This window comes from Ambystoma mexicanum, chromosome 2q, assembly GCF_040938575.1.
Source record: "Ambystoma mexicanum isolate Mex_15411 chromosome 2q, UKY_AmexF1_1, whole genome shotgun sequence".
NCBI lineage: Eukaryota > Metazoa > Chordata > Amphibia > Caudata > Ambystomatidae > Ambystoma > Ambystoma mexicanum.
The window spans coordinates 1,324,541,798-1,325,049,710 of NC_090924.1; the positions used below are offsets into that span (position 1 = coordinate 1,324,541,798).

The 507,913-nt window shown below is 46.3% G+C and overlaps 1 protein-coding gene across 2 annotated transcripts; it reads left to right on the forward strand.

The window, feature by feature from the left end:
- The first annotated feature begins 11,544 nt into the window (after positions 1-11,544).
- On the forward strand, positions 11,545-486,964 carry CMC1 (C-X9-C motif containing 1). 2 transcript variants are annotated; one of them, XM_069648783.1, is made up of 5 exons: positions 11,545-11,641; positions 187,632-187,666; positions 208,678-208,782; positions 453,954-454,044; positions 486,595-486,964. In XM_069648783.1, exons 1-5 carry the CDS (start codon positions 11,574-11,576, stop codon positions 486,713-486,715), a joined length of 420 nt encoding a protein of 139 aa, XP_069504884.1. In that variant the 5' UTR covers positions 11,545-11,573; the 3' UTR covers positions 486,716-486,964. The 2 variants fall into 2 exon arrangements, with proteins under 2 accessions (XP_069504884.1, XP_069504883.1); XM_069648782.1 differs by lacking the exons at positions 11,545-11,641; positions 187,632-187,666; positions 208,678-208,782 and adding an exon at positions 272,738-274,434.
- Positions 486,965-507,913: the final 20,949 nt, after the last annotated feature.

Sequence of the window (507,913 nt, forward strand, 5' to 3'; positions counted from 1 at the left end):
TTCCAAGTCCATGAGGGCTGCCTTTTCCACCTGAAGCCTCCAGTCCAAATCAGCACTCTGACCAGGGACTTCTCCACCCAGCTGGAGGAGGCCGCTGAGATAGCCAAACCAGAAGTCTTTCCAGGCTTCAGGCAGATGGTGGAAGAGAGAGTCAACCTAGCTGATGCCTGTGTGACTCTGGAACAAAAGCAAAAGTTGAAACAAGTTTTCTTGGATTTCCAAGATCTCTTTGCGGTACTCATATGACTGTGGTCGCACCGACATCCACACCACAACAATCCCCACGGACCCTGGCATGACTCCAGTGTTTGTGAAGCAATATCGCTTGCCTCTCGCATCAATGGAGTCCCTTACGGAAATAATTAAGAACCTTGAGTCCCGGGGAATAATCCGTCCAGTCCACAGCACCTTCAATAATCCGGTGCTGGGAATATTGAAGCCAAACGGCCAGTGGAGACTCTGCGCCGACCTTAGGGAGCTCAACAAACGGGTCCATACTTCCCGATGGCCTCTGCCCTACATTGACCAAGGGCTAGCCCAGATCCAGGGGTCACAGGTATTCACTGCAATAGACCTGACCAATGGATACTGGACTGTGCCTGTCAGTAGGGAGGACCAATACAAACTGGCTTTTACCTTTGGGGGCCAGCAGTACACATGGACCCGGACTCCCTTCGGATACCTCAACTCCGGCAATGAATTCAATATTTTCCTACATAAGGCCATGCCCGACCTGGGTGCGAGGGGTAACCTGGCTTATGTAGATGATGTCCTCATCAAAAGCTCAACTGTTGAGGAACACATAGCGGAGATCCGTTATGTTCTGACACAGTTGAGGGCCGCCGGAGCAAAACTTTCCTTTCAGAAAGCACAGTGGTGTAGAACCCGTGTTAATTTCTTGGGGCATGAGATTACTCCTCAGGGCCTCTGTCCCCAGGAAAAGAAAGTGGAAGCACTTCAGAAACTGAAAGACCCCACAACTCTGCGGGAACTAAGGAGCCTCCTTGGACTGACTAATTACAGCAGAAAGTTCATTGAGGGCTACGCAGAGATCACCAGACCCCTGATTCATCTCCTGAAGGGGGGGGTCAAGTGGGAATGGGGTCCAGAACAAGCCGAGGCAGTAAAACAACTCAAAAGAAGCCTCTCACAAGCGCCTTGCCTAGCTTACCCGGTCAGAAACAAGGAGTTCTTCCTGGAGACAGGGTTCTCTAATACGTGCTTGACGGCAGTATTATATCAAAAGCATGACAAGGTCAATAAAGTAATCTCCTATGCGAGCAAAACTTTATCCTCTGTGGAGGAAAAATTCAACGATTGTGAGAAGGCACTCCTGGCAACGGTGTGGGCATTGAAGAATTACCGCCCGTTTATCCAGGGGGAACACATCATAGTGGAGACTCCACACCAGCCTCTGCAATATCTCCAAAGTGACAGAATCCGGGCTGGAAATGTGAGTAATTCCCGAATTACTTCCTGGATTCTGTCAATGCAAGGCTTTCCTGTGGAGGTCAGATATGGCCAAAACAAGAAGAGTCCCCTCGCGCAAGGTCTGGCTGACTTGCATGATTGTGCCAGAGAAAACTGTCTCGAGGACGAAAGTCTGAAAATCAAGGACAACATGGAGGCATACCTTAATTCCCCACACAAAGTCTTTGAAGAAGACAAGTGTGAGGGAATGCCCACTGTGTATGTGGATGGATGCTCTTACCATGTTGACAACAACGGGGAGAAAGAACTGGTGGCCGGCGTAGGGAATGCATGGGTGAATGAGTCCCCAGAACCCTCCGCTGGATACAAAATTGGTCCCCGAAGTAGTCAGGTGGCAGAATTGATGGCTGTGCATCAGGCCATCCTCACTGCTGTCCAGCATCAACTCCACGAACTGGTCATAATCACAGATTCGGATTATGTACGGAACGGGTTCGTGGAGCACCTGGTTAATTGGAAAACCAGAGGCATGTTATGTGCTAACAACAAACCCTTGAAACATGGGAAGTTGATCCAAAACATTGATGATCTGGTCACATCGAATGGGATGACCATCTACTGGAAAAAGATCAAGGGTCATTCCAAAGTAGAGGGACCAGACAAAACTGGAAATGACTTAGCTGATCAGCTGGCCAAAACCGGGGCCATCCAAGGGGATCTAATTGAGATTGAGTCCCTGTTGGGGGAAATCCAGGTCACTGCTATCACTAGGTCCCAGACAAATGCTCACAACGACCTTTCAATTGCACAATGGAGTAAGGAGACCCCTGATGCTGATTTGATTACCGCTCAGAAGGGGGATCCAATAATTGGTAAATTTTACCAGCACCTTGAGGACCCTGAGAACTTTCCCCTGACGGATACCGATTACACTGGGAAAGAGGACCTAAGAGTGTTGATGAAATGTCCAAAAATGTTCAGAATCCAAGACGGTTTGTTGGTAAGGAAATCCAAAGCTGGCCACGATCAGTGGGTGGTTCCTACCTCATTCCGAAGCCTGATGTTAAGTCACGCCCATGATGCGGCCACCGCCGGTCATAGGGGGTTTCACACAACATTGGAAATCTTAAGAGAGGTTGCATACTGGCCACACATGGGGCAGGACCTCGACCAATACTTGAAGGGGTGTCTTGTGTGTGCACAATTTCAGCCATCATCCCTCACGCACCGTGCGCCTCTCCAAAAGAGGGGGATGACACTGCCATGGTCAGATTTACAAATCGACTTTGTAGGCCCTGTGATTCGCTCGGCTAGGGGGAATAAGTACATGTTGACTGTGGCATGCTTGTTTACCAAGTGGGTGGAATGTCTCCCAGCCCCAAATTGCAAGGCAGAAACGGCAGCTGCCTTGATGATTAACCACATCTTTTCCCGTTTTGGTCTACCTCAAAGAATTGAGTCAGACAGAGGTAGCCACTTCACCAGTGAAGTAATGACAAAGATGTGGGAGATACTGGGGGTCAAAAGAAAGCTGCATATTGCTTATAGACCAGCTTCTTCTGGGGCAGTAGAGAGATATAACCGGACAATTGTGAGCATATTAAAGAAGTTTGTGGCAGATTCTGGGCCAAGTTGGGATATCCGATTACCTCTGGTCCTAATGGCTATCAGATCTACCCCTTCATCTGCAACCAAAATGTCACCATTTGAGTTGATGACTGGGCGCAAGATGGTGCTTCCTCAGCATTTGCTCTACAGGACCCAAGAGCAGACACTGATAAATGCCTCCACTACTCATGAGTATGTAGAGAATTTAAGGAAACACCTCCAACATGCTTTTGCTTATGCTCAGCGGAATCTAGAAAGATCAGCTGATAGCATGAAGACCCATTATGACCTGAAAACTTCCAGGAAGGAATATCAGGTGGGAGACCGGGTCTATCTATACAACTTCCAAAGGAACCAGGCCAAGCAGCGCAAATTTTTGCCTACATGGAAGGGACCCTTTGAGATCATCGACAAGATCTCCCCTGTGGCCTACAAAATCCACATCCCCAAAGGCGGTTCGGCAGAGGGGGAAGACAAGTGGGTCCACATAAACCAGTTGAAATGTTGCCATCCCAGGCACACTCTGCAACAACTGGAGGAATCCTCTGGAATCCTAGCGGGTACTGTATCAGACTTATTCAGTTCCAATCATAAAACGTACCACATCTAGTCTCTAACATACTGTGATTTGCATGAAACTGTCTCTTAGTTATACTGTTTTTTATCAAAATAAGAATGTAATGTTTCGTCATGATGAAATGCATATGCTGTCCCACCATCTCAACAGTGGTGGAAAAAGTCTATGAGTAGGTATTGCCGCTCTTCCTTTGTCGTCCTAGGAGAAAGAAAACCTGAAGACGGGCCAAGGAGGACGATCCGGAGACCGGAAACGTAGATCCAATGGGCCCGGGGTACCGCCCAATCTTCCCATCAGGACCGGCGAGGAGAACTGATCGATCTGACCGGATGGAGAGGAAGATGCTGAACTGTGCCATCTAGAGAAGAAGAAGAAGATAATGTGGACATACCAGCGCCAGGGTTCAAAACCTCCCTTGCAACCGACTCCCCCTCGACTCAAGTCAAAGCGCAGTCGGGCGGGGGGGTTTGTGGAGGGTTTTGACCCATGTGGAATCATTAGACGGGGTAAATATGGGGATTAAGCTGTCGCTGCCCATCATTTTACCCCAGAACAAAAATAAATCATTGGAGTGCGTAAAGATGGGGATGCGCTGTCGCCGCCCATCATTTCATCCCAGAATCCAGGAGAGCTGCGCAGTTGTGCGCACACCAAAATGGTTACCTAACTTGCCACCCACCAGTGTAAAGAAAGGTCTTTGTTAACAAAATCCACTGTTACTGATGTCAAAAAGTTGCTGAAATCGTGACTCATTGGACCACTTTAAAGATTCAACCCTTTTTGTGGGGTTCCACATAACCATCTTACTATAAGGAGCCCCATCAAAACAATGTTAAGCAAGGATTTACTACCATGTAAGAACCATTCCTGTTTAGAATGCATTAATCCAAGAAAATTCCAAAGTTGCATGCAGTGCCAACAAAATCCCGATGGTGGCGCTAGCGGTTTAAACTCTGACAGGAGAGCTGTTTTGCAAGATTGTCTAAATGCAAAGAAAAGGGGTCTTATTTCATCAAAGGTTCAAAGGGGTTGCCTGTCTGGGAACTATTGACACTTCAGAACTCCACACAAGAAGCCAGGAAATAACAGGGTTCTGTTAATTAAATGCAAAGTGGCCCCCTGGCCTCCTGAGGTGAGCTTGCCGGACACCACACAAAGGACCCTTTCCTCTGAAAGGAATATGTTAATTCTGAAATGTTTGCTGTCAACAAAGATCTGCCAGCCAGCAGAGATCTGTGACTGACCCACCCAAGTCTTGGAGGCGGACCTCAACACTCTGAGGACTGAATTGAAAGGAAAATATATATTTTACAAAAACACTGATAACTCTTTGTAATCAAATGACAGCAATGTATAACTTTGAGAGCTTTAATTTAAAAAATGTACCTTTAATTCAAGGCCAAACTCGAATTTGTGTGATGTTCTGGGGCAAAACCCCATTGTTTATTAATATTACAGACTCCCTGTTTCAGCTAGACAAACGAAAATGCATTGGTATGTGGGTAGATATGTGAGGAACAGTTGTATAAAATTTAATGAAGATCCAATGTTGTTCAGCACATGAAAAAGTGCTAGAAGTTGCCATTTTTGAATGCAAGCTCCTAGAAACAGCAGATTTGGACTGAGACATGGCTAAATTCAGCCACACCATGTATATGTAATTTCAAGCAACTGTGTAACTGTGAAATATGTCTTTTATTATCAAATATAGAATATGTGCAATCTGACAGAGGAGTGTCCTATCTGCAAGCCATAAAATGACATCCCTCTGACTCACAGTTCATTCCCCAATCAAATGATAAATGGAAGTTTGACCAATTAGAAGCTGAGAGAGAGGTAGGGTCAGTGATGCTAGAACACACCCACATTCTAAACACATAAAAGCAGACAGACAGGACAGATAGGGACCTTCAATTCCATTTGCTGCAACGCACTCTGCCGGACCATACAACATCCAGAGATCCAGACTTTACCTCCATCAAACCTCCAGAGAGCCAAACTAGAGACTTCAATCTATCCAGAACTAGAGACCAGACCAGAGGGAGAAAGCAGTGCTGTACCCAGAGAGAAAGCAGTGCTGTGCCCAGAGAGAGACCCGAGCCCAGTCCAAAACCCTGACCAGATCCATGGCGAGGCCCATTTCACTCAAGAATATAGTGTGAATACCTAGAAAACTGTGCAGAACCAATCTCTGAGTTAAAATCATATAATTCAATCTATTAATCTAAGTAGAACTGCCTCCTAACTGTCACCTGTCATTTGTAAAGCTGTCACTTGTCATTTTCTAGTCGCAAGCTGCACTTGTCTTTTTGAACTTTAAAATTTCAAATCTGAAAAACGACCTTCACAAAATCGCTCATATCTCCGCAACCGTTTGGGCTAGAGACTTGCAGTAACTTTCATTTTTAAGCTGAGATCCTAGGCTTTCCTATGACCCCAAAACGATAGAGATAGTCCTTGTGGTTCCTCTGTAATAGCGCTCGGCGCATCCGCGAATTTTACCGCGATTTGCAAATTTCTCCACATGTAAAATCAGCTGCTGCTTGCCTTCCATTTGCCAGAAATTCGTTTAACCTGCTAACTATCCCTGCATCATTGCTAGTGTGAGCCTGGACTAATATTAACTAGATACCACTCACCCTGAACCTCTGAAAGGGAATTAACAGCATTTCCAGCATATTTCTCATCCATTGCTAACACATATAAAAGCATTTGGGCCTGTGTTTTCAAAACTCCTATCTGTTTTCTGTGGTGTAAGCTTGCTGGGGTGAACTGATTACATTGATTGCATTTTTGAGAACTGCGTGCTTTCCTCCCATTCCCTTGCATTGCATAAAGAGGGGGGGAGTGGATTGCCAGAGAAAAGTGATTACATTGTTTGGTTGAAATCATATTGAGTATTTTCTGTACTGCATTCATTGAATATTGCATCCACCTGAGCTTACATAAAGCATCCTCTACCACATTATACTTTTGTTCCTATTTACCAGTGTGCTACCTTATCCATTTCATGTCAACTCATTGGTGATTATAAGAAGTGTGCTAGTGCCAGATTCTCCGTTGTTAATCTTTATCATATTAGATTAAGGGTGATATTCAATTATTAATTTATTATAAGTGTGATCTATATATCTATTGTTAAATTATCAAATAAACCTTTTAAACTTGCAAAACAGAACTACTTCTTGGCTCAGTGGGGTCAGGGGGATTCCAAGAGAGGGGTGTTATATAGGGGTAGTCATCCAGAACGCATGAACTGGACATAAAGTTATATCAATAAGGGTTTTCATTCAGTATTATAGACTAGGCGTTGACTTAGCTGTAGTGTTAAATTGAATCCTCTTACAGACTCTGATATCAAGGAAGACATATGAGGTTTGTTTACAGACAAGTGTGGGTGAACTGAAGGAACACAGCATAGAGCCATATGCCTATGGCAATGTCAAAATAGACGTTTTGGGCAAATTCCAAACTGTTATTAAGTATAAAGGTAGGAGTTGTGATTCAGAGGTATATGTCACACAGGAAGGCTCGTCTTTGTTAGGCTGGGAGGAACAGCGCAAACTTGGTATCAGAATACAAGCAAGTGCCGAAGATCCAGTTTCTGTAGCTGAGATTCGTGACAAGTGGGAAGAAGAGTTTCCAACAATTTTTAAGGGAGAATTGGGGATGGTTAGAGGTTTTGAACATGAGATTCACTTGAAGTCAGGAGCAGTCCCCAAAGTGCATAAAGTGAGGCCGATACCCCATGATCTGAGAGAGAGACTAAAGACTGAAATTGAGTCCTTATTGCAGAAAGGGATTATCGAAGAAAGTGAGAGTTCAGAATGGCTATCACCAGTCGTCATAGCAGCAAAGGCAAATGGTGATATAAGACTTTGTGTTGATATGAGAGACATCAACAGGAACATCCTTGTGGACAGGCACCCGTTGCCGATAATCAGTGACAAGTTATCGACTCTCGATAAGGCCAGAGTATTCTCCGTGATTGACCTTTCTCAGGCTCATCATCAAATTCCCTTGAAGGAGGAGTGCCAGCATTTGACAGCGTTCATTACGATTTTTGGAACTTTTAAGTATCGGAGGATGCCATTCGGCCTTGCCTCAGCAGCGGCCGTGTTTCAAAGGGTGATGGACAAGGTTGTGGAGGGTGTGAAGAACATTGTGGTGTTCCAGGATGATATGCTTGTGTTTGCGAGTTCAAAGTCTGAACATGATGAGGTTGTGAAACAGATTTTGGGTAGATTATCAAAGGTTGATATGACTGTGAGGAGGGACAAGTGTAAGATTGCGGTGGAGAAAGTGGAGTATCTGGGACATGAGATCGAAGAAGTGGGTGTGAGACCGAAAAAGTGTTTGGTGGAGGCCGTGAAAAAAGCTCCTGTGCCGAGTGACAAAGACCAAGTGAGGATTTTTTAGGCCTTGCAGAATATTACCACAGATTTGTCAAGGATTTTGCTGTGGTGTCGGCTCCCATAAGAATGATACTAAAAAAAGGGTCAAAGTTTGAGTGGTCTCCGGAGTGTGATACGGCTTTTGAAAGTATCAAGGAAGCAATCAGTAAAGCACCGTCTATTGGAAGGTTTAATCCCATGGACAAAACAGTTCTGGTTGTAGATGCTAGTCTGATGGGGTTGGGGGCCACGTTGGTACAATTGGATAAGGAGAGAGTTATTTCCTTTGCTTCAAGAGCATTGAGAGGGGCGGAGTCCAAATATTCAGTGATCAAGAGAGAGACACTAGCCATGTTCTGGGCCGTTGTGCACTTTAAAATTTGTAGTTCGCTCTGATCATAAGCCATTAGTGCAGTTGTTTGAGAGTGGGAGGTGGGCTCTGGGCTCGCCTAGGATAAGCAGGTGGGGATTAGGTCTTCAGGGGTATAATTTTGACCTGAGTTTTTTGCCTGGCAAGAAAAATGTTGTAGCAGACTGCTTTTCTAGATTGCCTTTAAGTAAAACTGAGATGGTGGAGGATGAGACAGTAGAAGAGTCGGTGGTAGCTGAAGTTAATGAGGCAGTTGCTCAAGAGAAGTGGTTGCAGGGGGAAGATTCTGATGAAGAGCTCAAGTTCATAAAATAATGGACCGTGAAGGGATGGCCCCATAAGAGTAGTTTGGATAGGAGATTTGACATATGGTGGGAAGTCAAGGAGGAGTTGAACATACATGAGGGCAAACCGAGGAGAGGACGATGTATCGTTCTTCCGGAGTCAATTAGGTAGACTCTTTTGGAGCTGGCTCATGAGGGTCACCCAGGGGAAGGAGCAATGAAGAGAAAATTAGGCCAAAATTTCTTGTGGCAGCGCATTGACAAGATGGTGGAAAGGTGGATGAAGAACTGCATGGTTTGTCAAATGAGTGACAAAACTAGAATGACAAGGGAAACTTCCTTTGGTTCCCAACCCAGTGCCAGAGCAACCATGGTCTAAAGTTGCTGTGGATATTATGGGACCCATTATGGGTTTTGGAGGTGGATTGAGGTTTTTGTTTGTGCTGGTGGATTTTCACACGAAATGGATTGAATGGGAAGCGGTAAGAGAGGTCACAGTTAAGCAACTTATTGCATTTTTAAAGAAAATGTTCTTTAGAGAAGGTGTGCCCACTGAACTTGTTTCGGATAACGGGGTTCAGTTTGTCTCATTGGCAATGAAAAAATTTCTCAGCAGCTTTGGAATTAGGCATGTCAAGACAGCACTGCACCACCCCAGGGCCAATGGCCTGGTGGAGAGAGTTAATCGTTTTTTGAAGGAAGGTTTGCAGTTTGGCTATGAGGGTGAAACAGCCATGGAGAGAGATGTTGAAATTCATGACGTGGAACTATGTGACCACGCCGCACTCAGTGACTAAGATTTCACCTTTTGCATCTCTCAAAGATAGGGAGCCAGGAACAAAGCTGTGTCTGGGATGGTTGGGAATGGCCAAGGTGGTTCAGGTGGACAGAGTGCAAATCATGAAATATGTCAAGGAGAGTCAGGACAAGAATAAGTCTAGTTTTGATTCCTGTGAGAAGGTAAAAGATTGCGACTGGAAAGTGGGATAGTTGGTGTATGTGAGGTAATCCTATATTGGTCAACAAATGTTTGGACAGCAAGTACATAGGCCCTCGCAGAATATCTGCTGTTAGGAAAGGGGTAGTCATCCTGGAGGGAGGAGAAGTATGGTTGAAAGGGAAGATTGCCAGAGCACATGGAGTGAGAAGTGGTATGGAAGCAGGAGGCCAGGACAGTGAAGGTGTGGTAAGGAGGGAGGAGGAGTGTGTTCAAAACAGTTTGGGTTGTTATCAGAGGTCCAGATCCAAGCCTGTCTGGATGAAAGACTATGTGTCTTAAATTTATTTGAAGTTATTTCTCTGTGAGTCACATCTTCAGGTGTTGATTGTAGGGTTATTGTGTTGTTTAATTTTAAACGTTATGTGGCTATTTTGTTTTAATCTTTATCTATGATTATATATTTGCTGTTTCCTTAAGGAGAGAGATAAGTAGTGATTATGTATTTCAGAACGCTGTGTCGCGTGAACCATGCTCTTTGTTTACCTTCATGAGAGCTTGGTTGGCGGTGTAGCTGTGGGAGGACTTGCCTGCGGACCCGCACCAATAAACTTCAAGTTTATCAGAAACTCACTGCGTCAGCACCTCTTTACACATACCTGCCTAACCTCTGGATTTTTCCCAGAGACTCAGGAATTTTAACCATTTCTCTGGGTCTCCGGGAAAGATCGTGGACTCTCAGGAATTTTGGTGGGGGACAGCTTTCACTGATTGCTTTTTTTTGTTTTTTGTTTTGTTATGCTTGCAGGACTGTGCCGTCTCGGACTCCCTGCCTGAGTGTGGCTTTGTCTCTGCAGCAATTACTCTACCGCTTCCAGCACATCGGCAAAAAGAATGCAGCTGAAGCAAAATAACGTGCGTTTTTTAATTTGCTTAAACTTTAATTCTTTTTTGCTGACTTTCAATGCGAACGCTTGTTTCTTTTGCTCAGGTTAGGGTGGACTCAGCCCCATTGAGCCGGTCAAGTGGCACAGCGAGTAGAGCGCTCGCTTTGAAACCCGTGCAGAGCCTGTTAACGCAGGATCGAATCCAGGCGGGGCCAAACTCATCCTTTCGAGGTCGATAAATGAGCACCACACACCGTGGGTAATAATAAGCAGCGTGTAGTACCTGAGGGTTTGTAGCGCTATATAAATGCCAAATTATTATTATTATTGAACCACAGCCATTAGGTTTGCAGGCTGGACAACTCACCACTGCACTACATGGCCTGATGAAAAACAACTAAGGTGACATGTCCAATTTCGGTACTGCAAAATTCAGGGAAAACCTTTGTATTGGTTGGTGCACATTTTAACGTGTTGATTTGAGGAAGGGGAATGCCTTTCGTCCTATGCAATTTGGGTGGTGGTGAAAAGGCAATTTAATGAAATATGCATACTTCAATTTGAACTGAACAATTTTGGCGTCACATCACGACAGTTTACCTTTTTGACCTGTGGGCGAAGCCATGTGAAAGTGGGCGGAGTTTTGTGTGACCGGGGGCGGGGCATAAATCTCAGGAATTTTGAAATTTCAAATATAGGCAGGTATGCACGTTCGGCCATGAATCACTTCTGTTGGGGTGGGGGACGAAATAATATTTACCAGCCAAGAAGAAGAAAGATCTGCGGTTGCTGCAATGAAAATCGGCAAAACAAACCCAGAGGCACCTAAATATACTTTGCGCTTCGAAATGTATAAACGCCTCTTAAATACACAATATAAAATAAATACCTGCCCGTTCCCGGCTTTGAGACCTCCTTCCTCCATAGTTCCCTTCCTGGGCACGTAGACCTCCTACGTGTAACGTCATTTCAGAAATACGTACAATACGAAGTTACACCTTTAAGGCGTTTCAGAAACTGTCGGCAAACTTTTAAACAAACACAATGCCATTGGGTCTCATATGGACTTTAAATAGGGGTTTCAAATGAAAGTGAAAGCAACACAAGGTCTTCCTTTACCAAAGGCACCTTTTCAGGCTTCAGGCAGCATTAGGTGAGTGCATGCGCTCCAGATCTTGTAGTGAGTTTTATAAGCCTTTTTTCTTTTTTTTTTTTAGCATCCTTTAACTTAGACCGTGGTCACCCCTTTGTTGTTATATTGGTAAGAGGAGCCAATTTGCAACCTCTGGAAATGCACTTTGAAGTACCTGAATTTCGTTGTATTGTACTTATTAAATGTTGCAATAAAAATTGTAAGTACGTGACTGGTTTTGAAGTTACACAGAGCAGTCTGTTGTTGATATGGTAGACACAGTAGCTGCTCCGAAGCTCATTTACAGTACAGGCTCTAGGATGCTCGCAGATGCAGTAAGTGCAGTTTAGCTACTACACAGGCCGTGGTCTGGTGTAAATGACTACAGTAGAACAATTCGCAGTTGTAGGAGTCACAGTTGCTCCTGAGTCAATGTTTTGTTTGTTTTTACAACCGAATAAACTTTGACTTCTTTGGTATGAGATCGTGTGCTGGGGATTCTTTATGCTTCTGCTAGCCACCACGCCATATACATTTTTGGTGGTGTGAGGCTACTGGGCCATTTAGTGTTTTTTAATACCTGCTCTGGCTAATGATTGCAGACGTGTACTGTCTTCAGTGTCAGTGCCTACTCTAAAAGTAATGGACCGCTCCTCTCGTTTCGTTATGTCCCCCTTCACCTCTTGCAATGATTGGGACAGTACTGCTCGCATCATGCTCTGCTGCTATTGAATGGTGTTCGCCATCTTGTCCCCTTTGGAGGGTTTAGTGGGGAAAACAGTGAGAGGAAAGGTTCAGAATGAGGAGGAACTGGCGTCTGTGAATGTTGTTTTGTGTGTGGTAATGTGTGAGTGGCCTCACGCATTGTAACCATATGGGTAAGATTCCATGCCTTGAGTGTGTGCTAGTGTTTTGTGTTGGTGTTGTGTGGTTACGATGGGTTGGTTGTATGCATTGGTTAGATAGTGTCCATAAGGGATTCCGAGTCACAGGTGGTCGTAGATGTAAGGTAGTCCGGCATCTTGGTGTGTTGTTACATTTTAGATGGTATTGGGCTATGTGGGTGGTTCACTCTGGATGTCAGTATAGTAATGGTTCTCGGTATCATTTGAGTGTGGTTAGTCCAAGATTTGTGTAGAGGTGTCAGTTATGTTGGAGATGCAGGAAGGGAAGAGGGTTAGTAAAGTTGGTCAGTTTGTTGTGGTTTCTCTCTGCAGCGGCCCTTTGGATGCCGCTTGACGGTATCTAGCCAGGTTCTTGTTTGCAGTTCTTTGGCTACTCTCGTCTCCTCTCTAGTTGTTAGTCTGTGTTGTTGTTGCTGGTGTCCCTTCTAGGTTGTCTACTGAATATCCAGGTTTTGAGCAGTTTCCTGAGGGCGGCGTGGTCTTTTGTGGTTCTAATTACTTTGGGCATGTTGTCCCAGGAGTTAGCAATTAGACGTGAGAACGGTGTATTTCCCTTTTTTGTATTGTTTTGCCTCTATTTGTAGGTCGTTGCTGGATCTTATCTTATGCTCTCAGATGGTTGGTGATGTTGTTACCAAGTGTTTGTGTACGGGTGATGAAATCTTTGCAGGAAGACAGGAAGAGTGTTTGTTTTTTTTTATCTCTCAGATGATTTTGAAGAGTTCTTTCTGTGGATTGTTTACCGATTCTATTCTTGTGGCGTAGAGTATTTTTGCTTTGAGGACTGTTGCTTTGTACAGTTTGAGTTGTCGTTGTTATTTTATTTTGTCCTGTCTGATGTATTGGCCTCTCCATTTTGTTTCCATTTGCAGTTGTTTTTTTCAGTTCTTCTGTGAACCATTTGTCTGCCAGTTTTATTTTTGATGTTGCCTTGAATGTTTTAGCTGGTGCTAATTGGTCAAGGGCCTTGGTGATCCTTGTATCAGCGGGATCTCTTTCGCTTGGGACGGTTGCGTCTAGAAGGTTTGTTGGGGCCTCTAGGTCCAAGTTGTTCCAGTTTCTTTTCTTGCAGGTTCAGAGGATTTCCTTCCCAGCCGGTAGGCGGGTTTGAGGTGTGATGTAGAATGGTATCAAGTAGTGGTGTCTCCACACCATTGGTGTAGGTGGGGCAGGTGCGCATATTCCTTCCCTGCAGAAAATTGCATCCAGGGCGTGTCCGGCATTGTGGGTGGATCCATTTACTATTTGCTTGAACTGCAAGGTTTCCAGGAGTGCGCAGCAAGGCATAAAATAATCAGTCTCGCATAGCAGTTTGTTATGCAATTTTGTAGGTTTGCTAATGAAATTGACACTTGTGTAGCAAAGTTAGCTATTTAAGTTAGTCTGTTCAATAAAAGCACTGCTCACCCTCAATTCCTCCCTGACTCTCGTCACCGTCTTTTCTGTTCACTGCAAGTTTAAAGGGGCTAATGGGGAGACAGTGCAATAATAATCTCCTTCGCTCTTAATGCCAAAGGCCAGCGTGGGAGTGCTAGGCAATAATTGAAAACCAGAAGTAATCTGTATGATACTTTTATTAAGCCGACTATACCCTCTATGGCATAGATATATTCTCTTTGGCCAAGACCAGTATGTGTAACTTTATTAAAAACAGTCATGCAATTCCATTCCTAACAATTTAAGTTGTTGCATAATGCAGAACTACATTATTGCTTCTGTAAAACACAGCATTGTCTCCATGCCTTGCACTAAAGTTTAGGGATTTTTTTGTTTGTTGGATAAGAAGATGCAGCACATTGATTAGTGAACACCTTTGAAAAAGGACATGTTCACACAGCCAACTGCTTTAAATGGCACATCTTGTTATGTGAATTGCTGGTTGCATTTATCTGTGCAACATGTGCTCAATGCATGAGCGGTTTTATACCAGTTACCCTCACAGTGAGGTGGCGGCAAACTACAGTATTCCACCTAGTTTGACCAGTTCTTTCTGCCACACCATCTTGCTCTGCTTGGTCTCTTACTTTCTTTCCTCTTACATAATGAATACACAAGGCTACTAGATGTTTATGCAAAAGAATGATCAATAGTTCTATCCAGACTGTACATCGACACATCTTCTGCAATACCACACACGGTAGTTAGCCTCCAGAGCACACTTTCCTCTGATTATGATTGCATTATATATAAGCACTTGTGGGAGAGAGCTGGCAGAGCCTTTTCATCATATCTATTTATTTATGTGTACATTCATGCAGCTAACCCTTTACAGACACTCGGCCTGAGCTTGCAGAGTCTACTCGTCCATTTGCATAGTCCAGTAGAGTTTATGAATGGCGAGTACCATTTGCAGGGGCTGTTCGAAAGTAACATTTACTTTAACGGTAAATGTCAAATAGGTTTCACTGTGCATAGCTGGCTTCTGGGTGACAGCAGTGTGCCAAACAGTGTGTCTGTGGTGGCATGCGCCATTTTGCAGAAAGCGCATTTACAGTTTTTATTTTTGTCACCCATTGCTATGGGTTGAGTGCATTTCTTTTAGGTCGAGTAGGTGAACTAAATTACTTAACCTGCAGGTCTAGTGGAATTTTAAAGAATTTGCAAGGCCTGTTTCGTCTCACTAATATCTTTCTTCAGAGGTACACAAAAATGTTGTATTGATGCTCATTTATCTTTGGATCCAAATAAAATCTGGTGACATAAAAATGAGTACAACATTGCTAATCAAATGAGTGTATTTGCTAATCAAGACAACTTTAATTAGCAAACTCTGCTTATCAATTTTTGAAAACTAATTCATGCCTTGCGCAGAATGAGTTTGCTGTATACTAGTTTTCTTTTTCGAACCATATGCTGAAATCCCCCAGAATTACTAGATTGTCGGTGGGTTGATAGCATGGCGGCCTCGTCCGCTAGATTTGTTGCATAGTTGGGGTTGCAAGAAGGTGGTCTGTAGGTCAGGTGGAATACTATCTTGGATTGGTCGTTGAGTTCTATCTTGATGAGGATGGATTCATAGTCTTCCATTTTGGTTGTGATGATTTGAGTTGCTCGGACGTGTTCTTTGTGTATAGTTGCGATTTCGCCTACTCTTCAGTTTTCTCTGTTAGCGTGTATTAATTTATAATTATCGAGTATTGCTTCGTTCGCGATGGCTTTATAGTTGTCTAATAGCCAGGTTTCTGTAAGGAAGAGCACATCTGCGCCTCCTTTGCTTATTTAGGAGGTCATGGATTTCTGTTGAGTGGTTTTGCCATGGATCTAACGTTGAGGAGGCTGCAGTGTAGTTTGATTGATTTCCCTTTCGGGTTGTTGTTAGTATTGTTTGTTCTGACCGGTGTGGTGTTGGTTGGTTTTCCGTTCCAGGTGGGGTTTCCCTGGTTGAGTCTTTTGGGTGGGGTGGTTATTTGTTGGTCAGTCTCTTTGTTGAGTAGACCGATAAGGTTTATGGCTGGGTTGGTTGGTTCCGGTTCATTCCGAGTGGTAAAGAGGGTAGCTACCTGTGATGCTGGAAATGCATTGGAGGGGCAGAGCCTCCATGTCCATGTCCATGTCCTTGTCCTGTACTCCCTTATGTGTGTTCTGTGTTGTTTTCTGCACAGCGTCCAGTTGGGCCTCCTGGCAGTGCACCTCTTCCTCTTTTTGGTTGTGGTGAACAGATACCCTTGGGATACCCTCATGGCATCCATGTATGGGGGTACAACCCTGGACACGTGTGTGTGTGGCCCACAGAGCAGGATATGGGCTGGTGGCAGCTCCATGCTAAATTTGACAGGTGCTCTGAGTATCCTCCATTTTGGGATTCCCAGGCCCTGCCATAGGAATCAGTGGATTCCTGATAGAAGGCAAGATGGCCCCTGTGGCCTCTTGGTTTCTTTCACCTGTTACCTTGTTTCCCCCAAGAACTGTGAAGCTCTGACTTGTCTCTTCCCCTGACTGGCTGTTGTGTGGAAGCACCATATATGGTATTGTGGGGCAGTCCAGACCAGACTGGCTGGAGCCTTCCCACTGACTGTATGTTGTGGGTGCACCATTGGGGTGGGACCTGTGTGAGTGGACTGTGACCGATATGCATTCCATGTTATAGGTGTCTGGTTTCTGTGTGGATGACACAATGAATGAGACCGCCCTGCCTGAAGCTGACATGACTGCAGTGTGGTGTGCTGAAAGGCTGGGTGCTTGGCCCAATCCACATTCCTTGTTATGGGTGTCTGGGTGGAAGTGGATGGCCTGAATGCACTGTGAGCCTGATTGGCTGCCTGCCTGCATGAATGCCCTTCTGTCTGACTGGCTGACCACTGGAAGCCCATTGAGTCGTGTTGCCCAGAAGCAGGGACAGCTTGACGCCGTGCTGCTCGATGATCGGCGCCACACCTCTCCACCTTGCCTAAGAACATTAAACAAAGGGCTCCCTTGCCATCACCATCGGCTCCTTTGTCCCGCCAGAGAAAGTAGAAGTCATGGACGATGGAGGAAGGTCCGCCGGTGGGTTTCCCACCACCCGAAGTCCACAAAGACGCTGACAAGTGAAGATCCGAAATCCAGCCGTGGTCGAGTCCCGACCATTGACGCCCGCTGCCGGGACTACGTTCATCACTGATTTTTTGCAGCACCAAACACTTTGCATCAAGGTGCACCACACGCCTCGTCTTCACAGGACCTCCACGACCAATCGTCGAAGAGCACCACGAAGGTCGAAGCTGAAGTCTCGACGCAAGTGCTCACATTTCTTCGCCCTGTGGCTCCAGCTTTGAAGGGAGTCCACTCTCAACGGATCCATCGAAGAAACTCTTCCAACTCTGGTTCATTGGGGTAGTTGAACATTTTGACTAGAAAACAAGACTATTTAAACATTAATGGACTGGGCTTGTTAATGCTCTTTATTACAGGTTGCCCAGGTTGGGGGATCCTCACCCAGAGCTGTGTCTTAGTAGCAAGAGAACCATTCTACCATTGTTGAAACTAACTTTCCTTCCTATGATCTATGCTGATACACATTGTAATATGATTTGTATGCCATTATAACTGTCAGCAGTAGATGCATTTTAAAGGAGTTAATAGTTAAGTGTGGCACCACATAGACATTGTATATATTTGCCATATTAGAATTGCTAGAGTACAAAGTGTGTTACTGAGATATGTAGATCTTGAACCTTATTTACATATAAAGAACTGTGTTGGCACATAACCTAGTGTATGGACATTCCTTTTTTGGGGGCTTGAGAACTACACTGCACTTCTAGCCCGCATCACCTCCTGAGAGCTTAAGCCTTGGTTGCTCGTACATTCCACCCTTTCCCCTCACTCTCTGGCCAGCCTCCCTTGGCCCTCCTCCTGCCCCTACCAGCGAAGCTAAGAACCTTGGGGTCATCTTTGACTCCACACTTTCCTTCTCCGCACACATCTCTGATGCCTCCAAAAAGTCTAACTTCTTACAGCACCTCCTTAAAGGTACTCTTCCTTTCCTCTCCTTCCCTCAGAAGCTCCTTGTCTCCCAAGCTCTGATTCTCTCTAGGTTGGACCACTGTAACGGCCTTTTTCTAAATCTAGCTGCCTCCACTCTCCGCCCTTTACAACTAATCCAGAACAGGACTGCAAGACTTGTCCTTGGCCTCAAGCCCTGGGATCGTATCTCTCCAGCTCTGAAATCCCTTCATTGGCTCCATGTGGCTGCTAGGATTAAATTTAAAACCCTCTGCATTGTCCACAAGGCTTTCTGGGGCCTGGGTCCAAATTACATACAACTATACCTCCGTAAATACCTCCCCTCTAGAGCCCTTCGCTCCTCTACCTCCAACTGTATCTGTACCCATACAGGCCCCCCCACTCTTCGACTGCACTGATCAGATACTCCCTATCTGACTAACCTTGCACTTGGCCCGCACAGGCTTGCACTACCACTGTTTCTCTTCACTGTATTTATTTATTTATTTATTCACTTATTATTTATCTTGTCCTCTCTTATGCTTCTGCACTTTCCATTTTCTCCCCCCTCCCATGCACTTTCCTCCTTTTTCCCTTCCCCATGCACTTGCACATTCTCAATGTCACTGGGCCTAGTAAGATTGTTTTGTTTGTTCTCCACTGTTCCACTCCCTTTGCCTGGTCGCACTCTGAAACACCTGTGTATGAGCGCGATATAAATAAAATATCATATCATATCATTCTACCATATAGAGATTCTTGGATGAGGTGCTCCTATGCTTATACTCTGCCATATAGAGGGCAGGAGTACAGATACCCTCCTCAGTCTTTACACTACAGCTCTGTTGTTCCAGTCTTGGTGTTGTAGGGTGTGTAGAGTGTGATTGATTCCAACTTGTCCCTTGATCTGGTTGAGGAATTGTCCATGGTGGAGACTGGGTTGTCGTGTTCATTTTGGTGTCCTGGTTGGGTCTGTATTTGTGACACTTGTTGGATGTCGGTTCATTGTTGCTGTGCCGTTTTTACCACGTTGTCGTATGTGGACAGGTAGCGAGCAATGTTATCTGTCTTTGCTCTGTTATTTGTATGTCTCCTTGGGCCATCTTGGATGTTGGGGTTGTGGGATCATGCTGGTCGGTGCCTTCCCAAGTGGCTTGGTTTCTTATTATTTCTGTTGTCTGTTCTGGCTTTCCGCTTTCTTGTGGCGAGACATGAGGTGTGAGTTGTGTTCCTTGAGTGGACATCCTCTTTCGATTTTTGTTTTTGAAGACTGCAAACCACCTGCCTGCCCCCACCTCTGACTTTGCCCTCAGCAACTTCCATCTTTCCATCACCATCACTCTTAACATTCTTGCCCCCGTCGTGAGGATCCATCTGAAACCTGCCTCAAAGCGTAACACTTGGTACGACACCGAACTTGCAGCCCTGAAACAAATGTGCAGGCCAGCAGAACGGAAGTGGCTAACCTCAGGCTCATCCTCTGACAAACTGGCCTGCTGCCTGCTCCAAAGGCAATACAGACTCCTCATCCATGCAACGAAAAAAGAGCCCACATTCAGGCACGGGTCTCTGACGCATCCAATAACTCGGCAGAACTTTTCAAAATCTGCAGGGAACTAGCCTACCCCTCTGCAGTCTCCTCCCCTTCTTCTTCCCAGGTCCTCTGCAAGGCACTGGCCTCACACTTTGCCACCAAAACTCAGGACATTTTGACCACCCTTTCAACACTCCCTCAAAGCCCATCCCCCTCACCCTCACAAACCCTCCTAAAGAAGTTACCGTAGTTGTCTGCTCCATGAAGGTGTCTTCTAAACAGGTCTCCCCTTGCTTATCCAGGACCATCAAGGATAATATTGGCTCTCTTGCCCCTGCCCTTGCTGATCTCTGCAATCACTCTTTTACACTGGATCGTCCCATCCCCCCCTTAAGCACTCCCTTGTGTGCTCACTCCTGAAAAAACCTTCCTCTGACCCTACCTGCCCTGCCAGCTATTGCCCTATCTCCATCACGGAAGCTACTTGAGAAGCTGGCCTTGCCTCAATTTAACTCTCACACTGAACTTGTTGGTGGCCTCCACGACCATCCGACCATCAATCTAGATTACGTGCATGCAGAGGCACAGAAACTGCTCTTCTGAACACCCGTGAAGAACTGCTCGCATCTCTGGACTCCAACTCCCCAGCTGTCCTTCTTGATTTCTCCTCTGCATTTGACACAGTTAACCATTCCATCCTCATTAAAAGGCTGCACGATAAACTTGGTATCTTGGATTGAGCACTGGATTGGCTGTCCTCTTTCCTCACTAACCACTCCTCCAAGTCATCCTTGGCCCCTTCTACTCTCTTACTTGCATCTCCACATGTGGTGTCCTCCAGGGCTCTATACTCTCAACCCTCGCTCTTTAAAATCTACTTTGCTCTCCTTGCACGCCTCATCTCCTCTTTCTCCTCCAACTTCCAGATGACACAGAGCTCTTCTTCAGACTCCCTGCTGATCCTCTTGCACCCTCCATCATCCCAGACTGCCTATCTGCCATCCGGTCCTGGTGTGTCTCCAATGATCTCTGCCTCAATGCCTGTAAAACTGAGATCCTTCTCATTGGGACCCCTGCTCCCTCCTTCTTCCCCTCACTCTGGCCTTCCTCCTGGGCCCTCCCCCTGCACCTTCAACTGAAGCCAGAAACCTTGGAGTCCTCTTCGACCCCTCTCCCTCACACTCAGGACATTGCCAAGAAGTCCCTTAAGCCCAGGGACCGCATCTCTCCTGCACTAAAAAACATACTCTGGCTCCCGGTTGTTGCACGGATTAAATTCAAATCCCTCTGCATCACCCACAAGGCTGTCTGGGCCCGGGGTTATCTTCAACTTTATCTCACTAAATATTCTCCCTCTAGACCACTTTGCTCCTCTAGCACTCTTTGTGTGTAACGTGTTTTGCTAAACAGAGGGCAGGGGGTCGCTCACTTTCCTCTGAAGGCTCCCTCCTTTAGAATAGCCTCCCCCTGCGCCTTGAGCAGGATCTTCTCAAATTATGGAAACTCAAGACTTTCCTCTATTCCTCCTCCTTCTCTCTTCTGCTAATACAACAGTTGCTGAATCAGTGTCCTTGGCCCTTGTGCATCTTCGGGGCTTTGACCTCCCACACCAATTCTTCCCAGCTTCTGTCTAGCCACAGCACTTTGCACCTCCCGAGACCCAGGCGGTGCAGCACTCAACATTCCTAGCACGTTGTCCATGACTCGCTCACAAGCTCGGACTCCCCAGCACTTACCCCCTCTTCCCTCTTCATTTCTGCACTTGCACGTTCTGAATACTTGCAAGGCATAGTAGGGTTGTACCTCTCATCCTGCTCTTAAATATTAGGTTGTAATTAATTTCCCACCCTCCCTCCTTTCCTGCCGCGTGGGCGCTTTAAAACTGTATTTTCTTATTGTATAAACACCTAGCAAACAATAAAATAAATAAATACATGCGAATACTGACATATATTGGTGCAGTCAGCATGGAAATGTATTGATTGTGAGTGTGCTGGGTTCCTTCTTTTGACTGGGATGGCAAAGTATTCTCACCTAGGGGGTGCATGCTATCTTTAGGCCTCTGGCTTTCATTTTGGCCCAACCTAGTCTCAGGCTTTACACTTGCCACATTGGGGTTCATGCAGCACAAGTGCAACTACGCAAAATCTGAATGACGATCTGTATTAGTCTGCATATCATCTTACAAACTCTGATGTTCTGAAAAAATCTGTAAATCATCCGCAAATCATCAAGAACATGTTTCATGGCAATGCTCTTGAAGTAATCAGCAGGTCATCCCAGAATAATCCCCAAATCATCAGGGACAAACGTGCAATCTCTTAAAGTGATCAGCAAGTCATCCTGAAAGCATCAGGAACAGCGTTTTCTAAAATATGTTAGCATATTTATTAAGTCATCTGAAGCTCACCACAAATCAACACCCACCATTCTGAGACATTTGCTAATGACTTTAACAGTGTGATGACGTCTGATGATGTGGGAATTGCTTCTAATGTAGTTTGATGATCAGCAGATGACCCCAGCATGGTCTCTAAAGTCATCTTTTTGGACCAGGGCAGAGTCCAAAGTACCACAATCCTGAAGGAGATTGAAAGAGACAATCCAATGGAAAGGTCATATCGTTTCACCAATCTGGGAAGAAATCAAAGCCTATAGGGTAATCCAAAACCGTGGATAGGGGGATTCATGAACACACACAGGGAACACATGGAAAGGAGAATAGAACAATAAGAAGCGCTTCTCTCTGCAAGCCGGGCTGATGGTTAAGAAGGGCTAGGTTGGCTGCAGAGGTATAACTTGCATCTGGGTTTGCGGTCGGTCGGTAGCCAGCTCTGCTTTGATTGGCTAACCCTGGGGTAATTATGCCATACTACTCCAGGAGTTGTAGTTTAGTGCCCCGAGTGCTGGTGTAAATCTAGGCTCCACAGAATTTGCCACTGCCATAATGTCTAGTCTGGGGAATGGTGACTGGAATGGCAATGTTTCCATGTTTCCAATCTACTGAGCTACGTTTGATAATAACCCTTGAGAAACCAATAGTGATGCTTTTTACAATGCAACTAGTGTGTGACAAGTGTGTATATATTTTCCTAAGTTTCAAATCGGAAAGAAAAAACTGCATGTCCCAGAATCCCAAGGAAAAAAACAATTCTTGTGCATGGCCAAGGGAAACTTGCGAACTCTGTAAGAGACCATTTCAAAAAGAAACGGGAAGAACCAGGTGTGGTCCGAGTTGTCATGCATGACAAAGGGCCACTTGGTAAATTCTAGAACTGACAGCTGAAGGAGATGGCTGCCTGGGAGCTCAGCGCCTGCCCTGAGATCCTGTTTTTTGTAATCATGCTGAAGATGACTCAATTGAAATGGTGGAACACCCCCCCCCCCCCCACCCCTTTCTTCTAGGAGATCCAGGCAACAGGGACAATCAACTGAACTTCATGAAAATGATACCCAACCCTCTAAAAGAGTCAAAGAAGATGGATTGATTGCCTGTCGAGGGTCAGTCTGCTGAAGACTATGTGACTCAGATTATGGACGGCGTGGTCCTGTCTATTGGGAAAATCAAACACACAGTTCTGGAAATTAAAAACGACTAGGCTTTGGTTATGAAGCGAACTGAGAACCTGGTGTCCAGAGAACCTGGTGTCCAGGGTATATGTTTCAGAAGCCAACCTGCAGGCTTTGGAAAATAAGATTTCTCATCTGCCTCTATGTTTAGAGGATGCACAGCAGAAGAACATTACTCATGACACTCTAAGATAAGAATAACTGGCTTTCTTGAAGGGATTGAGACTGGTCGCCCCATGGAATTCCTGCAAAAAGTGTTGCTACCGAAGCTCTCCCTTCAGATCTACTGGACATTGAGAGAGCTCACCGTTCCTTGGCCCCTAAACCAGCACTTGATCAGCCTCCTAGAGCATTTCTGAGTAAGCCACTCAGGTTTCTTGTGAAGGAGATGATCTTAAAAAGGACCAGAGGACTTGGCAACCTAAGATGGAATGAAAAGCACAGAATCCTGCTTTTTAATGATTATAGCACGGAAATGGTAGCTCAGAGAAAACATTTTATGGAGGCAAATAGTTTAGCACAGGAAAAACTATTTTCGTATTACATGGTTTATCCTGCCATTTTTAAAACTGTTGTGGAAGGTGTTATCCATACCTTTACGGATCACAGCAAAGCTATGGACTTTATACATGCTCATCAGCATGTGAGAGAAGAGAGAGACCCACAGAAAACCCAGACACTGACACTTTGATATCTTAAGTGTCCCGAATGGATCTAATTTCTTAATTGGTTGCTAATAGTTTCATTTTTTATTAATGTGTTTAAAAAAAAAAGAAAATATGTTTTTTGTTTAAGTTTGTTGAAAAAATTCAGTTATTTTTAAAAGACTCACAGCGTTAATTGAATCCCATCACGCAAACCTTTTTAGGTCCTTTTATCTAATATTACATTCTTGGTCGTAATACCCGGATGTAATTTTCACCAAAGTTGGAGTCCGTCATGGCCCCCTGGGAGGTTCGAATACATTTGAGCCCTCACCCTAGTATCAAGCCCGAGAGGTGGATTCTAAGCAGCAATGTTCAAACGCACCGACAACGCTGGCAGGGGAAAGGGTTAGAATCACGTGATCGCAATGCATATAATCACTACGGAAATATGACGGCCGTGCAATTATCTAAATGGATGTACTTGAAGTTTAATATTCTTGCTAACTGTAAAGGGTAACACACCCAACAATAAGATGAGAGCCGTTCAAATTCTTTCGTTAATGACATGTCTATGATGCTTCGGTTGCTTAGAAAGGGGCAGAGAACAAACGTACATTGCCCTGTCCATACTTCTGAAATACAGACATATCCCTGACTTCGTAAACAGTTTTGTTAACAGGCTGTCTAGATAGAACTGCAGTCCAAACGCGGGTGGTCGGATGTGGGGCAAACTGGTGCTCTTCATATAATTGACGCTCCAGAATTTAATGAACCTAAGGGGTTTGTGATTATCAGTTGAAGGTTGATTATTGAATTGTACTGACACTTGCCTGACAAGTAATTTTCTTCTTATTTACAGAAATGCAAGAGCGTGCATAAATAAATAAGAGGTTCTCCATGTTATGGGTTGAATGTTTAGGCTTACTTTTAGGTCGGGTATATATTAAGTTTGGCTTATTAGATGAGTTATATCCACTCCATTGTAGAGAGAATACGACAACACGAGGTCTGTACACTCTACTTTGATTTAATGAATTTGCTTCATTGGGATAATTAATGCATAATTTGTTGGAAAGCTGAAACCTTAGATACCTTTAAATATTGTTACTAGTGATAAATATGTGCACTCTTTTGTACACCTTGTGTATGTTGGTTGTATTCAATGTCAGATTTTCATGTTCTGGTCTCAGTTTGATTTTTTTGCTTAGACCTGTCCGTCTAAGCTCGCAATGTGTTAGTTTTCCCATATTGAAAGCTCACTCTCCTGTGTCATCACATCTTATGTGCAGATTATGATTCCAGAAAGGTGGCGGTTTCCATTAGGGGATACAAGACTGATTGAGGGTGTGCCAATGTATTTATTGAGTGGTACTTTTGTGAGGTGCAGGTTTTTCAATCCCTGATGTCTGACTCACTATATGTATTAAGCTGGAATTTGAAAGGGGTAAACAACCCAATTAAGTGGAAAAGGGTACTTGCTTTCCTAGGCAAAAAGAAATCCCACTGCAAGAAACTCATTTACAATGAGAAAAAGTAGATTACATCTTAAATAACTTGTATGTAAAAGAGTACTCCAGTTACTTTAATAGTAACTCTAGAAGAGTAGCTATACTATTTAAGAAAAACCTGTGACAGTCGTGGAAAAAGTGAACATTGATAGAAGGGAGGTTTGTAGCAATAAGGCTGCAGGTGGAAAACAGACATCTTATTATTTTTTTAATGTATATGCCCCCAATATAGCCCAATATGAATGTTTGGGAAAATTGGAGGATGTTCTAAAGGAAATGGGCAATGGATCAATATTATTAGATGGAGATTTTAACATTATCATAGATAAGCCGTTAGATAAGATCATAAATATCTTGTTCATATGCAGAAGGGGCTAAAAAGGGTCTCTTGAAATTAAGGCAGTCATGGGACTTGCATGATATTTAAACTCGTGGGGGAAAAAGCAATATAATGACTTACTTGTTGATTCCAGCAAACCCCCGCGTGGTTCTGTGCTTTGTCTTTTCAAAAGAGAAGACGATCGCGTGGTCATGTGATCTGTGTCTTTATACTACGCGTAAAAGACGGATGTGATGCAACATTGTTTGTTACATGAATGAGTGTACAAGAAAAGAAATCGTCCTGAAGACGGGCCTACTAAGCCGCGTGATTGAAATCTCTCTGAACACGCTGTGTCCTCAAGTGGACCTAGAAACACTAGTGTTGACAGATAAAAGGATTAAAGGCATGGTCTAGTAAAAATATTTATTGTCCCTACGGGTCGGCCATGTTTTTTTAAGCCTAAGTGCCTCGATTTTAGAAAACTTTCCTATGGACCTTACCCGAGTTTTCGTCCATTAAACGCACATGAAAACAAGCACCAGGGAGCTGCCATTTTCTGATAATCCCATCTTTTCCCTGATCGCCCTGGCTGACCTGCTTTTGCGGCACTAAATCAATTTCCCTGCCCCTGAGCCTGTCATCAGCAGACTCGTACCGCCCATTTCCCAACGCCAAAGCACGTCTCGTGTCAACATTCGTTGCGCTTCAGCTAATGACGTGTTGCCATGCAAATGGCAGGACGCCTCTCTCCTCAATAAGTATAAACAGACCGTTTCACAACACACAGCAGCCGATTTTCGATTCCATTCCTCTCTCTGTGTTACTTTGAGTATTCTGTGACTCGTTTCAGTGCTCTGGTCAGCTACCTTTGCCGCTTGTAGCCCGTGTGAACAGATACCAGTACCACCGCTATAAATTATTTTAGTTTGTTTAACACACAATGGCTACAATAATGCCCTACATGTACAAGCCCGAGTATACCGAGGAGGAACTACTGGAAAGGGAAGCACGCGAAAACGATGGGGATTCGGACGGCATTTGGCAGGATGTATCAACAGATGAAGAGCCTGGGCCTAGTCGAATGGACGGCGTCTCCACCTGGTGCACATGCAATCGGTACGAGCTAATGCCAACTGAGGACGAGAACTGCTGCTGCCGAGAAAACTCGGGATGCCTGGCCTACATTTCGGAAGGCGAGCCACAACCGCAATGCATCACCGAGCTGCCAGACTTCAGGGCAGCCTGCCCCACACGGGCCGTGTTGAGAATAATGATGGTGCTTATGCACGAACTTCGAGCAACTGTTCGTCCTCGTAATCCGAGTAACGAGTAAGTATACTCTGCTTGTCATGCCACTCCTATTTCATGGTCTTCTACTATATCCAAAATTACATCTACATATCATTGTAACGCATGTAAGACATTGAATAGTGTGCATTGTCTAGATAGCATTTGTCCGTGTAAAATGCCATTAGTTACAAGAATTGTCATTGACAACAAACGTTTATTAAACTTATCTTGGTAATTTAAAAACAGTTTGTTTCATTCCTTTTCACAGGTGGTACAAGCTGGTGGCCTATCGTTACTTTACATGGTGGCTTCACGGGAGGCTTGGACACCGCGTTCGAAGAGTGATACCCGCCTGTGCCGTTCGTGCCATTAGAGAAACGTTCCCGAGTGACAGCGGTCAGTACAGGGGATTTTCTCTCGCTGTGCTGCAACCTGACCTGTATAATCTTTAAAGTCTTGTATTTTTGTGTCATGAAAATAAGATACAAAATAAAACACCACATATATTTTAACAGTTGTCTCGATTTTTTAAATGAATCAAGTGTCTCTCCATTCAAGGATGGATGTCAGACATCTGTGCTCCAAATGGGTGAAGGTCTGGTTGCTGTGAAGCAGGGTGGTCACTATCTATCTAAGCTAACATAACATATTCTCGATAATGCATGCACTAAAACACACTTGTTCAAAGTCTTTCAGTAGGTTATGTCTCTATAAAAGTCACACATATATCTATACTAACATTTACCATTGGATTATACAGTCTTGACCACTATAATACACCGGTTGAAGTGTGGGTCTGTGCTCACAAGAATCTCCGGTATGTGGCATTTGTTATTGATAAGCAACGATATGCTATCATTGATATAAAGGCGATATCCTGTATATTGATATAAAGGCGGTTCGCGCCGGTGGATGCGCGCTGGCATGGGGGCTGTCAGGGGCGCGTAAGGCCAAGGTGCCAAAGTACATGTACACTTCAAAAGGTGTCCCACGCCAAGGGGCCATCGGTCACATGGCCTCCTCAGACCCTGTGTCTCCAGGCAGGCCTCCCCTTTAAGCAGGCCGCCCCCCTAATACCACGACATACACACGTCATTCATTCACAAACACCCCCCGGTTTCTAATACTTTAAAAAACACTCGATATGTCTCATGAGAACATCTTTGTGCTTTGCAAGTCAACTCCTGAACGTGCTACCTGGGAACCACTGAGATCTATGCTAATCTGTTCGTCGTCGTGCTATCCGTGATCTTCTGTGACCGCTTAGAGCATACCCATCAGTGCGCTACCTGTGGCCATCCACCTATTCTCCCGCAACATACTGCTCTGCTTGCTGAATCCAATTGTTTGTTGGTCAAGGTAAGGCCATGTATCCTGGTCATATTTCGCAGATTTTTAAATTTCTATCTATTTTCGAGTAGAGTACACAATAGTGCTATGTTCATTGGTCTCCTTGGTATTGACTTGAGTTTCCATTGCTATGCTATCAATAGATCTATTTATTTTCATCTGTGTCTATTGTCATTGAATTGCATCCTTCGGGGGTCCAGTCTATAATGTAAGCATGTTTCCTTCTCGTGCAAGACAGAACATCCAAGGGACGAGTCACATGTTCAGATTTCAGTCACATCAAGTATACATTTCTGCAACTTATGCAAATACTAAGCAGCACATAATGAACTGGTATAGTTCCTGCGACCAAAACAAACCTTGCATTGATCATTGTATGATTCATTTACTTTTGTATCAAATCTTTACTCTTGAAGATTGTATAATAATGTCGATATTTACTTTTCAGATTTATCAACAATGCCTGCCTGTTCGATTAGCGGTTGCCCTTCGAAGACCCATGCGAAATCTGAAGGAACTACAATGCATGTATTCCCGAAAACTGTTGATCGAATAAGAGAATGGGTCAGACATTGCGGATATCCACTGGATGAGCTGGAAAGTAGAGTTCAACAAGTCTTAGAGGACAAGAGGGGTGATAGATACCGCATCTGCAGCCGGCACTTTTCCTTGGACATGTACACAACTTCTTGGGTAACAAAGAAGAATAAACGGCGAACGACACGGAAATTGCGCGAAAACGCTATTCCCACTCTATTCGTCCACATTCCGCCAACGGTGAGTCAAGTGTCCGGATTTAGCTTTCGGCCTTGCGGTAGTGTGTAGCCGAATGGATTAATTGGTATTGTAGGTGTTCTATCCCTTGTAATAATTTCGATATTGATATGAGTGTATAGTTTTTTGAATAATGACATTTATCAATATATTCTTTTTCGATTTCATAACCCACAAACGCAATGTGTGTGTATATATATATATATATATATATATATATATATATATATATATATATATATAGGGACAGGGAACTGTGCTGTATTGAGCATTTTTCAAGTATTCTGTCGGCTTACATGGCTATTTTTAATATTGGCATTTCATTATCAATCATTAATTGACCTTTACAACTTCTTGACTATCCTTTGAATCTGAAGCAAGAACATTCTACATCCTTGACGTGGTCGCAGTTATCAACCACTTCTAGCGCGTATCAGGTAATCTTACTAGGCTAATCCGCTACAGACTTGTTTTATGCATCTCAAGTAATAGTTTTATTCTATCGTGTAATTATTTTACCAAATGTTTGGTTACTGCTTTCCAATTGATATACACCTTAGTTATCGTCCACTGGTGTTTGTTTTCAGTTATAATTAGTGTTATCTATACTAATGCAAGTATTGTCTTTCAGGGAGATGCTGAAGCGTCCGCCACATCTACAACATTTCTAGATATTTTTCAACATCAGGAGGTATGGATACTGACAGCTCCATCGAGCATCATCATCAGAGCTGGAATTCTTGTCGTTTGATTGTTCTACACAATGTTTCATTCGTGGTTAGCCGTTGATATGTACCTGTGCTGTCGACCCCAGGTGTGTGTTATGTTTTCACAATTGTAATCCTCACTAATGCAAGTACTATGTTTCAGGCAGTTGATGGAGCGTCAACCCCTGCACTTGATGCAGAGCCTGACATTCAAGTATACGAATCGGCGCAACAGCTTTCGGAAGTGCGCACTACATTTGCAACATCCATAGATATTCTTTAGCAGCACGCGGTATGGATAATGACAGCTCCATCATGCGTGATCATATAACGTGATTCCATTTGCTATACTTTCTTCCCTATTAACGCAAGTGCTGTGTTTCAGGGAGAAGACGAAGCTTCCACCACAATCACAACATCTCATTTAGATGATGCAGATGTAAAGGAATTGTTGAAATAAGTCGATGAAATGTGTTCATATTTGGATTTTCCTTGATTCTTTTGGACAATGCATCATTTGCAATTATCTCTTTATATGTACCTGTGCGTTTGACCCCAAGTGTGTGTTATGTTTCCAAAATTGAAAACCATACTAATCCAAGTACTGTGTTTCAGGGAGACAATGGAGCTTCCACCACAATCACAACATCTCATTTAGATGATGCAGATGTAAAGGAATCGTTGAAATAAGTCGATGAAATGTGTTCATATTTGGATTTTCCTTGATTCTTTTGGACAATGCATCATTTGCAATTATCTCTTTATATGTACCTGTGCCGTCGACCCCAAGTGTGTGTTGTGTTTCCAATATTGAAAAGCATACTAATGCAAGTACTGTGTTTCACGGAGATGCGGATGCCTCCTCTCCAATACAACCATTCATGGCAGTCCATGCAGAGCCAGAGGTATGGATACTGACAGTTCCATCGAAATAGATCATCACTGGTCGAATACTTGTCGTTTGATTGTTGCACACAATGTTTAAATCGTATTTGGCTATTGAGATGTACCTGTGTGTTCGTCCTCACGTGTTTTATGCTAACAATATTTTGATACATAGTAATGAAAGTACTATGTTTCAGGGAGACAATGGAGCCTCATTCCGTGCTGTCTATGCGGATACAGAAAATATAGTCGTTGCAGCGCAAGAGGAAGGGAGGACATGTGGAAACGAATCGGAGCTACAGCGTGCAGATGTTGAAGGTCGAGTCAAAAAAGTTGCAAAGAAAAAAAAAACAAAAAAGGTTAGTTACAAACAGTTCATAACTTTAAAAAAATGTTTGTGCTGGGGACTATTTTATGTTTTTTTTTTTCCAGTCAATTCTACTACACTCCATCTTGTGTTTAAACTGAACATCCCTTTTCCAATCTCTCCTCCAGTTACCCGTGGGTGTCAGAACTATACACACACAGACAGTGAAGCGAATGAGAGATGTGGCTTGCCAGACCGTGTACACTATGGAGGAACTATTGAGGCGAGGCGTGTTCAGGCTCGAGATGCTCATGTCCAATGGCCAGAACATGAATTAATTGTGTTTGGAGACTACAGCAAAGTTGCATTGGACCATAGCTACAGTGCGACCGCACCACCACAAGAAGATGTTATTGAATGTATTGAAGATAGCTCTGAAGTGGTTGCAGATCAATTTACACAATCTACACCCGCCAAAAATTTGCCACCAAAAAACCTGTCGACATTGTTGTGTTCTCCCATCAATGTTGAAGTAATAGATGTTGAAATGACAGAGAATGAACCAGCCGCAGCATCCATAGACGCATCAGAACTTGATATCAGCGATATTACTTTCCAATGTGTTGAAATCTCCACAACGTCAAAGGCCGAAACAACGTTGACGCAGGATGACAGTCTAATGAAAGAGAGCAAATACATTGTATTCGACAGTTGTTTGATGGAAATTATAAGTATGCTGAAATGTGTGCATTCCATTAGAGGGAAAGTATGTGGGAAGTCATTGATTAATGTGACTCGTCAAATAAAAGGCAGTAACGTCAAAATAAATGCCGCCTGTAGATTAAATCATAGGTTCTCATGGTCTGCACAACCGATGCTGGGGAAACTGCCAGCAGGCAATCTACTGTGTGCAGCTGCATCACTTTTTAGTGGCTCCAGTTTTAGAAAGTTAGAGGCTTTCTTTCAGTTTGTGGGACTCCATTTCATTTCTAAAGCGCTGTACTACACATACCAACGTGATTATCTGTTTCCGGCCATTAGTGATGCTTGGAAAATTGAACAATTGTCTCTAGCAAGTACATTCGAAGGCAAAGGTTTCAGGCTAGCCGGCGATGGACAGTGCGACAGCCCTGGATTTTCTGCCAAGTACTGCACCTACCACTTTCAGGACATGGATAGTCAGAAAATTGTGAGTTCGGTGGTCGTGCAGGTAACACAATGTACATCCTCTGTGGCCATGGAGAAACTAGGTTTTATAAAATCAGTGGAATATCTACAATCGAGGGGAATGCACATCGACCTCATAGCCACGGATAGACACGTTTCAATTGCCAAGACAATGAGAGAGCAGTTCCCACATATTAAACATCAATTTGACGTATGGCATCTTGCTAAATCAATCAATAAGAAAATCTCGGCTGCAGGGGAAAAAAAAAGGTTTTGAAAGTATTTTGCAGTGGTCACATTCTATCACCAACCATCTTTGGTGGAGCTCAAAAACTTGTGAGGGGTCAGTGGAAATACTACTTGAAAAATGGCGGTCACTGATGCACCGCTGTACCAACATTCACCGCTGGACAGCAAATGAACATTTCCACCAATGTGAACATGGCCCTTTGTCCCCAGAGGAGGCACGGAAGAAGAAGTGGTTGATTCCATCTTCACCGACACACAAAGCCATTGAGAAGATTGTTTTCGACAAAACTCTATCAAGAGATTTGAGAGGACTGACAGAATTCTGTCACACAGGAGATTTGGAGGTGTTCCACAATATGTGCCTAAAGTACAGGCCAAAGCGCTTGCATTTTAGCTTTCGGGGCATGAAACATCACACTCTACTAGCGGTCTTGGCCCATAACAGCAATGTCGGACGTGAACAATCTAGGACTAGGGGTAAAGTAAGGATGCCTCGCTACACTAAGGTGTTTTCAAAACTAAGTGAGCAATGGGTGATCAAACCAGTCTATGATGAAAAGCAGTTCGACTTTGTGAAAGTCCTTATTGTTGCTGTGTTAGGGAAGCACAGATATGGAATTTTAGACGTTTCTGTGCAGAGCAGTGATCCATTGCCACCGAACATTGCGACTGTGCAATGCCCACCCGAAGCACAGCTGATTGTGAAGTACAAATCCCGGTTTAAATAATTGCAATACGATTGTCTTTTTGTAAATAAATGTTATTGTACAGTGTACCTGTAAACCTAACCCCTACCTTCACCATCATGGGTGGCGAACAAGCTGGGTGTCGTCTTTGAATTCTCTCTATTCACCTCACATATGTGTATGTATATATTTTTCTCATGTCTCATTTCATGTAAATGTAAATGCTGCGCACTGTTAACGGAGGGGAGGCTTGCGTATTGCAAATAATAAAACAAACAAACAAACAAATCTCACTTTTAACTCAACTCCTGTGGTACTTTATACTTTCCCTGACCTTCTGCCAAAAATTAAATGTCTCAATTTGGGCTGCAAAGCTCGCAGACAACGGGGACAAAATTGGGGCACTTAGAACGCGCCAGCCAAGCGGGCCGTGGCATTTGGGAGAGAAGCGAGTTCGCATTTGCACATTGAGGCGCACTACATAGACGGATTCTAAACTTCAAGTTCTCACAGATGCCTATACTACGTGATGTTGCAAATAAAGAATGCGAAGGACAGCGCCCAGATGAGGCCCACAAGTCACACTGGAAGTATAAGGGTCTATTGTTTTTTGACTTTGAGACAGGGACCATGCCGAAAGAACTACATTTGAAGGGAGTGCGCAATAACGTAAGAGACGATAAGGCAGAAAATTCAGAAACTAGACCGAGTTTCATTTTAGGTCAGTATACGAAAAATCATTGTCAAGAGCACGGTCCGTTTTACAGACTGCATTACGAAGAGACACAATGGAAATTTCAAATATAATGTAAGTACATCTTTACATGCTTTTATACCGGAATGAAGATTTAATGAATGGATGCATGAATAAATGAAGACCTAGGAAAAGCAAGTAAAACTGTTCCTAGTGGGCACATGGGCATGCAGGTCCACTGGTCTCACCGATCTCGGTTCTTGGCCCAGCCACTTTTCCCTGCACTGCCTACCTGCACTACGGGACTGTCTCTGTATCCTTCAGCCCCTTCTCCCGGCATTTACCTTGCACTTGCCACCAGCTGGCCCTATTATTTAATTTGTATTCAACTAACCATGTACAGCCCTTCCCCATGCGCGATCAGATAGACACCTGGCCTAGTAGGATCGTTGTCTGTCTGCCCTTGTTCCCCACCTGCCTCGTCACCCCTAGAAACACTTAGGCGCGTTACACATGCCATATCATATATCATATCATTCCTCACGCATGTAGACTGTCGTTTATCATTGTGTGTTGGCCTCGATTTATCTCGTTACTTTTCGCATTGATTTTAGAGACAAACATACTCCATTGAACTATCCTTGCAAGCAAATAGTTTCTGATCGGCTGTAATAAATAAAATGAGTAATATTAATGAAGTTCGGCTAGCGAGACTAATTATCATTTTTTTGTTTTCATAACAGGTATTTGATCCCTTTCTGCCACTGCCATCTGTTTGAGACACCGGCGGATGGATTCTTCAGCAGACACCTGCAGCTTCGTGTCAACAACTGGAGCACGATCACCATATTATGGGACGATCGCCAAGGGCCCACATGCCCTTACGCTGTACTAGTGGCTAGAAGCAACATATCAACCTTTTGGCTGGACTAGTGCCTAGTTGATGGAACAGCCTTGTGGTTCACCGTGCTTCCAAAGTGATTCTTTTTACGAAAATGAACACCCTGTGTACCATAAAGGAACAGCGCGTGACTCAAGATGAAACGGAACAGTTATTGCGGATACAGATAAAAGAAAATAAATGGCTTCCGGAGTTCATATGTCAATTGCTGAATATTCTCTAAACATTTAATGTCAAATAAATGTACTTTACCAAATGTACCGTGTTGCTGTTTCATTTTAAAGTACATTTTCATATTCCGAATTGTGGCGCGCTGTGTTGTGAGTTGATATGTGTTGGTTTCCAGGTTCTGTTTGGAGTCGCGTAGAAGACGACTGGGCGCGTTTGCCTACGCAGCACAGTAACGTCACGGGGAGAGGCGGGGAATATGAATGTTTTGATAATGTCGGGCTCCGGGGCGGGGGAATTGATTTAGTGCCGCAAAAGCAGGTCAGCCAGGGCGATCGGGGAAAAGATAGGATTATCAGAAAATGGCGGATCCCTGGTGCTTGTTTTCGCGTGCGTTTAATGGACGAAAACTCGGGTAAGGTCCATAGGAAAGTTTTCTAAAATCGAGCCACTTAGGCTTAAAAACACATGGCCGACCCGTAGGGACAATAAAAATTTTTACTAGACCATGCCTTTAAATTTCACCCTCTTTTTGGAAGTAGCTGAAGGGCTGAAAATAACATACTCCCTGCACTACCCAATACTAACCTCACCACCACCCCTAAAAAGTCTAGATAGGGGTTGTTGATGAAATATGTGTTTTTTCAAATTTACTTTTCATTGACACACCTCACTGAATGTATTTTACTGTTTTTTATGAAAAATATGTTTATGTACAAAATAATAATTAAAATATGTACTTGACTTTGGCATAAGGTGTAGTTAAAACTCCTTTCCCTGTTTGATATATGGCATGAGAATGGTCACACCTTTTGGTTGTGAGGGAAGGAAGCTGGTGTGGAACCTTTTGGAGATACTATTGGCAAAATCTCAATACAGGAAATTGACTCTATGGAACGGTTGGACGGATGAATTCTCGATCGAATTCTATGCTGCATTTACTGCTTCCCTTGGGCTCTTTATGGTTGATCTTTTTGTCGAAATTTAACTCAGAATAGATGGCCGACTCATGAAAGCTGCAGTGATATCTGTGATCCCAAAGCCTGGGAAAGATCATTCAAACTGTGTAAATTATAGACCCATATCTCTGCTAAATGCTGATGTTAAATTTCTGACAATGATTTTTGCTGTAAGAATTAACCTTTTTATTGCGAAACTGATCCATCAAAACCAGACGGGGTTTGTTTATGGTAGGATTAGTTTTGATAATTTAAGAGAACTTTTAGATGTTGTACATTGAAAGGGTGATTAACCGGATCCTTACGCTGCATTTAGTGTTGATGCGGAAAAAGCCATTGATAGGGTAAGTTGGACATTTCTACGGCAAATGTTGTTAAACGTAATTTGTGGATCTCGCATATTAAAACTTTTTAATACATCATATAGAAATGCTGAGGCAAAGTTCTTGGTGAATGACTGTCTATCCGAGGGGTTTTCCCATTTTTATCGTGGTACCAGACAACAGTGTCCTCTGTCACCTCTTTTTTTTAAATCTCTTTATTGAACCCTTCGCTATCTCTGTTAGAGAAAATGTTGATATTAAAGGTGTTTCGTTGGGAGAATGTGCCTCCAAGTTGCTGTTGTACGCAGATCTTCTATTTTTACTCTGACCCTGAACCATCGTTTAAGGAATTGGTTTCAACTCGAAAGAAATTTGACAGTGTCCAATTACAAAATGAATGTGTCTAAGACACTGATTATTCCTATATCTCCTGCATGTCACAGAAATCCTTTGACTGTTGAACAGGAGGTATGGGCAGAAAATAGTTTTTTAATATTTACGTATACATATCTCTAGGCAAACCCTATTGGCCTATAATATACACACTAAATTAGCAGAAATAACCATATTGTGTTAGAAATGGAGTAGGCTGAATCTGACAATGTGAGACAAAATTAATGTTATTGAAATGACTCTGCTCCCAAAACTGCTTTATATTTTTAGCATGCTCCCACTTCCGTTAACAGGCAAATTAATTCACAACATTGATAAAGCTTTTCGAGATTTTCTATCGGGAGAGGGAGGCAGATCCAGGATCACTAGAGATGTGCACATGGGATGATCCCCCAATATTGCTTCTTACCAGAGAGCCTTTTCTCTATGCACATTACACTTCTGGCTGAGATGTTACTGTCCCATACCCAAATTGGGTTCACATAGAGAGAGCCTCTGTTCATCCAATTCTTCTGGATTGCCTCCTTGGCATGGACAATAAATTATCTCTCGATAAGACCCCTCCATTTGTTAGACATGTTCAGAAATACTGGAAGAAATGTTGTGAGCCATCGAGGGGGTAAAGTACTTTGTGAGATTTTTGAATAGTTATTTGCTTCATTGAAAGCTTCTGTTCATAGTGTTCTCCCTGTATTACATTTGCCTCCAGGTTGTATAAGCTATTTGCACCAAAAAATGTTAATCTGGCATCTTAATGTAGTATGGAGATATGGAGTTCTGAGCTAGGTTCTGATCTTTCAGAGGGTGAATGGAATCTTATTTGCACAAGCCCTTACAGATATAAAATAGATTTAGATCTGAGATTTACACAGCAATGGGTTATACATTGTATTTATTAGTCCCCTTCAAAGTTAAATGGTGCAAATTAGCGCAAGATGATACATTTGCATATGTTCTGGACATGCCCGAAAATTACTGGCTTTTGCGAGGCTGTCATTCAGCAGATATACCTCGTTCTGGATGTTTGGCTCCCACATACCCCGCCTATATGTGTACTGGGACTGTTCCCTGTAGATCTTCGAGTGTCTGCTGGTTCACTGATTTGGGCATATAGAGCGTTGATGATTGCAAAGAAACACTTATTAAAATGTTGGAAGAGTTATGCCAGACCTTCTATCGATTGTTTGCATGACCTTTCTATTCTTTCAAGTCAGGAAAAAATAACGTATCAGAAACTGAGAAAGATGGACAAATACATGTATTTATGGGATGTGTTTAAAAAAAATGTTTTAATAAACTTTATACATTTAACATTTCATATTTCACATTGACAACAAAATATAATACAATAACACAATGTTCAAGGAATGCTTGCTTTTTAGCTAGGAGAAGGGCTCTATATAACCAGAACATTTTGCTGTTAGACAGCCCAATACCCAATGGAATCAAACCTACCACAACAAGGATGATATGGGATGTTTCCAATGATCCAATGATTTATATTTGTGATGTGTGTTTTTTTATTATTATTTATTTTTTTTTTTTTTTTCCTCTCTTCCTCCCTCGCTCTTTGACCTTACTCTTGACCTTCACTATTCCTTTTACTTTGTGGTTTTGCTTCTTCTCTTGTGGTGCAGGCATCCTTGAAAGAAAAGGGGAACGGGAAAGAGGATGGATGGAGGAATGAGGGGGGAGGAGAGGGAGCGTGGGAGGGACGAAGAAAAGAAAAAAAAATATTCTCAAAAGAATGGAAAGGGGAGGGGGAATAACCAGTGGAGGAGGGAAGGAGGGGCGTGGGAGGGAAGAGTAAAGCAAATTAAGGATGTGTTTACTGACATTGTTATAATAATATTGTATTAATTCCTTTCTGGATTTTCTTTTTCTATTGTATTAACTTGTTTCTCCTTGGAAATGTGAATTAAACACCTGCCCACCAACCCCCCCAAAAAAAGAAATGCCCTAGCTCTTAGCTTTTTTTGACTTGAGGGCGGGTGAAAAGACCAGATTCTGGCAGGTGGAAGCCCATTGACTTAGATGGAAGCTAGGTGGATGATAGAGCTTCTTTCACAGGTGATGCCTGCCAAAAGTGTGTTAGTTTAGAGCAGGGGTCTCCAACCTTTACATTAGCTGGAGCTACTTTCAGTGGAGGACCTATAGTGGCGAGGTACTTGCGGGCGATATCGGGAGTGGGGATGTTCATAAACATCGTAACTTGTACTAATACTTTTTTTAGCTGTTTATTTTCCCTTTATAAATAGAAGGAATAACATATGCCTTCACGATTATGTTAATACGTTCAAAAACGTTTTTATTGCATTATTCTTTTATTAGTAGCTGCGTCATAGAAAGACTAACCCAATGTGGACACTCACTGTGAAGGCTGACACTGCATGCCATCCACCAGTGCTCTGTAGTCTGGTGTGTAGCCTGATAAAGCAACTGAGATGGAGTCACTCAGATGCTCATCTGTCAGGGAGGTTGAAGTTCATATGTGAAAAGGCATATTTACAGAGATAGGTGGAACCAAACGGAGAAGTCACTTTTAATGCTGCTGTGCAAAGGTTACTGTACTCCTTGTGAAGGCTCCAGAAATTGGTGTCCGATTGTCTGTCTGCTTTTCCACTGAATTCTCCCTTGGAGGCTGACAATCTCCATTTCCATAGCAATACTGTTCGTGTTAAACCGCTCACTCATTTGTTCTGTAAATTAACAAACATTAACTTCAATGAAGAGGTTTGCGAGGAACATCACATACGTTTCAATCCTTTAAAAATCCCTAAACTGGTCACTGAACTCTTCCTTAAGCCTGCTCAGGAGAGTGTTGTATTTTTCAATTTTCAGGAGTTCAGCACTAGCTGTATTATCTGTCAGCATTCGGATTACAGAAGGAAAATTATGCATCTTCCTTTTCACCACTTGTTCGCTGAAAAGGTTAAGTTTGGACTTTAATGTCTTTACTGCGCTTATGTCAGCAATTCAGTTCACAGTTCAGAGTATTTAATTTCTCGGTAACATCTGCCAAATCAAGAAGCTAAGAAATACTGCATAATTGGCCAATATCTTAATTTCCTGACCCCATGAAGTCTGTGTGTCGCAATAGATCACCATGTGCGGTAGAGAGTTCTTCCAGGAATATTTTGAACATTCTGTAATGTTTGGGTTTTGCAAAAATGGAATTAATAATTCTCACAATGGGGGCAATTACATGATCAAGCCCCATCACTTTGACACAAATTGTCTGCTGATGGATGATGCAGAGGCAGTGCAATAATGGAGGGAAATCAGGGTCTGCTTTACAACACGTAACAAAACCAGAATGACGCCCAGTCATTGCTGGTGCACCATTAGTTGTTAATGCCACCAACTTGTTCAGTGGAATTTTTGTTTTGTTAAAATCATTCTTGACCTTGTTGCAGATATCAACACCTCTGGTTGTGGATTTCAGAGGCAACAATGTAAAGAATTCTTTGTTGGTGAAATTTTCAAACACCGCCAGCTGAGCAGTATCACTTGTATTAACTGATCCATCACATTGAATCGAAAAGAAAATGCATATGCTCTGATCTTTTTCTAACTGCCCCATCACATTGGCTGATAGTGCAGATACCCACCTTGCCATTGTGTTTGCACCTAACTGCACATCTGAAATGGCAGACAAAACTTCAGGGAAGTTTTAAAAATCTTTTAAAGCTGACTCCGCCACAAGAGCTATTGCACCTTTTCATAACTGCACCATCTTTAAATTTGTGTTTTGCCAATTAATTAGCAACTTTGACGGATGCCTCTGTTGCAGCATTTGCTGTCTTTGCTGGTTGGGTAAAAAATGATTGTTGGATCTGCAGGTGCGCTTTTAGTTCAGCTATGTTTTGGGATCGCAGACTGCTTCCTTTAGGAAAATTAATTTCATAATTTGTATGCATTGTTACAAAAATGCCTTGATTACACTTTTTTTTCTCTCTCCCATTGCAACGTTGGCACCGCAGATTAAACACACACACTTTCCTTTTACACTTGAGAAGAAAGAAATCAGTCTCACACACTTGATGGAAGTGATACGTCTTTTGTTGGATGGTCCGTCTACCTTTGCATCCATGATTTCATCAAGTGTAGTTTGTCAGTTTCTTTTGGCACTGCACGTGCAATGTATTCTGATGAGGATTGTTATTATGGTTTTAATAATAAGTTCTGCTTAGCCAAAAAATAAAAACCGATGCCATTTTATCACATTCGCAATTCCTACAAATATTGTGGCATGCACCTTTGCCAAGTCACATAATTTAGCCAAGGATAAGGAAGGTCACAGCCTACTTTGTTGACTGCCCTTAAGTCCTAAAGTCAAGATAATTGATTGAAAAAATGATCAGAGCAGAAAAGTAATGTTGGCTCTGCTACAGTCAGCCCTCTGTACAAGAATTTCTGGTATGAATGGATGGTGAGACTATCTGCCTGTCAAATCAAGTGAAAAGGGACTACAAGAGTGCCAGTGCAGCAATAAAGCAATTGTAGGTGACAGCATGGGGCCATGAACGGGTGATGCTTCAATGTTGCAAGCAATTAACTCTCTCCTTCCCATCTGAAGCCACACTTAAGGACTGCTGTGAGAATGAGCCATCGTCTATCCCCCTACCCTGCCAATTACTCTTGGCATGGGCACCACATTTATTTCTTGGTTACAGTGGCAGACATTCCCACACTGACAGAAGTGAGGGGGCCATCCCCATCCCCGGGGCAAAATCAAACCATGTTGGAGCACAACGTGCAGCAATTATAGTGAAAATATTTACAGGCACGTCTAAACATGACAATTTAGTAAGTCGCATAACCTACTGAACTGTCTTTACTTATACTGCTTTTGGAACTCCGCCTTTCCCCTCACTACTTCTATGCCTCTACAGCTTTGGCCTGTCCATCTCTCTCCTTCGACCATGCAATTAAACTTCAGTTGCCGTATTGATGAAGCAGCCTTCCCACTGTTAATTGAGTAGCATTTGCTAATTTTGCAAGATGCATGCTAACACTTCACTAAATCTCAGTTCAGCAAGGAGGTCAGGGGGAGACCTAGATACAAAAAAGGTAGCAGGTGCCCCTCTCTCGAAAGAACACGGCATGATAACCTGTTCAGTGGTTATTAACCACTTTGAGAGTTCGCAGCCATCTGCTTTTCCCTCACTGTACTGTTCACAGATGGGAAATAGCCATTTGCATATCAGACTTTGTCTCGCCCACAAGGGCAGTCCAGCATCGAAAAGCTATGGCAATTCCTTTCTGAACAAGAGTACCAACAGCAACCCCATACACATGTTTCAGCCTTGTTGGTCCTCATGAGTGAGGTGAAGCTGTGCCTCTCTGAATACAGTGAGCAGGGAGTCCACGTCTGGTTGCCCACAGGTAATTTAGGGTGACCAACCCCAAGTTCCTTCCAATAATACAGAAATAGACCCTGTTACTCCAAGTGAATTAAAAGCCCAGCACCCACACCTTTTTTTGTTTTCGTTTTGGTGACAAAAGGGGCAAAATGACACTCCTGCCTAGGATCGGACAGGCCTATAGGGCAATGACCGAACCATAAACACAAAATGATAGTATGGGCCAGTTTGATATGTTACTTCACCATGCGACTAATAGTTTTGATCAGTGCTACTGGATAAATATTCGATAAAATGCATAATTTGTATCAGATTTTATCAAAAACCTCCCCCTTGGGTACTACTCAAACAGTCTGTCAAAAAAGGAATGAATTGTAACTGTGGACCACTTTTTCATTGGTGCCCAAAATTGCCAAAAATGTATGGCAAATGCTTTGTCCTTGGCTCATTTTCAATCATATAAGCTACTTTTAGAAACGGGATCCGACGAGCAAGTCTCGGATCTCTGCAATTTCTAAAAGTAGCTCATATGATTGAAAATGGGCCTAGGACGAAGCCGAGACATTAAGCATGATAGTTAAATGCCTCTGTTTCGGCCTGGGATCGTGCCTCAAGTGCGCAACATGGACACAGTTGCTGCCGAGCTGACCGCCCCTCCAGTGCAAACACCTGTGCGCATGTGAAAGGTGAAGGGCCAACAGTAGTACTGTAGCAGAAAAGTCACCATCCACCTCCCCCAACCTTACCTGAAGTATCTGCTTCACTCAAACCTCCTCTCTTCCTAGTCTTCCAAGCCCCAGCACAGCTCAAATCTGATCGAATATAAGATATTCTAGTAGTGCGTTTTATTCAATATGGTGGTTTTAAAGTAGAAAGCCTGGGCTACCCCGCAGCACAATGGGATCCACCACGGGCCAATGGGGGGGGGGGTGGGGTGGCTTTGAGCAAGGAACATGCTCTGGCCAATCACAGGACTCCTTCTATATGCTATAGAGATTTGCAGCCCTGTGATTGGTCAGAGCACTTCCTTGCATCAGCCAGTGTTTTTTGAATGTCGAGCGCAAGCGACTTCAAAGGCTCAGGCGAGCTACTGGTCACTCGCGAATGACCATTTGGTGACCTTTGGTTTAGAGGTATGGCTATGCATCAGGCATGACACTTAATACATAAGGACAGTGGGTCTACATTTCTATACAGTTTTTGTTATGTACCGTAGCACAGCAAATTGGTTACAATGGTGCCACTCTGCATACATGCCATCCCTCACGATTTAGGCGGGAAACGCCCACAATTAAAATTGTTGCTATTTACTTACTCCCTCCTAAACCCAATGCAATTCAATAGGAACATTTTAATCTCCCGCTTTCTGATACATAATCTCCCCCTAGGTGATCCAAAAGGTTTGCATTTATTCTCTGACTTCTACAGCCTGAGAAAATTGACAGCTGGTAGCCTGTTTGCATCCCCAATGTGACATGAATTGTCTGGTCTCTGGCACCAGCAGGTCGACCATGCTGTTCAAGGATACCCAGTCACTGATCTTTCCATAAGGCAGGCCCTTAGAAGAGGGGGAAGCACCAACCCAGGCACTGAAGTTGCACAGCCTCAGTGTGGTCTGGAGAGTGGTTGTAGCTTGGTTGCGGTGGGGCATGACGTATCCGTTTTCAGACTTCATGTAGAGTACTGTTAAACAGTGACTCAACAGAAACCCTCAGGAGGGCATCAAGACTTTCTACCAAATGCCATAATTACTCACTAGCCATGGAATACAGTTGAATGATAAGGTAAAAGGAATACCACAAGACTCTCCCTTTTGGCTGCAAGATAATGGGAGCAGGTTATAAAGAAGGGAAAAGATGAAGTCAGAATGAAGATGCGGAAACCCTAGTGGAGACATTTCACTGAGCCCGTGGACAGGGTACAGAAGATGCCTGGGGAAGGGATTGCATCTATGGGTAGCTTAAAGTTCAAGAAGCAAGACTGGTAAGCCCTAACGCAGGCAGCATTAGTATGTTGGCTTCCAGGGAATAATCTGCAGACTTCTCTAAATGCTAATCCCCATACAGATTCCAGGAATTTGTTCACACCAGTCAACAGAGCCCAAAGTACCACAATCCTGAAGGAGATTGAAAGAGACAATCCAATGGAAAGGTCATATCGTTTCACCAATCTGGGAAGAAATCAAATCCTATAGGGAAATCCAAAACCGTGAGGAGGGGGGGATTCATGAACACACACGACACGGGGAACAACACATGGAAAGGAGAATAGAACAATCCGAAGCGCTACTCATTGCAAGCCAGGCTAATGGTTAAGATGCGCTAGTGTGGCTGCCGAGGTATAACTTATTTCTGGGTTTGCGTTCAGTCCGTACTGAGCTCTGCTCCGATTTGCTGCCCCTGGTGTAATCGTACCATACCACACCAGGAGTTTTAGTTTAGCACCATGAGTGCTGGTGTAAATCTAGGCTCCACAGAATTTGATAGCCGATTTGCTGACAAGGACCCAACTGTGTCCACTACATGAGGCCAGGATAACCCAGGTCTTCCTCAGCCTGGCTTATTTTTTGAGGATCCAACTAAGTGTCAAGAAAACATTCACACGCCCAAATGAGTCCGTCCCAACAACACAACACTCCCTCCATGGTTACAAGATGGAAGTCCAGAAGCAGCTCAAACCCTGTTCCTTTTTATTTTGACACCTTCAAGCTGGTTTGACAAGGCCCGATGCATTTTGGACCGGCTGACCCTATCAGGGGATGGGAACCCTTTCAGCCTGTGGTAGGAGACTTACCAGGTGACTACCTAGAGCCAATCCTGCCCCAGAGGTGGGGTATGGGATTTGGGAGGGTCGCAGACTATGTCCTTTCTACCTATACCTGGAGGAATATTTTGAGTGCCACTGACTCTTTCTTTGTACCTGTTGTGCCCATTGCTTGGAGGTCTTCTTTCTTTAAACAGAACAATGTGTACCAACATGCCTAGTGGTGTAGACCCAAACTGGCTGCTCAACCAAGAGAGCTGAAGGTGACGGCAAGCGGAGGGGCTGCGGAATGCCACATGCAATGCAGACGTTGAAATTAAGCAGAATACAAACTCCAGAAATTACTTTGTTTTGAATGTATCACTATTCCCAAACGATGACCGACCTGCAGGTAAAAAGGTGACAGAACGTAAGGCCTGCTATATGTACATTTGTGATTATAATCCAGCCCTGGGGGGAAAGAAAGCCAGCGGTTGGCCCTGGTGACTAGTTAACGGGGGAAGCCAATGGCAAGGACAGGGAGCAGGTAATACAATGGGCAGTGGGACAAGGGTAGTGTCGGTTGTTTGTGTGAAGTCAAGGCAGGAGAAGGAGGACCAAGAGACAATGTGGAAGAAGGTTGATGCAGCAGAAGATGGAGGAGACTTGTCAGGAGTGTGTGCAAGGTGAGGTGCTGGTTGCAGAGAGAAAGTGGTACTTGCACATAAGATGAGTGAGCGGAGTGTGTAGGGATGATTGAGAGGGTTTGTGAATGGTGACTGAGCGAGTGAAAGGAAGGGGACTGGAGAAAGTGTGGGTGAGATGGAGTGTAGTGGAGTGAATAGTAAAGAGGAGAGTAGTAGAGAGTAAGACCTATGAGTTCAGGTAAGGCGTAGCGGCAGAAAGCAACATCGGAGGGACAGAAGAGGGAGATGAGAGGAGAGAGGCGGTGGGAGAACTAGTCAGGAGGCAAATAGTAAGGAGAGAAAGGAGGTTGAGAAGTACAACGTTGTGAAAGTAAAGAGTAAGTTGAGCCTGGTTATTTGGAAGGCAATTAACCCAGTTGAAAAGAACATTGTGATTTCTTTGGGTGGACCCTGGATAGGATCCACCTAGAAATTCTCAGAGCGAGTGAGAGATATATATATATATATATATATATATGCCATCACAACCAACCAGCCAGAGTTTTAGATAACAGAGATTTCTGATTTTTAGGGCACCTCTGCCAGAAACAGACAAAAATTACAAGTGACTCAAAACAATGCCCTCAGAGCTGCACTAAGTATCCCCAAAAGAGAACATATATCCCAAGCAAGGAGAGACGCACATTGGCTCCCAGTCAAAGAGCGCATTCTATTCAAAACACTAGTTATTACACACAATTGCCTCTCACTCAATGCCCCCCTTACTTATCCGAAAGGATCGCCCCATGCACATCGTCCAGACGCACCAGATCTCACCTCACCAACCAGATCCACGTCCCATCCTTCAGAAGACAAAGTGGGCGGCGCCAGTTTCCAATACGTAGCACCAAAAAACTGGAACGCCCACCCCACAGCTTTGAGAAATGTAAAATCTTACACTGTTTTCAGAAAAATGCTTAAAACTAAACTGTTCAATTAAGTACTTTGCATTACCACTTGTATTCCAACACACTGTGCCACTGTAACCTCTGTAAGTAACCTGTAATCTCCTAAGTCTGTAACATGTATGTATCTAAACTATGTAACCAACACACCTACTGTAACAAGCGCTAAGATGCCCTAGGGCCACCCGGCGCTATAAAAAACCAAATAAATAAAAATTCTTGGGTTTATGGATGCTAGGGCTAGGGAGGGAATGGTCCACAAGACTTAACGCCACAAGATCCCTTAGTGAGCCATCCTCCAGAGATCTCAATAAAATCTTTGAACCTTCTCTGCAAGTTGGTGTGTTCTTAATGCCATCTGTGACAAGGTAGTTCTGCTTTTGGCACTCTATGCACCTTCAAACCGCTTACCTGCCTTTTGAGCCATCCAGATGCCAGCTCAACCCATTGAAGCTGACTGCCTTGTCTCAACCTGATTGCCGGCAAGACTCCATTGAAGCAACTGATAGGAATTTGAAATTATCTGCTGGACGACGTAGACTCGACCAAACAGGAGTTTGCACATCTAACTGACTCAACGCTGACTCGCCAGTATGACTGCACAACTGTTAACTTCTCAACATCAGCTCCATCGCAGTAAAAGCACCTAGAAGCCTGACTTGACACTGTCGAGCACCCAAGACATGAAGAAGGGTAATTAGAAGAGGCACTGTCTCGCTGGGCCACTTTAAAGGACCTATGTAAGGTCACTACTGGGAAAGGAGTGATGACAAAATCGGATTCATCACAGTGTGTGACTTGTTTCTGACCTACCGATATTCCTTGAGCCCACCCTGTCAGATACCTAACAAAAGTGTGGTCACCACTGAGGCAGAGGGTTTGCATACACATGGGTGTGGGAAACTGGGGGAGGCATTACATTGTTATTGGGGCATTACCCCTTAAAATTGCAAATGCCTTCAAATCCATTTTGCAATGGACTGGCAATTGCCTCAACACCACCACCTTTTGCAGGACCTGCTTTGCCAATTCAGGCACATGCAGTGCAAGCAACAGCGGCAGGAGACAGAAGGTGATAGCAGATTAGATGCCATGCCAGAAATGCAGCTGGACAGGGCAGATATGCTTCTCTTTCTCCTCCTGCTTCTCTTTCTGCTCCTTCTCCTTCGCCTTCTGCTCTGTCTGCTCCTCCTTCTCTTCCTTCTCCTTCTCTCTCCTCATTCTCCCTCTTTTCCTTCTCCTGTTCCTTCTCCTCCGGCTGCTCGTTCTCCTCCTTCTCCATGAGCAGAGCCAGTTTAGAATTTAGAATGTGTGGCAGGCCACGGGAGGGTAACATTCTTTTATTTACAATAATCTTCATATTTATTTTATTGTATTTAATGGGCATATATAAGGTGCTTATACAACAAGACAGTGTTTCAAAGCGATAGGGAGCATGGGAACAAATAATCAATCAAAATGAAAAAAAAAAATACTAAAATAGCGGTCCTACTAGGCCATGTGAGATTCAAAGCGTGCAAGTGCAGAGAAGTGGGAAGGAGAGCGAGGGTTAAGTGCTGGATGGTCCCCAGGGGTGAAGTGCCATAGTGCCAGTTGCAGAGGCAACAGTTAAGTGCTAGGGCGAGATGTCCCAACTGAACGGGGAGGTCAACCACCCATAAGGTAAGTGCAGGCCTGAGACAACACCCAGGCTTGTGTAGGCCCATGGCCAGGGTAGGGGCTGGTGGATGGCCAGGACCCTATTGGATTCATGAGGGACCAGGCCGCCAATCTCAGTGACTGTGGGGATGGTTAGCAAGAGTGGGAGGGGGGGGTAAGGAGGAGTACAGAGAAGAGAAAATGGTTTGCAGAACCTGAGGAGATCCGATTCAAGACAGAGAGAGAGGGAGACATTTGCAGAGGAGGGAGCCAGCCGAGGAGGGAGATCTGCCCCCAGCTCGCTGCTTGGAGAAGCGTTGGACAAGCAGAGAGTTGGAGGAAGAGGATGGAAGGGATCTTGAACAAGAGTATTTCGTAAGAGAGAGCTGCAGATAGCACGGTCCCAGACCCAAGACAGCCTTATGGATGATGCAGAGGGTCTTGAATTTGATCCTTGCAGCAACTGTGAGCCAGTGGAGAGATATTAGGGCTGGAGAGATACGATCCCTGGGCTTGAGGCAAAGGATAAGTCTTGCATCCCTATTCTGGATTAGTTGAAGAGGTTGCAGGTTAAGGAAGAGGCTGTTGCAGTAGTTCAGCCAAGAGAGGACCAGAGCTCTAGAGACATTGAGCTTCTCGGGAAAGGTGGGGAAAGGGAGAATGCCTCTGAGGAGGTAAAGTTTAAAATGGAACTTCTTGCCAAGGTCCCAGATGTGAGGAGTGAATGTGAGAGAGGAGTCTAAGATGATCCCAAGATTTCTGGCTTCAGTGGAGGGAGTAGGAGGAGACCCCATAGAAGTTGGCCAGAGAGCATGGGGGAAGCGGGCAACAGGTGTTCTGATAGGAAGAATCTCAGTCTCACTGGCATTAAGACAGAGATCATTGGAAGTGAACCATTACTGGATAGCAGACAGGCAGTCTGGGATGATGGAGGAGGAGGAGGAAGAGGAAGAGGAAGAACGCGAACGCAAGAGTTGCGTGTCATCTGCCTAAAACTGGAAGTGAGGAGAGGAGGCAGAGATCAGGTGAGCAAGAGGAACAAGGTAGATGTTGAAGAGTCAACGCGAGAGGGTAGAGCCCTGGGGAACACCACAAGTTGAGAAAGACGTGGAGGAGGAGAAAGAGCCCAGGATCACCTGGGAGGGTTGGTCAGTGGGGAAGGAGGTCAACCAATCCAGTGCCGGTCTGAGATACCAAGAGTATGTATGTTGGAGACACTTTATGAGGATGGAATTGTTGACAGTGGGAAAGGTGGAAGAGCGATCCAGGAGAATGAGAACAGCGGCGGGAGAGTTAGTCAAGTTTTTCCGAGCAATTCTTCATGGGTGTTCAGGAGAGCAGTTTCCGTGCCTCTGGCTGATCGGAATGCAGATTGATGGTCATGTAAACAACCAGCGAGCTCAGTGTGTTGGGCCAGTTGGGGGAGTTTCCCAAGGAAGGGTGTAGTAGAGAGAGGGCACGAGAGGTCGGCAGAGTTTTTATTTTATTATTTACAGTGAGTGCTTGAGAGAGTAAAGGTAAGAGCTGGAGGCTAGAGAGTGGTTGCTGAAGTCAGCAAGAGCCGGCACGAGGGAGGAGATATTGTCCTTGATGGTTCTGGACGAACAAGGAGGTACCTGATTGGATGAGACCTTCATAGAGCGGACTACTCTAGTGACCTCATCCCGTTGTGAGGGGAGAGAAGGAGGAGAGGGTGGGAGGGCTTGGGGGAGAGGCCAAGGGAGGCAGGAGGTGGTGGGGGGCGGCAGTGGAGGAGAGGTGGCAGAGGAAGCAAGAGAGGTCAGAATGTGCGTAGTTTTAAAGGCAAAGTGGGTGGCCTGCGTAGTACAGGGGGCCTGAGAAGGAAGAGGCTTGGTAAAGACTGCAGATGGATTAGCTAGTTCCTTGCAGATTTTGAAGAGTGCAGCCGTGTAGTTAGTGGCTCCAGAGATGTTTGCCTGGATGTGGCCTTTTTGGAGCGGATGGAGAGAGGATATTTCCATTAGAGCAGGCAACAGGCCAGTTTATCAGAGGATGAGCCGAGGTCTGAGAACAGATGCAAGAGTAACAGTTAGAATAGATGGGAAGAGATGGAGAGTGCCATTGAGGAGGAGGAGAAGGAGAAGGAGGAGGAGAAGAGGGATGATCCATGTCACGCCCCTGCCGCACACAAGTGCGTGCAGGGGCTGACGGGCTCTACGGGACCCGGCAAGCCGAGGGTGAGGAGAACGGGTAAGTGTGTTGGTGTGTGTGTGTGTATGTATGTATGTATGTGTTTTGGTTTGGGTGGGGGAGGGGGCTGGGGCTCAAATCCTGCGGGCTAGGGTGGTGACAGGGTGAGAGGGGCAGGGAGGAAAAATTGAGCGATCGGGGAGGGGGGGTGAAACCCAACGAATATTTAAAAAGAAAACGTATTTTAAAGGTCTCAAGAAAAAAAGACCTTTGCAATGCTGTTTTTACGATCAAACGAAAATCGGGCATTGTAAATCAGTCTTTTTCTCTTGAGTCCCAGGGTTTTCCTAAGTCAATTCTCCAAAATGTTAAAAGGAAAAGAAAAGTCTTGAACAAGTTATGAGTTCCAAGTCAACACAAAAGTGAATTTAGCAAAAAGCAACTGGAAACCCTTTTCAGCTTCCAGTTTAAAAGATCCATTTCCAATTTCAGCTAAGAAAATAGCATCAATGGTAATCCTGGATGTCTTCCTTCCACGATTAATTGCCACAGTTTAAAGATTAGGTTAACAAATTCTTCTGTGAGGATCTGATTAAGACCTCTGTAGTACTTTTGGTATCATTGTCAGGATGCTTCTCTTTGGGTTGTTGCTTTCCACTTGACAACCACCCTTCTACTACTGTTACCGTGGGAACAGTCTCCTTTGTTCCACAGTATGCTACTACTTCAACTAACGTCAATGTGACATCCACTGACAGTTTATACACCACCACAGTTCAGGTACTTCGACTTCTTCTTCTACAACTTTATACTTCATGATTTTTAGGCATATAAAGACAAGACTATTCAACCTCTACAGGTAGGCAAGACACTCTTCTTTCCTATACCCCAAGAAAAGGGTAGACTCTTTGCATCTTCTGCCTGCCTTCACTGCCAAAAGTATAACATGCCTCTGCTGCAAGACTGACTTTCTCGCATCTTCAGCATTAGAGTTTATCTTCTTCTACATGACTCTTTTACACGCACCCAGCTCCCTTTCCCAGCTTTGTTCACACCTTGGTTCAAATAACGACCGTGAAGCTCTATTGCCACTCTTCCAGCTCAGGAAACAATGCCACACTTGTATCAGAGGACAACCTCGCAGAATGTGTGTTCTTCTAGTTGGTATAACTTCTGTACTTGAATAATAAATGTTCTGAATACTACAAGGTTCAGCCTTCAAGGGAAAAACAGATTTGAGCACACGTGACTACTCTTTAAAGTAGATCTTTACCCTTAAAGAGATATCAGTGATTGTATTTCTAGTCAATATGGCGGAACAGTTTGACTCCTTTATTGAAATACAATTGGCCACACGCAACCTTCATTTGATCCTTCATTCGCTTGTGATCAACATTAGTTTTTCGGAATGGTTTTTAACAGGCGTTGCCTCTTAATGAGAGACAAAAGACCACTCTGGAAGCAGCTGATTGTTCAACAATGGACAAATAATTGGCTTTTCTTCTTATATTGCGTGTGTTATAGTTCCATTATTTGAAAGGAATTTTCATGACAAACAGTTTATACTCTCTTTTGAACTAACACAAGTTGCTTGTGAGCTGGTAACGTTTACCGGCAAGGCTTGCTGAGTGAACCTGAACGCCGACATTCATTCACCGGCTCCAGTAACACGGCTGTTGCGGGCTGCTTCACTTTCCCGACTTAACTACTACTGCTACTTTGGGCCCTCTGGGGATCCACGCCCTTCTGCAGCATGGGTGTCTTTGGTCTGGCCACGCCAATTGGGAGTCTCCTTTACTCCTCAGACCCTCGGCTTGCCTTTTGCTATGGGCTTCAGCACAGTCACGGCTTTGCAATCACAGCCACACAGTGCACCTGGGGAAAGCTCCACTCTACGCACCTCTTCCTCAGTGCTGCCACAGCAATGCAGGGTTTGAGACCACAGGACCCTCTCTGAACTTGCAGGTGAAATCTGCTGTATCCACGCTTCAGTGTCCTTTCTGTTGTTGCACTTCCTCCTGAATTGCCAGCCTCATGCTCTTCTACTACTGCTACTAGCCTTCTGACTCCTGTTCTAGCTTCTACTTTCTCCCCACTCTTGCTGCAGCCTTTTATGCCTCCCAGGTTTGGCAACTGACTTCATGTTTTAACCATTGGTTCCAATTGCCTGACCCTTGCAAAGGCTGTTGGGCTTAGTTGCCTGACCACTACATCTACATGCTTCTTTATCCACCTTCTTCATCTCAGTCCCTATAGCATTCTGGGACATATAGTTTACTTCATCAAAGTCAAGTTTTTCTACTTATTGCATGGTTTTAAAGGTCGATTTAATTCCCTCAGTAATTATAACTGAGGGGCTGTAGGTCTTAAATTTGCCAGAGTAAATTTATTTAGATGAGACATAATTTCTGCCATTTCTTGTAGTGTACTGTTGGTATTGAGGAGGGCATTTGATTTTAGGAACCAGAAGAACTCTCTCTTTTCGTATAATCTGCTTTGTTTTACAACTTTGGGACTTACCACCTTAGGTTCCATAGGAGGATGAGAGACATTAAAATGACAGTACACCATAACTTCTTCAGGTACAGTGTTAAGAGTCTCCCTGTTAGAGGACAAATACAATGTCTAATCCCATGGATTCTCCCCACTATCCTGGGCCTTGATCCTCCCTCAGTACACAACCCCCAGGGTTGAGATCAGGAAGAGTCAGCCTTCACCTGGCCACCTGGGAGGAGACTTTAGGCAGGGTTTTAGTGAGGGAGCCGCAAGAGCTTTGACAGATGGCTGGTAGGTTTGGCTGAACACATGCACATTATTTGCTTTGGTACTTCTTGCACTGTTGCATTGTAAATTGTCCTGGTTGGAACACTCGCATTAAGAACATGTTATCCCAGGTTAATTTGGTCAGTCTGTAACCATTGCATTATCCTCCACCTTGCTTGCAGATGCTGTGCTCTGAACTTTCAAAGTCGTAGAATTTTAAAATTCCAATTTTGCATAGGAACCATGCCAAGTTTACCTCTAAAAAGCATTTGACCTCCTTGACTCCTCTGTTGCCATTAAATTGCTTACAGTACTTTGGAACATTCCAGAAGCTGAATTCTTGTCATTTAACAGGGTAGTTTCTCTAGTGAATGATTCAGTTTTATTGTATTGTATTGCAATAGAAAGGAATAAGGTGGGGACAATGAGGTCCTACTGATGAATGCTCAGTTTAACCACATGTGTAGGAAATGTGTACTATGTACTTTATCTAAGATGTACTCCGACACTTGATGGATGCATCGCACCCAAATGTCTCTTTATTTAGCATCAACTAGCCGAGAGGTGCCCTGCGCCCTGAATTGCATTTAGCCCATTTGTAATTGCATTGTCTAGCCTAGGGGTGCCCTGTGCCCTGAATTGCATTTAGCCCATTTGTAATTGTATTGACTAGTCTAGAGGTGCCCTGCGCCCTGAATTGCATTTAGCCCATTTGTAATTGTATTGACTAGTCTAGAGGTGCCCTGCGCCCTGAATTGCATTTAGCCCATTTGTAATTGCATTGACTAGCCTAGAGGTGCCCTGCGCCCTGAATTGCATTCCACACTGCCCTCTGCACACTGCCATTTGAGTTGACTGCAATTTTTGTTGATGCCCATGTTATTGCCATTGAAACGCCTAACTAGTGTCCACACACACACGTTAGCTGAACGTACAAACTATTCTTGCTAATAATTTATGAACCTCACTGCCTCTATCTCCAGAGCCAAGTTACCCATGATGGCCTCACTTAGAGTTGCCACTCTAACTATGGCTACTCTCCTCCCTCTGTTCCAGAATATCTCACTTCAGAACTGTGCCTACACAACCACACCACTTTACCCAGACTTACTATCTCCAGCGGACTGGATAAACCGATTTGCCAGCCCACCTACACCCTTAATACCCTGTCCCACACCTTAGAAATACAAGATAAGCTTCTCGCCTTGTTGTACCCTCTACCACCTTCTTGACCGCAGCCCGACCGACCATGATTAGAAACGCTAGACTCAGCCATCGCACTAATCCTGATGTAAAACTCACCAGAATGCTCACTAATCAGGCTAGGAATCTCACGCAGCCCACCTCACTTACTGACCCTCCACTGAGTCACAAGCCTGCAACACCTCACCCACCACCACTCACGAAAGTCAACCTTCCACTGACCTCCATCAAGGGAGCTCTCATCAACGCACGCTCATTGGTAGCCCATGCTACTGATGTCGCCGACATTATCTCCACCAACCACCTAGACTTTATCGCTATCACGGAGACATGGCTCCACCTAGCAGCCGGTCCCACAATAGCTCTAGCCACCGCGGGTAAATGCACCATCATCCGAGCTGACAGAAAAAATGGAATAGGAGGAGGAATAGCAATTATTGCGAAATCCACCCTAAACATCAGAGAAGTAACTAGCACAACCCTACCTTCAGCCAAACTCCTATCCGTCAAACTCCCATTATATGACACCCAAACTATCCTTCTCCACAGTATATACAGACCTCCAGGACCCCCTCCCCACCTTTGAAGAAGATATCTCTCTCTCTTACTCACTTCCAACCTGAAACCTAAATCTCAAATCATCATTATGGGCGACTTCAACTTGGGACTTCATGACCCCAATGACAATCAGGCCACCTCCATTAATGACACCATTACTCATCTATGCCTCACCCATCACATTAATAAACCTACACATACAAAAGGAAGATCCTTGGACTGGCTTGCAGACGCCAAGTGCAACCTCTCACTGACCGACATCACTCCTTGTGCTTGGACTGACCACCACCTTATTACCTTCCCTCTACCCAGATCCATACCATCTACCACACTACCCACTAGGTTACCTCAAATAATCTCCAGAAATAACCGCAACATCACTATAGAGAACCTTAGACCTCTTCTCGTGCCTATCAGTAAAACTAATCTACCTACGCAAAATGACAACCTATCAGCCATTGTAGACCTATATAACAATACCCTAGAACTAGCTCTCAACCAGATAGCTCCTCCTAAACAACGAAAAGCCAAACCCATTGCCCACTCCAACAAATGGTTCTCAGCAGAATTAAAGGCTCTCCGCAATATCAAAAGAACTGCAGAAACTAGCTCGAGAAAAGCCCCTTCTCTTTCCACTAAAGATAAGTTCGCCTCAGCAGCCTCCACCTACAAATCCGCCATCTTAAATGCTAAAAAAGAGATCTATAACATGAGAATACAAAACGCCAAATCTGGCACTAAAGAACTATTCTCTATACTAAGGGAACTGAAATCCCCACTGCCTCCTTCAGAGGACTGCATTAAAGACAAGGCCTGGTGCAATAATATCCAGCTGGCCCTAGCTAATAAAATTGCCCTCCTACAAACTAAGATAGAAGCAAAAAAAAGCCAACCTTGCCTCCAAACAGAATCCCATCAGCATAATAAACCACACCACCCCCCAATTGCCCTTCCTTCCACTTCTCACTAGTCACAGAAGAGGAAGTAATCAAGATAATCGCCTGTCTCAAAGCATCCAACTGCAAAGGTGACATTTGTCCCGCCTCCGTCATCAAAGACGGGGCTAGTAATTTAGCCCCTGTCATCACCTCCTTGATCAACGCTTCCTTCAAAAACTCAGTGGTCCCCAATAACCTTAAAGAAGCGTGTGTCCTACCCCTGCTCAAAAAACCCAACCTAGACCCCAACGTCCCCACAAATTACAGGCCCATCACCACAGTCCCATTTCTCCTCAAAATCTTAGACGGGGTAGCCTACCTCCAAATACAACAACATTTGGAAGACAACAACCTCCTAGGCCTGCGACAATCCGGCTTTAGACCAAGGCACAGGACTGAAACTGCCCTCTTGGATCTAAAAATCCAAATGGATGATGCCAAAGATAAGAGCAAACTGGCCATTTTGCTCTTGTTGGATCTATCTGCTGCCTTCGATCTGGTTGACCACCCCATCCTCACTCGACACCTCTTCTCGGCTGCTGCATTCTTTCAGAATGCCACTAAGTGGATCCAGTCATTTTTGTCTGACAGATGGGTCTTCGCCCCCACCGCGGCTGCGGACCCCTATCCCAATCACATGTGGAGTGCCCCAAGGCTCCTGCATTTCCCCCACACTTTACAATATCTTCACGAAGCTCCTCTTTGACCGTCTTGACGATCTGGGTGTCAGCTACACTAATTATGCAGATGACACCCAGGTCCTCATTACTCTCACTAGCAGCTATGAAGAGGATGCTGCAAAGCTTAATGAAATCTACTGGATGGCCACACACAGTCTTTGCCTCAACGACGATAAGACCGAACTGCTTATCGTAGGCTCCCAGGCTCGCCTCAACAAACTAGACCAAAGGTATCAATCCTTTACCATTGACGGCAACATCATAAAAGCCTCCAAAGAGGTCACAACACTAGGTGTGTACCTCGACTCCACCTTGTCACTAAAAAAGCAAATGAACTCCACCATCTCAGCCACCACCTACACCAATAAATTGATCAATGCCTGTAGGCCTTTTCTCTCCACCTCTAGTTGCCTCACCCTATCAAGAGCGTTGATATTGTCTAAATTAGACTATTGCAACACACTCTACCTAGGCACTAACACAAAAAACTTGCAACAGGCTCCAGATCCTGCAAAATAATGCACTAAGATGTGCCCTTAACTTCCCGCGCAAGGCTCACATATCCACGGCCAGCAAAGAAGTCCACTGGCTCCCGATCCGCGACAGAATCAAGCTAAGAACCCTGGTCATCACCCATAAGTGCCTGTCACGCACCGCCCCTCGCTACCTCTCAGACAAATTTGCTAGACATTGCTCCACTAGACCCACCAGAACCCCTTACCTGCACCAACTAAAGATCCCCAACTATAACCTAAAAACAGCAGGAGGTTCAAGCCCCAGTGCTCGCAGCACAATGCTGGAATACCCTCTCTCTTGCAATTAGATCGGAAGCCACATTCTGGCCATTCAGAGCCATGATGAAATCATGGTTACTAGCCTAAACATCCAATCTCTCAATGACACGTTCGGCCAGCCGCCGTTCGCCACCATGTAGTAATTTTCACCCTGGCTTTATCCGATTCAGGACCACCCTGTAACCCGGTCCTCACTCTGCACTGTAACTATCTTGTACACTGTTCTCTGTATACTTTATTCTTGTATGTAACTACTCAGAGCCTGGACTAATGTATGCTCTGACTGGTGTATTAAGGTGTTTGTGTAACGATATGTAACTCTGCTGTGCACATGATTATGCGCCCAGCTACCTGAGGGTTCGGACGCGCTTTATAAATAAACAAACTAAACTAATTGCGCCAGTACCATGATAAAATATCAAAGTACCATTTTGAGTGGTTATACGACACAGCAGGCAAGTGTTATAAAGAATGGCCCACAGAGGGAACGTTCGATAAAGACATTATAGAAAGTATGCACTCATACTTGGCAGCTACACAAAAAAGTGCAAAGCTTAGAAAGAGACAGGATATCCTAGTGCTTTGGAAAGTGTACAAAGAAAAGGAGAAAGAAATGGAGAAAGAGGAGCAGGTGCAGGAGCAAGGAAGCGCACCGCCCTCTCCCTACACGATATTGCCATTGTTAAAACCTGCTATGGGGTATATGAATCCTAAACGAGTATCTCAAGATAAGGAAGGGACACACAAAGAAAGAGGAGAGCGACACAAGCATTATTAACGAAGAAGAGAACGGGAGGAGGAAATGTATAAATGACATAAAGAGCGTGCAGCAACAACTTGACAGTGTGTTCAAGGAAGCAGAAAAAGCAATGGAAAGGGAAATAGAGGAAAAAGGAAAGGAACACGAGAAGGGAGCCAGTGAACAGGGGTGGACAGCGGGATGAATACAATTTAAAATGGACAAATGGGGACAAGGTGGAGACAATAGCAAAACTGATATGGCAGAAGAAGGGCACTCCATGTCAGACTGGGAAGACAGTGCTGACAGCGATCAGGGAGATGACCAAACAGATGCCCACCATTTGACACAGGAGACGGGAAAGGAGAAGAGATGAGAGAGAAGAGGAGGAAAGAGAAGAATCGCTGGGTGACTGGGGAAACAGGCTACGAAGCAGGAAAACCAGAATAGCTGTAGCGAAAAGACCACAGCCTGGCAATAAACACAGAGCGTGCACGCAAATGCCCCTTTTACAGAAAGCGAGGGGCGAGGTTCATTACATACCATGACAGACAATGGACAGGGACAATTTAGTTTACAGTTTACCTTCAATAATGGTGGGGGCGAGCAAGTGGATTTATGTTTTTGAGAGAGAGACAGCAGAATCATATTGGCCATAGGAGACATTAAAGGTTTATTTGCAGTATTGGTAGGGGAAATAAGTGACAAAATATGGCACCAGGCTGGATTTGCGGGGGTAAAGTTAAGCTCTAATATACACGATGGAGCACCCTTCAACAACTATCTAGCACTTGTTTGGAATACTCTGTATCCAAACACGTTGCACATGGATTCTATATTGGCTCACAATATTAAGCCTGATGAGGATCTCGCAGAATAAATACGATCCATACAAGTATGTGGACGCAGGAAAATAAACAGTCAGCAGACGAGAGAATACCTTTGTTCTACCACATTCTTGTGGATGTGCAGGTCTCTTTAGAAAAGATAGTGTGAATTGAGACAAAGGGGTGGCCTGAGATACAGGCGACAAAGCACTATTGCAAAAGAAAGTATGAGTAGGATAAGGAGACAGTCAATAATTCTACCAAGGCAGAAAACAAATTGGTTCTGAAAAAACTGGCAAAAATACATATGGAGGGAGCAGTATACACAGCCAGTTTTCGTTCCACAAGCTCAGCAAGAGGGCTTCCAGTGGCTGTGGTAATGCCGCCAGGAGGTTACACTCGGGTTGCACCCAACCAGCAGTGTGGAACGGTAATATGCAGCAGCAACCCGCATTCATAAATGTGCAGCAGCATCCAGGCGTTATGCAGGCTGGCGGAGGAAGTGCATACATGGGACAGTATCAGACTGCAAGAGGATACTTTGCACGTGGTAGGGTAACGGGATACAGAGGAATGCCTCCATGTTTCGGAGTACAGTGCTTAGCATGTGGGAATTTTGGACATTTAGCATGAACATGCCCGCTCATTGCACAGGCAGGGCAGCCACAGCAGACATGCATGCAGCAGACTCCTCAACAGGCGCAGGTCATGACCCAGCAACAGCAATTACAGATACAGCCCTCACAGACACAGGGTATTACTACCCAGGGACAAGTGCAGGTACACAATGGGAAAATGACAGGAACTCAAGGTACAGTGTGTAAGAGGATTCAATTCAACACTACAGCTAAGTCAATGCCTAGTCTGGGATACTGAATGGAAACCCTTATTGATATATCTTTATGTCCAGTTCATGCGTTCTGGATGACTACCCCTATATAACACCCCTCTCTTGGAATCCCACTGAGCCAAGAAGTAGTTCTGTTTTGCAAGTTAAAAGGTTTATTTGAGAATTTAAACAATATATATATATAACACTTTATAATAAATTAATAATTGAATATCACACTTAATCTGATATGATAAAGATTAACAACGGAGAATCTGGCACTAGCCCACTTTATAATCACTAAGGAGTTGACATGAAATGGATAAGGTAGCACACTGGTAAATAGGGACAGAAGAATAATGTGGTAGAGAATGCTTTATAGGGTTCAAGGAAATGCAAGGTTGAATGAATGAAATGCAGTATAGAAAATAAACTGATATGGTTTCACAAAAGACAAGGTAATCACTTTCCCTTTGTGGCAATTCACCCCCCTATACAATGTAAGGAGATGGAAGGAAAAGCACACAGTTCAGGTATACAATCACAATGTAATACAGAGTTCCCGTTTCCCAGCAAGCTTAGAGGAGAATAGATATGAGTTTTACACAGGCTCAAAATGCTTTAAAATGTGATAGCAATATATTGGAAAATGTGCTAAAATGATTTTAATTCCCTCTGGAGGTTCAGGTTGAGGATTAGTTGGTTTAAATAAGTTCAGGCTTACTTTAGCAATGTTCTAGGAATGATTGGCAGGTTAAACAAATTTTTGGCAAATGAAAGCAAGGAAGCTGCTGTTTTCACACGTGGAGAAATTTGCAAATGGCGGCAAATTTGCGAGTGCGTTTTTCGCGATTGCGGCAAAAGTATAGGGAGTAGGAATGCGGTTCTAGGTTCGTTGATAAGCCATGATTCCCAGCTTTCAGAGGAAAGTTACTGCAAGTCTCTAAGACACACGGTCACGGAGATATGAGCGATATGGTAAAGGTCGTTTTTCAGATTTGTAATTTTAAAAGTTCAAAGTGACAAGTTACAGCTAGCAACTAGAAATGACAGGTGACAGCTTTGCAAATGACAGGTGACAGGAGACAGTTCTGGTTAGATTAAAATAGATTGAATTATATTATTTTAACTAAGAGATTGGTTCTGCACAGTTCTGCTAGGTACTCACAATATGTTTAGAAATAGAATGGGCCTCGCCACGGATCTGGTCAACAGGTTTTCTTCACTCGCCACGGACGGTTTCTGTGCAAGGCGTCTGGGTCAGCTCTCTAGTTCTGCGAACAGCGGTCTGGGTCAGCTCTGCTCGGCCTCTGGTTCTGGATACTGCTCTGCTTTCTCTGGGTACAGCACTGCTTCTGGATCTTTCTGCACAGCTTTCTCTGGACCCAGCGCTGATCTGCACGGCTCCTGGATGCTGCTATCGCTGTTAGGTTTGCTGGATGCTGTGGCCCACTGAGAAGAGTTCTCAGTTTGTGGGTTTAGGCCCTTGCTTTGAGTTCTGAATCAAGTTCTTTGGAGTTTTAAAGTCTAAGTGTTGAATCTAGTATCTTCTGGATGTTGTGTGGTCCGGCAGAGCGTGTTGCAGCAAATGGAATTGAATGTGTCTATCTGTCCGGACTGTCTGCTTTTATGTGTTTTGAAAGTGGGTGGAGAGGCTAGCTTTCTAGGCCCTACCCCTCTCCACTTGTCATTGGCCACTTCCTCCTCTTCCCCTTGATTGGGGGAATGAAATGAAGTGTCATCATGATGAGGTCTGTTTATGATACAGAGAACCCACCCCTGTCAACTTTACCCACACTCTATATGATCCAAATGCATATTTGCACAGGTACACATTTGTTTAAAATTGCATGCACCCATCACATATCACATGAGGTATCCCCTGTTCAAACTCTGCTCTTCCTGGGGCTTGCATTCAAAAATGGCAACATATTTCACTTTTTGGTCAGGTTACCAATATTGGATTTGTCCCCGAATTTACACAAATGTTCGCAAAGCATGTGGGCATTAGGTGGTGGAGTGTCAGATTTTTAACATACATACATTTAGAGTAATATCCTCTTTTCCGCTAAAAACCCCCCTGAACATACCACCGGGTCCTAACACGTCTTCAAATGTGCACAAAAAAAATCACAAGAATAATGATATCACTTATAACATTTTCACAAGTCCGCTCTATGAATAATCCATATTTTTTAGATTTATGTTCTGGCCCCAAAGGGGTGTGGTTTCCCAAGTCACATGGTGTAGAAACCAGTTTGTCCAGTTTCTGGCAGGCTCAGAGGCCCTGCCCCTCCCAGCTTCTGCCAAGAGGAAGCTGTTTTATGGCCCCCCAATAAACCATCTGCCTGGGCCCTGGAAGGCCCATTGTTCAAGAGGAAGCCATTTATGGCCTCCCCCCAATAAACCCTCTGCCTGGGCCTAGGACAGGCCTTTCTTCAACTCCCTGTAGCTGCTCCACCCCTAATCTAATCAGAGAGGTGACAACTCCTTGTGGGCAAGGGGAAGAGTGGCTGAGCAGGTTTTAACTCATGTGGGGGTAGATGTCAGGCAGAATTCAGTTTCATTAAGCCAGGTTTCAGCTAATGTTACTTTTTGTTCCCCAGTTTAAGTCAAGACAATTTTTACATATGCAGCTAGAATGCTGATTCTAAGTTCAGAACTATGACATTTCAACAGTGACAAACTATGTGACACTCAAAAGTAGGTCACTCAGTTAATTTAAACATTTTCGATTTTTGGTAGTTTTAAATCCAGTTTCAGTAGGCTGCTGCAGACCTGCAGAGCTCAGCCAGTCTTGTTATGAACATTCAAGTCACTTCAGAATATAACTTTACATTGTATCCACCTCTCAGTAAGTCTTTCTTTGGCCTGCTTTGGGTTCATTTATTCAGTTTTACACAAAGTCTGGTGGTTTTAAAACGCCGGCTTTCTGATAGTGGTGAGTACTGGTAATGCAACCATTTTGGGGATTTAAGAAAATGAATTCCCCACAGTTCTAGGTTGCTTTTGGCAATCAGCATCGCCATTCCCAATGGTTTCAGGCTACTGTGTGGGTGGCAAGTGAGGTAACCATTTTGGTGTGCGCACAAACTGCGTGGTTCTCCTGGATTCTGGCGTACTTGTGGGCTTTTTGGCCGTCTTGGATTTTCTAAGCCCACAGCGCCAAATGTTGCAGCATGATAGCTCAAACGTGGGTCAGGACACCCAACAAGTGATCGTACTTCTGGCCCCAGCCCAGACACAGAGACCAGAAGGGTAACAATATTGGGACAGAATACCATACCCCAATACCCAGGAGTGACGATGGTGGGCAGTAACCCATTTACATCATCCGCCAACACTTTTTCCCAAAAGGGGATGCCCACGGTGAGTGCGAGTGTGTCCTGTTCTAGCAGTAACTGAAGACTCTGAGGAGGAACCGGGGATAGCAGTTTAGATACGAGTTTCCTTTGTTATAGATACTGGGGCGACCAGATCATGCATAAAGGAAGAAGGATTTCCAGTATCTAACAAGTGTTTGGACACGCAAGGCTTTTCAGGGACAATTTTGAATGTTCCTCTGACAAAAGATTTACCCTTGACAATAGGGAAGCAGCGTTTTGTAGCACCTTTGCTGTAGTCAAAAGACACTCCCTTCAATATTCTGGGGAGGGACCTACTCAGCAAATTGAAAGCCACAATGTCATTCTTGGAGAAAGGAATGGTGTGCACCACACCGGGAATATACCCAACCTGGGTGGCAGTACTGGTTCGGGCATAACATTCACACAGCACGATGAGAGTGATACCCACACACATATAGATGTTTGTGTACGGGGTACATGTGTTGTTGGGATGGTTGCCTGGGATTGAGGGGGGAAGGTATTTTGGCTGTCCAACAAATTCTTGTTTAGGCCTCAGTGTCCCTCTTCAGTTAGCTCAGGCACACACATTCTACTGTACTTGGAGGAAGTAGTAGTACGGAAAGACATGATTATACTGGCTGCAACTGATGAGAATAATATGGAATGGCGATCAATATTATGTATCGATCCCACACTGACATTGACAGGAGTAAGTGACCGTGTTTGTAACAAAAGACAACAAGGAAGGAGAGGTAGTGTTCGGGTTGAGCATACCTTATCCAGTACACATAAAGGTGCTCCAGATGACTCAAATAACAAAAACGAAAGCACAATATTTGCAGGACGATGTGAGTGGAAAAAGTGCCCGAGAGCTTGTGGACAACAGGACCCCATGATGTAGGGATGCTTAGAGGGGCTGGGGCAGTATACATCAAGTTGAAAGAAGGAGCACTATTGCCATGAGTAAAACAGTACCCACTTTCACGAAAAGCAGATGAGGGCATATCTGAGACACTGCATGCTCTATGGCAGCAAGGCATAATCCAGGTGAGCTCATCACCTTGCAGTACCGCTATCTATCCAATTAAGAAGGCCAAGGGAGGGGCGTGGCGATTTTTACAGGATTTATGCCCTCTGAATGACATGGAGTCAGAGTATCCGTTGGTGCCTAACCACGCGGCAATTTTTTGTAACATTCCTGCGGAGGCACACTATTTCACTTGCAGAATGCCCTTGTCTCCATTGCACTACACCTCGACTCCAGGTATCTCGCAGCTTTTATGTATCGCAGGACGCAGTTCAAACTTGGTGGAATGCCTCAGGGTGTACTGCAAAGGGCCTAGCATCTTCAACAGAGTAATACAAATGTACTTCAGCAATTTGCAGGTTCCTAGCACAGTTATGCAGTACGTTGATGACTTGTTAGTGTGCAGTACGACAGAAGAGTGTAGAAGGGACTCAGTGATGCTACTGACTTTGCTAACAGACAAAGGATAACAGGTGGACAGGGAAACTGGCAATACTGTCAAAAAGATTGGTGTACTTGGGTCAGATTGTGTCAGCAGATTGGAGAAAAATAACACCAGAAAGAGTAGAGGCCGTACACAAGACTTCATGACCAAAAACATTGAAAGAGATGCAGCAATTTTTTGGCTTGTGCAACTATTGCGGAGCATGGATTTTTTATTACTCCACATATACCAGGCCATTGTTGTAAGCACTAAAGGAATAAAAGAAAAATAAAACACACATAAAATGGCCAACTGAAATGGGTGAGAGTTTTAATGAGCTAAAACATGAGTTAACACATGCACCAGTGTTGGCAACTCCCAAATACAAAGACATATTTCACCTGTTCTCACATTCTATTGGAAAAGTAATGGCACCAGTACTGACACAGAAGAAGGGACAGGGACACAAACCACTTGCATACTATAGTGGGTCACATACAGGGACAGTTCCCCTGTGAGCATGTACTTGCAGCTGCATTTGCTATTGAGAAGGCTTCCACAATAACTATGGGGTGCCCAGTATTTCTGTACGTGGAAAATGCATTATTTGCCAAATTGGAGAAAACGAAATCAACACTGACAACACAGAGTTGTTCTTCAGGGTATGGGGTATTACTAACCAACCCTGCAGTAGAAGTGGTGAGGGGCAGAACAATGAACCAAGCAGAGTTAATTGCAGAGAAAGTAGAAGAAGGGGACTATATACATGACGTGTGTAGCGTGCATTGACAGAAACAAAGGTAACCCGCTAGTTAAGCAAGAAGTGATCGAAGGGGGGGGTGATTTTCATTGATGGAAGTTCAGCATTGACCAGACCATGGAACAAAGGCATTCAGGTTGTGCAATGGTGGGGCACAGATAAGGAGTACACAAAGGGCAGGAATTGATAGTGTTGTCACAGACACAACTGCCAAACCACTGCTATGCACAAGCAGCTGAATGAAAGGCCCTAAATGAAGCAATAAACATGTTTTAGGGCCAACAAGCAGTGAACATCTTCTCTGACTCTGCTTATGTCACCACTACAGCGCTCTCAAGATTGGCAAGATGGGGAAAGGAGAGGGTTTAAAAGAATTGATGGTACTCCCGTTCAACCTGCAGCATTATTGAGTGAACTATTGGGAATGTTATCGCTCCCAGTAGAGTTAGCATTAATAAAATGCAAAGCCCTTACAGCAGGGCAACATTTTATATCACTAGGAAACGAAAAAGATCAGACAGAGCAGCAAAAGAAGCAGCATATATGCCAGAGGGATCATATGTGCTGTTCCCTGGCAATGAAGAAAAGATACCTCCTAATAGCAGTGCTAAGAAAGACACTCTGCCAGGTAACTTTAATGCAACCAAAATATTGCAGATAATTGAATTGGAGGGAGAAGCAACAGATGCCGATAACGATCTGTGGGAAAGGAGGGGATGTTCGTTGTCCCCAACTGACATGGTCTGGCCACATGATAGCACAGGAAAGGTTGTCATGCCGAAGAAATTGTTACAATTGCCATTGGAACAGCTTCACTATTCATCCCGCATATCGAAAGACCATGTGGCTACAGGGATACGTGAGGACTGGTGTGTGCCAAATCTGTTTGGATATGTTACTGAGTATGTCAATAATTGTATGACGTGCCAGAAGTTTCTACCAGGTCACACATTGAGATTTGTACAGGGAACATTGCCACGTCCTGATGGCCCTTTCCGGCACTTGAATATCAATTATGTTGATAAGCAAGAAAGGTGTACCTGCTTGTAGTGGTGTGTCCATTCTCACGTTGGCTTAAAGCAGGCCCCTGTGGCAACAATGATGCCCGCTCTGCGGCCAAAGTTCTGGTGGGGGTGGTGTTCCCGAGATGGGGGATTCCATATGAAATTTGTTCTGATAATGGGCAGCACTTTGCCAATGATTTAATAAAAGAAATAACAACACTCCTGCAGATAAAGCATACACTGTGCCTGGTTTACCATCCCCAAACCAACGGTTTGGTAGAAAAGATGAATGGACTGCTTAAGATGCGATTGGCTAAACTTACGCAGGCGCTTGAAAAATCATGGGGCGCTGCTTGCCGATTCCTTTGTTTGCGCCAAGAAACACGCCTGGAGGAGATTACCATCCAATTCCTCATATGATTGTTGCAGGGTAGAGAATGCATTCGCCAATTCTGCTGTCGCGTACAATCTCTGATGCTCACTCTACCTCTACTGTTCTGGGGATATTTGATCTCTTCCACAATGAACTTACCAAGTCCCTTAAAATATATCTCCTTGCAGAGGAGGCCTATCTGGACAATCGGGTGATCCAAACGGACATTTCCCTCATACAGCACCTCTTTATCCGGTTGAACTTGTTCGTGTGCGCAACCACGTGAGAAAGTGGAAAGAGGAAGGTTTCAAAGGGCCTGCACACAAGTCATCTATTCAACACCAACGGCTGTCAAGATCGAAGGACAGCATGGATGGGTCCACATAACGGGTCTTCACAGAGACAAAATTACCGTCTCCCAAAGCACAACATAATGGGGAGTATAGCTGAGTTTTCTTTTCATTTCTTAACAGCCCTTAGAATTATGAAAAGCCTGCGAAAGAGGAAGCTGATGATGGGCATAATGCAAAATATGTGACAAAGAAAAATACATCTGCAGATTTGTGGAGCGTAATAATGTTAATATTTTTTAGTATAGATTTAATGCTTTTGTTTTATTTGTTTTTTAAAGTAAAAAGTAAAATAGAATTGAATGCAAAAAGAAAAATGGGGAAAAAGAAATGTGATGAATGGGGAGGGCTACCACCATGGCACTGAAGAATAGCACAGCTCATTGACAGGAAATATTTGGTATGATTAAATGATGCATGTGGGAAGAGAGAGTAAATGGCACATGCTATGTGTGCTCTCTGATTCCACAAATAGTTGGAGTATCCAAGCATTTCCTGCCCCAAGCTGCGTCCTATGAGGAGGTGGGATGCCTGAAGCATGTAGAACTCGAAGTTTATTCCAGGGGGAAAATAGTTGCTGGTCACTGGGTGGATGAGGGGGAAAATGTATACGAGGACAATAACACAAATGCTTCAAAATGAGGAAACGCACCAAAAGGTGGTGGGGTATATCACTGAAGGTCCGAAACGAGAGGAATTACAAATAAGAGACCATAAAAGATTGCAATGCAGAACTAAAGAAGTGCAAAGTGTCCCCTGGTGTCACACAAGGCCTGTGATGCAGATAGAAAGAGCAGTATGGCATGGGGACAAATATAAGGGGCCAATAATGCAGTGTCATGCTGAAGGACTAGTGGGCTTTGAGCGAAATGTGGCAGCCAAGGTTAATGACCGCTGCCGAGCAACCTGGCAACCAGTTGACCTAAGGAGCTTTACACGATTCCCTTTGTGTTTCAGGCCAAGTGGGTCAATTTCCCTGGGGACTAATTCGGGATGCGCCAAGGTGGGGGAGAATGCAGCGCTGACATGGGGAACAGCAGCGATTATGGCTTGGTGGGCCTGTGGATCCACAGCATATGCTCAGCTTTAGCCTGACTGGAGCAGAGTGTGCAATCCCATCACCTTGCACAGCCCTGCGCTAGTGGTGCCTCGAAATAGCACTGCCATGAAGATTGCACTGGAGGGAAAATTGGCGCAGCAAAATGAGCAAGAGAAAACTGCACAGAAGGAAATGTGAAAGCAATTATTTCTTGAAAAAGAGCACAGAGAACCTGCCTGCTTATGTGGATGAGTACCTGCTATGCTCCACGGCTGCCACCATTTTTACAACTTTATTTCTTCCAGAAGTACAGGCTGCAGCTAATTCTAAATGGCTGCAGCTAACCAGTCACAAGCTATTGCTACTGGTTAATTGAACAGCAAAATGGTTGAATGCAATGAAGGAAGAGATGAGGGCTTTGCACTTGCTGGTCCATCAAAATAGATTTATTTTAGACCTCCTGACTTCATGGAAGGAGATTTCTATGCCAAGCTGGGGGCAAGCTGCTGCACCGTGACACCTGATGGAACTTTAAGTGCATCTATACAAGAGATATGCGCACTCCAGGGAAAGATGACAAACGGTTAATGGAGTGCAAGCAACAGACTTGCTGGACAGTTTATTCACATGGGTACCGACCTGGCTTTCTGGATTGTTTCGAGTGACTGGCCCCGTGTTAGTACTTATTCTCATCACCTTCTGCATTATTAAGGACATTTTTTAATTATATGTTAACGAGCAAAACGGACATTTGATGTTATCTTTGAGTGTTGAGAAAAATAGTTTTAAAATGAAGAGCAGGAAGAAAATAATGGGGGAAAGTGAGGGGTAGGATCCTGATGGATGGGTTTTTACACAACCTGTTGATGTTACAAATTAAGAATTCTGGGCCCAATGTCTACAGGATGGGACAGGGTGTGTATAGGTTGGGGAAGATTTGAGTAGCTCGGAGGAGACTGTTGGAGGCTTGACACGGTTGGAGAAAATATGGATACATACAAATAAAGTTGCTAAAAAGGAACGAGAGGCCCAACAAGATTGTTATTAATTAAAGGGGGGGGAATAATGTTTAGAGCTGTATGGAGAAACACACTTAGCTGCGAGAGTAGCACTGTCAAAGGGAAAGAGGCTCTTTCTGATGTTATTGAAATTCAAGGCTTAATAAAACTAATCCATAAATGCTCGGGAACAGGTAAGTATAGTCTTGCATAGTGGTAGAATGAAATGCGGTAAATGGGCCCTAAAAACGTGCTTCTGCTTTAAACGTGTGCAAGCATTTTGCTTGTCGCAAAGGCTGTTGCAGCTGGTGAATTAGTGCACAGTCTGCGATCCCAGGCCCGCATTGGAGAAGTAAACGGAGGTTCTTATTTTTCAAGATCAACAGATTTGAGCTCACAGGTTCCGCCAGCAAATAATGAATACATGACCTTTTTATAATTCAATATCATTTAAGAAATGTGCTTATTTTTTGTAATGGAGCCGGCAAGAACCACTGCAGTTTCCAATCGCCCCATAGAGCATTTTCGCTGGGAAAAGGGTTGGAGTGTCCCCGATTTATGTCCGCGGTCCAAGGCTCTGGTGGTGGTATGGTGGACAGCCATTCTCATGAGAATCTGGATGAGGTGACCAGGGCAGATTTTTAATGTTCTGTCGGTTCTCTCAAATGTTTCAATTACTTAATTTTGTGCTGTGTGAATTGGGTGGGGTGGATTGTGACATCCCACACCACCCTCAATAATTCCTTGTGAAGTTTTGTGGACCCGATAGTTGATCGCAATGTATGTTTTTCTATTAGGATCCAAAGTGCCCAGGTCATCAATTCTGTTTGCAGAGATGTTTTTGTGTTTCACAATCGCAAATGCTAACATCATATCTAGCTTTCCACATATCGCTCAAAACCGAGCTCTTCAACTAGCTCACCTAGTTCTCTCTCCCTACTCGCCCTTCACCCTTGAGGAGGACCCTGCCGCCTCCATCACATTGTTTTATTCTTTCTGCCACCATTTTGTCTCTGAATTACGCACCTGTCTGCAAATGTTAAATGTAACCAAGAACCCCAAACAGGTGCCCCTGTCTTTTGCCTAAGTAAGCACTGCTGTACAAGCACCACGATACCCCAGGGCCGCCTGTGCACTTTATAAATTCAAATAAATAAAATAATTATTTTGCTTTGTATAAAAGTCTTTATTTTAGGGGTGTTTCTCTGACAGCACCTTTTCATGCAGTTCTGTTCCGCAATTTGTTTGAATTTGTTGTCCCAGCTGTGTCTGTGGCCCTGAATAAAACTTAATGCTCCTGCGTACACTCCTTTTTGACTACTTTTGTAATTTTTCTTTGAGTTTTACGAGGCGACCCCTGATACACTGGACTGGGACTCGAAGGGAGGAGGACGACCATGGGCCTCTCCAGTGGCGATGAGGCCTCACCTTACTGAGCTAGTGCCTGGAAGCAAAATGGCATTCGGGCTCCATGTATGGCCTTATTTTAGTGATTGAGGAAGTCTGGCGGTTACGTGTTCAGAGCAGCCACTGGGAAGGCTGCCTGAGCAAAATATGGAGTGACAAGTTCAAGGCGCAAGCCAACAACATTCATGTCAACCGCTTGTATGAGGATTCAATTTAACTCAGTTTATTTTGGAACTCATATGTTAAACATTTCTCAAAATAAAAATGCACAAATACAAATAGCAAGAAAATGCATATATATTAAGGAAAATAAAAAAGGCAAAATATAAATTACTAAAACGGTGCCTTTCCCTAAATAAATCGATTGATGGAGACCTGTTTCTTCAGTCAATAACAATTAAAAGCTAAATAACACTGAATATGCTATCATCGAAAACTGAAAAAGCTCCCCCCCCCCCCTCCCACTACAGCTAATAATGCCCATTTCCGGGCCATTTCGAATACATTTTCTTCATTTGCCAGCTACAGTAAGGTGCCTTGTGCAAAGCTATCCAAATTAATGGAAGTACCACAAATAGGCTATTTTGCATTCAAATTATTACCCTAAAATCAGCACCTCATCATTATTGCCATTCAGAGTTCAGTACGTGTATAGACCTCTGTACTTCCCTGTCCGCCAGACTGTGGATCTGGGTGCCATCAGCAATGTTAAAATAATTTTTTTTTTTAAGCGGATAATTTTCATGTAAATCAATAGGTGAGAATGTGTAATTATGAACTCCTTCCCCGGCTCGCATCAAGCAGCATAGCCTGACGCTTCACTCCCATTTATATTAAGTGGGCAATTGCCGAAAATATTCACTCATGGAGAACACACATGTAATGACTTCAAAATAAGCTAGTAGTTTTTGTTGCTACTTTTGGGTGACGTTGTATGATGCAATCAAATACATGCATCACATGCTGCCTCTTTAGTGTTCAGAGATCAGGAGGAGAGCATGATGATCATTGAGGGTCTCATTCAATACAGGATTTCCATATCGCTTGCAACTGAGCTCTGCCGGGCGATCACATCACTCCACTTAGTGAGACCCCCTTGGTAGAAATTTGAAAACCTCCTTTTTTTACCCTTGGCTTTCCAGTGTAATTCGGTTTAGCAATCCTAGGGTAACTGCAAGACGTGGCCCATATTTTGGTTAGTTTTCCCACCTTGTAGTATTTTAAGGCAGTTGTTGGCTGTTTTTCCCTAACCTGCTCCCCCATTACACTATTACTGGTATCACTTAATATGGAGGTTCACGGAAATGTCTAAGCAGCATTATGCAGTGTTAGGTGAGCTGCCTGTGGGCCTTGTGCCAAATGTACTCCGATCTAATGGGCACAGGGCACTAAGCACCCAAGACACTCCTTGTTGCAAAGCTGAGGGACTCGTCTTTTTCTTGGATCTGGATTCACTGAGTTATTAGAAATGATATTTATCCGTTTTATTAAGTAGAAACACGGCACACGTGCATCAGGCTGCATATACAATGTAAAAGTTAACATTTTAGCAATGTCAGAGTAGAGGAAAACCATAAAACAGTAGAAAATTAAATAACACAATAGATTCAACCATACTTTAAATCGGACCACCTGCAAAGAAAAAGATTTGAAAACCAAACATTTTGAGGGTAGGAGCAGCGTCAGATTAGCCAATGGCTGCAGCCCAAAACCAATATTCTAGAAAGTGCAGAAACAAAAGCATGCACTTCAAACTCTGAAGGATGCTCCACAAGGAAATTGGGAGGGAAAGTATTCCCTGTTCGGAGAAGGGATTTCTTTTTATATTTAGCCACATTTAAATCTAGTAGGTCCCTGCCCCTCGAAAAATGTAGCTTGTAGGCCAATGCAGGGGTGACTTAATGTGCGACCTCGTGCTTCTGACCTACTATTAGATGATGCCTGGGTCTGCCCGCTCCTAAAAAACCCTCTCTCGATCCTTCCTCCCCTAACAACTATCGCCCCATCACCACCGTCCCCTTTCTCCTTAAAATCCTAGACAAAGCCGCACACAATCAAATCCAACACTACCTGGAAACCAACACCATCCTAGGCAAAAGACAGTCAGGTTTCCGCAAAGGCCATGGGACTGAATCTGCTCTTCTAGATTTAAAAAATCAAATTACTAAAATAATGGACACAGGCAAACCTGCCCTCCTCCTCCTGCTCGACCTTTCTGCAGCATTCAATCTGGTCGACCACAGCATTCTCACATCGCACCTCTCCAATGCTGCACACTTCTCTCACAAGGCTACCACGTGGATCACATCCTTCCTTGAAGGCAGGGCCTTGAAAGTGTACTCTGACCAGGATAGCGCCCCCCCCACCACTATCAATTGTGGAGACCCACAAGGGTCCTGCACCGCACCGACCCTCTACAACCTATTCACCAAACCCCTCTTTGACTTACTGGACTCCCTCAACATAGCGTACACCAACTACGCTGATGACACGCAGGTCCTCCTCCCCCTCTCTGGAGACTACGACCTTGACTCAGAAGCCCTCCTCAAAATCTACTCGACTATCCAAACATGGATGGCTATCAATGGTCTCTGCCTAAACGGAGACAAAACCGAAATCATCATCCTAGCCCCTAACGAAACTCTAACCAAACTCAGCCCCGATTATTCGCACATGATCATCGACCGTATTAGCATACCTGTCTCCTCTGCCGTCAAGACCTTAGGAGTCTACATTGACGCGACACTCTCAATGACAAGACAAACCAGCGCCATTGCCTCAGCTTCTGCTCTGACTACCAAACTCATCTACGCCATAAAACCCTACCTCACCACGCCCAACTGCCTCTCCATAGCCAGAGCTACTATAGGAGCCAGATTGGACTACTGTAACGCCCTCCTGGCAGGCACCTCGTCAAAGAACCTAAACAGGCTCCAAATAGTGTAAAACAATGCCCTCCGTGCTGCACTACACATTCCCAAAACTGACCATATCTCACAGGCCAGAAGACGCGTCCACTGGCTCCCAGTCAAGGAAAGGATCAACTTTAAAATCCTCACCCTCACACACAAATGCATCAACCACACAGCACCCCCCTACCTATCTGAAACTATAACCAAGAACTCCTCCATCCGCCCCAGAAGAAGTCATCACGCCAACCAACTCCAAGTACCCACTGTAAAAAGAGCCAAAGCCGGCGGCATTGGCTTCCCTCACATAGCACCTAAGCTCTGGAATGCCCCCCCCCAACTCGCTCAGAGCAGAACCATCTCTGTATCTCTTTCGCAAATCCCTCAAAACCACGCTATTCAACTAACTCCACCTTCCCTTCACCCACTTCAGCTCGCACACATCTGATACGAAAAGTGTTCGACACGAAATGCTTCCTGTAATGAAAATTGCTTTGTAATCATCTTCCTTCCATTGTAACCAGACTATGTATGTATTCATGTAACAGCGCCACGATGCCCCCGGGCTGACGTGCGCTTTAAATAAATCCGAATAAATAAATAAATAAATAAATGATCCAGGGACAACAAATGGAGGTGTTTTAATGGGTGCAATGTTCTCAAACTTCCTAGCACTGACGATTCACCTGTCACTTCCCCCCCTTCCTAACCTCCCCATGTGGTTAGGAAGGTGAGGCTGCTACCCAATAGTCCCTCTAGGGGTTGTTTAAGTGGGAGACCCCCCCCCCTCTGGGGACAAGGACGATCACCCGGGGTACAGCCCATTGATTGTCATCAGTCCCAAACGTTCTCTTACCCTCCTCAATGTTCAGAACCATTACAGTGAAGGCAGACCTATGTATAATTGCAACCTAGAAAATAAAGCCCAAAGTACTGGGATGAGGAAACACACAGGAGACCTAAAGATCATTGGTTGTGTTAGTACTGATACAAGGTCGCCCCAGAGGCATGAGGATTCAATCACTAACAAAGTCAAAGGACTCTTGCAATCCACCTGGGGGGAGGGGACTGCATACAAAGTATAATGAGGGGGGTACTGGGTACAAAGTATAAAAAGCATCAAAGGACAATCGGATGTGGCACGCCGGCTGCACAGTCAAACATAGCTGCGAGAGGAAACGCTGAAGTTAATCTCTGATGTGGGAGATTCTAATCATGGGGAGAATGCTGCTGAGCATCTGTGTGAGTTCTCCGTTTGGTCTGTCGGTGCAGATCCGAGTCCGTGACCGGGAAAAGGAAGTAAGCTCAGCTGTTCAGGGAGATGCCATGCTGCAGACCCTAACCCGGAGAGGAGCCAGAAGGGCCAACAGAGCCGATTCTGCTCCCGGGAAGCCCGGGTGACTTATCTAAAGCCCTGAGAAGGTAAGGGGATGTATAGGAGACCCAGAGGCGAATCCGGAGTGGGTGGGAAAGACGCTCGAGCAGCTCTCCTTGGCCCAGTGAGACTGAATCAGTTATTGAGTCTAGCAAGTGTCAGTCACCCTCCAGCACCATCTTCCTCGTGTCGGTGGCTGCCAAAAACTCAATGGCCACCAGGAGAGGGTTGAGCACCCTAACACGAATATGTTCAGGGTCAGGCACCCTAATCAAGGCCCAAGAAGCAGCAATGGCAGAAATAAGACCTCTGATCATGAGGGAAGGGTCGGGACCCTACCACAAACACAAGAAGTGCTTCATTCTCCAGGTAACAAAGCTTTGATAAAGGACACCTGAGGAAGGCAGTCTGTTATGTCCAGTCCATGGGCCATATCAATTCCTGTATTATCTTAAATCAATTCCTGTGTTATCTTACCTTGTTTCCATGTTCCACATTCCACCCCTGTTCTGGTTCTGGAATTGTTATTGCTGAAGTGTCAGTTGGTGGTCGAGGCTGGATGGCAGGCACAACTGAAGCTGCGCTCTGTGGGTCTTGAATAAATTACTTGGAACCTCCACTTGGTCTCATCATTTGAAGAGTCATTCTCCCAGGCCTTGTGTTGAACTATGCCAAGCAACACCAGGAGAAGGGAGTCATTCTATTGGTACTGAACCAGGAGTTGTATAAAGACACCTGGGGAAGGGAGTCCTTCTTGCTGACCTTGTTGCGAACTGTGCCAAGCCATATCAAGAGAGGGGAGGAGTTATATTGTTTGTGAAGGAATTGTTGAGCTGGAAACACTGGGGAAAGGGAGGCATTCCCCCTCGATTTACTGGAAATTGTACAAATCCACACAAGGTAAAGGGAGCCATTCGCCTGGACATGCCACAAAGACTGGGGAAGGGAGTCATTCAGCCTACTATTGTTGTTGTGAGAACATTTTCTGGATATTATCCAAGAAGCAGGAGAAGGGAACCGTTCTCGTTGAAGGAGGAACTTTCGGGTAGTTTATCTTTTAGTTGTAGTGTGAGGGATAGAAGTATGTTGTGACACAGGACGATGGAGATTCATTTGACGGACATTCTGATGGACCCTTTAGTATTCCGTTTGAGGCAGGGAAACCCCTCTTAGAAGTTAGGGATGGTACTTGTTCTTATATAACAAGACATACATTTTTTTCCAAAAATGGATTAGCAGTTTGCTAATTAAAATATTTTTGATTAGCAAACAGACCCATTTGATTAGCAATTTTGTACTAATATTGTTAATGTCACCAGAAGTTATTTATACCCAAGACCTGAAATGAGCAACAATACAGCAGTTTTGCGTACCGCTGAAATAAATTTGTGAGAGGAGTCGAGCCCTGCAAATTCAAACTTCAGCTAGACCTGCAGGTCAGGTAACTCAGTTTACCTATTCAATCTAAGAGAAATACGTGTGAGCAATTGCAACAGAGGACAACACATTTAAAATGTGGTTTCTCTAAAATGGGTTTCTCTAAAATGGTGCATGTCACTACAAACACACTTTGTTTGGCACACTGCTGCCACCCAGAGGCCAGCCATGCACAGAAACCTTTATTTTATGTTTACTGCAAACAAAGTAGATGTTAAATAAAAGTTTCAAACCTCTTGTGAATGCTACTCTCCCTTCATAAAATCTACTCGACTGTTTGAATGGGCGAAACGACTTTGCGAGCCATAGCTGAGTGTCTGTAAAATGTAAAAGGTCAGCTACATGAATGTACACAAATAAATAGATATGATAAAAAAAGGCTCTGAAAACCGTTTGGCCAGATGTTTACTGCAGGTGGTAATATGTAATAGAGCAAAGTGAGCTCTAGAGGCTAACTACAGTGTTTGATATTGCAGTAGATCTTTAGATGTACAGATTGGTTGGAACTATTGATCACTACTTTGCGCGAGCATTTAGTTTGCTTTGTATATTTATTATGAAAGAGGAAAGAAACTAAGCAGTGTGGATTGCGTAGCAGGCAAGCCAAACTGTACTTTGGGGCCATTTCACTTTCAGGGTACCTGGTATAAAGCAACAGGGTAATAATATAGAATGTCAAGGAGCATGGGTTGAGCACCAGTTGCAAGGTGTATGCAACCTGCAGGTTACAGAACTAGGTTTGCCATCAAAGCATTTGATCATGTGATAATGTACATTTTAAAATGTTCACTAGTCAACATGATGCATCTTCCCCAATAAAATAAAAATGAAAGTTAATACTATGAAATTCAGATACACTAACCTAAGCTGTACTGTAAAGCATGGAGATGATGCAGGGGTTTACAGTTTCAATATTGTAATGATGTATTATTAAACAACTTACATTTTGGAATGGAATTGCTTGACTCTCTTTTTAAAAGATATAAAGTTTACACATACCTGTCGGTGCAAGACGAGATATAAAAAGCTTAATAAAAAGTATCATCCCGATTACTTCTGGTTTGCAATTATTTGAAAAAGAAATTCTTGCCTCGCACTCCTACACATGCTTTTGGCATTTGAGCAGAGGATAGGATTACTGCTGCACTTTTCCTCCATCAGCACTGAAGTGAACAGGGAAAGGAGGGTGAAGAGGGCACTGACTGCAAGAGAGGAATGCAGGGCGAGCTTTGTTTTCATTGAAGAGGGCAACTTAAATAGCTAACTTTGCTACACAAGTGTTCATTTGATTAGCAAACCTATAGAATTGCATAGCAAATTGCTATGCAATACTGCTTATTTTATGCCTTTATATAAATAAATCTATAACCAAAGCCATGCCACCTTTGTGTCAGCTTCCTTCTTCAACACCCATATCCAGCTTGGCTACCTAGGTAGGACCCCCTGAATTGGGGTGTGGGAGGGGAGAGGGTGCAGCCAGGCCAACCTAAGACAAGTTAACTGAATCACTGTGGTAAAGCACAAGCACCTGGATCAGAGAATGCGGGGGGAGGAATTCAATGCTTCATGACTGGAGAGAATGCAAGTTGAATGATTTAACAATCTGCTATATGTGCAGTCTCAGAGAAACTACAGTCGAACAGAAAGGCTAATGATTTGACAGAAAGACGAAAGATTGGAATATTAGCAACTGAGCAGCATTTAATTTCCAGTAAAATTCATCGAGCCTTCAATTCCTGCATCCACACTTTGATAGGCAAACCCCGCTTGATTCTGCAAAGAAATGTTACCTCTGTATTGTAGGCACTACATTTTAGGATATGACTAAACATCCACTCCATAGTGTCCCAGACATTCCTTAAGATGTCTTCCACATATGGCCATCAGAGGTACGGTTGCATGTTGGAAATGCCAGGATTGGTAAAGTGACCCTCGGGGGCTCAATAAGCATATTTAATTACATGTGACACCAGGGCCACCCTGAGGGCAATAGGGGCCAGAGATGAGTCGTTCATCCTGACTAGCTGGAAACAGCCAGGTAGGAAAGGGGCACGCCAGGGAGCACAGGAACCCCCCCCCCCACTCCTTCAAAACACATCTGACAGCAACTTTCTTTTTTCTACTTTATAGGAGGCCATTGTGATTCAGTGATTGCTGTAGTCTCACTTGAAATAAAGGGATACCATTGGTCAGGAGGTTGTGGTTCCACTCAACTTGCAGTTATAAACTGCCAGGAACACCTACTTTGGCCTTGGTGCTGGTCGTTTTGTGATGGTTATGGCCAGTGTGAACATATAGTACAATGTATTTTACATCTGTAGTACTTTTCTTTAGGTATTTGTTGTAGCAGAATCTTGGTAACAAGAAGCATTGAGGTGTTTTTCCTAGGATGCTTATTGTAGCAGTAATTCCCCGAACACGAGGTGTTGTATACATAATACAGAGGGGCATTTGGGGTCTATTTAAGGTCATTTTGGAGAAATTGTGATGGGAATGAGTGTTAACCGCAAGTTGTGATTGTGACTAAGGATTTCAAGTCTCTGGACATTTTGAAGCCATACAAAATAAATCTTGGGCACAGCTTATTTTTGTAAGCACTCTTTACAGATTTAAATATGCTTTAAGAGCATTGTATTATAGATATCTTGACTTGCTCCTAAAGTTATGTTTGTTACGTTTATAAACTTTGAAAATGATAGTTTTAAACCATGCTCACATAAGCACTAAATAAATGTACTTTGAAATGTTCATAATTTTTGTTATAAATGGAGTCACCAGCTTCTGATACTTAAGAAAACTATATTTTTTTGTTTTCGTTTTTTGCCAGTTTACGAGAAAAGCTGGCACATATTAGATTAAACCTGAACATAATAGTAATGTGCAAAGAAATATATTATATGTTCTGGATGTCTCCTGTGCAGATGTCAAGCAGATGGAGAACTCGCAGGTTGAGAAAAGGTGCACAGATAAAAATAAAAAATGCAATACTCAAATACAAAGTTGGCTACATGTGAACTCTGTCGAATCAGTCGCATTTGCTGAGCTATCGGCTATTTAAGTTTCTTCCCATTCATTTTAAGATTATTTTTTATACTCTCAATATGGTTCTTAAAACTGAAAGTTTGCTCGTAGTACACAAGCTTCTCTACTCTTTCACGTTATTTATCCTATGGGTACAGTGATTGTAATGATCCTATCCCCTAGTCTTTAAAGTGTTCGTACTATAGATATCGATGCAAATCAGAACATAAGGACTCAGTCTTTTCGAGACTGATCATAGCAAGATCTAATTTATTACAGGTTTGCATACCGCTTTAACGGACAGCACCCCATTAACTCGCCACTCGGACTAGCCCAACCCGCCTCCATTTCACCTTCCCATTATATCTCCCCATGGTCTAGCTTCTTACAATACATGCCACTTGTCTTTGACCTCTCCCACCCCCTTAGACAAAACAATTACCCTTTACAAGAAGGGTACCCTTTACAAGAAGGACCGCCATAGTCGGTCTTCAGTTTCCATCTCGTCATCACGTGAACCTGTTTTCGGGTTTTCGATCTAGTCTGACAATATCCGGTGTCCACCTTCTCTGGGAGTGCAGGGGCACCGCCCCCTGACACACGTCCGGCAGAGAATGAGGCTCCATTGTCCAAACCGGCCTGAGCTGGCAAAATCCAAGATGGAGGCACAGGTGGCCTTCACCCAGTGCCCTGCGAGCTTGTGAAAGTGCTTCCTCAGCAGTCCGACGGCACATGTCCGTTTAAGGGAGCTCTCGGGGCAATCATTGTGTAAAGCCAATAAAAGGTGGTTTCCCTATCCAATAGCCACTAGGATTTAAAAAATAATAATAAACACTTGGACATTATATTATGGACTAGTGACACTTACAGGTGTTCAAATAAACTCCCAGGCTCCTCCACTATCACCATCTTCCCTCATAAATCATCACTGCCATCTCCTGCCTTTATGGCGTCATTACAAAACCATCTCTCGCCTTTATGGCGTCATTACAACATACATAGTATTCCCCAACCCTGGGGGTCATCATCGTGCACATAGGTCCTAGAAAACGTTTTGGCTAGTGAAGAAGAATGAAGGGTGGCAGTATATGAATACTTTGTCTAAAGCATGTCCTTCATCTTTCTTAAAGAAACGAATAAGAGATTTCTATTTTTAAAATGTCACTGAAGTTTTTCTTTTCAATATTACCGCTTCATTTCTACCCCCCCACCCCCCACCAAACATTGACATCTAGTGCCAGTGCTAGACCACATGATTTCTTTTGATCGTGTGCCAAAGCTAGGATTAGAGCCCAGAGCTCCATATTCTAAAGTCCTAAAGTCCGCAACCAGGCGCACAGGCTCCCATTACATTGTGCTGCTTCGCAAAGGTTAGCTAATTCTAATATAAGGGCCCTCGTCGCAATGTTTTGCGGTATGTATACGTTTAATCTCGTTTTTGCTTCATACCGTTACTAAAACATATGGGAAAATGTGCAATAAACTGTAGTATTTCAAATGTTGCATGTTTTACTGCATGCTGTGAAACGCATATGCAGACTACCCAATTGGATACGAGCAGTTATTATGGTCCTAAATACATCAGGCTGTTCAACCCATTTTTCTTCCTCTCTTCCTCTTTCCCCATCTCCAAAATGTCTATTTTGCATGCATGTCTGAATATCAAAAAATGACACTTTGTACATATAGTAGCCCATTCGAACAGAGTATGACCAGGTGCTTGTTTCTTTTGGTTGTTTAGCAAATGAAAAGTTGCACCATGAAGTACTTGAAAAGCTTCCGCGCATCGCTTAATTGCTCGAACCTCTTTTCAGCCTACCAATAAAAAGGGTAATGGAAAGGTATGCGCTGTTTAGGGGCTGGCCTTTAGCTTGGTAGCTGTTTTGTGGAGCATTGCAAGTGATATCACACTGTTGAAGCTGGCTGTGGGGCTGGAAGAGCTGCTGTGCCGGATTCCTGGGGAGGTGCTTGTTGGCTTGTGATGTTCCTCGTTGGGGTAGCAGCAGCGCGAAGGTGTATGCGCTTGTGATAAAGAGTTGAGAACGAATGCTCGTTTTGTGTTGTGCACCTTCTATTGGTGAACTTGGAAACTGACTTGGGCGCCTCTGTAGCCGTCACCACACTTGGTCTTTATTTCACAGAACACCAGTTTAACATGCTCACACATAGGAAGCACAGTTCAGTGACCAATCTATACCCTGCCTGCCATGCCTCAGGCTTCTCACATGCATCGGACTGTCAGTACCTAGCGTGGGATTAGTAATGCCCTTTCAAAAGCAAATTAACCTGTTATTACCCACGTTTTTCTAGTACACTAATCAGATGTTTTTTAGCACGACAAAATGCAGCACAGATCGTTCTAATAATAAGTTGCTGATTTCTTATTTCAAGCAAGCCGAGTAGTACTCTCCATAACGGTTAACAAATCCATATACACGTTCCGTCGAAAAACCATTTCTTCCTTTATTGGTATAGTCCAGGGAAAAACACAGCAGACAAATAATACAAAACCATCAAATTATGGTACATAGTGCAGCGCAGCAAAATGTTTGCTGAGGCGTTTTACGCGTTTCGCGGGTCACTTGTCGCTTGTTCACACACATATATATATTACACGGGCCATGTAGTTATGGTTAAGTTGCTAAACCCATAGGAAGACCACTTTTTGGGCAGCTTATAATTTTGCTCCCCCTGGAGGAGTCGACTAAGTTTGGGGTGGGGGAGGGTGGGTGCAAAGTTATATGGGGGGGTCCCATTTTTTTTTTCTTCTCCATAGATTGAATGGGCAAAATCTTTGCGCACGGCTACAGCCCAAGCAGCTGGATGGATTTTAACCTAATTTGCGGCAGGAGCGGGGGCTTGGTTCCGAAAGCTTGCTTGGTGGAAATCCGACCAGTACTTTTGTTGCAAAGAACAAGTGTACGTCTCAAAAAATTGGTGATATCTGGCTCCGCTGACCCATTTCCCTGTTCGCTTTATGGACAAAAGTCCCATTGGCTTGCAGTACGCTGTGATGTCGGCGAACATTGTACGTGGCCAATGGTTGGCTGGAGGCAAGCGTGCTGTGTGCCAACATTTTTGGGAAATGCTGCCAGGGTGTATCGGGGGATAGTGCGGGACCGGAAGGGGTTGCAAAACCTGGTTTGCATGATCGGGTGGGTGAAAGAGGGTATGAAAAGTTTGGGGGAGTGAAAAGCGGAAGATATGATATATTGTTTACATCGAAGAAGACGGGGAGCGAGTGGTGTAAGCGAACATTGCAGCAATTTGTGGGTAGCTGCTCAGGCAACTACCTTCTGTGGTGACTGCATGGACGCTCCATTGAGAATGGGGACTGCATTGCATATGGTGCAAAGAAAATGACAATGTGTTATGCTGTTGGCTAGGGTTGCCTGTGGTTATGTTGACATTGTGGGTTCCCATTGTGTTGTGGCATTGGGTAGGGGTTACGGTGGCTGTGGTACATTTGTCAGGTATGGTGCGTGGCCACATGTTCCCATGCATGCCTCCATTGCCTTGTAGTGGTTGTGGGCAAGGCCTAGGCTGTTGGGTACATGGGCAGAGGCTCTAGGGCTCCGCATGTAACCAAGAGCCTAGGGCTTGGGCACAACCCCGGAAATGCAATGCAGGCATGCATGGGAGCACTGTGATACTGGTATGTGGATTGTATACATATGTATGCAGAGTGTATTAACTTCTGTCACTCATTTGGGTAAGTTATTATAACCATACGCTGCTCTATCCCACACACTTTTAAATATGTAACTCTCCTAAGGTACTAACCTTTGCACATTCATTGTGGAGGACATGTTAGACTTGTTACAGCAGCAGCGGTAAGAACTGCCACCGTTTGCGTTTGGAAAGGTGTGGCCGTGAACACAGTCTTGCTTCAGGGAGTGCAGTAAGCCATTGCGACATGAACAGATTTTTTTACAATCACACTTTTGGGGTATGGACCATTTACGCAGCTACTCGCATATACTTCATTGTCGGCTAGATGCACAGGTGACTACCTTCTGTGGTGAGTGCAGGCAGAGCCCATTGGGGATGGGGAGTGTATTGCAGATGATATCAGGATATTTCCATTTGGTGTACCATGTTGTGTTGCGAGTGGCAAGCCCCTACTGCCTTGTGTGCATGGCTAGGGCCCTTGGACCTAACAGTCAGGCCACTGGTTGGAAGTAGGTTTCAGAACGTTGCCTTCTTTGGGTCCGTTCCTATACTCATGCGTAACTCCAGCGTACACTCTTGGAAATATGCATCTCTCTTGTGGGTGGTCACCATTACAGAATGGTTGTGAAGGACATTTTACACTTGGTACATCACTAGAGGTGGCGTGAAGTGCCTGAACATGCATATGGTGTACGTCATTGGACTTGTTAACATTCATTGACTGACATGCAGCCATTTGTGTTTGGTATGGTTTGCCCCTGATCATACCCTGTGCTTTGAGAGTGAAGGAAGATATTGCGACATGAGACTAGTTGCTAAGCATCACACATTTAAAATATAGATAATGTACAGACCGACCCACATAAATTTGCACCGGACAAAACCATCTACGCGATTAAGTCCCGCCATATACAGGATGGCAGACCATCTCACTGTTAGCTTTCTTTTGCATACTTTTTGAGATGGCCAACGAACGCGGTTGGCGTTTCTATTGTGCGAAATTGTTGTGTGCATTGCTTGCATTACCTTTACGTGTGGGCGCGACACACCATCGCAACACTCACTTGCATAGCTGACTTTAGTTGTGGAGAGTCGTTGCTCACTGCGTGCACTCCAAGTACTTTCCTAACGTGCGTGCCCAGCGTAGCCCACTCTGTCATATGAGCACCCAGGTCCAGAAACCAAAAACATAAACAAAAGCAGACATGCGCACACAGAGCATACGGTTCCAGAACATTCCCATACTTTATGAACAACACTGTGAATTGTTGCAAGTGCTTTACTTTGCCACAGAATGTTCACAAGAACGTGTAAGGTGGCTGCAATCACTGCTCTTTTATTTTGCAAACAAATTCCAGTGTGCAGTGCCATCTGTGCACTTCTGTACATCTTTTGTCGTCTGGCAAAGTCAGAAAATTATTACTTTATGGTCCTTGGTGGGCCATGTGGAAGAACGCATTTTCTTTGCAAGGTAGACAAGGGAGCAGCTGTTGCCTCTGTGATGCCTTCCATCATAAAGGTTTGCAGGTTGGTTCTTATTGCTGGAACCGCAAATGGTCATACAGGCCCATATCGGTTGGCCCAGATAACGATGGAAAACGCATTGCTTATGGTAATCTTGCAATGATTGGTCCACCACCCGTCTGTTGGAAAGTGGAAGGGGCGACACGCGCAGTAAGGTGCAAGGTATCTGAGAAGAAACTGGAATAAGAATACATGTAAGTAGCTGTTATTAGTGGCAGCGTACAGGACAAGAGTTTGCGGGAAGGATGTCGTAAAGGGGCTGTAGGTGGCTGCCTCAGGGACCATGAACCGTGTGTTATTGAGTAGCGTCATATTTTCACCCACTGCCTTGCTCTTTGCTTTGTAGGTGATACTCTCCTTCTACGGATGCACACATGCAAAATGTCTTTCAAACGTTGCCACCAGACCCTCCTTTCATGTGTTTACTTTTTACAAAAAATGAGTGCTAGCGAGTGTCGTTAGACCCAAGGCACAATCTCTATCTGTGTGTCTAAATACAAGAAAAAAACTCATGGGGGTCCCCTCCGATTGCAGGAGAATGCAGGAGCTGTTTTGTTGAAAAAAATGCAACACTGCAATATCACCTGTCGATGTTTGTGTGCCGGTCCAGTGCTATGTGCACCTCTGACCGTTATTACTTTCAATACAATGAAGGTGTGTAGAACTGGTAACTGTTTGAAAGGGCATAGTAAGGACAAAACAGGCAATGTAGCACTACACGATTGAGCATAAGGAGTGCTGTTTCACTGCACGAATTGCATTCCCTTTCCGTCTTGACCTTTATGTCTGGATTTTCAGTGGCTGGGGAAGAATAGCAACAAAATGAACTACCATGGCGGCTGTAATTTACCGTGAATGGTGGAGACATGGCACTGTAACGGCGCGTGACTACTGCCGTTACAAACCTCCCTACAATGCACACATAGAAAGTGTGCAGTAAAGTAACTTCATAATTATGCATACAGAACTGCAGCCTAATACATTTTAATCCTAATACACATGTGATGTAAAGTTGTACTTGCATAAATTCGGCAAATTCCATGCTTGTATTGGACAAATTGCTGTGTACAACGTATTGAATCGTTGCAGACTACCTTTGGGGCACATGGGCAGAGCAACTGCACTGTAAATTATCTTTCCTTTTTTTCTACAATTCCATACAATGTCTGCTTCCCACTCAAGGCTGTTTTACAATGAGCATTTGTCCTGTTGAAGGAGAGGTATGCTAGATTTTACGATTTTTACCATGCATTTCTGAATGTTGGTAGTGTCATTACGGTGTAGTTAGTAAGACGTATAAGGAGAGATGATGGTGCTGTACACGTGCTGCACTGAATGCACAGATGGCAACATAGATAAAATGTGCATTTACAGCCCTTAAGGAACATTTATATGTGCAGTGTGTTACGAGGCAACGGTGGACGATGGCAGATTCTGTGTGCGATGCCTCAGTGTACGTGGGTGGCTGGGCCATTTTGCGCAGTTTGGTGTCTTGCAGCTGAACATGCTTGGGGCTCTCCTTGATCAAAGAAAAGGAATTACTTTGTACCTCCTTCAAACATTGTAAGGGTGGTATGGTGTTCAAATGGTGTTTCCATTACACATTAAGAAAGGGAATCAGAAGTTTAAAAGTTTAAGGAGTAACGCAGTGTTTCAAATATGGCTGCCAAGCTATGTACCATGTGCTCCAGTGGAATCTGTGTTGTATACCTTCTTTTGAAATTGAGTACATAACAATAAAAATGACCTAATGCCCTAAACCGTGCCGTGCATGCGAGGAGGCAAATGTTGCAGCACTTAGGACAGTTACGTAAGACACATGTTTGCATTGTTGTGATTGTGCAGATTATAGGGTAGGTTACTGTACTATAGTGTATTGAATGTGTCCAGTTATTATAGGCTTAGGTGAACTGTGTATGTAGGAAAGAGGTTATCCATTGTGTGGAAGAAATGCCAGGCAATGTGAACTGCACTGGCTAAGGGGTAGGTGGCTGTGTTATGAGTGGGGGTATGTGGTACGTGGATAGATGTTTTGTATGCATAGTTGTACAGAGCTGCGGTAGTTGTGGGCAGTGTCTACGATATTAAGTACATGGCAGCAGCCCCTACACTGTACGGGGTGTAGTGAAGCATGTAGGGCGTAGGCACAAGCTGCGTAGTGTAATGTAGGTGAACATTGTGACATTGCTATGTGGATTGCAGAAATATGCGCACACATTGCACTGTGGACATTGTAGGGAAGTATGATGCCAATAATTTCATACTTATTGTTTGGATTGGGGAGGGCCTGTGTATGGAATGTGAAATGTTGTAGTAATCGTTGCTGCATTATCTGTGGGAAAAGAGAACAGAACATGTTAGAGCAGGTATTTCATTACTTTGCAGTCCACTACATTGCATCTATTTCTTTACTTTGTGGACCCTCATAACTAGTACTTCATAAGTACTATGCTTTGAACAAGTGTACTGTGCAATGTGCACAGTTCCTGTGTTTCTTTGCATAATCATTTGGGTCGGTGGGGAAATAAAATCCATGCTGGATTAAAAAAAAAAAACTTCCAAATGTCTTTGCTGCTATGGTGCACAATAAATTACAGTAACGTTTACAGTGGTTATAGCAATCTTTAAGATGTGCTCTTGAAGTAGGCGGAAATGGAATGGTTTGCAATTTCTGGGCTATACATGTTGGTAGGATGGGTGATGTTGTATAGTAGTTGGTGTTTTGTAAATGTTTACCTGCTTCCTTTTTGTAGCACTGTTTCTTTATGCGTTGCTGCTGGTGTTTTGCAAGTATTGTGCCATTGTACTGTGCTACTGCAGAATTCTGACGGTAGTTACGTACCTGTTGTACTGTAACTGGTCATACTTTGGAAGTCTTTGAGGATATGTTTGTAGCACAGTAGTTGAAGGTTTAGTTGGGTTGTTTTAATGCTTCAAATAACATTGTAGTATTCTGGTTACAGTGTCACATTCCTGTAGGGTACGTTTTCAAGCTTGTGCATTCCTGTTGCTACGTTCACATCTGTGTATATTCTGAAGTGGTGGTGTACCATTATGGGTTTACGTAGTGATTGCATATATATTGCATTTCTATGAGTATTCATAGAGAGTTGGTGACTCATTTACATACCTGGTGGTTTCAGAGGTTACTGAGGATAGTTTTGAACCCTCATACTTAGTACTTTCCCTTTTACGTATCATGTGAAAAATACTGCTACTGTCATTTGTGTACACGTATTGTTTGTCTGAGTGTACTCATTGGGTTCATTGGGGATAAAATTGTCCAACACACACTTTAATTCATTTCTTTCTTCAATGCTTGCTGTATGCTAAGTTGCTTTAGGTCAACAATGTGGAAGGAAATTCTTTTTTTATGCAATTACGAAGGTACTGGTTGGTGCTGGGGAGTAAGGTATAGTAGGTTTGTACATCAATGACTAAATTGTGGCTTCGAGAATAGTAAGTAGGCATTTTCAAGATTTGCAGCTAATCTCTGCTTTGGAATGATGGAAGTATCATTGCATTCCCACCATGACCATTGCTTTCTAATATATGCGGTATAGTGGCCTCCACTGGGTGTGTCGCCTGTGTGGTAGATTATGGCTACTGTTGTGAAGGTTTTCTTGCCAAGTGATACCTGCCCATGTGTTAAGGCAGTAAGTTTGCAGTTGTTTTTGCTTCCATCGGCATTGCATCTTAAGAGCATTAATATTACATTTTGACTATGTGAGTGTATATGTAGCGTTGAATGATTATCAGAATTGCACGATGTACACAATATGCTATGGTTTGCATTTTGCACCAGTTTCTGAAATGGAATGGAGTCACAGTTGGGTATTGATACGTACACAAAGCATTCATTAGGGACTTGTTCCTGAATGACATGGTTGCAGAGACTGCATGTATGTTTCCACATGTAGGAAATGTGAAAGATTTCATTTATGAGTATGTTTTTCCTTTCCATTATTTGTATTAAGTTCATTCGAAATTCCTGTGGATCTTGTCGGTTTAACGTGAATTTCACCATTCCAGCAGAGTAGTACAATTCTTGCCTTACTCCTGAGACACTGTAAATGCGGTCAGGATTACTTACTGCATTTCTTTTAAGGACGAGCATTTGTAAACACAACTGGTCTGCGCCGTTTAAATAAATGTTTTCAACAACTGCTGGCATTTGGAATAGAACATTCATTGTTACATTTGCATAACAATTAACACCTGTTGTATTAGAAAATTTGAATGGACCAGGTACTTCTGTGTCTGAGTACTTTGATGGAAGGGCATGTGGTTTCTTTGAAGAGGCACTTTTTTGTGTGTGGTGTTGGGTATGTCTTGTCTTTTTTTTGTACTCCTTTTGTCTGCACTTTTGGTAGTTGATGTAGTATGAGCGGATTTCAAGTTCTTTGGTGGTACTGTTGCCAAATCATTTAGAACTTCTGATTGAATGAGCGTTCTTTTCAAACCTTTGTGTTTCTGAGGAACCGGGTACATTTTCAGATGGGGTGTGTAGGGTGCATGTAGTCTATTCTAATCTATGATGCAAGGAATGCCTGCGCTGACTGCAGTTGCATAAAAATTCACTAGATATAATCCTTCCAGTGTACGTAGCCGTGACAGTGCTACGTAACTCATGCCTTCTTTAAAGACTGTGCTGCCAATATCAATCGATGCTTGATCTAAGGTTAGACCTTGCGATTTATGACTAGTTTTTTTTTAACAATTTTGTTGATTTTATTAAAAAATAACAACTCTAACCAAACTTACAGTGGATGCATAATGTCAATCACAAATAAATAAATTGTTGTATTCAGGCCCACTGTATCTCCCCGTCCCTCCCTTCCTCCCTAGCCTACTCCCCCTCATTTCCAGTCTCTACCTCTTGCAGTGGGGATTCCTCTTCGACAGAACTCATTGGGTCTCCATCATTTGGTCTGTCATGTGAAGGCCCAAATAATTCAGCAATCAGTTGCCTCCAACCCAATAGAGTTCTGGCTTCTTCTTCTATCTCCCCTTTACACGATTCCTGCCATACCACTGTTTCCACCTCCGCCCACTTCTGCAAATCCTTCCACCACGTTTCCATTTTGGGTCTATGACATGCCTTCCAACCCATCGCAATCCTTCTCTTTGCTAGGGCATATGCTAGATCTTTCAGTTTGCTTACATGTTTAAGCTTGCGTGGTCTGGGGAACCCTCCTATCAAACAAGCCCACGCGGTATCCACCTTCATGTGGAACCAATTGTCTTCCATTTTCTGTGCTATTCTCCCCAGTATCTCTCTATCAATGGGCACGCCCAAAACATATGCACCATTCCCGCATTTTCTTCATTACATTTTGGGCACACTTGACGTCCGGCGTTTTTAAATTTAGCTATCTTTTGTGGCGTTAGGTATGGGTAGGTAGGTGGGTTATATACAGCTGTATCTGCTGTAACCTAGCGTTTCTCGATACTTTTTTATGATATCTTTTTGCTCTCTCCCACATCCCATCAGATCATCGGGGCCCCTACTTCTTCCCAGTCCAGCCTCAGTTGCACCACCTCCTTTCTCGCTTGGGACATTATCATCTCATATAATCTAGATGTTTCGTGTCCTCCTTCTGCTATGTCATATATCATATCTATAGTGGCGTGCGGTTCCTCCGCCAGTGCCACTTCAGACCAGGTATCTCTAATTCGTTGCACCACCACGTGGTACGTAATATATTGCCCCACACTCAACCCCATTAGTTCCACAAGCTCCCCAAATTCCAGTATCTTCACCTCCTGCCACACATCCCCCATCGTTGCTATTCCCACCGGTTCCCAGTGTTTCTTAATCATTAGCTTCAGTTAGTTTTTCTCTTCCCACCACTGTGACCAATGGGATCTGTGGGGAGCACGGGGATGGCTTGTCCATTAGTTGGCATGCTCTTTGCCACATCCCCCACCCAAGGCCCAACATCTCCGGGCGGCCTCCCAACTCCGATTTAGGCAACCATATCATCTCTTGTAGAAAGTATGGGGCGCAGTTCCTCTGAAACAGCCTTTGCAAGCTAAAGATAGGCTCGTCAGAGAGCCATTTGGCTACGTATTGTAGTTGGCTCGCTACATAATAGACTTCCCAGTTTGGTAATTTAATGCCTCCTTTCTCGTATGGATTTTGTAGTTTCCACAAGGCACCCTGTTCCTCATCCCGTGCCATAAGAATACCCTGCATATGCCGTCCAGCCTAGCAAAGAATTTCCTGGGTTTTGAGTATGGGATGTTCGCGAAGCAGTGCAACAATCTGGGCAGCGCCACCATCTTGAGCATTGCCCCTCGTCCCATCATTGCCAACGGGAGCTTCACCCAAAACTTCATGCTACGCTCCAGTTTCTTAACTGTGTTATGCCTATGTTCAGCTTCTACCGTATGATATATGTCTACTCCAAGATATCTGAATGTGGTAACCTCCCACGGTATCTGTAGGATCGGCAAATGCTCTAACGGGAGCCCTCTATATCTACCCAACAGGAACATACAGGACTTAATGGGGTTCACAGCTATACCTGATAGTTCTGCAAACCTCTTCATCACTTCCAATATATATTGGAGGTTCTCTTCCGAGTACCGCAAATACAGTAACATGTCATCTGCATACAATGAAATTAGATTTGGTGTCTCCCCGACGACAATACCTATTGCATCATATTGCTGTCTTAAATAAATCGCCTGGGGTTCTAAGGCTAAAATATACAGCATGGGGGACCATGGGCATCCCTGTCTGGTACCTCTGCTGAGTTGCCACCTTTCAGAAACTACAGCTCCTGTCTTCACTCTAGATAGTGGCGCACTGTATAACAGTTTGACCCATTTAAAATATCCTGGTCCCATACCATAATTGGCTAGGGCCGCCGTTAACCAGGGCCATTTGACAGTGTCAAATGCCTTAATCGCATCTAATGATACTATCGCCATCTCGCCTGCATCTCCATTAGTATGTTCAATGACTCGGTGGAGTCGCCTAAGATTATTTGAGATATTGCTATTCGGGACGTATCCTGTCTGATCGGGATGTATGAACTTATTGATGACCTTCTTCAGTCTATTTGCCAGGACCGCTGTTAGAATCTTGCTGTCTTGGTTTAACATCGACAGAGGCCTGTAAGAGCCACAGTCACTACCAGGCTTATTGGGTTTGGGAAGTGGTATAAAGACCACTTCACGTAAGGATTCCGGTAGTTTCCCAGCTTCATATGCTTCGTTAAGCATCTCCAGCAGCGGGTGGAGTACCTCTGTTTTATATGCCTTTTCAAATTTGCTTGGGAGTCCATCAGTTCCCGGGGTTTTGCACGTGGGCAGCCGCCTCACTACCTCTTCTAGTTCCTCTACGGTATTCTGGGCATCCAGCTCCTTCCTTTCCTCTGACCTGCGGTAGTCCAATGTCTTCCAATGTGTCCCCTATCTCCTCACTGTCGCTTCCTGTCCCATCCCCATACAGGCGTTTATAATACTCTGCAAATTCCTGATTAACCCCCTCTTGTGTGTCTGCTATGCTTCCATCTTTTTTCACTATCGTTCTAATTGGAGGCCTAGGGGTCTCATTTTTATAGAGCCATGCCAGGACTCTCCCTGGTTTGTCCCCTTCTGCATGTTGTCTTTCTATGTACTTTTTATAATTAAGGTTGCATAATCTTTCCCAGTATACTGCACATTTCTGTTGCAGGCAGAGTACCATTTCCGTGTCTTCCTTAGTATTACTACCCAGTTCTGACACCCTCTCTAGCTCCTTTTCAGCTTCCTGCAACTCGGTCAGGATCCCATTCTGCAGTCCCCTAGACTTGGCTATGGCAATCCCCCTCACCACCACCTTGAAGGCTTCCCAGAGTGTGCCCGCTGTCTTAACACTGCCAGTGTTTATTTCAAAATAACGTATTATTTCCTCCTACATATCCTCCCTGAATACGTTGTCTTTCAGCGCCTGTGGGGTCGGTACTGCCACACTAACATCAGTGGCGAGTGGTCTGAGAGGACTCTTGCTTTTTATTCCGCATGCGTTATTTCAGCCATTAGTTCATGCGTGACAAACACATAGTCTAGTCTAGTATATAGGCCCTGAGTGTCCGCATAGTGTGAATATTGTCTATCCTGCGGATGGCGTGACCTCCATGCATCTTCCAGTCCAAAACCTGCAAATAATGACTGCAGTGCCTTTGCAGCCGGAGTGGGTCTGTCTACCTTAGTGTCTGATCTATCTATGTTTGGGTTTAACACACAATTAAAATCACCCCACCCCCACACTACCACTGAGTTTACCATACAGGTTTTTAAAGTACGCAGCCGTGTCCTGATTCGGGGCATAATTATTTACATTAATATCTCTCTATTTTCCATCAGCCCTTTCATAACCATCATCCTACCGTCTGATTCCGCTGCAGAATGCAACAACTGGAACGGGACAAGTGGGACCACCCATGTAATTACCCCTCTTGCGTAGGCTGAGTATGCTGCCCCTACTACAGTCCCTTTCCACTTCTTCCGTATCACTTCCAGTTTTTCCTGCGTTAAATGAGTTTCTTGCAACAAGGCTATGTCCACTTTCTGTCTGCGCAGGTACATCATAACCCTGTTTCGTTTCAAGTAACTGTTGAGCCCCCTGACATTCCAAGTAACTATCTTAAGATCTCCCATGGTTCTTCTCGTTTTTCCCGGAGTGTAGGCTCACACCCCAACTATACACCCTCCTCAACTACAACAAACCACTGCACACAACCCCTTCCATCCCCCCACCCCACCCCAACCGCAACAGGTGTCCAGCTCCATCCCTAGATCTCAGGCTCCCCCACGTTTGGTCCTGCCTTGGAACACCCAGGCTTGGACTCCAGTGACCTAACTAAACTCTAGATGGGGGTATAAAACTAGCCCTGCTTGGCTCCCTAACCAAGCCATGGTCTCAGTGCTCACGGATCATGTACTTTTCCAACCTGTGCATACCCGCCCATAAGCTGCGTCAGTGACTATAATCAAGTCCCATAGTCTTAAGCCACAATACCTTCAGGTGCTCCCCCTGTGCATTACTGATCTCTTCCTTCTCCTTCTCCCGTCTGGATGCCTGACTCCTGGGGGCAGCTTTGCATGTCGAGCCACCCCATAGCGTCTTGCGGAGTTTCAAAAACAAGGTTCTGTTTTTATGGAAAACATTTAGCTTCGCCGGGTAGAGCAACATGTAGTTGTGGCCCGCTTCTCGCAGTCTTCTTTTGACAGTCCCAAAGTTCATACGGCTCCGTTGCACCATCAGGGTATAATCCGGGTAGGCAGTTATGTCCGCTGTCACTCTTTTTATTGTTCCGCCCTTACGGAAGTGTTCGAGGATTCTTTCTCGATCCCAATAGTTAAGGATCTTGGCGATCACCGGCCTAGGTGGGTTGCCCGGCGGCGGCTTCCTCGTTAGAGCCCTATGCGCCCTTTCCACCGCAAACCCCTGGGACAAGATTCCTCCCGTTATCGCCTGCAGCAGCATAGTCTCAATAAATTCTGTGGGGTTGAGACCCTCTGCTCCCTCCGGCAGACCAACGATGCGGATATCATTCCTCCGGGCACGTCATTCCGCCGCCTCTGCCCTGCTTTCAAGGTTGCCCATGCGCTGCACCAGGGCGTGAAGTTCCGATTTGTGTGAAGCACAGTCCGTTGTGTTCGGGCCCACCTCTTTCGCAAGGTTCTCAGTGCGCTCCGCCAGTGACCTGACATCTTGCCAGAGAAGGTTCACTTCCTCTTGCACCCCCCCAATTTTAAGCTCCAGCGCTGTTTTCAATTCAGTCACGGCCAGTTCAAGCTTGGTCTCCTAAGCCACCTTCAGCCACCTTCAGGTCGGCGAACGCCGCAAGGACCTCCTGGTTCGTGCCCATGGTGGCTGCGCTCCCAGTGGGGGCCTTGTCTTTGCTCCTGGCTCCTTCCGGGCTGGGTGTTGTCCTGGCATATTCGTCTAGCGTAGGCTGCTTGCCCTTCAGTCTTGGAGGTTTATTGGACATGACGCTGCGGCTAGAATTCGTAGGCGAGCCCCACCACTTGTGGTTTGCAGCCCCAGCGGGGGCAGACTTCTATTATCGCCTAGGCCCAGGGGGGCAACCCCAGGAGCATCCCGAAACCACCTCTTTGCTGCAGGAATGTACCTGCGCGGATCCTCTCTCCGACCCTGCCAGCGGCCTCAGGGCAGCAGGTGCGTTGGCTGCGTCTGTGTGTGATGTATGCCGCTCAGCACTCCAGGGCTTTATTGCTCTCTGTTCTCACATGGGCTGTGTGCTCTGCTTCTCCACTGTTCAGCTCTCACTTGCACTCCAGTTCCTCTCATTGTTTCCCCACAGGCCATGCAACTCTGTGTCTCTGTGTATCTTGTACAGCACAATGTGTCTCTGTCCGTTCCGTCAGGTTTGCTAATCCGAACTGCCACAATTCTTCGAGCACCAGTCCTAGTGCTTGAGCGTGTTTCGCCGTCCCTGTCTCTTTTTGCACCCCACGCTGCAATCTTCTTCATTGGAGCCCATCCACCTTCAGTGTTCTCAAACTGGGCACTGTCCTCTTTGCCTCGATCGCCTCGGGCCCTAGGGTTGCTCAAACATGTGTGATCTGCTGCACCACACTTGGCATTCTCCTCCTGTATGACATGCCCAAGGTAACTGTTCTCATGTTTGATATGGAACCCCACGCACCACAGCTCATTTCCAACTATTTCTCGTCGGGGGTTCTCGGCCCCTCTCCAGTCCTTCTTCCGGTCCTGTGTCCCTTTACTGGCCGGGCGCCATCTTAGTTTTGCCATGCATCCTACATAGGGCTTCAGTTTATGCGTGCGTTCGGTGCCACCATAAACTCATCCAGCTGCGGTGCCTCGTTTCAATCGTTATTCTGCTTCATGAGCAGTGGTTCCTCTCCTCAGCTCCAGCTTGCGCCCCCGCACACCTCCTCCTTCCTCCGCGGGCTGAGAAGTCCTCTGTGCCTTTGTGTGTCTCGTTCGACACAATGTATCCCCGTCCACTCTGTTCGGCCCGTACTCCTGAGCTGTCACAATGTATCCAGCTATAGTCCTGCGCCAGTGAATCTTCGCCGCATCTGACTCCAGTCCGTCTATCGCTGCCAGCTTCCTCGCAGAAGCCCAGCTGCAGCTCCGTGTTTCATTTCACTCGTGTGTCAGCGCCATCAGCGCCATCTTCGCTTTCTGGATGTGTCGGATGCTCGTCTTCATTCGTATAATGCTGCCTTTGGGAAGCATATTATTCCAGCGATCTCTGCACCGCACATGCACTGCATATTCATGCGTCCTTGGTTCCAAGGCAACTAGTCATTAGCTTATAATTCGGCCCATAATTGCAAGGATCAATGCCGGATCACGGGAGCACTCGTGATCTGCAACCTAGTCCATGGTCCTGTAGCCACGCCCCCCCCATGAATAGTTATTGCATAAGATAGCGACAGAGGAAACTGTTCTCTGCGTACATACTTGTCTTTGAAAAGAAGGAATTGAGCCGTTGTGCGTCCTATCTTTTAACTTCTGAAGGTTTGTCAAACTGGATGTTGACAAACTGAATGCTGTTGTCCTGTGGATATGTCTGGAAGCCAACAACTGTACCAAGTGCTCCATTAACTAAACCAATCTCTATGTCAAGGTTACGTTTTAGCATTACTCTACAGTTCAGACGTAATGTTACATTTTCTCCAAACCAGCTGTGTTGGAGTTTTATAAGGTATTTAGTCGTGCTATGGCTTGTTGACAAATACGTATTGTCATACCGTCTACGTCGAGTTTGTCTGTGGCATGAATTTCCACTAGTGGTTGTTTTTATTTTTTCAGCATTGTTGCATTGAATTGTGCACACTTTGATAGAGTTGGCATTAAGGCCATACAGGTGACATTTCTGTGAGCTAATTGTTCCATGAAATCAATAGCACATGTATTAGGCCCGTACAGCTCATGGATGAGTCTAGTATTGAGGGTAGACTGTGCCTCCTTTGATAGTACACCAATCCATATGTTTTTTTTTCAAAATGTTGGCGTAGGTGAGATCCGCAGACTCATTTGATTATACTGCAAGGTCCTATTACCAAGAAGGGGATGAAGTTGAGACACCGATATAGCATCTCAAACCATGTTCATTATGCACAAACAAGTGAAGAGGAGCAGGCACATGATAATCCAAGGATGGATACGTTTCGAGTTGAGGTGATGGGGCAAGAGAAACTGTTCACAAGTCTCTAGGATGGTATTTGAAAGGGTCCTGCTTCTTGGGTCGACTCTCCGCTCCGAGAGCTCCTCTCTGTGTAGGACATAGTAGATGAGTGTCGGAGGACTGTCAATTTCTTCCTCCTGGGTCCTGGGTAGATCTTCTGGATGTCATCCTAATAGCCCCCTGTCAAGGGCACTATCTCGATGAACTTCTTACAACCTCGGAGTGGGCACCTGGTCTCATTCTGTTTCTAGAATGCTGGGCATACTTGTTCAATTGACTTGGTGGACTCTTCACTCAACAAGCTCTGCCTGAATGCTACCGTCTAGCTTTGCTTTTAATCTGTTTTTCCTTCTGAAGAGGGTTTAGGGTGCATGAGCTTGGATTCTACCAGCACTCAGCCCCAGGTCAGCCTGCTCCTCAACGACTCCTCCCCAGTTAACCTCTCCTTTCTGTACAGCACCCTCATTTGGCCCTATCTGCCTTGTCCTGCTTCTTCCCTCCTGCTTCCCTTTAGCTGTGTCTTCCCTCCGCGACCCTCCTGTAACGGTTTATTGAGAGGTCCAACTAAACACATGGAGTTCCTTCCCTCCCCAATATAGGTGTCACACAATAAACGGTTTGTCAGTTCTTTATTCAGCCCTATTTCTGATGCATATCATACCCCTTGGATTCCTCCCCCTGAGCTACCAATGATCCAAGAACCAGGCTGGTGTGCAAGAAATATATTTGTATTTATTTGGATGCTAGGTAATAGAGAATTGCACTAAAATGTCACACGCCACTTTATCCTTGGCACAACACAATACACTTCTCTCTACATAAATAACTCCCACAATTTGGTTAGGAAAACTCAAATCACAATATTTTACTTTATACAAATTTCCAAATACATTCTCATCAACATTGGTCCCTGAATGACATCTCTTTACATTTGCAATGCTGTACAATTTTGGTTTTCCTGCGTGCTTCAAAGGCTAGCAGTAAATAAACACAGGGTGATTTAGCAGTGTGTTTTTCAGACTCCCCAAACCCCTACTTTGGTTATTGTTGAACAATCCAGACAGGAAAAATGGGATGACTTGAGAATTTGGGATTTCAGACCCTCCTCCTCTTTAAGGCCTGTGTTGGGGAAGCTGAACCCATAGGATTACCCTATTAAATAAGTCTTATAGTTTCAGCGCACACTGGGAATGAGATTTACAAAAATCACCCCGTGGTGTACCGCCAACGGGAATTAATTAAATTAATATTTTTAGTTAAGTATGCTATCTACACTGTTTTATCCCCCTTCTCCCCCAGTATAAAGGGAAAGGATTTAGGGCTAGCATATTCTCCCACCTTTGGGTTGCAAAGGGTCCAAATCTGCTTACATTAAAAACCTCTGTTTAAAGTTCAGAAAAGCCATCTGCATTTCAGGACCCTCTTGGAGGACAGTCGGGGGTCTCATCACTCTCAAGGATGGTCCCCAGCTCTTCACCATAGGACCCAGTCTGAGTTTTAGGCCTTCTCAGCAATGGACAGCTCCACCCAGATGTACACTCGGCAGAAACCTCCTTTTGGTGTTTCCTTGTGGCTATCAGATGGTAAATGTCGGCAGCCCTATCCCTTCCTCATCGTGCATCCACTTTATGTACTTGTGATGGCACCATCAAGTTTACAATCTCGGGCAGTACCCTGCAAGAGTTCTCGCTGGATTGGACAGTTAACCTTCTCTATCTCCTCCCGAATCCAGCCCCTAGTTAAGGATTGGTTTAGGAGTCTGAAGCAGGCATATGGCAATTCCCATTTGAAATCTCCTTTTGTTTTCTTGTCAATTTTTGGCAAAAGTTAGTTATGTAATAAAATGTTGTGCTTTATTAGCAACTGCCATAATGTATATATTTTCTGGGGGTTCTATGTGATCTTACTGACCACAATTACAGAGTGGTAAATGTCATCCCGGACAAAACACAGAAAGATGATTTGTTTTTTTGTTTGTTTAAATTTGGGGGGTCCCCTGCCCCAGGCCCCCCATTTTTTAAACATTTTAACGCCACCCCAACCCGACCCATTTGAATCCCTTACCCCACTACCATTTATTTAATTAATGTGTGCACTGTTTTCTGGTGTTATGGTCTGCTCTGAAATGTACTACTTCGTTTTGTTTGCATTAAAATGACTGCATACCTTTCTGATTCAGGTAATCGCTGGGAATTGAATAAAATGAATGGCAGGTCCGCACTATGTTGTACGGCCGTGTGGTAACTTTCTGCCGTTTTTAAGAAAAGCATAATCATCATGTATATGCAGTTTACCCTCCACCAATGTGTCGACTCTCAAATTTGGGACATGTTTAAAGCAGCCAGGAACACATTTTAGCTTGCCATTACAATTCCCTAAGTTGAAGTTGGATGAATTTTCATATCAACAATATTGCCTGGAAATTATCTATAAATTGAAACCTCTATGTACGCAGTGTGATTTGTACTTTCTGAGAAAAAACAACAATTGTGATTAAAAAATGTATTTAAACAAAGGGAATTTTCATATGCGCAAATATGAGCCTCCCTATCATTTGCCCCTTTTTATTTTGTTTTATCCTCTTTGTTGTTTGAAGTATAGGGTTACAGTCGTAAAAACATGGGATGCACTAGCCAACACAGAGCCCCCCCCCCACTGCAAGCATCTGGCATCCTGTCCTCTTATCTGAAGGGGACCAGTATTTCGATTTGGAAAGCTTCTATTTTCCTGAATTGTTTTACAGAGTTCAGCCTTGATTGCAGCACCTGTTTCTACACCCCCCTACTTTCCAGTCATGTACCAGCTACGTCATCTGTCCTGCGTAGAAATTAGCTTTCAGAGAAACCAAGTCTGAGGAAGGTTTGTTTTCACTACCCTAAGCGGCCACACTTCATGGCAGTTTTAAACCGTTGGGATGCAAGCCAGGCTTGAAGCAGGGACGCCCATTGTGAATTATGCCCACCAACAAGCCAAAAGTGTTTGCCTTGGGCCTACAGGAAATCCACATGTTGCTGGTATTTTGCATGTGAAGCATAATATATGTTACATCTTGTCAATGCACACCAAGTCTCCTCCCTGACATCTTTATGTTGGCAGTGGAACATTTTTCTCATATCTTGCTTTAAAGTGCAAGCACACATGCAAAACCGTTTTTTTGTTGTTAGTGTTTGAGACTCCTGTTTTTCATGTGAAAAGGACCTTTGAATGTCTTCTGCCACAGTGAATTAAAATGCTGCTTTCCCTTTTTTAATGTCAGATGGGACATTTTCACGTGGCCCTTCCTTGTGTTACTTACAGAACCACACAGTCTGTCATTTTTCCATTGGGCCCTTCAGTTCTGTTGGTTTGGGGCCTTTGATTGTTCAAATGCTAGCAGCTTGATGTTCCCAGACCCCAGCTTCAGAAGAGAAATTATTTCACTTAAGATCCAAACTCTGAACTAGGCCTCCAATAAAATTCACCATCTGCCAAGCCATAAAATGTTTTGTAAACCAAGGAGGCCTGTCAGCCAACCCTATTAGTCACTCACTGAGGATTTTACAAGGGGTCTGTGAGATCTGCTCACATGCAGAATTGTAATCGCTCATTTGAAGTAGATTTATTCATGTATTAAAAAATTATTTTGACTCGAACTCTGCAGCCGTAGGACATAGAATGAAAAGGAAAGGGGTTTTTGAAACTGTGAGTTTCTTCTATAAGAAATTAGTCTAAACATATTTGTAGGTTTATTAATAATTGATGGCATTATAAATATTAAGCACGAAGTAATAGTTCTTTGTTTTTACATTTATGCCTCATGTCTAAATTTATGAGTTTTGTGGGAATCCAGAAATATGTATTTCATTGATGTGTCATTGATACAAGGAGATATGGAACACATTATTTTTAGCTCAAAATTGTCCAAAGTGTACAGCTCGCACCCTGTAGCATGTTCAGAAATATGATCAACCAGTTCAAATTAATGGGTATATTCTCCGGAGTGTCTGCTGTTAAGCTAGCCAACGGATATACTTGACTAATCAAAAGGTGCATTCTGCATGACATGATGCAGAATATTATCCATTATATAAGTGGAAATACATAAGGGGAAAATAGCTCCAGGATTGTAAAGGCAGCATAAATAGAAATACCTGATCCAAGTGGGTGAGTGTTGTTCTATGGGTATTATCTAGAAGTGGTTGGGCCTTATCCATGAGGAAGCCTGAAGTAGATTTAAATGAGGTAATCTTGCTTTCCTAGAGGAGGGAGAAAGGGACCAGAAAAGGGTCCTATCTGATTGGGAATTGCCTGAAAACTCTGTGTTCATGCTGGCTCATACAGACTCTTTACCTTAAACAACTATTCAGAAGCGAGTATGACAATTCCCCAATTTTAATTCTTTCTGCCCTCGAGAACCTTTTGTCTGCTAAAGCACAGGAGTGGGTGGATGGAGAGTGAGTGCCACTGAAAAGGAGGGGGTGAGGGTGGGCAGGGGACCTGATTCCAAATAGGTTTTCACATTTTGGTGTGAGATGCCACATTGTTTTCTCACTATATTAAAGCCAAGTGAAATCTTATTTTTTTGTAGAACACCAAGCATTTTTCTGTGCCTAGCACGCAGTTATTGATAATTATTAACAGAATGGGAATAGGATATTGTACCTTATTGGTATGAATCATATACTGCTTTCAATGTATTCAACGTTGAGAAAGATTACATTTAAATTGGAACACATAGCATGTTTTGCCTTTCTCTGTGCTATGTGTGCAATGTAAAACAGAGTGCATTTCCCAGCATCGAGTGTAGCATTTTGTAAATCATAGCAAAATTCAGCAAAAGCCTGTGGTTGTCACGGGTGTAGTCAGAAACTGGGGATGTCCACTGGTGCTCAACGCTTAATAGCCAATCGTAGATTACTAATTAATGACCTGTGCAATTCTAGTAATTTAAAAACATATATGCAGAGATGAAAGAGAGCTTAGCTAAGGCATTTCCATTTCCATAGAAACAATGCAACTTTAAGTGGACCGTAAAATGTCACTCACCAATGACTTTGGGTAAAAGTGAGAGGACTCCAAATTGGATTCATCCGCATCATCCAAAAGAATGGGTGAAGGGAATACTTGGATTGTGTTTTTTAGAAATTAGACTTTGCTATCAGAGAAATATAGACCTAATAATCTTATTCATGGGATGACTGTATGTGTCATCCCTGCAAATCTCACTAAGGTATGTGTGCACTATACCTTAGTGAGATTTGCAGACTAGCCATCTGTAAACCAGCCATCAATGTACACATTTTACTGTGGTTACTTCTCAAGCATAAAGCTTTGGGGATCACCTTTTGATTTTCTTTTGTTTAACTAAATTTGAGTGTTGAGGGACCAGGGGTGTTAAATTAGGGGATGAACTTTAGTGGTATCTATTATTGAATCTTCAAAAGATCTAATGACTTCTGCGTGGGTCATGATTGGGGTCTTGAACAGGAAATTGGGAGGCAAGGCATTGGGTCATGTGATTGGTTAGGTCCCAATAGAACTTGAACCTTTTTACATGTTTATGTATGTAATCTGGGGCGGGCTGCGTCTTTTTAGGTCAAAGACACTGCAGTGAGCCACGGTCTTGGAGCAAAGCTATCCCATTCTAGTGGCAATCTGACTCCAACATGGAGCTACTGGTTTCAGACAATGTGGTTTTATCTCCTATTATTCCTTAGTTCTGCTGTCACAAGCTTCCTCTGCCAGCACAGGTATGTTTCATGGTTTGTTCTGCGAACCGCATTCATGCAGATACCAACGTCGGGGGCTATTTTCTCTTGTATAGTGAGCCACGGCTCGCAGTGTCTCATGAACAGAGGCTTGTAAACCGCTGAAGTCTTAGCTCAACTTTCATGCCCAACTGGAATGCCATGGAAAATGTGCACTTCACCAGCTGTTTTTAATCGCAGTGTGTTGCCCTTTGCTGCTCCGGAAGCACCCCATCGCCCTGGTTTTTGCAGTAGTAATGTCCTACCTATTGCTTGAGGCCATACCCTAGCCAGGAATGCTCCCTGCTGGTGTGCTAGCTAACACGTTATACTATGCTTAATGTACAAAGAGTTGCATGAGTCCACTCTTGGATGTCTCCCTAGGTTGTAACACCTCTTATCCGTTTTCCAGATGCCTCCAGTCCTCTACACAAAGTAAACCATCACTGCTCCCAGTAAAATCCCAACCCTTTGATGGGATTTTACTGGGAGCAGTGACTTGCAAGACTCAAAGTAATGGAACGCCCTTCCACAAATGGCAAATCAACACCTACAGAAATATATCAAAATGCTATTGGGTAGTGAAAGCGCGTTTTCCCTTCAGCTTTTGCATATTCATCATCTCGGAAGACGCAGCAGTAATTTGCATCCATTTTACTGGTTTTTGCACGTACAGTGCCCATGAACAGATTATTCCCCTGTTGCTTTCATCTGGGTCGTCAGGTTTCTCTATTGTAGACCTGTTTAAGGACAGATGCTCACACGCTGGGAGACATGAACACTGCGTATGCAATACAATGCATGCAAGTGTAGCAATGGAAGCTGGACGCTGCGTGGATGTAACTGCTTAATTTCAGGCCTCTTCAGCACTCCATGGCCGTAAAGTGCGGCAATACGTGTTTCATGGTGTGGGCTCTCTGTACAGCGCAGGGCCCCATCCGCAGCTTTTTCAGCCTAGACTGTCGCAAAATTCCAGGGACTCGTTGTATGCTGGAGAAGGATAAGCAAGCATTTTAAGAAATTGCTTACTTCATCGTATTGAATTCAAATTAAAATGCTCATATGACGCAAATATTGAGTTTTATGAAACCTGAGACAAGGAAGGGATGACGAGGGATCGTATCCACAGCCCAATTAACACTGCATTAAAAATAAAATCTGTTTTGTTCAAAGATTGGTGTATTAAAAAAAAAGGAAAATAGGGTATTTTTCCACTATACATAACGAGCTATGTAGTTACGTTTTTTCCTTTAAAAGTGGGTGATCAAAGGTCAATACTTTATTTTGTGAGGGATTTGAATAGTAGGTTGCTATTTCTTAGTTGTATGTATTGTAGTTAATTGGATGTTGATACTTGGGCGCTTTTGTAATATTTTAGTTTTTTGAGATATGTGGGTGTGGAATCCTATAGTTTTGCGGAACATAAGGTGCCCTCGCCAAGATATATTTTTTTTCTAGAACTGTGATGGATTATTTTAAAAGAACCTCGGGCTGGTGCTACAATAAGGACATTGTTGGCAGGTGCCTAGGAAGCCACCAGTTGAGGAGCAGTTGAGGGCATAATGTTTGCCCTAAAAAACATCAGATTGGTTGGAAATTACAATTTACGTAGGGCAAACATTTTGCGTTGTGATCTAGTAGCCAGGCATAGAGGCCCTCTCCCCAGTTCGCGACACCATTGCATACTTGGCAAGTGGCAATGATCACCCTCCAATCGCTAGTGCCGAGTGCACCTTTTAAGTCCTGCCCAGGGCACTGAAATCCTTGCACTGGCCAGGCAGCCATTCTCCCATATGCAGTGATTAAAACATGGACCAAGTTCTTATTCTTTGAAGTGTCAGCAAATCTTTCACTAGTAAAACTATAATATACAGAAACAAAATAAGTAAAAATAGAGCCCCAAATGCACACTCTAAAATTGCATTTGACGTGATTGGTTTGAACAGCGTAGGTATGTAACTGGGGGTGTGGTAGCTGCTGGTTTAGAATTGGAACATATCTAAAGTGTAGTATGTAGTATAATTCTAATATAACTAGGATCAGTGTTTTAATAACAATCACCAGGAGCCCAACATTCAAGTGTTTAGAATAGTGCTTCTCATACAAAGAGATGCTGGGGCTAGTTTGGAATAAATCACAAATCTATTTGCAGTCCCATAAGTCTCAAAAACAAGAGGTTCGTGTGTTTAGTTACATGTGATCTGAGTAAAAGTAAAAGTCAAGTAGATTGACATAAGGGCAACTAAGTTAACATATTTGAATATGCAAACGAAAAAGATTGAAAACAGTGTGCATATTCCACATTCAAACTAAACAGTACTCTTAGAGTCATGTGGTACATATTATATACATGGAAAAGGACATTACTGTTGCCTAGAGAAACAAAACTTTGATCCTTTTGAAAAACAAATCAATAAACAATTCATTGTCTTGTAATTCTTGTGGTCCAATGGTAGATTCCAATGAAAACAGTATTTACAAAAGCAGATTCAGTGGAATAAATCAGACACAGCAACAATATTCGAAGTTTATACGTTCTGGAGAGAAAGGTTGCTGTCTAGTAGTAGGTTAGACGTATGACAAAATACTGAATCTATGTGGTCTTTAAGATCCACTGTCCTGAACAAACATCACTTTGATTAATTGATGGGAGCGTTGGAAACCTTCTTATTCCAAAAGGTGAGGTAAGAAGGTTGAGGAACAAGTAAAATAGATGTTGCACATTAATTGGGTAATGGCCAATCCTTGTACAGCGTAGGTGTCATGGGCTGTTGGAAGATAGCTCCCGTTCTGAAAGCCACCATTTTTCCTTCCAGGGATATTCCTTAAAAAGCACAGGCTTTTCGGATTTAAGTATAAAGTCATGAATTTCTCTAGATGACTTGTTCCTTTGAACAGCTCTGCAGCATCATTATTTTGTGCCCCAGAAAATGGAGTTAAGGGCCAGACTTATAAATACAATTAGCCATTGGTTTTCAGTACGAAACCCATCACTGTATGGTGCCAGGATATACATTCTGCAAGGCGGGGACTGTCAGGTGAGGCATGTATCAAACAAGAGTGCAGATTGATGCCCCAAACCCCACCGATGAGCCACCAGCTTAGTGTCCTCATGGACCACTGATGGACCTTAGTAGGCATCCACGCAGAGTAGTAAGGGAGGTGTATAGGGAAGAGCCGTGTCTCGGAGCGGGACTTACCGTTTGCGGAAGGCAGACCGCCTGCAGGAATTCAGCGAGTGTGGTGGAAACTGAAATCGGTGCACTCATTTCAGCTTTTAGTACATGGCACACTCCACTGATACCTTTTTAGTTCTGCTGGAAGTAGGTTTTTATGAGGTTTTTAAACCAAAATGTTGTAAATCTAATGATAGCCCTATTTTGTTTGTTATCATATACTTGTTTTACAATTGAACATTTTGGTACCTATAAATAACTTGCACATATATATTAATTAACCGTTCAATAATTAAAAATTACAAGAAAACCTGGCATTCATTTATGAGACAATCTAACCTAATAAATGTGTTATTCTGTGGTCTTTTTTTTCACTTGCTGTGCTATGTATCCCCCCCACACCCCTGATCCAGTTTTGGCTCTTTGAGATTTACATTCCTTCAACTGCTTTGTAAATTAAAATGTGCCCGTTAAATATGCAATATTAATGGTAATTACATGCTCGGTTGCTTTTGATGAGAATGCCTCGCATGATCCGAGTTTCTAATCAATCTGCCTTCTCCCGCGTTGGCTGCTGTAGTTGGGGCAACTTGAGGCTTGTGTTAGGCAGACTGCCTGCTTCTGCTGCTTGGATGAAGGTTGTGTGGCAACATAGGACCACTAGTCAAATGCTTTCTTGGCTAAATACAATGTGGCTTTTTTATAGCCTTAATTATGGGCCACCTTTGGATGCCTGCTATTTTGAGTGCCTTGAAATGGACTTCTTATGCATTCTAAGAGGTGCGAGCATTAGAAATGAAGTTGCTTTGCCCTTCTTGTCCATTACACGTTTGCCACTTTAGAGAAGCAACTTTTCTGATACTCTCATGGTAGTTCTGAAAATGACAGTGGTTCGTCTTGACCAGGGCAAAAATATATCCACAGCAGTACACACTACTGCCCCGTCGATTACCCATTGAAACGCATAAGCTGCACCTTGATGTCAATAACACTGATACACTGGACACATGAGCAGAACAGTGGAACACACCCTCTTGGGCACCAATACGCTAAAGAATCCTTTGGGATTTCAGAAAACACTTAAAATACACACTGTTGACCTGTATCTCCCATGTATGTGCTTTATGTATCCTCATTTCTTCAAACACATCCACAGGGACTTTGAAGCACCTGCATGCTACGAGTGGTGGTACAGTAATATGGCCTAACGGTGAATTACTCACCTGCAACACAAACACCATGCGTGTCCCCAACTAGCAGGGTCTGCTCCACGGTGCTTGCGGACACAGAGCCTGGAAGGACACCTACCTGAATTAAGAGAGAACACGTTGTGATTCGCTGCCCTGCAAAAGTACTCTCCACAGGCAATGCTGCCAAGGGGGAGAGCGCTGCATTGTTGTTAGGGAGTTGCCTGCAGCCAGCGCTCTTCCACATAAAGGCAAGGTCGGTTTACCGCCAGTTAAAATTATTCTATGGCCCATACTGTTTGCAATACGCAATAGTGATATATATTTCTATTAGGAAAATGGCACTTGAAATTCTTCTTCGTGAACAAAGTGCGGATTTGAACCCAGGGACTTCACTGGAACGCAGAAAAATAGCAAAACCGTCACAGTGAATCAATTTTTACAAGACAAAGGCTAAAGGCAATCTTGGAATTAAATGGCGCTTTGTTCCAAAGAGCAAGTGAACGCATATGTGAATCCAGACCAACCTGGAGACAAGAGGCCCAGTTAGTGTAGTTGTTCAAGTATAGGCGAGAGCACCAGGAACATCGGGATACCGCGATGAACTGGTCCAAGTGGTAAGGGTACGTTAGGCTGCCAGTTGCAAGAATCCGATGGGCCAGTGCTCATATGCCCCAAGTGAGGGAGCAAAGAACTGTTGTTGGATTCCAGCGATATCAGCGCTGCGTACACAGTTCGTCACAATCTCTGTTTACGAACAATGCTTGGTTTCAGTATGTAAATAAAGAGCACTCATGCTCTTCACCATTCAGACCCTTTAGAAATACTAAAATTTGCCTTGAAAAAGACCCTTGTCTGGTTGAAACACATGTCAGCACCTCTAGTAACAATAAAAGACCCAATGGCAAAACCTTAGAGCAAGACTGCTCTTTATTTACATATTGGCACTTTACCAAACAGGTGATATTCCCTTAGTGCCAGGCAGGAGCAAAGGATGCCATTTTTGGTGCAAGAATGCTCATGTGCTGATACTTAGTGAAGATCAGTGACTGCACAAATAACAACACTGTATGTTCTTAATGTCCATCATGCTTGGATCTATGTGATCACTTCGACCGTCATAATTATGAAGGCCGAAGATGTTGACTTTTTTAGTTTCTTTTTTTTAAAACCCCTTTACACCACATATATATGCAGGGGGAGAACCCCCCCCATATTAATATTATATCATATACCCTCCACATTTATGTGGTGTAAGGGGGGGGTCTAAAAAACATCAGTATTTTGGGCCATCTTCATTGGGAGGGCGACATTTTGGGGCCTTAGCTTATGCTGTGGTAATGGGTATCGGTACGGTCTTTTTAGCGCTTTAATAATGTGGTCGTCTGCCTCACTGAAACAGACTATGGGATACAGCAGAAAGTCGTTGAACACTGTATAGTTCTCTTCTGTTTAAATTCCTTTTGTGAACTTGTATACTCTTTTCTTTTAAAATGAAGTGCTCCCAGTTGGACAACCATAACCTCTGATTTCTTTCAGTTGGTTTAGAAGGAAACATATTGTAGGATCCGTATATAGGAGCTTGCATAAGGGGATCTTGGGCGAGAGAGAAGATGCGTTGCAGTGGATATGTTGTGAATGTGGGATCAGCTGACTGGGGCCCTTTTGTGGGGGAAACGGTACTTAGAGTAATGTTTTTATTGCTGTCCGTGCGTTGGCATTGCCAGTAACATGAATTGCTCTAATGCCTTACCACCATTACTGTTTCAGAGCACGCCCGGTCTTGCACCATATCCAACAGCTTAACACAATACTGGCGTGGGTCAAAATGGACATAGTCTACCACTAATGATGTGACTTGCAGAGAACCTGTGGCCCAAGGCACACCTCTGTCATTACCTGGGTGTTTGGTGATAAGATCTCATCCGTATTGCCCTTTTTATAAAGGGGCCCCAAAATACTTAATCAAAGCTTCCCCACATCTACAAATGATGTCATCCTCAGCAAATCATTTCAACTCTGTGTTCCTTCCTCCAAAATCTGGAGGCAAACCCTAGTATAGAGCATTACACCAACATTTGACACGTACATCGGTTCACATCCTTTAATTGGTTACTATTTAAATGCAACGCTTGCCTTTTTCAAGCCATAGTTTGGATGCGGTCAAAATGACCGTATCCAAATGACGTACACCACCAAATTACCAAGAATAGATACTACTACATGTCCTACTGGCTAAATGTTCGTAGGACATTTTGTAGTATCTATTTGGTGGTGTAGGACATTTTTTTTTTTGTGGTCTGGACAGCTGCAGGTGTGTCCCCCGCAACATCCCGCTCACTATGCTATACAGTATAGTGAGCGGGAGTTGAGGGGGACACGCCTGCTGCTGATCCGAAAGGGGCGGGGGACCCTGTAGCGCCAGTTCTCAATCACGGAAGTGAAAGGGAACTGCCGTTGCAGGGACCAGCGAGATAGAAGGAAAGGTAAGTAGGGGTGGTGGTGGTTTTAAGGGTTTCTATGGATTTGGGATTGTTTTACCTTGTATCAACGAATGGGAAATTTATGAACAATTTTGCATTACGTACATTTCTCATTCGGTCATTTCCATCGCAAACTTTTAAGTCGCAGTAAAACGACACCACATCCATAGTTTGTCTATTGTACCCAAACCTTGCACTTGTCATACTTGTGAACTTTGTAAAGCGCTTTCTCGGTAGGATCTAAACACCTGTCGCCTCCTTTTCTTTTAGAATGATGTGAAGGACTTGATAACACTGAAATGGCCACTCTTGTGGAGGTGGCCTAGGACTCCAATTTACAGTGTATGGTGCTAGAATGCGTCTCTTCGCCCTCCTGCATCTGCCCAGAAATGGTAGAATTTGCTTCTTTATGTGGTGATTGAAGATTTTAAAATCCAACATTCTGAACGGTGTTTCTGGAACTGTCAAGCAGGCCTAAAAAATTGATACTCCCAGCAAGCCCCAAAATATGCACCTGCAGCTTTTGTTTGTGGCATTTTTCTGGGGCATGAGCTTGCTTCAGGCTGTCATTTTTCCATAGCACGATTGCTGCACGATTTTCTCAATCTCTTCCTTTGCCATTGTCGCCCCTTTCCCCCCTTGAACTTCCTTCCCGCCTCTTCCACTTTGATTTCTAGCCACCCCCCTTTTTGCTATGATGCTCTCATTTTGACTTTCACCCACTGCTCCTCTCCCCCGTCACCATGCTGTCATCAGGCCTTCAGACCATTATAAACGGGCATGCGGGCAGTTCACAATCCTTATTTCTACCCCTCCCAATTTGACTCTTTCTTGACATCCTTCTGACCTCTACTGATCCTACATTCAATTATTTCTCCTCTACTCTCCCCGTTCTGATGTCCCTTTCTATTCCCCCCACTTTCTCAATCCTAACTTACATTTCTCCCTCACCACTTTCCCCATTCTGACTCCTGTCCTCTTGCACATTTAAATCTAAGTTATCCGCTCTCTGAAACTGGACTTCCGTCAAGCCCTCTCTCAATGCAAACTTCTGTTCTTCCCAAAAGGCTATGAAGTGACTGAAAAGACATGTGTTAGCTCAATAAGAATCCAAGACTACCTTTTTAAAATTAAATAAAAAGGCAAGCCTCATTTTACCAATCTTTCCTTGAAGACGTGCTTGGTTAACTTGGTTATCACTCTTATAGTTCCTTAAGACCTTGTAAAAGATTACATTATTCATACTAGAATTTCAATTTACTGCAAAGAGGCATGTTTTAAAGTTTGGAACAATCGTTTATTTTTTTCAGAAGTATACAGCTGGTGTATATGTGTGTTGCTGTACAAGGGACACATGGACTTAATTTTAACTGAATAATCGGAGCTTTTACGCTAACTTCAGATGTGAAAATAATTACCTTATGGATTGGCTGGATTGTTTTTTTCTAATATCTCTACATTAGTGCCTTCATTCAATTTTGCTGGCTCTGAAGCAAAAAATCACCCACTGTGGGTTTTCGGCGCGCTGCATGCTGGCGTGCTCCTAATCCGTCGCTGCCACGTTTTAAGAACACATGAGCCCTAGAGCGAAATGGAAGATAACAAATTCAGCCAGAGAAAAAGGTGAAAATTGACTTGGAGGTGATGATCGAGTGGTGAGAAGTTCTGAGCGCTGGAAATTTTCCCCGGTGTTGTCATCCTTGAATTTCATCTTAATTTGAACGGATGTGAAGAGAGTAAATGGAGACCTCAAATTCTCATGGATTTCTTTTAATGCAAAGGTAGATGAGCGTTCTTTGCAGTTAATACATTGTATGCTGCCCATGCTGCAGAAGGTGACATATCAGCTGTAGCAGTGTTATGGCTATAGTCTCTGCACAAGAACGTTTTGCTGATTTCGCCGACTGCTATTATTAAATTATATGGGGTGCCTAACCACGTAACTTTAACAGCGGCTACATTCGCAGCTGACAAGAGCTTTTGCTATCCTAATATTTCACAGGTTTGGAAAGTTGAGGAGGAGGGAAATAGAGCAGGTTGGTCGCCTCCATCTTAAGTGTGCCGGGCTGCTTTGAATTTGGCGTATTAGTGAGTACTTGCCAGGACCGTTAAGTCTGCCCATTCCTTGCCGTTGGCTACCAACAAAAACTAAGTCCAGTCCCTTGCTTCTCCGCTAAGATGTTTCGGGTTTGCCTGTCCCATGGTTGTTGTGAATTTGTCTTTTTTTCATTGTGCTTGATTGGCCAAGGATGCAGTTGTTTTAATTTGCTTAAGATTGCACAGATATCCCTTGCATTACATATGGTTTTCTTTATTTCTTTTGGTGCTTGAAGTACTTAGTGCATGTCTTCAGAGCGATTGACGCCAAGCTGACATTGTAAAGATGGGGTGGTTCGCTTACTTTTGGTGATTGCGTAATCAGCTCATGACTATAACACGAATGGGGCAAGTGGGTGAGTGGCCTTAAGTTGAAGGTGCTTTGTTCCTTTAGAAAAGGGTGGTAGAGACATGGTCTGATCAGTATGCTCGAGTGAAAACGCTTGGCCGAACCCCGAATTACTAAATTTACCCAGGTTCAGGGACATACACGAAATTCTCAAAAATGTAAGTGTGGGCCCTCGATTTTTGCAAAGCTCTGCACGGTCATACAGGTCCATTAAGCAGTGAAGCGTTTTTTTGTTTTACCTTCAGGAAAGGTAAATCCGTGCAGTGCTTTTTCTTACCAAACCCCCGCCACCCCCACCCACAAGTTTTCTGTGTTGGCGGATTGTGGGTATGGGGGTAGGGTTAGGGACATTGCACGGAAGTGAATAACCTTTTTGTGCAGAATACTTGTGTTCCTTTTGTATGACCACTTCACCCCCCCCACCTCATATCCGACTTAACTGAAGCTCGCTACTCTTCCAACTTCCCAACCCAGTAAAGACACAGCAGAAGAATGGTACAGGATGGGCACGAGGGCTTTCCCAGTGTTTTTAAAGCAGGAAAGTCATTGCACAGCTCTACAGGGGCTATGCCCTCCCCAGCACAACTTAGAATTATTTTGCTCCGGCAATGCTACCAAATAATTCAAATGAGGACTTTAAGCCTGACAATCCAATCCTCTCCGTCCTCTGTGTTCCGCTCCATTTATTATACAGTGCTCTTTTGCTTTCTAGCTAGGTTCGTGTATTATAAACATCTTATACGTTTTAGCAACTTAATGGTATGTAAGCACCTAAAGGCAATCTGTGTTGTTTTGATAAGTAATATACAGGGTATACTACATTGCTTCCTAAGGTATACGTTTTTACCATGCACCCCTGGAGAATCCATGGTTACTCATCTGGCCCTCCAGATGTTTGGGACTTGAATTCACATGATGCCTGACCAGCAAAGTCAGTAGTGGCCGATCCTAGAAGTTTTAGTCCAAAACATCTAGCGGGCCACATAATGAGTAACCATTGACAGTCTGCAAAAAAAAAAAAACACATTTTCAAGTCGGAGCAGAAAAGCTAAGGCCACATCACATCCTTAATCTTGGAACAGATGACCAGTATAACCACCGTTTTGACATGAACATGGTGGTCTTCCTGAATTCTTTAATTTGACTAAGAGAAGGGTACGGTCATGGCAGTAAATAAGCCTTCCTCCCACTCTCATTTATCCCCATCGTCCCCATTTGAAGGCACTTTGGGCAGAGGAGGGATTTAAGATATACAAAGAAAGAACACATACATTCTGAATTCCAAAGTCCGCACAGTCTTTAATCATTGATTCAGAACCTTTCCTTTATTACTTTAAATCTTAAAATGCACTGATATTCTGGCGCAAATTCACAAATGCCTTGGGGCACACGATGCAATGCTCAAGGGGCACATAGCAACATGCAACAGCAATTTCCTCATCGCAAGTCCCTGATTCAATACAGGAACCTGCAAGGTGTAAGAAAATGGTTGCTGGCAAAAGGGGCCCACACGCGCCCCACCATGCACACCTAATTGTCGGGCGCATTCTTGACATCTTAGTCTGCATTGGTTGCTGATTGCACTGGGGGTTAGAAAGTGCCTTTGCAATGGCGTTCCTTAAAGAGCGGTTGTCACCTTATGTGTATTTGGAACACTTCCCTCAGGGTAATGGGCCCTGAGCCTCATTACACTACATTGTAATCAATAGGCGAAGCTGGGTTTATTTAACGGCAGCTTGTTTTCCATGATATTTCAGACTGATTTTAAATTTTAAGTGATATACTGGAATTGTGAAAGCTTACTAGCAATATCAAACTTACTAAGGATGTCAAATTGTGAGATCACTTGGAATGTCAAACTGGGAGCCTAGTGGGAATTTCAAACTGGGAGCTTCCCGAAAATCTCAAATTGAAGTACTGGAAATGTAAAACTGGGAATGTCAATTTTACTTGGAAGTGTAGTGTTCACACCTATGGTGGCCTCTAGGTGATATCACCAAAAGTGGGATAGTTGAATGAAGAGCCACGTTTTTAGGAGATTGCAAAATGCAAGTTGTTCAGGAATAGGGAAAATCCGAGGGAGTGAGGACAGAAAGCACACACTCCAGAGCGTGATCTGCAGAAGCGAGGCATAGAATGGTATCTGGCCAAAGAGCAGCACAGGTTTCTGCATGCATAATACTGCTGAAGTCTGGTGGTGATGATAGTTGGCCTACAGTGTTGAAAGCTCTATGTACCATGCAGGGTGTCATCAATTTGATGTGTTTGACTAAAAGCAGCTGCGGCGTGTGGAATTGGCTGGCATGATATGGTCACATTTTATGACGCTGCGTTAGAGACCAGCGGCATAATCTCGATTCATTCAAGAGGGCACTTCAGGAACTAAGGAAGACCAAGTTAGGCACTGTTGCCATAGTATTTGTATTTATTTTATTTATATAGCGCGCCAAACCCTTGGGTATCTGGGCACATTTCTTGGAGCTACATCAGTTACATATTTACATACAGATTTACATACAGATTTACATACAGATAAAATCGTAATTACATAAGGTTGATACAATATAGGAGATAAGAAAGAAGTGCATCACAAAAGGTACAGAACTGAGATTGTCGACAATGGAACAAATTATTGTGTTTCTTGTGAGATTAGCCAACTTTTAGTGTTTTTCCTGAAGTTGCTATAAGATAGGTCTGTTCTGATGGCTGCTGGTGGTGTGTGAAATGAAGCAGTTAGAGCTGCGGAGTCCTCTTTTTTAGGGGGCTGTGTGGCAAAGGACTACTATAAATCTATAAGACAAAGAAAATACCACAAAAACAGCTACCCGCCTACACACGTGCCAGGTGTGTGTAGTTGCACAACGTGCTACCTTTCATGTCGGTCAATTATTTGCGACAGAAAACATAGAGAAATACATATTTTAATTCATGGATACAAAACACTTAGAAAAATTTATATTAAAACAAGAGGGACAAAAATGCATTTTGTTTACACATAACATTCCTTAAAAGAACCTATACTGAAAATCAATTATCTTGGCCCGTTGGTTTGAACTGAACACATTCGTCAGATACTGGTGATGTAGTGAGGTTAGTAAACATATAAGGTGACATCCTATTATTAAATGAAACCTTGATACAATTCACTATCCTTGACTTTGTCAGTTTTTCTGTCCTTGACTTTGTCGACACCAAAGAGTGTGTTTCTGGGTCCTGGCAAAAGATGGTTAAACAGGCTCAGTAGCTAGTTATTTAATGCTATCAGGCATGCGTCGGACCCGTTTTCAGGACTTGATTTATATAGATCTCCCAAATTGGAATTTCAGAAATAGTTCATTGGTTAATTTCCTAAAAACCAAACGAAAAAAACGTGTTGGTAACAAGATAAAAACAAAGTGTAATGTCTCTATGTGTGTGCACATGCAACTAATTCAACTAACCTTTTCATAGTTTATTTGGCGTGTGTGGCCTTGATTTTAGAACAGATGCGGACAGGATTCACTGGTCCCAACTGTGATTTCTTCTCAAAGATTTGGAAACTGCAACAAACGAAGATGATTTTTATGAAAAGTTTTTTGCGCTACATTCATTAGAAGGCAAAAGTTCAAAAATGACTGGCAACAGAGCCACCTAAATGAGCCAAATCGAGTTTGTATCTAAAGCGGTACAGACTGCCTTTGAGTGTTTTACATTCGTTAGAAAGCGGGAGTTCAAAATGAAAATGAAAATGAAATAGCAGCGAAGCCAACTAAATGAGCCAAGTCAAGTTTGTATCTAAAGTGATACAAACTACCTTCAAATCAATTATGTTGCACTATTGTTTTGAGCATTTTTTAATAAAATACTACATGTTTTTTTGAAAAGGGAGGAACATACCTCTTGATCCAAGCGAAGATATACTACGATATAGCTTCATTGGCGGACACGCATCTTGTATGTGGTGTTTTTCGTATTGTAAATTGAAGTTTACCTAGTTTGTTAAAGGAAATACGGAGATGTAACGATCTGTATGTAGCTAACAGAATAGTGCTGTTTACATATCACAAAGGCGTGATATGAGTACTTACAATTGCTGCTTTTCAAGGAACTTGCTTGATCACAAGCGTTGCTTCCACTCGAAACAAACGTGGGTAGTTACTGCCGGGTTCGCTTTCACTCACGTTAGGAAAAGGCTAGACTCGCTGTATTTATAAATTCATCTAATCGCGACCGCCATCTTGGAAGGAAAAATGGCGGACGCGGCCAGATTACTAAAGGGAAACAGGCTGCAATGACTTAATGAACTGAGAAAAAGTATGCTGCGCAAGAATGAAGCATCCTAATTGCAAGCATTAAATAGAATTGCTTTATTATACTTTGGTAATACTCTATTTGTTATTTCAAAGAAACTTTGGAAAAATGGTCAATACATATTGTGACATTTCCACCCAATATTGTGCACTCTTCAAGGAGAGGGCATTAAAAAGCTGTGTTGTAAGCATGCATATTTGATGGCTCAGCATGCACTAATCAATGTTTTACGTGTGCTTCATGAATGTCACTTGCGCAAAAGAGTTACTTGTGTAAAAACAAACTCCATTCAATTCCGATGTTAAGGCCAGCCTGAACAGTGTTTAGATTGTAAATCCACTTCTGTTCAAGCTGCCTCAGCTTTCGGTCGCAGTCTCCTCCACGAGGGTGTGATGGAACTGTTTGAATAATATACCACTCAATATCCTCACAGGTGTGTTTTGCTTTTACAAAATGAGCAACTAAAGGTTTCTCCGGAACTGAATTTTTAACACATGACCTGTGCTCGCAGATTCTCTGCTTTACAGGTCTTTTTGTCTTCCCAATATAAATTAATTTGCATGGGCAGATGATAGCATAAATTGCCCATGCTGTATTGCAATTGGTGAAGGCTTTTAAGTGCCATGTTAGACCCTTTAAGTTGACAGTTTTCACGTTTTTTGTCAAACGACACACCGAACAGTTACCACATTTAAAGTGACCGCTCACTGGTGGCAGATGCCACAGTGTAGCTTGTTGTTGTACTGAGGTTGTTTTTGGCAATTGGTATGTATGTACCAATTTGTCTCGTAAATTGGGCATACGCTTGAACGGAAATCGGGGTTTGTTTATAGAAAAGTCTTCAGTTTGAATTAAAGACCAGTTTTTTAGGATGCAGCGACGGAGGTCGTTGCTAATTTGGGAAAACGTGGAGACACATGTTATTTTATCTTCTTGTACTCTATGGCGTTTCTCCAGACATTGGTCTCTGTTTGTGTTCCTTGCTCTTTTAAGTGATCGTCAGATCACATGAGATGGATATCCTCGTTCTTTTAGTTTAGTTTTTGCGACAGATGACTACTATGAAGGTCAAAGTCTTCCTTAGTGGAGCAATTACGCCTGATGCGTAAGAATTGACCAAAAGGGAAGATTTTCCCGCAGTGATTGCGGATGAAAACTTTTATATGACAACAATGTGTTTTTAACTGTTGGCTTTTTGTATAGAGTGGTTCTTAATAAGCCTTGAGATGTTTTATACATTTCTAAATCTAGAAAGGCTATTTTCTGATGATTGAAACTCATAGTGAAATTTATGCATGGGCTGTGTGCGTTTATCCACTCAAGAAATTCTGTCAGAGTTGTTTCACTTCCATGCCATAAAAGGAACACATCATCTATAGACCGATGCCAAGCTTTGATGTTTAACCTTTAGTTGCTCATTTTGTAAAAGCAAAACACACCTGTGAGGATATTGAGTGGTATATTATTCAAACAGTTCCATCACACCCTCGTGGAGGAGACCGCGACCGAAAGCTGAGGCAGCTTGAACAGAAGTGGATTTACAATCTAAACACTGTTAAGGCTGGCCTTAACATCGGAATTGAATTGAGTTTGTTTTTACACAAGTAACTCTTTTGCGCAAGTGACATTCATGAAGCACACGTAAAACATTCATTAGTGCATGCTGAGCCATCAAATATACATGCTTACAACACAGCTTTTTAATGCCCTCTCCTTGAAGAGTGCACAATATTGGGTGGAAATGTCACAATATGTATTGACCATTTTTCCACAGTTTCTTTGAAAAATAACAAATAGAGTATTACCAAAGTATAATAAAGAAATTCTATTTAATGCTTGCAATTAGGATGCTTCATTCTTGCGCAGCATACTTTTTCTCAGTTCATTAAGTCATTGCAGCCCGTTTCCCTTTAGTAATCTGGCCGCGTCCGCCATTTTTCCTTCCAAGATGGCGGTCGCAATTAGATAAATTTATAAATACAGAGAGTCTAGCCTTTTCCTAACGTGAGTGAAAGCGAACCCGGCAGTAACTACCCGCGTTCGTTTCGAGTGGAAGCAACAACGCTTGTGATCAAGCAAGTTCCTTGAAAAGCAGCAATTGTAAGTACTCATATCATGCCTTTGTGATATGTAAACAGCACTATTCTGTTAGCTACATACGGATCGTTACATCTCCGTATTTCCTTTAACAAACTAGGTAAACTTCAATTTACAATACGAAAAACACCACATACGTGATGTGTGTCCGCGAATGAAGCTATATCGTAGCATATCTTCGCTTGGATCAAGAGGTATGTTCCTCCCTTTTCAAAAAAACATGTAGTATTTTATTAAAAAATGCTCAAAACAATAGTGCAACATAATTGAGTTGAAGGTAGTTTGTATCACTTTAGATACAAACTTGACTTGGCTCATTTAGTTGGCTTCGCTGCTATTTCATTTTCATTTTCGTTTTGAACTCCCGCTTTCTAACGAATGTAATATAAAAGACAAACACTCAAAGGCAGTCTGTACCGCTTTAGATACGAACTCGATTTGGCTCATTTAGGTGGCTCTGTTGCCAGTCATTTTTGAACTTTAGCCTTCTAATGAATGTAGCGCAAAAGAGAAAACAAACTTTTCATAAAAATCATCTTCGTTTGTTGCTGTTTCCAAATCTTTGAGAAGAAATCACAGTTGGGACCAGTGAATCCTGTCCGCATCTGTTCTAAAATCAAGGCCACACACGCCAAATAAACTATGAAAAGGTTAGTTGAATTAGTTGCATGTGCACACACATAGAGACATTACACTTTGTTTTTATCTTGTTACCAACACGGTTTTTTCGTTTGGTTTTTAGGAAATTAACTAATGACCTATTTCTGAAATTCCAATTTGGGAGATCTATATAAATCAAGTCCTGAAGACGGGTCCGACGCATGCCTGATAGCATTAAATAACTAGCTACTGAGCCTGTTTAACCATCTTTTGCCAGGACCCAGAAACACACTCTTTGGTGTCGACAAAGTCAAGGACAGGAAAACTGACAAAGTCAAGGATAGTGAATTGTATCAAGGTTTCATTTAATAATAGGATGTCACCTTATATGTTTACTAACCTCACTACATCACCAGTATCTGACGAATGTGTTCAGTTCAAACCAACTGGTCAAGATAATTGATTTTCAGTATAGGTTCTTTTATGGAATGTTATGTGTAAACAAAATGCATTTTTGTCCCTCTTGTTTTAATATAAATTTTTCTAAGTGTTTTGTATCCATGAATTAAAATATGTATTTCTCTGTTTTCTGTCGCAAATAATTGACCGACATGAAAGGTAGCACGTTGTGCAACTAGACACACCTGGCACGTGTGTAGCCGGGTAGCTGTTTTTGTGGTATTTTCTTTGTCTGCTGGTGGTGTGTTCCAAGTTTTGGCTGCAAGAACAGGTAAGCTGCTAGCCCCTGCTCTCTGTAGCTTAAACCTAGGAATCTTGTGGCAGTGACGTTGAGTTGTTCTTGTTGTTCGGTCTGAGAGATGTATGGAGAATATGTCACTCAGGTGTTTGGGCGCTAGGTTAGCAAGACGTTTATGGGTAAGCGATAAGGATTTGAATATAATTCTCTGATTGACTGATAACCAGTGCACATTACGTCGCATCTCAGAAATATGGTGTGATCTAGGGATGTTGATTGTGGGTCTGAGCGTGTTATTTTGAAGACTTTTGAGCTTTTTTATATTGCTTTGTGAAGTTCCTAGATATAAGGCGTTACAATAGTCTAGCTTCGATATGATGAGAGCACTGGCTATCGTGATGCAGTTGGCTGTAGACAAAGGTCTGCAAGCAGTGATTAATTTGCAGGTGTATGCAGAGGCTGTTGCTTTGACTTGTCTAGTCAATGTTAGTGCAGATTCAAGTTATATGCCTAATGTTTTAAATTCCTTGGTTATATTAATCTTGTTGCCATCAGTATTAAACGAGTTGAATTGTTTATCTAATCTATTGAGTCTGGTTTGTGATCCTATGAGGAGTAACTCTGTCTTGTTAAGTGACTTCAATTCTGCACTCCAAATAAGTCAATGCCTAGTCTGGGATGCTCAAGGGAAGCCCGTATTTATATATTTTTATGACAAGTTCATAGATCTGGATGATAAACCCTTGTATAACGCCCCTCTCTTTGAATCCCCCTGACCTCACTGAGCCAAGAAGTAGGTTTGTTTTGCAAATTAAAAGATTTATTTTACAAATTAAACAATATATATCACACTTTTATAAATAAATTAATATTTGATAGCACACTTATGAATATGATGGTGATCAACAATGGATAATATTATACTAGCACACTTTTATTTAATCACTTGGGAGTTGGTATAGAAAGGATAAGGTAGCTGAGAATACTTTATGGTTTCAAGGAAATGCAATGATGGAAAAGAATGCAGCACAGGGATACACTGATAATGGTTTCAACAAGAGATAATCTAATCACTTTTCCCTTTGTGGTAATTCACTCCCCCTTATGCAATATAAAGAGATGGAAGGAGAGCACACAATTTTCAGGAATATATCAAATGCAATACAAATTCAGTTCCCCCCTAGCAAGCTTAGAGCAACAGGGATGATTTTAAAACACGGGCAAGAATACTTTTAAATGTGATTTGAAAAGAAGTGAAAATATGCTAAAAATGATTTTAATTCCCTATAGGAGATTCAGGGTAGGTGACAGCTACTTTGAATTAGTTCAGGTCAACACTAGCAAGGATACACGAGTGATTATCAGGTTGAAATTGAAATTCAGCAGTTGCAAGCAAAAGACAGCTATTTTTAACGTGTGAAGAAGTTTGAGTCAAATTGCAATTCGCAGCACTTTTTCCGAGTGCGTCGAGCGCGATTACTGAAAAACTATAAGGAGTAGAAAGTCTGTTTTGGTTTGGGTTTGTTGGAAAGCTGAGGATCTTACCTTTAAAATGAAAGTTAAATCTCGTTCTTAGCACGTGCGGTTCCAAAGATACGGACGATTTAGTGGAGGTAGATTTTCAGAAATAATAAAGCACTGCTCTCTGGGTCTGGTTCTGGATCTAGCCACAATAAAACAGCTCGCCCGGCTGTTGAATATCAGGTTGCAAAAGATTTTGAGGCCTGCTGAAAAGGATTCAGCTTGTGGATTGGCCCCTCTGCTTTAGGTTCTGGAGTCTGAATTCTAAGTTCTGGTCTCTGGATTTGTCTGGATTTGAAGTCTGGAGTCTCCCGTCAAAGTGCTTCGCAAGAAAGTGGAAAGTGAATGTCTACCTGGGTCTCAGTGGCTCTTTTTATGTCTTTTGAAAATGGGTGTGTGCGTGGGCATAACTAAGCCTGCCCCTCGCAACTTATCATTGGCCAAGTTCTCCTCTTTCCCTTGATTGGGGGAAGGAAATGGAGTGTCATTGTGATGAGGTATGTTTATGGGTCAGAGAATCCTCCCCTTGTCACTTTGCACACAAATCTATTTTTGATCCAAATGCATATTTATCTATGTACAATTTTTCTAATAGTATATGTCCAGTTAACATATTTTCTGTAGCACCAAACCATCCGATCCTTGTCTTTGTAAGATGTTGTGTTCACTTCTGACAGAATTCTGCCCTTTTCATCCAGAACACAACCTCTAAACCTATCCAGAATTTACACAAATGTGCGCAAGGAATATGGGCATCAGATGATGAAGTGTCAGATTTTTAACATGCTTACATTTGGAGTAATACCCAATTTTCTGCTACTACCCCCCAGAACATACCATAGAGTCCTAACACCTCTTAAAATGTGCACAGAAAAACACACAGGAATCATGATATTATTGATATAATTTTGACAATTATGTACTATGAATTATCCATCTTTCTAAAATTATGCTCTGGCCCATAGGGGTGTGGTTTCCCAAAGCACATGGAGAATTTCTAGTTTGTCCACTTCCTCCAAGCTCAGCTGGCTCACAGAGGCAGTGCCCCTCCCATTTCCTTCCAAGAGGAAGCCATTTACGACCCCCTGATTTAGAAATTGCTTGGAGCAAAGGGAAGTTCATTGTTCTGTTTCCCTGCTCCCAGGTACTCCTCCCCTGATTCAATCCGAGAGTTGTAATCTCCTTTTGGTGGTGCAGCAGAAGGCAGGCCAGGCCTGTGAATGCAGTTGCTCAGCAAGTTTCAACTCCTGTCGGGGGTAGTTGCCGGGCAGAATTCAGTCCCTTTAAGCCAGGCTTCAGCCAAAGGTCACTTTTGTTCCCATTTTTCTTCATTCAAATCAAACTTACAATTTTGACACATGCAGATAGAACGCTGATTCTAAGTTCAAAACCATGACATTTAAACAGTTGCAACCTATGTGACACTCAAAAGTAGGTCACTCATTTATTTTAAACATTTCGATTTTAGTGGCTTTAAATCCCATTTCACTTAAGCTGCTGACATCCATAGCTCAGCCATTTTTGTTATGAACATTATTTTAGGCTCTTCATCTTTCCAGATTTGGTATGCACACAAGACTTCATTCTACCAGACGTCTGCTGGTGTTCAGTAAAGTTTTTGAATATCTTGCAATGTTTGAAATAGGCATTTTGAGCTTGCATTCAGAGAAACAAAGGTGATTTTAAAGCGCTTTTTGAGCTAACAGGCACTGCTGTTTATCCTTTGGCACCACGTTTCACTCAAGGCGCTTCTGGCCCATCACACTCGCACTGGTGGGTGGCAGGTCAGGCGACCATTTTGGTGTGTGCAAAAACTGCGCGGTTTTCCTGGATTCTGGCGCAAATGTGGGCTTTTCGGCCATCTTGGATTTTCTAAGCCCACAGCGCCAAATGTTGCAGTATAATAACTTGAACGTGGGTCGATACACCTGACAGTCTTCTTGTCGTTAAGACAGAGTCCATGTTTAGCCATCCAGGCTTGTATCAGTGCGTATATATCGTTAAGGAGTTTTGAGTCAATGAGGTAGTCGCCCGTGATAGGTATACGTTTTTGAGTCTCATCCACATAGTTAGTGTAGGAGACACCCAAATAGTCTAGATCATCGAAAAGGAGCTTCGTGAAAATATTCTATAGCGTCGGGGAGACGCATGAACCCTGGGGGACTCCACATGTGACTGGATCACGATCAGCTGACGCTGTGGGTGCGAATACTCTTGTAGTTCTATCGTCCAGGAATTACCAGATTCAGGTGGTCGCTTTGTCAGAGAAGTGTGCTGCAGATAAGTGGTGGTTGCATAAGACTTTGTGATTTACTAAGTCAAATGCAGCCAATAGGTCGAATAGCAATAAGAGGGCTAAGTTGCCATTGTCTTTTGTTATCCATTTGTGTTTTTAAGTCTGTTAGGGCGGTTTCAGTACCGTGTCTAGGTTGAAGCCTGACTGACGAAGGCCCAGGAGATTATTATTTTCTAGGTGTTTCTGAATCTGAAGGTAGGCTTCCCTGTCAAGAATTTTCTGAAGGAACGTAACTGTAGTGATTGGTCTGAAATTGGTAGGGATGTTGGGGTCGAAGGTCCATTTTTTTTAATAAGGGAAGGACCCAGGCGTCTTTTAGACTGGTGGGGACTGTGCCTGGTTCGAATGAGGCATTTATAATTGCGGCGATAAAGGGTGCGAGCTCACTTGCTGCGTCTTTAGTGATATTTGCTGAGCAGATATCCCCCTGACATCTTGAAGGTTTTAGTTCAGGATTATGTTCTAAACATCCTTAGTAGAGAGAGGAGAGAATTTGAACAGATTAAGTGGGTCAGGTAAGGATGGTAGGGGCAGAGGTTCAACGAGGTCGGCAGTGAGGCTAGGTTTTGGCTTGCAGGAGTTCAATTTTGTCTGAGAGGGCTTTCTGAATCTTGGTGCACCAGGCTTAGTCGAGCCTTGAGATTAGAGCAGGTTCCTCCAGCGCTGTGCTTGCTTTAGGGTGCATGATGACGTGCTGACCTCTGAGTTTATCTAGGGAATGAATGAGGAGACAGTAACTTTGATGCTAAAGCTTTTGACGGGTCGGGAGTGCTGGCAGGTGAACTGCAAAGGGGCAGAGGTTCAACGAGGTCGGCAGTGAGGCTAGGTTTTGGCTTGCAGGAGTTCAATTTTGTCTGAGAAGGCTTTCTGAATCTTGGTGCACCAGGCTTAGTCGAGCCTTGAGATTAGAGCAGGTTCCTCCAGCACTGTGCTTGCTTTAGGGTGCATGATGACGTGCTGACTTTTGAGTTTATCTAGGGAATGAATGAGGAGACAGTAACTTTGATGCTAAAGCTTTTGACGGGTCGGGAGTGCTGGCAGGTGAACTGCAAAGGGGGAGAAGAAGGATTAGTGGTCTTGTGGACATGAAAGAGGAAATCCAGAATAGAGCACAGCAGAAAAAAGGCACGAGATGAGAATTATCATTATCAACTGTTTTAGTAACCGATGCATGCACTTGTCCACAGTGGAGGTGATCAAAGATTCTGTTCCATGTATGAGGCATAGTGGAGGGAGGGAGGGTGGGGACATGCTTTAAAGATAGGTTGTGGGAACCGGGTGGTACATCATGTGACAGCGGGCTTAGTGTGGATGATGATGTGGCATATGTTGGTAATTTTTGCCTTACTGGAAATGTCAAACTGGTGCTCAGTGGGAATACCAAGAATACTTGAGTTGTGAAATTGTGAGCTTACTGGAAATATCACACGACTAGTAATGTGAAACTGATGGCTTACACTTAATTTCAAGGTTACTGGAGATGTCAACGGGGAGCTTACTGTAAATGCAATATATCATGACATACTTTAACGTGATGTGTATCACTGTGTTTTGCCCAGGAGTTTAAAATGTCATGGCAACTTACTTTTGGAAGGCAAACTGATCAATTTGACCAACAATGGACCTGTTTGGGCAGGGCTTGCCTTTTAAAAGGGAGGGTCTTCACTCTGCATTGGAGTTCTAAGTACATTGCTGCGTTTTCGGACACATTCGACATAACCTATCATGCCATGACATCCTGCAATCTTCAGTTTTGCATTAGACACAGCCTGCTGTACCTTACAAGCCAAGCTACATCTCACTATTGATACCCAATAAGGCAAACCATTAATGGGGTTGCCTGTGGTCTCCATCTTAAGGGGTGGGACCCGGTAGTTATGGCTGAACTGCCCCTTTTGGTGTGGACCCAAGCCCGATTTCCCCTTCTATGATGGTATGGCAGGCTGAAAAACAACCCCTTGGAGAGTTGCCCAGAGCAAAGCCAGAAGTTGATTCATTCAAAACCTTCCATCCATCGATTTTAGAATTCACTTGATACACGACTTGTATCATGACTTGATGTATGCTTTGACATTTGTTGTTTTGATGTGTGCTTTGACATTTGTCGTGATATAAGAGGACTTACCACCTGCATTATAGTGTGCCCCTATATCAACAATATGTCATTATGTCATGGCACATTATGAAATCGTATGACAAATGTGTTAAGCTATATAGCATGTCAAGATGTTCTCTGCCACATGAAATTTGGACATTTAGTGGGATTTTCAGAAGTTTGTATCGAGGTAGCTGAGCGACCAGACTTTTTCTGGTTTTGGAGCCGGATCAATAAAAGTATTTGTATGAGTGTTTTCCTGCCACAGTGCCCACATACACACTGGAATTAATTCCAGTGCTGACGCTGGAGCAAATGTCATTGCACCATATCTATAATCTGCCATCTTTGATCTTGGCTACTATTCAAAATGCAATTGCAGTCACCCAATTTCTGATGTCTTAGAACTGCTGTGAAGTCATAAATTGTGCTGGCACTTCCGATGGTGCAAACTATGACATTGCACTCGTCATTTTACCTGCATTACAATAAATGCAAATCTGGTCAGTGCCTTGGTGTTGCGACTAATGTAAGTATGCCATAAAGAAGCTCCCAGGTGGAAGATGCTGTTGGAGGGCCCACCCAGGGCTGTCTGCTTGCAGGATGGATGCGGCAGGCTGGGCATGTCAGTTCAGGCCACCCCAGCCAGCCTTCACGGACACCCCTGACGACCCGCTCTGCATTCCTCCTTACTCGGCTCAGCTTTACTCAGGCAGCCAGTAGCATACACGGATCCCCTTTCTTTTGTTGGCCAGGGTGCGTAACTCTTTCTTCCCCTGTTCAGAATGTTTGTCATGGACAATAAATGTGTTTGAGAGCCAGACCTTTACTATAGACCTTTATTGTGCACATGAGTCTTTAAACTGTGTTCCCTTACCACTGAGAATTATAGGCCACTAGGGGTCTCCCCTGCCTGTGTCTTCCTAGGCCATTACTCCACCAAAATACTGTTCTTTTCAAAGGGGAGGGTCTTTTGGGGTATTTCTCTGCTTTCACCCTTTACCCTTTTTCCACATATTTGACCTCTGCTTGGTCTGTGCTTTACTCCTACGTCCTGTCCCCTTTCCTCCATACTTATGGCACATCGCTCCGTCCTGTGGGACGGGACCGGAGCACTTTGTAAAAAGCATCCACATTTTTCCAAAAATGTGTCCTTCCTCTCTTTCTTGCGCGGGGCCTGGCACGCAGCCGCAACCCCGCCCACCTTGACTCTGCATCGCTCATCAGTCCTTTTCTCCGCTCGTTCGGGACTGGACGCACTTGCATCCTCAGAAGATTTTCTTCCCTTTTTTCCTCTCTGGCTCTCGCTAAGGATCGTTTACTAGTCTGTCTATGTCGTTCAAACTAGACGTTTCGCGAGGGCGGGTCCCCATCCTCTTTGCTTAGAGTGTTTGGGTCCGGATCACCGTTGGGACTCCTGTTTTTACTGCGACTCCCTTTCGGTCCGGGCACTTCAACGTCGGTTGGAGCGGTGGGAGGAGGTGTTCCGACGAACTCCTCCATCACATTTTGGTAAGTTCTTTACTTTTCAGAGCACCCTGGCTGGGGCATACCTTTCCGGGTTCCTCTCGGGCCGGGAGGGGCGTTGATCGCTCTGTCACCGGGTTCGCCCTGAGGTGCCCGTTGGGCCTAATAATTCTACCAGAGTTTTCTCCCAGGGTCTTCGTAAGGGGCCTGTGGATACCAGAGTACGATCCGAGGCTCCTCCTGTGGGGGCTGTTTGTAGACCCAGTTCTACTGAGTCGTGGGGTATCAGAGCTCGCTCTGAGGCCTCTGTCTGCTTCCCACAAAAATAAGAACTGGGTGCGCCCCGAGGCCTTGGGTGGGCTTGTTGTTACCGAACGGATGTTCGAGGCCTGCGTAGATAAGGATGTTACCGGACCTGGGTCCGAGGTCCCTCGTTCAGAGGCTAAAGCTACCAACAGTTCTGTGATCTCTGACAAGGCCATGTCGGTGAAAGCTGTTTCTCACCGTTCCCGCTCCTGCGGTGATAACAGACCTGTTGAGGGGGCAAAGAAGCAAAGCTCTTCTTTTACCGGCAGCGCCGAGGTCCTTCCTTCGAAGGCTAATTTGGCGGTTGGTATGTCACAAAAACATTCCAGGCCTCACCGTACCGGCTCTGCCGAGGTCCCTTATGTTAAAGCTAAAGTTAAGACCCCTGATCCATTGACGGGGACCCCTGCCTCACTTCCCCTCACATGAGGATAAAATGGCGCCCGTTCCCGCCACAACCGCGGCAGCCATTTTGGGTGCTACCACTACGACACCATCGGCCTCAGCTGTAGGGCTTGGCCCCTTGGGTGAACATAGAGTCCCTTGTGCGCATCCTTATCAGCCAGTTTACGATTGGAACGCCCGGATGCCTCTTCCGCACAATGTTTCGTTGCCTGCGGGGTCGGCACCTTTGATTTATGTGGATACGTCGGTGGAGGGGCCTGTGTGGCACCCTTCCCCGTTACGTCCCTGGATTTGTCCACCTCATGAGAGGCCTCCTCAGGTTCCGAAACAGTCCCCAAAGGACGCCTTTCTCGGTAAATTTCAAACGCTTATGCGTACCGACCCCATGAGAGCCAGAGCTTTATTTCAAAGGGCTTTTCAGGAAGAAATGTCCACCTGCACCTCCGGCTCCACCCGTTCCTCCGGTGGTTCCGCCGGCGCCTCCCTTACCTACGGTGCCTTCCCCGACTCTTCCGCCTTTGCCTCCATTGTCCCCCGTGGACAAGGCAGTGCCTGACACGGCTCAGCAGGATTCTGACCTGTCAGATGACGCCCAAGGCGATCAGGACAATGAGGACCTCCCCCGCTCTATTAGAGCTTTTCATGACCGGGTACTGGACATGATGGGTTTCTTAGATGTCCCGGTGCACCGAGGCACACGCTCCACAGGAGGGCGTGCTTTCTGGGACGTTCACCCTGTCTTCCTTGGAGCGTACCGGCCTGTTCTTGCAGAAGGACGTTCTGGCCGAGGTGGAAAAGCCACACTCTGGACTTTTTGTCAATAAGAAAATTGACGCGAGATACAGGCTGCATTCTTCAGAAGAGGTGGCCTTGTCGTCTTGTCCGCTTCCCTCCTCCACAGTGGTGGCTGCGGCCACTTTGCAGTCCAGGCCTGCAGCATCCTCTTCCATGACGGCTACTCAGGTTCTGGGAAAGGAGGACAAGCTCCTAGACTCCCTCGGGAGGAAAATCTTCGCCAACTCGGCCTTGCAGCTCAGGCAGGCCAACGCTGAATTGATTTTGGCGGGAGCTAACATGCGGATGTGGAGAAGTCTGTTGGAGTTTGAGGAGTTTATCCCGGTCGGGAAGCTGGAAGACTTCAAGGGAGGCCTACCCGATGCCAGGGTCTTGGCGCAGGATCTCCTGGAGGCTGCCGCTCATCACGTAGACACCTCGGCTCGGGGCCTTATGCTGGGGGTTGATACCTCACGGCAGGCATGGCTGCATGCCACTAAATTTTCAAAAGAAGTGCAGGACAAGGTGTTGGAACTTCCGTTCGATGGTAAGGAGCTCTTTCATTCTACAACAGATGTAGAGCTTACCAAGACGAAGGATAGCACTCAGACGGCTAAGTCTTTGTCTGTCCTGGTTAAGGCTCCTTTCAAAACCCAGAGACCGTTGTCACAAAGTCGACCTTCCTCTGGCTTTAGGGGCTTCCTCGACCGCAAATCTCACAGAGTGGATACCCCTGCGGGGAATAACCGCCATAGGCAACAACGGACGTGGGTTTTCTCCCGCTCTTCAGCCTCCTTCTCAGGTTCAGGTGGCACTGCCACCGATAAACATACTAAATTAGGGTTTTCTGCACTTGCACGAGACCCCGGTGGGAGGACACATTGCGTCTCATTGGGAGGCGTGGCAGACCATCACAGAACACAGATGGGTCTTGTCAGTCGCTCGGGCGTGCTTCCGCTTACCTTTACCCCCACCCCATCCCACCCCTCAACCCTCCTTTTCAGCTGTCGGCCTTGCCCTCCCTCAAAGCCGAAGTTCAGAAACTTCTGGACTTCAGAGCTGTGGAACCCGTTCCCCTTGGGGAGCGAGGGGAGGGCTTCTACTCCCGGCTGTTAACGGTGCCCAAACCCAACCAGGCTGGCCTGCGCACCATCCTAGACCTTTCCCAGTTCAATCTTTTCCTACCCCAAGAGAAATTCAAGATGATCACGCCCAGCCAGATACACTCCTCCTTGCGGATGGGCGATTGTCTCAGCGTTGTGGAGCTTCAGGACGCGTACATGCATATCCTGATTTGGAACCCACACATGAGATATCTCTGCTTCTCTTTGGGAGGGGAGCACTTCCAGTTTCGAGTGCTTCCTTTTGGCCTCATCTTGGCACCGCGTGTCTTCACGAAGATGATAATGTCGGTGATTGCGGCCTATCTTCGTCTCCAGGGTATCCATGTGTATCCGTATTTGCATGACTGGCTCTTACGCAGCCCTTGTCCGCTGGCAGCAGCGGGCAATCTCCAGTCTCTCCTTCAGCTCCTGTTCCATCTTGGGCTGTTGGTGAACTGGCGGAAATCTTCCATTACGGTCTCGCAGGACCTGATTTTCCTGGGTTTTTGCTGGAACACGATTGACTGCAGAGTGTACCTGACCGGGGACAGAATGGCGGATCTGTTAGCCATGTGTCAGATGTTTGCGCAGTCGGAGAACATGTCGGCCTGGTGGTTCCAGAGGCTGCTGGGCCTCATGGCCTCATGTGTGCTGGCTCTTCCTCTTGCTCGTCTCAAGATGAGACGGACCCAGATGGCTCTTCGGAGTTCCTGGCGTCACGCTGTGGACCCAGATTTCAAGCGGATAATGATTCCGGATTCCATGAGAGTGCACCTGGATTGGTGGTCATCTCTCAGCAACCTGTCGGGGGGGCGCGGGGGTTTCAGGACCCAGCCCCCACGCTGACGATCACGACAGACTCCTCCCTTCTGGGGTGGGGGGCGACGTTAGATCTTCAGGTCTCGGACCTCTGGTCACCTCAGGACAAGCTCCTGCACATAAATCATTTGGAGCTTCTGGCGATCTTTCTGGCGCTCAAGGCGTTCAGACCGCTCATTGTCAACAAGGTAGTCCGCATACGCACGGACAATGTGGTGTCAATGTATTGACATCAACAAGTAAGGGGGAACAAAGTCTCTCCCCAAACCCCTCGTGGACCTGTCTATGCAGATATGGGAGTGGGCTGTGCTTCATGGTGTCTGGCTGCTTGCAGTACACATTACGGGCCAGCTGAATGTCGCAGCGGATGCCCTCAGCCGGCGGACAGTGGTCAGCTATGAGTGGGAGTTGAAGGCGGAGGTCCTCTCATGGATTTTCTCGTGTTGGGGGCACACCGGAGGTGGACCTCTTTGCTACGGCGGTAAACCAGAAGCTTCCTCAGTATGCCTCCAGAGGGGGGCTAGGAGATTCCATGGCACAACATGAGAGCTTACGCCTTCCCGCCTCTGCCTCTAGTCCATCGGGCAATTTGGAAGCTGAAGAACTCTGTGAACTGTTCGCTTCTACTCATAGCCCTGTGGTGTTCGGCCAGGTTTTGGTTCTCAGAACTTCAACACCTGTCGGTGTATCCGCCGATCAGGTTACCGGTAACTCCCGATCTTCTTCATCAAGGGGAACAGCACATGTGGCACCCCTCCCCACAATCGCTCAGCTTGGTGGCATGGTGCCTGAGTTCAAGTCTTCAGAGCATCTTAACTTGTCTACGGATGACATGCGTATTATCCAGGCAGCCAGGAAACCCTCAACCAGATTCCAATACAGGAGTAAATGGCTCAGGTTCTGTCATTGGTGTTTGGAGAAGCAATTGGATCCAAGGGTGGCCACTATTGACACGGTACTGTCCTTCGTGTCCTCCCTAGCAGAGTCGGGTGTTCACGTTCTGTCATGCAGAACCTACCTTTCAGCAGTTTCCGCTTATCTTTCTACAGACCAATGTTCTTATTCTCTGAGTAACCCAGTGGTTAAGAGGCATTTTGCAGGCTTCACACGCCTCTATCCTCTGGTTTGTAGTCTGCATCCGCCGTGGGACCTTAATGTAGTCCTGACGGTGCTGTGCCAGAAACCTTTTGAACCAATGGCCACGGTGGACCTCAAGTACTTGTCCTGGAAGGTGTCCTTTCTGGTCGCCGTTACATCAGCGAGGAGAGTGAGTGAGCTCCAGACCTTGTCAGTGGAGCATCCGTTCTTGGTCTTTCACAAGGACAAGGTAGTCCTGCGGACAAACCCGGCCTTTCTACCGAAGGTGGTAACTGAATTCCATCTGAATCAGTTGATCTCCCTACCGGTGTTTTTTCCGAACCCTGCATCAGAGGCTGAAGGGGTTCTGCACTGTCTTGATGTCAGAGGAGCTCTTAAGTTCTACCTGGACAGGACTTCCGATCTTAGGAGTTCTTCTCAACTTTTTGTGACCTTTGGTAACCCTCAGGGTAAGCAGGCGTCTAAGGCGACTATTTCTCGGTGGATTGCGCCTGCATCACAGAGTCTTTCACTGTCCACGGGCTGAAACCTCCTAAGGGTATTCATGCACACTTGGTGCGGGGCAAGGGGCAAGGCAGCCGCGGTTGCTTTTCAGAAATATGTCCCCTGGGAGTCCATCACTAGGGCAGCTAATTGGGCCTCCCCATCGGCTTTTTGTAAGCATTATTGTCTCAACATGAGCTCAAGAGCTGATGCTCAGTTTGGTCAGGCTGTGCTGAAGAACCTGTTTCAGTAAGGGGTATTTCCATCCAGCCATAGTTCCTATAAGGAGTGCTTGGGAATCTCCCATAAGTATGGAGGAAAGGGGACGGGGACGTAGGAGTATAACCAGGTTACTCGCCATAGTGACCACCTTACCCCTAGTCCATAGTCCCCTTTCCTCCATACGCCTGCCCGCCGTCCCCTCTAATAAGGCTCCTCTGTTATTGCTAATAGGTCTCTGACCTGACGATAGAAAAGGACTGATGGGCGATGCGCGGGGCGGAGCCTAGGTGGCCGGGGTTACGGCCGCTTGCTGGGCCCTGCGCAAGAAAGAGAGGAAGGACACATTTTTGGAAAAATGTTGATGCTTTTTACAAAGTGCTCCGGTACTGTCCCACAGTACGGAGAGATGTCCCAGAAGTATGGAGGAAAGGGGACTATGGACTAGGAGGAAGGTGGTCACTACGGTGAGTAACCTGGTTATTCTGAACCTCAAGCAAACTTGTCTCAAGTAGTGGTGTTACCAGCTGGAACCACCCATCCTGGTCTTTCCGCTCTCCATGGGATCCCTTCAGGGCATGGTGAGTGTAATGGGAACATATCCCTTAGACCAGACACCAAAAGGTCCCTTTTTGTTTGCACAGCACCACCACTCGAGAGCAGCCTTGCTTGCATCCTCGAACAATGCATCCATAGGAAGTGCATGAGGCCCAACCACAGAGTTGCTGTAGGCAGTCCCGGCCCGTGAAGAGACTACGCATCCATTTTGGTTAGGCATAGTGCTGCTCAAGGGCTTGAACCACACTATCATTGGTCCCTGTGTGACTTCCGGCGTAACATCCTTAATCTCTGCAAGCACTGAGCAGTAGGTGTCTCATCAAGCGAGCAGATGCTCATTGGCATGGACGCCTCCTCTATTTACTGGCCTCCCTGTATTGGTTCCCCCTCATTAGCTAATGCTATTCCTCCTAGGACCTCATGGACGCCCTGCAATGATCAGTCCCTCTCTTTCCCCTTTCTGCAGCTTCTCTCTTCAAGCCTCCTTCCTCCTCTCTATTATTTCTGCGCTTATGACTTTGTGGCAACTTCCGTCTCTTTATGCTTCCTTCTTCCTTTCTCCTTTATTTCCAAATTTTGCTTCACTCTTGTCCTCCTCCACTCCTCTCGCTTTCATCCCGTCTCACAACTTTGTTCCCAACCTCCTCCTGTTTACATGTTCCTCACTTCTTGTCCACCTCCACTCCTCCTCCTTCCACCTTAATACTGCTACCCAGATGACCAAAGTTGTCCTGTGTGTGGTGCCCTGAATGAAACCTTGAGCCACTTTATCCTGTTCTGTCCAGGCGATGGGAATATAAGAAAACGGACCCTTTTGCAAGTTTTAAAACGCACAGATTTGCGCCAACATAGGCCAGCCAGTCTTTTTTTATTAAGGGCGGAAACGAAACTGATGGCTTGGGCACTGTTGCTGTATTTGAAGGCTGCATTTTTCATGGAAGGGATGCTGTATTTTGAAATTATTTAAAATGTGTGTTTTATTGCAATTTATGTCATGTGCACCAATGGTTTGTTCTTTTTCTGATATGTTACGTGTATGTGCTTGATGAATATTTTTATTCGAATAAACATTTACAAACCATCATCAATACTGCTCTCTCAACCTCCATCAAACCCCTTTAGACATTACTTGACTCCTGGTCCTCCGTCCACCCTGACATTCCATTTACTGTATTTATCTTAAGTTGGGTGTTTATTGAGTGTGGACCTAACTTTGAGAAGTAGTGGTGTCCTATACATCAAAGAGTTAATATAATTACAAGTAAGGGGGCCCAACTCACAATATAGCCGTTAGATTACAGTTAAGAAACCGGAGCCGTAATTAGGGGTGTGGTGGGTTAGGCCGTTTGGGTGTGGGTGTTGTCTCTGGTTCCCTGAAGATGGCACTTTTGAAACAGTGGGACTTGAGTTCTGCTCTGAATTGGATGATGGAGGGTGCAAGTCGAATGTTGATAGGTATAAGGTTCTACTGCTTAAGGGTGAAGATCAAGAAGGCCCATATCCAGTTTTATTTTTTGGGTTTTAAAAAAAAAAGGTTGTAGCTCTAATTTTGCTTCTTGTAGAGTGTTGGCCACCAGAGATGGTACATTACTTTTTCTTTTATTGTATTATGGTTTTTTACAAAAATATCCATAAAACATACAGATCACATGCATGTAAAAGACATTCTTTTTATCAGACGCATATAACATTTTGACATGCCTAAAATACTAAAATGTGCTTATCTTGCACAAACAGTGATCAGAAAATCTGTGGGAGTAGGGGTAATAATGAACCCTGAAGCGTTTACTGTTCCCAATCTAATTTCACGCAGTCCAAAAGTCCCAAGATCCAAAACCTTACAAAGATAGCTTATTGTGGCTAGTGTTAAGGAGAGCTTTGATACAGAGCAGATACAAATCCTTAATTGATCCTTAATTGATCACCTGCTATTAGCCTCACCTGCCATTACATGTTTAAAAAAAAACATATCATATAGGTTGTAAATTGGGACATTGAGTAATCAAGTGTTGTAGAGTTTCAATTTCCCCAATATTGCCTCAGAAGCAATGAGGCTTTCTAAATGCATTTTGGATCTTAAACCTCGGACCTCCCTAGCAGGCAGTACGTTTAGACGAAAGCATAAGAATAGAGCTCTCCGTTTGTGACCTGGAAATTGGGATAAATATTTTTGTTTTTATAGGGTTTCGCCTCAGATGCTACAATATATGAAAAACGATGGGTAGAAATCTGGTCTCTAGTGGTACACCAATCTAAATTGTAGATGACATTTTTGACAGCCTGTCGTCTCCCCAGAAACACCCCATTTGTTCAGTTTAGCAGCCTCTCAGTTATTAGCCCATCTGTCCAAGGCTGCAGCTTTGTCGTCCGCTATCATTGCATTTAATTCTGAAAACGAACCACATTGAGGCAGGTCTAACACTTTTCTATACATTGCTAGCACTCTCCAGTTAATGTGCGTCCAAGCAGATTAGGCCCAATACATACCTTAGAGTTGCCATACTGAGGCATTTGGGGAGGGCTAATAGTGGTTTATTGCTATTAATCTTAATATCGTTAGCTGCTGTATAGTCCCGAAGGGCGTCCAGGCTACGTAGAAGTCCTATCAGCGGGGTCCTATACAAAAATGACAAGGTCGTCTGCATAAGACAGATAATGTATCTTCAGAGATCCTTGTACAGGTGGAAATACTTAAGCTAAATTTAGGCTGCTGCCTATGTCAGATATGTAAACATTAAAAGGTTCAGGGGCTCAGACGTACCCCTGTCGAATACCCAGATGAGTGCTGATGGGGGTCATACATTATCATGTCTTGCTGCATCTCTCTGCAACTAAGAAATCTGTCTGTAACAAGCGCCACAATGCCCACGGGCTGATGCACGCTCTACAAATTTGAATAAATAAATACATTGGGCCTGAATTATCCAATTGAATACTGATCTTAGTGTCTGGGTGGAGTTAAATAGTTAAGTCAAGTTATGTGTTGGAGAAACCTCACATCTTTGTCTTGTGCCATAAGGTGTTTCTATAGACCATTGTGAATGTACTCGAATGGTCAATGGAGGTCACATAAATTGGCCAGTTTTTAACATGAGATTGGTGTTGCAGAACAGAAATGTTGTTGAGTTTCCACCCGTTTCTGGAAGCCTGATTGAAACTTATCGAAGTGGTTTAGTCCAATTATTTAATTCTGTTAATGTGATGGATGAAAATACCTTGCTGACCACATAAAGAAGGGGAATTGGATGTTAGTTCGGCGCTGATTCACGATTGCCCTTCTTGAAAATTGGCACACATAAGAAACCTTCCAAGAGGTGGGGATAATCCCATTCTGCAGAATGTTCCGATAAAGTGTGATTAGAATGGAAGCCCACAATGTAAAGTTACCCTTTAATGTTACATTGAAATGGCAATCCAGACCAGCTGCTTTTGAAGGTTTCAGCTTTGTCACCTGCTTATAAATATGTTCCCATAGAAGATCCAAAGTATTGAGTTTACACTGCTTGGAAATGGCAGTCTTATTGTTCATTCCTGGATCTGAATACAACTCAGTATAGTGGTCCCTCCAGATGTTCTCGGGTTTTGGATTTGAGTGTTGGGTCATGATTTCCTTCGGCTGAGTTTATAAGTCTACAGAAGCAATGCCATTGCTTATTTAATAAAGTGTGCAGCATTAAAATTACTATAATTTGCCCCGATGGTCCATCTATAGTTGATCCAATTCTTGTGACGCTGTTTAAGTATTTTGATCAGTGCAAATACATTATGTAAAAAAACTTTTTTGATGTCTCAGCTCTTAGTTGCTTTGCTTCTTGTATATTTGAAGCAATGTATAACGATGGGATACAGGTTTTGGTATAGAAACTGAGTGAGTCCAAGTCACTTCCCTGAAGAATTTTAACTTATTTTGCCCCTCAGGTAAGCGATCAAGATATTGTTGTAGTTTTTGTATTAAATTTGATTGTGGCATGATGTCGCTAAATGATGCTCCTACCAGTTTAGTCAGTCACAAGGCCCTGTGCACAATGTTCTCTCTGCGAAGCATAGATTTTGGAATAGGTTATTGCCCTATGATCACTATACTTGATTGCAATAACCTGAAATCAATACAGTTATCACATATTCAACTTGCATTAGGAAGATATAATCTAGGGTTGACGATTGGGCACCCACCTCTCTGCCAAATTGTACTCTGCATTGGTTTAGACTGCATTTCGCTGTTAAGGCAGAGTTAGTTTCATTGGATAGCACCAATTATAATATAATCATTGTTTCCATTGCTTGACTAATCTGCAATTAAATTAGAAATTAAATCTATAAACCATGGTTCCTTTGTAGTATATTCATTCCAATAAATGTTTACTTTGTCAAACAGCAAGATACCCTTAGATATGTTGGCCAATTCGACTCCCAAAATGACAGGCTAACTGCCTTTCATAAGTTTACAATTTACCCTCCAATCACTGATGAATCCAATTGTGTCATCACTTCTTTCCCGGAAGTGACCTCTCCCCATGTGGCCAGAGGATGGCAGCCGCTACCTGATCCTAACCCTGGGGTCAGCTATATGAGGGAGGATCATATCGGGGGGGATGCAACCCTCGGGAGGGTGTCATGACATCAGACGAGACCTGGTAGCCCCCGTTTTATTCTTTTGAGAATACCCCCGCCATTCCCCATGCCTTATGTCATATTGTCGTACCTCTCCTCACCCACCTGGGAAAGGTACTGAAAACGCTTTAACAGGTTCTGTATGCAAGTCATCAAGAACTGCCTTGCCTTTTAAGATCACTGAAAACCGTTTTTCGGACTTTGCATACACGTTGGCAGAAACAGACTACCATTGCCCTAAATATGAAAATACTGTGACTAAGAAGATGAGCCAAGTAATGAAGATCACTGGAAGCCAGGAGAACACGCTGCGCTCTAGTTGTGGTAGGAACACGTCTGATGTTGGGAGATTTAAACCGGCAGACCAGCTGACAGGCAGGCACTGGCTGAAGAATGCTACTTCTCCCGGTGCTGACCGAGGGACCATGGGGCTGGTACAGTGTCCCTGGTGCCAACCGGCTCAACGACAAGGAAGAGGGGAGCGGACTGCAAGTGGGAGTATGCTGCGAGAACGCCAGAAGCAAACGAAAGCTTCTGGGCATTCGCAGGTACTGAAAAGTAGCTTCCACACCACTGAAGCCCAGAAAGACATGAAACAGATGAGCGGGGCCTGCAAGAGGCAGAAAAGCAGAGAGGCAGAGGCGGAAAGAGGGAGAAGAACGCTGAAAGACCACTGTAGGCTGCAGAGGGAGAACCAACATAGCCAGCAAGAGCCTGTGAGTACACCCAAGGGAAGAGAGGACACCAGGGCGTATTGGCAACCCTACCAAAACCGTATAACCATAAATGAATATATGAACGAGAACAAACAAGTGAACATTTCTTAAAGAGGCAGAACAAAATAAGTATAAGAGACTTTCAAGTTTGGGAGTGTATGCAGTATACCTATAAGAGAAGCCCTGTCAGGATAGTATACTTGGCGGATTCAAGATAAGCCAGAAAAAATATAAGGGACTCCAGTTTAAAATGTGCGCAGTGCACATATAAGGAAAGAACTGGTAGATAAGTATATCAGACAGACTTAAGTTACAAGAATATATCTATGAGAAAAGCTCTGACATTAGAATAAACCAAGCAGGCCAAAGATGAAAAAGTATATTTATATAAGGAAGCCTTTGGTAGGAGATTATACCAGGCAGACTCATTTCACAGGCAGATGCAAGTTGTAAGCGTGTACATGTGAGAAAGCCCTGACAGAAAAGCAAAGCATCATTTTCTGCTAACAGCATATTTTGTACAAGTTGTGCTGCCGTTTCTGTCTTGAGAACCAAGTACAAGTCCCTCATCATTTCTGCCAACACCCCTTTAGTCAGTACCTCGGTGTCCCCTTTGCCTTCCTGTGGAGCCTCTTCTTGTCTCCTCAACTTTCTCCAAAGGGGGATTAGTGTACAGGAAATTCTTCACCATGGATGCTTTCATGGGCTTGTTGGATGTAGCAATGGCCTATGAAGTGCCCACTGGGGCACCACTCCGTGCCCCCATTTTACAGGAAGTTTATCACAAGTTACCAGGGCTCCCCCAGTTCATTGCTTGTATTGCCGGGGATCTTCAATAATAAGTGCAGAAGGGCCCCCGTGGGTTTGCTTTCAACAATTCAGGCTGACTTCTGGGGGATGCCTCCTGGGGAGCTCCGACCATCCTTCAATCTCAATGTTTGGAGCGCCCACCCACATGCCCTCCGCTCAGGCCTATGGGTGACTTCATCCTGTATTGCCGCCTTGGGACCTAAGCCTTCTTCCTCAGGTTCTCAGTCCCATCTTACTCGTGCTCCCCCATCCCCGTGATGGGACTAAATGTATGCAGACTGTTTTGAAGTCTCTTAACCCTTACCCGCTCTGGTGCTCACTTATCTGCTTGTATCGACACTCCTCGTGCTCATGGGCGTTGTCACCCTCTCACCAGCCTCTTGCACTTGCCCAACGTTCCTGGTGAACCGAGTGCAGCCTCACGTCCCCCCTATGTCCTTTTCAGCTACTGGTTCATTGTGGACAAGGCACTTCTTTCTCTCCTGTTGGCTGCCACTCAGAAGGTTCCAAGATGGGCTCACATTCGCCCCTGTTCCATGCCTAGGTTCCTCCCCTGCTGATCGCTCGACTCAGCCGCTTGAGTGGAAGGACTCCCTCACCGCTGCTAGGCAGATCCTCGGTACCTGCGGGATTGGTGCGTTCTTCATCGCGGCCCACCCGACATCTTGGAGTCAGGCACTCTCCTCCACAAGCCCATTTCCCCTTCCACTAGTATGCCAGCCTTGCGAACATGGCAATTTGGCTGCGACCCTCCTCTGCTCCTCAGGCCTCCCACCACTGCTGGTGTGTGGAATCTCCTCTATATTCCTTTGCCAGGGAAGGGTCGTCGGAACTGTTGACTAAGCGACTTCTCCGTTGGCCACCTTCGCCACACCCCATCTTGTTCATTCTTTGCATGCAAATGCAAGATCACAATTTCAGTTTGGCGTGCATCATAGAACTCCATTTGTTCAAAGTCTTTTGATAGTAGAAGGCGTAGATTTGGTACGTTTGAAAGTAGATTTAGAACATTGGCTCAATTTAAGAATTACAGAAGGGGTTTTCCTTAAAATCTGTGAGTCCCAGTTTACATGAAGAGGAGTGGGAGTTCTTGGGGCATTTTAATTACTTTGATATTTTTATAGACTTTGGTAGGGTTTTGAAAGAGGTGCTTGAATAAAAGATTAGTCCTATTCGGGGCCCCAAGCAGAACCTTGCATCCACTGGATTGTGAGCACTTGGTCACTGGGGAGGTTGTTGGTACAAGTTGTTATCGAGGGGTTTAACCTGGTCCATTCGACTGTCACCTTCCACTTGTGGAAAGTAGTTATCGAATAGGGACTTCATCATTGACAACAGATTCTCTACTCTCTACTTTTCACTGGTTAAGGAATTATGGAACCATCCTTTTTTGTGCCCACCTCAAGAACTGGGTTGTTGCTAGGGCCCTTTTTTCAGATTTGTTTTTGCAAAGTCGCTGCTTGACCCATCTGAGCTGTATAAGGGGTGGGAGAACTAATTTCAGCACCTTCTTCCACTCCGGTTAAAACATTCAGATAGAACAGGTGGGCTCATTATCTAGACATAAAATTAATGTTACATGTCATTTCATGGTGGGACGTTTTTTCACAGGGTTTTTACTGCGATTAACGAAAAAAACATCGAATTTTTTAAAAATGAATTTTTGGGGGATTACCCCCCCCCCCCCCCAACTACCCCCCTTTTCTAAAAAATTTGACGGATTGTTTAAAAAAAAAATTAGCTGTAAAAACCCAGCGAAAAAACATCCTGCGATGAAAGGACGTCTTACCATAATTAATTGTGGGGGGGGAACCGTAGTCTTCCCACTTAAAATCCCTCCAATAGGGCCTTAAATGCTTGGAATTGTCAGTGGGCAAGTTCAAATGTGAAAGATTTGGAATTTATCTTTTGCGTGATACGAAGAAAATGGTGGATTTTAATATTGGTAAATTGATTGAGACACTACAAAGATATGTACGTAAATGGGATTGTATGATTTTGAATATCTGGGCTAAGGTAAATGCTATTAACATTATGCTTCTGCCCAAAGTACTGTATTACATACAATTGCTTCCTCTGAAATTTACTAAAAAAACGGTTTAAACGCATTGACCGAATATTTATGGATTTTTTATGGGGTGCAGGGAAGGGCCCTAAGATTCCTCGCTTCATTATGTTTTGCCAAGTTAGAGATGGGGGATTTGGGTATCCATTTTTAGAAAATTACCACAGAGGGTTTCTGCTTAAAGCTTCTTGTTATTTTATGGAGGGGAAGAGATCAGAACCGTTTTGGGTATCTGTAGAATGGGATAGACTAAAACCTTATTCTTTAAATAGTCTGTTTTCCTTTGGGAAATTGCCTGTTCTGGGTTAAAATTGGAATCTATAACCGTCACAAAAGCTGTTTTGACAGTGGTTTCTGGGGTGTGGACAAGATTTATTCATGTATGTAGAAGGGATCTGTGTGATATTTCCACGGCAGAAAAATCCACGACGGAAATGTTTGCATGGGAAATGTATGCACTACAAATGTTCGTACATTTCCCACGCAAACATCCAATACAAAAAATAAATAAATCACAGAAACAGAAACCATTGGGCCTCCTACAAACACTGGACATCCCTCACGCTCCATGGCACTCTTTCCCTCGACTTTATCACTGATCTGCCACCGAGTCAAGGCTTTAACACCATTCTTGTAATCGTGGATTTGTTCTTAAAGATGGCACATTTTATTCCTCTCAAGGGTCTCCCGGATGCATCCACCCTAGCAGAAGTATTTCTGGAAAACATTGTCAAGCTGCATGGCTTTCCATCAGTTCTGTTCTCTGATTGAGGCAGCCAATTTGTATCCAACCAGACCCTCGAGCAGTATTTACGGTGCATGCTGCACCATGAATTGAGAGATTGGAAGGACTTACTGTGGATAGCCGAGTACGCATATAACAACTCTGTACATTCTAGCACGGGCCAAACACCTTTTTACACCTTGTATGGCAGACATCCAGACATCCACGTACATCAGAACTTGACCTTCCTGCCAGCTTGGAAATGCCTGCAGTAAAGACTCTTCATACAACCATCACTCAGGCGTTCAGAAAGACGAAGGAACATCTTATTCATGCTAAAGAAAAACAAAAGCACTTCGCCGACCAGCATCGGAAAAAAGTCCCAGGTTTGGTTAGCCGCCAAATACGTACCCATCAAAGGGACCCGGACCTTCCATGCTCGATATTTGGGACCCTATACCATCAAGGCAATTATCAGCCCAGCAGCCGTCAAATTGGACTTACCACCTAATCTACAAATCCATCCGGTATTCCATGTGTCCCTCTTAAAACCAATGCAACCCGGTACACGAATCAAGACACCACCTCAACCTACACTAATAGATGGAGAACCAGAATTCTAAGTCAAGGGCATCCTGTGCTCAAGTTGTACTATCTCATCGACTGGAATGGGTTTGGGCCTCAAGATAGATCCTGGGAACCCAGTGAGAACATCCATGCACCACGTCTGATCAAGAAGTTTCATCAGAACTTCCCAACTAAACCTGGACCAGGCAGGAGACACACCTTGGGAGGGGCCTTGGGGGGTGGGGGGTGGAGGGAGGGGAGAGTGCTGTCACGACCCTCAGCCCTGATCCTCACTGGCAAGCCCATTGGCCAGGTGGAATCAGGGATCGGATCACTAATCAGGCCTGGCATCCACTTCTCAGGCCCTCTTAGGGCCAGTCCTGGCGCCTTTGGCGCCAAGCTCATCAGTAAGGAAAGACATCTGCTTGAGGAACTACTTTATTTAGGCTTTCAGCCAACATGGAGGCATCCACATAGCTTGATTCCTATAACCAAGCTATGCGGTGTAGTGTTTTGGGTGTGGTGGCCTAGGGACTACTTTACAGTGGCTATTTAAGCCACACCCGAACAAGACAATGCGCTTTGGGTTATTTGTTTCTAGCAACGTGACGCTCACCGTGTCCAGCTTTCTCACAAGCCTGGTGAATTCTGGACCTGCAGAAAAACCAAGAACATCGTTAGCAGCAGAATCTTACCTGCATGCATCATCCTTCACTGCTCGCAGCTCCTGAGCAGCTCTGTTGGTGGAGTTCACCGCCCGCATCGAAGGACCTGAGAAAAGAAGGAAGACATCATTAAAGGAGGTAGTGGAGACATTACAACCACAAAGCACTTAAAGACTTACCTGGTTGGTTGCTTTTCGGCCGGCATAGCTCCGGAACTCCATCTGCGCTGGGAACAGGTCCTCACTGAGCACAGGTCAGTGAGGACAAGACATTGCTGCGCTACGCAAAGCGCCTACTTACTGCATCATAGCGCTATAGTGCGCCATCATCTCCCACCTCTGCTGAGTGCACACAGGCCTGGCACATACCAGCTGACAATCAATGATGTTGACAAAAGGGACAGTCAACTGTCACAACCATACCAGCCTGAGATTGTTCACCTGGAAGTGTTACATTGTGTGCATCCCTACTTACTTAAAAACACCCAATGCTGTGACACAAAAAGATACACATTCATGCAGCAGGAATGACTACCCCCTTGCAAAATACCACATCAAAATAGTACCATGTCACCCAACCCCTCCCCATCTCAGCTACCCAACACACCATGGCATGCCATGCAAAGTGAAAGCAACCAAATGAATGCACAACACATGACACAAGTGTCACAAAGTGCACTGTCCCTAATGTAAACAGGCCACAGACAATATGCGGTCAGCAATCAATAAGAAACAGCACACATGAACAAATACTTACCAGCAACACAAAACATCAGTTCAGGATGAAACTGTGTCAATATGACAGTAAAAAATTGAAGTAGTGCGAGTCTCACAACCTGACTAAGGCAGCACATCGACCCCTTCCAACTGCAGAGTGTTGCTGTCAGGCAAATGTCTGTGTACTGCATACAACATGAACTGTATCTGCAAAGGAGACGGCCATGTGAAGACATGAAGAACCTACATGTATATTAGGAGAAAGACATGGATGCACAAGCACATATCAATACACCATGCAGTGTAGAATCCAACAACAATCCCCACTAGGGATGTACACTCAGTTTTGACTACAGACTGCCCACACAACTCATGGAGCCCAATGTCACTTTGTAAGTTACTGTCACTTGGTCACACCCTTTGCAAGCCCATTGAAGGGGGAAGCAGGAGGGGTGTGTGTGTGTCAGGAAACGAAGCATCTAACCCAAAGACAGGACAAGCCTGCATGTGCCCAGCTGGAATACACAGTGGATGCCCACGGGAGCCACACAAAGCAACACACTGTTAAAAAAAAAAAAAAAAAAAATTAAATGCCCATGTGTGGACCGGGGGGCAGAGGGGGCCAGGAGGTTCGAGGTACAGGGTGCACCCCAACACTCACATGCGTGGATGTTGAGAAAAAAAAAATATCTCCATGGGCTCATGGCCTGCACGGCTACGCTACAGTGGGAGAACTGCCGTCGCTCTCTTCACCCTCTTTTGCTACATTAGGAGGTGGCCGTGATATAGGAGGCAGCCTACGCAAAGCCCTGGTATGGTCCTCCATGGCAGCAAGCATGTGGGTCTGGAAGGTTTGGTTCTGCAGGATGATGGTATGGACATCCCCATGCAGCACCTCACGGGATGCCTGCATTTCTGCCTGCATGCCCTCGCGTGATGCCGGATCTCCGCACAGGTTGCCTAGAGCTCAGCTGAGAGTGAACGTGTGAGCTGCTCCAGCTGCTGTTCGGACATAAAATTCCTGGAAGCCTCAAGTTCACCCAGAGTATCTCTGAGGAACCCGTGTTCTAACCTCAGGGCTTCCCTGTGGGCCTGTGACTCTACAGATATGGCTTCGCGCAGAGCCTCCAGTCCAGCCCGTCGGTCCCTGTTGGACACCAACATGTCCTCCCTGTGTGAGTGGCAAATGGAGTCTGTTGCCTGCTGCTGGAGCTCCATCTGCCTTTCAGGGGGGAGAATGGAAGTGGCCACCCTATCCATTGCCTGAGCCATCATTTCACACAATGCTCCCTGTTGTGCTGCAATACTGTACATGGAGTTCTCCCACACTGTATTGCCTGGTGGCGCACGGCCACCGCGTTGACGGCCCCACACCTGTTTGGGGCAAGGCGATCTGTATCTTGCTGTGCTTGCACTGCCTGAGGCTGCAGGACTGCATTCCTCCTTTGATCTGCTGGCCCAGGAACAGGAGCAAATATTGTGGAGTGTGACCCTGCATCCTTAACCGCCAAAGGCGGACTTAACAAAACACTGAAATCCCCATAGAGGGGTCTACCCCTGGTGCAGGTGGGTTGGACAGAACAGCATCCCTGCCAGAAACACTCACCTGCGACGGCACATATGTCTCACTGTCCGATTCAGCACCTGATTCATAGAGGTCTGCAGAGGTGTACCCACAGACGCCCCTGGACAGCATGGTTTGTTGGACAAATGGGTTTTCACCCACCACCACCCCACATCCTCCAGTAGTACCCGGTTGTGGCTGTGATTTCTCCTGGATCTGCACCATCTCCTCCCCCTCAACGCCATCAAGTGCCTCATCACCTGCAAAAACATGAAAGATAACAAATGGAAACGGGCATGAGCACCATAGCGCACACACACAGGCCTGACGAGGCAGAGATCCAGTACATAAATTCCACATGTCCCACATGACTATAAACCTGGCATGCATGCACTGTCAATGAGTTGGAAGGGGAGGCAAGAAGCACACACTGAGGACTCCAAGATGGAAAAGCAACACATGTGCTGCATGCTGGATAGCACTGGCATCACACATTGCCTTTGAGTTGCATGTCCAATACAGATACATGACACATGCCAGCACACAGATGGCACGTAGCATAGCGATGGTACATTTGACAAGTACAGCCATATGGTAGGAAATAAGTACAGTCACCCATCCATGTGAGAGGGACATCATGAGATACAACATGCAAAATAGTGTGACAAAAAACGCATGTGCCACACGCTGCAACAGATCCAGTGTTCAATTATACAGTGGTGGCAGGCAGATGGATACATCAATGGTTGGTCACTTCAACATGACAGAAGACAAGTCATGTTCAACATTCAAACAGGGCCCAAAAATGATTGTGTGCAGGCCATTACTCAATCAGCGTGAATGGGTAAATCATTCCCATAACAAGGTAATAAATGTGGGCCATTGTGGGGTGTAATCTATGACAGGAGTATGTCACATTTGTGGCGGTAGGGCAGAAAAATGCGTCCTAAAAATGGCAAGGATTGAAACAATCAGGCTGAATGAACAGGAAAACATTTTGAACAATGTTGTTGCAAGATGACAGTTGAAGGGCAACTGCAGTAATCTGATGCAAAGTGGCTGCTGTGGTCAGAAGGGATACTGTCGTACCCAAACCCAAGGCCAGGGAATGGTTTGGAGGAACCACATGGGTGACCCATACCAGTCATGACTACACAGCCTCACCTGGCACTCAATCAGAACACATCACCCAAGCAACATACACATGGATTGTACACACATGCATGGGCACTCACCGGACAATGCTTCAAGATCTGGTAGGTCTCCCACGCCTCGGATCTGTTCCTCTGTGACGAAGGTTCCAGCGACAGACTCATGTTCAGTGAGTTGGTCGTCCTCTGGTGGAGACCCACCGCCAGTCACCAGAGTAGAGGCATGATTGGAAGCCAGCTTGTTCTTTGCTCAAGTTTCAGGTAATTCCACCGCTTATAGCAATCAGCTGTGCGCCTCACAAATCCAAGGGCACTAATGTGGTCCGCGATGGTCTGCCAGTGGGCCCTACGTTGAGCAGGCATAGTCTTGCACCCTGAAGTCACCACCATTTCGCAGCTATGTGCCAACACATAGGCCACAAGTGCATCTAGTTCGGCGTCATTGAAGCTAGGCTTCCTTGACGTGCCGGAGTGTGCAGCCGTGTCTGGGGTCCCAGCCTGTAGTGCAAGAGCACCCCTCTTCTTCTTGGAAGGTGGTGCGGATCTTGAGTGGCTTATGCCGCTCTGGTTGGTAGGGGCAGAAGCGCAGGTGGACTGGGTACTTCAATCTTCCAAAGGCACAATGACCAAAGGTCTCACTGCAGGCATTGGCTGCAGGGTGATGCTGGCAGGACCAACCTCGGGGTGATGTACTTGGACCGACACTGTCCCGGCTGGGAGACTCGGAGCTGGGGTGGATTGAGCTGCAGCTGCCCCTGCAGCCTCCTCACCCTGGCTACTTGGGGCAGCAGATGACATTGCTGCCCCAGATCCACGTGGCCTGGTGACAGCAACTTTCACCGCCACACGTGGCTTAGACTTGGTGACACAGAAGTCATTCTGGGAGTCATCCTGTGCCGGTTCAGTTGACAATATGTGCCGGTTTAACAAGGTCTGAGCTGGGATGGTGTCAGCTACATTTCCCACAACCATTTGGGGGGGGCATAGATGGCCCCGATTGGTCCTCCACACACTGGGCTCTAGGGGCACCCTGCACATCCTGGCAACATCCCCTACCGCGCCCACCTTTTGGAGGTCGGCCACCTTTGCCTCCCTTACTGCTTGGTCGCATCCCAACCATGGCACTGATGTTGTTGTGCGTATGGGATTTGCAGTAAACAATTGTCCTGGGCAATTGGGGTGAAAGGGGTAGGGTACTAGATGATATTCGTACCCTAGTACTCTAGCAAGGCTGTCTGTGACCCCTGGGGGAAGATGACGGGTCACGCAACGCACAGGCACCCCAAAAACAATATCAAACGTGCACGCAATCCCTGGTAGGCCCCGTGCGTGGACAAATGAACCCGCACTACGCTCTGGCACCCAGAAAAACAAAAATAAGCGTACGAGTGATACACGCAGACTACAATGACCTCTGAAGGGGTACGCGATACACGGGGGCAACCACAGTTGGAAAATACGTGTGCGACTCACCGTCTGCCTGGAAAAAGAACATGAAAAAGACGCGCATGTGCGCGTTGGCAACACCCCCACCAAAAGAAGAATTGAACGCTGTCTGAGGAAACGGGGAGTACGAACTGGAACCGTTGTGAAGTAATCGCTTGTGAACCAACAAGAAGTACAAGAATAACCTGCTTGCTCTCCACAAAAAGCACGTACAAGAAAATGGCGTCCTACGTGTACCTTTTTAAGCCAGCCCACACGTACGATGTCACTTAGGCGCCTACGTGCTAAGGGCCTTTCCTCCAATCACACGCAGTGACACTCGGACGTGCAGTTTTTTCACGTGTACAATAAACATGCACCCGTGTTGTGGGAAATGCCCACGCACGTAACGTCACAGACGTGCTTACGCGCGAAGGGCCTCCTTTCCTCGAATTTCACGCTAACGTGTACTTTTTTCACGTGCCAAATCACTCTGTATCAAGCTGGCCACACGACAACACACGGAAGACCACGCTCCTGCCCAGAAGGCAATTTAACTGCCCCCCCAGAGCCCCGAGCACGCTCCCACCTGCCATCTGCTGCTGCCTGCTGGCTACGTGCCCTGCTATTTGGTGCCTGCACGTCAGCCATCTGCAGGGGTGCAGTTGCTGTGACCACCCCTGCTGGAACTGAAGACTCCCGACTGGGATACCATCGCTCCACAGACCAGCCCCAGGACCCAATTGCCCACCCACACCTGCCTCTGGGGTTGCCATGTGGGTCACAACACCATCTGGCACCACTGGCAACCCCCAGCCAGAGGGCTACCAGCTTCAGTGCCAGTGTATGCCCTCTTTGGAAGTTTGCGCGCCGACAATGAAGGACGGAAGAGGATCTGGATGGACATCCTGACTGCCATCAACGAGGAGGGGGTGGCAGTCCGCGACATTCAACTCGTCCGGAAGCGCTGGGAGGACTTCAGGTCCAGGACCCTCAACAAGGCCCGTAGCCTCTTGAAGGCAGCGGATGCCAAGGAGTGCCGGGTCCGCCTAACCAACAACCAAATGAGGGTCGTGGAACGTATATACACAACGCTCCACGTCCAGGTCCTTGAGAGGCAGACCCGTCTGGAGTTGAGCAGTAAGTGTACATGCATACTGATTGGACGCTGTGTGTGTTGAGGTGTGCCAGGAGTGTGCAGGTTGCACATATGTCTTTGTAGGGCCATGTATGGATGCGTATGTACAGGGACGTGAACCTGCCACATGTGATTCCTTTCATGTGTGAGACACATCGATGGTGTATGTGTTGGTAAGCATGCTGGGCAAATGCATATGTGGGTGCACACATGTAAAAATGTATGTACTGTGGCATGGTTGTGGTGTCACACATGGATGCTGGTTCCTGCTGCATGTATCTGCACTATGGGGGGTTTGGTGGAGGAGGCGGCCCTGGAAGGGACACACACGGGGTCTTGGGGGGGGGGGGGGGGGGGAATTCCACTGATGCTAGTGGTGCAGTCCAGGGGCAGGGACAGGAGGCAGCACAGGCCACCGCGGAGGTGCCTGTGTGTAATCCTGTCCCCGATCCTGTGACTGCATCATCCCGCACCAGCAGGGATGCCTACGTCCAGACCCGTTTTCAGGGAGAGGATGAGCGCACAACAACTGACCTTCCTCTCCCTGCGGACGTGGCAATCTGGGACCGGGTTGAGCCAGTCCTGGCTGGGTTGGCGTTGCGTCAATGGGGCATGCGAGCTGACCTGCAGTGTTTTCGTGAAGACACTGCACGTCATCTCGAATGCCTCTTTGACCGCGTTGACCTACTAGGACGGGTCACCAGTGCTGGATTCCTCCGTGTGCTGGACCTTCTTCCGACCCCCCTCCTCACCTGAACCCCGCCCATGCGCCAGTCGTCCTCCATGCCATCTTCCCACCCATGTATCACCTAGGTACCCTGTGGAGCTGCCTGTGACCCAGCGGCCATGCTGGTGGAGGACACATCCCTGCCACAGTTGGGAGTCGGACGTCCAGCAGGGGTGGCCGCAACAACAACTGCACCCCCGCCAGAGGAGGACGTGCAGGCAGCAAGAGGCAGGGCACAGGAACGGCAGCAGCAGGCACAAGGTGGGAGCGATGATGGCTCGGGCCCATCAACATCAGAGGGGCAGGCATCGGCCAGAGGGCAGGAGGACCCTGGATTGGGAGTGTCTTCCATGTGGCAGCAGTTGGGCCAGGCCATAGATGCGGAGCGGGGGCGGGCGGAAGAGGAACGGCTCACAATGGTCAGGGTAGGAAACTCCATGAACATGGCATCGTCCCTGCGAAACGTCGGGGCCATGGAAGAGGCCCGCCTCCTGGACATAGAGCAGGAGTTCGATGATGCCCTGGCCCGGGAAATCAAAAAGTGAGCTGTCGGACTAGCCCGCCCCCATTGTATATAGTTTGTAGTGTTAGGTTTAATTTTCGTTTTGCTTTATTTTGGGGTGCTTGGACAATGCCCCACCCTTTTGTATATAGTTATTTCTTGGGTATATTTTTTCATAGGTTTCATTTAGTTTGTTGGGCTCATGGACCCTGGATTGAATAGATGTACATAGTTGAACGGTGGATTTCTGAAAACATTTTTTTAAATCGCCATGGATCAATGGATTTTGCAATGTACGTTTCATTTGGATTTGCTTTGGTGGACGGAGAGTTTGGACAAACTTTATTTTGGATTACTTTGGATTGAGACTTCATTTATTTTATTCATTTTTGGACATGCATATATTTTTTTGTTTAAAATATTTTTCATTTTTTCATTCATTACCTTAATTCTGTGGAAAATACATTTAGATTTATTACTTCCATGTGTGGTATTTGCTCATTGGTTTACTGCATGTCACAATGTGGGTTTACACAATCACTGGCACCCAGTGTATGTGTGTGAGGGACATGTGTTGATGTACATAGTTGACCTTTGGTTTGTGTCATGTACATAGTTGACTTTTGGTTTGTGTCATGTAATGGGCCTTTCAGTGTGTGGTGGATGGGAAACTTGATTGGGTCTCAAGACTGGGGTGGCGTGCAGTGGGATTTTGGTGGACATGAGGCCCATGAATGTGCATCTTTATGACATGTTGGGGGGGACATGAGTCGGGGCCTGCTGGCAGGTGCCTGTCACTGCTGGGGTGGGGGGGTGCAGGGGGACATGAGTTAGGGCCTGCTGGCAGGTGCCGTCACTGCTGGGTGGGGGGGGGGGTGCAGAGGGACATGTGTCGGTGCTCACTTGTGCATGGTGACATATGGGCTGGCTAGGGGGCATGGCCAGGGTGGATGGGCTGCCTGTGAGGCATGGCCAGGGGTGCAGGGTAGTCCCCTGTGGTGTGGGCTGCCTGCAGGCCCTAGGGAGGGTGGTGAGGGCTCACCTGGGAGGACACACACACTGACAATTCGCGTTGGGACACCCTCGGAATACACGTACCCCGCTCGCCCAAGGCCTATCGCGTGTGAAACATCCCGCGCACCCCCAAAATACACGTACCCCGCTCGCCCAAGGCCTATCGCGTGTGAAACTTCCCGCGCACCCCCAAAATACACGTACCCCGCTCGCCCAAGGCCTATCGCGTGTGAAACCTCCCGCGCACCGCATAAATACACGTACCCTGCTGCCCAAGGCCTATCAGCTGTGAAACTTCTCGCGCACCCCACATATACACGTACCCCGCTCGCCCAAGGCCTATTGCGTGTGAAAATTCCCGCGCACCCCCGAAATACACGTACCCCGCTCGCCCAAGGCCTATCGTGTGTGAAACTTCCCACGAACCCCCAAAATACACGTTCCCCGCTCGCGCGATTGCAGTGCAGTGGCCCTGTTAGCTGGTCCAGGGTTAGCGCGGCCCTTTGCGCTGCATAGGGGATTTCAATGGTTTTTCCTTGCGCAAGGGGCGTTCTTGGGGACGTAACTGGCGCTGCGGATGTTCTCTGCGCCAGCGCTCATAATGGCTTGGTAATTCCATGAATATGCGGTGTGCCAGAATGCTGTTTAGTGCACACGGCTGGCCACGCTGGCGCACGCTCCCTCTCTGCGCTGCTCGCATACGCTGCCTCTGCGCTGAAATCTATGAATTGCCCCATAAAATTAAAGCCATTCTCTTATTGCTCAATCTATTTCTATGACCATGTGTATAGTGTATAGTTAGTTTATTATGAAAGGCTAGTTTATTATGTAATGTGATTTTCTTCCAAGACATTGCTATAAATAAAGTATTATTTAAGCACATGGAATGCAAAGCAGAAATATATCTATATGAACTAAACCTGGGAAGATGTGCTCAGTTGATTAAATTGTCCACATCCTGGATTCACCATTTAATAGTGATCCTGGGCAAGTCATTTAATCGCACTGTGTCTTGTATGCAGCTCTGTAAGTGGTTCACTTCATAGTTTATGTTAATATATTATGTTGCTATTTAAAAAAAAAAAAAGCCTAATGATTGTAGAGTTTTCTCTATATATAATAATAGTGCAATTTAGGTATTTTGCACCACAAAGTTATTTGCCACTTGGCTTACTTATGGCAACTAATTCTAAAGTCACTTCCATGGTGCCTCCAAGTATCAAAGACTAATGATGCTCCTTACAATGTCCTTTTTGCATTAAGTTATTTCTGTTGGTGCAATCCATATGCAAATTAGGAGTTTTGCTTGTATTTTACCCCACATGGCCTGGACAGAGCTCTAGCAGATGCGTTTCTGCATCTGTAATGAATATGCAGTTTTTTTTGGTATGTGTTAAAATGTAATTCCCCACTAATGTTACCCTAAAAATAGATTGGGGCAGGGGTGGGTGGTTTATGTGCGCGAATGAGACCCTATGGAATTGCACACACTGCATTTGGGGGAAAAGTAGCAGTGCTTTTTGCGTGGCCGTCATTCACCCTACCCAACCCCCCCCCCCCACACCCCAAATCCCTGCAGTGCTGGATACTCCCTTGGCTGCAGGGCATTCAAGTAGAGAGAAGGTACCTGATGGCTGATGATGCAAGAGCATGGTTGTGGAAACCTGAGGGATGCGCTGGAATGGAATGGTGGTTGGCACCTTCCCGCTCTGAAGCATGATGTGATGTTGTGCTGACGCCTCGCCTGGTTCACGTCTACCTGTATCTCTGTAACTCTCGGAGAAGGATACGGAGCATTGCGCCTTCTTTCCGCTCATGTCAACACCACATTGGTGAAGCTGCAATGTGATGCTGACAGTCTTCGCTGGCTTTTACAGGCGATTATCACTTCACCCGCTGGCAGTCTTGAGATGTTTCAGTCATATACAGCGCTTAAGAAAGCACTGCAGAGAAGTATTCGATGCACGCAACAATGTCTGCTAAACAGTAACTTTTTAAAATTCTTTTGAATAATGGCGGTGAACCGCTCAGCAGGTTGAATCTAGTTTCACAGAACTGGGGCCAGATCAGAAAATACGTACCCACTGCATTTGGCGCTGATGGATTTTGGGGGTAACTAGACGCTGGTCTTGGCGGATAGAGGATTAGTAGGAACTTCTGTTGAATTACTTAATTGTTCGGAAAGCGAAGGCCTTTGAAATCCAGGGCCTTATGGGCCAAGTACAGTATCTTGAAGTCTATGCGCAGGAGCCATTGCAGTGGCGACAGTGCAGATAGCGTCACTTCAGTAAGGTTATATGTCCGCTGAAGATCTGGCTTCATTGCAGTTGTCAAAGTGAGCCAATTTAAAGGCATTTACTAGAGTAACCCGCTTACGAAAGGAGAAGAAAGTTAATATTCTTTTAAGAGCTTTTAGCTGTCTCATAGTTTCATGAATTGGGAGGTTAGGTTAAGGTAGTGATGAAGTAGCACATCGAAATTACGGATTTATGCAGCTGAAGCGAGACATGTTGCCGCAGAAGGATGCCACAAGTCTATATTTTGTGTTTGGCCAGTGGAGCTGTAAATCATGATCTGCTTTAGCTGCATTCACATTGAGCCTATTCTGTTTAATTCAGCTCTTTACCTCCAGCATATAAATCTCAAATGTATTCCTGGTGGTTCCCAGTTCTCCATCGAGAGCGCCTGGCGACCAATTCCGTTAATGACGGTGCACGGTAAAAATAGCTTTAACATTAACATTGAGATGCAAAAGAATGGGTGCGTCGACTGCATGTGGATAGAATTGCATGCCATGTTCATGTAGTAAGTTTGATAGTGGATTGTGTTAACATTTAAATGGAATTGGCGATGAGGCCGAGCCCTGTGGAGCCCCACAGTGGATGAAATAGGATTTAATGTTAAAGCCATTTGGGGACATCGATTGATTGCTGTTTAACAGTGATGATTGTATACAGTCTAGGACTCTGCCAGTCAAATCCATTGCCATGAGACGACCAGTAAGAATGCCATTATCAATCGTTTTGAGCGCTGCAGCTAGATCGAAAAGATTCATGACACCAACACTGTCTCTATCCACAAGCATGTGGATGGTGTCTGTACCGGAGACTATCTGTTACAATTCAACTCATTACTCTCTGGAGAATCCCCACATGCAAACTCGCCGGCAAGAACAACACAACAAGGCCTACCTTGTCTTTGTTCTGAAATGTAGAATAGATAGATCTACCTGGAACCCGCTTCCGACACCTTCCAACTCAGGTATCGAAAGGAGACTCCCGGGAAACCCTCGTGGGAAAGAAAACCCGATGGCCGATAGAGAGCGCTGGGGTAGAGCTGGTTTCAGACTCTCAAAGATCTTGTGGGATGATGTCTTCTAACGGTAGGTATGTGGTTCGTCTATGAAGTATCAGGCTCAGGAAAAACTGGGAATAAACATATAGAAGTTAGCGAAGGTGATGGTATCGGATTTCTTGCGAGTGTTGGATGAGTGTAGTAATACCTGGTTGAGAGCCACTGGGAGTGAGTGGTAGGAACTGGGTGTCGGCCGAGGATTTCCAATCGCTGTTTGTATGTGTGTGTGCCTTTAGAGATGGATTCCAAGCGGGGTTCCGAGAATGAGCGGGAAGACAAGCTGAAAAGCTGGGTTTGGGAGGAATAAGAAAAGAGAAATTTAGAGGGGGAGAGGCCTGATCTATAAGTCTGGTTACCGGGTACAAAACGGAAAGAAGCTTACAAGCGTGGAGGTTGAGACACACCGCTCTCGGTGGCCGAATGGAGTCGGTAACGCAAGCGTGGGTGATAGAGGAGGCGGGGCTTCCCTGCTCGAAAATGAAAGGAGAGAAATCAAGGGTTAGTAGACACAAAGGTTCTTAGGAAATAGTAACATAAGGTTTCTAACGGCAACTCACGGAGCGAAGCCGCTGATAGCAGTAGCAACGCGTTGTTGTCCAGGAGATGTGGATTCTTGTAGCGTTTCCGGGATGGGAGGCGGAGCTTCGCTTCCGTCTCCCGTCCTGACAACTAGACCATTGACTCCGAGTACAGGCGCCATGTTGGATGAACCAAGCCGCAACTTTGGTTGAAGCCCCCAGCGGTTCCATAACAAACCGCGTCGGAGACCCATCGTAACAGTATGCCCCCTTCCAAGGGAGGAAAACCCCGGCTTACCCGGGTGGAAGCGATAAAAAGCACGAACCAATCGCGGAGCATGAACCGCGGACGCACGTTCCCAGGAGCGGTCGGACAGGGAGTAACCCTTCCAGTCGACCAGGTATTGAAGAACCCCTCTATGGTAACGGGAGTCACAAATCCCCGAAATCTCATACTCCGGACCTGAGTCCATCATCACAGGAGGGGGAGAACCACATGTAGAGCGGTGGAATTGGTTACGAACATCTGGTTTTAGCTGTGAGACGTGAAAGGTGGGATGAATGCGACTCCAAGATCTAGGGAGCCTGAGTTTGTAGGCCACAGGTCCGAATCTGGCAATGATGGGAAAAGGACCGAAATATTTTGGTGACAGTTTAGAGGGAATGAGTCGCCTGGGGAGAAACTTGCTGGCCAGCCACACATGATCCCCGATGTCGAATTGTGGGGTTGGAGTCCGATGTCTGTCGGCTTGTTTCTTGCTCCTGGTCTGGGCTTCTTGTAGGGCCAGACCTGCTTTGATATGGCCTTGTTGAATGGTATCGATCAAAGCGTCTATATCCGGGAATTTCGTAAGGGCGGAGGTCACATGAGGAAAGACTGTAGGATGAAATCCATATGTGCAAAAGAAGGGACTGGTTTTGATGGAAGAATGCGCCGTATTGTTATAGGCGAATTCTGCTAAGGGTAACAGATCTTTCCAGTTGTCTTGGGCTGAAGAGACATAACAGCGAAGGTACCCTTCCAGGGTCTGATTCAGCCGCTCCGTCTGCCCGTTGGTTTGCGGGTGAAAGCCGGAGCTCAATGCTCTCGAAATTCCCAAAGTCTGACAGATTCGTTTCCAATACCTTGAAGTATATTGCGGTCCTCTATCCGAAATTATCGTTTCTGGGAGGCCGTGAAGAGAGAAGATGCGTTCCACAAAAACCCGTGCCATAATGGCTGCTGAGGGAATATTAGGCAAAGGGATAAAATGAGCCATTTTAGTTAAACTGTCCACGGTGACCATGATGGTGTTACACCCCTTAGAAAGGGGTAAGTCCACTATGAAATCAGTAGAGATTATCTGCCAGTGTTTGACCGGTAGTAGAGGGGTCACCAATTCCCCTAAAGGGGAACACCGAGGTGTCTTGGTCTGCAGACAGACAGTGCAGGAAGCAATCTAGTCTCGCACATCAGTGCACACCGAAGGCCACCAAAAATGTCTCTGAATGAGTTCCAGGGTATTAGTAAACCCTCGATGTCCTGCCACCTGAGAATCATGGTATAATCGTAACACTTCTTTTTGGAGTTCGGGATCAGGAACGTAGACTGTTTCCCCTTTAAACAGAAGACCTTGGCTTCTCGTTAATCCATGAGTCGATAGTAGTGTAGAGTCTAGGATCTCGAGGTCTTTGGACTTGTCTTCCAATTTTTGCAGAAAGAGATGAACTATAGATATGGACATTGTCCTTGGAAACATAGGTTTAGGTTTAAAAGGGACCTTTTCTTGAGGAGTCTTTCTGGATAAAGCATCTGCCTTCAAATTGGTGTTTCCTGGAACAAAAGTGAATTTGATTCGATACGGAGAAAAGAAATGGGCCCATCTGGCCTGCCGGCTATTGCAGGTTTGTGTGTACTGTAAAGTTTGGAGGTTCTGATGGTCAGTTCTGACCTCTATAGGGTGTTGGGCCCCTAGAAGAAGGTGACGCCATTCTTCAAAAGCCCGTTTGATGGCTAGGGGTTCTTTCTCCAACACTGTGTAGTGAAGTTCAGCCGGTGAGAGAGTCTTGGATAAATAAGCCACTGGTCTTTCTATGTTCTGCTCGTCTGGTTGAAGCAAGACAGCCCCTGAGGCATACTGGGATGCGTCGGACTCCACAATGAATCGTCGTCGTTGATCGGGTACCGTTAAAATAGGAGCCTGAGTAAAGAGAATCTTGAGTTGTTCAAATGATCTCTGTGTCTCAGCGGCCCAAACAAATGGGATGTCTTTTTTCAGCAGGTACGTTAAGGGTTTGGTCAGCACGGATAAATGTGGGATGAATCTTCTATAAAAGTTGGCAAAACCTAGGAATCGTTGAATGTCTTTAATAGATCGGGGAGAGGGCCATTCCGTGATTGCCGATATCTTACCAGGATCCATAGCAATACCTTGTTGGGAAAGAACGTAGCCTAAGTAGGAAATGGTGGTTTTGTGAAATTCACACTTTTCCAGTTTACAGAACAGATTATTCTGTTGTAGTCGCGTTAACACTTCCTTTACATGTAAAACATGTTCTTTCCAGGTAGAAGAAAAAATCAAGATGTCATCCAGATAAATAATAACATAATGTAAGCTGATGTCTGCAAAAATGTGATCCATAAATCTTTGAAATACTGCTGGGGCATTCATAAGTCCAAACGGCATGACTCGATACTGGTAATGACCAAACGGTGTGCGAAAAGCCGTCTTCCATTCGTCTCCAGCCTTTATTCGAATCAGGTGGTAGGCACCTCTTAGGTCAAGCTTGGTGTAGACTTTAGCTCCTTGCACTGCTTCTAATATATCGGGGATGAGAGGCATGGGATATTTGTCCGGGATGGTGGTTTTGTTTAAACCCCTAAAGTCGATGCAAGGACGGAGCTCGGTGGTGTCTTTTTTTGGTATAAAAAATAATGAAGCTGCTGCGGGGGAAGTGGACTCAGAAATCAGACCGTTCTTGATATGTGTGTGTAGATATTCTTTTAGAACTTCCTTTTCTTTGGCTGATAGGATGTACATTCTCCCGAAAGGAAGTGGACGATCTGGGACGAGGTCTATCGCACAATCGTCCCTCCGATGAGGGGGAAGTTCTGAAAACTCAGACTGAGAAAAGATAGAACGAAATGAGTGGTATTCTGCCGGTAGGGAAGAGACTTCGTTTACTATGGTGTTGGCAATCCCTGCTTCCTGCTCAGGATTTGGTGAAGGGGGTTTAGCTGAAAGATGACCGTGAACACACTGTTCGGAACCTAAGAAAAGAGTACCTGCCGTCCAGTTGATATAGGGGTTATGGACCCTTAACCACGGGATACCTAAAATTACCGGATAATGAGCGGTCTTAATGATGTCTAGCTCAATGTTCTCATGATGGGAGACCACTGTCATTTTTAAGGCTCTTGTGTGATCCTTAATGGGCCCAGATATAAGAGGGCTACCGTCCACGCTTTCCACAGGGATGGCCATGGTCTTGGTAGTACGTGGGATACCATGTTTTCTTGCCCAAACATCATCGATAAAGTTGCCCGCGGCTCCGCTGTCTATTAGGGCGGGAACGTTAACAAGACACATGTTATCCCAAGCCAATGAAACACTTAAAGTAATCATGGTGTTTCCATCTGCTAGGGTAGAAGGACTGATAGTGAAATTTGGAAGGGGACTAATAGTAGTGGAAGAACCCGAAGCCGTTGTCCCCTTTACGGTCGGGCATTGGCGTTTCCCGGTTTCCTCGGGGGTGCAACCGTACATTCTTTAACAGTATGGCTGCTTGATCCACAGTACATACACAATCCTTGTGTTTTTCTCCGTGCACGTTCTGCAGGGGAGAGAGGACCCCTTGCGTTACCTAATTGCATGGGCTCCTCACTAGTATTCGGTTTATGGGGAGAAAAAAGGGATTCCATATGGTATCTAGGGTTCTTTCCTTTTCGTTTCTCTCTGTTCCTTTCCTGGAGCCTATAATCTAACTGCATCACTAGGGCAATAAATTCAGTCAGATTGGAAGGTCTCGGGACTCGAGACACCTCGTCTTTTAGTTCTTCCGATAACCCTCTTCTAAAGAGGGTTATCAATGCATCGTCCACCCAAGAGGTGTCGGCGGCCATCCTTTTAAAGGTAGTTATATAGGCTAGGATATCCAGGTTCCCTTGTTTTAAATCAAGGAGCCTTTCCTGAGAGGCGACAACCACCTCTTGTCTGCTGAACATACTGCGGATACTGTTACAAAATGCCAGATAGGAGTCCAAAATGGGGTTGTTATTGGTGACTAAAGGAGTGGCCCATGCTAAGGCTGCTCCTGTCATTTGTGCAATCATATGGCCCACTTTGTCTCTGTCCGTGGGAAAAAAGGCTGCCTTAAAGGCAAACTGCACTGTGCAGGATTCAAGGAATTCCTTCACGGCCTGGGGATTGCCATCAAATCGACCGCCTGGTAAAGGCCCGGGAGGGACTTCTGAGCTCCGGGCTGCCTGTCCCCCTTGTCGTCGCAATGCAGTATTTTCTAATTTTAACTGTTGGACCTCTGCAGAAAGGGTCTGCATGGCGGCCATCATTTGTTGTAGTTGTTGTTCCATTGTTAATGCCCGTTGAGCTTCCCCTGTGAGTCCTCCAGAGCATGTATTTTTCCGGGCGTTGCTAACTGTTACAATTCAACTCATTACTCTCTGGAGAATCCCCACATGCGAACTCGCCGGCAAGAACAACACAACAAGGCCTACCTTGTCTTCGTTCCGAAATGTAGAATAGATAGATCTACCTGGAACCCGCTTCCGACACCTTCCAACTCAGGTATCGAAAGGAGACTCCCGGGAAACCCTCGTGGGAAAGAAAACCCGATGGCCGATAGAGAGCGCTGGTGTAGGGCTGGTTTCAGACTCTCAAAGATCTTGTGGGATGATGTCTTCTAACGGTAGGTATGTGGTTCGTCTATGAAGTATCAGGCTCAGGAAAAACTGGGAATAAACATATAGAAGTTAGCGAAGGTGATAGTATCGGATTTCTTGCGAGTGTTGGATGAGTGTAGTAATACCTGGTTGAGAGCCACTGGGAGTGAGTGGTAGGAACTGGGTGTCGGCAGAGGATTTCCAATCGCTGTTTGTATGTGTGTGTGTGTGCCTTTAGAGATGGATTCCAAGCGGGGTTCCGAGAATGAGCGGGAAGACAAGCTGAAAAGCTGGGTTTGGGAGGAATAAGAAAAGAGAAATTTAGAGGGGGAGAGGCCTGATCTATAAGTCTGGTTACCGGGTACAAAACGGAAAGAAGCTTACAAGCGTGGAGGTTGAGACACACCGCTCTCGGTGGTCGAATGGAGTCGGTAACGCAAGCGTGGGTGATAGAGGAGGCGGGGCTTCCCTGCTCGAAAATGAAAGGAGAGAAATCAAGGGTTAGTAGACACAAAGGTTCTTAGGAAATAGTAACGTAAGGTTTCTAACGGCAACTCACGGAGCGAAGCCTCTGATAGCAGTAGCAACGCGTTGTTGTCCAGGAGACGTGGATTCTTGTAGCGTTTCCGGGATGGGAGGCGGAGCTTCGCTTCCGTCTCCCGTCCTGACAACTAGACCATTGACTCCGAGTACAGGCGCCATGTTGGATGAACCAAGCCGCAACTTTGGTTGAAGCCGCCAGCGGTTCCATAACAAACCGCATCGGAGACCCATCGTAACACTATCGGGGTCTCTCTTCTCTTCTCATCTTGGGTGAAATCCAGATTGGCTGGGATTGAGGAGGCTGTGGCTCTCGCCATGATGTTAGATTTGTTTTCGATCAGTAACCTTTGCCTCAAGGACCTTGTCCAGAAATGAGTGATGGGGCACTCTCTTTGTAATGGTTTGGTTCACAGAACGCTGTAGCAAACAGCAGTGTGTGGCCCTACTCCCTGAAACACTTCCTATTTATAAAGTAAGGATCAACGGCTAGTTGCTCAAACATCCTTGCTTTGCAGATCGGATGCTCCTCTTGTTGCAGGCAGTGAACCTCCTTTGCTCTCGACTCAAATGCAGATGTACATTGACATTGCTCAATAATTCGCTTTCTCTATAAATCCATAATGTGCCTGATCATTTTAATCAGGCTCAACCATCAGATCTTCGTGCTATCGCCTGCCTTTACCTAATGCGGATCTATTGCATGTCCTCTTTAATCTGGAAAGAGCCCAGTACTTAATCTGCTCTGAAAATCCTTTAACTTCATCCATAGGCAATCTTCCTAGACAAATCTCACATTGTACCTTGGGTCCCTATTCATCCTTCCTGGAGTCTTCTTCCTCTTATCTTGTCCATGTTATTGCAGTCTACACTTAACCCGAACATTAGTATGGCAACTCTAAATTCTTCTGCTAGTCCCCAGATCTGGATCTTTTACCTTTTTGGTACACTTAAACTGGAAGCCCCGCCTGCTTTGTCTTAGAGCTTCCCTGAGCTACCTTGTTCTGCCAGCACCCTTTCCACCTTTGACATAGCCCTAGAAGTTCAGTCCTCTTATTTCTGCTTGCATGTGCACCCTCCCAGACCCCTACTCGATTCTTCTTGTGCAACAGTCATGCCATGAATCGTCCCTTCTAATCTTGCAAACACTCCTTGTTACCACCCACCGAGCAGTTTCTAGGCACCGTTTGATGTAACAGCAGAGAAGCATTTATTTTTGAGATGCTCAGGAAAACAAATACTGCATTCAATTGAATAATGTACTACCCGTAGGGCTTTCCAGCTTCAGTAATTCACCCAATTCCGGAGGACATCCATCTTCTGATAATTTGTATTATTCTGAGAGAAGATGTGAGCTAAAAGTCCACATTTTGTAGAAGTGCCCTTTCTGCATGAAATGGCTCAACGCGGTGGATAACGTTGCATATGAAGAGGCTGGTTTTTCCACAGGATAATAGGCATGGGGGAATGTATCATTTATTTTTAGAATATTTAATCATCCATATTAATTTATCTTGTCGTATCTTCCATAACATGCCAGACCTCTGCTAATAAGTGTCTTTCATTTCCTTAACAATTAGTGCCGAAATGTGAAAGACCCATCAGCTTGTCATCACTTTAAGAAGCAGTTGCTGGAATTAACTTCTGACGATAGCTTCACGTGATGGCGGCGGAAGTGTGGGCTTTCTCTCGGCGCAGAGCAGACCTCGCAAGCGGCTGAGCCAGCGGATCTCGCCATATGTCTTTTCACTCATTGTCCCAGTTTACATGGTATGGATCAAGATTGCTTTTCCCTGACTCCGGCTCCAAGTGTTCCTTTGAAATGTGAGGAACTGGGCGCACTGTCTTTGAGTAGTTTGAAACAATCACTGGAGCCCCTTCGCTAAATCACCAGCACCCCAAAAGATGCAAATCTCAATAGAAGGAGCCAAGTAGGCCAGAACAAGTTGTTTACCTTAATGTTTGGTGTAAAATTAAGAGCTAAATCTACCATTTTTCTGTGGATATTTGACTTTTGAGAGTTTCGATTGAAGTTTTAACATTTTGAAGCACTGTAACGTCGGAGGTTTCAAATACCTGCTGTTACTCTCAGGTTCCCCTTATATGGAGCAAGCAGCAAAAAAGGCGCTCACAAGCACTCTGTCGAATCAATCTTCACCTGCCACAATTTCTGAACGAGCAGAAGGCCCTTTCTAGCGAATCAAATGCACCAGTTGCGCCATGTCCATGTGGCAAAGCTCCCACCTGCATATATGGTGTTATTTAGAAGGCGTGCTAATGGCCGTCTTGCTGCTATAGGGAGACATTTTTCAGACTGCTAAAGTCGTCTAAAAATGATGACCTCTCTGTGTCGCCACCCACCAATTGTATGGACTGGTCTTTCAAAGCCACAGTACACAATCTGAAGAGCAATATTGTACTAAGCGCACATGAGGCATGTGCACTAGCATGGTTGCTCCAAAATAATTCTACACATAATGTGACCAGTAAAAGTGGTTTGCTTTTTGTGTGCAATGCACATTTTTGCTTGACATACTCCAATAGTAAGATCCTGTGCAAGTGAAATAGACAAGACTCTTACATGAATCGTAAACAAAGCATTTGTCATTAGATCACTGATGGTAAACAATGTGCTTTGTGCAGTAATGTAAAGTGGTCTTGTATGGGGCCCTTCTGCCATTAATGTTGGCCTTGCTACGCATGTCTCTGTAAGAAAGAAGTGTGTTGAAACAAAAGAAGGACTCGGACTACATTGGGTCATGGTAACAAAGTTTTATTTAAATAAAAAGGAAAATCACCTCACGTGCACTTTGGCTATGCGGTTGGTGTCCATACCTAGCAAAACAAAAACAAAGGGTGCTCGTCAAGCCCAAACTAAAAAGTCTCGAGTACCACGTGGTGGGATGATAATATTAACTGTTATTCAGCACTTTGATGCCTGCGGGCAAGTTAGCGCTATATAAAAAACTACATATAACTAACCTGGTCCTACCACTTTAGAAAACACTTAACTAAAAGGAAGAAGGTGAAGCTTGCACCCTACCCTCAGTGGGCTTCTGCCTGGCAAAAGCTCTGTTAAGACTCGTTTTCAGTCTTCAAAGTTACTTTTCCACTGCAGGATATTCTTCCAAGTCTTTTTTTATCAAGTTAGGACTTTCAGTTTCTCCTTTTAATAAAGAAAACTGTCTCTTCGTGCAAACCTTTCCATCCCTCCCGGATTGCTTGCAAATAAACATGTTCACCTTTGAGGCATTGGGACTCTCTCAAAGTCCTGAAGTCCTCCTATAACTTGGGTGACGGACAACAACCTATTTCACAAAAGGCAGCTGTCCCCCTTGACTTGTCAGACTTTTATTGCTTCCATGGCATTCTCAGCTCCAATTCAAAGTGTTCATGTCCCCTTTCTTTTCCCGTTTAAATAGGGTATTCGTGCCCACTGGATTCTCAGGCTCCTGTAACCTTGATAGCTTTGACAGATCTTATTCATAATGTCTGTATCCCTCCCAAACCCCCTTTCATAGGGTGTTTGTACATTTGGGTTTCTCAGACTCCCGTAACCACAATGTCTGTATCTCTCTGCATCCCCCTTGCATACAGTATTTGCATGTTCGGGTTTCTCGGACCCCCGTAACCTGGATAGCTTTCATAGCTTTCAATCACAATGTCTGTACCTCTCTCAATCCCCTTTACATAGGATACTTTTATATTCAGGTTTCCCAAGCTTCCGTAACCTGCTCAGCTTTCATAACAGTTGTAGAGGAGCAGCTACATTCCTTTGCAGGAAACCCTGCCGCCCTACCGCCTATATGTTAGAAGTCTGAGATTGTGCCGTGTTTGACACCAGCAGTTGTGCCAATACCACAACTTATGTTCGAAAGAAGATACCCATTGAGACAACCCTATCAAATGTATCCCAGAAGGCACGACAATTTGAGGGAGGAACTCCCTGAAGGAATATGACAAGGTGCAAAGAAAAGAAGCCTGTGATGTCAGAATATGAAAGCCGTCTCAGGATACTGGCTGAAGAGGATGTATAGTTCCTGAAGAGACTAATGACGAAGTAAAGAATCAAGTGAACCTTTAAATATGAAAAAAATTACACATGCACAAAGTGCTGCAGAGATGCCAACCGTTCGATAATTGTACAGACGCTGAAACGCAAGTAGACTAAGTCATCATAGAAGCTAGCTATATGTAGTCAATAGACATTGTATAGAAGCTGGACATCGATATCATGAATTTAATAAGCCAGGACCCAATGAAGAAGGAAGGGAAAACTGTTGCAGCAAGAATAAGCTGAATCGTGGAGCTGCATGGCAAGGTTGTCTGGCCTGGAGTCCAGACTGAAGCAGCCAAGGTCTTCTATCTATTCTGGAAAGGAGCAAACAGGCGAAGGATGAATCATCCCTTGTTAAGGTGCAAAGAGAGCACACCAAGAGTGCCAAGTTTTATTCATTTAAGACATTTAAAACCTGCAAAATGGGCCAAACCGTGGTCTCTTGTCAAGTGAGCCAAGGATGAAAATAGAGTTCGGACTGGAGTCCCAGAACACGATAGTGAGTGCCCGCACCCACATGTATTCTGAAGACCAGGATACTTTAGCAAGGCCAAGTTCAAAGACAATCTTCATGGCAGAAGGCTTGGGTGATGAGAGATGCTGGGCTAATTGGGTGGGGAGGTAGTGTTATTACCCATCACCTTGCCCTTGGGTCAGGGTTTACGTGCTGCTAAGTGAACCAAATGTTCCAGACATGGCACAAGCGTGCCAACCAATTGTAGTAGTCCATATAACGAAGTACATTAAAGTTTGAGAAACTGTATAAACAGTTTGAGAAACTGTATATCTAATGTTTCTGAAGTGATTTAGAGGTAGGCATATGTTGTCCACATGATAATGGGCGGCCAGTTACAATCCTAGTTCCTATAGATAATATACTTAGATGTTCCCCTTAAGCCAATCCCAATCCCTAGTACGTTTCTCATTATTTGCCACGTACTATGACGTTACCTCTGATGTATTTCTGATACATGATCTTTGTTTTGTGAAAAGATCGCTAAGAGAAATCGAGCGTATGTCCTTTGATGTTCGTTGTAGCTCCACATTTAGATAATTGATAATATAACAGTACTTTGCCATCTTCCTGAGTTGGTTCGGTTATTTGGACTCAGTTATTCTGTGTGATCCCATCCATTACATGCATGTTCATAAAGGGCCCTAAGATCACTTGGTAGCAATGCGAATGGTTCAGAAGATCCAAACCAGTTCAGCTCCAGATTTTCGGATGATCGGGCATCCTCTGCCATTAGCTGGAAGGTCGCAGTTTCCTGTGCAGGTCGGCTGAATAGAAATAAACTTGCAAGAAGAACCGAGACGGTGGGCAGGTCCCCCTTTGAAGAAATCCCTGCCCTGTTTCCACGGGCGCTCTGCGGACGGAAGGCGAAGTGGTTGGATTCCAGTCGATACCGAAGGCCTCGAGTCGATTAATGAATGGTGAGTAGACTAAGGGATAATTGTTTAAGAGCGGTATTGCAACACATGACCACATACTTGCACGCTGCTTACACAGGAAAGAAATTGGAGAAAGATTAACGATTTTAGAGCTATGGAAGATGTATAAAGAGGAAAGCGAAGAGCCGCCACCTAAGGAGTCGATTCTTAATCAGCATAAGGAGGAAGGCGCCAAGCCCTTGGCTCCCCTTACCTTGCTTGAAGCAAAGAGTGTTGCTACGGAAGAGATAGGAGTTTATCCTTTAAAGGAACTAAGAGCAGCGATGGGGTACAGTAATCGGATATATGAACCCCCCACTTACAGTAGCAACAATAGTCTGGATGAGATTAAAAGAAAGGAAGATATTTTTAAAGTCATGCAAGACATGGAAGCAAGAAGTGAGCAGTGAAATCTGTCGACCGAAATAAACCAGGAAATCAAGAGATGTAAAGGAGAAAAAGATGAGGCTGACGAGGTAGCACTCGTGCAAAACAAATGGGGGGACAGATATTACTCAAGATAGATGGGAAAGTATCGAGGACGTTGGGCAAAGAGAAGACAAGGATGAACAAGAAAGAAAAGATAAGGAACGAGAGAAGAAATTAAAAGACGATGAGCAGAAAAGGAAAAGTAGGGAGTGACGAGAGCAGAAATATCAGGAGGAACAAGAAAAAATCGAAGAACGGGCAGAACAGAAAAAGTATGACAATAGACAAACAGCGATAGAAGAAAGAGATAGAAAGGAAAGCGAGGAGGAAGAAGCACAAAGACTAAGGGACAAAAGATTACAGGGACAAAGAGAAGAAGAGGATGGGATTTGAATTTGGTTTTAAAGGAGGGAAGGAGTAAGGAGAGGAGAAAAACAAAGGCAAGAGGAAGAAAGAATTAGAAGGGACGCAAGAAAGTGAAGGGAAGTAGACGAAGGAATAGAACGAAAGAGGAGACAGTGAGGTTGTGATGCCAGTCTCATTCGTAAGGAACAAATGAGGCCGAGGCCAGAAATATAATGGGACAGAGTGGAAGAGCTTCTTCCAACAAAGGAAGTAACGCCAGCAGTATCTAGTTTTACATATCAGACTACGGCTGACATTGTTGTTGTTACATTACAAGTATCCTCTATTATGACTACATGATAGGCAGCAATGCTCCACCTTTTAAGCATTTCTTGTTTTTAACAGGTTTTGAAACTTTACATAGATCTCATCTACCTCTCCCCCCCCCCCTTCTTTTTCTTCTTTTCATTTATTTTTCAGAGATCTCCATACCGGAGGCCCAGACGAAGGCGTTCTAACAACCAACCGAAACACCCCAGGACTAAGCACTCAATGTGATTCTTTGCCCTGTCCAACTGTCCAACTAGATAGCCCCCCCCCCCGGCGTAGACCGATGGTTTATGGTCCTGTTTGTTGAATTAAATCTACACCATGGTTTGATCCTTCTGGCCCTCAAAGTATAGCTAGGCAGCTGGTGTACCTCCCTATACCTGAGGACCGACAAACTGGGGTTCCCTTGTATTTTTTCTTTGTGTTTATATTGATAATATTCATTTTTGGATTAACAAATTAGGTCCTGCCCTGACCGAACTCAATGTAGTTCGCTAAATTTAACTTTCAAGGCACTCAGAGTAAAGCTGGGTTAGCAACCAGCCTTTGCTAAAACTTGGGGACCAAACAATTGGCCACTATATTTTTCTACCTGTGCTGCACAAATGCTGAACAGTTTTTTGGTATAAATGTAAACATTCTCTATTGTCTTTCTTACATGTTGCACAATGTTTCTTGCATCACACAAATGATACTAACGCACTAATTATGTGATCATTGGACAACAAAAATATTCCTTGAGAAACAATTTTCTTTTCTACTATACTGCATTGATTTTCTTTCTTTCTTTCTTTTTAAACAAAGTCTGTTATTGTTTATGAATTTTGGTTAAAAAAGAATAACATGAACAATCAATAAATTGAACAAAATAATTACTATTACACGAATGAGGGATTTGTGCCTTATTTGTCACATTTTATGACCTGATTGCGTATTTATAAAGATACTTGGCTTACTATTTGAAGCACAATTTGGAAATAATTTGAACAAAATCGTTCAGACACCCCGACATAAGGGCAGTGTCAATAATTATATCTGTGGTTGGAGCCTCTTTGTTTCCTAGCAGTATCTAGAGTAGCGATAGAAGAAGAAAGATTTGATGCGGAAAGCATTGGAGAAAGGATCGATAAGGTCTATCAACAGTTAAGACGAGATAGCGAGTATGGAACCCGAAGGAATGAAGATCGTTCCTCCAGTATCTCAATCACGAAGTGAGGCGGGAAGCCTGTTCAATGCTGAACGACGGGTATTGTCGTTGAGCAGACTGAACTTCGACAAGGGTGAGGGGGATGATAGTCACATTAGTTGGGGCCTAGATATGTCCGACGAGGAAAGAGAGTCCAGTCTTGCGGCCGAAGGAGGGAGATTGTGTGCCATTGAAGGAAGTCTGCAAATAGATGAGGAAGTGAGATGGTCAGATCTGGAACAGCTTAAAGATGGAACGCCAGATCCCATAGCATATCCTGAGCATCCTTGAAGACGATCACATAGTGAGAAGGGAGAGTCTCTAAGTAGGTTGAGGTCATTATCGACAATGAGACAGACAAGGATGATTATTCCTGCCATGGATAGACTAATAGTGGGAGCCAATTATGGGATAGGGTTTACGCAGTTCCCTTTGTTAGAGAAGGGGGAGCAAGACCCCGAAACATTCAGTGGCCACAGTTGTTTAAAATGTAAGCTCCCTAGTTTGACTTCGGGAACTGGGAAATGGATATATGAATTATAAAAACTGACCGTAGGAAATCCGCTGGCCATAGGGGACATAAAAGGTCTCCTGGCAGCCATTCTTGGAGAGAGGGCTAATGACATATGGAGAAGAGCGGGATATTAATGTGTGACTGCCCAAAACACAGCGCATGATGGAGCACTGTTTAATAATTGTAGGGCAGACGTTTGAGGGCTTTCAGGCTACAGTATCCTGAAACATCAGATATGGGTGCAATTATGACACAAAAAAATGAAGGAACATGAAGACCCTATTGCTTACATTCAGGATATTCAGGAGAAATGGCAGCTTGAAACTCTCGAGCCGTGGGAAAAGACAGTGGTGTTATTTTATCATATTTTATGTCAAGGGTTGCTTGAGCCAGTACAGAGGCAGATGAAAAAACAAGTGGGGATGGATGCGAAGCCATGGGCTGAGATACAGTTGACAATAGTGCACCATTGTCGGTTTTTACAAGAGAAAAACAAGAAGAGAGGTGAGAATAGGAAGATTGAAGAAGCCAAGTTAGTCCAGAAAAAGTTGTCAAAATGTGCCATAGAAGGGGCCGTACTGACAAGCGGAGAAGGATTGGGAATACAGGAAGCAATAGGTATATCGTAGGTAAATAATTTGGGCCCGATGGTCCAAGGTGTATATGGGTTTATGCCACGAGGCAGAGGTATGGGTTAGAGGAAGAGGAGGTGGATTTCAGAATAACCATGGTGGGTTTTAAAATACACAGAATGAGAACCAGAGTACTCAGGGAGGATATAACCAAGGAGGGATTAATAGAAGAGTTCCTACAGTTTGTTGAAATTGTGGAATGACAGCGCATATTGCGTGCGTATGTGGGAGCCAAGGGACTGTACAAAATGGCCAGTTCTCCAGAGGGAGGACAGTTTATCCGCCACCATACAGCACACAGACCAGAGATGGTTTTTCTCAAGATCACACATTTTATCAGGCACCAGCACCACAAGTACAGCAGGTGCAACAGCAGGGACAAGTACAAATGAATCTGCCACGAGGGCAGTCTCAACAATCACCTATGCAGACACAACAGGATGCAAATACAGGACAAGCATTGACACCCAGAATAGTAGGTGTCACCGTGGTAGGAGGAAATTCTTTCTCAGAGACGGGTTTGTATCCACAATAGGAGAGCTCACAGGATTACTTGATGTGTTCAGTACTATTGGTGACACCAGACCCCCAAGAGGAACCGAGGGTCGATGTCACGATAGGAGGCAAATCCTTCTCTTTTCTTGTAGACACTGGAGCAACTCATTTGTGTATACGAGAGGGAAATGAATGCTCAAGGGTTCTCTGGAGCTACGAGTCGAGTTCCTGTTACTGATAAATTACCGGTCACCATAGGAAAATGTGACATGTCTGTTCCCCTGTTATACTCACGACAGACACCGGTTAATATTTTAGGAAGAGATTCAATGACAAAACTTAACATGACGATTTCATTTACTGATCGAGGAATAGTGTGCTCCACTCCAGGAATACACTATTTTAACGTGGGAGAGTTTACATTGGTGTTCACAGGGCAAGTGGCTCTGTGAGCCTTTCAAGTAGATCCAGAGATTTATTTCTATATGGGGTGAGCATTTTACTGATGTGGCTACCTGGCCTGGTAGGAAAGATTGTGAGGATACCTGATCAGTTTTTATTTAGACCACAAATAGCCATGGATGAGGAGGGTGGACAGACTATTCCTATAGAGCTGGAAGCACCTATAATACGTAAAGAAATGGCAATGCTTGAAGGAGTAGACGATGAGGGTAGACCATGGAGAACAGTGATAGCTCTTGAGGAGGGGTACAGATTGACTGACATAACTGATGATGATATGTTCAGGGAAGACTGAAGCGTTGACTAAGTGGTGTTATTCATGAGCATTACATACTGGATAAGGATAGGGAAAAGGGAAGTACCACAGTGAATGGTGATAATGCAGCAGCGACCAGCCTTCTTTCAGGAGGATCTTGAAAAAGATCTGAGTGCCCTATGGACCACAGTCCCTTATGAGGTAGGTTTATGGAAGGGGATAGGGGAGGTTAAAATAAAGCTTAAACCAAGAGCAATTCTACCCTGAGCAAAACAGTACCCCATGTCTCGAGAAGCTGATGAAGGTATATTTCAGACTATTTCAGCACTGATGAATCAGGGGATTCTGGTGCCATCAGCGTCATCGTGTAATACTGCGGTGTATCCGATTTAAAAAAATCTAAAGGAGGGTTGTGGCGATTTATCCAGGATTTGAGACCTCTTGGCCAGTTTGTAGATGCTGAGTTTCCTTTAGTTCCTAATCCGGCAACAGTTTTATGTAGTACCCCAGTAGAAGCTCGATACTTCACTTTAAACATCTTGAAAAATGCATTTCGAGGGGATTGTGCCCTCGACGTATTCCACATCTATGACAGGTAATGACCACAGCTGTGCTACTTCGAAACATTTTCGGCAGAGGGTGTCCTGCCTCAATGACGTTGATACGTTGTTCCTCGAGGGCCTCCATCGAGGGTCGACGTCACCAGATGTTATATATATGACGCACAGCACCCATAGCCTCTGTTCTGTTTTTTTCCGCAAATGTGTTTGCTTCGGAATCTCGGCACGCTCGATTCTTCTCTTCGATAGCGATGTCGTCTTCTTCTACTACCCCGAAGTCAGGCTTTAAAAAATGTCGGGACTGTGGTTCGAAAATGTCCATCACGGACCCGCACGACATCTGCCTCTGCTGCCTTGGCGAAAGCCACGCCACTGACGACTGCGATGATTGCCAGTCCCTGACGTCTAAGGCCTTGCGGGAACGTAAGCCACCAGTGTCAACCTGAAGTGCGAAAGATGCTGCTCGTGGGAATTTCCTCCAAGAGGAGCCTTGGGGGACGCGTTGGTAGTGGAGGGGTTCTTCCCACTGCTGTACGTGGTTCCTCAGTCCCTGTCATTCTGCAAGTGTTGCGGAGGTTACGGAGGTTCGATTCCCGGATGATCCTCATTGCTCCGGCATGGGCCAGGAGAGCGTGGTACCCAGACCTTCTAGACATGTCCATCTGCCCTTCACACCGTCTTCCCTACCGAGATGTTCTGCTCTCGCGGGGGCGGGGGGCGGGTTCTCCATCCAGAGGTCAAGTCTCTCAGCCTTCATGCTTGGTATCTGAAAGGTTGAGGTATAAGGATTGGGACCTCCCCGAAGACATGATGAAGGTATTGCTTTCGGCCAGAAGGCCCGCAATGAAATCCCTGTACCGTTGCCGTTGGAGAAAGTTCTGTGACTGGTGCAGGGTACAGAATGTGGCTCCTTTCCAATGGTCCATTCCGTTTTTGTCTTTTTTGCTTTCTTTAGCCCACAAGGGCCTGCAAGTGGGTACCATTAAGGGTTACCTGGCGGCGCTGTCCATATTAAAGCGCTCGCCTGAGGAATGTTCTTATTTTAAGATCCCTTTCATTTCTCAGTTTCTAAAGGGCTAACTAATGTGTTTCCACTGTCGCCTTTCCAGGTGCCGGGATGGGATTTGAATTTGGTTTTATAGTTCCTAATGGGAGCTCTGTTTGAGCCCTTACATTCTTGTCCGTTGTCCTTTAAAACTGTGTTTCGAGGGGATTGGGTCCTCCGACGTATTCCATATCTATGACATGTAATTATCACAACTGTGCTGCTTCGGAAAATCTTCGGCGTCTGCGTCCTGCGTCGATGACGTCGATACGCCGCCCTCGTGGACCTCCGCCAACGGCCGATGTCACTGGATGTTATAAGTAGGACGCACGACGCCCGTAGCCTCGGTTCGGTTTTTTCCGCGAACGAGTTCGCTTCGGAGATCTCGGCGAGCCTTGACTCTTTGGAGTTTCTGTTCTTTCTCAGTTCTTCAAACCTGTTCGTATTGTGAAAGTATATTCTTCGTGAAGATGTCTACCTCGTCTTCCACCCCGCATCCGGGATTTAAGAAGTGCGGGGACTGTGGGTCCAAGATGTCGGTGACGGACTCGCACAACGCCTGCCTCTGGTGCCTCGGAGAGGCCCATGACACGGATGACTGTCGACTGCCAGTCGCTCACGTCCAATGCCTTGCGGGAGCGCAAGGAGAAGTAGTCGGTAGGTAAGGTGTCCAAGCCACGGAAGTAGAGGTCTGCGGGGCTTTCGACGGACGATTCAAGGGGCGACTCTCCGCATCGTCATCGGAAGTCCAGTGGTCTCGGTCCCAGAGTTGGTCCCGCCACTCCTCTGCCTCTTCGAGGCACTCCCGGAACCGCTGTCATCGGTCGCCTTCCCCGTCCTCATCCGAGGACTCTGCCCGTCGGCGTGTCTTTTATCCCACCAAGCATGCAACACCTGAGGAATGGGCTTTCTTCGGGAAGAAAATGTTAGCGATTCTCGAATCGCAGGGCACTGGTGCGTCCGTGCCTCCGAGTGAGGTTGGTTGTGATCGGTCGAGAGACACTGCTCGCACGCCTTCGGGCTCGGGTGGTCAGCACGATTCGCGGGAGAGGTCCCGCTCGAGCAAGGGGAATCGTTCTCGTCATGCCCGGTCCAGGTCCCGGCCCTCGACGCGCTCGAGACCGTGTGCACCTGTGGTGTCTTCGAGGAAGACGTTGACGCCGGTGGCGCCGAGGTCATTCACGAACTCTTTCGAGGCCCCGCCTCAAAAGAAGTCATCGACGCCATCGGCGCCCAGGCTGTCGAGGAACACGCTCGGGGCTCCGGCCTTGAGGCCTGTGTTGACGCCATCGATGCTGTCGGCGGCGCGTTCAGCGTCGACACCGATTCACTCGACCGCCTTTCGAGGCTGTTTCGACGGGGGTACCCCGAGGCTTGGTGGAACCCCCTAGAAAGGCTCTGGCCAAGGTCAAGCATGACTTTGTTCCACATTCTGTGCCTTCATACCGCCATCTTGAGTTCATTTCAGAGGTGGAGGAGGGCTCTGATGATGGCATGGTTCCTGATACGGTGCCAGACGAGATTCTCTCGGGCCATAGCCAAATTGAGGACCTGTGGCACTCCCTGCATGACGCCAGTGGGCTGGACACCTCTCCGGAGGTATTGTTTTGTAGGCCTGAGCCTGGCACTCATGCCGACTCCTCGTACCGGCGCCTTATGTCTAGGGTCACCGAGTACTTGGGGTGGTCTGCTCCCCCAGGGGATTTTCTTCAGGATGACCTTACGGATATCCGTGACCAAGGTCCACTAACTGACCCGGTACTGCCATTCCATATGGCTCTACAGAGGAGGGTGGCGGTGGCGGCGGCGGCTTGGACTGCTCTGGAGAGTCTCCCGGCAGTGGGCAAGTCTTTGCTGCGAAAATACCGCCCAGCCAGTAGCGACCCCTGCTACTTGACCAAGCACCCCACTCCGGAGGGTTTGGTGGTCCAGGCGACTACGGCCCCGGCAAAGCAGGCATCGTATCCTACCATCCCTCCTGATAGGGACGACAAGCTTTTGACGGCTGGGCGAAGAAAGTATTTTCTTCAGGGGGTATGGCGCTTCAGACGGCCAACTCCGTATGTGCCTTGTCGCGTTTCACGCACACTCTGTGGAACTGTGTTTCCTTAGCGGCTGAAAATATTCCCGAAGGGGACGAACGGGATAGTTTCCTTGCCATGGTTCAGGATGGCAAGGATGCCATGTGTGAGGCCGTTCAGTCTGGTTTGGACATGGCAGATTGCGTCAGCCGGTCCATGGCGGCGAGCACCGTAATACGCAGGTTTGCGTGGTTGCGGAAGTCGGGGTTTGCTCCTGATGTGCAGGCCCGGCTCCTCAACATGCCCTTTGACGGGGAACATCTTTTTGGCAGCAAGGCTGACGTGAGCCTTGAGAGGTTGCAGACCTCCAAAGCTGCAGCGAAGTCGTTGGGCGCTGCCGTTCGCCAACCTCCGCCTTTTCGTCCAAGGGGACAGCAATGGAGGGGAGGTTCCTTTCATTATTACTCATCCTTGGGTAAAGCGAGAGGAGCTGCCAGTCAAAGGGGCCACCGTAGGAGTGCCAGAGGTGGAAAACAAGGTACTCGAGGTGCCAAGGCTGCTCGGGCTGTTGCCTCTTTGCCTTCCTGCAACTCCGCAGCCGCTTCAGCTCAGTCATGAGGCCATGTTCCATGGTTCGCCGGTTGGGGGAAGGCTGGCGCAGCATCTTGCAGAGTGGCGCGCCATTACTTCAGATGTGTGGGTTCTGGAGATCATAGCCCACGGCTACTGTCTTCCTTTCTGGCAGAGGCCTCAAGGCAATCCACCGGGGAATCTCTCTTTGAAGAGTCCGGATCCGCTCCTTGCGCAGGAAATTCAATCCCTGCTGGAGAAAGGTGCCATAGAACTGGTGCCTGTAGCGGAGAGGAACAAGGGATGGTATTCCCCTTATTTTTTGAGGATTGAGACCCATCATGGACTTGCGCGGTTTGAACAAACTCCTCAGGAAGGACAAGTTCAAGATGGTTACTCTTTCTCAAGTCCTCCAGGCCCTTCAACTTCAGGACTGGTTGGTGTCTCTCGACCTCAAGGACGCTTATTTTCATGTGCCGATACATCCAAAGCACAAGAAGTACCTGAGGTTTGCGACTGGCGACTCACACTTTCAGTTTCGGGTCCTGCCGTTCGGATTGACCTCCGCCCCGAGGGTCTTCACCAAGCTCATGGTAGTGGTGGCAGCGCACCTCAGGAAAGGGGGATTCACGTCTACCCCTACCTGGACGATTGGTTGATCAGGGCGCGCTCTCCCGACCAAGTCCTGGATCATCTGTCAGTCACCTGCCACTCCCTCCAAAAGCTGGGCTTCTCCCTCAACTTAAAGGAGTCCCATTTGACACCAACTCAAAGGCTCCAGTACATCGGAGCAGTGCTCGACACGTCCCTGGGGCAGTGTTTTCATCCCCAGGTGAGGGCTCATCACATTCAGCAGATGGTGCACAAGTTTCAGCTTGCCCAGAGTCTCCCAGCGTTGGAGTTCTTGAGATTGCTCGGCCTCGTGGCATCCTGCATTCTTCTGGTGCCAGAGTCCAGGTTGCGGATGAGATCTGTGCAATGGGCACTCAAGCTCCAGTGGTCCCAGTCCTCCGGCAGGATGTCGGACCCTGTTCAGGTGCCGTCCTCGGTCGCCCAGGACCTTCTGTGGTGGGCCGTCGAAGACAATCTGATGAAGGGGGCTCCATTTTGGCTACCCTGGCCAGAGGTGACGATCGTGACGGACGCATCCCTCACGGGAAGGAGAGCTCATGCCAACGAGTTGACAGTCAGCGGTCGTTGGTCTCCGTCAGAGTCCAGACTTAATATCAATCTGTTGGAGCTGAGAGCCGTCAGGATAGTCCTGAAGGCTTTTCTGCCAACTGTGCGAGGGAAGAATGTCCTGATCCTGACGGACAACACGGTGGCCATGCACTACCTCAACAAAAAGGGGGGGCAGGGTCGCTTCCTCTGTGCAGGGAGGCGATGCAGCTCTGGTTCTGGGCAATCCAGCAGGAAGTTTCGATCTCGGCAGTTCATCTGGCCGGAGACCAAAACGAGACGGTAGACGCTCTGAGCAGGCAGAGCGCGATCTCTCACGAGTGGGAGTTGGCTCGGGAGATTCTCCTGGAGATCTTTGCCCTTTGGGGGACCCCTCAAGTGGATCTCTTCGCCTCCAGTGTCAACAGGAAGTGCGAGAGGTTCTGCTCATGGGAATTTCCTCCAAAAGGAGCCTTAGGAGACGCGTTTGTGGTGGAGTGGTCATTCCCACTGCTGTACGCGTTTCCTCCAGTCCCCGTCATCCCGCAAGTACTGCAGACGTTACGGAGGTTCGGTTCCCGGATGATCCTCATTGATCCGGCGTGGGCCCGGAGGACGTGGTACCTGGACCTTCTCAACTTGTCCATCTGCCCTCCACGTCATCTTCCCTACCGAGACGATCTGCTCTCACGGGAGGGGGGTCAGGTTCTCCATCCAGAGGTCAGATCCCTCAACCTTCACGCTTGGTTTCTGAAAGGTTGAGGTATAAGGATTGGGACCTCCCTGAAAACGTGATGTAGGTGTTGCTCTCGGCTAGACAGCCCGCAACAAAGTCCCTGTACCATTGCCGTTGGCGTAAATTCTGCGACTAATGCAGGGTTAAGAATGTGGATCCTTTTGCATGTGACATTCCCATGGTTCTGTCTTTTTTGCTTTCTTTGGCCCACAGGGGCCTGCAAGTGGGTACCGTTAAAGGTTACCTGGCGGCGCTGTCCATATTTAAGCGCTCTTCTGAAGAGTGTTCCGATTTTAAAATTCCTTTAATTTCTCAGTTTCTGAAAGGGCTCACTAATGTGTTCCCTCCGTCATCTTTCCAGGTGCCCGGTTGGGATTTGAACCTTGTTCTCAAGTTTCTGATGGGTGCTCCGTTTGAGCATTTGCATTCATGCTCTTTGAGACTGTTAACTCTTAAAACTGTATTTTTTGGTTGCGGTCACTTCTGCTCGCAGAGTGAGTGAGTTAAGCCACCATTCACTGTGTTTCATAAGGACAGGGTTGTCCTTAGAGTTCGTCCTTCCTTTCTTCCGAAGATGGTGTCGGAATTTCATTTAGGCCAGAAGGTTTTTCTTCCAGCGTTTTATCCTCCTCCACATCCTGGTAAGGAAGAGGAGAGGCTCCATAGGCTTGATCCTAGGAGAGCGTTAAGCTTGTATATTTCACGCATGTCCCGGGTCAGAGTGGACGATCAACTCTTCATTGGTTACGCTGGAAAGCGTTTGGGCCAAGCTGTGACGAAGCAGACTTTGTCACGCTGGATTATTCTGGCTATCTCTGAGAGTTACCGCTTGGCGGGTAAGGACCCACCGGTCGTCTTGCGGGCCATTTCTACCAGGGGTCTGGCTGCCTCTACTGCACTACAGAGGGGTGTTCCTATTCGTAACATCTGTGATGCAGCCACCTGGGCTTCGGTACATACGTTTGTACGTCACTACTCCCTCGATTCCATCCATGGGCAGGATCTGGCCTTTGGCAAGGCGGTCCTTTACTCCGCAATTTGATTGGGCATTCTAAATTTCTGGTTTCTAAATTCTTTTCCCACCTCCTTGCATTGGTACTGCTTTGGGAGTCTGTCATAGATATGGAATACGTCGGAGGACCCAATCCCCTTGAAGAACGAGTTACTCTCTTACCTGGTAACGTTCTTTCGATGGGATGGTCAGACGACATATTCCATATCGCTCCCTCCCTGCCTTCCCCACTACAGAATTTCTTATGTGATTGCAGCTTACGTTTCCGCAAGGCTTTGTGTGTCAGACTGGCAGAAGACTGGTGCCACACGTTCTGGGAAAAAAACTACAACTGAGGCTACGGGCGTCGTGCGTCCTACTTATAACATCCAGTGACGTCGGCCGTCGGAGGAGGTCCTCGAGGGCGGCGTATCGACGTCATCGACGCAGGACGCAGAAGCCGAAGATTTTCCGAAGCAGCACAGCTCATGTCATAGATATGGAATACATCGTCGGACCATCCCATCAAAAGAACGTTACCAGGTAAGAGAGTAAATCGTTCTTTTAGTTGCGGTTACTTCCGCACGCAGAGTGAGTCAGTTGCAGGCACTTTCCGCCGAGCCACCCTTTACTGTGTTCCATAAGGACAGGGTTGTCCTGCGGGTGCGGCCTTCTTTTCTTCCGAAGGTTGTGTCAGAATTCCATTTGACCCAGAAGGTAACTCTTCTGGCGTTTTATCCTCCTCCACATCCTGGTAAGGAAGAGGAGAGGCTCCATAGGTTGGATCCTAGGAGAGCTTTGAATTTCTATCTCTCACGGATGTCCCGGGTCAGAGTGGATGATCAGCTCTTTGTTGGTTATGCTGGAAGGCGCTTGGGTCAGGCTTTTTCCAAACAGACCTTGTCTAGATGGATCATTTTGGTGATCTGAGTGTTACCATTTGGCAGAAAGGACCCTCCAGTGGACTTACGGGCTCACTCTACTAGGGGTGTGTTGCCTCCACTAATCTGCATAGTGGTGTTCCAATTCGCAACATTTGCGAAGCAGCGACATGCGCCTCTCTCCATACGTTTGTGAGACATTATTCCTTGGACTCTATCCATGGGCAGGATTTGGCCTTTGGTAAGGCAGTCCTCTATTCAGCCATTTGATTGGGCATTCTAAAATTATCAAATTGTAAATTCTTTTCCCACCTCCATAAGTTGGTACTGCTTTGGGAGTCTGTCATAGATGTGGAATACGTCGGAGGACACAATCCCTTCGAAGAACAAGTTACTTACCTTATCTGGTAACGTTCTTTCGATGGGATGTTCCTCCAACGTATTCCACATCGCACCCTCCCAGCCTGCCCCTCTACAGAATTTCTTATGCGATTGCAGCTTACGTTTCCACAAGGCTTTCTGCAGTCATACTGGCAGGAGAGTGGTGCCATACGTTCTGGGGAAAAAAACTACAACTGAGGTTAACAGAGTCCTACAGATGGATTTAGGCAATATCGATCTCGAAAGTGTGGTGATGCAATACACATTGATTTGTAGTAAAACGGAGGATGAGTGCAGACAGGACTCTATTACTATTTTAGCAGACAAGGTGGGCAAGGAGAGGTTACAGTACTGTCAAGAAGTGTTATACATAGGTCAGTTGTTTTTACATGAAGGAAAGAAAGTGACACCTAAGAGAGCTGAGGCAATCATGGAATCATGGAAACATCAAAACCAAACACTGTGAGACAAATGCAACAGTTTCTGGGTTTGTACAATTAAGTTAGAGCCTGGGTGTTTGATTATAGTGCATACACAAGACCACTTCTGCAAGCGTTCAAGAAAGCACACATTGGTAAAACAAAGCTAGAATGGACTGAAGAAGTGGAGCAAGGATTTGAAGTATTGAAAAAAGCAATCTGTACAGCCCCTGTTTTAGGAATTCCCAATTATGCTGAGGAATTGTATTTACTTTCACACACAAATGGGTCAGTATTGACAGCAGTGCTTACACAAAGAACCACATTAGGGTACACACCTTTAGCATATTACAATGGGATTTCACACCAAGTTATGAGATAACACTTCCCTTGCAAAAATACTTTGACAGCCACCGCGTTTGCAATTGAGAAATCCACAAATATTGTCATGGGCTGCTTTGATCCTCTTCGTGTAGCATGCTCTATTCGCCATTTTTGAGAAACCCAAGGGCACACTGACCTCTCAAAGATCTTCAGCTTATGAGATAATGTTTTCTAACCCAGCGATCAAAATTATAAGATGTAAAACAGTGAACCCAGCTACATTTATAGCTGAACCCATAGAAGAAGGTGATCATGGCATGATTGTGCCAATGATGTTGAATTTTATGATATACCCCGTGTGAAGGAGAATGATTTAGCGGGAGGGTAAATTCTTTTTCTTGATGGTTCTTTGAAAATTTGACTACTGGGGAAAGGCGTTCAGGCGCCGCAGTAGTGAGACACAGAGAAAATTGAGAATTTGAAGTAGTAGAAAGGGCAAGACTACCGTCTCACTTTTCAGCGCAATCAGCAGAATTAATAGCGCTCATTGTTGTGACACTGTACAGTGACTCCGCCTATGTGATGTCAACCGTACACGCAGGGTTTGGCGCGTTGGGAAAGGAAGGGATACCTCGACACAGACAGCACTCTGGTGCAACGTGGATCTTTTTTGGAGAGACTCATTAAGGCACTACAACTTCCAGTAGCCATAGCAGTCGTTATTCCACTGAGCATACTAAACTAACAGATTTTATTTCTTGCAGCAACAAAGCTGCAGATGCAGAAGCCATAAGGGTTGGATATTCTCCAGAAATTTCGAGTTTTGATACTGAAAGAAAATTCAGTTACAACCATAAAGGAGCGGTTTAACAAGTTGTCAATAACCCAGTTAATAGTGATTCAGGGAAGCACACCACAGGAAGAGCAAGAACTGTGAAAACGAAGGGGGTGTTCTTTATCCCCCACGGAAGCTTTATGGTGACAGGACAGCACTGGAAAGCCAGTGATGCCAATAACTTTATTAAAGATTGTGCTTGAACCGCTTCGTTACCCTGTGCATGTAACTAGAGAAAGTCTTGCTGCTAGTATTGCAGTAGACTGGTTTATTCCTAATGTATTGGAACACGTTACACTATTTATGGTAAATGGCATTGTTTGTGAAACGTTCACTGCTAGGCATACACTAAAAACGATTAGAGGAGTAATACCTTGATGGTATGGTCTGTTTCAGCATTTACAGATAGACTATGTCGATATGCTGCAGACGTGTAATGGATATAGGTATCTATTAGTGATGGTGTGTCCCTTTTCTAGGTGGATTGAGGCAGATCTGCGTACACACGCTGTTGCCATTTGCGCAGCAAAGCTTTTAGTGCGCAAAGTATTTCCGAAGTGGGGACTGTTGGGGTACTAAGATCCGATAATGGGCTCCATTTTGATAATGAGCTATTTGAACAGATAGGGCTTTTACTAAGTATAAAACAAGTTCTCTTCTGCCTATCACCCACAAGCGAATGGACAATGTGAGGGCCTCAAAGGCCTCCTCAAAGATAGGATCGCCAAGATTAAATTGACTTTGAAAAAGGGATGGATGCATTGCCTGCCCCATGCCTTATATGCCCTTCAGAATCAGCCAGGATTGGACCACCTCCTCACCCCGCATGAACTAGTGAAAGGGCTTCGAATGAGAATGCCCCTTACATCTCCGTCTAGGAGTAAGAGTTATGCCCAGAGCGTATCAAAAACTTTAGGTGATGAGATGTATGAATATTTGGCATGTATGTATATGATTTCTTTCATTTCAGATCAAGTCCAGCACTAGAGGGGTCCGTCTAAGAACACAGAAGAAGATAATTCGGCACCAATCCAAGTGAACTATTACCACCACCTCAGTTAGATGCTGGGGACCTAGTGTTAATTAACAGTTTTAACAGGAAGTGGCATGAGCCACGTTTTCGTGGCCCTTTCATTGTCAAACAAGTGTCTGCTTTTGCAGCTAAGGTACAAGGAAGAAGAGCTTAGTTGCACCTGAGTGACGTGAAGCTTTATAAAGGCAAGACCTTCCCTCCCACAGTTGCTGATCCAGAAGCAAGACCAGAAGAATTTCCGTGTGTGCAGGCTTGATCGATGACCATGAAGAAGGACGATAAAACGATTGATCAACGTGTACTTTATTAGGACTGGAATTCAATAGACACGCTTTTATTATATTTTTAGCAGGGAGTGCGAGGACTTGCAGAGAATTCCAAGAATTTTAAAATTAACTTTTACCCATTGAGACAACCCCATCGAGTGTATCCCCGAAGGGAGGATAATTTGAGGGAGGAACTCCCTGAAGGAATATGAGAAGGAGCAAAGAAAAGAAACCTGCAATGTCATAAGAGTATGAACGACGTCTCGGGGTACTGGCTGAAGAGGATGTATAGATCCTGAAGAGACTAATGACGAAGTAAAGAATAAAGTGAACCTTTAAATACGAAAAAGATTACATATGCACAAAGTGCTGCAGAGAATCAACCGTTCAATAATTGTACAGACGCTGAAACGCAAGTAGACTACGTCATCAGAGAAGCTGGCTTCATGTAGTGAATAGAATGCAGGCAAAACTGCCGTTGTATAGAAGCTGGACATCGATATCATGAATTTAGTAAGCCAGGAACCAATGAAGAAGGAAAGGAAAACTATGTCGCAGCAAGAATAAGCTGAATCATGGAGATGCATGGCGAGGTTGTCGGCCTGGAGTCCAGACTGAAGCAGCCAAGGTCAGCTATCTATTCTTGAAATGAGCGAACGTGCAAAGGATGAATCATCCCTTGTTCAGGTGCAAGGAGGGAACACCAAGAGTGCCAAGTCGTATTCATTTAAGACATTTAAAACCTGCAAAATGGACCAAATCGTGGTCTCCGGTCACGTGAGCCAAGGATGAAAATAGAGCTCGGACTGGAGTCCCAGAACACGACAGTGAGTGCCTGCACTCGCATGTATTCTGAAGACCAGGATACCTCTGCAAGGCCAAGTTCAAAGACAATTTTCATGGCAGAAGGCTTGGGTGATGAGAGATGCTGGGCTAATTGGGTGGGGAGGTGGTGTAATGCCCTATCTCTTTGCAACTGGGTCTGGGTTTACGTGCGGCTAAGTGAACAGAATGTTTCAGACATGGCACAAGCGTGCCAACCAATTGTAGTAGTCCATATAACGAAGGACCTTATAGTTTCAAAACCAATGCGAAACCGTGTATCTAATGTTTCTGAAAATGACCTGTCTTAGAGGTAGGCATATGTTATCCACCTGATAGTGGGCGGCCAATTACAATCCTAGTTCCTATAGATAACATACTTAGATATTCCCCTTAAGCCAATCCCGATCCCTAGTAGGTTTTTCATTATTTGCCATGTAGTATGACGTCTGATGCATTTTTGACATATATAATCTTTGTTTTGTGAAAAGACAGTTGAGGGGAATCGAGCATACGTCGGTTGTTGTTCGTTGCAACTGCCTGTTTTAGATAATTGCTAATAAAACATTACTTTGCCATCTTCCTAAATTGGTTTGGTTATTTGGACTCTAAGTCATTTTGTGTGATCCCATCCATTACATGCATGTTCCTAAAGGACCTTAAGCTCACTGTCGCTCAATTTTCATAGCTTGTAAACTCATCTGCTTTCCTCGCTACTACTTGTCTCTGTAGCTACAGTCCGCTGTATGTGGAGCTCTGGGACTCAGGCTCCCTCATGTTCTGGTCTCGGCATCCTGTCTCGGGCCCCCACCCGTCCCAGCACTGCTCACTACTGTTCGCACTATCAGGTGGTGGCGCTGGGATTCCCATCTCTGTCTCTGACCTCGTTTTGTTTGTCGGGGAGAACACCAACTTTTAGGTGTTTGCCTGCCCTCCTCAATGCCACCGGCTCTACAGCCCAGCGTGGCTTTGACCCCACCAGGATGTCAGTGATACAGAGGTTCACTGTGAGTAATGTTTTTTTTTTAATTCCCCGTAGGAATTTCCTCTTATGCACTTCACCTGAATAAAGAGAGCAGTGTCCTTCTTCGTTGATCATGGCATTCAGGCTGCGTTCAGCATTGACTGTAGCCAATACATGGAACGAAGGTTCTTTGTAAAATATAGTCGCTGCAGGTGATATTAAAGTGTTTTCCACATCCATATATGCAGGCAAAGTGGTTTCCACTGGGAGTTCTGCTTCAATGGAGTCCTTGCCCCCAAAAAGGGAGTCACTCCTACTAAGGTCCCACTTGCCCAGACCCCTAGGAAGGGTCTTGCTTAGGGGGCTCATCTCCCTAGCCTCACACAGGGTGTTTCCCCTCTGGGGAGAAGGGACGATTTGTCCAGATTCATCACAAAGGATAGGGTGTGTTTAGTCCTATAGCATGAAGGCAAATTGAGAAACCTTTGGTGTTGATGGATGCAGGTTGGAAGCACCAGTTACCTGTGGGTCAATATAAAAATCTGTTTGTGGTTGGTACCACCTAGGCAGGTCAGCCATATGAGCAGCCCCCAGATTGTGGAGTGCAAAAATGAATAGGGTGGTTCTTGAAAGATGGATAAGATATGAATTAGACCTAAGAGGTTGTCTGTAGGAGTGCGAGAGGTGTAAGGATGCAAGATTTTAGTAGTGAGGAGTTAGTTTAGAGTGGGGATGGGTGTGCTCTCACTTCCTGACTCTTTGTCATGACCGCAGCCTCCAAGGAGTCAGGTTTAGCCCAACTGCCTCGGAAGCTGGGTCACAACTTCATTTTCAGGCACCCATCGGCTCCCATAGGGGCCTTATGGACCTTGTCCTGGCGCCAGTGGCGCCAGGCTCATAAGGGGACCCAGTCCCGGCACAGGATGTGCCGGGCTCATGATGTAAGGAATCATCCTCAAACCGATGGGCAGACTGAGAGAACTAACCAAACTCTAGAACAATATCTGCGCTGCATGTTGCATCAATCCGAGGGTACTTGGAAGGATGTCCTTTGGATTGCTGAATACGCTTACAATAATTCAATCCATTCTGGGACAGGAAAAACCCCTTTTTTCCTGCTGTATGGAAGTCATCCTCGAACCTCAAATCTGGACCCACCTCAAGCTCTCGGAACACCTGCTGTTGATCATCTGCATTCGACGATAACTCAAGCATTTAAAGAAGCCACAGCTCATCTTCAACGAGCTAAAGAATCATACAAAAAAGGAGCGGACCAACATCGAAAAGAGGCTCCTCAATATCAAAAAGGAGATCAAGTCTGGCTGTCCACTAAACATTTATCTTTAAAAGGGCCACGCACCTTCAACCCAAGATATTTAGGACCCTACTCGATCACGGCCGTGATTAACCCAGTGGCTGTCAAACTAGAATTACCTACTCGAATGAAGATACATCCTGTCTTCCATGTTTCTCTCCTGAAACCTGTGCAACCCGGAACCCGTTTGACTAAACCTCCTGAGCCAATCCAAGTTGACGGAGAATCCGAATTTGAAATTCGAGACATCTTGGACTCCAAAATTTCCAAATCAAAACTATACTACCTGATTGATTGGAAGGGATATGGACCCCAGGAGAGATCTTGGGAACCCTCAGAATATGTACATGCACCTCGTTTAGTCCGAAAATTTCATCGGGCTTTTCCCAACAAGCCAAAACCTCCGGAAAAGACAAGCTTGGGAGGGGCCTTGAGGGGGGGTACTGTCATGACCGCAGCCTCCAAGGAGTCAGGTTTAGCCCAACTGCCTCGGAAGCTGGGTCACAACTTCATTTTCAGGCACCCATCGGCTCCCATAGGGGCCTTATGGACCTTGTCCTGGCGCCAGTGGCGCCAGGCTCATAAGGGGACCCAGTCCCGGCACAGGATGTGCCGGGCTCATGATGTAAGGAATGGTGCTTGGGTGGACTTACCGGCTGCAGACCATGCTGCTCACTTCCCTGCAGGATGAAATCCTCATCCATCCATGGCTGGAACTACTTTACCTTCTGGGTGTGGCCAGCACCACTCCCTGGGACTGGATACTGGAACTATTCTGGAAGCTGGGACTTCTTACCTGGGCGAGGCTGCTGTGGAAGGAGACACCTAAGCACTCCAGTAGGACTATTTAAACCACGCCCGATCAGAGAAACGTGCTTCGCGTTATTCTGCAATAGCAGCAAGACGCTCACCGTGTCAGCTCCAGAGAATCTTCATCTTCTGCATCTAGGGAAGAGAAATCCGTAATCTTACCTTCTGAAATACCATCTTCGTCTTCTGCAGCATCTGAGAAGGGAAAAGAACACCAGGTTTGCACGAGATAACAACCAGCGCAGCACTTACCCAATCCATCGGTGCATCTCAAGCCACGGGCTGCAGCTTTCCATTTTTCTGCACCCTGTGGAAGCAAGGACATTGGTTAGTAACCATCGTGAAACTTTCCCTACCTGCGCTGCATTCTTCTCGCCTCCGCCGACGCTGCTACTCGCATCTGCAAAACAAAAGGACATCATTAAGAAATACAAAACTCCATCCATACGCACGTGTTTTGGGTAGCTCTCATCTTTCTCACTCCTCGGCGCATTCCTCGACATCTATTTTTCTACCCAGCTGCTTCTGCAACCTGAAAAAGGAAAAGAGACATTAAGAAGTGCTTTAAACTTCGAATTGACATTTTCTACTTACTTGCCTGCAATACCTTCGCCTTTCCATCGCTCTCCATTCAAGCAACCGCCGTTCGTGCTGCTAACGACGGCCTAGCTCCAAATCTTCATCCTCTGCAACCAAGAGGCTGGACAATTAACCAGTGAAGTAACTGGCTTCGGCGCCCCTGCACAGACGCAGGATGGAGAGCTCCGCTTTCACCTATATAAGGTGAGCACATTTAGCCTACGAACTACGTGGGGAGTACCAGGAAGGGGAGTCAGCTTGCCCAGTCAGGCTTATATATCCTATTAACCCCTTGCTCTCCCAATTGCAGACACCTCACCCTTCAGATCAAGATCTCAGTGAGGAGAGGGCCTTTCCAGGGTGGCATTCGATGCCTGCGCATGACCCTAGAAGACTCCGAGAACCCCCAGCCCAGACCTGCGCCTCCGAGGGATTCAGGTGAGCGTTACACTCTTGGTGGTACGTTTCAAAGAGATGAAAGTTGAGGGCCCGTGCCACCCAGGAGAGGTTTCAAGAGTACACACAGACAGGTTGACTGGTTATGTATTGTGGTCGACGGTATCACTACGAAACATTGAGAATCAGAAAACAATTTTTTTAATTTTATTTCTGCACATTTATCACATAAATAGATGGGTGGTTGGGCTATTAAATAAGATGGGTGGAGGCCTGCGGGGGGGTCTTCCCACACATTTATTTTTGATGAAATTTGGAGAAGAAATCAGAATCTTTTTTTCTGATGTTTTCAGATTCGAAGTAAAAAATATATTGTATTCACATAGATCCTGGTAGACTAAGTGCCTGCTGACTCCACAGTGTTGTCTATTGGGACTAATTTGATTTCCATTGCAAACTTTATTTGCAAAGGTCCCTACAAAAACAATTGTAGGTGCCAGTAGGGTACCATTTTTGGGATTGTTTTTCAGGCTATTCCTCCGCTATCACATCCCCCAGGAGATCTGCATGGATGGGTCATGGTTATGCTATTTGATGGATGAATCAAATAAACGCGAACAAGTTGGAAGCATAGTTCAAAAACTATATTTACTTTGAAGGTATGCACATGAAAAGTGCTTATAGGCTCCAGGGGCACAGAGTTAGGAAAAGATAAGGATAACTATCAAACAAGCATCAGGACGAGTTAACCCAGTGTCTCAAGATCTTCACTTATGGGACTACTGGTATCCCCCGGGTTTCCTACACTACTACACTATCTCTGGAATATAGCACCCAACATGCTTCTTGGTTCGCACAGTCTGTGAGTTATAGCGCCATCTATGCTTCTTGGCAATCTCCTACCAGCAAGTATTTTCCCCCCAAATCCACTGCGTAGGTGGGCATGCTCTAGCAAGGGGTTGCCTTCCTAGGCTTAAAAACCAGTACCTTTAAAACCCTCCAACCAGCAAATACAATTTCCCCCTTGCTTTAATGTAATAGTGAGGCCTGGATATTGTCACCCTCAAAATTATAACAATCGGTTAATTGGTTATTTTAGTCTCTGATCAGGTGCCTCTAGTGGTAATGTTATCCTGTGTCTTCTTGTTTTCCCCTGCTGAAACCTCTGGTGAAAGTGGCACAAATACCTAGATTGTGCTTTAAAGTATGCGATCATGTCTTCATCTTGATTTTCTTGCTTCTGCTCTCCAGCTTGTTCTCCTCTCTGTAGCCTCTGGCCTCATTGTCCACGCCTCCTGCAGAGCCCTGGGCTCTTCTGTAGTACTCTTGATTTTGTTAGTACTCTTGATTTTATTGTTCCATAATGATTCTAATTTAGTATTCGTGCTTCCTTTTCCCCAAAAATGTGATGGGTTATTCCTGCTCCATTTGTTACCTTTTTTATTAGTTTATTTTCTAATTTTTTGTAACTCCTTTTTAGTGTGTGTATAGATGTATATGTTCAGCAGCACTACTACGAAATCAGTGCCCATGACATTTAGAGCGACAAAATGGTGTATTCTCAGCAAAAGAAGCTGTTTTAAAAAATAATTGTACTAACATTGTAACCTGCCTCTTTTTGAAACCTTAGCCAAGGTTTGTGTACAAAGGTCATTGTATATGTTGAAGTCGTAAAAAGAATGTTAAAAACCTCTTACTGAAAAAAGCACATTATCAAATTCTAGAATACCCGTATACATTTTTTCTGATGGGGTTTGATTCCAAGGTGAAAGTCTGATATATTCCTTTTTTTTCTTTTTTTTCATTAGCACAATGACAAAGGAGAAGGGGACAACTGGCACTGGTGAGTATCCTAGCTACTATGCAAACAAATCGGATCAACTAAGGAGGACCTAAAATGTTCATGTTTGACAAATGTCTTTCGATAAAAGGGTTGTATAATTTAAGAATGGGGGTCGGGGGGGGGGGTGTTGTCAGGTTAAGGTGCTGTGTACATGCTCAGTCCACCATTGTACGGCCACCCAATGTACAGACCTTCTTTGAAAATTATACATGTACGTAGGATTTATTTGCAGGCCACAAAAATTGCACTAACGATTGGCGAGTGATAATTCACACTACGCAAGGGTGTTCTGTATACATGTGGAGAACTGGCATTTATGCCACGGGGCAAGCAACATTTATATCAATGTTTGAAGCGTGTGGGAATAAAAATAGGTAAAGCACTGGGGTCATATATTATTTATAGATGGATGCTATAATAAAGATGACCGTGAAACTATCTGAAAGCCAGCATCACTAAGGGCAGGATATCATCCATGCCCTAAAAGAAAATAGTATAAAACCAGAAATGGCTTTCCTATATCCTGGTGGGCTTTGGTTAACTCGTACTCATTCAGAGAACTTAATTCTTGAAATAAGACCCACAATGGTATGTTATTTGATAACATATGCATAAAGTGTTATAATTGACAAGGCCTACACGTGTTTCGCTATAGGAGCTTCTTCAGGCCCTAATTCTGTAAATATAATTGTAACTTCAGATGCTATATAATTAACAAAGATAGGATCTCATGTATAAGAGGTATCATATGCACAAGACTTGAATTCAAAATCATGTATTTTACTTCAGTTCATAAGTTAATTGTGAATTGTATGTAAATTTACTATTGAATAATGAAGTAAAATGAGAGAAACACGAGAAAATAAAGAGAAAGAAGAGAGAAGGACATGTAAAGCATAGTTGGTGCTTTTGAGAAAGAAAATGCAGTTTGTCATTGCATTCAATCTGACAAACATTCACATTTCTCAGATCCAATGCATTTTCGGTAATAACATATAATTGCTGGGAATAGATAAACCAATAATATTCAATCTATGGCTTACTGGTTTTTGGTTAATAGTGTAATTAACTTGAAAAGGTTTTTCTATAACCAATGAGTCAACAACTCACCAATAGTGCTATCTGAGCATGGGTTCGCGTGAGTCTATCAATTCTTGAATTTTCTTAATGTATGTCGTTTTATGATTTGCGTTATTCAGAATTAGTAATGAAGTAGCTAATCTTTGAGTCATTCGGATGACTATGTTCTGTTTATGATACCTAATGAAAAGCCGCAACCGTTACTAATTGAATTATTAATTGGCTAGACAGAATGAGGTGGTCATGCTGCAATGTCATCTGTATGTCATCTGTAGTAATCTGAATTGCTGGATGACAATGTTGATCGGTGATGTAAGTTTCATATCTTCTGTTTGAAGCTTTACTTTTTTTATGCTCTTTTGTTAATAGGCAACTTGTATGCCTGCCTAGAAGCTTGCCACTTGAAGTATTTACCATAAAGAAAACAGTTAGCGTGTAGGCATTAATATTACTTCTTTCTGTTGCAGTAACCATGATGTTAAATGCACTTGTTTAAACTAACCGCAAGGAAATCCACACATTTTACAATGAGCATGTGAGCTCTGTGGTTAATATGATCAAATCTTCTGAGGGATGCCATCTTTAACTGCTGTTATCTGTTCTTCTATAGGCAGGAATATTTGTACAGTTTCGTGATCCTGCTGATAGTAAAGCCTTGCTGTGAACTGAAACCCATGTTGTGCAGGACAGCGTAATAGTCAAATTAATCAGTTGAATTTTTAACAGCTTAAGCAGATATTTTAACTGTTTTCATGATATGTCAAAAATATGCTGAAAAAAGAAATTGGAGATATGGTGTATTATGTTAAATTTCTTTAGATTATATTTCTTCTTTGATTTTAAAGATGGAAAAGTGGATTGGGATATTCCAAGGTTTTTCATCCTCCTTGAGTTCTTCAAAGGCCTTTTACGTACCAAGGCCACTTCCAGCCATGTTTTACTATGTGATGAGGCCTGCTTACAGGCCGTGGCAGGGCAGGGTGCTCGTGCAAGTGTAGGCAGACCCCCACCCTCTTCATCCCATCCCAACCTTACTGATGATGGTGAACACCGACAGGGGCAAACTGCTGCGGGGGGCAGCAAAGGAACGGCAACACGCAGCAGCAGTTTGCACTTCCTCGCTGCATGCAGCCTGCAGCCCAACAGTGGCCATGTGAGAAAGCGGTGTAACAAAGCTCCCAGAAATCTACACACCATTCAGGAAAACAGGCCTTATTAATGAGGCTCTCACCAGCTCAACAGAGATACTAAGACTGAAAAGGCCCATTAGAAGGCTTTATGGCACAGGGACTCCAGATCCTCAAGAACTCTTCCACTCTCCTTGCCAGAGATGCTTCCGGAAATGGGTGAAGCATCCCTAAGCACTCCCCCTGTAACTCCCCCTTGAGACAGGTAAGTGATTGGATAGGGTGAGTGACCAATCCTGGGAGAGTGGGAGAGGGTGGGGTATCTAAGGAGGTGTGTGTGAGTGTTCTAGTGTGGGTTAGTTGGGTGAGGACAGGAGATGGAGGAAGATGTCCGAGAGACCAGAGGAGCTGAGAGCAACTGGAGTGCAGAGGCGATGGTTGAGGAGGTCTGTAGAGTGTTTGTGTGTGAGAAAGAGAGGAGTGTGAGCTAGGTACAGTAGGAGTAGTGGAGTGGGGAAGTAGTATTAGCGGAGGTAGTAGTGGTTGGGAGCAGAGGTAGAGGGAGTAGCAAGCAAAAAGGACATTAGTGGTAGAGTGGGAGTTAGCAGTAGAAGGGTGAGCGCAGGGCACAATATCCCTGAGAGTCCTTGAGGGTCAAACAGGGGCTAATAGAGGGTGGGCAAGGCACCATATCCCTGTGTGTCTGTAATAGTGAGAGCGGTGTACAGGGCACCATATCCCTGTGTAACTGGGATGGGTAGTAGAGAGATGTAGGGATAGTAGCGGAGTGAGAACAGTAGTCGTGATAGTAGCTTTCAGGAAATGGCGGCTGCCAGGAGGGGCAGGAGCCCACTCCCCTGGCGACCTTCGCCTGCACTGAAGCGCAGCTACGATCGTGATTTGGAGGAACCTGAAACTGTGGGGTAAGCAGAGGCGCTGCTTCATCCATGCCCACAGTGCCTGAATTGATCGCCACCAGCAACTAAAACCTTTAATCTGTCCCCATTTGCTACGAATCATCTTCCCTGACACGAGAAATACACCAAAATGGCCGCTGCACTGCAGCTTCATGGTTTCTAGGCAACCAGGCCCGCCATTGTAACATTCTGATTGGCTGCCCCTGCCATATCCGGACCCTCAGGCCGCCGGAAGGCGACAGCCGGCACATCCCCCAAAGGACAAGGGACTACTTATAGGGCAAACCTTACCTGTGCATGTAGCTTTCAGGAAATCGCGGATGCCAGGAGGGGCAGGAGTCCACTCCCCTCGCATCCCTCGCCTGCACCAAAGCGCGGCTACGATTGTGATTTGGTGGAACCTGAAACTGTGGGGTAAGCAGAGGCGCCGCTTCATCCATGCCCACAGTGCCTGAATCGATCGCCACCAGCAGATAAAACCTTTAATCCTTTAATCCGGCCCTATTTGCTACGAATCATCTTCCCAGACACGAGAAATACACCAAAATGCCAACCGCACTTCCGCTTCATGGTTGCTAGGCAACCAGGCCCGCCATTGTAACATTCCGATCGGGCTGACCCTGCCATATCTGGACCCTCAGGCGGCAGGAAGGCGACAGCCGGCACATCCTCCTAAGGCACTCTTCACAAGGCACATTCCTGTCGGTGCCTGCAGTGCCAAGGGCCCAGCAACGCTGCCCATCTACAACACGCACCTAGAGGTAAGCGTCCTCCCCTTTTAGGACTCTCAACACCAACGCCCTCAAACCACAGCTCTCTCCCACCCTATCCCTCGTACTTGGGATCAGATCTTCCACCCGTACAAAAGAAACCACATTGCACAAGTACGCCACCCTCACGGATATCCCTCGTTAATGTTAAGACTCTCCGCTACTGGCACCACGGTCTGTTACTAACATTACTGGGACAACACACGGCCGTACTTATGCTTAATATGAATTAGCCTACCATAGTTAACTGCTATTAGCATACGGCCAATGCATATCAGTACGTCAAAACTATATCCTGACCTCATTCATTGCCTGTATCATCTTACCTAGCCTATTTTCCACTTTATGCTGCTAATTTCGAATTAGCCTATTTCCACGGTATGCTACTAATTTCGTACAAGCCTATTTCCACTGTATGCTGCTAATTTTCGAACTAGCATATTTCCACTGTATGCTGCTAATTTCGAATTAGCCTATTTCCACGGTATGCTACTAATTTCGTACAAGCCTATTTCCACTGTATGCTGCTAATTTCGAACTAGCCTATTTCCACTGTATGCTGCTAATTTCAAATTAGCCTATTTCCACTGTATGCTGCTAATCTTGAACGAGCCTACTACCACAGTCTGCTTATACAACTCCAAGTAGTCCGAAAACGTGCATATTGGCTACAGCCCACTGCTTTATATCATCCAGGTGATATACACTACCTAGCCCTAAACATGACCTTACTAAGGAAAGTGACACTCACTATGGCGACCATCCTCCCTCTATGCCAAAATAAGTCTCCTTCCAACCTCCCATCTAACACATGGGATAAAATATCAGCTACCATACCTACTAGAGCCATATGCACTTTTCATTCTCCTATGGCTCCTGCAGAATGGATCTGCAAATTTGCCACCCCGTCCACACCCCTTATTCCATGCCCCATTGACCTGTGAAACGCTAAACTCGGTTCCCGCTTAAACATGCTCGACATCACAAGCTTCGTCACTGCATGCCCTGTGTATTCTAGAAATGCTAGACTAAGATCTTGTACCTGCCTCAAGCATGTACCTCAAATCACCACCTACTCCACCTGCATTCGACACCGACAAACCCAACGACCTTAGCACCCCCACATTACACGATCACCCGTCCGATGACTCAGTGACGCATGCCACCTCTACTTTTAAAGGTGCACTCATCAATGCACGCTCTCTAGTAACCATTCTCTTGATATTGCAGATGCTATCACATCCAACAATCTAGACTTCTTGGCAGTCACAGAAACTTGGTTACATCCAGCTGCTGGCCCATCACTCTCAATTGCTATACCAGAGAACTACCCGATTATCAGAGCAGACAGATCATCCGGAATAGGGGGCGGAGTAGCCGTCATTGCAAAATCTAACCTGAATATCAGAGAAATTACAAACACAGACATATCCTCCGCTGAACTCCTATCCTTTAAACTCCCACTATCTAGCTCCAAAACTATACTCTTTCACCTTATATATAGACTTCCAGGCTCTATCTCATCCTTCGAGGAGGACATCTCCCACCTACTGACATCCAAACAAAACCAGACTCCCAAATAATTATATTGGGTGACTTCAACCTCGGCTTTCAAGACGCCAATGATGCAAATGCTTCCTTGATTTCTGACACCATCTCGCAACTTGGACTGACACAACACAGCAACAAACCTACTCATGCCAAAGGCAGAACTATAGACTGGTTTGCAGATATCAACTGCAACATCTCCCTAACTGACATCACACCTTGTGCCTGGTCAGACCACCATCTCATCACCTTCACCATACTTAAAGATACACAAAAAAACAAACCCCTTACAGTCACAGTAAAAACCTTAACTAGGAACAAACGTGATATCACCATGGAGAATCTCAGACCCTTACTACACCCTATCACCTCTGCTGTTCACACCATAACCAACTCCATTCCCACATAGTTAGTCGAACTCTACAATGAGACACTGGAACTAGCCCTGAACCAAATAGCTCCACTCAAATTAAAGAAAATCAAACCAACTGCGCATGTGAAAAAATGGTTCTCAGCTGAACTTAAAGATCTCCACAACCTTAAGAGAACAGCTGAATCTAGCTGGAGAAAAGCCCCCTTATGCGCCACTAAAGAAAAATTCTCTTTCAGCAGCCACATACAAAGCTGCCATTACAAACGCTAAAAAAGAGATTTTCAATACAAGAATCTACAATGCCAAATCCGGCACAAAAGAGTTACTCTCCATCCTATGAGAATTAGAATCACCTATACCCCTTACCGATGACTGCATCAAGGACAAAGCCTGGTGTAACAACATCCGACAAGCGCTCTACAATAAAATAGCTCTCCTGCAAGCGAAGATTGAATCTAAAAAAGCTAACCTCTGCCCTTAAAGCTCACGGTAGCCACACACTTGGCTCCACCCATCTCGACTGTCCCCTCTTCCACTTCTCACCAGTCTCGGAGGACGAAGTAATGAACATAATTGCCAGCCTCAAACCTTCTAACTGTTTAGGCGACCTATGTCCGGCTTCTGTCATCAAAGACGGCGCCAAAGACCTAGCCCCCTTTATCACTTCCCTGATCAACTCCTCGTTCAAAAACTCGGCAGTCCCTAACAACCTCAAAGAGGCATGGGTCCTACCCCTACTTAAAAAACCCAACCTCAACCCCAATACACCCACAAACTACAGGCCCATCACGACTGTCCCCTTTCTCCTAAAAATATTAGACAGAGTAGCATGCCTCCAAATACAACAACATTTGGAAGACAATAACCTCCTAGGCTTGCAACACTCTGGCTTTAGACTTGAGCACGGGACCGCAACTGCCCTCCTGTACCTAAAAATCCAAATGGATGAAGCCAAAGACAAGGGCAAACTGGCCATTTTGCTCTTGTTGGATCTGTCGACGCCTTTCAACCTAGTTGACCACCAAATACTTACCAAACACCTCTAATCGGCTGCTACATTCTCCCAGGATGCCACTAATTGGATTCAATCCTTCCTATCGGACAGAACAACCAGGGTGTTCGCCCCCGCGGGCGACGCTGCGGCGGACCTGGTCCCGATCCAATGTGGAGTCCCCCAAGGTTATTGTATCTCCCCCATGCTTTACAACATCTTCACCCAGCTCCTCTTCGACCGCCTTGATGACCTGGGTGTTAGATTCACAAACTACGTGGATGACACCCAGGTCCTCATCGTGCTCACGGGGAACTATGAGGAAGATGCTGCAAAACGAAACGAGATCTACCTTGAAATCCAAGCATGGATGGCCACCCATAGCCTCTGCTTAAACTATGACAAAACTGAACTGCTGATTGTCAGATCACAGGCCCGTCTTAACAAACTTGACCCCAGATACCAATCCTTTATCGTTGATAGCAACATTATAAAAGTTTCAAAAGAAGTTAAACACTGGGTGTATGCCTTGACTCAACTCTCTCCCTCAAAAAACAAATCAATGTCACCAGCTCTTCTACAGCATACACTAATAAACTTATTAATGCCTGCAAACCTTTCTTATCCACTAACAGCTGTCTCACACTCTTCCTCGGTTCCACTAACCACAACCTGAACAGATTACAGATACTCCAAAACCACACCCTTAGATTCGCCCTTAATCTCCCCCGCAAGGCCCACATCACCACTGCTAGAAAGGAATCTCATTGGCTCCCTATCTGTGAGAGAATCCAACTACGACCACTGGTCATCACACATAAATGCCTCTATTTGGCAGCCCCATTGACAGAATTTATCAGACAAATTCTCCAGACAGTTCTCTACCTACACCAACTCAACATCCCTAAGTTGAACCTGAAAACTTCTGGAGGAGCAAGTTTCCCTGTGCCTGCAGCTAAATGTTGGAATGCACTTCCAAAAACAATAAGGGCTGACACCTCGTTCTGGTCGTTCAGAGCTAAGGTAAAGGAACTACTTACAACGCAGCAATAGACCATTTACTGCTACCTAGCTATCCCTGCGCCCGTCCTCCCGGTAACTATCGTATCCGGTTTGCCACTAGGCATGCCACCGGACCACATGTATCACTGTATCTAATGTATGCCTAACTCTACAGACAGTGGTTGGCCACTTGTCCACATGTATCACTGTTTTTCCATTGTGTACCTACGATACGGACCACTCTGCAACCCGGTCCCGTACCTTACTGATTGTACCGCTTCATCACCTCTCTGCACTCTGTTTGTGCAACCTTCTGTAACCTTTGTTGTCTCTAAGAAAAGCGGACAGTTACCTAAGGGTTGGGCCGCGCTATACAAATAAACAAACTAAACTAACGGGAGGAACAACAGTGAGTAGTACATATTGGCACACAGTAAAATAGGAGTTAGTATTAGAGGAACCAATAGGAGGCGGAAAGTACAGTGATAGATAGGAGGGAAAAGGAACAGAGGTAGATGGATAGTTGGAAGTGCAAGTGGTAGTGAAGAATAGGACTGGGCAAGGAAGTAAGGTCAAAGGGTGGAGGTGGAAAGGCGGAGTGAGAGATTGGAGGGATAATTATGTGGTGGGAGAACAGTTAGAAGATTCAGTATGATCTGATATGGCATTTATAATGCGCCGAAACACAAGTGTTTCAAGGTGCAATGAGGCAAGGGAGGGGAACAGAGGGAGGACAGAGACAATGATCTTACTAGGCCAGGTGACATTGAGATCGCGCAAGTGCAGGGGACGGAAAAAAGTGAGGGGGAGGTGCGGTACATAGTATAAACAGTAATAAATAAAACAATAAATTAGAAGTGTGGCCAGCTGGTGGCAGGTGCAAGGGTAAGTGCAGATATCGGGTGTAAAGCGCTGGTAGGGGGCTGTAGGGATACAGAAACAGCCCCAAATGCAGAGGTTCCCAGGGGGGCAGTGCAGGTGTGCAACTGGCGGCGAGGGGACCTGGGCCCAAGAACAGCGGGTAGCCAGGTGACCAGTGCAGTTTCAGTTTCAGCCAGGGCTTCAGCAGCGGAGAGGAGGAGAAAAAGCTGAAGCTAAGAGGAAGGTGTTGAGGTGCTTCCGGAACCGTAGATGGTTCTCCTCAAGTTTCAGAGAAGCAGGACGGCTGTTCCAGAGAGTGATCGACCACCAACTCTTTGCTTTGAGAGCGACTGACCCTGAGAGAGTCGGAGGCGGATGAGCGAAGAGCTTGAGAAAGAAGATATTTAGGAAGAGAGAGTTGAAGGTATTGAGGCCCCAGACTCCAGAAGGCCTTATGGACAATGCAGAGGGTTTTGAACTTAATCCTCGCCGCCACAGGGAGCCAGTGCAGAGATTTCAGTCCTGGAGAGATACAATCCCTGGGCATGAAGCCAAGAACAAGTCTTGCAGTCCTGTTTTTGATGAGTTGCAGAGGGCGCAGAGTAGAGGCAGGCAGGTTTAGAAGGAGGCTGTTGCAGTAATCCACCCTAGAGAGAACCAGAGCTCTGGAGACGGTGAGCTTCTGGAGGAAGGAAAGGAAAGGAAGAATACCTCTGAGGTGCAGCTGGTAGTGTGACTTCTTGGAGACATCGGAGATGTGAGGAGAGAAGGAGAGTGTGGAGTCGAAGATGACCCCGGGGTTTTAAGCCTCACAGGTGGGAGCAGGAAGAGGGCCAAGAGAGGCGGGCCAGAGAGTGACCGGAAAGGAGGGAGCGGGTGTGCCGATGAGGAGAATCTCGGTCTTACTGGCATGAAGGCAGAGATCATGGATCTATGTGATCCGACCGCGGCTGATTTTGCCACGGCCGGAAAGTTTGCATGACACCTTTCTCATGCGAACACACGTACATACCCACACCCACAACACACCCATGACAGACCCCCCACCCACACCATCAACACATCCCCACCCACACCCCCAACATAAACACACCCACTTACCTTTTTCTTCACGCTGAGTCCCTGTGGCGCCAGTTCCCTTTCACTTCTGTGATTCTTTTACGTGGGCTGCAGGGTTTTCCCCTGCTCACTATACTCTAAAGTATAGGGAGCGGGGTGTTGCGGGGGACACCCCCGCAGCCCTGTTTTTTATTTTTGTTTTTGTTTACTTACCTGCCATGCTACTACCAAAGGATCGAACTTTTGGTGTTCAAACCTTTGGTGGTAGCATTTTTAGAACTTTTTGTTCATGCGACCGTTTAGATAGTCTTTTTGCACAATACCAAGATCATTGACGGCACACCACTCCTGGATAGCAGACAGAGATGAGAGAAGGAGGAGAGCTGGCTGAAGGGAGCCTGAAAATTAGCGGAGTGTCATCCGCATAGCACTAAAAGTTGGGGCAGAGAGCAGCAATGCGGTGGGCAAGAAGTGCCAGGTATTGGTTGAACAGCCAGTTAGAGAGGTTAGGCCCCTCGGGAACACCACAGGTAGGGATGGAGATGGAGATAGAGGAGAGGAACGACCCAAGTTGGACCTGGGAGGGTCGATCCGAGTGGAAAGAAGTCAGACAAGCCAGGGCCTGATTGGAGATACCCAAGCAAGTACCCTCAAGTCCTGCTTTGCCGCAAGACTCTGCTGCTGCTCCAGGGATGCTTTTCTTCGTTTACTTAGTGTGTTGGACTGTGCTTTGGACATTTGTTTAAAAACGAACTGCAACTCCCACAAGGTGAACTTACTGCAGTGACTTTAAGATAGTTTTACCATCATTTTCGCTTTACTAAATACTGTTTATTACTATTTATTTTTCATTGTTTAGGCTTGGCTACTATTTTGGAGGCGGATCCTATTTGACCTGGGGTGCGCGCGCACCCAAGCAAGTCCCCTCAAGTCCCGCTTTGCTGCTTAGCCGTGGAACTGCGGTGCTGAGGTGGGGAAACTCTGCCAAAAAAAGTATTTAGGGTGTTTTAAGGGGGTTTTAATCCTTTGTTTAGGCTTGATCTAACCTATCCAACTCAAATTTAGCTTCTAACATAGCACTCTACGATTGTTCCATTACTAACTAAAGTAAGTATTTACCAAGCTACTTGTAAAGATTCTACCCTTTCAATTCATGCAGCTTTACACTCTAAAACAAATATGCCTAATACAACTCCTCAACCAGGCACTCCGCTATGTTCTTCCGCGAGCAAAATAAAGGACAAATTACAAAGAGTGTCCTCTTGCACGACAATAACTCTTACGCCTTGTGCTAAAAATCGAGTGACAATTTCAAAAACTCCAACCTCGAGCAAGGACATCAGACAGTTTTGTCCTCCCTTGGAAATCTTGGCTCAGGATCTTACTTCACCTGTCTTACAGACTGATTCCCATCCTGTCGTAACAATGAACCAAGAGGATTTTCAAGACTCGCCGAACTACGCAACTCAAGCTATTACTCCTTCAGCCTTTCTGTTGGTTTCGCCCAAATCAGACTTAACAAATCAAGGTGATCCAGTAAAGCCAACAACTTCAACAACTCAAGGCTCTATGAACACTACTCCAATACAATCTAGCGCCTCTCAGAGTACAACTATAGAACACGAAGTGATACAAAACCATGAGGCCCTTCCAGTATCTGATGATACAATGTTACAAGCAGCTAAGATTGCCGAAAAAGTCAAACCACCTAGACCACAGTTAGACCAAATTGAGGAAATTTCTGACACCAAGGATAATCGAGAAGTGTTTCTGAAAACATATGTACATAAAGATAAATGAATCTCCCCATTCTACATCGCCGGACTACCGCCAACGATGTTCAATGGATTCAACAATTTCTCTAGCAGCTTCATATATTTTACCTACTCCTAGACATCAAACTTCTTCTAGAGAGAAAGTGACTTCTTCAAACTCGGGTCTAATTGAAATTACACTGGTGGCGGTAAATTCAACAATTCAAAGTATACTCAAACTCTTTGAGTCGCTCGAACTAAAAATTAACACCCAATCCGAAAAGATTGATCAGATTGTAACATGGATGAAATCACATCCTCATCAAAAATTGTTACCTTCAAATCAAACGTTGGCTGACAAAGAAATTACTAGGATGACTCCAACTGTTTCAATACCATCAGCCCTCTCATATAATACAGCACAAACTCTACCATTGTTTGAGCATATCATCCACCCAATTGAATCTGATACTCCAATAACAGCTGCCCACAAATCCTCGTGGATAAGTGTGGACAATAACCCGACAACTGAAAAGCGACAAGCAAATAAGGTAGCCCATGATGTTTCAAATAAGCGCCCTCGTGCTAAAGGCAAAGCAAGGCACCTCATGACCAAACCTTTTCATTTGAGCAACAGAACGGCAAAGGTTAACAATCTCACATCGTGTCCTACTTCAACTGATCTAACCAAAACCACAAAATCTTCTGGTGAACAAATCAAGGCGGTTGACGTATTGCTTGAAAAGCAACTTTCAATAACGCAAACAAAAAACCCAGACTGTCCACCTATGAATCACTCTCCATTGAACCAACTTGTCATTGCCTTGGATGATGATGCTCTTCATCCTCCCCATCAAATGACCTTACAAGGTCCCTGCTCGAAGTCTAAAATCGCAGTTGCTTGTATACCTCAACCTCAACTGGATGTTTTACCACGAGCACCAAATTCAAAATAATCCACTCAGAGTGATGCTATTAAAGCAGCTGTTGACGCATATCTCTTACAACGTGCCAGCAAAGCAAACGTGGTGGTTCCTATGAATCTGTCTGGCTTAAAAGCCCCAATTGAAATCATACAGCCTCCTAAAGCGAATGAAACCCAACCAAAGTTGAACCAACAGGTGAACTCAAACACCGAGACAAGTGACCTTTGTGAATTCTCTGCAAGCAATTGTTAAAGAAGGAAAGCAATCTCAGATGATGAATGAACACAATGATACTAGAAAAACAGCCATTGAAGCATACTTTAAGCAATTCAATCTAGTACCAAATTGCAGTACCAAGTCAAGAAATACAGAATTAAGTACTTCAGATCAACATAGCAATAATATGACCAAAGATTCCGCGTTATGGCACAGAATTCCCAGTTCTGTAAAAAACCCTCTACATCAAGAACAACAAATGACAGAAGGTTCTAAAACCAAACAGTAATCTGACACCAAAACAAAAAATTAACTTCATCAACTATCATACGCTCATATTGAAATGTCGAGCTGCCCCAAACCATCAATACGATCTTTCCAGAACAAGCGTTCTTAACATCTTTAATGACATTCCCGAACTAGAAGATCTGACACCGGCAGATAATCGACCAAGTAGAATTCATTTGCGATGTGAACTTATCCATAGTTCGTCTATGGATGAAATCTGGTCTGGTACTAAATACATTATGGCAAGCAAAGATGACTTTATTCAAAATGGGCTTTCTTCTAGCCCAAGATCCTGAAAGAAAGAACTATGAAACTCTGTGTGAGTCACAGAAGCCCAAAAACTCCTGTCAGATTGAATGCCAATGCTCCTTCTGTTCTCTATACCAAACAATAACCAATGAGCACTCAACTATTCTCCAAGCATAACCACCATTGCAGCAAGACTCTTCTGAAAGACAAGCAAGTTCTCTTACGCTCATAAGTTGCAATACGAGAGGTCATAACCACCTGCAGTGGGAACAAAACAGTAAGCTCTCGGAGGCTGATATAGTAATTTTACAAGAAATTTGGATGACCTCTCTTCCCTTATGGGACAACCACGACATAGCTTTCATTCCAGCAATGTCTGCACAAAAGGGTCGTCCTATTGCAGGCCTCTTAGTAGTAGTTAATTCCAGCTCTTCAATTGAATTACTCCAACGGGCCAGTCCAAATAGTTATATGCAACTTGTCAAAATAATATTTGATGTCAGGCCCTCGCTGTAATCAATTTATACAGAAATCCTGCAGCAATATCAGATGGCTTTTTCCATAGAGACTTGACAAAACTATTTGAATTGATTATGAAAACGAATAAAACCATGTCTATCATTCTTGCTGGAGATCTCAATCTGGACTGTACTAAAACATCTAAAGGGAAGAAAACTCCAGAAGTAAATACATGGAATAACTATATGAACAATCTCGGCATGCGATTGGCTAATGGCTCCCTGCCCAATGATATTCCATCTCACTCTACATGGCAGAGAGGTACTTCAACTAGTACAAAAGACTATATCTACTTATCAAATGCGCTTTTCATGCAATCGACAAGTCTTAAAATAATAATGCAATCTTCAAGCGATCATCATATGCTAATGCTTACTTGGCCTAGAATTGGCCATGAGAATCAACAAAAGTGCTCGTGGATGCCCCAGGATCTTAGTATAAACAATTTAAGACACGCTTCAAGTGGTCTCCAAAGTCTTTATTTGTATTCAATGCGACTTTGTGCGAGCAATTAACATCATGTCATCCTCAATCTTATGTAGACATCTTGGCAATGTTCAAAAATCTCAATATTCCCACTAGGAATAAACACAATCATGTATTTAACCATGGTATGCAACAAGCAAAAAATATATATTGCAAAGAATTGCGAGCCACCAATGGTTTACCTTTGTCCGAGAAGATCAAAGCTTGCAAGATCATCAAATCTCGCTTCAGAACTTGGGCCAGATCCTACAAAGGAAAACTGTTTCAACAGGATGGTGAAGCTTTCCTGGTGGCTACATCAAATAAACATTTGGCTCAAATCTGGCAATTACTGAATCTGAATACAAGTACTACCCAATTTGTCTCACAAGCAAAGAGAGTTTCTGAGATCCAGTGGATTGAACACTTTACAACCTTATATATGGATAAGTCCTTTGATGCATTCCACCATGAAATACAGTCTACATCATCATGGAATCTGGAATGCTCCGAGGACATTATTGAAGAACTTGTATCAAAATCTTCTTTGCGAGCTGCTGGACCGGATGGAATCACTAATCAAATGCTACAACAACATCCTAAACACTGGGCTGTCATTCTCAGTAATATTTTTCAACGCATTCTTCTTACAAAGAAGATTCCAGACTCATGGCGTACCTCACTCATTGTACCAATCTTCAAAAAGGGTGATCATGGAATTCCTTCTAACTATTGACTGATAGCTCTTTTAGATTCCCCGGGCAAAATCTTCAATCGTCTTGTACTAAGACTTTAACAACTGGTCACAAATATTTAATTTTCGTGATCGAAATCAAACAGGTTTTGTTCCAGGACTTGGGACCTCAGTCAATTTAATGATAAATAATGCTTTAAAGGAACAAGCTAAAAACACAAATACGTCATTGTTCTTCGCGTTTATAGATTTAAACGCTGCACATGACTCTGTCTCAAGAGTAAAGCTAATTGAGAAACTGGTTAAAGCTCAGTGCCCACAAGATCTGATTGACATCATCTATCTATTGCATTCCTCAACTTCTATTCAGGTTCGTCTGACCTTCATGGGATTGCTGTCTGCTGTAATAGGAACTGCAAGAGGACTGAAGCAGGGCTCCATTTTGGCCTCGGCCCTTTTCAACTTCTTTATTCATGATGCTAGAGACATCTTCAGTCATATTGCTTCAGATTCACCAAAGTTAAACACGATTCCAATACAGGCATTATGGTTTGCAGATGATCTCGTTCTCATTTCCAAGACCCCTGCAGGACTGCAAAAACTACTATCTGTTATCACTACTTACTTTGATGAAAACGAATTAACAATGAACGTGAAAAAGTCGCAAATTGTAAGGTATACCCCTAGACCTACACGCAGAAATCAATTTGTATGGAGTGTCAAAGACATCACCCTGGATATTGTGTCTCACTATAGATACCTGGGCCTACCTTTCGAAGGTAACAACTCTGATTCAGTGCATACAAATACGTTACAAGATAAGTTAACATCAGCTGTGTCTCAAACTAAAATAATGCTATATAAGTATGGCAAATTCACCATCAATCCGGCACTTTTATTCTGGCAACAAAAAGTTTCTCCAGTTCTGTTATATGGTTTAGAATCAAGAGCAATAACTTCCACCAATTCCTTGAATAAATTAGAGGCTAGGTTTTGGAGACAGATTCTCAAAGTACCACAATCTACTCCTGGGGCATGTTTGCGATATGAGCTAGGTCTGGTATCGTTAAGCGCGAAATACCATTGGCAACTAAGTGGCCTTTTGCACAAATGTCTTGTAAACACCAACGAGCTATCAATTCTTGCAGTTCTAGCTTCTTACCTATTTACGTCAAACCATGCTTTCATCCAGAAATGGACTAGATATGTTTACCAAGTCCTAGTAATGGCAGACGTGGATTTGGAAGCGCTTATAATGAACCCAGTAAGAGCTAAAAAGAAAATCTTCCTCCAAGACTGGATTCTAACACGTTCACTATGTTTACAGTATAAGCATTTTAAGAGCTATGCCGATAAGAGAATGGGAGTTGTAGAACCATATCTGATTAGATCCCCTTCTCCACAAATCCGCATGGCCATGGTAAAAATGCAATTTAATCTTTGGCTTACCCGAGATGTCCTGGCCCAACGAAAACAAATCCATGGGTCAGAGAACTTCTGTAGATTTTGCAATGATTCAGCACAAAAAGAAACCTTAGAGCATGTAATTGAGTGTACAGCGCTGATTTCCTTCAGAAACAAATTGTTTATGAAACACATGACCTCAGTTGCAAATGTGCAGCCTGAATTTAGAAGGGCTTTTCTTAATTCTGCCAATACAAGCTTAAATATAGCCTTGGCGAATTTTTTCACCACTTTGCTTCATAATAATGAAATTGGTTAAATGTGCAAACGACAAGTTCTTACTAGATTTCATGTCACTCATGCCTGTTTTTATATAAATAGCTATGCAAATAGTCAAGGCCATGTTGTAAAACATTTAGTTTGTTTTCCTTTCTGTAACCTAGTACAAATGTAAGTGACCAATGTCACAATTTGTATATAATTATATAAAAGGTTTTTCTTCTTTTGTTAATATTGCAATAACTTTGAATATATGAAAACTCTTTTTTACAAATTGAAAAAAGTAGATTAATTTCTGCTAAATTTCAATAAAGAAAAAGAAATATGTTGGAGATACCCAGGTTATCACAGAGACGGTTGAGCAGGATAGCATGGTTGACCGTGTCAAAGGCAGAAGAGAGATCGAGTGAGAGGAAGCCGGGGGGAGATTAGAATCGAGGTTAGAGAGCAGGTCTTCACGGATGTTCAGGAGAGCAGTTTCCATGCTTGTGGCTGCTCTGAAGCCAAACTGATGGTCATGGAGACGACCAACAGATTCAGTGCGAAGATTAAGCTGGGAGATGGCCCGCTTTTCCAGGAGTTTGGCCAGGAAAGGAGTGATGGATATTGAGCGATAGTTAGCTGGGCAGGACAGGTCGGCAGAGGGGTTTCTTAAGAAGAAGGTGTACAAGGAAGTGCTTCAGAGGGGAAGGGAAGACTCCAGTGGCGAAGGAGTGGTTTCAGAATTCACCAGGGTGTCAATGTGGTGGTCCTTGATGGTTTTGAAGGAACAGGGGTGAACCTGTTTTGACGTGATTTTTCATAGATCAGACTTATCTAGAAACCTTGTCTGGCGAGAACAGGGGAAAGGCAGAGAAGGAGGGAGGAGAGGTGGCCGAAGAAGGGGAAAGGCAGAGAAGGAGGGAAGAGAGGTGGCGAAAGAAGGGCCAGAGGGGGAGTAGAGGGAGGAGTGGGAGACGAAGAAAGAGAGGACAGGATGTTCTAAGTTTTAGAGATGAAATAAGAAGCCAGAGCCTTGCAGAGCACCTGGGAGGGGACAGGAGAGGTAGAGACTGACGCAGGATTGGCCAGTTCCTTGCAGATTTTAAAGAGTTCGACTGAGTTGTTAGATGCCGCAGAGATGCGGGCTTGGATGGGAGCTCTCTTCTTGGTGCGGACAGAGAGCGGTATTGTCTTTGGAGCAGGCAGCAGGCCAGTTTGTCAGAGGATGTACCGGAATCACGTAATTTCTTCTCAGCCACCCTGCACCTGCGTTTTAGAGGGTGACGAGGTCTGAGTCATACCAGGAGTCGCACTTGGCTTTGGGCTTCAAGTGGATTCTCATGACGGGGGCAAGAATATCAAGAGTATCAGATATAGCGGAGTGGAGCATGGAAAGGGCTGTATCAGGGTGAGAGTTAGCCAAAGGGGATGGGGATGAGAAAGTGATGGTGCAAGCCTCAGCTGACACATGCTTCGTGTCGGATAACCGAGAAGGTAGGTGGCAGTGCTGTAGGTGGTCTGAGGAGTAGTGAGGGTGAGCTGGGAGGACAGGAGAACGTGATCACTCCAGGAGAGAGGAGCGATGAGAGGGATAGAAAGGGGAAGGTCTGAAGAGATCAGAACATCCAGTGTGCCCTGCACTTAGTCGGGCCATAGGGGAGAATAAAGAGTATGAGAGAGTCGCAGAGGTCCCGAAAGAGTCCAGAGGAAGGACAGGAAGCATCCAGGAGGATGTTAAAGTCTCCAAGAAGGAGGAGTTGAGTGGTTGAGACCAGGAGGGAAGAGGAGAGGTTCGCCCACTTGGAGCCAGGTGGCCGATAGATGGTAGCCGCAGTAAGGGAATGGCCAGAAGAGAGAGAAAGAGAGTGAGAGTGAGAGAGAGAGAGTCTGCAGACGAGGCATTCAAAAGCATAGACCTGCGTAGGAATAACAGAGGCAGGGATCCACTCAGGGAAGATCAGGGCTACACCTCCTGCAGAACGGTTGGATCTGGGCACAGAGAGGATCTTGTAGCCATCAGGAAGGAGAGTGTCAAAGCTTGTGACAGAGCTGGCCGTGAACCATGTCTTGGTAAAACCGAGACCATCGAGGTCAAGTTCTTCCAGGAGGCGGCAGATGTCAGAGGAGTGTTGACAGCGAGCGAGAGTTGAGAGTGGCAATATAGAGAAGGTTGCCGTCCCTGACAGACTTCCGGAGAGGGGTATAAATGAGAGGTACGCCCTGCGGAGGTGTAGAAGGGGTATAGTGAGTGAAGGGGCAGAAGTGAGAGGCTGTGAAAGATGGAAGCATGACACTAGGTTAATGAAGGCACCATTCCCTATTCCGTGAGAGTCTAACCAATGATAGGAGTTCCCTAGGGAGACAGCTAGCCAGCATCTTAAGGAAAACACCTAGAATCATAGTTAGTAGAACAGACAGGCGTTCGCTATCTTTAGCGACTAACAGCCCGGTAGAAATGTCTGGGGATGGGAGGTACGTCCGAAGCCCCAGGGAAGTTGAGCGAGGAAAGGGACGGCCCTAGCGCCAATCATCTCCAGTCCCTTAGACCCCAAGTAATCCAGAACAAAAGCGCCAGTCCGACTGTTACGTTTTTAAATGAACACCCTTGGACTGCTCATAAGAGTCAGTGTGATTACTTGTGGCGGGTCGCGCTGTCACAACAGTAATAACCTTAAATAAATTATCTGTCAAGACTTCCATTTAGCAACTGTGTTCTTCTTGAATGTCAACAAAACGTGCTGGAAATGCAAGACCTATGTTCACCATCCATTCTAGGATGTCACACTCGCACAGCTATGCATCTCCAGGTTTTGCAGAAAGCTGAAAAGCATGACCATAAAAATAGAACAAGCCCCCCTTCTCCATTTGCCCAGAGAATCTATTCACAGGAACCTTTAAATCAAATTGGCAGAGAAGGTGACCAAAGTAAATCAGGAATTATTTTGAAAAGTCAATTGAACTTGTGTTGATGAGTGTTAATTGATTACCTTGGCTTAGGTCAGGAGTACAAATGTATAGTTGCAAGCTACTAATCCGGCACAACGTCCCTTATGCCCCGAGTTATCCACATTCACGCAGCACACAATTTCCTACTCCCCAAGAGTCAATTATTGCGATCTAATGGCTAGTAGTGAGTATATATTTGAGGCGTGATTTATTAGTTAAGTATTACACACATAATCCCCTTTGGTTTACTGAGGCAACTGCATGGACCGTTTCCATTTTGTAAACAATAGGCTAGATTGACTTTTTTAGTGTTTGTCTCAACATCAACTATTTATATTTCAGTTCTTTTTAAAATCAGAGAAGGCCTCATTCCTGACTTGACTGTATATCCTTTATGATCTCCTAAGCTTCCCGATTGGCGGATGCCATCAACCATTCCATGTAGATGCTACGGGAAGGGTCATGTCTCTTTTTGTTTATGGCTCACAGGTGGAGATTGTCACTACCTAGGGAGACACAAGTATTGGTATGGAATGTTTAGAGAAGAGGGTGGCATGGCAGGGACAGACCAATCTGCAGATGTCCTTGGGATACATTATGCTACGGCTACGAGTACGTCCCGGCAGAAACCGCAAAGCCAGAACTGATGGAGAAAGTATATCCTTTATGCAAAGGGGTGGGGGGGGGGTTCTATTAGGGAGATTGAAGGAGTTGGAAATGGTTCATTCTTGCCCCCATTGTTTTTTCTGAAGTCCAGAAATTCCTCCGTTTTCCAAAGAGAATCTCAATTCTATGTTTAGTTTGGTAAGCACCACCTATATGCCGAAACTGTTGCATTGGAGTACATGTAGGAGGGAGATGACATGTGCGGAGGAACACAAAGCTTCTGAGTGTTGTTTGGCCATTTACCCACTCATTGACTGCCTATGGCCACTCGCACCTTTGCCCCTCCCCGCCCAAAACGCATCCGCCTTGGATCTCTTTGAGATTACTCTATCAAGTAGTAAAATCCAGATTTAGCCTGCAAGTGTTTTTCTAATCAATCTGCTGAGAGTTAATGGCTTAATTGCAACAGTAAATGGCTACTGGCGTAATAAAAAGGCCTTAACCAAGTGTGCCATTTGCTGCTCGATGTACATCTGTCCCTTGCATTGAAGTCATGTTAAATAACAAATGCAACAGTTTTGGCTTGAGATATTAGGTAGGTATTTGCCATGTACTGAAATCATATGTCCAGGTTATCGCTAAATTTTTCAGATTTTGTGTACTTCTGGCCAGGAAGTACAAAATTTCTGATGTGGCGATCTTATGGCCAGTAAGTACCTTTTATATCTGAACCCATCAAATGCCTACCCTATAGCTACACAAAAACCCAAACTGTCTGCTTTGCCAATGCTTGTTTTTGTATGTGGTGGTAAACTCGCTGTCTTTGTTTTGACGTGTAACGATTATAAGGTCAATACATATGTGTATCGTTTCCACCAAGTGAAAATAAGTTGCTCAACAAACCCAAAGGAGTTTATCATTTTAGAGTTCTTAAATAAATGTTTTTCTTTTTTAGAGGAACTTAAACCAGAACCTAAACTGCGGCATGTAGAAACTGATGTTTTAATCCCTAAAATGATGAGGGAGAAGGCAAGGGAGCTGTGTGCGGAGCAAGTGCAAGGTAAAAAGAGCCAACAAAGCATCCTGCGTCTTCTTTTCATTGTCAGAAAATATGTCATTACATTATGAAATTGTTGCCCATGTGCTGCTTTCTGTGCTGTACACTAACCTGGACACATTGGCAAGAAATACAACTGGGCTCCTTTATTTGGTCTTAGTCGAACTCCATAAATCTCTGTAGACTTGCGTGTAAACTGCATTTACCATTTTATTGTGTTTTAAACTAATGTGGGTTCTTTTTCTACTTTTCCGTAAAGTAGACCAATGAAGATTACCCAGGTTTACAGCTCAGGGAGTCTTGATTCTATGAAGACACGGAGGCGAACATTATGCTAATCTTCATTTATTGATACTCTCTAAAAGCCCTTCAAAAGAATTTTTTTTTACGTTTAACTAAAAACTTCAATAAAAGACTATTTCCCAAAAGTCTCATTTTTAGGGTAGTTTTCCTGTTGGCAAGCTCGACCAATGAGAACCCTCTCCTTCACCACAAGTCACTTCTTTCCTGGGTCCCTTCCTCTTTATCTTTGGTGTCCTGAAACGGACACTTGCAACGGTTAATGCTTCAATATAAGAACTCTCTTAAACCACTGCAGCTTTTCACACCGACCAGCTTTTCACACCGACCAGGCACAAACTTCTTTGCAGATCCTTACTGCAGAACCCCATTTCATGCAGCAACTCGAACCTTCTCCTGAACAACCATTGATGCTCATCCATTCTTCTGTTCCTCACCTGTAGTAAGAGCAAAATGACAATTAGGGTAGGGAATAGGCTCCTTTCATCACAGTAGTACAATACAACCTTTATAAACAGTGAAGCATATTCTGACAGGGATAATGCTCGCCACCATGTCTTTAATAGAACCAAGACTCCCTGAGCTGTAAGCCTGGGTAATCTTCATTCTATGTCAAGACCAGAGGCAAACATTATGCTTGTTCAAAGCCCCACATAACGGTCTCTGCAATATTGAATATAGGTTTTAAAATCAAATGCTTTAAAAGAAGAATCCCTAGACCAATCTGCAGACTTAAGAATATCCTGCAAAGACGATCCTGCATTAAACGCCTTGGAAGCCATTGCACCCCTCACTGAAGGTGCTCCAAACATTGTGACATCAACACTTGCTAAAGACATTACTTCCCTTACTCGTCTAGCAATGGTGGCAGAATCAATCGCATGAAAGGTTCTTCTACGTGCAATAAACGGCACTGAAACGCCCTTCGTCCTTATTTCCGCTGCCCTGTCTTCATTATGCTGGATACATTGTTCAACGCATAGCTTCGAGTTCTCTGGGAAGTATGGATAAAATATGACTGAGGAGAGCTGCCTTTAGTTTGTTGCGTTATAGTAAATGCTACTCCTTCTGAGAAAACACTTTGTTTACTTCCAGAGCTATTGACACTCTCCTACAGGAAACTAGGCATAGTAACATGACAACCTTGTCCACCATGTCAGGTCCTGCTGAGATGGCCGACCTGCATTACCCTACTGTTTGAAACGCTTTGCCTTCCTCTGGCAGAGATGCCAGGAAATTCAGCACGTAAACTACAGGGGCAGGAACAGGATGACTACCCTTCTGTCCACATTGTGTTTTCCAAACCTGGCATGCAGAAGTATAGCTCCCGATTGTAGATGGGTATGATATGATAGTTTATTTATATAGCGCCTATACACAATGTGTTTCAAAGCGCTTCATGACAAGGGGGGGAACGAGGGAAAATGCAAATAAACATTCTTACAGGCCATGAACAACAAGAATGTGAAATTAACTAGCTTACTCGGCCTAGCGACATTTCAGATAGTGCAAGTGCTAAGACACAGATAGGAAGGAAATGGGAACAGACAGGCGACTACCGTACTAGTCCTGATGACATTTCTGATAGAGCCGGAGAATTACACAAGGTGAGGAAGAGGGGAGGAGAAAGTAGGGAGAGGAACAAAACAAGCGACTATCGTACTGGGCCTGACAAAAGATAGTGCTGGAGCGGGAGGTGGGGAATAATAAGTAAGGGGGGGTGACAAACATGTGTTACTATCATACTAGGTCCAGGGACAATTCTGATAGAGTAAGTGCATAGAAAAAGGTAAGGGAGGGGGAGGAGAGATAGAGAGAAGGGGGAGAGGAGAGGAGAACAGAGAATAAAAACAGTGAAAATAGCAGAGAAGCAGAGGGGAGAGCAAAAACAGTTGCAGAGGTCAGTAAAACATATAATGTTGCAATAGAACAGAAAATGTAGGCAAGGATTCACGGTGACGATAGGCACAGCAGAGTGCCCATTCAGGGCCAACAAGAGTGCGAGTTCCAGGGGAGGTCCAGCATGAGAGTTGAGGGGGTGAAGCACCAAGAGTCAATGTGTCCAAAGGTCAAATCCAACCGTTGGCAAAAGTCATTTATGTTGAACCCTACGTGAATCAAGACAACTCCTGCAATGAATGGGAGGGGGGGAATGAAAGAAAGGGATAAGGGGAGGGGGGAAGGAAAAGATCAGGTGAAGGGGGGGAATCAAGGGGGCCAGAAGGGGCCGTCACTTGGGAACAGGGGGTTGGGGGGGCACACAGCGACATCTCAGGGGACCAGAGGGGGGTGAGGGGTTGGGATGGAGGGTACAACAAGCCATCACGGGGGGAAAAGAGGAGGGTGGGGACATGCAGTGACATCACGGGTGACCAGAGGGGGGCGGGAGCACACAGCCATCACGGTGGACCGGGGGGTACACAGCGACATCACAGGGGACAGAGGGCGATTTGGGGGGGGCGCTCAGCCACATCACGAGGGACCAGAGGGTGGGGTGGGGCACACAGTGACATCAACGGCGGACCAGAAGGGACCACACAGTGACATCAACGGGGGACCAGAGGGTGCACAGCGACATCACGGGGGACAAGAGGGGGGGTTATACAGAGACATCACATGGACCAGAGGGGGTAGGGGGGCATACAAACAAGTCACGGGGGCCCTGAGGAGGGGAGGGGGAATACAGCAACATCACGGGGGAACCAGAGGGGGGGAGGGGGCAGCAGCGACATCAACGGGGACCAGAGGGGAGGAGGGGGCGCACAGCGAAATCACTGGAGACCACAGGGGGAGGAGGGTATACAGAAACATCACGTTGGACCAGATGGGGGAGAAGGATATACAGAGACATCACGGGGCACCAGAGGGGGGTATACAGCGACATCACGGGGGAACAGAGGGTGGTGTGGGACGCACAGCAACATCACAGGGGACCAAAGGGGCGTGGGGGGAACACAGCAAAATCACGGGGGACCACAGGGGGTGAGGAGTATACAGTAACATCACGGGGGGACCAGAGCGGGAGGGGAAGGTACACAACATCATCACTGGGGACCAGAGGGGCAGGGGGTACACTGTGACATCAACTGGGGACCAGATGGAGGAGGGGGTGCACAGCGACATCAACTGGGACATGAGGGGGAGGGGAAGGGGCGTATACAGCGCCATCACGGGGGACCAGAGGGGGTAGGAAGCATACCTAAAGCAGAAGGGGAGCAGACAGGGGCCTTGGTAGTGGGCCTTGGTAGACTGGGCCATCTACCACCTCCCGGTTGCTGTGTTTGGCCCATCTAGACCAGTGCCACCGATGGGAGGGGGGAGGCCGAGCCCAGCCCAAAGCAGCTACATCAAGGAAAGTGGTGCAGCCATCTTTAAGACCAAAAACACAGTTAGCCCCATTGCACATGAGTGAAGAGCACTGTAGGACTTGAGCATACTTTGAGCACTGTGGGACTTGAAGGTCTCAATGTTACAATTAGCGTTTTCTGTCTGCCCTTTATGTTTAAACAGATTTACTTGACTTCCATTATTAATCATGTTTTCAGGCGATTTTAAAAATGACTAAATGATTGTTTTGAAATCAAAGAAGTACTAGCTCTAAGAACTTAGGAGGTATTGTTCTGATCGCCACCTTTAACTTCCCCTTGTTGGCAACAAAAGTCATTATGGATGTGGGCAACTTCATGAGGGGGAACTCTATGTCTGATAAACTATCAGTTCACAAAACTCAGAATGAATTGCTTTAGACTAGAGGATCTCACTTTGACAACAAGCCATTATATATTCCGGCATCACTGACAAGTCTTCCTGCGATGAAAACAAATACTGCATCTCACTCAATGGAATCCTCTTGTTCTCCTGTGGCTCTTCTCCTGCCAGGAGATCCTCCCTGCCAATACCACCCCCAGGGTTAAGATCAGGTAGTGGCTGCCTTCCTCTGGCCATCGATCTCCTCGTCCCTCAGCAGGATGGATGCCCTCAATCCCATGCTGGCCGCAGCGGACTCTCCTTCGGGACCTTGGACAGGCTCGGAGACGGCTGGTGGTTCCAGCCGTGAACACCCATTGCCACAGACGACACTCCAACTAATCAACAGCCCAAGATACTCTGATGAACTCTGCAGCACCTTCCGATATTCTGTGCATGTTCCATCTATGCCGGAAACTCTGCACAGCAGTTGACTGAGGCTCCCTGCTCCACTAACGGATGTATTATTTCTCCCTCTGGGTCCGTCAGCATGTCTGTCTTGTCTGGAATGGAATGACCCTCGGAAGACCCCCAAAAGTTCCATCAGAACTGGAATCCATGTCCGCGATCTCCAGTCTGGCAAAACTATCACCATCTCTGCTTTCTCTCCACGACTCTTCATTCGTGTCCTTGCTATCGCTGCGAACGGGGAAATGCATGATGAAGTGCCCCCATCCACTGTTGTAGAAACACTTCCGTCCCCTTTGCCTCAGGGTCTAACCTCCAGCTGAAATATCCAAATCTGTATGTTTAGTCTGGACGCAAAAAGGTCCATACCTATCGGACTCCAAACCTGTAGTAATTACAGTAACACTGCTCTTTTCAATACCCAGGCGCTGGAATCCCGCAGCTTCAGGAAATTTCAATCCGCTACTTTATTCTGCTACCCAGGAAAGTACTCTGCTCTAATCGAGATCTTTCTCTCAAGGCAGTAGTGCCAGAAATCCTTTGCTAATTCTACAAGCATCCTTTGCCTTGTTCCTCCCAGTTTGTTTATATATCGCACTGCTGATATATTGTCCATCCTGAGTAATATACAACATTGAGCCTCGTCTCTTGCGAAAGCTCTTACCGCGAAGATCATGCTGTCAGTTGCAGGCAGTTGATGTGCAGATCTAACTCTGCTTCGGACCATTTACCTCCTGTTTGTAACTGTCCACATCTGGCCCCCATCCTTACCTTCCCGCATCCGACACTTGACTAGATCTGAAACGTCCCTGAATACTGCCCGGCCGTTCCAACCCTCCATGTTCGGCAACCACCCTCGAGTTCAGCCTTGCTTTCTTCATCTAATGATATCTACTGATGAAACCGAATTCCACCCTGCTCCCTGAAGGTACTTATTTTCAACCTATGTAGTGCTACCGACTACTCTGGCTAGACACTGAAGCAATATACCCTTCTTCTTGATCACTACCCTCAACTCCTTTTATTATCACCTTCATCATCTGAATCGGAAGTTCTAACATCTCCTTCCTGGTATCTATCATGAACCCCAGGAACTCTTCGCGCTTGCTCGGAGTAAGAACGGATTTCTCCTTGTTGACTAAAAACCTCTGAGGGAAGTGAGAAGCTTGCCCGTCCAATCTACTGTCAACTGAAACTCTTGTGTCATCAGTAGGATGTCGTCTAGGTATATTATAATTCATATTCCTCGGTCTCATCGCAGCCGCAACTGACCCCATGATTTTGGTGAATGCCTATGGCAATGACGATAGGCCGAAGGGAGACTCCTGCCAGGACTGCTCTCTCCAATTAAACCTCAAATAAGGATGTTGCTCCTTCACCACTGGCATGGTACAGTACGCATCTTTTAGATCTATTCTAACACAACCAATCGTTTTTCCTGAGGATATATTCCGTCCAGTGTGAAATGTCGGTAAACAAGTTAATCGTTCACGCGTTTTAGGTTGATGACTGGTCTTACTTTGTACTACAAACACATTTCTGTAGAACCCCTGATCCAACAGGTCTGCTCTCTCTATGGCATCTTTCCTCAACAATAACTCCAAGTCCGAGTCTAGGAGTCTCCTCTCTGCCTGTGAAATCAGAATCTATGAGGGTATCTGCTATTGTGTGAGCCTTGTTACAAATTCCAGCTGTAATCCCTCTACTGCCTGAATCACCCATGCATTGCTTGATAGCTTGTGCCAATTGACCATAAATTGCGCTGTCCTGCCCGCTACTGGGGGGTCTTGTAGAGTCCCTGCAAAAACTCTACCCATAAACATTTTCATAATTGAAGATTGGGCTTGTTCGAGCGCCGTAAAAGTTCCTACGTATTTGTTTATCTCCTTAGCGAAAGCCTCACCAAATAGTAATCCGTGCCCCGCTTCACCTGCTTCATAAAAGGCGAGGTCGCCCAGTTTGCTGTCTATCGTCTTATACTTCTTGATCTTTCTGCCGCGTTCGCTGATGTTGATCACACACTTTTGTTGTCCTTTCTTCTTTTGGTTTTTCTGGTTCTACTCTAGCCTGGTTTAAATCATATCTAACCCAGAGAACTTTCTCAGTCTCTTGGTCGGGGGTCTTCTCTGAAACATATTCACTCACTTGTGGTCTTCCTTGGCCCTTTCGTTTTCTCTCTCTACACTTCTTCGCTAGCTGGGGTTAATTCTTCTTTCAGGTTCTTGCATCACTTCTATGCTGATGAGACACAACTCTTTCTTTCATTTCCACATTTCACTGACGATGTTCCTCACAAACTTAGTGCTTGCTTACTGGCTGACATCATGGATGTCAGCCCCAAAGCTACTGGTGTCTGGTTTAATCTTTTCACAACTTTTTTTAATTGCTTTTCTGCACTCTTTGACTTCCTATTTCTCGTTTAACCATGCTGAAATCTGTATTTCATGCCTCTATTTGTGTCCTTTGTCAACTGGCTCCTTGTAATTCTATTTCCTCTTCTTTGACACAACTTGGATGGCTTTCATTTCATCACCATTTAAAATTTGATTGTCTATGTCTGGTTTTTAAAGCTCTTTATGGTCTTGCGCCTCTTTATTTTCACTTGTCTTTTAATCTTCCCTCTTCTTCTCTTCGTTCTGCTTCTCACTATCGTCTTGTAGTTTCTCTCTCTCTCTCTCTCTCTCTCGCTCTTTCTCTTCCCTCTCTTTTTCCCTCTTTCTCCTTTTCTCTTTGTCTCTCTCTCTTTCTCTCTCTCTCTTTCTCTCTCTCTCTTTCTTTGTCTCTCTCTCTCTTTCTCTTTTTGGGTCTCAACAATCCCATCTTCTTGTATCTGGTTAATGAGGACTTTTGGCAATTGCTGAAATTCTTTGTGTTTTGAATATTGACTTAATTGTTTGTACTGTTTTTGTTCTTATGTACAGCGCTTTGGCGTAAGGCACTATATAAAATACAAATCTTCAGGAGTAGACCTCTCCTTCTCCCTGATGATGATGCACAGTTGGCATTGCCAAACTTGCATACTGCTCATTGTGCCCAATTCGCTAATATTTGTCGGTCGACCAGTTCCCCGGTGTCTGTGGCCCTTTCTGCGAGGTCTATTATCTTAGCGATAGGCTCCACTAAATCGAGCACTTTATCCTGACATCCTTTCCATGACCTGTCAATGACTTTGCGAACATAGTTTGCTGCCTTTGTCATGAATGTCATCTTCTTCGGATACAACCCGGTGTCTCTGATACTTTTCCTGGCAGGTCAGCCTTAGGACATTCTGCTCTCACTCGAAATCTTGTCTTTCTCTAATGGCTTTTTCATCTTTTGAGCCATATATAGTGTTGCCCTTGGGGAAGGCTGCCAGTCTTTGGACCTTGGGTGCCTACTATCTGGATCACACATGTCTGACATGTCTCCTGTGATATCCGGTACTGTCCCCATTGTGCCACTAGTGGTATCACAACACTCTTCCCATCCGAGGTGTCGTCCTTCACATCATCCACATCGGCAGCATCGTCTTCAATGCATTTGTCGGTATGCCCTATGTTTTTCGTCCCTGGGGAAGGTGGTATGAGGCGGGCATTACTGGTCTGAGGAGAAAAGCGGTCTTCAGTTTGTTGAATGCGTCAGCTGCCTCTTGGGGTTTTTGCTGACCCCTTCATGAGTACCCGGGGGAGTAGAAGAGCGTCATCTCTTCCGGGTTTTGCTTCTCCACTGACTGTCAACCCCTGCCTTTGAGTGTCCGTAGGACGTACCTTCACCTGGACTGGCTGTCCATCTATCTCTACTTCTACCACACTCAACAGTGATGCTTTTTTGCCCATTAGTGTTTCCAGGATCTTCCACCTGTCCTGAAGGGGCTTAAACTGTTTCACTAGACACTCCCCTAGTACCTTCTTAAAACGTGGGGTGAGGTCTCTCTCTTAATCTGCAATCAGTTCCTCCTGATTCCCCTCACTCCACTCACTTTGACCATCTTAGCCCTCTCTGTGGGCCATGTGAGCATCTGAAGATGGGACTGCAAACCCGCTTTACTACGTGCAAGAACTGATTGAATCTAGACAATGCAGAGGGTCTTGAACTTAATCCTTGCAGCCACTGGGACCAAATGCAGAGATTTCAGTGCTGGAGAGATACGATCTCTGTGCTTAATGCCAAGGACAAATCTTGCAGTCCTGTTTTGGATCAGTTGCAGAGAGCGGAGAGTAGAAGCAGGCAGATTTAGAAAGTGATTGTTGCAGTAGTCCAGCCCAGAGAGAACCAGAGCTCTAGAGACCGAGAGCTTCTGTGAGAAGGAGAGGAAAGGAAGAATACCTCTGAGGAGGTGTAGTTGGTGGTTTGACTTCTTAGAAATGTCGGATGTGAGAGGAAAGGAAGAATACCTCCGAGGAGGTGTAGTTGGTGGTTTGACTTCTTAGAAATGTCAGATGTGAGGAGAAAAGGAGAGTGTGGAGTCGAAGATGACCCTGAGGTTCTTAGCCTCACAGGTGGGAGCAGGAAGAAGGCCAAGGGAGTCCGGCCAGATAGTGACAGGAAAGGAGGGTGCTGGTGTGCCGATGAGGAGAATCTCTGTTTTACTGGCATTAAGGCATAGATCATTGTAGACCCACCACTCCTGGATAGCAGACCGTCAGAGATGAGAGAAGAAGAGGTGGCAGAGGGAGCCTGAAAACGAACTGAGTGTCATCCGCATAGAACTGAAAGTTGGAGCGGAGAGGGGCAATGCGGTGGGCGAGAAGCGCCAGTTATTGGTTGAACAGCCGGGGAGAGAGGTTGAACCCCTGGGGGTAGAGAGTGAGATAGAGGAAAGGAATCACCCAAGTTGGACTTGGGAGTGTCAATGAGAGAGGAACAAAGTCAGCCAGGCCAGGGCTGATCGGTGATACCCAGGTTATCACGGAGGTGATTGAGCTGGATGGCATGGTTGACCGTGTCAAAGGCAGAAGAGAGATCGCATAAGATGAAGACAGAGGGGAGAATAGCATCAAGGTTAGAGAGCAGGTCTTCACGGATGTTCAGGAGAGCAGTTTCCGTGTTTCTGGCTGCTCTGAAGCCAAACTGATGGTCATGGAGACAACCAACAGATTCAGTGTGAAGATTTAAGCTGGGAGATGGCCAGCTTTTCCAGGAGTTTGCCCCGGAAAGGAGTAATGGAGATTGTGCGATAGTTAGCCATGCCGGAGGGGACGGCTGAGGATTTCTTGAGAAGAGGATGCACAAGAGAGTGCTTCATGGGGGAAGGGAAGGCTCCAGTGGCAAAGGAGTGGTTGTAGATGTCAGCCAGGGCAGGAGCAAGGGTGTCAATGTGGTCCTTGATGGTTTTGGAAGAACAGGGAAGAACGTGTTTTGACGAGAATTTGATAGATCAGACTTTTCTAGAATCCTTGTCAGGGAAGAACAAAGGAAAGGAAGAGAAAGAGGAGAGGAGAGGTGGCCAGAGGTAGGTACAGGAGAGAGTAGAGAGTAGAGGGAGGAGGTGGAGACGAGAGGGTGGACAGAATGTCCTCAGTTTTAGAGGGAAAATGAGAAGCCAGGGCCGTACAGAGGGCCTGGGAGGGGACAGGACGGTAGAGACTGCAGCAGGATTGGCCAGCTCTTTGCAGATTTAGTTCAGCTGAGGAGTTAGATGCTGCAGAGACGCAGGCTTGGATGTGGGGTCTCTTCTTGGTGCGGACAGAGAGCCGGTATTGCCTTTGGAGCAGGCGGCAGGCCAGTTTGTAAGAGGATGCACAAGAAGCTAGCGATTTCCTCTCATCCACCCTTCTCTTGCGTTTAAGAGTGATGAGGTCAAGTCATACCAGGAGTTGCACTTGGCTTTGGGCTTCAAGCGGATCCTCAGGACAGGGGCAAGAACATCAAGGTTATCAGAGATAGAGAGGAGCATGGAAAGGGCTGTGTCAGGATGTGAGTCAGCCAGAGGGGGAGGAAGGGGAGAGAAAGTGGCAGTGAAAGCCTCAACTGACACACGCTTCATGGGTCAGATGAACGAGAAGATAGGTGGAAGTGCTGGAGTTGCTTGAGGGTTAGGGAGGAAGAGATGGGAGGAAAGGAGATATTAGGATACATTGTATTCTAGGTATGTGCTTAAGGTTTGTAAATAACCAGAAATTGCATAATAAAGAAAAACAATTAAGGAAAAGTTGATGTAGAGTAGTTTTATGAATTTTATTAATTCAAAATAAATGTCTTCTACAACCACAAAGGAGGCTAGATTTGAACTCGGAGTCTGGGGCAACCTCCATAGGCATCCAGGGCATATTTCACATAGCGGATGGTGGACCCCCGGTACCCATGTCCCCAGGTCCCATTCTCGAACCAAAGATATGGGTCTTCATCTCAGGGGGTGTAGGGAAAAGGGCTGATGCATAGTTTTTCCCTCTTGCATTTCAATTTTGGCAACATATTGACGTTTTGGCCATCAAAGATAATGGGCCTCATTACAAGTTTGGCGGTAGTCTTACCGGTAGACTTGCACATTTTTCCAGCCCCTGGCAATGGGGAAATACAGGGCCATTACAACCCTGGCGGACCGTGTATTTCCCCGTTGCCAGGGACCGGAAATTCTATTCCCCAGTTCATAGGGCTCAATGGGAATGGGGAGGTTGGTAGCACCGGCACCATTCAGAATGGTGCTGGTGCTACCGGCAGTGTCTGCTCGTGGGTGCCGGTACGCCCCCCAGGTCGAACCTGGCAGGCAGGAAGGCACCCGCGAGCAGAACTCGTAGTTTGCCCGTCCGGTAACAACGGTACCGGCAAGCTTACCGGCAGAGGCGTTGCTAGGGGGGAGTTGAGGGGGCTGTAGCCCCTGGTATTTTGGTTGTAGTTTTGCATAAAACCTCAGGAACTACAACCAAAAGGGTAGCTAGCCCCAAGTCCCGACAGTCCCGACATTAGCTTAGCCCCGGATATTTTCCAGAACTAGCAACACCCCTGCTTACCGGTACCGTTGTTACCTGACCGGCAAACTTGTAATGAGGCCCAATGAGTTTCCCGGTGCCAGGTAGAATAGTATTTTAGTCACTGCTTTATAGGTGATGCAGGTTGTCTGGAACATGATGCATGCTTGAAGAGTTAGCAAGTGCAGCTCCTGGAAGTGGGGATTATTTTAAAGACCTTTATCACAGGAATATCTACAATAACATCTGTTTGTCTTTAAAAATAAATAGTATATCTCCCTTCCAAAGTTTAGGTCCTCAAAGCACACTAGTAACTTTCCCCCCACCTCTGTCAGTCCCTCTTGGCTGGAACAGCTCTTCCTGTTTTCTGAGCATACAAATAGTGTTCAGCATAGGGTGACCAGACTTCCCGGTTTTCCTGGGAAATCGCCCTCCGTCCTGGGGTCCTGGGACTTTTTTCATTTTAGAAACCCCGTCTGGTGTTTGCATTGATGGGTGGCTACAGTAATTAAAATTGTCATTTTTCACGAAACTTTCAGAATCTTGAAGTTAGAGGATTGGCTTGAACTCCCAACCTTTCAGGTACAAGTCCCAACACTTATTGACTGTGCCACAGAGACTGGCTTGAAAGTGATTGTACAGCAAGCCATGTAATATAAGTCAGAGCAAACGCTTGTTTTGAAGTAACATGCCAAGATTCACAGACAAAACTGCACAAATAAGATCATATACAGTTTATGGAAAGGAGAAGTGCTGGAAATATGATTGGGTGGTGGTTGTGGGGGCGTGTGTGGGGAGGGGCAGTAATTGGTGGGCTGCAATGGGGTAGTCCCTGTTTTTCCTTTTGGAAATCTGGTCACCCTAGTTCAGCATCATGAGTACCTCTAACACTCTCAATGTTAGCTTGTGTGGATCCTGGCCCGCTGTCTTGGAGAACCTGTAAATAAGCTGTCATGTTTAAAGCCACGGGACGCACCCTACACACCTTTTACCACCAGTTGCTTTTTTTCCTGCCCAAAAGTGGCGGAAATGGAAAAAATGTGGTGGGGGATCCGACAAGGGCCAGGTTGGGGGAGGAATTTGGGGGGGCGGTGCCAGAGGGGGCGTGGTCTAGAAGGGGCGGGGTTGGTAGTGGCCATCCGATCAAATGAATAATTAAAAAAAGAAAAAAGGCACCCGCGACGGCCGCCGGCTTTGGTGGGGTTAATTCACAATGCTCGCTACATGTACAACTGATTGCTTTCAGTTGTATATGTAGCGAGCATTGTGCTTTACACACCAATGTCAAAGCCGACGGTAAACGGCAATGCTGCCGTCGCGGGTTTTTTTTTTAAAGTAGCTACAGTTCGGTTCATGGTATTGCGCGGCTGACTCTGGCCGGATCCCGAGATCCGGCTACACATCTGGTACCGGATGTCGGATCCGCCGAGAGCTGGCCCAATGACCAGCACTGTTTGTACCTGTGTCATGGTCTTTGTGTCACCTGCAGCAGCATCAATTCATTAACTTTGCTCACCAGATCACGTTCATTAACTGCTCCCCACGGCTGACTCGTTGACACTTCTAAAATGAATCTGACACCAAATTAACATTGTTATGCAATTTTCGCTGCTCCCCATTTTCAGATGCCATATATATTAAGTCGAACCCCCAGCCCTTCGAGCCTCACCTGTCCTGTGTGTCTAACTCCCTCACCCCATATGATATTTCCCCTCCCACCCCCCCCTGTCAAAATGTCCATAATATACAAATTTGTTCACTCGGTTATTTCAATGTTACCGTTTCCTGCTCAGTTCTAATGGCTGGGTGATTTAGTCATCTCTTGCAGCAGTAAGGCGGTTCCATCTTGGATCCATTTCATCCCTCGTCAATGCAGGATATCTGGGCATGCTACTAAGGATTTTCAATTCGTTTCACAGTTTTTACAACGATTTCTTCTTTTACTTGGTTTTTCGTTCATGCACTTTACAATGGGTCCATTGCGAGGTTTGTTGTTACTTCAGGCATCTACTTGTGTTTTCCCTATTTATCTAAGCGTCTGGGTTTTTTGATGGAGGCATCTTTTTGCAGCTGTTTCTCTGATTAAGGAAGATGGCTGGCGCTGACGGGTATGAAGAGGGTATGCATTGCCTACCATCCGAGAACGCAACCAGTTTGAGATACACAGAAGCTAACAACTTAACACCTTAAACTGGTGCCATTCCGTGTCCCTGAGTAAGAGTAACATTAAGTAAAAGATGCTGCTGCAGTCTCGGGTAGAAGGCTTCAATGCCGGCGCCACTCTGACTATTCCTTTTTCACCTGCTGGTTTTAATCCTCACATGCGATTTAATGGAGACGCTGTTAGGGAGAATTCTCTCTTTAGGCTGAATTTCCTAACCTAGTGAGTCCCCCAGCAGCTTTGCGGGATTTTTGGAGTTAGTTTTTTTCTCCTGCCAAGAGTGAGACTCTTTTTCTGCCACTCTTGGACATGATTTATGGTGTTACTTTGACTGGTAATGTGTTTTATGAGCTATGGGGTCCTTTGCTCCATAGGGTCTCATGTGTGGCGCCGGCATTGAAGCCTTCTACCCGAGACTGCAGCAGCATCTTTTACTTAATGTGTGTTACACAGCACCCTCCGTGCAGTAACACCGGGGTGTCATAGTGACACCCCACCATAGACTCCATACCCTGGGACTGACTACTGTCTCCCAGGGCATGTAAAGTCACCATTGGCTTTTCTAGTCCCAAATTATTAACAGAAACCAGTACAAACCATTATATTGTGGACGTACTGGTCGGGGCAATTCGATTGCCCCGGGGTCTGTTAGTCGAGGGGGCACGTCTCCGTCCCCCCTGATCGAGTTTTGGCTGGTGGCAGTGGAAACTACTTTTTATATTCGACCGCGAATATTTTCCTATGGGATTTTCCCATTGTTCGAGGCTACCAACTTTAATTATTTAATTCTCATAGCCTCGAACATACCGCCGGTTTATTTAATTAATATTAATTCTCCGGTTGGTATTTTTTGCCAAGACTCGATTCTAAAATGGCGTTTGTGTTCTCTTCTGTGACTCCAACCCAAGTCGAGCCCTTTGTTCCACTTTTTTTGGCGGGCTTCTCCACAGAAGCCTCCAAAAGTGGTGCCACAGGGGGTGTGGGAGGGGGTTTAGGCACCCTGGACCGAGTTACCTTGGTAACTTAGGTCGCACTCTTGTGTGATTGGCCCAATGTTTGAGTGACAGCTAGGCTGAGTGAATGGGGGTTTTCTGCATAAAAGCAGGGCTTTGGGGACTGGAACTTCAGAAGTCGCCACAGGACCTGAGAATCCGACGAGGGAGAAGCTGAGCCGACCTACCACGACGACACCACTGGTGGAGCCCTGCAGAACCGACTCACCACTTCCCGACGACAGAGAAGATCTCCCGGCTGGAGAGGCGTCTTCCCCTGACTGGTGGGCACAACCAGTTTTCCTTTCTTTCTTCTCACCCCAGCCCGGTTTGTGGTCGAACTGCCAGATAGCCACTCACCGCTGAACCGCGAATCACCGGACCGCTCCTTGTACCTTGTAACTCCGCGGCTGGTTTCTTCTCTGGCAGTGCAACAGACTCCTGTCTTCCTCCACGACCAGATCCTCTCTTCCCCCGGACGAAGCACCTACTTGCACCCGCTGCCAGGAACAACTGCCCCCGCTGGAGAGTTCTCACCACTTTAAGGTACCGTGTCCGCCAGGCCTCCCTTTCTAAAGATTGCTACAAGGTAATAATAACCCCTTAACCTTCTGGACTGGGCTGGCCGCCTTGACCCTCTAAATGGTCCCTTTCTTTGGTCCAACTCCTTTTTGAACCTTTACAAGACTCTTGTGCACTGCAACCGTGTGACCTTGGACACATTTCGTTTGATCCTCTTAAAGCGGATCCGGCCTACTGACTCTGAATTCATGGTGTTACTTTGCCTTCCTCTCTTGTGTGTTTGTGAAAAAGTGTTGCGATCTGTTTCAGTTTATTCTCTGTTTTTCTCTCCCTTTTTTAAAATGAGTTATTAGAGTGCAATCTACGTTAAGCGCTCACCGCTGTCTGAAAATAAGTGGGGCTTTACTTAAGACTTGTCTAATATTCTTTTAAGGGAGTGTATATCTTTTAGTGACCGTGTTTTTGAATTGCTTGCTATTAGTGCCTGTGTGTTTTTCTAGATGTGGTTTTAAATAAATAATTATATCTCTTTTACACCAAGCCTTGGTCAGCGTTTACTTGTTCTACTGTGTTCTCTTGACCTATTGTGAATACTCTGTATACTGCCTAACTCTTCTTGAGGGAAGTCTGACTGCTCAGCCACAGCTACCAAGTGAATCTGTGTGGTACAGACTGCTACCAATTGGGTTTACTGCCAAACACCTGTAGTCCTAAATCTTTTGCAGTGGTCCCAGAGGGAACTGCACAGGTTTCTGCCTAACAGACGCAAGGCCTAGTTTTTATTTTTTTCATTCGCAGCCTCCCTTGATTCGGGGGGGGGGGGCGGCAGGTGGGGCGGTAAAGTTCGATTTTCTTTTGACTCCTATAGTTTTTTGTAATATGATAGAGGAATTGTCATCATTGGCACCTGTACCTCTACAATGTCGTGGTGTCACCTGTTTTGCAGGTTCTGCACTTACCTTAGCATATGTCTAGAGCAGGAACTAGGCCATTCGTATCGGAGCGCTGTTCAAAGTTGAACCCTTTGAGTGCCACCCTGCAAGGCCCTAGGCTGCCACGAATATGACTACTCCTAATGGTATATATGTCCATTAGGCCAAACGGGACCCTTTTCTTTCACGTGCATGTATACATCCCAAGGGCAGTAAAAAGCTTCCGAAAGGTGAGATTTCCACAATATGATTGAAGCCTCAATAAAATATTGCTTTAGTGTTTCACTTTTAATCGAACTTGGGCTTTCCAACTGAATGATCTTCCCATTCCTTATATCTTATTTGAGGAGCCTTTGGCCAGTAACGTTGTTAGTCACTTGGAAGAGTCGATTGGGGGCAGTGTACATAGTTTCTCAGAAGACTAGTACGTCATTCCCCTTGTCGAGTAACTTACCCTTTAAATTCATCTTCCTTTGTTTTTTTTTTCCCAATTTTTCAGGGCTTGGTCATTCCGAGACTCACTGTTCAGTGCATTATTCTCCAACAGTATACATAAAAGGCAAACCAAGTTTTGGTCGAGATTTGCAAGTACCTTGCCCTCTGCTATTTATTTATTTATTTATTTGTTTCTATAGTGCTGCAGTCCTCAGGCATCAGGGCGCATAACAACTAGACAAGGACAAAACAGAAAGAGAGAGGACATCATGGTATCGGTACAGTTATGGAAGGTTTATAGTTCGTCTTGGTATTTAAGCAATGACTATTTGAACAGCAAGGTGTTCAGTTTTTTCCTAAACTGTAGATAGTTGGATTCTAGTCCTAAGTGGCTTGGGAGCTCGTTCCTTTTGGTGGCTGCTTTGGAGGGGAAAGCCCTACCTAGTCCATTGGTCTTTTTTGAGTAGCTGACTTTCACTAGCCCTTGGGCCTTAGACCTTAAGGTGTGGCTTGGTTCGTATGGGGGGACTTGATTTTTTAGGGAGTCTGGGGCCGATCCGAATAGGCAGTGATGAACAATGGACATTGATTTAAAGATGATGCGATCTGCCGGGGCTAGCAATGGAGGGACTTTCTGTCCCCAGTAATGTGTTCCCTTCTTGATTTTCCTGTGACAGTTCTAACCACATTATTCTGGATGACTTGACATTCTGTAATACATTTGCTGCTGGCCCCCAGCATCAGCAAGTTCCCGTAATCCAGTCTTGATAGGATCGTGGCTCTGGCAATGATGGAGCTTTTTTGTTGATTTAGTAGGGTCTAATCCGTTTGAGTAGTTCTGGTGATATTGGCAGGTGCGTTTTAAGTATGCAACTTGAGCATCTGCTCCCAAGGATGATTGTAAGTAGACACCCAGTGTTTCAGTTCAGTTAATCTACTTGAGAGTCTTTGGAGCATCTGGACAAGTTATTTTCCCATTCAGGGTAGCCATCCAGCCTACTCTTCCTGTCCCACAGAAAAAGTGCAAAGCATTCTTCAGCAATCCTGCTTTTGTTCGGGGCTATCCCTGTCCAGATTTTGTAATGGTCATGACTGCTAAGCATCACTCTATCAATCCTGCCTCTTGCTTGCATTCTGTCAGAAAAGACAGCAAGCATTTTGACAATTTAGAGTTCTGAAGCCTACTCTCTGGCTTCTAATGGATGCTTTCCTCCCACAGGTAACTCATTTATGATGTCCCTATCCCAGCACAGCTGTTCCCCAGAATCTTTTCTGCTGCCAGGGGGTGAGTGCAGCCATGCGTTGACTCCGTCCGGTGCCTCTACATGCCCCACACCAAATATGCTATCAGGGCCAGTACATATAGCGGCGCCAAATCCCGTGACCTCCGTTCCTTTGTTCCATGCACTCTGTTTGCTGATCAGAACACACTCGTCGAGCTTAACCTACTTTTTCAAAATATGCCCTGCCTAATCCGTCCAAGGCCTCTGGCTTCAAGCCGTGTGCGGTCTACGGACGGCAATTGTTGGCCTCAGATCCACACCGGATTTGTTTATATTGCTTGGGTGAGGAGCCACGACACCCAGGATTTCAGGCCATTCCAGTCCATGCATCCGAACGCCCTCCCGGATAGGGCAGCAAAGATCTTCTCTTTTGTCCGCAAAGGTTAAAAGTGAGGCCCTGCAGTATTGGTCGAGGCTACACGGCACGGAATGATGCTCTGAGGAGCAAGTGGCTCCACTCAAGGAAAAGGACAAGAAGAGGAAGAAGCATCGGAAGAGGTCCTGCTCGAGTGAGTCCTGGAACTGACATTTGTCTAAGAACAAGAGCCACGGCTCCAGGGAGCCCCCTGAGCGTCCTGTGCAGGCACCTTTTCCTACCCAGTCCTTCATGCCTAAGCAATCGAAGAATGTTTGCCTGTAGACATTGGACCTCATTTGCCAAGATGCCAGTGGCTCCGGCCTCATAAACGCCGGCTCTGGCGACTCAGGGTTCTATTGCATCTGCTGCGACTGACAGGGTACCCTCTGAGGACCACTCCCAAATGCCGAAGGGCTCGGGCCTAGACCCAGACACAGGCCTCTCGGTGCCAACAGGCCCTCCTTCAGGAGTGGTGCTCTTCGCGCAGGCACCAGCCTCGTCTTTGTGTTGGCTCTGCTGGAATACGTTCCACTCCCTAGGGATGCATTTCATGTCAAAGTTGTATGACATCTATGATGGGTAGGATGACCAGGTCTCTTTTGGGCTTGAGAGGGATTTTCCAGGAGAAATATCTTGTCATGGTGAGGGTGTTCTGGACCTGGCAGAAGACCTACAGGGGGCCAGTGGCCTCAACACCTCCCAGGAGATGGAATTATTGCGAGCTCCAGCTCCCACTCCTGCAAAGCCCCACACGACCTTCCAGAACATGGTGGCTAAAGTGGCCAGTACTCTGGGGCAATCTGCTCTGTCCAGGTCCAAGGTTGACTACAAGCTTTGCAACATTCTTCATGATGCCCCCCAAAAGGAGATGCTCCTGCCCTTCAATGTGGCAGCAGAGGCCCCTGTATTGTAAATGTGAGAGAAACCTCTGTTCTGGCTGTGGACATGGATCTAGCGAGGAAACGCTGTCCTTCTCTATCGGATCAGGGCTTTCTTTCCTCCCATGATTTGCTGAGAGCTTGGTGATTTAGGCCGAAACGGCTAGCCTGAAGACTTCTACCTTTCCATTCCTTCCATTGGACAGGGAAAGAAAGAGGTTCAACGCATGGGGCAAGAAGGTGTTTGCGTCGAGCAGTCTTGCATTGCGGGATGTGAATGCCTCTTGCATCAGGACAACGTTCTCCTTCAGCCTTTCGATGGCAGTGGCCAATGCGGGTGAGTACATCTCATGGGGAGAGATGAGGGACGGCTTCCTGTCCTTGGTCTCTGACGGCAAGGAAGCAACAACACACATGCTGCAGGCGATACTGGACACAGTGGACTGTGTGGAAGGGCCATGGCCACTAGCACAGTGGTTGTCTGGGTTTGCAGCTGATGTCCTGGCCAGTCTGTTGGATATGCCACTCGACAGCCATAACCTTTTTGGAGCTAAAGTTGTCGATTCCCTCCAGAAGGATCAGTCTTCCGAGGCAAATGCTAAATCTTTGGAGCTAGCAGTACAGCCGTCTTTTGCACAGCCGTCGTCTCACGATAGGGTTTTTTGTCCCTTTTTTCTGCCTTTGCCCTCTCCACCATAGACTTACCTGATTAACAACCGGAGGCATTATTCTGTAACAAACCGCAACTTCTTACGCCGCACCTGTAAGGAGAGAGAAACCAGCAATTTAAACACACGCATCTTTTGCCGGACAGTGTTTGGTAATAAAGACTCTTACCTCAACACCATCAGCTGCCACAAGACAATCTTCCCTTGGACCCAGCTGCAACACAAGAAAGGAATGTACAAGAGTGAACATCGGACATATTGAACTCTTTGAACTTTATACTTACGGGTTCTCGCCTGGAACCTCGGAGTCAATATTCATCCGGAACTCTTCCAACGCCCTCAAACCAGTGAAGTAACTGGTATATACGCGCCCCTGCATTCCACGCAGGATGGAGAGCTCATCATTTACAAACATAAGGTGAGTTTACAGAAAGTGAATACCGGTGGTGATTAGTGGGGAGAACAGTGGGGTTCCATTACTAAAATCCACGGGTGGCTGAATCCCTTTCTCCACTTGCAGGAGAATATTTCTATGTTTCAAGCAGACATGATTAGGCGGTCCAGTCCAGTCTGTCATCTCTGCACTACACTTCACGTTGGAGGAGGTCGCAGCTGTCCGGGTCCGATCAACGCCCCTGTGGGAGCCAGGTGAGCGTAACACCACCAGGGAATCTCTCTTTGAAGTGTCCGGATCCGCTCCTTGTGCAGGAAATTCAGTCCCTGCTGGAGAAAGGCGCCATAGACCTGGTGCCTGTAGCGGAGAGGAACAAGGGATGGTATTCCCCTTATTTTTTTATGTCAAAGAAAGACGGGGGATTGAGACCCATCATGGACTTGCACGGTTTGATCAAGCTCCTCAGGAAGGACAAGTTCAAGATGGTTATTCTTTCTCAAGTCCTCCAGGTCCTTCAACTTCAGGACAGTTTGGTTTCTCCCGACCTCAAGGACGCTTACTTTCATGTGCCGATCCATCCCAAGCGCAAGAAGTACCTGAGGTTCGCGGTTGGAGGCTCGCACTTTCAGTTTCTGGTCCTGCCGTTCGGATTAACCTCCGCCCGAGGGTCTTCACCAAACTCATGGTGGTGGTGGCAGCGTATCTCGGGAAAGGGGGGGATTCACGACTACCCCTACCTGGACGATTGGTTGATCAGGGCGCGCTCTCCCGAGCAAGTCCTGGATCATCTGTCCGTCACCTGCCACTCCCTTCACAAGCTGGGCTTCTCCCTCAACTTAAAGAAGTCCCATTTGACGCCAACCCATCGGCTCCAGTACATCGGAGCAGTGCTTGACACGTCCCCGGGGCAGTGTTTTCCTCCCCAGGTGAGGGCTCATGACATTCAGCAGATGGTGCACAAGTTTCAACACGCCCAGAGTCTCCCGGCGTTCGAGTTCTTGAGGTTGCTTGGCCTCATGGCATCCTGTATTCTTCTGGTGCCAGAGGCCAGGTTGCGGATGAGATCTCTGCAATGGGCCCTCAAGATGCAGTGGTCACAGTCCTCCAGCAAGATGTCGGACCCCGTTCAGGTGCCGCCCTCGGTCGCCCAGGACCTTCTGTGGTGGGCCGTCGAAGGCAATCTGATGAAGGGGCTCCGTTTTGGCTACCCTGGCCGGAGGTGACATTCGTGACGGACGCGTCCCTCACAGGATGGGGAGATCATGGCAACGAGTTGACAGTCAGCGGTCGTTGGTCTCCGTTGGAGTCCAGACTCCATATCAGTCTGTTGGAGCTGCGGGCCGTTAGGCTTGTCCTGAAGGCTTTTCTGCCGACGGTGCGAGGAAGGAATGTCCTGATCATGACCGACAACACAGTGGCCATGCACTACCTCAACAAAAAGGGGGGGCAGGGTCACTTCCTCTGTGCAGGGAGGCGATGCAGCTCTGGTTCTTGGCCATCCAGCAGGAAGTTTCGATCTCGGCAGTTCATCTGGCCGGAGACGAAAACGAGACGGTGGACACTCTGAACAGGCAGAGTGCGATCTCTCATGAGTGAGAATTGGCTCAGGAGATTCTCCTGGAGACCTTCGCCCTTTGGGGGCCCCCTCAGGTGGATCTCTTCGCCTCCAGTGTCAACCGGAGGTGCGAGAGGTTCTGCTCGCGGGAATTTCCTCCAAAAGGAGCCTTAGCAGACGCGTTTGTGGTGGAGTGGTCCTTCCCACTGCTGTAAGCGTTTTCTCCAGTCCCTGTCATCCCGCAAGTGCTGCGGAGGTTCGGTTCCCAGATGATCCTCATTGCTCCGGCTTGGGCTCGGAGGACGTGGTACCCGGACCTTCTCGACTTGTCCATCTGCCCTCCACGTCGTCTTCCCTACCGAGACGACCTGCTCTCACGGGAGGGGGGGGTCAGGTTCTCCATCCAGAGGTCAGATCCCTCAACTTTCACGCTTGGCTTCTGAAAGGTTGAGGTATAAGGATTGGGACCTCCCTGAAGACGTGATGGAGGTGTTGCTTTCGGCCAGACAGCCGGCAACAAAGTCCCTGTACCGTTGCCGTTGGCGAATGTTCTGTGACTGGTGCAGGGTTAAGAATGTAGATCCTTTTTCATGTGATATTCCTGTAGTTCTGTCTTTTTTGCCTTCGTTGGCCCACAGGGGCCTGCAAGTGGGTACTGTTAAAGGTTACCTGGCGACGCTGTCTATATTTAAGCGCTCGTCTGAGGAGTGTTCTTATTTTAAAATTCCTTTAATTTCTCAGTTTCTCAAAGGACTCACTAATGTGTTTCCACCGGTACCTTTCCAGGTGCCTGGTTGGGATTTGAACCTTGTTCTGAAATTCCTTATGGGTGCTCCATTTGAGCCTTTACATTCCTGTCCTTTGAGGCTGTTGACCCTTAAAACTGTGTTTTTAGTTGCGGTCACTTCCGCTCGCATAGTGAGTGAGTTGCAGGCACTTTCAGTTAAGCCACCCTTCACTGTGTTTTATAAGGACAGGGTTGTCCTTACAGTTCGTCCTTCCTTTCTTCCGAAGGTGGTTTCGGAATTTCATTTGAGCCAGAAGGTTGTTCTTCTGGCATTTTTTCTCCTCCACCACATCCTGGTAAGGAAGAGGAGAGGCTCCATAGGTTGGATCCTAGGAGAGCTTTAAGTTTCTACATTTCTCGCATGTCCCGGGTCAGAGTGGACAATCGGCTCTTTATTGGTTATGCTGGAAGGTGTTTGGGACAAGCTGTGACTAAGCAGACTTTGTCTAGATAGATTATCTTGGCAATTTCTGAATGTTACCGCTTGGCAGGTAAGGACCGTCCGGTAGGCTTACGGGCCCATTCTACTAGGGGTATGGCTGCCTCTACTGCCCTGCAGAGGGGTGTTTCTATTCGTAACATCTGTGATGCAGCCACTTGGGCTTCGGTCCATACTTTTGTATGTCACTACTCCCTCGATTCTATCCATGGGCAGGATCTGGCCTTTGGCAAGGCGGTCCTTTACTCTGGAATTTGATTGGGCATTCTAAATTTCTATATACTAAATTATTTTCCCTCCTCCATACATTGGTACTGCTTTGGGAGTCTGTCATAGATATGGAATACGTCGGAGGACCCAATCCCCTCGAAGAACAAGTTACTCTCTTACCTGGTAACATTCTTTCGATGGGATGGTCCGATGATGTATTCCATATCGCTCCCTCCCTACCTGCCCCGCTACAGAATTTCTTATGCGATTGCAGCTTACGTTTCCGTAAGGCTTTCTGTGGTCATACTGGCAGTGGTTTGGTGCCACACGTTCTGGGGAAAAAACTACAACTGAGGCTACGGGCGTCGTGCGTCCTACTTATAACATCCGGTGACGAAGGCTTGACGGAGGCCCTCGAGGACAGTGTATCGACGTCATCGATGCAGGACGTAGACGGCGAAAGATTTTCCGAAGCAGCACAGCTGTGGTAATTACTGTCATAGATATGGAATACGTCGTCGGACCATCCCATCGAAAGAACGTTACCAGGTAAGAGAGTAACTTGTTCTTCACCATGTTGAAGCCAATAGACCTATCTAACAGGCTGTGAAAGGCTACCTTAATACGCCTTCACCACTTCGTCCAAGATGCCCAAGAGGGTCACCTGCATCCTATATCATTGCACAAACTCTGATTTAACGTCATCCAGAAATGAGTGGTTAAGGGTGTCTTGCTAAATTTGACTAACCTCTACAGCCCCAAGTAATAGTGCGGCCCAATGGTTGGTTGAAATAGGGATCTAGTTCTCAGGGGTAAAGGATCAAGACCTGGTTACTAAAGCAGGGATAAAGTTGCCTCGAGCTTGAAACATGAGGAAAATATTGCTCAGCAAAGCATTGATGAAGTTAAGGTAAGGGGCAAGGAGGTCAGGCAATGGTTGGGCAACCCGAAAGGTTATAGGGTTAGGCCTGGAGGAAGTAGGTTACTTAGGGCAGCATCCGCGCATCAGAATCTTTTGGAATGGGTGGAAAGTGGAAAGGATGGAAGTAGAAGCGAGACTACTTGTCGACAGATCAACTGTTAAATACAACCCCTTGTGTGTCATAAGAAATTGAGGCTTATATCAAGTTGGCAATCTTGAAGCACATTTCTTCCTACGGCACCTAGTTCTTGCACGACTCACTAAAGAAGGGTCCGTCATTACCTGAAACTTTTAGGGTTCTCTTGGAATATATATTTTTTTAAGAGGTCTGAGAACTACAGGGAATGTCTTGAGCTTGGCGGCAACAGTAAAGACAGAAACAAGTGATCACAGTTCAAGGGTGTTTATTGAACGTTCTAATGGGTGAGATAAACGCCTAATCTAAACCTAAATCTAAGATGAGAGCAAGCTACGACCATCAAATAATAATAAGGATGTCCTAGTGGCATCTTGTCAAATAAAAGGGCCTATACTAAAACTATTGCCAATCCTTACCACCAAGTTACAAACAGAGTGTGAGATAATGTTCACCAGAAAAGAAAGAGGTGTTCACAAAATGATAAGTTAGGATGGTTTGGCTGGGGTCTTCCTTCCCCAGGTGTTAAGCACGGACAATGCAGGACTCCTAAGCACAGCAGACTCCTGGGCCTCAACAGCACAAGGTTCACGTGTCCATTCAACGATACCAGGACCTTAAGGGGCCAAGTCTCTTCTACAAAGTCTCTTGCCTTGGAAGGCCTACTGGACCAAAACAACAAACAAACTAAAGTTCCTTTGGTGATGTTGCACCTTGGACGATTGTTCTTCGCCCCTTGGATCTCCCTCCGCCGGGCTTGGATCCTTCTTGCAACATGGGCCTCCCTCCGTCGAGTTCACTATCGCCTTTCACTCTTAATATCAATGCAGTGTCCTTGGGTGCATCATCCTTCACCCTGATTCACATGCATCCCTTAGCCGGGTTCACATTTGCAAATTTCATAGTTCACTTTGTTTTATCACAGAGCGGGATTTATTCTATTAGCTTTTCCTTTGGTATCCCTCTGTAGGGTTCACGCTTGCCTTAATTTATAATTTTCCCCGAAAGTGAGGGGTCCCCTTCCCCTAGCTTTCTTTCAGCTACGGGACAGAGACTTTCGACTGCAAAAGGGATTATACATGACCTTTGTAGGACCATTCCAGCACCTCATGCCGCCCTCTCCTAGGGCCTTCTGGTATCTGTTGTTTCAACACAAACAAAAGGGGCCAGTCCGAGTCCTTTGAATGAGCACTCCTGCGGTGCCTTAGTACTCTGCAGCTGGCCCTTCTCTGGGCTTTCCCAAAATTTCATACACACACAGGTTCTTTGTTTACAAGTTCCTTGCGTTCCTATAATGTTGCCAATTGCAACCTTAGGCTCAACACAGTTCGGTTTGCTGGTTTGCTATCAGCTTTTTCGGACTCACCGGCTGTGCTGAACACGTTTTCTTGTCTTGCCTCGCCCTTGAGGTCAAGGACGGTACCACGGTAGCTAGCGTACCTCCCCGCCTGTGTTATCAATGCGGAAGGTCCCCTTGTGTTGGGACATGTCAGGTAAACAGCTCTGGTGTTAGTCCGTTGTTTGTCACAGTGTAGGAAAGTGTGTGTGTTGAAAAGGGTGGGGGGTAGAGGTTTTGATGGGGTAAAGGTGTTATAGGGAAAGGGGTTCCGCGTCTCGCCTGTCCACTCCCAACGACCCCTCATCCAGGTGATCCTACCCCACTGACCATTGGATCCAATAGCGGTGGGCGTGTCCTGGCCACCTGTGAAAGTGACAGTGAGCTAAAGACTTGGTAGAGTCTCTCCCAGGGGTTATTCACTCAAGAACAGGCAATTAGGCTGTGTTCGTGCTGGTAGAGATTCCCAGACCCCCCCCCTTGTTTTGCATAAATTAACTTTGGGTCTCACCCTAAGTTATCAGGGCGATCCAGACATGGACCCCTTGCTCACTGTTCTTAGAGAGACACAGCTTCACCTCACTGATGATGCCCAACAAGACTGAAACACGTGTATGGGGTTGCTGTTGGTACTCTTGTTCAGAGGAGAATTGCTTAGTATTTCGGTGCTGGACTGCCCCTGGGCAGGACAAAGACTGATAAGCAGGGAAATGTCTTCTCTGTGAAAGGGACAGTGAGCTAAAGACTTGGTAGAATCTCTCCCAGGGGTTACTCGCCCAAGAACAGGTCATTGGGCTGTGTTCGTGCTGGTAGAGAGATTCCCAGACCCCCCCTTGTTCTTTATAAAAAAGTAACTCACTTCAGAGGACAGGTATGTTTTTCATTGGATTGAAAACACCAAATCAATTTCCATGTTCGTTGTTAACTAGTGCAATCTGGTCTAAATTGGGGTGGATTTCGAGGTGGAGCGGCCCATGGTCCTCCTCGATCGCACCAAGTGGAAAGGCGTGGCTAGATGAGAAAACGGGAGATCGGCCCTTTTTACCACCTGCCCGGGCTGAATGGGGTTACTTTGTAATGGCACTATGTGGTGGCTTTAATGCCTGGCATAGAGAATGATCATCTCCATCGGGCATGTGTAGTGCCCGGCTTGCCAATGAGCACTGAATATTATTCTGGATACAGGCAGATTCCTTACAGCTCTTGTTTGGTAGATCACATCTGAATGATTCCAAGTTTAAAGAGCCCTTTTATTTGCCTTGCAAGCGCCTCCCGTGCGATTCACTCTTCACCGTTGCTGTTCATTTCAGCACAAATAACTGCTGTTAGTTGGTTTATGTAAGCCATGGCGTGTACTTGCATGGTTTCTCGGAAATCAGTTATGAAGGTTTGTTTGGTGTGAGGAGCCCCTTCCTTGAGCAATTTGGCAGAGGGACAGAAAAGCAGATGGTGGCCTTTTGAATGCGAAGCTTGGTTGGTTAAACGCGACCGCCTATGGCTTCCATTACCAGTCTGGACGCTTGCCCTGGGGCGAAGGGTGTGCACTCCGCCGCATGTGTGCGTCATCTGATTCGTGAGAAATACTAAATCCGGTTTCTTTTGAGGTCCCACTCTGTGGAGACCAGGAATGGCTCCGATTGGCCTGCTGTAACACCGTTCTCTTTGCTGCTTGGTCATGTATAGTGTGCATACATTGCTTGCCGCCGGCTGCCTGCAGGCCGGCGTTCATTCACACTGACGTGGCCTATGGAAGTTATGTTGTTGCAGGCCATTGCCTGGGCAGAACATTTGAACCTTATCGCCTTTTCTCCAAAGAGGCGAGGGCTTCCAAGGAACAGGGAGGCGCTTTCCTAGAAGCAAAGTGCTTCTTTGACATCAGAGGGCGCACCTCCGCCACTTGCGGAAGGCACCCCAACAGCTGCAAGTAAATCCCAATTTAAAAGAGCCGCAGGCCCCCAACTCTGGTACACGGGGTCCATCCTCCATTGATCCGCTTCTGGCCCTGTTGCCGCCAACCTGCCATCTCATTAGAGAAGGCAATGCTGACATGCTGGCTTCTATGCCGCGAACACCTCGCTATTCCGGCTGGTAATAGCCCCTTCAAACAAAACATGCAAAACATAATGTGGGAGGAACGTTTTCTCTTTGCGTGTCACCTCAACCCATCTGATAACAAGACATGGGTCAGGCTGCTGGCTGTGCCATTACTCCATACACAGAATGCCTCTGCCTCGGAGGGACTGGAACAGCTTTCCTGGGGACAAAGAGAAATGAAATCACTTTCAGCGAAAGAAAGGCCTTCTCATTAGTGCCACCAACAGCCGCTATTGACAGCCATGCGTGGTCCTATTAACGAGCCACATTTAACTAAGAGTTTGCCTGTTGGATCTTTGAGCTTGATCTAATTTGCTGGCATTAATTAGTTTCCTTGGAGCCCAGACACTTGGTGCTCAGAGCTATAGATTTTGGAGGGCTAATTAGGGCAGGCCATGGAGCAGAATGGGGTAAAGCATTAACCTTCAGCCGGTACCAGCTGGGGCTCTGATAAAGACCAGAGTCCAAATGGTCCCCCCATTCAAGCTCAGCAGCCCCTAATGAATATCAATTTCAGCCTGGGTGCCACATGTCTCGGTCTCCCCAGTTTGAATTTGGTTAACTTGCTCCATCATTTACCAATTATCTTTATCCAAAGTAATTATCGCACACTACCCACAAAGTGCAAAATGTGAATGGAGGCACGTTTTGACTTGATAATGTGAGGTTTTACTACATTTCATTTAAGTTGTGCATTTTTGTTAACCAAGAAGGTGGATTTCGGGGCGCTCTGTCACTTCCTTCACACCTCTTTTCCTAACCACAGGTGACAGATTAACTCCTTAACTCTGGGTGTTTGTTTAATCCGCTGTCCACTGGGATGTCTTTATCATCCTTTGAGAGTAATCAATAAACTGCTTGTACAAGATTGGCTTGAAAAAACATAATCATTAAAAGAACATGGCTAATCATGCCGTTGCGTTCCCCAGAAGCCGGAGTTTGGAATACTAATGTATTTTTAAAGGCCTATGCAGTGAATCCTTCCCTCGAGCTCTCTTTCGTGCTTTCTCTCTGTCCCCACTTGTGATCAACATTTGCACCAGCAATTTCATAGGGGGAAATGTATATGTATATCATTTTCTGTAGTCATTCATTCAAAGGTTTATGCGACTTTTCTAATTGTTCAAAATTTTGGTAGACGAGGCAACCGAGGCATAGGAAAATTAAATGATTTATTCAGAATCAGACAGTTTGGTCAAGTGAGATATTTGGCATCTAAACCAGTTGGCAGCACTTCCTCCCTAGAACACCAGGGTCCCATCCTGATATATAATGAATGTGGACCAGTCAATGATGCAGTAATTTGATAAGGAAAAAAACAATTTATCACTTTGTGTAAACTTTTTGAGTTTAAAATGAAAAGGAGTTATAAATTAACAGGAATGTTAAAAGTATGGTATTTTGCTTGCATTCGATATTTAAAGAAAATAAGGCCTGAACCACACACCTAGATAGTTTATTTAAATAAGTGTTTTTCTGTAAAGCCAGTCTAAAGTCTTTCTTCCTTTTGTGGCTTCAGAGAAAGAAAAATAAAAGTCTGGCTTCACCCTCCAGGTGTCCTGTGCTCTGCCTTTTCTACTCCTGTTCTAGGGTAGGCAAAGGGGCAATTTGCCCACCAGAAGGGAACCTCATGGCGGCCGGATACAGCCCTTCTCGTGCTTCAGATCTGGGACAGTTTGCGGCCAGGCCACAACCAAGGTGGCGTATGTGCCCGGTGGTTTCTCAGGGGTCTGCAACCTCGGGCTCTCCAGGTGTTTTGGACAACTACCATCAGCTGTAGCCAGCATTGTCAAGGGTGAGAGACAATGGGAGTCAAAGTCCAAAACCTCTGGAGGGCCACAGGCTGCACACCCTCCAGACTCTGAGACTAACACCTTTCATGAGACTGATGTGTCTGTATTGTGTCTGATATTTTGTTAGATTGCTTGTGAGTTTTGGGGAACAAAATCGAATGTGCATGCCACATATGCCCAAAAATGTGCTCGGCTGCTGTTGACATGTATTGCCAAAAATCCTATCTAATATTTCCTTTTCATTCAAAGCATTACTTGGGTGTCGCACAAACATGGCCATGCATGTTGCCTATCATGTTGAGTGTCACCAGGTGAAAAGTGCACGAAGCCCGACTACATTGTTCTGCAATGCCTAGATTGACCTAGCAATGAAATGTTCCCAAATGCTGCAAGATATATGAGCAAATCCAAGTTCACTTCATTGCATTTTTTGAAAATCAATTAGAATCAGTGTTTTCCGGCTCTGTGCTTAAATGAATTAAAAAAAACCAGTGAAGCTTCCCACCCTACAGCTTTGTATCTTCATATAAATGTTGCCCCCCCCACAGCTCCTAGGAACAGTGCAGCGCACATTTCTAGGCCACACACATCCAAAACTACGTACTAGCAACAACACCTCACTGGTAATGGCCTTCAAGAATGCTTTGCCGCCAATAAGTCCTGCCTTTGATTACATTTGTTCCCGTCAAAACACCGAAAACTATACATTCATCGCGACCACTACCACTTGTGCTATCATTTCCTGACATGTGTGAGCACGTTTTGGTTTCTGACTTTTCCCACTCTTCCACTCTCCTTGGTCTCGTTTCCTTTCCACCCCCACAGACCACAGTCTGGAATGTCCCCGTGGGCGGGGTCACAGTTCACCTCTACACAGACAAGACTTGGCACTTAAAGACCACTACATTGGCGATGTGTGTAGTATCAAAGACAAATGACCAAAGATGGGGCCCACAAAACATGTACCAAACGGACACGACTTCACAAAGTGGTGCCTCTTTCAGTTGTGCGTTAACGCAAGTCAGGGAAACAGTAGTGGCTGGCCATTGAGGCTCATGCTTCGGAATAAAGAGAGCTGGCTGTCCACCCTACTGGTAATAGCTGCAGAAAGTAGGTGCGGCCACATTTCATAAAACCGCATCATGCGTGTTCTCTTCGCTAGAAGGAAGGGTGCTGTATTCAGGTTGTAATGCTCGTTAAAGGGGGTTCTCTCCCCAATAACACACATTGTCAAAGCCACAGTTCTGGCTCTTGTATAGCCGCCAGGTCTGCATTTGTCAAATTCCCTGTTATTTAACCCATCTGCAAGCTGTTGTCTTCCTATGCTGACTCGGGCTTCTGAGTTAGTGGGGGGTGCTGAGGTGTGTTAGGGTGGGTTTGCTGGGGTCAGTTAGGATGGGCGTGTGCTGAGGTGTGTTAAGGTGGGTTTGCTGGGGTCACTTAGGATGGGCGTGTGCTGAGGTGTGTTATGGTGGGTTTGCTGGGGTCAGTTAGGATGGGCGTGTGCTGAGGTGTGTTAGGATGGGCGTGTGCTTAGGTGTGTTAGGGTGGGTTTGCTGGGGTGAGTTAGGATGGGCGTGTGCTGAGGTGTGTTAGGGTGGGTTTGCTGGGGTGAGTTAGGGTGGGCGTGTGCTGAGGTGTGTTCGAGTGGTTTTGCTGGGGTGAGTTAGGATGGGCGTGTGCTGAGGTGTGTTAGGATGGGCGTGTGCTGAGGTGTGTTAGGGTGGGTTTGCTGGGGTCAGTTAGGATGGGCGTGTGCTGAGGTTTGTTAAGGTGGGTTTGCTGGGGTCACTTAGGATGGGCGTGTGCTGAGGTGTGTTATGGTGGGTTTGCTGGGGTCAGTTAGGATGGGCGTGTGCTGAGGTGTGTTAGGATGGGCGTGTGCTTAGGTGTGTTAGGGTGGGTTTGCTGGGGTGAGTTAGGATGGGCGTGTGCTGAGGTGTGTTAAGGTGGGTTTGCTGGGGTCAGTCAGGATGGGCGTGTGCTGAGGTGTGTTAGGGTGGGTTTGCTGGGGTCACTTAGGATGGGCGTGTGCTGAGGTGTGTTAGGGTGGGTTTGCTGGGGTCAGTTAGGATGGGCGTGTGCTGAGGTGTGTTAGGGTGGGTTTGCTGGGGTGAGTTAGGATGGGCGTGTGCTGAGGTGTGTTAGGGTGGGTTTGCTGGGGTGAGTTAGGATGGGCGTGTGCTGAGGTGTGTTAGGGTGGGTTTTCTGGGGTGAGTTAGGAGGGGCGTGTGCTGAGGTGTGTTAGGGTGGGTTTGCTGGGGTCAGTTAGGATGGGCGTGTGCTGAGGTGTGTTAGGCTGGGTTTGCTGGGGTGAGTTAGGATGGGTGTGTGCTGAGGTGTGTTTGCTGGGGTCAGTCAGGATGGGCGTGTGCTGAGGTGTGTCAGGGTGGGTTTGCTGGGGTCAGTTAGGATGGGCGTGTGCTGAGGTGTGTTTGCCGGGGTCAGTCAGGATGGGTGTGTGCTGAGGTGGGTTTGCCGGGGTCAGTCAGGATGGGCGTGTGCTGAGGTGTGTTAGGGTGGGTTTGCTGGGGTCAGTTAGGATGGGCGTGTGCTGAGGTGTGTTAGGGTGGGTTTGCTGGGGTGAGTTAGGATGGGCATGTGCTGAGGTGTGCTAGGGTGGGTTTGCTGGGGTCAGTTAGGATGGGCGTGTGTTAGGGTGGGTTTGCTGGGGTGAGTTAGGATGGCCGTGTGCTGGGGTGAGTTAGGGTGGGTTTGCTGGGGTGAGTTAGGATGGGCGTGTGCTGAGGTGTGTTAGGGTGGGTTTGCTGGGGTGAGTTAGGATGGGCGTGTGCTGAGGTGTGTTAGGGTGGGTTTGCTGGGGTGAGTTAGGAGGGGCGTGTGCTGAGGTGTGTTAGGGTGGGTTTGCTGGGGTCAGTTAGGATGGGCGTGTGCTGAGGTGTGTTAGGGTGGGTTTGCTGGGGTGAGTTAGGATGGGTGTGTGCTGAGGTGTGTTAGGGTCGGTTTGCTGGGGTCACTTAGGATGGGCGTGTGCTGAGGTGTGTCAGGGTGGGTTTGCTGGGGTCAGTTAGGATGGGAGTGTGCTGAGGTGTGTTTGCTGGGGTCAGTCAGGATGGGCGTGTGCTGAGGTGTGTCAGGGTGGGTTTGCTGGGGTCAGTTAGGATGGGCGTGTGCTGAGGTGTGTTTGCCGGGGTCAGTCAGGATGGGCGTGTGCTGAGGTGGGTTTGCCGGGGTCAGTCAGGATGGGCGTGTGCTGAGGTGGGTTTGCCGGGGTCAGTCAGGATGGGCGTGTGCTGAGGTGTGTTAGGGTGGGTTTGCTGGGGTCAGTTAGGCAGTTAGGATGGGCGTGTGCTGAGGTGTGTTAGGATGGGCGTGTGCTGAGGTGTGTTAGGGTGGGTTTGCTGGGGTCAGTTAGGATGGGCATGTGCTGAGGTTTGTTAGGGTGGGTTTGCTGGGGTGAGTTAGGGTGGGCGTGTGCTGAGGTGTGTTTGCCGGGGTCAGTCAGGATGGGCGTGTGCTGAGGTGGGTTTGCCGGGGTCAGTCAGGATGGGCGTGTGCTGAGGTGGGTTTGCCGGGGTCAGTCAGGATGGGCGTGTGCTGAGGTGTGTTAGGGTGGGTTTGCTGGGGTCAGTTAGGATGGGCGTGTGCTGAGGTGTGTTAGGATGGGCGTGTGCTGAGGTGTGTTAGGGTGGGTTTGTTGGGGTCAGTTAGGATGGGCATGTGCTGAGGTTTGTTAGGGTGGGTTTGCTGGGGTGAGTTAGGGTGGGCGTGTGCTGAGGTGTGTTCGAGTGGTTTTGCTCGGGTGAGTTAGGATGGGCGTGTGCTGAGGTGTGTTAGGGATGGCCGTGTGCTGAGGTGTGTTAGGGTGGGTTTGCTGGGGTGAGTTAGGAGGGGCGTGTGCTGAGGTGTGTTAGGGTGGGTTTGCTGGGATCAGTTGGATGGGTGGGTTTGCTAGGGTGAGTTAGGAGGGGCGTGTGCTGAGGTGTGTTAGGGTGGGTTTGCTGGGGTCAGTTAGGATGGGCGTGTGCTGAGGTGTGTTAGGGTGGGTTTGCTGGGGTCACTTAGGATGGGCGTGTGCTGAGGTGTGTAAGGGTGGGTTTGCTGGGGTCAGTTAGGACGGGCGTGTGCTGAGGTGTGTTAGGGTGGGTTTGCTGGGGTGAGTTAGGGTGGGCGTGTGCTGAGGTGTGTTAGATGGGCGTGTGCTGAGGTGTGTGAGGGTGGGTTTGCTGGGGTCTGTTAGGATGGGCGTGTGCTGAGGTGTGTCAGGGTGGGTTTGCTGGGGTCAGTTAGGATGGGCGTGTGCTGAGGCGTGTTAGAGTGGTTTTGCTGGGGTGAGTTAGGATGGGCGTGTGCTGAGGTGTGTTAGGATGGGCGTGTGCTGAGGTGTGTTAGGGTGGGTTTGCTGGGGTCAGTTAGGATGGGCGTGTGCTGAGGTTTGTTAGGGTGGGTTTGCTGGGGTCACTTAGGATGGGCGTGTGCTGAGGTGTGTTAGGGTGGGTTTGCCGGGGTCAGTCAGGATGGGCGTGTGCTGAGGTGTGTTAGGGTGGGTTTGCTGGGGTCAGTTAGGATGAGCGTGTGCTGAGGTTTGTTAGGGTGGGTTTGCTGGGGTCACTTAGGATGGGCGTGTGCTGAGGTGTGTTAGGGTGGGTTTGCTGGGGTCAGTTAGGATGGGCGTGTGCTGAGGTGTGTTAGGGTGGGTTTGCTGGGGTCAGTTAGGATGGGCGTGTGCTGAGGTGTGTTAGGGTGGGTTTGCTGGGGTCAGTTAGGATGGGAGTGTGCGGAGGTGTGTTTGCTGGGGTCAGTCAGGATGGGCGTGTACTGAGGTGTGTCAGGGTGTGTTTGCTGGGGTCAGTTAGGATGGGCGTGTGCTCAGGTGTGTTAGGGTGGGTTTGCTGGGGTGAGTTAGGATGGGCCTGTGCTGAGGTGTGTTAGGGTGGGTTTGCTGGGGTGAGTTAGGATGGGCGTGTGCTGAGGTGTGTTAGGGTGGGTTTGCTGGGGTGAGTTAGTAGGGGCGTGTGCTGAGGTGTGTTAGGGTGGGTTTGCTGGGGTCAGTTAGGATAGGCGTTTGCTGAGGTGTGTTAGGATGGGCGTGTGCTGAGGTGTGTTCGAGTGGTTTTGCTGGGGTGAGTTAGAATGGGCGTGTGCTGAGGTATTAGGATGGGCATGTGCTGAGGTGTGTTAGGGTGGGTTTCCTGGGGTCAGTTAGGATGGGCATGTGCTGAGGTTTGTTAGGGTGGGTTTGCTGGGGTGAGTTAGGATGGGCATGTGCTGAGGTGTGTTCGAGTGGTTTTGCTGGGGTGAGTTAGGATGGGCGTGTGCTGAGGTATTAGGATGGGCATGTGCTGAGGTGTGTTAGGGTGGGTTTCCTGGGGTGAGTTAGGAGGGGCGTGTGCTCAGGTGTGTTAGGGTGGGTTTGCTGGGGTCAGTTAGGATGGGCGTGTGCTGAGGTGTGTTAGGGTGGGTTTGCTGGGGTCAGTTAGGATGGGCGTGTGCTGAGGTTTGTTAGGGTGGTTTTGCTGGGGTGAGTTAGGATGGGCATGTGCTGAGGTGTGTTAGGATGGGCGTGTGCTGAGGTTTGTTAGGGTGGGTTTGCTGGGGTGAGTTAGGATGGGCATGTGTGTTAGGATGGGCGTGTGCTGAGGTGTGTTAGGGTGGGTTTTCTGGGGTCAGTCAGGATGGGCGTGTGCTGAGGTGCGTTAGGGTGGGTTTGCTGCGGTCAGTTAGGATGGGCGTGTGCTGAGGTTTGTTAGGGTGGGTTTGCTGGGGTTACTTAGGATGGGCGTGTGCTGAGGTGTGTTAGGGTGGGTTTGCTGGGGTCAGTTAGGATGAGCGTGTGCTGAGGTGTGTTAGGGTGGGTTTGCTGGGGTCACTTAGGATGGGCGTGTGCTGAGGTGTGTTAGGGTGGGTTTGCTGGGGTCAGTTAGGATGGGCGTGTGCTGAGGTGTTAGGGTGGGTTTGCTGGGGTGAGTTAGGATGGGCGTGTGCTGAGGTGTGTTAGGGTGGGTTTGCTGGGGTGAGTTAGGATGGGCGTGTGCTGAGGTGTGTTAGGGTGGGTTTGCTGGGGTGAGTTAGGATGGGCGTGTGCTGAGGTGTGTTAGGGTGGGTTTCCTGGGGTCAGTTAGGAGGGGCGTGTGCTGAGGTGTGTTATGGTGGGTTTGCTGGGGTCAGTTAGGATGGGCGTGTGCTGAGGTGTGTTAGGGTGGGTTTGCTGGGGTCAGTTAGGATGGGCGTGTGCTAAGGTGTGTTAGGGTGGGTTTTCTGGGGTCAGTTAGGATGGGCGTGTGCTGAGGTTTGTTAGGGTGGGTTTGCTGGGGTCAGTTAGGATGGGCGTGTGCTGAGGTGTGTTAGGGTGGGTTTCCTGGGGTGAGTTAGGAGGGGCGTGTGCTGAGGTGTGTTATGGTGGGTTTGCTGGGGTCAGTTAGGATGGGCGTGTGCTGAGGTGTGTTAGGGTGGGTTTCCTGGGGTGAGTTAGGAGGGGCGTGTGCTGAGGTGTGTTATGGTGGGTTTGCTGGGGTCAGTTAGGATGGGCGTGTGCTGAGGTGTGTCAGGATGGGTTTGCTGGGGTCAGTCAGGATGGGCGTGTACTGAGGTGCGTTAGGGTGGGTTTGCTGGGGTCAGTCAGGATGGGCGTGAGCTGAGGTTTGTTAGGGTAGGTTTGCTGGGGTCACTTAGGATGGGCGTGTGCTGAGGTGTGTTAGGGTGGGTTTGCTGGGGTCAGTCAGGATGGGCGTGTACTGAGGTGCGTTAGGGTGGGTTTGCTGGGGTCAGTTAGGATGGGCGTGTGCTGAGGTGTGTCAGGGTGGGTTTGCTGGGGTCAGTTAGGATGGGAGTGTGCTGAGGTGTGTTTGCCGGGGTCAGTCAGGATGGGCGTGTGCTGAGGTGGGTTTGCCATGGTCAGTCAGGATGGACGTGTGCTGAGGTGTGTCAGGGTGGGTTTGCTGGGGTCAGTTAGGATGGGAGTGTGCTGAGGTGTGTTTGCCGGGGTCAGTCAGGATGGGCGTGTGCTGAGGTGGGTTTGCCATGGTCAGTCAGGATGGGCGTGTGCTGAGGTGTGTTAGGATGGGCGTGTGCTGAGGTGTGTTAGGGTGGGTTTGCTGGGGTCAGTTAGGATGGGCATGTGCTGAGGTGTGTTAGGGTGGGTTTGCTGGGGTCACTTAGGATGGGCATGTGCTGAGGTGTGTCAGGGTGGGTTTTCTGGGGTCAGTTAGGATGGGCGCGTGCTGAGGTGTTAGGGTGGGGTTTGCTGGGGTGAGTTAGGATGGGCGTGTGCTGAGGTGTGTTAGGGTGGGTTTGCTGGGGTGAGTTAGGATGGGCGTGTGCTGAGGTGTGTTAGGGTGGGTTTGCTGGGGTGAGTTAGGAGGGGCGTGTGCTGAGGTGTGTTAGGGTGGGTTTCCTGGGGTGAGTTAGGAGGGGCGTGTGCTGAGGTGTGTTATGGTGGGTTTGCTGGGGTCAGTTAGGATAGGAGTGTGCTGAGGTGCGTTAGGGTGGGTTTGCTGGGGTCAGTTAGGATGGGCGTGTGCTGAGGTTTGTTAGGGTGGGCTTGCTGGGGTCACTTAGGATGGGCGTGTGCTGAGGTGTGTTAGGGTGGGTTTGCTGGGGTCACTTAGGATGGGCGTGTGCTGAGGTGTGTTAGGGTGGGTTTGCTGGGGTCATTTAGGATGGGCGTGTGCTGAGGTGTGTTAGGGTGGGTTTCCTGGGGTAAGTTAGGAGGGGCGTGTGCTGAGGTGTGTTATGGTGGGTTTGCTGGGGTCAGTTAGGATGGGCGTGTGCTGAAGTGTGTCAGGGTGGGTTTGTTGGGGTCAGTTAGGATGGGAGTGTGCTGAGGTGCGTTAGGGTGGGTTTGCTGGGGTCAGTTAGGATGGGCGTGTGCTGAGGTTTGTTAGGGTGGGTTTGCTGGGGTCACTTAGGATGGGCGTGTGCTGAGGTGTGTTAGGGTGGGTTTGCTGGGGGTCACTTAGGAGGGGCGTGCGCTGAGGTGTGTTATGGTGGGTTTGCTGTGGTCAGTTAGGATGGGCGTGTGCTGAGGTGTGTCAGGGTGGGTTTGCTGGGGTCAGTCAGGATGGGCGTGTGCTGAGGTGCGTTAGGGTGGGTTTGCTGGGGTCAGTCAGGATGGGCGTGAGCTGAGGTTTGTTAGGGTAGGTTTGCTGGGGTCACTTAGGATGGGCGTGTGCTGAGGTGTGTTAGGGTGGGTTTGCTGGGGTCAGTTAGGATGGGCGTGTGCTGAGGTGTGTTAGGGTGGGTTTGCTGGGGTCATTTAGGATGGGCGTGTGCTGAGGTGTGTTAGGGTGGGTTTGCTGGGGTCAGTTAGGATGGGCGTGTGCTGAGGTGTGTTAGGGTGGGTTTGCTGGGGTGAGTTAGGATGGGCGTGTGCTGAGGTGTGTTAGGGTGGGTTTGCTGGGGTGAGTTAGGATGGGCGTGTGCTGAGGTGTGTTAGGGTGGGTTTCCTAGGGTGAGTTAGGAGGGGCGTGTGCTGAGGTGTGTTATGGTGGGTTTGCTGGGGTCAGTTAGGATGGGCGTGTGCTGAGGTGTGTCAGGGTGGGTTTGCTGGGGTCAGTTAGGATGGGAGTGTGCTGAGGTGTGTTTGCCGGGGTCAGTCAGGATGGCCGTGTGCTGAGGTGGGTTTGCCAGGGTCAGTCAGGATGGACGTGTGCTGAGGTGTGTTAGGGTGGGTTTGCTGGGGTCAGTTAGGATGGGCGTGTGCTGAGGTGTGTTAGGATGGGCGTGTGCTGAGGTGTGTTAGGGTGGGTTTGCTGGGGTCAGTTAGGATGGGCATGTGCTGAGGTGTGTTAGGGTGGGTTTGCTGGGGTCACTTAGGATGGGCATGTGCTGAGGTGTGTCAGGGTGGGTTTTCTGGGGTCAGTTAGGATGGGCGTGTGCTGAGGTGTTAGGGTGGGTTTGCTGGGGTGAGTTAGGATGGGCGTGTGCTGAGGTGTGTTAGGGTGGGTTTGCTGGGGTCATTTAGGATGGGCGTGTGCTGAGGTATGTTAGGGTGGGTTTCCTGGGGTAAGTTAGGAGGGGCGTGTGCTGAGGTGTGTTATGGTGGGTTTGCTGGGGTCAGTTAGGATGGGCGTGTGCTGAGGTGTGTCTGGGTGGGTTTGCTGGGGTCAGTCAGGATGGGCATGTGCTGAGGTGCGTTAGGGTGGGCTTGCAGGGGTCAGTCAGGATGGGCGTGTGCTGAGGTTTGTTAGGGTGGGTTTGCTGGGGTCACTTAGGATGGGCGTGTGCTGAGGTGTGTTAGGGTGGGTTTGCTGGGGTGAGTTAGGATGGGCGTGTGCTGAGGTGTGTTAGGGTGGGTTTGCTGGGGTGAGTTAGGATGGGCGTGTGCTGAGGTGTGTTAGGGTGGGTTTCCTGGGGTGAGTTAGGAGGGGCGTGTGCTGAGCTGTGTTATGGTGGGTTTGCTGGGGTCAGTTAGGATGGGAGTGTGCTGAGGTACGTTAAGGTGGGTTTGCTGGGGTCAGTTAGGATGGGCGTGTGCTGAGGTGCGTTAGGGTGGGTTTGCTGGGGTCACTTAGGATGGGCGTGTGCTGAGGTGTGTTAGGGTGGGTTTGCTGGGGTCAATTAGGATGGGCGTGTGCTGAGGTGTGTTAGGGTGGGTTTGCTGGGATCATTTAGGATGGGCGTGTGCTGAGGTATGTTAGGGTGGGTTTCCTGGGGTAAGTTAGGAGGGGCGTGTGCTGAGGTGTGTTATGGTGGGTTTGCTGGGGTCAGTTAGGATGGGCGTGTGCTGAGGTGTGTCAGGGTGGGTTTGCTGGGGTCAGTCAGGATGGGCATGTGCTGAGGTGCGTTAGGGTGGGTTTGCAGGGGTCAGTCAGGATGGGCGTGTGCTGAGGTTTGTTAGGGTGGGTTTGCTGGGGTCACTTAGGATGGGCGTGTGCTGAGGTGTGTTAGGGTGGGTTTGCTGGGGTCAGTTAGGATGGGCGTGTGCTGAGGTGTGTTAGGGTGGGTTTGCTGGGGTCACTTAGGATGGGCGTGTGCTGAGGTGTGTTAGGGTGGGTTTGCTGGGGTGAGTTAGGATGGGCGTGTGCTGAGGTGTTAGGGTGGGTTTGCTGGGTGAGTTAGGATGGGCGTGTGCTGAGGTGTGTTAGGGTGGGTTTGCTGGGGTGAGTTAGGATGGGCGTGTGCTGAGGTGTGTTAGGGTGGGTTTGCTGGGGTGAGTTAGGATGGGCGTGTGCTGAGGTGTGTTAGGGTGGGTTTCCTGGGGTGAGTTAGGATGGGCGTGTGCTGAGGTGTGTTTGCTGGGGTCAGTCAGGATGGGAGTGTGCTGAGGTGTGTTTTCTGGGGTCAGTCAGGATGGGCGTGTGCTGAGGTGTGTCAGGGTGGGTTTGCTGGGGTCAGTTAGGATGGGCGTGTGCTGAGGTGTGTTTGCTGGGGTCAGTCAGGATGGGCGTGTGCTGAGGTGGGTTTGCCGTGGTCAGTTAGGATGGGCGTGTGCTGAGGTGTGTTAGGGTGGGTTTGCTGGGGTGAGTTAGGGTAGGCGTGTGCTGAGGTGTGTTCGAGTGGTTTTGCTGGGGTGAGTTAGGATGGGCGTGTGCTGAGGTGTGTTAGGGTGGGTTTGCTGGGGTCAGTTAGGATGGGCGTGTGCTGCGGTGTGTTAGGGTCTTGTTTGCCGGGGTCAGTCAGGATGGGCGTGTGCTGAGGTGTGTTAAGGTGGGTTTGCTATGTTCAATTAGGATGGGCGTGTGCTGAGGTGACCTAGAGGAGGGCTACTTGGATCTGGTGGGGTGAGTTTGGGTGTGCTGGGATGAGTGTTGGAGGTCTTCAAGTGAGTTTGGGTTGGTGTGGGGTGAGAGAAGGTGTCATCATAAGTGTACTATAACGAACTATAACTCTGTCACTGGCATCGTAAAACTCATGATATCTCTCGTTGTTGGGAGCGACAAGGAAAATCGGGTCTTAGAAATACCTGCCTAATGAACCAACTAGCCGCCCTTATCTTGCTGGCACTGTATGGTAGAGCATTGATCACATGTCTTCATAATTGTATATAGATTATCATAAGCGTACTAAAATGTATGCAAATGAGATGCCAATCCATCCATGGCAAGATGGGGAATCAGACAATCACCCTGGTATCATTCCTACCCTGAACCTGTTTTTACTAGGAGAGCTATCTGTACTTAAAGTGTGCAGTGCAGAAATTCTCCTTATAGGAGATGGAGTAGATGCCCAGCGTTCTCATGAAGCCATTGTTTAGAGACCTCGCCATGCCATGAAACGCAGTATTGAACCTCTTATCCCTTAATACAGGTCTTTCCTTCTCTCCCCAAATGAAGGCCGTGATGATCGGCATTCACTACCCCTGAATCTGCTCAGAAACATCCTGTTACTTCAATGAAGTCATGAATTGCACCTCATTAGAATAGCGGCACCATCTATGCAGGGCTCTCCCAGGGAGATTTACTGAAACTTTTAAGGATTTGAAACCAAGGACCCAATGATGCCTTGCTCTAATGAAGCAGGATCGCTCAACATCTGCCCTACATATCCCTCCAGTGGCTCCCGGTTGAGCCTAGATTCAACATCAGGCTCCTGTGACACATGCAAGTTGACTTCTTGGGAAAAGACTGCAACTGCCTTCTGAGAATGGGGCCTCACTGCATGTCGAACAAGGTCCGACGTTATGGCCTTTCTACCATAAGCCAGTAGCAGAAGGTGATATTAATAAGACACCCTAGAGAGACACTAAGGTCCCTAAACAGAGCTTTAGTAAAACAATTGGCCACTGGTGATTTCGTGGGGCATAAATGTTTTGCCCAAATTGCACCAAGCGAGGAAATAACTCTCCCAAACGCTCAAGGAGAATTTTGGGAGAGGTTCTTCACCCACCAACATTTTTTAAAATAATATAATGGATTGAAATGGTGTATTTTGAAGCAGTACTATAGTAGGCACCAGGTCCCCAGCGTATAGGAGCATTTGACAACACAATTGTATACTGCCTGTGCCCAAAGAAGCCCATTGTTACAACACAAATATGCCAGCATTGCCTCTGTAAAAAGCATTTTCCAGGACGCACATGATGGCAACTTGAGTAACGGGCTAGATAGAGCACAAAGCAGTAGAGTTTGACTTTCATGCTTGATTCAGATCATGAGGATGGATTGTCGGGCCCCATTTGTATTTACTCAATTCTCCGGTGATAGAAGTGTCTTCTCTCTTTAGTTTCCCTTTTCCCTCTCGGGTCAGACAATAAACAACGTGGGTCTTGTTTTGTCTATTTGAGGAATTGACATCTGCAAACATCTGGATTTAGTATTTTTATTTTTGTATTTTATTGGAATTTTAAATTCCACTTTCACCAAAGCACTAAACAACATTTACAATAAAATGGTACAAAGGTAGGATTGATGAGGTACAGTACAAAGAGCAGTTTTATGGGAGGGGCAGGGGAGGCTTTTAAGGAACTACAGAAAGTCTGAAGAGAAAGAGAGGAGCGAATATCAGGAGAAAGAGATTTCAAATGTTTGGGGGCAAGAAGACAAATGTTACAGAAATGAGAAGGAGCAGAGGGAGGTTTAGGGGAAGGAAAAAGATAAACCTATTGTGAGCACAAAGGGCGAGAAGCGGAATAGGGAAAGACCAGAGCAGAAAGGTGTGGAGGGGCAAGGCCATGATGGCATTTAAAGACATTACAGAGTAAATGGAATAACATACAACAACCGTAGGGACAGGGAAGAAGAAAGGACTTGGAGGACTGAGGGGAGAGTGAAAAGAAAAGCTGAATAGTGGCATTGAGGACTGAGCGAAGCGGAGTGAGGTAAGAGGAGGGCAGGCCGACAGGGAGGGCAGAGCAATAGTTAAGAAGGGAAAAGATTGATAAAGCGATGAGAAGCTTGGTAGTATAGAAAGGAGCGATCTGGTGAATATTGAAAAGGTAACAATGACAGATATGAGTGGTAGTGCATATGAGACGGAAAGAGATGAGTCGAAGATAACACCACTATTACCCCCAGAAGACAAAGAAGGGCAAAAGAGTCCAGGGGGAGGCTGGAGAAGGAAGTGAGAGGATTTATGTTTTAGCAGGATTCCGATGTAGAAAGTGGGAGGACTTCCAGTATTCAAAGGCAAAAAAAACATGCTGAGACAGAGGAGTGAAGACATTAGTCAAGGGAAGTTAAAGGGAAGAAAAACTGAGAATCGGCGTAAAAGTGGCAAGCAACGTTAAAGTATTCAATGAGCGATGTTAGGGGAATTGTGGAAATGGAGAAGAGTAGGGGGCCAAGAACCTAGTGAGATGTTATGAAGGAGATGCTGATGAGAGGAACTGTGACCGCCCCAAGATAAGGAGTAGGTGTGATTTGAGAGATGTGAGTGGGACCCTCAAGAGACGGAATCAGTAAATTCTAGATCAAAGAGCAGAGTGGGGTGACTGGCAGCCTCAAAAAGATCTAAGAGAATGAGAATAGAAGAACACTTGTTGTCTGGTGGAGAGGAGTCAGTTGGTGGAATAGAGGAGAGCGGTATACATGGAGTGTGCTGGATGGAATCACGATGGAGTAAAAGGAAGTAGAGAGTGGAGATTGAGATAAGAAGACATTTGAGAGTAGACAACTCATTCTCAAAGTTTAGAGAGGAAGGGTAGAAGAGAAATAGTTTAAAAATTAAAAAGGGATGAAGGGTCAAGTGAAGGTATCTTTAGGGATAAAAGTTGCATGTTTGAAAGGGGTAGGAAAGGTGGCAGTGGATAGGGAAAGATTGAAAAGGGAAGTCAGACAAACATTTAAAGGGAGATTTATCAAAGGGATAAGGGGATGGGGTAAACTGGAGAAGTAGTGGGGTGCGAACGAGAAAGGAAAGCTACAGTTTCAAAATCGGTGAGAGAAGCTAATGTAGAAAAGGTTGGGTAACTTGGGGGGTGTAGTGAATATAGCAGGGAATGGGTTTGGTAGGGAGGTAGGATGTAGAAAAGAGGAGAGCAGGGAAGAGACCTTGGAAGTAAAAAAAAACTCAACAAAGTTGTCAGAAGAAAACAAGGAGGAGATTGAAGGATCGGAAGGACAGGAGAGAGAGCATTTTAGAGTGAAGAGTAAAACGATTGAAGAGATCTGAATGAACAGCGTTTCTCGGCTTTGCATACAGATTGAAGAGAGAGAAGAGAGGGAGACAGACATGGTTGGGAGGGAATGGATGGAGTTTACGAGAGGGAAGGAATAGACTAGGAGGATGTTAACAGCAAAGATGTGTTCAACAGGAGGAAGAGTAGATGAGGGGGGAAGAGAGGAAAGAGGATGAAAATAATGAACGTAATTTTTGACTGAGAAAAGAGGTGGTAGACCGATGGGGGTGGCAATAGCAAGTAGTGAGAAAGAAGAGGAGGAAGTGATGCAAAAAGTAGATTGGATAGAAGGAGACGGTGAAACTCAGTGGGATTGAGAAGTAGATTAAGTCCAAGGAGGAACAAGAGATATGGGATGGGGATGTGGGAGGTTCTATGTGATATTTCCACATTTTAAGGGCCGAACACAAAAAAGGCTGATTTATTTCGGCCGATTTTGTGTGGCTTTCGAAAATGCCGAAATATGACTTTCTCAATCCTCTCTCCCATGCTGGCGGGATGTCTAGAAAATCATGGGGGGGGGTTCTCCCCCCCCCCCAAACCTCCTTTTCTTCCCCTGGACCCCCATTCTCAGCCCAACACATTACACATCCTCTCTCACACAGTCGCAAACAGACATGTATCCGCTCTCCTGCACCCTCCTGTCCCCACCACAAATCTTCCCCCTTCTCTCCCACAGAGACACGCACGCAAACAGTGAGACACACGCACACACTCTAATAACAGCAAAAAAACACTTACCTCACTCCCCTGACATCCCTCGCCTGGCCACGCCTGTCAGCCGCTGCGCACACTCGTGTGCAGCAGGGGCATGACAATTTGATTTAGAAAGACCACCCAGAGCTGTCTTTCTAAATCGGTCTTTCTAAATCGATCCTTTTTTAAATGTGTTAATTTTCAAAGGACAATTTCACTTAGTACCATGTGGGAAGATGGGTAAGATCAAAGGTGTTAAGACTGGGTATAAGAGGGTACGCCAAATGAGTGGAGTAGAGATGAAGATTAAAATCATCAAGAAGAAAGATGGTAGGAGGACAAGGAAGAATAACAAGGAGAGAGTCCAGATCATCATAAAAACGGACAGTGCAACCCAGAGGTCGGAAAGTGGTAAGAAAAGCCAGAGGGTAGGGTTTGAGATTGGAGAAAAAGTGGTATTCAAAAGAAGCAAACAAAGGAAGTTTTGGTCTGGGAGAGTAAGGCGACCAGGAGGAATGGTTAAGGGTGCCAGTACCATCTCCCATGCCAGTGGGGAGGGGGGATAATTTGAAGAGGAAAGAGAATCATGCGTAGAGGTTTTGTAAGTAGCGAGTCATGCCTCAGTGAGACTGACAAATTGCATTTCCTTGCTGCTTGTGCGCCCAGCTGTGCCCCGAATGCTTTTCCCGGCCCCACTTTTGCAGCATTTGCCCCTTCTGTGCCAAGTTCTTTTCCCCTCTGTGCCGTGTTCTACCACATCTTTACCCACAGTGCAGATTTCTATCTCGGTTTGGCCCACTGTGGCGTTTACCCCAATTTGCCCCTACATAGTGTAAAATAAAGTGATCCCACATTGCCCAAAAATCTGCCATCTTGGAAGCCTCTTGACCAATTTCACATGCTTGATGTATTACTCTCCTGCAGTGCAGCCCCCTTTCCATTGTGATGGTTAAATCTTTGAGCTATTCTGTTCCCTCACAGGAACTTTAAAAGATCTAACCTATGAAAAGATATTTTTTTTAAAAGAAAGCATATAAAAATGTGATCCCAGTGCCCTTAAATAACTTTGCAGACACACGTTTTCGACTAAAAAAGCACCCAGAAGACAACTTTTGGTGCAAATGTCCCTCAATAAATCTAATAGAAATTGTACAGAAAACCAGAATTCTATAGACGGCATGAAGTGCCAATTTACTGAAATCAAGTTCAGAAGCCTATATTGTGCCCAAATCACGGTTTATTGAAAGCCAATCGAGCTTGACAAATTCTGTTATTCTAACAAATGAACAATCTGTAAAAGGATCTCATCCAAAGTTATCCATGAAACACACCAATAGCCTTAGCATCTAATATAACTGCGGTCCTGGTCACTGCAATGCTTCGAGACCTCAGCAGGCAAGATTCTCTTGGTTACAGTTCAGGGAGCGTTCTGTTCACTACTGATCTCAGCATTTCATCATCGCCTGATGATAACTGACCATCCAGGATTGCCAAATCACACCTTCGAGCCCCTCATGCCTTCAGCATTACGTTGTGTACTAAGTTAAAACTCTCCAACCCAGTTATCACCATACTTTGATATGGCCACAACCTCCCTTTTGCAGAACCATGACCCACGTAACAGGACAGGCCTGTTCATACTATCTCAAAACACCCCGCTGAATCCCTCCCTCCCTCCCTCCCTTTGTTTTGTAGCATCTACGTTCCCCTTACCCATTTGCTTATCATCCCCTCCCTCAGTTTCTTTCTTCCAACGTGTTCAGGGACACATTGCATCACTCCATGGACAATGTCAACTGCTCTGAAACTACTACGGTGGTGAAACCTCTAAGACACGGGGGAGGTGGAGGGGTTAGATCGATGTATCAATTCACGAATCGGTCTTTTGCCTCTTTAGAATGTTCACCTCCATTCACGATGCCCATGATTGGACTGACGGCTACAAACAAACCACGTGAGCTAGACGCCTTCAATTTGAAAAGAGAGTGTGAACTTGGGTGTCAATGAACTTTCCCCTTCAGTTAGGAGATGGGTGGATAGGTTTAACATTGCGTTTTATGGATTAACAGTCTGCGAATCTGTCAGTTGTCGAGCTGAGAAATGGGAAGGCACCAAATTAATTTGCTCTTTTATTGGAAAGCCTGCCATTGCTTGGAGAAAGTGTTGCAGGGCCTGGGACACCTTTCCTCCACGGTTTGACACATGAGGCCTTTCAACAACAGCTGTGGAAATGAATTTCAGATTTGTTTTTTTAACATGGTGTATATCTGACAAGAATTCAATGCAGAAGTTCTCAAAGAACTCAGTTCGTGGCTCTTTTATCGGATAATATGCGCAGTTACAGGCAAGAAAATCCTGTAGTAGAAAGTCTTCACACACAGCTAGCGCAAATAGATCCAATCTACATCGGAGAGATGTGTTTTATTTTGGAGGACTGGCGCACAATGCATGGCACACTTATGCAGCATGTGTGTGTGTGTACCACGTGACAGGTGGTGGTGGAGCAGAGTCTGATTCTCAAGAGGCGGGCAGAAGAGTGTGAGGTCTGGCAAGTTGGGCAGAGTGCTCAGTGGAGGCTGAGAAGATGCTGCCACTCCACGCTCTGAACGGTGGTACTCGCTTCTCCTTTACACTGCAGAGTAAATGCTTGTGGCGTCTTGTGCCCGTGTCCTCCAAGTGTGATCGAGAATACTACAGTTGGATGTCTGCAGTGTTGCCGAATGAGCTACACACGGTTGGGTATCCTTTTGTGCGATTTACATTTTTTGCACAATGAGGTATAATCAATGAATGGTAACCCCGGCGGTCCTTAGAAGGGATTTCTAAACTCTAGCCTGGTGGACAGATGGTTAGGAGGCCACCCTTGTTAGATGAACAGGGCACCCTATTGGGGAAGTGTGATGAATCTGATGTCATCACTCCTTTCCCTGAGGTAGCCTCTCCTTATGTGGCGTGGCTGCTGCCCCCACTACCTGGTCCTGACCTAGGGCGACTAAATGAGGAAGGACCACCTGGGGAGAAGCGACCCTCAGGGGAATGACATGACCTCATTGGGGGAAGTCACATACCCTCCATTCCCTTTTGCAGATGTTCCCTCCATTTGTCATGCCTTAATGGCATACTGTAACACGTTCCCTCAACCACTTGCTAGACCCACTCTTAGTATTCCCCAACCTGACACAAAGGCCAGTAAATGAACTACTGAGACGAGGAAGAGGCAGGGAGCAGTAATGATCACTCCCAATAAAGATCTCAGACCAGCTTCCTCAACAGCATATAAGGAACAATATGGTAACCACTTAGACGAGGAAGAGGGACAGAACAATGGAGATCACTGACTGGTAAGCCCATACATAGGTTCAGTCTTTGGAGATTATTCAATCATGGCGGGAAGTTTAAAACCAGCGCAGCTGTCAGAAAACAGAGAGCACTGTAGACGCTGGGCTGCAAAGTGACTTTCTCGGATACGACCAGTACGCTGAGGAAGAGGACGCTGCAGGAAACAGTGTAAAGGCTGATCCAGACAGCAGAGTAGAAAACTGGAAGGCAGTAGGCATGCCGCCCAAGAGCGCTAGGCAGCGAGAACTGCATATAGCAGAGAAGGACATGGCGAAAGCGCATCGGCTAACAGGACGCACAGCGAGCCAGAAACACAGAGGAAATGGAAGCAGAGACGCATAAGGAACACTACAGGCACCTAGTAAGTCCAGAGAAGACGGAAGGGTTACTGAGTTGCCTAAAAGTGGGCCCCGTTTCATATAAGCAACACTGGAACAATGTGAAAAGGTTTACATGTTTACATACCTGTAAGCCATGCCACATATGGGTCGCTGAGCCCATATCCCAAAAGAGACAGAATTGACTTGGAAAACGTGCATAAGCCCATTGTATGAAAAAGCGGGCAATTATTGAAACATTATCGGCAGAAGGGTGCTTTGTTGGAAAAGTTAGGATTCCCCAAAGTCTCGGGTCGAAACTCAAAACAGCGATGCTCCGGCACGGCAACATAGGTTGAAGCTCGACAGCCCACTGTATGGCTCAGGGACACTTCCAAACAAGCTCCCTTGGAGGGTTACCAGGAGACGTCGAGAGTGATTGCTCCCACCACTCCTAAGGGTTCAAAGCATCTTCACAGGTCTTCTGAGATCAGGCGCATAGGAGGGCTCCACTGGGACAGCAGCAGGATTGGGGTGCCTGACCTCCTCAAGTGTGTATCTGGATCGTCCTTTGTTCTGCTAGGCTCCTCAGGGTACTTGGCTCCTTCTTCAGATCTCCTGGAATGAATGCAGTACCTCTTCTTATCCACAGTCAGGTGGGTACATAAACTCCACCCACCAATGGCAAGATCTGCTCCATGCATGCACACCAGCAATGGTCCAATCGTGGACCCCTGGGGTGGTACTCCTCTCCTGCACATCAGACACCCTGGCCCCAGTAGTGTGGATTGGAGCCAGACAGCCTAAGCCCACTTCCTGGGTGCCTACACATGTGGCCTGCAGGGGCCCACTAAAAAAGTGGCTTTTGTGGGAAAATGCATGCTCAAAGAAGGAAATTCCGGTCCTGGAAAGCCGGAAGAAGGCAAAGGGACAAAATGGCCAAAGGAACAAACAAATGAACTCGTGGCACGCCCTGTTGGACACTAGCCACAGTGAGGAGCTGCACACGGTAAACGAGGTAAGGCTTGGTAAAAAGTTGTACAAATAAAATAAAAAGCTACTGCTGCCACTAGTTTGTCCTGAAGCACATTGTACAATCACCAAAAATACTTTAGAGGGAGTCTAGGGACATAAAACACAGAGGCACCATTGCGCGGTACTGGAAGGTACTTTGCACGGATCAGGGTTGAAAGACCGAGTTACAAATGTTTGAGGGGAAAAATAGACCAAAGATAATTTTTTGGGAATAACCTTCGGTCTTTTCTCCCCTGAACATTTCTGACTTGGCCAAACGCCTGCACACCCCTGCCCACACTCCCAGCACACCCCCACCCCCAACAAACCCCCACCCCTAGCCCCCTACTTACCTTGCCTCCGACTCGCTGGTCCCTGCAATGCCTCTTCCCTTTCACTTCCATGACCAGGAACCGGCCACCGGGAGCCTTTCATTTATTTTTTATTTTTTTCGGGACAGCTGCGGGGGACACCTCCGTAACCCTCGCTCACAATATAGTGAGCAGGTGTTGCGGATGACATCTCTGCAGCAAGTTTTCTCCTTTTCTTTTTTTTTTTCTTTTTGTTTTTTGTTGGGATGACCCTGCAACCCCGCTCACAATATAGTGAGCAAGGGTGTGGGGGACACCCCCGGAGCCCCCAGCACCGAATGCGTGATTTGGTTGAAGTTTTCAGCCGTTAGGAAATTTCAATTTTTGTCATTCTTTTTGGGTGATTCCACTTAGCACAATGATAAAATGTTACCAGCCATGGCAATAAAGTTGAAAGACTAAGAGAAACAACGTTTCTCAGTACTGACAGCCTGACTGACGTCTCAGTTTCCCCATAACAATGAGGGAAAGCCCAGTGGGGTGGAGTTGAAGGCTGCACTCCACTGTAAAATGTCAGATCAGGATACCAAAACCAATTCAAAAAGTTTGGGGGTCCATACACTATGGAAGAAAACTTGTTTCTAGAGAAATCTTTCCTAACAGCGGGCCCCGGTTTCCTCGCATTTCTCCTCTATGTAGGACTCCCGCCATGACGTGAAGGACAGAGGGCTCCTTCATGGATTTAATACTGGTATTCCATAGGAATCTTTAGCATCTCCACCCGCATCAAAATAAGATGCAAGTGAAGATGCTCCCCTGTTGGTCAGGGGAACTCTTAAAACCTCTTGCACTTGGCTTTTCCGCCTTATTCACAACTCCGGGCAGATCCAAAATAAGGCCATTTGCCTTGTGGGCAGTTTTGGGGATCACGAAGATTTCACCAAAACTAGTAAGCCCATATATTTCTGTGTTTCTCGTTAAATTCCCATAGAACTAAAAAGAAGCTAGACTGGCATATCCATCTGTCTCTACTCTGTGTGTGTGTTTTTGTTTTTTTTTTACTCACAGGTTGGCATCAAGATCATTGTTTGCCATGTACACTGTTAAAGCAATTGCAAAAGAGGGTGCTAGTTCAGCTCACTATATCCCATTTAATATACATATATGCAACTGCATTCCTACAATTGACTCTACTGTTAGCACCATTTCCAAGCCCTTATTACACTCTACTGAGCAGTTAACATAAGTTGAAAGCATAACCGCATAATTACACTTCTAACAGCAACCCCTTGTTTGCCTACCCTGGACTAAGTGAAGGTAGGGAATGTGAGACCGAGCATATGACGCCATCTTTGCTGACCTCTACTGCCTATACGGTCAACTGATAAGCTATATACATAGATTAGACACAAAGATAGCTTAATGAGTTGAGAGCTCCAGAAATCTCAGTTCAATTGGCAGGACACGATGCTCAAACCCCAGCTTGGGTGACTCAGCTCTTAGTCCTTCTGAGGTTGACACATGATTAGCATTACATTTCCTCCTAATAGTACTTTCTACAGCACCTAGAAATACTACAAAGTTCATATTTTTATCATAATAACTGGCCAACAAATGCAGGTTATCGCCTTCCATAGAAAATGAGGAGTGAAAAATCTCAGGGTTTGGTTGATCTCCTGGTTGGCATTAAAGTGCAGAAAACAAATTTGGCAAACGGAAGGGCCTGTACAGAATGTCAGCAAATTCAAGAAGAACAGGGATAAAATGAACACAAAACTCTACTTCCCAATTGATAAGCTGAGGTTATTGCTACCACAATTTTCCATGGTAAAGCTGAGGGATATCTCCCACTGGAACTCAAATGGAGGCAATTGGAAAGCGTGGTGTAATAAAGGGCGACCTGTGAGAAAAAAAATATACAAAGAATGAAAACCCAATTCAAAACTGTGTATAGAATCAGAAGATTATCCTGCAAACAAGCCACCCCGAGTGTGGGTATTATTTGGTCTATTTCAACAATCATGGGAAGGAATAGTTGTCTTTGTGGATATTTTATGTCACTGACTCTATACCAAAGAGATGAGGTTGTATTCTGCCACGTCTGCGAATTGATCGCTGTAGCCAAGCCCTATTAGAATGAGTAAGGGGAGTGCTGTGGCATAGAAGAGTGGAAAATGGATGCGCAGAATAGGTTTTCTTGCCATGGCTGGAATTCCACAGTTCGTGCAGCGTCATATTCTGAGCTAATGGATGAGGGTAAAAGCTTCCTCCTTGCATATGAGTCCAGGCCGAGATATAATGCAAAATAGCACCTGGCCATTTTATGCCTCCTGCAATTTCTGGATATCTATTTAGGGTAGGAACAGGGGCACTCTGAAGCTACCCATGATACAGAAACCAAGAGTGGGGACTATTTTAACTTAGCATTGTTTAACGTATATTTAATCTATGTACTCCAAAATGAGAATGCTGGGATGACCTACAAACTATCACAGCCCTCACCAAATGCGATTGAGGATTGATCCCGATCTTCAATCGTAAACTCCAATTGGTCCAGTGATTTGGGATGGTCGGGAAAGGTCCCCATGAGGAAGAAGGGTTCATGTTGCGCGTGCCATATTTGTGATGGTGGTGCAGCAAACTGTTGCAACTTTGTATGTATCTAGTGTAGTTAATCGTGAATGGGATATGTTACTTTTTGTTTAAATTGATACATATTATATTTTCACGTGCATAGATGCATACTATGCTAAAACCGCCAAATGAAATATAAACGCGATTCAAACATGGTGTGCCGCCGAGCGCCCAGAAGCAGGTAGCCCCCTAATTGTCTTAATACGTAATCTGAGACATTTTTCGGTCCACTCAAATAGTCAAAACAAAATCACTCTATTGGTATTGTGGTGTGCTTCAAATCTTCACTCAATGCCCATGAATAGGTTATTCTTCCATTCCCACCAACCAGCTTGATTGTAATTGATCTATAGCATATGATATTCAATTCTATGACAGAATATTTGCTCAAACAGATCAGAGAACATACTTTTTCTAAAATGCAGTAATGTTTGATGTAATGGTCCCTTTTGACTACCTGGCATCTAAATCTATAACTTACTGTTGCCTAGTTTGCATTCCATTAATTTCCTGGGCTCAAAAGCGTGGGTGACCATAACATCTTCATTAGTTCTTCGTTACTGTGTTTGATATATTTGTAAGGATTTAAAATAATGTGAAACCAGCTAAAGAACTATGCCCTTTTAAAAGCAAGTTTTCAAGAACTAGGGCTCACACAGAACATTTTTTTCCTTACCAGTTCCGAAAGTTTTGCATCCTACAAGGGTATCAGCAAACTCATGGTTTTGGACTTTCTACCATTTTGGAAAGATACCATTCATGGCCCTTAACAGTATATATTGGTCACATAGTGCTGTGTATGTTCAGATTATCTGCAAAATTACTTATTCTGATATGTTTGTCACATGCTGCTATCTTGGAAATCTGTATATTTTGCCCTCACAGGCTCTCTGCACCGCTTTAACCTCCCGCTTTGCTTCAAGAACTCAGGACATCTTGTCCTCATTCTCCTCCACCCCATCTCCACTTCTACGCCTAACCCCCTGCCTCCCTTGGCTCCTCGCCTCCCACCTCCCTCACTCTCCTCCCTCCTGCCCATTGCATCTGATGAGGTCTCTAAAGTGAGGCGCTCTTTGGAGGTCTCCTCTAAACAGGTGCTCTTCTGCTCCTCCAGAACCATTAAGGACAACGGGCCTCATTAGGACCCTGGCGGAGAGGGTATTACGCCAGCGTAGTGCATGGCGTACCTCTCCGCCATACTACGAGTTCCCGTAGCGCCATGGAGGTTTTCTCCGCCTGGTTTTACCAGCCGGAGAAAACCATGGCGCTACGGGACCTCGTTGTTAATTACGCCACCGTATTTTACGGTGGCGTAATTAACTCCTTCCCCACTCCCATTATACCCTATGGGGCAAAAATGGGAATGGGGAAGGGCAGAATGGGGATTGGGGATTTACCGCTCCGCCGAGGTCGGAATGGGGCGGTAAATCCGCCAACCCCCATGGCGCTATCGGCGGCTTTCCGCCATGCTTCGCGGTGCATTTAGCACCGCGAAGTCCGCCTGGGTCGTAATGAGGCCCAACATCTCATGTTTTGCCCTGGCCCTTGCTGACTTCTGTAACCACTCATTTGCCATTGGCTCTTTTCCCTCTGTCCCTCAAGCACTCCCTTGTGCACTGTCTCTTAAAGTAGTCTGGTGACCCCTCCTGCCCGGTTAACTATCGCCCTATTTCTACTACTCCCTTTCTGGGTAAACCCTTGGAGAAGTTGGTCCTCCCCTCAAATAACCCTCACACCGATCTTGCTGGTTGCTTTCATGACCATCAATCTGGATTCCGGGGCATCCAGAGGCACGGAAACTGCTCTCATGAACATACGTGGAAACAGGCTCGCAAATCTCGATTCCAACTCACCCTCTGTTCTTGTTCTCCAGCATGGGGTCTGGCATTTAATCACATGCTCATGAATTTTCCCCGTCGTCAGGCTGGGAATCCTCAGTAAAAGAAAAAACTGTTTCACGTTCACTTTAAAACTATATTTCTCCTCTAAACCAATCACTGCCCTCTGGGTCATACTGCCCCATCCAATGACAGTATGCTCCCTAAGCCCCAGATTATTCTACAGATTATTACTGCATGCTTCAGTGTGGGAGTCCTGAAATTGCTCTCTGGGTAAATTTCATGTTTTTTTCGGAAATGTTTTGCAAAATAATTCGGTTTTGACCGATTTATGCTTCATCGTCTTTGACGAAGGATAGAGGCCGCAGCGGGGCTCGGCTACCGGTGAAGATCTTCACCCACTGTTGCAACATCGAAAGTTCGAGAAAGCTCGGCCTTGGGGTCTACTTTGCACCTCTTCAAGCATGACTGAGGAGAAGGAAGGCTGCAGCCTTCTCAAACTCTGCGCTAAGTGTGGTTTAAGAAACATCTTCATAGAAGATAGACACCATAAATGCTTGTACTGCCTGCATCCGGACCACAATGAGGAGGGATGCGAGGTGTGCCGTGGTTTCTCGAAGAAAACCAAGAAAGTCAGATACAGCAGACTGTCAGCGTGGCTCAAGTCGAGCAAGCCCTCTGACGCAGCCCCGGGGCAGGGTCAAGCTTCATCCAGGACCGGCCGGTCTGAGGAGCATTCTCCCTCTGGGAGGAGGTTGAGATCCTATGAAAACACCTTGCCTGTTGGGGTCCAAGAGAAGGCCAAGCTCTGTGACGCTAGCTCTGCTAGGTTTTGCCGCTGATGTGGGTACTGAGTTGATAAAAAAGGCGCTTGAGATCACCATCTTCCTCCATGGTGAGCCCGCCAACGAAAGGAGCCTCTTCGAAGAGAAAGTCACTAACCGCGTTCAAACTCAGTTTGTCCGCGGATTGTCTGACGAGGGAAAAGTCTAGGGATGACTCGTCGAACCCAGCTAAGGCTTGAACCAAGGCCAAGTCAATGGAGTCGACAACGGCACTGTCAAAGAAGGCAACCAAAAGCACTTTGTCATCTAAGTCAACGACGTCCACTGTGGCTCTGAAAGAGTGCAGGTCCAGGAATGAAGTGGCAGCTGCCCAGGGGATGTCCTTGCCCCAAGGCGAGATACGACTGCAGAAGCATCAGCGAAGGAACCCACGACAGGCATAGACCAGGGCGGCTGCTCCGGCCCAACAGCCTCCTCAGAGGGAGAGGGAAGCGGCCCCACCTGTATACAGACCTTCATTCTACTGAGGATAGACTGGAGTAGATCTACTCTAGTACCGACGAAAACAACACTCCTTATGAGGGATGCTGCCCGGATCAGAGGGGTAGAACCTGAAGGAGGACCATAGTTCCCGGTGCAGAAGAGGAGACTCATTAGCCCGGATCCGACTCCGTTGGTTCCGTTTACCCCTAGACCTAAGGCCTGGTGCTGGACATTTTATCCACACTGCACGCCATAATCTAACTAAGGAAGCTGCCATCGGAGTGGCACTTCCAGAACCTCCAAGGGTAAACTCTCCTCAGTGGTGAGACAGTCCAAGGAGGGTGCGGGTCCTCCGCATCATCCGACCCCTCCGCCACCTCGTCACGACAAGACTCCTACCGGAGCTCCGATCCACACACAATCACGGACACAGCTACTGGTACCAACAAGGATGATGATTTCATCGCAGAGGATGGGGGCACTCCACATGAGGAAGAGCCCTATAGGGCTTCCCTCGGGATGAAGTTGGAGCTTTTCATTCGGTCATCTCGAGGGCCTCGGAACTGTTTTAGTTAGTCTCAGAGGAGACATAGGAGGGCTTCCTGTATCAACAACGCAAGTCAAAGAGGAAGACCATGTCTGTTCCCTTCTTGGATGACATCTGGAAGAGGGCCTAGCCCTTATGAAGAATCCAAGTACAGCCCAAACGAAACAGGACAGATTAGAAAAAAGTACAGGGTTCATCACTCAGAGCCCAGGTGCCTAAGATCTCAGCCCTCGCCGGATTCAGTGCTCTCGGCCGCAGCTAGGAACAGCTTGGCGAAACCCGTCATCGGCAGCCATGGTACCTCCAGACCAGGAGGGGGAAGAAGCTGGATGCAATGGGCAAGAGGATAATTTACACGGCAGCCTCTACCATAAAGGCAGCGAACGCCCTGGCCATTTTGTCTCGTTATGACCGGGAACTCTGGTACAAGCTGGGCCCTATCCTGGACTTCCTACCCGAAGATGAGAAGGTCGAGGCACTGGAGTTCTTTCAGGAGGGTGACGTGGCCTTAGTGAAGTGGCCTTGGATAACGCCATCACGGTGGTGGTGGACATCACGGACACAGGTTTTTGCCAGATGGGGAACAGGGTGTCTGTCTCTGCGCAGTCAAGGTTGGTTTAAGGCTCCAAACTTCCACCAGGACATTCTGACAAAGGTGCTGGATATGCCGTTCGACAGTGAAAACCTGTTCGGAAAGGCAGTCAGCAAGGCTTTGCAGGCAATAAAAACCAACACAGAGACTGCACGTTCACTTGCGGACGGCACCACTGCTGACCTCAGCTGGCTTGAGAGCACCCCCTGTACACTTCTTAAGTGAGAGAGCGCTAGGGCTGTCAAGCGTGCACACAGCGAGAACCATTCATCTGCTGATGGAGCTGGGGTTCTCCATGAACTATCCAAAGTCTTGCATGAAACCATCTCAGGATGCTCTATTCCTAGGTGCATGACTCAACACAATGACATGCTTGGCATCTCCCTCGAAGGAGACGGTGAAAACCATACATGGCAAAGTGCCGCACTTGTCGGCCCAGGCAACGATGGTGCAATCCATCAATTCGCTTCTGGGCATGTTGTCCTCCTGCATAAACCCTATTGGCCTCTGCAAACTGCACATGAGACCTCACCAGGAGTGCCTGGATGCCAGGTGAATGCAAGTATAGGGGAACTTTACGGACAAGCTCTCTCTCAACAAAGAGTTCCGTTGGGCAATACAGTGGTGGGGTGTTTGGTAGAATCTCATCCCGGGAGCCCTGTTTCAAGTTCCTCCTTAGCAAGAGATGGTCACCACGGATGCCTCTAAAGGCATTGGGAACCCACACAGGGCAATTGCACGCCAGAGGCCTCTGGCAACCAGAGGAAAAGGATGTACACATCAACAACCTGGAACTTCGGGCCATATTCTGGGCCCTCAAGTCTTTTCTGCCGTCATTGAAAGACAAGGTGCTGAGGATTTTCACTGACAACACCGCAACCATGTTCTATATCCGGAAACAAGGGGGGGACCCGGTCTCCGGCAATCTCAAAAGTGGGCCAGTTCTTGCGACAGTGGGCCATTCGCCAAGACATGGTCCTCGTTCCGTTTCACCTGGCGGGAGGCAAGAACATCATCGTGGACTCGCTCAGCAGGGAACTGCGTTCTTGCCACGAGTGGGAGCTTCGCCGGGACCAGATGGATCTGCTGTTTGACGAATGGGGATGAACCCAGATCGAAATCTTGGCGTCAGCGGCGAACACCAAGTCCCAGAGGTTCGCCGTCAAGGACACGTTCTCGTTTCTGTGGGAGGGACAGTTCCTATATGCTCCCCCCACCCCGTTTCCACTACTCCTATGTGTGATCAACACACTCCTTGCAGGATGATACTCGATACTAGTCTCCCTGGCATGGTCGAGGCAGTTCTGGTATCCAAACTTAGTATGCCTGTCAGTGGCTCCATCCATCAGGCTACCGCTGTCCCCAGTCCTTCTCGCCAGAGAAGGGGCACCATTCTGCATCACAACCCAGTGTTTCTGAACCTGAGGGAATGGCTCCTGCAACCCTAGAGTTTGGAGGTTATGCTTTACCCACAGAATGTAAGGACTTCCTGAAATGCTATGGTCATTACCCCTCTTCGTGTCACGGCTACACAACTTCTGCCATACTTGCTTCCTTGGCCAAAGCGGGACTGGCTCATGCCTCTATCAAGGTGCATCTCACTGCCATACACCAGGTCTCCAGGCAGACCTTCACTGTGGTCTCACAGGTTCATCAAGCAGTTCCTTAAGGGGCTCTTCAGGACTTTCCCGCCGGTAAAGTCTCCTGCCCGGCTTCGGAGCTCAATGTTGTGCTGACTAAGCTCATGGGAACGCCCTTCGAACCGATGCATCGGGCTCTGCTCAAGTTTCTCTCGTGGAAAATGGCTTTCCTCATAGCTATCACCTCAGCCCGTCTTGCAAGCAGCCTTACCTGTCTTTCCACGCTTCAAGGGTGGTACTGTGTACACACACCACCTTTATGCCAAAGGTGCTGTCAGAATTCCACCTCAACAAACCTTTGGTGTTGCCTGTCTTCTTTCTGAATCCGTCGTGGGCGTCGGAGAGGGCCTTGCATTCGATGGACTTTGCTCGTGCTTTGAAATTCTACGGGGCACGTACAAAGGATTTTCGGAAGGCTTTACTTGTTCGTCTACTTTGGACCTGTAAATCATGGAAGGGCCTTGTCGAAGGCTTCAATCTCCAGGTGGCTCTCCGGCTGCATCATGCACTGTCATTGACTGGCTTAGCAGGCCGCTGCCAGACCGTCTGAGAGCTCACTCCACCAGAGCCATCGCAGCTATGACAGTGTTTCTCTCTGGTGTGCCCCTGCTCGATATCTGCAGGGCTGCTACGTGGAGGTCCACGCACACCTTCACGAGGTTCTACTGCATCAACAGGGATTCCAGGGAGAAGTCCTGAGTCAGCCAAGCGGTGCTACGCAACATGGCTGTTTGAGGTGAGTCTGTTCCAGAGTTGAGTGTTTATTGCTTCTGTTGATCCTTGCCACCTCCTGTGGTTGTGTATATGTACTGCTGTGTAATCGTTATCCATGAGCTTGTGAATCCATGCCAGACCCCATGCTGGAGATGGTTTGTTACTTACCAGTAACTATTGTTCTCCAGCATGGGTCTGACATGGATTCACATGCAAACCCTCCCTCGTTCCCTCTCTGTGGCTCTTGGTTCATACTGCCACTTTTCGTGCTCAGCAAATCTGAAGATGGCCAGCAGGGGTGGGGCTTTGGGAGAGGACTGTTAGTGGATGGGGGCAGTAATGACCCAGAGGACAGTGATTGGTTTAGAGGAGAAATACAGTTTTAAAGTGAAGGTGAAACAGTTTTTTCTTTTACTGAGGATTCCCAGCCTGACAATGGGGAATATTCATGAGCAATGCCAGACCCATGCTGGAGAACAATAGTTACAGGTAAGTAATGTAAACCTTCTCCTTGATCTCTTCTCTGCTTTTGATATGGTCAACCATTCCATCTACTCTGTGACAATCTCGGCATCACTGACTAGGCACTGGATTGGCTGATCTCTTTTCTCACTAATCGCCCCTCCCAATTGCAACTGGGCCTTTTCTCCTCCACCACATCACTCTCTACCTGCAGTGCCCCCAAGGGCTCTATCCTATCGCCCTGGCTTTAACATCCATCTTGCCCCTCTCGCTCACCTGATTTCCTTACCCCCATTTCCAGTGTTATGCAGATGACGCACAGCTTTCCTTCAAACTTCGCTCTACTTCCTCCTCCTCTGTCTCTCTGATCCCTGATTGCCTGTTTGCTATTCAGGCATGGTGTGCAGCTAATAATCTGCCTTAATATGCCAGCAAGGCGGAGAGTCTTCTGATTGGGACACCTGCACCCTCTTTCCCTCCTACCCTCTGGCCACCCTCTTTGGGCCCTCTACCCCCACTATCGTGTGAGGCCAAAAACCTTAGGGTCATGTTGGATTCCTCTCTCTCATTCATCCCTCCCATCATGGACCTAACTAAGAAGTCTCACTTCCAGCTCCATCTCCTCAGAGGCATTCTTCCTTTTCTTACCTTCCCCAAGAAGCTCAATGTTTCCAGAGCGTTGGTCCTCTCCAGGCTGATCTTTCCTCCCTACGCCCCCTCCAGCTAACTCAGAATAGGGCAGCAAGACTTATCCGTGGTATCCAGCCCTAAAATCTTTCTGGCTCCCAGTGGCTGCAAGGATCAGATTCAAGACCCTCTGCATCATCCACACAAGGTATGCTGTCTTTTTAACGAAAATGTTATAAAGAATGAACATGTATCGAATCTTTTATAACAAAACATTTTATGAAGAATGCACTTAGGGGTGGGGTAAAGGGTTAAATCTTGTGGGGAAATGGTTGGGGTGGGTTTTAAGGGGTGAGAAACGGGGAGTGCCGCCCACCCACAAAAAAGATTTTGTTAAATTTCTTATTATAAAGTATAAGTGCATTCTTCATAAAATGTTTCGACATGTAACCCATCCACAAGTCATTCTTGGTCATGGGACATGCTATCTCCAACTTTGCCTCCCTAAATACTCCCCTGCTGGAGCCCTACGCTTCTCTCACTCCAACTATTTGTCTGTCAAATGCTTCTCTTAACAAAGACTGGTGGGCAGAGCTCTCACCTCGGCTGGTGCCTCTCTCTGGAATGGCCTTTCTGCTCCTCTCAGACTTCAGCCGGACCTCCTCAAGTTCCGGAATCTGCTCAAAACTCTGCTCTTCTCTACTATTTTCCCTCTTCCCCTTCACTGCTAATCACTCCACTGCCGCTGTGAATGGTGCTCTGATCCTCCTGAATCTCACAGGATTTCAGGCCCTTCTTCCCAGTCAATATCAGCACCTCCGCCCACTGCACTGCCCTTTGGGCTCTGCATTCCACCCATGGCAGCCGCCTGCATTTGCACTTAGCCTGAGGTTCTCCTGCTTGGCTACCCTTAGCACTTCCCACATTGGCCCTCCACCAGCACTTGCCCACTCCTATGCCCCGTCCCTCCCCCTAATCGCCTGCACTTCTCCTCACTGCACTTGCATGGCCAAATGCCCCAAGGCCTAGTAGGGACCATGACTGTGTTTTACTATTTTGCCATTGTTATTTTTTCCCTTGTCCCCTTCCCACTTAGCCTTGCAGCACTTCTAAACACTATTCAGTTGTATAAGGCGCCTAACAAATACTCAATAAAATTAAATGAAATGTACTCCTGAATATATCAATCCCAATGATATTCTTATTTCATCGTCTCAATAGTCATAGCTAGTTATAAGCAGTAACAATCCATTTATAGTCCTGGTGGAGCCGAGGAAAGATCAGTGATTATCGTAGATCTTCTGCCGGAGGTGAGAGGCGATTGATCCTCTGCTTCGTATCAGCGACAGGTTGTTCTGTCTATATGTGCCCGGAGCTCAAAGCAATCTCCTATGTCTTAATTGGAAAAGCTTGCGAAGGTCAAGGGCGCAGTGTTGTATGCCGCAGATTACACTGCCCGATTGACACCCGCTACTACTTCACCACACACTCTTACGCCACAACGCTTCATGTCATCATGCCTTTAAAACCGACCTATTGAACCCTCTGTGGCAAAGCCCGTGAAGCACAAGGGCAAAGTGTTGTGCATTTCAGGTTACCCAGACTGATCGACACCCACTACGACTATGCCACGCACTGTTACGCCATGATGCTTGCCGCCATCCAGCCTTTAAAACCAGCCTTTTGAACCCTCTGTGGCAAAGCCTGTGAAGGCCAAGGGCGTAGTGTTGTGCGCCTCAGGTGTTAGGCAATGAAGAAGTGCGGCACAGAGTGCGAGATTACGCGGCTCAGTCGTCGACCATCGGGTGCAGGGAGGGGAGCAGCCACGACTGCTACCTACTAAACTACCCAACCTTCACACTTACTTTTTCCCTAAATCCTGTTGACATAACATACTCTGTCTTTGCCCCCCTCCCCCCAACCTCCCTAGCAGTTAGCCGTACTTGATGTTTTCTGTCCTTCTCTTATTCCTTCAACTGTGGTTACTGTTGTTTTGTTAATCTGTGCATCATTAGGCGCTCTCCCACTTCTAGGTCCCCTTCAACTGTGGTTACTGTTTTATGCCACCTGTCTGCTGCCCCTGTTAAGATCCCTAGTGTGACCCCCCCCCCACCCTTTCTGGCCCAGCACCACCTTGCTTTTCTTCCTGCGTGATCGGCGCTAGGCTGTACATCTCTCCCTCTCTTTTCGCTCCTCCTCCTCCTGGTCTCCTCCTCACACACCCCTCTATGGTGGTTTCTGTTTCTCCTATCTTCTCTAACTGCTACTCTATCTCCTATCCTATCCCGCTCCCTAGGTCTGTCAAGATGGACATCCTAGTCTCCATTTTAGTCCCTCCATATCGCTGATACCTACATCAGTGCTTCCTCCAGAGAGACTCTCACAGACATCTTCTTTTGCCGTTCCATCATCAGACATATGGACTGTTCATATGGTCTTGGCTCTCTCTCTTCTATATCTTCCTCTCACATTAATGGTGGCACCGGTCAGAGGCCCGCTTGCCCTCCCTTCCACTCCTCCAAGATCATCATTAATGTCTATCTGAATGGCATCGTCTTGGTCCAGGGCCAGGGGTGTTGCTAGGTCTGGAAAAGATCAGGGGCTAAGCTAATATCGGGACTGGTGGGGCTCTGGGCAACGCCTCTGTACAGGGCCCTCACCCCAATTTCCTCCTGTTTGATAGGCTTCTCCCGCATCTTATCAACTTCCTTCCTTCTATTCCTCACCACTTCATCACTTCACCTTATAACCTGATGGAAAATAGCTAACATCTGAAAGGTGAAATGCCACATTTCAGGACTGCAGGTTCAGGGAAAACATAAGTATTGATTCTTAGAGTTTAAAACGTGCACACCTTGTTACTTTTTCAAAACCCTATTAGAAGAAATTATCCTCTTGTTTTTTTGTTTTTGATTATATGAAGGGCAAATGCCATTTGTCCTCGACAATTTGTTTGAATAAAATTTGCATATTTTACATTGATATGCTGATTGCGGGTGACGTCACATCCCAATGTATATGTTAATGAGCCCCCCACTTATATTTATTTAGGACTTGAACCCTGATGTGTCCTAATTTTTCTTTATTAACATTCTCAAATGCTCAAAGGTAATTTGGCATATGAATGTTAAAAAGTGCCATTTGGCCTGGGGAGTCAAAAGTAGCTCCTGGTTGCTGATAGTTTCAAGCTAACCGGGCTCTCATATGCTAGAATTGCGTCCAACTTCCAGCAATTTCAAACATTGATTTATCGAATGCCCCCTTTGGGAATGTCCCATTAAGGGTTTTAAGAATTCAGCCATTGCATGAAAACCAAACGTGCATAAACAAAATAATCGTGTTTAGTAAACAGGAAATGCATAAGCACCTTTTTATTGCACTTCAAAAATTACCAGTTAACGTTATACTTTATTTTCGTGTTTGTTAGGCAAGCTTACATGGAATAGGTGGATTGATTTTAATAGTTGAAGGCTGCGTTTCTTTTTTATGAAAGCGTATTTTTATATTTTGTGTTCTGTCTTTACCAAAAAAACATGGACAAATAGACAAGATGTCTATGCCTTTAATACGAGCCTTTTTAAGGTTCATGGATAGAGCACATATTTAGATTGTGTATAGGAACAACAAAAGTATGTATGTGTACACGCACTTTTTATCAAATGCTCATATGTGGGTTCAGAATTTAATTAAAGAAACATGATTGTTTTCTATTGCACACCATTAATTTGTGATGGTTCCTTTATAGGGTGCAGATTGATTGTTCAGTATTTGTACACATTTCCTGATTTTAAATACTATACTGCAAAAATTAGATCCAGTAAAAAAAAAACTTTCTGATGGTTTCTACTGGATCCCTTTGCTCACATACAGGGTTTTTACTTCTGAATGTCTATGACGGAAGTTCCAATGGTGATCTTATTTCATCAACTAAATTGTTCTTTTTTTTTTTTTTTAGAGTTTTATGTCTGTAGCGAGTTATTCTGAACTTTCCATCCATTCATGTAAGGAACGTAAGCCACCAGAGACTGGGATAGTGTGGCCACTACCCGATGTGCCTCCCAGTGGATGGGGGAGATATCTTCCCGGCTCGCTGTCCAACCCAAGACTCGGTGATGGGTTAGTGGGTCTCCAATCGCAGGACCCGCAGGACTTCAATATCCAGAAAGCCTTGCAATAGGAATTGATGGGCTAGGGTCTGGAGCCACAATTAAGTTAACAGAGAATAGGGAGTCCACGGACCTTCATTCTCACAGATCCAGAATGCTGAGCGCTCAGCAGGTTTTGCATCTCAACAGTGTGGACACGATGCCGATTACCAGAGAGATGCTTTTCTTGGACAGATTCCAAAATTGTGCTGCAGGCCGCAGAAACCTTTAAAGTCTTAACTGATTTTCATCACCGGCAATAGCACCTATAAAGTTAGTGTTCAATATGAACCCCCAACCCCTAAAAATAATTAATGAGGGAGGATAAGTAGTCCCCAAGGAAAAAATAGTCGGAGCTAAGAATTCAAACTAATATGGGATATAACCTCATCATCATGAGCTTTATTTCAGCTGTTAGCCATATGAAACACAGTATTCAAAATGTTCCTTATATACAAATATAATGTTCCAAATAATATAACTAGATAACTAAAGCATGGTTAAAGTATTTATGCAAATTCATTGAACCTTACTACTATTCAAACATAAACATCATAACCATGAATACAAAATAAATATGGAATGTGAAGTCAAATGAATTTAAGATTGCATTTAAATTTAAAAAGCTAACAATTGGTCTTGTCCTCTATTGCTTGCCTTAATGAGGTATGTCCTGTGAAAAGTACTTTCTATTACCTAACTAGCAGATTATCAGAGCATGATGTAATAGTAACTCGATACAGGATGCTGGCCACTGGACTCTTGACCTATTGTACATTGGGCAGGAAAATAGTAAATGAGTTGCCGTTTCATCAACTAGTACACACTAAGGACATTTTATTAAATATTCTTCTTCCACTCTGCAATACAAGACCATTCAGGTAACACTCCCAGTCCTAATCTAGATAATAATATCTTTGCACGGATGCATTCAAGGGTAGCTAAACCTTCTAAACCCTATTTGTAATTGATATGTATTGGACACTTGAGGTGCATTGGTATCATTTGTTCAAAGTTTTCTTTATGGACCAATCCTTTTACACACAATACTCCCTTGACTACCATGGATACAAACAAGTTCAGATAGTCCCAAAAGGCTTACCATCGATTTAACATCCCCCAAACCATGAGTCTATCTGCCCCTGAAGATATCGATAACATGCTAATGCCCATTATTCCAAATCTTTACCCAGTACAATAAAGGTTTAATTCATACAAATTCCTTGAATCTTATAATTTTAGCAACGTGGATTATACCAGTCAATCCAAGCTCAAATTTAACTGGTATAGAGATTGCACTTAATGGAAGGTCCTTATAAGCCTTTTATTATTGTATCCTCCTTATGATCCAGAACACCAAGATTCCCATTTCCCCTCATCTCCGCACCATATAAGGATGCTGATCTCGTTTGGGTTTCCTATGCATCCTTTATCTGCGGTAGTGCTGTGTTTTTAAGGCATTTGGGGGCTAATTATGAGTTTGACTGTAATACAGTGATAATTCCGCCTCAGCAAAATTGTTCCTGTCGTGCTGTCTGGCGGAATTACTGCCGTATTCGTTTTTTGCAGAAGCGCGCACACACTACTGGCGGTAACAGTAATTCTGACCCGTGAAAATACTGTTAAAAAATGGGTATCCAATGTTCCCTCCAGAATCTGCAGAATTACCATTAGCGCCAACACATGGTGCTAATTCAGCCAGTGGAAACGGCGCTGGTGGAAATAGCGCAATCGCCAGAACGGGGAGAGAAGTGACCATTTTGAACAATAAAATCCACTCTCAACCTCCCATTTCCTGTTTCCATCCACACACCAAAGACTGCCAATATGTCACAGGATGAGGGAAAGCGTAACATCCTAGAAACGAGGCTTCGTAAGCAGAAATGTACAGAGGCAGAGCTGCAGGTATTTGCAGACGAGGTCATGAGCCACGTGGAGGAGCTGTATGTCAGCAGGCACTGCAAAACCTCTTCCCAGAGTAGGACTGCCATATGGTCCTCTATCAGGAACAAGGAGATGGCAGTGGGCATTGTCCCACGTGATTCCAAAGACTGCCGAAAGATGTGGAACAGACTAAAGGCTAAGGTCTGTAGCCTCATTTCCCGCCACAGGAGGGAGCGTACAGCCACAGGAGGTGGCACTATGAAACCCCTCACCCAGACACCGTTGGAGGAGAAGGACAGCTTCATCCTCGACATGGAGACTATCAAGGGGATTGGAAGCACAGAGGCCAGGGCAGAAAGCCACAAGCATGGCGGTAAGTCTAAAATTCTCAACCACTTGTCAATGCACTGGCCTAAGGCATGCGCCCCCCAGCACAGATAAGTACAATGGGCAAGGGAATGGGTAAACACATGGCAAGCAGTAGAAAGGCACAGTGAATTCAAGTATGTGCCAGGGGAGGTGGGACAATGAAGTCATGCACATGCTCCGTTGGTGAAATGTGCATGGAACACATGGAAACATGGAAGGCACCCATGTGTGCCATGACTGTCCATGTTGGCAAGTGACCGCTCCCCCAGGACCACCACTACAACAAGCAACTATGACTGGCCAGCAGGCAATGTGCATATACATGGTCTATGTACACCCTCAGCAGGCACCACCTCCACCTATGCCCTAAAACCACCCATGGCCATAATACAAAATGTGTGTATGTAGTAAAACCCAGTGACGCATGAGTGTCTTGCTAGCCCACTAACATGTATGCAAGGTTCACTGATATCGAAGAGGTCGGGCCCTCCTCTGCCCTGGACACCTCCACTGCTGGCCGTTAGTCCACTCCCCCTGCAAAGGCCGAACCTGTAAGCAGCAGGAGGGAGGCAGCAAGGCCACAGGACAACGCTGCTCTGGCATCTGTGGTGGCCATTGAGGAAACCGCCGTCCCCAGATCGGTGCCCAGTAACCTCTCCACCGGCCATGCAGGTGGCGCAGCAGACGCTGATACAGCACTCTGCAGCCGGCCCCTGTAGCAATTCACAAGGATGCTGTTCATGCACCACCACCCACACATCAGAGCCCTGGCACTTCCTCATTGCACGCTTTGCTGGAGCTGGCTACCAAGGCCAAGAGGCATCGAAAGTGACTTTCACCATGCACATTTTGTTCGTAGCGACAAGGGAGGTAGGCGGGTGGATGAGTTGGGGATGGTGTTTTGTGGCATGGAGGTGGGTAGAGAAGGGTGTGCTGGGGGATGGTATTTTGGGTAGAGGAGTGGGCGGGAAGGGTGTTTTCACATTTGAAGATAAAATACTAGTTCACTTGAAGCAATGCTAGCACATTCCTTAGTGTTTGCATGTGCTTGACCGATGACGTTACTATACACAGAGTTGCGTAGCATATGTATATCAATGTTCTCAACAATAATTGTCCATGGGTTCTTTCTGAACCAGACGTCCATACCTACCCTCTTCCTGCCCACTTTGTGGCAGCACAGCACTCGCAGATAGCGAGTCCTCCTCTTCTCGGGATGGCATGTCCTCATCAGGAGGCACTGGGACATTCGCATGAGGCAAATATTGAATTGCATGGCACAGGCAAGAACTAATTGTCCGACTTCTCTGGTCTGCACATTAAGGCTCCTCCGGTCTGATGTAGGCACCGGAAACACGCCTTCAACAGGCCAAAGATCAGCTCGATGCACAGCCTGATCCAGATGTGTGCCTCGTTTTAGGCCACTTCCTGTGGCATCTGTGGATTCTGCACGGGTGTCATTGGCCATGGTAGTTGGGGGGTATCCAGTGTCACCTGCAAGGGCAAAGAACACAGTTGCTTTGTACAACAGCATGTTGATAGACACTCTGTGCATGCATTTTACAGGTTTTGTAGCACAACGTGATTTACCATTACTGCTGCATGTGGAGTCTTTCACTATGGGAGAACATTTGCATTGTCGCGTAAAACCATGCACACAGCTAACAGCCAGCACTCGTCGCTTTCAGGATCTGTGATTGGCATAGCAGAATGCCATGGTACCTGTGTTGAGCCTGTGCGTTGCTCTCATGCATGTGCCCTGATGTGTGATTAGTTGTACTTCTGCAGGTATGTGTTGTCTGTGTCTATTCCATAAGGTCTTCATACACCTGGTTACCCGAGTACATGGCATTACTTCCGGCCAGTGTTGCATTGTATTTGTGCATTGTTGTACTGTGTCCTTCCATGTATAGGGATGTATAATGTTGTATTGTTGTTCCTGTAGTCCTGTGTGTGTTTATTGCCTGTTAGGGCAATAGGTATTAGCGGATTACTACTGCATTGTCAAGCATGTCCAAATCCTCTGGGTTGTAGGCTGTCATGTGCGGGGTGAGAGGGCAGGCACTGCATGTACAGGGCCTTGACGGGGCATGGTAATGCCCCCTTCCCCTTCACATGGCATTTCACTGGTGCTGCGAGACCAGTTTGTGGGATGGCACTTTTACACACCCAATATCCATGTCTGTTGCCCTCTATACCTCTTCATATATCTAGGCAGTGTGTTGCTCTGCAAGACCATGGCATCATGGTTGGAACCAGGGAAGCGGGCACAGCAGGTCTTGGTCGTAGGTGACCTGGGTATTGAGGGAGTGATACTGCTTCCTGTTGCAGTATACCTCTTCAGATGCTTGGGGGGCCACCAGTGCCACATGGGTGCAGTCCAGTGCTGCAATCACGGTGGGCATGTGGGCTGCTGCATGAAAATGTGCCTTCACAGCATTCTCTTGTGCTGGGATGGTGTGCCAGGAGATATGAACCAGGAGCGCTTCCAGTGAAAATGTGGCCTGGGACATACCATGCGGCATGCCCACAGTGGGCTGGAAGGTGCCAGTTGCCAGGAAATGTAGGACCGACATAAGCTTCAGCAGCGGGAGTAAGGCTGTTCTAATGTTGATCTTGCTCTCTCTAATCCTGGATCCGGGTGAGCAGCTCAGCAATGGCCTCCCTGTTCAGCCGGTATGTGATGATTAGTAGGTTGTCAGTCAATGTCTAGGGTGAGAGCCTGAACGGGGGTATCGACGCTCTCTTTGCATGGCTCCTCCTCCTCCTCCTTCTCTGTGCGCCCTTTGCTGCTCTTCCATACCTCTGCAGCTCATTGCAGAGTCCAAATCTGCAACAGCTATAGGCAACATGGTGTTGGAAAGTGTGTTTGGGGAAGGTGCGGCCCTTATGTACCCTTCCTGAGTGGATTGGGGTGCACCTGTGGCTTAATTTCCATCACATGTATGTATTAACCTCAAGGTGGAGGTAACTGCTGTGTGATTCTGGTGGAATTACTGCCCATTTTTGGTGGCATTTCAACTTGTAATATGGCGAAATATCGTTTTGTATCTCTGTGGTAATTCCACTGCTGGAATTATCACAGACTCATTATTTGGTAGTATACCGCCAGACTCGTGATGAGCCGCATACAAAGGTTGACTGCCAACTCGCCCATCCTGCGTAGCATAAGGGAACATTTCTCAATTTGGGCTAATAACTAACCATATTATTCTGTTTAATTCCTAAGTAGTGGGAAGTATCTACCCTTTCAATAAACTTGTCAAAAACAAAGATATTAGCAGACCAAGGCGTTATGGCTCCTTATTTATGGTAATTCTTTATTTTTTGCAACAGAGTAGAAGATTGACAGTTGCTACCGTAGCTTCTTTGGTGTTTTAACTTTTTTATTTTTTACATTTAATTTTATTTTGTTTTGCAGGACAACATAATGTTAGAGTGTTACAATTTCAACCACCAGAAAACCCCCCACTAATTCCCCTATTTCCACCTGCACCCTCACTCTCCACCCACCCCATTCTGGTACTGTGTGCTCCTTCATTGTTCAGGTTACAGTTCCTAGTCCGTTGCATAACCTACATTTAGGCACCATCAGCTCGCATCCCCCCATTACTCCATAATAACTCTCTGAGTGGTCCAGGCCTTCTCAGTTGCTCCACTTCATTCCAGGCATTCCCTACTTCAACTCCAATCCCCGAAGGATCCACCTCCCTTTACCCCGTCTGCATGTCCAGTGTCAAGTATCTGACAGTGAAGGGGTACCATTCCATCTCTGTCGGCCCTGGCCTTACATGAAGCCCTGCTGAAATTCTTTCCATCAAGTAAATGCTCTTGGCCACATTGACCCATTCTCTCTTACTTGGTATGCATTTGTTTTTCCATTTAATGGCGATGCATGCGCTGGCGGCCAGCGGTAATGCTGCTGCCATTTTCTGTAGCCTGGAGCATTCTCCCTCCTCCTCCATCCTGAACAAAACCAGAAGGGGATTTTTGTCTCTAGGTATCCTCTCCAGGTCTCTGATCCAGCTAAGGAAATCATCCCAGAAGACTTGCATCTTAGGGCACGTCCACCTAATGTGCCAGTAATCCGCCCACCCTTCACAGCCCCTCCAACGCTGTGGGCTAACATCGGGAAATATCCTAGACAGTTGTGTTTGTTTGTTTGTTTATTTGTTTGGTAATGCGCACCAAACCCTTAGCTAGACGGGCGCAACAGAAACAAGAAATCTTAAAACTTAGTTACAGTGCAAAGGTAGCAATATATAGCGCAGTGATTGCAATGGGAGGCAGGTACAAGGTAAAAGATGCATTAAATACAAAGCAGTGGTCTTGGTAGGTCAAGGAAACATTATCAAGAGTGTCAATATAAACGCATTCATATACACTACGTACAAAGTTAACCAAGCTACGGTGTGGTCTGGTGGAAACAAAGGATCGTGTAGGGGCTGGAAAGGTGGAAGTGTAGTTCGTCAGTAAGGTGTCATTAGTGTGTAGCCAATTAAGTATCTTTTGTCTGAATTTAGGGTATGATTGTACTAGTCTGAGGTCAACGGGTAGTTTGGTACAGCATTGTGCAGCTTTGACAGGGAAGCTGGTTCCTCCTGCTGTCAAACGTTTGAACCTAGGAACCTCCAACATAAATGAGTTGGCGGATCTCGTAGGGCGGGTAGCTGTTCTAGTGATTTTATCCATTAGGTATGGAGGTGCTAAGTTATTCAGGCATTTGGAGGTGAGGGATGCTGTTTTGAGGAGAATTCTGTCCGTTATTTTTAGCCAGTTAACCTCTTTCCTGAATTTGGTAATATGCTCTCTGTAGGGGATGTTCAGTGCTGCCCTCAGGGCGTTATTCTGCAATCTTTGAATTTTGTCTGTAATATATTTATTGGCTCCTGAGTACAGGTCATTACAGTAATCTAATCTTGACATAATAAGAGCATTGGCTAGTATGGTACAGCTCACTCTCGAGAGGTAAGGTCTGGAAGCTCTGATAAGTTTGCAGGTGTACGTTATGGATGAGGCAAGGGAATTAACTTGATTTTTGAGAGTAAGAGAGGAGTCCAAATAGAATCCTAGAGTTTTAACTACAGACATCACCTTGATAGGGTTGTTATCAATGTTGAAGGATGTGTAGTTTGGGCTGAGTTTTTGGATATTGACTTCAGAGCCTAAGATTAGTAACTCAGTTTTTTCGTCATTCAGGCAGAGGCCATGGGATGCCATCCATGCCTGAATGAGGATGTATATTTTGTTCACCAGGGCTGAGTCCGCCTCAAAGTTGCCCGAAAGGGGTATGAGGATCTGTGTATCATCTGCATAATTAGTGTAGGTGACAACCAGTCTATCCAACTTGTCAAACAAAGGCTTGATGAAGATATTATAACATAGTAGGGGATACGCAGGAACCTTGTGGGACCCCACAGGTTATTTTGATAGTATAGGCTGAAGTAGAGAAGACTCTCATGGTCCGGTTGGCTAAGAAGGATTGGTCCCAAGTTGTAGCATCATTAGTGAAGTTGGTCTGACCGGGAGCTTGATCTTGTGCTGTTTGTACTGGCTTGATAGTGATGTCTTGAACGCCCCTGCAAAGCCTGTTCCAGAGGGACTCGTCGATTTCCACCCCCATGTACCTTTCCTATTGCCCTCTCAGGTTCTCTGTGGTCCCACCTCCTGCCCTAACCAAAGCTCCATACATGGCCGGAATTGACCCTCGCATCGTCGTGCCCCTGTCAAGCAACTTCTCAAATGGGGTGAGCTCTCTACCAGTCTTGTCCCGTACCCTTGAGTCTTTAAGTGCACCTTTTAGCTGCAATAACAGGAATACAGACAGTTTGCCTATGCCCAAGACTTCTTTTAAGTCTGCTATCGAGATGAAACTGCCCGCCTTGAAAAGCTGCCCTATCCTCTCCAAGCCCACTTCAAACCACTCCTGAAACCTTCCTGGGTTGGGTATGGTGTCTCTAATTACAGGTACCTACAGGTGACCTAGAGGTGAGGGCCACTTAGTGACCCCCTTCATTTCCACCCTCTGTCTCCAGATTTCCCATATGGTTCCCAGGTTTGGGTGATCCTGTATTCTCCTTGGCAATTTATTCCTGGGTACTCACAACCATTCCCCAAGCATGGCCGGGCTCAAGTGGAAGTTATTTATCGCCACCCATTGGTGATCTTTCTGGGATCGCAAGTGGGGGGATCAAGAATCTAAGCTGGGCTGCCTTATAGTAGAGACGGATATCTGGAAGGCTAACCCCTCCTTTCTCTGTTGGTAATGTTATGGTAGACTTGGGGATTCTGGCCTTCTTCCCCTGCACCTCCCAAAAGAACCCCTCTGGTATGCATACCAGTAGCATTTGGAATAAGTATAGCACCCTCGGGAGGACCACAATTTTCAGTGCGTTCAGGCGACCCAACCAGGAAATCGTTAGCTTTTACCCTTTTACTATATCCTCATGTATTTTCTGTTTCAGTGGGGGGGGGGTTAGCATCATATACATCCCCGGGTCTCTAGTGAAATTGACACCCAAATTCATCTCCAGCCCAAGTGGAGTAAACCTCTCAATATCCCCATCCCTGCCTCTATCCAGGGGGAAGAGTACTGACTTCTCCCTATTCATCTTCAGCCCGGCCATAGTCCTCAATCAGCTGGAGAGCCGCCGGAATGGAAATCAGGGGTTCGCTCAGGTGTAGCAACATATCATCTGCCTATAAGGTGACCTTATATTCCACCCCTCCCATTTTGATCCCCTGCACCACTAGTTCATCCCTAATCCGCTGGGCGAGGGGTTCTATCTACAGAGTGTACAGTGTAGTAGAGAGAGGGCACCCCTGCCTGTATCCCTCCCAAGCACAAACCACCTTGAGAACTCCCCGTTGACCATCACCAATGCCATAGGGGATGTATACACAGCTAAGGCCCCCAGGAGTAACCTATCTCTATACCAAAATTAACTAGGACGGCCCTAAGAAAACCCCATTCCACCAGATCAAAGGCTTTCTCTGTGTCTATTGAAAGAAGAGACTGGTCCCCCTCCCCCATGTCCTGGGATGTGTGTATGAGAGGTAATGTCTTGCTCATAGTGTCTCCTCCCTGTCGACCCATAATGAACCCCACCTGGTCCGAGTAAATTAGGCTCAGCATATACCCTTCCAGTCTCGTGGCTATCACCCTGGTGTACAACTTGGAATCCTTATTAAGGAGAGAAATTGGCAGATATGCACCACTGTTCGGATGATCTCTACCCTCCTACCTCGCCACCAACTTTTTTTTACTTCCTCCTCCATTATAAGGGCTTCCAACGCAGAGGATTCCACCTCAAACAGTTTAGGCAGGTCAGTGGCCTCCAGGTAGGGGCCAATATCTTGTGCGCCGGGGAAACCTCCGATGCATACAGTTTCTCATAGAAGGAAGCGAAAGCTTCCGGACTTCTCCCCCCTGTTAGAACCGCAACCGTCATTCCGTCCTATTTCCACGGCCCACCTATCCGCACGCTGACCTCTCAGTCGCGCAGCCAATAAGGAGCCTGCTTTATCCCCTTTTTCGTAGAACTTTTGTTTCAGGAAGAGCAGGCTACGGATGACTTTCCCTTCTTCCAAGAGCCTACTGTATGCTCTCATCTCAACTCCCAGATGGGTCATGGGCCTTAGCATCCAGGTGTCTTATCTCCTCCCTCAGTCTTTTCTCAACAACCACCCTTTCCCTCTTTTTACGGACCCCTTCTCGAATTAGGATCCCTCTCCACGTAGCCTTCCAAGCCTCCCATATGGTCCCCATGTCTACCTCACCGTCATCATTGACCTTAAAGTATTCCTCTATTTCCTTGTTAATCTCAGAGGAGAACACAGGGTCCTTCCAAAGCGAGTCATTGCACCTCCATTTTAATCAATTTGGAGAAATACCCCCCCACTGTATATCCACCGTCACCATGTAATGGTTGGACCACGAGATCGGGACGATCTCCGTGCCCCGAGCCTCCTCCCATATATATCGCGAGATGTACAGATAATCAATCCTCGTATAGGTCCCATGGGGTGGGGGAGTAAACCGTGTAACCCCTTATTCCCGGGTGGAGATGTCGCCATATGTCTCACAGCCCCCACTCTCCCATTGAATCATGAAACCTGCGGTGTCCAGGGCCCTGTGTCTCCCATGCTCTTTCCCCAAGGCTCTGCCTGTCCATGGCCGGATCTGCCCATGTATTGAGGACCCTCCCTGTGATCAGATGCCCCAAACTCTCTACAAGGATTTTTGCCATTGTGTCCTTCAAGAAACGTAACTGTCACTGGTCGGGCGCATAAACCGTGGCAAATGTAAACCCTCGTCTTCCTAATATCCCCTGAAACCAGTAAGGCTCTCCCATTTAAGTCTGACCAAACCTTGGTGACCTCCATCCTCAAACGCTTCTGTACCAGAATGCCCACCCCCATTTTGCGCAGACGGCCGGAGCCCCAGAATTGTTGGCTTACACGCCCACAGGGGACCCTTCTTTCTTCCCCCTTGGAGTACTTGGTTTCCTGGAGAAACATAACATCCAACTCCAACCTCCAGAACTCCCTTGCCACCATGGATCGTTTGGTAGGTGAAATTAAACCTTTCACATTCCAGGTGCCGATCCGTATGCAACTGTGCCCCGGTCTATTTCCCAACAATATGCTCATGTTATTCCTGTTAGGCGGTGGCCTGCCCTCCTCCTCTTGGACTTCATTATATCAGCCTGAATCTTACACAAACGCAACTCTACTTCTGAAACACCCCGTACCAGTTGACTGACAGAAGACAGCCACCTTTGTCGAGCCATACAGTATGGAGCCCTTCTTTCTTGCCTGTCCAAGGATCTGGAGCCTATCACTATAGTTGTGGAAGCGAACAAGCACGGATCTGGTGCCATTAGCCGCCCCTCTCGCCCCCCAGCCCTGTGTATCCGCTCTATCTTGACCTCGTCGATGGCATCATTATCAAAGATGAGTTTAGTTATGGTGTAGAGGGCACTACGCAAGTCTTTCTCGGTCTCCCCCTCTTTCTCAGGAACCCCGAATAAGGTTATTGCGCCTCTCGCAATTCTCCAGGTCATTCACCTTCAGGAGGATTTCCTCCTCCCTTCTTTCAACCTCTGCGAGCCGCATGTCACTCTGGGGTGTCACACTGTCCTCTGATTGTTGGTGCCACGTACCTGGCGTCTCCAGAGCTGCTTCTTTGACACTTGCGGCAATCTCCTCCACGAGAGCTCAGTCCTCACTCCCCCGCTCTCGGAGGGGGGTTTCTGAGGCCCCCATGCAGTCCACACCACACCAATGCTTGAAAGGGTCCTCACCCCAACACCAGTGTCCCAGGAGCCCCCACGCCTGAACGCACAGCACTCCTTATGTCTTGTTGTGTGGGGGGCGAATTCACTGCCACGGGCACAATGGGGGCGTCCTGGCCCAAACTGCAAGCCATGCCGGGCCATGCCGGGCCAGGCCAAGCCCCGCGCTCCTGAGGTCCTCCTCCTCCTCCTCGCTGCGGGGGCAACCCTGCTAGTAAACCTCAGCAAATGTAGATGCTGGGGGGGCAGCCGCTTTCCCTCTGGGGGGCCTCCTGCGACTCGGGGGGCTGCCGCAGTCCTATTAGCCAGGCAGCCTCAGGCCGTTCCACAAAGTTCCTCGTTGCCCAATGCTGGCACACAACTGCATAGCACCCCGCTGCAACTTCGCACGGGGCTGTACTCCAGTATCTATGCACCCACCAATCTGAGGATTGGACAGGGGGGTACAGCAAGTGTTCACACGTTCCGTGGGGGGAGGGTCAACCTCCTCTGCGGGGGGGGAGTGGCTCCATCCACAAAGAAGCCCTGTGGAGAGGAGACATTTACGGAGACGTCCACATCTCCGCGTCCCCTGGTGGCCGTCCTCCTTTGGTGTTTTAGATGGTAAAATTGTATCTTCGGCAAAATAGAGCTCCACGCCTAGTGCCTGCCAATCAGGGGGTGTCTTCCTGCAATTTCATAGTGAATAGTTACATAAAATGAAAGCAATAATTGAGACTGGGCACACCCGTGCCTCACTCCCTTCCCGATGCCAATTGGGTCAGTACATTCTGCACCTTGCCCCACCTAATAATGATCTATTGAGGGAAGTTAAGCAGTCCCCAAGCAAAAACGAATCCGAATTAAAACTGAAATGGGGCCTAACCTATCGAGAGTGAAGCCGCTGTCCGGGAAGTATAAAAGGAGCGGGACAAGCAAGTGAGCGAAATCCTGGAAGAGATAAATGGGTGTACCCACGCCCGTTTGCTGCATTAGGAGAAGCCTGCAGGAATGAATCAGGACCAGCACTCTGTCTGGAAGAAGGCAGAAAGAGTCTGTCGAAATGTAGAAGAAACCAGGCTGAAAGCAATACCAACCTGTAGACCCTGGAAAGAGAAGATAACCAGGTTGTTCATCCAGCGACTCCCTGCTCTTATGTCAGGGGCTCAGGATGCCATTAAGTGCACGTAGCAGCAGCACCCCCACTACTTAGCGAGCAAGGGCACTGAGGCACTGAATGGAGACAGGGTAGATCTTGTATTCTACAGCTGGGCTTTGCGATATATCACACGAAGTCGTGGGTACGAGATCCACGCTGTTAGCCGAATTGGTAAAGGATTTTTGGCACTACTGGCTGCAGAAACAAGTAGTTGAGAGAGGCAACACAAGGTAGCCACATCTAGTGGCATGTTAATGCAGATTTTTGCAAATTAGATCGTTGGACAACTAATTCCCCCTAGATCAGAGTATCAGCTTTTTATTGACTTCGATTGAACATACCTGCATGGCCTATCCATGTCGTAGAATTTCTACTGCAACGGTTACCACAGTATTGGTCTAAAACCATCAATTAACATGAACTTGCTGGCACCAGTCTATGTGTTCACAAACTTGCTGAATGTAGCGTAATTAATGCAGTTAGACAGAGAACATGGCTTCCCACTCCAAAGTCAAGCAAGGTAAGCGGGGGACCAGTGGCTACAGCACTCAGCTGCCATTTATAGACAGAGGTGTGAAGAAGTTTCCAGCCTGGGGAAGCATCATCTTTTATTTGCCCAAGTCGAACAGAATCCAAATTAAAACAGGGATCCACGGACTCTACAAGGTCTAATTGAGGAGAGAAATTAAAGAGTTTAAATCGGTTTATCAGCCTCCAGTACCCGCATCCAGTGGCATGGCTTTTGCAAACAAGTGTTTCGGGAAAACTAATTTCCCTAAGATCACACATTGCATCAACCCTTTATTGGCTTCCATTGAACACAATGACTGCACACAAGATGCTTCAATGGTAAACATTTTCTCCCTGGTACATGCAGACATAAAAAGGAGCAGGAATTAATTAATTTAATGCAAATCTACTTTGGAACATGTGTTCTTGACAATTGGCCTGGCTTAATGTTGAAGCTGGAGACAATAATCACTTTGGTCACCGTATTTTCTAGCACTATGCCCATTTCATTTTGTGACCAATGACTGACTACTCCGCAGCTTTGAACAATCGGAAAGAAGAAAAGAGGATGACATATAACCACAGCTGACTGGACAGTGAACAGGAATAAAAGGAGAAGTTAAAGCAAGGCAGAGAAGGATGACTTTTTAGATGTGCCCCCTAATGTTTGGACAGTTGAGCATTGAGCTGCGAGGGTCATGGCAGACATCAGACATTACAGTTCTTAAATGGATTTGAATGTGCATTATAATATAACACTGTGGTTAATGTGGAGGATTATGGAGTTAGAATAGGCTCTAGAATAGCTTGAGGGAGTAAGTTTACAAATTAGGAACTCACTAGAGCAGGGAAGAAAAGACTGATATAGCATTGGCACCACAAAGCTAAGAAAGAAAGCAAACTAATACAAAAGCATAATGAAGCGAAGCAAATGAGATTAGAATGGATTGCGTAACTTATTCTACATAGAAAGCACGACAAACAGGGCTGCCAAGCTGCAAGGATGCGCATTTGTCATGAGCTGTGCAGCGTGGCATTAGACATATGGATTCACAACTTAAAAAAGAAGGGAAATAATTGTATATCAGTATTGAGCTCTCTTGCTGCAGAATTCTTTTTCCCGATACTTCAATGGCGTTATACTCTTTAAATTATCGTAAACCTATTGGTACTATTTGACTGGAACATTCTTGCTTGTTACATGCATTATTACTATTATCCGTCTATTATATATGAAACTTGCTATCCTTAAATAAATAACGATATTGTGGCCCTCATTCATCAAATAGTGAAGTACTGTGCTGGATAGGGATCACAAGGCGAGTAGCCTAGGGCCGTGTCAGGTCAAGCAGTGGCTGTTGGCTATACATCTAACCGACATATAACCGTATACCCAGAAGGGTTTGCTGGAGGCAGGACCAATGCCAAAGCTACAGGACACGTCCAGTCCTACAAACACAAGCCTAGTTACCCCCAAAAGGCACGGCCTAGCAATGACAGGCAGCCTATCCCCTGACCTAGTTCATAATATGGGTATAGCTTTATCCTTGGACCCACTAATGGCCTTTCTCAGTGACTTTCATGGGAAAGGTCTGCAGAATATGCAAGGGGCCATGTTACGGCCATTTCAGTATTTGCAAAGTTGCATTTGGTTACTAGCTGGACTACCAGCTTTTTAGTTGGGCAGGACACACATGAACAAAATGCAAGCGCACATTCATTCTCCTCAAAAGCCTGAGACAAATCTTCCTTTTGCTGGCCTTTTCACGGAACTGTATGCCCCTTATGACTAATATTCTCTTGAGACTGAATTCCACAAAGCGCTTGTACGTGGGGATGGGGGAAGAAGGTGTGGGGGTAGGGGTGTTTAACCTGCAGACCTAGTTAGGAGACACAAGAGAGTCACCATGCAGTAGCAAGCATACTATTGAGGCTGTGGCATAAAGACCACATTACTCCAGCATGAATTTCTTTGCATTGGCTCCCAGTGGGGCGTATAGTGGTCTTGAATGTTTTGCAAGGCTGTCCATGGGTTCCACCTGTATTCCACAAGGATGGAAAAGACTCTCCCTTACTAGGATTCATAGGTCCTCTTTCTCTTGTAATGCCTTTCTATAACAAAAGGCACATGGGAAGCATCCTTCTCAACACTTGCATCTCAAATGTGGAACTCCCTGCCTGCCTACCTACATATGACATACAGGCCTTTCAACCTGTCTCTTTCCTTATTAAGGACAGGACATTTTATGCTCTTTTATGACCATTATCCTGGGGAATAATCATTGGATGCTGTGCTTTATAAACTTTCATAGTGTTAGTCCTTAGTCATAAATGACTAAACCATAATCAGCCTTCAAAACATGGACCTAGATAATTAGACTACTTTAAATGCCAAGATGCTTAATCTCTAGGATACTCTCTACAGATTAAAGATCAAAAGATCTGTCAACTTTGCTGTTCTTCCATCTTAATTCATGTTTGTATATGCAGAAGGGTTTAAATATTTATTTTTACAATGTCCTCTTTATTATTGTATACTACTTTGGCTTCTTAACTGGCAAGTGATGTTTTATTCTTCTCCCTAAACAGTATGGCACACACAGTTTATTCACTGGTTAATTTGATATTCTGTACAATAACTTGGATATCTTTGTTCTGCCACCAGGCTCAGATGTGTGTTCATGGTTTATAATGATGGTAGCGTGAGCAGTCAGGATCCCTTTGCTATTCCTTTGATAGCCAGCCTTTCCTAGGATTCCCCTGCTAAGAACGAATACAGGGACATCACCTCTTTGTCTCTTCCTCTTGGGCTTGGACAGAGCCAAGTGACCGGACCTCTGCCTATTTTCTCAACATCCGTGAGACATTACAATCTGTCTCCTGGAGTTGGATACCATTTGCATCCTCACAAGGGCCCAGGCCCATGAACACTTATACAACCCCCAATTTGTGAACCCTCTGACTCATTCACAACCCTCTTATCACCACCACATTCTCACTCCTGCTGCTCTCGTGCAGCATGATACTAATCAGCACTCACTCCACCATCCTTCATCCTGACCTAATTTCCAATCCTGAGCTCAATGTCCTCTTTATCAGTGAAAGCTAGCTGCTCCCCACCTCCTCTTAAATCTTTAAAGTCATCATTGGACCCAAGTACAGCATCCAAGTAACCAACTGCATGTGGAACATGGGTGAAGGGGTGGAACCCCTCCACAAATCCAAGTGGGCGTGCTCCATGCTCAAGAGGGTGCCTGTGAACTCAGCTAAACTCCCTACTGGCCACATCCCACCATCTCACAAACAGATTGCCAATTTACATCGCATCTATCACCCAGCTCAAAGTTGAGGGGTATTCCTTGATGATATCTCTGCGTCAGTCACACATTCAACAATCATACTCTCAAATTACCAGGAACCCAAACGACCAAAAGCACAAGTGATGCTCACTAGCTTTTCAGGTAATCCATGAACATAGAACACCTTGTACTGAGCCCCACCCACAACATGCGGAACATACTTGACCTTGTCTTCTCAGCAACTCCACTGGTAAAATGCCTCAGTCTAGTTACACTCTATCCTTCTTATGCATACCAATTAATTAGGAACAGAAAAAGCCTAGCAGGTTATCCCACCACGCTCCTTTTAAGAACTTCTCATTGGAAGCAATAGAAAACAGTCTTTCAATGCTAACCTGCTCATCCAACAAACCCAAACGTTAATGCTTTATTATCAACCTTCAACCAAATTATGAAGGAACTGGCAGACATATTTGACACCTGAAATAATGCCACACTAGAGTTAAACACTCCACCCTGTGTTGACAGCCAAGAATTGAAAACGCGCACAAGTAAAATGCTGGTGCGAAACACATAAGCACAAGGAACTCCACAACTTAATGGCGTTATGCAGTCAATCCACACAACCGAGATCAAATGCTCTTGAACACAGAGTTATTGTAAATCCCCTGAAGAGTTGTGAAGAATCAAACAAAATATGTTGGGTCTTGTTAAATAGCACCCACATTAGCGTGGATGTGTTTAAGATGGAAATTGTACAGCTCAACAACAATTGAGTGCAGCAAAGAATCGAGCTGCTCCTAGAAAAGAGTTGACATGTGAAAACATTTTGTGGACATTGGTATATGACCATGAGGTCATTATATAAACAACTGTAATGCTAATTGGTGAATCAAATAATCAATAAATGTTATGTTTGCACTAAGTCACTTTATGGGGTGTTATTGTCACTTTAATGATTTTAAATAAGAATATATAACAACATTAAAAGTATATGTCTTATAATATTGTGGGGTATAGCACAGATTCATTTGGGTTGGTGTGACCGCTGGTGCATAAGCAAATCATTTCTTATTCTTGATTGGTGAGTTGAATAATCTAAACATAAGAGCTTCTTTTCCATAGCCAGGATAGGAAGAGGTACTACATAGTATGTGTATATTATTGTTATAATCAAGGAGGTCCCTCTTCTGTAAATGAACCCTGGTGTCCCACTTAGTTTGTTTGTTATGCAATACTCACCATGCACCCATCACTGATCGTCTTCTCCTTCTCCTGATCCTTCCATTAACTCCACTCTTTCTGCCTCTGATTTTGCTTCTTTCTTTCCTCTAAGGTTTACTCTCTGTCAGGATATTATTAATCCATCCTCCTCTTCCATTGCATTTTCTCCTCCACCCAAACCTCTAACTTTCCTGTCGAACTTTGCTCCTGTGTCGAATTCTAATGTCACACTCCTGTTGCCCAAAGTCCACCCAGCAGCAACCCCTATGGATCCCATCCCATCTGCTCTCATTCCTATAATCTATCCCTCCTTCATACCTTTTCCTGTTTCATTCTTCAATATTTGTCTCTCCAATTCCACTTTTCCTACTGCATTCAAACATGCTATCATCATTCCTGTTCTAAAAAAACCCTCAGCCAATCCTCTTGTTGTCTCTAATTTACGTCCTATTTCTCTTCTACCCTATTTATCTAAGCTTCTGGAGCGGTTTGTCTATTCTCAGATCTCTTCTTTTGTTAACAAATTATCTAGTCTCCCTCATTTTCAGTCCGGATTTCATCCCCATTACTCCACCGTGACTGCGTTAATGTGTGTGCTTAACTCTCTTCTGTCTGCTCGCTACTCTAAGCACGTTTCATTTCTTATTCTTCTTGATTTATCAGCTGCTTTTGACACTGTTGATCACGCTTTACTTCTTGACTCTCTCTCCTCTTTTGGTCTCAGGGGTTCTGTTCTTTCTTGGTTCTCCTCTTATCTTTTTATTTTTTATTTTATTTATTGGCATTTATTAACACAACAAACAAACAATCAGCACTATGCACTTACAATCCCCGTTGCCCCTCCACACCGCCACCATCTCCAGGTCATAACACTGTCTGTGTCTTGATATGCATATGTTTCATGCTATGAGTTGCATCAGCATTGTACTTGGATGGTAGCATCACTGTGGTTCCTCTACCACATCCCAGATCTTGTTGCTGTGCTGTTATTCATCACTCAATACGTTTAACACTCGGCTCCTGGTGTTGACGGCACTTCCTCTGTGTCTTCAGATTGTTGAATCAAGAAGTGCGTATACGCATCTCACATATAAGCGACACTGCGTCAATTTTGGTTCAAAGACCCCCAGCCGTTTTCCATGTCAAAGCAATACATTATGTCTGACTTCCATTGTGAGTGCCTAGGGCTTCTTTCCGCTCCCCACTGCATTGCCACCCACCGTTTGGCCGGTTCTCCTCTTATCTTACTTTTATTTTTCGTGGGGTGGAAAAACTTCTTCACCTCATCCCCTCGAGCATAGTGTTCCCCAAGGTTCCGTCTTCGGTCAATTTCTATTTTCACTTTATACTTCATTACTTGCTCCTGTGATTACTTTGGAATCTCTCATCACTTCTATGCTGATAGAATACAACATTTCCTATCCTTCTCATCCTTCACACATGAAATTCACCACACACTCTCTTCTTGTCTTTCTGCCATTAAATCTTGGATGTCATTGCACTTTCTTACCTTGAACGTTGGAAAACTGAGGTCCTATTTTTTCCTACCAACTCTTTTTCTCCTCCACCATCTATTTCTTTTCCACCCTCTTACTGCATGGATTCTAATCTTTTTTTCCCATCATATTTCTCTCACATCCTGGTCTTGCCGTTTTCATCTTTGTAATATTCGCAAAGTTCGCTCTCTTCTTACCTCCCATGCAACTAAACTGCTTATGTTTTCTCTCATTTTTTCTCGACTTTTCTATTGTTCTGTTTCACTCTTTGGTCTCTCTTCATCTCACCTGGCTCTTTTGAAATCTATATACCACTCCTCTGTTCGTTTACTCTGTCTTCTCTCCTATTGTGATTCTATTTCAGCATCACTTGCATCTGTTGGATAGTTACCTTTTCATTCTCAACCTAAGTTCCATTTTCTTTGCTTAGTCTTTAAATCTCTCTATGGGTTAGCTCTAGACTATCTTTGTGCTCTCCTGTCCTTTTATACTCCTTCTCAATCTCTTTGTTCCTCTTGTCTTTTTAAGTTGACTGTTCCTCGTCCACCCTGCGCTCAGTCTCGCTTTCGTTCTTTCCAGCTTCTAGCTCCCCTTCATTGGAACACTCTTCCCCTATCTCTTCGATCTATCACTGTCTATTCTCTTTTTTGGGTCTCTTTGAAAAATCATCTTCTCTGCTGTCCATGATTGTTTGATTTCAGAACTGATATTTGAACCTCCCCATTTGTCTCATATTTTTGTACTGTTGTTTTAAATTTGTGCAGCGCTTTGGATAAAAGTGCTATATAAGCTCTAATAAAATACAAATACAAAATAGTGAAGCTCTGTATATCTTTGTGACTATAATTGCAGCCACTTACTGGAGCAAAGCCCTCTTTGTTGCAGGCAAACACTGCTTCTACCCATTGACAAATACAACACTCTGTGAGTACTTAGGAAATTAAAATGTTTTAGTCACCAAAATAGATCACACCAGACTGTTGCATCATTCACATCTCACAAACCCATCTCACGCAACACAACCATAAACAAGCTTCACATTCCTCACTCACAAGACCTTGCTGATTTCGTACCTCGAAAACCTACCTCATACAAGGATGACCTAATTCCCTCAACCATCGTGAAACCACCTTTAACCCACTTCTCCAAATAGTCAATGCCTCGCTCGATCTGGGCATCTTCCAACCACCTTAAAATCAGTATTAATCTGCCCACTCCTAAACAAACAAAACAAAATGCTATAGACCCAGACGACCTTGATAACTACAGACCAATCACTAGCCTCCATTCATTGGTAAATTCATTGACAAGACGGTTGTCAACCAGCTCCATAATAGATTAACCCACATGCCCATGTCCATTACTACCAATCTGGATTTAGACCCAAATGCAGCAGGAAAACTGTCACCATCCAAGTCAGCGATATTGCTCTCCCAATCATGGATAAAGGTGACTCCAGCTTTTTGGTCTTCCTTGACCTCTCCGCCACGTTTGATATGGTTATCCACTTCACATTTACAAGCCTACTCTCATATACAATGGGGTTCACGGGCGCAACCCTTGCTCAAAGTGTCATCGCCTACCACTCCGACATATACCAAGCAATCCAGGTGGGTAACATTAGACCCGACCGTCACAAGGTCACCTGCAGAGTTTCACAAGGAACAATACTCTTGCCAATGATATTCGATATCTATATGGAACCACTTGGGTTGTTTCTCAATGATCCTAGTATCGTACTTCAACAGTATATCAAGAATACTCGTTTATTCTTCTTTGAATTGTCCTCAAGACAGATCATTCTTATCTCTATCTCTATAATTACTTGTCTCTATCCAAGCTTGGATGACAAACACCTGCCTAAAAATTCAATCTCACTAAATTTTAATTTGGCCTACTCGGCCAGCCATCTTACCAGGAGGCCATCCATCGGTGGCTGAATGGCATGCACCTTGTTGGATTTGCATCTTTGTTGCCCCCCTGTGCCAAATTTCTCAGGTTACTGACTGCAATCTCTCCTTCAAGCAACATATCAACAAAAAGCTGAAATGACGTATCATCTAGCACTCCTCTGAAAGATAAAATCCTACCTCCTACCTGAGAATTTGAGAATTGCGCTCCGGGCCTTGATAATCTCACACCTCGAGAAATGGGAACGTCCTTCTCACCCGTATCACAACCATGCACCTGGGCTGCCCTTAGGGCCATTCAACATACAGCTGCTTGCCTTATAACGGGAACTTTGAAATGTGTCCATTATAAGAGCCTTACACTGGGTACCTATTCCAGCCAGGTTAGTCTTGAAAGCTACCTGAATTAGGAAAAAGACACCTATTATACCAATAATAAGACGTTGTGGTCTTGGGTGGGATGTGCTCCTCCTCTAGGAGCCAGGCAATTGCAAGGCTTGACTCTAAACTAGTACACAAAGAGAAATGAGGAAACCAGCCTTTTCTTGTTATGCCCCAGCCTACTGGAACATTGTCCCTGTCATGATCAATATTGCTCCTGCAGTTCTGGAAGGATCTCAAGTCTGTGCTCCTCAGGTAATGCCTAGGGGTAACTTAGCCCTGCACCCACAGGTATAGACCCACCTAGGTGTTATGGGATATCCAAGCTACTATAACCCATAACGTCCCCTTCCACTGACCTGTTAATCCCAAATTACTATTCCAGTGCTCTCTTGCTTCCTAGCTAGGTGTGCGCTATATGACTCAAACCCAAATACAGAAACTTTAAGTTTTATGTATATGTAAGTAATTTCAGTACATTATCATTGTGTTGACTTTCATATTCACCAACACACCAGTACACAACTTAAATCATGGTAGTGATGTTTTGTTCTTTTATGATCTAGAAACCTGTGCAACTACATCTTCCGGTATATCAGCACTGAGGCATTTCCCTGCTATTCTGGATGAGCGCAGGCAAATATTTCTAGTTGGGGATAGCTACAGAACAGTGTATATACTCTTGGATTCTCACTGTATACCCTCCAATGTTTGTACTCTCCAGCTGTCTGTCATTGGATTATAAGAAGGCTTCCAACTCCCATTGACGTTTGACCCTTTTCATTAAAGGATGTGATCAGATGTTATCCTTGCATGAATAATACGCTCTAATTCATCATTTAAATTAAATCTAGGTGTTTTTCTAAATGCTCTTTATTTAATAGTTCTGGTTATCCCTTTCCTGGTTTTGTTTTACCAACAAACGTCACCTTTTTACCTGCCCCATTCTTTTACGAGCCCACTTTCTGGCTCTGGCGTGGTAATTCCAGAGTGATGGCTAGTGAATTTGCCTGTGGTTCTATGAACAGACATCCCAGGTAATTAAGCCTACATATTTACCAGGATTGTCCAACCATGTCTGGCGCCCCTCATGAACCCAACACTACACCATTTTTATTTAATATTACTCCAACCTTGTCTTTCGAAGGACAATTTGTATATCATTGCAACACATGCATCTCAATGCTGCATCTCTATATTATTGAGTTTGTATATTGTTGACTAAAAGGCATCCAGACTAAGACCAAACAACTTTCCCTTCCTGCATCCCGTCTCTACGTTTGTGATCTCTTCCTGAATGTCACACCCCACTTACCTTATAATTTCATGCTTTCTTCTCCAGGAAACTTGGGTCTGGTCTCCCTGGCTGGTGCACAATACATCTCTTTATAGACAGGGAGAGGTGCTTTGAAACTAGTATGGTGGTGATTCAGCGCCTTACAAAATCATATTAACATAACACAACCTTAGTAGGCCTTTCTGGTAGCTGGTTGTTTCATTCCTTGATGTGACAGTTTCCCAAAAACAAAGGAATTTAGACTTCTCTATTTCAAGTAGTTGTGTTGTTGTCTCGGTTACTAAGGTAGTTGTTTCCACTTCGGTACGCCTGCAACTGGCGGTTCCATTCCCAACATTACCGGAGTACTGTGGGCCAGTTTGTTAACACGGCTCCAGCAATGGGTTAGTCTTACTCTGCTCTCCTGGTGACCTGCACACATCTAAATCCTTCTCATTTGGTGGGTAGCCAGTGTAGGCTCCAGAGTGCACCTCCATGCAAAGAAAAGGCAAACTACCCAGTTCTGGATGGCCTGCAATGTGTTAATTCTTTTTGGGGGTGCAGGAGTTGGGCGAGGAAGGGATTGTTGCAGTGATCGAGTTTGTCCTCCACCAGTGATTGGATTACTTAGATTACTATCCATTGCACGCATGATTTCTCCTAGTTTTAATCAGTTTGTTTTAAAAAAAACAACCAATAACACAATCTGGGTGTCGAGAGCAGCAGTAATGTATGGCACAAGGAGCCTGTGCTCTTTAAATCACAGTAGTCAAATTCAGGGATTGATTTGTTTGAGGCGAAATAATTTCACGATTTACAGCAGTACTAATCGCAAATGTAAAAGTGGACTACCAGGTGAATGCATTCATTCCGCATATGGCTATTCTCACTTCAATATAGACGTCACAACCAGACCTGCTATACTAGACATTCAGTAGCGGGCAACATTTCCCACTAGACGAAGGTGATAAACAGACTCCCTATATTTTCTATAGGCCATGAATGTATCCCCAAGTGTAGCTGGAACTATTTCCATAGCAGTATTTTATAACATAAAAGCCTTAGAGCTAGTGGTCTTATGCTTGAGTTGCCCTATTTCCAGCCTATCGTTTCTCAATATCTTTTTAGCCTGCTGTCGGTTTCTGCCAAATACAGTTGTCTTGTGCGTTAACATCCCACCACAAACCAACTAGTGGTCAAGAGGACGCTTCACTCACATTATCTTGCAGATCAGTGCTTAAGGTTTCCTTCCAAAATAACTGCATTTTATTGCATTCCCCTAAAATATGGGACATGGCGCCAGTCATGTCACAGCCTCTTCAGCAGTGCTAAGAATTCTGGCCAGAGCCGCCTCAAGCGCTCTTGTGTAAGATAACAGCAGTAAGGACATTCTAAGGTATGCTTGCATTTAGATCAGTTAGCAGGTTAGCATAAATATTGTTAATATATGGTGCAGTAAGCCTTTTCCCATCTTTCCATTTATGTAGATCTATCCCCTCTGTCATCAGGGGAGATAGTATTGAGATTATGTCAGATGAGTCATTATGTAAATTGGGTCAGGCTTCTCTCTTTCTCTGTTCAGTATTTGTAATGTGCATTTGGGTGATCCAGTGCCACAGCTGTTTGTAATGGAAGCCCTGATTCTAATGGTATGGTATTGTTTAGTATGGTATTGTTTATTTAAATAGCGCCTATACACCGGCAAGTGTTTCAAAGCGCTCAAGGAGGGTGGGAACACTGGGAAAAAACAACAGTTGCTCATCTGAGACGATAATGGTCTGCAAAGGCAGAGTAAGTGCATAGAATACATTTAACAGTATGGAATATAGCAAAAAGTCCTGAAAGCGATTCTGCAATTTTAACAGTACAAATTAGGGGTGAAGACCGGGGAGAAACAGACAGATGATCTTCAGGCGTGATGCGTACGGATCGAGCAGGTGCACAGAGGGTAACAGACAGGGGAGGCTCAAGTGCTCCCGGTCGGTTGAGATTGGGCTAAGTGCAGAGAGAGACACACTATTGGGTAATTTCGCAGTGTGTCGAGTGTGGGTGGGATGTAGGGCCCTGGGGCAAATGCGAGAGAGGACTGGCGGTTGTGTCGGGGACCAGTGAGACTCGGAGGTACACCAGGCTACCAGTCAGCATGCTGTAAGGAATAGAAGGGAGAGGGGGAAAGGACAGAGAACTGGGTTAGCAGGATAGATAGAGAAAAAAGGGAGAGGAGAAGAGGAAGGTCTTGCTCAAGAGGTAGGGTGGCAGGGAGGCTATTCCAGAGGGAGGCACCTGCTGAGGATAAGGCTCTCCCACCAAATCTCTGCTTGGAGAACCGGCTCACTCACAGAAGGTTGGAGGTAGATGAGCGGCAAGCTTGTGAGGGACAGTATTTCCGTAGGCAGCGTTGAAGGTAGGTGGGTCCCAGACCCCAGAAGGACTTGTGAACAATGCAAAGGTTGTTGAATTTGATCATTGCAGCCACGGGGAGCCAGTGGAGTGTTTTCCGTGCCAGAGAGATGCCGTCCCTGGGATTGAGGCCAAGAATAAATCTTGCAATCTGTTCTGGATCAGTTACATAGGGTGCAGGGCAGAAGAAGGGAGGTTGAGGAAAGAAGTTGTTGCAATAGTCAGCCTGGAGAGAACCAAGGCTCTGGAGACAGTGAGCTTCAAGGTGAAAGTGAGAAAGGGTAGAGTACCTCTGAGGAGGTGTAGCTGATAGTTTCTTAGAGATGTCTGAAATATGAGAGGAGAAGAAGAGGGTGGAATCAAAGATGACCCAATGGTTTCTTGCTTCGCAAGTGGGTGCATGTGCGGGGCCAAGGGAGGCTGGCCATAGTGAAAGTGGGAAAGCAGTAGCAGGGGTCACAATGTGAACAATCTCAGTCTTAGTGGCGTTAAGGCAGAGGCTGTTTGCAGCACACCATGACTAAATAGTAGACAGACGGTCAGATATGAGCGAGGAGGAGTAGGAGGGGGCGGCTGAGGGTAGCCTGAAAGATAGTTGCCTGTCATCCGCATAGCACTGGAGATTAGAGGGGAAGGTGGCAATCACCCATGCTAGGACAGCCATATAGACATTGAAGAACCAGGGGGATAGGTTAGATCCCTGGAGGAATACCACAGGTTTACAGAGTGATAGTCGAGTGAAAGGCTCCGAGTTCCCCCTGGGATGGGCAGTCGGAGAGGAAGGAGGTTAACCACGCCAGAGCCTAACTTGTGATTCCCAGGTTGTCACAGAAACGTGCCATCAGGATGTTGTGGTTAACCGTGTCGAAGGCAGAGGAGAGGTCAAGTAGAATGAGGATAGATGGGGTGTTAGTGTCAAGATTTGAGAGCAGGTCTTCACAGGTGTTCAGAAGAGCAGTTCTCGTGCCTCTGGATGTTCTGAAGCCAGATTGATGGTCATGGAAGCAATCAATCGCTTCAGTGTGTAGGATCAGTTGAGAGATAGGCAGTTTCTCCAGGAGTTTGTCCAGGAAGGGCGTGATGGAGATAGGGCGGTAGTTTGCCTGAATGGAGGGGTAAGCAGATGGTGCACAAGGGAGTGCTTCAGTGCAGTTGGGAAAACTCCAGTGGAGAAGGAGAGATTGCAGAGATCAGCCAAGGCTGCAGCGAGGGAGTCGATATTGTCTTTAATGTTTTTAGAGGGGCAGGGGTCCACCTGTTTAGATGAAACCTTCATAGATCAGAACTGTCTGGTAACCTCATCTGGTGTGACAGGTGAGAGCGAAGAGAAGGTAAGGGGAGGGAGGGCCAAGGGAGGCTCCCGTATTGGTGTATGCTGTGGTGTGGAAGAGATGGTGGAAAGGATGTCTTGGGTTTTTGTGGTGAAGTGTGCAGCCAGGACTGATTAAAGGCCGTGGGTTGGTGTGACAGAAGAAGATGCAGCTGCAGGATTGGCCAGCTCCTTGTAGACTTTGAAGAGTCTGGCCGTGTTGTTTGATGCTGCGAAGATGTGGGCTTGAATGAAGACTCTTTTCTTGGTGCGGATGCAGAGTCGATAATACCTTTTAAGGAGGCGGCAGGCCAGTTTGGCAGATGGTTCGCCCGATGCATTCCATGTCTGCTCAGCTGCCCTGATGGGGACATGGGGAAAACGCCTCTTGGCTTTGTTCAAAATGTTCACTCTACGCTCTTCCTGTGATTTCCGCAAAACTATTAGACTTTCCTCCTTCCATGCTTTAATGTGTCTGGCGCTTTCCCCACAAGCTAAAACTAAATCAAGGATTTTTAAAGTTTGAAGTAAAGGCAGAAGCGAAGGAGTTCATGCAGAGAATCTTTAATGCTCTTGTCCAAATGGGAGTGCGGGGGGGGGGTTACTTAAGAAGGATCTAGGACATGGATATCTTTGTCTTCATACTGGGCTTTCTGTAAAGGTTTCTGTAGTGGTTATTTCAAATATGACTGTTGTGTCTTCATAACTTGTTTGAGGATTCATCTAACCAATCAAAAGGAATCTGTAAGTGGGATTCAAATGGTACATTTAAATATTGAGTGCTTCCAGTCCCCCTTCCAAAACTTTATTCAAGAACATTGTTGTCTTACCAAGCCAAATGAAATCATTCATTTCTGTTGCAGTTTCTTGATGACATATATGAAATATGATCTAGGCAGTGCTTGAAAACTTCAGGAGGTTCCTTTTGATAGATGTCATTCTGCCATTCCAATACATTTGAAACCTCTTACCGCGCTCAAATGTATTGAATACATTCTTTAATAAGCGCAGAATTTAATGTAGCTATGATTTAGTTGAAGTGCATATTAGTAAGATATGGAGATGTTTTAGTTTCCTTCAATTCAAAGGGAAGGTCACGTTTGAGGCAATACACAGCCACAAAATCAATTAAACATTTGGATATGTAGTAGTTTATTTTGTAGCCAGGGATCTGGAGGAAGTTGCCTAGTTTTGCAAAGAGGTTCATTCTGGCTTCCCATCTTGCATCTATATTTATAAAAGTGAACATTTGTGGGTTTGTGGCTGGGTTTGTGGCTTGGTGAAGCATTGCTCCTTATACAATTCCACATCGTTTCACCGATATGCACCCATTTTTGCATAGTTACCTGTTAGGACTGTGGAGAATCCTGTGAATCCCCCACTAAAACCCATCCCAAAACCTCCTCCCAGGTGGCCAGCAGAAGGCAAGACACATTCTGGTCCCAATCCTGGGGGTGGTGTACTGCGGGAGGATCACCTGGGTGGAGACCAGGCTCATGGTGGTGGGCAGATTTTGCAGGGTGAGCAATTGTATTTTTCCTCGGATACACTTAAAACTGTTCTGAGAGAGGTTATAGCCTATTGCTTTCCTGATTAATTTCAGCCTATTGTTAAAACTAGGTTAATAAAACCTAGGATGCAAACGGCTAAATATGTCACATCCCCAGAAAAATAATTTCCTATCCTGAAATGTCCTACTGAATATCAAAGGCACACTACCGAGATTAGTGAAAGTGTTGAACCTATTTGTATCCACAATTCCTCTTCCAACAATATCCGGGGCAGTGAAAGTGCTATAAAATATAGTGAGGAAATAAGAACATTAAATTTCCTTAAAGTCCACATGTCCCAGAATTCTTCAGTGACGAAGAAGAGGGCAAAACTAGCATGCAGAGGTAAAGGACAGGCAAGCAGGCCTAACCGCCTTTGGCATGGTCAGGCAATTGATAAGGGCTTGCACATGAAGCCAATTAACCCACCCGAGGAGCAAAAAAAGCTGCAGCAGGAAGGGAGCAATAGAAAGAAGCTGAAGCAGGTGCTGGAAGGTCGGCAGCAGTAGCAGAAGAAGAAAAAGAGCACAAGGCCTCCAGTTCACTAGAAACTGTGACCACAGAAGGGACGCCTGAGCAAAGGAAGAGCAGATTTCACCTGCGGGCTGTGAGTTGGTCCTATACTCACAAGCCCTGTTTGGCTGTGGCTGCATTGGAAGAGATTGGGAATAAGTGGCAGTCTTTCCAGGTCCGCCTAATTGCTGTGAATGCAGAGCTAAAGCCGTGTATTAACCCAAGGCCCGTGTGAAGAAGCAAGCCGAGGGAAGCTGGAGAAAAGAAAAATCCATTCTCGAGGCTGGATCGGAGACACCCGTACTGTGGAGGGGTGTGGGACCTAAGAGAGCCTGTAGGAGCAGAAGTCAGAACGTCAGGAAGTGGAAGCAGCCCGCAACCATTGTGATTTCGGAGCCGGTGAGTAAAGCTCGATACTCCAAATCACTTGAAATACCTTGCCATTAACTGTAACCAGCAGAATTCACACTTGCATGGAAGTTAACACGAGTGAAATTGTTCGCAGTCGGGGAAGCCCTGTTTAGCAAAGAGAATTGGAGCACGCGCTTGTTCGGGAATAAGTCAAGTGCTTGCATAAGAAGAAGTCTTTCTTTTCCCATTGTTGCATACCAATTATTACCAGAGAGGTTGCGCATCTCCTAGTAAGTTGGAGAACATTATCGGTAATGGTTTAAGATGCAGCAGTCGACTTTCCCAAATTGTTGCTAGAACATTTCACATCAAAGAAAGGTTGCGTATGTGTTTCCCCATATACGTTAAAACAGCACACTGCCTGAATAAAAGGGAACACAAGTTTATAAATTGAAGTTCATCAAAGGGAGATTGCTTATAACTGCTTGTAACAATCAGAACAAACCTTTTAATAATTATAGAATTTGTTGAAGTCACAGAAAGAACAAGCAATACCCAAGCCAGTAGACATATCCTTACTATGGTTAAACTAGCCCAGTTAAGAACTGAACACTGTGGTTTTTAAGTTGTTGAAGCTGTTATAAGCTCAGAGTACTCTGATATAAGGGTGACAAGGTTATGCATAGCTGGAAGAGTGGCAGTACAGCTTTGGAGTAACCATTGGAAACAGAAAGGTGTATCTAAAGCTGTAGAAGGGAGCCGGCTGCTTGTTGAAAGAACTAATCAACAATCTGTGAAGCTGAGACTGGTGAAGCAGAGAGAGAGAGAAGCAGTGCAGGAGCTCAGACAAATTTTTTGTGGTAGCAGCAAGATTGAAAGGAAAAGCAAAGAGGCTGCCCTTTCTAATAACATAGAAAGAAGAGTGCCTTGCCAACCTGTAGAGGTCGAAGAGTCTTGTATAAAGATGCCTAACACACTTCTAAAGCAAGTTGCAGCTGAATTAGTAGAATTGGGATTGTCTAAAGATGTTGACAGAACATTTCAGTTGAATGTAGTTGAAGCAGTAGAAGACTTTCAGGCAAAGGAGTCAGTATAACTTGTATAAGGGATTTGCTCAGGAAAAGCAACCCCTTTAGAAGAAGCATCCTGACCAATTGTATTCATGACTCTGCAAAGGTTACAAAAGAAGAATTGTTAAACAAGCTGAAGTGGTACTTTTGCTTTTCTATCCATTTTATCCTGGAATGAGGGCTATCAAGGTTTGCCATTGGTACTGTGTTCTGTGTGGAGCTTGGAAAGGTAATCTTTTCAGCAACCAAAGAGGTAACTGTTCCCAGTGGATTTTGTTTGGGTGAACGTTTGTTTCTTTGGAACTTTGCACAAACTGATTTTGAATTTTCTTTTTCCTTGGAAAAAATTGACTTTGGACATTCCTAGGGGAACAAGATCTACCCAGGACTAGTAGAAGTCATCCTCGACTGTGGTTATTTGGTCAACTTTTATTTCTGTTGTGTATGCTTGGATTTGATTGATCTGTTGTTTAGTGAGGGCCAGTTTATTAGACTATCAAGAGCTGGATGACAATAAATTGGCTATGTCTGAATGCAACAAAGACCGAACCTATGTTGTACGGTCCTCGGCAAGCCAGAGACAAGTTGGGTCTCCTTTATGCTAGTTTCAAAATCGACAGCAGCCAGATTACAGTGGTGCATAGAGTAAAGACCTTAGGCACCTATTTGGAACCCGGCTTGGATAGTGGTGCTCATGTGGAAGTAATCGCAAAAAGCACCAACTACCATCTTAAGGTGTTACGGCAAGTTGCCCCATTAGTCTCTAGAAAAAAACCGGGTAAAACTGGTTAGAGCAGTGATACATCTACATGTAGACTACTGCAATGCTTTACTAGGAGGTGCAAATAAGACAGATATTCAAAAATTACAAAAAATTCAAAATACGGAGGTTCCTATCATATATCAGATGAAACATACTGAACCAACATCAATGGCACGAAAGAAACTCCACTGGCTACCAGTGTCCATCTGCCACAAATGTGTCTTGCACCTGCTTACCTTAAAGACGGGTTGAATGTTTATCAGCCTAAAGAAAACCTTCGATCCGCTCAGGGTGGTCTGCTAATAGAAGATCGCGCTAAGGGAGCCCGCGGATATGGCCGTGATTTTCATGTGCAGGCAGCACAGCCTTGGAACACTTTACCAGATAATTTACGGTGAATGGATAACCATTTGGCTCTCAGAAAGCAGCTGAAGGCTGTCTTGTTTGTATAACAAGTACATATTTCTTCCACCAGTTTGTTTCTGCTTGGTGCCTGGATGCCCATGGGCTTTGGCGCCTTATAAATGTACTAACATAGCATCTTTCTCTTAGATCCTAGACTAGGTACGGTGTTCCCTGGTACAGTAGGCTTAGGTTTTATTCACACTTTTTCTTTGAAATAAAATGTCAAATACTGGGAAACCTACAAGCAGTTGTCTGCCTTGCATTACTGACCCCTCACAGGACTCTCTGAACATTACTGGCTACATGACATTCGGACACCCCACCCCATTCCCCGGATTCCAGCAAAACTCTAAATTTGTTTGTGGGTTTGTGGCTTGGCGAAACTTTGTTCCTTGTACAATTCCACACTGTTTCACCAATCTGCACCAAATTTTACATTAGCTGTTTCGGACCCTGCGGATGTTACTGGCTACAACATTTGGACATGACACCCCACCCCTTTCCCTGGATTTGAGCACCTTCACAGATGAGACAGATGCCTGAAATCGGCGAAACATCAATGTGGTCGTAGACTGACTGGTCCTGAAACCTAGAATGCATGTTTTTTGGGACATTGGCACCGCAACAAACTGCACCACGACAGGGTGAGGCAACAGGTGGGGAGAGAGCACAGTAGGTCCCACTATGCAGCAGCACACCAACTCTCGTTTCCCCCTGACGTCTGCTCCGGGATATGTCCGCCAACCCCACCCCCCCATTCTCAGTTCAATTTACTTCAGAGCACATCAAGCGATAAGCGTATCGGAACAGCGACCTACAGGATCATTGATTTTCAACAATTGATGAGTGTTATCATGTCTGTCCACAGAACCCGTTTGGAGAACGGGTACTTTTTGCTAGTATATCATTGGCAAAACCTATGCATACCCTTTCATACAGTTGTTTTCTCTGATTTATTCTGATTACCCGGGCCAGGGGTGCAAGGGAAATGCAAAAATTAACACAAATAAGTGGCCTCCCTTCCTGGCACAGAATGGAGAGCAATTATCTGGGAAGTCATGGGATTACATTTTGTGGTTGTGTGTTGGCATCAAAACCTTGACAGCGTCCATTTCATGAAATTGGGCCAAATACAAATTACTAGGCCGGAAGTATGGCCAGTCTAGGTGGCCAAATGACTTTTTATTATTGTTGGCTGGAAAGGGCAGTGGAAACTGTTACGGTTTATTCTTTTTTGACATCTAATGCATTTAGCACCATGTGAATGTCCATGCTTTTACTGAAGTCTGATAGGACAGCAACAACCAGTCTGGATAGCATACCTGTTAAGCGATTTACCAGTATTTTGGAATGAATTCCTGGCGCTATAACTAAGCATGACATTTGGGTGATAGAACAGTGTTCTGGGTCATTTCCTGGTTTTTAAAGAAGCATAAAGGGACGATGCAGCCATAGATGTTATCTTTACTGAATGTAGGAATTGGGTTTTGCAGATTTTTAGGAGTGGTGGGAGGCTATCATCTGCTCTTTAAAGGACTTATCGAGTAGGATTGAAGATTGGGTGGGCATCATGCTTTATCACCAGGTGGGGAGTTAATTGCTTGGAACAGTTACTACATTTCGATGCAATGCAAGAAGACTGTTCTTCAACTCTTAATTTATGAATGGGATATTTACCAAGCACTTTTTTTCTGTTCAAGATCAAGAGTGTTGGCTGTGAATAGTGCAACAAAATAGCGAGAAAGATTATCCAGCTCATCTTTTTCTTTAGGTTAAAGTATACCATAGCTATCCCTATGTTTTCTTTTTAATATAATTACTTGTCTCTGACACGTTTAAATCACAAGCCTGGGACTTAAATTATTGTACATGCCTCGCACCCCCCTCCCTCACATGCAACAATCCCAACCCACAGTCTGGGATAAGAAACATGCTGTTTTTAATCTGAATATTTTGTTGAATTCAATGCAATAAATCGAGGAATTCAAAATGGTCCCCTAACTTTCAACGTTGAGGAATTCCCTGACAGTACATGTCATTTCCATACATAGAAAAACAAATATGAATGACAATTCTAGAAAAGCACATACTTATTAGTTGCTTTATAGCTTCAAATTGACATATATTTTTTGATTCAAAAAGGTAAAACAGTTTTCAAAATAAAATGTGTAACAAAACAATTCCCTTGATTTTCTCTGAAACTAAAATGTTGGTTTTGAATTGGTTGCAATTATTTTAAATGCTTGGATCCCGGAATTATGTTTCTTAAATGCGCTTAACTCTCGCTTTTCTCAAGGAGTCCGATTCACCCTTACAACACCCTAGACCTATGTGTTCATTAAGGAATAGCTTTTGGGCACTTTATTAATCATGGCATACATCACTCACAAAGCTTGTCGTTCCACATTTCAATTTAGGATGTCTTGGATCTCTAGAGAACCCAAATTGCTGGGGAAAAGCCTTACTATGGTGAAGCTACTGTGACGACTCTGGAGACTTTGTCCCTTCTTCCCTGGGGGGAGCCACCCACTCTGAGGCTAGGGAGTTCAGCTCACTCCACAAAACCCCTATATGAGTTTGGGCAAGTGGGACCTCACTGGTAGTGACTCCCGTAGGTCCTTTGTACTCCCTGCCTATATGGGAGTAAGAGAAGACGACAATAAAGCTATGTGTATGGCTGAAGGTAATGCAGGACTTTGTACCAGCTTTTACAGCCTGTTGTGAACAACACGCACCTTCTCTTTACAGGAACAAGCATAAAGGGCCTACGACTCTTGAATGGAGGAGTAGAATCCCAATGCTCAGACAAGTCCGGAACGTAAGATAGTCGGCGAGGGGAGGAGCCGACTGCAATGCAGAACGAAGCAAATTGCAGAGTGATGCTAGGGATGTCTGATGAGCAAACACGCAAGGTGAAAGAAGCCGGGGCCACGCAGAGCGGACAAGACCTGGATGCGCTGACATGTCCAGGATGTGGTGGGCGCAGAGCCCAAAAAGTATCACCAAAAACACGTGTGAAGACAGAACTGGGTCCTCTGTTCTTAACCGGAGAGCAGCAAAGAGAGAGAAACAGCCAACCAGAAGGAAACGCGGAGACGGCCCATATACCGTGCCGAGGAGCGATAAACTGCGGACACCGCCACTTGTGTGACAGAGCATGCCTGGTACAAGCACTGCAATTTAGCAGGGATGCAGTTTATCCAGGCCAAAAGAAACAGGGTAGAAGAGAGAACAAGTGAGGGAGTGAGATCCCTAAACCCAGACAAGGGCACCAGGTACTGGAGAAGCCTGAAAGAACAAGATGAGTCGAGGAGTTGTGGGAACCTGAGAAACCTAAGCAGCCTAAAATGCCAGAAGGGTCACTGGGACCCCAAAAACAGTAAGCACATCAGAGGCAGGAAAGGGTTGGTCACTGGGACCCTAGCAAACAAAGTGTTATATTGAGTGTTATATTGGGTACCCAACTGAGCCACAGGTGCTAAACAAGCAGAATGACATGAACATTCCACAGGAGAACAAGAGCACCCGACAATTGATCGAAGTGTGCAGAGAACAATCGAGGTGGTGGAAAGGGATAAGGGAAATACACATCCACATAAAGAAGACTGGAGATTTTGTGTTTGCAGGGACATGAGACTATTTAGAACTTTAAAAATGTCTAAGGAATATACTGACGAGAACTGTCATATGAGTGGAACCTTTGTTAATCCTAACATTTGACCAAGACCCAGAGGGGATTCTTGGAAAAACTGAGGATTCTGTATGAAGATTCAAGAGTGCAGGGTAATCCTTATATTTTCTTTACGTTTTTTGTCATGTGGTAGGGACAGTTTAGTAGATTTATGGACCGAGTATCATGATGCCTACCCCCGGAGCACCAGGCCAGGCCCAGCACCTCCGGAAGCAGGCATCATGCCCTCGGGTAAAAGCCCAGCGGCCCCTTATAGGACATCAGTCCTGGCGCCATAGACGCCAGGCTCATAAAGGGAGGCGTTTTGTGCACTTACCTGATGCAGACCATGCTGCACGCTTCAGGCTTCCCTGAGACCTGAAAGGGACTATTTTTTCATAGGGACTATTTTGTCACTCGGGCGTGGCCAGGGAAGGATACATACCTAGTTGGGGAAGGATACATACCTGGAATTTCTTTGGAGCTAGTTAAGCCACGCCCAGACAGCAGCTCATGCTTCGCGTTGTTCTGCTTCCTGCAGCTTAACGCTCACCGTGTCTGCTCCTGCTCCTGGATTCCAGCCACGCCCGCCTCGAACCTGGAAGACCTGCAAGGAAGGAAGAGAAGAGAAAGGTGAAAACCAAGGACTATTTTCAAACTTCTTACCTGCATCCGGAATCTTCTCGCCAGCATCCCTGAAGAAAGACTTCCATTTAAAAGCACCGCGTTGCTCGCTGCAGCGCAACGCTTCACTCACCTGTCCTCGAGACATCTCCCGGCTCCATCGTGGCTGTTAGCATCGGACGCCACATCTCTGCACCTAGGGGAGAGAGGAAGAAACAAAAGGTGAGCAGAAGGAACACAGAAGGAAAGCCTGATTAACAGCCATAATACTTACCGGCTTTTCTTCCACATTTCGGGTCGGCGCCGCCCCGTTGGCAGGTACCGTACCCCGGCCCCTATGGGGAAACGGCAAGAGACATTACTGGGGAATGATAAGGACATTTAGAGGGATCGCCCTCATCACTACTCACCTCGGCAGTTTAACCCCTCGACGCATCGCCTTCATTCTGCACCTGAAATAAAGGACAGATCACAGGTTAGAAAGACAACTTAAAGGGGGCCTCACTTGAACTTTGAACTTTCATACTTACGGCGCATCACTCAGGAAAGTCAAGTGGATTTTGCCAGCGCCATCCTGAAAACCAGTGAAGTAACTGGACGAACACGCGCCCCTGCACCAGAAGCCGAATGGAGTTTATCCTTCCAAACCATAAGGTGAGCTTAAACCGGGGTTTGGAGGAAGTTAGAGAGGAACGAAGGGGGAAGGGGGAAAGTGGGGAGCTAGCACACTATTCTGCAGACTGTTAATCCCCTTTCTCATCTGCAGAAGGATATTCCTACGGGCCAGGCAAGCACGATTTGGAGGTCCTGTCCAATCGGTGTTCCGGGTCCTGCGCATCACGCTAGAAGAGGCCACAGCAATCCAGACTAGACCAGCGCCCCCGTGGGAACCAGGTGAGCGTTACACCGAGGACTATTTTTATTTTTGACTGTAGATGACTACCTTAGTTTTACTTCATTTTAGCAATATGGTCAGGTAGGTATTACTTTTTTTTTTAAAATAAAAGTATCTTTCAACATGTGTTTCTGGCTTGCCACACTGTCCAAGGTTTCATTTTGTATTATCACATATGCCTTGTACTACACTCCCACTTTGTGGTATATCTTGTAAACCGGGCTCCCCAAAATACTTCAAATTACTTTCAGGGGTTTAATTAATTATTGGGACATGTTACCCAATACTCTGGGATCATTGTACTGACTTCAGGTTTGTCTTTCAAAAGCCAAGGACAGCTAGCGATAACAACCGGTTTCTGTTAGGAAAACTCTTCCTTTGAGTCTGTCCACCTGCTACCAAAATCCCTTTCATGTAATCCTGTTCTGTCCTGGGCAAGGCTTCTCCATTCCATCCCATCTGGAAAAGGCTTTCTTAAGGAGATTTTCAGTCAGCTACTTTCAGTTGGAATCCCAACCTGTTCTTCTGCTGTCAGAGAGGCTCTCTTGCTTTTCTGCTTTCCCGAAACCATCTCTTCATCCAATGTGTTTGAACATAAATACCCTGCATTCTCCACCCATGCAGTACAATTTAATGAAGCAATTGGGACTTGAACAGAGCTTGTGATTGTTTCCCTTCACTTACTCTGTCATCCGTGCCTTCTTTGTCCCCTTTAATTCTGTGTGTCATAAGGGGATGAGTAATCTGAGAGCTAGCCCTCCTCTCCTGAATGATGAATCAAAATTAGACTCAAAATATTTATTTTTCTTCTAATTATCTGTATGGACATGTGATAATAAGAATTATATTTTCAGTTTCGCAAGAATTTTGTGATAATGAGACAGTCTTTGTTTTTGTTAATGCATGCATACCTGGTTTATTAAAATATGCAAATGTATGAATAAATCAGACACTCTAATATATCATGTTACATGCATATGATTCCCCTTTGTCTGCTGGATTCCGCTCTATCTTTGATTTTGAAATCCGACCAGCTGTTCTGCTTTTCCCACTTCTGACCATCCAACTTATAGCGATTTTGCGATCCCGCAAAATGCCGCAAAAATGGCCGTTTTGTGCAAAAACAGAATCTTTAAAAAAAAAAAAATCTGCAAAAATGAGTTTAAAAAAAAATACTCAGGGTGCCAGGTTCTCAACTTGCGCCCAAAAAAAGTGCAGCCCAATCCACAATGGACACACGAATGGGCACATTTTATATGCGTACTCATTCAGATAGCCTTTTTCACCTTCTTGATCAAATAAAGTGGCGTTTCTGCCAATTTAAAAGCGCATCCCTCATTTCCAAGCAAGATGCACTTTTAAATGTGCAGAAATTGTAGGCAAGCCTACACGCACGGGAGGTGCGGCTGCCACTTCATGTCAGGGTCTTTCCTGACCCTGTCATGCATTTCTTTTACGGTAGAGAACCGCTGCTGTGTCGCTTGCATTTCTGTTCCTCAAACAGGATAAAAATGCATTTTTTGGGTCGCATTTTACAGTGGCAGGCCCCTGAAGGGCCTGTCCCGGTAAAAGGCGCTGAGAGCTTGCAGAACACTGTCGGGGGAGCTATTCTATTCAAGGTACTACCCATTTTGGTGACAAAAATTGATCGAATGGTACAATTTGACCTATTTCGTCCAGTACTATTCGAATGATTTTTGTATCAAAATCGTTTTTTATAAATACCGAACACGTGTTGCAGGGGTGTCACCCGCTCCCCATGTTCAGTATTTTTGGTCTAGGGTGGTTGCAGAAGTGTTTTCCCCTTAGTCCTCAAAATTGGAGGCAGGGACAGAAAAAAGAAATAAAAAAGGGACCCTGCGGAGTCAGATTCGACCCGCGTTAGTGGGACGGATCTGGCACCTCAGGGTTGCAGGGGAATCAGCAGCGACCAAGCAGTTAAGTAGGGGAGCCGGTGGGGTGGTGGTGAAGGTACATTTTGGGTTGTTTGGCTGAAGTGCAAATCAATTTGCGGCAAATTGACTATGGTCAATTCCGCTGCAAATAATGACACTTCGGTCAAACAACCCAGAACACCATTCAAGGCAGCAGGCCAGCACACAATTTGCGCTACAGCTCAAGCATGTAGAAATTCACTGGTCACCTTTGAGAATAAGGTGACCTGCTCATTTCCAAAAATGGGTTGTCTTAAAATAGCATATCCTCCTTTCTTTTTTTAAATGCCCCATTTTTTGAGGATCTGGGTCAAAATCTACATTTTAAAAAAATAAACAAAATGGTTACATTAGGAGAAGAGTGATGGGTGAGATGTGAAGTGAAGAGTGTGATAGAATGGGAGAAAGGATGCAAGATGCAGAAGCAGCACAAAAGAATGAAGGACTGTATATTGCGGGAGGAATTGTAGAGTATAAGGTGTGAGTTGGGAGTATGATTTGGAGTGTGGCAGGGGCTGGGCAGTGCAAGTTGTGACTTGACAGTGTGACATAGCACGTGAGTATTTGTATGACAGAGTGAGAGGTTCAGGAATGCAAGTTGTGATGCGGAGTTGGTGAGATGTGCGTTGGTGAGAGAGGTGTGTGGGTGTTTGGGGGCTTGGAGAACATAGAAGGGAATATTTTCAGCATTACAACTGATAATGATCAATTTATTTAATACTGTTAAATAGGCATGCACATTAAACCAAAAATGTAGCCAAATCAAACACTGTTCTGCCAAGCCAGAGACATCTGGGACTCTTCCTATTAAATTACTACAAACGATACATAATAATGATACCCTGGCTCTCTTGTAGCCTTGCACTTTGCCTATTTCCTGCAATGTGGCAATCTTACACTCTCCAGTTAATACAAAATGTCCTACAAAAATGCTGCAATAAATAAAGGTTTGTGCCGCAAAATTTGCCATTTCATGCCGCAAAATCCTGGAAGGTCTGCCACTTCCCCTCTCAATGCACACATTTTTGTAACTAGTCTTTTCTTTAGTATGTGACCTCCAGGTATCAACAGAAACCCCTTGCAAAGAAGGACATTTGGCAGAAGAAAGAGGTCCATTATAATAGGCTGTATTTATAAACAGCCTACGATACAGATATTTTCTTCATGAGGCCTTATGCTTTGCCAATCTCAGCAGTTAGGGTCTGTGTGAGTACCTGCACCTTTGAAGGTCATATCTAATGGTTGACCAGACGCATAAAAATAAAAGACCTTTAAAACCCTGACCCTGAAAGTCATTTTGACTTGTTTTTCATATTAAGAAAACAGGCCTGTTGTATTAAGTAAATTCAGCTGGGTCCACTAAGTCTTCCCTGCCTTCACCAAAGTGATGGGTAATGTGGCCTGTCTGTGCAGGAATCTGTTTTTTGTAAACCAAGAATAAACATATGGCTTCGGGGAAATTATAGTCCAAAGTTTATGTTCAGAGGGTGTCAAATCCACATGAGCTATGTTCTGCCCAAGTCAACAGAAAACATTGCCATTAAATCATTTATACAGGTGATAACACTCAAGTAGAACGTTTTTCTGTTAACAGATATTATTGTTATGCTGTTGTGTATAATATTGTAAAGGTGGTGCCTAACTTATGCATAATTTTCTTCTTAAACACTTAAATTCAAGTTGTACAACTCACCATGTTGCCAATGGAACATGACCGCAACCCTACAGAAGCAAATTTCCTTGTGTACATTGAAGCCAACATAGCATGTTTGTCCTGTATCTATTTAACGATAATGACATCATATTCCAGTATAAAGAAGGCCGTACTGAGTTTGCATTATTGAATGATGATCATTGGCTTCAATCGGATAATATTTTACAACCCTTTTGTTGTGATCCTGTTAGAGACATGTTATGCAGTCTTCCTATGTGTTTCTTACCCATGAATGGGTTTTTTCGTTGCTGTTCTTAACCCTATATCTCCTGTGATAATTTTTGCTGTTTGGTTCAGGAGACCGACAAGGTGGTGGTGGAGTCCCTGGTCATCCCAACTTGGTCCCTTACATGGCAGGGGACAAAACACAGTAGTTCAACATGGACCAATATTGAAGGCCTGGACCCCACCCATCCCACTGGTTCATCAGGGAAGATTACACTGGTGGCTTAAAGTCCACCCAGACCCTTTGAGACCTGCGGTGCAATGGCAAAGACCCCTCTCACCAATTGGGGAAGCGTGCAGCTCTTTTTAGACAGACCTTTAGCTCCAGTGTAAAAATATGTACCTTTCTTTTTAGGGGAAAACATTTCCATTCACTTAACACTAGAAATCCCACCGAAAGATCAGGGAAGTAATTTCAATACATTAAAGCTCACCGCCAATAAACAAATGAGTCCCAGGATAACAATGTGCCAAGCCACGGTTTACCTGACCAGGGATTGTATCATGTGGGGAACAAAGTTACAAAGACATTTGGGCCTCATCACGAGTTGGGCGGTATCGCCCGGGCTAATGGTGCTACCGTCACCCGGTCTGGCGCTATTCGCACCGAATCAAGGGTTAGGCGGTAATGGGTACTCCCCATTCCCCCTTGGGTCCACTGGACCCAATGGGGCATTTTCGGCACAATTAGCGTGGACTAATAGCGCTGGGCTAATTGCCCCCAAAAATGGCGTTAGGTTGGTGCATTTACCCCCAGCAAATGTTGCCAGACTTGTGATTGGGCAGACCCTTAAATGCAGCGGTAATTGCGTTACTGCCACGTTTAAGGGCTACCGCCCAACTCATGATGAGGCCCCTTGTCTTCTGGCTGAGAGTTTCTGTGTCAAGGATATGAGGGTGCTATTTCCCTAAGCACACAGATTGTTCAATAAAAATTGAGTAAATAGCTTACCAAGTGTTTCCCACATTGACATGACACGCTGAAAAAAAGGGAGACCCCAGCCCCACCCACGCAGGACTGGGGAGGGTCACAGTGGAATTACTAGCTTTCAGGATGGCAGACACACCAGTTATAAATCCGGCCCAGCCTCTGAAACAACAACCAATCCCAGCCCTCACCTAATTACACATCACAAGTGCAGACCTAGGGAAAGGGGGGGACAAAGTATAAAAGGACCTACCCCTAGTTGCACATTGTGGGTTGTTGGCGACTCAAGTTTCGAGAAGACTGGAGAGTGCTGGAGAGTTTGAGGCGATTGGAGAGGTGATAGCAGTGGAGTACAAGAGGAGGTGGTTGGAGCGAAGAGGATGAAAGAGGAGGGTTTAACATAAGGTTAGAGAGGAGGAGGAGGAGGTGGTGAAAGCTAAGGAGGTGGAGGATGTCATAGCCTCATATAATATCAGAGGTTAAAAGAAAACTGCAGGAGGTGGTAACATTCAAAGCGGTTGAGGTGGTAATACTAGCAGGATCTGAAAGTGACCCTTTGGAGAGAGTGATATGGAGGAGGTTGAGAGAGGTACCCCAATATTTAAAGCTGGTAGTGAAGGTGGTAGTTAAGGAGGAACTAAAGAGGTGGGAGGATGTCAAGAGGAGAGGAGTCCTGAAGGAAGTAGTTGAAAGCACAAAGTTCCACTTAGTACTACACTTCATAGGCACCAGTTTGCTGGTGAGATGGTAAGAAAGAGTAGGAAGATGGACACAGGAAGGAAGAGAAAACCTTTGCATGATAAGTGCTTGACAGGAGGAAATGGAACTGGCTAGAGATTGAAGGAACTAATGGGACAGAGCATGAATTAGTCCGCTGGAGTAGGCGAGCCAGAGACCCAGCCAGACAGTGGTAGGAGCAACAAGTGTAGCCTCTGGTTTTATGGCCCTGGCCTGAGTGTGCACACTTTAAATCCTACCCCATGCCAGCAATTGGCCACATTGGAACCATTTCCAGACCAGCTGGTGAGGTGAGGTGCTAAGCATCCTGCAATCAAAGATGTTAATACAGGAGCTGGGCCACAAGCCTGGGTTCCTGATATCTAATAAGGCACAGAACAGCTGAAGGGAGTTTTGAACCCTTGCCGGCAATTGTCATAAAACATAGATCAGGCCTAAACATTCTTCACTTATCTTTCTACCCCTTTCATTTTCGCCAATAATTGTTTATTTAATTCTTAAAAGTAAAAGGCCCCCTTCTAAATAAACCCCACTCCATATGAACGTTAAACACTTTACTCACTTTCCTGCTCACCCTTTGCCCTGGGCTCCCATCCCTTCAATCCAATATTCCCCCTTTCGACTACTACACTTATCATTTTCTTAATAATAGCATTGGCAGCTGCAGTCTGCCTTTACTGGTCAGTCCGCGTCCTCCACACGTTGCCCTATTATAAATGTATTAACCCCAAAAATACAGTACTTTTTAATATGGTTGATGTTGTAGGCTCTTGTTCGCCTCTGGACGCACCCCGGCTCTGCCGCGGGTGGCTGCGAGGGGTAGCTCTGATCCCCTCCACTTCAGGACTTGCCATCACCTATTTTCCTCTGTGGCGGTGCGTTCATCCACATTTCCTCTATGGTGCTTTTGATTGTAATTCCGGCCCTTTTGTGGGCCTGAGCGGGTTGGTTCGGCGGAGCCTGCAATGGTCCGCCTCACTTCTTTGCTGAGTTCTGACGCAGTGGCCGGGGTTCCAGGTAAGTCCTGCGCCATGGCACCCTCCTCATCTGGCCCTGGGGGAAGGAGCTGACTCCGCAGGCCCCTTGGTGGTGTCTGCTTTGCTCACGCCGCAGGTGCTGTCGAGGATCTCGAGCTTCACCACTCACCTCGTCTAGCCCCGAGACAGGTGGACTTTCCCATAAGCCATACTCCATCTTCTTCTAGTATGATGTCTGCCATGTATCCCAGGAGTTCAGCCCTTCTCCAGGCCCCCGGTCGACCTGTTCCCTCTCAGGCCATGCCCGAGTTCGGTGTGCATCTTGCACAACTCCTGACTGTTGCTCCTTTATCCAGGCCGCACCTAGAACTGGCCCCTGCCCTTGATGTGCTGGTTGCCGCGCTATACTGTATCATCATTGTGGTGATGCTTCATTGCTTGGTTTCCTGACCCAGAATAAGAACTGAAAGGGACCACCATTCAGTGTGCTGCTTTTACACATGTGTCTTCCCTTGCCTCACTCGCCCAATGGACTATTGGGAGCTTAGCTGTGGGCTCCCCACCGTCTCTAATGTGGCACAGTGCGGACCCTCAACCTTTCTCAGCATCAGTGCAGATTGAAGGACGGCAACCTGAAGAGGGGATGATGGATCACTGGGGACCAAAGAGACCACGTGTGCTGCAGCTTTCCTTAGAGTGGAGTAAGACCGGGGGCTGCTCGACAAATCCCTTGCAAAACCCACATCCACAGGACACTCGCATCAGATGCCATGGTAGATACTTCAGTGGCACCGCTGCCCTTCTTTCTTCTAACCACACGGTCCTAGTTTTCTATCCAAGTGCTCATGTGTTTGAGTCTCTAAGGGCTTGGACTCTACCGTCAGCTGAGCGCATACCCCTTTTTTGCAGGTTCGAGACAAATGGACGATCAAGTTCACCTTTTATGCCAATGGTTTATACGGATGTCAGAGGCCTCCCTCAGTCTCCTGCACGACGGACTACCCGTATATCCTCCTCAAATAACACGTTTTAAAAGATTCTATTTTCATGGAACCTGCCAGAACAGGCTGGGATGTGAAGCTACTAAAGCAAACGCTGGCTGAACTACAGAAGAGCTGTTAGTGCCCATCACTGCGAGTAGATGCAATCACAGGGCAAGCACTCCACAGGATATTCATTATTCGCTGCAAAAGCGGCCATTGTATTCCTGCAGTGCTTTCTGCCTTTCGGCAGGTCTTCCCTGTGTAGTAAAACCTACATGGATTCTTTTAAAGATGCACCTTATTTAGACAGGCTTAAATACCCTTTTTTATTGCTGAACTTACTTCGCTCTCCCTCCATCCATTCAGTCACACCTTTGCTTTCGTTTTCTCCCGTCTCTTTGCCGTCCATATAGGGATTCAGAAAGATCCTGAAGGAAAGTAAATCCTGGTATTAACTCGCTTGGCGTTTTGTAATGAGCCGCATGCATACAGGATACTTCAGAGTGCTCCTCTGTTATGAATTGCCAGGTTTCTGGGAGCCCTCTCAAAGCACGTGCTTTAGGCTCTCAGCCAGTCACTACGTGCCTTGGAACATCTCCGTGGATGCCTAGTCTCATGTCCCCAGAAGGTGTGATCTTAACATAATAGGGGTACAACACTTGGGCCAAACACGCATTCTCAATCACAGGTCTGGTGTTTTAGAACTCGCTCCCTCTGGATATTCTATTCACAGTCGTTCTTCTGTAAAACGTGGATCTGGCCTGCCCCTCTAATTTTTTTTTTTTACTAATCGTTCCTTGGAGCGTTTTTACCGATGTTTGATGTGTGCTCCCTATTAGCCATGATAGGAACCTCCTGACTTATCTGTCTCAGTAGCCTATCTCAATAATACCTAATCTTGTTACTCTCTTTGAACACTTTGGGTTCCACATCTATTTCTAAATCTACCAATTCTTTAATGTCCAACCTTAGTCATTTGTTTTTCTCACCTGTCATAAAGTAATGTTTTAACGTCCTCAATTCTCCACTAATCTCACATTTACCATTAAAGACATCCAATAAAGTATTAAGTCCTATATGCCCCGATTGTATTCTTTTTAAGGCATATCTTGTCTCATAGTCAATTTATCATTTTCTTCAATTCGATCTACAATTAGCGGTTTCACACTAAAGAAAACGAGTGCAAGTTTCCCCATCTGCCTGCCAAGTTCTATACGTTTTTTCCTGATGATGGTTCTCTTCTCGCTCTCCTTCACTTAATGGAAACTGTTTTTATTTGGCAGGGGCTTGTTGTTTTACTGCACATATATTTTTTGAAATCACTGAAGTTGAGGAAATGGTGCTCTCTATTGGAATCGGTTCCGGAGTTTGCATGGCCCACAGCACTCTGCATGCACGCGTGTTCAAATTCTGCTCGCGTAGAATATCCATCTCTTAACCTTGTCAGGAAAATCGTAAGGTGGACAATCTCATTTCCTAGTGATAGCGCATCATCGGTAGTGTGATGTAGATGCGCAACGAGGTTAAAACTGGTTTGCCAGCTACTGTTCAAAAACTATCCTACATGGTATATATGTAAATATTTCTCGTTTTTGCAGAAACAATTGCTTTTCACTAAAGCGTTGTATTATTGGTTTCGATGAGCCTTCTTTTGGGAGATGCGACCGCTGATATTTCTGCATCTCCTAAATATGCTTGTATGAGTTTATTACACTGGCTGTCAGTCTCCTTTCTGCCCAATGTGAGATGGATTTAATTACTTTATCCAATCTCCTCGTATTTACATTAATCTGGTGCTCCCTTGTACTTGGTGCCCAAATTACAATACATCTTTAATCAGCTGTGTTAGGCATGCCAGGGTAGCCAGGGATGGGAAACAACCACGTGGCGTACACAGCGTGCCGCTCCGGTCCTATTTGCTACAGTAATTTGAAAGTAAAATCCGAAATATTGATTTCTACTTGACTGGATAGATGATTTACTTTGAATATCCGTCTGATCTTAATCAGTTGAAGATTAATTGAGTTGGAGGTCTTAGATATTCACTGATGTTAACCGAACCGTGATCAATTTCCTGCGGCTTTCTCTTGTACTGCATTAGCCATATCAACGAGCTGAAGCTCGACAGACACTGCGAGGCAAGCCACGGCTGCTCATCCTCATTAACTGCTCTGCTAAAGCTACTCTACAGGCACAGCATAGCAAACTAATCATTTCCAATACTAAGCAGCCTCCACAAATTGGACATATGTGTGTGGCTATCGCCTTTTATACCATAAGGGCACACAGATTTTTAAAGAATTATTTTACGGGAACAGACACGACACAATCTTCTTTCCATCTCCATGGCAAAACAATGTATCCGAAAAAGCAATATTTACTTGTTTTAGAAGGCTGCACTGCCATGTGGCTGGTATTATCCACTTGACAAATGCCAGTTTAGCAGAATGTTATTTGCCACATTTTTTTCCAGCCAAATTGTACCTCTTGTTAAGTTATATAGAAGGAGGGTTTGGGGGTGCATTTTGCGCTTTAAAAAAGTGGTACATTCGGCGAAAATGAGATTCTGAGAAATAACAAAAAAAGCAGCAAACATTCATAGATCCATTTGGCCTAGGGCTTTAGTCTTTCACCTGTAGGTTGCAAACTTCAATCTGGTGATTAAACATCAGGACTGTCTGTTGATATTTCTGGTAGCCTTTGTAAAATAAGTTGATGGTCCTTTTCTAGGTCAGAGTGGCAGGTGTCCACTCCCGTACTCTTTCCCACAGCCGTTTGTGTCCTTGTTGGTAGTCTCCGCTGAGAGGCTAATTAAGGAAGAGCATCAAATCTAGACTGCTGCGGCCCTCTTGATCTGGGTTGACGCACGGTAGTGGGCAGTGTGGGGCAGCTTGCAGTGCAGTGGAAGACTTCATTTTCTGGTGCTTTCATTCTGACACCTTGCACTTTCACACAGTCCCCACAGTAAGGGGTACACAAGCAAATGAAAGCAATCTAGGTTGCATACCCTTTCTCATACCTGCGCCAAAGCCTGACAGCTGCTTCGGGGCATGTAGCACAGGGTGTGGGGTGGAAAGTGCAAGCAGAGTTGATGAAGGATGATCAGCAGATACCAGTCCATGTATGTCATTTCCACTTAGTCAGCTTCATGGCCGAGGAGTGGAGTGCTGTTGGGCTGACCTTTGTGATCGATGAGCTCTCCTACTAAATCCATGCCCTGCAGAGTTCAAGTCTGTTATGGGCCGCTCATCATATGTGCCTATTTGATCCGAGAGGACTTTCCTTTACAGTGGTGGGGTTTTATAGTGTTTTTGATAGTTGAGTATACACTTTATTTGTGTAATTAAAGGTATACATTTTTATGGAACCTTGATTGGACATGTTTATTTTGGTACTGTTACACTTTGCTGTTTGTGTTGCTATCGGCTCACATTGACACCCCTTCTGAAAGCATAGCCTTCCATAGTCCCACGTTACCACAAAAGGCGAAGGAGGTATTCCTCTTAGCTGTTCGTATTTGACCTTTATGGATTGGATCACTGTTGGTTTGTATAAGTGTGGGAGCTGTGTTGGCGGTGTAGCCACTACTCTTCCTTGTACTCCTGAAGAGCGGAAGTCATTTCGTCACATGTCTAAACGATCCCCTCTCAGCTTCATAAAACCCCCTAAGCCTAGACTATTTATAACGTAGGGACCAAAAGCATGAAAAAGACAAGCAATCCAGATACTTACTATGAGCATTTTCTCCTAATGTCATGGTCTTTGGGAACATTAATTGGTGCCACAGCTTACACATTGCAAAGAAACTCGACATGTACTTCTTTTTGTGCATCCCGGACAGCAGAGTGCCTGGTGGAGTCTTGTGATTGTATTTGGAAGTGCTCCCTTCGTGCTGTCTCTCAAATGGCGTGTTGAGCTGGAGGGGCTCCTCCAATATTCCTTTGACCTGTGGGAGCTCCATGTTAAGAGCCTCAGAGCCTGGCGCCTCTTGGATTGCTGGGAGCCCTCTGATCACTCCATGACCAGACACTGGATAGTATACCCAGAGCATGACTCGCCTACTCTGCTGGCAAGGGAATGCCGGCTTGGTCCAATGAGGACTTTTTGAAGTGGACCACACTGTGCAGGAGCTGTCTACATGTTAGCCCTGGTAGGTGAACCCGAACACCTTGATCTCCTCCCCCTCAGCTCTTTGTCAGTCTTGACCTACCATGGCCCATTGACATCACCGATTTACCCTCGACCGAAATGTTAAAAGTGGAAAATCATTCCCCAAAAGGATCACGTTTGCTAAAGCAGCCGAAATGTACATGCCTTGACCTGTGAAACTGACTTTTCCCCTCATAATCCTTGCATATTCCCTCCTCCCCTCACACGCAACTTTCTTTTATGATATCCACACATTCCTATGGATGTGGGTCTATGCAGTAACGTGAAATAAGCATACATTTAAAAAAAATGCACGTTTGATGTTAATCACACGAGTGTTCCTTCTAGGCTGGTATTTGGCAAAATGTAAACATTTGACCGACGTAGGGTGACTGATTTGTGATTCATATAAGACGTATGCCACGCACCGCTATCACGCAGGGTCATTCTCCAGGCGCTAACGTGGCTCTGCAAGAAAAAGGAATGGGTTGGTTAGTGAGGGTAGAGGGATAGGATATGTCCACAGCCAGAAGAAACTGCCGTCTGTGTGTGTTGGGTTGCAGATGGGCTGTTTGCGTGCACTGGCTTGTTGTATCCATAATGGTGAGGCCCAATACCTGGATTGTTTGTTGTATGTGAATGTCTGTTATATTGAGGGTTTATGTGTGTGTTTTATGTGCAAATTGTCTACTATTTAAGGTTGATTTTGAGCTCACTGGCTTGTGTATCTGTAAGGGTTAGGCCAAGTGCCTTGGTTGTTTGTTGTATGTGAATGTCTGTTATGTTGGGTGTGTGTTTGTGTGTTTTATGTGTGCATTGGTTCTTGTTTACAGTTATGGTTGTGCACACTGGCTTGTTGTGTCCATAGGGGTATAGTCCAGTGACTGGGATTGTTGTTGTATGCGAGTATTCATTATGTTGGGTGTGTTTGTGTTTAGTTTGGCTAGCCCATGGGCGTGTATAGTATAAGGGAAGTGTGTAGGAGAGGAACAGCAGTGAGGGAGGGGCGATAGTTAGTACATTGGGTACTCAAGTTTTTCTCGGTTGCTAATCTTCACGATTCTATTAAATGTGAGTTGTGTCTATTCTTCACAATTCTATCTAAATGTGACGCATGGCTAATCTTCACAAATCTATCTACATGAGATGCATAGCTATTTTTCACAAATCTATCTAAATGTGACGCATGGCTACTCTTCACAATTCTACCTAAATGTGGACGCATGGCTAATCTTCCTAATATGTCTATTGTAACATATTTCCTGTCCCCAAAATACAATTGGGCACATAACATTGTGTTTCCCACAAAATATATTCAGTTTTTTTTAACTTTAATTATTGAGTAGTTCCTTCCTATCACCACCCACTTTGAAAGTTTCCCTCGTCTGTCCTCGGGTGCTGTAAGTGATGCCAATATGACCTATAGCATTGTTAAGACCAGCATACCATTTCATCAAGATTCAAGCCTTTCTAAATTTCATTACAAAATTTACAAAAAGTTGCAGAATCTAGCAGTTTCGAATCTGTATCAGTTCCATCTATTTGCTCATGTTGGTAATATCTAGAGTAAGTGAAACAATGGAGTAGAAAGCACCCTGGCATAATTTGGCAATTCCCCAGGAAGGCGGAGGCCTTTTACGCTTATCATATGTGACATCACTTCATAACTAATCTGAAATCAGAGGGGTTCTTTTGGGGTTAAGCTGTAATTTCCATCTGCAGTATTGGGACATTATAGACGCCATCTAAACTTTGTTGCTTAACATAATTTGGGTTAGGGAGGACTAAACATTTTCACAGTGTGTCCTTTTCTCGAAATATTTATCTTCATTTCTATTTAGTGATAATTTCTCTGTAAACCTTTGTAATTGATAGAACTGTACCCTCACTGGTATGAGGCTAGACTACACTACGACTCCCTACAGCAGAAGTAGGGGTCTGTAGAGCTGGCATTCAGCCAGGAAGTCTAGTACGGCTTATGCCGATTGACATAGGGCGTCATAGTGTGCAGGTCACCTAAAACCCTCCACGCCACAGGACTCAACTGTATGAATGTTTCTTTGGGCTCTGTACTCTAAATCCGTGCCTGTTCCCTATCAAATAAAGGGTTCTGTAGACTTGCCATGAGCAGTGCTGTTCTAATCCTCTGCCTCTCAGCATCGCATCGGGCTGCTGGCCTAAGCAATTTGAGGCTGCCTGTGTATGTTGTGTGTTTTCATGTTTGCAGAACATTTCATCTTGCGAAAAACGACAGCACAGCATTAGAAGAGTAGCCGGCACAGGCAGATAGGCTCTTTCCACTTCTATTAAAAGTGTGTTTGCAATATCATAAATGTTGTGAAAATATAAATGGTGAGATGACGCCTCAGTAGGACTGACTGTTTAGTAGAAAATTAGGTCTTTAAGCGAACTGCATCCAGGGGAAAGCTGACAATGTTGCTTTGGTTACACGAGAATATTCCACTTGCTAAGCTGATTCAGTCACTTGTTAGCTGTATGATAATGCTTAGTGATCACAAGAAATCGAATATATTGGCCGAGGGACACGGTATCGCTTACACTTCTCATGCCCCCTTTCATGATCGCAACTGTGAGAGCCCATGAGGCCGCTGCTTTCTGCGTAAACGTCTAATACGGTATATGCCAGGCAGAGAGCTTAGGTCCCCATCTTCCAATCTTTTGGTAGAGCCAAACTTTAAATACCAATGGTGGGATAGCCGTTCATTCACGGTGCTGGCGCCAAAGCTGTGGAGCAGTCTTCCGCTGCACCTACGGTCTCTGGAGAACCACCGCAAGTTCGGACAACACCTACTGACTTTTTTCTACGCAAGACAAATTACCTGTATATCGCTTGCGTTTGATTTGACATTATTGCGCCTTGATGCCTCGTGGCGGTGATCTGTTCTCTGATATAAGTTTCTTTCCATTTCCAAGGGGGTGCATCTGTTATACCTCTGCACATCATTTACTAAAACTTTTGAAAAATATCTGGGAGATGTGTTATTCCCTACGTAATATTGTTGCCAGATTGCAAAACCTGATGTTTCATTGGAAAAAGAAATGTGGGCAGGATTTCAGTTTTGGTGCTTCCTTTCACCATTTACTCCCTAATTTCCCTTCCTTAGCAGGGGAAGGCAAACCCTGGAAAGGTTTTGGGGGGGGCCTGGAACAAATCAATGCAGTGCAGCTCTTAGTCCAGGAGACGTTGCCATGGGCAACCCAAGAAACAGACAACTTTGCAATGAACAATACATTCATTCTATGACAAGACAGGAGGCTCGCATTATGCTTATCTTTCTTTAATACTGCCATATCAGCATTTCAAAACTTTAACTTTTATGGTTTGGTTTTTCTTACATGTTACTTAGAAAAAAACAAAGCAGAAAGTTACAAGTTTCATATCTCAACTGAAATCAACTAGGTTTCAGAAACCACGCTTCCCATAATCCTGAGGCCCTTTGTAGTCCTGACCTCTACCCCCATACCAATCAGTGGCCAGATAGGGGTATAAACACTGACTCCCCTAGGTCCATTCCTCTTTTCTTTTGCTGCCATACTGAGATAAGTGTTATGTCTCATGTTTATGTTCTGGGATTATCGTTGCCTATTATAATATAGTCACTAAATGTAGTTATTATTAATGATAGTTAGCTGATAGACTAACAGGTGTTTGATTGATGGCTGTCGAGAGTGTATTTTACAGCGTTTGTACCGTTGTGTAGGAGGCGCGCGCGCGCATATTACCAGTGGTTTCCCCCGTCATACTTTTATTTCAATTCTAACAGGAACGGGAGTGAGGAGAGGTGGGGCGGAGCCACGGGCAAAGCCGCTCGCTTCTGGCAGCCGCCCCGTTAGCCTCTGGTGTATGCAGAGTCTTCGTTCGCGAAGGCGGAGGCTTTAGGACCCTGCAGCAGCCTACATTATACGCGTGAGCGCGGAGGGGGCTCGTGCTGCCGAACGCGCAGGGCTTTAGGACCCAGGAAAGAAGGTTCAGCCTCATAACATTCCCGGCATGCTCCACGTTCCCCTAACGCTCGTTTTTCGTGCGTACACATAGCGAAACGGAGCGGAGGGTCGTGCGAGTCAACCTGAGAGAAATTTTCGAAAAAAATAAGGCGAAAAGACATTTCTTGGTGGCATCTGCTGGATCTGCAGAGAACGTGAAACAGTTTCACAGTAAGCTAGAAGGCACAGAGTGCACAGGAGGTAAACTCTGATTCAGAGCCTTAATTTTCAGCTGACCCTGAGAAGTTAGCGCTGCTAACATTATTCAATGGCTCACTCATCGCACCCAAGAGATTCCCAGTCCACCTCACCAGAGTGGAGTGAACAAGAGTGGGAAGAAGAACCCACTTGGCAAGACACAGATTTATCCCTCAGCTTCAAAAGGGTACTGGGAGATTCACTTTCTCAAGCAGTCTCCCAAGGGGTGCAACCTTTGACTGAAAGGTTGGAAATGCTCGAAGCATGCATGGCTGAGCAGCAGGAACAGCTGGCGGCCAGGAAGAGACGGGCTGACAGCCCTGGGGAGCTGGACACCCTCAGAAGAGGGTTGAAAGTAAGGGAGGTAAAAAAGCCCGGAAGAGCGCTGACTCATTGACCCCCTCGGGCACAAAAGATAGGGTTGACTCTGTTCCCCAAAGTGAAAGCAACCCAGTCGCCAGATTGAAAGAAGCCTTTCTAGCAACATTAGCAGATGGCCACATCAGACCCCCTGCCCCAGGGGTGGACAGTTCAGGGGAATATGAAGAGGGATACGCCCCCGACGACAAAGGCGGCGAGGAAGATTTCCCTCAACCAATTCCTCAAACTCTTCCCGAGGAAGAAGACAACATAATCAATATGTTTGACCCAGAGTCCAATAGACACCCAAAGTCATTGGAGTGGGTGCCCTCACACAGAGTGGCATCATACATGTCACAACACATCAGGAAGCCGCTGGACAGAGAAGTTCGATCCCGCATGCGATCAGAATATCCACGGCCTGAGCTGCCCGGGAAGCTGGCAGATACACCAGAATTAGACCCAAAAATGGTCACTTTTGTGACCAAAACAGCACGAGACATTAGGAAAGGCATCGATCGTGCGTGGAAAGGGTGTCAAGATAAGCTCCTGGACTTAGCAGGTCCACTGGCAAAGATTATGGACCTTGTAGAAAAATCAAAAGATACTGGTACCCCAGTAGACATTCACGCCCTAGGTAACTGGGCTCAAAGGGCAGTGTGCTTGTTGGGTAACACCAACTGTGCACTCTCTTCAGAGCGTAGAAGAGGCATCCTCCTAAAGATCGACAGTAAGCTCAGCGATCTAGCCATGTATGAAGCAGGTGAGGGCGCCAAAGGCCTTCTTTTCGGGGAGGCCTTCGCAAAGGAAATGTCTCAATTTGTGGGCATTTACTCAGCCCTCGAGAGAGCTCAGAGCTCTATAAAGAAGATATTTCCCGGGCGTGTTTTTACTGGCACCGGACGAGTCAGAGGTTGTTCGTCCGGTCGCTACAGTTATCAAAGAAGGCCTCTAGGTCCACGCACTCAATATTGGGAAAACCGTCAGCAGGACACCTTTTTCCCGGCCAGAGGAAGACATCCAAGGGGCCGCAGAGGAAGAGGTTCTTTCCGTCAGCCCGGCGCAACAGGCGGTGAGTACACCAATTGTTCCTATCGGAGGCAGAACTCTCTGTTTTCTGAGAGAATGGCAAGTTTTGTTAAGCGATGCTTGAGTTTTACAAGCAGTAGCGGGCCTTCACCTAGATTTCATAGACATCCCAAAGCAGTACAGAGAACCTGTCCCCATTTGCATGCCACAAGAAGAGAAAGCGCTTTTACACAGCGAGTTAAGCAAATTAGTAGAGAAAAACGCAATAGAGCGCGAGAGCACAGAAGGTCAGGTTTTCCTCAGCAATATGTTCCTGGTGCACAGAGGGAAAAAGATAAGTCCAGTCACAAATCTAAAAGAATTGAACAGTTGGCTGCAATACAGCCATTTCAAGATGGAGGGCATACATCTCCTCCGAGACCTATTGCGTTCGGGAGATTGGCTAGCCCGTCTAGACCTCAAAGACGCTTATCTAGCGATTCTGATAGCAACTACCTTTCGGAAGTATCTCCAGTTCCGATGGGAAGGAGAGATTTGGCAATTTGCATGCCTGCCATTCGGGCTGGCGTCAGCACCTTTGGCGTTCACGAAAATGATGAAGCCAGTAGCTGCAGCTATTAGGGAGAGAGGTATTTGTATGATTATTTATCTGGACGATATCCTGGTGATAGGATTCAGCAAAGAGACCCTCACGAGAGATGTGCAGTGGATTTTCAAGTTCCTATCATCTCTGGGATTCTTAGTCAATTTAGAGAAGTCCCAATTAGCGCCAGTTCAGAGATTGGAATTTTTAGGCTTCACCATAGATACTGTGAAAGCGACTCTAGAGCTTCCAGGTCACAAAGTAAGAGCGATAAAGAAGGAGCTCAGGACAGTGATTGCAAAGCGAGTAATTTCGCTTCGGAATCTGGCCAGAATAGTAGGTCTGCTTGCAGCTTCCATTCAGGCCATCTTCCCGGGACCGTTACATTATCGAGCATTACAGAGGCTCAAGATCAAACATCTCCGCGGAGGCCTGAGATATCATCAGCTAGTGAACCTAGACCAAGAAGCCATGACAGAGCTACGGTGGTGGCTAGAGAACATGGAAGCCTGGAACGGACAAGCGATTTTCGGAGATGTTCCAGAACTGACCATCGAGTCAGACGCAAGCAGGTCAGGTTGGGGAGCCAGGTGCGAACAAACCCAGACAGGCGGGAAATGGTCCGGCGAAGAGTTGAATCTCCACATAAATTGTCTAGAACTTCTAGCAGGCTCCTTCGCAGTTTGAGCGTTCACGAAGGACAAAATAAGATGTTGCGTATTGCTCAAGATGGACAACATCTCAGCAGTCGGCTACATCAACAAATTAGGAGGACCAAGATCCAGAATGCTAGCGGAATTAGCGAAAGATTTCTGGTATTATTGCCTTCAGAACGACATTGCAGGGACTGCAGAATATCTTCCAGGGAGCCAGAACAGTATAGCAGACTAGAACTCTCGGTATCTTTTAGACTCCAGCGATTGGAAGCTGCACCCTCTAATTTTCAAGCGTCTCCAAGACATATGGGACCCCTAAACATAGATCTGTTTGCGTCCAGACTGAATGCGCAGATGCAGAAATATTTCAGTTGGAGGATAGATCCAGGAGCAGCGGGTACAGACGCTTTTCTACATCCATGGAACGGAGCAGTCCACTATGCCTTCCCGCCATTCGCAATGATCACAAGAGCTCTAGCGAAAGTCCGCAGAGACAAAGCGGAAGTGGTGATGGTGCTACTCTGTTGGAGGGCACAGGCCTGGTTTCCAGTAGCGATGGAACTTTCTACAGATTTTCCGAGGATAGTTCCGAGCATCCAGGGCCTTCTACTCGACCCAACCGGTGGGTTCACCCGCTCATAGAAGCGGGTTCCTTGCAGCTGATTGCCTGCAGGGTTTCAGGAGAAGATGGAACTTGCCAGGAATTACGGATCTCGCTGCAGATTGTATCCGAGATTCCGGGCGCCTTCCACCGTTGGGAGCTATAACATGGCTTGGAACAGTTGGGCGCAGTGGTGTTCAGAACACAGTCTGGATCCCATTTCAGCACCTCTAGTGAACATCCTGAACTTTTTGGCTTCAAAATTCCAGGAGGGTTCTGCTTACAGAACGATAGGGGTCTACAGATCCGCAATTTCAGCAGGGCACAATAAAATAGAAAATAATCCAGTAGGAGAGCACCCACCAATCTTACGGCGCCTCAAAGGTATAAAATTGAGAAGGCCGCCAGAGCCAAATTATGCAGTTTTATGGGACGTTAGAGACACTTTCAGTTATTCCTTAGGTGGCCGGAAAATTAAGCTTTATCCCGGTCACAATTATCAGGCAAATTAGCTATGCTTCTATGTCTAGTAGCGTGCCGGAGAGTATCAGACGTGAAAGCATTGGAAATCGCTAGAAAGATATTTTATCCAGAAGGAGTAGCGTTTACTATCGCGAAAAGAGCAAAGACCGATTCCAGAGTAATTTCCTACCCATATTTTGCAGAAAATAAGAAGTTATGCGTAGCGCAATGTATCAAAGATTATGAAGCAGCAACAGCTCAGATTAGACCGCGCGGCATAACCCAGTTGCTTATAGCGCGTAGGAAGCCTCACCAGGCAGTAACGACAGCGACCATTGCGAGATGGGTGAGGGAGGTCATGCATGGGCAGGGATAGACTTATCCTTAGGTGATGACGTGAGCAACACGCTAGAGGCTTGGAGGGCCCTCCTCAGAAACATGATCTTTTCAACAACCTATAAACCTCCCTGAGCCTGTCCCCCCCTGACCCCCAGAAGACAACAGCCAGCAAAGAATGGCCCATCAAACCTAACTACCCAACTTTGCCCCCGCCCTGAATGGACAAATACAGAGAACTGGCTCCAGACCCATGCCCCTAACCTAGAAATGAGGAATACAAGGCCTTAATACACGGTGGGACAGTCAACGTTGTTGTTTTGTCGGTTTGTTTATTTGTTATTGCATCTTTATAAGACTAATTGGCACACAGCATATGCATCAGACGATATGACCCAGAGAAGTTGCTTAACAGATATTCTTTACTTATGTATGTACATTTACAAATGCCAATAAAAACATTTAAAAATTGGTGCACATTCCGCTAGGGGAGCAATGGCTTCTAGAGCGTTTGCGACAGGAGTATCCCTACAAGATATTATGAAATCTGCAGATTGGTCTTCTGAATCCACCTTTAAGACCTTTTACTTCAAGCCAGTATCTGATATACCGAATAGAGTGATAGCAAGCTTTGAACAAGCATAATGCGAGCCTCCTGTCTTGTCATAGAATAAAGATTGCCCATGCTAATAGCTCAGGAAAGTCTTCATTCTATTAAAGACAAGGAGGCGAGCATTATATCCCACCCAAATGAATGAAACAAATGAGAGAAATGACTGAGCGAATGTAAGCTGTCATGCATTCTGTTCCATTTGTAGTTCATTCCCGCCCTCATATGAATTTTTATGTTCTCATAGGAGACGACCAGAAGGCGACATGAGCAAGTCGGGGTATACACCGATGATCTTCTGGCAAGTTGTCCCGTTGGACCTATCAGTCACGCCAGCTGCGGATCAAGCGCAGGCCTTATGGATTGTGTTTAACATTTTGTGGACTCTCTGTACTTCTAGAACTCTGATGGCAAAAGAAAGAGGAATGGACCTTGGGGAGTCAGTGTTTATACCCCTATCTAGCCACTGATTGGTGTGGGGGTAGAGGTCAGGACTACAAAGGGCCTCAGGATTATGGGAAGCGTGGTTTCTGAAACCTAGTTGATTTCATTTGAGATATGAAACTTGTAACTTCCTGCTTTGTTTTTTTCCAAGTAACTAAACCAAAACCAAAACATAAAAGTTAAAGTTTTGAAATGCTGATATGGCAGTATTAAAGAAAGATAAGCATGCCTCCTTGTCTTTAATAGAATGAAGACTTTCCTGAGCTATTAGCGTGGGCAATCTTTATTATCACGGTGGATAAGACTTTTTTTTTTTTTTAAACAGCATCCATACAGTTCCAATTGAATTACTTCTAGACCTCTAACTCTGACAGATAAATCACATGTAGAGGGATACAAATTGGCCTGATTCATTTAGACGGTTACATGAACAGTGAATTCCTACTAGCACATCCGCTGGCCTCAAAGGGCTTGGCTTTCCAGCACCTTGTGTGGCTTCTATGATTCCCCTCCGCCTACCCACATTATCACGGTCACATCGGTCTGTGGATCTTTCCATTCCACTCGCTCATGCATTGGTGGTGCAACCCACCTTCAACAATGAGGTTCATCTGGGGAACTCGACACATCTGAGCCATCAACGTAACACGGGCACAGCCTTTTTGGCTGCTGTGTACATGCCAATCAATGAGATTTCCTTCGGTGCCACCTCCCCTAACTTGGCTGAGGTTGCTGAGCCATCTAACATCAAGGCTGCAGCTTCGCTCTGTCCATGGCTCATCTACGTCCATAGCTCATGTAGAAATAAAATGCTGTCGGCTTTGACAGGAAATACATACCATGTGAAAACATTATTACTTGAATAAGCCTTGCCTAACCAGCAATTATTTGAACACTTCCAGACATGTCTGCAGTTATTTTTTGCAGACATGTACCATTAGTAGCAGCAAGAGTAAACAGGCCTGGGACATCGCATTGAATTGAAATTGTTTTACTATGTTGATTACTAATGTTGTGTTGGAACTTTTAAAATAATTAGTTATGTAGGCCCCACTTATTTAGTGTATTCATGCATATACAAGTAACATGTAATAAACAGCAGTAAATGCAACAACTATTGGCTTTGCTAATGGTTGTTTATTTTATCAGGAGAAGAGATTAAGGGGCCTGTGGCTTTCCCTTACTGTGTCACAACTACAATATTAGATGGGGGGGGCGGGCTCTAAATGTTCTTGCATCTACCCATTTGGGCCTTTAGTCCTTATTGCAAATGCATGCTGATCAGGTGATGGCTAATTTTCTTTTAACTCTCTTAAACGCAATTTAGGTTACAAGTTGGCTTGAAAGGACATCCAGCACACCTCTACACCATGCACATCTTTAGAATTCTAGCCAAAGTTTGCTGGAGTTTAAGGGGGGGAATATCCCTTTACGTTCACCTTCACTTTTTTGTTATTTATCGTTACATTGGATTCCGATAGAAATAACTTATTTTGAGATGCTTACTATGGTCCCATTTGCCCATTTGAAATTACACAAAACCTTCCAAAATAAATATGCATCCATATCTTCTATCTTTTTTTTTTGTTGGGAAAAATGTGTGAACTTCAGTCCAGGGGTTGCAAACTTCTATGAAAGGTCCTAAAACCTGTTTGTTTCTTGCGCCAAATCTGTGCAGGAAGCCCATCTTGGGCAGGACGTTGTGGGGCCCTGGTGGCCCATTTTTCAGACCCAGATCAGATAATTTTCGTAACGTGCAACCAGGTTAGCTTGTTGAAAGACAGCCATTCAGATCAGTCGGCGGCCCAGGTAAGGTATTCAAATGGCAGTATTTGAGGCCTGAAGATACCAGAGTCCTGCAGCCTTAGCAGTAGTTGGAGTTTGAAAAGTCTTCTTTCTAGTCCTCAGAAGCTCTCCCCGGTCAAAGCCAAGGCAAGCGGTGGTCACAGAAGGTTGCAATATCACCACAAAAACAAATATACATATGTAATTTTGGAGGGCATATTTTACACTTCTGTGATCACCCATAACTCCTTAGTGTTAGGGTGGAGCACTAGAGGGAGGCAATATGCCCATTGTTTAGTTTATTTATTTATAGAGCGCACCCAACCCTAGGGTATCTGGGCGCTTACAATTGAGCAATAATTACAGAAACAAAAAACAAATAGCAATTGACTTGAGTTACATATCAGGTCAGCATACCAGATAGAAAGAACGTAGACAATGTGAACTAGTGATAAAGGTTAGAGGAGATGTCATGACATCATGCCAGACAGCGGCCATGTATACCAAACATGTAGAGTTACACAAGGCGTATAATCAATCGGTACAGATGAGCAGAACTGGAAACAATTGGAAGATTTAGTTTTGCTGGGTGAAAAGCCACGCTTTTACCATGTTTCTGAAGGACCAAAAGGATGGTTCGGCTCTAAGTGCTGTGGGCAGAGTTCCAAAGCTTGGCTACTAGCACCGGGAAGCTGGACCCGCCAGCATTTTGTAATTTGTACTTGGCAATGTTGAGGCAATGTGAGTAGTTTGACCTAGTAGGTCTGGTAGATTGGTTCCGGATTAATTTGTCAACCAGGTATTTTGGCACTGTGTTGGACAGACATTTGTGAGTAACTACTAGAGTTCATATTGAGATTCTATCTCGCACTAGGAGTCAGTGTGTGTCTCTTCTTATTGCTGATACGTGGTTAGTTCGGGGGATGTTTAAGGCTGATCTGAGTGCGTTATTCTGAAGCACTTGTAATTTGTTCAGTTTTCGTTCAACCTAGGTATAAAAATAATCGAGCTTCGATAGTGTTATGCTTATACTAACAACTGTTATACTTGTATTAATTTGCTCAAAATGAACAGAATAGAAGCAAAGAACCACCTACTTGGACTAGGTGAGCGGTAGGTTCTGGATCCGATTGCTGTTCGGGAAACTGATCTGGTTGGAGAGGTGGATCCGTACACTTCGCAGCTGAATTAAGAAATCCTCCTGAGAGCCCCTACGTGGCCCGGCACAAAGGCTTGATCACCGGGAGACTCATCGGAGCGTTACCTAATGTAATGCAGCACTGGGTAGATAGATGGGGTTTGCAAGCATTAATCAACTTGGTGGTGTATGCTGTTGCTGAGCCACTAGCATTGACTTGCCTTGTGAGGGAGAGGGTGGAGTCTAAATAGATGCTTAGAGTTTTTACCTCGCTGGAGACTTTGATGATGTTCCCGTCAATGTTGAAAGATTTGTAGAGTGTAGCTATCTTCTTTAGTCGAGGTTGAGAGCCGATGATAAGTAACTCAGTCTTATCATTTTTTAGGCACAGGCCATGGGCGGCCATCCACACCTATATGTGAAGATAGATTTCGTTTAACATTTTAGCATCTTTGTCAAACTTTGTGCAGCACAAGCTTAACACAAATTGGCAGCATGGCATGGCCTCAGACCAAAATCCAGGCTTCAGGCAACGTTACTGTTACGCATGACAGCAAGCCATGACCAGTATGCAAGATGGAGGCACCTGGGGCATGGCTGCTGGCCATGTCCGGTCAATACACGCTGCAGGGAAACTGCCTGCCGGAATATATAACAGCTTACTGTGTATTGTGCTCCAGTATTCCCATCAAGAGGTTCCGGTGACATAAACACAAGGCCGAAAGCCAAGTGGTTTGTAAATGCCACCGGAGACAGGAGATGCCTCATAATACACATTACTCATGATGTATTTTTGATATTAAATGTTCACATTATCTATGTTGCCGTTTTGTTGAATTTATCAATTAAGGGGAATGAAGTGCAATAAAACATACCCTAATAAGTGATATATTATATATTATAGAGTAGCTGTCGCCTCCCTATAGTTAAGGTGAGTCTGACTCCAATAGGGGCCCCAACAAAATGAATTGCTAATAACTTTGGACTTTTACCTCTGCTAACTTCCATCAATTTATTGGATGATTACCTCATGGTGACTCTTGGTCTATCGCCCTGTATGGTCTATGCAGCGGGTCTGATTTTGCTGCTTTTATGCATTTGCACTTTATTATGCTGCCGTAGTCATTATGAGATGAATTGCATTTTATTTTTTGTTCTATTTTTGCTTTCTCATTCACTGGCACTTTTTGTGATTTTGGTATTTTATCTGGCAGCATATTGGATGATATGTGCTAATATGTTGATTATTCTTGAAAGACTCTGGTGTGTAATTTTTATTTTTCAAACTGTTATAATCTGTTCAATTCTATCAAATTGATTGCACGATGGACTTTATTGGCCCTGTATATTATATATGGATCATTGTCTGCACTATGTACTTTGTATTTTTTTTTAATTGTATGAGCAGTTTGATTAATTAATGCACCCGTTTTAATGGGTTCCATGTGTTAATATCCCCGCATAAATATCACCATATTTTTGCAGCGATTTTAACGCATGGAAACTGCGGGGGATAAGCCCTGAAGCCCTCACATTATTTTTAAAGGATCGGGGGACACCCCCGCAACCGCTGCTCCCAAAAACGCCCAAAATTATCCCCCCAAAAATATGGCCTATGACTGTTCCAGACGAAAAAATACAGCAATATTTTTGGTGGGGATAATATGTAGTGATAACTTTTAATTGGTCTATGCAGACCATGATTAATTACTATACCCACTTGGGGTTTCAATGTCTTGATTTTAATCTTGCACATGGTCTGTGCCGTTACATCTGGTAACTGAGAATATGCTTATGTACCTTAACACTGTTTGTCAATGTATTACAAGATGTCTGCCATGGATATGAGCTATAGAGAGAGACTTGCAGCTTATATACATAATGCAAGGACTAATATTAGATGACATGATTATTGCTATGTATTTAAGCTCACAATGATTGTGTGTCCCCTGTGTGTGAACAAGCAATATGTGAAGCGCAAAACGGGTTACAGGACATATCCCGTTGGTGTCCTGCCTCTCTGTGCGTGTTGTCTTTGCTTTTTGTTATTAATGTTTAATAAACTTGCTAGTCATTTGACCACAAGTTTCTTCTCTGCCATTTATTTTCTTTGTAGGGGCAGCGCTGACATTTTTTACGGGCTCGGAGTGCTGATCTGCCGTCTTGGCGGCTCCTTCTTGTGTGTGTGTGTGTGTGTGTATATATATATATATATCACATGCTTTGCATAGGCCAACATCTAGTGGTTGGTGTGCAGATTATTACATGTTGAAGGCGCTCATTCCCTGACACAATATCCAAAACTCTGAATAATGGACACACCCCAGTAGGGAATGAGACCAGGAGATAGATTGCAAGTAGAACAAAGTTTATTTAAGATAAATTGTGCACGCAGAGAACTCTGCTGCACAGAGAGCGCTCTGCCAAACATTACAAGGGCAGCACATTATAAGATAGAAAAATGTCATTGATGACGTCGCGTTACAAGTACACAATTCTACAATACAATTGGGTTGAGTCATTAGCACAGTATAGATGTGTAGGCGATGACCACGTACGATTGGCTGTTGCTTGGGTGTCACTCCCGCAGCACGTGGGTCAGCTGGTCTCATCTCCATGAGGTGAAGGTCGTGGTAGCAAAAATTATACTCTCCTTGACTAACTAATCTACAATGACAGAATCTGAGAGCATGAGACAAATTACCATAATAAAGGTCTAGTAGGAATGTGGGTGCTGCTCAGAGTTCAATGACAAGTTATAGGTATGCATTCTACCCGCTGCATCCCGCTACCCATAAACCTAGAGTCCCCGACCCAGGTGCCCATCTTGGAGGTTTTGATCTACCTAATGCCTCATGATACGAGTAGACAAGTGGTAGGATTAGAAAGAATATATGAGTGTCTGGGGTCTCGTGGGTGTCTTCATTTGGTCACTACGAGAGTTCAGATGTGTATCTATATCAAAGAGCAGAGGGGCATGGACCTGGTTGACTGCAGATTCGCAGGGTGATGATCAGAAGGGGCATGGGCAGGTTAGTGGAGATGAATGGGCACTCGGGCGGGAGCCTGTTCAGGTCTCACACGGTGCAGTGAGCTCATCTGTTCTGGGGCGGCACTAAAGGTTGCAACAATGAATGGCTGAACTTCTATGTGAACAGGGTTTGTGCAAAGCTGGCAGGAAGCAGTGATGTGGGGGCATGGGCTGGCGGTGTGAGGCGCAGGGCAGAGGGAGGGACCGGCTTTTAGAGATCATTTTCAGGCCTAGTAAAAGATGGCTTCTGGTGGGTTACCGAAAATGGAGTCTTTGTACTTCAAAAGGCTTGGTTACATGCTGCTGTGACCTGTACTATACCCATGAACCATAACGCGTTAAGGTCCTCTGATTGTTTTCTCTCCGCCATCGTTGGTCGCATTTCGTGAGTTTGAATTCCGGAGTTACTGCTAGTCACTAATCATTTATATTTCTATTAGTTTAATAATAGCCTTTCAGATTAGTCTTCGGCGATCACGCTCGGTGCAACTTGTGGCTCTTAACAGCGTCTTTGCAACGGCTAGCGATTACAGAGCTTTGTTGACAGCCTACAACTCTTCAGGCTTCATCCTACACAGTAGGGAGAGTGGGGGGGGGATTTAGTAAATTTTTTGAGAATGTCTCCACACATTTCCCCCATAATGTTTCATCTCACTGTCCCTCAGTGTTAATAATGGAGCAAACTCCTTTAAAATTGTGCCCATCTTGTAATCGAAAATGTCCCATAATATGTGTACCCATCGTCTTCCAAGATACCACCAGGAGACCAAATGTTGAGCGTGTAAGCTCTTCAAACCGAAGATGCCTTAAGATCGACATTCAAAGCTCTGGGCTGCCTTTGTGATGCAAGCTGAGGCATTGATGGAATACACCACCGGCACAGAGGAATCTAAGGTAGAACAGGACAGTCCCAGCTCCATTAGTGACGCTGAGGAGACATCTGATCGGGAGACGGATGATTCCTGAATGCCAATCCCTATCTCTGAACGGCAGGCATCCCGCACTGCTATGGTGGCTTCTCCTGGTGACAAAGGCAGACGACACACGCAGGGGTCGATGGCGGCGACGCAAAATTAAATATTCTGTCATACACAAACAGAAACCCACCTTGCCCTCACCACACATCACGACCCACTTGGCGAAAAGTTCAGAAATGGCAGCGTAACTCGACATCTCTGCTGGTTTATCAGCGTCTATTAAAACCTCTGCGCCCAGAGTTTCTCTCTCGACGCATGATCCAAAGTCCAAACATACACCGAGCAAAAGTGGTTCCACGCCTAAAATAGCTTCACAATTACGAAAACATCTACTGCAGGCCTCTCAAAACAGACATTTGTGGTGCCTGCAAAAAACACTAAGGTCAGGGTACATAGGTGAAACCTCCTCTTTAGTGGACACACTAAAAAGCAGACACAAACACAGGGAAGTCAAGAGGAGGAAGTACTTTTTCCACTCCAGGACATCCCCTCTGGTGGTGTTTGGACTAAGGACAGGTTTTTTTTTTTAAAACTTTATTTTTGGTTGCAAATCATGGCACACTCGCTGTAAGTCTCATATACGTGGTACAAATACATTATTCACTTCCAATATCGTACAATCTTTTCCAGACTGATATTATATATCAGGCATACACCATTGTGGACAAAACAAGTAAGATGCAGGTGAAGGGATACAGGGTGCAACATGGAAAACAGTAAAGCATTACATTTCGTTCACACTGTCATTATCAGAATTTTCTATATCAGAGGAGGTTTCAGTTAAATACGTCCTGAACGGTGCCCAAATGTCTTTCGGTTTACATGCAGAGGGTACCATTCCCACATAACCTTCTTCGCATTCATTCACATATGCCAATGCAGAGAGGAACTGATCCAATGTCGGAGCCTGTGTACTCTTCCATTTCTGGAGGATGCATTTCTTTGTAACGGCACAGGCGACATTGAACAGTCTCCTGATTTTTTCCGGGACCTTTCCAATATCCCCAAACAGGTATTTCGGGGGGTTAAGGTTTGCAGGGATTTGTGTGATCTCCTCTAGGGTATTAGCCACCGTGCGCCAGAATTCCGCTACAAGGGGACAAGCCCAGTACATATGAAAGGAGTTTGCGCCAGGGGCATGGCATTTTGGACAAGTATCGGATACAGTCACATAGAATTTTGCCATTTTTTCCGGGGTGAAGTGTAGTTTGTTCAGGATCTTGAACTGTATTAGTCTCAGGCCTGCATTCAATGATATCTTTTTAGATAGGAGACAGTATCTGGTCCATTTCCCTGCTTCAATAACAGTGCCCATGTCTTTTTCCCACGATGACTTAATAGTGTTTAGAGTTTCCGTGTGTGTCTGGACTATGTTATATAGTTTGGACACCCCCGTGCCCGTCTGGGAATGTAAAGACTGATAACATGCATGTTCCGGAGGTTCATCCGGAAATGTGGGCCAGCGCTTCTTGAACGCCGCTTTCATACGGTGGAACTGCAGAGTGACCAGTTGGTTCCCACCGACCGATTCCGCGAAGTCCTCAGGGGTCACGAATTTACCGTTTGGGAACATGTTTTTCATTGTAAACTCATAGTCTGGGAGCCAACTTTTCTGGATGCCAATGTCGTATGTAGGTGCGATGCCTGGGAAATTCCAGAGAGGGGCTTGAGAATCATAGGGACTATCTATCTGGAGTTGTTTACTGATTGCGGCCCATGCTGCGATTGTACAGGAGGTGGGATCAAATTTGCAGTCATCTCTATACCCTCTCGTATATATGATTGAACGTAAGTCTGTTGGGCGGACTGAGAGTCGCTCTATGGGTATGTGTGGTGCATTATCGAAGGGGTCTTGCCAAAATTTTGCATAGTGTGCCTGTGCTACTTGATAGTATAGTTCGAAATCGGGGGCCGCAAACCCTCCCTTTTCATAAGGTTGGACCAACTTGGCCCAACTAATTCTACTTGCCCCCCCGTTCCAAACGAAAGTGGTAGCCATGGACCGAAGGTTATCGAAAAAGGGTCTGCCCGGCCAAATGGGGACGTTGCAGAAAATGTAAAGGAGCTTGGGGAGAACTGTCATCTTGAGTACCGCTATACGGCCGGCTAGGGATATGGGGAGTTTGGCCCAGATCTGAAGTTTCAAATATATAGTTTGTAGAGTGGCCTCATAGTTGTCTATATATAGGGAGGTGCTGTCACGGGAAACCAGTATTCCCAGATATCTGATGTGCTCAGGTGCCCATGCCAGACCATATGTGTTTGTGGGGCAAGTGGTGGCACTAGTCAGTGGGAAAACTTCGGATTTGGCCGTGTTGACCTTGTAGCCTGAGTGTAAAGTGAAGTCGTTTATCACGGCCAGTATGGGGGGCAGATTCTTCTCAGGTTCACGAACATATAACAGAGCGTCGTCAGCATATAACGAGATGGCTTGGTACGCCCCAGACATATATGCCTCTCGATACTTGCTCGGCCTGACTGCGGCCGCCACCGGTTCAATTTTTAGAGCGAAAGGTATAGGAGAAAAGGGGCATCCCTGTCTGGTCTCCTCTATGCAAGGAGATTTGTTCAGACAGAGTTCGGTTGGTCAGTACCCTGGCTTTGGGTGACGAGTACAAGAGCCTTACGCATCCGGTCAAATAGGGGCCGAATTTGCAGAGGACCTCAAACATATATAACCACGAAACTGAATCAAACGTTTTTTCTGCGTCCAAAGATATTGCTGCAGCTTGCGCCTCTGGTTTAATCTGTGCCAAAATGCAAAAAAATCTGCGCAAGTTTAAGGCTGTGGATCTAGTGGGTATGAATCCACACTGGTCAGGGTGAACCAGAGTGGTCATTTTAGGGAGCAATCTAGTGGCGAGTACTTTGGCGTAAATTTTGGCATCGGTATTGATCAAGGACAAGGGGCAATATGACGAGCGGTCATGGGCTGGGCGTCTGGGTTTCAGAAGCACTGTAATAACTGCATCTGTCATTGACTCTGGGAGTGAACCAGCATCAATGGCTTCCTCCCATACCTGAGTGAGTACCGGGGCGAGGATCATGTAAAAAGATTTGTATAGGTCAGCATCCAATCCGTCTGGTCCCGGGGTTTTACCTGACGACAGCGATTTGATTGCCTCAGCTATTTCATCGCACGTTATGGGTTGCTCGAGGGCCCAGTTATCCTCCAAGCTCAGCTTAGGGAGTTAGATCTTACTCAAGTATGTTCGTATATCATTTTGTGTACTACTATCGTGATTGGCATATAGATCAGTGTAGTAGCGTGAGAATTCGAGGTTTATTTCGTTTTCACCTTTAACGACTGATCCACTCTCAGTTAGAATGCTCATAATTGGGATATGGGTGCGTTTGTTACGAAGCATGCGGGCTAGGTGGTGGCCTGCTCTATTGCCCTCCCCATATCTGCGTGCTCTTATGGGGATAGCCATGTATTGTTGTTCTTTAGTCGCCAGATCTTTGAAAGATTGGAGATGCGAACTGATCTCAGCCAGAATGCGCTTATCTTGGGTCATACTGTACACAGTTTCGAGTGTTTGCAGAAGTGATTCTGTATTACCTAGTTCGATTTTAACGGTTTTAAGGAGGCCAGTCGTTTTGGACATCAAGTTACCCCTTACCCATACCTTAAACATCTCCCATATAATCGCCCAGCTGTCTACGGAGCCTTTATTCAATTGGAAGAATTCTTCTCTATCGGTATGGAGAGTCTCTACGACATTCGGGTCTTTTAATATGTTGGGGGGCATCTTCCATCGTGGTATTGGGCGGTTTATGTCAGGGAGCAATATATCCAAGGTGACTCGGGAATGGTCTGAGAGCGTTCGAGCAAGGATTTCGCATTGTTCGATACAGTTGACCAGGGGGGACGAAATGAGCCAGTAATCTATTCTAGATTCAGTGTCATGGACTGAGGAGTAGAACGTGTATTTCCTATCAGTGGGGTGGGTCCCCCTCCAGGCATCAGAAAGGGTAAGTTCCTCCAGGGCATGTCAGATGATATTTGCCGCCTTTGTGAGATGTCTAGGCCTGCTGGAGGACCTATCCAATGTAATGTCAAGAATAGTGTTAAGGTCTCCTTCCCAAAGGACCCAGGTATTAGTCGTCAGACCTATCGTTGCAAGAAGCTGTATGTAGAACTCTGGGTCGTCCAAGTTCGAGCCATATGTGTTGACTAATATGAGTTTTACGCCGGCCAAACTGCCCCAGACCACAACATATCTACCCTGTGGATCTATCTTGCATTTTTCAGTGGAGAACCCCAATGAGGGGTGTATCAATGTGATTACCCCTCTGTTCTGAGAGGAATATTCTGTGTAATGTCTGTTGCCACCCCATTGCCGAAGGTTATTCTCGTGTGTGGACTTCAATGCATGCGTCTCCTGGAGCATTGCAATATGCGGATGGTGCCTATTAATGTATGCCCCCACCCTGCTGGCCTTCGCCCTGTTATTTAACCCCCGGATGTTCCAAGTGATTAGTTTCAGTCGTAGCACCATGGGTGTTCTAGTGTTTTGCGCAATTTTCGTGCGTGGTGATAACGTTCGAAGAAGTGGACAATCTTACAGAGAGGGCCAGCGAGTGAGCCAGTGAGTGCCATTTTTACAGTGAGTAACCAGCAACAAACAGAGAGAGACTTTATGCCACGTGCCCAACAGGGGCATCCTGAGGACTCTAAGACCGAGTAACATCCCAGATTACCTGAACCCACCCCCTCCCACACCATCGAGCCCAACTTGATGATGATCCATTTTCTTTTTACTAACTTGTGGGTGAACCCAGAGAAGGGGGTCGAGTGCAGCAACTCATCCGGCGACATTCCAGGATAGGGAGCAGGGGTGCATCTCTACCCGCCCTCGCCTCAAACCCCGCTGGCGGCCCAAAGACCCCACCTGGAGATAAGGCTAATTCCTAAAGGTGATGGTTCGGACTACACAGGTTGCTACAGGTCATTCTGGTCGAGTTCCCGCCTCCCCGGCGGAAGGGGTATCGAGGCTTCCATGTAAGACAGGGCAGCTGCAGGGGATTCAAAGAAATGCGCTCTCCCGCCGTGCTGTATCCGAAGTTTAGCCGGATATAAGAGGGCGTAGGGGACCTGTCGCATTCGCAGCTGGCGTTTAATAGTTTCGTAGGAGCGTCTTTGAGTCTGGACCCCTGCTGAAAAATCCGGGTAAATATGAATATGATCATTGCCCATTCTCAGGGGTCCTTTCTCCCTTGCCAGCCCTAGGACAGCGTCTCTGTCTCTGTAATTCAACAGTTTGGCAATAACTGTACGGGGTGGAGCCCCAGGCCTGGGTGGTGGAGCAAGGGAGCGGTGGGCCCTCTCGACCAGGAACTGAGATGAGAAGGCCTCTTCCCCAAGGAGGGATTTCAGTAGATCTTCGATCTGGAGCTCCATTGGACCCTTACAGAAAGTCTCCGACAGGCCGACTATGCGGATGTTCCGCCTAGAACGGGATTCCAATTCATCGCATTTGCTACGGAGTTTGTCCATTTCTCCTCTCAGGAGAGTAATATCCTGGGTGTTTTGCCGTGTGGCGTCCTCATTCGTACTAATTCTAGCCTCAGCCTCAGTGATCCTGGCACTTTCCTTGTCCACTCGGGTCTTCAGTGAGCCAATTGTGGAGACAATGTCGTCGAGTTTAACATTTATGGCCAGGATTCTTCTCCGTCCTCCCGGGCCCCGCGCTGGCGCCAGCAGTCTACTCCCACGCCGCGAGCCGGAGGACGGGTTCTGGAGAGCCGGATGAAAGCTGGTCCAAGGCGATGGGGCATGGGTACAGGTACCCGCCCCACCGTGCGCGGCCTTTCAACTCTGCGTGTGTCTAGAGGCAGCGGCTCTCGCGTGGTGTCCCGTGGAGCCGAGTAGCGGCCCGGGCGCGTAGGATCACAGCCCGCTCCCGTCCGTGGGTCCAATGCGTCCGATTTCGGTCAGGATTTCCTCTACAGAAGCCTGGATGCAGCAAGAAGCAGCCCAGTTGTTTTGAGGGCTCGATGCACTCTGGAACCGGGGGGAAATGTCATAAAGGATTCATGCCGGAGAGGAGCTCCTCAGCTATGCGGCCAGCTTGTTGCGCAACAGCGCCCCCACCTGGACTAAGGACAGGTTTAAAGTCACTCTTAACAAGATGACTTCCTTTATAGAATTTCTAGAGAAACATCCGATTAAGCATATAGTACAGAAGGAGGAAGAACCTCCATCTAAAACAGCTAGGTTAGAACCCACTGGTTCTTATGAAGAGTCATTATTGAGCTAGATGCAGATGAGGGATATGTTTTCTTTTTTTTTTTATAAACTTTATTTAACTTGCTTGCAGGTGGGTTACAGGAAGACCAACATCTTATACATATGCATCATAAACATTTTACAGAAAGTATGGTACATTTCTTGCATTTCCAGTCCTTGGTTGTCGTGGCTTCAACACTGTTATTGTCTTCAAATATTCTCGGATGTCTTTAGGTCTACATGTTGCAGGAACTGTGCCCACATATCCCTCCTCTTTCATGTGCGTATGTCAGTTCTCTAAGCCATTCTTGTATCAATGGTGTTGAGCTAGATTTCCACTTCAATAAAATACATTTCTTTGCTATTATACAGCCCATATTGAATAATCGACGTACTTTCACATTGACCTTCCCAATGTCCCATAGTAGATATTTGAGAGGGAGGAGCGTGGGGGTATCTTAGTTATTTTATACAATGTATCAACCACACTTTGCCAGAATTCCACCACCCTTGGACAGCACCAGAACATGTGGATGGTATCTGCTACCTCCTGTATAGATTTTGGGCAATTATCTGTCTCGTTAGGGGAGAATCGTGCAATTTTCGCGGGTGTACAATGCAGTCTGTTCAATACTTTCAATTGTATGATTCGGAGTCGTGCGTTTGGCGAGACATTTTTTTTTTGAGGAGACAGTACCTCTGCCATTTGGTCTCTTCTATAGTAGTCCAGTTGTCTTTCCCATTTCAACTTAACTGTGTTGTGCAGTTCTCTTCCATCTTGTACTTTCCCCTATATTCTAGATATCAGCCCCTTCTGATTGTCCCCTCGTGCTACCATCTCTATACAATCGCATGGTGCTGGTTCTTGAGTGAAGGCTGGCTAATTTTTCCTTATTGTTGTGCGCATTCGATATTATTGTAGCACCTGTACAGGGCTATTTCCCAGTTTTAATTTAAACTCTTCTATAGTGCGGAATTTACCCTCCGGGTATAGGTCTACCAGCTTCATATCTTTCCCTGGGTCCTATGCCATCTGGATATCCGTGTCGAACGTAGGGGGCAGTCCCGGGCAATTCCACAATGGGATTCTGTTACAATAGCGGTTGGTCGTGTCCAATCTATTAATTATTCGATTCAATGCGTTCACGGTTGTGCGAACTTGAACGAATGTGCACAAATCTATGTAGTGGTCACTTAGTATAACCGATTTGAGATCAACCGGAAATGCTCATAGCACTCCAGTGCCATGTGCGGTGACCCATGTTCTAGTCTGTACCAATATCCTGCGTGATGTGCTTGCGCAGCCAAGTAGTATAGTTTGAAATCTGGGTCTGCTAAACCCCCCTATCGTAGGGTTGTATCAGGGATCACCATTTCATTTGGGGCACCTTGCCCCCCCCCCCATATGAACTGCACCGCTAATGTTCGAACCTTAGTAAAAAATGTACGACCTAGCCAAATTGGGATGGTATTAAAGTAATAAAGTAGTTTTGGGCACCACCACCATTTCCAAAAGTGTGACTCTGCCATATAGTGAGATGGGATATTTAGTCCATAGGTTTAATTTGACATCTAAGGTATGTAAATATTCTTTGTATTTTTTCATATAGTAGTTTTCATGTTCGAGATATCATGACCCCTAAGTATTTAACGGTAGTTTGAGCCCAGTGGAACCCGTGAAGGATCTCTGGTTCTCTCGTATTTTCCGATAATGGAAATAACTCTGACTTGGCAGTGTTAATTTTATATCCTGAGTGGTTAGTAAATTTGTCTACTTCCTCCATTACCGTTTTAATATTTGCACTGGGATTTCACAAATATCATAGGGTGTCATCCGCATATAGAGAGATTATCTGTGGGGGTCCTGCCATGTGCATCTTCATTGTGCCACATGCAAGGCTACACGTATATGTCCAACACAGGAATGGTTAGCTAAACAATGGTCGCAGGTGCAGGGCAATTGGGACAATCTAGTGGAAGTTTCACAGACAGTGGTGTTGGCGCTTCATTGGTGGACAAAGTAGAACTTAAAGGAAAGCCCTTTGTCAACCCGCCAACACACATCATAATAGACGCATCACTTTCAAGTCGGGGAGCGCATTGCCTCCACCATACAGCGCACAGCGTGTGGACACAAACACTAGCAAAAAAGCACATCAATGTTCTCGAATTGCTAGCAGTGTACAAAGCCCCACACGCTTTTCAGCATCATCTAGTAGAGCAAAATATACTATTTAACACAGACAGCACAACTGCCATGTTTTACATCAAAAAACAAGGCGGGTCACTCATTTTACATCTGTATGCAGTAGCATAGAAGATTTGGAAGTGAAGCATCCGAGAGACATTTTCCTCATGTCTCAACACTTTCCAAGGGACCACACAACTGCCTAGCAGATACACTAAGCAGAAACACAGGTCAGCCCCCAGATCACGAGTAGGAGTTGCATTCAAACATTGTAAAGGACATCTTTTCAAGTTGGGAGCATGCAGACATAGGTCCCTTTACAACAAGAGGGAAAGGCAAAATGCCACACTTACGCCTTCATGTTCCCGCAGAAGAGGTCCAAGGGGAGCGCACTGTGGATCAGTTGGACAGGGATAATTGCATACGCTTTTCCTGTGACACGATCCTTGAACAGAGTAATCTTCAAGATGCATTGGGAGCACCTAACAGTGATCCTAGTTGATCCAATGTGAACATGTCAAACATGTGTAATGCTTGTGTGAAAAAAATGCGACCCAGAATAACATGGCTTCGTTGCGCAGCCATCTTTGAACACTTATCTTCCATCACAGTAATCGTCTGCATTTCCGCTGGCATCAAAGAATGAGCAAGTAGCAGCAAAAACAGAGCAAGGTCATAAAAATATTATTCGAGTGGATTTACTGCGGAAAACAGTTATTGTATTTTCCATTGAAGGACGAGTACAGAAAGGGAGTCGTAGCATGATAAGGGGTCTGGGAATGAAAGCGAGAGAGAAGGGCGCTGGGTTTTTCCACCCTCTGTCCCTTCGACTTGTGATCTGCTCTTCGGCCGAGAGCAGATCGCAATTGAGAACGGGCGGGGAAATGCCTGCAAAAAGGAGAGAGCATTGTATAGAGAAGGTAGTTGGAACTTGGACCCCGGGTGATGCAGTCTCTCTGAAAGGGAAGAAGCTCCGATTCACACCCCGTCAGATGCAGTGATCTCTTTGCCTACCTGTTAAGGGACAAAGCAGTGTTGTTGGTGCCCAAGATGATGTTTTCTTCTGCCTCATGCATGACGGTGATGTAACCTATATTCAAATTCTTATATATCTAAGTATATGTTTGTTTATTGGTATCTATACATATATGGTATAAATAAAAAGGGCCTATAACGAGCCCGTTGTTTTGTAATCTTATATGATGTTTTTCTTTTTGCAAGTCTGAGTCCAATTACTTGTTTTTGTTGAGGGGGCGGGGAGACGCAAGTGTTAGTGTTTTCCCTATAGGGCCAAACAGACACAAAACAACATGGTATTGCCACCTTCTCAGGATGTCAGTTTGCCCACCAATTAAGCTAACCTGTCCTTAACATGTTGTCACAGAATCAAGGGTCAATCCTTCACCCACATCCTCAGACAACCAATTTAGCAGCTTGGCTCCTGAGGTCATAAAGTTAGGCCATCTTAATTTACTTAGCAGATGCATGGAAATATTAAAAGAAGCATGTAAACCAATCACTAGACATTGCTAAATTAACAAATGGAAAATATTTGTGGTCTAGTGTTGAAGGTCAAATGTAAGCCCCATTATCTGTTGACCATCTCATATAGTACATTATCTTATTCACTTGTTGGCCTCCTGTCTGGTCTTTAATTCCTTAAAAGTTCACTTCGCTTGATTATCTGCATACACAACATCATAAAGCAAGGTTTCATGATGGAGGATTCCATTTGTGAAAGACTTCAAGGAAGGGGTCCAATTACTATATCCCCCTATTGCAAATCCACCACCAGGATGGGACTTAAACATTGTTCTATGGAAGCGCATTGGTCCCACTTTTGAGCACATGTATAAGACATGCCTTAACGATCTCACTTAAAAAGTTGCATTTCTTATAGCCATCACTTCCATAAGAAGGGTAAATGAGCTAAAGGCATTATCCATAACGGGACCTTTTCTCACTGTACATAAAAGCAAGGTGGTCCTAAGAGCGCACCCACTTTCACACCTAAGTTCATTTCCAAATGCCATGGCAATCAGTCTGTTGAACTGCCAGCGTTCTTTCAGGACACACATATCTCTGGAGGGAGAGCTGTCATGTAGTACCTCAACAAATCAAAGCCAATCGGGAAGACATACCAGTGCTTGTTTCCCCTAGCTACCAGAAGAGAAGTGGAGCCTGTCTCAAATGCAGCCATTTCTAAATGCATAGTAAAATGCATACGGCAGTGTTACAGTTTATCCAACAAGGAACTACCATTTACACCCAGAGCACACCCCACATGGCACAGATGCTACATTGGCTTTCATTGCAAATGTACCTTTTGGGGGCAATCTGTAAAGCAGCTACATGGAGTTCAGTTCACACCTTCACTCAACATTACTGTGTGACACACAAGCAAGGAATGACTCAAGGGGGAGAAGTGGAGTTAAAACATTTGTTTGCCTCTGTTCCTTCAAACAACCCGCCTCCTTCTCCCAGTACTGCTGGCTAGTATATGTAAAGCATGTGATTCTATGCAGAGCCACAAGACTCAGAAGACCAACATTACATCCCTCTAATAGTCTTTTCGATGCTTGTATCTGCTTGATTCACATGCACCCACCCTTCATCCCCTCGTTGGGAGTAGAAAGTACATAGACAACATACACCTCTTCACTTTTTTGATACTTTTACTAAACACTTCATACAAACTCTGATCAGAAATGAAACAATCTGAGGACCTTGACTTCTGAAGGATCATGGACACAGTACACGTCACAGTAGGGATAGTATTGCAAACACGCCCCATCGACGCCCCTTTTCGAAAGTAAGCCATGTAATACTCTGCACCAACCATTAGATGCCAGCCTATGCAAAACCTGTGAATCTAAAAAGAGTCAAGCATCAGAAAGACAATTGCAGGTATTTAATGTTTGTCATATATATATATAGTTAAGTAGTGAGTTCCATAGGAAATCAAAAAAATGAACTGCTAATAACTTTTGCCTAGTGCGATTTGGCAGAGATTTTGCAGACAATTTTTGCTATACCACACAGCCCAAACCACTGATTTGGCCCAGGTCTAAAACCACTTGGGCACAAAGCTTTGACTCGCGATTCTTTTGTGGTTTGGGGTTATTTATTTATTTTATTTATTGCATTTGTTATACGCTCAGACCCTGAGGTATCACGGCCTAGTTAGACAATAGCAAATACAATCTTAAAGTTGAGCACAGCAATACAGGCAAAGGTATAGATAGACATTTATATACACTTATATACAATAGAAAAGGGTATTAGGTTTGAGGTGGTAGGGTTCTATGTTCATCTTAAAACTGGTTAAGTGATATTTGTTTATTTTTTTATTTTAATTTTATTTTTTTTAAATTGCAGGTAGGACGTTTCATTCTTGATATTGGTGGGTAGGGTGTTCCAATGCCTGGGCACGAGTACTTTGAAGCTAATGTCCCCTGCTTTTTCTCTTTTGTATTGTGGGATTTCGAGATTTTCACTGTTCGATCTGAGGAGTCTAGTGTGGTTTTTCTTTAGTGACTGTGTTAAGGAGGTATTTGGGAGCTTTGTTGCCGATACATTTGTGGGTCATACTGAGGGTTTTGAAGAGTATTCTGGCTTTAATGAGGAGTCGGTGGTTTCTCTCCTGATGTTGGAGATGTGATCAGATTTCTTCATGCCTAGTGCCGCTCGAAGGGCTTTATTCTGCATGAGTTGGAGTTTGGCTAAATTGGTGTTGGACGTGCCTAAGAAGAGAATGTGGCAATATTCGAGCTTGGACAGTATGAGCGCCCTTGCTAGTGTAACGCAGTTTTTGGCAATGAGGAATTTGCGGCTGAGGGAGATGAGTTTAGATGTGCAGGAGGTGGAAGAGGCTAGGGTGTTAACTTGTTTGGTCATGGTTAATGTGGCGTCTAGGTATACACCAAGTGTCTTCACTTGTTTAAGTACTGGGATTGTGGTGCCATCAATGATGAAAGATGAGTAACAGGCTGTAGGGAGGTAATTTTAGATGATGATCCTAGTATGAGTAGCTCTGTTTTGTCATCATTGAGACATAGGCTGTTGTTGGCCATCCAATTTTGGATTAGTTAGTAGATTTTATTGATGAGCGATGAGTCTTGCTGGTGATTACATGTTGGTGGGATGAGGATCTGAGTGTCATCTGCGAAATTGGTGTAGATGACACCCATGGCATCCAGCACTGCAAAAAGCAGCTTGGTGTAGGCATTATAGAGGGTGGGGGATAGGCAGGAACCTTGCGGGACGCCTATAGGGGCTGTTATGGGATCTGCTGATTCTTTATCAATGGCCACTCTTGAGGTCCTATCTGCAAAGAAGGATGTAATCCAATGTGTGGCATTGTTAGACAGGTTGACGTTGTTGGCTAAGGAGGCACAAAGTTTATCGGCTTCGACCAAATCGAAAGCCGCCGAGAGGTCTAGTAATATTAGTAGGCAAAGTTTACCTGATTCTCTAGAGGCATCCATTTGGATCTTCAGGTCGTGTAGGGCTGTTTCCATACTACGGTTAGGGCGGAATCCTGACTGTCGGTCCCCCAATAGTTGGTGGTGTTCTAAATGATTTTGAATTTGGGAATATGCTATTTTGTCGAGAATTTTCAGGAGAAATGGGACAGTAGTTATGGGTCGGTAGTTGGTGGGGATTGAAGGGTCTAATGTCGTTTTTTTAGGAGGGGTGTTACCCAGGCTTTTTTGATACTGGCAGGGACTATATTTGATCTGAAAGTGGCGTTAACAAATTCAGTGATGATGGGTGATAGTGTAGGGGCGCATAGGTTAACAAAATGAATTATGGCCAGTGTTTTTTAAAATATTTAACGGAGAAGGGGGGGCCCCCTTCGCCCAAAAGTATAACTATATCCCCATCATACATTGCAGCAGGAGGCTTTTCATAAATGGAAAAGCTGCAATTTTCTTTTCTCGATGTGAGAGATAACCCGTAGTATACTGTGATGGCTCAGAAATGATGAGGCGGATAACTTTGTGAAGATTTTTCAAAAGATGCCATTTTATTTACTGAAAAGGTTGGATAAACGCCTCGCTATCCCTACCCTGACAAGGATTTCCCTGCCTAAAATAAACTAAAGGAAACCCTCTAAAGGTTTCTGTCCCTCACACTTGTACATACAACAACGCAACAAGGAAATATATGGCCATTCAAATATAACAGAAATAAAAGTTCCAATACAGTTCTTTTGGTTCCGGCTTGACTACAAAAGTTACAATGCAGTTCTGTTGTTCCAACTTGAATTCAACCAATAGTTCACAATTGTTTAACAAGGTTTTTCTCCTTCCCCTTGTGACAAAGAGCTCAAAGCAACTTCTTGTCATAAAGCAAGAATACTTACATAGTTTATTAGGATCAACAAAAATGTTTTGTCAGGATAACTTTGCAACAGTTCACAAAAACACCTTAGTGGTTCTGCTACTTCAAGACTTTTAACCACACCACACTACTTCAAAGATTTCCAGGTACTCCTTTTTCCTAGTGTACTCTCCTGCAATGACAGAATACAACTATTAACTAAAAAGTACTTTTGTGGTAAAATTTAGCTTCCAACAGGTTAGCAATGTCTCGTGCTTCACAACAGCAATTTTAAGTATTACTTCTGGGAAAACAAGAAACACACTGGTGCTGTTTGTTACACTCTTGTGATTGCCACATGTGATGCAGGTTATGCTCCACTCCTGCTGAAGGCCTTCTGTCAGAAGGACAGCCCTCCTGCTACTCCTGTTCCCCCTTCCGCATTAACCAAATGCTGACAATGGTTCTCTCTCACTTTTACACTTCTTTGACTTTGGCAATGTGGGTTTAAGCTAGTTCCTCTTATGACCTAATTTACATATGGGCAATATATGTTACAAACACTTTGATTCTTAATTGCCCCCTCTTGACTTTGCTAACATGCCTTGATATGATTCTCTTTTGGCTTTGGCAATAGTTGTTTGTATTGGTTTCTCAGAATATTGCCCTTTCTGGTTACTGGTATTTATTCTGACCAATATAAATACAACCACACCTTTCTGGTCTGTTTGTCAAGTTCTTATCCTGCAATCTTCTCCTCTTTACATCAGCTTAGTTTTCTACTGAATTATTATTTAACTTTACATCAGTTGGGTATTCAAAATAAGGTTTGTTTTGTGCTTTTACTCTCTCCATATTGGTTCCATACTTAGGGCAGCCCAGCTTGGCCAGCGGACGATCACGGGTACTCCGGGGTCCCAACACAATAGTGAACTCACCGTGTCTGGTGTGTGCGTCTGCTCGCTCCACTGCCTCCAGGTTTTCTGCTGCTTTGCGCGCCTCAGCAACCTGCTTCATTCTGCCCCTGCGGCCCTAACAACTAAAACAAAAAGCGTTCTATGCTCCACAGGCTCTCTGGTGCTCGCCTACAACCGGAGCCCTCCTTTCTTCAGGGAAAGCTTTGAAAGTTTACACTTCCCGCCACACAACCTCTGCAATTCTGGTCTCCAGGGGGAAAGCTTCTAAATGAAACGATTCCCGCTGTGCAACCTCTGCAATGAAGGTCTCCAGAGGAATAGAGCCTCTCAGGACCCGCCACTGCTTGACACACGACATTGGTCCCGCGTCTCTGTTCTCCTCCAGATTCAACTTCTTCTACAACGTGGAGAAACCATGACAACTCCACCTCCTGCTGCTATTTTCGATGGCCTGCACCTTAGGGGGCCCGTTATGCCTCCCAATCTCCCTCAGGTGTGAGTCATTAGCACCATGAGGCTGCAACCTGCATTCTCGTGCCTCTGCAAACCTCTTTTTCATCCCAGTACTTAGGGCATTGTGGAACTTGGAGTCCACAATGTTAAAATCAGCTTTTCCCACAGCTTCGATTTTACAGTATTCCATCAGAAGGTTAGGGTCTCTGGGGAAGTTATAAAAAGGATTTCCCCATTCTTTCTTACCTGCTCACATTTGCCGGTTTCACAGTTCTCGCAGTTTTCTCCTATGCGTCAAAGACATTTGAGTGTACGAGGGGCTTTGCTCAACCCTCGTAGGACCACTTTGACACTTTACACTAGCCTCGCCTAATGCCTCTTGGTCTTCGTAGTTTCAACAAAACAACACAACCCCAAAAAGGCTAGAGTCAGAGTCCTTCTAATGTGCGTCACCGCGACACCGGACCACTCTGCTTCTGAGCCTTTTACTAGGGTTTTTGCAAAGTTCAATTACACAAGTTTTGGTCAACAAGGTTGCCGCCTGGAACCTTGGGCCCTGCACAGTTCAGTTTCACTATCTGTCTTCTCCGACTCACCGGCTGTGCTGAACTGCTGGAGTCTGAGGTCTCAGGAATCGAGGACGGCACTGCAATGGTAAGTGCTTCTCCCTGCTTTGACTATCAGCCAGGGAGGGCCCTGTGTGCCGTTGACACATGTCACACCACACACCAGCTAGACTTCCCGGTCTATTGATTTCCCTTTCAGAGGCTTTGCAGGCCTAAGGTGAAAAGGGCAAGGCCAATTCCCTCCTCCTCGTCCCTCCAGGTCTCTTCGCCTTTCTCCTCTGTTTGAACTGCCGGTCAGGAATAGCTGCTTCCTCGTGCGTTCGGCCTTGCTAGAAATGTGCTTTCATGCTCCGCTTTTTATCCCTGTGGGGAAGGGAAAGGGCTATCGGAAAGGGCCATCGGGTGTTGCATAGTTATTGTCATTTGCCTGACTCTGCCTACCCCTTGTGTTCGGACATGTCCGGTAAACGGCTTTGTTGTTAGTCCATTGTCTGTCACGGTGTGAGAAAGTGTTTGTGTCGGAAAATGGGGGAGGTCGATTTTCTAAGTATCCTACGGGGTAGGATGGAGACAAAGTGTCAAAAGGAAGGGGGTGGATGATTTACTCGGAAAGGTGAGCTTTGTAGGATTTGTGACTTGAATATGGGATATCCTGGGACAGGTAGTGTTTTGTCACAACAGATTGGGAGTTTGGGAAATAATAATCAGAGGGATGCGGAGGAGAAAGACGAAGTATTTGGGTAGGACACAGGAAAACAGATATTCTGGAAGAGATAGTTTCTGAGTGCAACAGGGTTTGGATTGCTAGGGGATTTGTTATATACAGAGGGGTCGTTGGATCTGGGCAAGTGAGATTCAGTGGGAGGAAGGGAGGCAGATGTGGTACAGCCTTCAAAGGTCTCATGGATCTCGTCGTCCTCTGTCTTCCCAGGTACAATACCGTGTCTCACCTGGCGTATTTCCCCAAACACAACCCTGGGTACCCCAACCCAGGTGTCCTCCCTTACTCGTCCGCCCCCAGGGTTGGGATCTGAGAGCGACGGCCCTTTCCTGGCCACCTGAATAAACGGATTCTCGAGGTCTGCTTGGGAGAATACCCTCAGTTTTCTCACAGCGTCCTGGCCTGAGTCCGGTTTGGCAGTGGTGATAAAAGTGGTGTCCCACAGGCTCACGGGACGCTGCACTAAGGAATCCCTGGCAGGATCAACCAGGTACAAAACAATGGGGTTGACTCAGCCAGGCAGGATGGATGAATTCCGAGCACCTCTCGGGCATTAGTGCCCGGTATTTTCTTGGACTACTTGACATTGATTGGGTAAGCCAATTCTTACGTGCCATCAAGGATGCTAATATGTACTTAATCGCAAATTATTCACCGACAATGTTTTACTAATATTTTTTTCACTAACTACAAAATTTGGGGGAAGGATCCCACCTGGACCCGTTCTTCATCCCTACCCTCTCCACCTGGACCTGTCCTTCACCCCAACCCTACCCTCTTCACCACCAAACCCCTGCTATCCCCAACCCCATATTTCCTTACACATCCAATGAAGAGAATTTGGTAAATTGGCAGGGGAAAATGAAAGCTGTAATGGAAAGAAATACAGTAAAAACACTTAATACTTGATAAGTGTAAGCGAAATAAAGCGAGGAGAACATTGGAACAGCAGTGGTTTGCGCCTTCATGATCACTGCTTTCCTATCTTACTATGCACTCTAAGTGTGGTTCATTTGCACATTCTTCCATTGTTGCTCTTCCTGCACAACCCATGTGGAGCCTCTACACAGCATCAAATGTGACTCTCCGCAACAAATAAACGAGCATCACAAGGTGTCAAACCATGGGGAACTGGCACCTGGGCGTAAATCTAACGGGAAGATGACACCTTTCTGTTGTTAGTTTGTGGTTTGAGTCCTCTCTGACAAAGGCCAACCGCAAGCTTGCGACAGCTGTCTATAGGGTGTCATTTCGGGGTCGCTTGAATTGGGCTTTCTACCAGTGCCCCTTCCCATGCATATCGGCAACTGGTGTTAAGTTAATGAAGAATGAGGATGTGTTGTGAAAGGCACAAGCAAACGAATATGAAAGTCAACATGTAGCTGACCTCTGCTTGGCTTGTGGTTGCCACTTCTTAATGAACTGCTCCCGCTGTCCTTGCACCACGCCAAGCTAGCAGAGGATTTTAACGCTGTTGCCAGTGCGTGCGCAGAGAAATGAATGATTAAAACAGCGGGGGTGCCATGTCAGCAGGCACTTGCCAAAAGCTCAAGCTCTTCTTTCATCCTCATGGTTAGCCGTTAGAAGACTGAAGCTCCATATGATTTCTCTATATCCGTGTATTCAGTGGTTTCTTCTACACAAAATTAAGTGGTAAGTTTGGTAGTGGCAAATTGATTGCCGTGTTAAATTATACGTATATGTATGGAGGGTGATCTAAGGCGGAAAGGTGCTCAGGAAAGGAAAGGGTGGCCAGTTGAAAGATGCAAAAAGGCAAGAATCCATTTTCCCGACTAAACTGACCACTTTAAAAAGTGTTGAGATGAAACAAATTAGTACCCTACAACATGGCGTCTTTAAGCAGTCATGGCTGGAAAGTTGGTGAGTGAGACGAGCCCCCACACCGTCTCTCTCCAGCCACCATTTCCTTTACTCATTTCTTTATTTCTTCACGGCTTCCTGGAGGGCTGAATATTAACGAGATTGCGGCCGATGTAGACGTTAGTCTGTGGGGAGTAGAACCACATTTTTTTGCAGTAACCCCGTGAATAGCTTTTAATGAAGGGCAAAGGATTATGTTTTGCTTTTTGTAAGCACGGCTGTTCAAATATCATGGTGATAATGAGTCCATTTATATCATGGGGACCTTGTTGCCTCTAATATGCTTGAGAGTAATGGGAGTTTCTAACGTAGATTAATTTGTGTGTGTGTGTGTATATGTATTCTTTAAATACTTTGGTTAAGGAACTATATAGTTCTTTTATGGTTAGATATTGAACTATGTTAAAAGAAAAAGTGTTAAAGTATACAAAAAGAACTGAAGACTTCCCTGTTATATTGAAATCCTATTTTCATGACACATCGCATAGTTCATACAGTAGTAAACATTTCAAGTTCAAACCACTAGCCAAAAGTTAAAAACTACTTGCCGCCACAATTCTAACCATGCACACAGCATCACATTTCTTACTTGTCAATGGCTATTGGCAAGTAGGAATTTTGAGGCGTGTTTCACACAAATACTTCATGTTGGTTGCACCCGATTTTATTCTGCAGTTACACGTTTTCCGTGCATACAATTCCTAATTTTCCAATTACTTAATGCTTGTTTCTGTTTTATACATACATATGTATGCTCAGTACAAAGATACAAATACAAATGTGCACAAAGGACTGCAATCTCTTGCTATAATTCTCAAATTTCTGTTTTTATCTTCATGTTTTACACACATTAGACATTATTTTTCAATGCTAAAAGATCCTGTACCGTTTTCACGCACATCCAATATATACATGAATATCCATTATAATACAAAGTTGTATAGCGTTGCTGGGACTCTCTAGCAGTCACCCCAACTATTGACAGAGAACCATCGGGGCCCATTAATGACTCCCCGACACAAGAACTGGAGACTCAGCCATGGAGCAAATTGTACTGTCTTTTATTAGCAAAACAGAAATGACAGGGATTACACCAGATATACAAGTTTTACGCCAATATGACGTCACAAAATTAGGTTCCATCCCCAAAACCTATCAGCCATTTGCATTGGTCAGTTTGGGTAGGCTACATATAGAAACTCTACAGGTTAGTCCTACTATTGGATAGCTATATCCTAGCACCACCTCTTCTACTGTTAGTCTACAATGTTGCAGAGTCGCAGAGAGACCATTGACCCTTGCAGCAAATGATAACCCCTCATGGAAGGTGAGTCTGGATTGGTCACAGTGTGTGCTCCCATGCCTGAGACCCAATACGTTCCCAAACTAAATGTACCTTTTCAAGGCAATGGGAAAGAACATGGAGGTGTGAAGTGTTCCCTAATGTTGCTATCTCTGATCGCCTAAGCCTGAGAGAGTGCATTCAAGTTTCAGTTCGAAAACAACACTTGTAACTTCTTCTTACCTGGTACAATAAGAACAGCCCTCTCTGTTCACCTTGGCTGTCTGGGCATTGTCTCGTTCAGCTGGGTTGCGCGTGTCGAGACGACTAAATAGAGCGGTTTTGCTTGTAATTAGAAGGATTTTAGCCTGAATTTCTGCAGGTGGCTTATGGTCTTGGTAACTGGAACTTTCTGTCTCCACTTACCCTTGGCTGGATGCCTTGCCCCTGCACACCTCTAGTTGCGGTGACCGCATCAGCCCTTCCACATATCCTGGACTTGCGTCTCCTTCTCCCTTCACGTTGGAAGACTATAGCTCACCTATTATTCCTTATGGCTTCTCTATGTTAATGGCAATCAAGCATGTACAAGCTAAATATATGAATACTTTGCATCTTGCGGTTTCAGCTTTGGCAAAAGATATAAGCATAGAGATATGTATTTGTGTCCGTCCTCTGCCTAAGGGAGTCATAGCATGTGCTTTGTGCCTATAGGCAATAGGCTAGTGCATGTCTCTGTAATTTCGTGAATGGATGAATATGTACTTGATGTATAAACACAGCTACGTCGTGATGTCAGTGATGACGTCCTTGATTTCTGGCTGTGCAGTCAGTCGACTTCCTCGATCAATGTCTTTTCCATGTCATCCAAATCATCGATTGGGTATGGCCTGAATGGTTGTCTGAGAGAATAGCGTTTTCACACCTGCGACACATCGCTGACCGGGGTGCAAGTGTGGCAAATCCGTCATTCCTTTTGCTTTGTGTTGAGTCGTGTGGGGGTCATGAGGTTCATATTTGGCCCTCCGTCTACAATCGCCCATCTGATCGATGAGTCGACCACACCTCCTGCAACACTCTCCCCGTTTTTTTGCACTTTCGGAAGCCAGACCTTCTAACGATTAGCTTCCTCCAAGATGTGCATAGTGTTTTGCATGATCAGCCAGGCTTCATGTCACGGAACTGAAATCTCCATCAGTGTTGCACCAAACACATTTTTCCCAATAGTCATGGGTGTTGTATGGATACGGGAACACTGTTCCTGTCGGGAATAGTGGCCACTGCATCAAAGGTGTTTTCAGTGCATTTCGTGTTTTTGTCTCCTCATCCTCTTCAGTCTCTAAGTCTATCAGTACTTTCTTCACTAAAGTCTTCTTGATTGTATTATTACTATATTTGATGATTATTCTAAGGATGCAAATTGTCAGTGACACTAATACCAAGGCTGTTGCCAGTACATTCAGTCCATTGGCCATCCATGTTGGTGTCCATGAGATCAATAAATAAATAAATACGTATGACAGCCAACCTTTCGTCCTTCCCTATGTTTTTCGCTTTTTTCACACCTGCGTTACATCGCTGACCGTGGTGATGGGCTTAAGAGTGAAGCACATCTGTTGTTCCTTTGCCTTTGTGTTGAGAGTCGTGTGGGGGTCATGAGGATCATATTTGGCCCCTGTCTACAAAGTGAAACAATGTTGCTTCATAAATGCATTTAATTTGTGTCCTGTTTAGGACATTCTTCAGAATAAAAAGTTTATGGTATCCACTCTGTTAGAAGTGGCATCTGTCTGCGAAATGTAATGGACAAGTCTTGTTTAACGGGCATGTGATTTCACCCCTACAAATTCTACTGGTTCTGCATAGAAACTATAATGGTCAGGAAGGTCTGTGTTCCCGCCATTATTCAGTTAATTTAAAATGTGACTCACTCAGTGACTTTGGCCCAGCCTGCCTAGATGTTATGGAATTCTCTGCAAATAGTAGAATGTGTCCCCATTCTTTCCCTTGTTCAGTAACAGTTAAGCCACTTCATCCGATATAGCTTGAAAAATGTGTGACCGTAATACAAATAACTCTTTCCTACTGCGTCATCCTCTGTGACCTATTTTACCCTCCTTTCTGACTTAACACCTCCTTCTAGCTCACTTTAGCTTACCCTACTGCTTCACCTCTTGAGCCCCTTTCTTTTGCCCCTATCCCTAAGATCCAGCCCCTCTTGCTCCTTTTTCTGATTTGCCTCATTAATTTGTCTCTTTCCCCTGCTGTATTCCCCTCTGATTTTGAGAGGGCTGTCCTTTTGCCTCTATTGAAAAAAACACCATCCACCCTTCCTTACCCTCTAATTTCAGCCTCATTTCGCTTCTGCCATTTTATCTAAGATACTAGAATGCGTAGTCTACTCAAGTCGTATCCTACCTAGACCACCATTCTCTTCTTCCGCAATCTTGTTTTCGCCCACTCCATTCCACTGAAACTGCCCTGCTCAGTGTATTCTATTCAGTCCTATCTGCCTGCACCTCTAAGCTCTCATCTATTCTTGTTCGCCTCAATCTTTGTGTGACTTTTGATAAGGTTGATCACTCTACTCCTGTCTGCCTTGCGCTCTCCCTCTGTGTTTCTCTGGTGCTGTTGTTCATTGGTTCAAATCTTATATGTGGTTCAAATCTTATATGCCTGATCAATCTTTTTGTCCCTTGGGGTGGGGGGGTTAAAAACTCTCCTACTTTCTCGCCCCCAGGTTCTCCCTTCTCTTTACACCTCCCCTCGTTTTTATTGTCTTTTCCTTTGGACTCTTCCCATTTCTACACCGATGACTCCCAGATCTCGGTTTCCTTCTCTCCCTTTTCCGATTCTCGCCATGTTTCTCTCCCTGCGTGTCTTCTTGCAGTCCAATCTAGACAAACCCTCAAAGTGAAATTCGAATCTTTCTTGCCTCCACCATCTATTCTCTTCCCTCCCACTTTCCTTTCCTTGTCAGCATCTTCTCGAAGTCTGGGGTCCTTGTTTCATTCTTTGCTTTCTCAACACATTTCCAACACCAGTCACTTCTGTCGCTTCCAACTGTATGACATCCGCAAAGCTCACCCTTTCCTCACTTTTCATACTATTAAACGTCTTATTAATACCTCCATTTTCTCTCGCCTTGACTATTGCTCTTTGCTCTTTATTGGTCTCCCTGCCTCTCAACTTGCCCTCCTACACTCTGTCTTCAATTCTGCAATCTGTACTCCTTGTGGTCTTTCTCTCCGTACCTCTGTTCTCCGTTCTCTCCACTCCCTCTTGGCTATCCTTTGAGTATCGTCTTCTGTTTTACTTTCTCTGCATCATTTTCAAATGTCTTCATGGTATTGCTCCACCCTACCTCTGCTCTCATTTCTCGTTACGTCCTCACCGCTCCCTTTGGTCAATGTCCCAATTTCTACTAACTGTCCCCAAGCCACCCTATGTCCAATCTTGGTATCATCTTTTTTTCTATTGGCCACAAAACACTGGAACCCTTTGCCACTCCGCATCAGATCTATCCCCCCTTACTCTCTGTTCCGTCTACACCTGAAAAACGATATGCTCACGAACATTTTTCCTTCCTTTTGGTTTTCATGTTGATTATGCATTATTTATTGTACTAATCCATTTATGTACGCTTTGGGGAAAGCATGTACCAAATTAATAAATACAAATGTCTAATTTTGAGAGTTTTAGGGAAGTGGTGGAATATTTAAAGCACTTGGCCTTTAGTTTGTGCATGTCCACTTGCTTCAGGTGAAATGAAACCCGGAATTATTGCACATTAACATCCCATTCATATCAATGAATACGAAGGTCTTAACTGAAAATGTCACTGTTTGTCGATACATCCAGTGTTTTGCATGGTTCAACGGTTGCCACTCTACAAGTAGTCTCCTGTCCGCTACATTTCTTGTTCCTCATTACTTTTGCAATTGGGCCTGCGTCAGAAATGCTGACGTCAGTGACCTGGCCTTTGGCCAGAGTCTGTGTGCAGTGCTGCTCTCCAAAACATACATGTCATTCATTATCAGTTAATTTCCAAGGACACAGTGCCACTGAACACAGTGCTGCGGCCAGCATAACATACAGGTCATGGCTGTAGGACGTGACTTGACAGTACCACACCAAAGCCATGGACCCTGATCATGCCTGGGTACTGTAACCTTTTGAACAATGGCCATACGGCATGACGGTTATCCTGGTTGCAGGGTTCAGAACTGGCAGAGGAGGGCATTTAGCAAAACCACAGGCACTTTTCTTTTACACTGTCTTAAGTAGCCACAGAGCGGACAGCTGCAATTTTCTGTGGTAGGATTGCCCAGGGCATTGCCTCTGGCAGTATCCTGATGCAGTACCACAACCTGAAGGCCTTTTGGACCTGTTGTGCAAGTACAGTGCCTGGATCATGTCCTAATTCCGTTCCCTAACCATACTACCTAACTAACACAAGGATCTAAAGTCCAGATGAGAATAGATGGTACTGTCTTGAATTGAATCACCAACTACCTTGCTGATCGCACCCTGAAGGTTAAAATGGGAGATTTCAACTCAGCAATTGTCATGTCCCCAGAGCTCCATCGTATCCCATGGCATTAAACCCTTAGCAGACATGAAACTCATCCCCCAAACTTTCAGATTAAAGGCAGATGGTTCACAGTTAATGTTGAACTTGGAGTCTAATAACAATCAGCATGTAACTAAACCCTGACGACCCCCCCGCCCCCGCAGAGAATCCTGGATTAGACCATAATCAGCTTTGCCTTAATGATCTTCTTTGGTATCCCAAGCCTGGCACCACTACCAATGGCCACTCCTCATGGGTATTCTAATTATATGGCACCCACCCCATCATACCAGGTAGAGAATCAAAGTATCATTTTTGATACCAAACTCCCATTACAACCACAACCAGTTGGGAGGGACCACAACCAGGCCAACAGGATTAGGGCTGTTTGTTCAGGGACAGTTTTGTTAAGGAGGTAAGTACTTTTTCCTGCATTGTCAAACCTCAGCATTCCTTGCATACGTTTTTCTCACCTAGTATTTTGTAAGCTCTGGGAAAGGTCTGAACTGGCATATTCTTCTAACAAGGATCCCATCATTAACAGATTGCAATCCGATATTGGTCATCACAGCTACGCTAACAATAGAGTTCTCTCTCAATAGTTCTCGACGTGTAGCCAGAATGAAGCCCTTATCCCACCTGTTTGTTAATTATCCTCACATCATTTGCATCTAAAATGTCAGAGGGAGGATGTGGCATACAGCATCACTTTGTGAATAGATCACTTCAAATCCCTTAGATGAACAACCTGTACAATATGTTGTACCAAGGATTGACACGGTTCAAGAAGCTTTTCCATATCCAATGAATTTATCTCTGGCAAGTTGTCTGGAAGATACAGGTTAAATAGCTCCTTGGGAAAGGTACTGTTGAGCTACCCACAGCACCATCATACCATCAACAAAGTGATGCGTTTTAAAACCTTCAAGTGTTTGGTTGACATTTCTTCTACAGGCATTGTTAAAGGTGGAGTGCATTCATCTGCTAAGGGAAGCTGTTCACTAACAATACTGGCATGCAAGGTTAGACCTCAAGGACATGTGTTCTATTCCTTGTCTCATTCTATGTTAATAATTACCTTTATAGACAAAGGGTGGGGCATGATAGTGAGATAATGGCAGTTCCCAAGGTATTTTCCAAGGAAAAGCCTAGGGCTGTTGGTTGGGGCAAGGGACATTTATCTCCAGCGAGCATACCCCCTTCTGAGGGCTATATGTCTTTTAGCACAAAGAGCTGTGCAGCTAAAAAGTAAATGGTTTTAGGTTGGTGCTCAACTCACTGTTTAAAACGTGGTCTATACCAAACAATATTGACTGCATTATGGGGCTGTAATGAAATACATGTACTAATATTAATTTTGCTCAGCCCTTTTAATCTTTATTAATTGCCACATGATGTTTCCGTTCCAGGGTATACCTATAACACAAGACTGTGGAACTCTTTAGGAGCACAGTAGGTCTGTAAAAAAGTGGCAATAATTTTTGCCAGTAATGAAATGACTGCCTCTTTTACCACTAACTAAACTCACAGGTCTATTGAAATCAATTTGGTTATCAGATGGAACACTCACATATTTATTTTATTTATTTATTGGTTATTTGTGATGCACACTATACAGCACAAAATTGTTTCAAGGCGCATCAAGTCCAGGTGGGGGGAGGGATAAGGACAAAGGTATAATACAAAAACAAAATGTTCTTAAAAGGTCTTGAAACATTCGGAACATGCAAGTGCTATAGCATGAGAGCAATGAAGAGGGGTAGTCTTCAACATCTACAAAAATGGCACCGTCATGGTCCAGGACTACAACCAGAACATGCTTGCATTTCATCGGCTGCTTCCAATCGCTCCCCCATCCCCACCCCAGCTCTTCTGCTGATGTACCTAGGCCTCCTAATGTCCTCCGGCTCCCTCAGTTGCCCCACCCTCAAGAAACCCCCTGTCCTGGCCCTTCCCTCCAATGTCATTATTTTTACTAATGCTCCCCCTTCATCTAGTAAAATTCAAATACACAAAATAATATTTCTTGGTGGGCACTCTCGCTGCTGGATCAATTTTGAGCATACAAGTACCCTCATGGATGACGATCGTGGTCAGGTCCCTGGAATCCGGGTGGTGTCTTGTTAGGGAGAATTCTCCGTAAAGGCTATTTTCCCAAACCTAGTGAGTCCCCCAGCAGCTTTGCTGGATTTTTGGGGTTTATTTTTTTCTCCGGCTAAGAGTGAGACTCTTTTCCTCCCACTCTTAGACATGATTTGAGGTGTTCCTTTGACTTTGTATGTGTTTTATGGGCTATGGGGTCCTTTACCCCATAGGGCTTCATGTGTTTTTGGTATATGGGTTACACAGCACCCTCCGTGCCGTAACCCAGGGGTGTCGTAGCGACCCCCAAACATAGACTCCATACCCTGGGACTGACTACTGTCTCCCAGGGCATGTAAAGTCGCCATTGGCTTTAGTAGTCTTAAATTGTGAACAGAACCAGTACAAACCATCATATTGTGGACGTACTGGTCGGGGCAATTCGATTGCCCTGGGGTCTGTTGTTCGAGGGGGCCCTGTCCAGTCCCCCCCGACCAAGTTTTGGCTGGTGGCAGTGGATACTACTTTTTATATTCGACCGCGAATATATTCCTATGGGATTTTCCTATTGTTCGAGGCTACCACTTTTTAAAATAGCCTCGAACATACCGCCGGTTTATTAAATTAATATAAATTCTGCGGTTGTGTTTTTTTGCTGAAACCTGGTTCCAAAATGGCGTTTGTGTTCGCTTCTGTGACTCCAACCCAAGTCGAGTTCTTTGTTCCACTTTTTGGCGGGCTTCTCCACAGAAGCCCGCCAAAAAAAAAATAAACCCCAAAAATCCAGCAAAGCTGCTGGGGGACCCACTAGGTTAGGAAATTCAGCCTAAACAGAGAATTCTCCCTAACACACAATGCCGTTCACACAGACTTATGCATGGGGTTTCTCACTTCTCCTCGGCCCAACCCCACTTGGCTAACTGATCAACTAACCAATTCCTTTGATAAGCCCCAAGCCCCTTCATCCTCTGGAATGCCACTTATTTGTCAGACAGTACCCTGTAACAAGTGTTCACAGCAGTGGGCAAAGTGCCCCTTTTTTCCACACTTCTGGCATTCCGCTTAAATTCCTGGACACATCCATGAACTGGCAAAATGAGAAGTACTAAAGCACTTGAATCACTTTTTGACTCCCAAGACCTTCCTCTACAGCAGCCCCTTTTTTTTACTGTTGCCCTTTTGTGCACCTATGGGTTTCCCCCAAAAAATATTCTTAGATTGCTTATGGTCAGTGTGAGGAATCTGATGATGTCATCCCTTCTCCCCTAGGGAGAGACCTTTCACAAGGGGACAGGGTGGTGTGTCCACAGTGCAGTAGTCCCCCTGAGGGTGGCGCACTGAGTGAGGATCACATGGGGGAGGAAACCCCCTATGGGATTGTGGATGATCGTACCCATAGAATGCGGTATTACCCTGCGCCAAAGGAACTGCACCCTTCTCCAATGCTAAATGCTCCTTCCCCTTCGTTTGATAGGGCCATTATGTGCTACTATCAACTTAGCCAACTGTGAAAAACCAGAGGGTGTTTCACTGCCTAAACCCCGGGGTTCCCTTCCTCAGGTGGCCAGTGCATGGCAATCGCCTTTGAATCCAGACCCTGGGGGTGGACAAGTGTGGGAGGATCGCCTGGCTGAGGGGTCCTCGGGGTGTGGGGGAGGAGTGCCTGATGGCGAGACGTGGTATCCCCCCTTTCCAAATATCCCTGTCCAATTCTATTTTATAGGATATTCCAACAGATCCCACCCTTTCCTACTCATACACTGAGCCGAGGAAGAGGAGGTCTGAGGCTGAAAGGACTAGCACCCATGCAATACATTGGACATGTCCCACTAATAAGATCAGGAAGGGTCAGGCCCTTGATCTTAATTACAAACACCTTGTACCTATTAGCTCCCCCCACATGGTTAAAAGGTGGAACACTGAGACACACTCTGAGCAAGGCGATGCACAAGAAGGAGTAGTTCTTCCAGGGTGACGCCAAACCAGTCGGAACAGAGAGACAAGCCGAGGGACGGAGAAACCTTGCACACCCTGGCGAGAGATCATTACCTCTGAAGGGCCTTGAAGGTTGCACTAGGAAGCATAGCTGGAGAGAAGAGACAGACCTCTTTTGTGTTTCAAGAATACCAGCCACCCTCCTGGGTGAACAACAGAGTTGGGGTGGTGCAGTGGCAGTTGTGGCATCAGCCTTGACTTCAGGATCTAGAGCCGCGAAAGATGAAAATGAATTTACAGACGGAGAGAAAGCAAAGCATTGTGGAGAACTGTAAATTAAAGATACAAAGTAACAGAGTGGTCCGGTGAAAGAAGATTGCCGAATCGAAAGTCTCTGTGAAATGCCTGATGCCGTATAAGCGGTGGGAAAAAAAGAAGTTGAGATGCACGATTTGAACTGTTAGGTTTGATCTGGGCAGAGGGAAACCTGGATGTGAGAGATATCTTTGAACTTGGTACTGTGCTGGAAACTGTACCAAGGGGCCTTGATGTAGGAGAGAAAACGTGACGTTTGAGGAATGCAGGTCGAAATGGTCATGCCAAGATGAGACCAAAAGCCACCCAGTTTTGAAAGTCTTCGACAGCGGAAGGAAAGTGAAAGGAGGTTTAAGCCCAACGGAGGGAAGCCTTGAAGGTATGATTGAAGCTTGGGGAAGGGAATGCCACAAATTGTGATTGAAAGGTTTGAGCCCAGAGGAAGGAATTGTGGTAACCAGAAGGAAACAAACTTTTCTCCAGCATGGGGTCTGGCATGGATTCACATGCTCATGAATATTCCCCGTCGTTAGGCTGGGAATCCTCGGTAAAGAAAAAATCAATATCAGTTTCGTTTCTGATCTGTCTTTCTTAGTAGTAACCAATCACTGATCTCTGGGTCATACTGCCCCCAGCCAATGACTGCCCTCTCCCTAAGCCCCTCCCCTGGCAGCCATCCTCAGATTTTTACAGCACGTTCAAGTGTTGGGAGTCCTCGTGCTTTAGCTCTCGAGCTTTTACTGCGTTTTTGCACTTTTTCAGGAGATTTTCTCATTTTTTTGGTTTAATCGAGCCTCAAGCTCCACCGTTTCTACTTCCGATAAAAGGGACCCGTTTCGGAATTCTTCTATGCCCCTCAAAGGTGAAGTTTTCGTCGGATTATGCTTCTTGGAGGATTCTGGAAAATCTGAGGCCTACCTCAACGGACATGGCCCAGGACAAGGGAAGCTCGACTCCCGGATCCAAGCTGTTCAGGAGCTGCCCAGGATGCGGATTGCAAAATGTTTTCAAGGAGGACGAGCATTCGAGATGTCTCTACTGCCTTCATGAGGACAAGACGCACGTGGAGAAGGACTGTGCGTTCTGCAAGAACCTGTCGGAACGGACCAAGCAAGATCGTCGTTCCCGCCTCGCCGCCTGGCTGGAGAAGGGCACAGCAGGTGAGAAGGCGAAGAAAAAGTCTGAGCGGTCTTCTAAGTCCTGTGAGGGCACCCCGGCAACGGGGGCCCAACAGAAGGCCAAGCACCGCGAGTCAGCGGGCACCGGGAGCGCCGAAAGGTCGGGCTCTTCGGCTGCCAAGCAGGGCGCGACTTCCTCGGCACGATCAACCACGAGCCAGCGCTCTGGTTCGGGGAAGAGGAAGTCCGAGAACCCGTGTAAGCTTCTGGAGAGGCCCTGGTCGATCTCGAAGGGAGCCGAGGGGGAGCGAGGCGATGACCTTCCCCCCAAAGCAAAGGCCCAGGACGCACCTAAGGTGGTGAGGGCCTTGATACAACCGGCAAAGGCCTCTCTATCGAGGTTGTCGCAGCGGCCCTGGCGAAGCCGGCAGAGACTACGCCAGTGGAGGTGGCCTCGGGGCCCAGAGGTTCCCTGCCACCGTGGAGGGAATCCTCTTTCCAGCCCATGGTTAAGACCCCCGTGAAGACCCCGGTAGAAAAAGAGGGGGGGCGGTGGCCATTACGGACTCGGATTCAGACTCCGAGGAGGATCTGGTGGAAACCATGAAAGGCCTCAACGAGAGGTTCGAGAAGGTTCGATCCCAGGGGAAGGATCCTGCTGATGTGATCGAAGATAGCGATGATGGCGACGACGAGGGCACAGTGGAGCAGCCATCCCGCCCGTCGCAGCTATCCTGCCTGTCGCAGCCATTGCCCGAGCCCCAGGATAGCCCGGCAGCCATTTTGTTAGCGATCCAATCCTTATGTACTGAGATAAGGACGAGGTTACCAGGGACCCCGACGGAGGATCCAGAACCAGGACCGTCGGGAAGCCCTCCGAACAAGCAGAGGAGAGTCCACCCCGCACCGCCCTTCATGCCCACAAGGCCTGTGGACCCCTCATCCCCCTCGCCGGACCCTCAAGATGATACGGCGACGGATACAGCGACAGGGACGGACGACGACGGTGGCGATGATACAACAGACATTCCTTCATCGCCCCCCCCCCCCCCTCGGGCCTCTCCGCCCGACTAAATTGGCTCTTTCCACGCCATGATAGCCAGGGCATCTGAGCTCTTCCAGCTCTGCCCTGAAGAACAGAAAAAGGAAGGCTTTCTTTACCAAAGGCGGGAGGCCAAGAGAAAGACGGTCCTCGCTTTGCCGTTGCTCGACGACATCTGGGACGAAGGGCTGGCTATCCTGAATAACCCTTCCACGACACCCGCCAAAAGGGACCGGTACGAGAAGAAGTACTGGGTCCCCGACGCCGCCCCCTTGTGCCTCAGGGCCCAGCCTACGCCGGACTCTGTCTTCTCAGCAGCGGCCAAGAAGAAAGCGGCAGCTTCCACTTCCCCGCCGGACAGCGAGGGCAAGAAGTTGGACTCCATGGGACGACGAGTCATCTCGGCGGCGGCGACGACGATTAAGGTGGCCAATGCATTAGCGATTTTGGCCCGTTACGTCAGGGAGCTTTGGTTCAAGATAGCTCCCCTGCTAGACTTCCTACTGGACGGCAAGAGGGCGGAGGCCCTACAGATTCTGCAGGAAGGTGAGGTGGCGTCGGATCACGCCATAACGGTGGCAACGGACATTGCCGATACTGGATTTTGCCAGCTGGGCAACGGGATTTGCCTTCGACGACAAGGATGGCTCAAGGCGACAGACTCACCAGGACGTCCAGACCAGAGTGTTGGATATGCCGTTCGACGGCAACAACCTGTTTGGGAAGACGGTGGATGAGTCCCTCCAGGCCATCAAGACCGACACAGCCAGAGCCCTAGGAGTCCTTCATCAACAGCGGCCCTTTCGGAGCTCCAGAGGCAGACAGGGAGCATCCAAGGGATCCAGCGGTGGCTCTTCTACGTACCGCCAGGAGGCCTACAGAGGTCGCGGCAAGCAAGGAGGGTCTCGCCGCCGTCGTCAAGGAGGCCAAGGCGGCAAGGCCTCTTCCAAGCAGGACTGAACCGGCCGTAGTGTCGGACCCCCACCGAAGCACCCCGGTGGGAGGCCGGCTGACGAAGTTCGTCAGCGTGTGGGAGTCTATCTCCACTGTCCGTTGGGTGCTGGACACCCTGGCCCACGGACACTCGCTACAATTTCAAAAGAAGTGTCCTTGCATTCCTCCCGTGACCAGGAAGGAGAATCACATCCCTCAACTGCTGTTGGAGGGAAGGACGATGCTCAAGAAGGGTGCCATCGAGCTCGTCCCCAAGAGGCTTCAGGGCTCCGGAGTATACTCAAGGTACTTCCTCGTCAGAAAGAAGACAGGCGGTTGGCGCCCCATCCTGGACCTGCGTCGGTTAAAACAGTACATCAAGGCACAGAAATTCACGATGGTCACCCTCCAGCACGTGCTGGGACAGCTGCAGTAGGGTGACTTCCTATCGTCGTTGGACCTGGAGGATGCTTACTTCCACATCCCCATTCTAAAAGGACACAGAGTTCCTCAGATTCGTAGTCCAGGGGCGTCACTAGCAATTCAGAGCCCTGCTGTTCGGATTAAAGTCGGCACCCAGGGTGTTCACCAAGTGCGTCTGCGCCTGCAAGGGATCCACGTCTACCCCTACCTAGACGACTGGCTAATCCGTGCAAGGTCAAGAGAACTCGCTGTCGAGCACACAGCGAGGACCGTCCGCCTGCTCACGGAACTGGGAATCGCCATCAACTACCCCAAATCCCACCTGGTTCCGTCGCAGGTGGCACTGTTTCTGGGAGCGAAGCTCGATACAGTGAAGCGATTGGCATCTCCATCGGAAGATAGGACGAAGGCCATTTTGGGCAAGATGCAGCACCTGTTAGCCACAGATGTGGCCCGGGTGAGGTCCATCAAGTCTCTCCTCGGGATGATGTCCTCATGCATCTACCTTGTGCCCCTTTGCAGACTTCGGATGCGTCTGCTACAAGAGTTCCTCGACGCCCGCTGGATTAAAGCGGCGGGCAGCTTCGAAGACAGGATCCTGCTCAACGCGGAGTTCCGTTGGGCGATTCTATGGTGGGGTACCCGTGCGCACCTCACGGCAGGCACCGACTTTCAGACCACGGTGTATCAGGAGACGGTGACGACGGACACCTCCCTGGAGGGCTGGTGGGCCCACACCGGAGATCTCCACACAAGAGGCCTCTGGCTCCCAGAGGAGAGGTCTCTCCACTTCAACATCCTGGAGCTACGAGCCGTGTTCTAGGCCATCAAATCGTTCCTTCCGTCCCTCAAGGACAAAGTGGCGAGGATCTTCACTGACAACACCACCACGATGTTCTAGATCCGGAAGCAGGGAGGCACCAGATCCCCAGCCCTATCCAAGGAGGCCCAGGATCTGTGGCAGCACTGGGCTGTCACCCAGGGGATGTTTCTGGTTCCCTTCCACCTGGCAGGAATAAAAAACACCATCGCTGACTCACTCAGCAGGGGCTGCGCTTGTGCCACGAGTGGGAACTACGCCAGGACCAGGTGGATCGGCTCTTTAAAGGATGGGGCAAACCCCAGATCGACCTGTTGGCGACGAACTCCAAGTGCCATAGGTTCGCCAGCAGGTTCACACAGCCGAGGAGCATGGGCGATGATTTCTCGTTCCCTTGGGACGGCCACTTCCTGTACGCGTTCCCTCTGTTGCCGTTGCTGCTCCGTCTCATCAACCAGCTCAAGAGGTCCAGGTGCAGGATGATCCTCGTCGCACCGGCGTGGCCGAGACAGATCTGGTTCCCGGACCTTCTGGACTTGTCAGCGTCCCCACCAGTCAAGCTGGCGACAGACGCGGATCTTCTCTCCAGAGAAGGAGGCGCCATTCTTCATCACGACCCGGAGTCGCTGAACTTGCAGGCGTGGCTCCTGCAGCACTAGAGTTTGGAAGATACAATATCCCGGCTGACTGCAGAGAGGTTCTTGCAAAAGCCAGGGCGTCCTCATCTCTCAAAATGCTATGGACTTAAGTGGAAGAGATTCTCTGTCTGGTGCCGTGCACAGAAGATTAACCCTCTGCAGATTACGGCCCCTCAAGTATTGCCATACCTACTTTCGCTGGCCAAAGCTGGACTGGCTCACGCCTCCATCAAGATACATCTGGCTGCCATCTCCCGATACACCAGAACTACAGGATGGGCGTCCTTGTGGTCTCATCGCCTGGTGAAGGAATTTATGAAGGGACTATTCCGATCGTTCCCACCGGTGAAGGCCTCTGCCCCGGCATGGGAGCTCAACGTGGTGCTGACCAGGCTCATGGGGGCACCATTCGAGCCTATGCATTCAGCGCCGTTGAAGTTCCTGTCGTGGAAGTCAGCATTTCTCGTGGCCATCAGCTCCGCACGACGAGTGGGAGAGATCCAGGCCCTATCTTGCAAGCCTCCATACTTGACTTTTCACAACACGAGGGTGGTGCTGAGGATGCACCCCTCCTTTATGCCCAAGGTGCCATCGGACTTCCACCTCAACGAGCCCTTGGTGTTGCCAGTTTTCTTCCCGTCGCCTTCGTCGCAAGCCGAGAGGACTCTGCACTCGCTGGACGTAGCTAGAGCGCTGAAGTTCTACGTGGACCGCACAAAGGGTTTTCGGCAGACATCACAGCTGTTTGTGAACTTTGGACCTATGAATTAAGGGAAGGCTCTCTCAAAGGCTTCCATTTCCAGATGGCTCTCCGGCTGCATCATGCACTGTCACCGGTTGGCAAACCGACCGCTGCCTGGCCTTCCTAGAGCCCATTCGACCAGAGCGATCGCTGCTACCACGGCGTTCCTGTCTGGTGTGCCCCTGCTGGACATCTGCAGGGCTGCTACGTGGAGGTCGACGCACACCTTCATAAGATTCTACTGCGTCGATCGGGACTCCAGGGAGGAGTCCAGGGTCGGCCAAGCAGTGCTGCGCAACCTGTTCGCTTAAGGTGAGCCTGGTGAGGAGGTAAGAGATGCTTAATGTTGAGTTGTTGTATTGCTTAATGTTGAGCCTGTTGCCACCTCCCGTGGTTGTGCATGTGTATACTGCTATGTATTCTTCTAATCATGAGCATATGAATCCATGCCAGACCCCATGCTGGAGAAAGAACAAGTTACTTACCTGTAACTGTTGTTCTCCAGCATGGGTCTGGCATGGATTCACATGCAAACCCTCCCTCCTTCCCCTCTGCGGCTCTTCACTCGGTCATACTGCCACTTTACTGTGATGCTGGAAATGCATCGGAGGGACAGGGCCTCCGTATCCTTGTCCTTTACTGCTTTTTATCGTGTGTTCTGTCGTGTTTTCCGCGCAGGAGTTCATGTGAGACTCCTGCCGGTGCAGCACTCTCTTTTGGTTTGGTGAAGGGACCCGTGGGATACCCTTATGGCACCCATGGGTGGGGGTACAACCCTGTGCCCCTAGTGTTTGTTTTGGGCACCTGTGGGTGGCCCGCAGAGCAGGGTATGGGCTGGTGGCAGCTCCATGCTGAATTTGACAGGTGCGCGGAGTATCCTCCATTTTGGGGATACCCCGGCCCTGCCATTGGGATCAGTTGATTCCTGATGGGAAACAAGATGGCCCCTGTGGCCTCTTGCTTTCTATTACCTATTACCTTGTTTTCCCAAAGTCCTGGGAAGCCCTGACTCTGCCCCTTCCCCCTGACTGGCTGTTGGGTGGAAATGCCAAATATGGTGTTGTTGTGAAGGCCCGGCCAGACTAGCTGGAGCCTTCGCAGTGATGTTTGTGGTGGGTACCTCCTGTGGGTGGGACCCTTGGTGAATAGAGTGTGTGACGAATATGCATTCTGTGTTGTGAATGTCTAGTATCTGGTGGTTGACACAATGACTGAGAGAGCCCTGCCCGAAACCGGTATGAATGCAGTTTGGAGTGTTGAATGGCTCGGTACTTGTCCCAATACACATAACTTGTTGTGAGTGTCTGGAGAGAAGTGAATGGCCTGAATACCTTGTGTGCCTGATTGGCTGCCTGCCTGCATGAATGCCCTTAGTCATGATTGGATGCTTGAGTGTGACCCAGCAGAATGAATGGGAGATCAACAGTATATCTGGGGACCTCTCACTGCTAGGAATCGTGTTCAGAAGCTGAAGTCCACTACGATGAGTAACTGGAGTAACTGAAGCTTGACCTTGAACCCCGCTGGACGAGAAGAAGTGCTGTTGCTCTCCTTCACAATCTGAAAGCTGCTGTGTCTCCAAGGACTGACCCAGAGAGGACCTGGTAAGGCGCCCTCTTCTCGAGCTACGAGGGCACATCGTGCACAGCTGATCTTTGCCAAAGCGCCCTGGTAGACAGACCTTCGACAGGCTGCCGACCCGAGACGGGGACTGCCGCGGAATCTCAAAGAGAAGCACCCGGACTGTTGTCCGCCACTGTCGACGCCGACCGGAGCCGCCTTGCTCCCGCTTGCCTAAGAACATCATTTGATCATCGGACGATCTCATCTGCATCGTCGCCCGCTTTATCCCGTTGGAGAAGGCAAGACCGTTGACGCGCCGAGAAGCATCCGCCAGTGGGTGAACCCGCCACCTAAAGACCACAGAGACGCCGACGACTCGACGCCCTTGCTGGGCCACAGTTCTTCATCATCTCTTTGCGGTCCAGAACTATCGTCACCGCGGTGCCCCGCACGCCTCTTCCTTGCAGGATGCCAACGCTCTGTCGTCGACGAGCACCGCTAGGAACGAAGCTGCCACTTCGCTGCCGTAGTTCAACCTGTTCTCCGCCGGACGTTCGACGACCCGTGACTCCTGCTTTAAAGGGAGGGCACTCAAGAAGGGCCGTCGATTCCCCGACACCGAACGCCGAGTTCCTCGACGCCTCTCGACGATCCGTGGCTCCTGCTTTAAAGGGAGTCACTCAAGAAGTTTCGGTCAACGCATCTTCGGAGAACTCTACTCCACCAGGTACATTGGGGGGTCAAACCTTAATAGGAGGGAATAAGACTATTGAACGATATATGGACTGGGCTTGTGCTATATATCTTTATTTACAGGTTGCCCAGGTGGGGGGATCTCCACACAGAACTGTGCCTCGTGGTAGGGGTCAGCATTCTGCCTATTGTTTCAACCACCTTACGTTCCTGCCTATCTCTATTGCTGGTTTCCTCGTTATTGATCTGTGTGACATTTTAACCGTACAGTTGATGCACATTGGTACCACTTTAGAAATGTATATATTTATCATTGTTGACTTCCGAGTACAAAGGGCGTTATTGTGATCGTGTACATACCTTTGAATATTAATTATATAAAGACTGAGTTTTCAGTAATACAGTGTGTGGACATTCCTTTGTGGGGGTTCGGGGACTACACTGTACTTAAGAACCATCCTGCATCACCTCCTGAGAAGCTAGGCCTTGATTGCTCGTCCATTGCTACCGTAATAGAGAATCTTGGCTGGGGTCTTCTGTGCCTCTCCTCTACCATATAGAGAGCAGAAGTACAGACACCCCCTACCAGTCTTTACATTTACGTGCTACCAAATCTGAGGGTGGCTGCCAGGGGAGGGGCTTAGGGAGAGGGCAGTCATTGGCTGGGGGCAGTATGACCCAGAGATCAGTGATTGGTTACTACTAAGAAAGACAGATCAGAAACTGATACTGATTTTTTCTTTACCGAGGATTCCCAGCCTGACGACGGGGAATATTCATGAGCATGTGAATCCATGCCAGACCCATGCTGGAGAACAACAGTTACAGGTAAGTAACTTGTTCCTTGTTGAACTGTATTGACTTCTCGTGGAAGGCCAAGTGCACCTGGTCCACGAAACAAACTGCATCCAAAGCCATAGTGTGTTGCAAGGTCCAAGTGTGCCACCTTACCCTGTGCTACAAAATGTGGGGGAAGAGAGTTTACTCTGCCATACTGACATTTCTTTCGCACACTGATTTTCCTTTTTGCATTGCACATTCTCTTTACACATTTATTGTATTAGAAAGAGAGCAGGCATTAGGTTTATTAGTATAGACCATTTTATTTTGACTAAGGACTGTCTAGGCCTGTATTTTCGTTCTGTTTGATGATCGAGAATACTCCCATCTTAGTTATAGGATAAGATAGGAGGTTTCAACCCCTTTTAAACCAACAATAAAGGTTTTGAAATGTGCAGCTCTTGTGTCCGTGTCTACTTGTGATACCATGCTTCCCTCACACAACCTAATATGCTAGACAAGATGAAAACATCAGAGAATGCAAAGTATGCTGCATATGGCTCTATTTTAGGTATTGCGAAACTAATCTACGACAAGCGCAAGGCAAGGTAGGCTGCATATTACTCTATTTCAAGTATTGGGAGACTTAATATGCTTCACAAAACTAAAACATCTGAGAATACCAAGTATGCGGCATATAGCTCTAATCGGAGTACTGAAAAGATGATGATGAGAAGAAGTCTGAGGATCACTCTGGAGAAGCAGAGTAAACACTCTAGCTTCTCACGGTATATGATTGGCCCAAAGCAATTACACTTTCCATCGCAGGACACAAAGAAAGTGCTGTTTTCCAAGCAGGAATCCGGTAAGCCATGTACCGGCTGAGCAGATTGGAAGTGGAATAAATCCTCCAGGCATCCCAGGCACCAGCAAAGTGTCCAAGAGGGAACACTTGCCGCTAGGGAGAAGCAGACGTCCGCTACAGAGCCCTGAATGCTACCAGAGCCTCGAGAGACATAGCAGCTGCTCGGGAAAAACTGGTACCTGCAAGGAAGAAGCAAACAGGTATGCAGGTTGCCCAAGAGGTGATGGAGGTCCAGAGTAGCAATGTGGTGAAGGCAGAAGCTGGAATAAGAGGGCCAGGGATCCTGGGATTTAAGTGTGGGTCTGGGACTCGCACCCATATGAGAAGTTAATGAAAGGATCATTGCTTGCCAGGAGAGTACACCAAGCAGTTTTGACTATTGTGAGTGTGGGACTTGTACTCAAAAAGGGACAGTCCATGAGAGGACAAATGTTTGGCAGGAGAGTGAACCTAACCGTTCTGAGTACTGCGATGAATAATTAGTGGAAAGGAACCCCATGCTTGGTAGAAGGAATGTGCCAAGTTGTTGGGATAAAACAGTAGAAATCTAAGAAGCATATACCTGTGAACTACCTTTTGAGATTTACTTAAGAAATTCAGACCTGTGAGGACCAAAGGGAAAGAAAATGGAACATGAAGGAAGCTATGGGAAAGGATCACAACCCTAGCCTGGGAGTTCTACATTTGTGAATATTTCTCTATTTCACCAAAAAGGAATCCTATGCTTAGCAAAGGGAGTGTGCCAATTTGTTGGGATAAAGCAGTGTGGATTCAAGAAACCTGTTTATGTGAATTATCCCATGACATTTGCTTAAGGAAGTGCAGGCCTGAGAGGCCCAGAAGGAGAGAAAGTCGTATAATGTTAATGTTAAAGGACATTTGTACCGCGCACTATCGCCACCGAAGTGGTCCCCTGGCACTCCTAATATAAGGAGGAGATACCCTGGTAGTCATACATTTTTGAGCATTGCTTTATTTTCTATAGTTTTTATTACCCGAGTGGCTGGACACTTTTCTGTTGGCTGGTTATACAAAGAACCCTTGACGTTGGGAAGAGATCATCCTTGCACAGTTGGTTTTAGCTATTAGTGTTGGGGGCAGAGGTAGGCTTTTTGAGACACAACAGGGACCAACTTTATATTTTTGAAGTTTGTGCCCAAAAACATGCCACCATATTGTCCGAGCCTTACATATGCACCCTCACATCAGTCACAGTGCACACTTTATCTTCTTGGCTAAGTCTAGTACCTAGTCCAGGCTACGGTCTCCTTTTGTCCATATTGCCTCCTTTATTTTGTTCTCACAAACCTTTAGCATAAACTGATCCCTAAGTCAATGGTTGTACGAAGGACCAAATTACATTTGTTGGCTAGGTCTCTCAATCCCCATGATGACGTCCTCTTTCACTCCTCGGATGCCGAAGTAGTACCTTTCAAGAATTATACTGGATTTGTTGTCAAAGTGCAAGTCCTTCTTGCGCAAAATTACTTTGTAGGGATTTAGGGATTCTCCCCCAGCAAGTCCCTTCCGCTCACCACTAGCAGGAGTATTTGCTGGCTCTGGAAGGCACTTTAAATTCCTGCAGCCTTCAAATGCCAGGCTATGCATGAGAAGAACCTGGTGCCTTTCAAGGTGGAAGGAGGGTCCATGTATGACTAGGACGTCTTGCTTCCACATTTCCCATTTGACCGTGGGCTCCACAGGATTGCGAAAGAACTGGAGAGGTAGAATTGCCATTCTGTTACTTGATTCTGGATAGGTTTCCACTAATATGTGAGAACAGCTCACTTTACCTTTTGAAATCGCTAGTCCCAACAGCTCCCCTCCCATCTAGATCCCCTCATCATCGCCACTGATACACCAAAGACCATTGGTTATGCAGGTGAGAGCTTCTTGATTTAAGTAATCTGCGTTAAAGGCAGCACATGGTTAATGAGGCCCCCAGGTACTTCTTCCTCTAGTCCTGTCCTCTCACTAACTGCTCTTCTTTCTAAGGATCACAACCACATCAACATTCTCACATCCATGCATTCCATGCTGGAATCCACCTCTGCTTGTTAGTAAACCGTCACACACATGCTAATGCATGAACAGTAATATATAAGTAAGACAACATCTACTGGACAATATAGCACTCACCTTTGCCACACTAGAGCCAGCCATTCTTCATCAAAAACAAGTAGACAAGCACATTGACCTTGAAGCTAATAAACCTGCAGTCATTGTCAGGATACATTTAACAGAGTGCACTGGATGCTTTCTCTTCCGCATCCGTTGCCTCCTACAACTTTTTCGGAGAGCATGTCTTCCTTCTTTATTGATATGCTTGAACTGATCATAGCCACCACTGACAGCCATGCTCAAACAAAGCCTCTCTCCTGTTCAGTCAGCACAGATGGTCCTGGCTGCCCCATTTTCAAATTGGCCTCTCCAGATATTTCGTCCTCAGCTCAATGAATGGAGACCTTGGCTGAACTGCTCTTCCTGTGCATGCCAACCATCATCGGAAAGCATTTCCACCTCAACCCCACCCTTGGCTCCCTTATAGAACTGGTGTATGCCCCCCCTCTAAACTAAAAAAGTGCATCTTTCCTCTTCTAAAGAAACTCACTGATGACCTGACTTTCTCAGCTAAATAGTGTCCCATTGCAATCAGCTCTTTAATGTGTAAACTACTGTAGATAATGGCCATCGCCAAGCTCCTAACCTTCAGTGAAATAAATTACATGACCAGTAATCCGGGTTCCAGCCTCTAGCGGAATAGTCTGCCTTCCTCTTTATTCAAGATAACTTCCTTTCGAGGGGATTGGTTCCTCTGACGTATTCCATATCTATGACAGGTAATCACCACAGCTGTGCTGGTTCGAAAAATGTTCTGCATCAATGACGTCGATACGCTGTCCTCAATGGACTCCGTCGAGCCTACGTCACCGGATGTTATAAGTACGACACACAATGCCTGTAGCCTCAGTTCCGTTTTTTCCGCAAACGTTTTTGCTTCAGAGTTCTCTGCGTGCTCGGTTCTTCTGAGTTTCTATCGGTTCTATCGAACTTGTTGTTTGTCAAGTCATGTCTTCGTCTTCTTCCACCCCGTGGCCGGGTTTCAAGAAGGGTCGGGACTGCGGTTCCAAGATGTCACTGACGGACCCTCACAACACCTGCCTTTGGTGCCTCGGTGAGGACCACGCCACGGATGGCTGTGACGATTGCCAGTCGCTTACGTCGAAGGCCTTGCGGGAAGCGAAGAAGCTTTCTGTCGGTAGGGTTTCTAAGCCCCGAGAGCCGAAATCCGCTGGGCTTTCGACTGATGATTTGAGAGGCGACTCTCCGCAACGTCGGCGAAAGACCAGGGGGGTCTCAGTCCTGGAGTGGGTCCCGCCATTCCTTTGCCTCTTGGAGGCACTCGCGGAAGCGCCGTCACCGGTCGCCTTCCCCGTCCTCATCCGAGGACTCCGCCCGTCGGCGGGTTGCTTGTTCCAACAAGCACTCTTCTCCTGCAGAATGGGGGATGCCTTTTGCACAGAGATGATGGCAATTTTTCAGTCGCAGGGCTCCGTTCCGTCTCTGCCTTCGACAGAAGCCGGGAGGGAATGTACTAGGGCCACCGCTCGCACACCTTCTGGCTCGGGTGGTTGGCACGATCATCGGGCTCCTTCGAGGTCCCGATCGGACAAGGTGGATCGCTCTAGTCATGCCCGCTCCAGGTCCCGGTCCTCGACGCCCTCGAGACCGTCGGAGCCTGTGAGGTCTTCGAAGAAGACGTCGACGCCATTGGTGCCATGTCAGTCGAGGGACTCTCTCGAGGCTCCGCCTCCGAGGAAGTCATTGACGCCATTGTTGCCGAGGCCGTCGAAGGACACGCTCGGGGCTCCGCCCTCGAGGCCTGTGTCGAAGCCATCGGCGCCCCGCTCGACGTTGACTCCGATTCTGTCGATGCCCTCCACGCCTTTCGAGGATGCTTTATCGGAGGTACCCCGTACATCGGTGGAAACCCTGAGGAAGCCCCTGAAGAAGTCGGTGAGACCTCTCTTTGAGCCTTTTTCTGTGCCCTCCTCCAGGCATTTATCCCAGCCTCTGGATTATATTTCTGACGTGGAGGAAGGGTCTGAGGAAGTTTTGGTTCCAGATGAGGTGCCTGACAAGATTTAGTCTGCTCATAGCCAGATTGAAGACTTGTGTCAGTCTTTGCACAATGCCAGTGGTCTTGATACCTCCCCGGAGGTTGAGTTTGGCAGTACTGAGCCTGGTACGCATGCTGACTCTTCGTACATCGGCTTATGTCGAGGGTGACAGAGTACTTGGGGTGGTCTGCGCCACCAGTAGATTTTCTGCAGGACGACCTGACAGATATCTTGGACCAAGGTCCACCAACTGACCCGGTACTGCCATTCCATATGGATTTGCAACGAAGGGTTGCGGTGGCTTGGACTGTTCAGGAGAGTCTCCCGGCAGTGGGTAAGTCGTTGCCGAAAAGGTACCGCCCAGCCAGTGGCGACCCCAGCTACTTGTCCATGCACCCTACTCCGGAGAGTTTGGTGGTGCAGGTGGCTACGGCCCCAGCAAAACAGGCGTCGTACCCTACCATCCCTCCCGACAGGGACGACAAATGTTTTGACGGTTGGGCGAAGAAAGTCTTTTCTTCAGGGGGTATGGCTTTGAAAGCAGCCAATTCCGTGTGTGCCTTAGCACGTTTCACTCACACTCTTTGGAATTGTGTTTCATTGGCGGCTGAACATATTCCCGAGGGGGAGGAACGGGATGGCTTTCTTGCCCTTGTACAGGGTGGCAAGGATGCCATGTGTGAATCCGTTCAGTCGGGTCTGGACGTGGCAGACTGTGTCAGCCGGTCCATGGCGGCGAGCACCGTGATGCACAGATTTGTGTGGTTGCGGAAGTCGGGGTTTGCTCCTGATGTGCAGGCCCAGCTTCTCAACATGCCCTTTGATGGTGACCATCTTTTTGGCAGCAAGGCTGACGAGAGCCTTGAGAGGTTGCAGACCTCCAAAGCTGCATCGAAGTCGTTGAGCGCTGCAGTTCGCCAACCTCTGCCTTTTCGTCCTAGGGGACAGCAATGGAGGGGAGGTTTCTTTCGATATTACTCAACCTTTGGTAGATCAAGGGGAGCTGCAAGTCAAAAAGGCCAACGTAGGAGTACCATAGGTGGAAAACCAGATACTCAAGGTGCCAAGGCTGTTCGGGCTGTTGCCTCTTTGCCCTCAGGCACTGCCGCAGCCGCTTCAGGTCAGTCATGAGGCCATGTCCCATGGTTCGCCGGTTGGGGGAAAGCTGGCGCAGCATCTTGTAGAATGTTGTGTCATTACTTCAGATGTGTGGGTTCTGAAGATCATAGCCCACGGCTACTGTCTTCCTTTCAGACAGAGGCCTCGCGACAATCCACCATGGAATCTCTGTTTGAAGAGTCTGGATCCGCTCCTTGCGCAGGAAATCAAATCCCTGCTGGAGAAAGGCACCATAGAACTGGTGCCTGTAGCGGAGAGGAACAAGGGATGGTATTCCCCTTATTTTTTTATTTCAAAGGAAGACGGGGAATTGAGACCCATCATGGCCTTGCGTGGTTTGAACAAGCTCCTCCGGAAGGACAAGTTCAAGATGGTTACTCTCTCTCAAGTCCTCCAGGCGCTTCACCTTCAGGACTGGTTGGTGTCTCTCGACCTCAAGGACACTTTCTTTCATCTGCTGATTCATCCCAAGCACAAGAAGTACCTGAGGTTCGCAGTTGGCGGCTCACACTCTCAGTTTCGGGTCCTGCCATTCGGATTGACCTCCGCTCGAGGGTTTTCACCAAGCTCATGGTGGTGGTGGCAGTGTATCTCAGGAAAGGGGGGATTCACGTCTCCCCATATCTGGACGATTGGTTGATCAGGGCGCGCTCTCCCGAGCAAGTCCTGGATCATCTGTCAGTCACCTGCCACTCCCTTCACAGGCTGGGCTTCTCCCTCAATTTAAAGAAGTCCCACTTGACGCCAACCCAGCGGCTTTAGTACTTCGGAGCATTGCTCGACACATCCCTGGGGCAGTGTTTCCCTCCCGAGGTGAGGCATTTCACCATTCCCAAAGTCTCCCGCCGTTTGAGTTGTTGAGGTTGCTAGGCCTCATGGTATCCTGCATTCTTCTGGTGCCAGAGGCCAGGCTGCGGATGAGATCTCTTCAGTTGGCTCTCAAGATGCAGTGGTCACAATCATCCGGCAGGATGTCGGAGCCCATTCAGGTGCCGCCCTCGGTCGCTCAGGATCTTCTGTGGTGGGCCGTTGAAGGCAATCTGATGAAGGGGGCTCCATATGGGCTACCCTGGCCGGAGGTGATGATCGTGACAGACGTATCCCTCACGGGATGGGGAGCTCATGCCAACGAGTTGACAGTCTGCGGTCGTTGGTCTCCGTCGGAGTCCAGACTCCATATTAATCTGTTGGAGCTGAGGGCCGTCAGGCTTGCCCTGAAGGCTTTTCTGCTGACTGTGCGAGGGAAGAATGTCCTAATCCTGACGGACAACACCGTGGCCATGCACTACCTCAACAAAAAGGGGGGGCAGGGTCCGTGCGCAGCACATCACTCTGACATTTGTGACCTGATACGTCACACTGTACATAACTGTATATTACTATCCTATGACTATGCAGGAAACATGTACCCTGTTCCCCTTTGTTCCTTGACCTTTCCTTGTACATACCTGCCTACTGTAACATTGCTGATGTCTGTATTTTTTCATACTTATCATGTACTTGTAACTAAGTTGAGCATATCCTTGTCTGTTTGCGCCCTGATGCCCCAGGGTATGGCGCGCCATATAAATTATAAACTAAACTAAACTTCCTCTGTGCAGGGAGGCGATGCAGCTGGTTCTGGGCCATCCAGCAGGAAATTTCGATCTCGGCAGTTCATCTGGCCGGAGACGAAAACGAGATAGCGGACGCTCTGAGCAGGCAGAGTGCGATCTCTCAGGAGTGGGAGCTGGCTCAGGAGATTCTCCTGGAGATCTTCGCCCTTTGGGGGACCCCACAAGTGGATCTCTTCGCCTCCAGTGTCAACTGGAAGTGCGAAAAGTTCTGCTCGCAGGAATTTCCTCCAAGAGGAGGCTTAGGGGACGCATTCGTGGTGGAGTAGTCCTTCCCACTGCTGTACGCGTTTCCTTCAGTCCCTGTCATTCCGCAAGTGCTGCGGGGGTTACAGAGGTTTGGTTCCCGGATGATTCTCATTGCTCCGGCATGGGCCCGGAGAATGTGGTACCCGGACCTTCTCGACTTGTCCATCTGCCCTCCACGCCGTCTTCCCTACCGAGACGATCTGCTCTCACCGGAGGGGGGTCAGGTTCTCCATCCAGAGGTCAGATCCTTCAACCTTCATGCTTGGCTTCTGAAAGGTTGAGGTATAAGGATTGAGACCTCCCTGAAGACGTGATGGAGGTGTTGTTCTTGGCCAGACGGCCTGCAACGAAGTCCCTGTACCGTTGCCGTTGGAGAAAGTTCTGCGACTGATGCAGGGTTCAGAATGTGGATCCTTTTTCATGTGACATTCCTGTGGTTCTGTCCTTTTTACTTTCCTTAGCCCACAAGGGCCTGCAAGTGGGTACCATTAAAGGTTACCTGGCGGCGCTGTCCATATTTAAGCGCTCGTCTGAGGAGTGTTCTTATTTTAAAATTCCTTTAATTTCTCAGTTTCTGAAAAGGCTCATTAATGTGTTTCCACCGTCACCTTTCCAGGTGCCCGGTTGGGATTTGAACCTGGTTCTAAAATTCCTTATGGGTGCTCCATTTGAGCCTTTACATTCTTGTCCTTTAAGACTGTTAACCCCTAAAACTGTAGTTTTAGTTGCGGATACTTCCGCTCGCAGAATGAGTGAGTTGCAGGCACTTTATGTTAAACCACCCTTCAGTGTTTCATAAGGGTTGTCCTTAGGGTTCATTGGTTGTCGGAATTTCATTTAAGCCAGAAAGTCATTCTTCCGGCGTTCTATCCTCCTCCGCATCCTGGTTAGGAAGAGGAGAGGCTCCATAGGTTGGATCCTAGGAGAGCTTTAAGTTTCTACATTTCACACATGTCCCGGGTCAGGGTGGACGATGAGCTCTTTATAGGATACGCTGGAAGGCGTTACAAAACAGACTTTGTCTAGATGGATTATCTTGGCAAATTCTGAATGTTACAGCTTGGCGGGTAAGGACCGGTAGGCTTAAGGAACCATTCTACTAGGGGTGTGGCTGCCTCTACTGCTCTGCAGAGGGGTGTTCCCATTTGTAACATTTGTGAAGCAGCCACATGGGCTTCGGTCCATACTTTTGTAAGACGCTACTCCCTAGATTCTATCCATGGGCAGGATCTGGCCTTTGGCAAGGAGGTCCTTTAGTCTGCAATTTAATTGGGCATTCTAAATTTCTAAATACTAAATTCTTTTCTCTCCTCCATACGTTGGTACTGCTTTGGGAGTCTGTCATAGATATGGAATACGTCGGAGGAACCAATCCACTCGAAGAACAAGTTACTTTCTTACCTGGTAACATTCATGCCAAACTCCTTAGCCTTCTTGGGGGCCACCTTTGGTATCAAATGTAAATCTCTGGTGTGGATCTTTTCGTTTTTCATTAAGTTTCTCTCCATTCAGGTTGAACTCCTTCCTTTCTTTGCCTACTTCTTCGAACTATACGCTTCCCTAAGATCCTATTCCCTCCCCTTGAATCTTTAATGCTTACCTCGCTGCTCGTGCCGACCTTAATGCTCTCTTCTCCTGTACTTTTCAGTCCCATGCAGATGATATACAAATTGCCTTTTGCTGCAAGTCGACTCGCCCTGTGCTTCCAGCTTGATTTTCTCCTGCCTCTCCAGTGTCCAGTTATGGCTGTTTAATAACAACATTTTTAATGCAGCTAAGACCAAAATGTGCTCCCTTCTCTCATAAGGTGGAAGTGAGCAGGGCTCTAGTGCTCTCAAGATTGGACTACTGCAAAAGCCTCTATCTCAGCCTCCCTGAAACCACATTTCACCTCCTGCAGGCGATCCAAAATAAGGCATCCAAACTCCTACTGGGCCTTAAACTTTGGACCACATCACACTTGTCTTGAAATCTCTGCATTGCATTCCAGTTGAGGCTTAGATTTCTTCGAAAGCCTATGGATTAATCCACCGGGGGCTTGAGGATTTTGGCTCTGTTTACATCCATTTTAAAGTCGGTCTATATTTCGGCCAGACCACTGAGACCATCTAATTATAGGTCCAACGTTCCAAAAAGAAAAAATAGATATCAGGACTCTGGCCATTGGTAGGGGTTGCCAGTAGAAACCCCCTACCCACCTCAGGAATGAGAAGTGCCACTGTTGAAAGGGCTGTAACACTGTCCTTTTGTGCCCCATAGCTACAGCGGCTCACATCTTGCAGTGGTGGTATGCTGACCAAACAAATGCTTGCTCTTAACATTTCTAGTTTGGTAGCTATTCTTTTGCGCCCTGGTCCTGTTCTGTCCCGATCCACATGGCTCTGCACTCCTTTGCACCTCTGCTGGTTGTGGAGGGATCGTTTTCATTGCAATCCCCGTCATGTCTATGCTACCCTGCTGTGTCTGGTTTATATCATTGCACTTTCTGTTGGCTCTGCCTTGATGTTACCCTTCTCTTGCTATGTTTGGATTCCTGCTTGCTTTCCTCTGCACTCACCCCTCCCCTATCCCCATTTTACTTGCCTGACATGAATGTTACAAGGCTGGGACGTAATTCTTTCTCTCCCCAACCCTTCACTGTCATCTGTTGGCTAAGTAAGTGACTGTGTTTCTCTGTTTGTGACTTATAAATCAACTATAAATCATTAAATGAATGCAGGTCAATCCCGCATATAACTAATTCACCAATCAAAGCTCAGGAGGAGGAGGCAGATGCACAGACCAGCGCTTACCCAGGACAGCATTCTACTCCAACATATCCCATCTATCTGTTTTTTACATTTGACAAGCATTGGAGTAAAGTATGCTTTAAGGGAATGAAAATTAAAACTTGTGCCTCCCTCTAAAACAGGGAGAGCTGGTCAGTATGCTCCAGTCACCCCCCTCTTCCAACACTCCTACTGATGGGTGATGTTTAACTTCCAATTACAGGAGGCCCTTGCCCTGCCCCTCTAAGAGTATGCTGCACCCTATAAAAGCCTAGCTGCCAACACCTCACTGCTGTTCCACGTCTCCACCTGGGTACCTTGTTGTCACAGTACCAAGAGTCCTTTTTATTTGTGCTTACAGAATGAATCTATCTATGTGTTCAGAAGCTTGAGAATTTCCTGGTACAGGACAGAGGCCTTGATGGAATTTCTATACCACTGGTTGAAATGCTTGGCTTGAAGCCCCTTCAACTGTCCATGGCATTGAAGTGAACAATATGAGGCCACCAACCACCGGTAACTGAGTGCACATGGCACACAGTCAGGCCTAATTTGTTTAAAGTGTAAGGTTTTCCTAATCGGAGTAGCTATTATTTGCGCAATTTGGAACCTCCTTGTTGGCGGATACCAGAACCTTTACATTTAATCATGTAGGCTTTCTCGGCACGTTGTCTGCCTCGGATATCTGTGCAACCTGCAGCCACAGGTTTGAACCATGGCAGTACCAACTCACTCCTTTATCCTTCTGAGGTTGATTAATAGTGTACCCTTCAATTGGGTTATGATCCCTACTACTGCGACTATATTACTTTGAAACGGGTACAAAATGTTGTTGTTGTCACTACTACAGGGTATTTCTGTAGTTGGGACCTGTCAATCTAGGGGTATGTATAAAATTGTTCTGAAAGGGAAGCAAAGCTAATGCTGATGATCACAACCATGCATGTAAAAATACAACCTTGATTGGCCACATATAGTGGCTTGACAGCAGGTAGGATTCAGTGGAACTCTTATTATTTACATTTGTTGGGAAGCTCTTTCCACCTCCAGCTCTTCAGCTGAAGTTTATTGTATTTCAAATGAGCCCCTCATTCAGAGAGGTTAGTGAAGCCTCTCTGGTGAGCCCTTCAACTGACACCAGTTCTTCTATCAACACTCTAAAACATCCAAGTTCTTTGGTCCAAATTTCTCCTCCCTCCAACCAGACTGCATTACCAAGATCGTCACTAACTCTCCTGGCTTTAAAGTATTTGTTATCAGGTTTCCTGGTCAACCTCTGAAGTTTTATCATAACCTCATCTCCCTTCTTGACACTCGTCAAGCTACATCAATGTCTCCCATCATACCAACTCTTGCAGTCCACACCCCGAGCCTTCTCCTTCACGAATTGGATATCTACATCCACGATCTTGGAGCGACCCATCCACCCATGTACCAACATGGTGTTGGGCTTGCGACCACGCATCAACTCAAATGGAATGACACCAGTCACTGTGTGGGGAGTGCTCCTATACTGAAATATTCTCCAACTCATCTCCAATCACAACCAAATTGCACAGCCATACGTATTCCATCCATGAGCATCCTATTGAATCTTTCTACGCACCCGTTACTCTGTGGGTAATAAAGTGCTGTTCTTTTATGCTTGACTCCATTCTTGACCATACACCCGCGAACTCACTTGAAACAATACTGGGGACCATTTTGCAACTCAACCACCGCAGGCCAACCTTTACTCCAAAATATGTTTTTGAGAAATGCAATCACATTCTTTGAGGTGATGTCTTTGACTATTCGAACCTCCGGCCGCTTTGTGAGTAAATCCATTACCGCTATGACATAGGCATCTTGCGCCCCTTGAAGATTTAGGGGACCCAGCAAATCAATGGTTATGGTATCCCATACCATATTGGGAATATCTGGTTTCACCATGGGAGGCACTCTCGTTCCCAACACTTTGTCGCCATCTCTACATTGTTCACACGTTTTTCCTTGCCTCGATAAACTTGTCCACCCCTGTCCACCAGAAGTCCATTCTAACATGTGCTTTTGTTCTACTGCTTCCCATGTGGGACCCATGTCCAAGATCCACTGCCTTCTCATACATGCCCTCAGGCCCACCAGGCGCTGACCTCTGCATAACATATCAATAACACACATCTCAGCCTTGACTCACTAATACTCCTTTGATTTTTCTCCTGTACCCCCTTCCACATTGCACCTCCATCTCATCAGCGTCTTCCTCTTGGCTTCCTGGCTAAGGATGAATCCCTAACCATTAAACCTGCAGATAAGGGAGGAGCCATCGTTGTGATGGGCACTCCATTCTACAATAAAAAATGTCGGGACCTTCTGAGTGATGAAGGTACATATATGAAACTGGACAATGACCCTATTATGAATATCAAATCTCGAATTACCAAAACTTTAGAGAAAGCCAAACAAAATCAGTGGATTAGTGACAAAACATCTGAATACGTAATCAACAAATTTCCGATTGCTCCGGTCTTTTATGGATTGCCCAAAATCGATAAGGACCGTTTGAATCCACCACTAAGGCCCATTGTGGCTGGTACCAAGAGTATCTTTAATCCTCTCTCTGTTTATGTCGACATGTTACTCCAACCTCTTGTCCAAGCTACCTATTTGAAGGACACCACAGACTTTCTTAATTGCCTGAAGGAAATCACGGTTATCAGCTCAGATTGCATTCTGTTCAGTCTAGATGTCTGTAGCCTGTATACCTCCATACCACACGCTGAGGGTATTGAAGCAGTAGAATGGTTACTCCTTAATACAACAAACCTCAGGGGTGAAGCTGAATTCATCATTGAATTACTTAACATCGTACTATACAATAGTTATTTCCGCTTCTTAGGGAAATACTATTTACAAACCTCAGGAACCTCCATGCGGTCATCCATGACACCGATGCATGCAAACACTTTTATGTTTAAATTTTAGAGCGACTTTGTACTGGAACATCCTAAATGGTCATTGTATATATTGATTTGGAAACGTTTCATTGATGACATATTTGGAATATGGTGTGGAACACATGATGAATTGCAAACATTCTTTGGTTACCTTAATTCAGTCCATTCGAGAATCAAATTCACTATGGAGAATGGCAATCCATCCCTTCATTTTTTGGATGTTAACTTGAAGATTGAAAATGGCAATATTACAACCAATATCTACCACAAGCCTACAGATGCCAATAACTTGTTATATTTTTCAAGTTTTCAACCAAAAGCCATGCTCCAAAGTCTCCCATATAGCCAGATCCTTAGGCTCAAAATAATTATCTCAGAACCAGAAGGGCTTGACACTGAGTGTTCCAAACTAATTGAGAAATTTAAACAGAGGTTACCCAGATACTGTACTTAACGAGGCAAAGACCAGATCACTAGGCGTGACAAGAACGGATTTATTGCAACCTAAATCACGTAATAAGGACATTCCTTTATTGTTTATATCTAAATTTTCTTACCAGAGCTTTCAAATCAGTAAACGTATTAAGAAACATTGGTCAATACTACACAATGGTCCATCATTGTTGAGACTGTTCCCTAAAGCGCCTATGATGTGCTTTAAAAGAGGAAAAAACTTGAGGGACAAACTGATCAAAGCAGAGAGACCATTGAAAGAAAACCAACAGTTTTTGACCACCCGGAAAAAGGGTACTTACCCATGTCTTAACTGCACACACTGCAACAATATCATCAAGGGGAACATGCTTTCCCATCCGCAAACAGGCAAGAAAATTAAGATCCATGACTATTCAACCTGCATGACTCCAGGCGTCATTTATACTATCAAGTGCTTGTGTGGTAAACGTTATGTAGGTCAGACAGCGAGACCAGCCAAGGAACGGTGGTCAGAACATAAATCAAACATAAGATGCAATAGTCTACGATCACCAGTGGCAAGACACTTCAATTTGGAGCACCACACCATTGCTCAGATTAGATTTCAAATCCTTGAAGTTGTAAAAAAAAAAACAAAGAGGTGGTGATTATCATTCCATGCTCCTTAGAAGAGAACTTTTTTGGATTAACTACTTGGACACTGTACATCCCAAGGGTCTTAATGAAGAACACTCACTCAATTGTTTCTTATAAGATAAACCTATTACGACTAGAAATGTGTACACTACACTGGTTTTAAATCTTTATTGTGGTTCTTTATACTGGGTACTTTTTAGTACAGCATCATGGTTGTTTTGGCAAATTGATCGTACAACTATGGATTTCTCTATGTAAGATATACATTTATCTCCAAGCCCTATATACTCTCATGCATAAAATATAAGATAAGATGTATCTTTTGAGACTCTATGGAGATTGTTTTGAGACTTCATGAATATGTTGGATTCATATTATGATAATGGACTAATGGATTATTTGTCTTGGACATCTATTCTAACAACATTCATAGACAGAGTGTAAAAATGTTAATTTCTACAAATGTTTTTCTTTTTTTGCCCATATGTACACTTATTAAATATGTCGACCTGTGATTGAGCTTTGATTAGCTTGTGTGGATACGGTCCGCTTGATCCCATTGACCGTTGAACTCGAATCCAGACCGTGTTTTGAGGGTCTCTGTTTACCAGCTTTTTTACACTACTATCTATCTCAGCTTTCTTTGTCATTTTCTTTATTTTCGCTTTAGAGTTAACTCTCGACGTCTTTTCTCTATTTTCTTTCCATCTACCTCTTCTTTTCCTCTGTTTCTATTTTCAAAATCGCCACCCCAAGCGTTACTTCTTTTGGAATTTAGTATGACAATTATACGTGTATTTATGTTAGTTTTTACATTTTTTAAACGCCATCCCAGGCGTTTCATCTTTGAAATTCAGTAGTGCACTTATACGTGTATTCACGTTCGTTCTTACATTTAAACATGGCGGTCAGGTTACTCCTGTGGAACGTGGTTAGTCCCTTCTTTAGTTTCTTTCATTTAAAGTTCCCTGATTGGATAACTCGGTCCACGTACACAACGTGATCTCTGCTCATAAGGGTGAAGCGCGTTACCATGGTAACGGTCGCCGATGCCTCGACGCGGAGCTTGAACTACTTTCTCAATCACACGGCAACAGGTAAGAGCGATCTCTATCTAGTGCAGGAGCGAACTCCGTTAGGGACAATTCACAAAATAACTCCTTTATTCTATACGCTTGTTTATAGCATTCTTCTACTTAGCTCTTACAGTTTGGATACCGTAGAACTGTTTGAATACTGTGCCTATCCATTGATGAATTCTTGCCTCGCATCTATAACATGGCTTTCCCGGCTTTTACACCGGAATTTGGTTTAAACATGCCTGTTTCATCTTTCTGCACTATCTAGGTACTTATTCTATCTAGCCACTCTGACTCATCAATATATTCCCTCCTTACTCCTGCCCATTTACCTTTTCCACCACATTTATATTTCTATAGTTCGTTTACAGAACCTTTGTTTTGAAGCTACTGTGGAAATTCAGTGTTGGCTGAACGGACGTCTATGACCATTCTGGATGAGCAAGCGTTTTTCAAAATATAGTGTTCATTTCAGAAAGGATTTCTACAATGTAAGCTCTGTATACGAGAGGGTTTTTCCATATTAGATGTAGAATTACTTCGGACCCATATATTGACCACGCTGCCACCCGATTGGAGGACATAATGGCCACCCCTTATTTAAACTTTATGTGGAGTTATGATTGGACACTATGGGATATCTCTCACTATGCTAAATTTTAGGGTGCATGCCAGGATCCTTTGACACCCGTTTACCACTATATCTTTATATTTTTCAGACTGGGCTAGCCCATGTTGTTGACTTGGTTGACCGCTACTACGCCTATTGGGAAGCAGCTTTCCGCATCTCGATATACGCACTGACACCCCCTTTCCTTGGGGTGTTAGACATTGTACTCACATCATCGTTTTCTTTAGAGTATTAGGTAAACAAGATTATTTTATTCTATTTATTTTCCACTTGCATGCTATTCTTTCATTACAATTTGGTTTGATGATCAGGGGTGATTTTTGAACCTCTATTCACACAGGCCTTGGGCCCACCCGATGAGCCACTATTGGCTGTTTATAAATCAAATCATTGCAAGATTGACTTTGTTCACTTGAACTATAGGTGACACAAAATAATGTGAATGTAAATACACTAACATGTTTATTATTCATATTTTGTAAATAGTGCTATGATTTAACTGTTTTCTCTAACCTGTTAACTTTACAATCCTTCTATCATCAATGTACAAGTACAATGTGCTATACACCATTTGTCTATTTCTTATACATTTGTTTATAGTCTGTTTCGGCCTGAGAAGAAGGGGTTTTCAAACTCGAAACGTGTCGCCAAATGAAAAACAGACTACTAGCAACACTTCTTCAAATTGTTCCTTCTTTTGCAAGAATATTGTGACTGCTTTTGTCTTCAAAACTGTTTTTGCCTTCAAAAACCTTTTTTGTAACCCTAAACAAAATATACACATTTTTGTGTTTTACAAAATTTGCTTTTGGTCTATTATTATTACCTACAAACAGAATTATCATTTTGAGTTTACAGTAGTTGGTTTAGCCAACACACAACAGTGTGAAGGGGACGGGAGGGTTCAAAGCTTGAGCCTTTGCTTTCTTGTGGTTTCTTAGCTTCCTAATAACCACACTTCTCATTTTTGTTATTGAGGAGCCTCTTCAAGAGGAGGAGTGGCTAGAGACTCCTCTTGAAGAGGCTCCTCAATAACAAAAATGTCTTTGATCTTTTCATCACCCAAAACTTCAACATCATCACTCAACACCACCAGTCTCCTGGATACGGCATCTGCCACTATATTGTCTGCCATGCACATGCTCCACAACAAACTCTTGCCCTTGCAGTCTCGTGATCCACTTTGAGATACGCCTGGACACTCCAGCCAAACCTTAAAAATCGCCACAAGCGGTTTATGATCAGCTTATTTTGATGCATGAAGCCTTTCAGGCTACCAAGACTGTCTTCAAAAACGTCTCTGTTGTCCATAAGGAATTTCTTCAAATATTTTCTGAGAGGTACAGTGAACACCCCTTCTTCACTGCTTGGGTCTAAGACTATCTTCAATCATGCCTGTGTCTCCCATCCTAGCACTTTCGTGTCTTTCTTTGCCAGGTACATTTTGTCCTCTGCATAGCGTCCCTTAAATTCTAGCTGTGCTTGGAAATAACCTAGTAGTGTTTTTCTCTCTCCTTCATACTGCTCTGGTGCAATCTGAGCTTTCATCAGACCCACTTGATAAAAAAGTGACCTGTAGGTTTCCATTGATATGCTGCTGTCAGTCGCAACAGAGTCCTCAACCAAGTTGAAATACTTGCTGTTCATTTTCACCCTACAGCGTGGTAATCTGTTCTCCTTGGCGATTTCATTATTCATACCTACATTCACCACAATGTGTTCGCCATTACTGTCATCTTCTGCATCACTTCCTGCTGCAAGGTTCACCCCACCTCCTCTTCCCCAGCAGCATGTCTTTGCAAAATGTTCCACATATCTACACGTAGTGCACTCTACCTTCCGCGGAACACGACCTGCTGGATGCTATTTGCCCTAAATTGCCACAACGATAGCACTCCCTTGAATCACATACTGCGCCTCTTCCTCCTCTTTTAGCGAATGCAGCTCCAGCTCTTGACAACAGCTTTGCCAGTCTCTCGTTGACATAGGAACACAATGGACTCTCACAGACATGCTTATCCAAAGCCTTCATTCCACTGGCAGGCACTTCCATGCCCTTTGCTATGTACACCGCTTGGTCCATGGTGAGATCCCTACAACTCAATAGTCCTTCCTGAATTCTTTTACTGTTGCAATGCACCACAATTTGGTCCATCAAATGCAGATTCAAGTTCCCAAACTCACAATCATCTGCCAATACCCGGAGTGCCGCAAGATATCCCTCCACAGATTCATCTGTTCCTTGCTGGCGAGTATAGAAGTGGTGCCTTTCCAAAATCACATAGCACTGCAAATCATAGTGCTTCCTCATGCGCAGCACAGCCTCTGTATATTCATCCATGTGTCCATCCTGGACACAGACAAGTGGTGGAAAACAGTCTGACCTTCCAAACCTAAGGCATTGACTAACAATGCAGCCTTCTCCGGTTTATATATTGTCGCATCTCTAGCTGCTAAATTGGTTTCAATCGCTCTGATCCACGCTCCCCATTTCACTGGTGGTTTGCCTGGAGTGGCTAAAAACAGTGGTGGCAGCTGGGCCTGCTCACTGCTGGCCATTTTGCTAGGACAAGTATGAAATATACCAGACGGGATCTACAATATCTTTTTGGCCTCTTCCGTGTGGCCAACAAACTTCACAGTTAGGGTGTCAATCTTCTTTGATCGTAAAAATTACTTTTATAATCTTCCCAACAGCCTCCTGGCGCCCTTGTGTGGTCCCAGCTCCCCTCACTGTATTTATTAAGATCACAGTAATCATGGTGTGGGAAATACCGTTACACGCCCACTACCCTATTCCTGACGTGATTACAGGGCACTTCCTCACGATACCCTCACCGCCCCCTTCAGCCTACTTTTGCTCCGCCGTAGTCGATAGGACCGCCTTTCCGAAATCAGCGCAATTACCGACCAGCACACCCGCCTTTACCGCACCAGTTCGGGCCCCCACACGACGTGGATCCTCGTCGCCACTTGTAGCGATAAAAGAATTGCACAAGTGTAAAGTAAGTTGTTTATTAGGGCCTGCACGCAGGCCCGCCCCAACCTCCTCCACCAGCTATGATACACCAACTGCCAAATACACCAACTGCCAAATCCCAACTGCTACACCTCCTGCTTCCGCACCCAAAGTTCCATGCTTGTGAACCATGGCGCGCGGCATGGTTGGTCGCCTAGCTCCATGGAAAAGAGGATCGTACCAGTACTCTAGTGCCTGCCGTTTCCGTGATGAGTGATGGGAAAGGAAGAAGCAGCGTTGGCTGCATGAATAACATATTTATTAAGAAGAATGAATGAATATTATCTGCTGTGGTTTGGGTGTAATGTGGTTAGTGCTGTGGCAGTGGCACTTGCCCTGGTCCAAATTCTTAGTCAGGGAGCTGTTATTTAATAAAACAATTACTTCAGTAGGGAACTCTGGTAACATTTGCTTCCAGTCATTATCTGAGTTTTTGAAAAGCAGTATTTGAAGATACTGTGACAGAAACTGTTCACTAAGCTATAGGTATCGGGATGGTGTCTCTTTGTAACTTTCTACGTGTAAAGTGAACATGGTATATGATAGCATTTATAACAACTGATTGGGGAAGCCTAAAGTGTAGAAACACTGATTTCTTTTGCAAGAGCGTTTGGCAACACATTAGATTTTGCCATTGAAAACATATTTTTTTTTCCATTGGTCTGTTATTAATATTTTGTTAGTTAACTGTGGTCTCAGACCCAGACATCACTAGGGTGCCAAACTGCATTGGCGCATGTGCAAGCCAGCTTAGCTATCTATTACTGTACTAGATCATGTTGCCGGTTGAGCGCTCACATGCTTCAACAAGTGGTTGAGTCTCTATCCTGAAGGATGTCTCTGGTGGTTGACACATGCACTCTCGTGCTTCCACTGTGAGGATCCTCCTTTTTAAAAACTTCACAACCAAATTAGGTTTACAGTTTCAAAGTAGATCAACTTGCTCGCACCGGAAGGTACAGTGGTAAGTGGGAAAAATAGTTTTTAAAAGACAGAAGCTCTTACTATGTGTCAACCAGTCTTGTAGTACATGCTTGTCTTCATTTTTGAACTTTAAAAGCGCCTCCTGAACCAGATGTCGCTGAGCGCTGTATATGCATACAAATGCACACAGTAATCTGCAGTCAAAACAAACTAAAATCATTTAAACATACACAGAAATCGAAACAATAATATTGTATATGTGTAATTTTTTAAGGGTGTCTTTGCATTGTTGTCTGGGCATGCAGAAAGATGCCCAGGCTCTGTGAGAAAGATGGAAGCCCAGTGGAGTGACAGATGTCCCAGCCATATTATCCTCGCATCAAAATCATGAAGCTGTCGCAATGAGCATATGTGGCGGACGTTTGCAAACACTGTAGTAGTGGGGTCAGTGTTGTGAAAAATTAAATCAACACCAACCCCAATTTGTTTGATGTACTTGGTGATTCAAGCATTCAACCTTTTTATCACAGGCTTATTTGTCACTTCTAAAGATCTGTGGTCAGTCTTATGTTCCCAAAATTGGCTTTGATTCTATGCTAAGCAGCCAGGCGCCCTCATTTATATGCATGCAAGTTGTTTCTTTCCCCTTTTCAATAGAGCACAACAGGAGTGTGTACCAGTCTGTTCATCTTGAATTGATAACCTATCAAAACTAACCTATGTGGTTGTTTTATTTTGTGTTAATATGCTTTGTTCAGTAGTACAGGTGTAAAGTTCTTATTATGACTATACTATAACCTGGAAGTGGTCATTAGAAATGAACGTTGTACATTTTTAAAAAGATTGAAGTTTTACATTGTTACTACAGTTAGATAATTGCCTTTTTCTTTAATAGCTTCTTTTGCTGAGAAGCACACGGTTGTCTCTATTAATATGTACTTCCTTATTGGAGAGAGTAACCCTCAGATTCAAACCAATGATCTGTTTCTTCTGTGTGCACCAAGGCAACATTTAATGTTATCTTGCTGGCCACTGAAAACACAAAATCCCAGCACCACGTAAAGCTTATCCCCTACTTCCTCTAACCCCCAACCCCTCCCCCCGTGTCCCTTCCCCGGGCACAATCTGCCCTCAGTGTGATGTCAGCATTTCTGTAGAACACAAGCTACGACCGTGTATGTCTCCAAATAAGACGGTCCGAACCCCTGGATCAATAGTAATCTGGCCCTGAAAGGGCCTTCCTCTGGCCTCCTAGTCGGTATGAATACCATTTCACTTCTGAAACAAAACTCTTGAACAACCTATTACCCAGAGCCACACACATCAGCCAGTTGCTTCTATGAAATAGTCTACCTTGATGCAGGTAGTGCTAAACTCTTCATTGCCTTGAAAGCTGCTGGCTTCTCTGTCCACGTCCTACCCTCTTCCTCAGTCAATGTGGCCATGAGCCATTGGATGAACAGCAGTTGGCTGAAGCTAAGCATTCCAGAACCTAGTTGGTCACTTTAGTAAAAACAACTTCATCACAATATATTGTGACCTCTTGCCCATTGAAATTCTCAAGACCCCACCCCCCAAACAAGTGACTTTAATTTGTAACATTGGCTTTCTGGTGGATGGTGCCCTGTCCCTGACTTACACAGGCCAAAACAGGGGGAATGACAGCTTTTTTGCCCAAACATTTCTCTGTAGAATTTCCCCCTTTCAAGGTTTGCATCATTGGCCAGACATAGCCATGGCTATTCTGCCAGATAGGCTGCTTTATGGACATGTCTCCTCACGCACGAGTGTGGGCAGAAGGAAGTATAGCTTTCTCAACGTAATCACACCCATCTGCTCCTGGTTTCCACTACTCCCAAAGACCCCCTTTCTTTCCTAACCACTCCTTCATCTTTGCAGCATCCACATACCTGTTTCCCCCCACCTTCCCCATGCTAGTGAAATATACCAAGGCCTGTACTTGTATGTGCTGGGTGCACACTTATGGAACTATCTACCTCTCCACATCCCCTTTCAAAGGACTACTGCAAGTGCAGGAAAAGCATTGATACCTATGTGTGTTTATTTATTTGTAATGCGCGCCATACCCAGAGGTATCGGGGTGCAGGGGAGCAGGCAGATACATTAATACTTTCAGTTTAAGGTTACACCGTTACATAGAAGGAAAAATAAGCATTTGCAGAAAGGATATAGTCAGTGGGCTATTTGACAGGAAAATGCATGCAATCAGAATAATCAATACATCATTACATAATTTACAATATTGAGGTTCAGCATATACTAGGCTTTATAGTATTTATTTACAGTACAAGATAATTAGTGGTGCAGGGGAAAGTAGAGACATAGGACAGTAGCTGAAGTGCATTAGTGATCATTTGAATTTGAATTTTGTTAATGATGTACTCACTGGCGCCCAGGTATAGGGAGTTGCAATAGTCCAATTTGGACAAAATTAAAGCTCTGGCCAGAATGGTACAGCTATTCTTAGATAGGAACGGCTTACCGGCTCTAATCGGTTTACATATGTATGCAGAGCCATAGGCCATAGAGTTAACCTGTTTGTCAAAGGTGAGGGTGAAATCTTGGTAAAAGCCTAAGGTTTTTATCTCTTTAGCAACTTTAATAATGTTATCATCGATATTAAAAGAGGTGTATTTGTGGCCAAGTTTATTGAGGTTGGAAGTAGTTCCCAGAATGATGAGCTCCGTTTTGTCATCATTCAGGCATAGACCGTGGACAGCCATCCATGCCTGGATGATGAGATAGATTTTATTTACCAAGACCAAATGCTTGTCATAATCCCCAGTAAGAGGTATGAGAATTTGGGTATCATCTGCATAGTTAGTGTAGGTGATACCAAGATGGTCCAGATCATCGAAAAGGGGCTTAGTAAACATATTGTATTGGGAGACACGCAGGGACCCTGTGGCACTCCACATGTAATCAGAATAGGGTCTGCTGCCGCTAATCGCGAGAAGACTCTCATAGTCATGTTGCTCAGAAAGGATTGGATCCAAATTATGGCCTCTTGAGAAAAGTGAGCTGCTGAGTCAAGGTGATTGCAAAGGACCTTGTGGTCCACCAAATCGAAAGCAGCCGAGAGATCTAGAAGAAGTAGTAAGGCCGATTTCCCCTTGTCCCTAAGCTCGTCGATCTGGTCCTTGAGATCAATCAGCGCAGTTTTGGTGCCGTGTTGAGGCCTAAAGCCCGATTGGCAGACTACTAGGAGCTGGTTGAACTCTAAATACTCCTATATCTGGAGATAAGCCACCCTGTCTAAAATTTTAAGTAAAAATTGCACTGTTGTAATATGCCTATAGTTGGTGGGTATGGTTGGAGGTAATGACTGTTTTTTGAGGAGGGGGGAGTACCCAGGACTCCTTTAAGTTGCTAGGGATGGTGCCAGTAGAGAGTGATGCATTAATTAGCTAGTTATGAAGGGTGCAAGGTCTCTTGCAGCATCTCTAATGATTTGGGCTGGGCAATTATATCCCTGACAGTTCGAAGGTTTGAGGGAGAAGATGAGTTTTTCAACCTCAAGACTCTTGCAAAACTAAAACATAGTAATGGTTTATGGGAAAGCATATGAGTACTAGTCGGTGTGTCAATATTAGGTAGGTTTGCTTTTTTTGTTGGCGATCTTATACTGAAGCGTGGTGACTTTGTTGGTTAAGGCCTTCTGTATATTAGAACACCAATATTGTCCTTCACACAGTTGTCTGGCACAGGAATCGGGGCTGCAAGCTCTTTTAGGATTACAAAGAGTTCCTTTGTACTTGAGTTTGCTTGAAGAATCCTATTGTTGTACGTTTCCTGCTTGGTCAGAAGTATTTTTCTTATAAAGGGAAGAGATATTGATAAGGTTAGATCTGTTTTCATCAGAGGGTAAATGCCTCCAAGTGACTTCACATTTTCTTTTTTCCGCTCTCAAGGTTTTGAGGTGCGGAGTGAACCAAGAGTTCATATGTGCTTTGGGTTTACTCTTCCTCATTTTTAGAGGGGCAATGGTATCCAAGGCTTCGGTCATAGTTTTATTATATTCATTTACTAAGGTAGTAGGATCAGTAGTATCTGGTAGTGAGTTAAGGGTCGGTAATATTAGGGGTAAGAGCTTATCTGCCATGATGTTCTTTTTATTCCTGTTAGGGTGGCAGGAGCAAGTAGGTTAGTTTTAGTTGTGAGAATTTGAACTGCTAGTGTGAATGCTAAAAGCTAGTGGTCTGTCCATAACTGTGGAGTTATGGCAGTGATTGAAGCATTGCAGTTAAAATCTGCCACCCAATCAAGTGTTCTCCCTTTGTCTTGTGTTGGTAGCGTCACTCTTTGAATGAGGCCAAGTTCAGTGAGAACATTGGCTATTGCTGTAGCTTTCTGGTCTTTGGGGTCATTAAATCCCAAGTTGAGATCCCCTAGCAAGAGTACTTGAGAGATGTTTTTTAAATTGTCAGATAGGATGCTGGAGATGTCCTCCTCAAATGCACCCATGGGGCCTGGAGGTCTGTACATAAGATGAAAGCGCTTGGGAGTCAGAGATGGGTAATTTGGAAGTGAGGGATTCACAGGATTTGAAGTCCGCTAAGGGGGCTAGTCTTATGGCTAGGTTAGACTTGGCTATGAGAGCTATGCCTCCTCCGCGTGCCTCAACCTTGTCTGCTCTGAGAATAGAATAATTATCAGGGACTGCGAGCATGAGGGCAGGGCCTGCTGCTGCATGTAGCCATGATTCTGGAATGACTAGAAAGTCATAGTTTTCCGCCTGAATTAAATCAGCTATCTCCATGGTGTGAGCCACTAAAGATCTAGCATTTATTAAGGCGCCCTTGAGGTCTGGGACAAGGTTACCTGTCAATGGATTGGGTGAGGTACATTACTTGCTTCTTCGTCCAGTATCGCAGTATGGAGTTTAATCTGCTGATGTTTTTTGTGGGTAAGATCGTCGGCCTTAGGTGTGGGTAAAGTAATAGGGCTGTTATTTTTGGTTGTAGTGTTTTGTTTGTTGTGTGGGCATTCTCTCCTATAACCTATATTAGTCATCAAGCTGGCAAGTGGTTCGTAAAGTTTGGTCAGTCTGGAACAGAGTCTGATTTTTCTAGAAGATATGTGCAGGGTCTATTAGTATTGGGTAAGCCCTGGGTGAAATTAATATTAAAGGGCAGTCGTTGGTCCAGGTTATTAGGATAATGATAGTCAGATTGAGATATTCCTCTATCCTAGTCCCTATGGGATTTCTAGTAGATGTATCATATTTAAGGTTCAGGTTCAGCTTAGGTATCGGTGGGGGCAGTGTAGCACCCATTATGGCTGCCATATTACTTGCAGTAAGGTAGGGTGCGAATATGGTGGAATGACCTGTAATACTAGTCAATAGACCTGATGCCAGTGTGGCACACAGTAGGAATGGATGTAGGACAGTAGCATGCATAGTGCTCTTAGGGGCAGTTTCTGTGTGGTATTTCACAAGCAGTGATTTTGTTCTGCAAATGAAAACAGTGGGTAGAGTATGCAGTTTTAAGTACGCAGAATGCACAGTCTAACAGGATAGGCTAATTCAAATAATCAAGATAAAGTGTAAGAGTGCACAGTCTACCGGGATAGGCTAGTTCAGATGGATAGCATTGAGGCAGAATACACAATCAGATATAATAGGCTCGTTCAAATTAAATAAAACAGTGTGCAACAGTGCAGTCTGTCGGGATAGGCTGGTTCCGTTTGTTAGCAGTGAGGCAAAATACATAATCAAATAGAATAGGCTAGTTCAAATTAAACAAGACAATGTGCAATGGTGCACAGTCTACCAAGATAGGTTGGTGCATTTTAAAAATATAGTGAGGTAGACCGAATGATATAATTGAGTAGGTCAATTTAGGGCAGTCAGGCCTGATACGGATTGAACACTGTCGGATAGTGTGACTATCGGGCAGAAGGCAATGTCAGTGAAGCGACAAGTTCAAGGGTGCTGACTGTTGGGGAAGGAATTACCTCAAGTAGCGTAGCGAAGCCAAGCAACGATAAGACAAGTAGATTGTATCTCGAGGTCGCGAAGGTAGGCTGAGGCTCTTGGCTCCCCGAGGCGAACAGGGGCAAACAAGGCCTGCCGGCGGTTGAGGAGGATTTCAAATGGAGGCCTGTTGCTTAGCAACGGTATACAGCCTCGATATGGGGCCGCGTTGTGCCCTATCTTTCCTGAGTAAAACTCATCTGGGCACTCTCTTCTTATACTTCTGCTCAGCCTCTCCTTGACAATGCAATTCTCATGATCTCTCTTCCTTTGCCTTCTACTTCTCTCTACACTCTGCTTCGATTAGGACCATCTCAACTTTCTTCCCATCCCTATCATCTCTACTAACGCCACCCCCCTCTCGTTCCACGACTCTCTCCATTCACAAAACCTATTCCAACCCCAGCTTTCATAACACTTCCTCTTCTCGCATATACCCCCAGCTTCTCTCTATTCCTTAGATTCCACGTTGCTATGCTTCTATATCTCCACAATCACTCCCCCCCCCCATGGCATACATGTTATCAATTCTTCAACCACCTCTCCCAACTAGTTGACTCTCTGTATCCCGATCACCAACTCATTGTCATTGGTGATGTTAACCTCCCATCTTTCTCTGCTGCTCTATCCACTGACTTAAACTCTCTTCTCCTTAACCACTCACTCTCTTCCCACCCATTGAAATGGCAACCCCCTGGAACGTATTATCATCTCTTATCAACTCTCTGCCTCTAATATCTCCACCGCCCCTTCTCCCTCTGATCACAATCGTCTTTGTCCTCACACTTTCCTTCTAATCCTTTTACAAAGTGCAAGTTTCTCTCCTCCAAACTCCCTGACCTACACCACTTTCTCTCCTCCTATGCTGAACTAGCCTACCATCCACTGAAGAAGCCTTCACAAACTTTAACACTGTTCTCTATACTCCGTTCTCCTCTCGCTACCCTCTTTCCACATTTGTTACTAAATCCTCCCCTCCACAGCCCTGGATTACAACAATGCGGAAAAAGCTTCACACTTGGCAAAGGTCAAGGCACTCCTCAGATCTCACTCTACTTCACTGCTCTTCAAAACTACTCCTCAGCTCTTGACTCTGCCAAACGTGACTTATAGCTCTCATTTCATCTAAATCCTCCAAACCCAGGTGCCCCAAAAAATCCCTGGACTCAATTTTGTCACCTTTTAAACCCTCCTCCATCCCCTCCACTCTTTCTGCAAATGATCTTGCTCTCTACTTTGTTGCTAAGAATTCCTACCATTCACAGTACCCTCGCTAGTTACCTTCTACCCCTCCTCCTGATCGCTTTTTTCCACCTCTCCTACCCTCCTCTCCGGCTGCTACGTCTTCGTTTAGGCTCAACAACCATTATGAGATTCTAGCCCTGTTCCTCATGGCTAATCCTTGCTGTGTCCCCACTGTCCACGCACGTGGTAAAGCACATAGCTCCCAGTGCTCCACAACTTCCTTCAATTCCTCTCATGATAATGCTACTTTCCCCCCATGCTATAAGTCGGCTACAGTCATCCCTCTCCTTACGAAACCTGGACTTGATCCTAACTGTCCTGATGACTTTCGTCCTGTCTCTCTTCTACCAGGCTATTCCAAAATCCTAGAGCGAGTAGTTTCAGTTGACTCACTGAATTCTTGGATACTCACAACTTCCGAGACCCTCTTCAATCTGGCTTCCAACCTCTACATTCTACAATGACAGCTCTCCCCAATGTCAGCAACTTCATCTGTTTAGCTCGTCAAGTGAACCGTTCATCTATTCCTATTCTTCTCAACCTCTTTGCTGCCTTCGATAATGTAGACTATTCTGACCTTCTCTCTACATTATCTCTCCTTAGCATCAGAGATAAGGCCATTGCTTATTTTGCTACATCAAGAAAAAACAGAGGTAAGACTCCAGATTGTCTATGTTGCAATGTATACAGGAATAGTTTATAAATACACAAATGCTAGGCTGGAGGTGCTAGTTAGTTACTATCCTTCTGTGACAAAATGTTTACTTTTTTAATTAAATAATCACATTTTGATATCAATTCATCATACACGCATCCTCACTAAAACCATTACAAAAATTTAATTTCAAAACACCTTATTCGAATAACACCATAAAAGCATAAAGTGCCAAAGTGAATCTTCTCAACCCTCTCAGTACACTATCTGTATCCAGAAACTAGATCAGGTAGGTTAGACTGAGTTGTATGGAACTCAATGATCCCCTTTAGCGCTCAACAAGTTTCTGTCCTTGTGCCCTTTTAATGGTGAGCATTCTTCAGGAGCTCATCTGTACGTCACAATTAGTATGTACAGTTTTTACTTCTAAAAAAACTTTTCCTCCAAAACTATTCCTGTCACTGCAAAAAAGATAATCAATTGGCTCTGAATACTATTTGTACAAAATGGGGTTATTCCTAACCCCCCCAATCCCCCTCAAAGGAACTCAATTGCCTATCGGAAAACATTTGGCAGTCCCTTCTCGAGATCTGTTTTTCAATCACAGTAAACTCCCACCTGGGATCTCGTCCATCTAAGGAGACATACTCAAAAAGGTGTATTAAACCCTCTATTTGAAGGTTCCACTTTGCACCCTCAACAGTTCTCAGCGCCTCATACTCACCCTCCCTACACTTTGATGAGGCAGTATTTTCAATTCTTAAATCTTGTACCCCGACCCTCGTAGCTGCAGTCATGACTTGGGTCTATTATTATAATAAACTCCTTGTGGTCCTTAATATCTGTGAATCAAACACACAACCTACCAGAGGTTTTCTTAACTAAGGGCCAATTAGCAACCTATATCCGTAACTGTTCTGCAGGGAGTGATATCATTTCTCACCTTCCCTGCCTTCTGGAATATCCACAGGTGAATTTTTGCCTCAGCTACATGGGGCTCTCTGTGTCTAACTACAATTAAAGAAAGCAGCTGTTAAAAAAGTCATTTCAGTCACAATGCACCTCCCTTCGATACGAAACTTGAGTGAATTAAAAATACGTGTTCACTCGAATTATCTAGTGCCGTCCCTTTCAAAAATAGGCTCCAGTGGCATCAAAATGTCGCAGTGAGGACTCTCTCTTATACATTGGAGTGCAAATCACAGGGCTTGTGTCTGTGACAGAAACAACAAACAGGCCAGACATCACGTCTTCACTTCATGAATTAAGATATGCCTCGCACATTTCGCATGGCGTTCTACCCTCCTTTCAGTTGCTAGTAAAGGTTTACCTTGTAGTGACTCCGCTTCTCCTCTGTGTCGGTTTACATGAAAATAAACACCACGTTCATAACAATCTCTCATAAATAGCTTACCATGCCCGATACCCATCCGTTAACTGCCGGTGGCCATCTTGGCACAGCTAAATGCTGTAAATTTCTAACCATCTTACTTCAAGCATCCTGTTAAAACTGGACAAATGTGGAGAACTCAAATCGATTTAAACCATTGCCTTTTATCTGCTTGATGGCTATGGGATCTGCTTTATATCCGCATGATCTATATTTTGCTTCATACCTTGCCCCAAGACACTTTCAGGTCTTCTGGAACAGCCTTACCTCCTGAGTCACCCCCCTTGGATCCACGGTGTCTGTCCTTGGTCCACTTCTCGTCACTCTCTATACTTCAGCTCTTGGCATCCTGATCTCCTCTTTCGACTTCTCCTATCTCTGCCATCAAATATTGGATGGTGCGTCACTCATTAATGTTCAACTCTACTAAGACTGAAGTTCCCTTCTTCCCAGTCAAACAATATTTCTCTCCCCCTCTTCTCTCCTGACTACTTTCCTTACTCTGTTTTCGCTTGTAACCTTGGTGTCCTCTTCAGCTCATCTCCTAACTTCTCGCTCTTCGTCTCTAAATTTGCCACTGCAGCCAGACTTAAACTCCTCAATATCAGAAAGATCAGTCATCTTCTTCCTTTTCAATACTGCTAAATAGCTAATCTCCTCCATAGTACTTTTTAGATCCAATTACTGTGCCAGCCTCCTCTATGGCCTTACCAACTATGCTTTTTCACATCCTCAAATTCGGGTTCCGCACACGTTTCTACCTTTCTCACTTTACATCTAACCCCTCTCCCTGTCAACAGATTGGTTGTCTGTCTATGAAACAAAGAGCAAATTATAAACATCTTCTCATCATCTTCAAAACTATCCATGGACTTGCCGCACCCTTCCAATTTGCTGATCTAACTCCCCCCTCTTCCTCTCAGTGGATAAACACTTGTGATGTTGATGGAAAAAATCCTAAGTAAGCTTTTCTAAACCCTATTAAGAACCCACCCAAATAACTGCTGAGCGCGTATACTTGACAATGAAGTCGAACTTTGCAGCCATTGGACTTTACACTCATGAACTGGGGAGGGACAGAGCACTCGCCAAGTCCATGGCAATGCCACTAAAAAGTGTCAATTACTGTAAATGTGTGGGAGTGGACATGTGCCAGCATTTGTAGACAGAAGCCGCCAAATCCATTTCACGCAGTAAGCAAAAAGTGAAAATGACTTCCAATCACCACTAGTACCGGCAGGTCTCAAGCGATTTAATGTTGGTGGAAATGTCCAGCTTTTTATATAGCATGTACTACTAGTACGTAGCCTGTTATAAAGTTCTCCCAATTCTTGTACAGAAGAAGACCTCGGCAAAACCAGAGTAGGTTATTTGCCCAGAAGCAAACCGTTTAGTGTAGTGGGGAAGCTAGTACAAGAGCCTGGCTCTCCTAGTTTCACTCTGAATACCTATGACCGACTTGCACAATGCCCAAATCTTTCAACTATCTGACCCACACGTTCCTTTTATTTTGTAGAGGAACTACGTTTCTTAGTAGCTGCTGCGTTAGCTTGAAGCCATGTAGATGACACTCATAGGAGAATGTTAAAAACCAAAAAATAGAAGTGCATTCCATTATAGAGGTATGTTACATCATGTGATACAGATGAAACAGAATTACATGACAAATGCTCCTAATTAAGCATTAATAAGTGAAAAATACGTTCACAAGAAGGACACCTATTTTTCACGCGCTAGCATAGTTTTATACGTGGTGTTTAATTTTCAGCATTTTATTTCAAAATCATTCATGTTACTAAAAATCTCTGATCTTCAAATTGTAGGAACATTTTTAATTTGCTTTTTAAGCAAACCTGAAACCACGCAGTAGCAGCCTTTTGTTCGTTTTTGCTATGGTATTTAAAGTCTCTTTTATGCCTCGTTTTCTTACAAGGCGAGCTCATGTAAATCAGTGTAACCTTTTTCAACCCCCTTGCTAATGAAAGCAGGCGAGTTTAAAATTGAATTTGTCGCAGAATGCAGTTCCACAGATTGTTTTGAGGTATTAGCAGCATCAATCTAAATCTATAACAGTGTGCTAATGTGTGATATGGCATGAAAGCACAGATCCCAATTAAAAGCGTGTTGTTAAACAAGTGACAAAGACCTTACAAAGAGCTCCAGGCTGCGGGCCAGCCACGGTCACACTTGAAGACACAATGTGGTCAGCGATCGAGAAGTGCTTGCAGCACGTTTAGGTCATGTTTATACCACCATGTGAGAGCAGAATACTTATAATTCTACACAGCTGACTGATATGGCATTGACCGATATCTGGTGCGAATAGCTCAGTAATAACTGCGCTGCACAAACCACTTGTAAATCTCAGCATGTCTAAGATCTTGTGGTCATTAGTGCTCAGATTATTTACCAGTAATCTTTATTCTTTCCTCTTCCCGCTGTGCTTGATTTACATTGTCCAATACCATGTCCCTATTAAACTGCTCTTATAAAATGACCACCCTTACTAATCACTTTGTTTGACGATATCCTTAGGAGGAGTATGGATTTCCTTCAACCAGAATTGACAGGCTGAGGGATATCATAGAGTGTAACACAGTGCAGAAGGTCCTTAGCATGATGAAAATTGTTGGCAAGAAATCAGTGCATTGTCTGTTCTTCCCTGGTTCTTATTTTGCAAGCATAAACTAAAGCTTATCGAGAATTCAGGCTCCCAGAAATAACCATACCAGTTAGTTATATTCTGAGCATACTTATGCTGTTTTTAAGGTCAAAATTAGATCATTAGCGAGGCACTGCAAAATATAGAATCAGCGCGTCTGCCAACGAGTCTGCACCTGTAATCTGTAATGCATGGAAAATGTTGTTTAGGTTCCCCCATTTTCTGCTGCAAAGATATCCTGTAAGGAGACTTCCTGCAACGTAGGCTAGGAAGTAATAATTTTGTGTTGCTCTTAGCTGGACTCCCTAAACAGCTCCTTAAGAAAATAGGCTATTGATATTGCCCGATTTTAGTCAAAGTAGGGTTACATTCTTTTCTGTTTGGTACAAAGGAAACAAACAAGCTATCAGTTTTGCTGAATCTCGCTTCTTTGATAGGTTGCCCCAACTGAGCTTTTTGCATTTAGGAAAGCCATAGCTATTTCCTTCTGATGAAAAATTACCAGGATAGAACCCAGGAAAACAGACCTCTCAGTTCAGGTCAGCTGGATCTGGGGAAGAAATTCGGATCTGGCATAAGAACTAGCATATCGTGGAAAAAACTGGGAAATGTTTGAGATCACAGAAAACTTGACAATCTCCCCACTCACCTGGTCTTTGTGATTGCCATGAGAGGCATCATCTTTGCTGATAGAGAATTGACCCATCAAACCCCTGATCCTGGCAGCTGTTGACCATAGGAGAAGATTCAGTTTAACATAGTTTACTGAAATGGCCTGCTATCAATCACCACTTCAGGAAGAGGGCCTTGACTACCTAGGAAATTGCATCAATGCACTTATAACCACCTGAACAATGCTTCCAATATCTTGATGTTAAGGTTGAAGTGGTTTGAGATAAAGCCTGGTGTGAGTAGAGCCAACTGGGCTGCTGAGAGTTCGCTTCTCTGGGCCCCCATATCAGCGAGCTAGCATAGAATTCATTAATCGTGCAGTGTTTCAAAAATGTAACATATTGGCTCACTAGTACTGTAGAAGCTGGTTTACCTGCTCTTAATCCAGAAATATTATGTGCGTTGCATGCCATTCTAGGGAATATGTCGCCATTTTAGCTCTTCGTTTATCTGAAATCCCATAATAATAATAAAAAATCCAGGCAAATAACTTGCCGCAATGAAATAATACACGACAGTACTGTCCCTGAAACCATGGAAACACCACTCTTAACTGTGGTATTTATAGACCATCACTTTGATAAACCTGGATGTAAAAGTCCTGACAATAATATGGGTGAACATGCTTGGAGACATTGTGGAGAAGTTAATACAGCCAAGCCAAGTAGGGGTTGTGAAAGATAGGAATGGCAGCAGAAGCATCCGACAGATTTTTATTTTCCCGCACCACACTAGAAAAAGCACAGCCCACAGTTGGTGAGTCTGGATGCAGAGAAATATTGACCATGTCAAATGGAAATACCCATTTTAAACTCTAATTTCTCACCCAGATTGAAATGTTTCACACTGCTCTAAAGATGTTTAAAGGTGCAACTACACAAGGGTGTACACCAACAGCTGCTTGTCAGACAATAGAGTTGAGAAAAGGTATGAAACAAGGATGTCCTTTATCCACCATTCTGTTTGCTTTTGTCAATGAACCATTGGCACAGACCATCTACTCTTATAAGCGGATATGCTGGTCACCATATCAAGACCGTATGAAAGTCTGGAATGCTTACTGAATCTGGTGAGTAAATTCACCTCCTTCACAGGATTCAAGATACGTTGGCACACGTTGAATATGAGGACCATCTCCATTATGATCACAGGGTTCGAAATTGCCAGATGCTGGGAGCTATTCAGCTTCTGCTTGTAGCCTTGAAGAGCCTGGTTAGGTTGACACCAACAGCTACCAGGAGCTACTTTTGACGGCTCATGCTAACTGGTGCCATGCACACATACCTATGTGACGTTAACTCTGCGTGTGAGGGAACATGCAGAGAGGAGCGCTAGGACACATCTAAAAGATAGTCAAACCATATTTGCTCACACATAATGTACACATGGTAATAGACTGGCCTTCCTGCGGAATGTAGGTGTGCAAATTGCTAGGTACTCCTTGTTCCCGAGAGATAACTTTTGCTTACTGGTTGATGCCGCATACAGAGGAGCTGCTTTTAGCTCCCACTCAACCAATCCTTCTCCAGCATGGGGTCTGGCATGGATTCACATGCTCATGAATATTCCCCGTCGTCAGGCTGGGAATCCTCGGTAAAGAAAAAACCAGTATCAGTTTCGTTTCTGATCTGTCTTTCGTAGTAGTAACCAATCACTGGTCTCTGCGTCATACTGACCACAGCCAATGACTGCCCTCTACCTAAGCCCCGCCTCTGGCAGCCATCTTCAGATTTTTACCGCACGTTCATGTGTTGGGATCCTCGTGCTATTGCTCTCGAGCGTTAGTGCTATTTTTTCACGTTTTTTCTCAAAAACTTCGTTTTTTTTCGGTCAAAAGAGCCTCAAGCTCCACTGACTCTCCATCCGATCAACGGGGACCCGTGTCGGATTGGTCTACGCCCCTCAAGGGTGAAGATTCGTCGAGCTACGCTTTTGGAGGACTCCAGAAGTTTCTCAGGCCCATCTCGGTCATGGCCCAGGAGAAGGGAAGCTCGACGCCCGGAAAGCTGTTCAGGGTCTGCCCTGGATGCCAGCTGCAGAATGTCTTTAAGGAAGCCGAACACTCCTTTTGTCTTTACTGCCTACATGAAGACAAGACGCACGTGGAGAAGGACTGTGCGTTTTGCAGCAACATGTCGGAGTGGACCATGAAGGACCGCCATCAACGTCTCGCCAACTGGCTGGAAGGGAAGAGCCCGTCCGGCGAGAAGAAGAAGAAGAAATCCGAGCGGTCTTCTAAGACCTTTGAGGACGCCCCGGCGACGGGGGTCCAACATAAGGCCAAGCACCGCGAGTCCGCTGGCAGCGGGAGCGCGGAACGGTCGGGCTCTATGGGCACCAGGCAGGGCGCACCCTCCCCGGCACCATCAACCACGAGCCAACGCTCTGGGTCGGGTAAGAGGAAGGCCGAGCACCCGGCGAAGCTCTTGGAGAGGCCCCGGTCGAGCTCGAAGGCGGAGGGGGAGCGAGGCAGTGTCCCCCCCCTCAAGGAGAAGGCGGTGAGCGCACCAAGGGTGGTGAAAGCCTTAATCCATCCGGCCAAGGCCTCTATCGAGACAGTCGCGGCGGCCTTGGCTCAGCCTGTGGAGGCTACGCCGGTGGTGGCGACCTCGGGGCTCAGAGTCTCCCTGCCACCGCGGAGGGAGTCCTCTTTTATGCCCATCGACAGGACCCCCGTGAAACCTCCGACGGAGAAGAAAAAGGGGGGGCAGGAGGTCGCCGTGGATTCGGCCTCAACCTCTGAGGAAGAACTGATCGAGGTCTTAAGCCACGGCGTTGGTGTGGAAGAAGACTAGCCCGTCGGGAGGGATCCCGACGCAGGAGACGACGACATCGTCGAGGGTACCGACGGGGCCCCTGACCGCCCGTCGGATTCCCCTCTGCCAGTGCCGCAAGACAACTCGGCGGCCATTTTGTTGGCTATACAGTCCTTATGCTCAGAGATAAGGACGAGACTGCCGTTACCAGTGGAGGAACCACTCCCGTCGGGGGACCCGGAACCAGGCCCTTCGGGCAGCCCCCCTCCTAAGAAAAGAAGGATTCACCCTCCACCTCCTTTTCAGCCGTCGCGCCCCGTTCAGCCCTCCTCCCCGTCCACGACTCGAGGGGATGATACGGGGACTGACACGGTCGCAACGGGTACGGACGACGAGGTGTACGACGAGGATCTGCCGTCGTCTCCTCCCACCCGGGCTTCCCCGCCCGACGAGATTGGATCTTTTCACTCCATGATCGCCAGGGCATCCGAGCTCTTCCAGCTCTGCCCTGAGGAGAAGAAGAAGGAAGGTTTCCTTTATCAGCGGCGCGAGGCCAAGAGGAAGACGGTCCTCGCGGTACCTCTACTGGACGATATTTGGGATGTGGGCCTCGCCCTCCTCAAGAACCCATCCACGACGCCGGCTAGAAGAGACCGGTACGAGAAGAAGTACCGGGTCCCGGACGCGGCCCCCTTGTGCCTCCGGGCGCAGCCTACCCCGGACTCCGTCGTCTCCGCGGCGGCCAGGAAGAAAGCGGGGGGGGGGTTGCGGCCTCCACGTCGACTTCCCCGCCGGACGGCGAGGGAAAGGAATTGGACACAATGGGGCGCAGGGTCATCTCGTCTGCAGCGACGATGATTAAGGCGGCTAACGCCTTGGCTATCGTAGCCCGGTACGACAGGGAGCTGTGGTACAAGCTGGCTCCCCTGCTGGACTTCCTACCGGACGACAAGAGGGTGGATGCCCTGGAGATCTTGCAGGAAGGTGAGGTGGCGTCGGACCACGCCATCACTATTGCGACGGACATCGCCGACACTGGATTTCGCCAGTTGGGCAACGGCGTGTGCCTTAGGCGGCGTGGATGGCTCAAGGCAACTGACTTCCGTCAAGACGTACAGACCAGAGTCCTGGACATGCCGTTCGATGGGAACAACCTGTTTGGGAAAACAGTGGACGATTCCCTTCAAGCCATTAAAGCGGACACGGAGACAGCCCGGGCTCTCGGGGTTCTCCAGCAACGGCGGCCGCCCTTTCGGAGCGGCGGAGGCAAGGGCGCCTCCAAAGGTTCCGGCGGCGGATTTTCCACCTACCGTCAAGCGGCCCGTTCGTCGTCTCAAGAAGCTTACAGGGGACGAGGCAAGTCAGGCGGACCCCGCCGTCGTCGCCAAGGAGGTCAAGGCGGCAAAGCCTCGTCTAAGCAGGATTGAACCGGCCGTGGGGTCGGGCCCCCACCGAAGTACCCCGGTGGGAGGCCGGCTGGTGAGCTTCGTCAGCGTGTGGGAGTCCATCTCCACCGACCGTTGGGTGCTGGACGCCCTAGCCCAGGGCCACGCGCTCGGTTTTCAAAGAAGGTGCCCGCGCGTCCCCCCTGTGGCCAGGAAAGAGCTTCACGTCCCTCAGCTTCTCCGGGAGGTAAGGGCGATGCTAAGGAAGGGCGCCATCGAACTCGTCCCAAGGAGGCTTCGGGGCTCCGGAGTTTACTCAAGATACTTCCTCGTGAAGAAGAAGACGGGAGGATGGCGCCCCATCCTAGACCTACGACGGCTGAACAAGTTCATCAAGGCTCAGAAGTTCCGGATGGTCACCCTCCAGCACGTCCTGGGTCAGCTGGAGGAGGGCGACTTCCTGTCGTCGTTGGATTTGGAGGATGCCTACTTCCATATTCCCATCCTAAAGGGGCACCGAAAATTCCTCAGGTTCGTGGTCCAAGGGCGTCACTACCAGTTCAGAGCCCTTCCCTTCGGTCTACGGTCGGCACCCAGGGTATTCACCAAGTGCCTTGCACCAGTGGCGGCGCAGCTGCGCCGAGAGGGGATCCACGTCTACCCCTACCTGGACGACTGGCTCATCCGAGCCAAGACGAGGGAGCTCTCCGTGGAACACACAGCAAGGACCGTCCAACTTCTCACGGACCTGGGATTCTCCGTGAACTACGCCAAGTCCCACCTGGTATCCGCGCAAAACGCACTGTTTCTGGGAGCGAAGCTCGACACAGTGTCCCTTCTGGCCTCCCCGTCGGAGGAAAGGACCAGGTCCATCCTGGGCAAGGTACAGCAGATGTTGGTTTCCGACGCGGCCAAGGTGAGGTCCATCAAGTCCCTCCTCGGAATGATGTCTTCTTGCATCTACCTCATTCCCATGTGCAGGCTCCGGATGCGCCCGTTGCAGGAGTTCCTGGACGCGCGCTGGATCCAAACGACGGGCAGCTTCGAGGAGAGGATTACACGCGACGAGAGTTTCCGCCGAGCGATCCGGTGGTGGGGCACCCGCGCGCATCTGACGGTGGGCATGGACTTCCAGACCCCAGACCACCAGGAGACAGTGACCACGGATGCCTCCCTGGAAGGGTGGGGAGCGCACACCGAAAATCTGCACGCGAGAGGCCTTTGGCTCCCGACGGAGAAGTCCCTCCATATCAACGTCCTGGAGCTCCGTGCAGTGTTCTGGGCCCTCAGGTCCTTCCTTCCGTCCCTCAAGGGCAAGGTGGTGAGGATCTTCACCGACAACACCACCACCATGTTTTACATCAGGAAACAGGGCGGAACCAGGTCCCCAGCACTGTCCAAGGAGGCGCAGGACCTGTGGCATTGGGCCGTCGCCCAAAGGATGTTTCTGGTGCCATTTCATCTGGCAGGGATAAAAAACACCATCGCCGACTCACTCAGCAGGGAGCTGCGCTCGTGCCACGAGTGGGAACTACGGCAGGATCTAGTGGATCGCCTCTTCCGACGGTGGGGCACACCCCAGATCGACCTGTTCGCGACGGCGACGAACTCCAAGTGCCGGAGGTTCGCCAGCAGGTTTCCCCAGCCGAGGAGCATGGGCGATGCTTTCTCGTTCCCCTGGGCGGGCCTGTTCCTGTACGCGTTCCCCCCATTGCCACTACTGATCCGGCTCATCAACCAGCTCAAGAGGTCACGGTGCAGGATGATCCTCGTCGCACCTGCGTGGCCGAGGCAGATATGGTTCCCGGACCTTCTGGACTTGTCAGCGTCCCCGTCAATCAAGCTGCCAGTGGACGCGGATCTGCTCTCCAGGGAAGGAGGCGCCATCCTCCACCACGAGCCGAAGTCGCTGAACTTGCAGGCCTGGCTCCTGCAGCGCTAGAGTTTGGAGGATACGACATACCGGCCGACTGCAGAGAGGTTCTTGCAAAGGCCAGGGCGTCCTCGACTCTTAAATGCTACGGACACAAATGGAAGAGGTTCTCTGTCTGGTGCCACGCACAGAAGATTAACCCTCTAAGGATTACGGCTCCCCAAGTACTGCCGTACCTGTTGACGCTGGCCAAAGCTGGACTGGCACACGCGTCCATCAAGATTCATCTTGCTGCGATCTCCCGATACACTAGAACCACGGGGCGGACGTCCTTGTGGTCTCATCGTCTGGTGAAAGAGTTCATGAAGGGACTGTTCAGATCGTTCCCGCCGGTGAAGGCTCCGGCCCCGGCGTGGGAGCTCAACGTGGTGCTGACCAAGCTCATGGGACCTCTGTTCGAGCCTCTGCACTCGGCCCCGTTGAAGTTCCTGTCGTGGAAAACAGCGTTTCTTGTGGCCATCACCTCCGCACGACGGGTGGGAGAGATCCAGGCCCTTTCCTGCAAGGCCCCGTACTTGACTTTTCACGACACGAGGGTGGTGCTCAGGACGCACCCCTCCTTCATGCCCAAGGTGCCGTCGGACTTCCATCTCAACGAACCCTTGGTGTTGCCTGTGTTTTTCCCGTCGCCTTCGTCGCCGGCTGAGAGGACTTTGCACTCGCTGGATGTGGCTAGAGCGCTGAAGTTCTACGTGGATCGCACGAAGTGTTTTCGGAAGACGTCACAACTCTTTGTGAACTTTGGACCTGTCAATCAGGGGAAGGCTCTCTCGAAGACTCATTTCCAGATGGCTCTCCGGCTGTATCATGTACTGTCACCGGTTGGCAAACCGACCGCTGCCTGGCCGTCCGAGAGCACATTCCACCAGAGCGATCGCAGCTACCACGGCGTTCCTATCTGGTGTGCCCCTGCTGGACATTTGCAGGGCTGCTACGTGGAGGTCGACGCACACCTTCACGAAATTCTACTGCGTCGATCGGGATTCCAGGGAGGAGTCCAGGGTCGGCCAAGCAGTGCTGCGCAACCTGTTCGCCTGAGGTGAGCCTGGTGAGGAGGTAAGATTGCTTAATGTTGAGTTTGATGTGATGCTTAATGTTGAGCCTTTGCCACCTCCCGTGGTTGTGCATGTGGGTACTGCTATGTATTCTTTATTCATGAGCATGTGAATCCATGCCAGACCCCATGCTGGAGAAGGAACAAGTTACTTACCTGTAACTGTTGTTCTCCAGCATGGGTCTGGCATGGATTCACATGCGAACCCTCCCGCCTACCCCTCTGCGGCTCTTCACTTGGTCATACTACCACTTAACGTGCTTCCAAATCTGAAGATGGCTGCCAGAGGCGGGGCTTAGGTAGAGGGCAGTCATTGGCTGTGGTCAGTATGATGCAGAGACCAGTGATTGGTTACTACTACGAAAGACAGATCAGAAACGAAACTGATACTGGTTTTTTCTTTACCGAGGATTCCCAGCCTGACGACGGGGAATATTCATGAGCATGTGAATCCATGCCAGACCCATGCTGGAGAACAACAGTTACAGGTAAGTAACTTGTTCCTTATTTGGATCCCTGTAATCAATAAACAGGAATATGCCAGGCTGCCAGTGAAATGGGAGAAACAGATGAAATATGACTGCCCCAGAAAGAAACTAATATCCTCTCACAATCTAGATCAACTGATGGTGGAGATCCAGTTGGATATTGACAGGTGACTGGAATTAAGTGTGAATGAATAAGCAAATGTTAAAAGGGGAAGATGATTACCCTCACGAGGATACTCTATTTGGCCCACTAAGCAAACATCTTAAGCCATCAATGTATCTAAACATGGAGAAACAAAACTGATGGAGTGTGTCTGGGCAGGGAGGACAAAGGCCCTCCTATCACTCTCCAAGAGGGAAAGTGTGGAAAAGGGAGGATTCAGTTTGCCACAACAAAAAGAATACTATCAACCGTGAACATTCTCACACTTTGCTCACAGGCTCGGGGAGGGTTTGGAAAACTAACCCCATGGGTGACGATGGAGAGGCATTAAACTGTAAATGACAACTCTTTGCTGAAGACCTTCCTTCTTCTCAGCAGTTTGTCAATATAAGAGCTGTCCCAGCCGATGGTTAAGGAGATCATACCATTAGGTATGTGAGAAGCTGGATGAATGCCCCTTGCTGATGCCTTGCTCCTCTATTGTAACGCTTTGCTAAAGTTACAGTGGGTCATACAGAGCATGAAAGAGCCATCCATGCCACACCACACCATGTCATTCCTTCCAAGCCCTGCAAATAAACATGAATTGCTGGTGGAAGAAAAAGGGAAATATTTGCAACTGAAAAGGGCTTTGCAACCTCATACTGTGTAATTTTCCTCAGATCATCACCTTTAGTGCAGTTGTTGAGAGGGATGATCAAACACTCGGAGATTAATCTCTTAATCCTTGTACTACATGAATAAATCTTAGGTCAAAACCTTGGTGTTAGACAAAATTTAAACCGACTTGGGAAGATGGATATCATTTGAAAAAAGCACTAGCTGAATATTTAAAGGACAGTAAAAGAAGCTGCATGGTCAACATTCATCAGTGCATCGTTTTAAGATTGTACTAGACTGCGGGTAATGTTGTGACTCTGTTCTGACTACAAGCATATTAATTATTCTGTGAACTTTGCCATACTCCAGTCCAAACTATTCTGTGCAGACCCATTTATGGGGAGGAGGCGGACTGCACTGCAGATGCCCAGTGGCACACTGGCAAGGTATAATCTGTCTGCCCAGGTTCCATCTAACTCAAGTTCACCTACAGAGTCTCTGCACTTTGCTAACTGGCGCCTTTGCACACTTGGTGGAGTTGACAGGATAAACAGTTCGATACATGGCCAGGACTATGAATGAAGTTCCGCGCAGGCAGCATTTTTGAGTGCAAGGAGTTAGTCCTGAGTAGTCAGTAGTTTCAAAACCTGGACCCAGCCTCAGGGCAAAAGTTCTGGCAGTTGCACCCATTCCATGCCAGCTGCTGAAGTCTTGCACTAGTATTTTGAGCATATTTTCATCTTTGAGTTCAGTCGGCCCGACATGATCACCCTCTGTACTACACCCATTCCATGCCAGCTGCTGAAGTCTTGCACTAGTATTTTGAGCATATTTTCATCTTTGAGTTCAGTCGGCCCGACATGATCACCCTCTGTACTACACCTCCTCTGTGCTCCTGCATGCGTGTGCCATCCAATGACAGTACACCAGATTCTGCCCAAGTAGGGTCTCACTCTTTTTTGCCTTTTAAGTAAAGATAGAGCAGGGAACTTATAGAAATGTACCTTACTCTTTACTGCAACAGACATGCTCAAGTTGAATGAAACGGAAGATAATAAAAAAGAGGAAACTGGTAATATCAGGGGAAACCATTGGTATTAGTGTACCACTAGACTACTTTATGCCATCTCAAAAGGAACCGAGATATTGAATGGCCACAATACAACCTGAAAGTGAGGCAGAATATGGAAAAAGAGGTAGCAATGTTCCAGAAACAAAGGGATTTACAAGACTATATGGAGCTTATGGGGAGAAGACAGAATTTGCCCCTAAACTTATAACCACCCACCCAAGCCAGAACACACATGTAAATGCATCTCCCCTCACCACCAAACCATACAATCAAAACATATCTAAGAAAATCCCCAGAAATGAGCAGCAGAAAAAGGGAAGTTTCAGTTAATACAAGCTGCATGTAGCCCTCTCTGCAACCCTGATACTCTAAAGTGGTGATTCAGAAGATCTTTCCATCATGGCAGCCTTACTCCCTAGTCCTCCTATTTCCATACTGCCCTCACTCAAGAACCTCCCAGCACCCACAGTGCCACCATGGAAGAGAGCTCAGATTGCATGGCACAGGGAATATCTATACTTTTTATTGTCGGCCGGACCAAACAGACACGAGTAACTTTAGCAGTGAGTAAAACAATGATCACACAAATCCTTAAACTATACAGTATATATACATTACATTTCCTAGTGCAGTTCAGTTAAATGCTACAACCACAACCTGTGAAGAAAGGGGTGAAGGGCAATACACAAATGGCAATAGGTTACTCATCAGAGTTCTTTCCCAAACCTTTGTGTCCAACCCTAAGAAGAGGGGAGCCTTGTGCTCAAAAGTATAGTTGTGCGTAAAAACGCACAATTGCGCAGGTGAACAAAAGAGCAGGTCTTCTTTGCAGGGCTGTAGCAGGTCAGGAAAGGGCTTGAGGCAGTGAAGAATAAGTTCCCACTGTTCGAGTAGGCCCTGTCCTTGGCGGGAAAAATAAGTACTCAAGTGGTGAGAATGGCTAGGGAGCGCAGGTAAGCCCAGTCATGTTGGAATACCTTTAAGGGGTACTTGTGCGTAAAAATGATCGGCTGTGCCATGGTGCCACCGGTAAGTTATGCAAGTACTCACCAACCCTCGGCACAGTCCGGACCAAACATTTGGTGGGTAATCGGGGGGCGCCGAGTGTAGTTGTTCCCACTACTCCAAAGGGGCGAAGCGCCTTGGCAGGCCTTCTTGATCAAAGAAGAAAACAGGGGTCCGACAGAACAGTAGAGGGCAAAGGGTGCCAAAACCTTCCAAAGCGTCTCCAGCAGGATTTCGAGTCTGTTTCTTCGTGTAGGAGACTGGACTCCTTCTGTAGTTCGTTGAGAGCACAGGTGATCGACCTGGAATGGCTGCAGAGCCCCTTTTTATATCCAAGATTAGCTTTGCGCTAAAATCGAGGACTTCCGATAGAAGATCTGCTCTCTTGCAGGCACCCCAGACATGGACCAATCACGGCCCAAGGTAGTCTGTCATACAGGCATTCCAGACATCCTGGCACCAGAAGTATGAATTGGAACTAGACGGTTCCAGCCCCCTCCCTGGGCACACATACGTGACAGGCAGAAGCCTGCGAAAGAGATCGGTTATCACAGGGGGCTGCATGCTCAAATAAGGAAAACCCGGGTTAGTCGACCTAGTTGAAGGCAAGGTGCAAAATGGCCATGGGACAGAACAAAAGACTTTGTGGTTCGGACATTTTCGGGCCTGGCCACAGTCTTGAGCCACACGCGGTGAACGCGGTTTAACTTGATAAAAAAGTAACTGCTGCCACCAGCACTTCCCAGGCATTATCGTACAATAACCAGAAAATCCTTTGAGGGTGTCTAGGGCCATAAAACAAAATAGGACCCCAGAGCATGGTACTGTAAGGTACGTTGTGTACTGGTAAAAAGTTACCAAGAAATGGCAACATAGTCAGACTAAGGGAAACATAGTTTCCTAATACTGCAGTCTGAAGGACTCCCCATAACAAGTGATCACAAGCCCAGGGGAGTTCAGCGGAAGACTGGGCTCCACTGGTAAATGTCAGGTTAGGATAGCCAAACAAAAGCAAAATGTTCGGGGGGTCCATAAATGGAGGGAAAATTGCACAAGCATAAATTTATTTCCAAACAGCTGGCACTACCATGGTCATCCCAAGACCATTGCAGCGCCCACATCACCACAGTAGTGGAAGAAAGTCGATTGGATGACCGCTACCCATGTGACTAACCATCGCTCATACACTTGTCAGTTCAGGGTTGCCTGATCAGGCGAAGGATGAGTGCATAAGAGCCATGACCTTTTATCCTGCTCCACAGGCTTACCCTATGCACTCTCACCAGGAACATCTGCATGATGGGGATCTGCACTCCTCCTTCTGGTGCGGTTACATTTCTCCCCTGTGCTTTTAATATCACAACTTCTCTCTGCTGATCTACTACTGGGACCTTCTTTCCTCTTCTGCCCCACTGGCAACTTTCTGGTCCCACCCCTCTGCCACCCAATTTCCCTCTGTGCCCCATTTTCACGTATTTGATTTGATTCTTATTTCAAGACCATGACTCTTTGCTGGAGTTTATAAGTTCCCAAGACAGTTGGCATACTATGTAGGATTTGCATTTACTGGTAGAATGTACGCCAATAAACAGCACTAGCAGACAAGCTGGTGGTGTGCCCTTGGTGTCCGGCAAAGCCATTGCCCATCCACTGTACTCTTGAGTTGGAAATTGCGAATGAGGTTTCCAGACTACCATCAAAGTCTGGCAATTCAGAGATGACATCCAAGGCATACTGGGCAAGAATAAGATCACCCATTGTGCCATTTAGGAATTATTAGGAAATCTCAAATTCTCAGAATGTATGAAACCTTCTCTAGAATGTTAGTAATGCCCGCCAATGGTCTGACCCACAAATGCCACTTCTTAAGTTTGGGCTCCAGAAATACTAATATGGATTACCTTTTAAATGTTCCCAGCTCTGGCAGACATTGTAGCTAATGAAACATCTAATTGGTCAGTTTAGTAATTCATCTGGTAAGAATGGTCCATTAGGGCCCAGAGGGGTATGCTAAGAGATGGCCAAATACTTGGCGGATTGAGGGGACTATGGCAGGGCAAGGCTCATCATGGTTCTGGAGCAGTATCTCATATTAGTGATGCCCACTTTTGGGTAGTGTGGCGGATCAGGAAGAGGACACGGACTCTTTGTTGCCATTTCAGTGTTGGCTTTATTAAAAAATAAACAAAATGCCTAACTGTCCCCATTTCTAAGGGGTGTTCCCTACCAACCAAACTTACTAAGGTGCTTGTCAGTCGTCAGCGAATGTCCAAAGGAAAAGTGTCTACCTTCCAAACTAAACCTAAATGACCCTACCACTAGTCTAACGACTAAGGATAGGAGAATGACTCCCTTCTCCTCGAGATTGCTTCTTACAAGTTTCTTCTTCTTTTGTCTCTTTAGTACAGTATTTTTAAGTAGTCCCTTGTGATTCCTTTTATCAGTTCATATAGTTCCTTCTGGGCTGAATAACAATCCTTTCTTTTCCTCAAAATTGGTTTCTTGGGTCTTGAATAACTACTTGGTTCATATAGGGTGGATTTTCCCTTTTGCAATGGTATTGATACCCAGTCTCTGAGTTTCTCTCTCGTTATATCTCCTTTATTCCCCAGGCTAGAAAATTCTATCGTTTTAACTTCTCTGGCATTTGATAAATATTTGAGGTTGACTTTTTCCACCAGGCATGTTTCTCTCAGTTCTGGTGGATTTTATGGTCTTTATTGCATTCTGTTTTCTCTCACTAAACACTCTGGTTCTCTCCTCAGGTGTTTGTATTTTTAATATAGTATCTTTTCCAGTAGTTATAGTATTCAGGTTTCTCTTCTAAATCCAATTCCTTACTCTTTCTGTCATATTACTGGGATGAGTATGAATGGTCCTGTAATTATCACTCACATTTTTCTTATTCCGCCTTCCTATTCGCTCATCTATATCACTGGGAAGAATATGAATGGTCCCATAATGATTGCTCTCAGGCCTCTCGGATCTCCCGTTTTCCCAGTTAGCTGTATTTGCCTGGGGCAACCTCTCAGGGGCCTTTAGTCTGTTCACGGTAGGATAGTTTCTTCATTCTCTCGCAGTCTCGATTCATTTCAGCATCTCGATATCTGTATCTCGATACGGTTCATCCGAATCTCGGATAACCGTCTGATGGGCGGTTCATTCCGCCTAATGGTTTCGGCGCAGTTTGAGAGATCCTCGGTCCACCAAATGGTCTCTGTGGTCACGCGGTCACAACTGCCTTCTCTCCTCTTGGTTCTCTTTGGACGCTCTGTGTCACTGGTTCCTCTTGCGGCTTCCCTGCACTTTTCAAACTCACAGGTTATGCCAGCTGTAGAGGCTCCTCACCTCTCGGGTGTTGAGTCTGCCTGGGGCTTCCCTGGCTGATGTAGGTGGCTCTCTGTCTATGCTGACCACAGCATCTGCTTCCACTTCAGCTTTTGTCCCATTTAAATGGGAATTTCTATTTAAAGAGACAAGTTGAAAATAAAGAATGGTAACATCTTCTTCCCAGTTTTTACATTGTATGTCCTTCACATTTTCGATATTCTTAAGTAGGCCATAAACGAATTTGGGAGTTCCTCAGAGGAATGTGAGTCTTTGTCCCCGCAGAGGGAATTGCTCCTAGTGAGGTCCCACTTGCCTCGACCCCTTGGGAGGGTGTTGCAGAGCGGCCTCCCCTCCGTAGCCTCACAAGGGGTGTTCCCCCTTGGAGATAAGAGACGAATTCCCTCCATTTGTCAGATACCCTTGGTAATTGAACTGTGTATGTTTAATGCGACAACCTAATGGTACTACGAATTCTGAACACAGTCTTCAACCTGTTGCATGTCCAGGACATACTTGGACAATTGAGAAGCATGTCTTCAAACGCAGAGGTCAGGTCTAGACAATCACAGGGTCCCATGAGCATTGCAGTTAATGTTCTTTATTATTCACAGTGGATGAGTTGCAAAGTGGCTTGGCCACTATCGGATGCAGACATGACACTGTTTAGTGGAGCAGCTGCGCACAGTGTTTGTATGCGAGAGGCATTTTTCTCTCGACATACGCAATGCCATTAAATAGATGCGCGTATAACGAATTTGGTGAAGATTTCCTGAACCCATTAATGGAGGCACATATTGTAGCGTGCTAGTGGAGCAGTTGCAGATAGCGTTGTTCTTCTTGATACACGTGATGCCATTGAGCAGACGCACAAGTAAAGAATTCAATGAAGATTTCCTGAATCCATTGATTTGACACTGTTATTTTATGTTAAAAATCTCGTAAAGCGCGTACCTTCACCCCTAAAGGGCATCATTGCGCTAGAGCAAGACAAAGCAATTTGCAAAAAACACAATTGCGCCCAAAGTTCAGCTGCAAAGAGCCAGGTTTTGATAGCGTGCCTAAGGGATAAATGATCCTCAATAAGGCAGTGTGGGGGAGGAAGAGAATTCCACAACAGGGCCCAAAGGAGCGCCTCCCACATCCCCAACCCCACGCGAGCGTGCTTAACGCGCAGCACAGCAATAGATCCTGTATTATCAGACCGAAGGAAGCGCGAAGGAACGTAGCAGCAGAACCTCTCCTGCAGGTATTCCGGGCCAGTTTAAAAAAGGCCAGGTACATGTTACACAGTGCCATAAATTTGACTTGAGTGGCCACCGGGAGCCAATGGAGAGATAGCATAAACTGAAGCATAATGGGAGGTCCCAGTTGCCACTCGAGCTGCAGAGTTCTGCAGGAGCAGCAGGCATCGCAGAAGGTAGCCCGGCTGGGCTAAATAGAGAGAGTTACAGTAGTCAAGCGATCCTGCGACTAGCAAAGAAACCACCATAGGACGAACGCAGGCGGAAGAAAAGGAAATACTTTACACAGAGTACAGAGTTTAAAATGAACCGTTTGACAACTGTACTCACTTGATGTAACATAGAAAGGCAGGCTGACCGCGTAACCCTCAAGCTTTTATTTTATTTATTTTTATTTGTTGAATTGGTTTTTATAATGCGCTTAATACCAGAGTTCGGTTTCTATGCGTGTATCCGGGATTCGAACCTCTGTTGCTCTGTGTGGTCTTGCTTCCAGACCAGCACGTTGCCCCTGTGCTATTCTCCGATCTCAGTTTTGACTACTGCAGAAGGCTGGGGTAGGGGGCCGAACTCAGACAGCCAGAAAGCAGAAGACCAAAGTGAGGCCTCTGGGGAGGCTGCAACGATCAACGCCTCAGTCTTATCGCTGTTGAGTCGAAGCCAATTTTGGCCCATCCAAACAGAAATTGCAGAAAGACAACGACAACAGCGCCCAGCTGTAGATAGAAGAGCCAGATCTAATCTGATGAGGATCTGGGGTCTTCAGCGTAAGAGTAACACAGAAAACTGAAAGAGTGTATCAGAGATTAGAGGCTGGATGTAAACATTAAAGAGGAGAGGGAAAAGAGCAGAAACCTGATGTCCCCCACACAAGTCCAGTGAAGGGGATAAGAAATGAAAGGGGAGAGAAAAAGTGACTGTGAGCGGTCAAACAAAAAAGTAAGAAAACCAGTCAAGGACCTGACCGGCGAGCCCCACAGAAGCTAGTCACTTGACCAAGATAGGTCAATGGTGTTAAACGGCGCAGAGAGATGAAGGAGGATCAGAGGACCAAAACCCCCCTAATCTACTTTCTGCGTGCGATTGTCGATGACCGACACATGGACAGACTCTGTGCCTCGACCCGTTCTAAACCCCGACTGGAAGGGGTCCAAAAAGTGTGAACCCTCAAGAAACGAATGAAGAAGAGGAGCGATCAGGGAGTCAACCAATTTCATAGCGAAAGAGAGAAGAGAAATAGGCCTAAAATTAGAAGGAAGAGGAGGATGCAGGTTAGTTTTTTTTTTTTTAGAAGCGGAGTAACAAGAGGGTGCTTAAGTGCAGAAGGGTTATAGCTATTAGTGAGAAAAGAGTTAATCGCTGAAGACACCGAAGTTGCGATGAGAAGAATAACTTCTAAGAGTATCAAGTGGGATAGGATCAGCGGGAAAAATGGATTTCAGCCTCCGAGTAGCAAAAATAATGTCAATCTTCGGTCATAGAAGGAAAGACATCCCATAAATCATGGTCCGGTCCTCCCTCCAAGACTCCAGCCACCTGCTCACCTGGGACCAGAGAGCTGGAGATCTTGTGGCGAATAGTACAGATTTATTCTAGAAAAAAGTAGTGAGAGATGTACATAGCTGGAGAGAAGGGGTAACCTTATTAGGGGAAGGCAAAGCAGAGAGGGCCTGCACCAGTTTAAAGAGCTCTTGAGGAGAGTTAACATCCGATTCAATAGAGAAGTAGGCCTACTTGGCTTTGAAGATGGCCAGTTGATAGACTGCCATAGCCTCACGGAATGCCTGGGCAGTATGCTGAGTGCCATTTGCATTCAGCCTGTCTACAAAGCAAGCAAAGACCTACCAGCTCACCCGAGAACCTGGGTTCAGAGGGACAGGCACGAGGTTTGGAAGCTTTAAGTGAAGCCAAGAAATCGGCAGTGACTTGAAATGCTTTGATCAAAGTATCAAGATCCATGAGAAGGCCCAAGTTATCCAGCATTATTGCAGACACCGGCGGAAGTAATAGGAACAGGTGATACCTTGCTTCATATTGAATGAGGACGATGGCAGCGGTCCACGTTGTATATTAAATGGGAGAACCAGCTAGAATAATTTAGAAAGAATTGTACAAGGCTTACATCCCAGGTTAAAGCAACGAAAGAGTGCAGCAGGCTGGCCCAATATAGGTTCTGAAGAAGACGGATAATAATAACTGTTCCACATTTGTTGGATGCTCTGTCATAGGGAAGGTGTTTGATGTATTTTAGGGAAATCAATGGGAATGTATGTTATTAAGTTCGCCCACTAACCTCTAGTTGACCCATCTTCAATGACATTAGAACGTGTTTCGTACTGTGTGGCCCAGTGTGACCCTTGATATATTTGTTGCTTGTCAGAATACATGATGCACCACATATAAGGTCTGGCCTTAACCCAGGGTAGCTCTGCTTTCTTGTATATTTTGTTTAGTTACCTGCTTACATTTATTGATTATGTCTGTATATTTTGTATAGTTACCTGCTTATTTTTATTGATTATGTCTGTATATTATTGTTTTCATGATTCCTCTACATGAATTCTGTTCCCCCGTATCATCTTGTAAACTGGGGGAGCTTGAATTTCTTGCCATTGACCCTTATTGTAATATACTGTAACTGTGTATGCAAGACTATGCGCCCGAATGCCCACGGGCCTGGCTGCGCTTTACAAATAAACTAAATACAACTACAAATGTTTAAATTCTTTGTAGTTTTACACATGTTGAATTATGGTGTGTTGTATGTGAAGCTGTATTTTGCACAAGAATGTTTACACAATCATGTCAAATTGAATTTCCTTTCTTTTAGCACTTTGTCGTGTGTATGTATGTTCTTATGACATTTACATTTTGTATTAATACATTAAAATTGAAATGAATGTATGTGATCCCCTCTTTGTTATCCACCACGTGTTCCATGTGTTCTACTTTGCTGATTGCTAAATTGAGATGTACTTATAACATTTAAAAAAATGTCTATATTGGCTGTTCCTCGTGAGACACTAATTTGCCTATTTGACTAGACACTGTTTAATTGAACATGAAGATGTGGCCAGCCAAGTTGGCAGAAGTCCCCGGAATGGGGGACCCTTACCATCGCTGCAAGGAGGGTGTGGTTAGGGCAGCGCCACCTCTGGCACACATGCGAACAATGATGCCCGTCTTTCTCTTGAAAATATAGTCAAATGGTTTTCATTCCGGGAATGAGATGAAGAGTAGTCGCTGTCCTGAATCTCCCAATCACCTGGCCTTAATAGGCTTATATGCAGAATTAAATTGGGTGTTGTTGTGTACGTGGTACACGGAGCGCGCATGCGCGGCCCAGCGGGCCGGCGCATGCGCGCCAGTTAATAAAGGCGGCGCCCGGGGCAGTTCGCGCCGGAGCGCCGGAACAGGCAGACGTCTCCGGTGTGTGTTCTTGCGCGCCGCATACGCGCGCTGGTGCCCGGACTCAGGGGGGCCCACACTCCACCACAGTGCCCCCCAGGTTACAACACTGGCGACGAGGAGGTACGGTCCGCTTCCGTGCCCGACTACCTCGGAGAGACGGAAGTCTGCCGTATTACGGACCCGCGGAGCGCCGGCGGCCATCTTCTTTTCACTCGCTCCCCTTCACACGTGGCGACAGTGGTTGCGGCCCGACGGGGTGCTCGTGCGCCACTCGCCAGCGGTGTTGGAGAACACAGAAGAATAATTTTTGGAAAGCCCACAGTCCTGCAGGCGCAGGGCTGTGGCAATTAAGAAGAAAGAAGTGGGTTTTACACCCCAACCCTACCACGAGGCCAGGACAAGCCACCCTTCTCTCAAGACAGCCAACAGTGAGTACGTGGCGCTGAGATGGGTGAAGAAGCTGACGATGAGGGTGCCGCCGCCCCAATCCCTCGCAGAGCTCGCAGCTCCCTAGCCCCCATGCCAGAATTCGATACTACTGGCCCCCCTTCCAAGCTGGGCCCGAAGTGGCTATTGTGGGTCAAAAGACTAGATATGTTCTTCAGGGCATCTGGGGTGGACGATGATGACGCCAAAATCGCAACCATGATCTACTCGGCAGGCGCGGAAGTCCACAAGATCTACGACTCCCTCGTCATCCCCGTGGTCACGTATGACGCAGTCAAGCAGGCGCTCAAAGACCATTTTCTCCCAATGGCTAACGTGGATTTTGATAGGTTTGTCATGGGCGCTGAGAGACAATTGGACGACGAGCCCCTAGACAGATTTTGCGCCCGCCTGAGACACCTGGCGACCTCCTGCAGATGGGCCAACGAGGAAGAAATGGTCCGCAACCAACTACTGCAGGGGTGCAGCTCCGGAAAACTTCGGAGGCAGGTATTGAGAGAGCCTGGCCTGACCCTCCAGCAAATTTTGGACCTGGGTAGAGCACATGAGCTGGCAGAAGCCAGAGGTGCGAAAATGGACGCTGCCACGTGACCAGGGAATAACGAGGACGCATTTGCAGTAGGACGGTCAGCTGCGGGTAGGTCAAGATGGGCGCCGAGAAGGCCCGATGCCACACCCACACCAGGCAACGCCCCATCGTGCTCGTACTGTGGGTATGACCTCCCCCACAGCGGTGACTGCCCGGCAAAGTCGAGAACATGCGCCCGGTGTGGCACACCAGGGCACTATGCCAGGATGTGCCGAGCTGCTTCCCCCGTTGCAGCAGGAAGGGGACCAGAGAGAGTTGGACGAGGAGGCGCTCGCAGAGTGAGAGGCATCTCCTCGATCGATCAGGGCCTGCAGGACCTGGATATCGCAGAAGAAGAAGAGGAAGAGGAAGAAGTTTTCTTCATCTCCAGCATCGCGAAAGGTCCCGGCACGAGGTGCCAACCCACATGCACTGTCAACATCGATGACGTTCCCACCCCCATTCTCATCGACACTGGGGCTTCGGTCTGCGTGCTAGCCACCAAACATTATGTGGCCCTGCCAGGCCCACCGGAACTGTCAGCGTCCACGGCAAGAATATATGCATTTGGCGGGGAAACACCCTTACCCATCCAGGGCGTGTTTGTTGCCCCAGTCTCTCATGGACAAAACACCATCAAAGCAAGATTCTTCGTCACCAACGTCAGCCCACATTCCTTGTTGAGCTGTGGGGCGTCAGAAGCGCTCGACATTGTCCATTTCACGTTTGGGGTATACCACGCCGATCTGAAAAGCATGCTACACAAGTTTGAGACTCTCTTCAAGGGCATTGGCAAACTGAACGCAGAGCCCATTCGCCTGCACATCGACAAGTCCGTGAGGCCGACAGCCCTCAAACACCGCCGGATCCCTTTTCACTTAAGGGCCCAAGTGGAGGAGGAGCTGCAACAGTTGGTCGACCGAGACATCATCGAAAGAGTGGAAGGCCCCACCCCTTGGGTTTCGCCTATCGTAGTAGCCCCAAAGCCGAAACAGCCGGGGGCAGTACGCATCTGCGTGGACATGAGGCTCCCAAATGCCGCCATCAAAAGGGAGCGTCACCTCACACCCACTCTAGATGACATCGTCGGAGAACTCCAAGGCGCCAAAGTCTTCTCCAAACTGGACCTCAAGTCTGGGTACCACCAGTTGGAACTGCACCCCGAGTCGAGGTACATTACGACGTTCACTACGCACGAGGGGTTGTACCAGTACAAGAGACTTAACTTTGGGATCTCGTCCGCGGCTGAGGTCTTCCAGAATGCCATCAGAGGAGCCTTGTCCGGTCTGAAGGGTGTCATTAACATGTCTGACGACATCTTGGTCTTCGCCAGGTCGGAAAGTGAACACCTTAAACGGCTAGAGTGCACGTTTGAGAGACTACAGGCGGTAGGCCTAACCCTGCACCAAGAAAAGTGCGAATTCCTCAAAGACCGGCTGGAATTCTTCGGGTTCACCTTCCATGCGGGAGGCATATCCCCGGACCCTGGAAAAGTGAAAGACATAAGAGATGCGCCTCCACCCACATCACCGGCGGAGGTTCGGAGCTTCTTGGGGATGGTCAACTACTGCGGCCGATTCATCAAAGACCTGCCCTCCCTGTCAGAACCACTGAGGGCACTTACGAGAAATGACGTGGCTTGGCAGTGGACGGCGACTGAACAAAGATCCTTCAATGCCATCAAAGAAGCCCTGTCAGAGCAGGAGACAATGGCCTACTTCAACCCCAGCCGGGAATCAGAGATTGTAGTCGATGCCAGCCCAGTGGGACTGGGGGCAGTCCTCATGCAGGCAGACAAACAAGGGGCCATGAGACCCATAGCATACGCCAGCAAAGCCCTCACCGACACGGAAAGGCGGTATTCCCAGATTGAAAGAGAGGCCCTTGCCATCCTGTGGGGGTGCAAACACTTCAGAATCTACATCCTCGGCAAACCCGTCGTCGTGGTTACGGATCATAAACCCCTGGTTCCTATCCTGTCTGGAACATCTTCCAAGCCGCCTCCCCGTATCGAGAGATGGATGCTGTCCCTCATCGAATACGGCGTCAAGCTGGTATACCGCCCAGGCACTCATAACCCCGCTGACTACCTGTCTCGCCACCCAGGCACGAGGAACGCCCAGAGTCCTGTAGAGGTGTCAGACGCTGGGGACGCTGTGCATCTCGCCGTTGAATCAGCCCTGCCAGTAGCCCTGTCAAGAGAGGACATTGCGGACGACTCGAACTCTGACGAGGCATTCCTAAGAGTGAAAAAGGCGGTGGCCACAGGGGAGTGGCGGGACGTCCTCCTAAACAATGCCAGAAGAAACCCAGAGGTACAAAGGGACCTACAACTGCTGTGGAAAGCTCGACACAAGCTCTCGGTGTCCACGGACGGCCTGCTACTGCGTGGGGACCAGATCGTGATCCCCAGGTCACTGGTCATGAGAGTCCTCCAGTTGGCCCACACAGGGCACCAAGGCATGGCGAGGATGAAGGCGCGCCTTAGGCTGAAGGTCTGGTTCCCCGATCTGGAACACAGGGTGGCCGAATTCGTGAGGACCTGCATCCCCTGCCAGGCCACGAGTCCTGCGGAAAAGGGCCCGCCCATTCAGGCCATGGAACGGAGCGACGTGCCATGGGGAACAGTGCACGCAGATTTCGGCTCGACCGGAAGAGGTCTATATTTCTTGGTAGTCCCAGACCAGTGGTCGAGGTACCCGGAAGTGGAACTCGTGGAATCCACCGCCAGCGATCACACCATCCTGGCCATGGACAAAATCTTCGCCACCCATGGTTTCCCACTTGAGATATGCTCAGACAATGGAGCGCCGTTCCAAGGGCAGCGGTTTGCCAGATACTGCGCGGAACGAGGCATCAAGCACCGAAAGGTGACCCCGCTGTGGCCAAGGGCCAATGGAGAGGTTGAGCGTTTCATGCGGACGATTAACAAAAATTTTCGTATCTCTGTCAATGGAGGGGAGGACCTGCGCCACAACTTAATCGACTTTCTCCGTGAGTACCGGTCCACCCCACATCGGTCCACCGGAATCGCACCCGCCGAGGCGCTGTTCAGGCGAATACCCAGAGGGCTGATACCGGAAGCGGGTGACCGACGCCCAGGAATGATCGATGGCGCACAGGTGGCAGCAGACAGAGCCGCGAGAAACGAGAGCGAGACAATAAGGCGGAGGCTGCCGGAGAAAGAGATAGCAGTAGGAGACACCGTCCTTGTCCGGAACAGGAAACCGGAAGGAAAACTCTCAATGACTTACGAAACCCAACCAATGGGAGTAACTCACGTCAAAGGCTCCATGGTCACGGCTGCGAACGCGCGAGGGAGGGTGACCCGAAATGTGTCCTTCTTCAAGCGCATAGGACCCGTGGCAGCGGAGGAAGAACCCGATCCTGACCAAGGACTAGCGGCAGAGGCGCCGCCGGAAGGCGTTGAACCGCCCGAAGATCCGGGGAGGCCAGAGAACCTCGAGAGGAGCTCGCCCAGGTACCCGCGCAGGGAGGGGCGCCGCCCCCCACAAAGATTCCAAGATTTCATCATGGACTCGGCAGCCTGAGTAACTAAGTCTGTTAAGTATAAGTTGTTTTGAGCCATGTTGGCTCCCCATGTTTAATGTGTTTGTTGTTTGAGGGGGAAAAGGAGGGATGTTGTGTACGTGGTACACGGAGCGCGCATGCGCGGCCCAGCGGGCCGGCGCATGCGCGCCAGTTAATAAAGGCGGCGCCCGGGGCAGTTCGCGCCGGAGCGCCGGAACAGGCAGACGTCTCCGGTGTGTGTTCTTGCGCGCCGCATACGCGCGCTGGTGCCCGGACTCAGGGGGGCCCACACTCCACCACAGTGCCCCCCAGGTTACAACAGGTGTGAGGACACGAGGGCTGCATTGGAGTCTGATACACCATATCAGTGGCTCCCACTAGTGGTGGATTAATTTCTGATGAAAAATTCAGAAATACATCTCTGTTCCGCCATTCTCATCGCAGCCATTGCCAGTGCGATGCAAAGCAAAATTGGTGGCAAATGCTGCTTTGAGAATTTCATTCAATATGCATATGCTTTGCTATTTTAGTGCATGCGCCTTAGGGCACGCTTCGCTTGGGAAGAGGCAAAGCATACGTTTCTCTTGCTCTTAGATGTGTGTCACGCTTCTCTTTGGATGAAGCAAAGAGGCTGTTTCTCTTGTTCGTGCATTCGCTTCATGTCACGTTTCCCTTCGGGTGAAACGAAGCAAAGCAATTGGCTGGCTTGTGTGGCCCCCCCTATGCAAGTGAGCCTGACCTGAGAGTCTCTGGCATACGTGTTACTGTTGAGGAAAGGAGACAGGACAAGCCAACCAGCAGCACCATGGCCACACCACTACGTGTTGCACCACCTCTCACACCATAATCCAATCAGTCACTTTCTGCCTCCATATTCCTTCTCTTCTTCCCTCCATCTACTGTGCCCTTCACCTTCCAGCCTTTCATCCACATTTTTCATTCATTTATCTCAGAGGCTGGTGATAGGAGGAGGCAGTTCGCCATCATATGCAACATCACCACCACCTGAGTAGGAGTACGACCTGATGCCACCTCCAAGCAGCGAAGCAGCAGTCGATGATTGCCAAGGATTCCAGCACTCGGATGTTCAATTCAGCCAGAGCATGTTTGCCAGCCCAGCATCGGTGAACACTACCAGCCCATCAGCCAGGAACCTACAACCCATCAGCCAGAAACCTACAACAACCTGAGGTTATGACAACCAGCACGCCAGTGAAACCTTCTTGAGAGCTCCCTGGAGATCCTAAACTACTGGGTGGAGATCTCAGTAGCGTAGGGCTGTGATCAGTCCCTTGGGTACCTGTGATATGCTATTTCTATGGGTTGCTCCAAGGCTGCAGTGAGATGGTGCTTGGAAGTAGAGTGGCTATTTGCTGTGCGCTCAGCATGAAGCACAACCCAGAAGAGTCCCGGACTTCCAGACAAAAGGAGCGGGCTGTTAGCAACAGGGCCCAGGAGATCCAGGGGGGGCTTTGAAAGGTCAGCAGCAGCGGTCAAGAGCAGTAGCAGAATGACTAGCGTGAAATACTGAGATGATCGTCACAGGTGTAACCCTGACATTTGTATTTCTCACTCTCACACACCCAAGACTAACCACCCCCACCTTGGCACAGTCAAATGAGAAGGAGAGGTGGCAATAGCAGACAGACACGAAGACAAACGTAGCAGATTCCAGTTTCTGGTTAGTGTATTTTATTCAAAATCGCACATGTGCGTTCAAACTTTGGCAGCCATTGCAGAGGAATTTTAAATTGCACATCACAATAAGAACTATCTCCCATGCAACCCATCATCACCATCACTGGAGGGGTTTTTAGGTCTGAAGTTTGTTTTTAATGAAGTCCGTTTATGTACACTTGCTGTGGGCAAACGTCCTCGTGTCTGTCACTATCCCCCCCCTTTCACACTGAAAGCACGCTCTGATTTGATACTTGTGGGGGAATGCTAGGTATTTCAAGAGCATCTCGTGCTAGCTCAGGCCACACATCTTTCTGGAGGAGTTCTCCTTGTGCATGCATGTAACATTAATCCTTCACATAAACCGCAACAGTCTCTAAGGCGCTAGGAGGGCCATTCTCACCTTGCTGAGACTGCGAGGAGCCAGGAATGAGACACGGACACGGAGGAGTCATGATGATTGCTATAAATCTTTATTTAAATAATAAAGGGGTTGGAAAATGCCTCACTGTCCCTAATCTAAGAGGTATTTCCCTACCTAAACTAAACTAAAACTCCCAGACTCGCAGGTCTTCTGGTATACTCCTCTGCCAGGTTTCTTTCCACTTTCAGGACAAATCACAATCTCAAGGGCATGGGTCTTCTTTAAGATTCTTTCAGTTTCCTTCAACGTTTAACTTTGCCTGGTATACGCTCCTGCCAGGAGTTCTATGTAGTCTCTCAAACATAATTGGCTTGCAGTCTTTCTTTAACACTTAGTTTTGCCTGGTATCTTTCATTTTGCCCACCAAGTGATATTTGCCCATTGCTGGTTTATCAGCTTTTGTTTAGCGAAGTTTGTTTCAATATTCGTTGTTGTATTTACTTTTCTTTCTCTTCATAAACATGGGTACAGCAATCTGTTCGTCTCACGGTTCAAAAATATGTTAAACCCTTTACAGGTTTCACCTTGCACTTCTTCCATTACTTTTATGGAGCGGCATACCTGGGCCTACCGGGTCCTTTAAAAGTCCCTCATGCCCCTCTTCACTTCTTTCCTGTTCAGTTTGCTGTCTCAGCGTGCGTCCCGTTATCTGCTGTGTCTTCGCTGTGTCCTGTTCTACTGTACGCGGTGCCCGCTGCCTTTTACTCTCAGGCGGCGGGCCCTCTGCCACTCGGTTTCTCCGTACACTCCCGGGACTCGCCTCTGCACCGCTTTCCCCAGCGTGCTCTCTTGCAGCGTTTTGACCGGATGCTGCCCAACACGGCCATCGCCCGACTTCTGCACTTCTCCAGCATGGGGTCTGATATGGATTCACATGCTCATGAATATTCCCTGTCGCCAGGCTTGGAATCCCTGGTAAAAACTGTATTTCCCCTCTAAACCAATCACTGTCCTCTGGTCATACTGCCCCCATCCAATGACAGCCCTATCCCTAAGTCCCGCCTCTGGCAGCCATCTTCAGATTTTTACTGCATGCTTTAGTATTGGGAGTGCTTGAGTTGCTCTCCAAGCTATTTTGTACTTTTTTCCATGTTTTTCACTGAAAAGTTCTATTTTTGTTCCATCAGAGCCTGTGTGATCGTATCTTCATCGGTCGGCAACGGGGATCTGGCAAGGGCGATTGTTCGTCGAAGTTTCTGGGAGGCCATCTTGGGCCTACTCTGCGGCCTCCGACAATGACGGAGGAGAAAAAGGATCGAAGGACATTTTTCAGGCCCTGCACCCAATGCGGGCTAAGGAACGTCTTTGTGGAGGACATGCATCATAAGTGTCTGCACTGCCTGCACTCGGACCACAACGAAGATGGGTGCGAGATATGCCTGGACTTCTCGAAGAAAGAGGTATAGCAGGCTGGCGGCATGGCTCAAGTCCAGCAAGGCCAATGTCCCGTGCTCCAAGCAGGGTCATGCCTCACCCAGGACCAATCCGTCCAAGGAGCGGCCTCCCGTTGGGAGGAGGTCGAAGTCCTTTGAGGACGCCCCAACCGTGGGTGTCCAAGAGAAGGCCAAGAGCCGCAATGCCGATTCCGTCGGGTTTGCTGCTGATGCGGGTCCCAGGTCCGATAGACTGCGATCGCCATTGCCGTCCGCCTCATCAGCCATCCTGCCATCAGGTTTATCCTCAAAGAGGAAGTCCTCCAAGTTACGGGACAAATCGGAGAAACAAAGGCCGAAGGAAGAGAAGAAAGGCTCACAGCAGGCTTATCAGGCACAGCCGAAGACTCAGTGGACCACTTGGTTGACAACCTCTGGGGCGACCGCTATGGCGGGTTGTACCAACCCAATTTTGGTACCTAAAGCGCAGAGCGTATCCCTGTCTCCCAGTCGTGACACGGCCACAGAGGCAGCGGTGTAGGCTGCGGACACCCATGTGGGGGGGAGTCACCAGTTCAGGACCAGGCACACGGCTCTCAGGAGGGAAAAGGGGTTGGGTGAGGAGGCCCCAAAGCAGCCCTCCAAGGTTTACGCGCCGACCAGGTGTCCGTCCATACTCTCCACGAGGAGGGCAGCGGCGCAGGGCCTAGCACTCCATCTTTCCCTCCACAGCCGAGGGACATCTCTATAGACATCCTGTCAACTCTGCACACCCTAGTGACAGAGATCCAGCAAAGGTTGCCTCCAGCACCAGCCCCTGTGGTACTGCAGGCCCCTGCCCAGCCTCCACGTAAGAAGATGAAACATCATCTTACGCCTCCGCATCAGCTTCACCACCACGTCGGACCCGACCAGCGGACACGGATGCACACACGGACACTGGTACGGAGACGGCCACGGAAACCAGCGAAGAAGAGGACTTTGTCCCGGCAGACGACGAATTACTGCCCCTGGACGCCCCTCATAGAGGCTCTACACCAGACGAGGTGGGATCATTCCACTCGATCTCCAGGACCTCTGAGCTGTTCCAGCTGATGCCCGAGGAAACCAAGGAGGAGGGCTTCCTATATCCGCGATGGGAGTCCAAGGGGAAAGCAATAATGGAAGTATCCTTTTTGAATGACATTTGGGAGGAAGGCCTATCCCTCATGAAAAACCCATGCACAGCTCCAACCAAACGAGACAAGTTGGAGAAGAAATGCAGAGTTCAGGACTCAGCACCTAAGTGCTTGAGGCAACAACCGTCCCCGGACTCGGTAGTGTCGGCTGCTGCAAGAAAACCTTCAGCCAACCCGGCCTCCGCATCATCAATCCCCAGGACACCGAGGGGAAGAAGATGGACACCATGGGGAAGAGAGTCATGTACACAGCGGCATCCACAATCAAGGCGGCTAATGCTCTGGCTATCTTGTCCCGATACGACTGGGAGCTTTGGTTCAAGCTGGACCCTATCCTGGAATTCCTTCCCGACAAGAAGAAAACTGAGGCTCTCGTCCTCTTTCAGGAAGGGCATCAGACCATGCCATTTGCAGTGGTAGTGGAAATCGCCCGACACAGGCTTCCGACTGATGGGAAACCGAGTTTTCCTTCATCGGCAGGGATGGTTGAAGGCCACTAACTTTCGTTAAGACGTTCATGTGAAGATGCTCTGCATGCCTTTTGACAGTGAAAATCTGTTCAGGAAGGCAGTCAACGAATCCCTTCAAGCCATAAAGACGGACACGGAGACGGCACGTTTCCTTGGCACTCTGCAGCAGCATCGCTCGTCGTCTTTTCGCTCCTCCAGGGGAAAATGAAGCAGATCCAAGGGATCCTCCACATGGTACAGGCAACCTCCCCAATCCTCCAGGCATGAACCCTACAGAGGTCGCTGTCATGATGCCTGCTCCCGGGGAGCCGGTTCAAGCCCTGCGTCCCCGAAAGCGGACATCCAGTCCCCAAGGAAGGACCCAGCAACCCCATATAGGGGCCCTTTGGACAGTGTCCTGGCACCTATGGCGCCAGGATCATAAAAGACATCAAGCCTGGCACCATAGGCGCCAGGCTCATTATGGGAGTGCTTGGGTGCACTTACCTGATGCAGACCATGCTGCAGGATCCCGGCCTCCTTGAGGCCTGAAAGGAACTACTTTACCTGTGGGACTAATTTACCATCCGGGCGTGGTCGGGGAAGGATACATACCTGGAACTTCTTCCAAGGCTATTTAAACCCCGTCCGAAAAGCCACACGTGCTTCGCGTTGTTCTGCATCTAGCAGCTGGACGCTCACCGTGTCTGCTTCTGCATCCTGACTTCTGCCACGCCTGCCAGCATCCTGGATCACCTGCAAAGGAAGAGAAGAAGAGAACAGAAGAAGGAAAGGTCCTTACCTGCTAAATCCGCATCCCGGAGACATCTCGCCGACAATCCTGAAAAGGAAGACTTTTATTTAAAAGCTCATCGCGTCGATCGATGCAGCGCCGCATTCCACTCACCTTTACAGGGCGCCTCCATGTTCAGCAGCGATCATCCAGATTCGCAGTCACGCCCCAGCGCCTAGGGAGAAAAAGACAAGAACAAAAGGTGAGAGAGAGAAGGGAATTAGGAAAGCTAAATCTCCATGTTAAGACTTACCTGTTGATTCATTCCCTCTTCATTTCGTGTCCGCGCCGCATCCTGGCATTTCCGGACCCCGGCCCCTAAGGGGAAAAAGAGACATCAGCGTTAATGAGCGAATGAAAAGACATTACCAAAAAACGCTCATTAAAGACTTACCTGATTTCTACAAGGATTTCACCTCTCATCTCGGGTCGGTGCCTGTTCCCCAGCATTCCGTACCCCGGCCCCTATGGGGAAAAAGACACTAGCATTAGTACATTAATGCATGGACACAAGGGGAACCTCTTATCAAAAAACTTACCTGGAAGCCAAGCAAGTTTGGTTCTCACCAATCCGAAAATCCAGTGAAGTAACTGGATACCAACGCGCCCCTGCATCAGAAGCAGGATGGAGAGCTCGTCCTTCCAGACCCTAAGGTGAGACGTTACGGGGAATCACAGAAGGGTTTTGAGGAGGGTGAGAGGGGAAAGTGGGAGGCCGATTGCATTACCCCGCCGACAGTTAATCCCCTATTTTCGCCTACAGAAGGCTACTTCTGCGAGCCAGACAAGCCAGATTTGGGGGCCCGGTCCAGTCCGTCTTCCGAACCCTGCACATCACCTTAGAAGAGGTCACAGCAGCGAGAACCAGGCCAGCGCCTCTGTGGGAGTCAGGTGAGTGTTACAGAACGCGAAGCCTTCCTACAAATTCCCACCCAGGCGCTATGGAAAGTTCTGAGACTGATCAGTTGGCCCAATTACTGGGGGAATTACGGGCCGAAGTACATGCCGCTCGTCAAGAGACTAATGCCCTCAGGAGGGAATTAATAATATCAAAGGAAAGAACTGATGACCTGGCCAGACAGCTTTTGCAAGGTCAAGCTGGGCAAACTCCTCTACCCGGTTCCGGAGGGAACCCCGCTCCTGTGGTTTCCAGTAACCCTGTGCAGATTAATCTACCTGGAAACATGCCGCGGGCCCCACCGAACGCTTTGCTGGGGACCCCAAATGATTCGCCGTATTCATGAATCAGTGTCGTTTGCACTTCCTATGTAGACCTGGGGCCTTCCCTAATGATCAGACCAAGGTAGCCTTTGTATTGTCATATCTCAGCGGCTGTGCTGCCTATTGGTCAGTTCCACTGGTTACTCAAGATGACCCGATTCTCCGTGATTTTCAAGGGTTTCAAGCAAGCATGGAAAGGTTATTTGCTCGACACTCTCAGGGGCAGGCTCTGGATGACGAACTTCTATCCCTGCAACAGGGCAATCAGGACCTCCTATCCTATATTGCAACCTTTAATAGACTAATTGTGGAAACGGGATGGCCAGAGGATAAAAGAGTCACGTTGTTTTATCGAGGCCTACGCGGAGAACTTAAAGATGTCTTGGCCCAAGTTGTAAATCCGCCCCAAGAATGCACAGAGTATATAGACTTAGTGGTACAATTGGATCACAGACTTCAAATCAGAAAAGCAGATCGGTCCAGGTTTGAGACCCGGGTGTTGTTCAAGGCCCATGCTAATCCCAAGGGAGTTGATGTCTCTGAGCCTATGCAAATTGGAGGGGTTAAAGGACCCTTAACTCAAAAGGAACGTGAAAGGAGGCGGCAGTTAAAATTATGTCTTTATTGTGGGAATTCTGGACACTTTCTACGAGATTGCCCGGCAAAACCGCCCGAAAGGCGGTAGGAGCCGCTGATAAAAACCATGAAGACTCTGTTTCGGGAAACGACTCCGCCCGACAAGCGTAGGGGTCCGCTTGCCGAGCTTGAAAACTAACTCTCAGACCTCGCATTTCATTGTGCCAATGATTCTCGTAGATCCAGAACAGCCTAAGCGGTTGCATGCAATAAAGGCATACATCGATAGTGGGGCTATTGGAAACTATGTGGATCGTGAATTGGTCTCTAGGATTAACCTCCCTCTCCGTCCTAAAACCAGTAAAGATGTCATCACCACAGTCGATGGAACTGAAATTGCCTCTGGACCGGTAACACATTCCACTACTGAGGTGACTCTTATTGGTCCCGACGGCCATCGGGAGGGTGTTGTGTTTGATGTAATCAAGGCTCCACAGTTTCAGGTTATTCTTGGAATCCCTTGGTTAGAGACACATAATCCTCGAATTGATTGGCGAGCTAAGAGAATAACCTTCCCGGATTGTACACAAACCTGCTACCCAGAAAACCTGCAGATTAATCTAGCATCTGTAACCTCTGCCTCCATGCAACTACCTCCGGAATACCAAGACTTTCAGGACGTCTTCCAAAAGGAACAGGCCAACACGTTACCTCCTCACAGATCGTACGATTGCCAAATCGATCTGGTGCCCGGTGCACAAACCCCTTGTAGCAGGATTTATGCCCTTACCGAACCTGAGAACCTGCATTTGAGACAATATTTGGATCAATACCTAGCTAATGGTTTTATTCGCCCGTCAAAGTCCCCGGCATCCTCGGCTTTGTTTTTCGTGCCCAAAAAAGAAGGCGACCTTAGAACTTGTTTCGATTACCGCGCATTGAACCAGATAACGATTAAAAACCGTTATCCTCTGCCTCTGATCCCTGAACTCCTTGACCAGGTGAAGGACGCTTGCATATACACCAAGTTAGATCTCCGGGGGGCTTATCATCTGGTACGAGTTAAAGAAGGCGACGAAAGGAAAACTGCCTTCCGTACTAAATACAGATTATTCGAGTACCAGGTGATGCCTTTCGGATTGTGTAACGCGCCGGCTGCCTTCCAATACTTCATGAATGATGTCCTTCGGGAACTCATCGATGTTTGTGTTGTCGTATATATCGATGACATTCTGGTGTACTCCTCTTCGCAATCTGATCACAGAAAACTCGTCAGGGCAGTACTTGAAAAACTGCACCAACACAAACTATCTGCTAAATTGGAGAAATGTGTTTTCCATACCACAGAAGTCGAGTTTCTAGGTTTCATCCTGACACCCAAAGGAGTCCGAATGGACTCAAGAAAAGTGGATGCCATCCTCAAATGGCCATCACCTAGCTCTGTAAAAGGGGTTCAAAGCATGCTCAGCTTTGCCAATTTCTATCGCAGGTTTATCCTGGAATTTTCACGCGTGGTACAACCCATTACTGCACTCTTGAGGAAAAATAAACGTTTTGAATGGTCTGAAGACGCCGAGCAGGCTTTCAGGATTTAAAAGCTAAGTTTACCTCTGCACCTATATTGAAACACCCGCGTCCAGGTCTCCCTTATGTCGTCGAGACTGACGCATCTAGCCTTGCCATGGGAGCTGTCCTGTCCCAAAGAGATCCCGAAACCAACCAACTGCATCCCGTAGCATTTTGGTCCAGAAAATTCTCAGCACCCGAGGTTAATTATGCAATCAATGACAAAGAACTGTTAGCCATTAAGTCCGCTTTTAAAGCCTGGCGGCATTATCTGCTTGGCGCTCGACATACCATCACAGTGATCACTGATCACCGGAATTTACAGTATTTGAAAACCGCCAAGGCTCAGTCATCACGGCAGCTCCGATGGGCTTTTTTTTTTTCGCTGAATTTGATTTCGTGATTACCTATCGACCTGACTGCAAGAATGGCAAAGCAGACGCCTTATCCCGAATTGGAATGGGAGAATCTGATACAAACTCAGAACCAGTACCAATAATTCCCGAACAGAGGATTCTAGGCATGACTTCGTTACAGACGCTTGAAGACATTCAAGCCAGAGTGAAACAACTCCTGGACCCTACAACCTTACAGGATTGGATACAAAAGGGATCAGACTTTACCATAGATAATGGTTTACCTTATTTCCAAGGACGCTTATTCCTGCCACATAAGGAATTACACGAACTAGTTATTTCCGGTTATCATGATACATTAATAGAGGGACACCCCGGTATTGCCAAGACAGAGGAAAAGGTGAAAAGACAATTTTGGTGGCCCTCTTGGCGAAAAGATGTTAAATCTTTTGTGATGTCCTGTGGTGTTTGCGCCCAAAATAAAAGTCAAAAGAAAAGACCAGCCGGTCTCCTTCGACCTCTAGACATACCGCCAGCACCCTGGCACACCCTATCAATGGATTTTATTACGGACCTGCCTCCTTGTTCGGGGTACAATACTATTCTGGTAATTGTGGATTTGTTTTCCAAAATGGCCCACTTTATTCCTTTGAAAGGTTTACCTTCAGCTTCTGTCCTAGCCAAAGAATTCCTCGAAAATATTGTTCGGCTACATGGATTCCCATCTATACTAACCTCTGACCAGGGAAGCCAATTAATTTCCCACTTCTGGCGCAAATGTTGTCAAATGGCGCAGATCGACGTAAGATTATCGACCAGTCACCACCCTCAGACCGATGGTCAGACCGAGAGGACAAATCAGACCCTTGAGCAGTACTTACGGTGTATGTTACAGCAATCTGAAAGCAACTGGAAAGACATTCTTTGGATAGCCGAATACGCATATAATAATTCGGTACACTCTGGAACTGGCCACAGTCCTTTTTATACTTTGTTTGGGCATCACCCTCGAACCTCAAACCTTGACTCACCTCAGAACCTCGGAATGCCTGCAGTAGAACATCTGCATTCTACAATTACCCAAGCCTTCAAGAGGCAACTACGCATTTACAACAAGCCAAGAGAAAATACAAGGAGAATGCTGATCTACATCGGAGTGAAGCACCTCCGTATCAGATTGGGGATCAAGTGTGGTTAGCTACCAGACATTTACCACTCAAAGGGCCTCGAACTTTTAACCCAAAATATCTGGGACCTTATTCTATTACGGCAATAATTAACCCAGTGGCTGTTAAACTTGATTTACCAGCTAGTATGCGAATTCACCCTGTTTTTCATGTGTCACTTCTGAAACCAGTGGTACCCGGAACCCGACTACTCAAACCTCCAGAACCTATTCTAATAGATGGGGAGCCCGAATTTGAAGTGAAGAACATTTTAGACTCAAAAATGTATAGGTCAAAACTGTTCTACCTAATTGATTGGAAGGGGTACGGACCTCAGGAGAGGTCGTGGGAACCCAGCGACCATGTGCATGCACCTCGATTAGTCAGGAAATTCCACCGACTCTTCCCAGACAAACCAAAACCCCCGGAGGGAACAACCTTGGGAGGGGCCTTGGAGGGGGCGGGGGGGTGCTGTCATGATGCCTGCTCCCGGGGAGCCGGTTCAAGCCCTGCGTTCCCGAAAGCGGGCATCCAGTCCCCAAGGAAGGACCCAGCAACCCCATATAGGGGTCCTTTGGACAGTGTCCTGGCACCTATGGCGCCAGGCTCATAAAAGACATCAGTCCTGGCGCCATAGGCGCCATGCTCATTATGGGAGTGCTTAGGTGCACTTACCTGATGCAGACCATGCTGCAGGATCCCGGCCTCCTTGAGGCCTGAAAGGAACTACTTTACCTGTGGGACTAATTTACCATCCGGGCGTGGTCGGGGAAGGATACATACCTGATTGGAGGAAGGATACATACCTGGAACTTCTTCCAAGGCTATTTAAACCCCACCCGAACAGCCACACGTGCTTCGCGTTGTTCTGCATCTAGCAGCTGGACGCTCACCGTGTCTGCTCCTGCATCCTGACTTCTGCCACGCCTGCCAGCATCCTGGATCACCTGCAAAGGAAGAGAAGAAGAGAACAGAAGAAGGAAAAGTCCTTACCTGCTAAATCCGCATCCCGGAGACATCTCACCGACAATCCTGAAAAGGAAGACTTTTATATAAAAGCTCATCTCGTCGATCGCTGCAGCGCCGCATTCCACTCACCTTTACAGGGCGCCTCCATGTTCAGCAGCGATCATCCGGATTCGCAGTCACTCCCCTGCGCCTAGGGAGAAAAAGACAAGAACAAAAGATGAGAGAGAGAAGGGAATAAGGAAAGCTAAATCTCCATGTTAAGACTTACCTGTTGATTCATTCCCTCTTCATTTCGGGTCCGCGCCGCATCCTGGCATTTCCGGACCCCGGCCCCTAAGGGGAAAAAGAGACATCAGCGTTAATGAGCGAATGAAAAGACATTACCAAAAAACGCTCATTAAAGACTTACCTGATTTCTACAAGGATTTCACCTCTCATCTCGGGTCGGTGCCTGTTCCCCGGCATTCCGTACCCCGGCCCCCTATGGGGAAAAAGACACTAGCATTAGTACATTAATGCATGGACACAAGGGGAACCTCTTATCAAAAAACTTACCTGGAAGCCAAGCAAGTTTGGTTCTCACCAATCCTAAAATCCAGTGAAGTAACTGGATACCAACGCGCCCCTGCATCAGAAGCAGGATGGAGAGCTCGTCCTTCCAGACCCTAAGGTGAGACGCTACGGGGAATCACAGAAGGGTTTCGAGGAGGGTGAGAGGGGAAAGTGGGAGGCCGATTGCATTACCCTGCCGGCAGTTAATCCCCTATTTTCGCCTACAGAAGGATACATCTGCGAGCCATACAAGCCAGATTTTTGGGCCCGGTCCAGTCCGTCTTCCGAACCCTGCGCATCACCTTAGAAGAGGTCACAGCAGCACGAACCAGGCCAGCGTCTCCGTGGGAGTCAGGTGAACGTTACAGTCGCTCCCAGGCCTACAGTAACGGAGGTCAGTGTCGCCGTCGCCCACAGGGCAGGGTGCCCAAGCATGTCTGAAGCGGCCAAGACGTCTGGCCCCCACTCGTGCACCCCAGTGGCAGGCCGGGTGACGAGGTTCATCAGCGAGTGGAAGAAGATCACCACTGACAGATGGGTGCTGGACGCTCTCGCCCAGGGACACACGTTGGAGTTCCAATGCAGGTGCCCTCATATTCCACCAGTTCCCCATCAGGAGCAGCACTTCGCTCAGCTCCTGAAAGAAGTGTGAGCCATGTTACGGAAAGGGGTGATAGAGCTTGTTCGCCAACGGCTCCGGAGTCTATTCCAGATACTTTCTGGTCAGAAAGAAGATGGGGTGGTTAGAACTGCGCTGTTTAAAAGTACTTGAAATCCAAAAAATGTAGTTCGAGGGGATTGGGTCCTCCGAAGTATTCCATATCTATGACAGTAATCACCACAGCTGTGCTGCTTCGGAAAATCTTTCGGCGCCTGCATCCTGCGTCGATGACATCGATACGCTGTTCTCGAGGGCCTCTGTCGAGCCGACGTCACCGGATGTTATAAGTAGGACGCACGACGCCCGTAGCCTCAGTTCCGTTTTTTCCACAAATGTGTTTGCTTCGGAGATCTCAGTGCGCCTCGGTTCTACTGAATCCTGTTTTCGGTTCTTCAAACCTGTTTCTTCCTTGCGATATTGTATGATGTCTTCAGCTTCTTCCACCCCACAGTCCGGTTTTAAGAAGTCTTGGGTGTGCGGGTCCAAGATGTCGCTAGCGGACACGCACAACGTTGCCCCTGGTGCCTCGGGGAGGACCACGATACGGATGACTGTGTCAACTGTCAATCGCTCACATCGAAGGCCTTGCGGGAGCGTAAGAAGAAGCTGTCGGTCGGGAAATTGGCCAAGCCCCGGAATTCGCATTCCACTGGTCTTTCGACAGATGATTCGAGAGGCGACTCTCCGCATCGTCATCGTGAGTCCGGGGGTTCTCGGTCTGGGAGTCGGTCCCGCCATTCCTCTGCCTCTTCGAGGCACTCCAGGAAGAGCCGTCACAGGTCGCCTTCCCCGTCCTCGTCTGAGGACTCCGCCCGTCGGCGGGTTGCTTGTCCCAACAAGCATTCCACTCCTTAGGAATGGGATTCCTTCCAAAAGGAGATGTTGGAGATTTTCCTTTCGCAGGGATCTGGTCCGTCTGTGCCGTCGAAAGACGCCGGCCGTGCCCGTTCTAGAGACGCTGCTTGTACGCCTTTGGGCTCGAGCGGTCGTCGCGACCACCGGGCGCCTTCGAGGTCCTGGTCGGACAAGGATGGTCCCTATAGACATACCCGTTCTGGTACCGGTCTTCGAGGAAGTCGTCGATGCCATCGGCGCCCAGGTTGTTGAGAGACACGCTCGGGGCTCTGCCCTCGAGGTCTGTGTCGATGCCGTCGAAGCTGTCGGCGCCACGCTCAATGTCGACACCGATTCCGTCAATGCCTTTCGAGGCGGCTTTGTCGGAGGTACCCCGTGGCACTCCCCAGAAAGGCTCTGGCCAAGGCTAAACTTGTCTGTTCCTTTTTCTGTACCCTCCTTCCAGCCTCTGGATTATATTTCTGAGGTGGATGAGGGGTCTGAGGAAGGTGTGGTTCCTGATGACCTCCTTTCTGGTCATAGCCAACTTGAGGACCTGCGTCAGTCATTGCACAACGCCAGTGGTCTAGACACCGCTCCGGCGGTGGAGTTTGGGAGGCCTGAGCCTGACACGCATGCCGCGTCCTCATACCGGCACCTGATGTCGAGGGTCACTGATTACCTGGGGTGGTCGCCCCCCCCCCTGGGGATTTTCAGCAGGATGACCTGACTGATATCCTCGACCAAGGTCCACCAATTGACCCGGTGCTGCCGTTCCATATGGCCTTGCAGAGAAGGGTGGCTGCGGCTTGGACTTCTCCAGAGAGTCTCCCGGCAGTGAGCAAGTCCTTGCCGAAGAAATATCGCCCAGCCAGTGGCGACCCCTGCTACTTGACCACGCACCCCACTCCGGAGAGTTTGGTGGTGCAGGTGGCTACGGCCCCCGCAAAGCAGGCGTTGTACCCTACCATCCCTCCTGATAGGGACGACAAACATTTTGACGGCTGGGCAAAGAAGGTGTTTTCTTCTGGGGGTATGGCGCTTCAGGCTGCCAACTCCGTTTGTGCCTTGTCTCGTTTCACGCACACTCTGTGGAACTGTATTTCCTTAGCGGCTGATCATATTCCCGAAGGAAAGGAACGGGGTGGTTTTCTTGCTATCGTGCAGGATGGCAAGGATGCCATGTGTGAATCCGTTCATTCGGGTCTGGACATGGTTGATTGCGTCAGCCAGTCCATGGCGGCGAAGTCGTTGGGCGCTGCAGTTCGCCAACCTCTGCCTTTTCATCCTAGGGGACAGCAATGGAGGGGAGGTTCCTTTCGGTATTACTCATCATTTAGTAAATCGAGAGGAGCTGCAAGTCAAAGGGGCCACCAGAGGTGGAAAACAGGGTACTCGAGGTGCCAAAGCCGCTCGAGCAGTTGCCTCTTTGCCCTCAGGCACTGCCGCAGCCGCTTCATCTCAGTCATGAGGCCATGTCCCATGGTTCGCCGGTTGGGGGAAGGCTGGCGCAGCATCTTGTAGAGTGGCGTGCCATTACTTTAGATGTGTGGGTTCTGGAGATCATAGCCCACGGCTACTGTCTTCCTTTCCGGCAGAGGCCTCACGACAATCCACCAGGGAATCTCTCTTTGAAGAGTCCGGATCCGTTCCTTGCGCAGGTGGTGCCTGTAGCGGAGAGGAACAAGGGATGGTATTCCCCTTATTTTTTGATTTCGAAGAAAGACGGGGGATTGAGACCCATCGTGGACTTGCGAGGTTTGAACAAGCTCCTCAGGAAGGACAAGTTCAAGATGGTTACTCTTTCTCAAGACCTCCAAGCCCTTCAACTTCAGGACTGGTTGGTGTCTCTAGAACTCAATGACGCTTATTTTCATGTGCCGATCCATCCCAAGCACAAGAAGTACCTGAGGTTTGCGTTTGGCGACTCACACTTTCAGTTTTGGGTCCTGCCGTTCGGATTGACCTCCGCCCCGAGGGTCTTCACCAAGCTCATGGTGGTGGTGGCAGCGTATCTCAGGAAAGGGGGGATTCACCTCTACCCCTACCTGGATGATTGGTTGATCAGGGCGCGCTCTGCCGAGCAAGTCCTGGATCATCTGTTCGTCACCTGCCACTCACAAGCTGGGCTTCTCCCTCAACTTGAAGTCTCACTTGACGCCAACTCAGCGGCTCCAGTACATCAGAGCAGTGCTCGACACGTCCCTGGGCAGTATTTTCCTCCCCAGGTGAGGGCTCATCACATTCAGCAGATGGTGCACAAGTTTCAACATGCCCAGAGTCTCCCGGCGTTCGAGTTCTTGTGGTTGCTCGGCCTCATGGCATCCTGCATTCTTCTGGTGCCAGAGGCCAGGTTGCGGATGAGATCTCTGCAATAGGCTCTCAAGATGCAGTGGTCACAGTCCTCCGGCAGGTTGTCGGAACCGGTTCAGGGGCAGCCCTTGGTCACCCAGGACCTTCTGTGGTGGGCCGACGAAGGCAATCTGATGAGGGGGGCTCTGTTTTGGCTACCCTGGCCGGAGGTGACGATAGTGATGGACACATCCCTCACGGGATGGGGAGCTCATGCCAACGAGTTGACAGTCAGTGATCGTTGGTCTCCGTCGGAGTCCAGACTCCATATCTATCTGTTGGAGCTGTGGGCCGTCAGGCTTGCCCTGAAGGCTTTTCTGCCGACTGTGTGAGGAAAGAATGTCCTGATTCTGACAAACCCAGTGGCCATGCACTACCTCAACAAAAAGTGGGGGCAGGGTCACTTCCTCTGTGCAGGGAGGCGATGCAGCTCTGGTTCTGGGCCATCCAGCAAGAAATTTCGATCTCAGCAGTTCATCTGGCCGGAGACGAAAACGAGATGGCGGACGCTCTGAGCAGGCAGAGCGCGATCTCTCATGAGTGGGAGTTGGCTCAGGAGATTCTCCTGGAGATCTTCGCCCTTTGGGGGACCCCTCAAGTGGATCTCTTCGCTCCAGTGTCAACCGGAAGTGCAAAAGGTTCTGCTTGCGGGAATTTCCTCCAAGAGGAGCCTTAGGAGACGCGTTCGTGGTGGAGTGGTCATTCCCACTGCTGTACGCGTTTCCTCCAGTCCCTGTCATCCTGCAAGTGCTGCGGAGGTTTGGTTCCCGGATGATACTCATTGCTACGGCATGGGCCCGGAGGACGCGGTACCTGGACCTTCTCGACTTGTCCATCTGCCCTCCACGTCGTCTTCCCTACCGAGACGATCTGCTCTCACGGGAGGGGGGGATCAGGTTCTCCATCCAGAGGTCCGATCCCTCAACCTTCAAGCTTGGCTTCTTAAAGGTTGAGGTATATGGATTGGGACCTCCCTGAAGACGTGATAGAGGTGTATCTTTCGGCCAGACAGCCGGCAACAAAGTCGCTGTATCGTTGCCGTTGGAGAAAGTTATGCAACTGGTGAAGGGTTAAGAATGTGGATACCTTTTCATGTGACATTCCTGTGGTTCTGTCTTTTTTGCTTTCTTTAGCCCACAAGGGCCTGCAAGTGGGTACCATTAAAGGTTACCTGGCGGCGCTGTCGATCTTTACGCGCTCGTCTCAAGAGTGTTCTTACTTTAAAATTCCTTTGATTTCTCAGTTTCTGAAAGGGCTCACTAATGTGTTCCCTCCGTCACCTTTCCAGGTGCCTGGTTGGGATTTGAACCTTGTTCTCAAATTTCTAATGGGTGCTCCCTTTGAGCCTTTGCACTCTTGTCCTTTGAGACTGTTCACTCTTAAAACTGTATTTTTAGTTGCGGTCACTTCTGCTCGCAAAGTGAGTGAGTTGCAGGCACTTTCTGTTAAGCCACCCTTCACTGTATTTCATAAGGACAGGGTTGTCCTTGGAGTCCGTCCTTATTTTCTTCCGAAAGTTGTATCGGAATTTCATTTAAGCCAGAAGGTCGTTCTTCCGGCGTTCTATCTTCCTCCGCATCCTGGTAAGGATGAGGAGAGGCTCCATAGGTTGGATCCCAGGAGAGCTTTAAGTTTCTACATTTCACACATGTCCCGGGTCAGAGTGGACGATCAACTGTTTATTGGTTATGCTGGAAGGCGTTTGTGACAAGCTGTACCATTTCCAAAGCACCATATTGTTTTTAGCTTTGTATGAATTCAACTTAGTTGTTAACTCAGTTACATCAAGGATTTGTGAATATTAACTACCCTTAATGTACTGGACCTTTTTACAAAAAAAATCACAAAAAGATTACACATGCATGACTATGAAATGCATTTATAGCAAAATAAATAAAAAAAAAGCTGTACCCTATTTTTGTCTATATTTCTCAAATTTAATGAGTACTACTACATCTAGAATGTCTCTGCATGAATGTGACATGATAGAATAAATCTAGGCCTACCACATTCAACAAGTAGACCCCAGTACTATTGACGTCAGGGCAGACCCTTCTTTGTACCATGCAAGGCTTTCTGTGGTCATACTGGCAGAAGATTGGTGCCACACGTTCTGGGGAAAAAACTACAACTGAGGCTACGGGTGTTGTGCGTCCTACTTATAACATCTGGTGACGTCGGCTCGACGTAGGTCCTCGAGAACAGCGTATCGACGTCATCGACGCAGACGGCGAAAGATTTTCCAAAGCAGCACAGCTGTAGATATGGAATATGTCGTCGGACCATCCCAACGAAAGAATGTTACCAGGTAAGAGAGTAACTTGTTCGATGGTCACGTTGCAACATGTGCTCGGCCACCTGGAGGAAGGGGATTTCTTGACATCGTTAGACCTATAGGATGCGTACTTGTGATGTTGCCTGTGGATGGAAACATGGAAGTTCTAAGGTTCGTTGTACAAGGCCAACACTACTAGTTCATGCCCTGCCTTTCATCTTAAAGTCAGCCCCAGGGTGTTCACAAAATTCCTGGCCCCGGTGGCGGCCCACCTGCATCTGCAGGTCGTGCACGTATACCCGTACCTGGACGATTGGATGATACAAACCTGCTCCTGGAAACTGGCCGACAGGCACACAAAGGAGCTGCTGACGGAGCTGGGGTTCTCCGTGAACTATCCAAAGTCCTGCTTAACGCCATTGCAGAAAGCGATGTTTCCCCGCGCCACACTCAACGGAGGAGAGGCTAGTAGCCATTCAAGGGAAGGTACAGCAGCTGTCGTCGGCGAAGACGGCCACGGTCTGGGCCATCAAGTCTTTGCTGGGCATGATGTCATCCTGCTTCTACCGCGTCCGTCTCTACAGTTTGCAGATGCAACCCCTACAGGAATTCCTGGATGCACGTTGGATACAAGTGTCTGGGAATTATTCGGATAATATCCCTCTCAATGAGGAGTTCCAGTGGGCGATAGTTTGGTGGGGGTATGCTCCCACATCTCCCAGGGGATGGGACGGTCACCACGGACGCCTCGCTGGAAGGCTTGAGCGCCCACACTGGACGTCCGCACGCCAGAGGCCTGTGGCTGCCGGAGGAGAAGGGTCTCTTTCCCTGGAGCTATGGGCAGTGTTCTGGTCCATCAAGTTGTTCCTTCCGTGTCTGAAGAGCAAGGTGGTGAGGATCTTCATGAACAACACCACCACCATGTTCTACATCAAAAAACAGGGGGCCACTCGATCCCCAGCGCTCTCCAAGGGGGAAGCGCAGAACTTGTGGTGCTGGGCCGTCGGACAAGAGATGTTCCTCGTCCCTTTTCACCTGGCGGGAGTCAAGAACACCATTGCAGACTCCCTCAGCATTGAATTGCGTACCAGGTGGACCGCATCTTGGCCCAGTGGGGCATGCCCCAGATTGATCTGTTTGTGACGGCTGCGAATTCCAAATGCCAGATGTTTGCCAGCAGATTCCACCAACCGAGGAGCCAGGGGGGGCGCGTTCTCCTTCCTGTGGGACGGGATGTTTCTGTATGGGTTTTCTCTGTTGCCTCTCCTGCAACGTGTCATCAACACACTTAGACAGTGCCAATGCAGGATGATACTCATTGCCCTAGGCATGGCCGAGGCAGATTTGATATCCAGACCTTCTCAGCCTGTCAGCGACACCTCCGGTCAAGCTGCCAGTGGTTCTGGATCTTCTCACCAGTGAAGGAGGCGCAATCCTTCATCACGACTCAGGATCGCTGAACCTGAGGGCTTGGCTCCTGCAGCCCTAGAATTCAGAGGGTATGAGCTGCCTGCCAGGGCGTCTTTGACTTTGTAGTGCTACGGTCACAAGTGGAAGCATTTCTCTACATGGTGCCGGTCTTAGAAGATTACCCCTTGAGGATTACCCTCTTGCTTTCTTGCTATCCTTGGCCAAGGCCGGACTGACTCATGCCTCTATCAAGATACATCTGGCAGCTATCTCCCGATACACCAGGGCTCCAGGAAGGTCTTCACTTTGGTCTCATCAACTCATCAAGGAGTTCCTCAAAGGACTTTTTCCATCTTTCCCACCAGTGAAGGCCTGGCCCCAACGTGGGAACTAAACATGGTTCTGATGAGGCTCATGGGGGTGCCCCCCTTCGAGTCTATGTGTCAGGCCCCTCTCGAGTTCCTCTCGTCAAACGGCTTTCATTGTGACCATACCTCTGCCAGGAGGGTGGGTGAGATCCAGGCCTCATCCTGCAAACAACCATACCTGACTTTCCATGAATCGAGGGTTGTGCTGTGGACCCACCCCTCTTTCATCTGTCGGAATTCCACCACAACGAGCCTTTGTTGTTACATGTTTTTTTCCCCGAAGCCTTTGTCACCGGCTGAAAGGGCCTTGCACTAGCTGGACGTTGCTCGTGCCTTCACATGCACAAAGAGTTTTCGGAAGACTTCACAACTGTTTGTGAACGTTGGTCCTGTGATCCGTGGGAAGGTCTTGTCCAAGGCTTCCATTTCAAGGTGGCTCTCCGGCTGCATCACGCACTGTCATCGGGTAGCAAACTAACCGCTGCCCGGCCGTCCGAAAGCCCACTCCACCAGAGCGATTGCTGCGATGAAGGCGTTTCTATCTGGTGGGACATCTGTAGGGCTGCTACGTGGGGGCCCATGCACACCTTCACGAAGATCTACTGTGTCGACAGGGATTCCAGGAAGGAGTCCAGAGTCGGCCAAGCAGTGCGATGCAAACTGTTCACTTGAGGTGAGTCTGTTCCAGAGTTGAGAGTTAATTGCTTCTGTTGAGCCGTGCCACCTCCCGTAGTTGTGTAATGTTGTACTGCTATGTATTCATTATTCATGAGCATGTGAATCCATGGCAGACCCCATGCTGGAGAAGGAACACGTTACTTACCTGTAACTATTGTTCTCTAGCATGGGTCTGGCATGGATTCACATGCAACCCCTCCCTCCGACCCCTCTGTAGTTCTTTTTGGTCATACCGTCACTTTACCTGCTTACCAAATCTAAAGATGGCTGCCAGAGGAGGGGCTTAAGAAGAGGGCTTTCAGTGGATGGGGGCAGTATGATCCAGAGGACAGTTTTTCTTTTACCGAGGATTCCCATCATGTGTGTGTCTGTGTCACACACTATACCTTAGGACTGACTACTCCTGGGGACTCACCAGGCATATATCACAAGGAGCATGTTAGTGGGGAATTTTGAGGAATAGTAGGAAACAATAAAGCAATACAAAAAGGATATTTGTTATGTACAATCTTTGTATTGCACAGATCGTTCCCTGTTCTCAATAACCAGATTCTGGCTGACAATGTGAGGGCTGATCTGGCAGTCGAAGGTGGGCTGTTTTTGCAGGCTATTTCAATGGCATTGTGCTCTGCTCACCTGATGCTTCTGACCTATGTTATGAGCGAACTGTGTTTAAGGCAATTAATTATTCCAAAGATTATATTGTTACATTATGAAATTAAACTAACCAATTTATCCTTACTCGTGTTTTATTAGCAACGAACATCGTGTATATCATGTTGCCATAACATTCCAATAAAGTCCAGATGCTAGTCTCACAGTTTTTCATGCAATGGCATTTTGCATATGTGATCCACTTGTTTATGATTCGCAAGCCTTTTTTGTCACGGTCTGCTCCTGACCAGGGGAATCGTTGTTTGAGGTTTTGCGCTGAATGGCGGAATGTGTTTTTCTTTTTTACATCCCTAAAAGCATTGGTCAATGCAATTATGGTTTGTTTTGACATTTGTTATTCTTCTGCTCTGAATATGCTGTTTCCCATTTGTTCATGCGGGGCACAAACAGCCCTCATTGCAAATTTGCCAGTATCCTGGTGGTAACTCTGCCAGGATACCGGCAAACTGTATTACCGTTACCAGCACTTGGACTGGTTGAATGTCCACCAGATTCTGAGTGCCAGGTGACAGTGTAACTCCCCATTCCATGGAGTCCCATAGAAGTCCATGGGGGAGTTTGCCAGTATTACAGGCACTGGTATTACTGGCACCTGTAATACCAGGGCGTTTTGTCAAGTAAGGTGGCGGAATGACCTCCTGCTTTTAGCGGGAGGTCATTCTGGCCACCTCACTGGCAAACTCGTAGTTGGCCGGCGTGGTAACGTGCCGGTATACGTTAATACCAGCACATTAAAACCACACCGGCCAACTTATAATGAGGGCCATTCTCAAGAGAGGGCAGGCAGTACTTCAAGATTGACCGTATTTTGTTGGTTGGTCACCTCTTCGGATTGTGAGGAGCCAGGAATGAGACACGGACACAGAGGACTCATATTTTTGGTTATAGACTTTCAATAAATAATAAAGGGGGTGGAAAATGCCTTGTTATCCCTAATCAAGGCGTTATTTCCCTACCTCAACCAACACTAAGGGCATGTCCTGTGTCAAGATGTCCAAAGCAAAACAAGTCCTGTGTCTGAAGTCCTATCCTAGCCCTCACATTCTAAAACGTTACTCTTAAGCTGTAAAGCATATTGTCTTTGGCCTTGAAAGTGCACAACATGTTCAAATCCAACATAAAGGTATAAATCAAGCAAAGGTAAAAACTGCCTTTCCCCAAGTGTCGCTCCACCAAAACAAAAGTTAAAAAAATATATAATCAAGTTTTTGTAAACCAAGAGAATAGCTCCCTCGTCTTGGAGTCGCAATCCACTCCCGGGGAAATGACTCCCTTCCCAAGGTTTCTTTTCACAATCCTAAGGGCATATATCCTCCTTGGAATTCGCTCTTCACAATACCACAACTTTGGTGCAGGTCCCAGATTTGCAGTACTAGTTACTCCCCTGCCAAGTTCTCTTCCACTCCACCTTCAATGTAAAGACATGTCTTCCTTGGGATTTTCCTGTACAGTTCATTCCCCGTCAGGACTTTCTTGTCCAGCTTGCGTCATACACTTGGCTTTGCCTTGTATACTCTCCTGTCAGGACATCTAATTCAATTTCATGGGTGCGAGTTCCAATCTCATAGGGCACCTGATATATTCCCTTGTCAGCACTTCTCATATGCAGTTTCTTTACACAGCGTGTGCCCAGTTATCTTAATTTGTTCATTCAATTTGATACTCTCCTGCCTTGTCTTAATACACAATGTCTCTTTGTATTTTCCTTCTTGGTCTTCTCCAAGTTTGTACTGTGGGTCGCAGACCCCAGTCCCACTGTCTAGGGCTTCCGATACTTTGCTCGACAGTGCTTTGGTGTCCCAACCCTTTGCCTGGGCTCACTTGTTATTTTCCTTCAGTCGCTCTGCATTTTCAACTCTGAATCGGGTGCTTCACTGGCTCTCGCGGCTCTCTGGTACGCTGCAGGCACCTCCGGCAGGCGTTCAGTCCTCGGTCAGCGTCCCAGCTCCCTCGGCTGTCAGGAAGCATGGCTTGCTTTCTCCTGCTTTGCCACAGCTTCAGTGTCGCTCAACGGGCTGCCTTCTCACTCCGTCTTGCCACCCGTCTTATGTACTGCCACCGGTCGCCGCACTCCCGGTTTCTCCACTCGCCTGTCAATGTGACGGCTTGGGTTCCCCGGCAACACCTAGCCGGTCGGATCTCCCGTTCTCAATCTGCCCCAGGTTCAAGAAGGCGATGAACTCCATACTTCTTTTCCCAACATGGTTTTACACCATGTCAGGCCAGTCAGATTCTTCCAGCTAATAGACTGCTGGTGTTGGTTCTCATTGGGAGTTATCATTGCTCCTTTCCTTTTCCTCATATCAGTTTTTGTCACTTTGTTTGTTATCTGATATTGAGGAGCACTGTCAGTAGACTTGGCATGGTGTTGAAGGGGATTATGGCAGTATGCCATCAAGGCATGAGGAATGGAGGGAATATCTGTAAAAGGTAAAGGGGATACCATGTCTCACCTGATGATTTCATGTCTCCCCCCATCCCCTGAGGGTTGCCTCTTCCCCACCCAGCCGCCCATGTGTTCCTCCCTCAAATAACCGCTGCCAAGGTCAGGATCGGTGGCGGCTGCCGTCTTCTGGCCACATATAGAGAGGCTATCCAAAGGAAAGGAGGGATGACTTCATCAGATTCATCAAAGCCTGTAAACTAATCCAAGAACAGACTCCAATTCCTATTGAATCCCTAAACCTTCGATATACTATTTACTCTGGGATCTTTGTTTTCCTTGCACTTTTTCTATGTATTTGATGTTTTCTATCATGCATCCATTTGCAAAATGATTGACCATCCACTTTCTTCTCTTCCAGCCTTCACGAAATGCTGTTCAGAGACTGGCTTTCTCATGGTGGTGAAATGTCGGGAGGAGAACACAGCACTGAAAGATTGTCTTACTGCCTAGTAAGTCTTCATAGGGAACGGGCATTGTTCAGTTGTTTGCAATTTATGTGGTAATAATTTAGTTAAAAAAGTGCAGTCATTTGTGTTTATTGATTTTATTTGTTCCTTTACCTAGTGATATATGCCCTGTGACCAAGTCCCCAGCCAGTGGATGAAGGGTCCTGGGTTGGTATGGTGGATCCGCTGGTCACCTCCACTTAGTCCCCTCCAGTGGCTGGCGGACAGTCAGATGTGACACCAAGGGGTTACTGGCTCCTTACCACTCTGACATTCATGCAGAAAAGCTCAGGAATTGTTCCCCAGCATGTTTACCAAATGCCCATAAAGCATCCACCACTGGTGAAGAAAGACAATATTTTTATTTTATTTGCATTTGGTGCATAAACACCTTTACAAACCAAAACTTAAAAGACTTTACAAATTTATACAAATGATACATATTTACATAAAATGCCATAGTATCAAAGGAACCATCATCCCGTTCACTATGATAAATTAAAAGAAATATATCTCTGATAAGGACAACACTTAGGAAAATCTAAAAATATGTCTTATATTACGGCACTTTTCCATCTCACGACAGTAGTATGAGGTACAGATTTTCTAGATACCGCATATTATAATCAACTCAAGTCCAGCTTCTATAACAGTTCAGATATGTAGTTTACATAATTGTTCTTCCCATGCAAATTACACCCCCATTTAATTTCCTCATATCGTAGTTATATTAAAACATACAGAAAGTAAAATTGCCCAACACACATCGAGACGAAGTTACTAAAATATATGCTCATAAAATAGCCTTCTAATAGCATCAGAGTACACATCACTTAAATCATGCCACAAGTTCATTAAGCACAGGGGATATACACTTATCTTGTTTCATTTTTCAAATTCATTGAGTTTTGTCTGTATTCATGCTAGCAATCGAGTCAGGGAGTACGTTAAACTGTTACTCCTTCCCCACATACATCTTATCCACAAGTTATTATTTCATCAGGATGTTGCATCTCCTTCCCCACATACATCTTATCCACAAGTTATTATTTCATCAGGATGTTGCATCTCCTTCCCCACATACATCTTATCCACAAGTTACTATATCATCAGGATGTTGCATCTCCTTCCCCACATACATCTTATCCACAAGTTATTATTTCATCAGGATGTTGCATCTCCTTCTCCACATACATCTTATCCACAAGTTATTATTTCATCAGGTTGTTGCATTTCCTAATTGCTTTCCTAATGTTATCTTTCGTTGTTTTTCAAAGAATGGACAAAATAATATCAGATGTTTCAGGGTCTCCGACTCCGTATTATTTAGGCAACAACGACATAATGCGTCATTAGCACTATAATTAGAATGCTTCCAGTATTTAATGCAGGCATTAGTATGATACAAATTTAATCTATATCTCAAATATGGATTCCTGGCCAGATTGCAAGGAAAACATACAATATACAGTACTTGAGGCGTTTGCTTGTGCCTGAATTTTGCATATTCGGCAAAAGCGATGTATGTGACAATCTGATCAGCTATATATGCCCAATCAAGCTAACACATCTTCTTTTTTACCAAGCCAGGACGGAGATGTAAATCATCTGGCTCCATATCAATCAGCTTTAACAGATCCCGCATTTGGTTGTTATATGCTGAGCTAGAGGAAGGCGATGATTTTCTTATCATTAGAGATAGGTCTTTTTAAAGACAATTTTGTGGCGGGTTTAACATTTTGCCAAAATTACTAAACCTTCCCCATTGCATCTTAGAACCCAGCGAATTTAGGCCCAATTCATGAAGAATGATGACATTAGGCAGACTTTTGGGTACTACAAGAACAGTCTTCCAAATACTTCCCTCACTTCCAAGCTCACCTAATTCCTTACCTTGGCCAAAATGCACACACGCCTGCTAAGCCTTTGAGAATTGTTCCCATACTTTGGACTACAGTCCCAGAGGGTGTTCCCACTACAAGCGTACTTAGACCATAGTAATGGGAAAAGGCGATATATAAACGACGACTACAATACAATACAAAATGCAGATTTTGAGTATTTGGCTTGATTCCTTTTCTTCTGGTTTCAATCTTTTCTTGTGATGGTGTGTTTGGTGCATGATGAAGTTGCAGCATGTGGGCGCTAGGAATCAATTTTAAAGGCAACATTAGATGGGCATGTCTGAATGTTGGGACGCAATGTTGATGTCCAAAGTGTAGAACCAAGTGCTTGGGCTCATTCTGCCATTGAGGGATATTATAAATGACTACTGCAAGCATTTCAGCGTTGATATTAATAATCTCAGGCAGAAAAGTTTGAGCAGGGTGGGAAATGGACTTGGGTTGAAAGAATATGGGGGAAGGATGGGATACGGTAGGGAATTATCCAGGGAGGCATGGGTGGGTTAGAAGGGTTGTGAGTAAGGGACTCACTCAAGAATTAGATGGAGCTTTCAAGGGGTATAGAGCTTGAGCAATGTAGTATTTTAACCGTGTGATCATCCCATGCAGTCCATTTCGGGATACTGTAGTAGTGTTTTCCTCGGATTACAGATTATTTCAAAAATGGTTGGCCCAACTCTAGTGAGGTCATTTGTTGATGGATCCCAGAGTGGGCCACAGGAGGGCAGATGGGTTTATATGGGACAGTGGCTTTAACTAGCATAAAATATTGACTGTGCGACGCTGTGAATGTCCTAGGGAGCATAACGTTTAGTATCCTGCTGATGGTAGCGTGGAAGTTTAGGGAGTGAGTGCTTCAGAAGACCAGTCTGAGGGTCTCTTGGCCGATTAGAGAAAGTGCTGCTCTTTACATAAGGCACTATCCTCCAACGTGTGTGTCGGTATGAAGACTGGTGGGGTAAAGGAAATCCTACTTAAGAAGAGTCAGAGTTTGCAATATTTAATTTGGTGGTGGCTTATTTTCTGAAGATCCTTTTAATTTAGTCTCAGTTGTATATATTTTTTTGTTAGAACAGTGGACTATTTGTTTTTCTTTTTAATTTGTGATTGTAACCAATTGTATTTTTCTTTAGTCATCACCTCCAGGTCACAATATGTGGTTTTTAAATGTGTACTGGGCCAGATAATTCCAACATTGTGTGAGTCATAACGTTCAGTTGTGGCGTTTTCTTTTTTTTCCGGTTCCTAGGGTCAGATTCTTAGGGGGGGGAAGATTCCTAAAACCTGGCTTGGCACAAGTGATAGGACTTCCGCCTGAGTGTGTTGCACAGAATTAGCTAAGGGCATCTGAATATGACATGCATGTATGTACACAAATATGCACATCGGGTATACTTTCTGTACTTTTTAAAGTGAATTCCGAATTCTCAAAGCAGATGCCCCTTAAAATGACCAGAAAACAAACTCATTCCCCCGTGACTCTTTGGAATGGGTGCAGGATGGGGGGGGATACATAGTGCACAACAGCGTCATACTTGACCTTGTCAATCAGTCCCACTTATATTTCAATCCCACAAACCGGGATACAAATGCTTCTATTTTCAGCATTTCACAATGACTGGCCTTTAAGAGCCCATCATTGTGAAATGCGCTCACATCAACCACGTGGATGCTGGGAGCCTACAATACTCCTTCTAATGGCAATGGTTGCCAGGGGCCTGGCCAGTGCACCATTTGCATTGTAGTTCAGCCACCTGGAAAAGCGCATGTCACTGACATCTAAAAAAAAAAAAAAAAAGAGGGCATCCTTTGTGCTATTGATTTTTTGGCCCTTAGTCTTTCTTCTCTTTCTCTACAATTAAGTAGCATGAGGTGCTAGTTCTTGTATTATATCTTATCTTGAATTCTTAACTTTCTTTCTACTTCTAAGTCTATATTCTATTAATGACTAGGGTGCCCTAAACCGAAACCCGATCGCCTTGGTCATCTGTCTATGCGCACTGAACATATGCACTTTGCACAGAGCGGTTGCCGCAAGATCACCTTTACACTTTATTGCCTAGCAGCAAAGAAGGGAATAGCACTCCTTCCTGAATTGTAACGGTGGTTGTCATTCGATTATAGTTACCAAGCACTTGCATTTTGGGCACTAGTTGTCATTTGTACTCTACTCCCCAGCACCAAAGAAGGGTCACTCTCCTTGATAATTCTGTAGCAGCCCCTTAATGGGACCAGGAGATGCAATATCAGTGCTAGTCAAATGAGGACGACAGTTATTTAGTCGTGACATCTGAATTATTTATAATTGAGTATTTTAATTGTGCATATGTGCTATTTTAATGCATTTATGTGCTACTTATCTGGTAATTTCATGGCCAATGGGCAAAATATCTATATTAGTAATTATGTAGGTAGTCCAGTTTGTGGAAGGTTAGATCATTAAGGCAAGGAGTTTTTGCTCTCACATTCTCTGCCTGGATTAAGTGAAAGAGGGGTGGTGTGTGGTGGCACCAGTGGCAAAGGCCACTTTTGGTGGCATGGTGGGGGGGGCTCAAGTTTCTCACAGCATATGAAGTGATTTAATATTAAGGGTAGATGGGGAATATTTTTCAGTGGTGTGACGCATTGCCATCCCCTCTGAATGAAGAGTGCTACCAACCAGCCATAGCAAGGAAGCTGATAATAATCTAGGAGTATATAGGGGGAATTTCACTCCGAATACATGTTTAAAATAATGGCATTTTAGTGCACTGTTTTTGAGAAGGAAATGGTTAAAGAAACACGCGGTTTACAATGGTTATTTGAGGTAACACATGAAAAAATAGATGCCATTTCACCAACAGTACACATGAGTGTTATACAAAATGTCCATAATGTCTGTAGAATATATGCCAGTATCACAATTGTAAGTCACTTTCATCATGATGTGCCCACAATGTGCCAGCATTGTCACTGGGTTATTTAGAAGCAGCGTCCACTATAAGTGGCAGCATTTTTCCTGTTTATCATTTTGATGAAGCTGCATCACGATATAGGCCAGCATTCCCAACTGAAAATCATTTGATGTCCCCCAAACGATGTATTTTGCCACTGTGCATAAAACTATTGATGTGGCTCACATTCACTGCCAAACACATGCTCACTCTTTTTTTAATTTTGTTTATTTGTATCTGGTTTACAAAAACCTTTACAAAACATTCAAAATAAAACTATCCGTAAAATATTACAATTAAATACAATTGACATAAAATCATATAGATTAAAACACACTCATTCTTGATATTCCAGAGTCAACCGCATAAAAAAATCACTTTAGAAATATACACAAAGGAATTCCATTTTCATTATTAAGGAGGCACAGTCAATTGTAATGATTTGAGAAAAGCAGCCACAGCACTCCCATCAATAATATTCTATTTTTTAATTTTTTTAAAAAAAGAAATATTTTTTATTTTTATTTTGTGAAACTTCATTTTGACTATCTCAACAATTCAGTTAATAAAGCCCAACTTTTGTTACAAATAAATCATCACATCTAAACCTCATCACAAAATCAACTAAACAAGTACCCAATTTTCACATAAAACCAAAATGTCGACGTTACTCTTTGAATCAAATGAATATAAACGAAAAAGAAAAAAGAAATCACAAAGGAAGCGAGAGGAGGTCACTCATCCAAATTACACTATCCGTAATTACTTTTTGACCACTTTCATCAAAATAGAATACAAATAGTTAACCACCACACAAGATAATTTCATATCATGCCCTGCGATCACGCGCCGGCACCAATTTTCCATGTCATTGTCCTGCGGTGCGTACACTCCAAGATGACAAGTACGTTGGGTACTCAGCCCAGGACAAACTGTGACATGATGTTGTAATGACTCAATGTCACTCAGTGTCTGCATTGTTTGTTCAATTTATGAGGTCTCGTTTCATCCTTCAGCGTTGATTGCATTTTGTTGCATTGTTCTGAATTGCTGATCCAGGACCAGGATTCAAATTTCTTTTCGACGCACTGGGGGAGATTGATCAAATCTTCAAACTTTGTCAGCCTTTAGAAGATGGTTTGCCAAAATCCTCTTCCACTCGACTAACACATTTTTAATACTTTATTCAAAATTTGTTGCAAAGATTTTGTATGCTGGGATTAAAGGAGTTGCACACATTTTTCGCAGTGCACTTAATGATTTCCAGATTACAATTGAATGTAAAGAATTCAATGATAGTTCATAGCGTATGGCGGTCACTGAGACATAAAATGGTAGACTCAGAACACGACTCCAAAATTTAGTTTGAAGTTTGTGCCAGAATTGCGGGTCCAAGTTCCATCCTGCCTCTGCTCCAAAAGGTATTGCAGGGACTACCTTTTGAGAGTAAAATATGATGACTGGAGATGAACTGAATTTCCCATACTCTCTGTTAATCTTTGCACCTTGAATTCCAAACTGTATCATACGGGCTGCTAAATCCAACCTCCAGTGATGCTCGTTTAGAGGATTATTAAATATAACTCAAGATTCGGGATGCAATTTACTGAGTTCAAGGTTTCATTGTCTATTTTCCATTTTAAGGCTTTATTTTTCTGGGTCCCTGACGACATTATTTTTGTTTTTTCTACATTTAATTCCAGGTCGTTACAATCCAAGTACTCATGTAATTTCGTCAGTAGCCGTTGTAATCCAATCAGCGTACGATCGATCAAGACAAGGTCATCCACATATGTGATGCATTTAATTTGTGTGCTGTTAAGTTTGGGGGAAAAACAGTGAACTTGATCCAAGTACTCAGGCAAGTCTGAAATGAAGAGCTTAAATAGCTCGGCCACCATTGGGCATCCTTGTTTAACGCCTCTGTTCGTGGGAATTTTATTTGATAGATCTCCTTGGTTATTTAGTCGAACCTGAATCAATGTGCTGGTATGGAGAGCTTGCACAGGTTCTAGGATAGATAGCGGGCAGTTCCAATGCGTCAATTTCTTCCGAAGCAATCCACGATTTATTTTGTCAAAAGCTTGGGGCATGTCTATTAAAGCCAAGTACAGTTTCTTCTTTGCCTTTAAGGTTTCATTCTTTAGTATATTTAGGATAAGCAGGTTTACTTCTACTCCTATTGTGAAAGTAGTTGGGCGAATATCTGGAATCTTGGCATTACATGCCCAGTGGGCCAGTTTTTGGCGCAGAAAAGAGCCCAAGATCTTTCCAATAGTATCAAGTAAGGCAATTGGGCGATATTTGGTAGGATCAGCCCGATTGCCCTTCTTATATATTGGAACTACTACTGCCTCGTGCCACGATTCGGGTATTTGTTTTGTCCTACAGATCGACGTAAACAAGGCTTCAATAAAGACTGCCCATTGTGGTGCATGTTTTTTCAACATGACATTGGTGATTAAGTCGGGGCCAGCAGCATGGGAGTTCTTTAGCTTCTTAATGGCATTCTCGATGTCAAACAAAGCAATTTTAACCTCCCAGATTACATCGTTGTTCACTAATAAACCACACTGTTCTTTTGGGGGTTTCCAATATATATGAGCAAAGTGTTCCTCGCATTTTGCACCGTCAATTTCATTTGAAATTAAGGCAGGGCATCAGGAGTTGCATTCAAGATGGCCCATATTTGTCGAGTGTTTTTGGTCACCAGAATTTTCATCATTTCCTCTGCACAGTTTTGTTGAATGATAATATTATGAGATTGCAACCAGTTTCTATACACTTGTCGTCTTTGTTTTGTTTCCTTTCTTCTTCTGTTGTTTTGACGGAACCAGGATTTGTTTTCAGCCTTCTTACATCTCGCCGCATATTTCTCTTTTCGACTGAAAGGATGGTACTTGACATATGCCTGTGAGATACCCCCATTGATTGTGACGAAACTGAGGACGTTTTAAAGAGTCTCACTAACGGGGCATAGTTGACTTGCTGTCCTTTATAGTGTTTAAATATAGCTTATCACTCCGTTTTTGGATTTGTCCTCCGTTGATTTGGAGCCGATTTCCCCCAGCATTTACTGTTAATGGAATTTCATATCGTTTTAGTGGCTTTGCCCATTCCATCATACAGGAAAAAAGGTTGTGATCGCTATTCGTCATTTTACAGACATTCAGATTTATCGTCTTTTCGGCCAAGTTTTGCGATACCCAAAAATAATCTAAAATGTTTTGTGAATCTGCACGATGCCAAGTAGATGTCGGCGGTTGGTCACCTTTAACGTTTCCGTTTACCATTTGGTAATTGCGATTCATTAGGGCCGTCATCCAAGCTTAACCAGTGGTGGGGACCTCGTTCTCATTTAAGGGTACATTTAAATTTCGCTCTGTTGAATTTAAACCACGTGCAGTTTAGATCGCCACAACAGACAATAGATAGATTTCTGAATGCTATTAGGGCATTATCCATAAAGTGAGTGGTCGCCTTTATGAAGGACATTGTAATGATTTTTTGAGGATTCCAATATCCATTAATAATCAGCAAGTGTTGACGCTCCTCCACTTCTGTGTGCAGTGATTGCAAGATGATTCCCTGAATAAAAGGATTTTGATTAAAAATGTTCAATATTGTCCACCAAGGATTTATTTTTACCAGCGTCAAGAGGTCCGAATAAGGGCAACCTTTTTGATTTTTCACTGCTGGGTTCAAATGGGCTACAAAGCCATCTCTTGTCGGAGCCTCACATAACCACGTTTCTTGGAGGCAGATTACAATAACCTTTTGTAGGTCAATATCAAAATCGTTAAAAAGATGCGTGAACCCTCTCGTGTTCCAAGATAGGAACTCACGCCAGGACTCACACTCTATAGGTCATTGCTATTGCTGATCTTGATGGGGGCCGAATTTGGGCTTTGTTCGCACAAAATGACAGCCCTTTTGTCAAGTTTGGATTGCCAGTGCCCTTGTAGATGAGTCCGCAAGCGATTTGCGTAGATCACGTCTCTGAATAGTGTCTTTCTCATTTGAGGGAGTTGATATTGAGCCGTTATCACGATTCACCAGGTTCGAGGGCTCAAGCATAATGTCAAAGCCAAACGCAAGCAGCTCTTCAGAAGCTCTCATAATTGTGCTGCGAACTAATGTGTAATAGAACTGGGTCGGCTGTGCGTTCTGTTGGATATTCAACAATCTTGATATCGTCGGACAGAATAGTGCGTAAATATGGGATACATTTGAATAACTTCATAACATTGTTTCGGTTTAAACTGACATCATTGTCATCATTTTGGATGTTTTGAAGTCATAATTTCCCAATTTGTCTTGTTGGAGAGATTGTGGAATTTTGGTGCACCCTTGAGGTGTAATGAACCTTTTTACTCTTTTGAGTTAAGGTGAATTTTGGGTTCCTTGATGATTGCTAAAAATTTGAATTATTTGTCTCACGATTTCTCATGTTTGACTTTTCACATTGCGGAGCCAGAGCTTGACGTGTTAGGCCGTGGGTGGTTTACCATTCTCAGGGCCCTGGGCACAGGATTTAACTTGTGCTGCAGATTTTCTTGAGCACTAATTTCAGTGTCTTCAAGTAAGTCTCCTTGATGAGAATAAGTTGATAGATCACAGAGATTTATTTCTGACACAGTGGTAGAACTTGCGACACTTCCAATGTCGGACTCGATTCTTCTTCTTTTATTTGGCAACAGTGCTGAGCAAGATTGTGCTATGTCTCTCTGAGCTTTTGAAATCGTTGTTTTTGCCTCAATAGGTTTCGTTGTTTCCACTCGCTTAAAAAGCCCCAAGTGCATCGGTGATGTTAGATTTCTAATGAATTTCTTTACTTTTGTTTTCCCTTTTGTTATACGAGGTAGTTTTTCCTCATTTGAGGAAATAATCTCTGAAGATTGCACTGTATTTAAAGTTGACAAAGATACGCCCGTCTGTGCGTTAGTTATTGATTTTGCATTGCCCACAAAAATACCAAAAGAATTGTGTTTATCTTCACAGTGGTAGATTTCTCCACACCCCGTTCAGATTCTTTATGTGCGTCTTTTCCTCTTGATGCCTTGTTACAAGTCTCTTCTGGAACTGATCAGCATTGATGGCCACAGTTTGAGACTGAGCAAAGGATTGCGACACCAACAGGGGAGCATTTTTATGTATTGCTGATTGTCGTCACTGTGGCACAACAGATGGAGCTAAATATCTGTGATCGCCTGTTAAGTTGGTCGTTGTGAAGGTTTGAAGCACGTCCCTAATGGGTACTTCATGTGTCGTTGTAGGAGTGACACAACCTTTATCTTTGTCTGCGCTAGTTGTAAACAGCTAAATCAGCCAAGCGCTCTTGCCAGCGTGTTGTTAGATCTGCCTCTCTGGAGATCTGATTTTGGAGAAAGTTGTTGAAAATGTCTACTTTTCCCTTTTTTTCGATTAGGGTCGAGATGACGACTGTCTGATCCTTAAGAGCCTTGTGGATGGATTTATAGAGTTTAGTAAAAGGAATCATGGCCATTGAGGATGCTGCAAGCACATTATTATAGATTTGATTGGCTGCCGCAGCGGATAGACTTGCTTTGTGCGTTGAAGCAGCAGAGCAGTCTAAGCCGGAGTGCAAGCTGGTTACCGTGTCCTTGAACAATGAGGGTTGCTCTCTCATTTGTATATTTACGATTTGGCCGGGTGAGGCGTTTTGGTTGTTGTTGAACAGTTTCGTGGAGTGCACACCCTTTTGTGTTGTTGTAAGCTCTCAGATAAGGTCTTCAAATTGTTCATGGGTGGGTTTATGTTTTGAACAGTGCCAGGAGCACAGTCTAGTTTAGCCAACCACAATGGGTGCACTTGAGATGCAACCAACATCGTTTGATCATTCCGAGCTCGTTTCACGGAAGATTCCAAGTGTTGATGTTCTGTTTGTTTTGACAGCAATGCTGAATGTTTTCTGTTGAGTAACCTTTGTTCATAAGATGCTATCGGCTTTATCTTTGCCACCAAAAAGTAATTGTCTAATTGAGCAATCAAACGCTTTTCGCGTGATTGTTTGGGCGAGCTGATGTTATCATTTGTTTCTGCATCAAAATTAACATTGATCTCTTTATTCGTTGGAAAATGCTCTCCATTCAAATTTTGAAGAGGATCCTCATTGTGCTCGGATTGAGCGTCCTTCCCATCTTATTGTTGTAAGAGATGTGTCTTTTCTGCATTTATTGAATTCGCAGTTAACTCAGACTTGGCAATTTTTGATTTAAAGGTAAGTCATTGTTAAGCTCTGGCTTTTTTGCCTCCGTATTCATTCTCTGAGGCTCCAACATAGTCAGGGGCGTTACTTGAAAAGGAAACGTCTCTGGCATTTCCAATGCTCCGCTGCATTTTTTACCATTTGCACCAAAGATTAAAATGCTGTCACTGTTAGTAGGTTCAATTATATTTCTCAATACCGCACTCGTGCGTATTGTGCCATCCTGTGTTGCAAGTGGTTGTGTTATTTCATACAAGTTGTCGGCCACGTTTGTGTTGGCAGAACTTATGTTCAAGGCTTTGATCAGCTCCACGTCTGTAACATCAAACGGGGAGTAAAAGACTTCGGGACTTGTTGCCAAGAGACTCATTTGGTCTGATATTTTGTCAGAAACCTTTAAACTCGGCGGTTGCGGCTGGTTTTGTGAAATGGAAGTCAAACCATTTAGCGGTAGAATACCGCTTGGGGACCAAAGCCGGCACCACCGCCACTTCTGGCATATCAAGGACTTCACCTTTGCTTTCGCCTTCCGCGTTCTGTAGACTGGAGTTTGAGTCAGGAGCTGCAATGTTTACAGTGTGTATGCTGCTCGGGCGCAACGTGCGCTTGCTCGTTTTGTTCACATCAACATTCGTGGGGACATGAATAGATTGGTTAGAATTGTGAGACCCCACACCCAAGTCAGATAAGTCAGCTACCGCCTCCATGCGCCCGCTTACCTTTGGCGGAATTACACCCGTGGCAGCTTTCAATGCAGTCCAGGGATTTAACATTCGCCGATGCTGTAGGGTATTTCTTCTTGTTAGGGGGCCCGTATTTGCGGTCATCAGAGTAATGGCCATTGCGGTCATAAGACACGTCAGGACCATAGCGGACTGTAGCAGACTGACTCTGCTTCACGACTCCGCTCCGTGCGGCTTTTCAGTTTATATAGACACTCCTCCTTAGTTAAAGACGCAGTGTCTCTTAGCAGGCAAACCCTTGTTGCTGCAGCTCCTCCAGAAACAGAATGAACAGGGTAAACACGACTGTAGTCGACTGACTCTGCTTCACGACTCTGCGCCCGTTCTCACTATACAAACGGCACCACCAAAAACCTTCAATACTGTTTCCATTCAATAGAAGTCATCATTCTCCCGAAGAGTTTCATCTGGGGAAAATTTAACATATTAAAATACAAAATCAAATGTTTAACAGATTCCACCAAATCATTGCTATTACAAAATCTACACTATGCATCAGATTGAGTGATCATTCCTCTTCTCTTGTGGATCTCTTTAGTAAATAGCAAATTCCAATAGACTCTTAAAATAATAACTTTACAGTAATAATTAGGGAATTGAATTAGGTAAATTACAATTGTCTCTCTTTTACGTGTGTGGGCTAAATATTGAAGGGTAGCTGTGAAAGCTTTCTTTTTTTAAAAACTTTTATTTTTGGACGGCAGAAGTACACAAGGCACACATAAGGCAACAGATACATAGCAGTTACATCATAGAGCAGCACACCATAAAGGATACAGCAATCACAACATGGACAACTGAACGGTATCTGAAAAGGAGCACAAAAAAAAAGAAAAAAAAAAGGAACAAAGTAGGGCCTCACGCAGTGGGATCAGAGCCCGGCGGGGCAGGGGACAGACCAGATTCGGGAGTGCCCTCGCTCTGGATGCTAAGGTAAGCGTTAAATTCAGCCCAAATGCTCCTGGGGCGAGACTGGGCGGGGAGCATAGACAAGTATTCTTCCTCGCAGTTGCGTGACCAGGTGAGTAAGCGCAACCATTTCTGAAAGACCGGGGCTTTTCCAGCTCTGGAGTATACACTTTTTGGCAATCATACAGCTTATATTTAGGAACTTAGCTAGGCGTCTGGTTTCATCGGTTTTCCAGACCCCAAACAGAACCGACAGGGGGTCAGGATCAACCACAGTTTCAGTTATGTCAGAGAGTGTTTTTAAGATGCATTCCCAGAACCCAGATAGCTCCCTGCAGGTCAGAAACATATGCAGGTGATCAGCCTCTTCAGCTCCACAGCGAGGACACAGGGCCGCAGCGGTGCGGGCGAATGTCGAAGTCCTGTGTGGAGTATAGTAGAGCCTATTGAGGAGTTTGTACTGCATGGCGCGGTGACGGAAATTAAGGGAGACTTTTTTCGTGTCTAGGCACATTGCGCCCCAGTCGCCATCAGACAACTCAAGGCCCAATTCATTCGCCCAATCGTCGCGCGCCCTAAGCACTGGGACTGTGATGGACTCCTGAAGGATCTTATATAGTGAAGAGACGACACCGCGGGCGCCGCCTTAGTTGGCAATGTATGCGATCACCGGGTTATTCGGGGGCTCATCAGGAAATGAGGGACATGTAGCACGGAACGCTGCCCGTAGCCTGTAGTATTGGAGGGTCTCCAAGGCGGATCTAGTGTGCCCTTGTTTCCATGTTTGGGGGTCAATGAACTTGCCTTCTGGGTAGAAGTCGGACAGTGCTTGATACCCCAGCGTTCCCCAGTGTTGGGCCAAGGCATTATCGTGTGTGGGTTGCAAGTCAGGCAGGCGCCACACCGGGAGCCATTTGTAGTAAGGGAGGGATTCGGCCGTCGGATATAGAAAGCGTTCCCAAGCATAAATGGTCATACCGACAGGGTCAATAGGTGAGTCCGTTGTGTAATGGCGATGTAGTATAAGGGACATCAGGTTGGTGCCGGCGGCCGCTAGTCGCTCTAACTTGACATGCGGACGCGTTGGGGAGCCCGGGTACCAGTGAGTGGCATGTTGAGTCTGGGCCGCAGTCCAGTAGAGTAGCAGATCCGGGGCAGTGAGCCCCCCTTGTTTATAGGGGAGCGCCATGTCAGTCCACTTCTTACGCACTGCGCCGGAGTGCCATAGGAGCTGTGCGCATAGTGTATGCAGTTTAGTGAAGTAGCCCTTCCCAGGCCATACGGGAACGTTGCTGAAAGTGTAAAGAAGCTTGTGGAGCAGGATCATTTTAATTAGAGAGAGCCGACCAGCCATGGATAATGGGAGCGATCGCCATCTTGACATCTTGGCCTCAACCGTTTGTGCCATGGTGGAGTAATTGTCGGCTAGCAAAGTGGATTTAATCAAGGATATCTGCACCCCCAGGTATCTGACACCGTTCGGGGACCAACGAAGGGGGTACTCAGTGGTGGGTTGTTGGGTAGATTTAGTGAGCGGGAAGATATCTGACTTTGAATAATTGATCGTGAAGCCAGAGTAGGTGCCGATGCAGGTGATGTCCCTCAGTATGGGGTCAATGTGGGTCGTGGGCTCTCTAATGTATAATAGCACGTCATCTGCATATAGAGATATGATTTCGGGGTCATCCTTCAACCGTATCCCCTTGCGTGCATGACGAGCACGGACATAATCTGCCATCGGCTCAATTGCGAGGGCGAAGAGGATCGGGGAGAAGGGGCAACCCTGGCGGGTACCCCTGAAGAGTGTGAAAGGGTCAGATGTCAATGAATTAGCCCTGACCCGGGCCACAGGGGAGGCGTATAGTAGTTTAATGAACCCGATCATGTTTGGGCCAACTCCCACCGTCTCCAGCACCAGCCACGTGTAGTTCCAAGAGACCATGTCAAAGGCCTTCTGAGCGTCCAGAGTGACCGCCACGGCCTGGGCGTCTTGATTTATACGGGACATAACATTAAACAATCTCCTTATATTATGGGAGGTGGACCTGCCGGGGACGAAGCCCGCTTGATCCTCATGGACCAGATATGGCATAATGGGGAGAAAGTGGTTAGCTATGATTTTCGTGTCTAGGTTCATGAGGGAAAGGGGCCTGTAGGACCCACACTCGTCGTCCGGCTTGCCAGGCTTGAGCAGTACCGTGATGACAGCTTCACGCATGGACGGGGGGGAGGATAGAGAAGCGGAGTGCTTCGTCCCAGACCTCGAGTAACTTGGGAGCCAGTATGGCCATGTGTTCTTGATAAAACTCAGCCGTAAGGCCATCAGGTCCCGGCGCCTTGCCTTTGGGCAGTTTCGAGATGGCCGTCACTATCTCATCCAGTGTTACCGGGGAGTCCAGTTGGTCGCGGGCAGCAGGGGATATTTCGGTGGTAGGGATCTGAGCAAGCAGCTCGTGCGTGTGTCTTCGGTGTGTTCGGGAGGTTGGGAGTAGAGGGACCTGTAGAACTCAGTAAATACCTCCAAGATCTGTTGGTCAGCCCACTGTACGTTGCCAGATGCATCTTTGATGGAGGTGATCTGAGCTCGGCCAAATTCCCCTCTCACCACGCCTGCCAGTGTCTTACCCGGTCTGTCCCCATCGCCATATTTCCTGGCGGCCTGCGGGCGGCTGAAGTACTGGACTTCGTTGGTAGCGAGCGCATTGTACGCCTGCAATTCCTCGCTAATTTTGACAAGTATGGCGGGATCAGCGCCAGTGGAGCATTGCTGTTCCAACTGCTTCAGTTTGGCTTCAGAACGACCGAGGCTGGCTCGGATAGCTTTCAGTACCCCAGCCTCCCGTGAGATGGACATCCCCCTGATGTATACCTTAAAGGCCTCCCACCTGACCGCAGCTGATGTGTCTTGGAGAGAGTTGTGGCCAAAGAAGGATATAATGTCTGCAAGGATATCAGCCCTAAAGACAATATCTCTGAGGGCCTCGGATTTGAAACGCCAAGTGCTCAGTGTCGGGGTGGGTATACCCAGCCTCATAGATAGTGTAACTGGAGCGTGGTCAGACAGAGTGCGGGGGAGAATCCAGGACCCCTCCACCCCTCCCATGGTTTCATTTGACACTAAGAACAGGTCTATACGAGACGAGCTGTCGTGCACAGACGAGTAATAAGTATACTCCCGGCACAAGGGGTTTAATGTCCTCCAGACGTCGCAAACACTGAGCGTCTGCATATGGCCACGCAATCTGCGTGCGGCGCTGGTTAGGGCTCGAGAGGACGTGCCAGTCCTGTCCAGGACAGTGTCGAGAATAAGGTTCAGGTCCCCCCCCCCATATAATCTGGACTCCTACGTAACCCAACAGTATGGCAATTACCGCATCGAAGAACTCAGGAGAGTCAACGTTGGGGCAGTACGTGTTCACAAGTAGGTATTCTTTATTCACCATCGTACAGTGCAGTATAACATAACGACCCTCAGGACATATGTAGCTTTTGTGCAGAATGAATTTGATCGATTTGTGGATCATTGTGAGGACTGCCCGGGATTGGGAGGAGTAGGAAGTAAAGAATCTAGTGGGACCCCACGACGGGGCCATGGTACCCGGAATGTGGGCATTGGAGTGTGTCTCCTGTAGAAGTAGTACCTTGCAGCCATGCCTATTAGCAAAGGCCATGATCTTGCGGGCCTTGGTGTGATTGCTTAATCCGCGAATGTTCCAGGACATTATGACGGTAGACATGTCAGTGGCAAATATCTAATCCCGGTATACTCGCATCAATGAACATCCCAGATCCAGCAGTAGCGCGCATTACCGGAGTTGAAGTCGGGAGTGCGCTCACGTTTTGCCAATGTGCGTGCCGTGAGCCCTTGCATGCCGTTTTTTCCAAACTGCCCATTCCCACCGCCACCCTCACCACTGACCCAACCTCAGCAGTGTAAACATCACCCACCCTCAACTGTGCAGAGCAGGGCCGGCCCCAACGTGGCCCAGACTGCCCAAAAGCCCAACAGGGGCTGACCCACAACAAGGGCATATCCAAGAACAGTGCAATCGCAGTGGGGTGCGCCGTTGCCGTGCAGGAGCACGCTAGGAACCGGCTGGTTCCATTACAAAACAAACGTTGTTAGCGGACATATCATGAATACCCCAGTCCCACCCAATGGGGCGCAGGTAGCAACACTCATACCACAGGGATCCAGCAACCCAACCCAAGCGGAACCATGAGAGAAAACATGTCCCAGTGTTCGTGAATAGGGGGCAATGATTGCAGCCAGAACAAGGGAGCTTTGCATGTCAGAGAACAACAGAAGTAAGTGTGGGAGAATAAACTGGGCGGGATGACAGTTGCTCCCCAGCGAGCGGGTATATAGAGCGGATATTGAACCTGCATAGGAAAGCATTGTATATAGGTGAATGCAGAGGTGTGGTCGCTCATGGATGTGAACAAAGAGTGGCAGGACTCGATCTACATATGAGCATAGTATCAAGGCAGCGCAGAGCAAGCATAGAATTCACTCATTATTCATAGTGTCATCAGCCGAAGGATGGAGAGGAACATGTGCCTCGATGAATTTAACCGCCTCAGACGGCACTGTAAAAAAGTATAGTTTGTTGTTGAACGTAAACTTCAAGCGTGCAGGGAAGAGTATGGCGTAGGGGGATGTTCATTTCCCTAAGGAGTTTCTTCACTCCGAGGAACTGGCGACGTTCCTGCTGAACTCCGGTGGAAAAGTCGGGGAAAATCCTGATCACCTGCGAGTCCATTCGTAACTCGCCTCTTTCCCGTGCGAGGCAGAGAATTTGGTCGCGGTCTTTGAAGCTCAGAACCTTGGCAATGATGGGTCTCGGAAAGTCACCAGGTTTAGGCCGCGGTGACAGTGCCCTATGGGCCCTCTCAATGGTGAAGAAGGGAGACATGTCTGGATTACCCAGTAGATCCTTCAAGAGATCCTCAACCGCCAATTCCAGTCGACCCTTCAGCGCATTTTCAGGGACACCAACGATGCGTATGTTGTTTCTACGCGACCTAGATTCGAGGTCATCGCATTTGGCCTTGACCGCCTTCATATCCGAGACCAGAGTGGACACAGTGCCCTGGAGTGTAGATATATTATCTTCATTGGTTCCAATCCTGTTTTCGGTCTCCGTGATTCGAACCCCCTGCTGATCCAGTTTGGCTCTGAGTGATGCTACATTGGCATTAATGTCATCGAGCTTTTCGTGGAAGGCTGCAAAGTTTCTAGCCATGGATTCCATTATCGCTGTGAGGTCAGTGGTAGGTGCCTTGGCGCAAGGCGGGTCGTCAGCTGGATCGCTTGGTGTGTGGGCCGAGTCGGGCCTCGGGCGGCTTTAGCGAATTTGTCCATGGCCCCGGTTTTATTGTTATTCCTTGATCTGTTAGACATCGTGAATAATGTAGCGGGGGCCCTGAGTGGCCAGGGTGAAGACCTGAGTAAGGAGGTGCAGGAGAGGTTCAAGTCAAATGTCGGTGGTCCAGCCCGCCGATCCGAACAAATCCTGGCAGAGGCGGCAGGAGCTGTAGCGTCAGGGAAGTATAGAGTGGCTGCAGGGATAGCGCAACCCAACCGCCCTAGAGGATGAGGACGGTGTCCAGAACAGACCACGAGTAAGCACCACAGGAAGAATGAACAGCAGGAGTGTGGGCATTAGTGCAAAGGCGGGTATTGCATGGGGCAGTAAAGGCGATGACCAGTAAGGAAGAGAAGCTGTGCCAAAGTGTGGGCCACGGCATTAATCCAGGGTCCGTTGAGCCCGGAGCAAGGCGGCATCTGGCCAATCCGGGTCCGCCGGGATGCAGAACAATCACAGCGCCGCAGGGTATGGGCCCAGAGACCAATCAAGGCGGCGCAGGAGCCAGCCGGGGCTGCGCAGCACAGGGAGAGGGGCCCAGGCCGGGGATGGCTGTAGTGGAAACGGGGTCAATGCAGCTCCGGCGCGCGGCAGCCCCAGCAGCTCCTCACCTGATATGCAGCCCACGAGGATCCAGTCAGGGAGTGGGCGCAGCTCCTCCGGTCCTCGGGCGCCGTTGGAGGCAGATCCGGTCTTGGCAGCAGTGCAGGGGTAGAGCCGGAGCGGGAAGATGTAGGCCGCAACCCAGGCCGCGGGTGCCGGGCCAGCGGGGTTCCAGCCGAGCGCGGCAGCCAAGCCAAGCGACAGGCGCAGCTCCTCCAGGAGGGACGCACCGCCCGGGTGCCGAGCGGCGCGGGTGAGGGGCGACCAGGGACCCCCCCACCGATATCGGGCTCTCCGGCCGGCAAGACCGGTCGCAACAAGGCCCGAGGGCCCCGACCTCAGCAAGGGGAAACAGTCCAGGTCGGGCCGGTGCAGGGCGCGGTCAAAGCTGCGGACGCCGGTCCGGCGAAGGGTGCGGCCCAGCCCACAGCGCTCCCAGGGCACCGCGATATGCGCCTCAGTAGGCGGGCCAGTGGAGGGATGCGGCGGGGGAGGCCGTAGTGGGTTGGCGCGAGCCGGGAGAGAAAGTCACGATGGGCCGCCGAGCGCCACGGCAGCCTCAAGGGTACCGCTCACGAAGATCTCTGTTCCCGAGGTCCGATCCGAGCCAGGATCGCAGCGACACGTAGCCCCAGTTATAGGGAGGACAGGGGGTCGATCAGATAGGCGCAGAGATTCTTTAGCCCGCAGATGTCCTCGGATGAAGAGCAGCTGTGCACGGAGCTAAACAGCTAGGCAGCCATCTTGACGGCTGCTCAACAGCGCCCCCCCTGTGAAAGCTTTCTGATGTCTCAACCTAATCTCTATCATAAAGAGCATTTTTAACTCAATCAGGGTTTTGGTACAGAGTGGCTGAATCTAAATTCAGTTTACCTAAAATATTTTCACAGGACCTTTGCACATTAACAGCAAAATGTGCAGTCCCCAAAAGTAAACAATCCAAACCCATATAAGACTTCAGTTCCTCATACAAGGAATCTGGATTTGCACAGATTACAATCGCCAGCATACATGCCCTCTCAGGGAAACCAGGCCTAACTCAAATGTTATTGCTGGGAGTGGGACAGCATTTAGAATATTCAAAACACACCACCTTTTGGAAGTTTCAATTAAGTCCAACCATTTAACATATTCCATCCCATCATATGCCATCCGATATATTAGTTTAGGGTCCACTTTCATAATAATTAATCGCAGGCTTAATTGAGAAACGACTGTATTTACGGTCGATCCTATCCAATGGATTTGTTTAGGCCAATGCCTTTTGTGTCGTAGCTTGTCAAACACATAAAGAAGAGGGTTGAGCCAAAATGTGGAATCCCAAGTAAATCATACTCTAGCTAATTCTAAGCCTAGTGGGTTCACGTTTTCTGCCCTTTATAAACGCCAGGTTTGTGGTTTTTGCTGGGTTAATCAAAAGGTTATTCTCCTTAGCATACTCTGAGAATGCAGTTAGCATTCGCTGCAACCCTATACTTGAGTTATCAGAGTAGAACATTGTCTGCATAGACAATCCAATTCACTCTAACATTTCCCAACTTGGGTAAAATAATGGCCGAATGGGCTAGATAGTCTTTAACATCTGACACATAAAGGTTGAAGAGGCACAGATCCAGAACGCACCACTGCCTCAAACCAGATATATCCTTCTGGACATAGTGCCCTCTTTGTTTAAGCAAACCATTATAACCAAGTTCTCATAGAGTCCCATAATAAGGTTCAATAGACCTTGTGGCAAACCCCACGCATTTAACTTCCACCACAGCCTTTTGTGACCTACTCTATCAAAAACTGCTGATAAGTCAATAGACACCACATATGTACACCAGGATTGGTCAACCCACGTAAATTCTTAAATTGCTCTGACAGCAAATCCACCAAGATTCAGCGAATATCCTTTTTTAACACTATTTTCTGTTTATTTAACCTCCCTGTTGTTAGAGCCTATTCCTCCTATTTAATGCAAGATAAGAGAAGAAAAAACTGTACAGTCTGCATCAATCAGAGAGATTGGTTGATAATTTTTAGGCTCACACCTAGCACCCCTTTTGTAAATTGAACTATGTGTGATAGCTGCCATGTTTGAGGAAAGGTTCCCTGGATTACAATACTCCTAAACAGCAAAGTCTGAGAATTAGCACGATTGAGTCCGCCTTGAGTGTATTATTCGTTAATCCATTTGGCCCCGGAGCCCTTGAGACTTTACGTGCTTTGATAATATTCAGTACAGCTTTGATGTGAAAATGCCCTTGAAACATGGCATCACCCCCAAACATAGTTCGCTTTGCTTGATCTAAATTACTGCCCCGTAAAGATCTTCAAAAAACATAACCCTTTCCGGTTCAGAGATTGGATTTAACTGAATGAACCAATGAAGCATCATGCCCATTAACCAGTACCCAAATGCTCTTGAGTCCTTAGTAATAAGGGCATGAAGCTTCACCTCCACGTCACGCTGCATGATAACTGCTTTAACACATTTACAGAAATGTCTATACTTTTGTTTCACCCTTTTGCATTTATACTACTGAATTTCCAACTTGTCCTTCGAATGCCTAATTTCTCTTACATCGTGTCTCATAATCCTTTTTGCTTCAGCTAATTGGTTATCATAAATATGTAAATTACATTTACCCCCCACTACCGGACTTAGTTCTTGGGTTGTTCACCACAAAGTCCGTTAATATGCCCTTAAAAGTATCAAAATTCTGCACATTAAAAACATCTAATTTCCACTCCAAACTACTATACTTCATTATCTTATTAAGTGTCATTAAGAATCCCAATGTGATAAGGCGACCAGCGAATAACATTCCTGGCTGCACTTACCCTTAAGTTAGTAGGACCCCCTTCTACACGTACTTGTGTCATTATATTGAAATTTCTGTCATTATATTGAAATTTGTCTTTAGAATACAATGATCACTCCAGGAGTTTTTTTTTAAATGTGAAAATAAGAACAACAAACGTGAATAAGAACAACAAACATGAAGCTGTCCACAAATATATAATCTAAAGTCGATGAACAGTCTCCTTGATGCCAGGTAGGCTGAGGGCCTTCCTCACTCCCATCCTTCCATTTATTAATTGGATCCCAACAGACACCATAGCAAGTTGCCATTTTCTTCCTGCTTGCATTTTAAAATCACTATTAACCATATCTGAAGAAACTTCCCACAGATCCCTTTCATAGTCCGTAAAAAACAGTTGGAGTTCCGATCATCCGCTAAAATGACATTTCCTTTGGGGGCCTTTAATAGCCAAGTTAAGATATAATCAAGAATTGCTTTTAAAACGTCATCCACTGGACCCACCTCTCTGTGCCAGTAAATGTTAATTAATAGAAGTCGAGAAGCACTACCTGGCACGACAAAGCAACAGCTTGCGCCCCATAGGTTAAGTTGAAAATCTCTTCAGCTACCAACCCTTGAGCAGAGCCTATAGCAATAATAGATACAGTTACAGTTCCTAATGAATAGCAATGTCTCCATATTAGTTTCCAAAAAACAAGTAAATCAGTATCCTTCAATTAATCATCAATTGGCCCCGTTCCACAAGGCAGAAGTTATATCATACCAATCTCTCACTCCAGTTAATTGTCCTGGTATTCATACAATTTACTGTAGTGAGATTCATCAGGTTTCAATGAGACGGTTAAATGGACTCTTCCCATAGGGCCTCCAATATTATTTCGTTTTGTTCTTTCAGAGTAAACCAAGTCCCTTACCAATCTAGAACCAAAGTACAAAATGCATTGGTCCGTATTCCTTCTTTCCGGGAACTCCATTCTATCAGTATTCACTGAGGATAAAGCACTCAGATTTGGGAATTCAGAAAAAATTAAGAGGACATTGCTACGATTGAAACAAACCGGAGAATTTTCCTCGAGCAAGCTTGTCATTCTCAATTGTAAAAAAACGAGTTGAGTCAAGGCACTATTAGTCTTTGAATTCTCTTTCACTCTACTTCACATCAAATCTCCTGGCGCATTTCAGAATACTATATGGCTTATTGCCCTCCTCGACCTTATTGGGGAGGCACATTTCTCTATCCTTACCATATTCCTGGGACGCAAGGGACAAAATTCCCTTAAATTATCTGCAGAATTAGGGACATCCCTTGGATGATTTTGTAATGGATACCCTATATGATAGAATTTACTTAAAAAATGTGCTGCAACAGGATGCCGAGATTGGACTGCTATCGAACCGCAACCATTTTGAACTGGAGGCTCAGTCCAGCCCTTTAAGATGAGTAGCGGTACCCTGGACATAGATGGGGATGCAGATTTTATTCACACATCAATAATCAAGACGACACAAATATTTTGGAAAATGTTTGTCTGTTTTAATATCAAGTATATAAAACAGGGAGTACAACTAACATCAGCAATCGCTCAATAATCTGACTCAAACTACTTCATAAAAAAGCTGGGCATTTGTACCCAAAAGTGATCATCACTGACATGCTGACCTGCGTCATTACCAACGTCATCCTACATGGCAAACTACAAAAACCTATCGGGAGGTGGGATTGGTTCTAAGTGAATAACTAAGCACAGGTTCTATATCTGTATGGCGTAACGAAAGAGGTAATTGGATAGTTAACATCAGGTGGGGCAACTATGCCCTCCCTTCAAAATGGCCATTATGAACGTCACTAAATGAACAATATCCCATTGGCTACACACACTATAGGACCCCCAACTACGTGGTCCCCTATAATTGGTTGGCTTCTAACCCCCGTCAATACTTTTCTTACCTACGTTAGCAGCACGCAGACTGAACAACCAGGTTCGGGTGAGCTCGTTTTAGCACCAGCTTCCCACCAATTAAAATATCATCCATCATCACCTCAATGGTCCAGTGTCAATTAGTGCTTTGAAGTTGGCTTTGAGTTTTCTGTTCTCTGAGAATTTTTAAGGAGTATGGGCACTAGCCGGCTGCCTAGCTCGTCCAACTTTCTTCCATCACGTGACTTGACACCATGAAATTGAGCGTTTTTTGTGTGTATTTGATGTTATTCTCAATAGTCCTGACTTTTTTTGTTTTTGCTTGACCTCTCTGAACAGGAGCTTCTGTTCTTTCACAGTAATTGTATCCAATGTCAGCCAATTCCAGTTTGAAAAGACTTTGGCTTTCTTGGCTCAGTGAACTGCTTAGCTGAACTTTTATTCTGTTTAATTCAATTGCTTTTCTTAACTGAAACACTAAACTGAGGCCTTCTTGCTTCGTTCAGTACTGCTTATGTACATAGTGGAAACATTCATCCTTTACTTGTCCAAATGCATCTATAGAGGAATATATGTATATGTTGGCGCTTGCCGCGGTCTAATACATTTAAAAGCATGTGGCTAGCTTCATGATTGCTTTGCTGCTTGCGTTCATTGCATCTGTACACGTTTTAACTAAGTAAGTATCTTCATCCGGTCTGTGGCATAAGTCTCTTCATCTTGATCCCAAGATGTCAATTATCTTTGGTACTTCATTGTGCTTTATGAATCGTCTGCCTTTCTGGTCCGATTATCTTTTTATATGGGTGTCGGTTCAACTTTATATGACATCACCATTCATCCTTGTCATTTAGTTTCTTTGCTTCTTCAGGAATCTCGTTCAAATGGCCATCATACTGTCATGGATGCAAGTATGGTTTCCTCAATGGGTACTTTACCTCCCATATTCTCCTGGGTTATAGGTATTCTTGTGGGTACTGCACAGAGTCCACGCTCTTCTCTTTGCTGGTTTATTTGTTCAGTATCCGTCACATACTTTGGTTTATACTTTTCAGGTAATTTAGGTGGGGCAGTTGGAGTGGGGGTTGGAGTGGGGGTACTTGGCTCCTCCTCTACAATTTTTATTAATTAAAACAGACTCAAGGGTTCCTAAACTACCAAATAAAGGACATGATGCATTGTTTTGTGTCAACAAGGAGTTGGAATTGTGGTGCCCCTTTTGAACCTGTGGGGGTAAAGTCCCCCAAATATTCCCCATGAGAGCACTAACATTTTTTACATCCAGTTGAAGTAAGCCCTTCGGGTGATTGTGAAAAAGTCCATTGATTAGGCAGCCTTCTTGATGTAACTTCAGCTCCTAGACAAAACGAAGGCTGTGCCATCAAATGGGAGCTTTTATTAACTACACCCAACTCCCGATTCCTCGCACCACATGAAAATTGACATGCTAATTCAGTTTGTGTTAAGAGTATTACAATTAAATTGACCTACACCAGCTTTTAAAGGCAGGGTTTCCCCGAGTACTTCTCTCAGAATAGGAAATATTTTGGGCTTCTGTTTGAACTCCAGCATCTACTTTCTCACCAAGACCTTCACCGCCCCGTCACTCACTTAAGTGTTCAAATATCTTTGTAACTTTGTCCTAGGGCTTCCATCACATTATACTGCCACATTCGGATTTAGTTTGCTTAGATTTTCTACTGGTACACAAGTCGAGATTCGGGGGTGGGGAGGGGCTGCTTTTTCCCAACCTGAGCCCTATTCATTGCCTCTGTAATAGTAAGGTTTCTCAAACTTTTGGGAAGATATATTCCTTCTTTTAACCAGTTTTAGATTTTTAGACTTTTTTTTGTCTATTAACAGGATCTAATAAGTTATGATCCGGGAAAATGTTCCTCTCATCAACGCACACTGTAGAGTGAACATCTTGAACAGCAGCATTCCCAGCCACCACATTCAACTCCTCAACAGCCACTCGAGCATTTTAACCAACATTACTTGGCATATAAGGCATAGTTAAATTAACAATTTCAACTACCGAGTCATAATTTATAATTATCGTAGGAGGGATCGAATACTCTAACAAATTGCTTAAGATTAAATTCCATGTCTTCAATTTTAATATTTTTAGAACTTAAAATCATTGTGTCACCTTAACCTCGCTCCAAATGTATCATATAGATGTATGAAAGAGCCAAGAACCATATTCTAAGCAGACACAGTAAGGGAGGTCAGTCGTATTCTTTCATCAACCTCCCTCAGGGTGTGGTGGATATCACCCTCACCTGGCACTTCTTCTGCCTCAATGGGCACCCTTCGGGAAAGATAACCAGATCCATGCCCTATGAGATCAGTCAAGTCCATTGGAGATCCCATATAAGAGGCATCACAAGTTTGCTGTATGAGACTTTCATGGGCTCCACCATCTATATCCTCCATAGCGGAGTCTGTGTGTTCGATCATACTGAGGTTTATTCACATCATGCTTTTGAGAATGATCAAACATAGCCACCCTCTTGTAAGTACAATGGATCTCATCTCCCGGCTGGTACCCATCGAAGTCTTAAAAAAGGTTGAGATCTTTTGACCAGCTAATGGTGACATAGTGGATTGAGCAGAGAGTCTTTTAGATTTAGCTATAGCCTTTTTTACCCTTTAGCTCGAAATTCACATAGCTGCTCCAAGAGACTTTGATTGTCCTTTGGGCATGTAGAAAATCAACCACTATCACCCAGATTAGGCATAGGCGCTGCAACGATTTCTGCTTCTTGATGCAATAAACTTTTCCTCTCCCCCTCGGCAAATATTAATTGGCTTCTCAAACCAGTACATAAAGTCATTCTCAGAGGATACAGTTGCTCAACTTTCCTTACAACACGTGCAGAGGGTCAAATTATAAAAGTTCAAATTCTGTGCAATATTAATACTATATAAAATGCACAGATAAATCTCACATAACTCGCAGAATCACCAGAAACCAATTCATGCAGATTCTCCTGAGAGTAAAGTTTGTCTCAAAGGGTAAATAATACTCTACAGTCACCAAACTCACCAACAGAGTCCTCAAAGAGTGAAGTTTGGCTCAAAGGGCAAATGGGTAACCCGCAGTAACCAAACCCACCAACAATAAGATTGACCAGCTACTGTCACACAAATAAAAGCAGCACTGATCACTCTGGGGCTATGATTCACTCATTGAATTCCAACGGGTCAGAGGAACAAGTTTAAGATCTGTTTCAGAGGTCACTAGCTTCCTGTGCACTCCACAAAGCACATGAGGCATGCGTCTGCCTCAATTTGCCTCTGATATAGTTGCGAGACAAATACCAGCAGTTAGTACCAGTAGCAGGAGCCTGGAGCCACAGAACACTGGTACACTCAGCATGCACTCTGCTACGCTCTGCTTATTGGACCGGCTTTTTGTTGTTTAAGGCTCCTCATCCTCCAATAGACAGTGCTACAGTGTTTCACTAGTGTTGGTCTTTTGCCACTGTTATCACCGGAACTCTCAGCACACACTCATTCATTCAAACACCTGTGTGCACATACAATACATTACCTTCAAACAGGGATTCTGCACTGCGACTGATGCTGTGATGAAGCTCTGAGGCTCTCGCTCCAGGCTGCGGAAACCCTATCAAACAACCTGTTAATGCAGCACACCGGGGCTGCTCACACAGTGATGAGGGTATCAGAACACCCTGGGAGGTGAACAGAAGAGTTGGGCAGTGAGCAAAAGCCCGGATTCCGCCAGGCGGCTCAGGCACCACTGCGGGAACAGAGGAAGCTAAGGTCGGAAGATGGCCGCCGTTGCAGCTTGAGAGGACGGCGGGCCCACAGAGCCAGGACAGAACCCTCAGCGGGCTGGTGGCAGAAGCGGGGATGGAGACAGCAGGGATCTGCCAGAACCATCCTTCACATAGCGGGGACACGCCTGACTGGCTGGGGGCACAGGAGTGGGGTGCACAGTGAAAGAGGAGCAGTGGCGTGAAATCCCGGTAATTGAAGCAGGCCCAGAGGAGGAGCAGGACAGACCTCGGGACATAAAGTGGCATAAGAGTTGGAGGCTGCTCAGAGAGGTGCAGCAATCAGGATCCGTTTGAGGGATCCAGAGAAGGAGGAGCTCTCGGGGGAGCAACAAGCCCTGCTGAACAGAGGCAGAAAGGAGGAAGCTGGGGGACACCAGATGAAAGAGTGCTGAGGACTGTAGACCTGAAAGAGGTGACACAGGCTGCAACACTGATAGAGAAACCTGTGTTGCATTGGCGGGCAACATCAGGAGAAGGGGCCCAACAGATGGCACGGTGGGCTCAATAGATTACTAATATAATAGATTATGGCACAGTGGGCTCAAAACAATTACTTAAGGTGAGAGCAGGGAGCTGGAAAGATCACCCAGCCCCACAGGCGCACTGGCTGTGGCGGTGTGTGTGCATGCACGCACATCAGCAGACCCCCGGTAAAGGCGGGGTGGACTGGATACTGATGACGGCGTGAGAGGTGCCCTGTGCATGCAGCCCACCACAACCTGGTACCGGAGTGGGGAAACCTTAACTAACAGTGCAGAGGGGGCTGGAGCACACTACACAGATACGCCTAGAGACTAGGGGCGACAGTCCTGTAGACACTTGGCAGTCGGAGCGGAGCTTGATAGAGCGCACATGCCCAACGAGGGGACGGTCCGGAGGCCTGTAGCCAGACAGAAGAAAAACTCAAGAACTACGTTGTTTTGGTAACTGCAGCATTCCAGATACTCCAGCTTGATACCATGGTGAAGCGGCAGCAAATAATTGACCATTATACAGCAGTCAAGCAGAGGTCAGTCAAACCAGCATTAGGGGATAATGAAACGACAGTGCTGAAGGGGAAGCGAGTGGTGCAGTCACTCCGGAAGGACTCATGGCAGCAGTACAGGAATCCAGGAAATCCCTGGAAGGAAAGATACAGGAAGTGGGAGTGGATGTGTCTCTTAGTGCGAGTCGACCTACAGAAAGTCAGCAAACGGGTGGCAGAGGTGGAGCAACAGGTGAGCACAGTGGAAAACGATCTAGCCACATTCAAGAATCAGGCACGTGGCCTCATCAGTGTGACACAGGAAGACTCTGAAGTGCTGATCCTGTTGAAATTATATTCGCCTGGTGGGAGTCCCAGATGGTCAGGAAGGGGAAGTGCCCGCTGAGCTGTATGTTGAAAAACTGATTCTGAAGACTTTGGGCCCCAAAGGTTTATCAAAGCTGTTCACAGCTCCGGGAGGACAGAGCCCAGGGCGATTGTGGCCAAGCTGCTGAATTTTTGGGACAGGGACACGATACTGCAAGTGGCATGCAAAGCCGAGTACATCGAGGTAGATAGTGCCAGAATTTGGATTATTCCCCGACTTCACAGAGGAGGTCCGGGGACAGAGGAGGTAATTTGACTTGGTTTGTCGTAGGCTCTGAGAGCTGAATCTACACTGCATGACAATCTTCCCGCCAAACCGAAGAGTGATGGATAGAGGCAAGCATGGGACCGGATGGCCAGGAAAGCTCCTAAGGGGGCACTGCGAGGGGCAGCAGGCCATCAGCCGAATGAGGACGACGGTGGCCCGACATAGGACTGGGCTGGGACAGCAGGGTTGGCTGGAGGAGGAGGAGATACTGGGTGCAATAAAGGCAATGCAGGCTAACAAGGCTCCAGGGAGTGCCAGACTTCCTGTAGCATTTTACAGGGTATACGCCGATATCCTGACCCCCAGTTGAAAAGAGTTTGACAACGTTCTCCATAGGGTCAATGAGGGAGGCAGTGATCGCAGTGCTGTTTAAAAAAGGACAAGGATCCAACCCATGCGCCTCATATAGGCCTATTTATCTACTAAATGCAGATGTGAAGATCCTGGGGAAAGTGATGACATCTAGGTTAGCTGCGGTGGCTCCCAGTTTGGTACACCCAGACCAATGTGGTTCATAGGGGGGAGGGGTACCGGCATGAATTTACGCAGATTGCATCATGTGATGGATCTGATCAAATCACTCGTAGAGGGAAATGGCATTGGCGGCACTGGATGTAGTCAAGGCGTTTGACTCGCTTGAATGGCCATGATTGTTCAGAGTGCTGGAGGCCTGTGGCTTTGGAGTCAGAATTTTGAAGTGGCTACGTTTGCTATACAATACCCCTACGACGAGGGTTAAGACAGGTGGCTGAGTATCGCAGGGATGGTCACTAGAACTGGGAAAGCAGCAAGGTTGCTCGGTCTCTCCAATCTTATTTTCCCTGGTACTTGAACCGCTGGCAAGGTTCTTTAGGGCATATGTCCCAGAAACCGGAATTTAGGCACGGGGGGGTGACTCACAATATAGTGCTCTGTGCCGGTGACGTTCCGTTGTATGACAACCCACTGGAAATCATGCAGATTATCTTGGAAGTTTTAGATCATTTCTGTAAATTGTCAGGATTTCAAGTTAATCGAGAAAACTAATTGTTCCCACTGGCGGGTCTCAGGACGAGGAGGGGTGATATGGATTGGGGTCTCCGATGGGAACGGGAATCCTTTAGATACCTGGGGATCCAGGATTTCCATGAAATGGAGGAAACATTTGTGCACAATACAGGGTGGGTATTCTCACGCATAGGAGACACAGTGCAGTTTTGGAAGAAGTTACCCCCCTCGTTAATGGGGAGAATCGTGCCCTGTAAACCGTAGTCCTCCCTAGGCCCCTGTATTATTTTGTGAACATCCCATATGTTATGAAATTTTTTTTTAAGATGTTGGACAAGACACTGGGGGATCTGTTGTGGAACACTGGGTGAAGTCACGTGGCTATGCAAACGCTACAATGTAGTTGTGAGAAGGGAGGGCTGAACATGCCCGAATATGAACTATACTTCATGGCGGCACCCTTACAAGTGGTAGCCCACTGGCAAATGGCTCCAGGGGGTTAAGGGGTGGCGGGGCTGCTGAGTGTAATCTCGAAGGACATACATGGTGAGGAATTAATGCGGGGACCCATAGGGAGTAGACATAGATGTCTTCGGTGTGGTGCGGGCAGTATGGAGGAAACAGCTAGGGGGGCTACAGGTCAAAGGTCTGTACAGTAGGGTTCTGCCTATTGGGTTCGGTGCCACCATCGGAATAGCATTGAGGAGCATAGGGCTTAGGACTTTGAGGAAGCAGCACTGTGCCACTACTGGGGGGACTTCTTTGAAGGGGGCAAATTGGTAACATTTGAAGAATGGAGACAAACATGCAGGGTGTAAAGTGGTCAATTTTGCACGTATGCCAAGGTAGTGAGACAACTGGCGGTACTGTGGGAAGGTATCCCGGAGGAGCCGGAGGTAAATCTGCTTATACCTAGGAGGTGGTGGTGGGAAAGAGTCACTAGTATATGGAGCTCTAAAGACAAGACAGGATAAGGGATTGTTGGTTAAAGAAAGATGGGAAAGGGATTCAGGGGTACCCATTACAGAAAAGAGGTGGGCGCAGATGTGGGAACAGGTCAAGAAGGCATCCAGGAATGCAGGATTACAGCATACTCAATTGTATTATTTATACAGGGTATACCTGACACCAGAGAAATTGCATGTAATAAACCGATTAGTGCCCAATGCTTGCCCAAGATGGGGCGGGGGGGCACGCTGGATTTTGGCAACTGGTTCGGGACTGTCCAGTCATTGCCAAATACTGGGGAGAGGTGATGGAACCATTGAATACTCTGCTGGGGAGCAGATATGAATGTACATATGAGGTGTGCTTGTGGGGTCTTTTACTAGAAGTGAAAAGGTACAAAACGCAGAACAAAATTACAAGATTTAAGGACCTGCATGTCCATCGTTGAGGCAATGGCTCCAGGAGATGCGTAGGTGGAGCTTTGCTGAGGTGGACAGAGACCCGGAGTGGGAGAACGCCCTGGTGGTGGACTGGGGACAGCTGCTGAATGAACTGGCATCTACTCAGGACTTAAAACCCCCGTGATCTGACTCAAAGCAAACATTGCAAGGTTTGCAGAAAATATTGTAGGGTGGTGGTCAACAGCCGGTGAAGCACGCAGAGATGTCGGGTGCTGTGGGAGGTGAGGTTGGGGACTTGATGGCAAGGGTGAAAGTCGGAGGGGGCAGGATAGGGAGAGGGAGTTGGGAAGAGTTGGGAAGGGGAGGAAGCGGGCCAGTTATGGTATGTGGCACGATGTTTAATTTTAAAAAACTTAATAAAGACATTTCAACAACAAAAACCATTAAATTCGAACATGCATGCATGCTGTACAAACATTTTTGATTTGTTTTTCTAATTACCTGTTCACGAGCACAAGGTGAAATCTCTGGTCCAGGCAGGGCAGCATACAGTAGGATTCTGTATCAGGCACCAGCTTGGAAAGAACATTTTGGGCGACTGGGTGGGATTTCGGCATGGATGCCAAGCAAACATGGGTACTGCACCTGAGAGCGTGTCGATTATTACTGTACATTTGTTTTTTTAGTAACCAGGAAGTGCCTCACTTTGGCCCCGCGGGTGACAGTGGGTGCCCTGGAACTGGTGCACAGCCCAAAGAGGGAGAACCTACCCCCCGCCTCCCCACATCACCCTTGGCTCTGCCACTGAATGGCGCTGACATGGTGGTGGAAACGGGTGAGGGCATGGGTAGTTGTGGGTGATCTGGAGAGACTCATCAAACTAGAAGAGTATGCAAGGCAAGAGAAACTGGGATTTGGGCATATAAGATGAGTCTTATTGTATCTATGAGGCAGGCTATGTGAATGGGTCAATCTGCAGTATGGGGTAGACCGGATCATGATGGTTGTCAGGGATATCTCACCAGTAGCGCCATGGAAGGCCGGCAATAAAACCCAGGCGCAGGTACGGGCCTGATAGGTGGTGGGTCTGAACCACAAGAGCGCTAAATGGACAGGCAAAGCACCAGGATTGAGCCGTTATTCCCAGCCTTTTTGCAGATCTGTTATAATTTAAGTTGTATTATATTTTAGACTGTCTCTTTCTAATTGTTCTACGCAGAGGTACTTCGATTGCAACATCACCTGAAATAGTGTTTAATGGTTCATAAGTCAGATTGACCAAAGTATGTTTCTAATGTTGCCTGGAGTACAGATAAGTAAGTATTCATAATGCTTCATTTTTTATTTCTTTTTCTTTCGACTTGCAGCTACAAAGATCCAGCATTTTATGAAGAGTGCAAAACGCAGTATTTGAAGGAAAAAGAAGAATTTCAAAGAACTGGAATTCCTTCTAAACAGAGACACCAAAAGGTTCCCACCAGCATGTAACAAAATATGGAAATTCCAGGAGCTTTAGAAATGTGCAGTATCAACAATGAAGCCTAAACAATGTTTTGAATGCTAAACGGATGGATTGTGTTGTTTGCGGAATAATACCTCTGCTGCTAGCCAGTTTAATGCTGACTAAAATTTAATTTAATTCTGTAAAGCTTTTGAAACTTCTTGATTACTTTGTATAAATTGAAGAAATGTTTTGATGGCAATTTTATAATAAATATATCAATAATGTGAAAATGATATTTGTTTGATCTTGTAAATTATCTTATTCAATTGATGAGCATCATTGAACATTTATGCAAGATAAAAAGAAGGGACAGGCCGACACAAAAGAAGTGAATCTTTTAAAAAGTCTAAAGGCCAATAGATCTGGTTTATAGATGGATCTGCTGCCCAAAAGGTAATGGAGTGTTATTGGCTGGTGCCCCAGAAGGAACCCTACACGCTCTCTGGCACCAAAACCTGCCTCCTGCACGGCTTTTCCCTAGCTCAACAGTGCTTGGGTACATTGGATTACTCCCTGGTCAGGAGAGTATTTCCAGTTCTTACTCCTTTTGTGGTCTTCTGCTATGCCTCTGTTAATTGAAAGTAGCACCCTGGAAGGGGGAGGATTGCAGGCTTTACCTCAGGGTAAACCCAGTGTTCCAAGAAGCGGGAGGCTGCCATTTTCCCTACCGGGCACTGGTTAAGAGTCTGTACACCTACTTCCGCCACCTGTCCTCCAAAATTCCATCTACCCCACTCACTGTCCCCCCACCCCCACAAACCACTGTTACCTGGAGCTGCCTAGTCCCTCGCCGGTGCCTGTAATACTCAATAATCCTGTGCTTCCCTGCCCTGACAATGGCCACCATGGATAGGGAGACTGGACTATGTGTATTCCCTTCTCCCTTGACCATGGTGGACATCTTTGTATGTAGGTTTTAGTTGGGAAACAGCAAATGCACGGTTTTCTCAACTTAAAAAAAAAGCTATTAGCGCACCTGTAAGCTAATAACAATGAACCCCTCCAGGTGGAACAGTTACTGGATCTGGTAATGCCCCGGCATGCACGTTAACTTGGTAATGCTCCCACACGTCAGGGTTTATTGCTTAAATAGGGCAAACATGTGGTATAATATTCAAAGCTTCTTACAAAGGCATTATCCCAGATATAAGCATTCTTGGTTAATCCAGTTCTCCAAAATAGTCACAGAAGAGTCCTATTGTTTATCAAAATAATTGGCAACTTTGTAATGTTATGTTGATTGTACTGCGCACCACTACCACCCAAGGGCAGTCTCTGGGTGCTCACGTAGCTCTGCAAGAGAGGAGGGCTGGATGTGTTAGTGGTGATAAGATATGATAGGTTCTGAACCAGGAGGAACTTGCGTCTGTGAGTGTTGTTTTGAATGTTGGAGTTGGTTCGGGAGGCACTTTGCGTTGTAACCGTATGGGTAGTGTGGGATGTTTTAACCCACTTCTGCTCTGCTATGCAGCATCACTGTGTTAATGTTGGTGCCAGAAACATCAAAATGGCTGCAAAACCCTTGTGCGCGCCAAAGCCACTGGAAATCGCGCTTTGCAAAGCACAAAAAGATGATTGCCCAATCTGCCACGCATGTTGTCAATGGTGGAACAGAGATCTCACTCCTGAAATATGTCACTGGGCTCCACAACAATTTAAAATGGAGTGTAAAAAGGAAAAAGCAGTGTTTTGCTAAATGAAACCCCAAAAGCTTAAATCCCTTTTTTCTTTGTTGCTGAAACTACAGAATGCCGGTAAAAAAACACCCTCAAACATCCAAAATTCTTGCTGGGTGCTACAATTCACTTAGTCTAACAAATCATTGTGAACTTGCAAGGTCCTGAATAGCTGAAAGCATAAAGGGATTTCCACAGCAAAAGTGCCATGTCTGTGGATGTAAAACAATCTCTGTGCAGCAGAGGACTGCAGGGATGACAGCTGTCAGGAGACTGCCTGATTAAACTTTAAACATGTATAAACTGAAATCAAATGTTTGCCATCTAAGACGCCTGTTGTTCACGATAACCCATATTGTAATTGTTTTGATTCCATGGTTTAAAATCTTGAATAAGTATTTAGCTGCTATATTGAAATCACAAGTTTGTTTTAAGCTAAGGAAAAATGCAACAGAATTAACAATTAAATCGAGCCTGGCTAAAGCTAACCAAACTGGAATAACAGGTTTCCTCACAGAGGCCTTTCACTCCAGCAGGAAATCACACCAATGCGATAATTATAGGGTTTGGAAAGAACCTGGTCTATAGAGGCATGAGGAACAATGAACAGCTGCTGCTGAGGAAATGCAAGGTGTGAGGACAGCCGTAAAGGGCCTCTGCCAAGAGCAAACAGGGAGGAGATTGCTCCTGAACTACAGGGAGACAGAAAAAGGCGGACCCGAACAACCATCTGTGGCTGAACATTAACAAAGGACACTTTTTTAAAAGACTTATAATTTGCCAGTTAAAATTGTGAAAAATATAAAAGTAACAGATTTGTGAATCTAAATTTTGGCTGCACGTTTCAAGAGGCGGCAAAATCGTGTGACATGTTCTTTAAAGAAACGGCAGAAAATGTGATTTTACACAAAATGTATTGTTGCTAGAAGTATGAAACTTTATACACGTATGCCCATATTAAACGCACACACTTGTAGACATTTGCTTATAAATTGGACATTGTGTTCCTGATGAAAAGGGCAAAATTCTGTGAAAAGCCGAGACAAGATCCCACAGCTATGGGGTTTTGAGGGATAGCTGCTATATAAAATATGTGATCTGTATATGTGATTGTTATAGAGGTTGCACATGTGTAAATATGGATTGTGCCAAAAGTAGATTTTGTGTTCAAGGGGCTAGGGGTGGATTCTCAGCCTAATAAAATCACACCATAAAGGTGACGCACTGTTTCTCTCCTCCTATCAAGGCAGAGAGGAGACTCTGACCCAATCGCCTGTCAAAGGGGCGAGCTTAGGATAAACCAGCCCACACACCCCTTTATCATAGCATAAATAGAGACCGCTCACCACTCAAAAAGACAGACAGCTTCACCCACTATCCTGATACTGGCGGAGCACCCTGCTGCTGAACTCTACATCTTCATTGCTCCAGACTCCAGAAACTTGGCAAAGCAGAAACCCATTGCATAGCTGAGCCATTATCAGCTAGGCCTCAAATTCCGGAACCCCACAAACCTAAGGGGAAGCATCATATACAGCCGGGCTGCGCTGTACTGTTAGCCTGCTGAAATAATTATCATCAAAATACAGCCGGGTTGCGCTGTACTGCTTGCCTGCTGAAAATCATTATCATCAGGACCAAGAAGAGCAGATCCAGTCCTGTGCGGTGCTGTGACCAGAGCCATTGCAGATCCAGTCCAGTCCTGTGCCGTGCTGTGACCAGAGCGCCTTGCTGATTGCAGATCCAATCCGATGTGCCAAGGTGTCTGTCCTAGAACCAGATCCCATTCCCTGACCAGAATCTTGACGGACCAGAATCATGACGGTTCCGTTTAAAAACATATCTAATGAGTATCTATAGATAGAACTGTGTCACTAGCATATGTACCTTGCTTAGTTAATCCCTATCTTAAACCCATCCTATCTAGTATTCAGAATCTGTATTGTTAGGAGTATTTTTGAATTGTCTGAACTCTCTATCCAAACCTCCTATCTTCCTCCTGTACTAGTATTGCTAAAACTATCTCTGCGCTGATCTTTTCTCATCTGAAGAAGGCGAGTCCTTCGCAGGCAGTCATTCTGGTCAAGTGGCTGTGTTCCTGTCGGGTATTCGTTTTGTTCATAAGTCATCCTCTAGTGTAAGAAATCCTTTTGTCATTTTAAAGTTCATTCCTGTTTTACATTCTCATGCCTATCTCAAAAAAACGACCTCCACTAAAACGTCTAACTCCCTCCGTTTTTGTGCTAGAAACAAAATAGCTAACATCCACAGCTTTGAATCGCATCTAAAACTGCAGCCCAAATCCATACGGTTCTCCCGCTATCGCAATTGTCGCGCAGTGAAAAGTTTGCCGCACATTTTGTTTTTGGGAAATTCTGACACGTGTAAAACAGCTTTTGATTGCTTCCGACTTGAACTTAAAGATTTTAAATCGTGTCTTGGTATTAAATCATTGCTTGTGTGTGCAACTATCCAAAGCGGCTCCCATAAGAATGTATAGCAATTTCAGCAATTTTGACCATGTTTAGCGTTTTACCCAATCCATTCTAAAGATAACTTTAAAAGCCATTCTGACAGCTTGACAGTCAATTCTGTTCTTCTCTTGTGTTTTCTGGGGGAAAGTGGGATTGATATTTTGTTTGAATTCTGCCATTCCTGAATACCTGCTCTCTCCTCCTATCTCTTTACATTGCCTATTGGGGGTTGAGGGGTGTGCAGGGGGAACCTTTAACCACAGTGCTATCGGATCGGAACACACACACAAGTATTATTTCTGTGCTGAATTGTTTTGCTCACTATTACTCGGAGATTATTCAGCGTCACGTCACCCCATTGGTGATTATTGTATACCCATTAAAACATAGTGTGATTAATTTGTAAATACATAAATATTCTAACTTTGCAGACCAGCCTGATTCCTGGTTCAGTGTGACCTGGTGGTTCCAGGAGAGGGGCGTGATATGAGTGGTACATCGTTCAGAATAAAGAAATTTTAGACAAAAATAAATAAGGATTTCGGTTGTGTATTACACACTAGGCATTGACTTGGGTGTGTGCCGGATTGAAATCACTTACAGTTTGGGGGCTCGTCACGAGATCCTGAATTAGACATACCACTTGTGACAGTCTAACACAGCATGCTAACTGACGGTGTACATACACCTTGTTGGGCTACCACACTGTGCTGCACTGTAAAAACACCCTTCAATAGAAATACTCAAAGGAGTTGGGCCTGTTTTGCAAAAGTAAAATAACCCTTAGATAAGTCAGAAGGAAATTAATATTTCCGGAATGGCGACCCCAGTGGAAATCAATATTGGAAAGGAACAACTACTGCACAGATTGTTTGTCAGGGGTGAATGGGTAGAGCAGGATGAGAATGTCTGGCGGCAGGAAATCCAACAACAAATAACTGCCATAGAATTGGATACATGGCAGGACCAGGGTCCATTACACCAGGCACTTAGTGAATTGTATATGGCCCCAAAAGTAAAAGAAGAGCAATGTAAAATTGCCAAAATAGCAGCTTACCTATACCTCCACATTGGAGTAACACAGGAAAAATATGCCGAAAACCTAGATCTGGCAAAGAGGCAAGTACAATCCCTAGAGAAAACCCAAACTGATTTGGACTCAGAGCAAAGGCTACAAAATAGCCAAGATTCAGAGAGCGAAACTAGACAGTACCTGACAAAAGTAAAGGAAGATCTGGATCTCCTGCAGCAAAGGAAGATAGAGCAAGATACCAAATTACTGACAGTCCAAAAAGAGTGTCAGGAAAGATTGGACTCCCTACAACAGAGCCAACAAAAGTTGGAACAGCAATTAACCTTTAACAGAGCATGCTCAGAACAGATGGTCACTTTAGAGAACCGCATAGGCAAATTAAAAGAGGAAAATAATAAATTAATTATCAAAGACCTTGAACCCAAACACAGTTTGATGAAGAGCGCCAGAAAGCTGGTGCATTCAAAAAACAAAGGGATGACCTGGCCGCACAGAGGGGCACTCTAATTCAGGAAAGGGACGCCTTAGGCCAGGAAGTCTGCCATTTAAAAACCAAGGTGTAAGAAAATCACCTGGCCCTTCAGGGACTGGGTGAACTCAAAATGGACTACAAAAAGCTGTTAGAGCACACCAGGAGGGTGGAAGATGCTCTGGAAAAGAATAATCAGGCTAGTAAGGATCAGACTCAGAAGGAGAGCCTCCTGCAGCAAAAATTGGCCAAATACTCCCAAATCAGGCAGGAAACACCGAGAGACAATGAGGCTCTATGTGAAAAAAATGACAGGCTCCATAGACAGATAGCCGTGCAGGAACAACTAATAGAGACCAGTAAGGCCTTAATAGAAGAACAGATGGGGCAGATTCTTGCATGCCATCAGGGAGTAGAGTCTGAGAGAGATGAGGTCAGATGGGAGAGGGAAACCCCTGAGCATAAACTCCGTAACCCTGGCACCAGAGACTTTAATACTTTCAATTCCATGGACTCTGCCACCCCCATGTCCACTGGCTCACATGAGCAAAGGGCCACGGGGATGGTAGACTTAAACCTAATAGGTCAGCGCCTCCCTGAGATGCATGGGCAGGCATCTATGTACAGGTTCCCAAGTGCTAGGGCCATCTTCTCTGCTCAGGGAGACTCCAGTGAGGGGAGAATCAGAGAAATGGATCCTCAGAAATATAACCTTCAAGGGGATTGGGTCCTCCGACGTATTCCATATCTATGACAGTAATCACCACAGCTGTGCTGCTTCGGAAAATCTTTCGGCGTCTGCATCCTGCTTCGATGACGTCGATACGCTGTCCTCGAGAGCCTCCGTCGAGCCGACGTCACTATTATAAGTAGGACGCACGATGCCCGTAGCGTTCCGTTTTTTCCGTGAACGTGTTCGCTTCGGAGATCTCGGCGCGCCTCGGTTCTTCTGGTTTCTGTTCTTTCGGTTCCTCGAACCTGTTTGTTTGTGAAGATCCATAATGTCTTTGTCTTCTTCTACCCCGCGGCCGGGTTTTAAGAAGTGTCGGGACTGCGGGTCCAAGATGTTGTTGACGGACTCGCACAACGCCTGCCTGTGGTGCCTCAGTGAGGACCATGACACGGATGATTGTGTAGACTGCCAGTTGCTTACATCGAAGGCCTTCCGGGACCGTAAGAAGGAGCTTTCTGTTGGTAAGGTAGCCAAGCCTCGGAAGTCGAGATCCACTGGGCTTTTGACTGACGATTCCACGGGCGACTCTCCGCATCATCGTCGTCAGTCTGGGTGGTCTCGGTCCCGGAGTAGGTCCCGCCATTCCTCTGCCTCTTCGAGGCACTCACGGAAGCGCCGTCACCGGTCGCCTTCCCCGTCCTCGTCTGAGGACTCCGTCCGTCGGCGGGTTGCTTGTCCCAACAAGCATTCACTCCTGCCGAATGGGATTAATTTCGGCAGGAGATGATGGCAATTTTTCAGTCGCAGGGCTCCGGTCCGTCCGCGCCATCGAAAGACGCCGGCCGTGACCGTGCTAGAGACACCACTCGCACGCCTTCGGGCTCGAGCGGTCGTCGCAATCATCGGGCGCCTTTGAGGTCCCGGTCGGACAAGGATGGTCGCTCTAGACATGCCTGTTCCAGGTCCCGGTCTTCGACGCCCTCAAGACCGTCGGAGCCTGTTATGTCTTCAAAGAAGACATTGACGCCTTCGGCGCCAAGGTCATCGAGGGACTCTCTCGAGGCTCCGCCTTGACGAAGCTGGCGATGCCATCGGCGCCCAGGCTGTCTAAAGACACGCTCGGGGCTCCGCCCTCTAGGACTGTGTCGAAGACGTTGGCGCCGATTCCATCGACGCCTTTCGAGGCTGTTTTGTTGGAGGTATCCTGTGGCACGGTGGAACCCCCTAGAGAGGCTCTGGCCAAGGCTAAAAATGTCTTTGTCCCTTTTTCTGTGCCCTCATTCCAGCCTCTGGATTATATTTCTGAGGTGGATGAAGGATCTGAGGAAGGGATGGTTCCTTATGCGGTTCCAGGTGAGATTTTGTCTGGTCATAGCCAGATTGAAGACCTGCGTCAGTCGAGGTGGAGTTCTGTAGGCCCTAGCCTGGCACCCATGCTGAGTCCTCGTACCGGCGCCTTATGTAGAGTGTAACGGAATACTTTGGGTGGTCTGCGCCACCAGTGGATTTTCTGCAGGATGACCTGACGGATATCCTCGACCAAGGTCCACCAACTGACCCGGTACTGCCATTCCATATGGCCTTGCAAAGAAGGGTGGCAGCGGCTTGGACTGCTCCGGAGAGTCTCCCGGCAGTGAGCAAGTCTTTACCGTGAAAATACCGTCCAGCCAGTAGCAACCCCTGCTACTTGACCAGGCACCCCACTCCGGAGAGTTTGGTGGTGCAGGCGGCTACGGCCCCAGCAAAGCAGGCGTCGTACCCTACCATCCCTTCTGATAGGGACGACAAGCTTTTTGATGGCTGGGCGAAGAAAGTGTATTCTTCAGGGGGTATGGCTTTACAGGCAGCCAACTCTGTGTGTGCCTCGTCACGTTTCACGTACACTCTATGGAACTGTATTTCGTTAGCGGCTGATCATATCCCCGAAGTGGAGGAACGTGATGGTTTTCTTGCTATTGGGCAGGATGGCAAGGATGCCATGTGTGAGTCCGTTCAGTCGGGTCTGGACATGGCAGATTGTGTCAGCCGGTCCATGGCGGCGAGCACAGTTTTACGCAGGTTTGCGTGGTTGCGGAAGTCGGGGGTTTGCTCCTGATGTGCAAGCCTGGCTCCTCAACATGCCCTTTGATGGTGAACATCTTTTTGGCAGCAAGGCTGACGAGAGCCTTGAGAGGTTGCAGACCTCCAAAGCTTCAGCAAAGTCGTTGAGCGCTGCAGTTCGCCAACCTCTGCCTTTTCGTCCTAGGGGACAGCAATGGAGGGGAGGTTCCTTTCGATATTACTCATCCTTTAGTAGATCGAGAGGAGCTGCAAGTTAAAGGGGCCTCCGTAGGAGTACCAGAGGTGGAAAGCAAGGTACTCGAGGTGCCATGGCTGCTCAGGCAGTTGCCTCTTTACCCTCAGGCAATGCAGCAGCCGCTTCAGCTCAGTCATGAGGCCATGTCCCATGGTTCGCCGGTTGGGGGAAGGCTGGCGCAGCATCTTGTAGAATGGCGTGCCATTAATACAGATGTTTGGGTTCTGGAGATCATAGCTCACGGCTACTGTCTTCCTTTCCGGCAGAGGCCTCAAGACAATCCACTAGGGAATCTCTCTTTGAAGAGTCCAGATCCGCTTCTTTCGCTGGAAATACAAGCTCTGCTGGAGAAAGGCGCCATAGAACTGGTGTCTGTAGCGGAGAGGAACAAGGGATGGTATTCCCCTTATTTTTTTATTTCAAAGAAAGACGGGGGATTGAGACCCATCATGGACTTGCGCAGTTTAAACAAGCTCCTCAGGAAGGACAAGTTCAAGATGGTTCCTCTTTCTCAAGTCCTCCAGGCCCTTCAACTTCAGGACTTGTTGGTGTCTCTCGACCTCAAGGACGCTTACTTTCATGTGCCGATCCATCCCACGCACAAGAAGTACCTGGGGTTCGTGGTTGGCGACTCTCACTTTTAGTTTCGGGTCCTGCCATTCGGATCGACCTCCGCCCCGAGGGTCTTCACCAAGCTCATGGTGGTCGTGGCAGCGTATCTCAGGAAAGGGGGTCTACCCCCCTACCTGGACGATTGGTTGATCAGGGTGGGCTCTCCCGAGCAAGTCCTGGATCATCTGTCCATCACCTGCCACTCCCTTCACAGTCTGGGCTTCTCCCTTAACTTAAAGAAGTCCCACTTGACGCCAACTCAGCGGCTCCAGTACATCGGAGCAGTGCTCGACACGTCCCTGGGGCAGTGTTTTCCTCCCCAGGTGAGGGCTCATCACATTCAGCAGATGGTGCACAAGTTTCAACATGCCCATGTCTCCCGGCGTTCGAGTTCTTGAGGTTGCTCGGCCTCATGGCGTCCTGCATTCTTTTAGTGCCAGAGGCCAGGTTGCGGATGAGATCTCTGCAATGGGATCTCAAGATGCAGTGGTCACAGTCCTCCAGCAGGATGTCGGACCCGGTTCAGGTGCCGACCTCGGTCACCCAGGACCTTCTGTGGTGGGCCGTCGAAGGCAATCTGATGAGGGGGGCTCCATTTGGGCTACGATTGTGATGATTGTGGTGACGATTGTGACGTACGCATCCCTCATGGGATGGGGAGCTCATGCCAACGAGTTGACAGTCAGCGGTCGTTGGTCTCCGTCAGAGTCCAGACTCCATATCAATCTGTTGGAGCTGAGGGCCGTCGGGCTAGCCCTGAAGGCTTTTCTGCCAACTGTGTGAGGAAAGAATGTCCTGATTCTGATGGACAACACAGTGGCCATGCACTACCTCAACAAAAAGGGGGGGGGCAGGGTCACTTCCTCTGTGCAGGGAGGCGATGCAGCTCTGGTTCTGGGCCATCCAGCAGGAAATTTCGATCTCGGCAGTTCATCTGGCCGGAGACGAAAACGAGACGGCGGAAGCTCTGAGCAGGCAGAGCGCGATCTCTCACGAGTGGGAGCTGGCTCAGGAGATTCTCCTGGAGATCTTCCCCTTTGGGGGACCCCACAAGTGGACCTCTTCGCCTTCAGTGTCAACCTGAAGTGCGAAAGGTTCTGCTTGTGGGAATTTCCTCCAAGAGGAGCCTTAGGGGACGCGTTCGTGGTGGAGTGGTCCTTCCCACTGCTGTACGCGTTTCCTCCAGTCCCCATCATCCCGCAAGTGCTGCGGAGGTTCGGTTCCAGGATGATCCGCATTGCTCTGGCATGGGCCCAAAGGACGTGGTACCCGGACCTTCTCGACTTGTCCATCTGCCCTCCACGTCGTCTTCCCTACCGAGACGATCTGCTCTCATGGGAGGGGGGTCAGGTTCTCCATCCAGAGGTCAGATCCCTCAACCTTCAACCTTTTTAAGCGCTCGTCTGAGGAGTGTTCTTATTTCAAAATTCGTTTAATTTCTCAGTTTCTGAAAGGGCTCACTAATGTGTTCCCACCGTCACCTTTCCAGGTGGACGGTTGGGATTTGAACCTTGTTCTAAATTTCCTAATGGGTGCTCCATTTGAGCCTTTACATTCTTGTCCTTTGAGACTGTTAACCCTTAAAACTGTATTTTTAGTTGCAGTCACTTCTGCTCGCAGAGTGAGTGAGTTACAGGTACTTCCAGTTAAGCCACCCTTCACTGTGTTTCATAAGGACAGGGTTGTCCTTAAAATCCGTCCTTCGCTTCTTCCGAAAGTTGTATCGGAATTTCAGTTAAGCCAGAAGGTCATTCTTCTGGCATTTTATCCTCCGCATCCTGGTAAGGACGAGGAGAGGCTCCATAGGTTAGATCCTACAAGAGCTTTAAGTTTCTACATTTCATGCATGTCCCAGGTCAGAGTGGACGATCAGCTCTTTATTGGTTACGCTGGAAGGCGTTTGGGACAAGCTGTTACTAAGCAGACTTTGTCTAGATGGATTATCTTGGCAATTTCTGAATGTTACCGCTTGGCGGGTAAGGACCCTCCAGTAGGCTTACGGGCCCATTCTACTAGGGGTATGGCTGCCTCTACTGCCCTGCAGAGGGGTGTTCCTATTTGTAACATCTGTGATGCAGCCACCTGGGCTTCGGTACATACTTTTGTATGTCACTACTCCTTCGATTCCATCCGTGGGCAGGATCTGGCCTTTGGCAAGGCGGTCCTTTGCTCCGCACTTTGATTGGGCATTCTAAATTTCTTTTGCTAAATTCTTTTCCCACCTCCTTACGTTGGTACTGCTTTGGGAGTCTGTCATAGATATGGAATATATGGAGGACCCAATCCCCTCGAAGAACAAGTTACTCTCTTACCTGGTAGCGTTCTTCCGATGGTATGGTCCGACGACGTATTCCATATCGCCCCCTCCCTGCCTTCCCCGCTACAGAATTTCTTATGCGATTGCAGCTTACGTTTCCGCAAGGCTTTCTGTGGTCATACTGGCAGACGATTGGTGCCACACGTTCTGGGAAAAAACTACAACTGAGGCTACGGGCGTCGTGCGTCCTACTTATAACATCTGGTGGCGTCGGCTGTCGGAGGAGGTCCTCGAGGACGGCTTATCTACGTCGACGACGCTGGACGCAGACACCAAAAGATTTTCCGAAGCAGCACAGCTGTGGTGATTACTGTCATAGATATGGAATACGTCGTTGGACCATCCCATCAAAAGAACGTTACCAGGTAAGAGAGTAACTTGTTCTTCTACCAAGAGATCAGGCGGTAAAATTTGGTGGGGAATTCCATGAGACTAAGCCCACTAAGAGCATACTAAAAACCTCTTCCCAGCTAGCACAGTGAGGGGGTACTCAACCAATCCTGGGAGCAAGGAAGAGTCCAAAGACTCTTCTGAACGCCACAGGTTCCTACAGACTAGGCCCCCACATTCTGCCAGCCATTCCGAAGCTCACAGAATCCAAGACCGTACAGCCACCTCTGTAGCAGTGCCTCTGAGTCAGAGGATGAGTGGACCAGGGTAACCAGAACTAAAAAGGCCAACACAGTTAAGGGGGCTTTACTCAAGGATCCCCTGAAGCAAATAAAAGCTATTAGGAGCATCATCACGCCCTACCACAAAAATGCCAAATATTCGGTTTGGGAGCACCTTGAATTATTTGAACAGATGATGGAGACTTATCTGAAGGACAGCCAAAGCTGTATTCAGTATGTAAAGTGGACGTTTTCTCCTGAGTACTCCAGCTTCTTTGCAGGGCTGTAAAATCAGAACCATTCCAGATGGTCCACCTATAGGGCGGTCATCCTGAAACATTTTTCCATTCATAGGAACCCTCAAGAGGGTGCGCACTGACGGTAAGGAATTTGTGAACACCTTCTTTCATGCTCTCCCGAAATAGATTATGACCCAGGTAGTGAGGGACTTTCATGAGAAAAGATCACTAGACTGGGTCATTAAACAAGCAACGCGCATCTATGAAGTACAGAAGCCGTTGGAAAGTAAAAATCTTAGCAAAAGCCCCAAACCAACCAACACCCCTGCTGCTGCTAAGGTGGCGGAGGTGAAGGTTGCCCCCATTTTAGATCTGGAGATGGGGGGCCTAAAAACCTTCCCACGCAGAATCCAACCAACCCCAAACCCAGAAGAGCCAGGGAGGTAACCCCACAAATGAGACCCCTAACTCCCCTGACTACATCAGCCCACGCTACAAGGAAATAGACCCATCCTGGGCTATGTGTGGATTCTTCCAGCCCAAGGGGGTGGGGGGATCCAACCAGACCGCAGGAAACTTCCCTCCTGGCAGTAATCCCCCAAATGCCGGACCAAATTTCTTTCCCCGGTACCCGCCAAACTTCAAACCCCAAAACGACCCTTCTTTCTTTCTTCACTTTCCTGAGCCCAGACAGCCCAATCCGGGAGAGGGGAGGCCAAGGGTGGAGGGGTACCCAAAATATCCTAACCAGGGGTATTAGCCAAGAAGGGATAGTTACCCGTCCCGGGATCAAGCCAGGGTAGACCTAAGGACCCCGTACCAGCCAGAGCGGGTGTCCCAACTAGAGCGCCAGGTCAAGAACATGGCACTGGATCTGGGTCGCATGCTGAGGGCTCAACAGAACCCTCTGATGAGCATGGTGGCTCAGAATTCCTCAAATGCAGGGTCTGGTGCTCCAGAACAATGGCGGAGGAAGAACCCAGACAACCCACCGGTTCCCAGGGAGGAGGCACAAGGGGGTTGGAAAGCCTTGGAGGAAGCTTCCTTCCCCACTTGTGGAAAGCCCCTGGAAACCCAGGAACCAGAACCAAAATCTCCTGCCCCCGAAAGTCTGCAATCCAAGGAGCAGATGGGGGGGTAGGAGAAATAAAGAGCCTAAAAAGGCCCATTTTGTGGAGGAGGTGCAAATCTTCCAGTTTGAAGGAGTGGGGTCCTCAGAGGATCCTGGGAAAAGGATCTTCTCCTCCAGGGATGGGGGAGCTCCTCCCAAAGAAAAATGACCAGCAGGAACATCCCCTTGTTCAAACCCATTCTGGTGACTGCCTCCAAAAAGGGGGGTTTGGGGGGGGGGGGCAGCCCAGATTCAGAACCAGGTGAGTCCAAAACTTCCCCCATATCTAGCTGTCACCTTTTTCTTACAGGTTCCCAAGATCCCAAACAGAATCCTGCCCAAATCACCTCTCTGTCAGTATCCAAAGCAAGGAAATTAACCCACCAGTTGGCCAAAAATGTGCATTATCTTTGCCCCCTTGAGGAAAAGGAGGAAAGATTTTTATGCCCCGGTCCAAATACAGGGGCAATGTACAATTTTGGCACTGGTGGACACTGGATCCCAAGCTACCCTTCTGTCAAAAAGGGCCTTTGATGAGCTGAATTGGGGAAGTGGGAGAAATACCAAATCTCTCTCACCCCTCTTCCTGGGCAACTTCAGAACTTCGACAGGAAGGAAATTCCTGTCGAGGGTACTGCGGATTTAGACATAAAAATTGGGCGACACAAGGTGAAGCACCCGGCCATAGTTGTGACTCCAGAGGGCACACCTTGTTTATTAGGGAATGACATCCTGCGTAGATTGTCTCCCCTCATAGATTGCGTAAACAAGGTCCTCTAGACCCAAACTAACCGACCAATAAAATTGAAACAGAGTGTCAACCATGTTAGTTTAAATGGCACATGCCACATGTTTGAACAAAAATCTGACCAAATTGAGTGTCATGATGCCTACCCCCGGAGCACCAGGCCAGGCCCAGCACCCCCGGGAGCAGGCATCACGCCCCCGGGTAAAAGCCCAGTGGCCTTTTATAGGGGCTCTTTGGACTCTGTCCTGGCGCCGTTGGCGCCAGGCTCATGTTGGACATCAGTCCTGGCGCCATAGGCGCCAGGCTCATAAAGGGAAGTGTTTGGTGCACTTACCTGAAGCAGACCATGCTGCACACTCACCTGATGCAGACCATGCTGCATGAAGAACCAAGCCAAATGAGGCTTAGGAGGGACTATTTTTCTGAAGGAACTATTTTGTTACTTGGGTGGGGCTGTGGAAGAATACTCACCTGGAACTTCTTCCAAGGCTATTTAAGCCACACCCGGACAGCCACACGTGCTTCGCGTTGTTCTGCATCCCAGCAGCTGAACGCTCACCGTGTCTGCTCCTGAACCTGGACTCCAGCCACGCCCACCTCGAACCTGGAACACCTGTAAGGGAATAAGAGAAGAGAAAGGTGAGCTTAAACCGGGGGTTTTGGAGGAAGTCAGAGGAGAACGAAGGGGGAAAAGGGGGAGCAAGCACATTATTCAGCAGACAGTTAATCCCCTTTCTCATCTGCAGAAGGATATTCCTACTGGCCAGACAAGCAAGATTTGGGGGTCCTGTTCAATCGGTGGTCCGAATTCTGCGCATCACGATTGAAGAGGCCACAGCAACCAAGACCAGCGCCTCCGTGGGAGCAAGGTGAGCGTTACAGAACGCGAAGCCTTCCTACAAATTCCCACCCAGGCGCTATGGAAACTTCCGAGACTGACCAGTTGGCCCAACTACTGGGGGAATTACGGGCCGAAGTACACGCCGCTCGTCAAGAGACTAATGCTCTCAGGAGGGAAGTGATTGTAACAAAGGAAAGAGCTGATGACCTGGCTAGACAGCTTTTGCAAGGTCAAGCTGGACAAACTCCTTTACCCGGTTCCGGAGGGAACACCGCTCCTGTGCTTTCCAGTAACCCGGTGCAGATTAATCTACCTGGAAACATGCCGCTGGCCCCACCCGGACGCTTTGCTGGGGACCCCAAACGATTCGCCGTATTCATGAATCAGTGTCGTTTGCATTTCCTGTGCAGACCTGGGGCCTTCCCTAATGACCAGACCAAGGTAGCCTTTGTATTGTCATATCTCAGCGGCAGTGCTGCCGATTGGTCAGTTCCACTGGTAACTCAAGATGACCCGATTCTTCGTGATTTTCAAAGATTTCAAGCAAGCATGGAAAGGTTATTTGCTCGTCACTCCCAGGGGCAGGCTCTAGATGACTAACTTCTTTCTCTGCGACAGGGCAATCAAGACCTCCTTTCCTACATTGCAACCTTTAATAGACTAATTGTGGAAACTGGGTGGCCAGAGGATAAAAGAATCACGTTATTTTATCGAGGTCTAAGCAGAGAACTTAAAGATGTCCTGGCCCAAGTTGTAAATCCGCCCCAAGAGTGCTCTGAATATATAGACTTAGTGGTCCAATTGGATCACAGACTGCAAAACAGAAAAGCAGATCGGTCCAAGTTTGAGACCCGGGTGTTAGTCAAGACCCACGCTAACCTCAAGGGGGCTGAAGCCTCAGAGCCAATGCAAATCGGAGGAGTTAAAGGACCTTTAACGCAAAAGGAACGTGAAAGAAGACAGCAGATGCACTTATGTCTTTATTGTGGATCCTCTGGACACTTTCTACGAGATTGCCCGGCAAGGCCGCCCAGGAAGGTGGTAGGAGCCGCTGAAAAAATCCATGAAACCTCTGTATCGGGAAACGACCCCACCCGACAAGCGTAGGGGTCTGCTTGCGGAGCTTGAAAATGAACTCTCAGACCTCGCATTTCACTGTGCCAATGGTCCTCGTAGATCTGGAACAGCCTAAGCGGTTGCATGCAATAAAGGCATACATCAATAGTGGGGCTATAGGAAACTACGTGGATCGTGAATTGGTCTCCAGGATTAACCTTCCCCTGCGTCCTAAAACCAGCAAAGATGTCATCACCACAGTCGATGGAACCGAAATTGCCTCGGGACCGGTAACACATTCCACAGCTGAGGTAACACTTGTAGGTCCGGACGGCCATCAGGAGGCAGTTGTGTTTGATGTAATCAAGGCTCCACAGTTTCAGGTTATACTCTGAATCCCTTGGTTAGAGACACATAATCCTCGAATTGATTGGCGAGCGAAGAGAATAACCTTTCCAGAGTGTGCACGAACCTGCTACCCAGAAAATTTGAAGGTCAGTCTAGCATCAGTAACCTCTGTCTCCATGCAACTACATCCGGAATACCAAGACTTCCAGGACGTCTTCCAAAAAGAACAGGCCAACACGTTACCACCTCACAGATCGTACGATTGCCAAATCGATCTGGTGCCCGGTGCACAACCTCCTTGTAGCAGGATTTATGCCCTTACTGATCCGGAGAATCTGCATTTGAGACAATATTTAGATCAATACCTAGCCAATGGTTTCATTCGCCCGTCAAAGTCTCCGGCATCCTCGGCTTTGTTCTTCGTGCCAAAAAAAGAAGGCGACCTTAGAACTTGTATCGATTACCGCGCATTGTACCAGATAACTGTTAAAAATCATTACCCTCTGCCTTTGATCCCTGAACTCCTTGACCAGGTGAAGGACGCTTGCATATACACCAAGTTAGATCTCCGGGGGCTTATCATCTGGTACGAGTTAAAGAAGGCGACGAATTGAAAACGGCCTTCCATACAAAATATGGACTATTCGAATACCAGGTGATGCGTTTCGAGTTGTGCAACGCGCCTGCTGCCTTCCAATTCTTCATGAACGATGTCCTTCGGGAACTCATCGACGTCTGTGTTGTCGTGTATATCGATGACATTCTGGTGTACTCCTCTTCGGAATCTGATCACAGAAAACATGTCAGGGCCGTCCTTGAGAAATTGCACCAGCACAAACTGTTTGCAAAGCTGGAAAAATGCGTTTTCCATACCACCGAGGTTGAATTTCTTGGATTCATCCTGACACCTAAAGGGGTACGAATGGACTCACGGAAAGTGGATGCCATCCTCAAATGGCCATCACCTAGTTCGGTGAAAGGTGTCCAAAGCATGCTTGGTTTTGCCAATTTTTATCGCAGGTTCATCCCAGAATTTTCACGGGTGGTGCAACCCATCACTGCACTCTTGCGGAAGAATAAACGTTTTGAATGGACCGAGGAAGCTGAACAGGCCTTTCAGGAATTAAAAGCTAAATTTACGTCCGCACCTATTTTGAAACATCCGCGTCCTGATCTCCCATATATAGTCGAAACCGATGCATCCAGCTTAGCCATGGGAGCTGTCCTGTCTCAGAGAGACCCCGAAACCAACCAACTGCACCCCGTAGCATTTTGGTCCAGAAAGTTCTCGCCGCCGGAGATAAATTATGCAATCACCGATAAGGAATTATTAGCCATTAAGTCCGCCTTTAAGGCTTGGCGGCATTATCTTCTTGGCGCCAGGCATACCATCACCGTGATCACTGATCACCGAAATTTACAATATTTAAAAACTGCCAAGGCTCAGTCTTCACGACAGCTCCGATGGGCTTTATTCTTTGCTGAGTTTGATTTTGTAATCACCTACCGTCCTGGCTGTAAGAATGGCAAAGCGGACGCGCTATCTCGAATTGGAATGGGAAAAATGGACACAAACTCAGAACCTGTGCCGATAATTCCCGAACAAAGAATCTTGGGGATAACCACTTTACAAACCCTTGAAGACATTCAAGCACGGGTAAAACTATTCCTGGACTCTTCAGCCTTGCAGGATTGGATGAAAAGGGGGTCTGCCTTTTCAATCAACGATGGCTTACCTTACTTCCAAGGACGTTTATTTTTGCCAGAAAAGGAATTGCAAGAACTGGTTATTTCCCGTCATCAGGATACTCTGATGGAAGGACATCCTGGCATTGCCAAAACAGAGGAAAAAATTAAACGACAATTCTGGTGGCCGTCCTGGCGAAAGGATATTAAATCTTTTGTGATGTCCTGTGGAGTTTGCGCCCAAAATAAAGGTCAAAAAACTAAATCCGCCGGTCTTCTTCAACCCTTAGACATTCCACCAGTACCTTGGCACACCTTGTCACTAGATTTTATCACAGACCTGCCCTCTTGTAATGGATACAATACTATTCTGGTTGTGGTGGATTTATTTTCCAAGATGGCCCATTTTATTCCGTTGAAAGGATTACCTTCAGCTTTTGTTCTTGCCAAGGAATTCCTCGAAAATGTCATCCGTCTGCATGGATTCCCGTCCATACTAATCTCCGATCGGGGAAGCCAGTTCATTTCTCGTTTTTGGAAAAAGTGTTGCCAACTGGCACAAATCGACGTAAGACTCTCAACCAGTCACCACCCACAGACCGATGGTCAGACGGAGAGAACGGACCAGACCCTTGAACAATATCTACGATGTATGTTGCACCAATCGGAGGGTAATTGGAAGGACATTTTATGGGTGGCGGAATATGCATACAATAACTCGATACACTCTGGAACTGGTCAGAGCCCCTTTTATACCCTATATGGACATCACCCTCGTACTTCAGACCTGGACTCACCTTTGAGCCTCGAAATGCCCGCAGTCAACCATTTGCATTCTACGATTACTCAAGCTTTCAAGGATGCTACTGTACACTTACAACATGCGAAAGAGAAATACAAAAAGAATGCGGATCTGCATCGCAAGGAGGCGCCTCCATACCAAATAGGGGATCAAGTATGGTTGGCTACCAAACCCTTATCACTCAAGGGACCTCGGACTTTTAATCCAAGGTATTTAGGCCCTTACTCGATCAAAGCTATAATTAACCCAGTGGCAGTCAAGCTAGATCTACCAGCTAACATGCGGATTCATCCCGTCTTTCATGTGTCGCTTTTGAAACCAGTGCAACCAGGAACAAGATTAATAAAGCCACCAGAACCAATCCAGATAGATGGGGAGCCTGAATTCGAGGTGAAGAACATTTTGGACTCTTAAGATCTCAAAATCAAAACTTTTCTATCTAATTGATTGGAAGGGGTACGGGCCTCAGGAAAGATCTTGGGAACCCAGCGACCACGTACATGCACCTCGGCTAGTAAAAAGGTTCCATCAGAATTTCCTGAACAAACCGAAACCTCCTGGGGAAAAGGCCTTGGGAGGGGCCTTGGGGGGAGTGCTGTCATGATGCCTACCCCCGGGAGCAGGCATCACGCCCCCAGGTAAAAGCCCAGCGGCCCTTTATAGGGGCTCTTTGGACTCTGTCCTGGCGCCGTTGGCGCCAGGCTCATGTTGGACATCAGTCCTGGCACCATAGGCGCCAGGCTCATAAAGGGAAGTGTTTGGTGCACTTACCTGAAGCAGACCATGCTGCACACTCACCTGATGCAGACCATGCTGCATGAAGAACCAAGCCAAATGAGGCTTAGGAGGGACTATTTTTCTGAAGTAACTATTTTGTTACTTGGGTGGGGCTGTGGAAGAATACTCACCTGGAACTTCTTCCAAGGCTATTTAAGCCACACCCGGACAGCCACACGTGCTTCGCGTTGTTCTGCATCCCAGCAGCTGAACGCTCACCGTGTCTGCTCCTGCACCTGGACTCCAGCCACGCCCGCCTCGAACCTGGAACACCTGTAAGGGAATAAGAGAAGAGAAAGGTGAGCTTAAACCGGGGGTTTTGGAGGAAGTCAGAGGAGAACGAAGGGGAAAAGGGGGAGCAAGCACATTATTCAGCAGACAGTTAATCCCCTTTCTCATCTGCAGAAGGATATTCCTATGGGCCAGACCAGCAAGATTTGGGGGTCCTGTTCAATCGGTGGTCCAAATTCTGCGCATCACGCTTGAAGAGGCCACAGCAACCCAGACCAGACCAGCGCCTCCGTGGGAGCCAGGTGAGCGTTACATTGAGTTCCACTTCCAGAATAATCAAATCCCAGACGTGACAGTAGTTGCAGTAGGACAACAAACTGGTGATGGGGAGTCCTCTCTATTTCTGAAAATCAACCTTCCTTCCAGTTTAAGGTGGCATTCCACACTGGAAGGAAACACTCTGAAATTCTATACAAATTCACAATCGGAAAATCCCATTCCTATAGTCCAAAAAAGATGAGAAATCAGCTCAAAGCTTGGCTGATATTCAGAAAATTGAAGAGCAGTTGTTCATCCCAATTCAGTTAAATGAGGGGAAGGACTCTGTTTTCGCCAGAGTATGTGTGAACAAAGGTAAGAGCTTCATCAGCGAGGCCATGTTCCGCAAACTCCCAAAAGATCCAGCCATTCCCACATTTAAACTGTTAGACAAATGGGAAATGGACCTGGAAACACCCAATTCCAAACATCTTCTGCCTAGCAGGTGTATGCTCAAAATTTCCATAGGCAACAAGAGCATAGTCCATAATTGTTGGGTCGTGCGAGATGTCCCTGCTGCATTTTATTTAGGCAGTGACATTCTCAATCGCTTTGCCATTAGTTTGGACCTAATAAACTTCAAAGCTTGGTCCCGAATAGCGGGTAATCTCATGGACTTTGATGACCCAGAGAAAGCATTTCGGTCAGCACAACTGCTGCCATGTGCATTTGAAATTCAGATTGGAGAGGAAGTCAGCATCCCAGAACGGACCCGACAATTCTCACTGGAAGTAAAAATTAAAAGAGGACAAACTGAAAAATCCTGATGCCTATGTCCATTTTATTGCTCATTTCCAACAGCAAGGGTTGGGGGTAAACCCAACACCACTAGTCAACATAGAAGGACTACCCACAGGTCAATTT

Coding starts and splice junctions, on each gene's coding strand:
- CMC1 (XM_069648782.1), top strand. CDS start 274,005: ATGTCACAGGATGAGGGAAAGCGTAACATCCTAGAAACGAGGCTTCGT. Junction 274,435..453,953: donor AGAAAGCCACAAGCATGGCG/GTAAGTCTAAAA, acceptor CTTCTCTTCCAG/CCTTCACGAAATGCTGTTCA. Junction 454,045..486,594: donor AAAGATTGTCTTACTGCCTA/GTAAGTCTTCAT, acceptor TTCGACTTGCAG/CTACAAAGATCCAGCATTTT.